Source organism: Sorex araneus, chromosome 1 (genome assembly GCF_027595985.1).
Source record: "Sorex araneus isolate mSorAra2 chromosome 1, mSorAra2.pri, whole genome shotgun sequence".
Taxonomy (NCBI): domain Eukaryota; kingdom Metazoa; phylum Chordata; class Mammalia; order Eulipotyphla; family Soricidae; genus Sorex; species Sorex araneus.
The window spans coordinates 100,873,030-101,449,745 of record NC_073302.1 but is presented as its reverse complement, the minus strand read 5'-3'; the positions used below and the strand labels follow the sequence as shown (position 1 = coordinate 101,449,745).

The following is a 576,716-nucleotide window of genomic DNA, read 5'->3' as shown; positions in this document are numbered from 1 at the left end:
TACAGAAGTGGTCCCCGGGGTCCTCACTGTCATTTGCTGCGTCCAGTTCTGGAGAGGGGGTGATGCTCAGCTCTGGTGCCTTCCGTTTCCTATCTCAGTGTTGCCTTCCCGCCCACCCCCACCCCATCCCCCACCCCACCTCCCTGCTCCCAATGGCTGTCCTGGTGGCAACGGCATGTCCACCCGTACCACGTGAGAGGGAGGCCAGAGCACCTGGAAAGAAGCCTCGAGATAGTTCCACAACTCTGAGCATTGATCATTGATCAGCCATTGATCAGAGCGAGGGAGTGCTAAGGGGGCTCCAAAGAAGGGAAAGCAGGATCTGTTGCCAACAGCGGATACATAACTTACAGGCAGGGTTTGAAAGTGAAGAACAAGAGGGAAGATATTGACCCGATGACTGTTCATTGTGATCAGGGCCTGAGTGGACAGTGACACATCCTGGTATTGAAGTGACCCTTCAGGTCTGTGAGAAGGTGTCAGAAGAGCCCACCCAGTGTAAAGAAACGGCAGTGTCCGTGTTGAGAGACCCCTGTGTCTGGTAGCAAAGAGCACGGAGTTCAGGACGGAGCTCTGCCCTGGAGAGTAAACCCTCTCCTAACGTCGAGGTGGTAACGGAAGGCGACGCTGGCAGCCGTGGGGATTGCAGAGGCATGGTGCTCTGGGTCTCTCGGTGGGGGGATCAAGCCGAGTCCTCATACAAGGCAGTGTGCGACTGCCCTGTCCCCACCCAGTGTCCACGCCGAGGAGGTGGAACAGAGACAGATGGCTTTCTGGCGCTTCCTAGTGGGATTCTCATCGACTCCTGGGACGGGCCCGTTGCTTTCTTACGTGCCACACTGTAAGAGAAACGTTTGCCAGGAAACACGTTATAGCTGTTTTGCATTCACCCTACCCCCACTTCAGTTTTTTCTACACTTACAGGTAATTTTATTCCCACTAAGATTCTGCTGTTTCAGGAAGCAGTGCTGGCTGTGAGGGGAGTGTGGGGATGCTGTCTGTGGCCCCCCAGCCTCAGTCAGTGACTAGGAAACACTTGGTCCCAAAAAAGATTCACATGTTGTTGATGACATATCTCTGTGAGATAAATGTGCAGAAGGTTCTCTGCACAGGAATCCTCCCCACTACCCCCCCCCCCCAACACCACGCTCCATTCCATGGAAAACTATTTAGACTGGCCTTGCCCACCCTTCGCCTTGTTTAACAGATTATGAAACAGTTTAGAATAATTCTAGCTATATTCTAAGTATCATAACCACTGACAGGTAGCTTGCTTTTGTGTGACTACGGTCACGTATGCATCCAGCACCTCCATAATCCCCCACCAGACGTTCTTCACAGAGCAGCTCTTCTCTAAGTCAGAAGTTTGAAATTCCTGCTGAAATCTTGCTGGTCCTACTCATGTTTCTGAGTACCTTTATTCATTCTCTGTCTTTTTTCTTTCCTTCCTTCCACTTTCTTTTGCTCCTCTTCGCCTCTCCTCATCTATCTCTTTTCTCCTTTATCTCTCTCTCTCTCTCTCTCTCTCTCTCTCTCTCTCGTCCTTAGTTCACATGGCACAATTATACTCTAGAGTTTTAAGCTGTGCCTCTTTGCCATCGAACGGCAATGATTATGCATTGATTTCTAGGGTTATTTCTGGAGGTAGGTGGAGGTGGATTTTTCCCTAGGAAATTTGCTTTAGTTTCACACTTGAACCCATGCTGTGGTCCCTGTGTAGTGCGTGGTCCTATTTCTAGTTGAGGGATGATGAGCATTAACCCAGGGGACACAGTTTACAGGGAGAAGAACGTGTCCCCTGAGCATGGCACGCAGCCCGCCTGATCACTCTCTGCTGTGATGAGGCAGGCTTTGGTGGACCTGGGAGCTGGTCACCCCTAAACAGTATCACACCACTCTGGGCGCCACAAGGTGCTCTGGAAAGACTGGGTCATAAGACCCATCATATGGGTCAGAGACCTGTAGCCAGGGTTCCACTGGCTCCTACATGACACCAACAGAGAAGGAAGCCACCGCGTGAGGTCAGATGGGTCAGAGATTACAAAGAAGGGAGCCCAGTCATCCCAGTCCAAGCATGACCAATGACCCAAGTTGGAATCTGGGATCTCTCTGCACAGTTCCCGGGATCTGTGATCCATATTCCATAGTTCCAGGATCCCTGATCTTTATTTACAGTCTGGAGATCTGTGATCTATATATACAGTTCCAGGATCCATGATCTATATGCACAGTTCCCAGGATTCATGATCTATATAGAGAGTTCTGGAGATCCGTGACCTATGGACACAGTTCTGGGGAGGTTTATCTTTGGATTTTTCTGGGATCTACTGGATCAGTGGGTTGACATTTCAGCAGAGGGTGTCCCATTTCCTTACTCTCCCCTGGGTATCAAAACCATGGTGTTTCTCTTGGATTGATTGGTAGAATCGATGTACCAGATCCTCTTTGAAGCTATAGACAGAGCCTTATCCCAGGGAATCCTTTGTGCCCAGGGACCCTACTCACACATCTTAATATCTTCTGTCGACGTCAAAGGAGAGGCACTTTGTCCTGGGGTCACCCAACTCAGAGTATGTCATTTCTTTCTCTATTCATGAGCCTCTTTCCCCCTCCCCGCTCCTGCCCCATCCCCTCCTATTTTTGAAATAAACTGATTTTAAAACTCCTTTTCTCAAGTTCTAGTTCCAACTGGATTCCTTCTTATGTGAACCCCCTCAGTGCACACTGGTTGTTGTTGGGGTTGTACATGTTGGTGCTTCCTTGTAGCTTTTCCCTCATTTTTCAGGAGCATTTCGTGTGAAACCACTTGCAGCATTGACTCTTCACCATGTCATTGGCTTGGATCAGTCTCAGTTGTCCTTCCCACACCAGTGTTTCCTCGTGTAGGGCGAGTTGGTTGGGACGGCTCCCATGAATTCATCATTTTCTCTCCAAAGGGGGACCTGGGACACCTCCCTATAGATATCAGACACCAGTCTGGGTGCCAGGGAAGGAGTGTGTCTCAGAGCAGTGGTCCTCGTGGGGGCTGTGCCCCAGGTCTACTAAGCGAGAGATGACCAAGACTCGAACAACTCGTGTTAACTGTCTTCTCTCTCCAGTGAAACTAACTGAATTTCTCAGACATCCTTTCTTTGCTCAGCACCCCTTCCAGTATCTCCACTGTTTCGTGGTGATTTAGATGGACTCCGTTGTTGCCAAGTGTGGTGGTGTGCAGCAGTGACCCATGTTTACCAATTATGGGGCTCTAGAGGGTCACTCAGCCTCCTGCTTCTGGTCACTGGCCGTGAAATGGGGATTCCTCAGGCATCATCCACTCTGACCTGAGAAAAGCACAGAAGGGAATGGCAAATATTGCATATTGTGGTGCCACATTTAAAAAATATGGAAACCAGAGACCATTGTGGATTTTATTTATGCTTTTCTTCCCTATTGAAATCATTAGTAGTAATTGATTTAAATACCTTTATGAAATTGTGACCCAATAGATGATGTATTTTGCTAACCTGATGATACTCAGGAAATGTATGTTTTGCTTTAATCCTGCTTCTTTTCTCTTTTGAAAACTGAAATGTAATGGAACAAGATGTAATGTTGGATTACTGGCCAGCAATTCTAAAATAATTACCACATACTCCTTTTCAAATGAACTTGTATTAAAAATATGTTATGCGTATTTGGGGGAACAGATGGATGAAAGATTTTTCAGTTATCCTATATTGTATTATAAAAATGGACATTCCATGACAGAAGTATCAAAAACGGAAGACCTGTTCTTTTTCAAAAATAGAGCTCAGTCTTTGGAGAGTCATTGAAACAAAAATTCAGAGCCTGGCACAGAGTTAGCAGATCTAGTGAAAGCTGTCACACAGAGGGATTCCCAGAGATTGCATTAGGCCTCCTGTAGAAAGCAGTAAAACTGATTACTTATGACCCAGTCAGTACCTATTTTCATCTGACAGATATTTTACTTCATTGACATGATGGGGGCAGCTATTCAAGGATGCCTGATGACCTCCAAGGGGGAGAGGAAAGAAAAAATGCTATCTTTGTCAGTCCTTAGAGTAGCACACAGGGCAGTCAATCCAATTTATTCCATGTTTTCATATTCAGTCTGGACGCCCATGTTTTAACATCTAACATTTAACATTTAAAACCAATAGTTTTAACATGACTGTTCATCCTTAGTATTTTTGATTATGATGACAGTGCTGCAAATATTAGAGGAATGGTAGTTCAAATTCGAGATGAATACTAACCGGGAGCAAAGTCTGGACTCTGGAAAGATCCCAGCTCCCCTTCTGTCGTGTCATGAGAGAGCATTGTTGGCCACCCTCTGTGTGTGCCGTTTCTTCTGTAGTCAAGTTGCCAGTGCCTTGTTTGAGATGATAAGTATCATTTCATCTGGCTCTTGGTGGGTTGTGATTCCAAGCAGGAGACTGATTGGCTGTCCGTTGAGGAACATCATTCTCACCTGCCTCTTTTGAACTCAGGAATGAACACAAAAGCAGCGCACATCATTGTGGAAGTGAGTTTGACCCCCAGTGGGGAGGATGGCTGTGATGAAGGACTCAGTCTAGGGAAGCCAGTTTCCAGCATCCAGCCACCAACATAGCTATCATCTCATGTGTCCCCACAGATTCCCCAGAATCTGGTCTGTAGCGAGAATGTCATCGCGATGTCTGTAAGTGCTTCAGGGTTTTGTTATTGTCCTTCGATGGGCAAGTCTTGAATATCCTTTCGGGAGATCATGACAGGCCTCGGACGACAGACACAGGTCTGGGAGGGGAGTGAGAACCACCCCCTACATCCCCTTTTCTTCCTTTGAGTCGGTGTCAAGCAGTGTCACATGTTCGCAGAGCCCTCACTCTTCATTAAGAATGAGAGCATTAACCGGAGTTTCTTCCTACACTCATTGCTTTCCCCATATACCATGACTGTTGACCCAAATGGGCCTTGGATTCTGCATTTCTGGAAGAAAGCACAGTATGAACTTCAGTTCAAGTTCCCACATCTGTCACCCAAACTGCATCATCTTTCCCCCAAATGCACAAACATGGTCCAATATGTGATTCTTGAAATGTGTGGAGCAAAATTTGCCTGCTCATGCCACCTAATGTAATTTTTACAGCTGTTCCAAAATGTCATATGCCCTCTGTGTTAATTTGCTGTTGCTGTTTTGTGATACAAAATAAACTGATTTGCGATTGTTTCTTTTTTAATTTTAATTGAACCTTCCCCCAAACCCCAACTTCTCCAAAGTCTCATGATAGAAAGTTACTGGCCTTAAAATTAATTTTTAAAAGACTATATTTGAATCATCGTGGAGCTTCTTTCGAAGGAGATAGCATTGCTCTTTGAAGGAGAACATAGAGCTTGGTTGCCTGGTTGCCTTGGGATTGCTGTGTTTCTTCCCGGGACAGTGGACTTACCACACATGTTTTCAGTTCTTATATTTGATTTTCAAGACTTCCCTCAGAGCCTTGTTGGAAAGGTACAACACAATTTCCAGTAGTCTTCACTCTCTAGTGTTTTCTGTCATCTGCTCCGTGATCTCAGATGCTCCTTGGGAGTTGTCCAACTCTGCATCTGAGAACACCCTTTAGAGATGTCGTGCACTGACGGTTTGCAGTCAGCCGAGGACACCAGGGACAGCTGTCAGGGCAGCCAGCTCACTGCCTGTTGCAGTGCTTCCATCACAGAAGTTTGGAGAAGGCACAGGCCCGTGGGTGTGCTGGGCGTGGGGGAGCCCACCAGTTAGCAGAAGCCCACTCGTCCCTTTTCCAAACTCCAACTCCAAGAAGAACGCTCCTTTAAATGATAGTACAAGCAGCTCGGCTGTGGCTGCATTGAGATCGTGGTGCTCCCGCACTGTTCTTGGAGGTGCTCCTCTCTAGGCCCCAGGGCGCTCTTCGGCCTCTTCTTCAAAAAAAATCAAGAAATTCACAAAGAGCGAGCCGACGAACAGTGCAGCATCCTGCTCTCATAGCCACTCCCTCTCCACCATCTCTCCCTCTCTCTGCCAACCTTTTTTGGGATAAAATAAGAGAATTCTGATGATGTACAGAGTATAAATTGTATTATATTTTTTGTACTTATGTTTTATGTAAATAGTTGTCTCATTCTATTGTATGTGAGCAGTGAAATAAACCCTGTCATTTAGGAGACAGTTTGCTGGTTGCTTTCTTTCTGTGGCCCCCACATCTCCTGCATCCCCAGCTGTGCTGTGTCCGCCGACTGGAGGAGGACGAGGGTGTTCATCTCCAGCTGAGCGGGCAGATGAGTGAGACCCCTCCCGGACGACCCCTCACACGTCCTGCTCCTTCTTTGGTCCTGAGACCGCGTGACTGCTGCCAAACCCAGCTGCATGAAGATGCGGAGAGGCAGGGGCAGATTTTGAGAGGCAGCAGAGGACCTTGGCAGCTGTTTCCGTGACAGAAGGAAATGATGCCATGTTTGTCATCGTCTTTGGTTTGGGAGGAGTGGGGCTCAGATGCTGTTGCAGATTACTCACTCAGTTACAGCACACGCAGCTCTCAGCTGCATGCCACGCACGGGCTGTTCCTTGTTGCATAAGGCTCCATTTTTCCTTGGAAGAACTGGTTACTGTCTACCAGCAGGGGTGCGGTTCAAGAGACCTGGGCGGGGAAGGCCAGCCTGATGAGCTGAGAGCCACATCTTAGCTTCATGTTCCTTCAATTTAACTGCATATTTTTAAGTCTGTGAGTTTATATATGTGTATGCTCATACGCACATATATGTGTGTATGTATATGCCCTTATATATGGATATGGATGTATGATTTTTTTTATCGGCTAAACAAGCCTTTTAATGTGGAGGCCAGAATTTTTGTATATCATCAGACATATATAGCGAATTAAGCATAATTTAATTATTTTTAAATCCATCTAACACAGTACTGAGTTTTTCATCTACACGCACACAGAATACCCAGGTGAATGTACAGTTAAAGTCTTGCCTCCTAATGGACTTTAGACGTCCTCCAGCTCTGAGACCCAGAATACTTGGCTACAAGAATATGAGATCTGTTCCCGCCATTGGGTTCCGTGACAATCCAGGAAAAGGTGTGCTCATATGCACATTAGTACTATTCTGGAGAGTTGATTTTTTTAAATATCACTCAGAGCCAGAGACTGTACAGGAGTTAAAATTTTTGCTTTACATAGGGCCAGAGAGATAGTACAGTGGATGGAGTATTTGCCTTGCATGTGGCAGACCCGGGTTCAATCCCTGGCACCACATATGGTCCCTCAAGCCCTGCCAGAAGCAATCCCTGAATGCAGAGCCAAGAGCAAGTCCTGAGCACTGTTGGACGTGCACCCCCTCCAGAATTAAAGAAATGCCAACCTTGCATGTGAGCTGGAGCAATAGCACAGTGGGTAGGGTGTTTTCCTTGCAAGGAGCCAACCGGGTTCTATTCCTCCACCCATCTTGGAGAGCCCAGCAAGCTACCGAGAGTATCCCGCCCGCATGGCAGAGCCTGGCAAGCTCCCCGTGGCATATTCGATATGCCAAAAACAGTAGCAACAAGTCTCATGATGAAGACGTTACTGGTGCCCGCTCGAGCAAATCAATGACCAACGGGATGACAGTGATGACAGTGATACCTTGCATGTGACTTAACCTGACTCGATCTTTAGCACCTCATGGTCCCCGGTATAGGCACAGCCAGGAGCATCCCCTGGCCACCACTTAGCACCATCCAAACCCACCCTCTCCTCAAAAAGGCTGAGCACGTGCTTAGGAAGACCAGATTTGATTCCCAGCATGCTCTGATCTCCTGAGCACAGCCTAGAGCTGAGAGCACCCAAATAATGATTTACATAAATAATATCTTGCAGACCTCCTTCTAAAATCAAATTAAGGGTTTTGAAAGACAGTACAGTGTTTGGGCACTTGCCTCGTATGCAGCTAATTCAAGTTCCTTCCCGGGCACTCCCCATGGTCCCCTGAGCTCTGCCAGGTGTGGCACAAAAACAACACACAAATCCCATTTGAATTTTGAGTCTCCGTATTTATGAAATGTCAACATTTTAAAACATTTCATGAAAACCTCCATTTTCACATTAGTTTAGAGAGTGGGATGGATGTTGTACATTAATTTTCTTCCTCTTTGTCATTCATAGTGATGTGTTCTAACATTTCAATGTTTTCCTACAATGCTCATTTATCCAACTCCTTTTTGAATCCACTTCATTTGCTCTTAAAAAATAGACTCAAAATATGATTTAAAGTACCTTTCTGGATCTCTTTGAAGTGTGTCGTGTAAATTTCCATTTAAAGTGTCTCCTGGAGCTCAGAGAGTGAAAGCAGCAGAAATGATGGAGTGTCCTGACACAATAACTTGTAGATGTTTAAAGGGAGAGGAAATTGTCCTTAAAATAATATCTGAAACAGCAATATTTTTCTGGAATTATATTTGGTGTACTCCTTTAAATCAGATGTGATTTTGTTTATGAAATAAAATAGAAGTGGCTTTCTCTCCCTAACCTGTTGAATATCCACATCCCTTGGCTATTTTTGAGCCCGTGAGCTCTTCCTGCCATCACATTGCAGAACTGAAAGAGCAGGTGCATGCCCGAGGGGCACCTGCTGGTGTGCAGTGACACAGAGACCTTAAGACTGGGTACAGACTCATCTGTGGAATACAAAGTAACAGAGTGGGAGACTAGCACCCAAGAGCAGTAGAGATAAGGACCAGGAGGTCTTCCCCACAGCTTGGAGACTGGCCTCACATGCTGGGGAAAAGGCAGCTCAGATAGAGAAGGGAACACCAAGTAGAGGATGTCGGGAGGACCCATTCGGGTTGGAAGATGCGAGCTGAAAGTAGACCATAGGCCGAACATGAAGGCCACCCAATACCTCTGTCGCAAACTACAACACCCAACAGGAGAGAGAACAAAAGGGAATGTCCTGCCGCAGAGGCAGAGTGGGGTGGTGGGGGATGGGGTGGGGGTGGTGGGAGGGATACTGGGATCATTGGTGGAGGAGAATGGGCACTGGCGGAGGGATGGGTAAACAATCACTGAATAAAATGCAAACACGAAAGTTCATAAGTTTTTAACTGTACATCACAGTGATTCTCTAATAAAACATTTAAAAAATTAAAAAAAGACTGCAGAAACATACAGAATAAAGGAATAAATAAAAAATGAATGCATGATTAAATTATTCCAGGACAGCCCATGAAAGCTCTAAAAGTTTCTCTCTAGTTTGAAAATAATATTTTTGATATCACAATATAGTTATACTTGGTGTTTAGTTTTGTCCATTTTCTTTTTGATTTTAGGGCCACAAGTGGCTATGCTGAGGACTTACTCTTGGTTCTGTGCTCAGGGATCATTTGGACAGTACTCAGGTCATATGTGGTACCAAGGATTAAATCTAGGTCAACCACATTGAGAAGCATCCTACCCATTATACTATCAGTCCGGGCCCCGGTTTCTTTCCTTAATACCATTTTTATATACCCCCCCTCCCTGGACTCCGCGCCAAGCTGTTTTCACTCGGGGCGCCCCAGAGTGGGGCATGTGAGAACCCTTCCCCCACCCCAAGGGACGCAGCCAGGTCAGCTGACCTCCACTACCCAACCACCACCATGCTCCAGGCCACTTTCCAGACACATTATTAGACACTTCCTACCCATTTACCATAATTACACTATATTTGATGGAGTTCAGACAGTAGGCAACAAATCATAGAGAGTTTTATATATATATATACATATATACACACATATATATATATATATGTATACACACACACACCTCTCGGAGAGCCCGGCAAGCTACTGAGAGTATCCTGCCTGCATAGGCAGAGCCTGACAAGCTACCCATGGCATATTTGATATGCCAAAAAACGGTAACGATAGGTCTCATTCCCCTGACCCTGAAAGAGCTTCCAATCGTTGGGAAAGACAAGGAGAGACTTCTAAAAATCTCAGGCCTGGCCTGGGAGGAATAGATATGTTACTGGTGCCCACTCGAGTAAATCGATGAACAATGGATGACAGTGATACAGTGAGTATGATGTATAAAATTTGAGATGACAAAATAATATGGTTAATATTTTATATATTGTCACAATATAAGAATAATCGATGACAACAGAAAGCTTTACTGATTTGTAACAGTACTTGTGACATTAGTCAGGTATTTGGATGGCCTTTGCCAGAGAGCCAGCTGTCTGTTACAGTGGTGGCTTCCTGGCTCACCCTTAGAAAGTCAGAGTGAAGCCATCACACCATTCTCTTATTCTGGTTTTTTGTTTTTGTTTTTTAATTGAATCACCATGAGATAGTTGCAAAGCTTTCATGATTGGGTTTCAGTCATACAATGTTCCAATACCCATCCCTCCACCAGTGCACATTTCCCACCCTCAGTGTCCCCAGTTTCCCTTCTGCCACCCTCCCCACCCCCATAGCCTGCCTCGATGGCAGACGCTTTTCTTCTCTCTCTCTCCATCACTCCCTCCCTTTCTCTTATTCTCTCCCTCTTTCTCTCTCCCTCTCTGTCCCTCCCTCCTTCCCCCACTTTCTCTTTCTCTCTCTATTTCCCTTTTTTAGAGGCATTATGGTTTGCACTGGAGATAATGGAAGATTATTAGTATATATGTCCCTGTATGTACTTCCAGCACTCAGTTCTTGTCCAGAGTGATCTTCTCCAACCCTCATTGTCATAGTGGTCCCTTCTCTATCCTAACTGCTGCCCCCACCCCCTCCAAGTGTGGCAAGCTTCAACTATGGAACAGTCCTCCTGACCCTTGTTCCTACTGTCCTTTGGTATTAGTCTCCTACTGTTTTAATTTTTTTAATATCCCACCAATGAGTGCAGTCATTCCAAGTCTGTCCCTCTCCCTCTGACTCGTGTCCCTCAGCATGGTACTTTCCATGCCCATCCATGCATGAGCAGATCTCATGACTTCACCTTTCTGGTGGCTGTGCAGAGTTCCCTTGTGTAGGTGCATCCGTTTCTTTATCCAGCTATTCTCCGGTGCGCGGGGTATTCCTGGCTACTGTGCATAGTGCCGCAATGAACGTAGAAGTGCAGATGGTGCTTCTGCTGTGCGGCGATTTCCTTCCCAGCTTTGGGAAGCTTCCTGCGTGTTGGGCTGTGAGACGTGTGCTGTGTGGAGCCTCTCTGACTGTTTGGTCCTGGCTCTCCCTGACTTTCGGATTCCCTCTTGCCTTGTTGCTGCCACTGCCGTCCATCTGTCCACAGAGTCTCACCTGAGCCCGATCCTTAGTGGCGTTTCCTAACGGAAGCTTTCCAGGCCGAATCATTTCCTCCTGTCTCTACTTGACATGCGCTGTCGGTCAGTCCATAGGAGGGACGGTCTCTTGAGGTCGAGGCGCTTCTTGACAAGGCTGAACTGGAAGTCGAACCTGGAGCTGAGGGAAGATTCCTGACTGAGGACTCACCTGAGCCATTCAGGATTTCCTAAAGTGTCTCAGCCCTGTCAAGCCTGGGGCACCAGCAAGCTTCTCCCTTGTGGCAGTCAGCCTCCATTCTCAGTAGCACACAAAACTGAGTTTCTTCCCTTGAAGCTTCAGTCCCGGGAAGTCTCTCCCAGAGAATCTACTGTGCGCACAGGTCCTTTCCGGTCCTCTGCAGCTCTTATCAGAGCAGACTCAGCCACACTAGCCCCGTTAGACAGGAACGATGTTCTATGATCTTTTCTGACATCTTAAAGTAAGCGCCACCTAGGTATCACTGCCTGCTGGATGCATCCACAGTATGCTTTCCAGAAGATAAACTGAGCTTAGATTGATGGATAGTTTCTAATTTAATAGACATCAGTACTTCGGTTTCCTTAATGAGCTATAAACTTCACATGTTGGGTAAGAAATTGAACGAGGCTTCTTAATTTCATCCCAGAAGGAATCCATCAATGAAGAAATGATTGGACTTAACAGAGATGAAAAAATATCAGAGGTGTGTGCTGGGTCCAGTTAGAGTATGGATGTCCTTTCATGAATAAACTCTGAAATATAATCATCCAGTAATTGCTCTTCACCTGACAAAGGGCATCTGAGGATGTTGTTACTTGATTAGAAATTGAAACTGTAGTGATAAACTGACCAGTAAATAAAGAGCTCATTCTCCTTTTTTTATGAATAAGAGTCTACTGGATTGGTTAATCTTGACTACCAGAAGAAAATCAACTAAATTTTCACCTAGTAGATCTCAATATAAATGGAAAAATTGAGAATGTTGATTTTTTTCTTATGAAGCATGGTAGGTTTTGTTTTGTTTTGTTTTGTTTTGAAGTAAGATCATTTTATTGAAATTTATTTAGAGAGATGTGAGGGGAGAGAAGAGAAGTGTGTGTTCATGAGAGAACACAGTCTCATTCAGAGTTGAAATAGGTGAACAAAGAAACAGAGGAAGGCAAGAGATATACGTGTTGAAGGGAGAATACAGGTGAAGAGTAAGCCGAAGCAAGATGTTTTTATTGAATGAAATTTGCGTAGAAAGTCATGAGAGGAGAGAAAGAGGGGGATTTGTGTTCAATAGGGGCTCCTCCAAAATGGGAAAAAGTGGAAAGCAAGAAATACATGTTAAGGGAGGGCTGAAAGAGCGAGTGAGAATGTTGATTTGTATAAAATGAAAGTGCCACTGAAATTTGGAAACTGACATGGGATAGGAAACGTTATTTAGGCGCACAGCACTTTCTAGATTTGAAAGGCTTTTTCTGACTCACTCTTGGAACTAGGAGATGCAAAGACAGATTGTCTCTGCATAAAGAACCATATGGACTCAAAAGGCCTACGAGAGGCAAGAGAGTTGGTTGCATGACCAGCTCCAGGAGTGCAAAGGTGGACACTGTGAGGCCTTTGGGTTTGGCCCTCCAAATGGTGCTCCCATTCTCTGTTGACCTGCCTGAGGCAATGGCTTCAGAGTGGTCAGACCTCCTGAGAGACCGGAAGTGTTCATTCCAGCACGGGTGAAGGAAAGGTTCAAGGTTTCCTGAAGTCCTGCAGTTCTGTAGAGAACCAACAGGAGGGCAACTATGCATTGAGAAGTTATCACTGAGCTGGGAGCCACTAGGCCACTCCCCATCCATTCAGCCTCCACAAAAATCCCTAGACCTCCATGAGGCTAGCATACGGGGCACCTGGGAATTGTCTCTGTATCAGACTTGGCAAGAGAGTGTAGGTTGGACAAAGGAGGGTGTAATGTAGAAAAAGCAGCCAATGCTCAAAAAAACACCCCTCCGCACCTCTCTGAGTGGCTAACTGGCCTTAATAAACCCGGAGACTAATGAAACCAACTTGTACCTGCAAGTGTCTGGAAAAGTGGAGATGGAGACACACAAAGCTCAGCCTGATGTGAAAACAATTATTTTTGGTCTGTTCCTGCCGCTTTAGCTGCCCTAAACCAAATGCTAACTCTAGCCGCAGCACGGCTGTAATAGTGCCATGTCTCAAGGAGACGCGGGACCTGTGATGACAGTGCACTCAGGGACAGATGACCACACGTCCAGCATGCAGCGTCTTTATTCCAAATCATCAGTGGTTATATGCTTTTCACGACCAACAAAAAATAAAAATTCCTACTAATAACAACGCAATTATTCTATTACTGTAACTCACATAGTCCATCTCCTCCTTCATCATCAATCACGTACAACCACTGGTTGTACTTGTTAACTTCCCATAATGTGTCAAAGTGCCAACCTGGAGAAGAATAATGTGTTAAAAGTGTCAACCTGGGGGTGCAAGACCTGGGCTGTTACGGATCTGGGTGGCTCAAGGCGTTCCTCCCTCATGCTCAATTCCCAGACCTGAGTTCAGCCCGCGGTCACCACTGCAAGGGGCCCAGGTCATCTGCAGACATAGTAGGAGATGGTACTTGAATGGAATCAATAGGGCCGTGACCATGAGGCCCTGGCCATGTGAGATGAGTCCCTTTTGCTCTGCACACATGTCAAGCAAGTCCACATCGAACGGGGGCAGACGGCAGCCACCCAGAAGCCCGAGAGAGAACCCTCGGCACATGCTGGCTATGCCGGCTCCCTGACCATGGGCTCTGGGTACTACAACCATGAAAAATGTATGTTGGGCAACATGATTCTCTTCCAAGGTTCTTTCCTTCCTGTGCCCCCTGTGCTATGGTCATTCCTGAGTCGCTTGCCGTGGCCTCATGTGTGGCCTCCTTGGGGTATCCTGGGGCTCTCGGGGTGGGACGGGGGCTTGTATGACCCCGGATTAGAAATGCTGGTTTAAACTACCAGTAAGAAGCATCTTGTTGGGGCAGCCTGAACATTGGCCATTCTGGGGGGAAATGCTAGCCAGGAGTCCGCCAAAGGGTATCAGAGTCACGCAGATTCATAAAGGACTGCTATCTCAGAATCATGGACAGAGCATGAAGAAGGAGGCACTTGACCCCTTCCGTCAAGTTGACAGTGCTAAAGAGGAACCTAAGAATGAAGTCTATCACTCAGTGTGACTTTCTTCTAGGGAAGCACCTTGCACAAGAGAAGGGATCACCCACATACTGATGATCCTTTCACAAACCACTTTATCTCTGAGAGGAGTTCAGGCCATTGGCAAAGATCACTTTGTGGTAATAAAAAATTACTAAGCAGTTTATTTATAAGTATTCCCCAAAATACTGTCATAAATTATTTGAGCAGCTAAAATGTATATACATGCCTGTGATAGCTTTAAATATGATATAACTAATAAACCTGATCTATATCAGCTATACATATTATATATAATATATATGTATCATATATATGTGATTTATATACAAAAGGGACATTTGCCCAGGGTTCAATACCAACTCTGAACCCTGGATGGAGTGCCAGGGATCAATACCAGCTCCTTACACATTGTGCTCTCTCTCTGGCCCCTTCTAATATATTTTTAGACCTTTTAAGCTGCATGTTTGTTTATTAATCCCTATCTTTATAGAGGTCCTTATAGAAACCAAGGATCTCATGACAGAAGATGGGATTGTCCCCTTTATGAATGATGATTCCATGGTAACATCCTGGAGGTCACACAGCAAAGGCTGGATGTAGCTGAATCAAAGGTTTCCGTGACTCTTGGAACCCCTGAACTCTAAATGATCCTGACGCTTAAATCATCTGAGGTATTTTAAATGTCAGTCTAAGAACAGAAATGAGGAAGAAAGGGGGAGCTCTGACGAGAAAGTTCGGGTAGAGCTGGAATGCTGCGGGGGAGATGGCTTTTCCCGCACTGTCTGGGCAGGAGGTTGCTCGGGTCCACCAGAAACTTATAATAAAGTGCTGCTATGTGATAAAGCACCAACCAGCACCCCTGGGCCATCCCTGGGATGGGACGTGTACAGCCCAACAACTACAGCACAGTTGGGTGAAAAGGTGTGCGAGCTACAAATGGCCAAAAGGCACGTGAAAAAATGCTCCACATCGCTAGTCATCAGGGAGATGCAAATCAAAACAACAATGAGATACCATCTCACACCACAGAGACTGGCACACATTCAAAAGAACAAAAGCAACCAGTGCTGGCATGGATGTGGGGGAAAAGGGACGTTCATTCACTGTTGCTGGGAATGCCGACTGGTTCAGCCTTTCTGGAAAACAATATGGACAGTCCTTCAAAAACTAGAAATTGAGCTTCCATATGACCCCACATGATGACCTCTCAGTATCTGCATTGCTAACCATAATGTCCAAAAGTAGAGAGTATGGGGAATATTGTCTTCCATGGAGGCAGGGGGAGGGTGGGAAAGGGGGGAGATACTGGGAACATTTGTGGTGGGGAATGTGCACTGGTGGAGGGATGGGTGTTTGATCATTGTGTGATTGTAACTCAAACATGAAAGCCTGTAACTATATCTCACAATGATTCAATAAAATTTTTAAAAATTAAAAAATAATTTTTTAAAAAAGAAAAGGTGTGTGAGCACAGGGGAGGAGGAGAGAGGACGTGTGGAAGATGAAGGCCCCTTGGGTGGGTGGTGAGCTTTGGCTAAGGACAGGCTCTGAGACTGCCCCCTGAGCTGCCCACTGATGCCCAGTCTTTAACACTGATTGTGGGTGTGGGGTGAGTGCGCAGCGCTGAGAACAGAGCCAACCGTCTTCTTACCTCAGACCCCACCACTGCCGACTTCACAACATTCTTGAGGGTTTTTCAGGAAACCGGTTTCAGCCATGAATGAAATTGGAAGGGGACCTGGATAACAATAATCCAGTTGTTGAACTGTTCACAGCTGTGCGTTTGGGCCAGTGAAGGTCATGCTTCCAGAGAGGTGGAGGCTTCTAGGACCCTGTGGGGGGGACCCCCCTTCCTCCCCGCCCACATCCCCTGCTGGTTCTCACAGGGTTAATGGAAAGGAAAGGATTAGCAGCATGGAAACTGCAGAGAGGAAGGGATTTAGCGGGAAATCCGGGTGGGCTGCAGTGTTTCATCCCGACTTTCAGAACTGGGCATTGTCACTGTGCTTGTGGTGTTTACAAAATTTTGACAGCTTAAAGCATAAAGCAAGTTAACACAGGAAATTCACAGATGGATTCATTAGAGAGATTATGGTCCATTTTGTCTCGCTGGGGAAGAGATGGAGCCTGTCTGAGCTGTCTCTCTCCCTGTGTCCCTGGAGAGGAGCTGATGAACATGCCATGCACACACGCTTGGAGTGTGTCTCAGGACATAGAACACAGGTCCAGAAACCTTTGTGACATCTGTCTGAGCCGACCGTGCAGAGAGCCCTCCACAGATCTGTGACTCATCTCTCGTCTCCTTACCATGGGAGAGGGTGCCACTTGGGGTGGAGGTGGCGGGTCACTGTGGAGAAGGGACCGCTCTGTCAGCCCCTTCACTTTGTGATGGACAATGGAAAAGTCTCTGCATGAGCAGTTGACTGACCACTGCAGGGTCCAGTGACGGGCTGGGATGCTGTAAGCTGCACAGGCAGCACCTGTGGGTGCAGATAACAGGATCAGCACCGTGGGGAACAGGAGGAGATGGTCCACGTGAGGCTGCCACAAAGTTGCTGTGGTCACCAGCTCTTAAGCAAGCTTGTTCGTCCTTGTTCAGGCTCAGCCTGTTCAGTGTGGACCCCGCTGGGCCCGCCTGTGTGATAAAAGCTTGTCCTCTCTCCATCTGCCGCAGCGCTGATGGTTTCGGAGAGTGAGGAAATGCCACAATAATGACAAAGTTGGACAGCTGTGCCCACAACTCAGGAACCCCCGCTTTCTGGACATTTGTGGATTAATCGCAGCATGTCCGACAGATGCGTGGTGGCGCGGGAGTGTTGCTGGGAAGGTTCCCGTGGCTGGTGAGCTTTCGCTCGGTGACACAGGGAGATTTACTTGACAGAGGTCATGAAGAACAAGTTTAGAAATTTAAGGGGAAAACGAAGTGCTGAAGTGGATGCTGTAGGCAGGGGGGGTCCCTGCGAATGAGCTTTTGGGAAATAATAAAACTTGAGAATTGGGGCTGGAGCAATAGCACAGCGGGTAGGGCTTTTGCCTTGCATGCGGCTGACCCGGGTTCAATTCCCAGCATCCCATATGGTCCCCTGAGCACGGCCAGGGGTGGTTCCTGAGTGCAGAGCCAGCAGTAAAGCCTGTGCATTGCCAGGTGTGACCCCAAAAAAAGAAGCAATAAATAATTAAAACTTGAGAATTGCTCAGCGCTGAAGTAGCCCCAACACATGACAATCACAACCTACTGAAGTGTAAACCCTGACCTCTTTGGAGCTGCAGAAACTGAGGCACCTCTCAGGGAAGTGAGGACCACTCAGGAAAGGAGCGGCAACAGGAGACTCTACAGGCGGTGGTCAGGACAAAGGACCATCACGAGTCCCTGGCTTTCCTTGGGGGGACACACAGGAGAACTTTTAAATGCACAGAGAACTCCAAGCCAAGATGATTTGGATAATTTGCGCATAGCTTTCTCCCAAAACCCATTCTCTCTTTTTTCCTTCCAGAGAAGCCCGTGTTCTCTCTAGAACTTGCATTCCTCTCTTTTCTCACAGATCTCTCTCAGTAACTTCTTTCAATAAAAATGATCTTGCTTCACTATTTCGCCTCCTCCTGAAATTCTTTTCTGCAAGGGAAGGCATCCGACTCGGAACGCCTGTGTGACGGTTAGGAGGGACTGTCCTTTCCTGCAAAGAGCGATTCCTCCAGCCAGAGAGCCGCAGCCCCCTGAGGTCCTGGGGGTGGGGATCCTCTCACCAGACAAGCGGACTCTCGGCACAGCTTGACAGCTGTCCCATGAGGCTGGTGGGACGTGGCATCTGTGGCGCATAGGTGCTCTCCGCAGACTTCCCCGACCTGCACCAGTCATTTCCCTGCGTGGCCGAGGAGGGCCAGACTGGGAGATGGGAGTACTCTCTGCTCAGGCCACTGCCTTCACTGTACCTCCCGAGACTTCCCGGGTCACTCTGCAACACGGAGAAGGAGAACGAGCCAGCAAGAGTGCAAGACAGACTCCTCAATAGGGCACTTCTGCACGGCCTGTACAGTTCTCGGGTCCTGTGCCAGGCGGGTCTCCGCAGTGATGGAGGCAGGGGCTGGGGGGCTGGGGGGGGTCTTTCAGTTTGGCATCTCTCTGTCCTTTTGTAAGGTAAATTGGGGAGAAAAATATTAGAATCCCAAAAGATTTTGGTTTCCTATCTGGCTAATGCAAGGAACCGCATCCAACCCAGGAAAACCTCCTGTACTGATTATCCATAAGTGACAAGGGGTCATAAAAAATAAAAGTAATAACACTAACATATGGAGAACAGGGCTTTATTATCTTCAGTTCAGAAATAACACATATTTTAGGAAATAAAATTTTTAGGAAATAAAGTTGCCAAGGTCATTCATTGGAGAAAGGATAGTGATTTCCCAAGGTGATTCAGGGAACAGTGGAATACAGCTGTGTAGAAAAATAAGTTACAATAATTACATTATACTTCATATAGCCATTAATTAATACAAAATATACCAGACCCAAAGGCAAGGGCTAAGGCTATAAAACCTTTAAACCAAAATCTCCTGTGATCTTTGGTTAGGCAAAGATTTATTGGGGCATTAAAAGTACAACCTATAAAGAAAAAATATGCAAAAATATACTTTTAAAAATGTGCTCAGGCCGGGATGATATTGGTGCACGTTCTGCCGAGATGCAACCCGGGTGGCCACATGTTTGTCTGTGTGGCCGCTCTGCTGCTGATGACCACAATCCGGAGGCCAGCTAGACTACTTTGGTACCAGCATCTGCTTCCACCAACGTCTCTAGACTGTGAACTAAGCCAGAGCCCCATGCCAGCCGAGGAGGAGAAAGATCTTTCTTGGTTTGCTTTCCCCTGCTGGGGGAAAGTGGCATGGTGTCCACCATATTATGAGGACTTTTAAGCAGGTATAAACTTGGTGGCTCGGGAAGCAAAAGAGAGAGAGAGAGAGAGAGAGAGAGAGAGAGAGAGAGAGAGAGAGAGAGAGAGAGAGAGAGAGAGAGAGAGAGAGAGAGAGAGGTTGGAACTTAAAACAGCGGGACACGTGTGGGCAGTCTCGGGCCGGGGTGGTATCGGTGTGCGCTCTGCCGAGATGCGACCCAGGTGGCCACATGTTTGTCTGTGTGACCACTCTGCCGCTGATGACCATGAATGATCCGGAGGCCAGCTAGACTACTTTGGTACCAGCAACTGCTTCCCCCAGTGTCTCTAGACTGTGAACTAAGCCAGAGCCCCATGCTGCCCCAGGAAGGGAAAGGATGCAATTTCTAACATAAATCTCACTGGACTTAACTACTAAAGTACTAAAATGCAGAAATCTTAAACCTTCATATCTCTTCTCAGCAATGGAAAACTAACTATCAAATGCTTCCTTGGCAACAGGGCTGTTTTTTTTTTTTTGAGGGGAAACTCCAACAACAATAGTGAATATTGTGTTGAAATATGGAATGTAATCAAGGTAAAGAGAAAATGAAGCAAAATTTACCAGCTACACAGGCGGGGGTAGGGGGTAGGGGGGTGGGAGGTATACTGGGGTTTTTGGTGGTGGAATATGGGCACTGGTGAAGGGACGGGTGTTCGAGCAGTGTATAACTGAGACATAAGCCTGGAAACTGTAACTTTCCACATGGTGATTTAATAAATAAATAAATTTTTAAAAATAGAAACAAATAAAAATGTATGACATTGCCAGGGTAAACAGGGGGTTAGGTGGACTGGTCAATGGTTGGAATCTATCACAGGTGTGTGGGGTGCAGTGGGTAGGTAAAATAGAGAAGGGACCAGTAAGACAATAATAGCTGAGAATGGTCATGCTGGACAGGATCTGAGGGTTAAAAGTAAGTAAAGGGTTTTTCTTGATAACCTTTCAGTGAGAGAGAGAGAGAGAGAGAGAGAGAGAGAGAGAGAGAGAGAGAAGAAAGTGCCTGCCATAGAGGCAGGCAGGGGGTGGGTGGTGGGGGTGACCGGAGGGAATCTGGGGACACTGGTGCTGGGAAATATATACTGGTGGAGTAATGGGTGTTGGAACACTATGACTGAAATCCAATCATGAACAGCTTTGCAAGGGTCTATCTCACAGTGATTCAATAAAAAAGTTTAAAAAAGTGTAAGGCATATACCATTCAAAAGACACTATTAAGAAAATGAAAAAGAAAGGCACATTCTGGGAGAAAACATTTGCAAAACAAATTAGACCCATGGTTTAAACATGTCCTTCCCCAAAGAAGAGACAGAGGTAAATACGTGCCTCAGAAAGCAGGTGGCAGCTCAGTCTTTAGAGGAAGACAGAGATAGTGCAACAGGTAAGGCCCTTTCCGTGCAAACAGACAACTTGAGTTCAATCCCCAGAACTGCATATGGCTCCCCAAGTCTCGCCAGGAGGGACTCCTGTCTGCAGAGGCAGGAGTGAGCCCCGCGCACAGCCCAGTGTGGGCCGAAACAGAAACAAAAAGAACTGAGTAGTCTCCCACTAAAGTAAACAGATCAGTTTCCCTATAAATTCTCTATCAACGAAAAATTTGACTTCATGTTGAGAATATTGTGAGCTGTTCAACTATGAACAGAGGGCAATTATGCTTTTGAGTCAGTGATCTTATGAAGCAACATGTGAGGGTTTGGGAATCAGGGAACTCTTACACAGTTGATAGAAATGTAAACTAGTGCACCCTTTAGATGGAGAGTAGTACAGACATTCTGAAAAAAAAAAAAACTAAACTAAAATTACCCAAGGGCAGCTTAAAGTGTTGTTTTGAAGCAAAATAACATCCTATTTATACAAAAAGCAACGAGGGCATATGTCTACACAATTATCTGCAAAATGCATAGTTGTTTTGTTCATAGCAACAATGGTTCCAAATTCCCAACAGCTAGAGAGTGATAGTCAGAGTACACTAATACAGTGGAATACCGTTCAGAGTGAACAAGAAAAGGTTACATATACAAACAACATGAATGAACCTCGGAAAACAAGCTAAAAACACAAACCATCTAACATGACCCATAGCTGTAGTATATAAAGGCATATAAAAGGCAAAAGCAAAGTTTCAGAAAATGTAATGTTGGGGCAGACAGGACTAGAGAGAGTGTTGTAGTGGGCGGCCATATAATCTCTACGAGAGATCTAGAGTGACATTTGAAGAGTGGTGGACATGGCTTGTCAACATGATGTGAACAACAACAAGATGTGAAACTCTTTCTCTAGGAGGTACCCCACTCTGAGAGGCAAATGTGGTTCCCCAAGACTGCCCGTTTTCTCTTACCCTATGAGGTGAGGAAAGGAAGTGCGAGAATGCCCCTCCTTGAGGGAGATTTAGATATTATCACCTGCTGATGAGCAATATATAAAATATTGGGGAACAATTTGAAACAATTAAGATATAGTAATTGAGATATAGTAATATATATCTTAAATTACCATTTAAGATATAGTGATAACAAAATTGGAAGCAATAGCAAATTTCCTCAAGAACTCAGTCAATAAGAGATACTTCCAAATGCATTTCAAGGGAGTCCAAATTGTAGTAGATGGCGTTGACTGGGAATCAGGGATTTGTCAGGAAGGGGGGACACGTAAGTCTAAGACTGTGGCTCCCGGAGACGTCTCAAAGGCTGGAGCACAGGCTTTGAAGGCAGGAGTCTTGAGTTCTATTTCCAGCACTTTGTGGGCCTCTGAATACCACCAGGCTCGGCCTCTGAGCATAGAGCGAGAGGTGGTCCCTGGAGCACCATGGATCTGGCCCCAGAGCCAAAAGGAGCTAACATCGTGGAAGCCAGACCCAACCATAACCCAAACCATATCTTGTTAGTGCAGCAGAAGTCTGGCAAAGCACGGATCAGCTGAGGGCTTATATGACTCCACTGAGAGCCCAAGAATTTTCCAAGGGCTGCATGGGTGAGAATTTTAGAAATAGGGTGAAGGGCCAGGGCAAGAGACCAGGGAGCTAAGTGGCAGTAGAAAGGGGGCCCAGGATGGAAACAAGGTTGGAAATAATCCTCAGAGGGATAGAAGGTTCAGAAAACGGGTCTTGCATTCCCTTGGTACTTAGAGATCTTCAAACGTCCCTGCAGAAACGTATTTACTTTCACTCTGATATTTGACTTGTCCGTATTTGAAGATCAATGAAGATGCTTGTATCCACTGGAGGATGACCAGGTTGTCTTGGAAACCCAAGGGTGAGTGGCACACAGTGACAGAGATGGTGGCGTGTCTTCCGTGTGAGGCTGGGACGCTGGCACCCCAGGGGCAGCAGCAGAGCCCACCTCTCTGGGCCCTAGTCGTTCTATGTGAAGGAATCAGCCTGGGCTGGAGCATCTGAACACGGCTGATTTCTCAAGCCACAGGGAAGGTTCTGGAGCCAAGTGTGTGGCCATGGGTGGCCAGGTTCCCAGCAAGATGGGTTTTCTTAAGCGGGCAGACAGCATGCATAAGGCTGTCTTCTGAGAGCCAAGCTTAGCCACTGAACATGTTATATCAAATGTTCGGAGATGAACTAAAATGCTTCATGTTTGCTTATGAAATTTACTAGAAAGGCTTTCCTCAAACTCAGTTTGATAGAGCAATGTGTCACCCATGAATCTGGGACCAGTGATGGACCAGAGATCTCCACATTTGCCTTTGGAGATCAGTCAGAGGAGTCTCATCGCCACACCAGAGCCAAAGGGCGCACAGACAAGGGACAGAATTTAGGGACAACAGGAAACTCATCATCTCCCAGGAATGGATCCATTTATTAGACGATTGTCCCTGACTGAGGGCATGGAACAGTAATGAATGCTTGGAAAAAATACTGTACTCTGAAAGCTCTGTGAGATTGGTCTTAGGGGAAAAATGTTATTAAATATTTGCCTAAAGCAAATCTTGGAGTAGTGGCATATCTGAAAGAACTAGGTTCTGCCATATTTGTTCTTCCCTGCTTGATGGAACATCGTTTTATGATAGCACTTAATATTAATTTTTTTATTTTGTCCATAGATCATACATTTATTCAATTAACAAACATTTCTTGTACTTTTTTTTTAAACCAAGTAGTCTTCCAGATGCTGGGAGACATTGATTGACAAGACCAATCCTGTTGGTGATGAAATCATGCTAGGTAGCTGTCCAGGTGGGAGATACCCCACATGGTCAGGGTGTAGGGATGGGGGGCAGCCACGCCAAGCAGGTGGTGTCCCCTCTGCCCTTTGAGGAATTCCCTGGAGCTGAAGAGCAGATGGTTTGTCTCTGGGTCCTTCTCTCTTCTCACCTGGGCTGTGCCTTCTCAGGTGACCTGCATTGCCAGTTTCAATGTCTCCGTGATCCCAGTTGAACTTGTTCAATGGGGTTCTAAGACCAGAACATAGTTTGGGAGCAGAATGAGGTTTAATTATTTTTCCCTGGAAGTGCCCATAGGACCGTGGGTTGATTGTCTGTGAATTCCACTGAAGGTGGCTGCTTCTTGTGGGTATCCTTGTCTATACATCTCTTTGTGTGCTTGGCAAGTGCTTCTGTTTGGTCCCAGGCTGTTAGCAGTTACTAAACTTAGTGTGTTAAAAGGCCTATTTTAGTTTTATTCTAACCTTGTGCCCATGGTTGCAAATATCCATCTGAATGTGGCATTGGAACTTTCATGAGCGCAAAAGCAGTAAGTTGAGCACATCTCTGAGATGGGTAATTGATACATTGCCATTGGTTGCTTTGTTCTCCCAGAAAAAATTAAGCCAAATAATTTTATGCACTTCACTTAACTTTTAAAAGATTAAATTAGACTACATATATAGTAAAGGAGTAAAGGTGGCCAACCCTGGTCCAGTCCCTGGGCCTCTCCTCATATCTGTCTCAAAAGCTCCTGTTTACTCATGTATTTAGAAATGACCTCGGTTTGGAGTCCCAAAGAATAGAAATGGGTGGAAGTTCAGAAAATATGCAGTTTCTTTTCATTTCAGTTCAAACTCTTCTACTGTTTAAAAGAATTTTAGGAATAGATTTCCTTTTAGTTGGGCACACAGTTACAAAGTTTGGAGGATAGACTGTGTCTGGGCATATTCTCTAAGGAGACATTCCATTTAAAAATATCTCATTAGCAGCATGAATGTTAACTGGCTATTTAAAAACATTTGAAATTATTAAGTACATTTACCATCTCTTAAATGATGCCCATGGAAAAGTCAACTGGATGGTACTTACATCACATAATCTGCAATTATGAATCATTTAAAGATCAAAGGAAAGTGGGCATTATTAAAGCTGAAATGAAATTTAAATAAGACTTAAGGAAATCTTTTATATCCATAACCCTTTTACTTTAACTTACAAGAAGCAGTACATTAATGAGTTTTAGTTGGTGTATCATATAACTGATTATCGTTTTTCCATCACCCTGGGGAAGATCAATTTTTGTGAACTTTTTAAGGTTCCGTAATCATTTTTGCTTTAGATGTTTTGGTATTTTACACAAGTAGGTATGAGTCTGCAAACACATGGTCTATAGTCCAGGAGTATGTAAGCTGAATAATTGGATGCTCTTCCTTTAATGTTTTTAAATTAAGTTAGGGGCTAGAAATGTATAGTTTAGGAGCAAAGCCAAACCTGCTTCAATCCCTGGCAGCATGTGGCTACATCAGCACTGCCAAGAGTAACTTCTGAGCACTATGCCAGGAGTATCCCCTGAGTACTGCTGGGTGTGGCCCCCAAGCAATACACAAGTAAAGTGAAATTTGGTTAAATGTCTTGGTGACTTTATGATATGCAAGACTTTAACAAGGTGTTATCTATAATTTTATGTGTTGGGATGACAGAGGGGAGCATTTGGGTACTGTGTGTTCTTATCAGAGTAGAAAAGAAGTGCTTATTCCGGAATATAATTCTGGAGGACATGGCAGGACAAAATATACAATCGCCATCTTGTGTGAAATGTTGACCAGTTACTTTGCTTTCACAGAAACTCAATCAGAGCTATAAAAGAAATCAGATAATTTCTGAGTTCACAAACCTTAGATAGAGGCAGAAGCGGGGAAGGACAAGGTACTGGGAACTTTGGCTCACAGTTCAGTTAGCTTGACCGTTTCCTGAAGGTGCTGTTTTCCTGAGAAACATCTGCTTTCTTAGTCTTAAGAGAAACCTGGAAGAATGCTTCTGAAGCATCTGTAATACAATTGTTACTTCTTGCTTTCATTGTTTTTCCTATTAAATAACCCAAAGTCTTCCCTCTGGGAAATTCCCTGGTAAGTTTACCCACCCACCATTTTGCAGTCATCTTCTCTGCCATGACATGGGTTAATTTTCTGCATAGTTGAAAGGAGGATGAAAACTTTGCCTTCACAAGAAAACACTCAGTTAAATCAATGAGATTATTTTGAATGAACTGTCAAAGATGCGGGTCACTTCTCAGTGAAACTGAACTTCTCTCTGGACCGGGGATTGATTTGACAGGAGATGCTGAGTGGTGTGTGGCTGACAGGTGAGGGGAATGTGAGGACAGGGAGTGTTCAGGCATCAGCTCTGTTACCTGGATAATCCGAGAACTTCCTAGCATGTGCAGGATGTGAACTCGTGGGCTTTCGTAAGCGCAGCTCTTGTGATGTCTTGTGTGACTCTGCAGCAGCTGGCTTTCCAAGTAATGCCGTGGCACTGGGCTGCCATTAATCCTCCAGATGTGATCAAATGGGAGCTATGCGGTTATTCATCATGGTTACAGACCAACCCATACTTTCCTAGAGTCAAGGATTTTTTATTCAGAATTTTCCCTTTCGATGACCCCTTAGCCAAAATTGAAAACGTAAGGGCTGGTTTTCCTCTATTGCGATTTTATTTCCAGAAGTCTGAATTATAGTTTGGGGGTCATTGTTTATTCTTTTTCTCTTTAACTCATCATGTGTTTTAACAATCATGTATTCTGTTTTAAATTGGCCTGAACACTTCGAATTTTGTGTCATTTTACTGATGTGGTTTTAAATGTTGAAGTTTCTTTGAGGATTTGATTTGTAGCATTATCATGAAAGGAAAATCACTACAGAGAAAGAAAGTAAGGACCAGAGCACATCATAGCTATTCTGGCTATTGTTTAAATATGAGAAAATTTATAACTACCTCATCCAGAATGTTGATCAGTCTACCATTTATAACTGTGAATAATTAATGTTTAGAATAGCCTTGAAAAAGATTCACTGCAATAAATGAAATGCAATTATGGGTATTATTTGAGCTTTCCAAGACTTGACAAGAAGCCTGACAATTGTTAAAGATGTGCTAGCAGTAATTTGCAAAATCTGAATCATAAAATTGGGGTAGTGGTTATTCATATTAAAACAGGCTAGGTAAGTGGTTATTACTAAGTCAGAAGTGTATAGTGTAAACTGTTAAAAATATGACCAAAAGAGGATGAGACTCTGATAACCGGTGGTGCCTGAAATGTAAGGGGACTTATTCAAGTGGTATGGGACAGAGGATATCAGTGTCAAACTTGGTTACTTCCTCTAAGGCCAATGTGTCATCTTTAACTTCCATTAACCCTCTGCTACCTGGAGTCCAGGTACAACCTGCTTTCAGTCAACTCAATTGATGTGATTTCCCCATCTTTGCTATTTGAAAATGGGTAGTACTGTTTTCATTCGACAGATATTTAAACAACGAGCTAGCCATGGTGAGTACTAGTCTGGGTGCCTCTCATACTTTCATGCCTTTGCTTAATTCCTCTCCCCACAAACATAAAACTACCTATGACCAAATTAATAAATATTTCATAGGCATGTGTTTTGAATTTATTATGAAATCCACAACAGAGAGCTGACTTCTTAAAATGCTAATGTGGAGTGGTCCTTCTGAATGTATTTTAGGGCATTCACTATTTTTCTCTACAGTTTGGGGCATGCTTTCTTTTTTAATGTGCCTATTGGCCATTTTTTATTTTTTATTTTTTTTATTTAAATTTATTTTTAATTAGAGAATCACCGTGAGGGTACAGTTACAGATTTATACACTTTTGTGCTTATACTTCCCTCATACAAAGTTCGGGAACCCATCCCTTCACCAGTGCCCATTCTCCACCACCCGTAAACCCAGCGTCCCTCCCACCCTCCCCAATCCCATCTCCCCCCCACCCCACCCTGCCACTGTGGCAGGGCATTCCCTTCCTTCTCTCTCTCTAATTAGCTGTTGTGGTTTGCAATAAAGGTGTTGAGTGGCCGCTGTGCTCAGTCTCTAGCCCTCATTCAGCCCGCAACTCCCTTCCCCCACATGGCCTTCGACTACAATGTAGTTGGTGATCGCTTCTCTGAGTTGACCTTTCCCCGGAACGTGAGGCCAGCCTTGAAGCCATGGAGTCAACCTCCTGGTACTTATTTCTACAGTTCTTGGGTGTTAGTCTCCCACTCTGTTATTCTATATACCATAGATGAGTGCAATCTTTCTATGTCTGTCTCTCTCTTTCTGACTCATTTCACTCAGCATGAAACTTTTCATGCCCATCCACTTAACTACAAAATTCTTGACCTCTTTTTTTCTAACAGCTGCATAGTATTCCATTGTATATATGTACCAAAGTTTCTTCAACCAGTCATCCGTTCTGGGGCATTCGGTTTTTTTCCAGATTCTGGCTATTGTAAACAGTGCTGCGATGAACATACATGTGCAGATGTTGTTTCAATTGTACTTTTTTGCCTCTCTGGGATATATTCCCAGCAGTGGTATTGCTGGGTCAAATGGGAATTCAATATCTAATTTTTTGAGAATCGTCCAAATTGTTTTCCAGAAGGGCTGAACCAGTCGGCATTCCCACCAGCAGTGAAGAAGGGTCCCTTTCTCCCCACATCCTCTCCAACAGCGGTTGCTTTTGTTCTTTTGGATTGGCCATTTTTTAAATGGGTGACATTTATTATTTGGGTGTCCCCCAGGAGGTTCTAAGGATACCTCACGGCATCTTCTGGAAACGCTCCACAAGTGGTTCAGTCCGAGGGCCTGTGGGCGCAGTGCAATGGCAGAGGTTTCCTGGGCTAACCCAGTCGTGCTGGCTATGAACTGGGTCAGCCAACCCACGACAGCCACCTTAACTCTTACACTAGCTCTCTGGCAGCAGTGATATAATTTTAATTAGAAAATCTGCACTTGCAACTTATTTCTATTTTTCTGTGGAGTACTAGATATGATCTTTGCTGGTGAGGTTGGAAAACAACTCTGACATCAATTTCTTCTGAAATAACCTAGCTTTAGGTCACATAGGACCAATGAAGAGGAATATTCTGTGTTGGTTGAGGACAGGACCGAGTTTGCTGTCTTGGATTATGGGTACATCAGCTCTGAAACGAAGAGTGGAAAATTAGTGAAAATATTTGTCATGGCCTGGGTCTGACAGTTCAGAGGGGGAAAAAAAGACAAAACCTGTATTCTTGTAGATTGTGAAGAAAGGGGTAGAAGTTTAGGCTATAAGATTGCAAACGTGTCTGAGAGTTTAAATAATATTACTTTCAATATTTTCTTTACACATTCCATTTGGCAGAAGCTTGGTGGTTAGAAGGACAAAATTTTCAGATTAAGGGGAAAAGGCTTGACTAAATCACCAACACAGTTTCTGGTAAAATACTTTCCTCTTTCACTGTGAGATCAGTTATAACTCCATGACTATAAAACACAAAATATTATCGAGAAATATTACAAATCTGAAGGCATTTTATATGGGATCACTTCAATCTATCCAATAAAATAAAAGGTTATTATGACTAATCTATAACCATATCCCACAAAGGGAGACAATTGTAGAAAATCTACTTAGAAATGTCCAAAGCATTCCTTAAGCTATGATTTTAGTCAGTATGTTCCCTTTACTGTTTTCCCAATAAGTTATCTTTCTGTTCCATAAAAGCACTTTAGTTAGAAGAGAGTGTTTGAAACGATCACTGTATGAGTTAAATGCAAACACAAAAGTTCATAAGTTTATAACTGTACATCACAGTGATTCTCTAATAAAACATTTTTTTAAAAAATAAAATAAAATTTAGTGATAATTTTTACCAAAAAAAAAAGAAAAAGAACAGAGTGCTTGAATGGAGTTCTGGTAATGAGTCCTGCTAAATTCTACTAATTTTTTTGGCTTATTATATAAGCGCCAGGTAATAGTTTTCATTTTGGCCATTTTCATAATGGGGAACATTCCTTATTCCCGCGTATTTCTTTGCTTAATTAAAAATTGTATTGAATCACTGTGAATTCTAGAATTACAGTTACTCAGGCATACAACGTTCCATGACCATCTCTTCGCCAGAGTCCGCTTCCCCCCACAAGTCCTTTCAGCCCCCTTCCACCCCCTGGCTTGACTCTGGAGCCACTATTTTCTTTTTTCCTTCTCCGCCCTCCTCCTGCACACCCCCCACCCCCAGCCCACTTTCTGGCACTGTGGTTTGCCATTCCGTTACTGACTGGGTATCAGGTGAGAGAGAGAAGCCAAGGCAGGGCCATGACAGGCTCATAAAGGAGCCAGGAGAAGCTAGACCTAGGTCTCTGTTCCAGAATTCCTGGACTTGAGTACAGATTCTGGGAATTGAGTCATGATTGATTTCCCCGAAGAGAGACAGCCTTGGTGAGGTCAACTAGAGTTACCAATCAGGTGCAGGTAGGGAAGCACCCCCCGCCCCCACCCATGTAACCCTTATGTAACTCCAACTTATAGCCAATCAGCTAAGTACAAGTAGTGAAAAGCCCCTCAAACTGATGTTAAAAAGGTGGTCCGGGAAAGTCCCTGTTATATAACGTTATGGTATAAAAGCCTCTCATTTTTGAGACTTGGGTCGCTCGTTCAGAGAAGGCTGCCACTGTGAGGGTGAGCTATATGGGGCCCTAGCTTGAGCTAGCCAATAATGACCTTTTGCTTATTGCACCACAACCTGTCTTCATGTGACTCCCTCAGTGGGGTCTCGGCCTGGCTTAACACATGTTTGTCACTTTACCTCCTCCCAGCACCTAATCCTGATCCAGAGTGTCCACTTCTCTCTGTCATTGTTGGCAAGACCCCCTTCACCCCTCCCCTTCACCCCACCCCCCAAGTGGAATCTTCTTACTAAGAACCAGTTCTGCTCCTGGATTCCATGACCTCCAGGCATTAGTTTTTTGTACTAGTTTTTCATGTAGCACTGTCCTCCCGTTGTTCATCGATTTGCTCAAGTGGGCACCAGTAATGTCTCCATTGTGAGACTTGTTACTGTTTTTGGCATACCGGATATACCATGGGTAGCTTGCCAGGCTCTGCTGTGTGGGCGGGATACTCTTGGTAGCTTGTTGGGCTCTCCGAGAGGGATGGAGGAATCGAACTCGGGTTGGCCACGTGCAAGGCAAGCGCCCTACCCACTGTGCTATCTTAGTTATTCTCCTACTATGCTGCTTTATTTCCCACACAGGAGATTTACACAGGTTTCTAAAGGTGCGCACTACTCCCCAAAAATATCTACTCTGAGTATATACATATACCATTTTGATTTTGCACAATTTAACATGCCCTAGAGAAGACATAAGTTCATGTTGATATAATTAGCATCATTAGACAAGATTTTTCTTACAAGGGAGTGTTATTGCTGATAAAAACCTGCTTTTTAACTAAAAAATAAGACCTATGAAGAAAGAATATCAGTTTATATTTTGTGCAGAAATATTCATATCTATTATGAGTTGGTACATCTCAGATTTCAAAAGCATAATCACAATGATGAAGTCTCCTTGTTGTTTGCTTAGTTGATACCTTCAGAACACAATGTAATGTTTTATGTGTTATAGAATGAGAATAATTATTATCTCGGAAATCAGTCTGGTGTTTGAAGGAACTTTTCTAATCACAGTTACCTAAGTGTATTATTGTACCCTCTGCATAGTGTTTCTTGGACTGCCACTTATTCTCGGTCTCTATTTAGAATCTTGTATAAGATTATTATAATTAAGTGTAGGTCTGCTGTAATCGGAACAAAGAGAATTTTCTGGCACTTCTAAAAAGAGTCCTTCTGCAAGACACTTTACTTGTTATTCTCTTTGCAAGCAGATCTTGACTCTTGAAAACTCTGGAGAGGTTGTGTTTTGGTGAACAACGGTGTCTTGAACTAATTCCCATGTATAGAGATGGTGTCACGAGGAAGGACTTGAACTGAGAAATGCCCATTTGTGAGTTATTTTCAGACACCTGTGATCTGATCAGATTGGTCATGTTTTTAAACTTGTATTCCATGGTAGTTGGCGTCTTGGGGTTCCCGTGAGCTAGGAGATGCCTCTCTATCCAGACTGGGTAATTTCTGGCCACTATAAACAACCTGTTGGAGAAGTTCCTATTTCACACGCAGAACAACCATTCCCAAGCCCTTATCCCCACAAAACAAGTCTTGATGTGGTGACTGCACAGCCTGTTCCGTGACATCCATAAAGACCCACGCCTCCCCACCCCCCTCTCTGCCTTCCAACACCGTGATTGGTGCTGCATGATGTGGCATGTCTTCATTTTCCAGGGAAGGCTTGAGCCACATGAGACCATTCTATCTATGGCACTGACCTCTTTCTACTGTCATGAAGACACTTCTAAATAAAGACAGAGGCACAAGTCATTGTTGCTCCATTGAGTCACAGATCTGGATAGATGGTGGACGAGGAGACACCCAAGCATACAGAACTGTGTTATCTTACACTCAGGCCTACATGCAATTCAACACGGGGTGGGGGGTTGGAAGGCAGACGTGAAATATCCCGTGGCATTTGTGGAAAGGTTCTGGGGGCACTAACAACAGGCAATCATAGACACGTGTGCTCTGGGCCTCCACCAATGTACTCGTCCTCCCCGTCCTCCCCACAGCTTCCTCATGTCTAAAGAACAGCATCTTCTTGTCTTGTTTTTATTTTGGAATCAAAACCAATTTTTTTTTAATGTCGGAGACTATATTTTAGCCTTGTTTTTTTCATTTAAATACTTTGTCACTTTTTCTTTTGTTAAATTGGGGTAAATGATGTGTACCTAATATAATATATACTGTCTTAATTGTCTTAGAATGTGCATCCCTTTAAGTATATTCATATAATGCAAACATCACCACGGTAGCACGGTAGCACTGTCATCCCTTTGTTCATTGATTTGCTCGAGCGAGCACCAGTAACGTCTCCATTGTTAGACTTGTTGCTACTGTTTTGGGCATATAGAATACGCCATGGTAGCTTGCTGGGCTCTGCCATGTGGGCGGGATACTCTCAGTAGCTTGCCGGGCTCTCTGAGAGGGACAGAGGAATCAAATCCGGGTCAGCCACGTGCAAGGCAAATGCCCTACCGGCTGTGCTATCGTTCCAGTCCATCACCATGGTACATCTCCAAAAGTTCTGTTTCATGCCAGAGGGAAACTCTAACCATGAAAGAGTAATGGCTCATCCCTCTTGCTCCTGGGCCCTGACAATGTTCTGCTCTTTGCCTCTAAGAAATGAACTGTGCTCGGTACTGCATGGAAGTGGAAGCAAATACAATTTCTCTTTCTGCGTCTTGTTATTTATTTCTGTTAGTTAAATGTTTTTAAAGTTTGTTAGTGTTACAGCATTCTTCTAACGTTATTGATTTTTTAAGGTGAATAATACTCCTGGAACATGTTCTGTTTCAGTTATCCATCCACCTGTCCATCTGCCAATGAGACTCGATTGTTTTCCTTTTTTAACTGCTCTGAATGATGCTGGTGAATATTGATGCATGATCATATGTTTGAGTCTCCGGTTTCAATTCTTTGGGGGTATATAACTGGAAGGAAAATGGCAAAATTTTATGGTAATCCTTAGTTTTATTTTTTGAAGGGTGCCAGTGGTCTTCCAAGTGGCCGCTCCATTTTCCCCCTGATATGCCAAGGTTGGAAGTTCTCTGTAACCTTATGGACACTTATTGCTTTATGTATTTTGGATAATAATTATTTTAATGGGTGTGAAGTGGTATCTCATCATGACTTTGATCATCATTTTCCTACCAATTAGTTATGTCTAGCATTTTTCATGTACAGATGTACCATTTTAATATCATCATTCGTTGAAGAAATAACTACTCAGATCCTTGGTTCATTTTTAAATTATTTTGTCCTTGAGTTTCAGGAGTTCTTACATAGTTTGGATGCTAATCTACTGTCAGATATGTACTGAAAAAAATACTTTCTAAATCTTTTTAGAATTCCTCATCTAGCCTTTTAAGTGCTCTGCAACAGCCACTCTAAATTCCATTTTTAATTTCTTTTTATTATTTGAACTAATTTTGAATAAAAACCTTTTACTTCAACTATTTTTGTAACTCAGAGTATTTTTGTAACTCAGAGTATTGTTTGAGATATTTATAATCTATTTTTAAGGATAGCCATCTTTATCCTTCTCTTGATTTGCCTTCATTTTATCATCTTGTATCTTTGCTCAATCTAAATTTAAGAGGAGAGTTGGGATATGGCTCTAGATAACCCAGCTGTCTCTTTTCAGTGCCCTCTGCAAGCCATTTTCTGATTTATGCACAGCTGGATTATTGAAACCCCCTCCCGCCTTTCCCGCTGTGCAGCTATTAACCACTTTCCCTTTCTGAGAGCCTGAAAATAAAAGGAACTAGTGGGCTGAGAAGCAGTACTCCAGGATATTAATTATCTAACAAAATCCTGACTTCTGCCACAATTCTTGGGCTCTTGAAACTGACTGAAAAACTTTCAAGAGCTAGGAAAATATCCGAAAGCCTTCAACTCAACGCTAACACAGGGCTTAGGGTCACTTTATCAGTCTCGCTGCCTCAGACGAGCTCGGTCTTGTGGCTGAATGAAAAGTCCTAGAGGTTCACACTGGAGCAATTTTTCTTATTTTTAATTTTTTATGTTTTCTCTTTAGGTTTTCCTTTGTTCTTTCTTGATAATGGAATACAACTGACATTTCACATTGTATAAAGTTAGAGCTGTACACTATGCTTATTTTACATATGTAAATTTTTCATTTAAAACGTTATCGCTGTAAAGTTGTTCACGGTATTTATTGCACTCAATATCCTAACACCAGTTTCTCAAACACAAGGAACAGCTCATTGGCTGTGGCGGTTGGGATGGGGACCAAGGAGTGTGACGACCGTGGGACTGACCCCTCCTTCCCGCATCCGTGCAGCGGCGACAGGACTCTCAGGAGACCTGGACCTGGAAGCTCTCCGGGCTGCCACGATGCACCCAGAGCTCCAGTGCTCATGCTCAGTGCGGGTTTCTCCAGGAGCACAAGGAAGACACCGGTGGGCTCTAGGCGAGGGGGAGCGGTGGGTGCGATTCAGAGGGCGCCAGCTTCCCGGCACCTGCGGAGGAGGTCAGGAGACTGGAGTGGGACGCGGCCAGGGGCCTTGAGCAGCGCTGGAGGGGGTCCCTGTCCCCAAGTGCTTTCCTACGACCAACCCCGCTGGGGGTAGAAAGTCTCGTCTGCACCTGGGCGCTCCCCCCAGTTCCAGAGGCGATCTCTGCCCTAGAGCGCCGCACGGGCTCCGCACCTGGGAAGGATGTTCTCAGTCGGAGTCTGCGTGGGGCTCTGCAGGAGAATACATCCAGGTAGACAGACACCGATCCTTAAAACCAGGGAATGTATTTTAAGAAGTTTAACAGATTTGAGGCTGGAGAGATAGCTCAGCAGGTAGGGCGGTTGCCTTGCACGCGGCCGACCGGGGTTCAATTCCCAGCATCCCATATGGTCCCCTGAGCACCGCCAGGGGTAATTCCTGAGTGAAGAGCCAGGAGGAGCCCCTGTGCGTCGCCGGGTGTGACCCCCCCCCCAAAAACAAAGAAGTTTAACAGATTTTAAAAGAGTGAGATTTTAATTTTTAGCTGGATTTTAAAACAGTGTCCTCAATTTAGCTTCCTTTGTCTTCAGTCATAATTTTCCTCTTCCCCGAGTGCCTGTAATGTTGCATCTCATGCCCAGGGGCAGAACACAGAGAAATGCCAGCACTAAGGAATGAAGGGGTGGTTGAGGCAGCTCTAGCATGTGGATAATTAGTCCGTGGCAACTGTTTTTTCTTTCAGACTCTTTTAAAAATTAAAAAAAAAAAACAACTCAGAACATCGTGATTTACTAAGTTGTTCATAATATATTTATTTTAGGCACTAACTTTTCTTTTTCTTTGCTTGTTGGGTCACACCCGGCGATGCTCAAGGGGTTCCTCCTGGCTCATGCACTCAGGAATTACTCCTGGCGGTGCTTTTGGGACCACATGGGATGCTGGGAATAGAACCCGGGTCAGTTGCATGCAAGGCAAACGCCCTCCCCACTGTGCTATCGCTCCAGCCCCTAGGCACTAATTTTTCCAACACCAATCCCACCACCAGTATGACCTTCCCTCCACCAATGCCCCCAGTTTCCCACCCACTACCCCATCCTGCCCCCTTACAGGCACAAATACGTTTACTTGATACTGTTTGTTACTGTGAGGTGGAGAAAGAACCTCATATGCACCATGACAGGCTGCACTTCAGCAAAACAAGCAGTAGGTCTGAGTTTCTGTTTTCCCCAAAGCATAGGTTTCAAGTTCCCCGAAACTGTCCTTGGCTGAAGCTGGAACTCCCCTAGATGCCACTAGCCAGTCCTGTGATAAGTAGGATATCTCTGGGCACAGCAGGTGGGCAGGACCAATTAGCTCACAGGCTGTGACTGCTTTGTTGCAATTAATGGAAAAGCTGCAAACTGTAACCAACAACTGTGCCAACTTTGCTCATGTAACCATCACTTGTAACACTTGTATCACTTGTAGTCCCTTCGATCTTCAATTTGCTCGAGCCGGCGCCAGTAACGTCTCCATTTGTCCCTGTCGAGAGCTAGTGCAGCCCAATGATACCTGCTCGCCCCAGGAACAGGAAGAGCCTCAAATCATTCATTCAGGGATTTGACGAAGAAATCTGACCATCTAGTTGGTGGGAGGCCACGAGGTCTTCTGACGTCCCGTGGAATCCAGTCGATAACAGCTCTAGTCCAGCGGTCGTCTCTGAATCGCATTACATGACCGGCCCATCAGATTTATGATGCTTTGGCAAATGATACAGCATCCCTGATTTTTGACCGTCAACGGAGGTCAGAACTCCGGATTCCTTCTCTCACTTGAGTGAGACATGATATTCCCAGCATAGCTCTTTCGATTCCTCTTTGGGATACCCTAATAGTGTTCTCATCCTGTTTGCGTAGGGCCCAGGTCTCTTATGATATATATTATTATACTCATCAATATGTAACCATACGCGATATAATCTCTGGAACTAGAGTCGGAAGCCTTGTCAAGACTCACTGCGTTGGATGAGGCTTGGACCCTAGCGCGAGCTAGCAATGAAGGTTCCTTGCTTTTGCATTCTCACTTGTGGACCTGGTCTCTGCGAACGGGAAACCCCAAACCCGGGTATAACAGTGACAGCACAAAGGCAAATAAAGTGACCAAAACTTAGATTGTCAGCACGTGATAATTGTTCTACCTCACAGTGACGCTGCTGGAGTTATCGCCCGAGGACCCCCCGGGCTGCTTGTGCTAGCTGAGCCTTCCGCGTTGCTGCTTAGGCCCACGGAACTTGTGGGCTTCTGAGCAATCTCGGATCAGACTCTTGGTGCTCCTCCTGGACTGACAGTGCTACGGAATGTCGAGGTCCAGGAGCGAGAGATCTGGAGCAGCTGGGTGGTGCTTGGGCAGTTGCTGAGGTTGGTTGTGGAGCTGTTTCTGGGCTGGAGGGTGTCAGCTAAGTGTAAGCGGCTGTGCCAATCCCAATCCCAGGAGGCCCCAGGGTTCTCAGCCCAGGCCTGGGTTAATTAGCTGAGATAATTCCACAATGGCATGTTGCTTTTTTTGGTGTGTGTGTGTGGGGAGGGGGGTCACACCAGCGATGCTCAGGGGTTACTCCTGGTTTTGCACTCAGGAATTACTCCTGGTGGTCCTCGGGGGACCCTATGGAATGCTGGGAATTGAACCCGGGTCGGCTGCATGCAAGGCAAATGCCCTCCCCACTGTGCTATTGCTCCGGCCTTGCTGTGGCTTGTTTCTTTGTCTGTTGGTTCTGAGATGTGACTCTGGGCTGTTTCTCTTGTCAGGCTCTAGTTTTAATACACAAAATGTTTTCTTTCATTTTAGAACTGCCACCGCTAGGGAGCAGAATGCAAGGCACAGTAAGTTTTCTTTGAACGACAAGAAAGCCAGTAGGCTGCTACTCGCCTTTCCCGTGCTCTGTAGGACCTGCAGCCCCCTGGGGCTCCACAGACCACACACACAGGCAGTGGCTTTCCCTCACGGCCCAGCCAGCTCCGGGAGAGGCACCGGCCTGGACGCTCAGGGACATGCTGTGTGCTGGGCCGGGCTCTGCCTCTTTGTCATAAGACAGACAAAGGTTACACTTGAAGGCTCCGTATGTTTATTTGATTGAAGGGGAAAAAAAGGGGAGTAGAATTCATGAAAATATAAAAATTTGGAGAAATGCTTGGCTCAGTTGTGGAAGAGTAGCCATGCCTCATGATGCAATGTGTAGCTCGTGGGAACTAAGCCTGTCTTTCCCCGTTCTGAAGTTAGCAACGTATTAATCATGACAGAAAATCAATGATGAGGCATCTGAGCAAAATTTTTGATCAGGTAAACTTGGGGCGTGTTCAGCCGTCATTCGTAACAGGAATGTCTTGGCTGCCACTTATTTTCATCCTCCTGATTAGATACCCAAGTGTTCAGCCAGATCTTATTTTGACATCATTGTTTCTAGTTAATTATGATGCAGTGAAATTAAATTGGCCTCAGCAGAATCCATCACAACCATAATTTTAGTGTAGCACTGAAAATCTACCCCCTAAAGTCTACCGCAAGAAGCCTGTCTCTCCTTTTAGCACCTAGGAAATATGTTCTTGACAAGTCGAGTGGGGAACTGTGTCGTGACACGTGGAGGTAGAGCAGTGGAGAGAGACCTGTGTCCCAAGGCAACAATAATAGGACATTGCCACGGAAAGCTGCTGGTAAGTGACCACCGTGACTGCAAATTGTGTTTAGATGATGGCATAAATAATCCTCGCTTCAATGATAATGAAGATATTGGGCAAATCTTAATATACTCATTTATTCACAGAAATATGGTTAGACAAGGAACAGCTTATAATGCCTTGACTTGTATACAGAATTCACAGCTACTGAAAGTAACACTTTAAACGCATTTTTTAAATTATGTGTTCTTGGGATGGAGCGATAGCACAGCAGGGAGGACATTTGCCTTGCACACGGCTGACCAGGGTTCAATCCCCAGCATCCCATATGGTCCCTTGAACACCACCAGGAGTGACCCCTGAGTGCAGAGTCAGGAGTAGTCCCTGAGCATTGCTGGGTGTGACCCACAAAGAAAAGAAAATAATTATGTGTTCTAAATGGATTCACTTTCCACAGACTTTCTAATTTCTGGTCAATATGGAAATAACATAGATTTAGTCTTAGAACTTGACTTATTTTGAAGACAAGGTTTGATGTGCAGTTGGAGGTGGCGGACAGCCGAGCACTTATTCAGAAAGTACAGTCTAATTAAACCGTGAACCTGAGAGAAATTATGAGAGCAGGTGTGATAAAATGCTCCCCACCTCATCTGCACCTTAAAGATATAATAAATCTTAATGAAAAAGCTACCGGGAGAAACCTAAGATACGGAAAATGCTTAGTTTATTCACACAACATTAAATAACAAGATCGTGTCCACAGAATAGACCAAAGAGAAAGGTCACAGAGCAGGAAGTTTCCTGCCCTCCTGCATGATTTTTAATGCAAAGAAAATGTCAGGAGCAAAGCCATACATTATGTCCTAATTCTGAGTGCTGAGGGCCAAAATAGTCACATCAGGTAAGTGAGGAAGGGATCAATCGTGAGTCACCACTTTATAAGCTAGTGTCCCCCGTGTCCTCTCTGAGCCTCTGTCTGCATTTAGGCAGGGGCTGCCAGAGACTGTGGGTGCTGCTGCAACACCCCAGGTGCCCCCAGTGGAGACCCCAAGCTCCAGTCAGCCGAGGAGTTAGTTCCCTCCGTGACGGGCTTTCTGAGGCTGACTTCCCGCTGGGCCTAGGCATCCCCGGGGACTTCCTTGTCCCTCCCGACTCATGCTAACTGGGACCTAGGGGCGTCTGCCCCTCCCACCGACTCAGACACAGGCCCCTCTTTCTAGAGGGAGTTCACTAATCATCTTGTGCCTACAAAGGAGCTGTGCTCAGTGGATGTGTTGATGAGGCAAATAAAGTCACAGGTCCACTCCTTGCGTCTAAATTTGGTGGTATTTTTGCCTAAATTTTAGATGCCACTGAGGAGGTATTTAGCCTTATTTTTGTAAGTCTGTGGGTGCTCATTCTTGTTATATTTTCCAGCAACAATGAAAATATTCTCCTTTGTCTAGCTTTAACAGAGATGATTTGGATCCAGTATGAGAGTCGGCCGTAGTGTGCCTACCTTCCCATTCCGAGTTACGAGTTTGATTCTTGGTCCTGGCAGGGATTGTTTCCCTGGTCGGGGCTGGTGGTACAGCCACAGGGACCCCTGTCATCACACCAGTAAGTTCTTCCTAGTGCAACCAAACCTAGTGTGTGACGTTGAAACAACAAGAGGGAAGGGGAGGGGAAGAGTCATAAACTTCTGATAAGCTAAAAGTGAAAAGAAACACATTTACATTAAAAGAAAAGATGATCTACTTTTCTAAAAAACATCTCCAAGGGTTGATGATTAAATCTGCAGGAAACGTATTGCTCCCGGGCTGGGGAGGTGGTTCAAAGGTCTGGCATTCATGCTCTGCACACAGGGGCTCCTTGTGTCACCCCAGCACCCCATGAGCCCCTGCTCCAGGCACTGCCGGGAGTCACCCCTGAGTACAAAACTGGGAGGAATCCTCTAGCATTGAAGGGTGTGGCCCCAAAACAAAATCAAGTTTCAACAAAGAGAATAGAAATGACCATGAGAAGGCAAAGACTGTTCTATCTATCCCCACGGCGTAGGGATCAGAGCTTCCGGAAGACAGCAACACAAGATGCTCGAATGACTCTGGTAGAGAGACTTTCCCATGCAGTGTAACACAAATCATTTAGAATTGACTGCACTGAGTCCGTTGTCACCTAAATGAACGACTGAGGGATGCCACCTAATAAAGAGGAGCAATGCTGAGAGCCAGGCCAGATGCAGTAAAAGGTGACCAAATACTCTTTTGCTTTTGAGGCTGTTTGCTTATATTTAACTTCTTTTAGATGAGTCAACAGATGAGGGTGCCATTGGAGGAAAACTGACCAATGGAATGCCTTTGTTGGAAGTGAACTTTGTAGTAATGTTTTGATCAGTTGATTAAAACTCCCAGTCAGGAGACTTCTGAGACAGGATGACACGTTCATATTGAAGGCAGGTCCCCCTTGTTACATTTGCTTATGCATCTTCATCCCCAGGGCAGTTCTTGTCACCTTGTAGACATGTGATAAAAGTTGATCAGCTATACTAATTGGTGATTGATTAGTGAAGGATGTTGAGGTTTAAAGCACACGGTGCTGGGGGTCAAGGCAAGTTATAGTCCCAGTCTTGACACCGTGTAAATATATTAGAGCTGAGGGTACGTGGGGTGAGGATTGGGGAGGGGGTTCTTAGGGCACTGGTGGGAGGATGCGGGCTCCCCAGTGATGGGGGTAATATTGAAATGACGTGTGCATGAAGAGGATGATCAGGAGATCATAAATCATTGTGTTGCAAACCACAATGCCCAAAAGAAAAGAGAGAGAGAGAGAGAGAGACAGAGACAGAGACAGAGAGAGAGACAGAGAGAGAGACAGAGAGAGAGACAGAGAGTAAGAGAGAGAGAGAGAGAGAGAGAGAGAGAGAGAGAGAGAGAGAGAGAGGAGAAAAGTGCCTGCCATAAAGGCAGACCACGTGGGGGCGATGGAGGGAAACTGAGGACACTGGTGCGGGAAACAGGCACTGGGTGTTGGGACACTATGACTGAAACTAATCGTGAACTGTGTTTGTAACTGTTTTGTAACTGTGTGTCTCACAGTGATTCAATTAGAAAAAAATGCTATTACAAAAAATTTTAGAAGATCATAAATCCAGGTACCTCAATAAATGGTTTTAAACAATTTACGTAAATGTATTGAGTCTTCAGGGACTGAATCTTAAAAGAAGGTAGTTTAGGCCATTTCCAGAGCTCTTTGTTTTGTGGGGGCTCCTCAGTGATGCCCACAGGCCTCTGGGGCCACTCGTGTTGAAACGGGTCCAAGCACCTGGGCCCCCGGGCTCATTGCTCAGGCCTGTTACTCCAGCCCTGCAGTACCATGCAGGACACACCCCCGGCCTCTCTCCCGGCCTCAGCTGCACTAAAGCTCTCAGCAGAGTGGGTTAGTGAAGCAACTGGAGCCCGCAGTCTGGAGGGGAGGGAGGAAAGCACAACCTTTGGCAGGCATCATTACACCAGGACATGCTGTCTTTCAGAAAAACAACAAACTCCAAGGAGTCGTGACCTCAGGGCTCTTGAACTGTGGGCCCATGAGAAGCCAAGGAGGGGATTCTGGGTCTTCTGCGGCACAGTGCTCTCTGTCAGCTGCCGTTGGCCAGACAGCCATGGTTTTAGCTGAATATATTGCTTTTTGTTTCCCTTCCTTTGCTGAAAGCTACAAGGAATGAAGTCTTCATTCATTACCATTTCTCTTTAATACAGAAGTGAGGTCAGTGGGCCCCATGGGTGGCTCTTGTGAAGTGGGGAGGAGAAAGACGGTCACTTTTTCCCGATCCGCCTCTGCCATCGGGGACCCAGAGTTACTGGGTTCTTGAAAAGAATTTGAGGAGTAGAGGAGCAGTGAAATTACAGAGTTTTTATTGGTGGTATTGAAGGGAGGGAGGGAGGGAAGGTGGGGGAGAGCAGAGAGTAACGTGCTCAAGAGAGAACCTGGGCTTCTCCAAGGGCGGGGAGCGAGCCCCTACACGCACCCCAGCACTGGACAGGCGAGCATAAAAGTACACATCTCAAGAGGGGAGATGCGGGTGACACATGTGCTCAGGCACTGCATGTGCTCGGCCACATGGGCACAAGCAGCACACAGGCTCGGGCAGCTGTGCACGCCCTTCCTTCATTCAAGGTGGCCTTTATAGAGTATCTGCTCTGGATGTCTTGGTTTGGAGTGCTCTGAAGTCTTCTCTGGGCTGAGTCACTAAAGTTAATCGGATTGAGGGAGAGCGGTCCGAGGGTATTTGAGGAATTTATATGGGGAGGGCTCCAATCTACTGGCACCAGGTGAGGGTCTTATCAAGCCTTAGTTCCTGTTTTCTGCAAGGTTGGCCTTTGCAACTTCAGAGAGATTACTTCCTGGGAAATTTTCTGCCATCACCTGGAGAGGAGTCTTTTCTACCTGCCTGCCTCCTGACATTAGGATCACATCGCTTCTTCTGTGTCTGGCAATTTTGGACAGTTTACTGGACATTATGACTTAAGATGACATTAAACTGTCATAAAAGCTTTGAATTATCGTATGTTCCTTTCAAAAGCATTGACTTGAAGTTTGTTAAAGCCAAAAATTAAGTTCTCTACCTGCCTTCTTAGACATAGCAGACAAAATCTTGGGTCTATTCTTTCAGTTGAATGTCCTTTAAACTAACAGCGGGTGGCTTAGAGTCAGCCAGAGGTATGAGTAGAATTTACACCCAGAATTTGGACTCTTCACTGTGAATCTCTCCATATCAGGATTTCCTCTTTTTTTTTTTTCCCAGATCACAGGTACCATTTGGCCACCAACCTCTTGCTTCTTGAGCTTGTAAGACCTTGTGTTTCAACCTGGATTTTAGATGCTTAGAGGCTGGAGAACTATGGAACATACCAGCTCTTGTCCCCTTATCTGAGTTTCTACTGAGTTTCCCCTTATCTGAGTTTCTAAAAGATTAAGATGACCCTCAATCTTTTCAATAAGCCATTGACAAGCAGATGGATTTGCCCGAGGGCTGGTGTAATCAGCATTCCCATCTTTTAGCTAAATGCTCAGGGTCAATACTTATTTTCTAGCTCAGAGATTTTTTTAAATGACCACTTATTACAAGGATACCATTACTTACCTTCCTCACACTTAGAATTAGGCAGTAGTTGAAACTGACTCCGTACAGTAAATTCAATGAACCTCTAGTACTTTTTCAACCAAATGGTGAAAAAAATCTATACTTTCAAGAGTGAAGGAATGTGACTAAACATTCTACGAAGATAACCAGTATATGAGACCATATTGTGCAATTGAGTTGATGAGGTTCATCTCTGGTTTTCACATAACTTCCCAGGGTTGCCATAGCCAAGTTCTACAAACCAGGTGGCTTAAAATAACAGAAATATGTTGTCTCACAGCTCTGGAACTCTGAGCTTAAGATGTAGGCAGACCCCTTCTCCTTCTGCAAACTGAATGGGTGGGTACTTCCCCCCACTTTCTATCTCTGAGTGATTTCATGGCAGTGTTTGGTATTCCTTATTTTGACAGCATCCACCTGTCTCTCTGCACGTAACACCTTACAATATGACCCAACTTCTTGTTATGTGTCCCTTTCAACTAATAATAGATACATGATGTGAATTTATGTAATCAATGTAATAACTTTTTTCAGGTAAATAGTATGGAGGATAAAAGTCAACTGGAGTCCAAAGTATAAACATTTCCCTTCCAACATAGTAATTTTTTGTGGGTGGGGGTGGAAGGAGGCATGCCCAGTGGTGCTTAAGGATTATTCCTGGTTCTGCTCAGGAGAGACCCTTGGTAATGCTTGGAAGACCAGATGTGGTACTGAGTGTTTGGACCTGGATAAGTGAGATGCAAGGCCAGCACCTTCACTCCTGTACTATATCTCAGGTCCTGGAGATGGTTCTCAAGGTTAGTTTCATATTGAGTTTAAGCTAGCCAGGTGGTATGGCAAATCCAGATCGCAGATCTGCCTTCAAATTGACCCTTCATGTTCCCCAACTTTGAAAAATCGAATTCCTACTCATCTTTCACTCATCACCAGAATATGTGACAATGGAAACAAAGAAGAATTATAGAAGTATGAAACCTTATTTTTCTCAGTCAATATTCAACAAAGTAGATTCAAATGCTCAAGTCATCTGCTCTCCACTTTGGCACTTTTTAATTTTTAAGAACTGAAGAATGTTCACACCAAGAACAAAGGACTTTAACCTCTGAAAGTTTAAAGTTTGATATAAATAATAGCACTTGAAACTCTTTTTTCTTAGAATATTCATACGACCCAATTTTGTTCTGGGACTTTTCAGCCTGACAATTCTATTTTTTTTCAAATTGTGTTCCAATCTGTGGTTATCCTTTTACATCTTAAAAAAAAGGCTATTCATACATGACCTACTTATTCAGAATGGTCACAAATGTAATTTAAAATAAGATTTTTTTTTCCAGTGCTGCATTTGAGTGCTTTTAACTGAGCATTTCTCTCACTTGGTTTTATACAGGCATAGCCAGGATCCCAAGGTCCTGAGCACTTGCTCAATCTGCATTTCAGAGGTTCCTCTCTGTCAGCATAGTATGTTATAGAAATGAATTTGAGTACCTGAAGCTGTGAGTGTGCACACTTTCTATGAGTGCATGTGTGTGTCTGGATGTAAACCTCTTCATTTTTGTATCTTAAAATCTGGGAACTCAGGCATCCAGGTAGCCCGCTTGGCCCTGATGATATTTGGCTTAAACCTCTGCTACAAAAATAAATGAAAACATCTTGAGAAAGAGACATTCTCAATCACAAATTTTCGACAACTTCAAGAGTCAAGTCTGCCGCAAAGGAACTCAGAAACCAACCTTGATTTAAAAATACTTCTTGATTTTAAATTCCTGGTGAGAGCAATAGGGATTTGGGAGGGGCAATGCACGGTGACTGGCTCTGGGTCAGACAGCCTGATGCTGACACTGCTTCCACGAGAGAGAGAGAGAGAGAGAGAGAGAGAGAGAGAGAGAGAGAGAGAGAGAGAGAGAGAGAGAGAGAGAGAGAGAGAGAGAGACAGACAGACAGACAGACAGACAGACAGGCAGACAGACAGACAGACAGACATGTAAACTTTACATGAACTAACGGAACCTCAGCTCCTTCCTCTGTCAGATCATAAATTGTCATGTCATTATTACTGGCAGTAAGGGAGATGATACATTTAAGGTGGCAGTGCATTGCTTTATTAGATCAGCAGAAAGGAAGTTGCAGTTGCCAGTGGCATAGCGGGGGTAGAGTGCTTACTTTGCACATGTGAAACCCTGGGGTCAGTCCCAGATACTGCAGCATATCAATCTATAAACTCACCAATCATTTAAATAAGTAATTAATCAATCAATTAGCAGTGGTAGTATTCATACAATATTATGTTCGAGCGGGCACCAGTAACGTCTCTCATTGAGAGACTTATTGTTACTGTTTTTGGCATATCCAATATGCACGGTAGATTGCCAGGCTCTGCTGTGCGGGCTCCATACTCTCGGTAGCTTGCCCGGCTCTCCGAGAGAGGCGGGGGAATCGAACACGGGTTGGGCTGGCACAATAGCACAACGGTTGGGCTTTTGCCTTTCACGCAGCCAACAATATTATGACACCAATTAAAAAAGCACAAAATTATTTAAACTGGAGTGATAGTACAGAAGATCAGGTTCTTGCCATGTATGTAGGTCTTCAGACACCAACAGAGGAACCCTTGGGTACAGAGCCCCGAGTAAGCCCTGAGCTCTGCTAGGTATGACCCTCAGACACTCCTCAAAATTGAAGAAATAATTATTTATTTATAGATAATATCTGGTGAAAAAGCTAGCAAAAATCGCAGAAGACAATGTCCCAGTAGAGTTCTGTTAACAGAGTGTGATTTATCTTTCTAGTTGGCCTGACTCTGTTACCATCACTATTGCTGTGATTATTTTGGTTTTAGGTCATACCCACCGTGCTTGGGGGCTACCCCTGGCTTGGCTCTTAGGGTTGCATTTGGAAGTCTTTGCTGGACTATGCAAACCCACACCTCCCTCATGCATAGAATGTATGGGGCTCTCTCTAGCCGCAGCATGCTCAGAACTGAGCACAGCTTCCTTACCTCCCACTTATTTGTTTTTTCTTTTTTGGGTCACACCCAGCAATGCACAGGGGTTACTCCTGGCTCTGCACTCAGGAATTACTCCTGGCGTGCTCTAGGGACTATATGGGATGCTGGGAATCGAACCCGGGTCCGCTGCGTGCAAGGCAAACATCCTACCCACTGTGCTATTGCTCCAGCCCTGCCTTACCTCACTTATGCTGTCCACTTTGACATTTAGTGAACTGTGAATGGGCATTTTGTCTGGCATACACTCCAGCTGATTGGCTGACAGGTTGGTTAGTTTATAGTGGGTGGGTTTGTGTTTCTCTTCAATGTGTTAAAGGTCCTAATTTTACCCTCTTCAGAAAATAAATCACCCTCTACAACCACCACCCAAGCGCCAGTGTTTCTGCCTCAGTCTACCAGTCCCGTCACCTACAGGACTGACAGTGGAGACTCATTCCTCCACCGTCCTCCGCCCTTGGCAGACTCACTTTTGAGCCGGAATTTTGTCAACGCCCTGCTTTGTTTCCCTGTAATCTTACATGTGAATGAGATATTTGATCAAAGGAGGAAAGACAAATATTTAAACATTTGTCTTTTCTCCCTTGGACATATTTTACTTTGCATGACCCCCTACAGTTGTAAAACGCTGAGAAATCACAGTTTTCCTTAGAGGTTGGACCAATTTACTATGCTGTTTACAGTGATGAAAGGTTGAAGGCTCCCTTTTCTCCATATCCTGTCAGTATGGGTCGTTTCTGAACTTTTTGATAGAGCTATTCTCATAGGTGTGAGGTGATACCTTTCTGTCAATTTGATTGACATTTCCCTAAAAATCAGTGACAATGGGCTTTTCCCTACATGCTACAAAGACCATCTTTGTGTCTTCTTTGGTGAAGAGTCTGTTCAGCTATTTTCCCCATTATTTTAATGGGGTGGTTGTCTGCTTATTGTTAAGTTTTGTGACTTCTTTAGGTTTCTTAGTTGTTAGCCTTTTTTCAGATGTTAAAGCTTCAAACGTGCTGAATGATCCACCGCAGAAAACAGCCTGACTTTTATAGACTCTGGATCCTTTGTTGCTTCACAGTGTTTTAGCCTGTTGCTGTGAGCTGGAGCTACTTGGTTTGGACTGTTTGAAATATCCCCCGCAAAACTGACTGCATTTCTGGGCCTGGTGTGATGGTGAGAGTGTGTACATGCAGAGTCTTTAACGATTCTTTCCAACATCTCAGAGTCTACTGGGGAAAGATTTGCCTTGAAGTTGTTTCAGTGGAAATATGCATTTCCCATACATGTATTTGTATATGTGTATGCATATATGCATATGCATATTGCAGTCTCATGGCTTCTAAATGCTTTTTCAAATACAATTGTGATGTAGGAAAGTGTTCCTCAGATTTTTCCATCCGCCAACTGCACCTCGCTCTTCTGCATACAAATCCACAGATCCGCAGTTAGACCAATGGTTTTTCAACTCTTCTACACCTAACAGACTAGTGGGTAAAGAACATTAATTTAGGGACTTCTCAGGGTGAGAGAAAATAGATGGGGTAAGATGAGAAAATGAAGAAATTGTCCTGAGAATGGAACGGATGGACTATTACAGTTAGGACCAATAGCCGAAACGGCCAAGTAAGAGCATCTTAGCATCCGACACATCTTGCCCATTACCCAGGCTTAGCAAAAAGGAAAACCATCACCCCTTCACCACTGGAAGGATATACAAAGGGCAAATAGCTTCTGGTCACTGCAATCTCCTCCACCAGGACTCTGCTGACTTAGAAACTTTCTCAAGATCTTTTTGAAGTTGGCCGTTTTGTTTCATGTCTCGCTTCTAATCTTCCCTTGCTGGAGACCTAATAATTAGATCTTAACTGCCACAGTTCTCAGAGGGCTCATAAATCAGTGTCTACTTGGAGTTCACTGGGATTCCTCAGGTGCAATATACAAAGAAAAATCCAGTGTGCACCCTCCAGAAAGTGGCCCTGGAGTGTGATCGTCCCCCTGGGCACGCCATCACCACAGCACCTACTGTCCTCCCAAATCAAAAGCATCGGTCTGAGGAGACTTCATCTACCAGCACTGTGGAAAGAAGACCGAAGATAAATTTGGTTACCTTTCCCCTAAAACACAGTCCTTTGTATATCTTGAAATACAAAGAAAAACCAGAGGATACAAATCGCTGCTTTGGGTTTTAATAATTGGATCTAATGATGCCTACTTAATGTCCATGGTTTTCAACAGTAGCACTGCAGCACTGTCTCCCGTTGCTCATTGATTTGCTCGAGTGGGCACCGGTAATGTCTCCATTATGAGACTTGTCACTGGTTTTGGCATATCGAACCGGTAGCTTGCCAGGCTCTGCCATGCGGGCGGGATACTCTCAGTAGAGTAGAGTAGAGCCTCTGGGCTCTCCAAGACGGATGGAGGAATTGAACCCAGGTTGGCCTTGTGCAAGGTAAATGCTCTACCCACTGTTTAACCACCTGGCACAAAAGTTGTTAGAAGTAGAGTTAATGTGGTAGGAGAATTGCTATTATTCTGGGTTTGAGGGCAGCAGGAGAATGTCTGGCCATTGGAGAAATGTGACCGTCACAAAGATGTGTGAGGGGAAAGGAAGGGTGGGGACAGTTAAGTGACATCCCAGCTTTTGCTCCTAAACATAGCAAAGGGAAGAAGAACAGGAAGCTCATTTGATTGAAATTCATAGTCTTGGTACAGGAGGGAAGGGATTTTTGAAAATTGGTTTAAGAATAAAGGAGCTAATTTATTCTAGAAGTATAAATTTACTCATTCTTAATCTGTGATCCAGAATTACTTTCTGAAAAAGAAGCCAAGATATTTGTGGATGGAAGAGGGATGATACACATTACCAGGTGGTATTCTTCTCCTTATTTTTTTTTTTGGTCAACGTGGAACATGGTTGATGAGCTCCAGAAATTAAAAGTGGTTTAAATGGAAATTTTTAATAAAGGCTGTGAAAAGGCAGCATGAAGAAGCTGAGCTCCTTCTCACGGTGGGATAGAAAAGAAGGACTGGATTTCGCAGAGCCACATGGAGGGACCGTGAGTCTCTGAGGATATCATCGCTCAAGTGGGCTGGAAGGGAATACAGATGTCACTTGATTGTATCACAACTTCCGGACCAGTGAAAAATGATAGTGTTATCACGGACAGAAACACAATTTATTATCCCTGATGCCAATAGTTTAATGTGATCTCAAGATACCAGCTCTCTTCCTCCAAAAATCCTGATTTATTTTACATTGATAAAGGATACCAACATGAAAAGATATAATGAAAAGAAAGTGAGAAAATTTCTTGTCCCTCTGAAAATAGCACACAGCTGTTTTTCTGTATCATGACTTCAAATTTGGTGGTGAAAACGATCACAGGGAGAATTTTCTGGTGTTTGGAAACTGTGTGTTTATATGCTTATGCATGGTTTGTATTTGTGACAGAAATCCTAGACTTGCTCGCATATTCACTCTAGTCATGCCTGTTTATGCAACAGGAGGACCCCTGCAAGAAATGCTGTAAAGCTGTTTCTAGAAGCAGCCCTTAGGGAAGAAGATATGCCTCTGGGTGTGGCTGGTCAGAGTTCTTCCTCAGATAGAAACTCAAATCAAATGAACCTCATATAAAATGAGAAAATGAAAGCTTTAGCTTTTAGTATGGCTGGATCAAGAGATTCAACTTTATCTCCCCATCTCCCATGGCCTGGGGCGGGTGAAAGAGTGAGACTACGCATGCAGATGACAGTAGACTGTGGGCGAGAAACTTTCAGCTGGTGCTAAGATACTTAAATCCCATGTTTAATAGTGGATTTATTGAGTTAATATTTTCTCTAAGAGTCTCAAACAGGAAATGATTACTTTTTCATGAAATGTTCACCAGGCATTGGATTAATTGTCATAATCTTCTCCTCTTAGTCTTTAGCTCCTAGAGTGACAGAATGAAAGATGTAGAATGACCAGAGATGACTGTGTGACTCAGGATGGGGTGGAAGTTGAGGGGTGGACTTGTTACTTATAGGTAGAGAGAGCTGAGTGAGGACCGCCCAGGAAAGCCTGCTGACTCCACCTGGTGATAACTATAAACAATATCATGCTGAATCTGGATTTCTGGCAATGATTGTTTTTAACCAGAGATTGTACCAAACCATTGTACAGAAATAGTGATTGATACTAAAGAAGGATTAGGTGATTGATTCTCATGGACTCACTGTTCGTTTCTGCTCTCCTCCACCTTCCAGCATCACCCCAGGAAGGAGGCACCCGTGGAGATCATCAAAGGGCAGAGTTGGGGAGTCAGAGATTGGAAGCACCTCACTGCTCACCCCAGAGGCAGATGACAGTCTCCTTGCCTTGAAGACCAACTGAAATCTCACTCTGAGCTTCACAGAGAAGTAACGTGGTGGTTGCTTTAGAATAAATTAGGCCAAGATGTTTTTTAACCCGAGTCAGACCATCACTTATCCGCTCCATTGCTCTCTAGTCGTTTCTGGAAAGCTTGAGTACAATGACATTTTAAGAGATAATTTTGTGATATTCAACCAAGCCCTGTGCTAATTTAATCTTATTATAGTCTGTATATAGTTATGTAGACTGAAAATGATGCCCAATTGGAGAATATTGTATTGGTAAATAAGCTTACTCAAAATGATCTATTTTGAGGATTGACCAACCAATATAATATTGATACAATAGTAAAGATACAAGAGGATGAAAGGAACGTGAAGGATATAAGAGAAGGCAAACTTCTGGACACAGAAGGGGACACAAAGAGATGAAGTGCTTGCTTTGCTTGTGGGAGCCCAGGTTTGATGTCCAGTACCGCATGGTCCCCTAAGCACTGCCAGGGGTCTTCCTTCTCAAACAACAAGCAAAAAGAAAAGATGGAAACGACAAGGTCTCAAATGGGCAAGAAGCTGATAGCTACGTGGGAAAAGGTCTAAGTCTTACATCAGGATTTTAAGGTGTCAGATACTGTTTCTCACTTAGCAGGTAGGTCAAGGCAGAAGAGACCACACACAGGCTTCCTGATGGGGTCAAATCCAGTTCCCCCCACACACGTCTGGTGACATTATTATTAGACACAGCATTTTCAGAGAGTACTGGCCAAATGAGTCACATGCTTTAAACATGGGTACAGCCTTTCAGCTCTCTCGAAACCTCAGCAGAATTTCACTTGGGAGTGAGTGTGAAACAGGAAGGAGATGCTCACTCCTCCTCCCAGGTCCCCCTTGCCATGCTCTGGGACCAACTACTGGGTAGCGCATAGACCCCCTGGGAAAGAAGAATCAGGACTGGGGGTGGGAACACTCGAAACTTCCATAGCTACATGGCTCCCCTGCACCCCAGGCACAATGGCTGAGACTCTGTGCTGGGAGGGATGAGAGGGAAGTAAGTCAGAGACAGGTGGAAAACAAGTCGAGAGAACAGATGTAGACAAGATCTCAGGGAATGCTTGGGTGAAAACTGAGAGACAACTGGCAACTGATGTGGGGAGGGTGGGGTGGGGGGAGTATATAGGGTCAAAGTGATTTTTAAAGAGAGGATGTTATTGAGCATTGTAAAGTGTTAAACAAAGAAGGCGAGGTTGACTATAGAGCAGGAAGCTGCTAGATCGTGGATGCTGAGCCTGGAGGAAGGAGTGATCTGGATGCCTCGCTGAGCTCCTGGAAAGGGTACTGCCTAGTACCAGGAGTACCTGGGAGGAAAAAGAAATGAGAAATGCAAAACCAAGTCTGCGATCAACAGGTGATAAAAATATCACATATATCAAGCCCATGGTGAAGTTCCTAGAGACGGCCAAAAGAAGAGATTTTGCAGAAATAGAAGAGGAAATTTAGGAAAAGGAAAAATATTTAAAATAATCCAGAGTTAAAAAGTGAGTTGACTATATTTTATAAATTCAAACAAATTGAAAGGGCATTTATGTTGTGCCTCTATATTTATTTTTACTTAGGTAAATCTTTGCCAGAATATTTGTCATTCTTTCTACAAAATGGCATTTATCTCAATTCAGAGTTTTAGTAATGATTTTGAATGAAGGCAGAAATTTCCTTTAATTACTCTAACTCCCGTGTGTTGGGTGGTGATAATTTCCCCATTTAAGAACATTTCTATAAGAATCAAGTAATGTTTGATTTCTATCCCGCCTCAGAAAGCTCAGGGATTTCATAAGACAAATACCTCGGAGATCCAAAACGAGTCAAGAGCAACTACATATTAGAGAATTTCAATTTCTCATTGGATTTGTGCTTTTCAGTTGCATTTATACTATATTTCATATTAAAAGCCTGGCACATAAAGGGATGTTTAAAAGAATAATGGAAAGCTAACTTTATTAAAGTATTACTCATAATATCTTAATGAAATGCGCTGGAACTTGATCTATACCCTATTTTATATTTTACTGGAAATATTCTGAGTGGTTCATTTCTGATCTTTTATACAGTTGCTAATAAGTTGTAAACTGATTTCAACTGAGCCTTAACACTTTGAATATGGTCCCAGGAGAAGCAGTCAACGAATAATATCCATATTGTTATAAACATGAGTAATTTTATTCTAGTAAATTTAATTTCGAGGCATTCATTCTACTCGGCGTGACCGGGTGTATTGGAACTTAGTTGCCTTGGGAGGCAGTTGGCCCAGCTCCGTTGTTCTCTCACACACACAGTGCCCGGCCGGCCCCATGGCTCTGCTCCCTCCATCCCTTCTCACCAGCGGCAAAGCTATAGGATAAGATGGCAGAGTGGGAAAGCACAAACCAACCTCACAGCTGGGTCTAGAAAGAGCAGATGACGGTTCATGACGTTCAGCAGGGCTTTTCCTATTTGTTTCTTTTTTGAATCACTGTGAGATACACAGTTACAAAACTGCTCTTGATTGGGTTTCAGTCATACAATGTTCCAACACCCGGGGGTCCACCAGTGTGTATTTCCCGCCATCAATGTCCCCAGTTTCCCTCCCTCCACCCCCACCCCCTAGCCTGTCTCTATGGCAGGCACCTCTCTCTCCTCGCTCTCTCTCTCCTCTTTTTCCTCTCTCTCCTCTCTCTCTGCTCTCTTTCCTCTCTCTCTCTCCCCTTTCTTTTTCTCCTCTCTTCCCCCTCTCTCTCCTCTCTCCTTGCCTCTCTCTTCTTTCTCCTCTCTCACCCCTCTCCTCTCTCTTTTCCTCTCTCTCTCATCTCTCTTCTCTCTCTCTCTCTCTCTCTCTCTCTCTCTCTCTCTCTCTCAGCATTCTGGTTTGCAACACAGGTACCGAGAGGCTGCCAAGGTTTTTAGCCTTGGAACACACACTGGTGTCTTTGGGGGAAAAACACAGACACAGCGTTAATAACCTGCTTCTCTTTTAAGACGTCTTTGTTTCTTTTTTGTTGTTGTCTTTCTTTGGAGCACTCAAGAGGATGCTCAGGACTCACTCCTGACTCTGTGCTCAGGATGCTTGAGGAAACAGATGTGGTTCTAACCACGGAGCTGGGGTCGGCTGCGGGCAAGGCAAGGCCCCGGCACGCCCTCTCCCGCCCCTCCTTCCTTTTCTGACAGAGAGCACACGTCCAGAAAAGCATGGACGTCACAGGCGCTCATTTCAATGAGTTGCCACAGGGTGCACATGCCCAGGTCCACACCACCAGTGTCAAGAAACGGAAACGTCCCAGCATACCTGGCGCTCATCATTCCCTACCATCCTTTTCATCCCCTGTTTGAAAGTCATTCGGGGAAATCGCCAAGTGTGTATTTCTGTGCTTTGCTGCTTGTATTTGTTGGCTCATTCATGTTGCACTGGACATGTGTCGTTGCTCTTTGTTTTCTACTGTATGAGTGAATAAACTGTACTTTTGTTTAGGCAATCGACTGTCTATGATGACTTTGTCAGCGCAGAGTTGTTTTTTTAATTTTTAAAATTTTATTGAATCACCGTGAGACAGTTACAAGCTTTCATGTTTGGGTTACAATCTCACAATGATCAAGCACCCATCCCTCCACCCGTGCACACTCAGGAGCCTAGCCACAACCCACTCCTAGTTCTACCCGTCTGGGAGCACCATGCCTGATGGGTAGGGCAGCAGTCCCAGGGCTTCCAACATCACACCTGAAGGTTTTTGTTTTTTTTTGGCGGGGGGGTGGGGGTGGGTGGGAGAGGCATGAAGTGCAAGGGATCAAATTCAGGGGTGCTCCTCCCCTTTGAACTATCACCGCACCCTCAGGTTTTCTTCTTTCTGTCATAAGTGATGTTAATTGATGTGACATTATCATTCCTTCTTGGTACACAATGTTCACATTTTTTTGTTTGTTTCTGTTAGGTTTACATCTGCGTCTAACCTTTCCCCATATGGAGTACATGCGGATCATCAGCTTTTCCTCTGATTAATCTTCAGTAGATGCTGCAGAGAGCAGATTTCTCAATCTCAACACTGTGACATGTGGGATTGGAAGGGTCCTGTATGGGGGAGGCTGGTGTTCGCAAGGAGGAGTCTGGCCCCTGGTTGGTGAGTGCTAGGAGTATCTTCCTGCTCCTAGTTGTGACATTGACAGATAACGATCCATATTTTATGTTTTATGCTTTTGCTATAGATTTTGTTTATTTTAAATTTAAAAATTTGTATTTGTTTGTTGTTTGCTTATGTTTGGGCTTACTCTTGGCGCTGCACTCAGGGATCACTCCTGGCAGGCTTAGTGGTGCCAAAGATTGACCGAGTAAGCTGTGTGCAAGTACTGATGGTATTATCTCTCTAGCCCCATGTTGTCATATGATAGACATTTACAACTTAGAAAACATTATATTAGAAATCAGTACTTTTAATAAAAATTATAAATTTTTCCACAAATTTATTCTGTATCATTTTTTCGCTTTAATTTTCAAGTGGTTAAAAATAATTTTTTTCTGGTTCATTCTTCTGAGATTATTTTATTTAGTGGGAAATTTAGAAATTCGACAAAATTTTTGTCTGAAAATTTATTTATTTGTTCTTTTAATATAAATATTGGGCTCTAGCGATAGCACAGTGGCAGGGTGTTTGCTTTGCACGTGGCTGACCCGGGTTCCATTCCTCCACCCCTCTCGGAGAGCCTGGCAAGCTACTGAGAGTATCTCGCCCGCACAGCAGAGCCTGGCAAGTTACTCGTGGCATATTTGATGTGCCAAAAACAGTAACAAGTCTCACAATGGAGACGTTACTGGTGCTCACGTGAGCAAATCTATGAGCAATGGGATGACAGTGGTGATGATGAATAATGAACATAAATGTTATTTTTTATAGGTAGAGAGTTACAGGTTTATAATTATTTTTTCCACAGCTGGCTATTTTATTTTAGATTTTCTGGCTAGCATTTTTTGGTGGAAAGTCTTCAGTGAAACTCTTTTCTTCATTAAGGAGTCTGTATTTTTTTTTTTTAATTTTATTTATTTTTAGTTAGAGAATCACCGTGAGGGTACAGTTACAGATTTATACACTTTTGTGCTTATACTTCCCTCATACAAAGTTCGGGAACCCATCCCTTCACCAGTGCCCATTCTCCACCACCCGTAAACCCAGTGTCCCTCCCACCCTCCCCAATCCCATCTCCCCCCCACCCCACCCTGCCACTGTGGCAAGGCATTCCCTTCTGTTCTCTCTCTCTAATTAGCTGTTGTGGTTTGCAATAAACGTGTTGAGTGGCCGCTGTGCTCAGTCTCTAGCCCTCATTCAGCCCGCAACTCCCTTCCCCCACATGGCCTTCGACTACAATGTAGTTGGTGATCGCTTCTCTGAGTTGACCTTTCCCCGGAACGTGAGGCCAGCCTCGAAGCCATGGAGTCAACCTCCTGGTACTTATTTCTACAGTTCTTGGGTGATAGTCTCCCACTCTGTTATTCTATATACCATAGATGAGTGCAATCTTTCTATGTCTGTCTCTCTCTTCCTGAAGGAGTCTGTATTTTTTATTCTGGAAGCTCTTATTGTTTTCTGTTGTCTTAAAAATTTTTCTTTTCAAAAAATTTTAGTGAGGTAGGGGTGCTTCCTGAAGGCGCTCAGGTTCTGTAAGTAGGCTGCTATATCCTTTTAATTTCTGAAAGGCAAGTGGCTTTTTTCTCCCCCTTTATTCTTAGCTACTTTATTTACAGTCTTTCCTTTTTTTTTTGCCCAGTCTAGATTTAAAAACAAAATCAATTTTGTTGATTTTTCCAAAGAACAGAGAAAGTCTTAGGCTCAGGCTGAAAGAATTCCTCTTTGCTGGAAGGGAGGGTCTTTCTAACCTCTGCATGGGGCTTCCAGGAACATCACCTTCCATCCTAAAAAGGAATTTCAGTAGAAGATGAAATAGCACTGTAGCACTGTTGTCCCATTTTCATCGATTTGCTTGAGGGGGCACCAGTAATGTCTCTACTATGATACTTGTTACTGTTTTTGGCATATCCAATGCACCACGGGTAGCTTGCCAGGCTCTGCCGTGCGGGCAGGATACTCTCCGTAGCTCCCGGAATCTCTGAGAGGGACGGAGGAATCAAACCCGGGTTGGCCGCGTGCAAGGCAAACGCCCTACCTGCCGTGCCATTGGTCCAGCCTGGAAGATGAAATAATGAAGTAAAATAGTTTTATTTAAAGAAATTTACTTAGAGACGTGTGAGGGAGATGCATGTTGAAGAGAGCAGCAGGGCTTCTCCAGAGGGGAGAGACGGAGCCTCTCCCTCGGGTGGAGATGGCCAGGGTGGAGTATAAGCACCAAGGATGTTTCTAGAGCAGCTCCCAGACGGCCCAGTGTGGACTTCTTCATATGCAGAAGTTAATCTGGGGCGTGTCGAGGGTGGGCTGTGCTGGCTACCTTGGACTCTGTGGTTTCTTTCCTTTCCTTTCCAGGACTTCTTTTGGATTGTCTGGAGGGTCTTCCTTTCCCCTTTCCCCGGGGGTCTACCCTTCTCCCAGAGGCCCCTCAGTTTCTGCCCCTGGTGGTGGCTCATTCTGTTCAAAGACCTTAGAATTTACATCTCAATGCGATGTGTTGCTCGGACCTTTGGTCTACTTCTATGCGATTTCTTCTTAGTTTCATTATTTCCAGAAAAGCTCATTACCAGAACCCCTGCTATTTACCTGCCTGCAACAAATTGTTTTCTTTACCCTGACTTCTAATATAATAATCCTTTTATTCAGGTGTCAAATCAATCCATGTACTCATAACTCTACCCAGAGTATTTTGAAGTTTAATTCTGTTCTGTTTTCAACTTTGGTTTATAATATTCATTTTTAACCAAATTTTGTGATCCTGAATATATGTCTGTGTGCATGTGTGGAGTTTGAGGTTTATGTTTGATAATTTTAATATCAATATCTAGGTGTCCATAGTTTCTGTGTTTTTGTACTCTATTTTCTATTATCATTTTTTAAAAATCACAGTCTCTTTTTATTAAATTCTGCACATATTTTTAAAAGCTATAGATATAATTGTTATCTGTATATTTTATTTCTGGAGTCAGAAGAGTAGTTATTGGGCATCAATTTCTTTTTGAGATATTTGTGATTGAACAGTCAGAGCCTAGTTATGTAGCAGTCAATCATAAATTTAACCTGATCAGAGCCAGAGAATGAGCGCAGCAGGCAAGAGGCCGCTGACCCAGGCCCAGTGCCCTGCAGGATAAATGGGGCCCGGGATCTAGGCAGGCAGGCAGACAGGGAAGACCCCCTCTCAAGGCAATAACTGTAAAACTCCTGGGAAATAATATTTGATAGCCCTGAAGTTGCAAAAGTCAACCGAGGCTTCACCTGGCTCCTCTGGCCAGTGACAGACCAGAGAAGGCCACACCCCTGCAGAGGTGGCCACGGCAGCAGAGACCAGAGCTACGATCAAAGACCGAAGGAGAGCATAACATGAGGCCCCCACCGCCATGTCGCCGGACTCTGTGCCAGACTGCTCCACTCGGGGTGCCCCGGAGGGAGCTGGGTGAGAGCCCTTCCCGCCCAAGGGACCCAGCCCTGGCAGCCGACCTCCGCAATCCAGCCACCACCATGCTCAAGGCTGCTCCCCACATGCTTGGGCGGAGAATCACGCATGAGTGAAGTCCCACGGAACCCAGGTAATGCGGAACTCTGTGACCTTGGTCTCTGGGCTCAAGGGGACCTGGGAATGGAGATCCCCTGCCTGTTTCCCCCAGTCTCGGGCGACCCAGGGGTCATACCCATAAGCCACCTCCTGCTGCACCAGATAATCTCGTCATTGGCACCATCCAGATCACATAGCTGCTACCCCTGGAGGGGAGTATGACATGAAGCCCCACAGCCATGCCAGGCAGTTTCACTTGGAGCTCCCCAGAGTGGGAGAGACCTTCCCCGCCCCAAGGGACCCAGCCCCATCAGACGACCTCCACAACCCAACCGCCACTTTGCTCAAGGCTACTCCCCACAAGCTCGGGCCGAGCTGCACATATTCTTGGGCCACGCAGCCACAAAAGCCATCAGAAGACACTCCCTACCCATTCTCCATAATTACCACACCATATCTGATGGGGATCAGGCAGTAGGCATCAAATCATAGAGGGAACTCACTGTCACTGTCATCCCATTGCTCATTGATTTGTTCGAGCGGGCACCAGTAACATCTCTCATTGAGAGACTCATTGTTACTGTTTTTGGCATATCCAATATGCACGGGGAGCTTGCCAGGTTCTGCTGTGCGGGCTCGATACTCTCGGGAGCTTGCTGGGCTCTCCGAGAGGTTTGGACGAATCAAACACGGGTTGGCCGCGTGAAAGGCGAAAGCCCAACTGCTGTGCTATCGCTCCAGCCCAGAGGGAAATATATATATATATATATGCATATATACATATTTTCAGATGTATATACCAAAGCTCACATCACCCAAACTTTAACAACATGTTAGTGATATTCTATAGAATGTCTTAATGGCTCCTGCCAAAATAGAACAGTCTTCACACTGTTTCCTATATGAACGCTTTTTTTGTAAGCATGTTCAGCAATTCTTCATAACAGACAATACAAAATATATTATTTTGCTTGTGTTTTGGGACAGGGCTTGGGGCTTAGGATTGAAACATCCTGAATTTGGTGGTGGGAAGGTGTAATGGTGGTGGAATTGATGTTTGAATATTAAATGTAATCAAATATCATGAACTATCACGATCACGAAATCCGTTGTTTGTCGATTTCTCGAGTGGGCTCAATAACTTCTCCATTTGTCCTATCCCTGAGATTTTAGAAGCTCTCTCCATTTGGCCCTCCCAAGGATGCTGCATTGGAGGCTCTTTCAGGGTCAGGGGAATGGGATCCAGCCTGTTACTGGCTTTAGCATATGAATACACCATGGGAAGCTTGCTAGGCTGTCCCATGTGGGCAGGAAAACCTCAGTAGCTTGCTACTTTCTCCCAGAGGGAGAAGTAGGTTCTAAGATATCGCACACCTGGGTTCCTCTGCCGGTACCTTCATGCACGAGGCCTGTCCAAACGTGTGGAAAGGGGCCTTGAGCATGGCTGTGGCTAGGTTCCGGTGGTCTTCGGCCGCTGGGAGCTCTGCTGGGGTGGGGAGGGAAGCTGGAGCCCATCCCCTCCGAGGGGCCCCGGGGAAGACAGCCAGGCGTATGGGCAAGAGACTCTCTGCATCACTGTCTTCTGAGAGCTTGTGAACCAACTTATAAAATTTAAAAACTAAAAAAATAAAGACTAGAAGGAGACTCACAGGACTGTTCATAGCTGTCCCTTTGTGATAATATCTGATCAATCCCCCACCTCCAGCAGAAAACTCCAGACCAAGGCAACCCCGAGAACATGCATATAAAAGCCAGGCTTTGCGGGAGCTTGCACTCTCCCTGGGGTGCGTTACTCTCTCTCTCTCTCTCTCCTCTCTCTCCTCTCTCTCTCCTCTCTGTCTCTCTTTCCATCTCTCTCTCCCCTCTCTCTCCTCTCTCTTTCCTCTCTCTCCTCTCTCTCCTCTCTCCTCTCTCTCCTCTCTCTCCTCTCTCTCTCCTCTCTCTTCCTCTCTGTCTCTCTTTCCCTCTCTCTCTCCCCTCTCTTTCCTCTCTCTTTCCTCTCTCTCCTCTCTTGCTCTCTCCCCTCTCTCTCCTCTCTCTCCCCTCTCTCTCTCCTCTCTCTCCTCTCTCTCCCTCCTCTCTCTCCTCTCTCTCCTCTCTCTCTCCTCTCTCTCCTCTCTCTCCTCTATCTCCTCTCTCCTCTCTCTCTTTTCCCTCTCTCTCCTCTCTCTTTTCTCTCTCCCCCTCTCTCTCTCCTCTCTCTCTCCTCTGTCTCTCTCTCCTCTGTCTCTCTCTCCTCTGTCTCTCTCCTCTGTCTCTCTCTCCTCTCTCTCCCCTCTCTCTCTCCTCTCTCTCTCCTCTCTCTCCTCTCTCTCCTCTCTCTCTCCTCTCTCTCTATCTCCTCTCTCTCCTTTCTCTCTTTTCCCTCTCTCTCCTCTCTCTCTTTTCTCTCTCTCCCCCTCTCTCTCCTCTCTCTCTCTCCTCTCTCTCTCCTCTCTCTCCTCTCTCTCCTCTCTCTCTCCTCTCTCTCTATCTCCTCTCTCTCCTTTCTCTCTTTTCCCTCTCTCTCCTCTCTCTCTTTTCTCTCTCTCCCCCTCTCTCTCCTCTCTCTCTCTCCTCTGTCTCTCTCTCCTCTGTCTCTCCTCTGTCTCTCCTCTCTGTCTCTCTCCTCTCTCTCTCCTCTCTGTCTCTCTCCTCTCTCTCTCCTCTCTCTGTCTCTCTCCCTTCTAAACCTCCAAATAAAATCTGTTTTACTCCACTGCTTGTCTCCTGAGATTTTTTTTCTGAGAAGTGAAAGAAGAATAGCGAAACCCTGGGTCCGGGCTGGGACTGGCCTCTCCTTTCCTGCAAAGAGCAACTCCTCACTCCAGCCCGAGTCCGTGGCTCCCCGAGAAATCGGGTGGTGGGGATTAACTCCCGAGCCTGGAAGACCAAGCGGACTTCTGGTGTGGCCTGACGGCCACCTGGTGGGGCTGGCAGTGGGGCTCGGGGCCTCAGGGCCGACTTTACCTGCCCTAGTCTTCCCAGCGGGTGCAGGTGGCAGAGGCAGTTGGGGAGAAGGTGAATGTCTTTCTCCTCCTTGCTCCACATAGGCCATCCGTGTCGCCCACCGACATCACCCGGAGCCCCTTCAGGGATGAGCCAGGCCACACCAGCCATCCCTGAGCACTGCCGGGTGTAGCCCCCAAGCAAGAGTAGCACTATCATCCCATTGTTCATTGGTTTGCTCAAGTGGGCACCAGTAACGTCTCCATTGTGAGACTTGTTGGTACTGTTTTTGGAATATCGAATCCCAAAAGTAAATTTAACCTGATCAGGATGAGACTGATGAGCTCCTGGACTTGATTATTTTTTTTATGTTGATCCATTTTTGTCTCTTCTTACTCTCAGGATATAAGAGACCCACCGGCATTCCTCTGGACGCCTGGTTCATTACCCAGCCCCCGACCCTGAGCTTTATTCTTGGTTTCTCTAATATGGAGATTTCGGGAAGCTGTTTCAGCACTGTGACCTTCTGTAGCCCACGTTGTTTCTGAGTCCATGTGAAATTTACTTTTAACTCATAGATGCCTCAAGAGGAAACAGGGCTTCCGGTCACCCCTGCCCCTCCCTGGTCTCAGGGCTTGGCTTCGTCATCTTGGTAATCCTGCAGCATCTCCGCCAGGGTCTCTTCCTTTCATTTCGTGAGAAGTTGTAGTTGCTCTTGATGGGATTGCTGCAAGTTTAGCTACAAGGATCAGAAAAACAAAATCCCACTGATACATCTCCGGAAATCTTTCCACGTCCCCACAAAACAATAGAACGGACAAAAATGCTAATTTTGTTCTAATGGACTCAGGTTTTTGTCCTTGGGAAGCCAAAATTGAAAACAAGGAACAGGAGACCAGAGACCAACTGGCTGGATTCAGAAAAGATTCTAAAAGAAGGGAAAAGAAGGGGAAAGAAGGCAGGGGAGCTTCCGGATTATGGGAAGGTTTTCAAGATAGGCAGAAACCTTTCTCCCCTTTACTATCTCTGAAATGACAAAATCAGTAACAGCAAGTCTCACAACGGAGACGCTACTGGTGCAAATCGATGAACAATGGGACGACAGTGGTACTATCTCTGAAACCAAAAGGTATGGATGAGCGCTTTCTATTACATTTAAGGTTAAAGGCAGAGGGCAGGGGAAGCAGAATTGTAAGGGGCTGTGCCTGGGACCTTCTGAAGAGACAGAAACTTGCCTCTTTGAGCAGGACCACCCTTCTCTGGGTGGTGCCTCAGTTTCTCTCTCTCCAAAAAGCTCAGTATTTGCATTTCAAAGGAATGTGGTCTTCCTGCATTTCAGCCCCTCGGTCTGGGGTTTGGGTGCCCAGGTACATCTTGGTTTCATTCCTAAGGAAAACTCTTTCCCTTGGGGCCTCATTTATCTGCCTATGACAATGCTGTCGAAATAAATCTGTGATGGATACAGACCTTAGTTCTTAATCCAGTCGATGACCAGAATCTTTCCCCTTGGTCACTTAGGGAAAAGGGCATTGAGGCGGGGGAGGGGGGGAAGAGAGGGGCGGGGGGGTGGCAGTCAGGAGCAGGAGAAACAGGAAACCTGAGTTGGCCACTTCCAGGCGATGCCTCTCCTTCCAAACAGTTCCCTTCTGTGAGCCAGAGACACGAAACTGCTCCACCTCCTCACATCTCCGCTATTTTGATGAAGCAAGCACGAGAGATTTACATAAGGCCTACAGCTACTTTCTAGAGGCAAAGTGTGCTTCTAATTTTAATACGCACCCAGCAGATTTATGTCTTTAGTAGAAGATAATACCATTTCTCATTATAATATATTGCTCCGCAGAAAGGACAAGACTTATGACAAGAAACTAAAGCAGATTTATTTCTTGGATACTACTTTTTTTAAATTATCTATAGAACCAGACATCTTGGCATGTTCTATCTTTATCCCAAACATCTGAAAGTATATGAATTTTAAGTGCTCACTTGGAAGGTAAACATTTTTGGCATCATTGATCCCACCCTCGAAGGTCCAGTTGACTGTGACCCATGTGAAAACATGTAAGAGAAGTCAAATGAATTCATTTCTCTGGTTCTTTCTTCCCCAAGAATTTTGTTCAGGGAGACGAACCCTCTGTAAACGTCCTGGGAAATTTGGAAACAATCTTCCTGGGAACATGGACCGCCTCACGAGATTCCCAAGAAGTAGGCAGTCTCCTTCATAGACTTCAAAATTATTAATTATTCACTGCCGTGGCAGCAACTCAAGCTCGTAAAACACATGAAGTTGATCTACAAGTTTATTAGCGTGGCTGCTAGTAGCAGAGTATTTCACAGGAGCTGCCGCTCTGCAGAGCAGGGCTCTGATTATTGATGCCCGAGAAAACAGTAAGTTAGTTTGATGCGTGCCTGGGTGAAAGAGAGGTACATGACAGCAAGAACTAATCACGGGTCAAGTTGAGGAGGAAGAGGTCTATAGAAACATTTGCTGAGAGAAAATAGCCCAGAATCTGAGGAATAACAGACACCATGAGAGAAATGCATCCTCCCACCCCACCTGCATCCTCCAAAGGGAGTTTCCTAGGGGATAAAGGATGTCGGGCGGGGCGGGGGGGAATGATTTCATTCTTGTTAATAATGTAGAGGAGATAATCAGCTTACTTATGGAGACGGAAACCTGAAAGCACTTATCGCAAATGCTGCCAGCTGGCCAGCTTACTGTAAAATTCCCTATGATTTATCTCTCTGTAGAGAAAATTTATCTTTCCTTACCCCCTTTGCTGGCAAACAAGTCATAATGATATTATTATGGATGTTACATGTGATATCCTATCTGCCTCTATTTTTTAAGTAATTATGAAAATATGTCATTTTTTATCATGTTTTTCTTACAAAGCAGAGGAAAAAGACAACAGGGAGAAAATACAATTAGTGATATATGTACTGTAATTATGGATATTTACTATTTTGAAAGAAGTAACGTAATTTTTACTATAAAAATTAATGTGGGAAAGCTTTAGCAGGGTAGAAATACCAGATAAAGATGGAGTAAGTTGCTGCTGAAATATAAGCGTAGACTATATATTGATGATACAGCTGATACAATTGTGATTATAGAAATTAAATGTCTGTAGGACTGGAGAGATAGTACGGAGGTTATGCATGCAATTGACCCCACTCTGATTCCAAGCACTAAATATGGCATCCAGGAGTGATTCCTGAGAACTTCCCCCCTCCAAGAAATTCAATGTTTTGTAAATAAAATAGTAACATTGAGTAAAATAATTGGTGATGCTTTCTTCTAAGATCCCCAAACACTTCACTTTTGAGATATTGCTAGAAATTTTTTACCTTTATTCTGTGAGAGATTATTCAAACATATCCAGTCACAATTAAAATAGTCATTGATTGATCTAGCAATGGGTTATTTTTCAAGATGAGCAGTGTGACTATTGTTAATAATATTGTGTTTTATGTATATGTATCTGCATATATATGTACATATATATATATATTTGAAAGTTGCTAGCAGAGTAGATCTTGTAAGGTCTCATCATAAAAAAAAAACTGGGGCCTGGAGTGATAGTACAGCAGGTAGGGCATTTGCCTTGCATGTGGCAAACCTAGGTTCAATTCCTGGCATCTCATATGGTTCCCCGAGCACCGCCAGGAGTAATTCCTGAGTGAAGAGCCAGGAGTAACCCCTATGCATCGCCGGGTGTGATCCAAAAAGAAAAAAAAGAAAAAAATGTAACAATGGGTGAGGATGAAAATTAACTAAATTTATTATAGCTATCCTTTTGCATTAAATCTCAGGGCTAGGATGAATGGAGACGTTACTGAGACTGATCGAGAAATTCGACAATCAACGGGATGATGATGATGATCTTTTTGCATTATATATATCTCAGTAATCACACTTTTTTGCATATTAAATGTGACTTTCATATATTTTTCTCCAGAGGCAATGATTGGTTTTGAGATGGAGTGAAATAAGCTGCAATAAAGTCATCCAGATAGTGTGTTGGTGGACTCGTTTTTATTTCTATAGGTGAAGTGTTGGACTTTTAAGGAACCTATATTATTCCTATATTTCCCATGTTGCTGGGAATTGGAATTAAACTAACGGCTTCATTAGGCTCCTAAGGTTCAGAAAATAACTTTCTGAAAGTTTCTATAAACATAAAATTATATCATACATTTAAGACTGGAAGATTTCATTTACTATTGGTCTCTTCTCTTCATCCCATTAATTCTGTATCAAAAGAGGAACGTGACACTCATTCAAATAGTTCCCTTGTTAATTAAAAAGCGAACGCAATGTCTTACAACAATTAATTATTCTTGGTAGGGAACCTCTAAATATCAGGGTCACTGGTACCAGGTAGATCAGTGTTATCTATATTCTCTGATCTTCCCTTTGGGGAACTTTTTCTCAGTTCAGTTCAGGAAAGATTCTAGAACTCCGATGTGGGCTGAGATGTGTGTTGGTCATGTTCATATAGAACAATGGTGCCTATTGTGACAAACAGTTCTCCAACGAAGCAACCCCAGAGGGTGGGGTTGGACCAAGTTGAGGACATGGGCTCTGGCTCTGGGAGAGACTGCTGGTGGCAGCACGGGGACCGTTTAACTCAGGACAGAGTATGGTCTGAGTTGGGGATGGTGGGTCAGGGGCTTTCCTGAGAACATGGCCTCTTCGTACCTGTCCTGAAGAGAGCTAAAGTGGCGGTTCCATGGTGTAATGGTTAGCACTCTGGACTCTGGAGAGAGCTAAGGTAGGAAGAGACCTGGAATCAGACTATCCAGAGGCCCTGGGTACCCAAAAAGCTTGGCTTGAGACCTACTACGGTCAGAAAGATGATTGCTGTGTGCTTCCACTCACTGTTGTGCTGCTGGCATAGTTTGTGACATTCTGCACAATTTTGGGCACTCTTTTGAGGTCATTGCGGGCTTGTTTGTGTCTTAGCCTGTGGGTTCGGGTCTGTCATTATCTTATTGGGGGTGAGGAAGCTGGCAGGAGGCTCAGTTGCGTCAGGCACAGGAGGTTCCTGGCCGAGCCAGGACTCCAACGTGGGCACCTCTTTCCTCATCATTAAAACTTGCCCCCACCATGATGTTGCTGCTGCTGTTGCTTGGGGGCTGCATCCAGTCTGGGTCTGTGCTCATCTTACTTCGAGGTGTAGGATGACATTACTTTGTCCTCTCCCCCCTTGCCACAAGTAGCTTGTCCTGGTTTTCCCCGGAGTTTAGGCTTACCCCAGTCTCACCCATCAAGGTGTTCGCAAATCTCTCCCATCTCTTTGTTTAGCTATAATCACTTCTCTATGCTCTCTTCCCCCAAAACAGTTAATCCTCGGCTTTCCCTTAATCTGACTCGCTAATTTGTAAGGTCAGACCTTCCTAGGATACGGAATTTATATTATATAAGTTAATATTGCCTTTCTCCTCTTCTTGTGCCTTTTGAATAATTTGCTTTAAAGCAATGTCCTTTTTGTATAGACACAAGAAGACAATATTATGTTTTTATAACTTGGGAATTAATTGGCCTCAAATATTATTCCCTCCCAGGCATCTGCTTTCTCCACTTAAGCCTCAGTTGCCCTCAGTTCCTAGCACCCCAAAAGCAGGGTCCCAACGAGGGACGGGAAGGATCCAGGGCAAGCGGTGAGTTATGTGCTACCCTGGCATCGAGATGGGCCTGGCCAAAGTGCCTAATTCTTAACTATAAATTAAGAGCTTGATCATAGACAAATGCTGTCATGATCCAAAAGTAATGATGAGACTAGGACCCTGCTAGGGATAGGAAAGACTGATCTGGCCTGAGCACTGTAGTCTGAGATTGAGATGGCCCCAGGAGAGCAATTCCATAAGCTTTAATGCATCTCTTATTGTGTCCATACAAAATGATTAATAGTATGAATTCTTATATGTTTGCTGGCTGAGGTGAAGAGATACACATTCATGGGACTCCGCCCTTGGGTGGATCCTCCTGCTGAAAGAGAATTAAGTCCTAGGAGAAGCATCCCCTAAGGAAAAGGAATCTTACCCTATTGATGGTTACCACACCTAGGTGTACACCCCAAACCCCTCATGCTGGAGAGATTTAACTAGGCTGTAAGAGTGGGTTGTGGGGCCAGATCCACGGGGCAAGATCCAGAGATCCAGAGAGAGACTGACAGCCGGGAGAGAAGCAGAGAGAGAGAATGAAATAAACTGATCGAGCAACCAGTTTGGCCTTCTTCCTTCCGTCGTCTGCCCCTGACCGACAGCACACACAGCGGTTCCGGGGCACCGAACGTGGGCGGTGAGACAGAGCTGCCCAGAGAGCCCGTGAGTGCGTGCGCCCCTCGGCGAGCTTTAGTTTTTTACATCGAGGCATCTGTATCTTAACGGTATCGCGGCATCTGAAGGGTCTTCTGTGCTCAGGAGTCCCTCCCGTGGAAATGGGGGGCCACGAGGTCCCTTGAGGACCTTGAGGACGGAGCCCAGGCCTCCTGCACGCAGCGCTTGTGCTCAGTCCTTGGAGCTATCTCTGACCTGCGCTATAGTTCTCATGTTGCACCTTAATGGTGCTCTGGCGGGACCCAGACAGAGCCGGCCGCCTCCTGGGGAGTCCATTTTCCTCGGAGCTGCATCCGCAGCATTGGTTCCATCTTACTCCTCACACTTCTATGAAGGAGAAAATGCTTAGCCGAACTGGATGTGAAAATTGTCCTGTTTGGTGACCGGGATTTACTTTCCACCCATCCTTGCCTGTTTCCCCGCAAAGACCCCCCTCTACCTATTTATTAATTTTGTTTAAGGAATCCTTTAGTACTCTTAAAAATAAGTCTTAAAAGTGCTATTATGCATGTTGTTTTTTTGTTATATCATAATATCAATATTACCTTTATAATGGGCTGGAACAATAGCACAGTGGGTAGGGTGTTTGCTTTGCATGCAGCCGACCCGGGGTTCGATTCCTCGGTTCCTCTCGGAGAGCCTGGCAAGCTACCTGTGGTGTATTCAATATGCCAAAAACAGTAACAACAAGTCTCACAATGAAGACTTACTGGTAACTGCTTGAGCAAATTGATGAACAACGGGAGGATAGTGCTACAGTGCTACTTCATAATATCATAATATTACCTCTATAATAATAAAGATAAGCCTTCCCGATCACTTTTTTTATGTGTCTATCTATGTCAGGCATCAGGAGTTATCAAACTTTGAGAGGCAGATACAAGTTTTCTAGCATTATAATTTTAGCTGGAAAGATCAAATATTATCATTGAAAACAAATATTGTCAGCTGTAAAAAACTAAAGCACGCTGAGGGGCACGTGCACTCTCGGGCTCTCTGGGTGGGTCTATCTCACCACCGGCGTTTGGTGCTCTGGAACCGCTGTGTATGGGCTGGATCGGGACGGCCGTTGGCCAAGGACAGGTGAAGGAAGAACGAGGACCAAGCTGGTTGCTGATTAGTTACCATTTATTCAATCTTCCATCTTTCTCCTCTCCTGCACTCCCAGCTCCGGCCTCTCTCTGGATCAACTGCCACCTCTCCATCTCTCTCCTCCCTTTTTCCTCTCTCACCCTTGCCCCTAGGTTACACACCGCCAGGTAGCAAAATCAACATAATAAAGCCCTTCCTGAGGGCTGTCAGGTTTAAAGGAACACAACCTAGGGGCGTTCCAAAGCCTTTCCTGACTGTCTATAGGCAAAATACCTCTTAAGGGTTTTTTTCTCCTCTCCCCATTCCAAACACTCATTAACATCTTAATACTAGTTATTTTTGCATGGACATAGCAAGAGATACATTGAGGTTTGCAAGGCAGCTCTCCTGACAACATCTTGCCACAGGCTCAGACCACAACACTCAGGCCAGATTAATCATTCCTAACCCTACCAGGGTCCAAATCTAGTTATCACTGTTTGGATCATGACAACATTTGCCCATGATCAAGTTCTTAACTTATAGTTAAGCATTAGGCACTTTGGCCAGGCCCATCTCGATGCCAGGGTAGCACACAACTCACCACTTGCCCTGGGTCCATCTCGTCCCTCATCGGGACCCTGCTTTTGGGGGTGCTAGGAAGTAAGGGCAGTTGAGGCTTCGGTTGAAAGAACAGATGCCTAGGAGGAAAATATCATGTAGAGTCAAATGACTCCCAGGTTAAAAAAGCATAACATTTGCTAAGTCTTCCTGTGTCCATACAAAAAGGACATTGCTCTGAATAAGCTATGCAAAGGACTCAAGGAGAAGAGAAAAACATTATTTACAAGTCAACAGAACACTAAGAAAGAAGCTACAAATAAACAAAGTGGAATGAGAGTATTGGAAGCTCAGATAACCACACGAGTGAATTTTCTTGAGATTATTACATTTCCCACTTGAACCCCCCAAATATTTTCGAAAGTGTCTGTGCTGGAGGACTGAGAGTTAATAACTAGCTTTTAGATCTCCATTGGAGGCAGTCTCAGGTGTAACTGTGTGTGTGTGTGTTGTGTGTGTGTGTGTGTGTGGTGGAAATAATCCCTCCTGAGCTACTGCTGTGACCTGTCTGTCCTGCAGTGTCAGCCTGTTACTTTCACACCATCTGCAAAAATTCCAGCACTGTTTGTCTTTCTCTGCGATAAGCCATGAAATTTTAGAAATTATTCAATACTTGGAATATTTTTAGTGGAAAGTAGGTTTTGCATTTGGAAGTCCATTCCTTTGAAGTCCATATATATGGTTGTTTGATATTTATGTTGAACCAGTAAACAAAAAAAAAAACCCAAGTCTTATCAATGTAGCTTCCTCTGTGTGTGTGTGTGTGTGTGTGTGTGTGTGTGTGTGTGTGTGTGCGAAAAGTGTTGGGAGGCAAAGTGCAATGTTTGCCAGTGACCTATTAACTCAGGAGAAATGTTTCCAAGCCCACAGGTAATGAATCCTGGGAAACTGCTCCTTCTTCTTCTTCTTCTTTTTTTTTTTTTTTTTTTTTTTTGCTTTTTTGGGTCACACCCTGCAATGCTCAGGGGTTTCTCCTGGCTTTGCATTCAGGAATCACTCCTGGCGGTGTTTGAGGGACCATATGGGATGCTGGGAATCGAACCCCGGTCGGCTGCATGCAGAGCAAATGCCCTCCCCACTGTGCTATCGCTCCAGCCCCTGCTTCTTCTGTTTAATTGTCCTCCCCAGACACTCAGCAGCTGGCTTCTCCCCTACTGGGTGTGGTCCTGTTTGATGCAGTAACACCCTCTGAAATGTTTACCAGACTTTTCCACTTCCCCTGTGAACAGTCTGTAGCCAACTACACTGGTCTCTTAAAGAGTGCGGCCACACTTCTGTTTGGTAGATACAGTTCCATTTCCTTTGCGCTTTCAGTGATTGCTCTGAAAACTATGTTGCAAGTAACCTGGCACCACAACATGATTCAAAATATTCTCTTGCATATGATTCACTATAAAATCAGAGGGGGAAATACATCAACCTGTATTTTGATTTTTTATGTACAATTTTGCTTGTTATCTTTGAAAGAGACGGTTTCCTTTTCTGAGTTAGTCAGAGAACTCTCTGTAGTGAGAACTGCATCTTCTTTTTAAATCGTCTTTACTTCTGGAAAGTACTGGTGTAGCTGGAACATAGATCTTAGAATCCCTTCTTTAGACAATGATCAATAATTAAATATAAAAAAGTAATAGAAATGAACTGCCTTGCAGCTTTAAATAAGATCTATTAAATTATACAACAAATGAGTGTAAATAAAAATGTTAAAACCTAGAAATGATTCTTATGAAACATAAAAATAAATTGCAAAGGAAGGCAACAAATTTTACTTCCTTTGTTGTGTTTCTACCTAGAATTAATAACAATTCCTAGATTTAAAAATGATTAGTGATTGAACAATGCCAAGGTTAAAGTAAATTTGGAAAATGTCATTACAGGGAATCCAAGATAGTAGCAGTATTGAGAACAAAACAAGTTAATCTCTAAAAGTGTGCATATTTATTGGTTCACAGGTTTAAAAACCCTGGAAAATATAAGCACAGACAATCACACATTCTATTAGTCAACAGTGCTAATGTCCTGGTGTGTGACTTCTTGAGAATTCATCACTATTTGACCCTGCATACAAGGATGAAAAAGATGTGTTAGAAATATTATATAGTTTGATTTGCATACTGCCTGAAAGGGATTCAGACCTTATTTTTAAAATTTTACTTATTTATTTTATTAGCGAATCACCGTGATGTACAGTTACAGACTTACAAACTTCCATGCTTGTGTTTCAGTCATTCAATGACCGAGTACCCATCCCTCCACCAGTGCCCATTTTCCACCACCAATGATCCCAGCATCCCTCCCACCAACCCCATCCTGTTCCACCTCCCCCCACTCTGCCTCTGTGGCAGGGCATTTCCTTTTGCTCTCTCTCTCCTTTTGGGTGTTCTGGTTTGCAGTAGAGGTATTAAGTGGCCATCATGTTTGATCTATATTCTGCTTTCAGGGTGTGTCTTCCATCCCGAGCAGATCCTCCTAGCACCATTTACTGTAGAATCTTCCATGCACTGTTATTCACAAGGCACCTCCGTGAGGTCTTCATGTGTTTAACTCCTTTCCATGATCCAAAGTGAAAACTCATCAATTGAGCAGAAAACTTAGATTTTATAGTATCTTTTGTGTAGGACTAAAACTCTTTGGCAAAGTATATCAACTCCAGAGTCTTAGAATCTTCTTTAATGAGATAAGGTGATTAAGTGCGTCAAATTTATATATTTAAAAAATGAGACTGACCCTTCAAAAAAAGTAAGTATCCTAAAGTAACAGCTAGGTGAGTGAGGAGATATGATCCATTTCTGGATTTTGTCATCTGTATCACTTATAGTATCCCAATGTTTGAATCTATATTTGTAATTCTTTATACAGGATAGAGTTGTCATATAGATACAGAAAGACCTAATGCAGTTAACAATCTGCCACACACTCAGGGATGTTTGGCAAACCTAGAGAATTTCAATTTCAACTGAAAATTGTAATTAATGAACAGAAGATGATATAAGAAAAACAACAGAACTTCAAGTATTTGCCCTAACTTTAGAATTTTGTGGGGATGCTTGGAATGACTTCATCACCTTTAGTTTACAATCTAGAACTGGTTCATTCCTTGTTCTATTGAGTAAATTTTCTCCATTTATGCATACCCTCCACCCTAGATTAATTTACAGGTTTCCCCAAACCAAGGAGTCTTTAAAATGCACATGGTATTTACAAGAAATTCTTGCTTTCAGAGTCTGCTTGCCAGTCATCACTTGGTGTTTTGTTATAGTTTTTTTTTTACATATCATAATAAAAGAGAAGATAACTGAAGAGCTTTCTTTTTTCAATTTCTCTTCAATTTATCTCTTACATGTATTTTATTTTTTTTCTTTTTTTTTAAACTTTTTATTAAATCACCATGTGGAAAGTTACAAAGTTCTCAGGTTTATATGTCAGTTATACAATATTCAAACACCCATCCCTTCACCAGTGCCCATATTCCACCACCAGAAACCCCAGTATACCCCCGCCCCCACCCCCTACCCCCTACTGTATAACTAATGAATCTCACTTCATTTTTTCTTTACCTTGATTACATTCCATAATTCAACACAAAACTCACTATAGTTGTTGGAGTTTCCAACCAAGAGAGACAGACCTACTACATTTGATAATTAGTTTTTCATTGCTGGAAATGAAGAGATATGTAGCCCCACTGCTACAAGTACATAACTCTCTCTCTCTCTCTTTTTTTTTCCTTTTTCTTTTTCCCTTTTATTTTTTCTTTTTCCCCCTCATCCTCCTTCCCGCGCCTCATAGTATGGTGTACGCCACGCCGCATCGGCCAGCGTGGGGGTTTTACTTAGTTCACAGTCCAGAGAGGTGGCTGCTACATTAAAAACCTTCAATATTTCAACAAAAACTTACTGTTATTATTTGGAGTTTCCCCCCCAAGTCAGACCTGTTCAAAAGGAACCGTTTCACATTGCTGACAATTATAAATGTTAAGTCGCGCGAACGCGGCAGCGCGGTTTTGGATTTCTGTATAAAGTTCAGGGAAAATTCTGCCAGAAATTACATAGCCCAGCTCACAGTTCCAGTGCATTGCTGTAAGAAGTCTCTGAATTCAAAGTCTTTAGGCGCAGAGGGTCCGATTCGCGCTCAGTGGCTCCGGATTTATTTGGGCCGAGGGCGTGCCGGTTACGCCCCCTTCCCATGAGTTCCTGGGAGCCCCAAAAGTAAAAACCGAATACCTGTGGGTTTGGAGTCACAGAAGATGTCGCCTGCCATGTGGGTGCTGCCAGGCCGCCGCTTTCCATGCAGGAAGGCAGGGTGGGGAGGAAAAAAATCCACCCCCGGCAGCACAGAGTTGTAGCCCAGTTCGCAGTCCCAGTGCATCGCTGTCGGATGCTGCGCTGGATGCCCGAATGTGTTACATCTCTGGAGTCAAAGTCTTTAGGCACAGAGCGTCCGATTCGCGCTCAGCGGCTCTCTATAGTTTTTTTTTATATTATCTCCTAGAGCTTTATTCACTCTCCTCCTTGCCCTTGTCGAATGTTTTTGTTTCCAGAAATATCTTTACAATTAAAGAAAGTCATGTAAAATCCCCAACACAGTGCCTGATGCATACAGAGTAAATATCCTTTAACACGCTATCAATGTCTCTTTTACGATAGTTAAAAAATTACTTTTCTCTCCATGGAAGAAATTGTTTCATGTTCCCGTGCCTTAGCTCCACTGCCCTGGGCAGAACTTAGGCAGCTGTTTCTGTTACCAGCGTCACAGGTCTGATGAATATTTTAGGACATAAACTCTAACGTCACTTGTCTGTTGTATCATGTTGAGAATTTATCAAGCCATAAACATCATCAACTCTACAAGATTGTTTTCCAAAACTCCATAGAAATATTTAGACCTTAATGTCCAAATTGCGTAGTATTTATTTCCCCTATTTGTGAGGTGGTCCTCGAGACACACAACTGAACTGCGTTTAAACAGAGAATTTGATTCTAAACATTTACCAATAACAATATAAGGATAAATGAGCCCAATTGCTTATCAGGCCTGATTTGTAGCCCCTGATGAAGCACGGAACTGCAATCCAGATTTGATTACATCTCACTGTGCCAGGACCTCTGGATTTTGGCTAACTTACAAATCGTTGTAGTCTTAGTTTGAAAGACTTTCCTTGCTGCCCCCAAATGCTTGCTGTATAACTGATAATTTGAAAATAAAATTTTCCATTCCAGTGTCTTCTTGCAATTTCCAGAATAAACTTAGTTGGTTCTATAATAAATGTTGAAGAGACGATTATTAAATTGGCCAATTTTCTGTAGCTTCAAATTCACTCAGTGAGGATTTCTTTTGTTCCTTTCCAACCATGGAAACAAATCTCTGTGGTAAAGACAGGCCTTTGTGCTGGCCAAGAAGTTGTTTGGCAAAGCGGAGGGTTGACATATGGTGAAGGAAGCAACGTTTTACCAGGTGAGTAGTTTGGCTGGGAAGCTTTTTCTCCAACCCTTCCCCTCCAATGGGCCACCTGTCATTTCACTCTGAGCTACAGGAGCAGGCGCCTGCCAGTTGGCTCTGAGTCATCTGTCGGCTCCAGGTTGCTAAAGGGAAGAATGATAAAGACCTTGACATGAGGAAAGGAGACCCCTCTTGCTTGACAAATCAAGACAGTCTCTCCTGAGTCAAACCATGTGTCTACGCAGTAATTCTCCCAGCCTCCCTCAGCCCCACACCCACGCGCTGGGAAATGGACTGGGTCTTTGTCAGGGACATACGGGTCATCCAGAAGACCTAGTCGGAACCCCACCAAACATGAGTAGTGCACGCACTGCCTGACGCCTGCTTCAGTCTTCTCAGAAGAAACAATAGAGCAGTGAGAGTTCATGGGATCCCTTCTCTCCCTTGACTCTCAGGCGCTAAGTGTTCTCACGCTCTAAGGATTCTGCACTATTTAGGAGAGCAGTGCCCTCCTGGAGTCATGCAATCAAATAATACAATGGTGATCAAATAGCCAAAACAGTGATGGATTCTTTGGAGTTGCATAACCCGCTCATCTAAACAGATGAACTTTCTAGGGCTTTGGGAAACAACTATAGCACTGAAGCATTGTCCTCCCGTTGTTCATCGATTTGCTCCAGCGGGCACCAGTAACGTCTCCATTGTGAGACTTGTTGTTACTGTTTTTGGCATATTGAATACACCACGGGTAGCTTGCCAGCTGCCGTGTGGGTGGGATACTCTCGATAGCTCCTGGGCTCCTGAGAGGGACAGAAAAATCGAACCCGGGTTTGGCTGAGTGAGTGCAAGGCAAATGCCCTACCCGCTGTGCTATAGCTATAGTCCCTGAAAAATAACAGCAAAAAACTCACTGGAGATGTGTCCTTTGAATGATCTGACTACCCGTCACGGGAAGGAAAATATTGCTCTATTTTTTTAGATTGTGGCTGTAGACCAAAACGGAACTTGACAGATTCTCTTGTACAGAGAAGGGCACCCCAGGTCCGATTAAACTGGTCCATGGGTAATGGACACTAGAAGCTTGATACACTAACCATACTCCATCTCTTAGTTACCATGTACCAAACCACACCCCGGTGACATTTCTCTGTCATTTTCTGTACACATGATGAATGTTTACGTCAAACTCTCTGTCCTGACTGCGTGCTCCTGAGTCTTACAAATATGCATTATTTTCTCTCAACTCCTAAGTACGTACAGACGGGTACTATTTCCCTAACAGTGAGGCAGAGAGAGCCAGACCCTACTTCCTCTCTACAAAACATGCACTACACCTGAAGTCAGACTTACCTTCCAGCTTACGGGTTGTGTCCTTGCCAGCGGAGTCCTTCCTGTCCATTCATCGGTCCCTGTGATATTAGCAGGACAGCAGCAAGCATTCTATGGCATACTCACCTTGTCGTGCCCGCTCCCTCGGGGGTCTTGCACAGTCCAGGTGCTCAGAGCAGGGGCTTTGTGTCCAGGTTGGTGAGGGGGGAGAGAACTCAGAATGCGATTCTCTGGCCGGTGTGAATTTTCACTCACCCCTTCCTACAGTGCTGCTCTCTACTTTGCCTTGGCACAGGGAAGGCAGCAGAGGTCTGAAGGGCTCCGTGGCGCTAGTCCCCCTCCCTTGACTTCTCTCCACTTCAGCAAAGGTAGCACCCTAGTGGCCCGAAGACACAAGCAGTGATGCTAACCTGTAGGGCTCACAGCATCCTGCCTCACAGCCCTGCTCAGAGCCGCAACATGGGAAATAAGAAAAGTCTATGCAACTGCTGAATGTCTGGGTTTGGGGTGAAGAGCGATCGAGCAGGACACAGAGAGGAGGGGACAGACTGAGTCAAGGACTGTGCTGCTTTATTTTATTTTAATTTATTTTAATTTATGTTGTTTGCCTTTTGGGTCACACCCAGCAATGCTCAGGAGTTACTCCTGGCGGTGCTTGGGAGATGCTTCGGGGGCCGTACGGGATGCTGGGGATCGGGCCTGGGTCGGCCGAGTGCAAGGCAAACGCCCTAGCTGCTGTGCTATCTCGCCAACTCTGTTCCTTTATTTTAACCTCCCATAGAGATTGGTGAGTCCCCGGGGTTTAGCAGAAGCCAAAGTATTTTATTCATTATTTTAAAAATCAACATTTATAACTATGCATTTATTCCAACACAAAAACGTACAAATTAAAATTTACTACTAATTAACCTAATGATATTTGAAAGGACTAAAACACATGTCCTGCTATCGTTTGGATAATAATACATCTAAATGAAGAGGAAATGTGAATTCTAAAAAAACAGCATCATAAGTGGATTGAAGTAACAATCCTTTGCTCTATATAAACTTTGAACAGTTGATAAATTAAAATCTATCACTGAAAAAAGTTCATTTACATGCAATGATGAAAATTCAGCTTTGTGCTAGATCTTTGTATTTCTAGCAGTTTGAAGTTCTCACATACCGTCGGTGTGAACCGTATAAATTCAAACTCACAATAAATATATTAGGTGTTGGAAATAGCTGTTTTATTTGTATTCTATTTAATAAATACAACAAAACATCCAGAGTTAAATAATTTATTTTAAGATAGCACAGCAGGTAGGGTGTTTGCCTTGCACATAGCCAACCCGGGTTGGATTCCTCCATCCCTCTTGGAGAGCCCGGCAAGCTACTGAGAGTATCCCTCCCGCATGGCAGAGCCTGGAAAGCTACCCATGGTGTATTAGATAGGCTAAAAACAGTAACAACTAGTCTCACAATGGAGACATTACAGGTGCCTGCTCGAGCAAATTGATAAACAACGGGAAGACAGTGCTACAGTGCTACAGTGGTCAATTATTTTTTTAAGCTAGATTTAAAACTCATGTTAGTATTTTTTTCCCTCTTTTTCCACTAAAACAAGATGCATAGGTTAGGAAATGCAATTAAATTAAGTGTATGCTATATTTTTAAAAAATTTATAGCATGTTTCATGGTGGTTTCCAAGAGAACTGTGTCACTAATTAAAATATAAGTGGAACAAAGTCACATTTTAACACATGAAATATAGAAAATGTACTGTGTTGTTTTCGCCTTCCTTGGTTAGGACATCTATTTGCTCTGACCACTAGATAGCTGTGTGATTTTGCTCATAGGGGATGTGCCCATTTCCAGGTGGTTTGAGAAATTGGGGTAGGTCACAGTTGCTTCAGCCCCACCCCAGGGCCGTGTCACTGCATAATGCTGTTGGTATTAGAGCTAATGTTGTATTGGTGTTAATGAGCAAGTGTCCAACAACTAGAGGTTTTGTTCTAAATGTTTAGTTGTGTTTTCTCATTTAATTATCACCTAGAACCAATCCACGGGAGAGGAGCTCTTATCCCTGCAGACGTAGAATGTAAGATTCAACAAGATTAATCAGTTTATTCAAGTCCTATGTTTATAGGTGGAAAGTGCTTAGTTGCAACCAGATGTTCTATATTCCCAGCCAATCCCACTGAAACCGCAGATCATGACCTGTCCATGAGATGGTGACTCACCTAGAAGACAGTGGAAATTACAAAAAATAACAGTTTCTCTTGGTCACCTTAAAAATGGTTTAAAATCAAACTGCATTCTGAAGCCAGTGATTAATTTTGAATTTAGAATTTTATTTTCCCTTATATAAACAGAGAGGTCCAAATAAACAAAGGTATGGCCATCTATAATCCTGTCCCATTTAATAAAGACAATATTTCCCAATGATTGAAGAAGGGAGAGAGACTGGAGGAAGATCAAGGAGTAAATATTTGAATAGACAGGTAGAGATCAGAGCTCTAAGTTAATGCTTCCTGCTTCCTTGTTCTGGGGACCCCTGGGGTCTAGTTGGTGAGAAAACAGACACGCCTGTGGGTATGTGCCACCGTGAGGAGCAAGTGAGCTGGGAGTACCCAGGAGACAGAGTGGGTCTGCAGAGAGAGCTTCTGGGCACTGCCAGGGCTGGTGGATGCCTTGATGCAGTGACAGGCTGAAAATTGGAGGAACCGCAGTCCGCTGGGAGCAGCTGAGAGCCCGAAAAGGTGGAGCAGTAGTGAGCCAGCAGCATGGCTGGAGTCCGAGTGTCTTCCGGTTAGAAAGGAGTGAGGCAAAGGCGGCTGGGAGAGAGCAGAAGTCTTCCCAGGAGAAAGCTGAGGGTAAGCTCATCGGAGGCCAAGTAGAAGAGAAGCTTAACTCTTAGACAAGAGCTCATCTATTCCTTGAAAGTTGAAAGCAGAGAAGGCGGCGAGCATGAAGAGCAATTGCTTCCTCCTAGGAGACAGTCCTGGGACTGGGAATCAAAATTAGACTCATTAGACTGCCGGAGAGCTTGAGCCCCCCCACCCCCCAGCCCCGTTCACAGAAAAGGAAACGGAAGATGACAATTAGCTTGCTCCTGGTCTTTGCCAATTAGTGAAACTCAGTACCTAACTTCTATCGTCGTTTAACTTCTTGCTTTGCCGAAAGTTTCTAGAAACTCCTTGCAACTTTGGGAAGATGTATTAAGCAAGCTCATGGAGAACGGGATGTGACAAGGATTGACAGTTCGGGAAACTGAATTTTAAACATTTTTTTTTTCAAGGAAATTTGCTGACAGGCAAATTGAAAGAGGCTGATGGAAATTCCAAGTTTCCACATTTCCTTTTACTTCTGTTGGGAAGTTTCTCTGGCTGGCTTCCAAGCGGGATGCGTTTTAAAATCACAGTCAGTGGCTGTTCATAGTGCTTCCAGAGAAGAAACGGGAGGCTCAGAATCCTACTCTAGATTTCATTCACAGTCGCCTGACAACTCACCTTTCTGCAATGAATCAGACCGAGTTAGAAGCGTGATAAATTTAACTATGATTGGCTGGGGGTGGGAGTTATTGTAATTTTATTTGCATATTCCCCAAGTCTAAGGGAATTGTTTATGTACTTGAGCACTAAGTAAGAAGAAGAGCCTCAATACTGAAGGGATAAGACTGGAATTGTCTATGATTGAGAGTCAAGTTGGTCTCAAGATGGGTCTCCTCTTTAGACTTCCCAGACACAGTCGACTGAGCCTTTGTCTCGACAGCTGTCCACTCAGAATTCCCTGGGTCTTTGATTTTTCACTTCGGAGATGTCCCTCGTATGTGTGGTCAGTTATTCTGCTTTCTCTGCTCTTGCGATGGCTCCTTTATTCTGTATTTTTATTGCACTAGACTATCAGCCTCTCGGCTTGAACTATAACGATGCAGTCCCCTGAGCTGCTGTCACTGCCTTGCCTCTGCCCGCGGTGAGATGGGACACACAGCCCTCGTTCTCGTCATGTTGCTGTTGTGTTTCTCTCAGACTGGCATGCAAAATGCCAGTCTAAGAGAACTGGCATTCTCTTAGCACAATCCAGCAAACCTGTTTCTACGGGATCTCTGGTAGTCTCCGCAGTCAAATTTCTGGTTCCCTCTGTAAACTTATTTATGCTATGCTCTTATATTTTTTGTTTTATTTAATTTAGTACTTACATTAAGATTTCCTGTTTTAAAGTGTACATATTACTGCTATATTTAGAACATAGTGACCTAGCGGATTGTGCCTCCTTTGTTAGGGACATATCTTTAAGGGTCATCTATATCGAACATGTCACTGCTATACTTAGTCTTACTTTAATGTTTTTAACCATTTTTATTGAACTCCTGGGTTTACAATACTTTGAGTTACACTTTCACGCATCCATCATTCCAATAGCAAATCCTCCCCAGAGCTTTCCTCACACTTACCTCCCTTCTAGTCCGCTCAGTTCTCTGTCACTGTCACTGTCACTGTTGCTGTCATCCCATTGCTCATCGATTTGCTTGAGTGGGTACCAGTAACATCTCCATTGTGAGACTTGTTGTTACTGTTTTTGGCATATTGAATACGCCACAGGTAGCTTGCCAGGCTCTGCGGTGCGGGCGAGATACTCTCTGTACCTTGCCGGGCTCTCCGAGAGGGGCGGAGGAATCGAACCCAAGTCGTCCACGTGCAAGACAAATGCCCTACCACTGTGCTATTGCTCCAGCCCGCTCAGTTCTCTAGATAAAATACTCAGTTCTAGAGACCATGACCGTTGGTTGTTCTCTAACTATATTTCTTTATATTTCACGTGTGAAAGAGAGCATTTATTTGCTTATAGACTACATACATATCAATGATTAAATTCCATAACATTCCTGAAATTCCATAAAATTGCAAACCAGTAAGTTGAAAGAAATTTTTTTTCAAAAACAGTATCTTTCTCTTTTCGTAGGTATATAAATTAAAAAATTAATAGCATGAATAAGTTTTTGCTAATATAGTTTAAAATTAGCATGAAATAGAGACATCCTACAAACACAATTTTGTAAGAATGCAGAGAGGAGAATTAAGACAACTTTTAGGGGAAAAAAATCTCAACATTGAAGAATTTTTATTTTTTGTGCAGACTACCTTTAAAATTTTGCATTTATTCTTCACTTGATGGTTATTTGGGTTGGTTCCATTTTTTTTTCTGTTGTGGATATTGCTATTCTGAACATTCCTGTGCAAGCATTGGTATGGACATATGTTTTCAATTCATTTGGGTAAATCCTTCGGAGGAGAATTGCTGGGTGATGTGGTAAAAGTATGTTTATGCTTTTGAGAAGCTGCCAAATCCTTTTCCACAGGGGCTGTGACTTTTTACATTCTCAATGGCAAAGGATGAGGGGGATTTAATTTCTCCACATTCTTGACAAACACAATGTTCCTTTCTCTCCTTTTTGCTTTTTAATTAAACTATGATAGCTGTCCTAGTGCATGGGAACTGGTTTTTGTTCTGGTTTTGATTTGCACTTCCCTAATGACTAATGATGTTGAATACATTATTTGTATGCTATTTTCTTTGGGAAAATGTTTATTCAAATACTTGACTCACATGCAAAAATGTTTGAATTGATGTTACATAAGACTTTACATGTTGGAATTGCTTTATATTTGCAAAGAAATTTACTAATACAGACTTTTCCTCTCATATCTGGATTACTCTCCTCTCCCCTACATACACTATTATAAATATCTTACATTAATAGGGTTTATTTTTTTTAATTAGTGAACAATAGTTAAAACATTTACTGACTAAATTCCATATATGATTCAGATTTACTTAGTTCTTAAAGGTTTTTTTTGTTCTGTTCCAAATTCTAGGGAAAAGGTACCCTAGTACATTTAGTTTTTGTGTCCCTCAAGCGTCTTTTGATTGTGACATTTCTCCGTTTTCCTTTGCTGTTGGTGCCCTTCACAGTTTTTAGAAGTATCAAGTCAAGTATTTATCAAGTATGTGCTGTGCCCCCTCATGGGGTTTTTCTGGTGTGTTTGTCCTGGTTAAATTGGGTTCGTGGCCTTTTGAAGGAAGATCGCAGAGTAGAGCCATTTCCATCTTATCACGTCATGGGTACATGCTACGAGCTTGATTTATGATGGGTGAGTCTGACCTTGATCAACGGACCGGAGGAGTATGTGGAACATTTGTACCCTGTGACGGAGTCCATTCTTTCCATCCTGCAGTCCTTACGAGGGTCCCTGTGTGACCCACAAGGGGACGGTTCTTCCCTTCAGTGTGGACCGTCTACACTGCTTACTAGAACTCTGCCGGGAGCCTTGGCTCTTCTCTACATCTGTCTACCCCTCCAGCTTCTGGCTTTGAATATTGAGCCATAGTTTTCTTGAGGTGCCTTTGGGTTTTATGACATTGGCTCAATAGAAAGAAGTGCGAAAAATCTATTTCTTGGTAGATTCTGGTACTAATTCTTCTTAAAACTTCAGTAGGATTTGCTAGTAAAATCATCTGGCCCTGAAATTGTAGTGTTTTTTTCTTTTTTGCTCCATACCCGGTGGCATTCAGGGGCTATGCCCGGCTCTGTGCCAGGTGTGGGGACAATAAGTCTCAAAGCTGGCTTATGGTGACAGCCTTATGCCATGGAAACACCTTAACCTCTGTCTACCCCTCCGGCTCCTGGTTCTGAACTTTCTTCCCAGGAAGTTTTTCTTTTTCTTAATTCAATTTATCCAATCTTTCAACTTGTTCTGCTTCTATTAGATCTGATCCCCGTGAATCTCTTGGCATTGTGTCTGTGTCTTTTTAGAAACCTGCCAATTTCATCCAGGCTGTTTAATTTGTTGGAACACAGTTATCATACTAAGTGGTCCATTAGAATGCTTTTCATTTCTGAAATGACAGTGGTAACATCTCCTCCTTTGTTCTTACTTATTGCAGTTGCACTCTTCTGTTTCTTGCCTAGTCCAGATCCAGGGATATCAGTTGTGTTCAAAGTGCAGGAAAATCTTTTGATTTTGTTTATTTTTCTTTGCTTTAAACTTTTTTATTATTAGTTTATTCTAATTTTTATTATTTATTTCTGTTGGTTTTTGATTTAGCTTTTTAAAAATTGCTATCTAGTGCCTAATGGAAGATAATTAGGTATTAATTGATAGACAGATATAGATATAGACACATACAAATATTTGGGTCTTTTTGTCCACACCTGGCAATGCTCAGGGCTTACTCCTGGCTCTGCACTCAGGGATCACACCTGGAAGAGCTTCTGGGAACATAGTGATCCAGGGGATTGAATCTGGGTTGACTACGTGTGAGAGGAGGATCTTAACCACTCACTGTGCTTTATCTCTTCAGTCCTGAAATACACTTGAAGCCCAATGTCTGAGCTGCCTCAAATATGTACCCTTTTGATGGCTATTTATTTCATGTATTAGAAATACTTGGTAATTTATTTCTATGTCAATTTTGCTCAAAATGGAACATTCTAAACAATAATGTTTGGCAACATTTTAGAAATAAGTTTCTCATTATTATTCAATATTGTTGCTGGTACTTATTATGGAATCTTTTTATCTTAGTGATTGAAAAATCTATTCCAGGGGCCAAAGAGACCGGCCTTCTTCCCTTGCACCCCCCAACTCCAGTTCAGTCCCCAGAACCACATGGTCCTCTGAGCATCACTACGAGTGACTCCTGAGCACAGAGCCAGAATAGCCCCTGAACACAATAGCCCCCCCAAAAAACAAAACTCTGACAACAACCTGAATTCGGCAAAAAGGAAAAAAAAACATTCCTTATATTTATTGTGTGTGAGTAGTAAGGTCTTTAAAGCTTAGTGTGAGATCATTATTATAAAGAGATTTCAATGCCTAGAACTGTGTGAATACTGTGTATTCATTTGTTTATTGTTGGTAGCACTGGGGGTCTCATGCATGCTGACAGGTAGGCGCTTGGCCACTGAGCCACATCCCTGGGCCCTGGAAGCACCTATTCTCAAGGAAATGGAGCCTGACAGATAGTGATTCTTATTTGAGGATCAAGCTCTGAAAGGATTCCAGTCCTCTCTGTTCCCCTGACGTAGGGAGATGGTCTAGCCTCGGCTGTCATGGGGTTGCAGAGCAGGGCTTGAGATATCCAGTAAGGTTACATAATGCCAGAAAAATCACTAGTCTTGACTGAGATGTCGCTGTTGTTCTGGAGAAGATGCTCAGGCTATGATTAATTATCAGAATCCTAAAAAATATTTCTTCTTCTTCTTACAGTCACCAATTTTTCCGTTGCTATTATGGGGAGCCAAACTTTTGGGAGTCCTCCCTCTGCCAGCCTTTTGGTGATGAATGCCTACACTGCTTTTATGCTTCTATTACATCTCAGGGGCTGTGCTCATGTATCCACCCAAAAGGAATGGAAAAATTTGATTAATGGATCAAATTAATCCATTTATTAATCAAATAAAGAGATAAATAAAACTTATGGGTGGACTGGAGCTATAGAACAGTGGGGAGGGCCTTTGCCTTGCATGTGGCTGACCCGGGTTCAATCCCCAGCATCCCGTATGGTCCCCCAAGTACTGCCAGGAGTAATTCCTGAGTACAGAGCCAGGAGTAACCCCTGAGCACCACTGGGTGTGACCCAAAAAGTTAAAAAAAAAGAACTTAAGGATATGCAAAAATAAGAGTTTAACAAACTGGCCCTGTTGTGTACCAGTGGTGGCTCACACTTGAATGTGGTTTAACAAAGATTGCAGCACTGGTGTCCAGGTTAAGAACATAAGCATTAAGTCTAGAGTTAGGAACAGTACCTAAGGAAAGCTCTAGTATGTAAGAGCCTGTTTCCACCCACAAAGCTCAGATTCAAACACTACTGAAAGTAGTGTGGCTACTGTCCTCCTTTCTCCAAAACGCACAACGGAAGGTTTGGAGAATTATTTCTACCAACTTGTCCATAGCATAAAAATGGGAATGAAAGGAAAAATGTTTTTAGTGTACAAATTATATAAAAATATGTGTGTGATATGAAAATATGGTCTCATTTTAAAATATATCTCAAGAGTATAGTTGATACCTCCTGCTATTTTCTTTCACGGATCATTTCACATTATTTTCCTCCTCAGTGGTTAAGTAACTAAGTTGGGGCCTCTCGTTTAGCGAAGTGAACCACATTTTCCTTCTTATATAATGTTGATATTCAAAAGTCTGAGCATTTTTGTTAGTATAGCTTTATGGTCTTTTTTTTTAGGTTTGGGTTTTGGGTCATACCTGGCAGTGTTTAGGGCTTAACCCTTGATATGGAGGCTCAACATCCCACTCATCTCTCTCTGTTGATGAGGATAAGCAGACAAAAATGTTCAGAAGAAACTCTTATTTTCTAATTCTCTGAATCATGATTGTTCCTTGGAGGTAACTACTACCTTTAAGAAATAGGATCTCAAGAACAGTAGAGCTCAATGTCTTGGGGCAGAAAGTAAAACTTTGGAAAATTGGTTATCAAGGATAATATTGGAGAGCATATAAAATAATTTTCAGAGGGGATAACTTCCTTATAGCTCAGACTCATGTTGTGTCTAGGATGGAGAAATCACTTTTGAGCTGTCTTTGATTTGATGATTAGAATGAATCTTGAAGTCAGAACACCATTCTCTTGGGTATCTGGCTCAAATTGGATGTCATAATTGAGATTCCAATAAACTCTTCCACCATTCAATGAGGTCATCTGTTTCCAGGTGATGAGATATGTGATAAGTCCATTTCATTGCATGGACAAAAGTCTTTTTCTGTTCTTACTGAGTTTCTAATCAGAAGCATTGCTGAGTAGAAGATCATTATGATACATAAGGATCTGTGAGTCTTAAACGGTATTTCTAGAAAGGCAAATTCATACCCAGAATGTGTTCATTCTGGAGATGCTTATTTTATTAGGCTGTTATGCATATTTCAATAAACGTGGAGGTAAATGCCCTTTATCTAACTTGCTTTTCTCTCAATGTCTCAAGCAGTAGCTATTAGGCATTATGATCACATTAAGCGACTTCATAGTTGCCAGAAACACAAAATCAATGTTTGTGGGAATTTAGGTAGTTTCCAAGGGTCATTATTATACATATGTCTGTGATGACTAAGTATATCTAATGACATTTCCTGTAAATTACTGGTAGCTACTGGCCCAAGCCTAGGCATCTGTTTGAGGATTTAGATTTAATTGATAGCTTGCTTTTTAGAAGGATTTAAACAATTTATATTTCCACCCTGTTTCTGAGTACTTTCATAAATTCTGGGGTAGGATCACTTCTTCTGTTTTAAAATCTTTGATACTTTCAGGAACGAAACCCTTCTGAAATTGCAGGAGAAGTGCAGACTAAGCCTGCTGAGTATGGAGAGGAGATTAACCCCATCTGTACGAGTGGTGTTAACTGTCTCCACCCAAAGATTGCTGGAACTGTGCTCCAGGAATTATAATTTGGGTCTCTGAAATAATGAGGTAGTCGGTAGTCACTGTATTAACGTGTTTGTGTTTTTGTGCTGGTGATGGAACATCATCTCTGCCCATGCTGGGTTTCATTAGTTACTGCTAGAGAAGTACCCCATGATTCCTCACAAAGCTTCAAGGGTGTTCTTGATCTTTCTCGATCAGATCTCTTTGGCTCCTGCACTCTGAATACAAACCCATGGAAGATCCTCCTCCTGCTCCAGCATCATGAGAACAAAAATCCACAGCACATCTCAATCCATGTACACATGTCCATAGATTAGTGCTCATCATAAATTGAGGGGTAGAAGGCGCCTGTTGAAGGACAATGGTGAAAGAAAGTTCTCCGAGCGGGACTATAGATCTTTAGCTGTGATTTCAAGTGTTAGCAAATATACTGTGCAAATCCATTTGTAATCCAGCTTGAATCTTTACTTTCTTAGTCAATTAACTGATCAGAACTCCCCAAGAAACCGTATGCGTGAACCAAGGAATGAAAACAACCTAAAATGTCAGTGATGGGCTCTGTGCTACTTACCAGTGGTATAAAACTACTGTGACAATTGTAGAAGGCCTTTGATGAAGCATGCTCTGCAGTCTGAAATAGAAAGGAACAAGGAAAATGTGTCAAGGTAAGTAAAAACTGTACTTAAATAGAATGAAAGTAACCTAAACACAGTATTTTTTTTTAAAAAAAATTGTAAAAATAAACTCAATTAAGATGAAAATATTAGACATATCAGTGAGAAAGAAATGCATGTGTCTTCTAATATCTGTTTTTTTTTTCTTGCTTTGTTTGCTGTCTCATTGGTCCTGACCATGCTTTGACCTGAGAGTGTTTGTAGGAATAACCTACTCTTTAGGAGGAGACAAAAAAACTTTTAAGGCACAAAGAACTGAAGAACAATTAGAAAGATAATGCTTACCTGAATTCACAGAGGTTCCAAACAGGACTTGTCCTTCCGTACCTGGTAACAGGAAGCAGGAAAAGCCCAACTGGATACCTGTCTAAATAAGACTCTAAAGAAAATAGTAACTGCTGTCACCACTGTCATCATTGCCCTGACCACACCATGTCCTGCCTTCCCCTGCAGCACCACCGCTATCACCACCCCAATCCCATCATCACCACCAACACCATCAAACCAGCACTGTCACTGCCCCCCTCCCCCCCCCCCCCCCCCGCCATGACAATAACCCTAAAGTAACCTATGCAGTTATCTTGTTGGACATCAGTGCCTGAGCACCAGGTCAGGAAGAAAATGTGACTCTAATTGAAACTGGAATGGGTGCACACAACAACGCACAGGAAGACAAAAGAACAAGTGGTGAAGGTCCGCCTGGAAAATCTACATCTTTTCATAGTTATATTTTCTTTGGAGGAACAAGATGTTCAAGCTTTCTCCTTTGTGTTTTAGGCTATCCAGCAGCTGAACGTGTTTGACATTTTTAGTTCAAGAGGTCCAATTTTATATGTACATGAAACAAAGTGTTGATGGTTTCCAATTAAGCAAGATTTGTGTCTCCTGGGAGTTCCTTTCCAAGGATTAGGTATTGTGATGTTGCCTGGTTTCCTTGCTCTTCTTGTGGTTGCTGTGGAAATTACACCAGAATCCTCCCATGGTTCAGATGTTCTGCTTTTGCTGCAGATAGGAGGCTTGCCTTGTACAAGGCTCCCCTGGGTTCAATTCCTAGGATCCCATATGGTCCTCAAGCCTGCAAAGAATGATCCCTGTGTGCAGATCCAGGAATAAGTCCTGAACACCATTGGTTGTGGCCCCAAAACCAAAAAAAAAATTTTCTTTTAGATAGTCCAGTATGCACTCAACTGTTAACTGCTCCTTACATGTACTAAATTATCTCTAGATTTTTCCTTCAGCTGGAAAGGATATCTAGCTGTTTTTCTCATGAATCTGACTTGATTGACCATCAGTATATTCTCTTTTCCTGCTATGAAGATTACCTGAATGCAATTGTATTTCATAGGCTTCCCGCATCTTAATGAAGACTGTACCTAAGGACTTAATTTAAAATTACTTTAACACAAATTTGTGTCTGACTGTTACCGGTATCATTGTCTTTCTAGGAATTAAGTTACTAGGACTTGGAAGCAATTAATGCATCTCAAATCCTCAAGATCAAGTACTGTATATTGTTGCTAGTGTGTCAATCATCCAGGACAGAAGGCACTTTCTGTACTAACATATCATTTAGAGTCTATTTGCTCAAAGTTCAGAGAAGTCAGCCTGCTGTGCTTAACGTTACTTTTATGACCTCTATAAGAAAGAAAGCTCTGAAAAAGGATGCAGATAAAGAACGTTTTTCCAAGTTAATAATATCATGCTGGTTTTACTGACTTTGCTTTAAGTAGTACCTCAGATTCCAAGATGAAAGGGTAATACAGAATAGAATGTCAGAATCTAATAGGAATAAGACCCAAGTATTTGTAAACACACTTCATCAGACTCAAATCTTTATGTTAAGTCTAAGAGTGGAATAGTGAAGAGTCTGGTATCCTTAATTTGCAGATATTATATTCTAATAGAAAACAGATACATTACTAACAAATCTATAATAAGATTGATAATAAATCACTACAACTATAAAAATGTTGTTCTGAAAGACATCTCAAGAGATAGCTGAGCTGTGTTTTTAATAAATGTTTTGAGATTCAGTAAGTGTGCCAGAGAACATTTTCATGGGATCCTTGGGCAGAAGAACATGTGAAAGTGTGCATTGTAAACTCAGATGAAGATAAATTATTGTGAGGGCTGCATCGAGGATAACAGGGAGACATTTAAGTACAGGGTGATATTACTTTTCATGATAGTTGGTTGGGTGCCCTAAAATGACTTTCAGATTCACCATATTACGCTCTATACCCCAAAATAAGTCAACAGATCTTTTATTTACTCTTTTTTCATTTCAGGGCCACACCTGGAAAATGCCTGGGGTTTACCCTGGCTCTGCACTCAGGAATTTTTTTTCCTGGCAGGGCTTGGGGGACCATATGGGATGCCAGTGATTGAATGTGGGTTGGTCATGTGCAAGACAAATATCAAACTGTTGTATTATCTTTCTGGCTCCATGATTGCTAGAAATTAAAGCAAGGAATCAGAGCACTCTGGAAGTGAGGTGGGGGAGGTGATGAGGCAGAAATGCCCATATAAAGTAGGAGGTGAATGGGATATTGGTGGTGGAAAATGTGCACTGGTGGAGGGATGGGTGTTTGATCATTGTGTGATTGTAACCCAAACATGAAAGCTTGTAACGATCTCATGGTAATTCAATAAAATAAAATAAAATAAAATAAAATAAAATAAAATAAAAAGAGATCCTTGGGAGGGAGCCTCCCTGGGAGCCATGGGAAGGATTACTCTGCAGGGTGTGTTGGCCTTGGGTTTGACTTCCAAGTGTGCTGGTAGATTGTGAACATGGAAAGGAAACAGGAAATTAGACTTGGGTTATGGAAAGAAAAGCAGGCTCACCACTGGATCTGGGATGCTCTAGGAGCCTGTCAGACTTACAGGTTTGCTATCATGCAGCAGACGGTAAGAGGACTCTAACCTTTACAGCAAACAAAAGCACATCAGTAGGTAAATAGCTCAGGCAGGAAGAAAAGGTTATTCACCACACATTGTAAAGCCCGCTGTAGCTACTCCCCTGAGCTGCGGTGCAGAAGTGAAACTACCTTCCCTCTTGGTCCTCTATCATCTTGACCCTGTTACTCCCAAGAGGCCTGTGTTCAGTGATGTAGGATCACTCAAGAGAGCTTCTATAGGTCATTCCTACCTATTTCAGATAGTACTTAGCTTCACATTTCATTGACGGAAGTTTACTCATGAGGCTGCACCAAACTACAAAGGCAGCCTCTAGAACTCCTATTTTTATTTTTCTGTCACAGATTTTTTTTTGTCATCATTTCACCTTTAATTGGCTTCAAATTATTACATCTTCAGAAAATAATTTATATACACAAATTTTTTAGTTCACTTTTGCATTCTTGCTGGAAATTCTGGCCCTACCTTCTTTTTCCAAACTTAATGGCTAAGTTGAACTTTCCCCTGCAAAACACTCGTGTTTGTGTTTCTTTTTTCTTTCTTTATTTTTTTAATTAGTGAATCACCATGAGAGTACAGTAACAGATTTACACATTTTCATACTTGTGTTTCCCTCATACAATGTTCGAGTACCCCTTCCTCCACCAGTGTCCATTCTCCACCACCAGTGAGTCAGAAAGAGAGAGACAGACATAGAACTCCTATTTTTTTTTAAAAAAATTTATTAGTGAATCACCGTGAGGTACAGTTACAGACTTACAAACTTTCAGGCTTACGTTTCAGTCATACAATGGTCGAGTGCCCATCCCTCCTCCAGTGCCCATTTTCCACCACCAATGGTCCCAGCATCCCTTGCACCACCCCCACCCCACCCCATCCTCCCCCTACCCCACCCCCACTCTGTGGCAGGGAATTCCCTTTTGCTCTCTCTCTCCTTTTCGGTGTTGTGGTTTGCAGTAGAGAACTCCTATTTTTATTTTATTGTTTTTTAACTTTATTTAAGCTCCATGGCTTATGAAGTTGTTCAAAATAAGAGCGGTTGTGAGCATTTGATGTTTCAACACCAACCCCACCTGCAGAGAGAGCCTCCCTCTGCCACATCCACGTTTGCCCACCCTCCCTCCACACCTGCTCCCTTAGCAGGCACAAAATAATTTATTTTATATTGCTCGTAACAACTAGATGGTTAATGAAATTATGAAAAAATACTTAAGGAAAAGAAAATTTGTGAAAATTGTTATATCTCATCATGGGGTCCTTAAGTCCTTGTCTGAGGATTTACTAAGTTGTTTGTTGTTAGTTGAGTCTTCTGTGTTAACTTTTTATTGTTCATTGAAATTAGTTGGCTTCTATGTAATGTGGAATTTGGAGTTTCAGAAACTCTAGGATCTGTAGAACTGAGCCCGGGAATTTACATGAAGGTAGGTCTGTGGGATGTAGGCGCAGCTGACAAGGCTTCTCGAAGTATGGAGGGTGAAGGGGAGGCTGCCCACCCTACTCTGGGAAGACTCCAGGTGGAACTTCTATTTTTAGGTATTCTTGCCTTATGGCTCTCCATGTAGCATTACTTGATAAAGGCAGGTATTCTTCTTAGCAGAGGGGCCTGGGGTGATGTGAAATTTGTGAGTGTAGACGGGAGTTGATGAGAAAATTAAAGTTTTAAAAAAGAAGGCTGTGTACTCTTATGAATTCAACTGCTAGAATCTCAGAAATATCAGTTTGAATTTTATTCAACAACAAAACCTGCATTCTTCTTGTAAATACCTGGGTGAGTCTCATAAACACAATGTTAAGGAAAGTAAGTTAAATGATAGGGGCTGGTCACCACTTAGATAATTCCCCAAATCAGATGAAATTGGCATGAAATATAAGAAACCAACATTCTGCTCTTGGCATTGTGATTGGTGTAGGAAAGAGGAGGGTTGGATACTGGATCTAAATCTGATGGTGGCTTCTTAGGTACATTCTTCTTGTAGAAATTCACTGTGTTGTGATAGGTGTCTGGAGATATTTCTGTATATTTCATTTTAATGAAACATCTACTTTAAAATAAACTGTGCTTGTTTTAAAATATCCACGAACACACCCTAATATGGAAATTAGTCACAACCCAAGGAAGAACTCTTCATAATTAAAAAATGTTGGCCTTTCCCCCTTGCTTATTTACATATATATTACATCCTACTAAATGTTGCTTATTTAATTCTTATTTGATGGTGTTCTCTAACAGTAGAAATTCATTGATACCAATTCAAGTCTTTCCAGCAGATCATTTTGAATAATCTAATTTAGTGGTATGGCTTGAAATCCAGAGAAAGTGTTTTCTGGCTCGGCCCCATGAGAGCACCTTCTTGTATTAACAGACTTGAAAATTATTTCAGAGAGTGCTTGGTGACAGTGGTGGAGAAGCTCTTTGGCACCAAAGACTCAGGCATCCCTTCCGAAATGGAGCTATTTTTTGCTCTCCTTTTGGTCTAAATGGGGCTGCTGGCTTCTAGCAGATTGGATGTGGGCAGCTGTGATTTAATGTTTCTTCCAGGGCTCACTTTTCAAAGCTTCCAGAGAGACTGGCAACTTTCTTCCTCCATCAGCTGCCGGTCAGCCAGTACGAGGTGACCCAGAAACGGGGCTGCACACGGCTGAGTTTCCAATGGTAGGAAGCGCCCTCCCCCACACCATAATGGCCCCAGGAAGCAGAACACTTTATTGTACTTTATAGGGGCAAAAATACTGTTCTGTATTATGCTCAAGCATCGATATTTCAAGTTCATCTCTTCTCTCCCTAAATATTTTGCTTGTTTTCTTGAAATTGTTTTAAATCACTCGCATAGAATAGTTTATTAAGTCTTGGTGCAGATTCTTCTGCATGTACTGTCCAGAATTGTTTATATTTGTACTGTACCAGCTCAATTGTCTCTCTTTCTCTGTTCTCTAAGTTAGAAATACTAAATCTACAACAGCACTCAGACTTGCCCACTCGGTTAAAAGACTTTCACTTCCTTGCCTCGGAAAGAGAATAAGCAAAGCCGTAGAGAGAAACTGGACAGGACTTAGATGTTGGTCTTCTTTCATTTGCTTCTACTTTAGATATTTCTTCTGAAAGCAACATCAGTAAAGATGAAAGACGACGGGTATTGAGTCTCAGCTCGAGATGAAAGTTGCCTGGTAATTAGGAATCTGTTAGCTTGTAGAGCCTGCAGGGGGTCCTGTCTCTTCTTCCTTCGGAGTTGGTGTGGCCTGGAGAAAGACCAATGGCAGGGATTTGTGATGGGATTCAGCACATGGAAGCACACTTGCTGATCTGGGTGTGGATATCCCATCAAGGGGAAATGGTTTTATTACCCGGCTCAGTACATTGATTCACATGATCTTGGAGCTGTGTGATACAACAAAGCCCATTGAATAGCCAATTTGCTCCACTTGTATTTAAAAGAATAAATATTTTAAGGGCAATAAAAATTTTCAAAGCTTAATTTTGTTTTATTTCAGGTAATATATCTCGCAAGGTATCACTCCTGGAGCCATGCAATCAAATAATAAAATGGAGGTCAAATAGCCAAAACAGTGATGGACTCCTTAGAGTTGCATAACCTGCTCATCTAAACGGGTGAACTTTCTAGGGCTTTGGGAAGCAACTGTAGCACTGTAGCACTGTCGTCCCGTTGTTCATTGATTTGCTCAAGAGGGCACCAGTAATGTCTCCATTGTTACTTGTTGTTACTGTTTTTGGCATACTGAAAATGCCACAGGGTGCTTGGCAGCCTCTGCCGTGCAGGTGGAATACTCTCGGTAGCTTGCTGGGCTCTCCGAGAACAGCGGAGGAATCGAACCCGGGTCAGCTGTGTGCAAGGCAAATGCCCTACCGCTGTGCTATGGCTCCAACCTTAGCAAGTAACTGTTACCAAATGTTCTCTGGTGCTCTTTTATTGAATGAAGCAGGATACTTTGGATATATCTCTTAGAAACTAGAAAAAGTACATTTAGAAATATGATAAACTTCCTTAGAAATATAATTTGTTTGGAATTACTTTGAATCTCTAAATATCTTCAAGGATGCCATAACACCTTGACAAAATTCATTTCAATCCAGACACAAATATTTTATTTTCACCTTATAGGTCTTCCTTTTAGTCTCAGCAATAATTTATAGCTTTTAACATATAGGTATAATATTTTAATAAATTAGTTGCTGTTACATATTTCATTATTTAACATAATTGTGAAAATCTGAACTTTTCACTTGTCCACTTACATATGTGCATCTAAACTTATTTTTGCATGCTTCTTCATAAATTGATTTTTTATTCTTTGCCTCAATTAGTGTTACTAAGTTTTAACATAATTCTTTAGAATATTCTGCCATAACTTAGGCTGGCCTGTCCTGAATATATCAGAGAACAAGGCTCATTCTAGATACAGTAATGAATATATCCTGCAAGCCACTGAATCCCGTTCTGACAGTAGCAATCAGCAGTCTGGGTTGCTTTCCCAGGGACCTCCTGGCTTACGGAGCTGAGGAGGGCTCCGAGCCCCTGCACAGTTTCAAGAAATGTAGGATAGCAGCCACCTCTGGTCAAGCAGGAATGAACATCAGAATGTGGTTTCCACTGAATGCTCTTTGCTTCCATCCCATAATAGATATGTGAAATAAAAAAACCCATGTGAGTGGAATGCCACAAACCAGTTGACTATATTTTGCTTCCTGCACAGTGAAAATTTTAATTTCATATATACAGATGTCTAAGCAACAGTTTAGCTTAATTGTATCAGCTGCCTGATGTTTATAATGAGCTACTGCTGACCTTACAAAAGATTTCTCCATTTGTTTAAAAAACATCAATGTTGGCATTTTTTCCCCATAACTATTTGTTGGGACTCACTAGTAAGGCTGTTGGAAACTTCTGGATCTTTGTGCAAAGGCTTGCTCTGTTTGTTTGGGGGCACATCCAGCTGTGCTCACGGGCCTCTCAACTCTGCTCAGGGATCCCTCCTGGCACCTGAGGGTCCCTTTTGTGTTACGTGTGACTGACCGGGGCCCAAGAGGATAAAGCAAGTGCTTTGACCCCTCTGTGATATCTCCAGCGCTGTCAAAGTTCTATTTAACCTGTTGAGAAGAAATTTCATATATTTTATGAAATCACTTCCTGCTAGTCTCAAATGTACTGGTCCTCTATTGCTAGATTCTGATATCCTTTATAGTACTCCTTAAACTATCTATAATAAGACATCAAAATTATTTTCAATCTACAACGGAATGATACTTTTTTAAAATTAAGATAAAGTTAATTTATAACAGATAAAAATTTCAGGTATACAGTTTTATATTTCAACCTTTTTATACTTTTTATTATTATCACCACTGTGCTATCAGTAGCACAGCAGGTAGGGTGTTTGCCTTGCACACGGCTGATGCGGGTTCAACTCCTCTGAACCTCTCAGAGAGCCTGGCAAGCTACCAAGAGTATCCCACCCACATGGCAAAGCCTGGCAAGCTACCCGTGGCATATTTGATATGCCAAAAACAGTAACAACAGGTCTTAAGTCTCCCAATGGAGATGTTACTGGTGCCTGCTCAAGCAAACTGATGAGTAAAGAGATGACAATGATACACTGATAGAGTGATTATTATCATCACCAAACATCCAGCAAATATCTACCAGCATGGGCTATAATTTTATGAAGCAAAATTCACGTGAGTTGCCAGAAGTTTATCAGGTACTGAAAATGGAAGTTGGCGTTTACCAATATTTTAAAAATTAAGGCTCTGTGACTTATGTAAGTGTTCATGATAGAGTTTCAGGGATACAATGTTCAGAGACCAACCCCACAGCCTGTGTCAACTTCCCTCCACCAGCTGTTCCAGGCTCCCTCCCCTGCCCCAGTCTGCTTCCTGACCGGCAAGGCTTTAAGTGTGATTATTCTGGGCTCCATGCTGCTTATGGTGTGTGGGCTCTGCCTTTAGGCATATCCGTATACCACATACCGCATGTCTACACCACCTAAGTGCCAGAGAGCCCTAACAAGTGGGCTGTTATGTGCCGTCCACCTCTCCTTACTTTCCCCCCTAAATTTCTTTCTGCCTTTCCCATTTCCATGATCTATGGTCACGTGCATCTAAGTATATCTCCCCTTTGATATCTTACATTCACTGTTATTCTATATTCCACAGATAAGGAAATTCATCTAGTGTTTGCCCTTCTTCTGACTTACTTCATTTCTGCAATATCCTCCAGTTTCATCCAAGTTGCAACCAATCCCTTTAATCCCCACTCTTTGGAGCTGCACATATTCTATCATGCATGCATCTCCATCATCACCTCTTCTCTTATTGGACACCTAGGCTAATTCCAGAGCCGAGTACTGTGCTAACTTTTGCAATGAGTAATTGTGTGCGTATGTCCTTTTAAATTAGTGGTTTTTATATCTTGGGGATGTTTAAGACTGAAACTGCTGGGTCGTTTGGCAGGTCGACTCTTTCTGAGAAAGATCTATATTGTTTTCCTCAGGAGATGAACCACAAAGCATTTCTACCAGCAGTGGATGAGAGTTTTATTTATCACACCTACCAACACATTGTTCCAAGGTAGGTTTTATTCTGTTTGGGTTTTTTTGTTTGTTTTTGACTTGCCTTGCGTGTGGCCGACCTGGGTTCAGTTCCTCCGTCCCTCTCGGAGAGCCTGACAAGCCACCGAGAGTATCCCCCCATCCGCATGGCAGACCCTGGCAAATTAATACCTGTCGTGTATTCAATATGCCAAAAACAGTAACAACAAGTCTCACAATGGAAACGTTACTGGTGCCCACTTGAGCAAATCCATGAACAACGGGATGACAGTGCTACAGTGCTACAGTTTGTTTTTGATATGTGCCATTCTCACTGGTGTGAGATAGTATCTCATTGTTGTCTTGGTTTGGGTTTCCTTGATGATAAGTGATGATGAGCACTTTCTCATCTGCCTATTGGCCATCTGCCTGTCTTCTTTAGAGAAGTGTCTCCATTTCCTTTCCCTGTTTTTTGTTAGGGTTTTTGGATTTTTTCCCCTTTGTGAATGTTTTGTAAATTTTGGATATCATCCCTGTATTTGATGTTTTGACTGCAAATATTTTTCCCCAGTCAGGTTGTCTTTTAGTTTAACCCCATGTTTCTTTTGCTATGAAGAACTGTTTTAATTTGATTTAGTCCCACTTTGTTTATTTTTGTTTCTGTTGTCTTTGCAAATGAAATAATATAATTGAAAATACCTTGTGATTCAAATTTTGGAGCATCCTGCCTGTACTTTCCTCAATGTATTTTTATGGATTCTGTTCTGATCTCAAGGTCTTTGATCTACTTTTGAATTGATTTTTGTGTAAGGTGTGATACATGGATCTACCTTATTTTTTTTAACATGTGGCTGTCCAATTTTCCCAACAATGTTTGTTACATGTGGTTGTCTACTTCATATTCCTAGCTTCTCTGTCAAAAATTAGTTGAGCATGGATAATGGGGATTTGTTTTGGATACTCAATTCTACCTGGCAAGCTACATGTGGCGTACTTGATATGCCAAAAAAAGTAACAAAACAGTCCTCATTCTCCTGACCCTGAAAGAGCTCCCAATATGCCATCGGGCTACACTAGCACTCAATAGGGATGAATGGAGACATTACTGGCACCCACTCGAGCAAATCGATGAACAACAGGATGACAGTGATACTCAATTCTAACCCATTGATCAGAGTCTAGCCTTAGCTAGTATCATGCTGTTTTGATCACTATAGCTTTAATGTTTATTCAAGTTAGGTAATACGATACCTCCAAATCTCTCATTTCTCAGTATGTCTTTGGCTATTTGAAATGTATTATTGGCCAGCTTAAGTTCTTGAAGGACATTACTGGAATTTGGATGGAAAGTTCAATGAATCTACATAATAATTAGGCAGCATGGTCATCTTGAGAGTATTGATTCTTCCCAACTGCAAACATGGAATGTTTGCCTATTTGCTGAGGTTTTCTGTTCCTTTCACCAGTGAATTATAGTTTTACATAGTAAATCTCTTGTTTATTTTGTTGTTTATTCTGAGACATTTGATTCAAACACTATTTTTAATGAAATAGACATATTTATTTCTCTTCTTGTTCATTATTTGACTATAGGAATGTCTTTTTTGTGTAGCTGGCTACTTTGATGTATCGGATTATTGTTTCTAAGAGATTTTAAATAGATTATTTAGGGTTCCTTATATATTATTATGTTGTCTGTAAATAGTGATAATTTGACTTCTTTTTTTCAAATTTGGATCCTCTGATTTCTTTTTCCTTGCCTGATGTCTATTAATATTTAATTGATATAAAATTACTGTCAAATTTCTATCAAAGTTAATAAAGTTTGTTCTCCATTTCTGTACTTTGACTCTAGCATACTGGTTCATACGTGTTGCAGACTTCGAGCCAACTGTCTTTTCCCTTTTGTCTCTCTACTGATTTTTCTATCTTCTTTGTAGTCAATGATTGATTTTGAATATTCTACTTCATATAACATTTTAGACTATTTATTAAATATGTCTCAGTCTTTTCTATTTTGGAACCACACCTGGCTGTGCTCAGGCCTATGCCTAGTTCTGCACTCGGGCATCGTTCCTGGAGCTGCTCTGGCCGCCACGAGGGGCTGTGGGCATCAAACAAGCTGGGCAAGTGCCAGGCAACTGCCTTTCCCACCAGACTCTCTCCAACCCCTCAGGTCTGTTATTATATTTTTGGTCACTGGTTTACTATTCTATCAAATGTCAGGACTTCAGCTTCACACCTCTCTCTGTATACTTATCCCCATACCCACTCCCAAAGTTCCAGTACCTTCCATCTCAAAACAGAAAAAAAAACCAATCCAAAACTGCCCCTTTCTATTATTCCCACCCTGACCTTTTCCCTCTGTAAATCCATCATGGTTTTTACCCCGTGGCTGCCTTTTCCCCCTGTTACTTTGCTTTAGTTATTTATATGAGCTATCTGAGTAAAGTAGCATGACTTTTTAACTCCCTTACTTACCCAATACTTAGCATAATCAACTCTAGTTCTATTAATTTTGTTCCCAAGGTTACTCTGCTATTATTTTTAATGCAGGGTGATATTCCACTTAGTGTATAGACCAGAGTTTCTGTGCCTCTGTCAGTGCACATTAGATTGATTCCACGTCCTGGCCCCTGTGACTAACGGTGATATGAATATAGTGTCAGCATCACTCTGAGACTCACAGTTCATGCATCTACACTGTCATGAGATAGTTCTGAATAGAAACTATATTAATTAAAAAAGAACAGAATGAATTCAAAGACAGATGTGATACTTTAACTATTTTTTTTATTAAGTTAGGCATTAAAGACATTTGTAAGAGTACTTTAAAATGCCCAGTTACCACCTTGATCACTGAGTTTTCTCTTTTGAAAATGTAATTATGTTCCTTTAAAAGGCGTGACTATTAATATGAGAATGATTAACACTTTAAACGCTTTTTTTTAAAAAAATTGGCTTTTTGGGTCACAGCCGGTGATACTCTGAGGTTACTCCTGGCTCTGCATTCAGGAATTATTCCTGGCGGTGCTTGGGGGACCATATGGACGCCGGGAATCAAACCCGGGTCTGCGTGCAAGGCAAATGCCCTCCCTGATGAACTTTCACTCTTCATTTTTTTTGGTGATTATTGGATTTATTTTTTTAATTAATAGTTTATTTTTAATTAGTGAGTCAACGTGAGGGTACAGTTACAGAGGTCATGTGGGGGAAAGATGATGCGGGCCGAATATAGACTAGAGACTGAACACAATGGCCACTCAACACCTTTATTGCAAACCACAACACCTAATCAGAGAGAGAGAACAAAAGGGAATACCCTGCCATGGTGGCAGTGTGGGGTGGGGGGAGACGGGACTGGGGGGGGGAGGGATGTTGGGTTTACTGGTGGGGAACTTTCACTCTTTAGAGACAAATACATTATGGCACAATGTTTATTAATGTATTCGTTTCTTATTTTTATCTGTGGTAGATGTAACCTGCAAAACAGTGATTTCAATAATTGTTAAGTGTATAATCTCTGGGGGGGCCAGGGGAAGCCCCGACAGCTCTCCCCCTTGCCTCCCGGGTTTGAGTGGTCTCGGGCCCCAGACGAAGGAGGAAACGAGGGCCAAGCCGGTTGGTTGATCAGTTGCTGTTTATTCCATTCTCCCCATGCGCCTGTTCCAGTCTCTCTGAGCCCCCATCCTAGCCTCACACAGCCCCTCATTCCCGCCTCCTCCGGTCTCTCCCGCTCATCTCTCCACACTCCCTCTCGCAGCCTGGGCTCTCTCCCAACCCCTCCAACTCATCTCTCCACCCTGAGCACTCTGGGCCGACCCTGCACTCGGTCCAGTAGCAAAGTCAACATAGGAAAGCCCTTCCTGACTGCCCGTCAGGCTCAAGGGCAGAAACACCACCTAAGGGTATTCCAAAGCCCTTCCTGACTGCCCATCAGGCTCTAGGGCAGAAACACATCCAGGGGTCTTCCTCTTCTCCTAACATCTTAATTAACATCTTAATATTAGTTATTTTTGTACGGATACAGTAAGAGATACATTGAGGCTTATAGGGCAGCTCTTCTGGGAACATCTTGCCACAGACTCAGACTACAGTGCTCAGGCCGGATTAATCATTCCTAACCCTTGCAGGGTCCGAATCTAGTTATTACTTTTTGGATCATGACAGCATTTGTACATGATCAAGCTCTTAACTTATAGTTAAGCATTATGGCACTTTGGCCAGGCCCAGTTCGATGCCAGGGTAGCACATAGCTCACCGCTTACCCTGAGTCAATCCAGTACTTCGTCGGGACCCTGCTTTTGGGGGTCTAGGAAGGTGGGACAACTGAGGCTTTGGTTGCGATATCAGATGCTCAGGAGGAAAATATCATTGAAAGTCCATTAACTCCCACTTTACAAAAGCATAGCATTAACTATCCATACAATATTTTGTGTCCATACAGAAAAGGACATTGCTCTGAATTAACTATGCAAAGAAGTTAAGGAGAAGAGAAAGACAATATTTACAAGTTAAAAGAGCACAAAGAAATAAGTTACAAATAAACACAGAGGAAGGGAGCACTGTGATGGGAGCAACCCAATAAACCTAAGCTCCCTGCAGCACAGCAGAAAAGATAAACCAATGTTATCCTACAGTTCCCTGTATCACTGTATCGAAGTCATCCCGTTGCTCATCTATTTCCTCGAGCGGGCACCAGTAACGTCTCCACTGTGAGACTTGTTACTGTTTTTGGCATATTGAATATGCCACGGGTAGCTTGACAGTCTCTGTTGTGTGGACAGGATACTCTCAGTAGCATGCCGGGCTCTCTGATAGGGGAGGAGGAATCGAACCCAGGTCGGCTGCGTGCAAGGCAAATGCCCTACCTGCTATGCTATCACTTCAGCCCGCAGTTAAGACTATAAAACAGAAGGCATGTGCTTTTTTTTTTTTTGTAAGCGGCAGGGGCACACCCAGCAGTCCAGCAGAGCTTAGAACTTACTCCTGGCTCTGTGCTCAGGTTTTATACCTGGTGAGTCTCATGTACCATATAAGGTGCCAGTTCAGCTGTATGCAAAGCAAGCGCATTTTCACTGCCTCCATGAGATTTTCTTTTTACTAGTAAAGTGTATCTTAGGTGCATTTAACAAGTCTCTTACTTGCTCACATGCATACCATTCCCAAGTTCTTTATTCCATGAGGTATTATTTTCCTCCGGGGAGCTTTCCAGGCTCTGCCATGTGAGTGGGATACTCTTGGTAGCTTGCTGGGCTGTCCGAGAGGGGCGGAGGAATCGAACCCGGGTTGACTGCATGCAAGGCGAACCCCCTACCCGCTGTGCTGTCGCTTCAGCCCCTACTGGAGCCATAGCACAGTGGGTAGTGTGTTTGCCTTGCACGCAGCCAACCCGGGTTCGATTCCTCCATTCCTCTCGGTGAGCCCGGCAAGCTACCAAGAGTATCCCGCTCGCACACCAGAGGCTGGCAAGTTACCCGTGGAGTATTTGATATGCCAAAAACAGTAGCAAGTCTCACAATGGAGACATTACTGGTGCCCACTTGAGCAAATCGATGAACAATGGGAAGACAGTGCTACCAAAAGTATCACACACACACGCACACACACACACACACACAAATAGAACTATGCCTTTTTGTTTGACTAAGGATGATTTATTTTGCTGTACACAAGGGAATGTAACGAGTTACAGATTTCCAGGCTGGTGTCTTCCATCATCTCATTTTATCCTCCTTCCTGGCCCTCTTTTAGTTGCTGAACACAGTTTTTTGAGAAGGTCAATGTGAGCTGCATGTTAAGAAAAGAAGGCAGTTGAAATGAAAGGACAGATAAAAAGTATTCACTCCACATTTAATTCAATGTGAAAATCTGCCCTTTTCACCAACTCATGTTCCAGCAGCAGAAGCTAGGGCCTTTCAAGTTGAGTTACATTATTAAGTTTAAAATTTTCATCTAACCTAAACTCTTTAAAGCCTGGTGGAACAGTCCAGAGGAATTTTAGTTGAATTAAAAATCCTATTATAGGTCAATGACATTTTGTGCTTTGGGGAAAAGCATATAAAGAAGCAGTTGGGTGACCTTTCTGTTTTTTCCCCCAGTATTTATTCTGCTGAAGCGATATCAGAAAATAATATGAGAAAATGACAATATTTTATAGAATGTCACATTATTATTAGATAGTTGGCATTTGGACACAGGTGGGTTTATTTTATTTTTTTAAATAAAATTTAAAAGGGACCAAGCCATTTTCTTTTGTTCCAGACAATATTGAGTCAATTCTAATAGTACGCAAAAATCCCAGAACTTTCAGAATTAAAAATATAAGTCCAGGGAGAGAAGCATGACGCCTATTCATTACCATTCAATGCCATGAAAGATGTGTGTCCCTTTAAAAATAATTAATGTTTAAAGCTGCTTTTACAAGTGTTATTAATTTGGAGTTCAGGATTCCACATGTTTGAGGAGGTAATGCCTTGAAGGAGAGGTGAAAAAATAATACTGACTAGAAAAATATTTTCTAATGGATCTCAGGTTTATTTTTACTTTGAGTTGGGTTCTTTGATGACTGTTGATAACTGTCATATTGCTGTGTGCATGGCAAGGAAGAGCAGGGTAAGTGCACGCTTGGCTCATTGTTATCTGGATGATAAAATCCAGTAAGAGGACATAAATTTAACTCCTGAGGATTATTCACAACCCAAATTCCCTGTTGCCTTCCAAAGCTTTTGTCTTCGTTCCATTTGCCTTCTTTCTGCCAGTCTTCAAATCCTGTTAGAACTTCAGAGACATATAATGATCACATCTTTCAAAAAACCATTTAGATAGCATAACTTATAAAATTTGTATGGAACACAAAAGATCCCATAAGTCAAAGAAATCTGAGAAAGAATAAAACTGAAGATATCATATATCCTGATGTTAAACTATATTACTTAGTTTAAAAATGTTTAAAACAGAATAGTTCCGGCATAAAAACAGACATAGATCAATGGGATGGTTTAGAGTACAGACACAAAACCATATCAATTCAGTTAAAATACAACTAAGGAGTTAATAATATACATTGGGCAATGACAAATAAAATGATGTTTAGAACATGGACAGTCACATAAAATCGAAAAAAATTGAATCCCAACTTTGTATATACATAAAAATAACTCAAAATGTATCAAAGATTTGAATGCAAATTCCGGTGCCATAAAATTCTGAAATGAAAACATCACTGTCACTGTCACTGTCATCCCGTTGCTCATCGATTTGTTTGAGCGGGCACCAGTAATGTTTCTCATTGAGAGACTTATTGTTTCTGTTTTTGGCATATCCAATACGCCACGGGTAGCTTGCCAGGCTCTGCCATGCGGGCGTGATACTCTCGGTAGCTTGCCAGGCTCTCCGAGAGGGGCGGGGGAATCGAACACGGGTTGGCCACGTGAAAGGCAAAAGCCCTACCGCTGTGCTGTCGCTCTATAGGTAGCAAAATATTTGACATTGTTCCTAGTAATGATTTTTCAGATTTAACACCTAACTAACTAGAATCACAAGTGGGCTATTCTTATTCATAATAAAGCCCAAAGCCCTTTATTACAGCAAAGTGATACCAACGCAATGAAAAGACTACGTATGAATGAGAGAAGATATTTTAGAAGCATATGTTTGATAAGAGGGTGGCATGCCAAAATATACAAAGACCTTATGCAGCTTAATAGTAAAACAAACAAAAAATAAAATAGACACTTAAGGAATCTTATTTCAAAGTGGGCAGAAGGGGTGGAGAGGTAAGGCTGGTGCAGGTTTGATCCCCAGCACTGCATCTGGTCCCCCAAATTCCACCGAGAGTGATTGCTGAGCACAGAGCTAGCAGTAAGTCTGAACATCGATGGATATGGCTCCCAAACCCAAATAAACAAAAGCTATAAAAAAAAAGCCTGAAAAAGGGTAGAAGATATCACTAAGTTCTCCAGAGAAGACATACGGATCATCAACTTATGCACATCAAAACAGTAGTGAAATCACTATGGCTTTTATTCAAAAGAGAGTTGTATACACGGACAAAATAATTATATTTTTTACCTGAAATTGACATGATCTTGTATGTCAGTTGTACCTCCATAGAAATAAAACAATTAGTGTCAAAGTAAAGAAGACAAGACATGACATATTTAAACCACAAATGACAGCCTTTTCTCTGCAGTGGGACAGAAAGTTGCTTTTACACAACCAGCCCTGGAATGATTCTTTAATGACTGTGGTCCTGTGAGCTAATAAGGGGGTGTGATTTCAGATGCCACCAACACAAGGTACAGGTAAGACGGGTTGGGGAATGTAGGCACTAAGAAGACCCCCAAAATCTAATGATTCAACTTCTTTTCTCTTTTTACCCCAAGATCAACCCACAAATATCTGTTTCTCTGCAGATTTCTGGGGAACAAGAAAGCACGGAACACCTTTGTGATGGCTAATATGTGTTCTCTAGTTTGAGAAGTGGTCTGGTTCAGAAAGGTCAGTCACGGGGATATCAGCCTACCGGTGAAATACTAACTCACCTATCTCAGCCATGCTTCCAAGTACAACACACTTCCATCCGTCTCTTCATCCCTCCCCCTCCCACCACCAATTACTTGGTAATCTAAGCTTGGTAATCTGGTGCTAGGAAATTATCATTTGATATTGCCTATTCGCTTGCTTTGTTTCTCTGTATACCACGGAGGAGTGAAATCAGCCAGTATTTGTCCTTCTCCCTTTGAGTTACCTCTCAACATACCTTCCCCATTTATCCAATTCTACATTATCTAAATTGTATTTAAACAAAAACATGTTATAAAATAAAAGAAAGGAGGACAGAACCCTTGGGCAACTCAGATTTGTTTTCCTGGTGATGCGGGGGGGGGGGGCGGGGGGGCGGGGAGACCTTGCTTCTTATTCATTTTATAGCTTCAGTTCTAGCGCACAGGCAGAAGGAACGCCCGAGGCAAACAGGGAAACATCACTTGTCACTTGTCGTCTCCTTGATCTTCAACTTGCTCGAGCAGGTGCCAGTAACATCTCCATTCATTCCTGTCGCATGCTAGAGTAGTGCAGTGGCATCTGCTCTCTGCTCGCTCCAGGAACACGAAGAGCCTCAAACCACTTGTTCAGGGTTTTTTTGTTTGTTTTTCTTTTCTTTTTTGGCTTTTTGGGTCATACCCAGCGATGCTCAGGGGTTACTCCTGGCTTTGCACTCAGGAATTACTCCTGGCGGTGCTTGGGGGACCATATGGGATGCCGGGGATCGAACCTGGATTGGCTGCATGCAAGGCAAATGCCCTACCCGCTGTGCTATCGCTCTGGCCCCAACTTGTTCAGGGTTTTGACGAAGAAGTCTGAACATCTCGTTGGTGGGCGGCCACACGGTTTTTTGATGTCCCATGGAATCCAGTCTGTAACAGCTCTAGTCCAGCAGTCATGTCTAAATCGCATTATGTGTCTGGCCCATCTGATTTTCAATGCCTTGGCAAACAAGACAACGTGCTTGATTCTTGATTGTCGACGGAGGTTGGAACTCCGGATTCCTTCTCTCACTTGAGTGAAGTGATACTCCAAGCAAAGCTCTTTCGATTCCTTTTTGGGATATCTGCATTCTCGTCCAATTTTCGTAGGGCCCAGGTCTCTGAGGCATATGTTAGTGCAGGAAGAACAGTGGAGTTGAAAAGATGTGCCCAGAGCTGGGGGTTCTTCATCCTCTTAACAACTTCTTCAATGCTCTTGAAGGCGTTCCATGCTGCTGTCTTCTTCCTGTGTAGTTCAGGTACCAAGTCCTTCCTCATGTTGAGTTCTCGACCCAGGTACACATAGCTGCTGCATTCGGAGATGTTCATTCCACTGAGAGCAAATAGAATGTCAGGGACCAGCTCGTTTTTCATGAACAGTGTTTTGGTGAGATTCAGCTGCAGTCTGAGCTATCCACACCTGCAGTCGAAGTCGGCCAGCATTTGTGCTGCGTGGCTAATGTTTGGTGTTATGAGAACGATGTTATCAGCGAAGCAGAGGTGGTGTAGTTGCTGATCGTCTATCTTTACTCCCATTCCTTCCCATTCCAGTCATCGCATGATGTTTCTTGAGGGTGGCACTGAAGAGTTTCGGTGAAATGGTATCACCCTGCCGCACCCCTCTCTTTACATCAATGATCACTTCTTTGTAGAATGGTGAGATCGTGGTGGTGAATCCGTAATACAGCTCACAAAGGATCTTGATGTACTGAGTTTGAACGCCCTGTTTGGCTAGGGCTTTGATGACTGCTTCAGTTTCAACAGTATCAAAGGCCTTCTTTAAATCAATGAACGTTAGACAGAGCGGCATCTTGAACTCTTGCGAAACTTCAATGAGCTTGGTCACTGTGTGGATGTGGTTGATCGTGCTGAAACCGGCTTGCTCACATGGTTGTCCTTCATCTAGTGTTCTGCCTATTTTATTCAGGATGACTCCAGTGAACAACTTGTAGACGACAGACAGCAGGCAGGTTGGGCGATAGTTGTCGATGTCGTGGATTTCTCCCTTCTTGTACAATAGAACAGGTCCTGCTGGTTTTCCATTGGGAAGGAACCTTGCATTCAGACAGGTAGAGTGTGAAGAGTCGGGCCAGCGTATTGATGAGTACTAGGGGCAGATTCTTCAGGTGTTAGGGTCTGACCTTGTCTGGACCAGGTGCTGTACTCGTCCAGGGAAACATGTGTATCCAAAATATCATCAACTCCACAGTCTGCTGCTATGCAAGGAGAACTTTCTGGTAAGTAGCCCACGAACTCTCGTTGAGGTCTATCCAAAGTCCTTGCCGTATGTGCTCAGGTGTTTGAATGATCACCCCAAGAGTGCATGACCTCAGGCCATAGGTAAAGTAGGGAGACTTGGCAACCAGCTTTCCTCAGGTTTGGGACCTCAGTTTGCAGGTCTGACCAGGAGCCCCTCCCTGGATCCTCTGGTTTCCTGCCCACTTCTGCCTCAAACATAACAACCTTCATTACTATCATTTTGCTGCTTTTCTGAGTTGTGTTTACTCCTGACGTTTCCTTGGGGTAGCCAGAAGAGCTGACTTTTTTTCCTTTAATGTGTTCTTGGATTTCTATAAAGCATCTGTGCCTTGTTGAGTATGGTGTAAGAAAAAGATGCACTTCCAAATATCAGACAAGTGATAGGATGTGCCTTTACTCTGGCAGGTGTTTTGTCCTCCTGTAGACAATTTTGCTGAGTGTTTGCTGCTGCCAGGGCTGCAATCCGAAAATGTGGAGATGGTTTGATACTTCACTGCCCTATTTTGATGCATGAGCCGAAAGCAAAGATACAAGGGTTTGCTTTTAAAATGACAGGAACACCGAAGGAAACACACTGACAAATTTCAAATTCAAATGAGTTTAGTGGGCTCTGAGCCTCAAGGAAAATCTCACTTCCTCTTTACAGCCGGATGAAATTCCATCAGTGACTGAGGTTCAGGAAGAGCCTCTCGGATGTTAATTGGGAGTAATTTCTCCTGTCCCTGTCTCACTTCCCACATTGCTTCCGTGTTTCTGCAGACTCAGGTAGAAATTCCTGTTGTGGAGTAAACTTCCCCATTAGCAATGTGTCTTCATTAGCAGGCAGCTGTGCTAAGTGAACCGTGGTGCTTTAATTTTTCATGTAATTTTTTGCATATGATCTCAGCTGCATGCCATCCACCTAGTTCATTGCCACAAGTATAAGCCAATAACGAATCTCAGGTATGGAATGCAGAACCCAGTGACTTCAAATCTGAGAGGGGAAAATTGGCTTCTGATAAAGATAACTTTTGGTACCTTTACTGTTGAAATAATTGACCACTAAATTACAAAAAGGACTCCTGCTGTTTCTTTGGTGGTTATTATTTAGAGTCAGAATTCTTAACAAACATACTTGCCATTCTCAGCTTCATAATCAGATCTCGGGATCACATTAACATCAGTAAGTAGCATTGGAGAAATCTCAGAAGTTGCCAAATGAAATCACCCACACACTTTCGAGTTGTCACACATGAGAAAGAATCACTTAGATGAGTCAAACAGGAGGTCTGTGATGGTCATACGATGGGCACTTATAACTGACTCTCTCTCGGCAGGGAACAAGGCATTTAAAACTCCCAGGTTTGGGGCTGGAGAAATTGAACAGTGGATAGGGCACTTGCTTTGCATGTGGCCAACCTGGGTCTGATCCTTTGTACTACAAATGAGCCCCCCAAGCATTGTCAGGAGTGATCCCTGAGCTCAGAGTCTGAGAAGAAACCCCAGCACAGGCTTGTGATCCCTAAACAAAACAAAAGCAGACCCCCAAACAAAAAAGAAAAAAAAATGAAAAACCGTTGCTAAAAATCCCAGGGAGGTTTGAGAATGAGAGACTTTGCATCTGTCAGAAAAACTATGTGGGCAAGTGAGTATGAAGTGAGCAAATAATCTCAGTGGGAAAAACGTTAAAGCTTGTTTATAGTTTATACAATGTTATTTAACAAGGATCCAACAAGCCAATGTCCAGCCTCACCTAAGTGTCATTGCATCGCCAATAACCATAATTTCCATGGCAGGTGAATGAGAATAGGCAAGCTCATATACTGGCTTGTATGAACAACCTTATTAATTGCAACACTGTTTACTGATAAAACCTAGACCTGGGAATACAGAAATAACCCAAAATGCTTATTTTAGGTGAGTGGGTAAGAAGCCTTTATCTTCTGTCTAACTCGATAGAGAGTTTTTGTGTAGTTTTTAGGCTACAGCCAACAGCGCTCAAGGCTTATCCCAGGTCTGTCAGGCTCAGGGATCACTACTTATGGGATCATATGTTGTGCCAGGGATGAAACCCTGGTGGGTCAAGTGCAAGGTAAGCATCCTACTCGCTGTGCTGTCTCTGAGAGAGAAATGTTTAATGGACTTTTACTCAGTCGTTGAAAAAATGAAATCTTGCATTTCATTACATCATGAATGGAAAAGGAGGGAGCACGCTGAGTGAAATAAGTAGATGAGGAAAGAAATGCTGAAGGGACTCACTTATGCAGGCTATGGAGAAACAGGACAAAGGAACAGAGAAAACAAAACAAAATCCAGCCCTTCTCTTTGATGGCAGAACTGAGGTCACCAGTTCTGTGTTCGGGTGGAGGTTGAGCTCTGCTGGCATACAAGTTGGAGAGGGATCAAGTCATACTCCTGATACAACTGCAGTGTCGTAAACCAATATTGCCTCAATAAGAAAATATATGTTCTACATAAAAGTAAGATAAACTCTTTATAGGTAGTCAGATGAGACCTTTGGAAGAGTGCGAGAAGGAAGGGGAAAGTGTGGGGAAATATCTGTAGGAGATAAATTAGACTATTTCAAGTGGCTGGTGTTGAACAGGAGACCTAGACACAGAGGAGCCTTACAGTTCGAACCCAAGTCGTCTCGGGGCCACCAACTCCCTGGTAGAGAGAGGACTCTGGACAGCTAGTTCCAGCCTGTTGGAGGAGTATGTTCCCAGAATCCTGAATTATTTAGTTTTTCTCCTTATTAGGCCCAAAATATATATGACCTTCCACACCTCAATCTGCAAAATTAGATATTTTTGGTAACTGTGATGCTTGAGCATGCAGGTTGTCCTTCTACACATGCACAAGTTGAGCCCATCCCAATCATTCTCTTCACGTCCTGTCCCTAATGCACTTTTCCTACCCTCTAGTCAGCTCAGTAATTTTTATAAAAACATCTTTTGAGCCATAGTTTGCAGTGCTCTGTGGCCACCTCTTGCTCTGGGTTTAAGGACCTCACCTAGATCTGAGGTCACTCCTGGTGGTACATGAGACCGTATATACCACTCAACATCAATCTGGGGTCAACCGCATGAAGACAAGTGCATGAACCTCTGTTCTATCTCTCCAGCGCTGGTTAGCTCACTCTTTAAAAGCCTCTTACCTCAACACCAGCACCTGCCCCTCCCTCCCTCTTGAGAACACTGGCTCCCATGTCTTAGGTGTGTATTGTATAATAAATCTCTTTACTGTTACCCAGTCTTGTCCTTGAGTTTGTTGTTGACAAAAGTACAGCAGGGTCAAAAGATTGCCGAGCCCCTGACTTGTCCCAGGTGGACCAGTCTTTGGGCTGAGAACTCTGGGCCTTCTTGGATGGGGAGAGGGGAGATTCTTCTCCCCACCAGAGGACCCCCAAGCCCCCAGCCACACCCAACATCTTCCAGTATCAGAACAGCACAGCTCTACAATTGAGCCCCATCAATCTGCCAAGCCACTAAATTGTCCCAAGTCCATAGCGTCTGTCCTGATAGCCCAGTAGGAGCACTGCGAGTTTGATGGGAAAGTTGCAGAGAATCCCGCCATGCTCAGTGAGTGCAAACCATAGCACAGAAGGACCAGCAAGGCCCAACCAGCTTGGTAAACCCTCAATGACTTGGCAGCACCATTGTGAGATAGAACAGTTATCCACATTCTCTTTTATTGATCTATTTTTGATAATTCCATTTGCCATGTTGCTGTAACAAGCAATATGAATTATTTTTTTTTTTTGTGGCTGATAAGAGAGCAGACTTGGGGAATGGGTGGGAAGTTGGGAGCATTGGGGAGGGAGATCACACTACTGGTGTCACTGCTGTCGGAACACTGAATGTCCGTAACAATTGTGTTAGTAATAGCTTTGTACATCGTGGTGTTAAAAAAAAAATTAGCAGGAACTTGGCCCGGTTTCCCTTCTTCCTTAGGACATTCTCAGAGACCCAGAAAATAAAAGTGACCTTGAATTTAACATTTCCATTTCAATGGCCTGATCAAGTCACAAGTTCACCCACGTTGAACAGGTGGAGAAATCATGAGGCTTGTAGGACTGAGTGGTGTTTGGCCTTTTACGCTCAGGTCCGGTGAGAATGGGAGATCTAATTTTCAGACTGGCAAAATGGTGTGTGTGTGTGTGTGTGTGTGTGTGTGTGTGTCCATTGCCACTTACACCTGCCACTGTGGACAGTGCTGTCCCTCTCCATTTCACTCCAGACAGAGCACGTGTTAGGTGACAATCGTTTGCCTACTGGCTAGAAAACTACTGGTGTGGGGTGACCTCAGGGCTTCATGTTAAATCATTCCTCCTTGGGGTTCTTCAGAGCTTCCGTTTCTCTTCACGGAGATGTAGCAAAGAAGATTTTTGAACAATTTGAAAAAATATTTGCCTTAAGACTAAATGTTGTCTTTTAGGTCCTGATAATTAGCAGGATAACAGGACAAGTACTTTTGATGTGTGTGTGTGTGTGTGTGTGTGTGTGGAGGGTGTGTGTATGTCTATCTCTGTGTGTGTGTGAGTAAAGGTGACTTTGCAGTAAATAGCAAACTATCCAACCAGTGGGGTGAGGGGTAAACATTCCTTAACCACACAGGGTCGCCCCAACCTGATGTGATGATGCCATGAAAGATTTCCTTTCCACAAATAATGACAAGCAGGATTGCTTTTTACAAACATTTTTTTAAGAGTTCCAGAAGTTTCCTTTCAGCTGATACACTAATGAGCTCCTGCAGGGAGGCCGGGGAGGGAGAAGCTTTGATTAGCAATGGCAGCTAGGAAGGGGTGTAGAGGTGTCAATTATCCCCCTGCCCCGAGTGCAAAAGCGTTATGTAACACACACTAGCTAGAGAGTCAAGGAAAAGTGGAGGGATCCTGGGTGGTTTGATGCCAACACTGGCCTGCAACAAATGGGCAGATGACCAGTCAGTGGGCCAGAGAAAGCTTCGCTCTACACACGCAGGTCCCTACTCTCACCTGGCCACTGGGAAAAGTGCAGAGAGGGATAGAAGAAAGGGCGAGGAACGCTGCTTTTTATAGTGTTTCAGCCAGACATATGTGATTTCCTGCAACCCCCTTGCCAACTCTGACATTTACACGAGAGATCCTGAAGACACTGGTGTCCCATGAGAGAACCTTCTTAGGAGAAGGAAGAGGGGCCAGTCTCAAAGGGACCGGGCTTTTCCTCTGCCTTCTGTCTTCAGGCTGATTTCATTTTTTTTAAAACATAAAATTCTGTTAAATTCCTTAACCACCTAGGAAGCTGGCTCTCCTGAAAGTATTATGAGGAAGAGAAAAGAAGACACGTCTTCTCTGGGCATCCTGCTTCATGCCCCCACCCCTGTGAAGCTGATCGAGGCCCACCAGAACACAACAGCTTGCTGATAACACCACGGTGATGTTTACTTGCCCAAGTCCACTTCTGCTTGCTAATGCAGAGGCAGATGAAAATGTGCTAATAAAAAAAAATATGTCTGGGCAGCAGCCCTGGGTTGGGTGCGAGGCTATCATCCACAGCAGGCATCCTTCTACACGCTTCCAAGCTGGGCGTGTGGAGAAGACCAGACCCAAGAGATCTAAACTTGCAGGAAATCCTGAACTCTCTTCCTAAGTGGCTGCACACCCCGGGAGAGAGCTGTCTCATCCAAGACACGGGCTGCTTCCCTGGAAATGCTTCTCTAACTGCTGTTTCCAGGTTTCCCGTTGAGGACAGCTCAGGGGGGTTAGTAACCTGATGGGTTGGCTGGTGGACTGGCTAGTAGTTTAGAAATGAGATTTACTGATCTCGGAGACTTAGGGCATCCACATCTTCCCAGAGAAGGGCTGTGGAGGAGGCTGCAAAGCGGCTGTTCTGCTCGGGTAAGTCAGGAAAAACCAACTTATAAATGGTTAGGGACTGGGATTTGGTAAGGAGGCTGACTCCCATTTCCTAAGGCCTGCTGCATGAAAGGAAATAAAACGTCCTTAAAATTTTATTATAACATTAAAAAAAATCACGACATCTAAATTTTTTATAAAGTTTTCTAACTCAAAGAATGATTTTATTTGGTGTCAGTGAAAGCAGGAATGATATCTTTCTGCTTAGATAAAATGATGAACGAGTGCAAAGAAACATTCAAATGCCATAATGCGTGCTGAGCTGGGCTGCTGAGGGGCTGAGGGCGGTGCTGTGATGTAGAGTGTGTGTGGGGAGGTGGGTATCTTCAAACACAAAGGAGGAAGGCAGGGCTAGAAGGGGACTGTTGGATTTAGGCCAGAGGAACAGGAAATGCTAGCTTCTCTTACTCAGAATCTTTCTCTCTCTCCATACACATATATATGTACACGTAAGTTATAAATGAATATAGCAATCAATATGACCTTTTATTATGGTATGTGTCAATATATCTGTTATTATTAAACATATACTTGTATATTATATGTTATAATATCTTTATAAAATTACAGTAGCACTGTAGCACTGTCTTCCCGTTGTTCATCGATTTGCTTGAGTGGGGGGTACCAGTAACGTCTCTATTGTGAGACCTGTTACTGTTTTTGGCATATCGAATATGTGATGCATATTTCACAAGTGTGTTTCAGAAATTGCTGGTAACACTAGAAGTTAAATAAAATTATAGCCTTCATGAGTGATATATATCAAATATACCAAAAATGCCAAAGACACCACAGAATAAAACCTTAGAGCTACAATGTTGCTGTTCACTCAATCTGGGCTGAGTCCTATGCTGAGGGCTTTACACTTTTGTTTCACTAATATTTTTATTTCTCTACTTCCCTTATTCTAGGTGCCATGATTCACAGCGCTGTCAGCGACAGTGTTCCCTGCGTTTAAGGCTGGGGCAGCACCCCTCCCCCACGCTGTCGGCTTCTCTGCACCCGGCACTCCTGCCCCTCCCATGTCTCCTTCGGTAAACTCAGCTCTGTAAACCAATTCTCAGATTCTGTTGCCTTGGGTCATTTTTTATTCCCTTCCTATGCGTTGTCTCACTTATTGATAAAAACATTTTGGGGGGAAGAAATTGTCACTATTTTACACACGGGTATGTTTTATTTATTTATTTATTTATTTTATTTCACAGGGTATGTTTTAAAAGGCAGAGTGTAATGTCAAAGACAGTAAAGCAAGGAAATGAAATAAAATAAGAAAGTTAAATTTGAATTAAAATAAGAGAAAATGATTAATATATGTAAACAACAAATCAGATAGTTGTAAGATTAAAATAATACAAAATATATATATTTCTTTTTTGTTTGTTTAATAAAGGATTTTTTATAAGCTGATATGTTAGGCCATAAATGTTTTAAGGCATTATAACTTTTAGATAAAAATGTAACCATATTTAGCTCAAGAAGTGGGAATCCTCAGAATATCCGTGAATATTAATATTGAAGACACATATATGCTTTTCTATCTATAATCTATATATCTATCTTTGTACATGCATCTATCTTTCCACCCTTATTGAAGAAAAAAGATGATTTGATATGCAATTTAAGTATTACACTGTTACTTGCATAAATATATTGCTTGTGGATAATGTATCCATGCATTCATCCTAAAATAATATTTTACAGTAATAAACAGTCTAAAGATAATTATTATCTTTAATTTAGCAGTCCTAATAATCTATACTTTCATGATGGGGAACTAATTAGAAGTCATGTCAAATATTTCTGCAAAGTATTTTCATTATACAACAATTAATATATTACAGATAAAAATAATTACTGACTTCATTAGATAAAGTTGACATAAGTTATGCTGTAACAGGCACTGAAATGCCCTGTTGGTCACACAAGAGAAGATTTATATAAATGGAAAGTCACATGTTTTTGAAAAGGATGATTTGATATCCTAAATATATCAATTATTAATAAGTATTCTTTAGTAATGATTAATTATAATTTTAATGATGGCTAATAAAATGTCACAAACATAATGGAATATACTTAAACCTTAAATTAGTCTAAAATAATAATAAATCAATATAAATAACATTAAATAGTAATATACACATTATCCAAGGCATTTGTCATGATGAATGAATCTTGCTAGAGTAATAGATGGTACATACAATTTTATTGACACATGTTTGCTTCTCACACAGTCAGAATCCATAGCTATACTGTACATCATTGTCATTTTCATGTCAAACAGCTTGATTATACTTTCTAGAACATTGATAAAAATTCAGAGTAGAAACATAAAAAGAAAATGATTAGGAACATTTTGCTGTTAGAGTAAATATGGAAATATGACGTCTCTTTAACTCATTAAATTTAATAAAGTAAGCTATATATTATGTGTGAGTTCAGGAAATTGGGAAAATACAATTCAGCTGGAAAAGGACGATACCTTTGATTTACCGAAAAACAGAGAAACTAAGTGTCCTGGATTTAAATACAAATATATATGTATATATTGACTAATATTATATATGTGTATATATAGTAACTAATATCTTTGAAAGCAAACAAAGACTTCCATGATTGTATGCATACATTTGTCACCAACTGTGTTCTATTATATTTATATGGGCTTTTTATAGTTAAACCACTAAATTAAGTGCAAATAGTGGGCATCTTGAAATTTGACAAATGGAGGATATAGCCAGGTATTTGGACTCTAGTGTTGTTGGAGCCACATTTTATTTATTTATTTATTTATTTTAAAAATTTTATTGAATCACCATGTGGAGGGTTACATAGTTCTCAGGATTATGTCAGTTATACAATACTCAAACACCCTTCCCTTCACCAGTGCCCCTATTCCATCACCAACCACCCCAGTATACCTCCCGCACCCCCCGTCCCCCCCCGCCCCCCGTCCCCGTCCTTGTAAGTGATAAGTTTCACTTCGTTTACGCTTTATCTTGATTATATTCTATGTTTCAACACATAACTCGCTATTGTTGCTGGGGTTTCCCCCCAGAAAGAAAAAGACAGTCCTACTGTCAAGGAAGCATTTGATAGTTCTCTGTTGCTGAGAATATAGAGATATTAAGTCCCGCTGTTTGTTACATAACTTTTCTATTTTTCCCCCCCTCGTCCCGAGCCACCGAGTTCACGCCTGTTTAGTAATCGCCACGCTGCCTGACAATGGGGAAAAAAAAAACGAAAAAGATGGTTATTTCCTGTCATCAGCCGGCGTGGGGCTCTGGCTTAGTTGATAGTCTGGTAGAAAGTCTGCAAGCAGTTTCTGGAACCAAAAGTAATATGCTGGTATCAGCCCCGGCTCGAGATTCCACCAGCGTCTCGCTGTTCCCTGTACATAATACTTTATTCCCTTGTATCCCATTCCCATGCCCCAAGGTCCGTGTCAACTTAATGGACATCATACTATGGTTAATGCCACGCCACGATTCTTCCTGAGAAAGAAGGATATTTCTTCTCAGCCGGCATGGGGATATGGCTTAGTTCAATCTAGAGAGATGGCTACCACTTTGATTGCCTTCAATATTTCAACAAAAAACTTACTATTCTTGTTAGGGTTTCCCACCAAAGTCTGACCCGTTGAAAAGGAATCATTTCATATTGCTGATGATTGGATGATATTAGGTCTCGCGGCCACGGCAGCGGCCGCTTGGTTTTGGGTTTCTGTATAAAGACCAGGGAAAATTCTGCCTGAAATTCTATCGCTGCAATCTTTTACCCTTTTATGGTGCTCATAAGATGGGAAAACCTAGAGAAATACGGGCCCCCACAAGGGCGGCCTGGCGGAAACGCTCAGTTCACATACTGCAAGTTGTTCAGTGGGCGGCTGGCGTCCAAAGTAGCTCCCTTGTCCTCCTCGGTCATACTGGAGTGGCGGCAGCGGCGAATGGGAAGCCCACGTGGCTGCACTGTCCTTAAGTGTCCGCGGTGGGCAGAGACCGGTACTTCCTTGCCCCTCGATCTCCCTCAAGCCACGCCGCAAGCCGCACCGCGCATTTGGGTCTGTGTCTCCATTTTGTGCTCAGAGAAGTGGGGTGGAGGTTGTGCTGTGCCCAGGAGAGGTTGAGAGAGAGAGAGAGAGAGAGAGAGATTAAAAAAAAGAGGAACGCCGGGCCCCCGCAGGGGCGGCCTGGTGGAAACACTCAGTTCACATACTGCAAGTTGTTCAGTGGGCGACGGCGGCAGCGGTGAATGGGCTGGAGCCATATTTTAGATATACCCAAAATTTTACAAAAATGCTTCTTTACCAGAATAAAAATTGCCTAAAATATATGTTTTTTAGGATAAATCAAATAACTTCAGGATATAAATCCTAAAAGCCACAATGGGAAACAGGTATTACACAAAAGCACACACACACACACACACACACACACACACACACACACACACACACACCTACGAATACTGATAGAATGTGGACTTCCTAAAATCTACCTTTATGAAACTCATAATGATCATTTATTAGAACTGCCTGCTAGAGCAAAACTTACTAACTAGAGAAAATCACACAGTTCAGAATCTCGAGTATATTCACAACACCCGATGCTCGATTACAAATAGTCACATGATGCTGGAGAGCTAGTACAGCTGGGAGGGCCCTTGCCTTGCAAACAACCCACTGGGGTTCCATCCCTGGTACCCCATGTGATCTCCTGAGCCCAGGCCATAACTAAGCCCTAAGCACTTTCAGGTGTGATCCCCAAACAAACCATAGCAAAAACAAATACACACCAGAAATACAGAGTAAAAGCAAAATAGAAAGTAGTTTCAAAACAATAGAGACAATGCAAAGCATCTCAGATGTTGGACCTAGGAGAAAATTTGAAATAGATACTGTAGTAATATTTTGCATGATTAAATAGAAAGCATTTTCAAAGAACTAAAAAACAAAAACGAAGTAATATTTTTCATGATTAATAGAAAACATTTTCAAAGAACTAAATAAAAAAAGTCTATTTGAAGTAATCAGGTGGAAATCATAAAATGTATTAAAATGATTTTTCTTAAGGAGCTAAATGAATATTCTCAAACTGAAAACTTCAATAACTGGAATAAAAACTTTATCTGACTGCCTAGCAGGCTGGATTCAGAGGATGAAAGTGTAAGCACCAGGCCAGGCTGGAGAGAGAGGACAGGAGATAAGGCACTTGCTTACTGTGGTGCCCAGTTCAAATTCTCAGCACCTGTTATGGTCCCCCAAGAACAGAGCCAAAAATATCCTCCAAACATCCATCTAACCCCATGCACCCAATACTCAAGTGGCAGTCATCTGAAAAGACAATGAACAGGAAGCGCCCAATCTGAAGAGTATCGAGGACTAGATTAAAAGGTGGTCAGTGCTCCTGGGAATTCTATAGTGTCCAATGATTCAGCGGACCATAATTCCTCTAAAAGAGAAGAGTGCAAAATTGAAAACACCACAGGCAAACCCTTTCAAAGTTTCAGGAAGGATTAAACCCTTCTGACCGGAGGAATTATATTGAATGTAATCAAAGTAAAGTGAAAGTAAAGTGAAATTTATCAGTTACACAGGCGGGGTGGTGGGCTGGGAAGGTGGGGGCGGTGGGGAGGAGGTATACTGTGATTCTTGGTGGTGGAATATGTGCACTGGTGAAGGGATGGGTGTTCAAGCATTGTATAACTGAGACTTAAACCTGAAAGCTTTGTAACTTTCCACATGGTGATTCAATAAAAGAATAAATTAAAAAAGAGAGAGAGAAATCTGGACCTGGAGTGCTAGCGCCTTGCATGCGGCTGACCTGGGTTAAAATCCCAGCACCCCAAACCCCCCATCCCAGCCCTGTCAGGAGCAGTCCTGAGCACAAAGCCAGGAGGAAGCCTGGAGCACTACCAGGTATGGCCCCAAAACCAAAAACCAATGAACGGAACCAAAGCCAACCGGGATGCATTATCAACTGTCAAAGAGAAGATGCTTTTACTTCTTAAATTAAATTTTTCAAAAATTGACCATTGAGTAGAATAAATTTTCCAGATGTATTTAGAATACTGACCTAAAATCACACAACAAAGAAGTGAAGTAGGGTGGGGGAAGAATTTGACCTACCACCTTGTGTTGTTTCTCCCCTCTGTTACTATGCTTGGTTATCGGTCATTTACAGCAATTGGGTGATTAAATCATCACACTGTGTTCATACAGCGAACACAGAACTGTCAAAATAATAAATGCCACCTGAGATATGATAATATTTTATTGGTTATTTTTACAGCATCATCCTTGAGAAGGAGTAATATTTTCCTTCTGTTTCATTAAACATCTCAAGTTTTTCTGTGCCCTTCAAAATTTACTAAAGTTTCACTATATCAGTTCCAGCTTGAATTTAATCTTTGGAAACCACTCAAGCAAAGAAAATTCTATGAGCCTTAGTAGACTTGGATGTGAAATATTTATCTACTTTTGTAAATCATCAGTAGTGACTTCTCACAAAAAGAAGTCATTTGGACCAGAGCAATAATAACGGAAAGATTTTGTCTCTCATAGAATCAACAATTTCATGGTACTTAGTGAGAAATTTGTATTAATGAAATAAATTGACCACCGAACATTGAATATCTGCATCTAAAGTTATTTTTGGTCTCTAGTTTCGCATACAAAATTATGCATAATAAGGTCAAATTTTGATAATTTTTATCTACTGGACATTTTTATCAATTAGTATTTTTAAATTTAATTTTTGAAATAGGTTTCTTTTAGATAGCACTTAGGAAGATAATTCTCAGATCTCAGCTATATCTCGTATCATTCTTCTATTATTAATGTCTTACATTTCGTGGGACATATTTGCTACATCTTATAAACTGATAGCAAACATTTTTGTAAGATCATATTTTATTCAGATTTCATTGGCTCTTACCTATTTTCTTTGTTCTGGGAAGTCATTGAGAATTTTCTTTTTAAAACATTTTTAAATTTAATTTTAATTTTTACCTCCTGGAGAGTCTAGCAAGCTACTGAGAGTATCCCTCCCGCATGGCAGATCCTGGCAAGCTACCCGTAGGGTATTCAGTATGCCAAAAACAGTAACAATAGGTCTCATTCCCCTTACCCTGAGAGAGCCTCCAATCGTTGGGAAAGATGAGTAAGGAGAGGCTGCTAAAATCTCAGGGCTGAGTGTAATAGAAACATCACTGATGCCTGCTCAAGTAAATCAACAAACAATGGGATGACAGTGATACAGAGAATTTTAATTTTATACATTTGTTCATAATAATTTGTTACATTTAAACATTCCAAAACCAATCCCACCACCACTAAACCTATCCAACATCATATTTTAATGTTTCCATCCCAACCCCCAGTCCTTGCCCCCAAAGCAGGAGCTAAATAATTTATTTTGTATTGCTTGTTATGAATAACCTACTAAAAATTATCTAAAATAATTTCCTTAGAGCAAAGTGTGTGAAGTGTTCTAATTCACCCTAGAGCCATTAAGCTCTTGTATAAGAAACTACTAACATGTTAAAAGTTGAGCCTTGTGAGCTTATACATACATTAAATATATATGTATATGTATATATATTTCTTTTTTCCTAGAGACGGGTTGCCCTCTACTTTACACCTCATCAAATGTGGTGTGCTACTTGGTACACCAGTGATGTAGAGTATAAAATGTCATTACAGGAATTCTAAAATTTTAAATACTGTTGTACATTTAGGGTTTAATTAATTAATTCTTTTTCTGTTTTTTGTTTTTTTACTGGATGGTGACTTTGGGGTCTGGAGTCATCTCTGCAGCATATTGTTTTGTTCTGTGTTGCTCTCCTGAGGATTTATTTGTGAGTCTCTGGATATGGCCGTTAATGAGCTTACATGGTGCAGAGGCAGTTCGTGGGCAAAACTGCCAGGATACAAGAAGCACAGGGAGATGGGAGGGGGCCCATTCCTGGCTCCTTTGGAGCCTAGAGATTCCAGTCACAAGTCCCTGGTACCTGGGTTTTTCAGAAGATTCTTTCATAGATGAGGCTTGTCTGAGCCTGTGAAGTCCATTGAGTTCTGGAGGTTTTCGGCTGCCAGGGATTCGTTGGGGCCGGGAGGGAACTCACCCCAGCCCCTCCCAGGTGCCCAGGATGAGACAGCCTGGTGCAGGGTCAGGAGGCATCTCTGTGGCGTATCATTCTCACTGAGAATTTTCACATTACACTTATTAGACATACAACCTTGACGTCTGCTTGGTTGTGGCATTTACCCAGACTTTCATTGCTTTTGATGGTCTTGAGAGTTTCATAACTTCACTGCCAGTTGCACTGTAAGAGTCTCCTCTAGCTGTGTCTAAAGTTTTTCTTGCTCTGTGAGAATGTGGGGAAGAGGGCTACAAAAGCAAAGTATTTTTTTTCTCTTTACATAACAGCCTCCAATCGTTGGGAAAGACGAATAAGGAGAGGCAAATTGCTGAGTAATAAAAATGAATTATTATATTGATACACGCAACAAACTGATAAGTCACAAAGCACACTGAGTGAAAGTACTATATTCTCGGTATGTGTAAGAATCTATCAAATTCTGAGTAGAATTTTCTTGGGCTGGAGCAATAGCACAGCGGTAAGGTGTTCGCCTTTCATGCGGCTGACCCGTGTTGGATTCCTCCGCTCCTCTCAGAGAGCCCAGCAAGCTACCGAGAGTATTCTGCCTGGCAAGCTACCCATGGCGTATTGGATATGCCAAAAACAGTAACAGTAAGTCTCACAATGAGAGACGTTACTGGTGCCCACTTGAACAAATCAATGAGCAACAGGATGACAGCGACAGTGACAGAATTTTCTTGCACCTGCTCCACCCAGGTTCAATTCCTGGAACCCTACATAAACTCCCATATGTCCCTAGGAGTAACCTTTGAGCCTAGAGCCAGGAATAAGTGCTAAGCTCAGTTGGGTATGCTACAAAACCAAAAATCCTAGAAATTTGGGATATACTTTCAATATCTGTCTGGGGATAGATGGAATGAAGCAAGGGAAGAATTACATGAGAGGGGGCATGGACATTTTAATACATTAGACAAGATATTTGCTACTTTAATAAAGTAAATAACCTTTTAGTTATTTTTTTCTAACTCTTCTGTATCAAACTTATGTAGGATTCCCAATGAATCCATAGCCGAAGATTAAATATTTCTTGAATTGCTTTAATGTTTTTCTTTCTCTCATATGTTTAGCCTTGAATTAGGCTTAATTTATGACGGGTAACTAATTGTTTGGAGTAGTGTCCTGCTGAGTAAAATGTGCTGTTTAATTTGGGAGACTGCAGATGTTATACTTTACAATGTCATTACTCTAGATGATGAACTATTGTTAGTTATTATTTATTAAAGAACATGGCTGCATCTAAAGTCTCCTACTATAATGGTTTACTTAGTGTGGTGACTAAAAGCTTAAATTCCACAATATTTTGAAAGAAAATGCAAACCCACTAGTGGTATCCTGCAAGAGAGCTTGCCCATTTTATAAAATCCTGTGTTTTGTGGTTAAGATTTCCTTTCTGTGCCTAAACATCATGGACACTAGAAAAATAATCATAAGCAATCTGATTTTGGATCAAAACTCTGACAATGACTGGTTTTTAATACTTTCTTTAGTATATTGATAATTTGTGGATTGTCTGTCTAACATAAGCTTTGCTTGCTTTTATTTCAGCAATAAGGTACCTTTTATACTTTTCATCTTTGTCAATATTTTTATTTGAATATCTTTAATAAAGGCAAGTCTGAACACGCACTTTTAGACATTTGCTTATTTGAATATCTTTGTATTTTAAATAACCATTTTATTTTACAGTAGTTTTAGATTTATAAAATTGTCTCAGAGATTTTGGGGAATTCTCATTTTATATGCTCTATTTTCTCTACTAGTAACATCTTCTTTTTCTTTTTGGATCACAGCCAGCTATGATCAGGGATTATTCCTGGTTCTGCAGTCAGGAATGACTCCTGGCGGTGCTTGGGGATCATATGGGATGCTGGGAATCGAACCCAGGTCGGCCATGTGCAAGGCAAACGTCCTACCCGCTGTGGTATCGCTCCAGCCCCCACTATAAACATCCTATACTCAGTGACTTATTTGTCACAACCAATGAACCATTGCTAAATCATAATTAGCTGAACTTTGTTATTTCTCTTAATATTTTTTTCTTTGTGTTCAGAATCTCATATAGGACAAAACATGAGATTTATTCATCATGACTTCTTGTTCATGTTGATCTAACTTCCTATAAGGTGGCTCAGAGAGCAGGATGCTTCCTGGACGGGTTGAGAGACGATGGATTGTTTCCCTGATTGGTGGCAGTACACGAATGGCTCAGAGCTCTACTTTTATACTCAGTCTTGCCCAACTTCTACAGCAAGTTCTTCCCATTATCAAAAGAGAGAACTCAGAAGGTCCTCTCTGAATTCTGAACATCCTTTTTTGGTTCAGCTACACTAGTTGGGATATTTGAGATAAATATATATGCTTTTATTATCTCAGTATATTAATTAAAGTCAAATCATAAAATCGTAAATGCACTTAAGGCTTTAGAGAGCTTGCCTCTAATGTCATCTAAACACACACATTTGAAGTATTTTAAATATATGACTACTTCGAGTAAGTGTAATTATTCCCCCTCTGTCTATGACCCATGAATGAGTCATGCAATATTTTACAGCAACACAAAACATCCCTCTTAGTATGTGATGGCTAAGAAATTCTTTAACCTCTACAGTGAATGGATCATCTTCCAGAACTGGTCTAATCTAAGAAGACTCGAGACTGTCCAGGCGTCCGACTCACTCTCCCTGACGACCGTAGCTGGTGATGATCTATGTGGCAGAACTATTCTGCAAGCATATTCAAGCACATTCTTATTTTATCTCTTGACCATTTAACCTGATAAAAATCCCCCTTCCCCCTGAGTGTCAAAGACCCCAGTGGGAAATTTCTACCAGCACTTTCCTTGGGTTTATTGGATACATTCAGGTAGAGGGTTAAGACACTGACAGCCAGTCTCATAACTGAAGAGGCTTTTGAAGCTCTGACAATTAATTTGGTTCTCAAAGCTTGAGTGTTTCCATTTATCACAATAATAAATGCAACATCCAGGAGATTAAATGCACATGAAAATACAGAACAGCCAAATCATATGAGGAAATAAACAAAGGCTGAACAAAGACTAACCAAATGAGAAAAGCACAGGTGGTTGATTCAGAACTTGGTCTCCCCAGAGACCACTGGGGTTTGGCAGTGACAGTCAAAGGCCAACATTGCAGAGAGCATCTCACAGGCAATGCAGGTAGAACTTGTGTTCCCAAGAAAAGGCGATTGCGGAAGGTTTTAAATGAGTTGCGAAGAAAAAGGACAAAGTATGCATTGGTTAGGGGTGCATTTGGAGATTTTCTAGTTGATACTAAATCAGTTATGAATCCCATCCTTAGCTGTTTTGGCCAATTGATATGGAGATAACTGCCTAGCTTGTTGTGTTATAATTTGAGAGTGTGGACCAGCTTCCTACAAGTCTGGAACAGGGAGCAGGCTGGCTTTCTGGAACAATCATTGAGATGATTGATTTTCTGGACTGTGACAGTATCTAATGAATCACAGTTCTACTCTATACTTGGTCTTGCATTGTCCACATATAAATTCCATCTCACGTGCAAGTGATTGTGAAACATATTATCTTTTCAAATGGCCCTTATTAAAATTTTCTTCTCAGAGCTGCGGACGGAGCATGGAGACTGGGATGGCTCTTTGGTATCATCCCAAATATTGAGGTTATCATAGGACAAGCCTCATAAGCTGTGATTTTGTTTCAGGTTTTGCTTTGTGCCATGGCATTTCATAAGAGATACGAGTTTCAGCTCAAGATTGCAGTTTTCTTTTAAATTAAACAAAGTATTCTGTGTGGTGGCACCAGATAAGTCTACGAAAAATCAAATTTAAATGCATTTCTCGCTGGGAAATAGTGACTGGGAAAAAGAAATGCATAATTTCGTCAATTTTAAAATGGGTATTGCTATATCTGTTCTGATACTTTTGGCAGAGAACACATTTATTTCCTGTTTGATAAATCAAGTTAATCAAAGAACATGGGCGCCAGTCCCTTTCCGACTGTGAGAACACAACATCTTCAGGATCAACATCAAGCAAGCCAAAAAACAGAAGATGCATAAAAATGAATTGTAGGATGAGTAAACACCCAGGAGAGAATAAATATTTATTTTAAAAATCACATTTCTGTGTTCTTCATGAGAAATGACGGTGCCATCTTTCCTTCCTCCTGGCACCGACATGATATGTAAGGACTGCAGGACATGAGTGAAGTTTCAGTAATTGTTTCTCCTCTTCTCCTGCAATTGAATCTGAACTCCTCAGAGGCAGAAACAAGTTTTGTTGATGTTTTTACTGTCATTTATCTTTGTCCAAATACCTTTAATTCCTCTTCCATAGAAACAAAGGAAGATTTGGGTTGTTTTTTTTTTCTTCTTTGTTATGAGCATATGGAAAGTGCTCATAAATGTTGGTTAAAACAAATGGGCACATACAGAACAGCACGAATAAATGAATGACTTTGGTGCCTTTCTCTGCTTTGTTCAAAGAGCTAATAAAACATTTTATGTGTCATAGCTATTTTACCCTTGACATCTTTAGAATAGATTCTATGCTTTATGCTTTAGCTATCCTTCTACTATTAAATTCAAGGAATTATGCAGGTTGAAATACAACATCCAAACTGAATGCTGGGGCATATTTCTCATTAGGGCTTATTGGAAGCCTTTGGCTATAAGTAATTTATTATTAAAGGTTTAAGAAAGAAAGAGAAAGACACTTTTGTGTGTTTAAAATAAAGAAAATATAAGCAACATTGCTTGTGCTGTGATGCACATGTTGAGAATCTGAGCTGGCAGGCCACCCAGAATTGGACCACCCAAGATATGGCTCTTTGCAGACGACAGGTTCAAAAAGCCAGAGGCCAGGATTAGACTCACCCAGTGGCAGGAGAAGGCACAGGATTCTGCACGGAGATGGAAGGGCCTTTGTTTCTGACTAAGCCTTCATCAGCAATAGAATGAAGAGAAGAAGTAGTCTCATTTCTCCTGTTCCTAGATGGTGGAGGCATTGGCGAATGTCTCCAATCTAAAGTGACTAAGGGCTATCAAGAGTTTATCTAACCTAAAGGACCAAATGTGACGGCCTCTCAGTATCTGTATTGCAAACCATAATGCCCAAAAGCAGAGAGAGAGACTATGGGGGAAATTGTCTTCCACAGAGGCAGGGGGAGGAGTGGGAAGGGGTAGGGATACTGGGGACAATGTGCACTGGTGGATGGATGGGTCGATCATTGTATGACTGAAATTCAAACACGAAAGCTTTTTAAGTGTTGCTCACGGTGATTCAATTTTTTAAAAAAGTCTATCAAGCCTTCAGAAATGAGATTTCAATAAATTACTAACTGTGGAATTCCATAAAATACCCATATAGCCTAAAATTTTCAGCAGGATCTACCGTTCGTCGCCTTTGCTATCAATATAGGACTTCTATCCATTTGTCTTGGTTCTGTTTTAGGGTGGCTAAAAAATTCTAGCTTTTCCCTAGTATTTCTAACCTGATGAACAATCCCATTTGTTTTATTCCATCTATCTAAGGAAAAATATTCATTAGGGGAGAAAAACACCTCGAAGTGTTTTGCCAATCAACAACAAATCCTGTCATAGGGTCTTCTATGTGGAATAGAGTCGTGATTTTTAACAGTTACTCATCATCATCATCATCATCATCATCATCATCATCATCATCATCATCCCATTGATCATTGATTTTCCTGAGCAGTCTCAGTAATGTTTCCATTCATCCTAGCCCTGAGATTTTATTTTTATTTTATTTTTAAATTTTTTTTAATTTTTTGTTCTTTTTTTGGCTGATCTTTTATTTTTATTTTTATTCATTTATTTTTTATTGAATCACCATGTGAAAAGTTACAAAGCTTTCAGGCTTAAGTCTCAGTTACACAATGCTCAAACACCCGTCCCTTCACCAGTGCACATATTCCACCACCAAGAACCACAGTAAACCTCCCCTAATCCCCCACTCCCCCACCCCTCCACCCCACTTGTGTAGCTGATAAATTTCACTTTACTTTCTCTTTACTTTGATTACATTCAATATTTCAACAAAAAAACCTCACTATTATTGTTTGAGTTTCACCCCCCCCAAAGTCGGACATGCTGGAAAGGAAGCATTTGATAATTTGTTTTCCATTGTTGGGAATTAAGAGATATGAGGTCATGTGGCCACAATAGTGGCCGCGAAGTTTTAGATTTCTGTATTTTTGTATTTTAGTAGTTAAATCCAGAGAAATTTCTGCCAGAAGTTGGATCATTGCTAGCTCGTACCTCTCTGCTACTTTATATTCCACATATGAATGTAATCTTTATATGTCTGTCTCTTTCTGACTCATTTCACTCAACATGATACTTTCCATGTTGATCCACCTATATGCAAATTTCATGACTTCATCTTTTCTAACAGCTGCATAGTATTCCATTGTGTAGATGTACCAAAGTTTCTTTAACCAGTCATCTGTTTTGGGGCATTCTGTTTTTTTCCAGATTGTGGCTATTGTAAACAGTGCTGCAATGAACATAGAAATGCAAATGTCATTTCTACTATACCTTTTTGCCTCTCTGGGATATATTCCCAAGAGTGGTATTGCTGGGTCAAATGGGAGCTCAATTTCAAATTTTTTGAGAATTCATATTGTTTTCCAAAAGGGCTGAACAAGTCGGCATTCCCACCAGCAGCGAAGGAGAATCCCTTTCTCCCCACATCCATGCAAACACTGGTTGCTTTTGTTTTTTGGGATGTGGGCCAGTCTCTGTGGTGTGAGATGGTATCTCATTGTTGTTTTGATCTGCATCTCCCTGATGATTAGTGATGTCGAGCATTTTCTCATGTGCCTCTAAGCCATTCGGATTTCTTCTCTGGGGAACTTTCTGTTCATTTCATCACCCCATTTTTTGATTGGGTTGGCAGTTTTCATCTTGTAGAGTTCAACCAGTGCCTTGCATATCCTTGATATCAACCCTTTGTTGGATGGGTATTGGGTAAATATCCTTTCCCACTCTGTAGGCTGTCTTTGTACTTTGGTCACTATCTTTTGAGGTGCAGAAGCTTCTTAGTTTAAGGTAGTCCCATTTATTTATCTCTGTTTTCACATGCTTGGCCAGTGGCGTGTCAGCTTTGAAGATACAATGTCGTGGAGGGTTTTGCCGACCTTGTCTTCAATGTACCTTAGGGATTCTGGTCTGATATTGAGGTCTTTAATCCATTTTGATTTGACTTTTGTACATGGTGATAGGTGGAGGTCTGTGCCCATTTTTTTTGCATGTAGCTGTCCAGTTTTGCCAGCACAGTTTGTTAAACATGATTTCCTTGTACCACTTCACATTTCTTGCTCCCTTATCAAAGATTAGATGATTGTATATTTGGGGGTGTATGTCAGAGTATTCAACCCTGTTCCATTGGTCTGCAGCCCTGCCTTTGTTCCAGTACCATGCTGTTTTAATGACTACCACTTTGTAGTAGAGTTTGAAGTTGGGGAGGTTGATTCCTCCCATTTTCTTTTTTCCCAAGAATTGATGTAGCTATTCGTGGGGGCTTATTGTTCCGTACGAATTTCAGAATGTCAAGAATGTCAAGGGTATCCTTATAGGGATCGCATTGAATTTGTACAATACTTTGGGGAGTATTGCCATTTTTATAATATTAATTCTTCCAATCCATGAGCAGGGGATATCTTTCCATTTCCTCGTGTCCTCTTTTATTTCCTGAGATAGCGTTTTGTAGTTTTTATTATACAAGTCCTTTACCTCCTTAGTTAAGTTGATTCCGAGATATTTGATCATTTGAGGCACAATTGTGAATGGGATTGCTTTAATCATGTCGCTTCCTTTTCTCTCATTATTTGCGTATAGGAAAGCCATGGACTTTTGGGTGTTGATTTTATAGCCTGCAACTTTACTATACAAGTCTATTGTTTCTAAGAGTTTCTTGGTAGAGGTTGTAGGATTCTAAGTATAATATCATATCGTCTGCAAATAGTGAGAGCTTGATTTCTTCCTTTCCTACCTGAATGTCCTTAATACCTCTTTCTTGTCTAACCGCTATTGCAAGTACTTCCAGTGCTATATTGAACAGGAGTGGAAAGAGTGGGCATCCTTGTCTCGTCCCTGATCTCAGAGGGAAGGGTCTTAGTTTTTCCCCGTTGATGATGATGCTTGCTGTAGGCTTGTAGCAGATGGCTTTGACTATATTGAGGAAAGTCCCTTCTATTTTGGCTAGAGTTTTTTATCATAAATGGGTGCTGGATCTTGTTAAATACTTTCTCTGCAACTATTGATATGATCATATGGTTCTTATCTTTTTTTGTTGATATGATGGATTATGTTGATTGATTTCCGAATGTTAAACCATACTTGCATCCCTGGGATGAATCCCACTTCGTCGTGGTGTATGATCTTTTTGATGAGTTGTTGAATTCTGTTTGCTAATATTTTGTTGAGAATCATTGCATCTGTGTTCATCAGGGATATTTGCCTGTAGTTTTCTTTTTTTGTGGTGTCTTTGTTTGCTTTTGGTATTAGGGAGATTGAGCCTCGTAGAAACTGTTTGGGAGGGTTTCTGTTTTTTCAATTTCCTGGAAAGCTTGAGAAGAACTGGCAACAGGTCCTCTTTAAATGTTTGGAAGAATTCGGTAGTGAATCCATCTGGACCTGTAGCCCTGAGATTTTAGAAGTTTCTCTTTACTTGTCCTTCCCAACAGTGCCTCATTGGAGGATCTTTCAGGGTCAGGGGAATAAGACAATTACCAAGCCATTATAAACAAAACTATGTTCTCCTCAAGGAATTATCAGAACTAAAGTGTATTTAGAAACAGATAATATAATTTGGTTTTATAAATTAAAATCACAATTACTTTAGAATATTTTCATATACTTCTGCATGCAGTTTGGAAATGTGGATAAAAACCTGAGAAAAAGGTCAAGGTGTTGAAAGATAATTGCAAATTATTAAGAGTAGCTGAAGATATGGAGATGGATTTTTCTTTATCATAGTAATCATGGAAATTAAGAAGAAATTAGGTCTCCTACCAGACTATTGGGTAACACTACACTAAGAGAGAGTAGAGGAGGAAGGATGAGTAAGAGAGTGAAAGATGAACAGTGGCAGTTGTACCTTCAAAGATGGGTATGTAGGGAGTAATTATGAGACTAAAGGCCAGGGACAGACTCCAAACATATTTCAACACCCAACTTAGGGGAAATCTCTTAGAACAAGACAATTCATAGAATGTGGTAAATTATAGATAATTTTTTACAATAAAAGTGTGTTTTAAAAAAAAAGAACAGAATAAAACTGATTTCAAGATAGTAACAGAGTTTCCAACTCGGTAAATGAGAGGTAAGGAAGTAGATTCATTACTCTCTATGTTTCTTTCTTTTGAAGAAGCTGGAAAGTAAAAGGAAAAACAGACAGTCAACTGCATGAGAGGGAGAAATAAGAAGACTGAGGAAAGACTTCTTTTCGAGATGACAATGACAGATTGAACCTACTTGGTGTAGAGAGAAGGAGGCAACACGAGATGAGAAGGAAGATACAAGAGATAGCATTTGTGCCTACTGGTGCAAGGTAAGATGAATGATATGCACTAAAAAAGAGATAATTTAGGGAGTGATGATATTCTCACTGTTTACATGTTAAGTATTGGTTAGAATCAAGACATTTAAAACATGCGCTAAGAGTTTGTCTCCCAAATTTATGCAAGAACCTGGAGAACAGCAGAGAAGATTCAAGCAAATACTTAATCTATTGTTTTCTTTTTGCATCCAATACCCAGAGTGGGAGTAATACCCATACCGGGGCTGGATGTGTAAGCTTGGTTCTGATCTGGACAGATTAGCCAAAGGATTTTGGAAAACAATCTCTCACCTGTAATCTTTTACTCTCTAGCACACCTCCCCATAGTTTTCTCACGTTAATGGGAATAAGAATGAGGCAAATTTTTATAATACTGTGATGATATTGGCTTTACCAATTCTCACACAATGAGTGAAGTCTTCAGTATTTTAAAATTATTATCTGGATTCTTTCCTACCCTGCATAGAGTTTTTGTTCTTGATTCCGTGAAGATGTAGCTCACATTAGCTGGTAACTGAAGATATAAAAGTGAAAAGAAGTTTGAAGTTGGGCAGGTAAAAAATGAAAGATATGGGTAGGATATTAGAAAAATGAAAGTCAAAAACATGTCGATGGAAATGACTGTTGGTTATGAGTGTAATATAATATAGATGTTGAAATATAATTTGTATTTCATAAACCTCACGTAATATATGCTAATGCTACAGTCACAACAGTGAAAAACAGAAATGATGAAGAACTAGAGAAGAAAATCCTACAAGATTCTCGAAAGTATTTACCAAGTGGATTTACATGGAATTCTGTGACTTGCACCATCATACCAAAATAATGATTTTAAAGGAGCTTCATCTTGATTGTTCCAGAAGCAAGTGTGTTCCATGAATGAGGTCAGGAAGGTGGGATTAAAAATTTTACAGTAGAAGAAATGTGATATCAGAGTGGAAGCTGTAGGTCACTGAAGTAATGTCTTCTAGTTTAATTCACTCATGAATTGTGTTCCTTCCATTGAAGACACATGTGTGCTTGTCTGTGAATGTAGGATGGAGAGAATTCCTGTGGTTATTGACACTATATCCAGAGGACTGTTAGATTGGTATAAAGTTCAACTGTCCCTCACACTGGAGAGGCACTCCTAAGACCACCATACACGGGTAGATCACTACTTGAATATGAGTATGGTCCAGCATTGGGAGGTAAAGGAACGCTTTCCTGAGAAGGTTGTGTCTAATTTTAGGCATGATAATATTCAGTTGGGTAAAAATTTAGTAAAATTTCATCAGAGCATGGGAGGAGGGAGAGCAGACGATGGGGCAAAGAAAGTTCAAAGAAGGGCACTCTGGAAGACCCAAGCCACTCGAGGATGGTTGAAGCCCAGGTTTCTAGGAGGCTAGTGTGTTGGATGAGTTGCAGAGTAAGGCAGAGCTGAGAGCATCTTGCTGCAGAGGGAAGATGTTACATTGACTCGCATGATGGGGCTAGAGAAACAGTCCAGTGGGTAAGGCACTTACTGGTCTTGTATGTAACCAACCTGGGTTCAATTCTAAGCATTGCCAGCAGTGAATCCTTAGGAGAGAGCTGGAATACATCCTGACCACGGTCAGGTCTGGCCCCCAAGCCCTAAATAAACAACAAACTAATTAACTTGCTGTAGAGATTGGAGAAGGCAAAGCAGTGACTATGAACCTACGTAGAGGGATACATTAGAATTCATATCTGGGAAAACAGAAAAACAAACAAAAGGAGGGATATTCGTTTATTCAGACTGTGGCTTATAAACAATCAGCATCTATTTTTCATCCTTGTGGAAGTTGGCAAGTTCACCATCTCGATGCTGACAGATTTAGTGCCTGATGAGATGAGTCTGTCTGCTTCTGGCTGCTCAGATTGCCACATGGTAAAAGGGGCAAGGGGGCGTGTGGAGTCTCTACCAGAGCAGTAGCTGGGTTCAAGTCACTTCCAAGCCAATCACCTCTGAAAGAAAGCACCTACCTCCTGTCCATGGGGGCTAGGATTTCAACCCACGGATTGTGGATGGAGGAGCACAAACATTAGTTTATAGCATCCAGCCATATCCTGGTTGCACATCCATGCAGTTGATTGAAGACCTCCATAATCCTTGTGCAGAAGTTTTGGATTCTTTCAGTCTTTGCAGACAGATGTGGCGAACGGAACTGCAGCAGGAATGCAGGAAGTCAGGTAAAGACAACCAGCAATGCCCCAAACCATGTTTGGCCCAGAGGGATGATTTTTAAAAAATTTTTATCTAATTGAATCACCGTGACAAAAGTTACAAGGCTTTCAGGTTTAAGTCTCAGTCATATAATGATCAAACCCCCATCCCTTCACCAGTGCACCTGTTTCCCCACCAAGAACCCCAATATACTCCCTTCCCACACCCCTCTCCGCACCTGAGTGGTCAATGATCTTCACTGTATTTTCTCTATACTTTGAATACATTCATTATTTCAACAGAGAACTGACTATTATTGTTTGGAATTTCCCTCCCAACAATCAAACCTGCTGAAAAGGCATCGTTTGGTAGTTTGTTTTCCATTGCTGAGAATGAAGATTTTAGGAGCTCGCGTGGCTGCAATAGCGGCCGCGCAGTTTTGGATTTCTGTTGTTTTAGCTCAGTTTACAGTCTAGGTGCATTTCTAGTAAGTCTCTGGGTGCCAAAATGGGTTAGTAGACTTTCCGGATCTTTAAGGAGCAGAGGGGCTGTGTCGTGCACGGCTGCTCCAGATCTCATCTAGGTGGAAAGCATGTGTGTAACACCCCCATCCCGTGGTCTCTTGCACGCCACGTCACGACAAGCAAGTACCTCTGGGTTGTGAGTTCTAGAAAATGGCAGATGTCACATGGGTGCTGCTGCTGCTGCCGCTGCTGTCTTCCCCGTAGAAAGAAAGCATTGGGAGATAAAATCCTTCCCCGCAGAGGGATGATTTTTATTAAGCATCTGTCAGGCATTTTATGTATTTGAGCTGTTTGACTTAACCCACAGCTTTAACGGTGACTGCATGTATGCACGAGGGAGGGAAATCTCAGAATTAAGACACTTGCTCCACATGCGATGTCTGGTCACTCTTGGATCAAAGGCAGGGTCAGGGGCATCTGGACTGAGCCAGGCCTGTGTCAGGGAACATATGGAAGTGTGCGTAATTCTTCTTTCTGGGGACTGATCGGTTAATTCTGGTTTCTCCCCGCCTGTCCTGGGCGTGGTGGCAGAGTAGGAGCAGGCCCTGTGCAGAGAATGGCAGAGCGACTCCCCACTCCCCACTCTTTGGGGGCCACTTGCCTGCCCTAAGGGAGAGTGTCTTCTTCTGGGGTGCCCTGTGCTTCTTTGCACTTCAGACACCAGTGTTCCCCAATCAGCCTATATTGGTAATGATAGAGCGACATTTACATCCCCAGGACGCAGTCTAGATGGGAAACGGGAGGATTGTCCTGGGGCCCCCGTGACACCTTATGCCACAATTCTCCCACCACTTATCTCCCTGGGAGAGTCAATAGTTCATGGCTGGACCACCAAGCACCGTGGATCTCATCCCGTAAGGGATACAGGAGCCTAAAACCCGCCCCATCCTGCCTGGTGACGTCACTCTGACGTCATTCGCATGGACGATAACCCTCAGCCTGGCAGACTCTGAATCCAGGCCAGGGTGACAGATCTGACATCAAAGCTCAGCCCGAATTAGGATTTTCTTCCCTACTGTGCCGGAGCCTATTGAATTCTTTTCCAAAGTATTAAAGGCAATTTGTAGATCATTTTTACAAATGACATTGGGAAGACTGTAAAATGAAGACTCCAACATAAAGTATTTGCTCGATTTTCTCAGAGTTAATATTTCCTCTTTGCCATTTTCTTTTCAGGGCTTCTTTTCATGTAGCCTTCAATGATGTAATTTTCTTTGTACAGAAATGTTTGCCTTCACAAAGCAATGAATTTGGAGAAACAGAATTGAAACATTTTTTCCCTTTGAATTTATCTTACAGTAGAAACTCAGTATGAGAAATAAACTAAAAGCATGTTTTGTTTTGGAGAGGAATTGCAAATTGATGTTTAAGAATGAATTTGTTTTATAAAAGAAATTTTAAAAATGCGACCAGTATTCATCTTATGGTGACCAAGAATTTCATTACTTTTACCACGAATGACATAAGAAAACTTTTCCTCTTCATTGTTAACTGTGACCAATTAGTAGAGCAATTCAAATAACCCCGGCCTTTAAAGATATTTGCATACCTTCTCTGTGCCTGAGAAAAGCTTCCTGTACCTGTACTTAATAGAAATCTGCATTTTTCAAGGTCATTTCTTACATTGTAGTCATAAAATTGGAATGAGGCTTCTGAAGCATCAGTTTGGCCTCTGACTCTGGTTTTGCACTGCCTATATTCTACTAATTTATCTTGGGGCATGTTTCGTAGAAATCAACCTTGCTTGCAGTTTGACTCTATCAGGTACAAAAGCAAAGGATTCAACCTCATCAATATTCTGTGACCCATTATAAAGATAAATAATTATGGCGCTTTGTTTTAAAACAAAGCTCTCGGGAAAGAGTGACGCAGAACCTCCTGACCCTGCACCAGGCTGTCTTCACCGGGGCCCCCTCAGAGGGGTTGAAATTTATTTTGTTTGCATTCCGTAGAATGGGAGCACCTGTAAGGATGATTAGAGGCCTAACTAAAAGCCTTCATCCCTCTCAGAGAGCCGGCAAGCTACTAAGGTTATCCTGCCCACATGGTAGAGCCTGCCAAGCTACCTGTGGCATATCCAATATGTCAAAAACAGTAACAATGATGGGCCTCCTTCCCCTGACCCTGAAAGGGCCCCTAATAGGCAGCATTGGGAAGGACAAGTAGGGAGAGGCTGCAATGACCTTCGTGTTCCTGGAGCGAGCAGACGTCATTGGACTACACTAGCACGAGACAGGGACAAATGGAGATGTTACTGGAGCCCGCTCAAGCAATAAATAGCAATGGGACAAGTGATACAAGTGAATTATGGTGCTTGCATTGAGTGATAAGGTCTTGCATATTGCAAAAGTTCTAAAGTCATTTAAAATAGTATAGTGATGTCCACTTCATTCAACATGTTGGCTATATCACACCATTTCTTTCTGGCTTATAGAGGATTTTATTTGATACCTCTGCTGTGAATCTTATGGGAATTCCCTTATCTGTAACATTTTGCTTTGCTTTTGAGAGGATAACAGTAGAAGAGTGTTGGTAGGATTTACTCATATGATTGAGAATTTATTCTAGTTACTGGTAATAATTGGTAACTATTAAAAGAAACTACAACAATAACAAAACAATAAATATCAAGGAGCAGGGGAAGAGAGGGAATGAAACATCAAGAATTGATGTGATCTATATAGATATAGACCTGTATAGATAGATTTGGATCAAGAAAAATGTATTGACCATTATTTCATGATCCAATAAGCCTATACTTCTAAGTGTGTATGAAACAAATATGCCCCCTATGTGTACATTTGGATTGATGAACATAACTAAATAGAACCACAAATTCTTCCCAAAGAAGGGCAATGAGTCTAAATTACCCAGTTGTGTCAATGTGATCATAGGAGCCCTACAAAGGATGAATATTTCTCTAAGTGAGGCAGAGAGACAGATTGAAGAATTTCAGAGAGATGGAAAGCAAGAGACACTTGACCTTGACTTTATAAAAACGGTCACAAGTCAGAGGATTCATGTGTTCTCTGGAAGCTAAAGGACCTCTGACCAAAAGCTCATAGGAAGTGGAGGCCTTCTAGTGGGATCCACAGTCCCCACCAAGGAACTGGCTTGGTGGACCCTCCTAAATTTGTCATCATTTTTCATATTGGTAATAATAAAACCATACAGTAACTATTCATTGCATCTTTCCTTTCTTCCAAAGCAAGTGGAGTATCTAAGAAGTTGAATTCACATTTCACTTGGCAATTTTTGCTTAAAAAATGCCACATCAAAAAGCTGTATTTAGGCTCCCGGCGCCATCTTACTGCACTCAGCAGTGAAGAATCCTGGCGGGCACACAATACCTGAGAATGCTCCAGACCCCATACCGAGTCGATAACACCGGGGTGTCCCAGATGGAACAAGTGCGGTCTCTCCGCCTCCTCCAGATGGAATCCAGGTGACCATGAGCTTCTACAAACATGGCTCCGGTATGTGGGGACCAGGACTATTTCTCCAAACCAAGCAGCTGAGTGACCTTTCCTGATATAAAAAAAAATGCTCAGGAACATCTCCTCCACCCTGAATGGCCACGATCCCAGAAGCACACAAACCAATCTTGGAACGCAGTGGCTGCTGGCAGAAATGCTCCTGCATTATGAACTTAGCTATGGCCTCATTCTGCCCTGAGAGGGGAAGGGTTTTTGTCCCTCAGCCTTTTCCCCTTTGTGGCAGCATGGTGACCACCACCTTTCAGAGCCAATTGGACAGAGAGGTAGGAGCTTGCAGTGATGGGGCACACAGGAAATCTCGAGATAGGTTGGGTAGTGGAACCGGCCCTGCTCCCTGCCCAGATGAGACCCTGAGCAGCTGCCCATGAACAGCTCCTCTGCTCCTGAACAGCCATGATCCCAGAGGTACACAAACCAATCTCGGAACACAGCGGCTGCTGGCAGAAATGCTCCTGGACTGTGAGCTAAGCTACGGCCCCGTGCTGTCCTGGGCGGGGAAGGGTTTTTGTCTCTCGGTCTTTTCCCTTTGTGGCAGCATGGTGACTGCCACCTTCCAGAGACAATTAGACAGAGAGGTAGGAGTTTGCAGTGATGGGGCACACGGGAAATCTCGAGATGGGGGGTGGGGTGGAACAAGTCCTGCTCTCCGCCCAAACGAGACCCTGAGTGGCCACCCATGAATGGCTCCTCTGCTCCTGAATGGCCATTATCCCAGAGGCACACAAACTAGTCTCAGAACACAGTGTCTGCTGGCAGAAATACCTCTGGACTTAATTACTAAATACCAGAATTCCACAACCACGTGGCTGCTATGGCCATGTGACATCATATGCTCTTCATTATCAGCAATAGAAAACAAATTATCTGATGATGCCTTATTGGCCAGTCTGATTGTTGGGGGAAAATTCCAAATAATAATAGTGGGTTTTCTGTCGAAAATTGAATGTAATCAAAGTAAAGAGAGAGCAAAGTGAAAATCATCTGCCAGACAGGCAGGGTGAGGGTGGGAGGGGGCTTTACTGGAGTTCTTGGTGGTGGAACACGTGCACTGGTGAAGGGATGGATGTTTGATCATTGTATGCCTGAGACTTAAATCTGAAAGCTTTGTAACTGTTCTCACGGTGATTCAATATAAAAATAAAATCTGTATTTCAAAAAAGCAAATTTGCCTCCAGCTTGTACTTTGCCAGAGTTAGGACCAGATGTAGTCCATTTCCACAAGCTCCATGTTCAACTCTTTTAGAAGAGGGAAACCATCATCACTTGTCCAAAATTATGTGGAGATGGTGAAGAACACCAAGATGGTGGAGGAAAGCTTAATCATCCAATTTTCTTAAATTTAATTCCATTTTTAATAATTATAGGGCTGTTTTGTTGGGGGGGTTCTATTTGTAATTCATTAACTGGCACTTTGATTGCTTTGTTTATCTTCTATGTTTCTCCTCGTATTGCTTAAATTGGTTCACTGAATGCAACTTCCTCTTTTTTTTAATTTCAGTGCCTGTAATGATGGGAAACCTTGCATTTTATCACTGCATCACTGTCATTGTCAACCCATTGCTCATCAATTTGCTCGAACAGGCACCAGTAACGTCTCCATTGTGAGACTTGTTGTTGCTGTTTTTGGTGTATCGACTATGCCACGGGTAGCTTGCCAGACTCTGCCATGCGGGCAAGATACTCTCAGTAGCTTGCTGGGCTCTCCAAGAGGGACGGAGAAATCGAACCTGGGTCAGCCATGTGCAAAGCAAACGCCCTACCCGCTGTGCTATCACTCCAATTTCAATCATGCCAGAATGCACAATTTGGTCCTAGCATTTACTGAAAGAATTCCACTTAAACTTTCACAACTCTGGAATATATAATTTTGGAAATATGATTTAAAAAATCTAAACATTACATTGATGGATTAGTTTCTGAGGACTGATATTCTTCAATAAATTGTATACTCTTCAATAAATCATCAATCAAAGCAGATTATAATGAAACACTTGTCCTCAACTTCTTTGATGAGGATGCAATGCTGTCAACCAATGAGGAACACTTTAGAAGTTGAGGTGGACTCTTGATTTTTATTTTCCTCTTGGCCTAATAATAAAGAATATTAGGCCTCTCTGAGGTAGGGAAAACCAGTGCTGTTCAAGAGTGTTTTACAGGAGGATTAGACACACTCTCCAGAGTGACCCAGTTAATCCCCCCAGAGGTGTCGGAGGAACTGTGCTGTCTCCCCACACTCTTCCGTCAAGGACCTTTACTACTCCTTCTGGGTCTCTATTTTCAAATCAGTAAGACAAGCTGCAGGCAAGAGTTTCTGCTGTGGTCGCCATTCTCAGACATGAAATATCTCGGCTCCTTGAAGTGTTAGCAAGGACAGTAAAACACCTTTCACAATATCACCAAGAATTTTCTCTTTGGCTCTGGGCTTAATCTAAAAACCAGGGCAGTCACAAACCACAAACCCACGAAGAACAAAGGCAGAAAGTCTACCCCTGTGGCTGCAGAGTTCCAAGAGGCGTGATTCTTCTGCCACCGCTAATCGATAAGGTGCAGGAGTTACGTGCATTTGCAGACCAGGAAGGCAGTCAGTCAGTGCCAAGCAAGTAAAGTGGGGCTCTCACTCGATAGAGGTGATGAGACCCGACAGCGCTGTCTTTTCCCTCTAAATGTCATCTGCCAACGTCATGGCAGAGTGAGCCGAAGACAGACCAAGGTCTCTATCCCTGTCCACATTTGCCCCACCTCATTGCTATAGAAACTCATCCAGATTGAGGCTGCGAAGGTGAGTGAATCTGTCACTCCTGAACATGTCTATGGCAAGAGATTGCTCTCATCGGAGGGGCTCTGATCTGAGGGAGGTGGTGCTCTTTGTGCAAAGAAACAGCTCTCTGTCAGGACTGTTCCCTCCCTGGACAGGACACAGCTGACTCCCCTGTCTCTTAGCCGGAGGAGGCAGACTTAAAGCCACAGCCTTCGCTTGCTTCTCCGGACACTTCCCTCCACCGTGGCTTATATCCATGGGTTGGTAAACTAAGTCTGAAAACTTGCTCCATTTTCCTGGGTTCTTCAATGTCTTTGGAAATATGCATCTTACTTATAAGCTACTTTCAACCTTTTCTCTCATTGGACTGTATGATACTCATTTGGTTATCAGACAGGTATCACCAGCCTTTGAGGAACCCAGAGGGGCAGAAGACAATTTATGTTGAGCCCCAACAAGGTGCTGTCACCCACAGCTGTTAGCTTTCCCTCAAACATCTGTAATAAACAAGTTTCTGAAGTGAGCTTTGATGTCCACAGAGTAAAATGTTTCCTCAAAATGATTATCAAATGTATTTATATATGAGGTGTCTATTTTCTCTAACTCAAGCACGTCAAGATAAAACCTCAGAAAAAGCCCAGAGCTATTCAAGTCCTCCCTGAGGACGGTAGGCCACTTCCTGCGGACGGAGGAAGAGGGGCGGGAGGAGCAGCACGGCACTCCTGGTACAGCACTCAGAAGAGACACCCTGGGGTGACTGGGGCTCCTTCAGGGCAAACTAGAAACAGCGGAAAGACTCCTCTGCTCCTGTCCCGTGCTTAAGCCGGGTGTGTGGAAGCAGTATCTAAAATGAGCAAAATGGTGTTGTCTGACCCACTTCTCTTTGGAAGGGGATGGCCGGAAGCAGCAGGCTCCAGAGCAGGAGACAGAGAAAGTCTGGCTGAAAGACTAGGACGAGATCAGCTCCGAGCTCCTGGCCAGCTTCCAGGAAGGACGTGGCTGGCCCTGCAGACAGCCGTCTGGTCAAGGCCAACATGGCGGCTGTCACTGTGAGAACTTTCGAGCAGGATACGTGTCAGCATTGGGTTGCTGGGGTTCCCACGTTCCTGGGAAAGTGCTGAGCTATAAACCCCCACCTGTAGGATATAGGATCCCCCACCTTCTCCACTCCTCACTCTCACCCTCTCATGGTCCACATACAGCTCTCACACTGACGCCCTGAGTCAGTCACAAGCGTTTGCTCCACACTTACATCCATGTACACACCCACACTTACATCCATGTACACACTCACAGATGGACCCACACTTTCACACTCTCATAATTCCCCCTTACACACACATTCCCCATAACTCACAAACACCCCCCCTCCCAAGCCTCACAACCACATAACTGTACACGCACTGCAAACACACAGGCATCCGGCAAACATTCTCTCACATCCGTGCAGATGCATGCATACATTGTCTCACACGTGCATACACAAAAACGCACCGGTGCTTACATTCACACACGTGCCTCACACACATGCACTGTCTCTTATACACACACATGCAGACACTACTTCACATGCACACTCACTGTCTCCCTCACACCCCATCTCTTACATGTACACACAAGCACGTTAGTCATGCACTCCCTGAGGATTCACAAATTGTGAGTCTGTGCTGCAAAAGCTGGGACCTTCCTATAGGGGACCATTGGATTAGAGGGGCCGAGACCAGGTGCAACGCGAGTGTCTGGGATGAGAGTCACAGAGTGTTTGCTCTTTCGCTCAAGCTCAGGTTTGGGGTATCATGGGGGACATCTCAGCTCTGAAATGCCTACAGGCAAGGTCCAGGGTTAATTGCATGCCCAGAGCAAGAGAGAAGCCTGTAGGCCTTGACTCCGGGCTGTACATCCGATGGGCTCTTTCCTTCTTCCCCAGGGACCTGTAGAAAGATTTGGGTCACAGTACTCCATCAAGACACAAGCTTTGTGAATGGCTCTTACAGCCCTACCAATGTTTCAGTGTCAAGGTCAGCTCAGAGGCCATCATTCCTCTAAGGATGGCTGAATTCTTCTACCTTAGAGAAAAGATGTTAATGGGTGTCCTGGCAGGTGACGACGCTTCTGTGTCTGCAGTCGGGGAGCTGCTGAGACCTGGGGTCTTCATACATCAGCTCCGTTATCATCACAGGTGCAAAGGCTGACCTGGGCCAAGGAACCACGAACAGGAGAAGTGAACCCACGGATCACAGCTGAGATTCCCTGTGCTCCGTCTCAGTGCCACAGCAGGCACTTCCAGGTGGAAGCCCCAGGTGGGGACAGCCCCAGGTGGGGCACACCCGTTAACCTCACAGGTGGTCTCATTGTCACACCTGGACCAGTAAGCCCTGAGGGCTGCGCTCTTATCTCCCACCTCATTTTCCTGTAAATCCCTGACCTTGGCAAACAGGCCTGCAGGAAGTTAGGGGGGGAAAGCGTTTATTTCTGTCTCCCCTGCTGCAAAAGCCCTGAAGACACATCCCTCCCGGCCTGGATGGGGCAGCTGCGTCTTCTCTGTGGGTCTGTGATGTGGTTCCGCTTCACGCCCATCCCTCACTTGCCTGGTACTTCAGGGGTCCGGCAAGAGGCAAAGTGGTCTCCCTTGCACAACCCTGGGAGCCGTGGAAAGGGCTTCCCCAGGCTGCGACCCCACAGAGAGACTCTAAGTCCCTCTTGGGCCTCGGGGACTTGTCCGTGTGGCCCAGGGCGTTCTTTCTGCGACTCCAGCCAGACAGGGTGTTTTCTTTTCCGGGCTTAGTTTCTCACAGGGCGTCGCCCGGCCCGAGTCAGCAGCTCCCGTTTTTCCTTGGAAGGTTTTTCGTTGGCTCCCACTGGAGACCACGTGAGCCGTTTGTCCTGCAGCCCAGGTAAACACGGAGGTGCTTTGAGACAGTGTTTTCCTCTTGACAATGAGCTCTTGGAGAGACTGTAGATACCCTGGGATTTAGCACAAGGGCCTGGGGCCTTTGATGTTTCCGGAGCAACTCTAGGGTCCTGTTATCCTCCAAGGACAAGGTCAGAGGTGAGGAGTAGCCCTCAAGGCCCTGGGTCAATGGCAGGCAGCTCCCTTGGCAGAATCCCAAGCAGATCCCTCCTCTATTGGGGAAAGAAGCACATGACATTTCTGGGTTTCCAACCAGTCAGCCAGGACTTTTTGACAGCTGGACTGTTCTAGAGCCTGGCCCAGTTTAAGTTCTGGTCTTGCTTCTCATTTCCCAGCATTAACCAGCAGCTCTGAAAATTCCCATCTGGTAACAGCTTTGACTGGCTCTAAGAAACACTTTGGTTATTCTCTCTGATTAAGCTTCAGATACTAACAATAATAATAGTCAATCAATCCTTTGTTTACATCTGTTTTCTGGGTGGTGTTAGCTTAATGCTAAAGCACTGGACTCTGTGAAGGAATTTCAGGGTTCGTATATTAATTTAAGCAAGTCATATATCCAATTTATACCATGGAATGGATCGAAAGCTCTCAGCTCCTCGTCACATCTTATGTGACATAATTCTCGATGTGGCTATAACTTTCTGGGACTAGTGTCCCCACGTGTCCCCAGTGAAGGCTGCCTCCTGATGGTCCTACCATTGGCTTCCCTGCTGCCACACTGAGTTGGGTTGGGTTGTTCTGCATAGTCAGGAGAACGTGGTAGCTATGATGCTCCGGCTGGAGGCCTGAGAGTAAGCTATAAGAAGCTTGCAAACCCTGTCGAACCTCAAACCTCTGCCAGGATTTCTCAGACAACTTCCCCAGGACACCCAGGAGCCGTGAAAGAAGCGACTCCACTGAGGTGTTACAAGGATCCCATGCGACTTTTCAGAATCAGAAGAGGTGCCGGTCTATCCTCAACTCTCCTAGCCACCCCAGGTCCAGAGTGAGGCCAAGGACGTGAAGAAAGGACCTTTAGATGTCTTCAACTTATGCCTTCATTGACTGAATGGCTAGGGACCCCAAGGAAAACACACCCAGATAAATCATCAACTCAGAGAACTGTGAGCCACAATGCTGATTTTAATACAATTTGTAGATGGTTTGTTAGACAACAATTGATAACCTAAACAGCAATGTTTTATAATTGATCAAAAGGATGGATCATGCAGCTGAGTTAATAAGATCACCTAGAAACTGGTTCAAAGTACTCATGTTTTTTCATTCATACAGTTTCTAATCTTTTAGTCAATGACTCCTTATTTAAGTGCTTAGGATTGACAAATACCATATATATGACATGTGTGTATATGTGCATTTACATATATGTGTCATGTCAGCCAAAATGTTTACAAAGTTACCTACAAAACAGTGTGATATTTTCAATTCTCACCAACATTCTTGGTGAGAAATTTCACCATTCCGATAAACATTAGCACGGTATAAGTACCTTTTAGTGGAAATCCATTCATGAGTTTGGATTTTTCTGATGACTCGCAAATTCAAAACTGTACTTAGCAATTTGGGAAACTTATCTCTCTTTAAAAGAGGTTCTCATGAAATATAACTCAGTCCATTTCATGTCATTAGTGTTTTAAGGAAAAGGGATGATTTTAGACTCTCAGAATCATAACATTAGGAAGGATAGGGACAACCAGAAAGATTTCTCTCCTATGTGAAATTAGAGAAGTTAGTAAGGTAGTAAAAAAGACCAAAGGCAAAAGAACTGAAAATTGGCCTTCAGTCCTGATTGAGCTTCCCATGGAGGAGGGTAATTAGGGCGTCTGGGAAGGGACCCTGCATCATTGCTAGAGGGAAGTTCACGGTCAGGTTGTGGGTAGAGTGAGAGAAAATTGCATGCATGAAACACTATCATTAATTCTATTATCGTATTGTAAAACATGAAGAGGCAATAGAAAATTGGGAACAAACAAAAACTAACCACAATATTTAATGACGAAGAGAAGGCTGAAATAGTCTGATCTAACAGCAGAAGCATTTTTGATCCTATGATCCATGTTCTAGAAAATAAATGGCACGTTAGTATTGAAAATAATTTAATCATGCATTCCCCTAATAAAGTATCAAGTGATTTTTCAGATCCGTGTAGCATACAAACACTTAAGTCTTTAAAAATATAGAAAATCTCTGGCCTCATAGTACATCTATTAGTCAATAAAGTATTAAATGAATTCCATATTCTAATGGAAAAAATACCTAAGATCATAATAAAATAATTATGCATAAATATAAAAATCCCCAAAGTATAAGATTATTTATATCCCTTTTAACCTCTTTCATATTTATTTTCCATGTTGGTAGTCATTATGTAGGCTTTTATCAATGGGCTTTATATTCCTAAGGTGTCTGGTAGCACTGTAGCACTGTCTTCCCATTGTTCATCGATTGCTCGAGCGGACACCAGTAACGTCTCCATTGTAAGACTTGTTGTTACTGTTTTTGGCATATCGAATACGCCACAGGTAGCTTGCCAGGCTCTGCTCTGCAGGAGGGATACTCTTGGTAGCTTTCTGGGCTCTCCAAGAGGGATGGAGGAATCAAACCCTGGTCGGCTGTGTGCAAGGCAAACGCCCTACCCGCTGGACTATGACTCCAGTCCAAAATTGTATTATAGTTAAGGTAATTTGTTTGCACCAGTGTTGACATTCCTGATCTTAGTATATACCACTATTTCACATCACCACAAACAAATCCTACTTTTTTACTTTTACTTTGGGGTGGTCTGGTACTTATGTTATTATATGTAGAATTTTGCTATCTTTATTCTAACTATGTTTAGCTGAATACCTAAGGGTTGCATCATTAATTTTCACTTAAAAGATGGAGACATGGGCATGGAAACCAGATGAGTCCTTATCAGTTGTTTATGACCCACTAGTTCACAACCATAGAACGCCAACCACCGCAACCACCGCTTTGTCATCGAATCCTTGTCCACGTGAGCTTGTAAGGACTCCGTTGCTGTCTCCAGTAGAAAGCTACCTTTCCGTGATTCACCTCACCGGCGCGTGGGCAGGAAGTAAACCCCAGGAAATTACTGAAACTTCTTGTGGACCTTCTTCTGATGTGTCTCATTAAGTCTTGGGCTGCAGATGCACCTTCTCATGGACCAGAATGCAGCGCTGAGAGAACTCAGGTAAAACTGAGCCCCAGTCATGAGCCCCATGGCTAACACTTTTTTTGCTTTTTGGGTCACACCCAGCGATGCTCAGCGGTTGCTCCTGACTCTGCACTCAGGAATTACTTCTGGCAGTGCTTTGGGGACCATATGGGATGCTGGGAATTGAACCCCGGTTGGCTGTGTACAAGGCAAACGCTCTCCCGACTGTACTCTCGGGCCCGCCCCATCAGGGCTAACACTTCTGATCATCCCTCTCCACCCTTGTCGGTGTTGGCTCTCCATGCAAAACTGTCTCAGGAAACTTGAGGCAGATGTCCCTACCACGTGGACACCATGCAGAGACCCCAACTTTTTCTCGCTGTGCTTGGATGGTGCTCCACGCAGAGAGGTCTCTGCACCTAAAAACAACACCAGAGATCAGACTGGAGTGCGGACCCCCGTGCTCTTCGCTAAGGGCCCCCTTAAGTCCTTCATCAACAACAAGGGGAGAGTGTGAAAGCACACTGCAATAGATTCACCTCACGGTGCTCTGGCTTCACAGGACCGAGTTACTACTGAGCGTGCCGTGGTACTGACTTCCATGGGAAATAAAAGATATTAAAACTGTCCTTTATAACACTCTTCATTTTGTTTGTAAAAAAGAGCATACTTTTTTTGCCAGGTTTCATTGCTTCTGAAACTTTACTCCCAGGAGATAATTTTGTACAAAATGGATTTCTCCATATATGTGTTCGTGAGTTACACTGAATGACACATAAACGTTTTCCCTTGAATAAACCATTTCCCTCGAATATTGTGTGCAAAGACATCATATTACTTTTCAACTTAGATTTTATTTTATGAAGCTTCCTTAATGTTCATTCCCCCATGTGATTTTATTCAAATTCTGTTGCAGTTTTCAGAATTAGGGCCATAATCATAGGGTTTATAATCAGAATAAACAGAAGGTTTAAAACTTTTTAGCAGGAAAGCAGCATATATTGGAATCTCAAATAAATCATATAGATTTAGTGGATGCAGTGAGTGATTCTTAAATTTATTATACCTTCTTAATATCTGATAGCATTCTTTGGAGGGCAGTCTGATTTTGTGGATGCTCTTACATGATCATAAAATAACATTAAACTGTGTTTTATGAAAGTTCAACTCAACAGTTAACTTGGATTTTTCTCAACCCTCACAACTATCTCTGTGTACAACATAAGTAATTTTGGGAAGCATCTGGTGTCAGTGATGTAAATGTAGCTACTGCAATTCACATAAGGCAGGATTATGTTTTCATCTTTATGTGACTTTGTACATACCTGTTCCGTAAAACATTCTTCTAGTAATACCTAGTCAACACCAGAGTTAGTAAGAGACCTATATACTGATTTCTGACACAGATGCTAAACAAAGCATTGATGCTAGTCAGATCAGCTCCATGTACCCCATTTTCCAATTATATTGTATCAGAGTAGTTTGCACGTTATTCTTAGAATGTCACACTCTTTTTTCCTTTGGATTGCAGTCTTCAAATACTTTCACAGGGAGATAAACATCAGTGAGCAATGTGGGATATACCTGACAAGTACCAAAAAAATGTGGGGGGGCTGAGGGGAGCGATAATAAGAATTTCTTTAGCTTTTTTTTTTTTTTTTACTTTTTGGGTCACACCCGGAGATGCTCAGAGCTTACTCCTGGCTCTGCACTCAGGAATTACTCTTGGAGGTGTCCTCGGAGGACCATATGGGATGCTGGGAATTGAACCCGGGTCGGCCGAGTGCAAGGAAAACACCTACCCGCTATGCTATTGCTCCAGCCCCTTCTTTAGCTTTCTTTAAGAGATAGAATGTAACTAATAAAACTTGTGTTTTGCATGAATGAGACAGTGGATTTGATTCCAGTATCACGGAAAATTAAAATTAATACAATAACAAAATCTTCTGGGGGCCAGAGAGAGAGCTCAGGGTTTAGGGCCACATGCCTCCCATCTGAAGTTTCCTTGCTCTTCAGAGCCTCGTAGCCCCCTGAGAACTGCGGGTGACCCTGATGGCTCTCAGCACCCGGGCTGCAGAGTGCAGCCCCATGAAACTCTTGACTCCAGTGTCCAAGTATTGCCAGGAGTGTCCCAGGATCCACCCCTTCCTCTCAAATATAGTATTATCCAGGAATCTGCTGATACCCCAGGAGGTGTGTTCTGGACCAGGGGATTAATGACTCAGCCCCCGGGCCTTTGGAGTTCACTGTTCAGAGGGACAGATGAACAATGGAGAGTAAATGACAGGACTTTGTAAACAAGACAATAAGGAGTAAAACAATCATGTCACTGTGGTGTGAGCCTGGGGCTAGGAGCACAGCTCAGTGATACATTCATGCCTTATTGTGAGGTCTTGGGTTTGATCCCCAACCAAACAACGAGAACAATAGCAAGAAAACGCACTGGAGTGAACAGTAACTACAGGCGAAGCCCAAAGCTCTCTCCCAGTGGAGGGTCAGGAAGATGTCTTGAAAGAAGTCACATTTGATAGCTCGATACTTGGAAATATTGAATAGGAATGAGGCACAGCAACAACGAAAGGACCCGAGCCACCTTGGGCTGTAGTAGGAACAGTTTTGTAGAATCCTGTGTGTAGAGCTGCCACATGACAGCTTAGGGACGGCTGGGACCCAAGAAGAAATGACCTGAAGGATGGAATTGAAAATCGTTGCAATTTGCTTTTCAGGGGACAGACACACAGCTCCACTCTGGGTCAAGCCTCTCCCAGCAAACATAACTCAGTCAGCACTGCCCTAGTCTCTCCCTCCTCCACAGACTTCTGCTCTGGGATTCCACCAAATAAAGTATTAGTTTGGGGGAGGTTCAAAAGGAAGGTTCCGACTTTGAAGCAGCCATCGTGACGCATCTCTCTGGCCCTGCCCGTTCCTCTAGAGCACTCCTGGCAGAGGGTCAGCAAGTTTTACAGTGTGTTTGTCTTGGTGTTTCTTGGTACTTGAGGGTATTTTTAAAGCTTTTCTTCTCTGAAGAGTTCAAGGGCCTGTGAAAACTCAGGCTGTGATCGCAGGACCTCTGTCTCCCCGCATTTGTGATCTTCCCAGGACTTGGCATGCTGCAGAGGGTAGTGGTGTTTGTTGATAGAGAACGTAAAGGGTTTCTTGATGCTGAGAGTTCAAAGGGGCTTATAGACATCTCAGGGTCTCCTTACCATCTGAATATTTGATGATTCAACTCTCTGATTTTTCCTGCCTTACACAGTAGGTAGAAAACTAGAAATTTAAAATATGAGTTCCAGTAGAGACATAGAAGCAAAAATATCCTACCTGAATGTACTCTCAAAACCGGCTCTGTTCTTCTGACTTTCCCTCATGATTTTTAAAACAATTTCTCCAGCTGAATGGTGGAAGGAGAGTCTAACAGACAGAGGTCACGATGTCACAGGAGTGCCACATTGATCCAGCCCTGGAGTCCGGCCAGGTTCTGCTGCTAACTCACCTAGGGCATTCAGTACAAAACAAATAATTTCCTTCCCTGTTTCAGAAAATCAGGAATTTGGATCACATAGTACCCAGGTTCCTTTCTGTTCCCAAATTGTGTGCATTAAAGTCAATACCTTTGAGTGACAGCTCCAAATCCTCCAAATTCTCCCCTTTCGGAGAAATGTCAGGAGCTATACAGCAAAATGGCAGCAGCAATTATTAGCTGGTCCTACCTATGTTGCCGCTGTAATCCCAACAAGTTAAGTGCATCCGCTCTGTTAACTCCAGCATCCTCTGGGAGGGTTTGCTCCTTGGACAGAGGGCCGAGCTGAGCAAGGGTGTCCTCAGGAAGGCACCCAGGGTGAGGAGCAGCGATTTCTACTCGGGCCTGTCTGGAGAGGCTTGGCAGCCTGGGCCGTGGGGTACGGGGAGCGAGGTGAGTCACCGGGAGGGGGGTCGCGGAATGGAACTAGAGCAGGCAGCAGAGTGAGAAGTCAGACCCGTCTGTAGCCAGAGGAGGACACTGAGTCACTTTCACTTTCACCCAGATCTCTTTTCTGGCTTCCTTCTGTGTTGGAGACCGCATAGAACCACCCTCCAAGGGACTCAAGAGCTCATGCCCCGCAACTTGGCACTAGAAATAGCTTTTACAAAACACCCCACACTTTCCCTTTTTTCTCTCTTCCCTCCCTCCCTCCCTCCCTCCCTCCCTCCCTCCCTCCCTCCCTCCCTCCCTCCCTCCCTCCCTCCCTCCCTCCCTCCTTCCCTCCCTCCCTCCCTCCCTTCCTTCCTTCCTTCCTTCCTTCCTTCCTTCCTTCCTTCCTTCCTTCCTTCCTTCCTTCCTTCCTTCTTTCCTCCCTTCCTCCCTCCCTCCCTCCCTCCCTCCCTCCCTTCCTCCCTCCCTCCCCATCTCTCTTTCTCTCATCTCTCTCTTTCTTTTTTCTTTCTCTCCTTTCTTTCTTTCTTTCTTTCTTTCTTTCTTTCTTTCTTTCTTTCTTTCTTTCTTTCTTTCTTTCTTTCTTTCTTTCTTTCTTTCTTTCTTTCTTTCTTTCTTTCTTTCTTTCTTTCTTTCTTCTTTCTTTCTTTCTTTCTTTCTTTCTTTCTTTCTTTCTTTCTTTCTTTCTTTCTTTCTTTCTTTCTTTCTTTCTTTCTTTCTTTCTTTCTTTCTTTCTTTCTTCTTTCTTTCCTTCTTTTCTTCCTTTCTTTTCTTTCTTTTTCCTTCCTTCTTCCCTATCTCCCATCTTTCTCTTCTTTCTTTCTTTCTTTCTTTCTTTCTTTCTTTCTTTCTTTCTTTCTTTCTTTCTTTCTTTCTTTTTTTCTTTCTTTCTTTCCTTCTTTTCTTCCTTTCTTTTCTTTCTTTTTCCTTCCTTCTTCCCTATCTCCCATCTTTCTCTTCCTTCCTTCCTCCCTCCCTCCCTCCCTCCCTCCCTCCCTCCCTTCCTTCCTTCCTTCCTTCCTTCCTTCCTTCCTTCCTTCCTTCCTTCCTTCCTTCCTTCCTTCCTTCCTTCCTCCCTCTCTCCCTCCCTCCCTCCCTTCCTTCCTTCCTTCCTTCCTTCCTTCCTTCCTTCCTTCCTTCCTTCCTTCCTTCCTTCCTTCCTTCCTTCCTTCCTTCCTTCCTTCCTTCCTTCCTTCCTTCCTTCCTTATTTTTGTGCTCAGGGCTTCTGCCTCTGTGTGAGGGATCTCACTCCTAATGGTCCTGGCAGGACCGTGTGTGGTAATGAGAATTCTGAGCTTGGGTGTAGGCAAGGCAAGAGCCTTAGTCCCGGCTCCCCCCGTCCAAGCCAAGGCGGCTGCTTTCCAACCTCAGACCACAGATGGATACGAGCCTGCAAGACTGTCCTGCTGCTCCCTCTAAAATGTGTTGTCTCCAGGCTCATAGTGCTGCAGGATCAGGTAGTGACACCAACACAAACATTGAGTGCAAACATTCTTTTTATTAAAAATGTGATTAAAAAATGTCTGCCTTATTGTTTTACAAAATACAATTCTAATTCTACAGGCAACAGAAGGAAAAGGTTGAAGACCACCTAGTAGACAGGCAGCCTCAGGGTCCTGGAGTGTGGTGACCTCCTGACGGGCTTGGTTCTGCAGGTCCAGCGCAGCTCCAGCTCACCCCGAGTGCTCGGTGAGTGAGTCACAGGGCGACCGAGTTTCACGGGGCCCTCTAGTTTCCTTCCTCCTATCATTCTTGTTAAAGGGAAGGGAAAACCACGGGTCTGTGAAGATGGACACTTTGGGAATGTGAGCAGCGGGAGTGAGGGCCAGGAGGGACAGTATTTTGGGGAAAGAGGATGGTATGGGCACAACCAACAGTGCACAGGCTTATTCCAGCTCTGCTCTGAGGGATAGCTCCTAGCTGGACTCGGGGGACGCTATGTGCCCTGAGCACTGATCAGCGATCCAGCCATGGTCAGGGAGGCACAAAGTGAACTCCTTACCCCTGCGCCATCTCTCCAACCCGAGACGGGCTGTTTTTATTCCTAGAATTTTTTTCCACTTGACTCACGATTGAGAAGTGGCATAAGAATGCACATTGATGAAAAGGAGGATTTATTATTAGTAGTAGGTATTTGGGCCACACCCAGTGGTGCTCAGGGTTTACTCCTGACTCCATGCTCAGAGATCATTCTTGGCAGTGCCTAGGGAACTTTCTGCAGTGTCAGCAACTGACCCAGGCTGGGCCGAATGCAAGGCAAGTGCTTTAATCCCTTCACTTTCTCTCCAACTTAGAGCATTTATTTTGAATTTTACAAAAAAAAAAAAAAAAAGAATTGAGTGGTGACATAAAAGTGTAATCTACCTTTTCTTCCAGCCCTATCTTCCAGGGTTGGAGCCTTGGCACAGCAGGTAGGGCGTTTGCCTTGCGCGTGGCTGACGTGGGTTAGATTCCTCTGCCCCTCTCGGAGAGCCTGACAAGCTACCAAGAGTATCTCGCCCGCACAGCAGAGCCTGGCAAGCTACCCGTGGCATATTCGATATGCCAGAAACAGTAACAACAAGTCTCACAATGGAGACATTACTGGTGCCCGCTTGAGCAAATCGATGAGCAACAGGACGCTCTTTTCTTGGCCTCCCTTTTCCTGAGAAGGTGGCTGCCGAGGTGCAGGCCAGAGGCATGGGACTTTCTTCCCCACTGCAGGGCTGCCATGTCTATCCTGGAGACAAGTCAGTGCCTCACAGAGGGTGATGGCTGCTCTGGACCCAGCACTCTCAGTGCCCACAGCCTACACGTCATGCCCGACTGTGATGAGGAGGAGGAAGACACCAGATGGACGTGACACAGGAAAGCGCTGAGCTTGGAGATGGCTCAAAGGCCAGGAGCACATGCTTTGCGAGTGGGACGTGCTGGTTCAATTCTCCCTCACCCTACCCTGTAACCCCCTCAGGCACCATGGGGACCAACCCCGGAGCATCAGGCTGGGAACAGCTTCTGAGCACCACCCGGGACATGTCCCTCACAGCAAAACTAATAAGCGAATCAATCAAAAGCCAAGTGCAAGGTCTACAAAACAGAAGAATGAATGATCGGGGTTTGTGTCTACGTGACGCCTAATTTGGACCTGTTTAGGTATCAGCCCCCAGCAGGGCCAGAATTTCCACAGGAGGCAGAATTTTGGGAGCTGTGTGGCTAGATAAGATTAGATTCTCAAGGTAGGAAAGATAGTGCAGGGTTAAAGAGTGGTGGGGATGGTAACCCTCGATAATGCTCTGGGGTTACCTCAGCTGTGCACTCAGGAATGACTGCTGGTGGTGGTCTAGGACCACATGGGATGCCAGGGATGGGACCCGGGTTGGCCGAGTGCGGCGCAAGTGTCATACAAACGTGTCCTGAAGAAGCCATTTGTGTATTTTAGTATTTTAGTAACTAAGTCCAGAGAAATATCTGCCAGAAATTGCATCACTTTTTATTGCACTTCTCAATTATATTATATTCCACATATGAGTGCAATCTTTCTATGTCTGTCTCTTTCTTTCTGACTCATTTCACTCAACATGATACTTTCCATGTTGATCCACCTATATGCAAATTTCATGACTTCATGTTTTCTGACAGCTACATAGTATTCCATTGTGTAGATGTACCAGAGTTTCTTTAACCAGTCATCTGTTTGGGGGCACTCTGTTTTTTTTTCCAGATTCTGGCTATTGTAAACAGTGCAAAAACCCAAAACCGTGAGGCTGCTAAGTGCGGTCACTCGACCTCATACCTCTTCATTCTCAGCAATGGAAAACAAATTATCAAATGCTTCTTTTTCAGCAGGTCCGACTTTAGCTGGGAGACACGCCAAACAATAATAGTGAGTTTTGTTGAAATATTGAATGTAATCAAAGTGAAAGTAAAGTGAAATTTATCAGTTACACAGGCGGGAGGGGGGCTAGGGGTGTGGGGGGGCTAGGGGTGGGGGGTCGGGGTGGAGCTATACCGTGATTCTTGGTGGTGGAATATGTGCACTGGTGAAGGGATGGGTGTTGGAGCATTGTATAACTGAGACTTAAACCTGAAAACTTTGTAACTTTCCACATGGTGACTCAATAAAAAAAAATTTTTAAAAAAGAAGTCATTTGTGACTGGAGTGCCCAGGGCAGGCAATCTTCAGAAATGAGAGACCCTGGCTTCAAGGAGCACAGCTCTTGGAAAAGAAATAAAACCTTTCCCTCCCAATTCTCTGGAGAGGCAGCAATGGGAAACAACTCGGGAACTAATGAGGTTGGAGAAGGGAAACCAATTTAGGTGATTGCAGGAAAAATGAGCTTTCACTGGAAATTCCTGCTCGAAGGGTAGAAAAGTATAGGTGTATGTGTTGGCCATGAAGCCTGAAGCCAGACTAGATTCACTCTTCACCCTCCGTGTCAGTGACCTCAGTTAAGCCACTGTTTATCTGGTGGCTCAATTCCCCACCTATCAATCGCTCTGCTTCACAGTTCTGTGGGAAAAGTTCATGAGATCGAACACATATTCTCTTGTATGTTTGTGTCTTCAGGCATTCAAGTTTCACTCTGTGATTCATACTAAATCTTTCATTCTAAAAGCTTTATTTTTTCTTTCTTCCTTTTTTTGAGCTTTTAATGTATGATACCAAACAACACTGAATATAAAAATTATGTATAATAAATTAGAATTAAATTTTTGATTTATGGTTGCTACATATGTATTAATAAAGGTTATCAGAAAAAACTTAATAATCAAGATATGAAAGCATTCATATTTGATGAACTTCGACTGTCTTAGTTTCACGGTACCACCAGTGGAAAAAAATTAGGGACCCCCATTTCAGAATACTTATTTAATTGGGACTCTGGGGGAACTATCAGGTTGAATATTGATTTACCAGAGAATCAAGATTTCGTAGAGCCTTGGCGATATCTCTGTGAATATTGACTGCATGCATTGTTATTATTTTTTGAGATGAAATGGAAGCATTTCTTATGTTCTTATACTTTTGAAAGTCAAAAGAATTTTCCATAGTTCTAAAAGAAATGGTATTTTTTCTGCTCTGTGAATCTGAGATACTTTCAAATATTGAACACAAGAAAATCTAGAACTTTCTATATCTAAGCCCAATTAACTAACTAAATTTTAAAAAAACTAACATCACGAGAGTTAAGAGTAATTATTTTTGTTATAACAAGATACACATACTAAGATAATGTACAGCTATATTTCTAATAATGGCCACAGGAGGATTAGGAATCGTGTGTGCAATTTTTGAATAATGCAAAGAATATCTTTTAATCTTATGCATGGAAGTAATAGTTATGGCTACAAATTTTATTATCATAAAGCACTTTAGAACTGGGTTAAGTGCAAAAATTAGGAGAATTTCATACTCTTAATCATGTGTTAAACAAATTTCCTATGGAGCTGCTTATGCAAAATGGGAAATCCAGTGGAGAGCTGAAATAAATAAAACTGTCTCCTTAATTCTCCTTTGCTTGATCTTTACTTTCCTCTTTCTTTCCTGGTCCAGTTCTCATAACATCTCCACACTATAGCTCCTCATTTCGTGTACTGTTGAGTGTGGACCCAGTTTTCATGAAACACATCAGAGATATTCACACTGTATCACACTGTCATCCTGTTGCTCATTGATTTGCTGGATCGGGCACCAGTAATGTCTCCATGATGAGACTTGTTACTGTTTTTGGCATATTGAATACACCACGAGGAGCTTGCCAGGCTCTGCTGTGCTTGCTGGGCTCTCCGAGAGGGACGGAGGAATCGAACATGGGTCGGCTGCGTGCAAGGTGAATGCCCTACCACTGTGCTATCACTCCTTAATAAGTAAATATTTGTGAATGTAAAATTAAATAAACAAGAAGTAAAATTTTCTGGCCGGAGAGATCGTACAGTGGGCTATCCCCCAGTACCACCTCTGGTCTCCCGAACACCACCAGGAGTGACCCCCAAGCACAGGGTCAGGAGGAAGCCCTGAGCATTGCTGGGTGCAGCCCACAAAGCAAAGTGAGTAAAAGTTTGCTTACAAAGTTACTTTGTTGGTTATTATTAGAAATTATCAGTTTTGTTTTCACATCTTTTTCCAAAACAGTTCATTAATACAGTTGGTGGCAGATTATTACTTCCTAAAAAATAAACAACCCCAAGAATTTCTGCTTTAGGTAGTAGCAGCTTAATTTAGATTTCTCTAATTATCTTCAGATAATGAACTCATTTAAGAAATAAAGGAAAATATCTTAAAAGAACCAACAGCAAGCTGGAGCAGGAAGAAGGGAAACTGAGTTGGAAGAAGCAGTTAAGTCCAGGTAAGTTCCCGTTTGTGCATTGCTAGGCCTCGAGTTTGAACACCAGCCTGCCCACATCCCTGAGTGCCACTCTGCAGGGTGGCGAGTGTGGCTGTCAGCACCACGGTAAGGGCAAGAACTCCGGCCTACCACAACCAAGGGTATGTGGTAGCCACGGCTGAAATGGGTGACTTCTGGCAAGCAGCATAACGTATGCAACAGATGCAACAGCAAGCAGTATGTGAATTCCAAATCGAGCAAAAGAAAGAGAAAGGGGGGAATGTAAAACTAGATCAGAATAAATTTTCCTGCTCACATGAAGAATAATGGAAATTGAATAACATAAAACACATACAAACTATACACAACAATAAAAACAACAACTATGATTTTGTTTTTGGATTTTATGATACAAATGCTTTCTATATGTATGTGTATATATATAGACATACACCAACTTCATATATATGTGTGTGTGTGTATATGTACATATATGCATAGCAATTTAGGCATGCCAAGTGGCACCGTTCTTGCTTGCTACATTTTGTAAGTAGCACACTATGAATTAGCTGTAAGTACACAATGGAGAATCAAAGATATTTTCTGAATCCCAAGAACAAACACCACAAGACATGGTGCAAAGACCCCCTGCTGTCCAGAGTTATTTATAACTTTCACCTTGTAAAGATAAACTCTGTGTGACTCAGCAATTTTAATGGTCAAACTGAAAACTATAAAATTGCAAACTTTTTATTCTTGAATCAAAAAGAAAATGTTGATGGACATGGGTCTATATGAAACACAATATAGAAGATCCATATAAGGGAAAATAATTTATTAAAAATGTTAGATGTATGCGCTATGAAAATGCCTGCTCATTTTATATAAATGAAGATCTTAAAGTGATACAGAATAATAAAAAAATCCATAAAAGCTTTCCGATGAACAATTGGTAACCAGATTATGAAAAAACTTCACAGATTTTAAAGACAAAATAAGGTATGACACAATTACCTCTTATATATGGGTTTAAAGGTATACAGCAAGGGAACTTACTAGGCTCCTTAACGGTCATGATCCCAGAGACACACAAATGAATCTCGAAACCCAGCAGCTTTTGGCAGAAATCTCTCCAGACTTAATTATTATAATTTCAGGAATCCAAGATCGTGCAGCCACTATCGCAGCTGAGCGACATCATACGCTCTTCATAATCAACAATAGAAAACAAATTGTCTAACGTTGCTTTTCGGCAGGTCTGAGTGTTGGGGGAAAATTCCAAATAATAATGGTGGGATTGGTGTCAAAATGAAATATTGAATGTAATCAAAGTAAAGAGAGAGAGAGTAATGTGGAAATTATTTGCCACACAGGCAGGGGTAGGAGTGGAATGGGGGGTATTCTGGGGGTTTTGGTGGTGGAAAATGTGCACTGGTGAAGGGATGGGTGCTTGATCATTGCATAATCAAGACTTAAACCCGAAAGCTGTGTAACTGTTCTCATGGTGATTCAATAAATAAATTTATAAAAAATAAATAAAGGTATACAGCCAGGGAGCAACAAAGGGTCAAAAGTGACAGAACTGCAGAGTTGGTGCACAGAAATGATACTCTGTGTGTGTGTGTGTTTGTGTGTGTGTGTGTTGGGGTGTAGTTGAAACGGAGAGGCCTTAGGTCTTTGGGGGGGGGGGCGGGGGTATGGGAAAGTGGCTACTCCAAAGGTGGCTGTGGTGTTGGAATGATAAATGCATGCATGAAACCATCACTAACATTATTGTAAACTATAGTACCTCAATGAAGATTTAATGAATTAAAAAGAAAAACAAAGAGTTATGCAGGAGAGCAAGAGATGTGCTTAAAATTATTGGCTAATAGGACACAGGTTGAGGGCGTGACTTCTGCCGTCAGAGGCAGGCTGGGATCCAGGATGGAACTTCCCGGCTCCAGCGCCACCGTGCGGTTCGGAGGAACAGTCCTGTAGCCACGTACGGGAGCTGTGCTTGTAGAAGCTCATGGTCACAGGGATTCCATCTGGGGAAGGCGGGGAGACTGCACCTGCTCCATCTGGGGGTCCCGGAGATATCGGCTGGGTATGGAGCCCGGAGAATTCTCTGGTGTTGTGGTGCCCACTGGTTTTCTTCACCACCCTGGCATCATCTTGCCGCACTTAGCAGTGAAGAAACCCGGTGGACACCACAACACTGGAGAACTCTCTGCACTCCATACCGAGCCCATATCTCCAGGACCCCCAGATGAAGCAGGTGCAGTTTCCCCGACTTCTCCAGATGGAATCCCGGCGACCATGAGCTTCTACAAGCATGGCTCTCGTATGTGGTCATCAGGACTATTCTTCCAAAGTGCGTGGCCACTTATGCAGCTGCGCGACCTTTCCTGATATACAAAGTGAGCAATGGAAAATGAATGATCTAGTGTTTACCCCTGCCCAAAACTAGAGAGAGAGTGGCGACACAGGATGAGGGGTGGAACTGGCCCTTCTCCCCATCCCGACGAGGCCCCAAGTTGCTGCCTATGAACGGCTCCTGACTCTTGAACAGCCATGATCCCAGAGGCACACAAAACAAAAGCCGCTCTAAACCCAGCGGCTTTTGGCAGAAATCCCTCCAGACTTATTACTAAAATATCAGAAATCCAAAATGCTCTTTATATCAGCAATAGAAAACAAATTATCTAATGATGTTTTTTCGGCAGGTCTGAATGTTGGGGAAAATTCCAAATAATAATGGTGTATCTTTTGTCAAAATATTGAATGTGGTCAAAGCAGAGAGAGTAAGGTGGAAATCATCTGCCACATAGGCGGGGGGAGAGGTGAGATGAGGGGTATACTGGGGTTCTTTGTGGTGGAGGGTGTGCACTGGTGAGGGGATGGGTGTTTGATCATTGTATGACTGAGGCTTATACTGAAAAGCTTTGCAACTGTTCTCACGGTCATTCAATAAAAAATAGGAAAATGAAAATTAAGATCATGATGAGATATTAAGCATTCTTGAAAAATTGACCTTGTTCCCTTTGGAACATAAAAGATAAAACTCAGTGCCAGCAATGTTGCAGAGACACTGATACTCTCAGACTCCTTGGTTCTCTGTACTTCTTCATACCCTCTGATTCCCATAGTAATAATCCTGAAAGAAAGATGCTAGAAGGGAACTTTACCACAACAGCCATGTCTTTACTATCAATATTTCCCCTGTGCCTACAGACAATAGTTTTCAAAGAATAACTTCATCACGTATAAGTTTAGAGTCATTGGACATTTATACAGATAAGGGTTTATGCTACATTCTTCTCAGTCTTGGAAGCTGTCTACTCATTATTTTTCATCTCTGTATATATAAATTTAAGATATAAATATATGTTTGAGATTTTGCTTGAGTTTTATATGGATTGAATATTTACAGAAACTCTTTGACTTTGAATATTTAGGTTGATTTCTATATCTCAATGAAGCAGTTTGCATCATTGAAATTCTTTGTACATATAACATTTTCTACTTATGTGAGAGTATTGAAGGATTGTTTATGTAAATAGTGAAGTGCATATATACCTATAATTTTTAAAAAATTGATTTTCAAATTACCTTGCATGATACTTGCACCCTTTGACATTCCTATCAGTAGCTTATGAGAGCTTGTTGATATTGAAGTTAAAGCTTTGATTTTCCATGACAAGGGTTCATCCCTTCCTCATGTCCAGTAGCAAAGCCAGACAGGTCTTATGAACCTGTAACTCCTGGGGGTACAGAGGAGAGACTGTTAGGGGACTTGGAGCATGCCCTGCCCTGAAAGCTCTAAACACCTTGCAGTAAGCCACTGTGAGCCTATGCACCCACACGGTACTGAGGAATTTTCCTGGACTCATCACCACTTTGGCTGTGAGAAGAAATTTGAATCTTTTTGGAGGAGGTCTTTTTCTAATACCCCTATGTGAGAGGAGGCGAAGAATGAGGTAAGAGATTTGGTCAGTTATCTCTATTGACAATGTCCGGATTAATTTTACTGGACATAACTTGGGGGTGGTATGTTACAAGCATCGACTGGTACAGGTCAAGACGCTACGAGCATCCTAAAGGACATAGGCTCAAAGAGTTAGCTCTTCCCAATGATCAATAGTGTGATATTCTGAGGAAGCCCTGAGGTTTGTTGGCATTCACACAGGGGGAAAGGGAAAGAAAGAAAAACGGGAGTGGGGAGGGAGGGCAGGGAAACGAAGCAACTACTTTGAGTGTTAAGAACTAGAGCCACCACTAGTGGGTAGAAATTAAAAGTCAGGAGGCAAATACTTCAGAGCTTCCGTGAGACTAGAGTTAAACTGTTCATAGCCCGAGAAATGACAAATATGTTACATAGTAGATGTGTCAGTGGACACTTGCAGCAATCGTACACGCATATTGCAATATATAAACATATTGGACCAGCAAGCTGTGCACCTTAAACTTACTGAGTGTTGTATGTCAATGTGTCTCAATTTTATCATTTTTATTTTTATTTCTTTTGCTTTTTGGGTCACACCTGGCGATGCACAGGGGTTACTCCTGGCTCTGCACTCAGGAATTACCCCTGGTGTGATCAGGGGACCATATGGGATATTGGGAATCAAACCCGGGTTGGCCGCGTGCAAGGCAAACGCCCTACCCGCTGTGCTATTGCTCCAGCCCCCAATGTGTCTCAATTTTAAAAAAGTAAAACACCATTACAGCATCAGGAGAGTGAACCTGCACTTTTTTCTTTTTTTACAGGTTTGTGATTGGCTTATTGTTATTATGGCTATTATTACTATTATTATTATTATTACTATTATTATTTTTGTTTGTTTGAGTCAAGCTGATTGTGATTAGGGTTTACTCCTGACTGTGCTCAGAGACCATTACTGGAGGGCCGTAGGACCAAACATATGAGGTGCTAGGGACTGACCTGACCTTGACCCAGTGCCAAATACCTTAACTCCTGAACTATCTCTCCAGCCCAACAGTGCATGTTTATGTTCAAAACACCAGTAAATGGTATATCATCACTTTGCCTTTGTAAATAAAAGCTGTCACTATAATCTAAAACCCACAAAACATTGCTGAGAGAAATGATTGTACATGGTAAGCATTTATCATGAAGTATTTACTAGCAGATGCCAAAACAATGTAATCTTTGATATTTACTTGAGGTAAGTTGCTCAACTCCCTGTGATTTCTTTGGCTGCTAGCTTAATAGATTTATTTTTCTATTTTTATTTTAACTTTTGAAGATATTTCTCAATTCTGGCAGGTAACTCTTACTTTTATTTTTTTTTCTCACTGGATGGTGAACAATTATGGTATAAAGATGAATACTTCAACATGGGAAAGGTGAGGACAGAGTTTACTTTACCCTGCCTGTTGTCCTGTCTATACCCGTTGCTGACACACTCTGGGAATACGGAGCAGCTGTCCAAGAGATGACCCCCCTCTTGCTCTACTAAACATCCTCCCACCGCAGCAACTATGAAGATTGTTAGCTCCTTTCCATATATTAGAAGATACTTTCCGTAGGAAGCTTCTCAAAGCGTGTCTGAGTAACTGGATTTCCCAAGTACTTTGCTACATTGGTTTCTTGATCTTAGTGGAACAATTACCTTGAATGGGTTCAACCTCTGAAACTTCAAACTGACCTAACAGCATTTGGCCCTCAGTCTGTGAATAGCTCTGCCTATGACCAGCTAAGCCTTTAATGTTGAAAGGGAATAATGAAGTTGGGGGACTGATATTATCTCCATGACTTTAAGTTGTTCTCAAAGGACCAGGATAGTCTGGTACTGGCCAAAGGATAGACAAGAATAGAACAGAATAAAGAGCATAGAACAAATCCATTAAATATAGTCAGCTGATCTTAGAAATACTTGCTCTTGGAATTCACCTTCTACAACACAGGGAACCCCAAGTGCATTGTCTTGAAAATTCTCTATGTAAAACCCAAATGTAGAGATCATATTGTTAATGTTGCAATAGAATTTGGGATATGCCTGTGACCTCTTTTCTCAGGGCTTGCTCAATGTATTCTATACAACTTCCTCTGTTTTGTCTCCAAATCCACCAATTACTTTTGCAGTCTTTGTGTAATCCACATTACATGCACCAATTAAGCTTTATTACTAGAGATTACATCTTTCTTTCCCATAGGTTTAATCATTTTTCAGATCGACCTTGAAATCTTCAGACAAAATATTGCTGTTTAATGTTTTATTCCTTATTTTAAATATATTTTTGCAACCTTCTGTAACCTGTGTTTATAATTTTAATAGTTGAGTATTTTCATTGAATTGTTTCTACTGGTTATTATGCCTTGATGGCTTGTTTCCTTGGTATAAATGCTCCCTCCCCCTTATTCTCTATACTTACTCACCAAAATGGTGAGCCCAGAATTTAAAAAGTATATTAAAAAGTCTCATATTGAGTACTTGACTTTTTGTGAGTACTGGCTTAATTTCCTAATTTTATACCAGAGCTGGCACTTTCCCAAAGAAAATCTAATTTTTACATGAGAAAATGTATTTCCCTATAATTTCTTTCTTTTTTATCTGTAGGTTTTGAATGCTTACTGTGCAGTTTGTTGTTCCGATCCTTCCCCTACATGATTGTGTTTGGGCTAGCTTACCATACGGCTGGAAGGAGAAGCCCAACTAAATCCTTAAATTAAAATGTACAGGTGCAATAGATACCCACGTCTATGTATATTTGTATATCTAGACAGACCATTTAATAGAAAACTAAGTGATGGTTTACATCTTTATACTAAAAAAATATAGAATAAGGATTTCTTCCACATGAATAAGGAAATTCAAAACCAGGCATGACAAACTGGAGTCCAGTTGTTAGTTAAAGTGAAAAATTTAAATCATTGGAAAGGGCAGAAGGCTAAAAAATTCAGAGTTCATAAATTAGTAATTTGCTATCAGCTTTACTCTTTAATGATTTTATATTCCTTTCTCATACATCTCTAATTGTACTTTTAGCAGAAGTTGGATAATAAAAAATGGATTATAAAAGTCACTTCAAACACTCCCCTAGTTCCTGTCTTAAAAAAATTCTTAGATCCAAGAAGTAATCAGTAATATCCTTCTCACACAGAGGAATAAGATAATTCTTTGAACTTATTTGCGATGCATAGGTTTGCTGTTAACGATGTGTCTTAGTATGTGAGTATTTAAAATATTCTTTAATTTAGCATTTTCAATGACACAGGAACTAGATGCTCTATCCTGTAGCTTTGGGTTTTTTTGTTATTATATAAAATACCATTTGTCTGTTGCATGTATTTATAAACAGTTTAGGCGATTTTCTGCCTAATATGGAATAAACCATGACAGCAATGGTTAGATTATTTTTGCCCATCTCAGCCTTTGAGAGATTACCAAGGACACTGAATTTATACTTTCATCCAACACAGTTCATTATACACAGTTTCTAGGACAGCTGAAAGATGAAATTTAAGCTTAAAAAATTAAATATTTTCCTTCCAGTGTTTTGTTTTATTTTGGGACCACAGGTGGCAGTGCTCAGGGCTTACTCCTGGCTGCACCCTCGAGGGTCACTTCTGGAGGTGCCAGGGAGACCATGTGTGGAGCTGGCATGGGACTGGGGTTGGCTGCTTGCAAGGCATTATCTCTCCATCCATAGAACTTAAAAATAACAAAAGCCCAACACAATCATGAGAGACTAAGGGGGCAGCAACAACAATTCAACTTGGGAAGGTGGAAAATAATATTGATAACTGACTCCATGACTTGTGGTTTTTAAGGAGGATGTGTGCATGCCCAGGTTACAGGGAGAGAAACTGCAGTCTCAGAAGCTCTTTTCTATATCAGATTCTTCCACTGACTGAGAAACTCGCCCCACCAGGCATATCAGAACATGGGACAAAGAACAAACTAAGGGAAGCTGAAGAAGAGGCATGATAAACAGAACCCTTAAAGGAAGACTCTTGTTAGGGTTGTTTTCAGATAATAAAGAAACACTGCAAAAGGCAAAGAAGGGATGAGGGAAGAGAGGGAGATAGGCAGGTGAGGGTGAAGGAGAGGGAGAGAGGGAGAATACACTGTAATAATATCAAATATTTTGTATCCGGTTACTGTCACTGTAACCAATTATAAAGAAATACATCTGCATAAGGAGCAACTTATACTGTGGTTTGGTTCCATGAAATAACTTGAGCAACCACATGGAAATTCATATTTATACAGAGGCCCCAGAGGCACCAGTGATTCAATTTCTGCTTCCTCAATTTTCCTCATTGGATATAGTACCAAGAGTGAAAACAATAAAATAAATTTCAGGTGGCAACTCTGCCAGCTGAAGGGCAATTCAGTGGAAACCTTTTCAGGTGACCTACCAGAAAAAGTTTAAATGTTATTTTTCTCTAGGTACATTAAGAACCACATGGGTTTAAATATTAATAATAGCGGAAAATAACAAAAAAATTTCCCCTATCGCTTTTCAAGTAAAATTTATTGTTGGATTAAAAATAGCTAGAGACATTTTGTGCCAATGGTTATTTTTCCCCCTGGAGGTTATGAGTGGCTAAGAGTTCATTGTGAGAGTCTTTTCTCAAATACAGCTTAATTGTAATCTACAGCTTCTTTCTTGTGCCTAGCGGTATCATACGGTCAGAAAATTACACTAGAAAACAGTCAAAGAAAGAAAGTCATTTTTGGTTATAAGATTGTTTTCTAATTTTATCCTAAGAGTTAAGATTTATTTAAACTCATTTTCAGCTCTGTGTTTCAGAAGTTATATACAAATTTTGTTCATGTATATTCAAATTTTAATGACCATGAGATAGTAACAATTCTTGGGTTTAAGCTCCCTCTCTCTCTTCCTGCTTTTAGATAATCTGACTTTTCTCATAGATATGTTGTATGCAAGCTGGATCAATAGTGCAGCGGGTAGGGCATTCGCCTTGCACACGGCCGACCCAGGTTTGATTCCTTTGCCCCTTTCAGAGAGCCGGCAAGCTACTGAGAGTATCCCGCCCATATGGTAGAGCCTGGCAAGCTCCCCGTGGCATATTAAATATGCCAAAAACAGTAACAAGTCTCACAATGGAGACGTTACCGGTGCCCGCTTGAGCAAATCAATGAGCAACGGGATGAGTGACAGTGACAGATATTGCATGCAGCAGGGACTGGGTCCCAAATTTTATTGTATAAGTATACAAAAGACTTTGAAGTCAGTCTCTACTGGAAGGACGTTTATATTGTTTACAATGCTTCCTTCAATGAAGCTGGCTACAATGATCTTTTGAGTCACTCATTTGACTAGTAAGTGAAGTGTAAGTGTAATGTGCATTTTCCTACTGATGTTTGCCCTGTGAATTTCCTTCCAGGCTGTTTCAGTCTTGCCCCACCCCTGCCACAACACAGCCTTGGTACTGGTCTTAGTGAGGGCGCAGCGAAAGCACCAAAGGGACCTGCAGTTAAGAAGCCCCTGAACCCCTTTTCTAATGAAAATGTCATCTATTGAGAGGGAAAGACAGAGAGACAGAGACAGAGACAGGGGGACTAATTTCAGGTGGCAATTCAGGGGAAACCTTCTCAGATGACCTACCAGAAAAAGTGCGTAAAACACAAAAATAAAAAGAAAGGTGCGGGCGAGGGAAGGGACGCCTCACCGAACCGTGCCAGGCACAGGGCCTAGGGCAGCAGCGCTGTGTCTCCCGCCACCGGAGTTCAGTAGTCTCTGGCCGCTTCCCCACCCCGGGGAGGTTGATGGAGATGATGTGGCAGGCGAAGGAAGGAAGAAGACCAAACTGGTTGCTCGATCGGTTTATTTCATTCTCTCTCCCTGCTTCTCTCCCGGCTCTCGGTCTCCCTCTCGATCTGTGGATCTGGCCCCCCAACCCACTCTTACAGCCTAGTTAAATCTCCACCGCATGAGGGGGTTGGGGCATACACATAGGTGTGGTCAGCAATAGGGTAAGGTTCTTTTCCCTCAGGGGATGCTTCTCCTAGGACTTAATTCTCTTTCAGCAGGAGGATCCACCCAAGGGCGGAGTCCCATGAATGTGTTTCTCTTCTCCTCAGCCAGCACACATATAAGAATTCATAATATTAATTATTTTGTATGGACACAATAAGAGATGCATTAAAGCTTATAGAATTGTTCTCCTGGGGCCATCTCAATCTCAGACTACAGTGCTCAGGCCAGATCAGTCTTTCCTATCCCTAGCAGGGTCCTAGTCTCATCATTACTTTTGGATCATGACAGCATTTGTCTATGATCAAGCTCTTAACTTATAGTTAAGAATTAGGCACTTTGGCTAGGCCCATCTTGATGCCAGGGTAGCACATAACTCACCGCTTGCCCTGGATCCTTCCTGTCCCTCCTCGGGACCCCGCTTTTGGGGTGCTAGGAACTGAGGGCAACTGAGGCTTAAGTGGAGAAAGCAGATGCCTGGGAGGGAATAATATTCGAGGCCAATTAAGTCCCAAGTTATAAAAACATAATATTGTCTTCTTGTGTCTATACAAAAAAGACATAGCTTTAAAGTAAATTATTCAAAAGGCATAAAGAGGAGAGAAAGGCAATGTTATAATATTCAGTGTCCTAGGAAGTTCTGACCTTACCAATTAACAGAGTTTGATTAGAGGAAGAGCAGATAAACTGGTAGAAGTGGTTACAGATAAACAAAGGAATGGGAGTGACTCGGGAGCACTTTGATGGGCATGACTGATAAACCTAACTAAGCTCCTTGTGGCAAGGGGAGCAGGACAAACCAATGATATCCAACAAAAAGTTTAAGTGTTATTTTTCTCTAGGTGCATTAAGACACACCTAAGTGTAAATATTAGTAATAGCTGACAGAGAGACAGAGAGAGGAAGAAGGAAAGTACCTGCCTTAGAGGAAGGCTGAGGGGAGGGGGGAGGGGGAACCTGGGGACATGGGTGGTGGGAAATGGACGCTCGTGAAGGGATGCGAGTTGGATCTTTGCATGACTGAAACCCAATCATGAAGAGCTTTGTAACTGTGTATCTCACAGCGATTCATTAAAAAGTAAATAAAATAAAATACAGGAATTGTAGCATGTATGCAACACTTATGTTTTAAAAAGCACATCTCTTTAAGTGCAGTACGTAAATGTTTTCGAAAATGTAGATAAGGTACCATAAAAAAAAAAAGTTTCAGTCCAGGCAGAGCCCAAAGGGTATGTGGGGCCGACGGCTGTGGAGGGGAGAGTCGGGGAGGACGCGGGTCCCTAGCGCTGCGTCCTGGAATCAGATGGGCGGGAGGGGAGATGCTGGAGGGAGGCTTCAGCACTAGGGGCCGGATCCTGTGTGTGCTGGAGAAGCATCACCATGGCAACACGTGGACTAGTCCTCGGGAGGGGGCTGTGCATGGCAGCAAGGGACAAGGTGTCTGTTGCCACGAGGATTGATGAGGATGTGAAGTCGGCTGGGGGACGCGGGCTGGAAAGCAGACTGACCTGAGACATTGCGAGAGGAAGGGCCAGCAGACCAGGGCACCCGCCTGGAGGAGAAGTCCACCCTCTGTGCCCTAGACACAAGGCGGAACACAAATCACGGCGGTTCAGAGTCTCCAGGCGTCCGTCTGTTTAACCTCACAGAATAATGTCTGGACTAGTGGCCGTGGCTTTGCGGTGTGATGGGCCAGGCTGCCTGTTGTAAAATGACAAATCAAAACAATGTATCAAGCCATAATGCCCAAGAGTAGAGAGAGAGAGTATGGGGGAAATTGTCTGCCATAGAGGCAGGTGAGGGATGGGATGAGGGGGGATACTGAGGACATTGGTGGTGGAGAATGTGCACTGGTGGAGCATCTGTATGGCAGAAACTCAAACATGAAAGCTTGTAACTGTATCTCACAGTGATTCAATTAAAAAAAAAAAAAAAGCTGTGACTTCCCAAAAGAGAGCCCTCAAATCTAGGCAAGTTATTGTTACTGTCCATACCACTTGTCCCAGTAATAGGATGACAAGATTTGGATGATTAATAATATTAGCATAAAATCAAGACTTTTTTGGGGGGGTTGTTTTTGAGCCACACATAGCAATGTTCAGGGACTATTCCTGGTTCTGCACACAGGAATTACTCTTGGTGGTACTTGGGCGACTATATGGAATGCCGGGGATCATCTTACCCACTGTTCTATTGCTCTGATCCCCCCAAATCACTACTTTTATAGTCTAGATTTTGACACTGATGTTTTCACTTTTTACACATGCAAATTTGTATATTTCTGTTCCATTAACAATCTAAAGGACTAAAAGCAAAGTGTAGTTGGATTTGAAATAAAAATTTAAATATATTTTCTTTAAATAGCTAATATAAATGTGACAAAAATCAAGTTGAAATTTTTGTTTTTTGCTTTTTTGGTCACACCCGGCGATGCACAGGGGTTACTCCTGGCTCTGCACTTAGGAATTACTCCTGGTGGTGCTCAGGGGACCACATGAGATGCTGGGATTCGAACCCGGGTCGGCCGCTTGCAAGGCAAACGCCCTACCTGCTGTGCTATCACTCCAGCCCCAAGTTGAAATTATTTGTCATATTAAAATATTTTCTCAAAATTACGTTAACATTAAAATCAAAAGAATGTATAAAAATTCTTGGTCAGAAAATGTTAAGTCAAATCATCTAAATAGTGCCAAAGATTTACTTGTCAAAAAATTTAATTGAATCTTATGGTACATTTTAAATGAAATGATTTACAATTCTAGCATTGCACATTTATTTGGTTGCTATCCTAAAAGTAATTAATGTGTTTGATGTCACTCCCCATGATGCAACAGGGAACCATGTTGTGCTGGGGACCAAACATGAACTTCCACATGTGAGGCATGTGCTCAGCTTCTGACCTCTAAGCTTGGAGTTTTAGAAACTAGATATGGGAATTCTTTGTGGACGGTGGTAAATGGTGAATTCTCAGCATTTTTTAGATGCTTTAACTGAAATTCTTGGCTTAAAAGTTGTTTTGTTTGTTTTTTTTTCAACACCCAAGAATACTTAAAGATTCAGGGGCTGGAGTGATAGCACAGCGGGTAGGGCGTTTGCCTTGCACACAGCCGACCCGGGTTAGATTTCCAGCATCCCATATGGTTCCGCGAGCCCCACCAGGAGTGATTCCTGAGTTCATGAGCCAGGAGTAACCCCTGTGCATTGCTGGGTGCAACCCAAAAAGCAAAAGTAAAAAGAGTACTTAAAGATTCAAACCTGGGTCTTCTGCATGCAAAACCCTTTGAACAATCTTCCTGGCCCCTTGGCTTCTGGGTTTTTGAGGGTTTTGTTTGCTTGCAGGGCATAACCAGCTGTGCTTACTTCCTGCCTGTGCCTGCACTCAGGTGGGGTGCCGGATCAAACTAAGCTGCGACAAGACAAGTGCTCTGCCCACTGTTGGTCCTTCTAGGGTTTTGTAGCATATGAATAGGAGGAAGTTTGGTTTCTCTCTTTCCTCCTCCTCCTCTCTTCCCTCCTCTCTCTCCCACCTCTCCCTCCCCCCTTTCCCTCCCCCCTTCCAACCCATTTCACTTCCTGCCTCTTCCCTCCTCTTCACACCCAGTGGTGCTCATGCTTAGTCCTGACTGCACTACAGGATCACTCCTGGTGGGCTCAGAGCACCATGTGGGGTCCTGGGGATCAAACCCGCATCTGCCACTTGCAAGGCAAACTCCTTACCTGCTGTACTACAGCTCCAGCCCCTAACTTTATTTTCTTTCTTATTTCTTTGGTTTTGGGCCATAGCTGGCAGTACTAAGGAACTACTCCCAGCTCAGTGCTCAGGGGTTGCTCCCAACAGTATTCAGGGGGCCATGCAGGCCTGAAGATTGAGCTCTTGCCTCCCGCAAACATGTGCTCCAGCCCTTTGGGCAATCTCAATTCCTAGGCTTACATTTAGATTCTCTGGAGATTTTTTCCCCTTCTTTTACCTAAGTATCTTCTATCAGACAAATTATTCATTTGTTTCTATGGCTGTCAAAACAGTTAAGGCACTATCCTAGCAGAGACTTAAGTTTTGTTTTGTTTTTGTTTTTACTTTGTGTGTGTGTGTGTGTGTTGGGGGAGGGGAGCATTGTGAGGGAGCAGGCAGCATGCAGCATACACAGGGGCACCTCAGGGCTTACTCTTGGCTCTCTGCCAGAGATCACTACCATATGGGGCACGGGGGATGGAACCTGGTAAGCTGAATGCAAGGTTAGTGCCCTCCCCACTCTGCTAACTCAAGTGAATCCTTTCCGTTTTGACTTAGATTTTTAAATTTCTTGTTTTGCACAATTTTACCCAGTTTAACAGTTGCTCTTAATATTCTTGCTATTTCATTGGACTGGAGTGATAGCACAGTGGGTAGGACATTTGCCTTGCACGTGGCCAACCCGGGTTCGATTCCTCCATCCCTTTGGAGAACTTGGCAAGCAACCGAGAGTGTCCTGCCCTCACGGCAGAGCCTGGAAAGTTACCCTTGGCATATTTGATATGCCGGAAACAGTAACAACAAATCTCACAATGGAGACGTAACTGGTGCCTGCTCGAGCAAATGAACAATGGGACTACAGTGCTATTACAGTGCCACAGTGCCTAAAAGTAGATTGCATTTAGACTTTCTACATGTAAGAGTATTTTAGATTATGTGAATTTAAGATCTGAGTACAGTGCAAAATGTCCATCACCCGTAACTTGCAGATTCCAATGACTAATTTATGAAAACTCTTAAGGTTGGGAGCTTATTCCTATACCAGATCCAAAAATTTCTCCTTGCCCTAAGAGTCACTATCTGATGTGGCCTTTGCTTACCTCTCCACCTCATCCCACATCAGCACCCTCTCTTTCCCTAACCTGTTGCTGTGTCTCTTGCTCCTGTGACTATACTGTCCACAATACTCTCATCAGTCAAGCCAGGCACAGTTATCCAAGATGAAAAGTAAGTCAAAGATTTCTTCTAGTCTTTAGTGAGCCCTAATGGCAGTTAGAACGCAGACACTGAGATCACCTTCAAGAACTGAGCTTGTGTTCTGGGGAAGAGAAAAAGGACTAATGTTCGAAGCTTTCGAGGCAGGAGATGGACACCTCTGTGGCTCCGTAACTCCAGGGAGTGCCCATAGGTTTTCCAAGAATCAGTTGAAATTTGTCTAAACAGGAAGACATAACCATGGCTGGGCAGTGGATGTATGAGATGTGCCTCAGGGTGGGGCCAGGAGGAAGGTAATGAGATTCATGGTTGAGTTTTTGAATTTTTATACTGAAATCTTAATAGTGGAACTTAAGGGCAGTGGGGAGACCCGAGAGTCTGATTCTACACCTACGAGTCCTTATGCCAAATGGGTCACCCTTCACATAAAGGTACACTCTGCTCCTTCTCCATATTCCTGGTTTTAAAACAAAATCATGCCCTTAAAACCTCTATGTTAAATTTCCTAACATTCTCTCCAATTTCTTTAGGGAAATAAGTGTTGTAGTCAACAGAACATGTTTTGGGGGCCTGAGGGGTAGTTCAGTGTCTAGGGCACTTGCCTTGTACTCACTTAGTTCTTGTACGAGCCCCATGAGTGATCCCTGAGCACAGAATCAGGAGTAAGTCTTAAGCACGGCTGGCTGTGATGCCCAAACCTCACTGTGCTCTTGGATTCCATGCTCTCAGTTGGGTAATGTTTCCAGAGTGCTTCTTCTCCTTTCCTTCATCCTCAAACTCTGCCAGAATGTTCAGGTGAGCTAATGGCATGCAATTGTGAGGCTGCCAGTGTATTTGAGGCTGAAGTGGAGGCATGACAGACTCCACTGTAAGACTGAAACTCAGCAGGCCCAAGTGTCAGTTTCCCTTATCAGAAAGTCCCGACTTCTCAGAAAGCAATGTCACACTGGGCAGATACACTGCCCCGTGGGAGCAGCCTATCGGAGCAGGGGGCCTGGGCAGTGGCGCCCAGCCAAGCCGAGAGGGCCCAGGGAATGGAGTCACAGAATGAGCATGGGACCAAGGATTGGAAACATAGTGTTGGTCCCTGGAGTCACAAGACTGAACAGAGACCAGAATTGGAAACATATTGCCAATTCCTAGAAAAAATGCTGTTATGTAACCAAACCCTATATAAACTGCTTAGAATTCAGAGTCGGGGTCCTTGTCAAGACTCCACTGTACTGCATGAGACTTGGACCCTAGCTCGAGCTAGCAATAAAGGGGCCTTGCATTTGCACCCTCGCGTCTGGTCTGGTCAATGTGAGAACAAAACTCCCTTCCTGGGACAACACACTCAATTGGGACAGGCGTGTAAGACCATCAATTCGACAAATGGCTGGTTTCGAAAGAGTTCTGTTTATTGCTCAGACTAAACTAGCTTTTTACTGTTTTCAGGTAAGGAAAAGGATATTATGAGCCTATTCTTCTGTTTAGTTTGAAATAAATGGATATTGCAACCCCTCCTGCAATATGCGGCTGCTTCTTCAACACAAACCCCTCTGTGAATATGGAGCATTCCCCAGGAGAGGGGTGCAGAGCCCCTCCGAGGCAGGCAGTCTCGTTGGCTTTGAGACGTCAGGCGCACTACCAGGCCTCCTGAGACAGGCAGGACAAACGGTCTCGACGCAGGGCGGCTGATACACTTAGTGACTGTTTTTAGCAACACATGAAAAACTGGGTTTGAAAACCCTGCGATAATGCTTCTCATTCCCAAAGAGAAGGAAAGAGTTAGGCAGATGAACATTTCTAGCAGAATAGGGTCTCAGAGGCATTTTTTTCCTATGTTGAGGAAAACTGCCTCCATTACCTCCACTACCCAGCCACCGCCATGCTCCAGGCCGCTTTCCAGACCCTCGGGCCGAGCCTCACGCATGAGTGAAGCCTCACAGAACCAGGGAAAGCAGAACTTTGCGACCTTGGACTCCAGGCTCAATGGGACCTGGAAACAGAGATCCTCTGCCTGCTTCCCCCAATCTCCGACACCCTGGGGATCACACCTAGACGACCCCACCCTACCGGTACCAGGTAAATACCTCATCGGCCGACCTCCACTACCTCCACTATTCAGGCACTGCTATGCTCCAGGCTGCTTTCTGGACACATCATAAGACACTTAGTACCCATTTTCCATGATTACTGCATCATATTTCATGAGGTTCTAATATGGAGTGAACTATGGGAACACCTGTAAGGGTGATTAGAGGTTGCCCTAAAAGGCTCCATCCCTCTCAGAGAGCCCGACAAACTACCGAGAGTTTCCCACCCACATGGCAGAGCCTGGCAAGCTACTCGTGGTGTATTCGATATGCCAAATATAGTAACAACAATGGACCTCATTCCCGTGACACTGAAAGAGCCCCCAATACGGCAGTGTTAAGAGTTTTATGCCTCAAAGACCTGGGCCCTATGAAAACAGGATGAGAACGCTATTTGGGTATCCCAAAGAGGAATCGAAAGAGCTACACTTGGAATATCACATTTCACTCAAGCGAGAGAAGGAATCTGGAGTTCTGACCTCCATAGACGATCAAGAATCAGGGACACTGTCTCGTTTGCCAAGGCATCGAAAATCAGATGGGCCGGACACGTAATGCGATTTAGAGAGGACCATTGGACTAGAGCTGTTACTGACTGGATTCCACAGGATGTCAAAAGACTTCGTGGTCGCTCACCTACGATATGGTCAGACATCTTCGTCAAAACCCTGAAAGAACGTTTTGAGGCTCTTCGTGATCCTGGAGCGAGCAGATACCGTTGGGCTACACTAGCACATGACAGGGATGAATGGAGATGTTACTGGCGCCCACTCGAGCAAATCAAAGATCAATGGGATGACAAGTGATGACAAGTGATGAGGAAAACCACTTATTTCAGTGACATAATGAGAGAAAACAAACACTTTAGTGATTCTTTTTATTTTTCCTTTTTGGAAAAAAGGAAAAAAGCAACACCCAGCAATGCTCAGGGGTTACTCCTGGCTCTGCACTCAGAAATCACTCCTGGCAGTGCCCAGGGGGACCATATGGGATGCTGGAAATCAAACCTGGGTCAGCCACGTGCAAGGCAAACGCCCTACCTGCTGTGCTATCGCTCCAGCCCCTGGAGTGATTCTTGAGTGTCAGTTTAGTTCTTTTTCCCAAATGTTGATTTATTTAAAGAAAAAACCCGTATGGAAAGCTTACAAACTTTCACTGAGCACCTGCCTTCAGGAAAGAACAATTAGTGTGGGGGCTGGAGCGATAGCACAACGGGTAGGGCATTTGCCTTGCACGCGGCCGACCCCAGTTCTAATCCCAGCATCCCATATGGTCCCCTGAGCACTGCCAGGAGTAATTCCTGAGTGAAGAGCCAGGAGTAACCCCTGTGCATCGCCGGGTGTGACCCAAAAACCAAAAAAAAAAAAAGAACAATTAGTGTGTAGCAAAGGAAACAACTGGGGAAATCATTTGTCCATTTAAATAACTTAAAATTGAAATTTAAATAATTTAAATTTGAAATAATTTAAATTTGTATTTCTGGGTGCCAGGCCCTGTCCGACTTGCTCAGGGTCCTTTTTCATGTGCTATAATTCTACTCGGGAGGGTCTTCCTGAAGACCACAAACAAATAATCAAGATTGACCCAGTAAGGTGCCTCAGACGGGAGCAGGCACCATCCCTACACCTGCCCCCTAAGGACCCTTGTAGCCGCCAACTTCCAGAACCAATGAGAACTGCAGGTACACTGATTTAGTGATGGCAAACTCCAGGCCACAAAGGATAGGGGATGGGTCCTCCTTTCTCATCCCCCCATTCCCATGGGAAGTCACGCCCACAAACTGCCTCCAGCTGCTACTTGAGCTCCTTAACGGCCATGACCCAGAGACACACAAAAGAATCTCAGAACTGAGCAGCTCGCTGCAAAGATTTCGCCAGACCCTAATTATCTAAAATTTTAGAATTCCAGGAGCGTGCAGCTGTGAGACATCTTATGCTACTCATAATAAACCATACAGGGGGGAGCATGGGGGGATTTTCTGCCATGGAGGCTGGGGGAGGGGCAGGATGGGACAGGGATACTGGGACATTGGTGGTGGAAGATGCCACTGGTGGACGGTTGGGTGTTGGACCATTGTATGACTGACAGTTACAAAGGAAAGCTTTGTAGCTGTATCTCACGGTGATTCAATTAAAAAACAAACAAACGAAAAGAAGAATCCAGTAAGGAGACATTGCCATTTGGAGGTTGAGTGATGGAGAGTGACCAGGTGCCACGTTAGAGTGAGTAAGCGGAGAAAAGTGAGCAGTGGCATTTCAACCGGGACAAGAGCTATGGAAAGACCATCCATGCAGAGATCATGCACAAATACCAGTTATGTCCAGGACCTGTGATGATTATTGGGGGGACACTGGGAAATGAAAGGAAGGTTCTCACACCAGCTGGCAAGGGTAGGAGGCAAAGAGGGTGAGTTTGAGTTCAACAGACAAGCCCTCAGGGAGCCAGGCGTTGGCATTTACTCTAAATCTGATCAGTATGTGCTGGTGAATTTTTTAAAAAAATTTTAAATTATATTGAATCACTGTGAGATAGTTCCAAGCTTTCATGTTTGGGTTACAATCTCACAATGATCAAACACCCATCCCTCCACCAGTGCACATTCCCCACCACCCATATTCCGGGTATATGTGCTGGTGAATTTTTAAGGAGCAAAGTGAAGCATATTTGAGTCTCAAGAAAGAAGTGAAAGAGGTGCGTGGAAAGTAACAGTCAGGGGAGGAAGCAAGCGTGGGTCTCAGGGAAACGGCAGCTACCTCTGTGGGAAACAGCTGGAGCTGTGGAAAGTGCCGGGATGTGTATTAGGAATAGTGTCAACTCCAGCCGTGGTTGAACGGGGAGAGGGAAGAGGAACCAAGTGGTCCACTCCTTTTGCTGCATGAAGAGCCCTTATTTTCAGCCTCCTGTCCCCCACCTGGACTCCCATAACCTGTTCCCACCAAAGCCGTTCCGTGTCAGCTGCCCGGACCAACCATCTTTGGCTCCCTTTCTCCTGCACCCCTAACGTGCGTTGGTTTCACGTTTGGTCAACTCCACATTCAAAACCTGTCCAGCATCCGTTTGCTCCTTATGTGTTAATCACCTGGCCGGGCATGTGTCCCCTGGGCCTGGGCTTCCTCCAAGAGCATGCATTCATTGCGAGTTCAGCAGGAACAAGCTACTCTGATGGTGACAAAGGCCACTCCTGGCCCTGCCTCTGTCTGCCTCCTGATGGCACGGCTGCCCTCCTCTTGCTCTGTACCTGCCAGCAGTGGCATTTCCTCTACTGAAGTCAGGCCAAGTTCCCTCCTTCCCAGTGCAACGCTTTCCCCTCAACATCCACAGGGTTCTTGCATCGCTGATGCTGCCGTCTCCATGGGTGTACCCCAAGAGCCCAATGCAGACACCCCTGCACCCTGCTACATGACTTTGCTGTTGCAGAGGGGGACTCCTTGCTCTATGCTCTCAAGAAACAACCACAGATCATTTCCTCTCTCCACTTTGCCATGGATAACTCTCCACAGTGGTGTAACACAAGGGAAGGGGTACTCGGTGATCCTGAGGGATAGAATCAGTATCACCTGGTGCCTCTCACACACAGCTTGTGTGTACTTGTTTTCATTTGTTTTTGTTTTGCTTTTTGGGTCACACCTGGCAATGCACAGGGGTTACTCCTGGCTCATGCACTCAGGAATTACTCTACTCCCGAAGGTACTCGGGGGACCCTATGGGATGCTGTGAATCGAACCCAGTCCAGCCCCAGTTATTGTGTTATTGTGTGTTCTTGAGCAATAACCTCATGAAAGACACAGGGAAGGCCCACGGTACAGAGCACTGAGCTAAGAGCCCTGGTGCCTAGCATGCAGAAGCTGGATCCCTGCTTTTCAGTCTATTTGGACAGATAAAGCACATACTTTCCTGGAGTTCTGTCTAACACACAACTCCCATGGTGTGTGCACACACGTACATGCATGCACGCATGTGTACACACACATATACACACACTTACACACACACATGCAACACCTTCTTCTACTGTCTGCTTTCTCAGTGACTGAGCCCTGGACATGGAACGGGCTGGATGCGTGAGGTTTTCAGGTGGGCGCATTTTGCTCTTGTTCAGGAGAAAGGACTGAAGGTGACACAGGTGTCACCCAGGACTTTGGAGGGAGGACCGAGTAGTTGGGGAGGTCCCACCAGATTCTGGCACAGCTGGCTTGGGCTCCTGTCCTCTGGGGCTCTCAGCTGAGCGACTAGACCCACTCTTGGTCTTCCAGAGACTGAGTGTTCTCTGGCGTCTGCGGGATAAGAGAGCTGCTTCTCAGCACTGCAGGGCTGGGAGTGTGCGGGGTCAGTGATGCGACTTCTGGGTCCTGAAAGGGCCTGATCCACAAGGGCCTCCTTCTCTCGCCAGGTGCTCCCACTCTGAATGAACCTCTCCGCTTCAGCCCTGCCGAGGCCTGCTCAGCTCTGCCTGCCTCGCCCTTCAGCCTGACGGCCTCCTGTGGGCGTTGGGGCTGTGCGAGGTCCGGGACCCTCTCCTGAAGGCCTGGCACTTCCTGCCCCAGGATGACAGCAGCCCTTCCTCCTGCTTGCCCAGATTCCAGGGCTCCTCCGTTAGCAACAGGCACCCTGGGGTTCCCCTTCTCTGCACCGAGGCCAGGAGTCTCCTACCCAGCCCCTGGCAGGGCGCAGCCCCCTCCTCCCTCCAAGGAAAGGGCTGTCTGGCTAGGCCCCCGTGCCTGCTTCCCCATCACAGGAGGAGAATCCCAGTTTGCCCTCACGGGAGAGGTCCCCCGATCTATGGGCTGAGGGTCCGGGAATTCTGGTTCCCACTGGCGTGTGGGCACAGCTCCTCCCTTTTCTGATGGGGGTGCCAGTCTGCGGGCCGACTGTTTGGATGTTTCTAATGGGGTTTTGTCATGTGTGATTTATTTTTCATGCTGGTGTGAAAGCGCCAGTTATTAAACTTCTGCAAATTAGCCTAGATAACGCATTAGCTCCATAAAAAGAAAAATCATGGGCGAGAGTCTCAGTCATAACAATGGCTAATTAACTCCCCTGTTAATGTTCTCACGCGAGCTGCGAAGCCATCATCCGTCTTTGGAGACTGGGATATGTTTTGTGGCGTTCTCTCTCCCTCTCTCTCTCTCTCTCTCTCTCTCTCTCTCTCTCTCTCTGTGTGTGTCTCTGTGTCTCTGTGTCTCTGTGTCTCTGTCTGTCTGTCTGTCTCTCTCTCTCTCTCTGGCTAGTGGTAACTCAGGCAGCACCAGCCCAGAAGGAAGAGGTTGGGGCTTCCTGGGTGGGTCTGGACCAGGTCTGGATGAGGGGGCTGTGGGACCGGGAGCACCTGAGCAGATGCTGAGTGTCAGGATGATGGAAGTGAAGATGGATGATAAATTAGAGCGAGCAACTCATGGTCCACGGCACTCTGATTCTGATGCTCTGTTCAGAACCGTAGCCGCCTGCAGCAGTTCCAAATTAAACTATAGAACCCCCCAACCCCCCAAACATATGCAAAATGGTTTCTGTTCTCCTGGAAGTATCTGAGCAAAATCCTTAGGTCTGCTAACAGAACCATATGGAAGAAGAGAAATTTGCTTGGTGGGGAATTCTCCCAAGTGGTGTGCAGGAAGCTGGGGTCAGTGGTCCAATGGCCTGCAGTACGGGGGTCTCACCTGGGCCCCCCGTGTGCTAAGAACCCGTGGTGCTGGGGAGCCGAGAGGACTCAGCCACATGCATGTCAACTTCTTTGCTCTTCCTCTAGTTCCAGAGGAAAATACCTTAAATCACTGTCAGCGATTTTCTTTCCTTTCCACCTAAGCTCCATCCCAACACAGTGAGATGACTTCATTCTATTTTTGTCTCAGAGAACATATTTCTTTTCTCTGCCCTTACAGACCAGGTTGTCATAACAGAAAATCATACGGTAGTCACGGGTTACAGCTCTGCTTGCATCTGATATTTGCCAAGCATTAGCCAATAAAGATGCTTTTAAAAGGGAACGTTAATAATACAATTGTGGGAAAAGAAATATATAGAGATTGCATTTCAAATCTCCCTGAAGTAATAGCGTGAAATTTAATGACAATACAGACGAAATTCCCAAGATCAACAAATCAATTTTCCACCATTGCTCAGAATCCCACCTGGAGCTTTCACAGGCCAAGTAAGAGCCCACCCCTCTCCCCGTCCAGCCCTCTGATTCAGTAGCTGAACTTCATGAAAAACCATGAAGAAAATCACCCACAAAAAATTGTCCCAGGAACTATTTAACTCAAGTGCTTAAGTGTGCCCACAACGGTTTTCTCTGCCAGCTACGGGAGAGTGACTCTCCTGATTCATTTCAGGTGCAGGAAGAAAGCGCCCCTTAACCCCCCCCCACACACTGCTCCCAAATCCCCCCAACCCCCGTTCCTCCAGCAAGCGAAGGAAAGGCAGCCCCTGCGTGGGTGGGGACCTCAAGGACACCAACCCTGGAAGTCCTCCACGTCCTCCTCCTCCAGCACTCCCCAGCGTGCGCAGCCTGTTCATAGCTACGGGACAGCCTCATACCCAGGAATCGCAGCCCTCACACCTCACACCTCACACCTCGCACCTCGCACCTCGCACTTCACACCTCACACCTCGCACCTCACACCTCACACCTCACACCTCACACCTCCCTCGCACCTCACACCTCACACCTCACACCTCCCTCGCACCGCACCTCACACCTCACACCTCGCACCTCACACCTCACACCTCACACCTCCCTCGCACCTCACACCTTACACCACAGGGACCTGGATGCACACTCAGTCTCTCAGCAGAGCTCTCATAGCCAACCTCGATTGTCTTTCCTTGTAGTAGGTAGGCAGTTATAACAGTGGATTTCATTTTTTATTTAAGTCCAAGGCAGTGGAGTACTTGGAGGATGCTCTTTAGAGGATACCATCAAGCAGAGGGCTGAGATCATCACAACTGAAGATAATGACGCTTATTCCGCCTTCAGGGAAGCCTCAGCATCATTTCAAACGGAGCTCAGAGACGCTGAGATCTTGTGACTGTGTGTTGTGGAGATGCTGAGTTCCCAGGTTCTAGCCTGAGTCCCAATTTCAATCTTATGCTTTAATTAGTTAAATCGTCATGCACAGAGTAACCGTTAAGAGTTGAAAATAAGCCACAATACTGCCACCTCTGTTGTGAGGATGAAATGTAACAATCCACACAAAAATTTCTGTACCTGGTGAGCACGAAGACTTGTGAATGGTTGTCGCTGGAGCAATAGCACAGTGCGTAGGGCATTTGCCGTGCACGCGGCTGACCCGGGTTTTATTTCAAGCATCCCATGTAGTCCCCCGAGCACCGCCAGGAGTAATTCCTGAGTGCATGAGCTAGGAGTAACTCCTGTGTGTCGCTGGGCGTGACCCAAAAAGAAAAAAAAAGAGACTTGTGAATGAATGACCACATCTTTATCATTTCTTTGCTGATTGAGCCCTGGAAGCAAAGACCAACTGCAGACCTAACTCTGAATCAGGTTATCACTTTGCAACCTACGAGGGAACATCCTTCAACATAATAAGTGACCCTGTTCCTTCAAAGGCCGATTTCATTACCACTGGCAATTTGAACCTCTTCAGTCCGAAATGAATAGAGTATAGATCTTTCTCAATATGTGTAAGATCACTTGTATAAGCACGAATCATTCCAAGGCAAGACCTCAGAGGTGCATTCTGTTAAAGGACAGGAGATATTTTCTGGCAGGTGAAAATTTTCCTTTACAGACAGAACTGAAAGACATTTTAGTCATCAGCTTTAAGAAACTGTTATGTTTCAGTTAAAATGCAACGGCATCAACTTCATTGTCAGTATATTTTAAAGTTTTGACAAATGCATAGACATATGTACACCTCACTAAAATTTGAACTGTACAAACTCTTAAAAGTGAATTCCAGGCAAATAGTATGTGACACATTTTACTGATAAATGATCTTTGTCTCAATATGATTGAATTTCCTATAATTTTCCCAGAAGGCAAAGAAACGCAGTTGATCTGTGATGACTTTCCACTGAAAGGAAAGTGGAAATAATAGCAGCATGCTTTTGAATGTGTTCATACAACACAATGGTAGAAAGTCCTTTTGTACTTTGATTGCAAGTGTATCTATGCAAATACACAGAGCACTTGGAATGACGGCTGAGTCTCTGCTTCCTAGGCCAGCTGACTGTCCAGACCCAGAACAAAGCAACAGAAATAGCCACGTGGAGCTGAGCACAGGTTTGATCTGTTCCTGTGACCCATGAGTGGGGACACACTTCCCTGAGAGACAGCAGCTCAAGAGCTTCCCAAACTATGACTTTCCTGAAAATCTATCTACCCTTCTCCAGGCTCATTCTTGGAATCAGAATATACTTTCATTAATCCCCATGGACTTTATTTCACAGTTGAAAAAAACCATTAAATATTTCCAGATTTTTGTTTATTTGTTCGTTTGCTTGCTTGTTTCTCTGGGCCATACCCCATGGTGCCTAGGAGTTGCTTCTGGCTCTGCACTTGGGGTCACTTCTGGTGGGGTCCGAGGACCATACAGGCTGCTGGAGACCAAACAGGCTGGCAGTGCACCAGGCAAGTGAGTTATTACTCTGCTCCCTATGTCCAGGTTTTAGAATGAGCTCAATTGTATTTGACTTTTACTTGAAACAGGAATAGATGAGGAAGAGTGCCAGCGGAAGTACATACATCAAACACTCCTGGGCTTAAGGACCCCAAATAATTTCTAATAGGCAATACAGAGCTCGTTCTCTTCCTGCAGGGGTTTATTTAACTGGAGCTTATTTAACTAGAGAGGAATCCGGTCTCCTGCTCTCATTGTCATGGCAATGCTCTTTACTATACAGCACATGGAGAAAGACGAGAAAGGAGGTCCAAAGTACTGTCAACTGTGGTCTCTTCTCAGGATATGCAGGACTCAGAAACACAGTAAGGACTGTTCTCAGCATTTGGCTCAATTTAAATACTGAAATGAATTTCCAGCTGATGGGAGGATGATGTCGCTTTCCCACTTAACCTCCGAAGAGTCTTGTTTCCCTTTGCTTACATTCTCCTGTCTCTACCGTTCCCTGTGACTACTGAGGGGAAAGTCAGAAACAGTTTTCTTTGAGCTGAATGCATAAGTATTAGTAGTTTACTAATAAGTCAGATATTTTGTTCCATGTAAGTATTGATGCTTTATTGACTTCTGTTAGTGTGGTTTTGGGGCCACACCCTGCTGTGCTTAGGGCTTACCTTCGGCTCTGAGCTCAGGGACCACACTGGCGTGCTCGGACACTGCACAGACTGCTGGGGAGAGAACCTGGGTAGCCCTATGCCAGGCAAACCCCCTAGCTGCTGTGCCATCCCTCAGGCTCCTGATACCTTCTTATTTAACTTAGTATTAATAATTACTAATTTTATGGGCCAGATTGATAGAGAATAAATTTTGATTAATACTGATTTTATGGGGCTGGAGCGATAGCACAGGGCGTTTGCCTTGCATGTGGCCACCCTGGTTCAATTCCTCTGTCCCTCTCGGAGAGCCCAGCAAGCTACCGGGAGTATCTCGCCTGCATGGTCAGAGCCTGGCAAGCTCCCCGTGGTGTATTCAATATGCCAAAAACAGTAACAACAAGTCTCACTTGGAGACATTACTGGTGCCCGCTCAAGCAAATCGCTGAGCAATGGGATGACAGTGATACAGTGACAGTGATACTGATCTTATAATACAATGACAATATTTGGAAGTTTAAAATGTCTGTACATTAAAATATAGTGCCAGAAAGATAGTTCGGAGGGTATGGAACTTGCCTTGCATGCTACTGACCTGGGTTCTATCTCCACCACCCTATAAGGCACCTTAAGTTTGCCAGGTGTGATCCTGAAATTCAGAGCCAGGAGAAAACCCTGAGTACTGACTTAAAAAACAAAAAATATATTGATTTTACTATCCAAGGACATGAACAAACCTAAGACAATTTCTGTGAATTCCCTGAAATGAGCAAGTTGCTGAATTACTCTTATTACCTATAATAAGTTCTAAGAACAAGGTGTAGCATAGGTGTGTGTTAGAACAAAAATCCCCCATCCTGAGTGAAAGAATGTCCTCCTCAGGTTAAAATTAAGGTAGGGGATGGTTAACAAGCGAACCAAAACTGTGGGAGCGGGCAGTAAACTCAAGTCCCACACTGATCCCCTGAAAGGGACAGGACAACCAAGCTCAATGACCATCTAATGGTCCCACGCTAATGACTTATTCAATTGTGCTTGGTCATGGGGTCTTCATAGAATCCTACCAAGATACTATTCAGAGAAGCTTTGTGTTTGTGGCACATGGAGATTTGGGAAGGCTGCCACAGCTCGAGAGAGAAGCCGGGAAGCTCTGTCTCATCTGTGCACTGTCCTACGACTTTTTCTCATCAGGTTAAGTATGGGTCAAGCACGGAGTCGGCGCCGTAATCATCCACTTACTCTTCCTGAGTTACAAACCTTTAAAATAAGTCAGTGTAGTCAAAGCAATAAAATGCTGCTCCTAATTCTGTGAACCCTTTTAGTGAATTCCTTGAAACCAAGAACATGGCTTGGGGACCTCTAATCTAGGAGGGACAGGTGAGAAGTCAGGTGACCAGCTAGATTTACAATTCACCCCAGATGCCAGCAGGACCAGGCCTGCTCATCTTAGTCACTGCTGTTGCTGAGTGAATCATGCAAGAGCTGAGTTGACTTGCAGGGACCTAGTTGGTATCAGAGGATTGCTTAGAGTTGGGAAAGCCCACCCAGTAGAACATTGGTTTAAGAAGGTCTGAAGAGAGGGGTGTGAACTCGTCCCCTTACCTCTCAATCCTCTCAATCAAAACCAAATCTTCAAAAGTTTATGTTGCTCTTAACAGAAAAACTGTAAGTTTAGTGTAGGGAACAGTGTGATGGAAGGAGATCGTAAACAGCTCAGAAGATCTGTTGGTCACTGGGTTTCGCATGGTCACTGATCCTTGACACATGTATGCGATTTTTGTGTCAAAATCTGAGGTTGAAAAATATTTTTAGGAAATGTCACTCTGGGACAGAGAGAAAGAAAGGAGGGAAGGAAGGAAGGAAGGAAGGAAGGAAGGAAGGAAGGAAGGAAGGAAGGAAGGAAAGAAGGAAGGAAGGAAGGAAGGAAGGAAGGAAGGAAGGAAGGAAGGAAGGAAGGAAGGAAGGAAGGAGGGAGGGAGGGAGGGAGGGAGGGGAAGAAGGAAGGAAGGAAGGAAAGAAGAAAGGAAGGGGGGCGGGAGGGAGGGAGGGGAAGAAGGAAGGAAGGAAGGAAAGAAGAAAGGAAGGAAGGAAGGAAGGAAGGAAGGAAGGAAGGAAGGAAGGAAGGAAGGAAGGAAGGAAGGAAGGAAGGAAGGAAGGAAGGAGGGAGGGTGGGAGGAAAGGGAGGGAGGGAGGGAAGGAGGGAGGGAAGAAGGAAGGAAGGAAGGAAAGAAGGAAGGAAGGAAGGAAGGAAGGAAGGAAGGAAGGAAGGAGGGAGGGAAGGAAGGAGGGGAGGAAGGGAGGAAGGAGGGATGGATGGAGGGAAGGGAGGGAGGAGGAAGGAAGGAAGGAAGGAAGGAAGGAAGGAAGGAAGGAAGGAAGGAAGGAAGGAAGGAAGGAAGGAAGGAAGGAAGGAAGGAAGGGAGGAAGGGATGGAGGGAGGGAGGGAGAGAAGGAAGGAAATGCCACCCCAAATAAGGATCAAAGGAAGAATTAAGCAGGACACAGCCTCCTGTCTCCTGCCACCCTGATCCTTCTGTGACTGAGATCATAAGGTATATGATTAAAGCTTTTAGAACTTCAAAAGCAGCCTACCTCAACAGCAAAGAGCTCACAGCAAATTTGCTCAAATTCTGGGCAAAATTTGAATGATCTGAAGTTGTTTATTTTAAAAACATCTCCTCTTCATTCCCTTAATGTTTCTTCCCAGAAACACTTGGCAAAAACTGGGATCAGCGCCATTCTAGAGAGTGAAAACGAGACATTGCTAGGTCCCATGCGGCCAGGGCAGGGGCGATGGTGCTGACAAACCAGCGTCAGCAGCGGGCCCACCCTCCACCTTGCCCCACCGTCCTCACGCCCCTGCCAGGGTCAAGTGGGGAGTCAGTGCCGCGATTATCCACTTACTTCATGGCCTCCCACTTCTGAGTTCACACAGGAAAACTGATGTCATCCACTTCCCCTCGGGGATAATGGTTCCTCCCACTCCTGGCCTGGTTGTCATGGTACCCAGCACTCACAGGAACATCCCCATATGCAATATTCTGCTCTCTTGTTCCTGACTGCTTCACTTTGGACCAAGTAATAGCTTATTTCCTGACTGACACCTTGAAACCTATTTATGATTTATTCTCCCGCAACTCATCTTCCCAAAGAGCTCAGCGGTATTGACAGGGTGGTATTTGCCTTACATTCTTCAAATAACTCACTCCAGCCCCATCATCCCGTGGGCCCCCCAGGGCCCAGGTTATTACATGCCATTTTTCTTTGAGGGCCTTTTAACCCACACTATATTGAAAATGTAAATAATCCTCCCAGGACACTGACAACTCCTTTAAGAGCCTCCTCGAAAGGCAGGCACTGGAGTGTGGAGGAATCTTCCGCCACAACAAAAATATTACCTGTGGAATTTGATTTCCATCCAGAGTCTCAGCCCATAGGTTCGGCCGATTACTTAGCCTTTATTGAGCTCAAGCACATGAATAAAACGAATGGAGAGGGGGACCTGCAATCACTTAGTGCATCATTAGGTGCTAGATAACCTGTTTGTGAGGTCCACTGGCATTCCACTCAAGCTAAATATACAAGTTAATATTCCTTTAGGATCCTTGCAGCAAATGCAAACTGTTTTTTTTTTAAATGAACCAAGCATGTTTAATGGAAACACTTTCATTACCATCTTAGTCTGTTGCAGAATATCTTTCAATTTTTATTTTATTTTATTTTTATTAGTGAATCACCATGAGGTACAGTTACAGGCTTACAAACTTTCGTGCTTGCGTTTCAGTCATACAGTGATCGAGTACCCTATCTTTAATTTTTTTAAAAATGGAATCACTGTGAATGATAAAGTTACAAAGATATTTATGATTGACTTTCAGGTGGGCTGGAGCAATAGCACAGCAGGTAGGGCATTCGCCTTTCACGCAGCCGACCTGTGTTCAATTCCTCCACCGTTCTCAGAGAGCCTGGCAAGCTCCCGAGAGTATCCCGCCCACATGGCAGAGCCTGGCAAGCTCCCTGTGGCATATTGGATATGCCAAAAACAGTAACAATAAGTCTCACAATGGAGACGTTACTGGTGCCCACTCAAGCAAATCGATGAGCAATGGGATGACAATGACAGTGACAGTGAGTTTCAGGTGTACATCGTTCCAACACCAACCTCATTATCTTACCTATAATTATTATCATTATAGGAACAATCCAGACCTATTTTAAACAAAAGAACTTATTTCACTTGATTTATTGAGTTCTATGTAAATAATAAAAATATTGAAATACAGATTTTGTTTTCATTTCTCCCAAATAACTAGCAGCACAAATCAAGACACTAAGTATCCAGCTGAGGACTGGATTATTCCCACCAAAGTGGCCGGCACCCAGCCCAGCCTCTAAGCCTTCCACTGCATTGCCCTTCGTTTATACTTTGGGCCTTATTTATTCCACAGCGAAGTAGTACAAGATACAAAAATTCCTCAGATACCAAGTAGGGGGATGTCTTTTGGGTGATACTATAGGAGTTTAGTTCATTACGTAGCTACGGCCGCTCTTAGCATCCTTCGGAACATTTTCTGAGGATTCGAAGCCAGGTTCTTGTTGGGATGAAGACCTGCTGGTCTGTGGAGTGAGCTTATCTCAGCAATCGTGGCACTGACTCTGTGGAGGAAGTTAAAGCCGTCTCTCATCCTCTCCTCTTTGGACAAGGAGCAATATCATTATAAAGATAATGGCCTGGCATTGTCGGTGAAGAATGATCCAGGGCCTGTCATGATTACAAAACATAGAGGGGGATTGAGTATATTTGATTCAGCAATTTTCAAGATCATCTAGGTTTAAGCAAGTAGGATGTTATAATTTTGAATTTTCAGGATGAATTCATTACATGATTCATACACTGAATCTTTCAGAGAAAGGTATTTTCCCTACAAGATACTGCTCCCTGGTGCAATTCCAAAATGTATCCCTTGTGATAATATCCAACCGTGACGGTACTCAGAGGACCATATGGGACGCCAGGGATCAAACTTAGGCTGGCCACGTGGAAGGCAAGCTCCTCACCTGCGGTGCTATCCGTTTGGCACTTCACTACCATTTTTACCCCTCAAATATCTTTATACAACATGTCAGGAGTGGGACTGAAACATGGTACATAACTAGTAACGTATCAGTTAGTAAATGGTGTAATTTCTATTGTGTCCACACATTATTTAAATGTTAACACATGATTACACTGACTCTGGCTCACATCTGACCCCAGAATACCCTCAGCTGAGGATGGAATGGAGGCCAGACTAAAGGGAGGCGGGAAGCAGATCATTGCGCATTATGAACTCTGTGTGTGTGTGTGTGTGTGTGTGTGTGTGTGTGTGTGTCTATCTGTCTCTGTCTCTGTCTCTGTCTTTCTCTCTCACACACATACACACACATACCACATGCACACACATACTTAGAAATCTGCACCGTCCTGTTTGGAAGCCCCCCAAGCTTGTGGGTCTGTGTTTCAGGGCGAGCAGCTTCTCAGTAGAGTCCCCAGGACCTATGCCCAAGGCAAGCACCTTCCCAGGGACCAGCCCTCAGCATTGCACTGCCTGACCACTTAGTCGGCCTGCTCGGGCACCAAGAAAAACTGTGAGCAATGATCTCAATTCTTTTTTCAAATTGTTCACGAGCGAACAACTTGCAAAGCTGTAGTCTGCACAGGGCTGTTCATGCAGCTGCTCCCGGAAAGAACTTCAATCCAGCACCCGCCGCTCCACGCCCACTTGCTGAGTATCTGAACCCAGTACATTCAACAAGTGAATGCAAACACATCTATTTTGTAACTACTTAGAAATGATTTTTTAAAAGAAAAAACTACTATAAAAGCAGTTCAGCATTTATGCTACTCTGAAAGCATATCTAAAACATAACATTCTTATCTTTATGAAACTCTATTTTATTTTTCTTATCCCGTCTCTCTCCCTGACTTGCTGTGTTTCGCTTTTCTGTTGTTTTTTGTTTGTCATTCAGAGATAATTGCTTTCCATATAAACAGTGACTTCAGAGACAATGAAAACAAACACCACCACCAAGTCCTGTTTTCTCTTGTTTTCATTGATCTTTTTAGGGTTTTGATTTTCATGTCATTGATTTTAACTCTGCTTTTTAATTCTGTCCCTCCTACTCGCTTCTTTGGGTTCCTTTTGTTGTTGTTTTCTAGTTTCCTGAGGAGTGGTGCAGGCCATTTCTTTGCACCTGTTCTTATTTCCTGATGGATGCCGACAGTGTGATGAACTTATCTCCCAGTGCAGCTTTTGCTCATGTTGTGTGTTCATTTCTTATTGTAGCAGGGATTTTTGTTTATATTTTTTCTCTACTTCATCCTGGACCTAATATTTTTCTATAGAGTGTGTTCAGCTTCCAGGTGTTTGAGGTTTTCATACTTTCTCTTTTTGTGTTGAAATACCTCTCTATGTTTTCTTTAAGAAATCACCTGATTATTATCATTTTAAAATCATCAGGCAGGAGAAATTACGTGTTCTTGGTGTCCTTTCACAGCCTCGTCCTCATGAGGCTGGCAGTGCTGTGGAACCACACCGAGGTGACTCTTGGAGCTGTCTTCTTTAAGCACTAGAGTATAAACTCCTTCCCGGGGAGACACGGAAGAGCCTATCAGAGCGTGGCGGGGAGGGGCCAGGTGCTCAGTTCACATCTCCTCTTAGTGCCTTGCTCCCTCCCAGGGTTGAAGTATGGCAGAGGAGGCCCTCCCATGGGTGTGAATTTCCTTTATTTTTGATTTATCATTAGTTTCTAATACCATAGAGTGTCAAGGGTACCACTTCATGACTCTTTATGTGTATTTGTCTCCCAACAGTCACCCCTTCCTACTGTCAATTTTCTCCCATTCTCCATCATCTTTCTTCCTGGTAACCAGCTTTCAGAGTCTCAACTCTATTGTTTAGGGATATACTAGAGCAAATGCATTATTTCTTTTGAGATATTCTTTAGTTTTTAAGCACTATAAATTACTCTTCTTTGGTAGACCAGACCTCAGTTACGTTCTTCTTACAACTTGAGTTTAGCCATGAGACTTCCAATACATAGTAGATACCATATATCTTTGACTATATCCCTCAGTGAATGGATGTGAATGTTAACAGATAGGGAAATGCAGTCACAGGTATGAGATTCTTTAGCATAGGACTAAAGTCTTGAGACTGCTCTTGCATCATGGAGCCCTTCTAGTTGTGGTTGCCTGACGTGACATTTCTGAGACTTCAAATTACAGATCAACATTACTAAAAACACACAAAGTACCTACATTCATTTGCAAACATAAAAGAAGGCTATTGCAGTTTTTCAAAAGAATAAAGTTAGTCATCTGTAAAATAAAATGCTTTGGCTTTTGAATAATAATGACATTCCTATGTTAAATAGTTTATTCACTCCCTGACTTACACAACGGTAAGAGGCCAGATATGAAATTTTTTGTATTTTTTTCTATAGACACTTTACTTTTATCACTTTCACCCTGAGAAACTAAAGGACAAAGCAACTAGAATTTGAGAATATTTGCTTCCAAAGGAAGGAATATAAAAATTAAAAAAAAAACATACCCTTTTAAGGCAGGGTCCATGTATGTGTGGATTTAAATCTGTTGCTGAGGGAGAGAAACTCCAAATCAATAATAGTGAGTTTTTTTGTTGAAATATTGAATGTAATCAAAGTAAAGTGAAATTTACCAGTTACACATGCAGGGTGGGGGATTAGGGAAGTTGGGGGGAGGGGGAGGTATACTGTGATTCTTGGTGGTGGAATATGTACACTGGTGAAGGGATGGGTGTTCAAGCATTGTATAACTGAGACTTAAATCTGAAAGCTTTGTAACTTTCCACATGGTGACTCAATAAAAGAATAAATTAATAAAAAAATATCTGCTGCTGAAAACTGATGGATCATGTAGCTGTCAAGTGTCAGAATTATTCACACACATTTCCCTTCAGGAATATTCTCCAAAGTTGCAAGCACAATCTCCTGCTGAGTTTAGTAGATGGGCATAACTGGCCACTTATTGGAACATATATAGTTATTAGACAAATAAGAGCTTTGACAATGCAAAATGATTACACATGCCATTTGTATGTAGAGACATCATCTGGTTGTCATTCACATTTGCAGTTGGGTACCGTGTACATCTGTAATCCCATCATGTTATCAGGCAGAAAATATCCAAGTTGTACAAGTTTTCCGCATGGCATGGACATTGATTGCTTTAGCTTTAGTGCTGTAGTTTTAAAACGTATTCCTCATGCTATGCTACTTTAATAGATGACAATTGGTGCAGAAACTATTGACTTTTATTTCTTTTTTATGCATTTCTTCATCCAAACTCTATTCATTCACTCTTACATCCCTTCGATTCATTCCTATCTGTATTTGTTTATCCATTTATTCACTTATATATAATCTTGAGGAATGGATGATACAAACACACAAATATCAACTAAGGATATAGCTGATAAAAGCTAAGATTGGAACAAGAAATGAGGAATCTTTACATCGATGAATAGTCCATTATCTAGAATGATTCACTTTCTTCTATTGTAAGATATGAATAGGTGAAATTTGTCTGTGATAGTTGACTTAAAAAATGAAAATAAAATTTTTCTAAAAGGCTAAAATTAAGCTTGTTTGAAACTAGAATACATTAAATCAAAGTAACAACACTGTGGCTGCCCACCTACGAGATGATCAGACTTCTTTGTCAAAACCCTGAAGAACAGTTTGAGGCTATTTGTATTCCTGGAGCGAGCAGATACCATTGGGTTACACTAGCATGTGACAGGGATGAATGGAGACGTTACTGGCTCAAGCAAATCGAAGATCAACGGGATGACAAGTGATACAAGTGATACAACAACACTGTCTGGAATTAGTCTGGTTTTGAGAAGGTCTTTAACATCTCTGTGCCTCAGAATGCTGTTTTCATAGAAATCTCAAGTTCTCCAAGCAAATGGACAACCGCCATGATGGTTTCCCCACATTGTTTCTTTAGTGAGTTAATTGTACAAATGCAAACATTCCAACATGTGACTGGAGGGAATCAAATTGTTGCTTCAATTTATGGAAGTGACCTTGTAATCTTGTTTAATGAAATTACAGTGAATTTTTAAGTGAAGAAACACGTGAAAGAATTTCACAGAACTATAGGGTTCACTGTGAAGCTAATTGAACCACCCACTTACAGCTTATGTTGGGAAAATAACCTAAATAGATTTTTGCCTGTGAAGTAATAAGAATATAACAGTTAGGAATAGTTCTCCAGAATGCTGAATTCAATTAACCAAAGTATCTTTTTAGATGTGCAAAATACTTAGTGATAATTGATTCAAAAGAACAAAGGTCACTTTTAAGCATTGAACGAGATGCTCTCTGTGGTGGCCAAATCCCTGCTCTTCTCCTGGTCCATGAAAATTACTTGCAGCAAGACTGTTCTCCCATTTCTTTCCATTTCTTAAAGTCTTCTTGAGGGGCTCATATCTGAATGATGGGTTGGACATCTTAAAAACCTGTGAGTGCACACAGTTAGGGTAGACATATAGTAAGTGACCCTAGAGAATTTTAAAAACAGTCTCACATAATTTTCTTATTTCTGGGGTCTTTTCAAAGGACCAGAACCCAAGGTGTGGATGAACTGAAATTTTCATCTTCAAAACATGCAGCTTATTTGATTTTGAGCAAGTGCCTTATGCCCTGTAAATCTATGTTTTTTTTACTGCAAAGTAGATATAAAGCATCTACTCTTTATGAATGAAGATTTAACTAAAAGAGACTTAACTAAAAGTTCCCAAAAGTCACAATCCTAAGGCAATTTAGGGAGGTAGCTGTAACAATTTAAATACACCCAGAGCTATATTTAATATGGTACTAATTGTTAGAAAACTAGGTGTACTCAGTTTATAGCATGTTCCAAAAATGCAAATATTTAATTAAGGACAATGTGTTAGAATATTAGGACTTGAAGGAAATAAGAACTCTCTTGTAGCCAGGAGCAGATGACTAAGAGAAAATATCTTTCCATCAGTGTTAACAAGTGTCTACAAGATTATGCTTATGTGTATAAGTTTAGTACACAATTTAAGAATGCACTTTATTTGTTTAGCTAGAAACAGATAAGTGACTATTCAGAGAACTTTGGGAGAAGATTACTGAAGCCAGGAGCTATCAGAGAGGAGAAACTTCCTTAATACAATGTTTCATCTTCCTAACATTTAGACGGGCTGGGCATCGCCTCCCTGTCCAGAGTCTGGAAGAGACTCTGCAATATGATGCAGTGACTCCCGCCTGTAATGCTGCTGTGCCAGCGAGCCTGTCACTCTTGATCTGGAGCTTATGTCTGGGCTTGGGAATGGGGAGAAGGGGTCAGAGTTTCACTGGAGCCTCCCCGTATCTCCCTGCCCATCCCGCCTTTTCTGGACAGTGGCTGTGTTCTTCCACCTTTGCCAGGACTCCCTTGGATGAGTGTCCCTTGTGGTTGCTCTTTCCTTGTCTTCTGGGCATGCCCACCCCCCTTCTCGCTTCATGTCTATGAATAAGAAGACTTCCCACAATTTCTCGGTCCTGGTTTCTTTTCCCCTTCTTTATGGCTTTTCAGATGCTGACTCACATCCTTGCAGAGAGTCTGCACAGTAAACAGACCTCCAGGGCATCATTGGAGGGTGTCTGTCCTCTTCTTCCTGCCAGGGCCCTCCAAGTTGCCATCATGCACAACAGGAATTCTCCCCACCACCATGACCACCTAAGTAACAAAACATTCATCGGTCATGAATGGAGCAGAGAAATGTTTGCTACACCTTGTCCAGTGCAGCTGGTGGGGAGGGAGGGAGGGAGGGGGCAGCAAGGCTGGCTCAGGTCATGCTCAGAAAGAGCAGATGCTAAGTGAGGATGTAGGGTACCAGGCTCTCGCCGTTCCTTGGGACCTTTGTACAGCAGACACTTCTGAATGGGGCCAATTTCACGAGGGGAAACTAAAGCTGTTCAGTCTGGATGACTTTTACCATCAGAAACCTAAGTGAGAAATGATCCAAATAAACTAATTTTAAGTTAGTTAAAAATAAATTAAAAAAAATTAGAAGTATTACTTTATTTTAGCAATGCTAAAGTGTATTGATGATACAAAATTAACCATATGAAATAACTGCCACAGCTAATTACAGTAAATAACTTAGGTCAATATCAAACAATATGTCAAAAATAATCAAAAATGTTTTGGGGAACTATTTTTAGCATTTAATAATCATTCCTGCAATTTTCACTAAAAGGTCTTTCAAATCTAAAATACTCATACCAATAAAGTGACATTTCTTTTGATAATTACATGTGAATAGTGTCAGAATTGAAACTTAATTTTTGTCTAAGTCTCTAACCCCCTAAAGTAAACCCCATTATGACTTATAAATAGCTTTGATATTTGGGTTACATGAGAAGACAAAACAATGATAAATAAATATACTAAAAAGTCAGATAACATAATTCACATATAAATTTGCATACCCATTTTTATGACAAGTAATGCATTTACATTAAAAGCATAACCCTTTGTGGTTTTTTGCTGTTCATTTTTTAAACCATTCTCCACCCACCCCCCTGCTCCCCAAACTGAAAGTAGTTGGGTGAAATAGAAAACTCAGCTATAATTCTTCACTTCCCTGTACCCATCATGTACTTTATAAAGACCTTTTATGTTTCTTTCTTCAAAGATCGTGTTCTCCACCTCTTAAAATGATGACTTAGTTTTTTGATATACTTTGACTGATGGAATGTGGTAGAAATGGTTGTGAGGGCCTCGGGAGCTAGTACAGAGGGTCAGGTACTTGCCTTGCATGCAGCTCACACAGGGTCTGATCTTTAATATTACTTATGGTCACCTGAGCCCCACGAGGAATTCCCTAAGTGCAGAGCACTACTGGGTATGAACCCCCAAACCAAGCACGTCTAAAAGAGGGTACTCCATCCCAAACATAGTCCTCTGGATGTCTTGTGTAATCTGCTCACTACCTGGAAAACTGCTACTTCCATGCTGATGCTCTCTGTCTCCTAGTGTCGACAAAACACATGTATCCCACATTCCTTATCCCCCCAAATAGCAATAGAGAGCCTCTAGTATACAGATAAAGTTATCTAGACCAGACAGTGCCCAGCCATGAATATGGGCAAATTCAGTGTGCCACATTACTTGGTCTAATTTTTCACACAAAGAATTTTATCTTTACCAATCATTTTATTTTCAGGTGCCTGTTGCAGAGGTAGTAAACTGTATCACCAGTTTACACAGAGACAGAGAAAGTAATGAGATGAAGTACTTCATAAGTTGTAGGATGACATTAATTTGTCCTCTCCCCCCTTGCCTTGAGTAGTTTGTCCTGGTTTTTCCCGGAGTTCAGGCTTACCCCATTCTCACCCATCAAGGTGTTTCCGAATCTCTCCCATCCCTTAGCTATAATCACTTCTCTATGCTCTCTTCCCCAAAACAGTTAATCCTGGGCTTTCCCTTAATCTGACTCTACTAATTTGTAAGGCCAGACCTTCCTAGGATACTAAACTTATAAGTTAATATTGCCTTTCTCCTCCCCTCTTTATGCCTTTTGAATAATTTGCTTTAAAGCAAAGTCTTTTTTGTATAGACACAAGAAGACAATATTATGTTTTTGTAACTTGGGAATTAATTGGCCTCAAATATTATTCCCTCCTGGGCATCTGCTTTCTCCACTTAAGCCTCAGTTGCCCTCAGTTCCTAGAATCCCAAAAGCAAGGTCCCGACGAGGGACGGGACGGATCCAGGGCAAGCGGTGAGTTATGTGCTACCCTGGCATCGAGATGGGCCTGGCCAGTGCCTAATTCTTAACTATAAGTTAAGAGCATGATCCAAAAGTAATGACGAGACTAGGACCCTGCTAGGGATAGGAAATACTGCTCTGGCCTGAGCACTGTAGTCTGAGATTGAGATGGCCCCAGGAGAGCAATTCCATAAGCTTTAATGCATCTCTTATTGTGTCCATACAAAATGATTAATATTATGAATTCTTATATGTTTGCTGGCTGAGGAGAAGAGAAACACTCATGGGACTCCGCCCTTGGGTGGATCCTCCTGCTGAAAGAGAATTAAGTCCTAGGAGAAGCATCCCCTAAGGGAAAGGAACCTTACCCTATTGATGGTGACCACACCTAGGTGTAGACCCCAACCCCCTCATGCTGGGGAGATTTAATTAGGCTGTAAGTAACAACAAGTCTCCATTGTGAGACTTGTTGTTACTGTTTTTGGCATACCAAATACACCACGGCTAGCTTGCCATGCTCTGCCATGTGGGCGGTATACTCTTGGTAGCTTGCCAGGCTCTCTGAGAGGGGTGGAGGAATCAAACCTGGGTCGGCAGCGTGCAAGGCAAATGCCCTACCCACTGTGCTATCGATCCAGCTGTTATTGATGCATGAAGTAAAAAATCATGCTAGAACAAAGTTTATTCATAGATGTATTTATTTTGCATTATTGAAATTAAAGAGAATAGAGTTATACAGATAACATTAACAAATTTAAGTCATGTTGACTGTTACCCTCTGTTTTTCAGGAAGTAAATCAACATTTTGGTAGCAATCTTTTATTCACTTCATCTTGATCATTTCTTTCATTTCTATTCACACTCTGCAGCTCAATTTCCTTGAATGGGTCTAAATAATATTTTGCTATGTATGTACTATACTATTTTTAAGCACATTCTGATAACATACTTTCCAGTTACAACAATATTTGTTCTTGATTCTGGTTCAGCAAAAGACTGCTTGATGAAAAATAAGATCATTAAGGCAGAAACAATCCTATCCTGATACTGCTGTTAGTTTGGCAAGGAAATTCTCCCTTCTTGCAGGCCTTCATTTTACCTTAATTCTGTACAGTGCCTTTCTCTTGGAATAATCTTTATCCCTCAGGATATTAAGTCGTTAAGAATTTTGGAGAGTTTTTAATCTAATAAAAAAGTGAAGTCATATCCTTTAAAAACATGACTGTCAGAAGAATATTAAATGCTATAATTTAAAAGTTTTAAGGAATGACATTTTGATTAATAGTTTCATCAATACTTTGGGCTGCAATGACCTGTAAAACATGCGCTTGGAGTTCTCTCATTTGTGTAGATGTGCCTGAAGTTTTGAAGACGTATTTAATCGAGCACAGTGAGCAGTGCCATGAGGCTTTTATTAAAGCACAAGAGGAATCTTGACGAAGAGGTGTGATGAAGTAATGATAAGTACCTTTCCAGGCCTTGATGCTGCACTATATGTGCAAAAAGAGTGCTTCTCTCTAGTCTGCCAGGGTCTCAGGGTCGTACCAGATTCCCAAGAAAAAAACAGATTTTAAATTTAATTTAAAAAGTAAAGCACTGTGATTTACAGTTATTCGTAGTTGGGTTTTAGGCATACAATGTTCTAACACCCATCCTGCCACCAACATGTCATTATGGTACTTTTTATAAAACAGAAGAATTTATTTCTACTCATCAAATTTTTTAAAAAAAAACAATGTCATGACATATTTTAAGTTAAATATTTCACCTAGGTCCACCCCATTCAATAATGTTGCATTAAACACAATTGTCTTAGGCACCCGTGGTGTGTTGGGAGTTATTTCATGTAAACAGAGACAGGTAGAGTCTCGAAACACTTAATGCCCATTAGACGTGCAAACACACATGACAGAAAAATATACACAAACTGGCCTAAGGCAAAGGTTTATTTCTTCTCACAGCCAAGTATTATAGATGAAAGAGTAAATTCTCTGTGCCATTAGTCTTGCTCTACTGTCTAGCATTAAATTTAGATTGATCCCTGTTTGATGCCTGGAGTGTACCAAGAAGTAGCCTTTAGTTTCTCTTCTTATACTACACTAAGAGAGGTTCTCTGCCTCTATATTTATTCTCTTACTGAAGAAATAATTTTGTCATAAATAAAAACACTTTTTCAATTTTGTTCATCTTCCATTATTGCCTATGTAGATGCAAATGACTATGGAAAATAATAACTTCATAAGAAAATAAGACAGACTATATGCCATATAGTTTGGCAAGAGAGTGAATTGATTAATTCGTTGTGAAAAAGCAATTGAACAAAATATGTCAAAAGTTTTATTAATGCTGTCCTTTTATTCAATTATTACCCTTCTTAAATTTTATGCTAAAGATAAATTGGAACAAAAATGGTTGGTAGTTCATGTTCAATTTAGAACCCAAATTCTGAAGGAAAGAAAAATGTTGACCATTGAGTTTGCTGCTTACTGTATGTATCCTCTAAGCAATAGATAAAAATAAATATTTATTTTCTATAAAATAAAAAAGCTATTATTAAAATATAATAAGAAAATCCAATAAGAATGTAAAAAATATTTAAACAAACACAGTTAAGGAAGGCACACAAATTTCCAATAAGAAATGAAATATACTATACATTATTAGCCTTTAAGGAAATATAAATGAAAACATTATCACTTGTATCACTTGTAGTCCTGTTGATCTTTGATTTGCTCGTGTGGGCGCCAGTAACGTCTCCGTTTGTCCCTGTCGCCTGCTAGTGCAGCCCAATGATATCTGCTTGCTCCAGGAACAGGAAGAGTCTCAAGTCGTTTATTCAGGGATTTAATGAAGAAATCTGACCATCTAGCTGGTGGGCGGCCACGAGGTCTTCTGACGTCCCATGGAATCCAGTCCGTAACAGCTCTAGTCCAGCGGTCATCTCTGAATCGCATTACATGACCGGCCCACCTGATTTTTGATGCCTTGGCAAACGAGAGACAGCATCCCTGATTTTTTGACCGTTGACAGAGGTCAGAACTCCGGATTCCTTCTCTCACTTGAGTGAGACATGATATTCCCAGCATAGCTCTTTTGATTCCTCATGAACGTTAGACAGAGCAGCATCTTGAACTCTCGCGAAACTTCAGTGAGTTTAGTCCCTGTGTGGATATGGTTTATTGTGCTGAATCCCCTTCAGAACCCGGCTTGCTCGAGTGGTTGTCCTTCCTCTAGTGTTCTGCCTATTCTATTCAGGATGATACGAGTGAACAACTTGTAGAGGACAGACAGCAGGCAGATTGGGCGATAGTTGCCAATGTTGTGGATGTCTCCCTTCATAAATGAAAACATTATGGTAAAAGTATAACTATAAATGTATGTAAAAAATAAATACTAAAATTAGTTTCATTAATTATACAGTTGAAGGAATTTCACAAAAGCACTAATATGCCAATAAAAATAGAAGGATGTGGATTATTAAGTGACACAGCTGGAAACTAAGATTAGATCAAAGATAGAGAAAAATTTGATAAATCCAATTAAGGTGAATATTTAGTGGGTGAAAATATGTATTTTAATGCAAGGAGGAATCGTGTAAGTGACCGCTGAGCTGCCTGGGATTGTTCGAGACTTGCGCTCTTTCTTAGCACTTCACGTATTTTCACTTGTTTAATCCGTAGATCCTTAAAACTACAAAGCGGGTACTACTATGATTCACATATTACATGTACGGATACAGAGAAAATCTAAGAGTGGCCCAGGCAGAACCACACCTTAGAAAATCTAGCTCGAACAGCTAAGGATTTTCCCCAGTAGAGACAAAAACAGTCCAGTTGTGTCAATAAATAAGGGGCAATAAAAAAATGAACATCTCAACTTTTTAAAACACTAAATGGTGACCAAAGAGATAATGCTTCACTAAATGTTTAATGGAATTTTGAATAGAGCAATAAACAAATAAAATTAATAATGAAATTAAAATACTAAGGGGAAGGAACTAAAATTTACTCGTCTTGTACTACAAAGAAAAAGGTCTTTCGCTATGCCTGTGAATGCTGCCGCTACTTTTCTATTATTGCTTTGACTGCCATTAACTACTACTGCGGCTGCTTCTGCTATTTTAATTACATTCATTATTACTAATACCACAACTGCTATTGCTATTTATGCTACCACCACTGTCACTAGTTTTACCTATACACTACCACTCTTCTTTTTTTTCAACAATTAAGTAATTTTTATTCAGATTAATTTGTTGATTTTATCCCCAATGTCAAATTTGGTTACATTCACTTCAGTTTATAAACATTCAATATACATATGAAGCAGTGTTCATCAATGAGAAAATTAAGCAAAAAGCTAATGTGAGTGGTAGTCATGATACAATATACTTTAATGAAATTTAAAAATTAAATACTATAGTTTGGATTATTTTGCTTTTCCTTTACTCTACATGTAAGCCTAGGCAAAATATAAATCTGATCTTATATAATTAATTTTTGATTCTGTGCCTCATGGTGACTCACTACTGTCACTGTCACTGTCATCCCATTGCTCATTGATTTGCTCGAGTGGGCACCAGTAACATCTCTCATTGTGAGACTTATTGTTACTGTTTTGGGCAATAGGTGACTCACTAATTAAAGAATAAAATAAATTAAAAAAGTTTAGAAATAGTGTTAGATTTACCACAAATTATTTTGAGATATACTTAAGAAACTTAGAATAGGCATATCTATGCTTTGTATGGTACTGCATATAAAACTGTTTTTAGCAAAATTTAAAGATACTATTTGGGTCTAAGAGAAATAGTATAGGGTATCAGCCTCTTGCCCTGCACATAGAGGTCTATGGTTAGACTTTGGCACCACATGTCAAGCACTGCCAGAAGTTATCTCTAGACATACCCTCCCAAACACAAAATATAGGGGCAGAAGAGATAGTACTGTAATTAAGACAGTTACTTTGCATGCATCTGTTCCTGATTTGGTCCCTGACATGCATGTATGCTGAGGTCTGCAGGAGCAATCCTCAAGCACAGAAATAGGAGTAACCCCAAGATCATTACTGGTTGTGACCCAAAGTTTCTAAAATATAAAATCACTGTATTACTGTCATCCCATTGATCATTGATTTGCTTGAGCGGGTTCCAGTAACGTCTTCATTCGTCCTAGCCCTGAGATTTTAACAGTCTCTCTTTACTCATTCTTCCCAGAGGTGCTGCACTAGAGGCTCTTTTAGGATAAGGGGAATGAGACCTATCATTGTTACTGTATTTGGCATATCAGTAATGTCTTCATTCGTCCTAGCCCTGATATTTTAACAGCCTCTCTTTACTCATTCTTCCCAGAGGTGCCACACTGGAGGCTCTTTTAGGATAAGGGGAATGAGACCTATCATTGTTACTGTATTTGGCATATCAAATACACCATGGAGAGCTTGCCAGGCTCTGCCATGCAGGCAGGATGCTCTCAGTAACGTGCCAGGTTCTCTGATAGGGAGAACTAAGTTATAAGAGGTCATGCTTATAGCCTATATAAAATAGGAACTACCACTCTTCTGAGTCACTGGTGAGATACAGTTACAAAGATGTACTTGGTTGGGTTTCAGTCACAATGTACCAACACTTCTCCACTACCCACTCTCGCTACTACTTGCAATAGCAATAGTTACACAATTACAGTTCTTATGACTGCCATACTACTTTTAATGTTGTTGTTACTAAGTGTACTCTATCACCACAACCACAACCATGATTTCTGCTACTATATGCCCGCACTGTGGCTGTTGGTGTTGTTTCTGCTATTCTAGTTCTGTGCTATACGGGTTGGTCAGCTAAAACAGAATTTTTTTTCAGCGAAGCTACTGAAACTGGAATTATACTCATTACATCAACAGAGTTTTCGTATTCAAACCAATATAAGCTAGACAAAATTCTGGGTTTACATAAGGAAAATCAAACACTGAAACAATCTATGAAAACAAATTTAAGACTCTTTAAAATGGAAACTAGTAGGTTAGTAAATGTTTTATGCCTATTTAGTGCATCATAAAACTCAAAACAATGACAGCCTTGGGCAAGAGATAGATGCCAAAGTTAGCCTTTGCAGGATGTCGAAAGCACTATTAAACCATAGTGCATTTTCCCTGAGAAAAAAATGTTAAAAATTGTGTGGACAGATTGTATAATTTCATTTCTTCTATTTTCTGTGAGAAGAGAGATGTCTTTCCTCATCTTTATACTGAGATGAGAATTGAACAATTTCCCGAAGGAATTATAACTTGGCTTGACAGCACCAGAGAGATGAACTGATATGGATTTTCTCATGGCAATTTTATTCTCTGAGCTGTTTGGCTTTTTCAACAAGAGTAGTCACAGATCACAAAAGTGCAATTAAGGTCAAATATCTTTATACAGCATGACAAATCCCAACACAAAAATTGGGTTTAAAAGTCAGGAAAAAGGACATGTTATTGTTCAACTCTTAAAATCTGGATTTCTCCATCCCCCCACCATCCTGTGCCTCACACAGAGTATTTAGCTCAGACCTGAAGACTGACGGCCTTTGGGAGTTGAAACATATGAAGCATAGACAAGATGAGCATAGGTTTCCATTTAATATTGCTACAGGAAGAGTTCAGGAACTGCTCGAGTGAAGCGATGCAATCGATTGTGTAAACCATTGCAATTAATGTTCAGAAGCTCACTAGGGTTTCAGTTCCCCGTCCCACAGTAAAGCCCTATATCGCGCTTTCCGAGACGGTTCTGTGTGCTCTGAACTCAGACTTCCATAAATTGAACTCTCTCTCCAATGGCAAATCTCAGCTAGAGCCAGGTGAACTCGCTAAGGGGTGAAGCAATGTGTCATGGAGTTTCTGGATTGACAGATCATAAGGAATGGAGGTGTTTGCGGGGAAAAGGCCAGTGGATCTTATACTGGTGAAGTCACTAGAAAGTAAAGCTTTAACCCACTCTGGAAGGGCAGCTCAACACAGTGTGTGACACTCAACCCGAGTGCACAACCAGACGCAAGGCCGCAGAGGACTGAGTGTGCGTTGCAGGCCTGCTCCACACACCAGCACACAGCTTAAGGTCTGAAAGGGATGCAACCCATTCCAAGACAAACAAACAAAACACACAAACAAAAAGCGTTGAAAGCGCATAGTTTGAAATAGCAGGTCTAGACAAGGGTGCTATTCCTCAGAGTTTAATGCTTCTATAGAAGAGGTATTTTCAAAGTCCCCAGATCTCAGACTAGGTGGGCAAAACAAATCTCAGGCTCCCTTTCATATGCTTAATGATTAAAATATCGGAATAGTTGTGGGTCTCCAATGGCTCGTGGCAGCCACAAGCACGGTAAAGATCCCCAGGGAATCAAAGACTCACCAAATAAACAAGATACATGCTACTATCAAACTGCTTTCAGTATTTTCCCGGAAAAATGTCTTCAAGGGCACAGAATTCGTGAATTTCAGGGTGTTGATTTAACTTTCCCAATGGGACAGTACAGTAGAAAGGGATAAATGATTTAAGTGGACAGAACTGCTTTGAATATTTTAGTCATTTTATTCTAATGGCAGATTTCATACATTAATAATGTGTTAGTGGCAGAAGCACGAGGGGGAGAGACACGCTAGAAAATCAGGAGTAATTTACAGTGTTGTTTGGAGAGCATTATTACCTCTGCCATAAGAATATCCACTCCAAGTGCTTCGTATTTCATTAAGATGTTGAAGTAGGCCATACACTGTTTATTGGGAAATCAACAGCCATTAAAGAAAATTAATTTCTACGAGTTGTTGACAATTTATGACTATTTAATGGCCCAATCACTATAAACTTTATGCCTAGCATATAGAGAGGTATGAATATTTTAATAGATCTTATGAATAAATATGCAACTTTAGGACTAAATCAATTTGCAAGAGCTGTTGACATGTTAAAGTATTAATGGTCCAATATAATGTAAATTACTGGTGTTGGTATACTTTCACATAGATATCAGATAAGTGTATATATGGCATGGGATATATAAAAGTTATATTCATTGATGCTGTAATCCAGACCAGCATTCACAATAAAAAAGCTGAACATTACTGAAAAGAAATGGCAGGAAAAGCAACTAACCTCACCAAGAGAACAAATTGTCAAACCACAAGGTGAAAGAACAAGGTTTACAAACTTAACTAGAGCAACTTTGACTAGAGTAACATGAAACTAATTTTCAAGAACTTCTAAACATTTTTAGGAACATTTTCTAATTATATCTTCAATTGTTTTTTCAAGAATGTTAGTGAATACAATTTGTTTTCAACTTTATGTTAATTTGAGCTGTTAAAACATATAGTTGGCTCATTAAGTTTAATAATATTTAAGTATAATTCTTCATAGAGGAATATACAAAAGAAGGGATTTTTTTGCCGGGAATTTTGATGGGATTGGCAGAGGGGTTATGCACGGTGGTTAAGGAGAAGATCCAAGTTGATCAGAGTCATAAGGACTTTGTGGAGGAGCTTCCTGAGTTCTGAACAGCCTTCTTCCATGAACCTTGTGGGAGAGAAAGAATGAATTCTATTGAATACATTAACTCTAAATTTCTTTTTTTTACCAGAAAATGAAAGTAAACCCTGTTGGAGAATAGCCATAACACTGTATATGGGGTGCTTTTATAAAAGTCGAGATGAGACCTACTTTCAATTGGATAAGAAAACACAAGGTGAAAGTTAAGTCATATCTCCATATTATGATCCCATTGTAACCAGAAACCATTGGTATCATCAACCTTGTAATATAATGCCAAAAAAATGACATGAAAACCTGAAATAACTATCTCCCAAATTTAGCTTCTTTGAATTTATAGGATATAATGGTTGGCATGCAAATAATGTCATTAGGTGGTTTCTAGATAGTATTTTGGAAAACTGAAATCAAGCATCATGCTTTCATTAGAGCTTAAAACGCTGCTCTAGGAGAAAACATGTGGGAAGAGACTTCTGCATCTGAAACTCCTTTGAATATATTGATGGAGATGATATGGTGGATGTTTATTTTATCACCCAAAGATATAGTCAGACTGTCACTCTAGAAGACTCACAGTTCTAAAGTTCACAAGGACAGTTGTTTTTTGAGATAATAAGGTAAATTTTATCTTATCCCACATATGCATGTATAAGCAAAGGATTTATTTTAAATTTTTAGAGAGCTAAATTATTTCTGCAGATTCTTTAGCTTCTTTGATAAGCTGTTTGATCTTTCAAGGAGTTAAAAGTTCTGTGATAAGATCAAAGTTCTCTGATAGCACACTGACACACTGACTTAGAAAGATCTGTATGGTTCCCATCACAGGAAAGAAATCATTTATTTGATGGAATGGCAATCACAGAGGAGTTTGCATATATTGTGAACATATATTGTATATACTATGAATAAATTTTACATCATCATCACTTGTATTACTTATCGTCCCATTGATCTTCAATTTGCTCAAGCGGGCACCAGTAACGTCACCATTCCTTCCTGTGGAGTGCTAGTGTAGCCCAATAACATCTGCTTGCTCCAGGAAAAGGAAGAGCCTCAAGTGGTTCATTCAGGGATTTGACAAAGAAATCTGAACATCTAGTTGGTGGGCGGCCACGAGGTCTTCTGACGTCCCATGGAATCCAGTCCACAGCAGCTCTAGTCCAGCGGTCATCTCTGAATCGCATTACATGACTGGCCCATCTGATTTTTGATGCCTTGGCAAACAAGGCAGCATCCCTGATTCTTGACCATCAATGGAGGTTGGAACTCCGGATTCCTTCTCTCACTTGAGTGAGATGTGATACTCCTAGCATAGCTCTTTTGATTCCTCTTTGGGATACCCTAATAGCATTCTCATCCTGTTTTCGTAGGGCCCAGGTCTCTGAGGTGTATGTTAGTGCAGGAAGAACGGTGGAATTGAAAAGATTTGCCCAGAGTTGGAGGTTCTTCGTCCTCTTAACCACTTCTTGAAGGCATTCCACGCTGTTCTCTTCCTCCTGCACAGTTCTGGCGCCAAGCCGTTCCTCATGTTGATTTCTCGACCCAGGTACACATAGCTGCTGCATTTGAAGATGTTCGTTCCATTGAGAGCAAAGGAGCTCCAGGGACCAGTTCGTTCAGTTCGTTTTTCATGAGCATCATCTTGTTGAGATTCAGGTGCAATCTGACCTTTCCACACTCTCGGTCAAAGTCGGCCAGCATTTGTGCCGCTTGGCTAATGTTTGGTGTTATGAGAATGATGTCATCAGCGAAGTGGAGGTGGTATAATTGCCGACCGTCTATCTTCACTCCCATTCCTTCCCATTCCAGCTGTCACATGATGTTCTCAAGGGTGGCACTGAAGAGTTTCGGTGAAATGGTATCACCCTGCCGCACCCCTCTCTTTACATCAATGATCACTTCCTTGTAGAATGGTGAGATCCTGGTGGTGAATCCACAATACAGCTCGAGGAGGATTTTGATATACTGAGTTTGAATTCTCTGTTTGGCTAGAGCTTCGATGCCCGCTTCAGTCTCAACAGAATCGAAGGCCTTCTTTAAGTCAATTAATGTTAGACAGAGTGTCATCTTAAACTCTCTCAAAACTTCAATGAGTTTGGTCACTGTGTGGATATGGTCTATCGTGCTGAATCCCCTTCGGAATCCGGCTTGCTCTCATGATTTTCCTTCGTCTAGTGTTCTGCCTATTCTATTCAGGATGACACAAGTGAACAATTTGTAGACGACAGACAGCAGGCAGATTGGGCGATAGTCATCATATTAAATTTATATGATAATATAGATCAAATAATTTTTTAAAAAGCAACTCCTATAACCACATGAATATATAATTTTTTTGACTAGGAATTCCTTTACAGAATAGCAAATATATCCCTATAATTTAAAGCAAAGTTATCTTCATGGAAAGTAGCTACTATTTCCATAAACTCCATGAACACTGATATTGCAATTGTTTTTAACACATCTTTAAAAGTAGTATTGCCATCACAGCTACTCCAGAAAATTAAACACATTCAGGGTAACAAATATGTAAATAAAGTGCATGTTTTAAGTGCTTTTCAAAATGCATTAGAATTTCACGAGAATTGATCACATAACAATTGGCAATTTTATTTGCATATGTAAAGTCAAATTATACACATAAAACCCACTGGAGCAATAAGTTGAAATATCCACAACTCATTTTTTTAAATTTTATTAGTGAATCACCATGAGACAAAGTTACAGACTTACAGGTTTTCATGCTTACATTTCAGTCATACAATGATCGAGTACCCATCCCTCCACCAGTGCCCATTTTCCACCACCAATGGTCCCAGCATCCCTCCCACCACCCCCACCCTGTCCCCTTCACCCTACCCTGCCTCTGTGGCAGGACATTCCCATTTGCTTGCTCTCTTTTTTTGGGTGTTGTGGTTTGCTACAGAGGTATTAAGTAGGCACATGTTTGGTTTATAGTCTATTTTCAGCCAGTATCTCCCATCCCTAGTGGGCTCACCTAGCAACCTTTGCTTGGTGATCCCTTCTCTATTAGAGCTGATTCTTCACCTAGCATGTGAGGTCAGCTTCCAAGCTGTGGAGTACTCCTCTTGACACTTATCTCTACTATTCTTGGGTGTTAATCTCCCATTCTGTTACTTTATATTCCACAAATGAGTGCAATCTTTCTATGTCTGTCCCTCTCTTTCTGACTCATTTCACTTAACATGATACTTTTCATGTTGATCCACCTATAAGCAAATTTCATGACTTCATCTTTTCTAACAGCTGCATAGTATTCCATTGTGTAGGTGTACCAAAGTTTCTTTAACCAGTCATCTGTTCTTGGGCACTTGGGTTTTTTCCAGATTCTGGCTAGTGTGATCAGTGCTGCAACATAAGTGCAGATGTCACTTTTACTATACTTTTTTGCATCTCCGGGATATATTCCCAGGAGTCGTATTGCTGGGTCAAATGGGAGCTCAATTTCTAATTTTTTGAGAATCATTCATACTGTTTTCCAAAAGGGCTGAACCAGTCAGCATTCCTACCAGCACTGAAAGAGAGTCCCTTTCTTCCCACATCCACGCCAACACGGGTCACTGTTGTTCTTTTGGATGTGGGCCAATCTCTGTGGTGTGAGATGGTATCTCATAGTTGTTTTGATCTGCATCTTCCTGATGACTTGGGATGTAGAGCACTTTCTCATGTGTCTTTTAGTCATTCATATTTCTTCCTTGAGAAAGTTTCTGTTCATTTCATCGCCCTATTTTCTGATTGTGTTGGATGTTTTCTTCTTGTGGAGTTTAACCAGTGCCTTGTAAATCCTTGCTATCAACCCTTTATCCGATGGGTATTGGGTGAATATCCTTTCCCATTCTGTAGACTGTCTTTGTATTCTGGTCACTGTATCTTTTGAAGTACAGAAGCTTCTCAGTTTAAGATAGTCCCATTTGTTTATCTCCATTTCCACTTGCCTGGTCAGTGGTGAGTCCTCCTTGAAGATACCTGTAGCTTCAATGTTGTGGAGGGTTTTGCCGACCTTGTCTTCAATGTACCTTATGGATTCTGGTCTAATGTTGAGGTCTTTAATCCATTTTGATCTGACTTTTGTGCATAGTGTTAGGTATAAGTCTGAGCCCATTTTTTTGCATGTAGCTGTCCAGTGTTGCAGCACCATTTGTTAAAGAGGCTTTCCTTGCTCCACTTTACATTTCTTGCTCCCTTATCAAAGATTAGGTGATAATATATCTGAGGTTGTGTGTAAGGGTATTCTACCCTGTTCCACTGGTCTACTGCTCTGCCTTTGTTCCAGTACCATGCCATTTTAATTATTACCGCTTTGTAGTAGAACTTGAGATTGGGGAAGGTGATGTCCCCCATCTTCTTTTCCCCCAAAATTGCTTTAGCTATTCGTGGATGCTTGTTGTTCCATATGAATTTTAGGAATGTTTGGTCCACTCCCTTGAAGAATGTCATGGGTATCCTTATAGGGATCACATTGAATCTGTGTAATGCTTTGGGAAGTATTGCCATTTTGACAATGTTAATTCTCCAAATCCATGAACAGGGGATGTGCTTCCATTTCCTCATGTCTTCTTCTATTTTGTGAAGTAACGTTTTGTAATTTTCTCTGTACAGTTCTTCACCTCCTTAGTTAAGTTGATTCCGAGGTACTTGATTTTCTGAGGCATGATTGTGAACGGTGTTGCTTTTTTCATATCACTTTCTTCTCTCTCATTATTTGCATGTAGAAAAGCCATGGACTTTTGGGTATTGATTTTATAGCCTGTGACTTTAATATACAATTCTATTGTTTCGAGGAGTTTCTTGGTAGAGGCTTTGAGGTTCTCTAAATATAATATCATGTCATCTGTGAATAGTGAGAGCTTGATTTTTTTCCTTTCCTATCTGGATGCCCTTAATGTCTTTTTCTTGCCTAATCGCTATTGCAAGTACTTCCAGTACTACATTGAAGAAAAGTGGTGAGAGTGGGCATCCTTGCCTTGTCCCTGATCTTAGAGGGAAAGCCCTAAGTTTTTCCCATTGAAGATAATGCTTGCTATAGGCTTGTGGTAGATGGCTTTGACTATATTGAGGAAGTTCCCTTCTATGCCCATTTTGGTGAGCATTTTCATCATGAATGGGTGCTGGATCTTGTCAAATGCTTTCTCTGCATCTACACAACTCATTTTATATCTTAAAATTTAAGTCATTTTTATGTATTTAGATTATAATCATTTAAATAATTAGAAGCAATTTACGGTAAACTAACAAATGTTAATATTAACAAGCACTTTTTTACTTTTTTGTTTATTTTATTAGTGAATCACTGTGAGGGTACAGTTACAGATTTATACATTTTTGTGCTGATGTTTCCCCCATACAAAGTTCGAGAACCCATTCCTTCACCAGTGCCCATTCTCCACCACCAGTAAACCCAGCATCCCTCCTACCCTCCCCAGTCCCGTCTCCCCCCACCCCACACTGCCACTATGGCAGGGTATTCCCTTTTGTTCTCTATCTCTGATTAGGTGTTGTGGTTTGCAATAAAGGTGTTGAGTGGCCATTGTGTTCAGTCTCTAGTCTACATTCGGCACTCGTCACCCCTCCCCTGCATGACCTCCGACCACATTTTACTTGGTGTTCCCTTCTCTGAGTTGCCCAGAATGAGAGACCAGCCTCCAAGCCATGGAGACAGCCTCCTAAAATTCATATGGAACAACAAACTTCCATGGATAGCTAAAACAATTCTTGGGAAAAGGACGATGGGAGGCATCACCCTCCCCAACCTCAAACTTTACTACACAGCAGTAACAATTAAAACAGCATGGTACTGGAACAAAGGCAGACCCGCAGACCAATGGAACAGGGTGGAATATCTCTACACACAACCCCAAATGTACGATCATCTAATCTTTGATAAGGGAGCAAGAGATGTGAAGTGGAGCAAGGAAAGCCTCTTTAACAAATGGTGCTGGCACAACTGGACAACCACATGCAAAAGAATGGGCTTAGACCTCGACCTGACACCATGCACAAAAGTCAGATTAAAATGGATCAAAGACCTCAACATCAGACCACAAACCATAAGGTACATTGAAGACAAGGTCGGCAAAACCCTCCAAGACATTGAAGATAAAGGTATCTTCAAAGATGGCACGGAACTAAGCAATCTAGTAGAAACAGATCAACAAATTGGACTACATTAAACTTTTTTTGAATTTAATTAATTGGTTTGGGGGTCACACCTAGTGGTGCTCCTGGGTTAAATTTAATTTATTGGTTTGTAGCCACATATAATGATGCTCCTGGCTAACTCCTGGCCCTTTGCTTGGAAACCAGTCCTGACAGTACTCACGGAGTTATATGTTGTGTTGGGAACAGAGTCAAGGCTGGCCAAATGTAAAGCAATCAACTTCTGTTCTGTACTCTCTCTCTGGTCCTACAAAGAACTTTAAAAATATATAATAATAAGTTTTTCTGAAAGGATATTTCTGCATCTGAAAAAAAGTTGGGACCTATTGGGGCAGTAAAAAAATATAACTACATTTTTATTCTTCATTAATAATTGCAAATTGGCCCCTTGTTGGATTCAATTTCAAAGAGGGATAAATAATAAAGTTAATTTATAAATAAAATACTGAAAATCAATCTTTTCAAAAGCACATGAAATGTATTGCATATTTTAATATGTTTTTAAAGAGGAAAAAGTGAAATAATGTTTGGATTTTAACTCAAACAATTTTATGATTGTTCAGAAAATATAGTTATTTCACAGTTATGATGGTAAGATCAATCTTTAAAAAGAGAACTAAATTTTAGATACTTTGGAATTCCTCTATATAAGAATTCTTTATAAGAAAAAAAAGAGAATTCTTATATAGAGAGGAATTCCAAATTATCTAAAATTTAGTTCTCTTTTTAAAGTGGAATCAAAAGAGCTATGCTAGGAGTATCACATCTCACTGAAGTGAGAGAAGGAATCCGGAGTTCCCACCTCCGTCGACTGTCAATAATCAGGGATGCTGTCTCGTTTGCCAAGACATCAAGATCAGATGGGCAGGACATGTAATGTGATTCAGAGATACCACTGGACTAGAGCTGTTACCGACTGGATTCCACTAGATGTCAAAAGACCACGTGGTCGCCCACCAACTAGATGGTCAGATTTCTTCGTCAAATCCCTGAATGAATGATTTGAGGCTCTTCCTTTTCCTGGAGCAAGCAGATATCATTGGGCTACACTAGCACGCGACAGGGACAAATGGAGACGTTACTGGCACCCGCTTGAGTAAATCGAAGATCAACGGGAAGGAAAGTGATACAAGTGAAGAATTCTTTGTGGGAAGTTGGTTCTTAAATGTGTCTTATGCACAAAACTATAAATTCACTTTACAAAAGTAATAATTCTAAAGAGCTAGAATAATAATCTAATTAAGTATTATTACCAAAAATACATTAACTTTAAAAATATTAAACCAGTCATGTAAAATACGTATTGGGAGAGAAAAATTCCATTGCAGATTTTCTGAAAAGATGATAGGATTGAGGAGGAGAATGACCCTCTCACATTAGTCACTTTAGTTCCATAAATCTCTCTACGGAATTTATTATTGCTAATAAATCACTTTTTAAAAGTAATTTTTCACTCTGTTAGGGATGCGCGTTTCTTGCTCTGTCACTGTCATCATCACTATCATCCTGTTGTTCATTGATTTACTTGAGTGGGCACCAGTAACATCTCGATTCATCACAGACCTGAGATTTTTACCAACCTCTGCTTACTTGTCCTTCCCAACGATTGGAGGCTCTTTCAGGGTCAGGGTCAGGGGAATGAGACCTGTTATTGTTACTGGTCTTGGCATATCGAATACATCATGGGGAGCTTGCCAGGCTCTGCCATGCAGGCGGGATACTCTCGGTAGCTTGCTGGGCTCTCGGAGGAGCATATATATGTATAGACATATAAATATATAAATGTATATATTTATTTCCCTCTATGATTTTATGGAGAATGGGTAGGAAGTGTCTTATGATGTCTTGGGTAGTGGAGGTCAGCTGCTGGGGCTGGGTCCCTTGGGGCGGGGAGGGCTCTCACCCGCCCCCTCTGGGGTGCCCTGAGTGAAAACAGCCTCTGGCATGGAGTCCAGTGCCATTGCCATGGGAACCTCATATTTTGCTCCCTTCCAGGAGGAGCAGCTGTGAGTTCTGGGCTCCATGGGACTTCACTCATGCCGGAGGATTCTTGCTCTATATTCACAAAAATTACGTTTTGACAAAGGATCACATCTGGTGCATTTTTAATATCTGGAAACCATTGGTCTCTCTTTTCCATCTTATTATACATTTAAATGTAAATCTCCAGAATTACACTTTTGTCTATGTCTATCTTCTTTCCTGGGTATCCTCCCTGGGCTACCTTGCATTAAAAGCTTTAGCCAGCATTTTTCTGATTAGTCTCAGATAGGTAAACAGAAGTCTTATCGCCACCTTCAGTTATAGGGGCAAACATTCAATTTTCTGCTGGGTCACTTATGCTTTATTCCATAAGCATTAAAAAACCCCATTATTTGAAAAACAATTATTATGAATAAAGCAGTGATTACATTTCAGTTCTATTCTCACTCTTCAAATTGTGTTTCATAAAGTCATATCTGATTCATTCACTGGCAAATAGAAACGCTGTAATCTCCAATCACTAGCTATCACTTTGTCCTCATTGACAATAGGTGACATTTATTTTATTCACTGGAAGAGCTTGTTAAAACAGACAGAGTTTATAACATTCCCCCAAATGTCTAATCAGAAGACAGGAGAGATGAAGAGACATTTGGAATCTGCATGTGTAATACAGGCTTCCATGGTCCAAGGGCCATTTTTGTAACAAGGTATGTTTTGGAGTAGATTTTGGTAGAGATAACTGAAATTTTAATATATAAATAACATGGACAAATAGTAGGCCCTCATGACTCAATTTAAATTTTATAATCTAAAAATTCAGGAACAAAATAATATAATAATCCCTTTCGCAAACATTTCCTAAGATTGCTTCACAGCTAGATCAGTCATATCCCCAAATGAAGTGAAACTTGTGTAGGCTCTGTTTAGGAGGATAGTAAATGTAGATATAGTATAAAGTAATTAAATATCCAATGTAGAAATTGTGGGCTGGAGCGATAGTGCAGCAGGTAGGGTGTTCACCTTGCACGCAGCCAAACCGGGTTCGATTCCTCTGTCCCTCTTGGAGAGCCCGGCAAACTACCGAGAGTATCTTGCCCGAATGGTAGAGCCTGGCATGCTGCCTGTGGCATATTCGATATGCCAAAAACAGTAACAACAAATTTCACAATGGAGATGTTACTGGTTCCCATTCAAGCAAATCTATGAGCAATGGGATGACAGTGACAGTGATGTAGAAATTGTACCCGTTGTGAGATGGGTGCTGAAAGTAGATAAAGGACCAAACATGATAACCTTTCAGTATCTGTATTGCAAACCATAATGCCCAAAAGTAGAGAGAGAGAGAGAGAGAGTATGGGGGAAATTGTCTGCCAGAGAGGCAGGGTGAGGGGTAAGATGGGGGAGGGGCGGTATACTGGGGACACTGGTGGTGGGGAATGTGCACGGGTGGAGGGATGGGTGTTTGATCATTGTATGATTGAAACTCAAACGTGAAATTTTGTAACTGTATCTCACAGTGATTCAATAAAAATAGAATAAAAAATACATCTCTTAAGACAAAAAAAGAAATTGTACCCATTGTATATAATGAAACAACTTAATAACATATGCGATATGAAGAATTATTGGAATACACCAATGTCAAAATGTAAATAACTTACATTAAATGCCAGGAAGGATGTTAATAATATAAAGCAGAAAATGAAGTTAACTATAGAATATAGTATTTTCTAAAGGAAAGTAAAATCTCTTACAACCTTCTGATGTATAGCATCTAAACCTTGGAATGGAGAAATTCCCCAACAATACCTCAAGTCTGTTCCCCAAGATATTAGAGAATTACAGTGATGTGTAGACTTGGTGGCTGAGGTGTTTCTAAATGGCAAAAGTAGATTATGATCATATTTCAGTGTTAAGGATACAGGTCTCATCACTTAACGATCAATATTATGAAAAATTACATTTCACGAAGAACAAACTAGAACAAAAGTAGCACTAAGTAAATGTACTTCTTATTTATAATAAAAGGGAGTCACAAATACAGCACAATTCCTCATTCTGATAGGACGGAAGTGATCATCGCTTCTCCTTTCTTAACAAAAGACCTTTAGCTGGAGATGGCAATTTCTTATGCCCCTTAGTTCTTTTCTATGTCAGGTGGACATAAAGTGCAACAGAAAGTGTGAGAAATAAAAAGAAAAGTTACATAATAAAAAGAGAAGTAAATATTTCAGCATTGCCTACTATGGTTGATAGACACTGCAGTGAGCACTTCAAACCAATAAAAGTTCCGTGTACATATTCAAGGAAAGAGACTAAAAGGCATGCAAGCTTTGTGAAATAACAGAGAATTGAGAATGTAGGAAAAGAGCCAAAGAAAAGTCCAGAGGTGAGAAAATTATTTGCATTTATGAACTCAGTAGAAGGGTTAGAAAGCAGATTTGACCAGTAGGAATTCAGACCACTGAACTGGAAGGCAGACAAATGGAAACAGACCAAATGAAGTCACAGAGATAAATTTTTTTAAAGTGGAAAATATATAAAAGAAGGATATCATGAAATGATGACCTGTATGTTCTATATTATAGTATATAATTATAGACAATTATCATTGCTGGTGTTGGTTTAGAAATGAAGAGCAAGGGGAGAGAGAGAGACAGAGAGAGACAGAGAGAGATCACTCAAAGCACAATTCAGAGCTATAAATAAGAATGTAACACATTCACAAACCTTAGAGAGACAAAAGAAGAATAATCACAATGCACACAATACCTAGGAACATCAGGGACACAGTTGAATGCCAAAGACAAGTATTATGAAAAAATTCTCCTAAAGAAATCAAGATAATGTAGGATAAATACCTGCAAAGGAAAAACACATAAAATCAGCAGCCAATTTGTCAGTAGAAGTCATGGAAGCCAGATATAATTATCTTTTTTTAAATAGTGTTGAAAGTCAGTGTTAAAGCTGGCTGTGCGCTACAGCTGTACCTGGGCCGATTTGGAGAGGGTCACTAGCGGGAAGCAGGGGGAGCAGAGGCTGAGACTCTCCCATGAGAGGGTGTGCGGCTGGTCAAGGTCGGCTCACCAGATATGATGATTGCTGTCCAAATCATGAAAAATCAAATTTCAATGCCTCTGCATCTTTTTTTTCCATGATCATTATAATTTCCTTCTCTCTTTGTGATAGTCTCTCTCTGTTTCTGCTGGTGGTGTTCGGTCGTGGCACACCTATTACAATGTTTCTCAAAGTTGATATCCTTCGGATGTACTTCTTTTGCATCACTGTATCACTGTCATCCCGTTGCTCATCGATTTGTTCGAGCAGGCACCAGTAATGTCTCTCATTGTGAGACTTATTGTTACTGTTTTTGGCATATCCAATACAAACAAGTAGCTTGCCGGGCTCTGTCGTGTGGGCTCCATACTCTTGGTAGCTTGCCGGGCTCTCCGAGAGGGGCAGAGGAATCGAACACAGGTCGGCCTCGTGAAAAGCAAACGCCCAACAGCTGTGCTATCACTCCAGCCCACTTCTTTGCATATGAAAAGTAAATGGTGCATCTCTATGTACATAATTCTTCACTAACTGAACATAAACTTAAACTTAATATATAAAATATATGACTATATATAATGTTATATGTAGTATATATGAACATAAACTTAAATAAAATGTAATTTTATATATTTTATTTTTTATTTTAAATTATTAAAAAATTGTAATTATTTGTTCATGAAAAATAAACTAGTCCCTGACGTTCCATTTGCTCTCAATGTAATGAACATCTCTGAATGCAGCAGCTATGTGTGCCTGGGTCGAGAACTCAACATGAGGAACAACTTGGCGCCAGAACTGCACAGGAGGAAGACAGCAGCATGGAATGCCTTCAAAAGTGTTGAAGAAGTGATTAAGAGGATGAAGAAACTCCAGCTCCAGGCACATCTTTTCAACTCCACCGTTCTTCCTGCACTAACATATGCCTCAGAATCCTGGGCCCTACCAAAATAGGACGAGAATACTATTCGGGTATCCCAAAGAGGAATATAAGAGCTATGCTAGAAGTATCACATCTCACTCAAGTGAGAGAAGGAATCTGGAGTTCCGACCTCCGTCGACTGTTAGATATTATTGGTTTGTTCTGCTCCCCTTGCCACTAGGAGCTTAGGTTTATCAGTCACACCCATCAAAGTGCTCCAGAGTCACTCCCATTCCTTTGTTTATCTGTAACCACTTCTACCAGTTTATCTGCTCTTCCTCTAATCAAACTCTGTTAATTTGTAAGGTCAGACCTTGCTAGGACAGTGTACTTGTATTGTAAGTTAATATTGTCTTTCTCCTATCTTATGTCTTTTGAATAGTTTACCTTAAAACAATATCCTTTTTGTGTGGACAAAGAAAGACATTTATTAATATGCTTTGGTAACATGGGATTTAATTGGCTTCAAATATTATTCATTCCCAGGCATCTGCTTTCTTGACTTAAGCCTCAGCTGGCCTTACTTCCTAGCACCCTCTAAAGCAGGGTCCCAACGAGGGATGGGATGGACCCAGGGCAAGCGGTGAGTTGTGTGCTACCCTGGCATCGAGATGGGCCTGGCCAAAGCGCCTAATGCTTAACTATATGTTAAGAGCTTGGTCACGGGCATGTCATGTCATGATCCAAAAGCAACAACGAGACTAGGGCCCTGCTAGGGCTAGGAAAGACTAATCTGGCCTGAGCGCTGTAGTCTGAGATTGAGGTGACCCCCGGAGAGCAATTCTATAAGCTTAATGCATCTCTTGCTATGTCCATACAAAATGATTTATAATATGAATACTTATATGTTAGTCGGACAAAGAGAGGAGAAACATACCCATGGGATTCTGCTCTTGGGTGGATGTCCCACTGAGAGAGATTCTGTCCTAGTGAAAGCATTCCCTAAGGAATAGAACTTTACCCCCTATGGATTGTAACCACACCTACGCATAAGCCCTGGCCTTCCGCATCCAGAGGGGATGTGGGGGATTTGAGGTAGCTGTATCTGTATGAGGGGGCTGGGGGCGAGTTCCAGTGGAAGCACAGAGAGAGAATGAAGTAGGATGGGGGAGGAAGAAGCAGGAGGAGAATCAGAGGAGAATGGAGATGAGAATGGAATAAACTGCGACTGAGACCAACCATCTTGCCTCCGTTCCTTCCTTCACCTGCCACATCATCACCATCAACCTCCCCGGGGCGGGGGAAGCGGCTGCCCTGTGCCCTGTGCCCGGCGCGGTGCGGTGAGGCACTCCTCGCGCCCCCGTTCTTTTTATTTTTGTGTTTTTACACAGTCGACGGTCAAGAATCAGGGATGCTGTCTCGTTGGCCAAGGCATCAAAAATCAGATGGGCCGGTCATATAATGTGATTCAGAGACGACCGTTGGACTAGAGCTGTTACTTACTGACTGGATTCCACGGGACGTCAGAAGTACTCGTGGCTGCCCACCAACTAGATGGTCAAATCCCTGAATGAACGATTTGAGGCTCTTCCTGTTTCTGGAGCAAGCAGATATCATTGGGCTACACTAGCATGCGACAGGGACAAATGGAGACGTTACTGGTGCCCGCTCGAGCAAATTGGAGATCAACAGAATGACAGGTGATACAAGTAAATTATTTGACCATAAAACAATACATTTTAAAAGTGAATCTCTTATTGTTATAAAAACATTTTTTGACTTGAAGATAAACTTAACGTTCTTGACAGAGCAGTGCTAAAATGTTTCACAGCATTTGAAAAGGCCATTGTTTCTGCAGCTGAAATATTATGTTCAAAGATGTGAATGTTGCTCAATATTTTTAACATAATGCCCTTAAGGAGATGCATATTAGATTGAATTCATGAAAGAAATGCTATTCTATACATGCACAAAGGAATTGACAAAGGTCTACGTCAGAAAATAAATGCACAGAAGGAGAGGTGGTAAATACAGGAGAGATAAGCCATAGTGGACGGCTTCTGGCAAGCCCCTTGACCATTAGGGCCCGTGGAAAAGTTTCAGGTCCCGACTTCTGTGGGAACCCAGCTGTTGGCGGAGAAACCTGACATTTTCAGAGAATAACGTTGCTCATTTGGAGTGGCTTATGCTAGTGATCAGTGGATTAACCGTACAACCCCCTCCTTCCCTCTACTTGAATGTAGGCACATCCTTTCAACCTCTACTTAACCACTGCCTCTCCTGATAAGCTTTGTCATAGGACTGTAAGACTATGGCCTGAGTGGGTGGTTTTGTCTCGACCAAAAGGTCACTGCATGCATGACCTTTGAGCATCCATTGCCCTAGGAGCCGAAGAGGATCTCCACCTGGGTTCCCCGGGTCTCCGTAGCTGCTGGATGGCAATACATATGTATACCTTTGTTAGCTTTTGCTTGCAGTGACTTCATTCAAATGAGAGATTACAGATGGATTCTTACGGAGTACTCACCAGCTAAACTGTATGTTCTACTCCCTGTTTCTATAGAATTTCAGTTCTTGAACTGATTGATTTTTGAAGTAAGCAAATTTACTGTTTTTTTATTACTGCAGGAATATAAAACTGCAATAAATGGGAAGCTCTTGCTTCATTAGTCTAAAATTCTTCAAAATAACAGAAAGCCAACATAACTATATTTTAGTTTAAGAACAGCAAATGAAAATGTCAATGATCTTTTTAAATATCAGTGTACATAAATGTAGAACAACACTCTGGGGGCTTAAATCATCAGTATTCAGAAAGCCAATATTATCGTTTTCTACAATCTATATTCTTTGGAGGACAAATATAAATTTTCTATGTTTAATTAAGACATACAGAATATTCTGCAAAACTCCTTAAAGTCATATCTAAATTGCCTTTATTAATATGTAACTTAATCTTCAAAATAGTCCCATGTGAGATTAAATAATTAAATTTAATCACCACTGTGAACCTCTTAGAATAGTATATTTTATATGAAATTTTTAATATTTTTTACCTACAGTTAATTAGGGTAAAGTATTATTAATTTCAGTTAGAGTAGAATATAGGGGTAGTTACTTATTCTATTATCCTAGTGGCCTAATGACAAATTAAATTAGGTGTCAGTGATGGAAGGTAGTATCCATTATTTTTGATTAAAATTAACATTAATGTGCTCAGTCATAGATTAACATTTATATATTATTTGCTACATTGTCACTGTCACTGTCTTCCCATTGTTCATCGATTTGCTCGAGGGGGCACCAGAAAAGTCTCCATCTTGAGACTTGTTACTACTTTTGGCATATCAATATGCCATGTGTAGCTTGCCAGGCTCTGCCATGTGGGCACGATACTCTCGGTAGCTTGCCGGGCTCTCTGAGAGGGGCGGAGGAATCGAACCGGGTTGGCCGCATGCAAGGCAAAATGCCCTACCTGCTGTGCTATCGCTCCAGCCCTTTGCTACATTATTTAAATTTTAACCCTACTCAGTTATACTTTATTGTCACTGTAACACTGTCGTCCTGTTGTTCATCGATTTGCTCGAGTGGGCATCAGTAACGTCACCATTGTGAGACCTGTTTGTTACTGTTTTTGGCATGTTGAATACACCATGAGTAGCTTGCCAGGCTCTGCCGTGCAGGTGAGATACTCTCGGTATCTTGCCGGGCTGTCCGAGAGGGATGGAAAAATCGAACCCGGGTCAGCTGCGTGCAAGGCAAACACCCTACTGCTGTGCTATCTACCTTATTATATATTATTTAAAATGTTTCTACTGAAGGAAGCTTGGTTTACAACATTTTATGTATCTTCAGAATATGGAGTGAGGATTCAGTCTCTCAGTGTGCTCCATCACCAGCAAGGTCTGACTTCACTCATCACAGTACTACTGATTCTTTTACTGCTGCACTTACCCCTACCCCTTCATCCCCCTGGTAATCACCAATGTTCTCTGTAGCTAAGGATTGTTTCCCATTTTTGTTTTCCTTTATACACTATATATATTCCCATGGTGTTTGTCTTTCTACATTTGACTTATTCCACTCAGCACATCCATTATATTCTTTTATGTTGTTAAGAACACCAAGCAAAGTTTTGAGTTTGTGTAATAGCTGTACAGTATTTTACTGTGCAAGTATGCCACATTTTTTTATGCAGTGTTTTGTCCGTGGTACTTACATCGTTTCCAGAATATTTTCTAGAGAGGCTGGGTCATTCATCTAACAGAGATCTCTCAATCACATTAGATGGAGCTCCCATTTGACCGGCTATCCCACTCCTAGTTACTCACACACAAAGAAACATTAGTTTTAAAATACATGTGCTCACATATGTTCCTTGTAGGTCTTAGTATGAATTAGTATGAATTCCAGAATATGGAAGCAACCCAACTATCCAACAGTAGGTAAAAGGATAGAAACATTGTGATATGCATATATATATATATATATATATATATATATATATACAGTGGAAAAGCACACAAGTAGAAAAATAAACTCATGATGTTTGTGGAAATTTAGGCTGAACTGGAGAGGACCATGCTGAGTGAAATAGAGACAGAAGGACAAATAAATTAAGGATAATTTCTTTCATCTTTGTTTTATTGAGAAATAAATCAAGGATATGGACAACATCAATTGATGCTAAACTTCTGATGCTAGAATATAGACTAGAGCGTGCCAGTTTGAAATTGAATGGTCAGAGGAACAGACAGGTTGCCAGGAAGTAATATGGGGACAGAAGTGAAAGGTCTCAAGTGCATGGGCGGTGTCAAAAAAGGTAAGAGTTTGTACTAAAACTGTAACTGTCAATCAAAAAAATGGGGTGATGCATTGGAGAGAAAGAAATGGTAGAAGTACATAGGGAAGGCGGAGGGAAAATATAAAATGATTTTTAAACATTTGCATGTATTGATAAATTGTCAAAATATTATAGTCTACTAATTTAGGTTTACTTAATTAAGAAAAATTAAGGTCCTATAATTAAAAATGAGAAAAATATAAATGTACTCTTCCGAAGTTTCAGATAATGCATCTGCAAAGTGAGATGCATTATTTGGAATAAGAAAATTGTTTGGAAATATGTGATCTGTAAAATGTCTTTTCAGAGCTATAATTATTGCTTAGCATAGTAAAGCATTTCTTTTAATGACTCTAAAATTTTAAACAGATTTAAGTTAATCACTGAAGAAGCTACAGTTAGGCAGGTATTAATGGTTGAATCTATTTAGGTAATTACTCAGATGACCTGGAGAAAATCCAGTGAAACTCTTCAACTGTAATAGCTTTAACCTAGTAAAGTCTCCTCTGGAACATAACAGTGTGTCTATTTTTGTTACCCTTTTCCTGTAGTAAAATACATGTGACATTGTTAAATATAGCGTAGATGACTGGATAATATTAACGGTGTGAATTTCATTAGAATTTCAATTGCATAAGGAGAAACTAGCATATGGGAAGTAAATTGGTGTGATGTGAATGCATAATTAAGATCCTTTTGCACAGAGAAACAGCAGTGTTTCCTGTTGAGAAACGGGCTGATCAGGGCCATCGAATAGTAATTTCCACTTGGCTTGTACAGAAAAATTAAAGTAGCAGATATTGTCAGGTGAAGCAATGAAAATATCTCATTTTTAAATTCTTTTATAGAGGCAGAGAAGTAAACATATTACATCAATAATTCATTGATCATTCCACTCATTCCACTCATTACAACTCAATATTTTAGATGAAATAATATTTTAGATGAAAAAAGGCATATCATGTTCCTAACTTAAATAATTCCTCACATTTCCTTTCAAATTGGACTTAATGGTCAGAACTTCCAAAAACTTCAATGCGTTAATTTTCCTGTTACTTACTAAAACTTTTCAATAGAAATTTAGGTAGTCTCTATCAAAATAAGGCAATAAATTGCATTTATGAATGTATATACAAATTACATCAAATAATAATACCATAAGTGATTGAACAAAACTCAGAATGGTCTTCCTGGGCTTCTTATAAAAACTGTTTCACCATAAAATTTCAAATATATCCTCACAAAATTTTAGTAGGAAAGTAGGTTCCATGAAAACTCCCATCAGGATAAGGATGGTGTGTCTCTCAGAAGAAAAATTAATATAATGTTCAATACTTTAAAACTATACATTAGTAGTCATTGTATTCCTCATTGATGTTGTCAAAGATGGCATCTTCCCCCGTTGCCACAATAGTGCCAAAGAGCTCCCAGTTGGTGGTCATTCTGGGAGTTCTCTTCTTAAACTTAAGCTTTGCAGTCCTTTCTCCCTGTTCTGTGAAGTAGAATTTTGCATGAAGGAGATGGTGGTTCGATCCCATTTGGAATTTTGGGACAACAGAAACTTTGAATATGATGTGGTCAATGTCTTTGTGGAAGTGTCCACCAGGAGACTCCCATGTCCAGCATTTAGATTCCGTCTTCTGGAACTGTCAGTTACCTTGGATGGTCTTGATAGACATAATGAACTCAGACAGTCTCTCACCCTGTTTGTTCCCTTCTAGCCATGGGTCCCAATGTGGAGTTCTTCGGGTGAACTTCTCAGTCCTATCTTGGCATTAAAATCACCGACAATGATCTTGTAGAAGGTATGGTCTTCTTTATAGAACTTCTCCAGCTCCATGTAGAACTTCTCAATTTCTTCTTCATCATAGTTGGATGTTGGTGTGTAGATGACGAAGATAGAAACTGCTGGCAGTGAGTCACATTCAAGCGTAATCATCCAATTTGGGTTGTTAGGCCTTTGAATGAATCCATGCTCATGGCCAAGTTTATGTTGACAAGGACACCAATGCCACCGACACCTCTGTTGTCACATGTTCCAAGGAACAGTTCTTTTCCAGTGTCAAAAATGGCGTGATGTGATCGATGTATCTCTTCTTGGTCAGACTAATGATGTTGTACTTGGTCTTCTGCTCTTGGTCCTCAATGGACGCTTCTGATGCCAGCGTATGTGTGTTGAAAGTACAGACAGTCATTTTAGTTCTTCTTCGTTATGGCAGTCTAGTTCATACCTGAGATTTTATAAGCCTTTCCTTGCTCATCCTTCTTAATGCTACTGTATTGGGGGCTCTTTAAGTGTCAGGGGAATGAGGCCCATTGTTGTTACTGTTGTTGGCATTTCGAATATGCCATGGGTAGCTTACCAGGCTCTGCCTTGTGGGTGGGATACTCTTGGTAGCCTGCTGGGCTCTCCGAGAGGGATGGAGCCTTTTAGGGTGGCCTCTAATTACCCTGACAGGTGTTCCCATGGTTCACATCATATTTAAACTCCATTAAGTATGGTGCGGTAATTATAGAAAATGGGTATTAAGTGTCTTATGATGTGTCGTGCAGCCTCGTGGTTGGGAAAGTGGCCTGGAGCTCAGTGGTAGCTGGGTAGTGGAGGTAGTGGAGGCCAGCCAATGAGGTATTTATCTGGCACCGGTAGGTGGGTCATCTGGGTTTGATCCCTGGGGTGCTGGAGATTGGAGGAGGCAGGCAGAGGATCTCTGTTTTAGGGTCCCATTGAGCCTGGAGTCCAAGGTCACAAAGATCTTCTTTACCTGGTTCTGTGGGACTTCACTCATGCGTGAGGTTCAGCGCGAGTGTCTGGAAAGTGGCCTGGAGCTTTTAATATATTAAAATAATGTAATCTACTTTAAAAAACAACAAAAAGAGAATTGTAGAAATATTTGGAAATTATGTAGAAATATGTAGGAATACATTTTAAATGCTGTTTTCAATCTACAAGAATAAAATAATCCTAATTGAAAGAAAAAAGTGACATATAATAATCCATCCAGTAATTTGTCCAACATTCTTCTAAGAATACAATTCTGATTGCATGCTAATCATAAAAGGAGTTAAATCAGGGTTCACTTGCTTAATTTGTTAAAAATTTTAACTACTTTTGTTGTTTAAGTATGAACTAATTTTCTACTAGAAAAAATTTCACTGTGTCTGCTAAGTGACAATTCCCTGGGAAACTAAGAGAGCTTGTGATGTTCCCTGGATTTGATTTTTAATAAACAAGAATAATCTGTGTTCTTGATGCAAAAAGGGAGAACCCCAAGCTCTTGGGTGTTCACCTTGCACCTGCTCTGTCAGGTAAAAACAGCATCATGTCCCTAGGCTTTGCATAGAGACAACATCCCTGAAGGAAGCCACCTTGAACCTGGTGTCATTCTATTTCTAGAAATTCTAGGAGATGAGGGACCAGGGGAACTGAGATTTTGGAGAAAGTTTGGGAGAAAAATATACAGAATGAATTTTATGCATGAAGATATTGAGAATGCTTTGAACAAGAAAAAAGTTCAGTAAGGATAATAGGCAGAATTTGGATACTCAATCGTGTGAAGTCTTGCATGCATGCAAAAATCTACCTAATCCTCTTGCAGCCTTCACAGATTAGAATGATCATCTCATCCAAGTGAGTGTTCTAACTACTTTGCCCAAGACCAGGCAGTCAGTGATCACTATCTCCTTGCAAATTTTACTAGAAAGTCGCTGTGCTTCTATCAATACTCTCACAAATTTCAAGGTTGAGAAGTGGTCGGGGGTGAGGATAATAATGAGGATGATGTATGTCATAGCAGGAAGAACTGGTGCATCTGAAATGCCACTTTGTATAACCCTGATAAAGCAGAAAGCTAACAGTTGGATGAAGCATGACCAGAACTGAAATGATAAATAGTAAGATTCTCTACAACTTAATGAGCTGCCCACTTTTAATGCCGTCTTAATTTATTACATATTGCATGTACACAAAAGGTGAGAACTCAGCAGCATGTCAGCTCCAGAAAATGTAGAGAAGATAAAGCAAGGGGATTGGGTGCGAAGAATACAGGACTGAGACGGGCAATTGAGTATTAGTGATGCGGTAAAATTGGGCTAATACGCCTGGTTAACTTCCTCCCTCTCACCTCGTTCAAGGGGATTAATATTAGCAAGATGGGCTGAGTGTCCCGTTAACGCTACATTTTACTGGAAAATTTCTGTCAGCCGTGAAAACAGTGAGAAGTGTTTCTGACCGTTATTGTGCTTACAACGTTTATTTATTTACCGCATCTGACTGTGTCTTTGGCTAGAGTTCTGAATTAATAGGGCTTTCTAAACAAAAATTTTCTAGCAAAATCAAAGTGGGAAAGTGATTTTCTGCATTTAGCTTCACTCCAAGTTTGCTTGGCAGATAGGGCCTCTCAGTTTCTTGTAGACAATTACTACCTAGATGGTGGAATTAAAGTAAATCACATATTTTTTATTTCATTCCAGGGTGTATGTGTTGACAAGACTATTGATTAGAATTTGGTCTTACAATATAAAAAGGAGGTATTAAATACTCTGCTTTCCTCCTGCTTGGTTTTACCTGCTACACTTATTTTGCTCCTAAAGAATATACCTAGTAGGAAAGTGACCCTCTTGGGTCCACAGAGATGGAATGTACTTTTGTCAGGTACTAGAAGTTTTCAGTGGTCAAGATGAAAATCATCATTTCCTCATGAAGCGACAACATTGGTCCTCTGAAGGCTGGTTTCCTCCTGAAAACCCTACTGCATTCCTGCCCCACGTTCCTCTTCATCAGAAAGGTTAGACAGTTCCTTCACTCAGGATTGAGTCAAGAAGCAAAGTGGTCGAGGAGAGAGCTCTGCCTGCTTGGTGTCTGCAGCCAGCCCTGGGGAATGGGTCATGCGCATTTCTAGTTCCTGGTCAACGTGGCATTTGCTGTAGAGCTGTGAAGTGGGAATTGATGTGTTCTTCCCAGTCTGCTCTCTGAAGGGTTACAAATCTCTCAATTTTCTCCAGTATTTTGTTTGTTTGTTTGATTTTATTTTTATGTTTTTTGGGGGAGGGCACACCTAGCAATGCTCAGGGATAACTCTTGGGTCTGCACTTAAAAATCATCCTTGATGGTGCTTGGGCGACCATATGGGATGTCAGGAATAAAATCTGTGTAGGCTATGTGCAAGATGAGTGCCCTTACCACTGTACTATCTCTTTAGCCCAATCTTCTCTAGTTTTCCATGGGGGCAGGGGGAAGACCATAGAATCCAGGGAAGTCTCTTGGATCACCAATATTTTGTGATTATTTGTCTCACATACATAGTATATTTAGTCACTACAGGAAATATACTACTACAAAGAGGGATTCAAATGACACAGGACATGGAACTCTTCTGAGAGAAAGGAACCTAAGGTCCTATGGTTTAATGACAAGATCCCAATAAGTCACCGTGGATGTCGATGGATGTCAGCACCTAAAGTTCATATTCAGTGTTGAGATGGGTGGTTCCTTTGTGGCATTGTTGGTTTTTTGTTTTGTTTTGTTTTTGGTGGGTCAGAATGTCAAGTGGTTTTTGCTGGAGACACAAATATTATCATCTTCATAGAATTTAAGGAAGGAACATGAACATGTAAAATCTCAAATAACGTTCTGAAGATTTTTTTAAGCAAAATGGAAGCTGAAAACTTTGTTTGAGACCAGATTTTAATTTAACTATTCACCTTTTTTTTAAGTCATAGAAAAACAGGGAAATTAAAATAATGATAACTTAGCAGAACATTTCTTTGTTGTCTCAGCCCTTTTCATGTCATGTTTGATGTTCATATATTTCTTATCCTTTCAGAGTGTGAGAGAAAAAGAAAGAAAAACGTTTAAATTCAGAATATGAACCCTGCTAAGGCTAAGCACTGAAGAATGAGGCTGTAATAAACCTGGCTTGTCTTAACCTTGCCAAGAGTTATCAGCCAGTGTCCCATTCGTAAGACCTAATTCAACAGCTCAACATTACTGATTGAATTAAATCTCAACCGTTTGTTATAGTGGCACTGATAGAGGAAAGTTATGAGAGGCAAGGGTATCTATATCATTTTTAATATCTCTAGGGAGCTTATCTTAAAGTCTTCAATATTTCTATGTAATTTGATATGTGAATAACTTAAATGCTAAAATAATTTCCCTTTCTTCGTCTATTAAAGCATAGAAGGCAATATAGCTGGTAAATTTGAGAGCACAGTCTATTTTCTTAGAAGTTGATCAATTTGGGAAGCTGGAAAGACAGTGCAGTGGATGAACTGATTTCCTGTTACACAGCCGACCCCAGGTTCAATCTCCAGTAACCCCTATTACGGTCCACCAAGCTCACCAGAACTGATTCCTGAACACACAGCCAGAGTAAGCCCTGGTACCACCAGGTGTGACTCAAAAACAAACAAAGTTAATTAATTTTGAGCATATTTTGTTAAATCCCAGAGTTTAGGTAGAAATTAAATGGGTTTACATAATATAAGCAAAAGATCTGGATTGTAATCAAGTTTTAAGCTTTTCTAGTCCCAGACGTAACTATTGATGGTGGATACCCAATCCAGCAAAAGATTCAGGTATGCTATTGCATCTCAAATTTCAGTCTGTGGGTGTATGTAATTAAAAAAATTGGCAATTAGGGGACTGATCTCCAGGCTCTACCCAGGGGAGGCACATGCTCTGCTACTCAGACGTATCCTTGGCTTCACATGACAGCTTTCTGCAGAAGTCTGAAGTTTATCACGGTATCATTCTATTGCATTTTATTAAGATAACTGTAAGACGTTCATGCCTGACTTTGATGGATAGAAATTGGAAGTTTAAATATCTCTACTTAATTGTTAGATTATTGCTGAAACCAAAATACAGACAAAACAAAGCAATGAAAGTTAATCAAAGGATACCCTTTTTGTTCTCATATGAAGGAAAGCAAGACAAAAATATCCACCTGCTCTTGAGAGGAAAACAAAGGTATGTATTTTATAAGACTTCTTGAGACTTAAAAAACAAGTGAAGAAAACAGGTAAGCAGTGATACTATTCATGATACATTTCAAAGTGTGCTAAACTTCTAGGTAAGGCAACATCTCTTCATTGAATAAATGTTAAGAAAAGAAGACCAGCAATATAGCCCAGTGCTCTGAAAGTCTGTAGGTCTGGGTTTGACCCCAGTACTGCAGAACCCTCTGAGCTCCAACAGGAGTGAAAACAAGCAGAAAGCTGGGATTAGGTCCTGAGCCATGCTGGGTATGACCCAACCCCTACAGCCAAAAAGTATTCACTGTATAATTGTATCACTGTTGTCCCTTTGCTCATCGATTTGCTCGAGTGGGTTCCAGTAACGTCTACATTCCTCACTGTCAGTGTTCAGGGTCAGGGTCAGAGGCCCATTATTGTTACTGTTTTTGGCATATCGAATGTGCCATGGGTAGCTTGCCTGGTCCTGCTGTGTGAGATTCTGCATCTCTCTCTTCCAGGAGCTTTGTTTTATAGACTGTTGATCTTGCCCGTTGATAAGATTACATGGTCTGTGTGTGTTGGGGGGGCGCTGTTTGTGAGTATGGCTGCCAAGCTAGTGGAAAACAGAAAACCTAGATGGAGGTGCTAATCTAGCAGGCTTAGAGATCTCAGCCATGGGTCCCCCATACCTGGGTTCCTCTGTCAGTTCCTTCATGGGTGAGGCTCGTCTGACCATGTGGAAAGTGGACTTGAGCAAGGCTGTGGCTGGGTTCTGGAGGTTTTTGGCTGCCAGGGCTCTGCTTGGGTCTGGGAGGGAGACTCAACCCACCCCTATCCAAGAGGTCCCAGTGAAGACAGCCTGGCACAGGGGCAGGAGATTCTACCAGAAACAACTGCATCGCTCTCTTCCGGGAGTTATATTTTATAGTCTCTGGATCCTGGCCATTAATGAGATTACATGGCACCAGGGGCAGTTTGTGGGTGTGACTGTCAAGCTACTGGAAAACTGGGGATCTGGGTGGAGGAGGCCCAGTCCTGATCCGAGCAGGCTTGGAGATCTCAGCCACGGGTCGTGCATACCTGGGTTCCTCTGCTGATCATGCATGAGGCTAGTCGGAGCATGTGGAGAGTGGCCTTGAGCATGACTGTGGCTGGGTTCTGGAACTTTTCAGCTGCCAGGGCTCTGCTTGGGGTGGGGAGGGAAACTCAATCTGCCTCCTTCCGAGGGGGCCCCAGTGAAGACAACCTGGCACGGGGGCAGGAGATTCTGTCCAAAGAATATTAAAGAAAAGAAAGCATGTATAAGTTCTAAGCTACTAGCATATCTATGTGTTCTGATATTGAAGTTCTAGCAAATGCTCATCAGTGAGACAGTCAAGTGTGTATGTCTGTAGGCAAACAGTATATGAGTGTTGCCTTATAATTGAGCTGTTATGTAAAACATCAATACTTATTTGACTTTATAAAAAAAATTTGAACCTTTGTAACCCATCAATCTTGGAGCCAAGTTTGTAGACTTTGCAGAAATTAACCACTAATGATTTGTGTTGGTCCAGCAGCAGGTGATTCTTTCAGGCCTCCTCTTCATGGACATGGTAGACAAATTAAACCTTAATCTGACTGATCATTCCAGAAAGTTTTTACTTCTCTGCACTTATTTTCTACCCAAGAGCACAGAAAGATGAATCTCTTGATTTTTACCCATTGCCTGCTATCTAAGTCATAATGGACCCAGAGATTTTTGGTAAACAAGTGAAGGTTCTTGGCTGGAATTGCTCTTCTTTCCCACAAAAACTTTCCCGAGGTGGTAATTTTGACACTCATTTGTTAAGAGGCTTTCAGGAACGATCCAGATACTTCAGGGCAGTGTGCCACATGCCGCATTTCTTCTCTTTGACCTCCCCTCACCTTTGGGAAACTTCAGAGGACAGTCTGGGTTCGGAAAAGAAAAGCCTGAAGAGATGGCTTGGAGCAGGTGACAGTTGCTATTTGGGAAAAGCCGCCTCCTTCGCCCCTTCCCTTCTCCCAATGGTGATTGGGTCCCGTCAGAGCCTGAGGAATATTTTTGTGTCAATAATGATCCCAGCCCAACCCAGGTGGCCTGCACGGTGCCTGCTAGTGAAGCCTGCGGGGAAGCCCCCTTCACCCCTCGCACTTTGTCTTCATGGACACACGGGAACACCTGCCTGAGGAGGCCTCGCTACCGTTTCCGCTACTCGTGATGACGCCACATGTTCCTCCCTGCACATGCTCCCGTCTCCCCTCTTGAGCACCCTTGAGTGACTCCATAAGTGAGAAGACGGGCAAACTGCTTTATCACACCAGCTCTGCTGGGCAGTAAACCAGGCTCCTACTTTTCTTGCTCTCCAACCTCACTCATTAGAGAGTTTTTCCCCTCATGTCTTCAAGCCAGTAAAAGCCCCTCTTTTCTAGTTAGTTCTTTTCATGCTTCTACCAAAGCAACAGGGATCTTTTCTGTGTTTGTATCATCACAATTCAACTGTGGGGTTTGGTGCAGTGTCCTCTCTGCATCACTCAGCCTTGGGCCATTTGGACACCCCCTCAGTCCCCCCACCCCCCATGGTCTATAACTGCTTGACTACAGTTGTGACAGAGTAGAGCTGCTGTGACAGTTTATGTAGCCCCCCGAAGTTTAAAATATTTACCTCCTAGCCTTACACAGAAAGTTTGTCCAGCAAGATTCTGTGGAAAGAATTTAGGAGTAGAGAAAGGAGGTTTGCAGAGGAAACGTGAGTCCGTCCTGGAAAGACACAGCCCTTCCCTTTCAGGCTGAAGGACCCAAGAGCCAGCCCTCGACATCCAGCCACTGTAGAGATAGGGTCACCCCGTGGCTGTGACACACACACAGTGTGCATCTGGCCAAAGGACCTGCTGATGAGTTTCTGATCTCTCAACTAGAATGACCATGCATCTAGAACGGTTCCTGAGTTACAGAGAAAAACTCAAACTACACATTTTGTTATTTGACAAGTTGTTAGAAATTTCCATATAGTCATCAAAAGCAATGTTTTGTGATTTTTAAAGATTACTAAAAAAAAAAAGATTATTTCAATGTCGAGCCCTGAGAGATTGTACAGTGATACGGTGTTTGCCTTGAGTGCCGCCAACCCCAGTTGGTTCCTGGCACCATATTACTCCTCCACACACCGTCAGGAGTGAACCCTGAGCACACAGGTAGGAGTAGTCTCTGTGCACTGTAAGGTCTGGCCCATAACATTCATTCATTTCCCACCAAATACAATAAAAACTGCTTGAATACACATTATCAACAAAGTTGTAGGTAAGGGTGGGAGGAATTCAATCAATATTAAAATGTTCAATGGAGTTCACAGCAAAAAGAGAAACCGCAGGATGTTACTTTGACAAAACTAAAAGGTAAATTCTGAGAAAAGAAGTTAGAGGAGAGAGACGCTGACTCTGTGGTGTGAGCCTGGAACACTGTCTGCTGAAACTCTGTTACCAACACCATTGTAAATCACACACCTAAATTAAAGTCAGGGGAAATATATAGGCTTAAAGCTGTGACTCAAACGGAAGCTCACAGTCCAGAATGTGCAAGGCCCTGACCCCCCAAGGGCCTTTCACTGTCACTGGGTGTGACTTTGTTTAAAAAATCCATAGAGACAGAGGGACATAGACAACTTGGATTGTGAGTTGGTAGGAACGATATGGGTGTTTTTGCTTTTTGGGTCACGTCCAGCGATGCTCAGAGGTTACTCCTGACTCCTCACTCAGGAATTACTCCTGGCAGTGCTCAGGGAACCCAATGAGATGCTGGGAATCGAACCCTGGTCGGCACATGCAAGGCAAATGCCCTACCCGCTGTGCTATCACCCCAGCGCCCAGGAATGATATGTTTAAGGAGAAAATCTTGCTTCCATAGACTCATTTGGCAATAGTAACAATAAGTCTCTCAATGAGAGACATTACTGGTGCCTGCTCGAACAAATCAATGAGCAATGGGATGACAGTGACAGTGACAGTGATTAAAATCTACTGACTTATCTCCTCTCCTCTCCAGGGCACTCTGCAATGCAGCCAGGAGCGTCTCGCCCACGGTGGTGGGTGTGTGGGGAGCGGGAGACCCTTCTCAGCGCGCGTGGAGTCTGCCCACCATCCTCCTCATGCCTCAGAGTCTCCTCGTGTTTTCTGCCTCTAATTGATTTTGGACAATCCATCATTTTATGAAGTGACCACAGCAATTAGCTTCACTCTGGTGACTGTACCTAGAGTGGCACTGCCGTGAGAAAAGTAATTCATTATGCATGTGCTAGAATACACACAGGACCGTGCAAGAATGATGTTGAGACTTGAAAACAACTGGGGCAGGTCTTATGTAGGCCTCGTCTCACACACTGGGGGAGGGAAGGAGATCAGCCTTTCTACAGTCTCAGATAAATCCCAGCTGGGGCTGGGATGTACCTTTTGCATCCATGTTCCATCAGGGACACCGCATGTGCCCTGGATGTGCTGGGAGCAACCCCAGGAAATAGAACTAGGAGCAGCCCCAGAACCTCCAGGTATTGGCCCAAACTGAAAACGAATATCCACGCTAGGTATGCCTGTATATAATTTCTTCTACAGCCCATAAATCTTCAAATTTACTTAATATAACTTAAAAATTTACAACAGACCATAAAACTTAAAAATTGCTTAAAATAATTGAATGAATACAGGCAATCAAAAGATGCTACTGTGTTTCTATTACCTGGGACGATTTCCCTTAGTTATTTATTTTCTATCCCTTATCAGATTTTACCAGATTTTAAATAAATATCATATAGCATCTTGTGATTGTGTTTGTGATAAGGCACCTGGTTGTGATAAGGCGCCATTTCCAATTAGTGAAGATACATGATGATAGACCTGGATTTTACCTCTTCATCCCATATTTGTACAAAGCTCTGTTGGGGGGTGCCTGCTCCTTTGCTGGTGGGAGAGGAGTCCCCTGAAGGCTTGTGTGGAGGGGAAAGGAGAGGGGGTGGGCTTGGGGAAGGAATCTCCCACTTTCCACTTTACCTCTGCAGGTCACCTGGGGACGTGCCTGTGGAATCTAGGAGAGATGAGTCTGGGCACCTGCAAGGGACAGACCTCGCCCTTCCCCAGCCCTGAGGTGGCCGTCAAACCACACTGGGTTCCACTTGTTCTGGCAGGCATGAGAAATGATCCCTGGCCCCTGGGTCGCTGTGGAACCCAGGCTGAGTGAGAAAGTGCTCCATGCAGGAAAGGAGGCTGGGTCTGAGGCAGGCTGTGCGGGTCTTCCTCTCACAGCCAGGCATTCCAGAAATAGACGAATGGTGAAGTAAAACAGATTTATTCAGGAAATAAAGGGAGGAGGACAGAGGTAGACAAAAGTATAAGCTCAAGAGATAACCTGGGACTTCTCTAGAGTAGACCAAAGCAAAGCCCACATCCCAAGCAGGCCTGTGTGGGCTGTTTCCCAAGAATGGACAAATGTTCCCTCAAGCAAGAGGGGCCACATCTCAGGTAGCTGGATGCTAGGAGGCCCCTTTCCTCTGCCAGGTGAGTCTATATACAATTTCCCAAACTTGTGCCTCTCGGACTCATCCCCCAAGGAGCTGCCAGCTCCCTCTCCTTTCAGGAAGTCGCCTGCACTCGGCCTGGGGTTCTGCAGTTGAGTAGCCTTCTGGATCCTGAGATGGGTCCTGCGTGCCTCAGGGCTTTGAAGACAGATACCTATGCATCCACCTTCTGGTTTTAATCTCATTTTCATCTGAATGTTAAGAATCCAAAGTTTTTCTTAAATAGTGTCAATGTATCACAATCACAATCATGAAATCCCATTAATCGTCGATGTTTCTAGTGGGCTCAGTAACCTCTCCATTCGTCCTTTCCCTTGATTTCCCTGAGATCTTAGAAGTCTCTTTCAACTCAGCCCTCCCAACAATGTTGCACTGGAGGCTCTTTCAGGGTCAGGGGAATGAGATCAGGCTTGTTACTGGATTTTGCATATGAATACACCATGGGAAGCTTGCAAGGCTGTCCCATGTGGGCAGGAAACTCTCAGAAGCTTGCCAGTTTCTCCCAGAGGGAGAAATAGGTTACAAAATATTGTGTGGCTGCTTAGAGCTTGCTTTTAAATCTCTGGATGTTGGCTGTTGATGGGATTACACACACCTGGGTTCCTCTGCCGGTACCTTCATGCATGAGGCCTGTCTGAACGTGTGGAGAGGGCCCTCGAGCATGGCTATAGCTAGGTTCGAGTGGTCTTTGGCTGCTGGGAGCTCTGCTCGGGGTAGGGAGGGAAGCTGGAGCCTATCCCCCTCTGAGGGGCCCTGGGGAAGACAGCCAGGTGTGTGGGCAAGAGACTCTCTGTAGAGAATGTCAAGTATCAATGTAACTTGATAAAAATCTTATTTGTGTCTCTCACATTTGAAGGCAATAGTGTTTTTTTTTTCTCCCATGGTCTTGAAGTGATGGAATATTGTGCATTGTTAAAATACATTAGGAAGAGGCTCCTTGTGAGAAGGGTAAAATTCGTGCTGAATTTCAGCAGGAAGAAAGACAGACCAAGTACATTATCTCTGCAAAAGGCACTATGCTGTCACCTCCAGACTACAGCTGTTATCCTTGCCTTGCCATTCTTTGGAACAATCCTTTTAGCTCAGACTCTAAAGATACAGACGCTCAGAGGGTAATTTGTTCCTGCCTCTGCCTCCCTGGGATAGAATAGTTATGTGGTGGTTACAGGTATTCCCTTATGTTGGATCCTTTTTGAAGTAGACAGGTAAATTTGGGAAACACACTTACACCCATCATGGCAATGAAATTCCTGGGAAATAATGAAGCCATCAGTCCAAAGTCTGACCCACCTTGTTGATACAGAAAACAAGACCTGATAAGACTTTCTCCAGGACCAGCCCCTAAGGAGACTAGACCTGTCAGAAAGGGCCTGAAGAACCTTCCATTCCTTCCTCTAATATGATTAACCCTTGAGGCTCAGCTAGCCCAGACCAGAAAAGGCTGGACCCACCCTCCTAGAGCAGTTCCTGCAGAAACAAAGGTCAAGAAAAGGAATTTCACAGAGGACCATGGACAACTTCCAACTCTACCCCCTGGCAACCACCCTAGGAATGGACTCTTACCTAGCTAGAGAGTCCCACTGGGGTTACTTGGGAACAATCTTATAAAAGCCACCCTGAACAAAGGAAGGGTGCATACATGCTGTCCAAATCCATGTGCTGCTTGTGCCCGCTATGGATGAGCACATGTGGTGCCCGAGCACATGTGTCGCCCGCATCTTCCCTCTTGAGCTGTCATGCTTCCATATCTAATGACGGGATGGATGTGTGTAGGGGCTCTCTCCACTTTTAGAGAAACCCTCATTCTTTCTGGGGGGATTACTCTCACCTTTTCTCTCCCTTCTTCCCCTTTCTCAAAACCTCCAAATAAAATCTGTTTTTATTTCACTGCTCAGCTACTCCTGAAATTCTTTTCTGTAGGACAAAGACCCAGACTTCCCTTTCTTGCAGAGAGCGATTCCTAGCTCTAGCCTGAGTTCATGGCTCCCCAAGAAACCTGGTGGTGGACATCAGCTCCTGTGCTGACCAAGAGAAGACCAAGAGGGTGTCAAGTATGGTTTGATGACCTCCTTGTGGGGCTGGTGCAAATGCACATCACCTGCAGACTTCATCAGCCCCGGCCTCCCCAGCTGGTCCTCGGTGGCAGAGGATCAGGAGAAAGTGACCGTCTTTCTCCTCTCCACCTCACTTAAGCCACCCGTGGGGGCCCACAAACTTCAGTGGGAAGTTCGAACACTGACAGGATGAAGGAAGGTGTCTACTGAAGGAACAAGAAGCAAAGACATTCCTTTAAGCTCGAGTACTAGGACCCCGAGAAGCACACTAGTGCTGTTTCATTTTGCCTCTGTATGTGGCTTCATTTCCTGCCTTTCCTATTCCCTCCCATTCTCCTCTCTGGACCAGCCAGAACTCTACATGCTCCCTAATTGTAACAGAGGAGAGACCCTGGAGGGTGCTATGATAGAATAGAACTTGTCCCTGGCTTGGTGCCTCACTGCCAGGCAGTCTACTAACCTTCTCCATGCAGTCCTGATCTCATATCATTTACTGTCTACCTCTCTGACACCATTTTTTATGGTCTTATCAAAAAAGTTATAAATAAATTCTGCATTTCTTTTAATAATATACTTAGTGGGAAGAAGCAAATCACTTGTGCCTGATTTTCATCCTATAATGCTCCATTACCAGAACATTTTTTCGGGGCTGGGCAGGGGGGAGGTTGTGGGTTGTCACAGCTGGATGGGCTGAGGGCTTGCTCTTAGCTCTGAGCTCAGGGAACACTCCTGGTGCAGTTTGGAGAACCATACAAGGTGTCAGGGATTGAATATAGGTCAGTTGCAAGCAAGGCAAATGACTTCCCCACTGTGCTATCTCTCTAGCCCCTAAGACATTCTTTTGATTAAGGCATTCCTGTTCTTAAAGACCAATACAGGTTGAAGTCTTTGACTGGTGGGGAGAAGAGTTTATGCCACAATCAGCAGTGTTCAGGGCCTAATTCTGGCTCTGTGCTCAAGGAGTGACTTCTGTGAGTATTCAGGGCACCATATGTTGTGCAGGTTTAAACTGGGTCCACCACATTCAAGGTAAGTGCTTTACTTTCTGTTCTGGCTCTTAGAAGTCCTAAGATTGTGAATGTTCTATTTCTCCCCAGAATGATAAAATGAGACCTGAATGTGCCTTATGGCTATAAAGTCATTTTCTAAATCCTTTAAATTTTGAATGTTTTTGGAAAGATCATTTACCACTCAATTACCCTTACTTATATATTAAGAAAGGCCATTAAATCTAGACATAGCCCCCATACAAAATATGTAAGAGAGTCAGTATGAAAAGATGCTCAATACACTTTGTTGGTACGTTTGCTCTTAACTGAACAGACAATGACAATGCATTAGTGGTTCTGAGCTTCCACCACACATTTCCTGGTATTTAGAGCTCAGGATAATCTTATCAAGAATGACCATTGCAATGTCTGCCTTTTTAAGATTGACTCAATGCCCAGGAAAGGAAGAAATAGTATATCTGGGTTCTAAAAATGAGCTCTTGATGCAGCATAATTTGGATTTGCATGTGTGATTGTGTGTGTGTGTGTGTGTGTGTGTAAAAGAGGAAGCCTCAGTTTCCCCTTGCCAGCTGCTGTGAAGCAGCCCCACCTTTGAGTGTCCCCATCCTAAATTTTTTGACTTTCTCTGAATTCCAGGGTCTTTCTGATAAATAGGAAGTTAACAATTGTCCAACTTCATAAAATTCTTCCCCCGCATTTAGGTTCACTGGGATGCTAAGGTAACTTGCAATTCCCAAGGCAAATGGACAGCCCGCTATGTCTGATCCTTGCATTCTTCACAACATTCTTGTAAATGGATAAGAAATAAAAAAAATCCCAACTTTCATTTCAAAGGGCCCCCACAAACACCCTTACCTTTGATCGCCTGCATGCTCTGTCACACTCAGACCAGTTATGCTCTGAAAGTTCCCTAAGTTCTCCCCTCGGAGGGATAGTTCTTTTCTTCTCTCTTCTACTTTCCAATAAACACCTCTACTTTCTGAGTCTAAGCATCTTTATGACTCAGTATTTTCATTCTTGAAAATATAGAAGAACCTGGGAATTGTAACAGACCCAGAGACCCTCAGCCACTGCTCCTGCCCCAGTCGGGGACACCGAGGGCCAGGGACAGAGCTGGAGCGGCTGCAGACACCCGACTCCTGCCCTGGGAACGTCTCCCTGGTGAGCAGCTCGACCAGAGCTTCAAATCCAGCCCTCAGTGTAAACTGGGCTTCCACCTGCTCTGCTTTCAAACTTCTTAAGTTTAAATGCAAGTTTTAATGCTAGACAAGAAAATTACCCCGTCAGGAGGTAGCCCCAATTCCACAGGTAGAATAGGGCAGAGATTTTGAATTTTAGTATTATTTCAAGATTTCTTGAGAATATCTGACGAGTAAATCTGTCTTCTCATTCCTGATCCCGAAGAGACTGTGTCTTGGGGGCCATTTGACAGACGGTGACCTCGTCACTCCCTCTGGCCCACCACTGTGACCCTCATGTTGCTGAAACCACTCAAAATCCTTGCAGGTCAGCCAGCGACACTTTCAGGAAAGTTCTGTTTCTCAGAAGGCTCTCGCTTGAGGCAGAAAGCTGATACTATCTTGTACTCAATAAGCTTTTGAAATTGTTTGTTTTCATTTTAATTATCTTCAAACAGTCTTGGCTATATGTTCTTTACTGAAGCAGATTTGGGTGCTAGCAAATGATGTTTAAAATTCCAAGTGGCAGATGGTTCAAGTCCGGTCCTATGGGAAAACTCAAACCAGGGACGTGAAGGCTGAGTCCTTCAGCTCTGCGCCCTCTGCAGGTGTGAGGCTCCCCGGAACCACGTGTGTGGGTGTCTGACATTGAATAAACTTGGGTGCTGTGGCTCTCAAAGCTAAAGCCAACGCTGCTGACCGGAGACAGGGAGGCAGGCAGGCAGGGAAAAGGGCCCTTCACGGCAACATGTTCTTGGGAAGTAACAAAACCACCTAGTTCTAAGGCAGCCAGGACCCGCCTGGGTGGACACGGGAACTAAGACCTGATAGTGTAGTACCCAAGTTTCAGATCCTCAGTTGTAGAAAGACCAAGTCCACACACGATAATGCAAAAGCAAAGGAACTTTAGTACTAGCTCGAGGTGGGGTCCAAGTCTCATCCAATGCAGTGGAGTCTTGACAAGGACCCCGACTCCAAGTCACAAGCAGTTTATATAGGTTCAGAATTAAGAAACAAAACATGATGACCTCTCAGTGTCTGTGTTACAAACCATAATGCCCAAAAGTAGAGAGAGAGTAATGGGAATATTGTCTGCCATAGAGGCAGGGGGAGGGTGGGAAAGGGGGGGTATACCCGGGATATTGGTGGTGGGGAATGTGCACTGGTGGAGGGATGGGTGTTTGATCATTGTGTGATTGTACCCAAACATTAAAGCTTGTAACTATCTCATGGTGATTCAATAAAGTTAAAAAAATAATAATAAAATAAAATTAAAAAAATAAAAAAAAGAAACAATTCATACACTGGTCTGTCTTTAGCATTGGCCCAATGACAACAATGCTCAGCAGTTAGACAACGGTTAGTAACTGCTAAGGAGGGTACAGTGACCCCCTCATGACCGGCCAGACCCAACTGCCCAATTCCTTATCTCAGCAAATTACTTGACTGTGAGTTTACAAGAAACTGCAAGTCCTGCTTTGGGGAAACAGAAACTGAGGCCTGGTTGAGGCTTAATGTTGGCTGCACCTTGTCCTGGCATCAGTTTCGCCCTCACAGTAAGACCTTTCCCAGAAGCCACTGCAGGTCCAGAGAGGGAAGGCTTCCCCTACCCCCACGCCAGTTCCAGAGAAGCTCCTTCTCTCCAGCAGAAACAAAGGCCAGGAAAGGAATATAGAAGAAGACCTTCAACTACTCCCAGCCCCACCCCTTGGCAGCCAGCTAGAAAGGGGCTCTTACCTGGGTCGAGAGCTCTGCCTGGGTAGGCTAGGCGGAGCCTTACAAACGCCACCTTGACAAAGGAAGCTCGATCGTGCTGTCTGTATCTTGGACACATTCATAAGTTACCACGTGGGGTACCTGCATTTATTGAGTGATCTACTGGTTTCATCTTGAGGTGGATCCTTCCGCAAAGATTGATTCTTCCCTCTGCCTTGTGGACCTTCAGGACTTTCCATTTCTTTTCCATTTTTCATCTTTTAAAACCCCCTTTGCTTATATAAATGCATCAAGTCTTAAACGGGAAACACACACACACATCTTTTAAAATATGCTCAAGGGCAATGGGATAATAGATTTTTGTTCACTTTTTATGATTTTCCTCAGATGTCTAATCAAGAAGATGACACATTAATTTAAAGGTTCATGCTCCCAATTACAGAGTTTTAGAAAAGAGAGAGAAGGAGACAAATCCACAGTTATAGGCAGAGAGTTCAACATCTACTGCCAAATAACTGTTAGAACATGTGGACAGAAAATCAGTATGAACAGAGGAGACCAAAACAAAACAACACTATCAACAGATTTGGACTAATTGACATTTCTGGAACTCTCCCCAAAATGTTATAATAAACCTTTTAAATAGTAAAGAACATTTATCAATATAGACCATGTCTGAAGCTATGTATCACACATCAAGGAGAAGTTCCAATAGCTATATAAGGTTTTCAAAACAAATTTTATCTGTGATCAAATGGAATTCAATTAAAAAAGATGTCTCAACAACATCCACAAAAATTTGGAACATATATTGCATATTTCTGAATAAACAGTGGGTAAAAGAAATCAAATGGGAAATTTAAAATTATTTTGTACACTAGGAAGAAAATGAAAACATTACATAAAGAAGTGTCACAGAGGTAAAAATATAACAAACTCTTTATTGAAAAATGCAAAGTTAAAATGATCTGTGGTCTGTGCTTTTTGCCTCAGGCAAGTATAAAAAGAATATTAAATCAAAGTAAGATAAATAGAAAAAATAATAAATTAAAGGGAAACAAAAGAAATGAGCTATGAACTAAAACACTGGTTCTCTAAGAAGATCAATAAATTTAATAAACTTCTAACTGGACATATTAGGGGAAAAGAGATCAAAATTGACAATAAAAAACCATTGTAATAAGAATAAAATGTAAAATGAAAACCGATAGCTAACATCATAGAGACAGTTCTCATAGTTTGTCCAATTATTGTTCCTATATATGGGAACAATGGCCTGGGAAAGCTGCGATGGAATCATACCAAGAGCAGCAGCAGGAAGCAGTGAAAGGCTAATAGCGTCGGAGAGACTTTAATACGCCAGAAGCTTCTAGAAATAAGGTTTTCTGAGCTGTAAATTAAAGTAAGCATTTTCTACACATAATACATCTGCAAATCAGTCAACAAATAAGTTCTAATTCTACAAATATCTATGTCTTCTTGTAGCGCGCCGCTTCGACCAGCTAAGAAACACGCAACTCGGAGATCCTTCTTGCCGAGATTTATTCAGGGACTTTCCATGAAAGGGGAAAAACCGGGAACGCAGAGGAGGAGAGAGGGGGACGAACGAGGGAGAACCTCTAGCTAGGTGACTTCCCCCCCCCCCCCTTATATACCTCTCCTGCTTGCTTACACCCAAGTGTCTGTAGCTGATAGGCTAGTTACACCTTGTGGGCGTGATAGGACATCCTGTTTCCTTATTAGGAGTTGTTTTCGAAGCACGGTGCAATTAATAAGAAACAGGTGTTGTTTACGAAGCACGGTCTTGTGGAGGCTCTCCACATCTTCTAACTCTGTATAAAGTTCAACTAATGCCTATTAGAAAAATATAAAATATATAGATATCAGAAAATCCTATATATATAGATATAGATAGAACTTTCTTTACACACACAAATATACATATGTATATATATTTGTACACTTAAAGGGGGCCGAGGAAGGTGAAGGGAGAGAACCAGAGAGTGAGGAGAATTCTGATATACTTGGTTCTTACTTGTGTTTACTGGGAAAAAAAAATCAAAACTGCAGATATCTAAAAAAATCAGTAGTATAAAATGAAGTCATGTAAGCACCTAGATATGTAATAAAGTGGAAAGTGATACTAATAGTTCTAATTGAAACCACAATAATGTTTAATGTGATTTTCACCTCTTTATAAATATTAGAAAAAGGAAGGTATTTGTCAGTGCTGGAGGGCTATTGATACTCTGGTGGTGGATGTGGCATGGTAACATTTATACTCTTGTAAAACAACACTTTAGAATATAGTAACATGAAATACAAGTTCATTGGTAGATTACACAGCACTGCATGGGCTACTATCATACTTCGCTCTCCCAGACCATTTTTTTTCAGGCAAAGTGTTTAAAAACATGGGAAGTGAGCAAAAACAAGCCCCCTCTCCCTGCCAAATCATGGGAGAAAGGACAGTCAAAGCTGCATTTCAAGAACATTAAGGCACTTTGGTTTATTATTCAAAGATTTGCTGAGACAGATGACAGTACTTAAATGATTTCATAAGTGGATTTTACAAGCTTCTTTTCCCAGTGATAGGAAATCCCACTGACTGGATTATCGAGTAATTATAATCATGAACAACCAAATCATACTTTGCTGGTGCAATTTGCCCCCATTTGGCCAGAGTATGTCAGACAGGCTTATTGCTTTGTGATGCTCATATGAAACTACCTCCTACTGTGTTTTTAACTACTGAAATACAATAATGTGTTTCTCTTTAATGCATTTATAGCTTCAAACTGGCAAGCTATAGAGCACGTAGATTTCAATTTTTCTCATTTGGAAAAATGATTCTGTGTTTTTTGACTTGGTAACTAACCTCCACTTCCATCCTGAAACTCCACAGACATATTGATGGTTTCTAAATAAGTTCAGGAGTGGAAAAATCTATAAGTGGCTTCTATGGGAGGAAAATGCAGGCTAAAATTTTCTGTACAGACTATAAGTGGAAAGGAACACATATTTAGCCAAGGAAAAAATTAGAACTGATCTTTTTTTATAATAATTTTGGACTCTGAGCGGCCCTAACTAAAATCATATATCCAGGGAAATGCTCTATTCTCTTCTCTGTTTGGCCAAGAAACACCCATGCCAGAGAAAATTCTTCTAACTCCTTGCTCTTCCCCAATCTCTGCTCTTACATTTTAATCCTGCCAACCATCTTGTATCACTGAAGTTTTGTTGAGATAGTTTGCAAGCGGTATAGACTTTTACTTCAGCAGCCTTATTAAAGGGAAATCAATATCCTATAAAATGCACCCCTTTTAGATGTTTACATTTAGAGTAGTGCAACCATCACTCCCAGTTTTTGAACTTGTCCTCACTCCAGGATGCAGTCAAAGCCAAGCTTTTATTTTGATGCCATCCTTTAAAATTTTATCTTCATATGTTTCATGATGCATACAGTATGTTTGATCATGTTTGTGAACAGTATATAAATAACATATAGATATTCGGTGAAATAAGGGAACACTCCAAATTAAAGATTAGGTAATCTAAAGGCCTAAACTGGGTTGTGGGTTGTGAGAACAGGAAGAGATAGAGAGCTAGCTTAACTAATTTACTTAATGTTATTTACATTAATCCCTAGTTTTTCGGTAATGCCAAAATTCTATAAGTGGACTTTCAAATGTCTGTATTTTCACTAATTCCATTTTTATCTATATTTGATATCTCCTTCCTTCCTTCCTTCCTTCCTTCCTTCCTTCCTTCCTTCCTTCCTTCCTTCCTTCCTTCCTTCCTTCCTCCTTCCCTCCTTCTTCCCTCCTTCCTCCTTCCCTCCCTCCTCCTCTCTCTCCTCCTTCCCTCCCTCCCTCCCTCCTTCCCTCCCTCCCTCCTTCCCTCCCTCCCTCCTCCTTCTTCTTCTCCTTCCTTCCTTCCTTCCTTCCTTCCTTCCTTCCTTCCTTCCTTCCTTCCTTCCTTCCTTCCTTCCTTCCTTCCTTCTTTCCTTCCTTCCTTCCTTTTCTCTCTCTCTCTAAACATAATTTTAAACATAAATTAAATGCAACTTAGGATACTGGATAAAGTGAACTCTTTTATTCTGCAATCCAAACACAGGCACCGGTGCAGCTTTAGCTCAGATAGATTAATTTAGAGGTGTTCTTATTGGATGGCATGTATTTCATCCTCGGTGGGTAATGAAACTAGATATTCTTTAGCATGGAGTTTCAAGGAAAAAGTAAGCTCACTGTTCTAGTTCAACACAAAGAAGACATTAAAAAAATGTTTACTGCAGAGAAAACAACTTGAATGTACTTTTTACTCTTCTCTATATATATATGCACACACAGATTATATGTATATCTGTGTGTGCACACTCATGATTCAATTTGGAAATGTAAAAGTTTATATCATTCATTGAAAAAAAATCGGGTGAGTACTACTAAAAGCATGAACAAAATATGTGAATTCTGCACAGTCAATGAATTCCAAGATTTCTTTGGCATCAGAGGGAAAAGCCCATCCTACGGCTATTCAGCCATCAAGCCCAATTCCTTCTTCTTTCTCCACATCTTTCTAATTTTACCCCAAACCATGTGTCAGCAGTTCCCCATCATCAGTTCATCCTTATTGGGATTTGTCAGGAACCATCAGGGTTCTTACACAGATGACTTAATTGGGGTAAGGCCAGAGCCTGGTCTTAATCTACCAAATATTGCCAGTTATTGATGGGCTCACAGAATGGCTTGGGTGAGATATCCCCATTTGACATGCCTGCATTCGATGCCCACTATAAAAAGTTCTCACCCATGGGGCTGGAGTGATAGCACAGCCGGTAGGGCATTTGCTTTGCATGAGGCTGACCCAGGTTCGATTCCCAGCATCCCATATGGTCCCCTGAGTACCGCCAGGGGAAATTCCTAAGTGCAGAGCCAGGAGTGACCCCTGTACATCACCAGGTGTGACCCAAAAAGCAAAAAAAAAAAGTTCTCACCCAAAACCACACCAAAGGAGCTCTGATTTGGTCTTTAAAGTGTTAAGGTCAGGTCATATTATCTATCTTTTCCTTTTTTTCATCTCAATATCAAACAAAAGCTTTAATATTTCCACATTGTGGAATATATCCTCTCTAATTAAAAACTAATTCCATGAGGCTATAATGAACTGTTATTGCAAAGGGAAAATTAAAACTCAAAATATGATCCCTTCAATTTTGTGTAGAAATTAATAACTTTGTAATGCAAATTTATCTAATACCTTGATTTTTTTTTAGAAATCTGAAACCAACAACACTGTCTTTTGAGCCTCAGTAAAAAGAGGAGACAGCTAGAGAGGAAAACATCTTTTTAAAAGCAACTTCTCTCACACACACTCATTGACTGAAAGGCTCACTGGGAAGCCAACACCACTAGTAAGGTGCAGTGAAGTAGGGAGGCGCTGAATCAATGCCTTCCATCTTCGGAGAGTTGTATTTCAGTGTTGGCCCAGGAAACTAAGTGAAACCCATCCTCACTTGAAACCGTGGCCACTAAATTATCCTCCAATGTAATTACATAAAGAAGGAAACCTCAAAACAATGAGCAAAATAGTATCATCTGCAAGTAGAGTTTATGCCAGAAATACAACAATTGGTCCATATTAGCAAGTGTATGATAGCATTTCATCAAGCAGACAAATCAGTTCCTTGCCTTATTGACAGGATAAAATCCACATGAATCAGAGATATAAATGTAAAATGAAATTATATGAGTGTTAGAAAAAATTTTAAAGCATAAACAAAGCTTTATACCTCAAAGCGGGAACTTTAACCCCATGACTTAAAATTGATTCAAATGTGCTAATAACAGGAATGACAAATTTGACTAAAGAAAGAAATAATCTTGGTCGGTATTATGAAGACATGATGTAGAAAATAAGAACTGACCAATAAATAATAAGAAAATAAGAAAATATCTGAGCAAATAGTTGCAACAAAAAGCAACAAATTTTCCATTAAATATACCAATTTTTTAATTTTAATTTTGTTTGCTTATTTTTGGGCCATACCCAGTGGTGCTTAAGGGTTACTCTACACTCAGAAATTACTCCTGGTAGTGCTCAGGGGACCATATGAAGTGCTGGTGGTAAAATCCAGTAGTTTCAGTTTTAACCTTTTATGGAGATTTGATGCTGATTTCCATAATTGCTATACCCTTTTATCTCCTCACTAAAATGTACCCAGGGTCCAATTTTGCCAAAGAATCAGTGCTGAAACGACAGTACAGTGGACAGAACTCTTGCCTTGCATGTGGCCAACCTGAGTTCAATCACTAGCATTTCACTATCTTCTACAGTCTTAGGTATTTATCCACAGCAGAAAGAAAACGTTTCTTTCAAGAGTCTGTCATCATCAAAACAAACTGGCAGAAAATTAAAACTATACACCTAAAGCTGCTTATTGTAACATTATTTGAAATAGCAAGAACTAGAAGTTCTGAAACTGACTGAGAACATCAGTGCTCCTTATTTTGAGATAGTCATCCCCCAAATTAAGTGCAGAAAACCAAGTGACCAGCACTTTATAAAGTATAGTACCGTAAATCTAAGAAATAGGAGAATGCGTGCAAAGATAGTTATGTCTGAAGTTTTGCTGAGCTCTCTGATGAATGGAAGGGAAGGACTAACAATTCTAAAAGTCTTCAAGCACCTATAATTTGGTGAAGCAATAGATTTTTAATTTTTTGACATTGGGGTCTCACACAGCAGTGCTCAGGTCTTACTCGTGGCTTTCTGAGAAGGGCTCCCTTCTGGTGGGGCCAGGGGAACATGTGTGATGATCCTGAGCATCAAACCCCGGTGGGTTTCCTGCAAGACAAGCCTCCTACTTGATATATTATCTCTTTGCCTCCTGGTGATGTAATTGTAACTGAATGTCCAGTTTAAATAAAAATATAACACTGATATGGCTTTTATTGAGTTATCTATTTGTATAATGTTAATTAAATTAATAGTCATTTTTAATCAGAAAGACATTTTATAAAACTTGTGGATGATAGCAGTTCTGGGAAACAGATTCAGAGGTGAATTAACATGCATTTTCATTAATTTAATCAATTAATACATTTGAGTGTTTTTTTCTTTCCTTTTTAATTTTTGTTAGGAAATTCTTATCCACAGAACCAAGTATTAGGCATGGCACATATTCAAAGAATAAATTCTCTAATAAATGAATACTCAAACACAGCAACAGAAATGAAATGCAATAATATAACCTGGTAGATATGATAAAGTAATAATGAAAAGAGAGGAACAAGTAACTTCTGACACATTTTATCTGAAGGTAGCGGGACTAGATCATAGCTTTAAATGATGCTTTATAAATTTGTTTTGATTATTTGTTTTATGCCTCATATTTTAATAATCCAGGCACTTTACTAGTGGTTTATACAATAATCTGAAGAAGAATTCATAGAATTTTACTTAGCTATTTTATCAAACAAATCCCAATGCTGACAAATTCATTACATGCTGATTTCACTTGGTCTACAGAAATTTATCAAAAGGGGGGGAATTTTTCATTTAGCATATGGAAAGTATATTGTGTAGCAAAACTCTGTTTTCTTCTATGTCATATATTTCTTTAAAAATTCTAGTATAAATTGGTGAGAATAAAGAAAAGCAGTCAGCCAGCTAAACGAAGCAAAGGGTACTCTGGTCACACCTCTACATCCATCAAGGAAATTCTTCAAGCTTATGGCCAAGGGAGTTAAGACAAAAACCATGTACTTCCCTGTGATAGGTTACTTTTCTGATATAACACCAATTCACAGTGAATACAGAAAATAAAGCTAGGAATCATTTTGTGTTTTCCTTCTACTCTCCACCACAGTCACTACTAGAAAACCTCTGAGTTAGATCTGAACAGTTCAACTATCTACCTCGTGTCTCAAACCCTGTCTCAAAGGTTCTTTCCAAAGTCAACTTCCTAACCCATGGGAAGCCGTGTCCAAATGCAGAGGCTGCGTCGGGCCATGAATCTGCTAGCATACAGCGCTGCCATCCGGCCTCAGGTGCTGGAGCACGAGGTCTGTTGAGACTCACCTCAGAGCAAGTGCCGAGTCTCCTGCCTCAGGTCAGAGGGATGTCACCCGGTACATAACCCCCACCCTTCTGAAAAGCAGAGTTACTGAGAATAAGAACTTTGCTAAGTTTGCTATACAAGAAAGGCAGTGCTGTAGCACTGTCGTAGCACTGTTGTCCCGTTATGCATTGATTTGCTCGAGCGGGCACCAGTAGCGTCTCCATTGTGAGACTTGTTGTTACTGTTTTTGGCATATCGAATACGCCACGGGTAGCTTGTCAGGCTCTGCCTTGCGGGCAGGATACTCTCGGTAGCTTGCCAGACTCTCTGAGAGGAAGGGAGGAATCGAACCCTGGTCTGCCGTGAGCGAGGCAAACACCCTACCCGCTGTGCTATCACTCCAGTTCATACAAGAAAGGTAATAATAGTAGTAGTAGTGGTAGTAGTAGTAGTAGTAATAATAATAATAATAATAATAACTCTGAAAGACTTAAATATTTTTTCTTTTTTGGGTCACACATGGCAATGCACAGGGGTTGCTTGTGGTTCTGTACTCAGGAATTACTCCTGGCGGTGCTCAGGGGACCATATGGAATGTTGGGAATTGAACCCCGGTTGGCCCCTTGCAAGGCAAACACACCACTCACTATGCTATTGCTCCAGCCCTGAAAGACTTAAATTTTGTGACTATGAATTATTGGAAAATTCATTTAAAAATATCGTATCATACAGTTGCAATGCAGCCATGTTTGTTTATTTACTTTGGGAAGGGTGTAGACCGAGGAGCTATATTCTGCAATTTTATTTTGATCAGGACATATCTTTTTTTCATTTTTAACGTGCAAGTTACTAATTGCAATGATGAAGGTGAAACTGTTGACCTTAACTTGTTAAGCACCGTGGACAGAGTATTGAGATCACATTATGCTTTAAATCACTTCAATTTCCATGATTGTGTGATTCTGAGATTTAGAGATAAAAATTATAAACACTGAGAATAGACAAGAGGTCAGAAAAAAATTTCCTCAAAGCAAAATTAAAAATGCAAACTATAGTAATAGAACAAAAACCTCTATGGAACTAATTTTTTGAAAGTTAAAGCTCATAACTAGAAAGTTCTGGAGTTTATATGTGATTTGTAAAGTCTAGCTAAAATTTTTCTTTAAAAGTTTTCTTCTAGGGGAAAAAAAACTTCATAATGATTTACATTTTTATATAATACATTGAATTGAATTGCAGATGCTTTTCCAATTTTAAACTTAACAAGATTAAAGATGAATTAAATTTATTTTCACTTTAGGTTTATATAATAGTTTCATTATATTCATTGTGTCTGTGTATAATGTGACAATTACATATTTAGCTGTCTCAAAATTTTTAAAAAATTGGACAAAATTTGGACAAGGAATAACTATACATATCTTAAAATTCTGTTGGCTTATCTACAATTATCTTGCCAAAAAATTCTCAATTTACTGCAAAATTATGCTTCCCAATGGAAACTTGTGTACACAGCCATTTGATCAACTGTGAAAAAAAAACTTGAGTAGAAATAATTGCTCTCATTTTATTCTAAAACTTGTTAACGTGGTGACAGCAACTGACAAACATAGCAGATATTCTCACTGAAGACTGTGGTTTGAAAAGAAGGATTCACAGTTTGAAAAATAAAAGTGGCATTTAACATAATTGAAAAGCATTATTCAGTAGTTGGAAAGGGGTGATAAATGAGTATATGCAGACTCAATGGAAGTTAGAATTTAAAAGTACGGAAGATTACTTCTAACCATAAAAACAACAATAGGAGAATTTGCCAAGTGCATCATTTCTGGCCAAGAACAGAAATACTGGATTACAAAGAAGCAATCTGGGAACAGCATAAAACACAGTGGATGGCACCACCTTAGACATTAGGTGTTGTAAATCTATCACAGACAAGCAGCCTTAGACACAGCCAGGAAGATACTTTTTATACCATTATAGAAATTATCTATGGAAGATACTATTTACATAGATATAGATATCATCTATGGGTATAGTTGCATTATCCACAGAGAACAGTTTTCATCTCAAGTCTCTCATTGGCAAAAACACTTCCCTTTCTATATGAAGTAATTTAGATTTTTCCTTACTTTTTTTATCATTCTATAGTAGTTTGTTGTTCCGATTCTTCTTTCATAAGCTGTGTTAAACAATGTTAGGTTCAGAGTTGAATGAGATCTCTGTCTTCAAACATTGCTGGGACCCACTCTTCAGAAGGCAGATACACAGACTTAGCAGTTTCAATCACTTTCTACAGCCTGTGGTTTAAGTGATAATCAGGTTGCCTAACAAGCCTGAAGAAAATATCAGCATCTCACTCAGTCACAATCAAGAAGCCCGGAACCAACAGGTCAGATGAAGGATATCCGAGTTCAGCCTCCAGCTCCAGCTAAGAGACGTGTGCATTTCTTAGCAGTATCACACACAGCCTACATTGCAGGCAATAATCAGAACAAAGAAGCATGGCGAATATTGAGAAAGGTAGGGCCAGGTAATAGTGGATTTTTTTTCCTAAGAGATATTGTAGCACTGGCATCCCGTCCCTTTGTTCATCTATTTGTTCGAGTGGACCCCAGTAACCTCTCCATTGTGAGACTTGTTGCTACTGTTTTTGGCATATCGAATACGCCACGGGGAGCTTGCCAGGCTCTGTCGTGCAGGCGGCATACTCTTGGTAGCTTGGCGGGCTCTCCGAGACGGACGGAGGAATTGAACCCAGGTCAGCGGCATGCAAGGCAAACGCCCTACCCTCTGTGCTATTGCTCCATCCTGAGATATTGTAATTATAAAATTTCTAGGATCTTAATAACAATTAGAATCAGACTATGGAACAGGGTGGAATATCCCTACACACAACCTCAATTGTATGAACATCTAATCTTTGATAAGGGAGCAAGAAATGTGAAGTGGAGAAAAGAAAGTCTCTTCAACAAATGGTGCTAGCATAACGGGACAACGACTTATAAAAAAATGGGTTTAGATCTAGACCTATAACCATGCACAAAATTCAGATCAAAATGGATTAAAGACCTCTACATCAGACCAGAATCCATAAGGTACATTGAAGACAAGGTTGGCAAATCTCTCCACGACATTGAAGCTATTGGTATATTCAAAGATGACATGCCACTGACCAACCAAGTGGAAACAGAGATAAACAAATGGGATTATATAAACTAAGAAGCTCCTGCACTGCAAAAGATACAGTGACCAAGGCACAAAGACAATCTATAGAATGGGAAAGAATATTCATCCAATACCCATCAGATAAGGGGCTGATATCAAGGATATACAAGGCACTGATTGGAATATACAAGAAGAAAACTCCCAACCCCGTCAGAAAAAGGGGCAATTAAATGAACAGAAACTTTCTCAAGGAAGAAATACGAATGGCAAAAAGGCATATGAAAAAATGCTCTTTATCACTAATCATCAGAGAGATGCAGATCAAAACAACTATGAGATACCACCTCACACCACAGAGATTGGCACACATCCAAAAGAACAAAAGCAACTGCTGTTGGCGTGGATGTGGGGGAAAGGGACCCTCCTACACTGCTGGTGGGAATGTCGACTGGTTCAGCCCTTTTGGAAAACAGTATGGTCGCTTCTCAAAAAATTAGAAATTGAGCTCCCATTTGACCCAGCAATACCACTCCTGGGAATATATTCGGAGAGGCAAAAAAAAGTACAGTCAAAATGACATCTGCACTCGAATGTTCATTGCAGCACTGTTTCCAATAGCCAGAATCTGGAAAAAACCCGAGTGCCCAAGAACAGATGACTGGTTAAAGAAACTTTGGTATGGGGCTGGAGTGATAGCATAGCGGGTAGGGTGTTTGCCTTGCATGCGGCTGACCCGGGTTCAAATCCCAGCATCCTATATGGTCCCCTGAGCACCGCCAGGAGTAATTCCTCAGTGCAGAGCCAGGAGTAAACCCTGTGCATCGCCAGGTGTGACCCAAAAACCAAAAAAATATAAAAATAAAAAAAAGAAACTTTGGTATATCTACACAATGGAATACTATGCAGCTGTTAGAAAAGATGAAGTCATGAAATTTGCATATAGGTGGATCAACATGGAAAGTATCATGCTAAGTGAAATGAGCCAGAAAGAGAGGGACAGACATAGAAAGATTGCACTCATCTGTGGAATCACTCACTGTCATCCTGTTACTCATCGATTTGTTCGAGCAGGCACTCCATGGTGAGACTTGTTGTTACTGTTTTTGGCATATCCAATATGCATGGGTAGCTTGTCAGGCTATGCCGTGCGGGCTCGATACTCTCAGTAACTTGCCGGGCTCTCCGAGAGGGGCGGAGGAATCGGACACGGGTTGGCCGTGTGAAAGGGGAAAGCCCAACAGCTGTGCTATTGCTCCAGCCCATATGTGGAATATAAAATAAAATAAAATAGGAGACTGACACCCAAGAATAGTAGAGACAAGTACCAGGAGGTTGGCTCCAAGGCTTGGAAGCTGGCCCCACATGCTGGAGGAAGGGGCAGCTCGCATAGAGAAGGGAACACCAGGTAAGTGTGGTTTGAGGACCTGCACGGGATGGGAGATGCACTCTGAAAATAGAATATAGACCAAACACGATGGCCATGTAGTGCCTCTGTTGCAAACCACAACACCCAAAAGGAGAGAGAGAGAACAAGGGGGAAGGCCCTGCCACAGGGGTGGGGTGGGGCAGGGGGGATGAGGTGAGAGGGTGGGAGGGATACTGGGAACATTGGTGGAGGGGACTGGACACTGGTGGAGGGATATAAACAAAATGAAAACATGAAAGTTCATAAATTTGTAACTGTAACTCATGGTGACTCACTAATAAAAAATTTTTTAAAAAACTAAAAAAATTTTTAATTTTAAAATTAAAAATTTTTAATTTTACAATACTATTAATACTAGGGTATCTAGTATAACCCCCTCTCTTACCATGTCCACTTCCCTCCACCATTGACCTGTTGTTCCTCTTCTACTTAAGTATCACCACCACCACCCCCTCCCCACCCCCAGAACCCTCCCACCCTATCCTACCCTCACCACCAGGGTGCACTTGCTATTGAAGACCAGTTCTCAATTTCTGTTGCCTTTGGACATTTGTTGTTTCCCTACTATAAAGAAATTATATCCCACACAGAACAGAGACCATTCTGTCTTTCCCCCACTTCCTGACTAACTTTACTCATTATGATACACTTCAGATCCACCAACACAGCAGCAAATTACATAATTCCATCTTTCATTAAGGTGAATAGTACTCTTTTGTGTATATGTTCCATAGTTTCTTGATCCACTCACTGGTGGTGGGACACTGGGATGTTTTCTGTTCAGCTATTTTGAACAGTGCTGCAATGAACATTGGACTGCAACTGTCTTTTCTGAATAGAGTTCTTGGGCCCTTGGGGTAGGTGTTAGATGTGGAATTGCTGGGTCATACAGAAGGTCAATTAGTTTTTTGAGTAGTGATCTCATCATCTTCCAAAAAGGCTGGGCCAGTCAATATTCTCACCTGTAGTGAATGAGGGAACATCCTCACCCCTCCCCACCCCCGCCCCATCCATACTAACACTGGTAGTTTTGTTTTCTGTGATGTGTTCCAGTCCCTGCATTCTTTGAGGAAGTTTCTGTTCATTTCTTTCCCCTATTTTTGTTTTTTTTTCTGGTAAAGTTCTACCAGTGTTTCATATATCTTGAATATTAACCCTTTATTAGAAGAATGGTAGGAAATTATTTTCTCCCAGTCTGGATTTTTTTTTATTCTGGTCAACATTTATTTTTCTGTTAAGAACCTTCTTGTTTTGATGTAGTTGCATTTGCTTACTACTACACTCAATGTCATGAAGTATTCTATGTTTTCCTAAAAATAATTTATGGATTCAGGTCTGATATACAGGTCTTTCTTTAATCACTTTTTATTTGACTTCTGCTCATGGTTTTAGAAATAGGTGTTGAATTCATTTATCCATTTATTTTGGATGTGTACAACCTATTTTCCCAGCACCATTTGTTGAAGAGACTTTTCTTGCTTCACTTCATAACTTTTCTTCTCTTATCAGAGATTAACTTTACATATAACTGATAATCTTTCCCTGGACTCAAATTCTATTTTGTTGGTCTGGGGGTCTGTCCTTGTCGCAGTACCATGCTGCTTTGATTACTAGGGTTTTATAGTATGGTTTGAAGTTGGGGGAAAGAGAAGCCCCCCATGTATTTTTACTATGACCGTTTTGGCTATTTGCAGCAGCATTTGATCTATGTTTTTAACAATGTCATGTATTTCATTGATACTGCATTGGACCACAACCATGTGTGCTCAGGGCTTCCCTGGTCAGATACGTGCAAGGCAAGTACCTTACTGACTCTGGTCCCTGTCATGGGGACTTTTAAAGGGACTGTGTTGAACCTATGGAATGCTCTGAGCAAGATTATTGTTTTGACAATATTCATCTTTCCAATCCATAAGCAGGGGATATGTTTCCATTTCCTTGAGTCCTCTTTAATTTCTATGAGCAGTGATCTATAGTTTCCTTTCTATAAGTGTTTCATCCCTTCTCTTCAGCCGACTTCCAGGCACTGAAGTTTCTGAGACAGATTGTGTGTGCGCCATTTAAAAAGTATTTTTTTCCTCTTCTATTAATAATTTGCAAATAGAAAAATGTATGGATTTCTGCATATTGATTTTTTTTTAGCCTGCAAGTTTACTTCACAAATTGATTGTTCTTAGGTGCCTTTTGTAGGGTACTTTGAAAGTAGTATTCTACCATATGCAAATGGGGAGTGTTTGGCTTCTTTTGTAACCTGCCTGCTTTTTTTAAAAAAAAATTATTTATTTTTTAATTAGTGAGTCACCATGAGGGTACAGTTACAGATTTACACATTTTTGTGGTTGTGTTTCCCTCATACAATGTTCGAGAGCCCATCCCTCCATCAGTGTCCATTCCTCCATCACCAATGGACCCAGTATCCCTTCCACCCCCCAAACCCACCCTCCCCAACCCACCCCGCCTCTGTGGCAGGTATTCCATTTTGTTCTCTCTCTCCTTTTGGGTGTTGTGGTCTGCAATAGGGGTATTGAGTGGCCATCATGTTCAGTCTCTAGTCTACTTTCAGCACACATCTCCCTTCCCGCACAGGATCTACAATCACATTTTACTAAGATCTCTTCTCTCTCGCCTAACGTCTATGGAAAGAACTTCTAGGACTGTACTGAATCTTAGGGATGAGAGTGGGGAACCTTGATTTTTGCCTGATTTTGGAAGAAATGCTTTCATTGTTTCCCCATAGAATAGTATGGTTGTTGTAGTTTGTAATAAATGGCTTTAACTATGCTGAGGAAAGTTCTTTCAATCCTCATTTTATGGAGAGTTTTTAACATGAAGAGGTGTTGAACGCTGGCAGGCTCTATTTCTATAATGTAAAACTGTCTTTCAGATGCTTAATTGTAATATCTAGCTTTTTAGATGTTTGTATTTATCTACAGTCAACTACACAGAACTCAGTGTGAGCAACTCATATGCTAGTTAGTAGCATGAATTAAGGTCAACACATACCTCATGGCACTTTCTCTTAAATTTGTCAGACTATTGAATAAAAGTTTTAGCCTTTTTCTCAAGTTTACTTAAATGTTGTGTGAATTTTGTTTACTCAAAAGTTTGATAATTCTTTTATAATTGCTCCCATTTTTAAATACCTATATACCTAAAATACCTCTGTCATTTCTGGTATATTTTTATTTATTTCTGAAAAATTGTATCTTCTCTTTCTTTATCAGAGCTATTTTATTTTAAAATTTATTAAAAAATTTAATACACTTATTTTAAGGTAGACAAAAGACACAACTGTTGATGCAATTCTAGAGTTGAAAATTGCTTAGATGACAAAGCTCCAAAATAAGTATAAATGATCAATTTTTATGTGGAAATTATTATATCTCATCAGAGAGTTGTTAAGTCTTTAATCCAAGCATTTACTAAGCTGTTTGTAGGTAGTTGAACCTTCTGTGTTATTGTTTTCATTTGTTGAGTTTAGTTGACTTTTATGTTACTTTCCCATCTAAACTGGCATGCTCCTACTGGAAATTCAGTACTGAGGAATTTGAAGATACTGCACAGTCACATAGGTGGCCATGCAGTCAAGACTTCAGGGTCTATGGTCTGGGCCAATGTGTTGACATGGAAGTGGATATGGTAAATGGGCTTTTGGAAATACGGGAGTGGGGTGGGGAGGGACTGTCCATAGGCCTTTAAGAATACACCAGCGTTGTCAGCCTGGGCACCATTCCCAGTGTGGAGGATACAGGTATGTAATTCATATGCACATACTTTCTCTCCCTCCCTCTATCCCTCCCCCCCCTCTCTCTCTGACACACAGAAAAACTTATCATAAAACAGAAGAATACAGTTGGAAAGTAAATATAGCACATAGAAAGGAGCTGGTCAGTTCTTCCTGCGTATAAATGGGAACTGGACAGGAAAGTCTTTATTGAGAGAAAGCTCTTGACGTGAATTTTGAAAATTCAGTTGTTTCTCTGTGGGAAAGGTATTCCTGGGAGAGGGAACATTTTTCTAAAAAGATCCAAAACAATTAAACTCTGATGTGTCCAGAAAACAAACTTTATGGGTGGGGCTAGGATGAGTTTGAAAGCAAGGATACATATGGAGAAACAGTTTCTGAATTTGTCAAACTCAGAGGAGGGCACTAAATCTGAGGGTGTAAATATCTACCCCGGGACACATGGTTTTCGTCCAAATGAGCATGGGATTTCAGAATGACCAGACGTGAGCCAGGGAACTGGAGGAATCGACAACAGATGGACAGAGGACAACATTCACCCACTTTACATCATTCCAAATATTATTTAAATACACTGATGATTGGTTTTGAGTTTTATCTTAATTACACATTTGGGGAAAATCTGGATGTAGAGATATTTTATTCCATACCCAGAAAGGACATTTGAGGTTTATGGCACACATATAAAGGATAAGAAGTAATAGAAACAGATACACATTATTGCTTAAGGAGATAAATCAAGCTCCTTCGTAACCACATAGTAAAAGACATCTGGTTTTGTATTCCATTTACTATAGCATTAGAATTACAGAAAACAAATAGGATAAATATATTATAGGCAGCATAAAAATTCAGTATCGCATGTCTCCTTAAGGACTTCAAGGCTTTTAGGGGCATGAACCCCAAGGGAGGGAGCCAGAGTGATAGTACAGGGGATAGACTCCTTGTCTTGCCTGTGGCTGACTCAGGTTCGATCCCTGGCACCAACCTTCTGATGATGAATAAATATGTATGTATACATGTGCTATAAAATAAGGACTGTTTAATTTTTCCATTCTGCAAATGATTGAAATTATTTTACACTTATGTTTAATACTGGTATTGTCTAACAGGAAAACAAATGGTAAAATTTCTGCTATGGTTCATTTTATTTTTCTTGCAATCATGCTAAACAACAGATAGAAAAACAGAGACATTGTTGTAAAAATAAAAGTACATTGCAATTTTAGTTCCTTACAAACTGTCTTGCTCTTTAAACAAGAAGCCTGCATTTTTATTTCGTACTCATCTCTAAAATATACGATGTAGCTAAATTTGGTCTGATATTGCTCTGTCTTTTGTGTCCTTTCACTGCTATGCCAGAATTCACAAAGTAAGCATCACATATAAAAGTTGTCTTAATGGGCCAGGAAGATTGGTCCATGGTTGGAGCCTGCCTCAGGTACTGAGGGAGATGGCAGTTGGGATGGAGAAGAAATCACTCTAGTAATGATAATTGGAAACAAGAACTGCATGCTGAAAGTAGGTAAAGGAACCCACATGAGAACCTCTCAGTATCTGCATTGCAAACCATAATGTCCAAAAGGAGAGAGAGAGAGGGAGGAGGGTGGGAGGGGGAGAGAGAAACAACAGAAGAAAGAAGAAAAGTGCCTGAGTGGTGGCAGGAGGGAAAATAGGGACATTTGTAGTTGGAAGTGTACACTCGTGAAGGGATGGGTGTTGGAACATTGTATGATGAAAACCCGATCATGAACATCTTTGTAACTGTCTCTCACAGTGATTCAATCAATCAATCAATTAATAAATCAATCAAAGATGTCTTGAATCAACATGTGACCTGCTTTTACTCTTGCAAACCCTTTATCCCCAAACAGGATCTCAAAAGCATTGAATATTTTTTTTAATTAATTTTGATACATCCTTAAATTTGTCGTAGTTTCAGTTGTAGTTCCTCTTTCCAAAAATGATTATTAAATTATGGTGGATCCTATAATAAGACATGAACACCAGGATAAAGAGCGCAATATTTCCTGCTAACTCCTCAATCAAAGAAGTTGAGTCAGTGATCAATGTGTGATTTCTCCATCTGGGTATCACATACAAGTATGTCAGTGAACATTCTAGCCAGCGTACTTCCCAATCTTCTTCCAACCATCCTCAGCACTGGGAAAATGAACACAGTCAGCAAGCAGACTCATCGTGCTCCAGGAAACGGGAGCCCTGGAGAACCCGTGTTGGAGGAAGAAAGAAATGTGTGCTTTGAGCAAGCTTCCAGTAGTGGGGGAGTTGGCACAGGAAGGCTCTTAGGAATACTTTCTGTCTCTGTAGCTCATGTGTGAAGGTCAAGTTTCCTCTTCATAAAGTTTCTTCTGGGTGAGCCAGTTAAAATACCAAAAAAAAGCTTACCACAAAGTAGTCATGTCTTTTGTCAAGAGGAATCTCTGAGCATGGCTTGTATCATAGATCAGATCCATTATTCCTAGGAAATGTACTCATCCCATGAAACATTTTGACTGCATGAGCATTCATGTGGTCACTCACATGCACTTGCTCTTTAGCAGGGCTGAGCCTGTTCACAGGGAAAAGTAAAATTCTTAGAAACCAGACTAAATATCAGAAAATAGCCTGGAAGAAATCTAATAACAGCAACCAATATGAAAGGTCACCAGAAACACCCCACTCCACTATCGACTGAGGGTTTTGAGCTCTGATCACTTACAGAGTGAGTAAATCAGCTTCTAAGAGATAAGCTGGAAACCTTAAAATTGTTCCAAGTAAACAAGATGTATTAAGGATAGTTTTGTCAAGGTATTTGGCAACTCTACCAAAGATATTTTGAACATAAGAGGAAAAATGAATGGCAATTAGAAGGAGCCTGTATGATTCAAATATTTATAAATAAATGTGTAATGGAGCACAGGGATAATATTTCTATGACCATACCTAATGTATATAAAAAAGCAAATGTCATACTAGACTGTGCGAAAGAGACTGCAGTAGACCCATTTGATCATGGGCACCCTTGACAAAATGGTAACCAAACAGATCCAAGTTTGAGATGGGATAATGGTCTATCTCTCATCAAGAAGCAAGTTTCTAAAAAGAATCCAAGCAGGCCCTAGAATGATACAATCACCACCCCACAAAGACTAAATGAAATGCTGTATCCAAGAGCAAATGCTATCATATAGATTGGAAATTAAAAAGTGTAGCAAAAATAGAAATGTAATATAAAACAGAAATATGAAGTACAGCAGAAAATTAGCGCGGTCGAAAGTGGAACAGAGAAAGGATGTTAAATTAATGGACTGGAGGAACTCCAGGCACAAGGAAGAAGCCTGTATTTCCACTTCTTTCTAACAGCAGTGGCTGAGGAGAGGACAAGCACGCAGCAACAGAGCTGGCCAACACAGGGACGCACACAGCTGAAGGGGCTGCACAAACCAGAGGGATCTCTTAGCCAGCTTCATCCCAAACGTGGCTTCCCAGGCAAAGCTCGGAGGACACTGCACCCTCTCCGGCAAGCGTGTGCCTGTCCGCAGGTCTGGGCTTCCCTCCCCTGCCTGCTCTCCCTCAGCTCACCTTAGGGTTCTGTATTCCCCACACATTGCCAAAACGACGGAAAGTTTCCAGCTTCGTTTCACCTGGCTCAGGACAGAAAAGCGGAGAGTGAGGACAGGTCTGACTGCCCACAGGTGACGCATGAGTAAGGCGCTAGACACGCAGGGCTGGGAGGGAGCACCCCAGACACAGCAGTGAGCGCCAGAGAGCTTTGTGCTGGCACAGACGCGCCTTCAGCTGCATTTGCAGCCTTCTTGCAGCTGGGTGGTCATGTGACTAATTCTGGTCCGTGGATGGAGCAGCAGAGAGTCTAAATAAATAAGATGGACAGAAATACAAGAGAGACTGAGTATGTAAGATATTATGTATATGTATTATATATGAATATACTATATTCATACCTTATATATAAGATACATATATGTATATATATGAATATAAGATTGTCCATCTCTCTCACTTTTGCTTTCATTCTCTCTCAGCCTCACAGTTAGTATTGAAGCGGCACCATGACAAGATGGATGATGCCCGAATCCCTGGGTCAACTGGTGCCTTGCGACATTATCTGAACAATGGTGAGCTTATATTGTATGCAGTCTTTTTTTGGGGGGTCACAACCAGCGATGCTCAGGGGTTACTCCTGGCTCTGCACTCAGGAATTACTCCTGGCAGTGCTTGGGGGACCATATGGGATGCTGGGGATCGAACCTGGGTGGGCATCGTGCAAGGCAAACACCCTACCCGCTGTGCTATCGCTCCTGCCCCCTGTATACAGTCTTGAGCTTTTGGGTCACTCATCACAGCAGTCATTGGACCTCACCTCTCTCCTCTCATGGTCTCTCTTCCATTGGCCCCATTCACTCTAGAACCCATTTTCACTCACTGGGATGAAAAATCTAAAAATCATAAATCTCAGTGATTGGCACTCTGAGTTCAGCGTGGGTGTGGACTGTGCCCCAGGACTTTGAGAGTCAGAGGAGGACGAAGCCGTGAGAAGCTCGGGGCTGACGGGGGGAGTGCAGGGCGTTTGGTCACATGACACAGGGAGGGTCTTGACTTCAGCGAGATTATGCAGTGCTAAGACCACACAGAACTATCTGCTCCAAAAAGGGGGGAGGCAGTACACTAAGTCAGTAAAATTCCACATGGATTTTGGGGGTTTGTTTTGGGGCCACACCAGGTGGTGGATAGAGCTTGACCTTGGCTCTGTGTTCAGATATCACTCTTGGTGGTGCTTGGGGGGACCACAGCGGGTACCAGGGGTCCATCCTGGGTTTACTGGTACAAGGCAAGTGCCCTGTCTGTGTATTATTGCTCAGACTCTTCCCACTAATTTTTTTTATTAAGAATTTTATTTTATTGAATCACCATGTGGAAAATTACAATGCTTTCAGGCTTAAGTCTCAGTTATACAATGCTGAAACAACCATCCCTTCACCAGTGCCCATATCCTACCACCAAAAAACAAACAAACAAATAAAACAAAACAAAACAAAAAAACAGCACACCTCCCATCCTGCCCTCCCTCAACTCCCCCACCATGTAACTGATAAATTTCACTTTACTTTCTATTTACTATAGTTACATTCAATATTTTAACACAAACCTCACTATTATTGTTAGGAGTACCCCACTAGTCAGACCTGTTGTGAAGAGATATGAGGTATGAGGTCACACGGCCGCGGTAGTGGCCGCGTGGTTTTGGATTTCTGTACTTTAGCAACTAAGTCCAGGGAGATTTCTTCCAGATATTGGATGCTTGCAAGCTTGTAAACCCCATCTGTGGTCGTCATAATATGGCAGTCACCACGCCCTTCACCCCCAGCAAAGAAGAGGCGAGAGAGAGAGAAACACCTTTCCCCTCCTGGGCGGGCATGGGGCCGAGGCTTAGTTATCAGTCTGGAGACATTCTGCGAGGAGCTGCCCATGCCGAAAGTAATTTAGCTGGCATCTGGAGTCATGCTCGTGCAGCTGCGGAGAGGCCACACACACGTGTGGCCCCTGAGATCACATCTTGGCGGTGGGCTACTTCACACTAATTTTGATAACATTGCAGTAATCTGAATTTTAGAGTTTTGACAATGCACTACTGTTATAGAAAAGATTATCACTGTAAGACACTGGTTGGAGGTTATATGGGCTCTCTTGGCATCCATGAGTTGAATTATTTCCAAATAAAAATGTATTAAAAATATTTTCTAGAGATCGTTTATGCCATTGGTACTTTACAACAGTCACTTATAGCATACTTATAACATGTGCTCATGACGGTTTTATAGTAGTACTTTTGTCTTGTGATAGTCAAGAAAAGAAGTGACTTAGACATAGGAATTTAAAAATTATGATTGTAAAATAAGATTTTTGGAGCAGGATAATAGCTCCCTGGTCAGGGGATTGAGATTTGTTTGCACCAGACCCCAGTTCTACCACTGGCTCCCCTTCCCTGGGGGTCCCCGCACCCCTGGTCCAAGCAGTTCTGAATCATCAGGTCAAACATGGATTTCCTCATTCTGGTTAGAGAAGCATCACTCAAGCGCATGTTCCTAACTCAGTGTCCTGAGATACCTCCAAAATAAAGAAAGAAATTCCTTTTAAAAATATTGCAAAGAAGGACCGTTATCAATAACGTATTTATCCTCTTACGAACTTATCCAGGAGCACTTGACTTTGGAATCACCTGCACCCCAAGTTTGGATGTGTAACTACAAAAAAGTCCTTTGTAGTCCCACCTTTCCCTCTCTCTGTTTCTCAGGTAAAGCTATGTAGCATGAAGATGAACTTACGCAGAGATAAGTTATACAGTTTGTTTACAAGGTATTTGAGAAGCTTTAGAGATTGTATCAAGAAACAATTATACTTTTGAAGATGATAACTTCATATAAGCTATGATTGCTTCTGTAGTAATAATTCACAAGGGATTTCCACATGATCATTGTATAAATCATATCTAATCACTCTCTGTCAAAGACCCTAGAGTACTAATTTTATGTAATGAAATGATTTCAGACTTGATATTTGTTTTTAAACCTATTTGATTCCATGAAGGTTTTCAGAGATTCCAATGGAGACTTTGGTTCCTTATAACAAAGCTGCTATCTATCGGGCTAGGGAGTTCGGGCTCTTCTATGAGGCTCATTTTCAGTATTTGCGTGTGGGTACATCCACCCAATGATCCATTAGCTGGGAGACTCCCACCTGTTGGCATTTGGCACCACGTCACCTGGAGCAACCTCTGTCATGCTAACATGCCTGCAGAGCTCCACATTGCAGTCAGCTTGCCAGGTGGGTTTCTTATCTCTTGGGGCTTTATTTCTTTTCTCAAGACCCAGAATTTCCTTAACTGATATTCAAGACCCCTATAAAGCATCTTGATACAGGATGATGGAACAAGAGCCCAAGCATTCCTGCTGAACCCTCAGGGACAAGAAAATTTTCAGTAAATTATTGTTTTGTAGTATCTGGACCACTCAGTTCTCTTTTCTCCTGAGTGTCTGTTTGGATAGCAACTTGGCAAAGCTGGAGAAAAGTGACAAGAATATTTAATGGTAGTATATGGGAAAGCTAGTTGTAAATAATTAATAGGTCAGGGGATGCTTTGGTTGATGCTAATTATCAAGAACATTGTTCATTTTGATTCCATTTGTATTCTAACTTTAAAAATGCAGTTTTTATATAAATATCAATGGTTCTATTTCTCAACTGCATGAGTGTCAGTATCATTGTTTTGCAATGCTGCATTTGAATTAGAGGCTCTTTTCTCTCATTCCTTATGACCGGGAAGAATTAATTTAGAGTTCTGCTCTCCATAATAACTTTTTTCCAATCTACAAGAAAAAGCAGGATTGTATTTCCCTCTCAAATTAGAAATAAAATAATTTTAACTTCCTGTGTGAGGAGTTTTGGGTCTTCTAACTAAAAATTTACTCATTCTGGTGTAGCATAAATGGAAAGATGTTTCCATATGAACATTATATTAAAAACATATATTAGAGATAATGAGATATAATTTCATGTCTAAATATAATACTATACAATATATAAAATGCAACAAAGGATCTTTCAAAGTATTAATTTGGACAATAGATGTGCAAAGAGAGAAAACATTATTTTAAGTGAAGTCAAGGCATTGCTGGGGCTATTAATTTTTTTGTCATTTCACATAAATATTGGAGTCATTTATTCTATTTCCTAATGAAATTATTTTGGCATTCAGAAAGTGTTATTAAAGAACTACAATTTACAAAGCTATCCACAATTGGGTTTCAGACACATAAGTTTCCAGCACTGGTCCTACCCTTAGAACCAGTGTTCCCAGGTTCCCTCCCATCCTCCCACCCGACCCCTCACAGATGCCTTCTTGACCGGCACCTTTCAGTGTTAAAGTTTGGGTCTCTTGATTTCGGTGTTGTTGACTCTGTGATTAGGCTCTATCAATCCTGAACACCCCCAATGGACCTGACCCCCTTGCCTGCCCCTCCTTTCTCCCTCCCCCATTGTTTCTCATATCCCCCCCTTCCACTTGATGTCTCTCCTTCTTCTCCCAATATTTTGGGAGCAAATAGTAGTCTGGACGGTCCCCCTATAATCCATTGTATTCCCTCATCCAGTTATTCTAGGTACTATAAATAAGTGGTATAAATACAGGATATCACATATGTGTCATTAGTGATTTTCTCCCCACTTTATTTAGACACTGGTTTACCAAGTTGTTCCTGATGATTTGTCACAGGCATTCTATATTCCAACCCCAATCCCACCCCCCACTGTCACCTTTCCTCCACCATTATCTCCATTTTCCCAACCACCCCTCAAGCCTGTCCCTGAAGCAATCCATATTAATATTGCTTGTTGCCATTAAATGGCTAGTGGAATAATAAAAAAGTACTTCAGTAAAAAGAAGCACTGTAGCACTGTAGCACTGTCGTCCCATTGTTCATCCATTGCTCGAGTGGGCACCAGTAACGTCTCCATTGTGAGACTTGTTGTTACTGTTTTTGGCATATAGAATATGCATGGGGAGCTTGCTAGGCTCTGCCATGCTGGAGGGATACTCTCGGTAGCTTGCCGGGCTCTCTGAGAGAGACAAAGGAATCAAACCTGGGTCGGCCACGTGCAAGGCAAACGTCCTACCTGCTGTGCTATCACTCCAGTCCTTGAAAGAAAATTTGTGAAAATTGTTGTATCTCACCATGTGGATATTAAGTTTTTATTGAGGCTTTGCTAAGAGGTTGTTGCTAGTTAAGCCTTCTGTGTCAGAGTTTTTGTTAGTCATGCTTCGTTGGCTTCTGTGCACTCTAATCTGGTGCGCTCCTACAAGGATGTCAGTATTCTAGAGTCTGGAGATACTCAGGGTCACACGATACAGAAAATCCTGACTATTTAACTGGGAGGTCGTGGGGTGAAGGTGTAGATGCTGGGGGCTTCAGGAAGTACCGGGAGGTGGTGGGTGGTTGCCCACCCGGACTCTGAGAATGCCTGGAGTTTTCAGCCGACAAACTGAAGTGTAATGTTAGCAGCTCAGGACCTCTGTGGAGCTCAGCCACGAGGCGGTGGGGTCCAGTCTTAGGCAGGGTGGCAGCTGTGGGGGTGTGAGTGCTGCTACTGGGTGTTGGATGGGCGGGAACTCAGCCCGCACCCTCCGGGGATCACCCTGGAGGTCTCAGCCTCGCCTGGGTGTATCCAAAAAAATTTTGAGGCTATTTGATCTTTTCAAGACTTAATCATGAGTCTCTGGCAGAGGGTTGGTAGCTGTGCCTCCGTGGTTGTGGCAGGTGTGGGGATTAATGATTTCTAAAAGGAGGAGGAGCTCAGGAAATGGGGACGCGTTGCATCCCAGGGAATGTTTAGGAGTATCTCGGGATGGTTGTGCTTGTTGCAGCTGGAGACAGGAGATAGTACTGTGACCTAGAGTCAGAAATGGCAAGGCACCTGCCCTGCAGAGGACAGTCCCCCCACACCAAACCCGGTATCAGATTGGCTCTGGATGCTAATAGTGACAGAATATAGAGTCTGACCCAGAGATGCAGTTCTTTAAAGTGACCCAGAAGTGGATTACCAACATACCTGTTCAGAAATGCCACAGACATGTGGATGAACATTTGCTACTTATTTACACAAATAACTTGGAACTTAGGGACCTCTGGAACTATACGCAGTGATGCTGGGGTACTGGGGAGTGAACGTGTCACAAAGCTTGCCCTATATTCTTGCATTTGCCAGCACGCCCCCCCAGCACCGTGACCACACGTGCAGCCAACAGAGAGGTTAATTTGTCTGTGGAAAATGTCCTGAATTTGAAAGATTCTGAAAGAAGCAAAATTTTCTATATAATTTAAGAGACTTTCACAAGCCTGACTTGTACCTTCTAGACTCTTAGAACTGCTTCCAGCACGGGCTGTTGGCTGCCAGCCTGATGCAGAGCTGAGATCTGTTTTCCAGAATCTACTATTGCTTTGAAATGTGGCTGCAAGATTGTTAGAACGAACCTGGGATAAGATTGATCTTCTTTTCCTGTAATATATGTATCACTCTTTGATTTTCCTGTACAACAAAACATTTAAATTTCATAAGCCACCGAACAGGTAAATTGAAAAGGGAGAGAATTTTTCCAGAAAGTGATAGAGTAGTAATTGCATTAGGGAACATAAGATTTTTCCAGATGTTTCCTGAAATCTTTCTGTATCTGTTTATATTATTTTGATTTGAGCTCGTTCAAGTAGAACAGCGACATACAAAAAATATATAGGATTGCCCACAAAACGCAGTCTGTATTTGCTTCAATAGGAAGCTAATTGCTTTAACGTTGCAATTTTTTTTTCTTATTGGGTTACACCCAGTGATACTCAGGGGTTACTCCTGGCTCTGCACTCAGGAATTACTCCTGGAGGTGCCTGGGGAACCATATGGGGTGCTGGGTATGGGTATTGAACCCAGGTAGGTCTGGTGCAAGGCAAACGCCTTACCTGCTGTACTATGGCTCCGACCCTAACTTTGCAATTTTTTATCTAACACAAATTGACTCTCCTGGGGCCAGAGTGATAGTACAGCAGGCAGGGAGTTTGCTTTGCATGTGGCAGATGGATTCCCAGCACTGCATACGGTCCCCTGAGCCCCCGCCAGGAGTGATCCCTGAGGGCAGAACCTGGAGTAAGCCCTGAGGGAAAAAGAAACAAGAACAAGAAACAAATGTACAAAAAATCTGTCACTCTTGTTTTGAGTTTCAAACCTTTGTCCTTCCAAATTCCCGATTGTACCTGAGTCAATAGCATGAGGCCGACATGTCCAGTTCTCTTCTCTTTCGGCACATTCTGCTCTGTCCTCTTCACAGGAGATTCTGTCCCTCCTCCACAGCCCTGTTCTCACTGTGGTCATTCCGGTGCCGTTATTCCCTGTGGTTCCCTGTGGCCACTTTTTCTTTTTCAAATCCTATTTGACCACTTCCTTCCTCTCTTGTGTGGACCTGGACTCTTAGTCGCCTTCCCGTTGTTCATTTCTCCTTTCCCGATTAACTGACATTGCCGAAGCACTCAATTCAAACTGTCCTTAAGTCAGTGCTTTTATCTGGAAAATGGGCTTCATTATGACCTGAGTGTCAAGCTTTTTCAAACAGCCATTGTTGTTTTATTATCCCAAGTCCCAGACACATGGCATACTTCATGTGTCTAACATACAAACACATACTAACGTGTTCGTCCATTTCTGCTCTAACCCTGACTGCAAGATGCTCACTTCACATTTCTCCTGTCACTGCTACCATCACCCTCGAACCCAGTATGCACCCAATCTCCCCCACTTTACAATCAATCACATTAACTCTTTGATTTTCCCAGGATAGAGATGGAGATATATAGTCTTCTCCCTGTGCTCTTGAGTGCTACCATGTTGCACAACTTCATCATAAGACTTTCCTGTAGCTGTTAATGTCCATGGCACCCGTGGGTTGTTTTGTGTACAACCTGCACAACTGTACTGGGTGTGCTGATATTCTTCTTCTCCCTTCTCAATTTGATGAGATCACTTCAGTCATCAAATTCATCGAACTTCCCTTCTGCATCTCTTGCACATGTCCATTTATTCCCACCCAATTTCTGGTGGATTCATCTTTTTTGTTTGGTTTTCTGAACTGGGCATTCAGCTCTTTGACTTGTGCCTTATGGTCCGTTCCTTTCACTGCCATCACGGAGACATTAAATAAACATAGTGTGGCCCTAACACTTAGAGGGTTGGAGTACAAACCAATGGCTCCCTCAAACCTTCTTGAGTTGGCCATCCTCCCTCCTTCTTCTTACGTCTTCAGAGTTTTGACTGGTTGAATTTCCATTTTCCCCAAAGGTGTCAGGCTCACTGACCTATGTTTTATTTTATCTTTCATCTCAGTGTCTTCCTTGTTCTTCAAGACCTTCAGTTACGGCTCAGACATGGCTTAACTGTCCCTTTGGTAAGAACCTTCCGACTGTTCCCTTCCCCTTCGGAGTGTGCCATCGCCACTCTGCCTTTTGGGCTTTTCCCAGGATGGCCTCTCTGAGCTTTAGGCATGTTTGGCTGTTTGTCTCCTAGGATCCTGGGTGTCTGCTCACTGCTACATCCCCAGCCCCCCGGGTCATGCCCAAGGCACTGTAGGTCCCAGATAAATTGCTGCTCCCAACACTTCCTATTATTTCCTTGGAATATCAAATATGTCTGAAAAACACAAATATAAGCTCTCAAGATTTGAATATGTTGTCATTTCCATGACATTACTTAGAAGTCTTCTAGAAATGAATGTTAGGAGAATAATTTTTTTAAAAAAAATTAAAAATAGTAGAACCACGTGGCAACTTCTCTGAGGAAGATAAAGTGGTATCCTTCCTAATATTTCAAAATGTTTCCCATTGAAATCTATGTGATTAAATATCCCCAAAGGAATAAAATCTAGATTAAGAAGAGCAAATACTCATGATTTACAAAAGTTATGAATTTAACATACTTTGACTCTAGACTGTGGACAATCAACATATGGAGCATTACCCAGGACTGTTTTCTTTCTTCTTTCTCTCTGTCCAGGAGGGAATTGTTCTTATTTTCTGACACCTTTCTCTCACGTTTCCCTCATAAACCATGCTTAGAATTTATATATGAACAAATATTAAATTGCCTCCTTGATGAATACCAGATTTAAAGGAGACGTAGTATGCCTGCCTTAAGTGTAATAAAACAGTTCTCAAATAAGAATGCTTGCTTTGTTCAAAACACTTGGATAATTTCTTTGAACTGCAGATTTGTGAACCAAGAACGGAGCCTATTCCACATTATTTAAAACAAGTATATTTATTTGGGTTCTGGCCTTCTTTTATCTCATAAATTTTGATGGAAGCCCGGCTAAATTCTCAGACCCAGGAGCTCTTAGTCTGTAAGCTTCCTGGCTGTAATTTTGCAAGGTAAAGAGTGGGTAGTGCTGATGCGGTGCCACAGGGACCCACAAGGACCAAGGATGCTGGACTTGCCTTCTGCTGCTCTCACGTCAGCTCCTCAGACACACGAGACATATCAGGGCCCACCAGATATGGTGGCAACTGAAAAACACACCTTCTACTGGAAACAAACAAAACCTCACCGTTTTGTGTAACAGCAAAACAGTGAGATGTTTTGCTTTGTTTTTTAACTTTTTGGGTCACACTCAGCGATGCTCAGGGGTTACTCCTGACTCTGCACTCAGGAATTACTCCTGATGGTTCTGGGGGGACCATATGGGATGCTGGGAATTGAACCCTGGTCGGCTGCATGCAAGGCAAATGCCCTACCAGCTATGCTATTGCTCCATCCCAGTGAGTTTTTTTTTCAATAAAATATTTAAATGTGCATTCAATAAAACTTGACCTGGTTCATTTTAAACGTATACAGGAGGGTGACAATAGTGAGGATGATTCTGGAAGAATACCCGTCTTTCATGCTTGTAGATGTGGGTGGCTTTGGAGAATGACAGGTAGATCTTCTTTGTGCCCTGTTCTAATACCGGCCCTCTTAGTTGGTTTTGAGCTAAGCTTATTGAGGACTAAAGGTTCAAAACAAGTTTAATATTTCAATAAAATCATGATTGGGCCGCTACTAAAGTAATAAGAAGGTCTGGCCTGCCTGGGGTGACCCTGATTCCTTGAACACTGCTTTGGACACCCTCCACCCCAAGTCAGAGAGGTAATTTAGGCAAATATGAGTGATAGACAGGAACTTGGTTTATCTTCTATTTATGAAATAATAGACTCTTATAGGACTGATTTACTATGATTGGAATGCTGACAATATCTGGTTAGAGAATAGAGGCATTTTTGAAAAATTCGGTCTCTTTACATTATTTTTATAAACCCTAAAGCTCTGAAACACTCTCGGCAAGCAGTACAAAAGGCCTCAGTTGAAACCATGTGACACCATAGGATGCAGGTTGACTCTTAAACAATCAAGAGGATTTTCCTGGCTTCAGGCAAAGTTATCAAAGCTGCCTTTTACCTTCATACTCTGTGTAGATTTGTATCATTAATGTCTGCACGGGACTAAAATGACTGTATTTGAGATCATTATTTTTTCCTGACGGTGGATGTTTCTGGGCTAATCCAGCATGGTTCAGTGGCTACTCCTGGCTCTGTGCTCAGAGGTCACTCCTGAAGAGGCTCAGGAACTGGCCACATGCTAGGCCAGTGCCTTCACACCTATACTATCTCTCTGGTCCCTCATTTATTCTCATAACAGTGATATTTGTGGTGTACATTATATAAAGCTACTCTATTGAAAATTCTACATTTTAATATTTTTTAAAAAATTAAAAGTCTAACTACTTAGCCCAAAGTAATTCTATACTTCAACTTTTAGAAAATAAGAATATATATGTGTATATGTGTGTGTAAAGATTTGCTTATATTCCTAATACCTAGAATTTTGAGGTGGGAATATTACCTTCTATTTTTCCTGCTTAACCAAAGAAATATTTGAAGTAATCTATCATTAGTGTAGAACATTCACATTTCACAGCTGTAGAGTAGTAAGCTTTATAAACATATAAAATTATTAAGCTATTTTTACTTCTCTGGCTTTAAAAATATCATTTCCATACATTTTCATGTCATTTATAAATGGATGTTTACTCATCTTTTTATGGTTTCTCAATCTCTACGACATTTGTTTTTATCCCTAATCGGAAAAATATCATTACTTCTAGCACCATGTTTTCTGAGCTACTTCAGTCTTATTTATGCAAAACATCCTGGAGTGCCACATTCTCAGTACTCATAAATGGTGCTACTAGACTGACATTCATATCTACATAATAAAGCCAGCCTAATTTTATGCCTGGATATGTAAAAATGTTTTCCTTTAAATTATAATCACTTACAAATGTGCCTTTGGAATTTCCATCAAGATGCCAGAGTGTGATGTGATCAATGGTGCTTTTCATTTGATAATTGTAGGAGAAAAGCTTAATGCATCTTAAAATATTTATCTATATCTGTTATCTGTATCATTTGATGAACCTATTAATATCAACGTCACATCTTCCATGGGTATTTACATGTACCTAATTTATTTTTATTTTACAAATATCTTTTATCATTTCATATCTTAATTGTAGTGATTTTATATTTAATGGTATTACTTTGTTCTTTAATTCAATATTTCACTATTGCCTTGGTAATTCTATTTTTAGTGCCCTTGTTGACAATATCCCTTTATGTTTCTTTTTTATCATTTTAACTCATTTGTAATAACTTTATATTAGGATTTGTTTGTTTTGGGTTCACAGCCAGCAATTATCAGGGTTTACTCCTGCCTCTGGACTCAGAAATTATTCCTGGCAGTGTTCTAGGGACCATGTAAGAGGCAGAGGATCGAATCCTAGATGTCCAGGTACAAGGCAAATGCCCTACCCACTTGACTATTGCTCTGGCTCCTATACTAGGTTTCTTGTCAGAAACAATTACGTTTTCTGGGATCAGCTTTCTTGCCTGTGATCCTCTTACCTTCCTTTGTCTGGGCAGTGGGGCTTTTTTTTCTGTGCCCTGCATTTGTAAATTGAGCAGTCTCTCTTTTTAGGTTGCTCAAATCTGGCAGCCATCCTAGTTGTTTTCTGGATAAGCATGAGGACCTCTTGACTGTCTCTTTGTACTACTGGATATAAATTTATTTTCTGTCCAGATTTCCAGGGCGTGGCTCTGTAGCTGTTTAGAATGATTTGGGTGTTGGAGAGAAGAGGCGACCCTGGGGAAGTCTCCTCCATCCACAGCTTCTGGGAAGGTGAAACATCCTACATCAGACTCGTTACTGTCTATTATCCTGTGCTTGTGATTGTGTGTTCCCGCTGAGAAATTTCTCAATTTGCCTTGAAGTTATAGAATATCAAATCAGAGAGTGGATAGCAGTTTTATTGCCCATTTTCCTTAATTTCATCCATTTTTTTCCATCACAAGAGGAAAAGGTTGTAAACCTTCTATTAGATTGTGCCCAAGTCTAATTTATTAGTGAGCATGGCTAAGTTTTAATAACTCACAGTAGACCTGTGACAGGAATGGGAGTGAGGTTAGGGGAAAAAGTCAACTTACATTATCTTTCCCTTACATGCCACCTTTTTTTCTTGCCATGACATATATATAACAATTATTATAGCTGTGGGGTTATGTCCCTTCCCTGGTTCAGTTTCTGTAGTGTTTTACTGTTTTTCATTAACCATATTTGGATTCAGAGATGGCACACGTAAAGCGTTCAACACGAGAAGGAACCAGAGTCTCTGACTTATACCTACTCTGAAATGACAAGGTTCATCAAAACCAATCTGTAGTGCTATATTTATATCACTGTATCACTTTCATCCCATTGTTCATTGATTTGCTCGAGTGGGTACCAATAACGTCTTTATTCGTCCCAGCCCTGAGATTTTAGCAGCCTCTCCTTACTTGTCCTTCCCAACGGTGCCATATTAGAGGCTCTTTTAGGCTCAGGGGAATAAGACCTCTTATTGTTATTATTTTTGACATAACAAATATGTCACAAGGAACTTGCTAGGCTCTGCCGTGCAGGTGGGATACTCTTGTTAGCTTGCTGAGCTCTCTGAGAGGGATGGAGAATGTATATAAGAGAATACAAGCAAATATATTAAAACCAAATACATATGTGCTGCTTTAGGTACATCAGAGGGCTAAACTATAAGAGGTTGTGTGGCCGCATTTGTGGATGCGTGCTTCCAGGAGCTTTGTTTTATAGTACCTGAGTCTTGGCTGTTGATGGGATTACAAGGCATTGGGGGAAGTTTGTGGGTGTGACTGCCAAGCTACTGGAAAATGGAGAATCTGGGTGGAGGAGGCCCTGTCCTGATCCAAGCAACTTGGAGATCTCAGCCCCAGGTCCCGCACAGCTGGGTTCTTCTGCAGGTTCCTTCATGCGTGAGGCTTGTCTGAGAGTGTGGAGAGCGGTCTTGAGCATGGCTGTGGCTGGGTTTGGAGGTTTTCAGCTGCTGGGGCTCTGCTTGGGACGGGGAGGGAAACTCAACCCGCCCCCCTCCAAGGGGCCTCAGTGGAGACAGCCTGGTGAGGGGGAGCAGGAGATTCTGCATCTTTGCTCACTTAGATCTAGACACTATAAAACAAAGCTCCCAGAAGAGAGCGATGACGCTATATTTATATCCATGATAATCCTTTTCTTTTATACCATCATAAGGTGTTTACTAGGAGTCCAGGTGAAGAATCAGAGAGTGGAGAAATAGTGGCTGGAACAATGGAAGACGAAAATTTGGGTTCTAATGACTGAAACATGCTGAGAAGTGGATGGATTAGGATCGATGAATCAAATTTGGGTCTATCAAACTCAGTAGACAACCGAATGTTGGGACAGGGACTGCCTTGAGAGTTATATATGAAGTGTGTTTAACATTTAATGCTTGTATGTCAGTCAAGGAGAGAGAAGAGCAGGATATTTGTAGCAGAGAACTTGGGCTCAAGAGAAAGGACTGTAGTTACAGGTTTGTGAAGGATTTAAACACTGCCACTGAGAAAGAACAGAACTTTCCCCACTAAGGATGGGGATTATATCCTCATAAATGTACTGTATGCTGGAAAATATCATAAATTAAAAGTGCATTTAGTAGGTTCACCAAGCTCAGGATCATAGCTGAGCCTAGCTAACCTTAAACATGCTCAGAACAGTTACATTAGCTTAGATTTGAACTAAAGCATTTAATGGAAAGACTCTTCTAAATGAGTTTCAATAAATGCAGTTCCTTGGTTACTATACTGAAAGTGAAAAATAGCCTGTAGAAAGTCAGTCATTTCTCCTCATAGCCACGTGGCCAACTGTGCTTCCTTAACGGTTCTCAGTTCCTGAAAGCTTCAAGAGAGAGCCTCTGACTATGTGCCCACATCAGCCTGGCAGAGATCAATACCAAAATTGAATTAAATGTTCTACTGAATGCATATGAGTTTGCACAATCATAAAGTTGAAATATTATAAATCAAAAGGAACATGGTAAATCAGAATGCATAACTACACAGCATACTTTCCCTCTATACTGTTATGAAAAGACAAATACATAAGTGGCATAAAGATGAACAGAAAAAGACAAAATGTCATTACCTGCAGGGGATTTTTAAATGCACATATAAATTTAGAATAATCAACTGAAAGTCTAACGATAAGATGTGGGTAGAAAGTGGCTGTAAGATCAAAACATAAATATAAGGCAACCCAGAAAATGTAATTAAAAACACACTAGGAAACTGTTCGAATAAACATTTGATTATCACACAGCCAGGATTTTCCCGAGGTGGTTTAGCTCCTTAGAGGATAAATTTTAAGTCAATTAGCAAAAGAAAAGAGTAATAAAAGGTGTAAGTACTTAGCATTTCTAGGATGTTCACATTTTTGCCAACTAAAGAAACAACAACAAAGAGAAGAACAAAAAGAATAATGTGATGATAATAAAACCCAAAAGATTTAGGAAATTGGACAATTTTGAAAATTTATGACATGTCTTTTTGAATTTATAAATCAAATCTGAAAAAAATAGAGAACACATTTGACTCTAGAAGATAATATTACAAAATCCAAATCTGTTATTCTCAAAGGCATAGAGTTACAGTAAAGATACAAGTCAAGACTGCAAACCCCAGGAATCATGAATCTAGATCACCAGATTGCGACCATTTGCCTCATACACCTAAAGAAAATGAAAATTGGTTCAATACTTCAGTCTAATGTTATCGGATAAAAACTCAGAATATATTGTTTGAACAGAAAAAGTGAAATAAGCTTATGGAAAATAAATCTGGGTACTATTTTGAAGAATCCTAAACTCATCTTAAACTCATCCACATGGTGTAAATGATGGCACCTAGAGAAATGAATTGGCCGATGATGAAAAGGCTATTTATCTTGTCACTTCACTGGGAAGAATGTGCTAGAGGCATCTTCCATTGCACCACAATGATTTAGAAATGGTAGCTTGCTTCTGTGGAATAATGTCAGTGAAGGCACCCACCCCCCCTGCTTTCTTGGCCTTGAGGCTGAGTGATCCACCACAAGTGTCCCTTAGATGCACCTGGGTTCTCTCAGGCTCATTTCACCTCTAAGGACTTCAGGACTACTCTGTATCTACTTCTCAACCCACCTTTGGCCTCCAGGGACATTTGGAAAATTTGGAGACAACTTTGCTTATCACCACACAGAGAGTGGTTTCCGTTGGTATCAAGTATATAGAGTGCCACAAAGACGTCTACCTCCCAGAGAGTTATGGGCCTGGGGGCTGTAGAGATAGTGCAGTGGGTTGTGTGTGTTTCTTGCACACCGCCAACCTGGGTTGGATCCCCAGCATCCTATGTGGTCCTCCAAGCCCACCATGAGTGATCCTTGAGCACAGAGCAGAAGTAACCCCTGAGGGTCGCTGGGTGGGTCCCAAAACTTAAAAAAGCAAGACAGAGAATTCCTGGATCCAAGCAACAGTATTGCTGACTGTGTTGTGGTCTTCAGATATTTGTCCCCAACAGAGAACAAAAAAGCCAAACACAGTTAGAAGCTCAGTATGCTTCGCTGAATAATTTACTAAGTTAATTGATTAAGTACTGCTGATAAAGAGTCATCTTGCCCTGATACTTTTATTTTCTGTGCATGACCTAATAATACAGAGCCTTATCCAAACAGCAGTCTCAGCTGGATTTCACTGATGGCCAAGTTCTATTAAGCCTGTAACTACTATCATTCTAACAAATGAAACAATGTTGCAATCCAATAAAATTAAAATTTAATATATCAGATAGGTGCAAAACACCCTACATAATAAACCAAGACATATTCCTAAGCAAGAGTTTAAACTATTCCGTAGGCATCTATTTCAAACAGATACATAACAAATTCACATAAATGTCTTTCAGAATTCATTTTTCCGCATCCCACCTACCTCCAGCATAGGATTTCTAGAAGTTTACTTTCAAAGCGTTTATGCTGCAGATAACTTACACATAAAGCAAAAATATGAAAAATTAAAATACAAATATGAGTGGAAGACCATTTTTACATCCAGACTGTTCACTAATTCTTTCAAATAAAAATAATTTCCTACAACATTGGCTCTTCCATGGAAGGAATCGTGACACCTGGTTGAATGGCCTGGAAACAGTATTCGTGACCCAGTTATACCGGAATGGTCTCACTGCCGAGAAGATAGTGCGCTCCTAGCAAGCCCCCCTACCCCCACCTGTGTCTCGTTCCCCTCCGGGTTCAGGTCCTCTGCGGCTGCAGCTCATGGGGAGACTAGCGCTCGCACTCTCAGTAGATCTGAGGATTCCCAGCACAGAACACGCCACTGTCCTGAGCCTGGATGAAGGTGACAGGTGCCACCTATTTTATTGACTGGGATGGAGATAAAAAATGACAAAATTCCTTAAAAATTTCCCTTAGATGTTTATTGCACTCTGTGTTCAGGCAGCATCCACTAAGCATGGTATTTTTTTAATCCAAAAATAGAATCAATTTATTGAGTTTAATTATGTGCTACTTCCTAAATATTTTGTAGCACTGTAGCACTGTTGTCCCATTGTTCATCAAGTTGCTTGAGCCAGCACCAGTAATGTCTCCATTGTGAGGCTTGTTGTTACTGTTTTTTGGCATATCGAATACGCCATGGGGAGCTTGCCAGGCTCTGCCATGTGGGTGGGATACTCTTGGTAGCTTTCCCCCTCTGAGAGGGACAGAGGAATTGAACCTGGGTTGGCCAAGTGCAAGGCAAATACCCTACCCACTGTGCTATCACTCCAGTCCAAATATTTTGTATAATTAATTATATTTAATCTTTATACAATTTTATGAGATAAGTATTATTCTTAATCAAGTTCAACAGCTAATTTTTTTAGACCTAGTATTTTATTTTTATTTTTATTTTTTATTTAATCTCTGTGAGATACAGTTACGAAGCTTTCATGTTTGAATTTCAGTCATACAATGATTGAACACCCATCCCTCCTCCAGTGAATATACTCCACCACCAATGTCCCCAGTATCCCCCCCAACTAAAGCCTTCCCCTGCTTCTATGACAGACAATTTTTTCTATATCTCTCTCTACTTTGGGGCATTTGAGCATGGTATTATGGATCTGCAAAGCAGCTCATCCTGACCATTGTACTGACCTGAGGTTGATGGACAAGATCATTGCAAATCTCACATTTTTATGGAATTTGCCTCAGCAAACCATGATAAGTATCTCTGCTGAGGCACGCAACTCAGACCGAGAAACAACCTAAACCTACGATTTTTTCCATAAATTCCGGTGGAAATTCTTTATGCCCATAAAGCAATATGCATGTGAATTTAGGTTTCATCGTAAAGAAATGATCAGGTATCATTTGTATCACTTGTCGTCCAGTTGCTCATTGGTTTGCTTGAGTGGGCACCAGTAATGTCTCCATTTCCTGTTGCGTGCTAGTGTAGCCCATTGGGTATACCCTATGGGTATACACTAGATCTGGTATACCAAAATACAACAACTTGCCCATAATCTGACTGGTAATTTTGGTTTTAAAAATCCTGTGTTCATGGAGACTAACCCTTTCCCCTTTGAGCCGTGTGACCTTCCCTGTCAGCTGGTACCAACACCCCCTCCCCTGGCAGCTGGCACCCGAGTCTAGCCCAACCGTCTGACCACACCAAGGGAAGGCTCAGCGGAGACCCCCTACTGGCCGTGTGGGGCTCATCCCACTGGAGAGATGGTAAACCAGGGGCGCCCACTGTCCCTTCGGGACTCGGACCCGGGCCAGCAGCAGCGTGTCCCGGTGGGACAGTCCCCAGAGTCCCGTCTCCAGAGAAGGAGCCCGGGGCATCAGGAAACCGCCCCGACGCCTCCTTTCTCTGTGCCCTGAGCCACACGCTCGTTTCTCAGCTGAACCGTCCTGTGGGCGTTGCCAAGATTAAGATGTGCCCGATCTGTTACTTCTGCTCTTTCTCGGGGCTCGAGTTAGAAGCACCTGCCCTGCGCCCCCGCGCACCCGCGGCTCTGCACGGCAGTTCCCCTGACTGTGCGCAGAGCAGGGCAGCCACACAGTCAGTTTCCAGCCTGACCTGCAGGGAAACGCAGCGCACGGCTCGACTCATCGCCGTGTTCCCCCCACCTGGCAAAGGTGCCTGAGAACGGGGAGGCGTCCTCGGCCCCTGCCCAGGGCTGGGTGCGGGCTGCGCGCGGCTGCGGGAGCCCCGGAGCAGACTGGGAGTCCCGGCACCCGCGTGTGAAGAAGGAAGGAGAGCGAGACCCTCACTTCCCAGCTCAGGGGTGCTGCCTTGGGGTGGGGGCAAGGACACAGCGGGGCTTTATCACAGGGGAGCAACACTCCCGGCAGGGCCAGGGGTGCAAGGAGCTGACCTGAACCGTCTCGTGGGCGTTGGCAGTGAGTGTCGCGTGGAACCAGCTGCCGTTCTGCAGGGGAGGGACGTGCGCCATGAGGGGTACCAGAGCCCAGGTAGGATGGAGGTGTGTTTGCGGGAGGCAGATGGTCACAGACTGGTCCAAATGGATGCTCGACACCAGCTTTGAAAGAGCTGGAATCATATCAAGAAATTAAGTGGTATAATAATATAGAAAGTAATCTCTATACTGCTTAGGAGCTGAAAGTAAAAGTTAGAAAAGAAGTCAAATTTATCAATCACAAATCAATTTCTCCCTCCACCCCTCCCTCTTTCTCCTCCAGTTCCCCTTCTCTCTCTGCCTCTGTCTCTTTTTCTTTTTCTCTTTCTCTCTCCACATATTCTTTTATAATGCTTTGAGAGATGTTCTTTTGGATCTTTACTACAGCTGACCTAGAATATTTGTTCTCATATTTTGCATCCTGAGTTAGACACTCTAATGAAGGGATTTTCTTCTACTCTTAAGGCTTATTGATTAATCTATTTTCCTGTCCCAGAAATCAAACCTCTGTTTCAACAGACTCCTCTTACATGCTCGCACTGCACTTAGAAGCGCCAGAAGAAATGAACAGAGGGGTGTGACCCTGACAGACCCTGCTAGCTACGAAGACATTATTCTTTGCTCATGTAACTGTCTTATGTATTGGTCTCACTGTGTTTGCAGGATTCTATTCAACACTCAACAAAGGAATCTCAACGGGGAAGTTGGCCTGTCCCTTCTATAATGGATGGCTGCCCGTGGGTTGGAGTCAGCTTTCTTTGAAATGAAACTCCTTTGATATAGTTGCTTCTGCATCAACTTTAAGTCAAGTGCTTCTATTACAAAAAATGACAAGTCAACTCTGGGAACCTACAATGGAATAACCAATATTTCCTGAACTTCTACCACATCAAGGTCTTCATTCTGCTAAACCCATGATCACCATACCTTGTGCCTACAAGAAATTTTCAGTCCACTGCACTTATGGACGTTCATTTTGATTATAGCTAATTTGCTCATGTATGACATTTTACATTTTGTTGAACAATAAACTTTACTAGTCCTCAGAGTATTCAGAAATTGAGAACTTCCATTCTGTTACTAGTTACCAATAAATATAATGATTGAAACTATATTATTGTTCTGAGACTCAAATATTTTACATATATGTAGTGGGTAAATGTAGTCATACTGAAAGATTAATATTTATATTTAAAATGTCTTACTTAAATGCTTGTTAAATATTTACAGCACCCAGGCCTTGGAAAAACTAAAAATCAAATATTCTACTTTAAAAATGGTTATGATAATGGCACGTGCTTCAAAGACAGGGAAAAAATATTGAATTAGCTAAATCTCTAAAGCATTTGAAACACTGTACTATAATCCAAGCATTTTACAAATAAAAATCTGACTTAACTTCTATTAATTGACATAAATAAAATAATGTTTAACTGCCAAATTAGCATTTATAATGTTATAATTAAGAGAAGTCAGTACATGCCATTTTTTTAATGATAATATATCATTTGCTTTTGGGTTTGGTGGCCACACTCAATGATGCTCAGAGATTGCATCTCTCTCAGTGCTTGGAGATGACCCCTAACAGTGTTCACGTGGTGTTAGAGATCAAACACAGCCTTACTGCATGCAAAAAGCATGTACTCCAACCCATGAGCTATCTCTCCTGATCCTCAACAGGACAGTGTTTGGGCTACACCTGTTGGCCCCAGGGCTTATTTCTGGCTTTTTGTTCAGTGGTCATCCTCACAGTGCTCAGGAGACACGTAGTGCTGGAGCCCGAGCCAGGGTCAGCTCTCCAGGGAAGCACCTTACCCCCTAAGCTGACTCTCTGACTCCTGTCATTTTTAGTGCTCTGGCTTACCTATGGAAAAAAAAACTTAATAATAAATTACTGCTGAAAACCAAATAAAAAGATAGCAATATCAAATAAAGCAAGTGGACATCATTTGTCATTCAGTGTAAGAAAAAAAGTGGTAGGAAATTTAATAGTGTTAATATTCTTACCCAAAATCTTTTTGAGTTTAAGAAGTACTATACATGATGGATAAAAATGTAATAGTTCCCCACTTCGCCGCGCCCGCCGCTCCAGTATGACTGAGGAGGACAAGGGAGCTGCTTTGGACACCAGCAGACCACTCAACAACCTGCAGTATGTGATTTGAGCGTTTCCGCCAGGCCCCCATGCGGGGAAGTACCGGTCTCCGCCCACCTCGGACACTTAAAGAGAGTGCAGCCACGTGGGCTTTCCCACTTCGCCGTGCCCGCAGCTCCAGTATGACTGAGGAGGACAAGGGAGCTTTCCCACTTCCGCCCGTGCGGGGGCCCGGTATTTCTCTAGGTTTTCCCATCTTATGAGCACCATAAAAGGGTAAAAGATTGCAGCGATAGAATTTCAGGCAGAATTTTCCCTGGACTTTATACAGAAACCCAAAACCGGTTGCAGCGGCCGCGCGACCTAATGTCATCTAATCATCAGCAATATGAAATGGTTCCCTTTTAACGGGTCAGATTTTGGTGGGAAATCCTAATAAGAATAGTAAGTTTTTGTTGAAATATTGAAGGCAACCAAAATGGTAACCATCTCTCTAGATTGAACTAAGCCATATCCCCACGCCAGCTGAGAAGAAATATCCTTCTTTCTCGGGAAGAAACGCGGCGTGGTGTTAACCATAGTACGATGTCCATTAAGTTGACACGGGCCTGGTGGCATGGGAATAGGATACAAGGAAATAAAGTATTATGTACATGGAACAGCGGGACGCTGGTGGAATCTCAAGTCGGGGCCGATACCAGCACACTACGTTTGGTTCCAGAAACTGCAGACTTTCTACCAGACTATCAACTAAGCCAGAGCCCCACGCCGGCTGATGACAGGAAATAACCATCTTTTCCGTTTTTTTTCCTTTGTCAGGCAGTGTGGTGACTACTAAACAGGCGTGAACTCGGTGGTGCGGGACGAGGGGGGAACAAAATAGAAAAGTTATGTAACAAACAATGGGACTTGTTTGAAACCCCAGCAACAATAGCGAGTTATGTGTTGAAACATAGAATGTAACCAAGATACAGCGTAATCGAAGTGAAACTTATCAATTACAAGGGCGGGGACGGGCGGGGGGGGAGCGCGAGGTATACTGGGGTGGTTGGTGATGGAATAGGGGCACTGGTGAAGGGAAAGGTGTTTGAGTATTGTATAATTGACATAATCCTGAGAACTATGTAACCCTCCACATGGTGATTCAATAAAATTAAAAAAAAAGTAATAGTTGATCAGACAAAGATTTCAATATTGTCACATGGGAGAAAAATCAAAAGTATAAGTTTAAAATACGGTAGCTGAACAACAAGGCAGGAATAGCTATTATAGATATTTTGGGGGTGAATTTTGACCACAGCTAACTAGACAATTAAAAAACAGCGCATGAGGCAAGATCTCTGCCCACCTCTTTCTTTAGCAGGTAAATGTTGAACAAATATAATGCAAGCATATTATGCAATACTTCTCAACCCCCAAAGTGGGTAAGGACTTACATGAATCTCTGTTTCAATCAGCATTCTGCAGTGACTGGGGTCTCCTGGTGCGTTTGGGGCCAATGACCATCCACCGGGCAATAGACAAAGGAACGTATCCACAGGCTGGTAACTAGTGGCACTTTATTTAAATATATCAACATTATTATAGAGAAATCATGAAGGGTTGGGGGCAGCAATAACACATTGGTGTGGCCAAACATTAACATAAACAATGAACAGAAGCAAATCCCCTCCTGCAGGGGAAATTCTTCTAGGAGATCTACTCAAGGAAGGAATTCCATCTAGGGGCATATTGTTTTCTCTTTTCTTTTACTGGGAATTCACTTAAACAATCATATTAAATTTACTTCTTAATAATATTTCTAGTCAATTTGTATGATGAAGTGAGATATATAGACTTTTATTTGTACCTTAGAATAAACTTAAAATGGTCTCTCTGGACTCATGGTAGAGAGTAGCTATTCCTGGGGACATCTTGCTGTATTTCTTAGACTACAGTCCTCAGCCTGGTTAGTTTTTCCAAACCCCATAGGGTCCTTATTAAGTTACCTCTCTTTGGGTCATGACAGAGTTTGTTCCATGACCGTTCTCTTAACTTATTATAGTTCTTATGGTGCGTAGGTTGTTCCACGTCCAAGCCAAGGCAGCTTACAGCTTGCCTTGGGTCCATCCAATTCCCTGGGTGGGACCCAACTTTTGGGATGTAAGGAACTAAGGACAATCTAAGGGCAACTGAGGCTTAAAAGTCAAGTAAATATGATGGATTCCTAGGAGTAAATATCATTTGGATTCAATTAACTCCCATGAAATAAAAGCATAGAATTTACTGTTTTCCTGTGTCTATACAAAAAAGAGAACATTGCTCTAAAATAAAGATATGCAAAGGTCATAAAGGGAAAAGCAATATTTCACTTACATATACATAATCCTGAGTCATCAGAAGGTTTGACTTTATAAGTTACTGTGTCTGATTAGGAGATATCTGTGACTAATAGGGGAAAAAGAGCACAAAGGAGAGGTTAAAGCCAAAGAGGACTGGGGGTGCCCCCATGGGATTCAGTGTACCTTGGGAGCACTGTGGTGGGTGTAATTCAATTAACTTCAGATCCCTGCAGAAGGAGAAAGGACAACCCAATGTTAAGACTAAATTGCTTCGAACTATAATACAGCAGATCTCTAGAGAATTATGCAGCGTAGAATTAAAATAAATAGCGAATCCCCTAGGTTACCTATTGTGTGATTCCATTTATACAACAACCACAGAAGAATATAATTAAAACTAAATGATAGATGATCACATTATTGGTGACAATAAGAGGAAAATGTTCACAGGTTCTCAATTGACCACACAGGAGATATTTGTGACGATTTTGCCTTCCCTTGACTTGTAAACATTTTGGTTATGATTCTGTACTTTAGTTTTCAAGATATTTATACTGGAGAAAGTGGTTAAGGTACGTACAGTGATTCATGACGTAATGTTTTCTTACAAGTGCAAGTAATTAAACTGACTGTGTCCTTCCTACAACCCATATGCCAAAACCTTGTCTCCATCATGATGGTGTTCAGAGGTGGAGTCTTTGGGAAATCATTAGGTCTAAATGGCTGGGGTCCTTCTGGTGGGATTAGTGCCCTGAAAGAAGAGGCATGAGTGGATTCTCTCTTTTTCTCTCTCCTCTCTTCTTCTCTCTGACTCTTTCAGCCTGGCTGACATTGTCATTCTCTCTCTTTTTCCTCTCCCATTTTCCCCTCTTGTCTCATTGAGGGCACAGAAAGGTGCTAATTAATTTTGAGTCAGGAAAAGATATGGCAACAGGCACTAAATCTGCTGAAATCTTAATATTGTGCCTCTCTGATTCTAGAAGGTGGAAAATAACACTTATGGTTGAAGCCTCCCTGTTTGTTGAAGATAACCCGGGGGAGCCTCATCATCTCAGTAGCTGAAGGGAAGCAGAGACGCCATGTTCCTGCAACAATTGCAGGTCCAGCACCAGCACATTCACGGCCACTTGATGTCACTCCGTGAACAGGTGAAGGGTCAGCTCTGTGGTGTCTCAGGGGAACGATTAACAGCAACACACTGGAGCACCAGTCACAGCACCCTTGGGGACTGTGTGATGCTGGTTAGCTACGATGAATGGTATCATAGGGTACTGAGTTCTTTCAAGTTCCTCCTTACTAAGAGTGCTTGATGTGAGACAAAACTCCCTCATCCAGGAACTTTCAGTGGAAGGGAAGGTTTAGTTTCTTTCCACAGGGACACCTGCCTGCCACACACTTCTATTGCATATGAATCACATGGATGCAAATGGTCACTTTGTGTGTATGTGGTGCTGCTTATTAATTTACATACTTGCCATAGGACTCTCCCCATGTTGGGATCCAGGGCTACTCCGGGTAATGATTGCCCTGGAGGTGTTGGCCAGGTGCTTCCCAATAATGAGGTTTATCTCCCACTCCTCAGTCCTGGGGACTCTAAGGGCTATGCCCAGCAGTGCTGGGGCAACATACAGTGCCAATGATGAACCTCAGTGATGCCAGGTATGTGCTAAACCCCCTGCACTATCTCCCAGACCCACAATATTCTAAATATTCTACGCAAGAAATGAAATTGTGTTCAGGTTGTCTACATTAGGCACTGAGATAATAGGGACCCTGAGAGATTCACTGAATTCCGACGGCCTTGGCCTTCGCAACATCTGATTAATTCCTTTATTGCATCATTTTGATGTTGTCTTGGGTTGTGAGCTTCTCAGAAGGTTGTTTCTTAGGAAAACCGACAGAGAGTTTGGTGAATCTTTATCGCAATGCCCATATAGTGTTCAGATTATGTCTTCTCTTCATTAAGATTAGTATAGCACTACTCATATTTTTTCCAACTGCTCAGGGACATTTGAAATTTATGCGGGAAGTAGGAAACTATGCTTCTGTGTATTTTATATTCTAGCAGTACCTAAAAATCACATATGTGTATTTTGCCATTTAAGGAAGCGATATTATCATTGTTGGAATCATATCTATTGAAAAGATTTCCCCTTCCATCTAACTTATACTTTATGTCTTTATTGTCCATATCCATTATTTGACAAGAAGAGTAAATGTACTGAAATATGTAATTGTTGTGGTCCTCTTTGGGTTTCAGTTTTATAAGGTATCTTCATTAAAATAATGAGATTAGTTCTTTATAGAGATAAAGCGAATTTTCCAATAAATGGCTTAACAATTATAAATACCCGAACGAAGCGTAAGTATGTAGAGTCCATTTTCCACTCTTTTCGGATTTAACTTTGGGTAAATTAATTAAGCCGGTGTCCTGCCGGGCAAAGTCCTTTCCTCATTACTCTGCTCTGCCCTCTCCTCTTCCTGTTGTCACTGGAAGACCTTGAGGCCTAAAATAGATACTAATTAGTTTCCACCTTTACCCCTCACTGTTCAAAGCAGTGCTTGATGTTTTGACTGTGAAGCCCATTAAAACAGAGCTCATTAAAGCCAGACAGAATGAATGAGGAAAGATTTTGTGTTCTGGGTTAAAGATGAATAAATAATATATTTGCAAAATAAGAATTGCAGGGCTAGAATCAGTATTGCTAATATCATTATTAAAATCTAACAAGGAAGCACAGTAGCTCGTGTCAAAAATAAACAAAATGAAACAAATGAAAGAATCAACTATAAACCAGTGTAAATCTTTGTCAGCTCACACAGAAACTCTTAAAATGACTTTTCAAATCATGTTGTACTCTGTTCACAATAGCCAAATTTTAGAAACACCCTAAATGTCCAAGAATGGATGACTGGATAAAGAAAATATGTTATCTACACAAGAAGGAACACTACTCAGCTATGAGGAAAGGTGAAATAATGTAATTTGCCACATGAAATTTGGATGGATCTGGAGAGTATCAAGTTCAGGACAGAGACAAATAGAGAAGATTGCCCGAATAAGTGCTATATAAATGAACATGGTAGAAGAATACATGTCCAAAGGCAAGAGATCTTGAAAATGTGGTCTGAGCATACCATGACAGTGGGGCAGGGCTTGAGACAGGGAGGAAGTGGACACTGGGTGGAGCACGTGTGTTGACATACTGCATGATGAGACACTATTCTTAAAGGTATTATAAACCACAGTGCCTCAAATAAAGTCTAAAACATAATAAACAAATAAAAATAAGCAAATCATGCTGCTGATTCCGGAACAGACAGGGCTGGAAAACAGAACTGCGAACCATGGAAGTGACTAAAAATCTTTTCATATTATTTTGTTTGGGGGCTGGGCTGGCGCTACTCAGGGCTGACTCCTGGCTCTGTGCTCAGGGATCAGTCCTGGCAGGCTTTGAGGATCAATAGGGAGTCCGGGGTTGAACTTGGGTGGTCTGCACGCAAAGCAGGCGCCCTGCCCTCTGCCCTGTCTCGCGGGTCCCAAAGTGACTAAAAGTCTGCAGTGAAATATTAAATGAACCCTGAAAGCTAAAATATGCAAAAAGTAAAATGTACATTAAATGTTGGTTTTATCTTAGGAGCCCATGTTCAGTTTAACAATTAAACAATAATTTATGTAACCACACACTTATACATGTATGCACCTAAGCATGTATACACACACACACACGCACATACATGCACACATGCATAAGTCATCTGCACCTTACAAATGGGTAGGTAATTTTAAAGAAGGTTTGTATTAATAAAGGGGAAATTGTGTAGGGTATTGTTAAAATAGCTCCATGACAAACTGATAATTAAAGATTACAGATTAAAAAACCAGTATGTTCAGTAAGATGCTTGTTTAGGAAACAGGGGCAAAGCAATATTAGTCATTGTTTATTTATATACTGCTTATATATATTTGTTTCCTAGCATATATTTATGCATGTATGTGAAATATATGTTTTTACATAAATCATTTCCAAATAAATCTCTGGTAATGCTATACTTACAGTGTAAGGAACACTAACACAGCCCTCGAGTGGTACAGCCTCCTTTGAAGAGGGGGCTGGAGAGTGGTTAGGCAGCTGGGAGAATGTTAGAACGTTAGAATTTCTGTAGGACTTACAATGCAGGCTCAGGTCTATAGAAGTGGGGCTGGGCTCAAGTTCAGGTGCTTACACTCGAGCAGCTATACTCAAGAGTTGATGGGAGAGAAAGATGTTTATTCAGGGCTCAGCAGCCCGAGATGATGCAGTTTCATGATCCTGAACCCACCTTGTCTGCATTCTTCCAAGAAGCAGTGCTTACAGGAAGAGAACAAGCGAGCACATTTTTAGGAAGGCTAGATTGCGAGCTGGTGGGGACCAGGGTGAACAATAAATCCCCTCATGGATTGAGTCCCCCGGGCATAGTTCCACTGAGGCTGCAAGTAAAGATTTCTGATTAAGGTTTCTCCCACTTATCCTTCGGGACGAGACGAGGGACAGCCTTACCAGCCCACCCAGGCAAGGGTTCTGGCTTCTGCTGGTGAATTTCGTTTCTGAACTTCTCTGGGCTGACTGCATAACTCTGTCTTTGGAAATCAAGGTGCAGATGGTTCCCGTAGTTTAATTGCAAGTGCAATGAGACAACCAGCACTTTGTGGCTCTGGTGTTTTACCTCTTTGCTTTTGGAGAATCAATGCTGAGAATCCAACACGTGTCCAGAAGGAAGCACAATGGCCCTGTGGATTTATACTGACAGCTGGATCAATCGTGTCCTTCCCTACAGACAAGCTGTTCTTCCACAACCAGACCAACCCACCCTGTCATGAACGGAAAGGAATTCTTCCCTCCACGGTTGACAAAATTAGGTGATACTCTGAAATTTTTTCTATTTGGCAAATCTGGAGGACAGAAGTTTTATCCTAACATGATTTTCAAGCATCCAAGTCTCAGTCAGAGAGTTTGGAGCCTGGTGTGTCTCTGGGACTCTCACACATCAGGGTCTCTCTATGTATGTTCCCTTCCTCTATTTTTTGGTTCCCTGTGTTACTGGTTATTTACATGTTGTGAATACTTATCATTTAAAATATCCTCCAACCATTAATGTTTTATTCCCATAGGTACCACAGTTAGTACTTAGATTTTAAGTTCATATTTTAATTTCACAGTGCCATTTGTATTCAAGTATATATTTATGATTTCAAGGTTCTCTTTGGTTTATTTAGGTTATTTCTATAAATGGAGTAGCTCGCTCTCCACCTCCTGCCCCCCACCCCCCTGCCCTGTAATTTGTTTTCAAGGTTATTTTCTTGCAATTTTAAAAGTAAATTTATTTCACTCTCTTGGAACACAGAAGAGTTTCATTTTTGTTTGACATTTACAACTTCTGTTTCTAGAATTAATTTTTGTGATTCCCTTATTCATCACTGATTTGAAATGCCTTTATGTTAAATTGACTCTATAACTATGATCTATCTATATTATCAATTTAGTTTCATGACTGATTTGCTTATTGCTATGTCAATATCATACTGCTTTTAAATATCCTGAATTTACAGTATGCCTAGCTAGTTTAAAAGGCAAGTTATTTTACTGTTTTACATGTCTTTGATTATTCTTGGGGAATTTTTCCAGGTGGATTTATAATTAACTTATCAAGATGAATAAAAAGTACTCTTCTGAAGTTATTTTTTTTAAATCAGAATTTCTGGCTTAGTATTATAATATTGACAGTTTGAGTTCTTTCCGTTATTTAATGGGCCCAGCTAGGAAGTTTGCATATTCATTCATGTATTCAAGGGTCAGGCAGATTTTTATATAGATTAATGTTTTTTAAACAGCTGCCTTTTCAACTTACTTGTTTCTTTGAATATTTTGTAGATATTTTTCAGGGTAACTAATGTTTGCACGATCATTTTAGCTTTGCATCACATCTAAGGACAATTCTTTACAAGACACTGTTCCCTCTTTCCTTTCTCAACTCTGCTAACCTCTGAGGTGGAAGCCTGGGGGAATGAGATCATCCAGGTCACTGATGAGGGTCACAAAGACCGAGTGCGTGGTGATGTACTGAGAATACAAAGGTCACCTGATATGGTTCTCCTAGGTGAGAGGAGGGACACTTGGCTTCACGCATACACAATCATCATCCCAGGGGAATGAGAAATGAATCAAGAAAATATAACTTGAATACCAAAGCATTCCATCTTTTCATTTTTCTTTTCAAGTTTTTGGATCACATTTAGTGGTGCAGAGGGCTTATTCCTTATTCCTCTACACTGCACTCAGAAACCACTCCTGGTGGTGCTCAGGACCCCTGTGGGGTGCTGGGGATAAGCCCAGGTGGACCGTGTGCAAGGCAAGGTCATACAGGCTGTCCTAGTGCTTGGGGCCCGAATTTTATCTGTGTGTAGATAAGTTTTCAGAAAAGGTCTTGTTGGATGCCCTGCGCCCCTATTATGAATATCATTTGGTGTTGGTATCATTTAGTTTGGAATATCACGTTTCACTCAAGTGAGAGAAGGAGTCCAGAGTTCTGACTTCCGCTGTCTCATTTGCAAAGGCGTCGAAAATCAGATGGGCCAGACACTTAATGCGGTTTGGAAATGACCACTGGACTAGAGCTGTTACTGACTGAACTCCATGGGACGTCAAAAGAACACATGGCCGCCCACCTATGAGATGGTCAGACTTCTTTGCCAAGACCCTGAACGAACGGTTTGAGGCTCTTTGTGTTCCTGGAGGGAGCAGATGCCATTGGGCTACACTAGCACTCGACAGGGATGAATGGAGATGTTATTGGCGCCCAATCAAGCAAATCAATGAGCAATAGGATGACAAATGATACAAGTGAAGTGATCATTTAGTTTTACTTCATAACAAGACACTGTGGAAGCCTTACCCTTGATTTTTTCTTCCACCAACATTATTACAAAATTATTTTATTTATGCCATTGCTTATAGCTGGAGGTAGTTTCTCCTTGGACTACTTAGTTATATTAAGATAGAATTTTACTAATATTGACATTTTAGTAATATTACTTTAAGATATTTAATGTTATTACACAGCACGATTCAATTATTCCACTGTCATATGATTATTTGCTATTAGGACTAGTCTCTTGAATATTTTTAACTCCTAGTGAGATTAGTGGCAGTTTTTATATAAATGAATTATTTAATCATATATATACAAATTATGGACTTTTCAAAAATTAGAAAAATATATTTTAAATGAATCTTTAACATAGCTTACATTAATGCAAAGTATTCCAACATTAGATAATTTTAAGCTACCTAATTTAACAAAATATCTATCAAAATTATTTTGCAAAAATTACGTGCTAGATATTCAATTTTTAAGGAGGTAGTGAATTTCAGTGTTTATCATGTTTTTAACCTTAAGAAAAAAACTATTGTTTTAATTTCATCACTATGTAGTCTCAAATTTAAATATGATAATAGGACTGAATTTTTCTTATTAAGTGTATCACCTTCTTTTTTCTTTTTTTTTTTTTTTTGCTTTTTGGGTCACACCCAGCGATGCTCAGGGGTTACTCCTGGCTTTGCACTCAGGAATTACTCCTGGCAGTGCTTGGGGGACCATATGGGATGCCGGGGATCGAACCCGGGTTGCCGCGTGCAAGGCAAACGCCCTACCCGCTGTGCTATCGCTCCGGCCCCAGTGTATCACCTTCTATGAATATTAGAGAATAAAATAAAATATTACTTTTAAAAGAAATGTATTGGTTTCTTTGAGAAATTCTCACCTCTGCTCACGCTTAGTATTAAAACAGTTAATGCAATTTTATATAAAATGTTAATTTTTGCAACATATTATCACATCATCACTAATATCTCTGAACTATTTTTTAAAGTCATGTTATAATGTCTATTTTTGATTTTTATGTACATGTCCATTTTTTTCTTTAAAGATACTATTTGAACACATCTTAATTTTAGAATTTTAATGAAAACTACCACTCATGTAGTGCTCACTGCTACTGTTTCGCAGCCATAGAACTATTCTTTTTTTGCCAAAGTACATAATAAAAGTTTGTTCTGTTATTATGTTTGTGTCAAGTGTTTTTATGAAATTAATTCATGCTGGTCACTTTGATTGCTTGAGACTATTACACCAAAACAAGCCACATGGACAGACATTTGAATTGTGAATTTTTGACACTATCTCATTCCTGAGTCTAATTTATTATGATTTTTGCATAAACAGTCTTGTATGCCATTCTGAAGGGTCATAGCAAATGACACCAGCCTGTTAACCTAATAGTTCCTCATGGCAATAGCAAAACTTCTAATAAGATTTTTTTGTTCTGGTGGCATATTTCTAAGACTTTAAAAATAATATACAAATAGTAGTTTATTAATTTATGCTATAAATAGAACTGAAAGAAAGTTTTGATATTTTTACTGTCTGCTTCTCATTTTTTTTCATTTCAGGACCCTTCATATTTTTGGATTAATTTCTCATTTCGTCTCACTTTGCATCTTTTACTCTTCTCTGCATGCTTCCATTGCGACCCCAATATCTCCACTGAGATTTAGGGCCACAGAGAAATTCCTGAAGTCCATGTGTCAGATCATTTTTACTTCCCTGTGAAGATGCTTATTGGGGTCATGGCCTAGGAGGTTAGCATCCCGTCCTCACAATTCAATCATAACAAGAATTCCAGGCAGACATTTTCATTTCTTCTTCACGTTAGACTTAGGATTGCTACTTACTCGCTGTGAGTTGTGCTTGGCAAAGCTCAGTCTCAAACTTAGGTCGTCCTGGCGTCTGAGTTTTGCTCCTTACAACGTCAATGCTCCAACTACCGTGCAGAGCATTTCTAATATAAAAAGGAAGGGTGTGTTGAGCTGTGTGCTGTCTCAGCAAGTCTTGCCAGCACTGGAGACCCTAGAGAAGGCCCCAGCGCCCACCTCTGCAGGGAGCTCAGGAGGGTTTGTAAGTGTTGGGTGACTAGCACATGAATAAAAGCCTCCATACAAGGGATGCAATTTACGCTTCTGCCACTTTCATCGCTTTCACTGAAATAGCACCCATTCTCCAGTATCTGGCTCAGGAAGGCAGGAGGAAATACCAGCTCAGAAGTGCCGAGGGCCTGGGTCGGGACGGTGGGTTGCTTGGACAGTGGCAGGGTCACCAAACCAGAATAAAAACCAGGAAGCTCATCTTGAAAGTTCTGCTGATACTCTAGACATTGGATTCCAGCCCATCTACGGAATAATCACATCTCCATTGCTGTGTGTAGTGCTTGGCTCAGGGTCCAGCAGGGGGGCAGAAAGTAGCAGACGGGAGATTCAGTAAAGTTTGGTGGGTAGTTTAATACATGAGGGTGTAAAATAGTAATGATGGCATCCAAAGAAAAATAGTATTCCTTTATCTGATATCCATATCGGCCAAGGAAAGAAGTTAATCACAAAATTTCCATTGGCTTCTAAAGTGTAATTATGTTTGATAAACTCTCCAAGTTCTGGGCTAGTGAGATCAAATAAAGAATTCCTTCCTTGGGTATTCACATCTTCATTCATCACCTTGACCAAAAACACCAGCATTCCTCAGGAAGTGTTATCCTTCAGGAAGTATTATTTATGGGATGCTCAATTCATGTGCTCAATTCAATTAGTGAGGGTTCTCTATAAAGGCATCATTCTCTGCCTGTAAATGTTACCTCCACGGGATCCATTGTGTTTTTCTCTTCAAAGACATTGGTAACGATATTCTTGTAGTCTTGTAGCTATTATTTTTGTGTATTTTTATTATTTTATTTATTTTCTTGCAGTTGATCAGAGTTGGATTCCTTACACAGCTTATGGTTTCTCAAGAACTGCCCAGGGTTACCCCTGAGGACAAAGTTAGGGATAGTCTCTGAGCACCACTGGGGGTGACCTTCAAATAAAAAAAAAACAAGTAAAGGAACCAAGGAGCTCTGCCTAGCTTCAGAATGTGGGAGACACAGGGAAATAGTATTCTACCACAGTGACTGGAATTAAAACCTACAGCCCCCATTAATCTGAAAGTTTCACTGATAGGATTGTGGCTATTTTTGTTTCATCAAGTAGTGAACTGACATATGCTCAGTTCTCATAAATTCTGTTCTGTGTGTGAGACAGGTGAGTTATTTCAAAGCCAGGGAAGACTCCTTTTCACCTTGTGTCTGTGAGATGATCACAGGGATTCAGGTAACACGTGGAGCTGAGCAGAGAAGTTATTTTCCACGTGTTCAGCAAGAAGTTATGGGTTGCAATGTACTCAGAAAAGAACACTGAACGAAGTGAGAAGGTGTCTCAAAGGGGGGGCGGCTCTTATGTTTGGGGGCAGCCTCTGTTCCCAGGAAGGGGTGCGCTCAGCAGCAGACAGGGTTTGGGGTTCCACTCTTGCTGTGGCAGCTAAGGCCTTTCTCTCAGGCACTGGGCTTCAGGGCGCATTACACGGACATCCATGCTCCTCTTCAGGCACAGGTTTGTGAATACGGGACCCCCTGAAGCCATGATGTCCTTGGTTGGTGGAGAAAGCAGAGACATTTCCCAGGGGTTCTCCACTCAGCAGCTGAAAATGAGGGCGTTGTCTTCCCAATTTAACCCCTCATTGAAAAGAGAACACTGTTTCAACTCTTTAATATGCCTGTGTCAGCCCAGAAGAAAATGTTTATTGAGCTTCAGAGGAGAACTGGAATATGATCATCAGTCTCAAAACATAGTCGTTCTCGGGATTGAATCAAAGATAAGAAGAGGGATTTGTTCCTTTGCCTTCTGGTTTGGGCTACCAGAACCCAGTTACGTTGACCTGTAAAGTTCAGCATCACAGAGAGGGTGTGTGACTCTTCCAAGTGTGCACAGCTGAACGGGCCGGGGCCGCACTGGGAAACCAGACAGACGTCCAGGGAGCTCATCTGTTCAGTCACTGCGCTGATGCAGTGTGTGAGCAGAGGCTGTGTTTGCTTGAATTCCTGTCTCCTTCCTTTTTTCTCTGTTTGTTTCTGGAAACTCACCGTTTCAAGGATGTGAGTGACAGCTCTGTTTTCGGAGGGGGCGGTGCCCAGGAGGTCCAGAGGTTTGATGGGAGCACTGAGGTTGGGATGCTGAGCAAGTCTTGAGAGACTGAGCCAAACGGCAGACTCAGATGCTCTGGGGATCAGGCAGTGTCACAGAGAAAAGTAGGTGAGCCTTCTGCCAAGCCTGGGTCTCAATTCCTGCACCGTCTCTCTGCCTTCTCCCTGCTTCTTTATTTTATTTTATTTTATTTTATTTTATTTTATTTTATTTTATTTTATTTTATTTTATTTTATTTGCTTTTTTTGGGTCACACCAGGCAATGCACAGTGGTTACTCCTGGCTCTGCATTCAGGAATCACCCCTGGCGGTGCTCAGGGGACCATATGGGATGCTGGGAATCGAACCCGGGTTGGCCGTGTGCAAGGCAAACGCCCTATCCACTGTGCTATTGCTCCAGCCCCCTCTCTGTTTATTTTCTTTTTTTTTTTTTTTTAATTTTTATTAAATCACCATGTGGAAAGTTACAAAGTTCTCAGGTTTATATGTCAGTTATACAATATTCAAACACCCATCCCATCACCAGTGCCCAAATTCCACCACCAGGAACCCCAGTTTACCCCCCGCCCCCACCCCCTACCCCCTACTGTATAACTAATGAATTTCACTTCATTTATTCTTTACCTTGATTACATTCCATAATTCAACACAAAACTCACTATAGTTGACATAACTCTCTCTCTCTCTTTTTTTTCTCTATTTCCTTTTCCATTTTTTTTTTTTAATTTTTCCCCCTCATCCCCCTTCCTGCGCCTCATAGTATGGTGTACTCCACGCCACGTTGGCCAGCATGGGGCTTTTGCTTAGCTCATAGTCCAGAGGTGGCTGTTACATTAAGAACCTTCAATATTTCAACAAAAACTTACTGTTATTATTTGGAGTTTCCCCCCCAAGTCTGACCTGTTCAAATGGAACCCTTTCACATTGATGACAATTATAAATGTTAAGTCACGCGGACGCCGCAGCGTCCGCGCGGTTTTGGATTTCTGTATAAAGTCCTGGGAAAATTCTGCCAGAAATTACATATTTCCTCCGTTGGCCGGCGTGGGGCAAAGGCTTAATTCACAGTCTCCATACATGGGTGCAGGCACTTGCTGGAACCCCAACTCCCAAAGCTGTCTCTGGTTCCCGCTCGCTCCACATCCACCGGCTCTGCAGGGGCATGGGCGCCCGGGCCGAAAACCCGGCCGGCCGGAGCCGAGCACGGGCCCGACTGGGGCTGGCTCTGTATCCTGCGGCTGTTTCAAGTTCAAAGCACACATTTTTTTTTTTTTTTTCCGTGCCACCAAGTTCGTACCTTCTCAACGGACCCACAAAATGTCGGACTCCACGCCTTCTCCCGGAGGGGAGAGAGACCAAGAAGGAAGGTTCTTTCCTCCGTTAGCCGGCGTGGGGCAAAGGCTTAATTCACAGTCTCCATACATGGGTGCAGGCACTTGCTGGAACCCCAATTCCTAAAGCTGTCTCTGGTTCCCGCTCGTTCCACATCCACCGGCTCTGCAGGGGCATGGGCGCCCGGGCCGAAAACCCGGCCGGCCGGAGCCGAGCACGGGCCCGACTGGGGCTGGCTCTGTATCCTGCGGCTGTTTCAAGTTCAAAGCACACATTTTTTTTTTTTTTTCCGCGCCACCAAGTTCGTACCTTCTCAACGGACCCACAAAATGTCGGACTCCACGCCTTCTCCCGGAGGGGAGAGAGACCAAGAAGGAAGGTTCTTTCCTCCGTTAGCCGGCGTGGGGCAAAGGCTTAATTCACAGTCTCCATACATGGGTGCAGGCACTTGCTGGAACCCCAATTCCTAAAGCTGTCTCTGGTTCCCGCTTGTTCCACATCCACTGGCTCTGCAGGGGCATGGGCGCCCGGGCCGAAAACCCGGCCGGCCGGAGCCGAGCACGGGCCCGACACCCCTCTCTGTTTATTTTCCCATGAAATTAAATTTCAAACACCCGGGGAAAAGGTTAGAAGGAACGAGTGGACAAATGGTGGCCAAACCCCAGCAGTTTCAGAGATGTGAGTGACAGCTCAGTGGCTCTGCGGAGGCGGGGACCTTCAGAGCAGGGACTGTCTGCAATTACAGAAACCTCCGCAGAAGGAGGAACGTCGTGGAAGAGTGACAGCAGCTGGCAGCGGGGATGCCGATAAGGCTGTGGGAAAGCTCCGGCTGCCTCCTTCTTGGGATTCACCGGGGATTCAATTAGGGGCCTTTCTCCCTTACACTCCCAGGAAACAGACGTTGGGTTTCTACAGCCAAGCCTTCTGCAGTTCTCTGGCAGTAACAAAAGCTCGGAGAGGATCTGTGCCTATCATCGAAATAGATCTAGAAAACATTTATCCTAACAAAATATTTATGATGAACGCTTAGGTATTTTTAAGCATCATCTATTTTAAATACAGGCAGGGTAACTTTGTTTGAAACCTCCGGGGAGAGCTGTGTGCGCTGGTAAGGGGGCCTGGAGTTAGATGAGACGTCTCAGTCTCTTAGGAACTAAACCTCCACCTGATCTCGGAGGATTACAAACAGTGGGAAGAGGCTCTTTTGGTTAATTACTGCGTCAGGGAATGCAATTATTGTTTTATCAGTTGGGAAAATTATAGAAACGTTTTCTCCGCTGTAATGAGCAAAACACTACTATGGAAGACGCTAGGGTAACAGCTTGAATCAACACTGTAGCTTTCTTTGACTTCCTAAAGCTGTTCCTTTATTGGTGAATCCCCATGAAGGGAGAGAGTGGGGAGGGAGGCAAGGAGAGAGACAGAGACACAGAGCCCTTTGCTTGGCCTGTAAGACTTCGAGAGTTTATTAGCAACCACGAGAGCCTCATGGGGTGCAGATGAAAAACTTTCCCAGGAACACGGACACCCCGTGTATTGGGAAAGACACCCCATGTATTGTACGAAGCTCTTGTCACTTGGGAACATGCTTCTGGATTTTGGGACATTCAGCCTTTGCAGTCTTTAGTCAGATCTTCTTGCTCCGGGTCCAGCCTGAACAGGAAGGAGCTCCTGGAAGTTAGCTTCCTCCAGAGGCACGGCACGGGTTTGGGGACCTGTGCCCCAACCCAACCCAACCAGGTTCTTTGTTTTTAGTTCTGTTCTGCTCTTTTCGGTAGCTTCTGAAATGCCACCCTGAAACTCTGTTTCGGTGTATTCTGGGCTGTTTTTTTTCAAAGATTCCTCTGAAGAGGTCATAGGAATGTGACAAGTTAAATGATTACACTTATCACTGTTGTTCCATATTCAACTCTTTTTTGGAAGAGTGACTTGAATTTTTAAACAAGCGTATTTAATTTCCAGAGTTTTGAATAGGTTTATTTTGGCAGTTTTGCTTTGGCAGTTTCATGAGGGACATTTTTTTATATATGTAGAGGAACATATTTTGAAGGGTCATTAATTACCATTAGTTAAGTGGTTCTTCCTCCTTGATTTTAAAATGTGGGGTGCATTGGGTTGTTTGAATACTACTTCTGTGTGACTCTCCAGTCCAAGATTAATCATGCACCAGATGAAAGCAGAGAAGAATCATTTTCTGTATGATTGTATATAATGTTCACCTTCTGAACAATGGCAGGTGGAGCATTTATGGGCTGTATCTCCTGAGAAGCTGTCACCCTTGAAAATCCTTGAAAATGTGAAAACATATACGACTCAATATTCTTCAGTTCAAACTGTCAGATTAGAAGTCTCTGCAATCACTTTTCTAATGCCTGTTTTCTTTTCTCCTTATCTGTGAAAAGAATGTTTTTTAGAAAAATACTCCAAAAGGTATGAATTCTGAAAAAAGGAAGTTGGCTTGCAATGTTTTTATAAAACCTACAGAAAGAGGATATAGTTATATATATATATTTTTATCAGGAGACACAGTTGCGTTCTCACAGAAAACATTTATAAGTAACCTGAGTCATTATTCTGAGTTTAGCAATGAGGAAGACACTGAGTAGATGCCATAATTTTCTGTACCACAAATTACATGCTTTGTTTGGAGAGAGTTAAAATTCTGTTTCTGATCAAAGTTGCAGTTATCTCTTTTCCTTCCATGTAATGTGTGTCAATTATTTGTAAGTATAACTCTTTCTAAAACAGTTATAGGGGCTGCCGAGATGTGATCCCGGGGGCCGCACGAGTGTGCAGCCCCTCCGCAGCTGCATGAGCGTGAATCCAGACCCAGCTAAACCACTTTCGACATGGGCAGCTACTTGCAGAATGTCTCCAGCCTGAGAACTAAGCCTCGACCCCATGCCCGCCCATGAGGGGAAAGGTATTTCTCTCTCTCGCCTGTCCCTTCCCGGGGATGAAGGGCGTGGGGACCGCCATATTATGATGACCACAGATGGGGTTTACAAGTTTGCAATGATCCAATGTCCTGAAGAAATCTCCCTGGACTTAGTTGTTAAAGTACAGAAACCCAAAACCGCGCGGCTGCTACTGCGGCTGTGCGACCTCATTCCTCTTCACAACAGGTCTGACTCTAGTGGGGTGCTCCTAACAATAATGGTGAGGTTTGTGTTGAAATATTGAATGTAACCAAAGTAAATAGAAAGTAAAGTGAAATTTATCAGTTACAAGGTGGGGTGGGGGGTGCGGGGATGGGCGGGATGGGAGGTGTACTGTGGTTTTTTTTTGGTGGTGGGATATGGGCACTGGTGAAGGGATGGTTTTTCAGCATTGTATGACTAAGACTTAAGCCTGAAACCATTGTAATTTTCCACATGGTGATTCAATAAAATAAAATTCTTATTAAAAAATAAATGAAACAGCTATAGGGATGTTAAATTGTTCAAAACTAAGGAGCCAACTTAGGAAAACTTGAGACAATTGCAGATTTAAATCTGAACTTGAAACTTTGTTTTCTTTTACCCTGTTCACTGCTTCGGTCCACGTTGTGCGTGCTTTCCACTCTCATTTAGGTACAGCGCATTACTTTAGTTATTCCACCAGAATTTACAGGAAAGGGAGCATCTTCGAAGGGAAAATATAGCTTATGCATCTTCAGAAGAACTTCTCCTTTATCCTTACCACGAAGCTCCAAATTGTCCCCGGAGGCCAGGAGACACACGAAGACGTCGCTCTATCACTGCTTGTTTCAACACAGTCTCCTCTGGGAGGAGGCTGAACTGTCCCGTGAGCAGACAGCTGCCCTCCTCTGCATGGCCAGACAGCCAGACCTTAGTCAGGCCACCCTGCCACCTGGGGACCGGAGCTCATTTGAGGCCATTTTCGCCATAATGGATGTGGACAGTTTTGCTGTTGCCTATTTGGTTGGTTCGTTTGTGCTTTTTAAGCTTTTGAGAGGAAATTTGTGCTGACGAGGGGAAATACTCAGAGAAGCGACTGATGATGTGGCACCAGGAGAAAACGAGCTTTGCTCATGGGGGGCCCTTCTGAGTCAGGCACTTTCACTGGCCCCACGCTGGCTTCAGCTGCCAGGCCGAGACACCTGTGCTTTTACTAAGTTGTCATCATAAGACTGCAAAGGGACAGACCTGCCCCCTTTCTCCCCTGAGCCAGCCGTCCTGAAAATAGCAGTTCCAGGAGCAGGAGGCCCTCCAAGGGGGGCTTGGGAGGTGGTGATGCCACTGCTTGTTCCTAATGCAGTTTCCTATTGGCATGACTTCTAACAGAGAAGCAGTTCTGGGGACATCTTCCATGCTAGGAAGTCACTCGTGATCACTGCTTGGCCAAATAAAATGTCCTGAAACCTGAATACCTTTGACCTTAACGTGAAATACAGTGCTTATGTTGGTTCTCTTTACTAGCAATGAAAGAATCCACGTCTAATCCACAAGCATCATGTTATGTTTGCTCTAGTCATCCTCAACCAGGATCTCTTAGAGACTAAGTAGTATGGAATTCATCACTCCTCCACAGCTCCCTCTGTTTGGTAAAGATTCCCAAAGAAAGGCAAAGAGGATCCCTTTGTTCTCAGAAAGTTCGGAGAATTTTTTCTAATTAATTAATTATTATTTTATTTTACAAAGCAGCTCGTGTTTGGGTCTCAGTCATACAATGTTCCAACACCCATCCCTCCACCACTGTAATTTCCTGTCACCAGTGTCCCCAGGTGCCCTCCATTCCCGTCTGCCTCTATGGCAGTCACCTCTCTTCTCTCTCTCTTTCTCTTTCTCTCTCATTATGGTTTGCAGTTCAGAGATTTTGAAGCAGGGGAGACTATTCCAGAGGGAATATTTTATTGGCAGAAGAGAGCAAGATTGTGAGCTCTGACAACATAGACATTAAAGAAGAGAAAGAAGACCCCCTCCCCCCATGCCATTCCACGAGCTTTTGTGCAAGCTAAGTTCTGCTTTCCTCCAGGGTCCCAGGCTAAATATGCTCTTCTGTACATCGGATAAAATTCCATAGAATAATTTTAATTATTCATAGAACTATGTGCATTTGATGGAGGCATCTCTCCTGCTCCTGAGTTGTGCCTTCATGTTCCTGGGTCCTCCATGGCTGGCGTCTTACTCCAAACCAGCTACTTTTGTACTCAGTCACAGCTCAAAAAGAAGATTAAGAAATGCTTGGAAAATATCACAGCCAGAGAGAGTAGAAGCTCTTTCTATTCTTTGGAAGAACAGTAATTCATGTCTACCAACATATACATACAGACACAGACACAGAAACATACAGACACACATACACACACATACATACATACAGGCGTGCACGCTTTAGGAAGACTAATTATCCACAAGGAGAACATTTGGCATTTATGACAGAAGAGTTTGAAGGATGATCTGGGTTTGATTAGATGAAAGAGCTTTCTAGAAGGAAAGAAGATCCAACCAGAGCTGATATGCTTTAGAAATGTCTTTGATTTCTGATTCCAGATAAGCACAAAGAGGCGGGTCTGGTCCTTCACCATCTCTCTATAAATATTCTGCTCTTCCAACCCAGGCTCCAAATAATCCCAGCATTGTTTGGCTCAGCTTCTGAAAGACACGTGTGTCTCCTCTGCTGCCTAATCACCTGAGGAAGACTTTCACCCCTGAGAATGCGTCTTGTGCAGACAGTCTCATGTCAAGGCAAAACATTACAGACATGGCATATTTGCATGTCCCCGGGCACAGGGTTCCCTCTAGGGGAACCATCCAGGCTCCTTCTAGGGACCAGGCTTCTATATAGGTTTCCAACTCTCAGGATATTCCCTGATTGCTGATGCAGCTGTTCACCAATGCCCAGAAAACCAAGGGTGGACATCACTTGTCTTAAGTGTTCAGGAGAAATTCCAACTCCAATACAATTCATCTTTCATTAACACTTATTCTTTACCAAGTAAAATGCTTTGCAATTTCTTTATCTTCACACAGAAAATTCTACCTTCAAGAAATTCTTTTTGGTTTCGTTGTTAGACTTGAAGGGGCTCAGGGCTTACTCTTGGCTCTGTGCTTAGGGATCACTCCTGGAAGTGATCTGTAGAGAACCATACATGGTGCATGGGATCAAGACAAACTGGTAGCAAGGAAGCACCTTGCCTGCTGGACTATCTCTCGAGTCCTTCAAGAACTTCGTAATATGCAGATAATAAATTCTCAAACATTTCCCCAACTCTGTCACTGTCACTGTCACTATCACTGTCATCTCATTGCTCATCGATTTGCTCGAGAGGGCACCAGTAACGTCTCCATTGTGAGACTTGTTGTTACTGTTTTTGGGATATCCAATACACCACAGGTAGTTTGCCAGGCTCTGCAGTGCGGGCGCGATACCATAATAAAAATCCTTCCTGAACTTCCAGCCAAGGGATGTCTCAAATGTGTCTTTGTTCCACAGTTACTTCCAGCCAAGATCTATACAGTGGAGACTTAATTTTTAAACTCTTCCCTTTATTACTAACAGCCGCATGAGTCATGACAGGAGCCTGGGTGACTGACTGCAATAATGTAGCATAAGCGCCTGCGATACTGTTTCGCTTATTTTCTTCTGCATCTGCTTTACAAAGAATCATGCAGGTGCCCCTTCCCTGACAGGCATATCCTGGCTACAGTAGAAACTTGGCCAGGACAATAGAAAAAGCCACAGTAGTGAGCAATTCTTTAAAAAGGACACATCCCAAAGTCATGGAGTGCTGCCGTTTCCCTGGAAGCCTGAGTGAGACTCCCCTGCTCAGAGATGTATTTATGCCATTGTTAAAACATGTGCGAGCTTTTAAACGTCACATTTAGGTCCAATTTATGACAACATAAGGAGACAGACTGCATGATGTATCTGGTACTTGAAATGCTTTCAACCTGGAATTCAATACAGGCCAGCTTCTTGGAACTCTGGACACAGAATATTGTAAAATAGTGGTAATCCAGAGGTTCTTTGGGTGAAATGAATGTGCAAAGTCTTACAATCAGATATTCTAGCTGGCATCTAGAAATGCCCGTTTTCCATTCTTATCTCTGAGTGGGATGAATGGAGACGTTACTGGCGCCTGCTCGAGTAAATTGATGAACAACGGGATGACAGTGATACGGTGATCTCCAAGTCAGTTCACGTGGAGGGGGCAGGCCCAGATCCCCAGCGTGTTTCTGGAGGTTCTTCCTGGCCTGTCACCTATCCTCTACCATGAGTCCTGGGAACTCCCCATCCACGTCTGTCACCTGGAAATGACAGAGCCCAGAGCTTGTGTGGAACAGATAGGGAAACCTGGGCCAGACCCTGTCACCCTCCCCGGTACCACGGCCCCGGATTTCTGACCCGTGTTGTCCTGTGTGGTTCCTCACCTCTCTCTGGGTCCATCTCAGGTCTAAACGTGGGGCTCTTCACATCTTTAAGGCACCGTCACCTCTTCTGTATCTCTTCCTCCACCAGAGTAAACGCAGCCCTTAAGAGACCAGAGGTGTCTTCAGACAGAGCTAGCATATACTTGGACCTCGTGCTAGATGAGTTTGAAATATCATGACTCTACTTGTACAGTTCAATTTTAAAGATTCCTTCAAATCCCCTAATGGATCCATCTCAGAGACTGCCAGTACCCACTGAGTGGAGCAGGATGTCTGTGTGAACCCGTGGTTTTGAGTATTGGATAACAGTCACAGGGACAGGAGCAAGCTGCAGATTTAAATAATGGGCCTGGGTGATCGTTGTAGTCTTGACTCCAATCCTTATTGACACCAGTGCACACCAGTTTTGGGGATTGAAACACATATTTCTATTATTAACTGCTGTGAGACTGGCACGCCGCATACCCTAGATGTCCAAGACTCTACTGTATTTTAATATTTTCAATGATTCTAATTTCATTTATTGCAAATCAATACTGTGGGTATCAAACAGGTACTGAAGATGGCAAAATGTGGCTCTCTGATTCTTTTTGTTGGCTTTAATATCGTGATGCCATCACGATATTAAAGTGATGACACCAAAGTGATGACATTGACCTCTGCTCCAGAGAAAGAATTGGTATATGGATTGTTGGATATCATTGGTTTGTCCTTTCCCCCTTGCCACTAGGAGCTTAGGTTTATCAGTCACACCCATCAAGGTGCTCCCGAGTCACTCCCATTCCTTTGTTTATCTGTAACCAATTCTACCAGTTTATCTGCTCTTCCCTTAATCAAACTCTGTTAATTGGTAAGGTCAGAACTTTCTAGGACACTGAATATTATAACATTGCCTTTCTCTCCTCTTTATGCCTTTTGAATAATTTACTTTAAAGCTATGTTCTTTTTGTATAGACACAAGAAGACGATATTATGTTTTTATAACTTAAGACTTAATTGGCCTCGAATATTATTCCCTTCTGGGCATCTGCTTTCTCCACTTAAGCCTCAGTTGCCCTCAGTTCCTAGCACCCCAAAGTAGGGTCCCCGACGTGGGACAGGAAGGATCCAGGGCAAGCGGTGAGTTATGTGCTACCCTGGCATCGAGATGGGCCTGGCCAAAGTGCCTAATTCTTAACTATAAGTTAAGAGCTTGATCATAGACAAATGCTGTCATGATCCAATAGTAATTATGAGACTGGGACCCTGCCAGGGATAGGAAAGACTGATCTGGCCTGAGCACTGTAGTATGAGATTGAGATGGCCCCAGGAGTGCAATTCTATAAGCTTTAATGCATCTCTTATTGTGTCCATACAAAATAATTAATATTATGGATTCTTATATGTTTGCTGGCTGAGGAGAAGAGAAACACATTCATGGGACTCTGCCCTTGGGTGGATCCTCCTGCTGAAAGAGAATTAAGTCCTAGGAGAAGCATCCCCTGAGGGAAAAGAACCTTACCCTATTGCTGACCACACCTATGTGTATGCCCCAACCCCCTCATGCTGTGGAGATTTAACTAGGCGGTAAGAGTGGGTTGGGGGCCAGATCCACGGCGCCAGATCCACCGGGGCCAGATCCATGGGAGCCAGATCCACGGGGGCCAGATCCACGGGGGCCAGATCCACAGATCGAGAGAGAGACCGAGAGCCGGGAGAGAGGCAGAGAGAGAGAGAGAGAATGAAGTAGGATGGGGGAGAAAGAAGCAGGAGGAGAATCAGAGGAGAATGGAGATGGACATGAAATAAACCGATCGAGCAACCAGTTTGGACTTCTTCCTTCCTTCGCCTGCCTCGCCGCCTGCGCGCCCTTTCCTTTTCTTTTTATTTTTATACATGGATCAACTAGCTTTTCCCATGTTTTTTCAAACTTCTACGTTAGAATCAAAAGCCTCCGTGCGATGACCAGTTCAATTTCTGCCTTTAGCTGACATTTTGTATGGAGTGAAAGTGGAAGTGGGCTGTGAGTGCCCCATGGTCATTTGTAGTTTGTGTCCACGTGCACCCAAGTGGTACTGCATGGACTCTGCTGTTCCCTTCTCTGTGAGGCACGGAAGCAGGGATGTCTGTCAATGTTGTCAGTGCCCGGCCCGGCCCTGCACACTGACCGTCCCCTAGCACAGAGAGCAGTGGGACAGGGCGGTCCCGAGAGCGCCAGAGGCACGAAGGCCTGGGGTCAGGAGGAGCTCATCCCTCCTGTCCGTGCTTCTCGTCACGGCTCCTCCTTCCTCTAACTCTCTGGGTTCCTGTCCCACTTACCTGCCTGCCTCCTTTTGGGTACCATGATTTCTCCCTCTGTCTGCACTGCCCCTCACCAGAGAAATGCTTGACAATCGTGGTTGAATGAAAGAATGAGGTTCTACCCTTCACTGATTCCATAATTGACAGCAAGCTAACACAGCTGTCACGAAGAGCCTCCACAGTTTGGCCTGCCCCCCATCATTCACGCCAGGCTGCTGGTCGTGGTACCTACCGACACTGTGATACAGAGCCACCGACCGGCTCTCACATCCGTGGTACCCACGTCATGCCTTGGTTTCTTTGCTTCTCTTTCATTTTCCTCTCATTTACATATATTTTCTTCCATAGCTGTGAGATATGGAAAAGATATCTGGACATATGGCTTTGGAGAAATTAAGTTTATGCTAGAGAATTTACAGAAGAATCAATCTAGACACACATTTAAAATGTAAAATGAAGCATATTAAATTAACCATAAGCAAAAAAAAAGAATATTTATGTTTGCTGTGAGCTTGCAGTAAGTGGTTTTGGTTAGGTTGAAGAAAGTTCCTTAAATTCTGGTATGTGGATTTTATTATTTGAGGAAAGTTCTTCAAATTCCCATTTCATTGAGAGTAGTTATCATGAATGGTGCTGGCTCTTGTTAAATATTTTTCTCTATCTATGGACGGTTATATACTTTTTTCTTTTATTTATATAGTATCTTCATCAAAACCCTGAATGAATTTGAAGCTCTTCGTGTTCCTGAAGCAAGCAGATGCCATTGGGCTACATTGGCACACTACAGGGACAAACAAAGACGTTACTGGCGCCCACTCGAGCAAATCGATGAACAGGATGACAAGTGATACAAGTGACTTGTAATCCCTATGTGTGTTTATGTGTGTGTGTGTGTGTGTGTGTGTGTGTGTGTGTGTGCTGTTTCTGTCTGATATCAGAGTAATGTCTACTTCATAGAAACGGGTTGAGTGTGTTTCTATCTTCATTAAGGCTTTGAAAAAACTCAGTAGTGAATCCATCTGGGCCGGTTTTTTTTGAGTTAGGGAAACTTTTGATTACCATTTTGATTTCCTCAAAACCAGTAGACATGTTCAGTTATTCCATATCAGCTATTGGAGGTTACAGGATTTCAAGAATTTATTATTTCTTCTAGATTCTCTTGTTTGGTGGCAAGCAGGTTTTCAAAGTAATCCCTTACGACTCTTTGAATTTCTGGGTATCTTTGTTGTATCTCCCTTTCATTTCTACTTAGGTTAATTAGTGTTCCTTTTCTTTGTGAGTCTTGCTAGGGCTTCAGAATCTTAATCATTTTTTTTTGGAAGAAACTGCTCGTGGTTTGTTCAATTTTCGCCTTACACTTTATATAAACACTGTGGTTTCCGAAGTTGTTCGTGGTGATTTGTTATGGGCATTCGATATTCGGAACAGCAATCCCACCACCATTAGACCTTCCCTTACCACTCTCCAACTTTCCCAATCATCCCTTAAGCTTGCTCTGTTCTAAATCTTAAAGGACAATCCTTCATGTATGATTTCTTTTGTTAATCTTGTTACTGTAAGTATTCTATCTCTATGAGTGTCATCATTCTGATTAGGATGTATCTTCCCATCTTATTTATGTCTCTTTTACCTGGTCGGCTTCAGGCCTCTTGAATACGGTTCCATGCACTCTTTAACTCTGGAAACTTCTCAGTAATCATTTTTTATTGTTCCTACATCATAATTTCCTTGCTATCCTTTTGGGGCCTTGATGAGTCTTATGTTGTTCCTCTTGATTTCATCCCAGAGTTTTGTCTGTTATTCATTGATTTTGTGGCTTTTGTCCATCACATGCTGTTTTCTGGATGTTTTGTGCCTCTCATATTGAAATTCACTGATTTTTTTCAACTACTCTTAGTTGCTGAGGCCTTCCAGTGACTTTTTCATTTCGCCTACCCAAGTTTTTCAGTCCTGTCATTTCTGCTTGTAGTTTTCTCATTTCTGCTCTCATATCCTCCTGTATTTTTCTGGCTGCCTATTCCATTGTTATTCGAGCTCCTTAAACATCCTCAACATTCCCTCTAAATTCTTTATCAGAGACATCATGGGCTGGTTATTCCTGGTTGAGTCTTCAGGGCTACTCTCCTTGATTACTAAACGTGATGGGATTCTTTGTTGCTTTCCCATTGTGACTTTCAGAGTCTAGGGGTGTTAATTTTGTTCTGCTGTGTGAGAGGTGACTAGAGTTAGGACATCAATGAGATACATACAGGTGAAGAAATACACAAACACACAGCTGCATTAGAAGCCATGCTCCCCAGGAGTCCTGACCTGGGGGTGAAATGGTAATTCTGAGTAACAAACAGGGCCTCAGGTTGGGGAGGGGCAGGGATGGACCTTTTTTTTTTTTTTAAGTTTGGTTGATGTGTTTTCTGCTTGCATTCACTCAGAATGTCTCAGAAGATTCTTTGGCTGAGAATATGATGTTGACCTGTGTCTTCTTCCCCTTTTCTGCCCTTCGCCACCAGCAATCAACCTGTAGAGCGGCTGAGTGTTGCGTTCTCCCGACTCCTTTGCAAACAGCCGCCCGCTCACTGCATCCCTTCGCCAATGTCAGTTGTAAATCTTTAGTTCATGGATCTTAGCTCAAGTCCTTCCATGCACAGTTACTTTATCCATAGATTCTGCACCTCACCCCTGTGCAAATGGATGATCCCCACAAAGACGGAGATGCTGACAGATCAAATATCTCAAGCTCATCGGATCAGTGGCAAAATTGTTAGACACCATTTATCCTATACTTGGTCACCAGTGTTGCTTCTCAAGTTGAAGACCAAAATTGCATTCTGTGCTCCAACACCAATTTCAATCAAAATATAGTCACAAGTGCTGTAACCACAGGCTTTCCCCAAAAGTCTTCTTGTGTCTGCTTTCATGTAGTCAGTCAAACTCAGAAATTGTCCTATGGCTATTTTTCCAGAAAGTACTATTTTGCAATAATCATAATAAAAAATAATATGGGCTATTGTTGGACCAGGATTGGATCTTAGAGAGTCACAAAACAAATGCTTTTCATATTTGTATGTGGTCCAGGATGGATTTCCAGCATAAATAAATTAAATAATCATAGAATATTCTCTCATTTTGGCCATGACTTCATGGCACAGTGTCTGCTTATGACAGGAAAGGACAGAATGAAGCCTTTCTGTGTAGCTAACTCTCACAAGCCAGCAGCAACACACTCTTTTGAATTTTTCACTCTGATTGATAAATAATAAAATTGTATTTATGAATTACATTCTTGGACCTTTCAATCAGTAGCTTTAATTCTGGATATTGAACAGTTGGAGGCTTGAGATTTTCTTAGAAAGATTCCCTCTGGAAATAAAACAAGCAATGTTAAACTGAGATACATGGGAGAAATTTACTTTACAATCCAATTTAATTTTGTTTTTTTAAAAACTTGGTAGATAATACATATTGTAAACTGCTTTAAGGATGTATGTCACCCATCTGTTGATGCCCTACTTCTGGCTCAATATCTGACTTCCCATGGCACATTCAGTGAAAAATATTTTAATTAGAAATGTTTTCCCTTGGGGCAGAGAGATAGTACAAGAAGGAAGGCACTTGCCCTGCATGTGATTACTTTGGTCATCACCTTGGTGCATGTTGCTACATATGGTCCCCTGAGCTCTACCGGGAGTCAATATTACCAGGAGCACAGAGCCAGGAATATCTCCTGAGCACAGGACTGAGTATGGCCCAACTCCGCCAAGTAAAAGAAATGTAAAACAAATTCATTACCCAAAGTTTTCCCAAAATGTTTTCCCTGATGATTGATGAGACTGGACAATTTAAATACCTGTGTTTCCCATCTGTATGTCTCCCATCAAGAAATGTCGGTTCAAGCTCTTAGCCCAACTTACAAGCAGGTTATTAGGTGTGGTTTGCTACTGAGATATGAGTTATATATAAATTGTGGAAACTGTCACCTTTACAGATTCATGACTTGAAAATCTCCTGTTCTACAACATTGTCATTCACTCTCGGTGATTTCCTTCTCTGCAGAGCTTTTTAATTCCACATCATTCTTCTTCTCTACTTTTGCTTTTTTTGTTTGTATTTCCGGTGTCACATGAATACAATCATGGTTCAGACCACAGGCATAAAGCCCTGTGTTTTCTTTCAGGAGTTGTATAGTATCTAGCCTTATACTCAAACTCACAATGCAGTATCTCCTCACACGTGCAGAATAGTTACTATAAAAGATTGGTTCAGACATGAGACAACATCATCTCACACAGTACATAGTAAAAATGGCATATAGTAGAAAGACAGGAGACAGCGAGTGCTGATAGGAACACGGTGAAAAGGAAACCTTCATTCATTCAGTGCCAGTGGGAATGTTCTCTGGTTCAGTCTTCATAAGAAACTAAGCTATACCCCATGACCACGTCCACCATCTCAGCAGGTCCTCCACCACATCCGTGACCCTCTGCTTTCTCAAGTAACCTTCAACACGAGCTTAACTTTCTGGATTACATTCCTGGGAACTTTTTGGAACTATACAACATTTTGCTTATAATAACCAATACTGGAGTGTTCAATCAAAATTCTGTTAGGAGAATAGATCTCATCTTTACCTCATACCAAAATAAAATTAGAAATTAATTTCACTGTATCACTGTCACTGTCATCCCATTGCTCATCGATTTGCTCCAGCGGGCACCAGTAGCGTCTCCATTGTGAGATTTGTTGTTACTGTTTTTGGCATATCAAATATGCCACAGGGAGCTTGCCAGGCACTGCCATGCGGGCAAGACACTTTCAGTAGCTTGCCAGGCTCTCCATGAGGGGCAGGTGGAGGAATCAAACCCGGGTTGGTCGAGTGCAAAGCAAACACCCTATCCGCTGTGCTAATTTAAATTAATTTAATTAAATAAAAAACCAAAAAGTGTTTTAGAAGTTAATCCTACATCTCAAAACATTTTAGGAATATATTCACCATATTATTTCATCTGTAATCTTTTACCAATAGCAATGACACATAATAATTAATAATGGATTAATAAATCTCAGGTCTTCTTTATAATGCTTAAGCATAAACAATGTAATTTTTAAATAATCAGTATGCTTGGCCATATGTCCTTTTCCCCTCTTGCACTCCGAGGGTTCATATCTGGAACCAAACCTTCCTATTATGAAGGAAGATATAGTTAGACATGGCAATAGGGAAGAAATCAAGAATTCCCACCCTCCACCCAGATTTTCCTATCCTGATTTTGTAACTTCTTGTTGTTAGTAAGATCTGTCTCTTGGATGCTCTTTTTTGTTTACTACTTTCTAGTTCTGAAAAGGACAAGAAATGGATCTGTAAAGGTCACTTTCATGTAAATACGGATGGTTTCCTGAGGAGGGCAGCAAGGAGAAGCAGACTATAATCAAGGCTTGGGCAGGGATCAAGGGCCTGGGTCCATGGGTGGCGTCGGGGCGTGGCATAGCTCGATATTCAAACCCACAAAAAGTGGGAGATTCAAGCCACATCAGCCACACTGCACGGGTTCCTGTCAAGAGAGCAGAAAGGGTGGGGGCTGGAACCCGGGATACTGGTGGAGGGAAGCGGACATTGGTGGGATTGGTGCTGGAACACAATATGCCTGAAAGTCAGCTGTGAGCAACTTTGCAAATCACAGTGTCTTGATAATGAATTTTAATCAAAAATAAGATACCAAAAATTTCCCACGTGGCTTTGCAGATTGAGAAACTATGTCATATTTGGGGCTGGAGTGATAGCACAGCGGGTAGGGCATTTGCCTTGCATGCGACAGACCTGGGTTCGATCCCCAGCATCCCATATGGTCCCCTGAGCACCGCCAGGAGTAATTCCTGAGTGCATGAACCAGGAGTAACCCCTGTGCATTGCCAGGTGTGACCCAAATAGCAAAAAAAAAGAAAAAAAAGAAAAGAAAAACTATGTCATATTCTTATTAATGTAGAATCCCTTTCTATAATCTACATATTAATCTATTGTCAACATTAGTGCTATAACATACTGTGAAATGATTATTAACAAGGCAAATTAGCTGAGACACATAAATCTGTTGCACAATCTAGAGTCTATTAAGTTTAGGCAGAGGATCAGATATTTTTTTAATTAAATTTGTTTTTATTGGGAATTGGTACATCTCAATAAAACATTAGAACTTAGAAGACAACCTAACACTATAAGAGTGCAAAACAAAATACTAAAGGAGTGAGTATACATTAAGGAACATCACAGTCAATATTCCAGAAGAAAACTTTTAAAGACAAATCTTAGATTAAAAAAGAAAATCTGAAGTCATATTTCAGAGTTAACACCTGGAATTTGTTGATCCTTGAGGGGAAAATCTATTTTATTCTTGATACCAGCTATAAGTTTGTACTTAAATTTGCAATAATTGACTCGATTTTCCAAAGCAATAAGTTTTGTAACCAGCATCCTTCATAATACCAACAGAAATGGCAGCATTGGGGCTGGAGCGATGCACAGCAGGTAGGGCATTTGCCTTGCACGCGGACGACCCGGGTTCGATTCCCAGCATCCCTTATGGTCCCCTGGGCACTTCCAGGAGTAATTCCTGAGTTCAGAGCCAGGAGTAACCCCTGTGCATTGCCGGGTGTGACCCAAAAAGCAAAAAAAAAAAAATGGCAGCATTAATTATTTGTCTAAAGAGTAGTCAGCTATTAGAAAAATAATCAACATGTGTCAACCTTCACATTGTACAACCAACAGAAAGGGAAAAAAACCACTCCTGCTCATAGAACTGATACAAAAGGGTCAAACAGCTTTTTTCTCTTAGCTACTATTAGCTACTTAGTTTTCTATTTAGATCATGTTTTAGCAGTTAATTGACTCTGAACGCTGAAGTTATCACAGACTGAATATTCAGTGCTTCAAAAAATTTTCTAAAGAGGTATTGATTATCCATTACTTTAAAGGTTAGAAAAAGATAATAAGTCAGAAACGATAGGTCCAAAATACATACTTGAAGGAAGCAATCAATAACACCAGTGCCACAAGCCTAGGTGTGATCAACAAATCACAAGCCTCCAGTCAGCGACCCACGTCTTCATCCTCAATGTTTGTAGAAACTGTTGTTCAACGTCAGCCTTGATTCTGTTTTTCAGCTAAAAACATCTGAGGTGAATTAAAACTGATTGCTATCAAGGCAATGCACAACTGCTTAGAGAATTTTTCCAAACGTGTAAATGTTTACATATATGACAAAAATGTTTTAGGAATTTGAAAAAGAAGAAAGAGATGCTATAATCCTACACTTCCTCCCTTCCCACCTGCAGTTATACCAAAACTTGCCTTTGTTTGAAATGCACATGTTGAGCTCTTTTCTTCATTCTCCGTTTGCATTTTCCAATTTATTTCTTTCCCCATTTGACCTCCCTTCCGAGGATGCTTCGCTTCCTGTAGCTAATTTTGTTTTTCTATACTTAGAATGGGTGAGAGAGATATAGTTGCAGAGAAAAATGAATGTTGCAACTTTAATTATCTATGTCAGTTTGAATGAAAATTCTGTAAACAAGTTTATAATGATTGCAACTAGAGAACTAGTCTAGAATCTAGTTTCTGTAGTTTATTTTTACTCTAGTATTTCTGAAATGCAAAGGTTGGACAAAAATATAAACTTCAAACCCATAAAACAAAGTAGAGATGAAAGAAGACATTAGGAAACTATAATCCAACTATTAGAGGAAAACAATAGAAGCTTATTTGATGTAACATGTATGCATATGTAAGATTTAGTTGACATTTGAAGAGCATGTTGCAAATTATTAAAATAAGTGAAAATTATAGAATAATTTTATTTGATGCAATGTGATATTCAGGCTGCAAAGGCACTGCTGATGTTGACAATCTTCTTCACAAACTATATTAAAGAAATGGAATCTGGTTCTGCTCTTGACTTCGTTCGCAGGAGCTGAGTTGCTGGGCTTTCCATGTCAAGCCAGTGTTAGTTGCTTGCTGGTGTGGATATCACAAACACCAGGAATGGGGGAGTTGGAACACTTAGAGACGGATTGTCTCACTCTCACAGAGGGTGGAGATCTGGGACTGAGTGCCCGAGGGATTGTTTCCAGTGGAGAGCCCTTTTCTGGGCTTGTGTGTGTCTCTTCTCCCTGCCTCCACCCAGTTTGCTCTGCGACACATCTCTTGTTGCATCTACAGCAACAACAGAGAAGAAAGAGCAAACGACGTCTGCACAGCAGCACCGTGCCTTGGAGGAACCGTGCACGGCCTCTCGCCGCTCACATGTGGCTCCTGGAAAGTGTTTCAGCATGTGGCTGACTCCTGAGAATTTTATGAAGCTGTTTGCACCAATTACGTTTGCCTTTTCCTCCGCACTTATTATAAGTACCGAATTGTAATCCCCAGTTCTATCTTATTTTAATAAAGGATACAGGGTTGTTAAAAGTCACATACTGCCCTTGAAGTTACTGAAAACACATCATAAATCACACACCTGTGTTTCTAGAACATGGGAAGTGTATGTAACACTTTCCGAATATTTATTCTAGGAGCTCAGGCTGTAGCTGGGGGAAGCCACATTCTGGAATTTACAAGGCCCTTGGTTCTATCCCCAGCACAAATGAAAGAGCAAAATGAAAAGCAATCATTTCTAGCAGGCTTGGCATATTCAACTAACAGCTTCAAATTAAAAGTGCAATTATTTTAGCCAAACATGAAAAAAAAAGTTCCTCTGAAAAATATGAATAGATAATTCTACAACAGCAAAAATAATCTACATAATCATGTATACACGTCAAGGCACCACTCAGTGAAGTTATACCCATTTATTCTTGAAGAAGCAGTTTATTTATCACTTACATTATATATTATTTCAGGTGATTACATTAATTTTTATCATTGCTCTGGGCCTTTAAAATTGTTGGAAATTAAAACATCATAGGAAATGAATCTTGAGTTATGCGTCTCTCAGAGAAAATATTACAGAAAGTTAAGAAGAAAAGACTTTTTGGTCTTAGTTGCCTAAGAAGTCAGCTGCAAACTCACAGTAGAAAACACGCGGGGTGCAGAGCTCTCTGGAGACGGAGGCGGGCCGAGTGCTCAGACAGATCCTGGAGAAAGCCTCACCACACCCAGATTTGAGGCTGGGGTATGCTGAGAACACAAGTAAATTCCAGAACAATGTCCAGGAACACACACTCCGTCATCACAGATCCTCAAAAAACACATCACAAGGCCCACTTATGCACATGTATTCTCTTACTCACGAGTCCCACATCCTCTTTACTCGGGCCTCACGTCCCCAGGAGATATTTGACCCCTGTCACAGCTAAATACACACACACACACACACAGACACACACACACTGCTATGATTTAGATAACATGGTTACAATAGCGTTAAGGCTTATGATGTTGATGTACAATTACTTTACCCTACCGCCACCAAAGGGACCATGTCCCTCCACCCCTGTCCAGGTGACCCCTCTACCACTTTTTCATTCTCTCCCAAACGCCTCCCCACTGCTTAGTAATTTGAGTTTTGTAATAGAAACTCAAATTACTAAGGACTTGGTGTTGTCAAATAGCTTTGTCTCTGTGCACCAGAGGTGAGTAAGATCACCTGGGGTTTTCCTTCTCCCTGAACGATGCTCTCCAATACCATCCACATTGCAATAAAATACAAATTTCCATCTTTTAACTTCATAGCATTCCATCATGTAGATTCCATCATAGCATTCCATCATGCCCCCTTTTAATTAGCCTGATACCTGGGCTTATTTCTTATGGATGTTAGGGCTATTTACCACAATATTGGAAGCTTAATATGGTCATTTCATTTGAGGGAGGCTGGAGGTCTGAAATGGCTTCAGTGGGCTCAGTTCCAGAGACTGACACATTTCCTGTGCTTCTAGGGTCCCAGGGATCCTCACCTCCCTCCTCACAGGGCACTTTCCTCTGTGGCAAAGGGGAAAAGTCTATCAGAATTAACTGACAAATAGCTACCTATGCAAGCTGTAATATGAACAGGAAAAATTTTCAGAAGCACAGTATGCCAAATAAAAATTCTTCCTAATTAGTTTGTCAAATCTCTTTCAGTAGAACTGGCACATTAGGGCTCAAAAAAAAAAACCCAAATCAAAGTTCATATATTATTTTAAATTATAAAATAAATCAATAAGCTGTAGTATGTCAGTATAAAAGAAAAAATGTTATTTTTCACTCTTAACACTTCAAACTTACCCTTGGAGCATCATGGTCCTTTTTCTCAGCTCTCAGGAGGTGGATCAAAAATCCTGAGTTCTCTCACATGTTTTGTAACATTCCTGTGAGATCTGCTTTTTCACCATAATATTGGGATATCAGATCAAGTCCACATATGTATAAAGCACATATGTTCTTAAAGTCAAATAAGAAAAGCTGAATAAGAAAAGACATAAATTCCTGCCTTAAGACTCTCCGGGTAGATATATTAATAAAACATGTATCACTGTATCACTGTCATTCTGTTGTTCATCGATTTACTCGATCAGGCACCAATAACGTCTTCATTCCTTCCAGCCCCGAGATTTTAGCAGCCTCTCCTTACTCTTCTTTCCCAACTATTGGAGGCTCTTTCAGGGTCAGGGGAATGAGACCTATCATTACTGTTTTGGGCATATCAAATATGCCATGGGTAGCTTGCCAGGCTCTGCCTGTGCAGGCGGGATACTCTTGATAGCTTGCCGGGCTCTCCGAGAGGTATATATATATATATATATATATATATATATATATATATATATATATATATATAAAACTCTCTATGATTTGTTGCCTACTGTCTAAACCCCATCAAATATGGTGTAGTAATTAGAAAAATGGGTAGGAAGTGTGTTATAATGTGTATAAAGCACCTTCCCTACTGTACTGTCACTCTGGGGCAAGAGTTTATATTTTATGATAGCACTGTAGCACTGTCGGAGAGGCTACACCATCTGGAAAGTGGCAGTTGGGTAGTGGAGGTCGGCTGCCAGGGCTGGGTCCCTTCTGGCGGGGAGGGTTCTCACCCCGAGTGAAAACAGCCTGGTGCAGAGTCTAGTGGCATGGATCAACAAAACATGTATAATGACATAAATAAACATCAGAGACTTTAATCTAGAAATTGGGTCACGTGGCTCTGGAAGCCAACATGCTTCACTCAGTGCCAGAGACTCTGAAAAGCGGTTGTTAACAGTTGCATCCCAGACAGAAGACCTTGAACGTATCTTGGGATTCAAAACACTTGAGCAAGACTTTTTAACATCGACTTAGAATTAGGGGCCTCGTGTTTAAGTCCTGGTCCAAACTCAAAGGCCGGAAGAACCTAAAGCTCTGGTGTTTGAAGGTTAAAGGCAGGAGAAGGAAGGTGAAGACTAGCTCAGACCATTCCTTGCCCTTCACTATCTCAACCCTGGATGGGTTGACATATGTCAGCCAATGGGTTGACCCACTGACTCACACACACTTAGAAGCATTGTAGATCTAGAGATTCTACATTTCGCCAGCTCTCCCGAGTCCTCTCCAACCAGTCAAATTGACCAGCATGGGTGCAAGCAAGGTGATACACACCAGTACCATTGTGATTTGAAAATTAGACATAACTTCTGTGTCTAAAATATGCGCCCAAGTTGTGGACACATCCAAGTGGTCTTTCACCTGATATCCTCCCCCTGTTGAGTGGTACACACACGAGGCATGTTTGTCAGTGTACTCTAACCTTAGAGGGGGAAGATTTTCTCTGACTAGAGTGAAATCTCCCAACATCCACTTCCATCCCTCCACCCAGCTGTGAGAAGCATTCTCAGTTTCTTAGAGCTCCGGAACTGTAAAACATAAACTTTACATAGCCTGGCCTGTAGAAGCAAGTTTGCAGGACAATAACAGTAAATTGATATTTATAAACAAGATTACCTGGGGCTAACTATGCATTGTAACATCATGAAACATTTTTTCTAAACATTGTTATTTTATAGGTAATTAGCATAAAAATGTAAAAATACCAACACACCCCAGATAATACCAAAATGAAAGAACACACATACATATTGCTATGATTTCCAGTGCTAAGTACTAATTTAAGGAAAAATGAGAACGCCGTTGTAATTATAATTCTAGAAATGTCTTCCCCCTCAAATTTTCTAAACATCCAATGTGCTTTCTTTTTCCTGCTGCCTAAAAGCTTTAAAAGATAATCTCATGTTTTTCAGAAGATGGATCACTCGGGCCATGGATTTGGATTACTATAATGAGAACTTTTCTTCTATCCATATTTCATTTCTAATTGAATTGCCACTCATACCTGTCCCTTTCAATAGTCACTAAAAGTTATTTATTTACTCACACCCCCAAAGCACAAATTTGAATTGATCATCTTGTGGTTTGTAAATCTCTCTGATGATGTCCAGTGTGCCTTGAATTTCCAACGTGCCCGTAGGTATGAGATTTCCTCTTAGATCCTCTTCCCAAGTCCTCCCCTCTAAAAGACACCTTCAAACATGAATCCAAAACTGTGTTCAGTCCATCACCAAAATCTGCCAACAACTGCAGACACGTAGTGCTTCCTAGTAAATGGCATGAAAATGAGAATGAGAAAATAGGTCATAAAAACAGATCTAAGAGAAAAATACCCCTCAATGGGTCTAATAATCTAGATGTCATTGACTTTTCTTCTTTCAAGTCCTCAAGAGCATATTCTATCTTATCTCTGTTGTGTTCTCATCAGAGCTTTACAGCTAAATGTCTGATTCCTTTTCTGAAGCCTATCTCTGGAGTTAACCGGTGGGAAAGGGCAGGCATGGGGGCTGGGGAGGGACCCCTGAGGCTAGAGGGGGCAGGGCCTGAGATTGGGGCCCCTTGGATGCCACTTGATCTTGAGAGAGGGCGGTCCACATTGTCATGGAGTCATCAGAACATGAAGGAATATGCACCTCACAAGAAGGTGGAATTCTGAGTCCATCTTCACAACACAAAGATGATCTCGCCAGTGGATTTTATTACCTACATCCGTGCTCCACATCTAGACCAGTGTAAGGCATATTTTGGAGCAACCAGAATGCAAGAGAAATTTTGCCATAATAGAAAATGGTGCCTTATTTGTTTGTTTTTATAAGTTGTCCCAAATCCTAAGGAATGCACAATTTGAAACAAAATGAGGGAAGGAACACTATGATTTCCACGCCTGCTCCTAACTGTTCCCCTGGGGCCAAGGAAGCAGTGCTGATTAATGAGTCAATGTGAGCCCCTGCTGGTCCCCTTATCCCTCAATTTAGAGGCGGAAAACAGGAGCTCAGCTTCCTCATCAAAAGGAGAACACAGTCCTTCAAAGAGCAGTTGCTTGAACAAAGCACTAGTGTGAAGGATCTTATGAAATTAAGACAGAGCAGTAAGGAGTTTTGTGGAATTCCTTTGTTTTAAAGCTCTATTTAACAAATGTATGTTTCTTTTTCAATTTGTATTCTCTAGAATCAGCTCTTTGTAGTCTGAATTTCAGATACAAATTGAAATAATGGATCAACATGTATAATATATGCATAAGCATGGCATAGTGAAGCCATATAAATCTATTGATTCTGTCTCTGGAAAAATATACACACCTATGTACATGTTTACATATGGCATGTATGTATACATATGTCTACATATATGTAGACATATTTTGTATGTATTTATATATGCACAGGTATGTAAATAGACATAGACTTCGACATAGAGATGGACAGAGACAGAGGAAAAGAGACACAGGGACAAAGTCATTACTCTAGAGAGATTCAGTATGAACCGCAACCAAGTAGACTGAGATCAGGTGAGTCTGCCAAGCTGGCAAGTCTAGGAGGGAGGTCCTGTTTGCTTCTAATTTAAAAACTCTGAGATGATGCAAATGATCCCACACCATGATGGTACATCTCTGTGTTGATCATATTCTCTTCAAACTCTTTCCTTGCACCCTCATCTCATTGTCTTCTCAACCTCTGACTGTACAAAGTGCCCAGATATGTGGAATCAGCTTTTATCAGGAAGGGGGAGATAAGTCTCTTCCTCAAGTAACTGGATTTGCACATTACCATTCCACATCACCTCACTGCACCAGCTCTCCACGTCACTACTCCATAACTTCTCTCCTTGTCAGCTTGAAAATCCTGCTCACCTGCTGAAGTTGGCTTAATAGGTTACTATTCTGGTTCAGGAAGTCTTAGGAAAGAGACTGACCATTGGGGTATAAAAATCACAGAAAACATTCTGCTTCAGTAAAAAGTGACTCTGAGTGACTGCCCAAAGGAAGACATCAGTAAATCTCCTTCAGGCACTTCACCAAACACCAACATTATTTTCTGGGACCTCAGAAACCACAAGCTGTGCATTTCAACATGGGCCATTATAGTTACAAACCCTGTGTCCTAGGAAATAAAGCAGCACAGAGTCAAAATCCTCAGGATTGTGGCAATTATTCATGAACTTGTTTCTGGGGTTTGATTGGAATCTGGAATGTGCACTGCTAAGGCTGTCTTTTTGATCAGATTTCTAAGGAAAGGGTCTCAGTGCAGGCGGTGAGTGTCAGGTCACTCTCAGATCTCCGCACAGGTTTTGCCCCTCAGTGCCTCCTAGGAGGAACTGCTCCGAGGAACACACACTCACATAAGCGATAACGAGCACCAGCAAGATCTGGGGTCAAATACTGTGTCAAATGCCAAACTTGAGTGCTTCCTTGTGCCCACAAGGTTGACAAAAACCATCGTTATGAGCTCTAGCAAATGATCAATGCCTGTCCTTTCTGTGTATGTGTGTGGAGGGAGATGGAGAGAGGCACGGGAGATTCACGGAACTGCATCTACAACAGGGGTGAGAAAGAGCTGTAAGTGATGTGGGAAATATACGTCACTTTGTACCCCACTTTGCAACACCCAAACCAACTTTATTTCTTCCGTTGTTAGGAACTATGGTTGTCATTGACTTTATCGATATGGTAGGAGATTTTATGGTCTTGAATATGAAATTATTAGTGAACTTCATTGAAATCTGAAAAAGAGGAGGTCCCTTTTGATCCACAGATGTGATAGTTATTTTTCCTCTGCCATCAGCAGAGAAGAGATAAAGAGTGATGTTTTCCCAATAAATGCTATTTTGGGACAAAGTTTCAAACTAGAGTAAGAAAAGATGATTTTGACGAACCCCGAATGGTTGGAGCAACTTTGGGAAACAGGATGAGAAGGATGAAACTTACTCTTTGGGGGTACCTCTATGAGATTTCACTTCTGAGGCTTTCAGCAACTTCAGTCTTCATAAATATGCATTGCCTAGACCATATATAAAGCTAGAACCTAGAGTCTGCAGAAAGCATTCCATAAAGCCAATTGTTTTCTTTGCAGCCAGCCAACCCTCTTGTCTGAAAACAGACACCATCTCCAGTGACAATCTAGGGAGCTGATTAATCACCCTTGAATAGTTGGCCCCAAACAGCAAGAGCTTGATTAATGACTGACTGTTCCTCCAATTTATTTCCCCATTTCCAATGTTGAATAAATAGGAGAAAGACAAATAAGTTCCTTAGCCAGTCCTACACGAGTCTTGGTTGAAGTGAACCAACTCCCAGCTCCTCTGCGCCCTCACTTTGTCAGGGTGCTTCGTGCTGGCCCTAGTAGCTGCCATCAATCATCTCCTGAAAACAGGTGAGAGCTGCAGCCATCTTGAATAGTAGGCTCTGCCAGCTCTCATCTGAGGCCTCCTTTCCATGGTGCTGTCTGTCCACTCAGAATTCCCTTTTTCATTTTGGGAAAAATCATCAAAGTCCACTGACCCCCAGTTCATGCCCACATATCTGGCCTTTTGTCCATCTTCTAAGAATTGAGTTGATGATTCACACTAAATAAAAACAATCAACTCCCTCGGTACACTGGAGCCACCAACTAAAGGCTGAAGACTAAAGCCACCAACTAAAGACTCTGGCATGGCCCTCCAGCTGATGGAGAAGATGAGAGGGAAGAGGACCTCAGGTCAGCCCAACACTCACCTGGCCAGGTTCTGCACATTTGACCTAGATTCTAGACCTGAAAATGTATATTTCACATATCGCCACTGATGTCAGATCATCAACTCAATTTTAGATCATGAGCTCAATTTTACATTTTTTGGAGTATTTATTTACATTCTAATTTAGGAACATAGCTACTTCTAGCTGTGCTAACGTTTTTGGTATTGGTGCCAATTTTACTCTCTCCACTGCAGAAGCACCATGCTCCAAAGATTTAATTCATCTAATAAGATCATGAGGAAGCATATGAAAAAATATTCAACTTCCGGAAATTAAAGGCATAAGAAATCATTTTGCCTATAAAATATGAAAATAAAGGTATCGTGAGTAAAGCACAAATAAATATATATGAATCTATATAAATGTTTATATACTTATATTGTAATAACTAGGGTAGGGCGTTTTCCTTACATGAGGCTGACCTGGGTTCAATTCCTCTGTCCCTCTCAGAGAGCCCGGCAAGCTACTGAGAGTATCCCACCCTCATGGCAGAGCCTGGCAATCTACCCATGGTGTATTCTATATGCTAAAAACAGTAACAACACGTCTCACAATGGAGACATTACTGGTGCCCGCTCGAGCAAATTAATGAACAAAGGGATGACAGTGCTGTGGTGCTATTGTAATAATCATTATTTGGAAGCCTCTAAAACAGTGTTCAGACGGCCCCGGAACTGGTTCTGGTGATACCCAGCCAAGGGTTGGGCAGTTAAAGACTAGAGCTTAAGGATGTGGAGCTTATCTCGCCCTACAGGCTCCGGGGGCCACCAGGACACCAGTCCTGCCTGAGGGGCATCTCGGCCATACCTGGTGAGGGGCTCCTGCAGTGCCGGAATCCTAAATCCATTCCAGCACGTGTGCCACTGATCCCTGAATGATCTCCCCAGCCCCCACATAATGCTTTTTTAATACAAATGAATGTTGGCAATGGTTATCAATAGTGTGAACATGCTTGTGGTACAATGTGAAGTGAAAATTATTTTGTAAAGCTATTTCCATCATGTCCCTCACACACAGCCTTTTGATCAGAAGCAAGAATATGAAACTGCTAGCACAGCGGGTAGGGCATTTGCTTTGCACATGGCTGACCCAGGTGCGATTCCTTCATCCCTCTCGGAGAGCCTGGCAAGCTGCCAAGAGTATCCCACCCTCATGGCAGAGCCTGGCAAGCTCCCCATGGCATATTTGATATGACAAAAACAGTAACAACAAGTCTCACAATGGAGACGTTACTGGTGCCCGCTCGAGCAAATCGATGAACAACGAGACAACAGTGCTACACTGCTATACTATATAAATTCTTTATTCTTCACCATACCCAACTGGAGAGGTGTTACCTCCAATTTACATACTCACCTGAGAGTATGTGTTAACATATGTTTGTTAATGCTCCCTGATATTAGCCTATTCTAAGTTCATTTAAAATGAGACGGATGCTAATAAACTATAATCCCCTTGGAAGAATTTCTCTCAGGACTAGAGCAAAGGTGCAGAGGGTGGGGTGTTGCTTGCCTCGCATGCAGCTGACCCTGGTTCCACTCTCGGCACCCATGTGATCCCCACCAGGAGTGGTCCCTAAGTGCATAGCCAAAAGGCATATCTCCAGGGGTGGCCCCAAAACTAAATCAAACAAACAAAAAGGATTACCTTAGGTTACCGATGTAAAGAAATGTGATGAACCCACTACATTATTTCACTACATTACATTATTTCATGGTCTTACATGGTCTTAAATTAAATATTATTAAATATTGAAATTTGCACTATTTTTCTTCCTTGAACTGGGGAGCCACTATAATTATTGATTCTTATATTATTTTAGTAACTTAGCAACTGCAATATTTGGTCATTGCTCTTGTATTTCCAATGATCAGATACACATGTAGTTAATCCTTTGGTTTTGGCTAAAATTCAAAATTCAAATTCTTCTTGGTTTTGTCTGATGTGTATCTTATGCACTTTAGTTGTTGATAGAATGACTAAGTCAAAGTAAAATAGAACACTTAAAAATGTTACCCTTTAGATGCTTCTATGCTTTATCCTTTAGATGCTTCTATCCTTTAGATGCTTCTATTCATAGTAAGAAGTAGAATTTATCTCAATAATTCAAAGAATTTGAATTATTTCATATTTAAATAAAATTGTTTTACTAAGGGAAGATACTAGTTATAAAAACAAAACCAAACAAAACCTTGTAGGATCTTCCAGAGAAGAAAGGTCAAAAGCAAAGGAACCAGTGCCCTGAAGAGGCACAGAGGCATAATTCTCAGACTATTAAGTGACGGAAGGAGGGGTGGAACCCAGAGCCCCAGAGTAGGATGTGCCCGGAAATAAAGGAAGGAGAAGACATCAAAGAAGAATGTAGGTGACACCCATTTAGGGTTCGCCATCCAGACAAGAAGTTCCACACCCATACCTACATTCTTCTTTGATGTCTTCTCCTTCCTTTATTTCCGGGCACATCCTACTCTGGGGCTCTGGGTTCCACCCCTCCTTCCGTCACTTAATAGTCTGGGTGTCCCTAGAACGGAGTGTGGTGTGTGAGGTTCTGCGCCTACAAAGTATCATGTGATGAGAGTCCCCCAAAGTGTCCAACAGCAGCCTTGACCCCAATGCGAACACTGTTCTAGGCTTTAAAAGCATCTTCAGTGTTGCTGGAGAGATGACACAGCAGGAAAGGCAACGCCTGCAGGTGGCTGAGCACCCCAGGAAGTGACACAGAGCCAGGAGTGAGCCCTGAGAAGCACCGGCTGTGACCTAAACACCAAAATCAATAAACAAGAGTCAAATGGCAAGTGAGAAGGCAGCTAGAATGAAGAGGGAACCACCACGACAAAGAGAGTTGGGAATGATCCTTCTGGGTAAGAACCGCATGTTGAAAACTGGTAAAGGAACAAACGTGACAAACCGCTCAGCACCTGTATTGCAATCACTAATGCCCCAAAGGGGAGAGAGAGACAGATAGACACACACACATGCACACACACAGACACACAGACACACATACAGAGAGAGAGAGAGACAGATACGCACACACAGAGAGAGACAGAGAGACAGAGAAGTACCTGCCATAGAGTCAGGCTGGGAGAGAGTGGCAGGAGGGACTCTGGGGACACTGGTGGTGGGGAAATCACACCGTTGGAGGGATGGGTGTTGGAACACTGACTGAAGCCCAACCATGACCAGCTTTGTAACTCTGTTCCTCACAGTGGCCCAAAAGAAAAAAGAATACCTTCAGTATTGGGAACTGTCACCTGCACAGCTTTGATGGCTTGTGTGTCACATTTTTCTAGTTCCTAATCGTGCATAGGGAAAAGGAAGAATCCAAAAGACACTTCCACTTATTTTTTAATTGAGTCATAGTGAGATACACAGTTATGAAGCTGTTCATGGTTGGTTTTCGGTTATACTACGTTCCAGCACCTGTGTCTCCACCAGTGCACACTTCCCACCATGAATGTCCCCAGTTCCCTCCCATCACCTCCCACCCCCACCCACCTCCACTCACCCTCCCCACCAGCCTGCCTCTATGGCAGACACTTTTCTTCTCTCTCTCTCCCTCCCTCCCTCCCTCCCTCCCTCTCTCTCTCTCTCTCTCTCTCTCTCTCTCTCTCTCTCTCTCTCTCTCTCTCTCTCTCTCTCTGTGTCTTTCTCCTTTTGGGCATTATGGTCTGCAGTACAGGTACTGAGAGGTTCTCACATTTGTTCCTTTCCCTACATTCAGCACACAGCTCTTACCCAGATTTATCATTACCAACTACCTTTGTCATAGGGATAAATTCTCTATCCCAGCTGTCTTCTTACCCAGCAATTGAGGCAGGCTTCCAACTGTGGACCCAGCTTCCTGGCCCTTGTCTTTACTTCCCTTGGGTATTAATCTCATACTATTTTTTTTCATATCCCACAAATTAAAATATACCTTCAGCATCAATGCCTAAGCAGTCCACAGTGATGCAAAGCCCCTCAGGGTCGGCCCACACCTAACCACAGCAATGCTTGCACAAGGGCATGTGCTTTTCGTAACAGTCTTCTACATTCCAGATTCAAAACTCTGCATCTCAATCTGTGGCAGAGACCACCTGAAAGCGTCAGTGACCACACAGCTGTACACACAATGCTTACCTAGCCAAAGAACCTTGGGATAAGTTGTGATCTCTTCTCTTCCATTTCCCTGCACCTAGAATGGTACCTACTGTTAGAGCTAGGATCTCAGATTTAAACAATGTATTGTCTTGTGTAGCCAAGATTTTAGAAATTGCCATGTGCCCATCAAAGACAGGGGCTTTGTCACCTTAATGATTTCTTCCAGGTAAATTTTCTGTTGCGAGTGTCTCTACCACTAAGGTTTATAAAGATATTTGCACCTGGAGTGGGAAGCAGCTAGTCAAAACTCTTTCTTGGTTTCTTTCTCTGGGAAGCTCTAAATTTCATACTCTGAAAAATAAAGTTTTCTTCCTTCCATCCACTTACAGTGATATTTTATTTTAGCTAACAGGGATATAATGTTACCATATCATTTGAGAACTATGTTTCGACAGTTTCCTACTCCACTGCAGGAAATCCGCATTGGATGGTGCTCATAAACTCTCCAGGATGTTTTGTAAAAGTTGACTTGAAATTGTGAAGATTAATGGTGCCATCTCTGATGGTCAACAGGAGACAGGACTTGTTTTGTTATTTCTTAATTGTAGCTTTATTATAACAAAATTATTTATTGAATTTAAATGCATTTTTCATGAAATCAATATTTTTATTTTTTAAAATTTATTTATTTATTTTTAATTAGTGAATCACCGTGAGGGCACATTTACAGATTTATACGCTTTTGTGCTTATGCTTCCCTCATACAAATTTCGGGAACCCATCCCTTCACCAGTGCCCATTCTCCACCACCAGTAAACCCAGCATCCCTCCCACCCTCCCCAATCCCATCTCCCCCCACCCCACCCTGCCACTGTGGCAGGGCATTCCCTTCTGTTCTCTCTCTCTAATTAGCTGTTGTGGTTTGCAACAAAGGTGTTGAGTGGCCACTGTGCTCAGTCTCTAGCCCTCATTCAGCCCGCAACTCCCTTCCCCCACATGGCCTTCGACTACATTATAGTTGGTGATCCCTTCTCTGAGTTGCCCTTTCCCCAGAATGTGAGGCCAGCCTCCAAGCCATGGAGTCAACCTCCTGGTAGTTGTTTCTACAGTTCTTGGGTGTTAGTCTCCCACTCTGTTATTCTATATGCCATAGATGAGTGCAATCTTTCTATGTCTGTCTCTCTCTAACTCAATATTTTTAAAACTTTTGGTATCTAGAAAACAAAACATCAATTTTTAAATTTCAGAAGACTTTTTCTAATGGCTTTATTCCACCAAAATATGAAACATATTAAAAGTAATCTTCAGTTCAAACACATATAATCATAAAAAGTCACTATAATTACTAGCGTGTTTATTATTTTAGTTCTGTGTATTCAAAAAATAAATTACGGAAAGCCACGTCACTTCCCCCACCCAGGGGAGGCCCATGGTGATGCGCAGGCGGAGGAAAGGACGAGGGCCAGCCTGGTCGGTGTTAATTGCAGTTTATTCGAATCTCCTCTCCATTCTCCTCTGATTCCCCTTCTGCTTCTGTGTCTCTGGATCCCCGACATTCTTCCTCTGGATCCCCCATCATTCTCCTTCTCAGTGCCCCAGGCTACTTCATTCTCTTTCTGGATCCCTCTTCATTCTCCTTCCGGCTCCCTCAGCACCTCTTTCAGCCTAGTTAAATCCTAAAGCATGAGGTGTTGGGGCTTACACATAGGTGTGGTCACAGTCAGTAGAGGTAAAGTCCTTCCCTCAGGGGAAGCTTCTTCTAGGGCAGATTCTTGCTGGGCTCTCCGAGAGGGACGAAGAATATATATAAGAGAAGACAAGCAAGTATGTCAAAGCTAAACATATGTGTGCTGCTTTAGGTATATCAGTGGGCTAGACTGTAAGAGATTGCATGGCTACAAATGTGGCTGTGTGCTTCCGGGAGCTTTGTTTTGTAGTCTCTGGATCTTGGCCATCGATGGGATTACACGGCGCCGGGGGAAGTTTGTGGGTTTGACTGTGAAGCTACTGGAAAGTGGGGGATCTGGGTGGAGGAGGCCCAGTCCTGATTCGAACAGGCTTGGAGATCTCAGCCCCAGGTCCTGCATGCCTGGGTTCCTCTGCCAGTTCCTTCATGTGTGAGGACATATAAACATTCATAATATTAGTCATTTTGTATGGGAACAATAAAAGATACATTAGACTTATAGGATTGCTCTTCTGGGGCCATCTCGCTACAGATCTCAGACTACAGTGCTCAGGCCAGATCAGTCTTTCCTAACCCTACAGGGTCCTAATTTTGTCATCACTTTTTCAATCATGACAGCATTTGTCTATGACCATGCTCTTAATTTATAGGTAAGTATTGTGGCACTTTGGCCTGGCCCACTTCGATGTCAGGGTAGCTCACAGCCTGCCCTGGATCCATTCAGTCCCGCATCAGGACCCTGCTTTTTGGGTGCTAGGAACTAAGGGCATCTGAGGCTTAACTCGAGAAAGCAGATGCCTGGGAGTGATTATTATTTGGAGTCAATTAACTCCCAAGTTGCAAAAGCATAATATTAACTGTCTCCCTGTGTCTATACAAAAAGTATATTGCTTTAAAGTAAACTAGTCAAAAGACGTAAGGAGAGGAGAAAGGCAATATTTCACTCATGAATACAAGTCAAGTGTCCTTAGAAGAATCTGACCTTACAGAGTTAACAGAGCCTGATTAGGGGGAAAAGGTAAAGACCGGTTGGGGAAAAGAGCACAGAGAAGTTACGGAAAAGTACAAAGGAATGAGAGTGACTCAGGAGCACTGCTATGGGTGCAACTACAAGTACTTAGTATTTTTCTTTTCTAATGGAACTAAAAAACTTCTAAGTCTTTGTCTGAGTATTTTAGATATGGTATTGTAAGACAGTAAGTAATTATATAGCATAGTTGCATAATATCTTATTACATTTCAATTTGTTCAGTGACATAGATACTAGTTGATTCCAGCACTGTATCACTGTATCACTGTCCTCCTGTTGTTCATCAATTTGCTTGAGCAGGCGCCAGTAACATCTCCATTCATCCCTCGTATTCTAGTGTAGCCCAATGGCATATTGGGGGCTCTTTCAGGATCAGGGGAATGAGGACTGTTGTTACTGTTTCTGGCATGTAGAATACGCCATGAGTCACTTGCCAGGCTCTGCCGTGCAGGCGGGATGCTCTTGGTAACTTGCCGGGCTCTCTGAGAGAGAGAGTTGATTCCATATCCTACTTTTAAAAAATTTAGAACAATTTAATTATGCCTTGAAACAAGATGTGAAATGTTAGCTAAATTCTCTTTTTCTAGTAAAATTTCTTAAGGAAAATTCATTTAGTTTATTAGAGCCCAACACAAAATTTAATATGAGTAATGAGACCATATAGTAAAAAGATTGATTGTCATCTCCTTATCACCGCAATGTTGGGAGGTTACAAAAAGAGTAAATTACATGCAATAATTTTAAAGCACTACTCCAAATAGCTCCAGAATCCTTTAAGCCTCAGACTGTTGGGCTTATTTTCAAATCCTCTTTCCAATTAAGTGTGCTGATAGTGGGAATTAAATAAAAGCTTTAAAGAACTGAACGTAATTTTTCCTTTAACATAATTTTAAATGAAACCGTCCCAGATTTTCAGTTGCTACTAATCCCTCCCCAATGTCAAACACATCAGAGATTATCAGAAAGGGATGTTATTCTCCAAAGTGGTGGTCCAAAATCCAGGGACAATCACCCATAAGAAATACAGACTGGACACCAGACAGCAGTCAAGTTCACAAAAGGTTTCTTTCTGTGGAAAGCTACAGATTCCAAAGCATCATGTAAAGAAGCAATGGTTTAGGATTCCTAGCAGATCCTGGCAAGCTACCCGTGGCATATTCGATATGCCAAATACAGTAACAACACGTCTCACAATGGAGACGTTACTGGTTCCCCCCTCGAGCCAATTGATGGACATTGGGATGACAGTACTACAGTGACAGTGCTACTCTTACCCTGAAGTGGTCCCTTAACAAATACAGAAACTGAGAGTGGTGGTTTGCATATTTATGTTCTGTACTGTTTTATCGGGCTGGAGTGATAACACAGTGGTTGGGCTTTCGCCTTTCACAAGGCCGCCCTGAGTTAGATTCCTCCGCCCCTCTCGGAGAGCCCGGCAAGCTACTGAGAGTATGGAGCCCGCACGGCAGAGCTTGGCAAGCTACCCGTGCGTATTGGATATGCCAAAAACAGTAACAATAAGTCTCTCAATGAGAGATGTTACTGGTGCCCGCTCAAACAAATCGATGAGCAACGGGATGACGGTGACAATGTTTTATCACTGCACATTTCTGTCTTTGGGAATATCTTGCAGTCCAGGAGAGTATTTTATAATCCAAGCTTTATTTTCCAGTATATCACTACTGCAGAAATTCAAAGCATGCTTCCAGGGGTTCTTTCTGCTCTGACTTGAACCACAGTAAAGCCTCCAATTAGGAAAGCCCGACCACCCTGAAGCCTCAGCAGTGTTCAGTCCAGGTGAGTGAGCATCACGTCTCTGTGCAAGGCTTCTAAAGCAAAGGCACAGTCATTTCCTAGGTCCCAGCTAACAGAATACCATAAACCGGTTGCCCCAAAGCAACAGAAGTTCATCGCTTTACAATTCTTGAAATTAGCAGGCCAGACTTAGAACTTCAGCAAGCTTGTAGCGGGGAAGGCTTCCTTAGTCTTGCCCCAACTTTTGGTTCCTTTGGGTCCCCCTTGGGGTTCTGAGGATCGCAGCAACTCTGCCTTAATCAGGTAGAAAGAGGGCTGGAAGCCTCACAAAACCTGCTTTGCAGATGCAGCTGCACTCACTCCGTCTTGCAATCACCCATATCCCCATCTGCAATGTATGGTTCTTTTCTTTTTCTCTTTAAGGGAGAGCTCTCCTTCCACAGCTCTCCCGCTTCTTTCATATTTCCTAAATTCACTATTTAACCTCACTGTTCCTCTCCTCCTGAAATATTTTGCCACGTGGGTAGAAAATGAAGCCTGAAACCTGGGAGGAAGGTAGGAGTCAGGCAGCAGCTCCCGGCACACCTTCACCCCTCCGACACTCTCCACCCGGACACTTTGTCAAAGATGTTCATGATGCCACCATCATCTCATCCATAGCAGATACTGGGACAGTTGTAGGACAAATCAACTTTGTGTCATTTTCCCTACAAGTTGCCTGTGTTCTTTGAATGATAAATACAGGTTAATTTTGTGGACCCCTAACATGAAAGGCTAATGTAAAATAGGACATCCATATTTATAAAAATTGGGATGTGCTCGTCTTTAGAACTCTTGAATATAAAGATTATCGTAAAATATAAAGATGAAATGAAGAGGTAGCAGAACTGGGAAAATTTACTCACACACAGAAAAACCTTCACGTTAAAATGACTGTCTGTTTTATCCTAAAAGAAACAGTAGTAGAGCTTTTGATTTCCAGAGTAGAAACGCAACTGTAAAACAATATTCAGACACACTATTTGACAGAAATCAACACGCAATTTTGACAACTTGGCATTTCTGAGTGTCCCCAGTGCGGCCACTTTGGTCTCCACATTTAGAAAGAAAGTTTTTCTAATAAAAGGAGACAGAGATGTAAGGTGGGATTCTGATGAGATGTGAAACTGATGTCTCATTAAACATCAGTCACCTGTGAATTTTACATTTAATTATGCAGCTTCCTTGTGGAACCCGCCGTGTCCACAGACTGCTCCAGTGAGAGTGAGAATGATGAAGTGCCTTCACGGGACAGGCGGTGGGTTCCGTGACCCATGCAGATGGGTCTCCTCTGGCGCCCGGGGGAGCCTCACTGCAGGGAGGTTGGCAGGAGCTGGAGGTGAGCCTGTGGCCATGGAGCTCAGCTGAGTGACAATGATGCCCCTGAATCCTGTGACCGTGTAGGTGGTGTCTGGTCTCGGTGCTTCTGCCACACCAAGGGAGCTCTCTGTGCTTGGAAGAAAGTCGATGCTCAGCGTGTGGAACCTGACTTCGTAAACAACCTGAGAGGTAAACATGCTGCTCTCTAAAGCTCGGGCTCAAAAAGGACATTGGTGATGGAGCCAGAGCAAACAAATGCATGACACATTTCAGAAGAGAGGCTCTGGCCGGGCAGTTACCTGTCTGAGCACATACAGCCTCTCTCCTCTGGTGGAAGGAGCCTAGGAAGCAGCACGCAGATGGAAAGCGAAAGACCCAGAATACAGCTCTTGTCTTTACCCAAATTGGCCTCTTCTGTGCACGTAGAGGATAGAGCATGACAGATGGTGGCTGGGATCAGAAATAGTGCCCGAGCACCACGGGACTCAGGAGGGCTGGGCTGGCTGGCTGGCTCTGGACTCCCTTTGTCTCAGAACAGCACCTACAGTTTTTCTGTCATGACTATTCATAGGATTTTCTTTACTTGTTTATTTCTTTTCTTTTCTTTTCTTTTCTTTTCTTTTCTTTTCTTTTCTTTTCTTTTCTTTTCTTTTTTTGCTTTTTGGGTCACACCTGGCGATGCACAGGGGTTACTCCTGGCTCTGCACTCAGGAATTACTCCTGGCGGTGCTCAGGGGACCATATGGGATGCTGGGATTCGATCCCGGGTCAGCCGCGTGCAAGGCAAATGCCCTACCCACTGTGCTATCACTCCAGCCCCTACTTGTTTATTTCTTTCTGTTTTGCTCTCCCAACCTTCATCCTGCCTTCTATAACTATGCTTCCACTTCTTTTGCATTAAAGAAAAAAAAAACAAGTCCTACTAAGGGAAGTTGGTCTCCATGTTTTGTGGGATTTCAGAGGGTACCAAAGACATTTAGATTTATAGTATTTGAAAAAATATTATTTTCTTTTTGGGAGCCACACCTGGCATGTTCAGAGTTTACTCCTGTCTGCACTCAGGGATCACTGCTGGGGGACTTTGGGGTCCTGGGGTCAAACTCAGGTCAGCTGCATGCCAGACACGTGCCATACCTCCTGTACGACTGCTTTGGCCTCCAAGAAACAGTCGGATCATCTACCAAATTACCAGGCAAATTATAGACAAATGTGGAAGAATTGCTTTTGTTACTGTGTAAACATAAAAAGGGGCAGAGGGGCTCTATCTCTCCCACCGCCCGCATTTGGTAGTCTCACGCTGTCTCCCGCACCCTGGGAAGGTCAATGGTGATGGGCAGGCGAAGGAAGGAACGAGAGTTAGGTTGGTTGCTTTCAATCGCAGTTTATTCCATTCCCATCTCCATTCTCCTCTGATTCTCCTCCTGCTTCTCCCTCCCCCATGCTACTTCATTCTCCTTCTCCATCTCTCATCAGTCTCCTTCTCCTTCTGGCTCTCGAGCTGGATCTTGATCCCCCAGCCCACTCTTACAGCCTAGTTAAATCCCAGAGCATGAGGGGTTGGGGTTTACACATAGGTGTGGTCACAATCAGTAGGGGTAAAGTTCTTTCCCTCAGGGAATGCTGCTTCTAGGACAGATTCTCCTACAGCAAGAAGACCCGCCTAAGGGCAAAATACCATCTTGGGGTGTGTTTCTCCTTTCCTTAGTCCAACAAGCATGTAAACATTCATAACATTAATCATTTTGTGTAGACACAGTAAGAGATACACTAAGCTTATAGAATTGCTCTCCTGGGGTCATCTTGATCTCAGACTACAGTGCTCAGGCCAAATTAGTCTTTCCTATCCCTAGGAGGGTCCTACTTTCATCATTACTTTTGGATTAGGACAGCATTTGTCCATGATCAAACTCTTATAGTCAAGAATCGTGGCACTTTGGCCTGGCCCACTTCGATGCCAGGGTAGCACATAACTCACCACTTGCCCTGGGTCCTTTCAGTCCCTTGTCAGGACCCTGCTTTTGGGGTGCTAGGAACTAAGGGAAACTGAGGCTTCAGTCGAGAAAACAGATGCCCGGGAATGAATAATATTCAAAGCCAATTAAATCCCAAGTTACAAAAACATAATATTAACTGTCTTCCTGTATCTATACAAAATGGACATTGCTTTAAACTATTCAAAAGACATAAGGAGAGGAGAAAGGCAGCATTTTACTCATACATATAAAATCATAGATTTCTGAGGAATCTGATATTACAAGTTAGCAGAAACTGATTATGGGGAAAAGGTGATAGACCGGTTGTGGAAGAGAGCATAGAGAGGAGTTTACAGACAAATACAGTGGAATGGAAGTGCCTCAGGAGCACTGTGATAAACCTGAGCTCCCTGTGGCAAGAAAAACAGGACATACCAATGTTGTCCTAAAATGTTTAGAGCTACATTCCAGTAAACACAGAGGAATGGAGGTGCTTCAGGAGCACTGTGATGGGTACTACCAGATAAACCTAAACTCTTTGTGGCAAGGGAGAAAGGACAAACAAATGATATCCTACAGTTACTTGTTTTTAGTATGTGACTATTATATTGACCTGAATTTTGTATTTTTATTATATTTAATGGGCTGGAGTGATAGCATAGTGGGTAGGGCATTTGCCTTGCACACAGCTGACATGGGTTTGATTCCTCCGCCCCTCTTGGAGAGCCCAGCAAGCTACTGAGAGTATACCACCCACATGGCAGAGCCTGGCAAGTTACCCGTGGCATATTCGATATGCCAAAAACAGTAACAACAAGTCTCACAATGGAGACGTTCTGGTGCCCGCTCGAGCAAATCTATGAGCAACGGTATGACAGTAACAGTGATTATATTTAATATCTTACTATAGCAAGTGCCAAGTTTACATGTCACTATTATTCCAAGAATTCCTCAAATCAGAAAAGAGAAAACCCAAGTTCTTTGTGTTCTCTTGTCTTACCGTCTTCAGGCTGACCAGAGATGGTGTATTGATAAACTTTTTGCAATAGACACTGGGGACCACAGGGGACAAGAGGACTGGTTGATGGCTGGAAGTTTGCCACAAGAGCATATGGGGGACGAAGGTCAGTTAGGATAGAGTAAGGACTGGTATGGCACTAATAGTTGGAAATGATCGTTTTGTACAGAAACTGGGTGTTGAAAGTAGGTAAAGGGATATATCTGATAACCTTTAAATATCTGTATTGCGAATCATAAGGCCCAAAGGGGAGGGGAGAGAGAGAAGGAGAGAGGGAGAGAGAGAGAGACAGAGAGAGAGACAGAGAGAGAGACAGAGAGAGAGAGAGAGAGAGAGAGAGAGAGAGAGAGAGAGAGAGAGGAAGAAAAGTGCCTGCCACGGTAGGCGGGGGGGGGGGGGGGGAACTGGGGAAAAGAAAAACAAAATTGAAAAAGGAATTGATAATTTCTCCTTCAGTATATTTTAGCTTCTAGATAGATTTTTGGTGTAGTCTTAGAAATAAGACTGAGGCAGAAATCAATTAGGGAACAATATAAATCGATTATAAAAGAATATAGAAGAATTCAAGATAACCCTCTGCTAATTGTGTGTGCGATAGCAAAGCCCAAAGGTTTTAAAATAATAGCTGTTGCGAATGAGAAGATTTTCAAGGCCACACAAATCAGGCAAAATCATGAGTTGCATTAGAATCAAGAGACTAAAAGATTTTCAAATTCACCTCAAATATAGATGACCGACACAGCCTGGATTGTATGAAAATGAGAAGTATTCAGCATTCATTCATTTCCAGTGTAAAAAAGACCCAGCTGGCGTGGTTTAGGTTTTACTTAGGCCACGTCTTGTTCCTATGCAAACACTGTTCTATGTGTGTGTGGGTAGAATGGGCGAAATCTCTATCTACGGGCTGGGTCCTGGGGTCACTGGATCTGCCTGTCTGAGAAGGTGCCATCTTGCCATCTTTACACCTCCATTTTCAATCAATTCTGTCACGGTATTAGCAGCTGTGGAATGTACTTTCAGGCCCATGTAAGACACTGTGTGCATCAAATTTCCCATGGAAGTTCAGGACTGCTTTTTGTTCACCTAGTCTGGGGAAGGGGCTATGATCGCTCCCGGTAAAACACCCAGCTTGGAGAAGCAGCACCTGAATTGAATTACAGCTGTGCAATGGGAGAGTCAAGAATTTCTTTTCTAAGTCCCCCTGGTGCTCATCTAAGAAGCGGGGATTGTGGAGTCAGAGGTTAGTACGGGGGTGAGGGTACGTGTCTTGTGTGCACCTGACCCACACTTGATCCCTGGCCTGGCATGACATCCAGATCATGGCTAGGTGTTGTCTTTGAAGACGTCAAGCATTTCTGGGGCCGGCTCTGTTGGGTGACCTCAGCATCTGAGGGCCTGAGCAGTACCACATTTCCGGGCCAGAGAACCCACCTGCAGGTGCCAGAGAACACACGTCACTAGCAGTGGCACCACAGTCGTCTGAGCACTGCTTGGGAGCCCCCTTCAGAATAAATATATTGGGATTCAGATCGCATGTCCTTCTCTCCTAGAAGGGATCATAATAATGATGCTCGCCATAACCGTGCCACAGGACCTCGCCAGGCTGTTTCAGTTGGGGTGGCCTGGCGGAGGGCAGGTGATAGCCCTCTGCACCCCAAGGGATCCAGCCCCAGCAGCAGAAAACCTCAGAACCCAACCACTGCCCTGCTTACATCCACTCTCCACATGCTCGGTCCGAGCCTCACCCATGAGTGAATCTGTTCCTGGAATGCACCACACACCCGACCCAAAGTCCAAGAGTACGGCACCACACGTGATGGGGTTCAAAGTAGGAGGCAACCAATCTTAGAGGGAAATATACATTTTTGCAGAATATAAATATATATGTATATATGTGTATATATACATACATATGTGTATATATATATGTGTGTGTGTATATACATATATATATATATATATAGCACACAAGACTCAACCTTTAATAACATGTGATTTCTTATAGAAGGGCTTAATAGCCCCTGGGTGAAATACAAGGATCTCCACAGTCTTTACTCTAAGAATACTTTTTTAGTAGCATTTTCAGTGGTTTTTCATAACAAACAATGCAAAATATATTATTTCGGTTCTGCCGTGTCAGGGATTGGGGTTCCAGATGGAGATGTTCAAAATATGGTGATGGGAAGGTGTGATGGTGGTGGGATTGGTGCTTGAATATTAAATGTAATGAAAGGTTGTGAACTATTTTATAAAATAAAAAATTATAAAAAAAAGAATCCAAATAGAAAAATAAATACATAAATAAATAAATAAATAAATCACTGTCACTCTATCATTGTCATTCCCGTTGATCATCGATTTGCTTGAGCGGGCGCCCGTAACGTCTCCATTCGTCCTAGCCCTGAGATTTTAGCAGCTTCTCTTTACTCGTCGTTCCCAGTGGTGCCACATTGGAGGCTCTTTCAGGGTCAGGGGAATGAGACCCATCATTGTTACTGGTTTTGGTATATCGAGTATGCCACAGGGAGCTTGCCAGGCTCTGCTGGTGTGGGAAGGCAATAGGTAAAAAATAAAAATATAAACAAACCGGGGTGGTGGGTGATGCAGGGAAATAGTGAAGTGTTTGCCTTGTACACTACTGCGCTCAGTAGCGTATCCATCTCGCGCCACACACAGCCCCCAAAGCACCAGGGCGCAGTACTACTTACTCCTTCCCGTTCCAAAGCCCCCTCCCAAAATGTATTTCCCAGGATTCTATTTCTTTTCTTTTTTGGTTTTTATTTCTTCAGGATCCCATCAGGGGCGCTCAGGGCTTCCTCCTGGTGGTGCTCGGGGGACCCCATGGGATGCCAGAGATTGTCCTGGGTTGCCCTGTGGACGCCAGCACCTTCCCTGCGGGACTATCGCCCCAGCCGACACTAACACACACTCAACCTATGCCCCAAGCCGACTCCATCTCAGGAGCACCTTAGGGGGAGAGGTTACAGAAAACTGGGGGTGGGCCCGCAGGTTCCCAGGTCTCGCCCCCGCCCCGCCACCCCCACCCCTACCTCGGGGAGAGGCGCTTCCTGTCTGTGGAGACCACGGACACGCTCTGCCCACACGGAATGGGACTCCTTCTCTTCCACAACTACAACGGCTGTGCTCTATTTAGGTTTCCAAAGAAGAGCATTTGGGCTTCTACACCGAGTCTAGATGGTGCTCTCGGTTTTTGCATTTCGTAACGTCTACATTTTAAAGAATTATTTTCTTCCATCTGCTGTATGAATAAAACCAACTCAAGTTTTTCCTATTTGGATTTATCTCATATTTTTCTTTCTATACTAAGCATTAAAATATATACATTTCCCTCAACACACTCCCTGCATTCCTTTTCCTTACCATCATCAACACAACCCATCAGCAAATCTAGCTGATTTTTTTCTAAAACACCCCACATCCACATACTCTTATCTTATGATGACTAATCACTGTGTGTTTCCCCAGGAACCTACAACCCTAAGACCTCTGGTCCTAGTGCCCACTGAACATGTGCACGTTTACCAAGATTCTTCCTTCTGTATTCCCTATCTCAACTTTGTAAAATATCCTTCTCCCCCGCCAACCCGAGTGCAGAGCCAAGAGTGACTCCTGGCATCACTGGATGTGACCCAAAAAGCAAAAAAAAAAAAAAAAAAAAAAAAGAAAAAAAGAAAAAAAATGGAGTCTTCAGGGCTGGAGAGATAGTCTAGTGGTAGGGCACTTGCCGTGCATGTGGCCAACTCTGGTTGGATCCCTGGCATCCCGTATGGTCCCCTGAGCACCTCCAGGAGTAACCCCTGAGCATCTTGGGTCCAGCCCCCAAATTAAATAAATTAAATTAATATAAATAAATAAATAAACTGGGAATTGTAATCCCTATTGAATCAAACAGTGTGTTATGCAAATAGAGGAATTGAAGCTCAGGAATTAAAGAATTTGCAGGAGACCATGGTTGAAGACGAAGCCCGTGTTCCAGGTCTATGAGCCAGTCAGGGCTACTCCCCCCGCCCCCATCAAAAGATCAATAACGGCAGGGAGTGAAGAGGGGTGCAGGGGAAGGGCTGGCAATGGACTCATCAATATGGGCATTTCCGTCAGCTGGAACTGCAGAGTGTAAAGGAGATTAAGTTAACAGAGTTATGGGGCTTAGAACTTTGCAGATCTGCGCTGAGAGGTGCTCTGTGCTCCATGAAGGAACAAAATGCAACAGTGTTTGCAGTTAAGAGCAGGTTTGAGCCCCCTTCAAACTGCTTTAGTTTGCTCATTTCCCCCTTTCAGGTTTGAGCTATATTCAAGAGCCTTACTTATTTCCAAACGACTGTAGAAAATTTATTGAATTGCTAAAGTGAAACAGGAAAATGAGCATTTACGTCTAGAAAAAGAAAGTAACATCCTATATAACATCAGAAAGCTATTGTCAGAATCCTGTAGATAAAAATCCTGCAAACTCAGCTGAATGGAAAGCATTCCCTTTGACCTGTCCCCTTGGACGGCCGACAGGGAGCAGGTCTGCCCTCTTGGCCGTTTTGTTCTCGAACTGGGTGGTACGGGGCTCTTGGGGTTTCTGGGATCGAAAGTGACCTAACATAAAATCAGATCCTGGTCATTTTGGGGGTAGTGTTTCTGCAGAAGCGTGAGAGCAAAAGGAGGGCCTCTCCCTGTGGTCTACATTCAAACAACCGCTGTGCTCAGTCCTGGGAGGCACTGCACGAAATTATCTCTTAGCACTAGAACTTGGCAGAGACTAAGATAAAACAGATGCTGCTTGGGTGATGGTCACACCCAGTCGGCTGAGATATTGTGCTGCATAGTCTGTGCGCATTGTCTTAGTCTGACTTAAATATCAACAGTCCTTCTTATATTCACATACCAGTAACCCTGTTGGGCTTGGATGGTAGTCAGTCAGGCTTTTTGGTTATTAGAGCCTTGTATACAATTAGGTACACCATGTTTCATGTGCCACGTGCAGGACCTTCCTTTGACCGAGGGCAGAGAGGTGGGGATGAGAGATATTTTTCACAAAAGTGAAGCTATTTTACAGATTTACTTCACTGTCACTGTCACTGTCATCCTGTTGCCCATCGATTTGTTCAAGCGGGCACCAGTAACGTCTCTCATTGTGAGATTTATTTGTTACTGTCTTTGGCATATCCAGTACTCCATGGGTAGCTTTCCAGGCTCTGCCATGCAGGCTAGATACTCTCGGTAGCTTGCCGGGCTCTCTGAGAGGGGCAAAGGAGTCGAACACAGGTCGGCCGCGTGAAAGGCAAACACCCTACCGCTGTGCTATTGCTCCAGCCCACAGATGTACTTAAAGACCTTAAAGACCTTAATACACACACAAGCACACCCATATGTGTGTTTATTAATATATTAAATATGTCATCTGTATTATATTATATGTAATATAATACATGCATCATATTATAAATATATAATATATTTTCATATATGTGACATATATGACATAATATAATGGCATCTATTAAGGCCTCTAAGGTCTTTAAATATAAACACCTACCCTACCCACTGTACTATGGTTCCAGCCCAAGAATTTAATCATTTGATCAAAATGGAGACTACCCAGGTAAATCTGGTGTGATCAGTTTGTCCCTTTAAATGAAGGTCTGGGGATAAGAGCTAAGAATCAAAATAGACTCAAGTGGTTGGCCTTATAGATGGTAAGCTTCATGTTGTAGGGAGGGAAGCAATCCAATTTTATTATCTTACAATTCTGGGGACTAGACATGCAAAGTTGAGGTGTCGAATGAGTTTGTTCCTTTGGAGCGCTGTATCCAGGTGTATCCCAGGCTCCTCTTTGTAGCTTGTAGATACTCATCTTTGTCTCCAAGTAAAAAGCCACATTTGGAAGGTGCCATGGTTTAAGATTTTAGAATATAAATCTTGGAGCACACAATTCAAATTAATATTAATTCTCTTGATTATGATTGTCAGTACACTAAAGAAGTCATTTTGTATACTCAGGAAGGGTATCTCCATTTTAATTGTGCTGTAAATTGAAAGGAAAAGTGAAATGAAGATGTGATATTTTACATCCAGGGAACAGAACAGAAAAATATGAAGCAAGTAACCCAGGAACTGTCTGGTGGTACAGATGGAATCTCCTTCACTCATGGCTTATGACATATGATTGGCTGAAAACTTAAACTCTTGATGAGAAAATGAGTCAACTCATGATGGATATAGAGTTACCGGACATATTATCCCATAGAAATCACAATTAATGTTAATATTATTTTCATGATTATCAATTAATCAGTCTCTTCTCCATGAAAAACTCATTCCTTTAATATCACTTAAAGTCTAACTTTTCATATCCTATGGTCATTTCATGGCAAACCATGAGGTCCTAGTTACATAACCTAAACTTTTCTGAGTTTGAAAATTTTAACCAGCTTTATTTACAACTTGCTTATGTTTTATTTAATACTTTAAAAATACTGCTCCTAAGTAAGAATGCCCTATATACTATTTTCTTAGTTTTTTTCTTTTTCTTACTGTATTTGGATTTCACATTATGTAAGACAATGGAATCTTCTCCATTTTTATCATTTACATTTAAGTGTAGAGATCTTAAATATTTTGCCAAAATCTTTTTATAACTGTACTGAGGTATAGTTAATAATGCTTAGACCCACACATCTTTGATGGAAACAACTTGAAGTCCTATGCATACATCCATGATGCGTTGCTTTCTATGGATGTGGTGTTCAATTCCATCCGATTGTGTTCGATTCCATCCAATTGTCTAGTCTCCAGTTCTTTGATGACTTGTCTAGGTAGCATAGCCTCCTCCCTCTGATCCTTCCTAGAAACCTCTTTTAACAGCTCAGCCTGTTCTGTGTTTTGACCACCTTCCATCTTCATTCTGCTCATTTACCTGTTCAATGGCTTCAAATTCTCAGGGCACTTGCTGTGCTCAGCCGTGGCTACTCCTGTCATTTTGCCTGGAAAAGGCATTTTTAAAATGTCTATTTTGATTTATTATGAGGCCCTTTGTGGTCACCCCTTGTGGCGGTCCTTCCCTGGCAGTGGTTGTTTCCTTCTCTCCAAGATTCCCTGGGTCATCGGTCAGCATGTGAACTGGAGACGAGCCCAGACAGATGTTCTCGGGGGCGACGCAAAGGCTAGTGCCGTCTCTGAAGCTGGTAATGAAAGATCAAAGGACCTTCACCAAAGGAAAAATCAGTAAGACACGTGGGAAAGTATCGACAAAATGACTCGTGAGAATGCGAGCTGAAGGTCTCCAGGATTGCCGCAGCTATCTATAAAAATATTCTCGATATTTGGCACCAAAGCTAATGGTCTGCTGACTAGAACATTCATGGTAAAAGGACAATCCTTCAAAAGCATAACATCAGAAACACTATCATTTATTCATAGGGGGAAGTCAAGAGGAACAACATAATTCGCTGAAACTAGAGTTGGGAATAATTTTGAAAAATGTCATTTCTTCCTCCCTCTTTTCTTTCCCTCCCTCTCTCCTTTACTTCCTTTATTCCTTTCTTCCTTAGAAGTGCACCATATACGTAATGTTTATGACCTCAGTGGAACTTTCATTTTATCTGGGAAGATAGATAATAAATAACTAAAACAAAATCTCTGCATGGCAAGCTCATACTTGGTTTTGCTTTCCTCTCAATTAAGACATGTACCTGGTTTGTATAGAACCTCTGAAAGAGCTTTTATTAATTTATTCAACAAATATTTATCAAGGTTCACCATGAGTTAGATATCACTCCAGGAGCTATAGTGTAAACTTCTTATAATACCTAAATTCTCTGAGAGGGTATCATGAAGGAGAGTGTCAAGTAGAAAAATAAGAAAATACCTGACCAGAGCTCTAAATGACAGTTACCATTACAAATTTACCTTAATTTATTTTTATTTTTGAGTGAACTATTTTTTGTCTATCTACCAACTATTTTTGATCCATTTTACTATGTATTAATTAAAAACCACTTTTATGTGCCTTTTATTGTTTTGTTCTGTTTTTAATTGACTCACAGTGATATACACAGTTACAAAGTCCTTCATGAATTGAGCTCCCATTTGAGCCAGCAATACCACTTCTGGGAATATACCCCGAAGAAGCAAAAAAGTATAGTCGAAATGACATCTGCACTTATATGTTTATCGTGGCACTGTTTACAATAGCCAGAATCTGGAAAAAACCCGAGTGCCCGAGAACAGATGACTGGTTAAAGAAACTCTGGAATACTATGCAGCTGTTAGAAAAAATGAAGTCATGAACTTTGCATATAAGTGGATCAACATGAAAAGTATCATGCTAAGTGAAATGAGTCAGAAAGAGAGAGACAGACATAGAAAGATTGCACTCATCTGTGGAATATAAAATAACAGAATAGGAGACTAATGTCCAAGAATAGTAGAAGTAAGTACCAGGAGGTTGGCTCCTTGGCTTGGAAGCTGGTCTCCCATGCAGGGGAAAAGGCTGCTCAGATAGAGAAGGGAACACCAAGTAAAATGTGGTTGGAGATCCCACCCGGGAAGGAAGATGTGCACTGAAAGTAGTCTAGAGACTGAACACAATGGCCACTCAATACCCCTATTGCAAACCACAACACCCAATTGGAGAGAGAGAGATCAAAAGGGAGTACCCTGCCACAGAGGCAGGGTGGGGTGGGGGGGGAGATGGGATTGGGGGGAGGGATACTGGGTTTATTGGTGATGAAGAACGGGCACTGGTGGAGGGATGTGTTTGTGAACATTGTATGAGGGAAAAACAAGTTCTAACATGTGTGAATCTCTATCTGTACCCTCATGGTGATTCACTAATTAAAGAATAAAATAAAAAATAAATTAAAAAAAATTTTTAAAAACAAAAACAAAAAAACCCAAAGTCCTCCATGATTGACTTTCAGTCATATAATGTTCTAACACCCGTCCCTCCCTTCACCAGGGCACATTTCCCACCACCAATGTCCTCAGTTTCAGCATTCTCGCCACCTGTCTCTATGGCAGACATTTTTCTTCTTCCTCTCTCTCCCTCCCCCCTTCTTTCAATTGGGCATCACGGTTTGCAGTACAGATACTCAAAGGGTATCGTGAATATTCCTTTATTTCTTTACCTACTTTCAACGTGGTTCTTGTCCAGAGTGAGCATTTCTGTTATTGTCATACTGGTTCCTTCTCTATCCTAACTCCTTTTGCTCCCCACACACTTGTGGAAAGCTTCCAGCCATTGACCATTGAAAATTAACTTTTGAAAGATAAAAATACCACTAATAAATGAATCAATTAACAGGCTGGCTGAATTCATTTTAGCTAGAGAGGGTGAATAATTATTTTTAATTAATGGAAGTTTAGTGGTTAAATAAGCAGTATATAAATTTAGAAGAACTACATAATTATCTGTAACAAAGGTTTTGAAAAAGTTGCTTAATAATATTGATGTTAAAAGTTGACAGTTCAATTCTTTAGAATTTTTTAAGGAAATACTAAAAATAATCATCTAGTATCATGAGAAATTTTCTTCTTTGAAGGGTTAAAGGAAAATTAAATATAAAGATAAGTACTATGTGTATAGTTGAGATTGAATGTTTTTCATGATGAGAACTAATGTGTGCATCTCTATTCTTAACTGTCTATAATAATTAACAGAGATTCAATATTTTGTATTGATATGTAAATTTCTTTTCTTTTTTCCATTCCTAGTGTCGTTATGAATTGTCTCATGAATAAAAGTAATGAATACAAGTCCTATACACAACTAACATGATAACACAACAAATGTCCATGTATTATCCACTGAACTATTAATCATTTAAATCATCAAAAAAATTTCTGACACCTGAGAAGTTCCATTGTTCTTTCCAAATCTCATTCCCACCCAAAGAAGAACCTTTATCTTTAGTTTGATGTTTCTCATGTCTTAATCACTGTATCACTGTCATCCTGTTGATCATCGATTTACTCGAGCAGGCACCAGTAACATCTCCATTCGTCCTAGCCCTGAGATTTTAGCAGCCTCTCTTTACTCGTTCTTCCCAGCAGTGCCACATTGGAAGCTCTTTCAGGGTCAGGGGAACGAGACCCATCATTGTTACTGTATTTGGCATATTGAATACCCCATGGAGACTTGCCAGGCTCTGCCATGCAGGCAGGATGCTCTCAGTACCCTGCCAGGTTCTCCGAGAGGGAGAAGTAGGCTATAAGAGGTTGCACAGCTGTGAATGCAGCCTAGCACTTCTGGGAGCTTTGTTTTATAGTCTTTGGATCTTGGCCATTGATAAGATTACATGGCAGTTTGTGGGTGTGACCACCTAGCTACTGGAAAATGTGGGATCTGGGTGGAGGAGGCCCAGTCCTGATCCAAGCAGGCTTGGAGATCTCAGCCCCGATCCTGCACACCTGGGTTTCTCTGCTGGTTCCTTCATGCTTGAGGCTGTCACTGTGGCCCTGAAACTTTGGTGGCAGAGGTGGTGAGGCGTATTCGTATAGAGAGGTGTGCAGCTGTACCCCTGAAACTCCATTACAGGATTAGCTAGGAAAATAAATTTTTAAAGATAAAAATTCAAGAAGTCAGTATTTATGCCAGACAACATAGTTCACTGTATTTCTTGAAGCTGGATTTTGATAGCTATTCCTCTTAGCATGCCTCTCTATGTATATCTCTCTCTTTCTCTAAAAATATATGTACACCTCTATCTTTCTATCCATCTATCCATCCATCTACCTATCTATCGATCAATCGATCTATCTTTACATGCATCTAGTTTCCACTTGAACTTTACCCAACGCTGGATAAAAGATCCTGGACTCTGTGCTTTGTTTCTGGGATGAGGAGGAGTTGGGGACTGTGGTCTAACCTATCAGGCAGCTTCTAAAAATGAAGACATGGGAGGGGGTGGCCCACTCCCTTGACGGAACTCATGAAGTGTGAGTTCCAAATGAAAAAGAGCTGAGCCGTCCTGGGGGTGTCTGGGGATGCACCAAAGAATCCCAACGCCTGGAGCAGTTGAGGCGGCCGCAAACGTGGGGGCTTGAGTTGTCAGGGGAGGGCTCGCTGCTGTATTGCAATGAGCCGGGCAGAAGGAGCTCCGGCTGGAGCTCAAGAGCCCCCTCAGAGCCTGGACCCCGGTGTTGGGGACTCTCTTGCCCACCTTCCTTTCCCTCCCTGAAAGCCTGGCCCCCACCCCCGCCCCACAATCAGGGTAACTCTGTTGCTAGTGAGCGGGTGCCCTGCTCAGCCCTCCTGACCGTGGGCAGGGCTGCGTCCAGCCACTGCCCTCTGTTTCTGCCCTCAGAACGCGGGACAGTGCTGCCCACAGTGGTCACTCCCCAGGCCCTCCCCGTCCCCCTCATTTGCTGGGCGGGAAGAGCTTGGCAGGGGCCCCCAGGAAGCCCGCACTTCCCAGGATAGGTTAGTTCAGAGGGTTCCAACCGGTGGGATGCTCTCCTGAGCTTCCCTCTGCACTATCAGGACACCCAGCTGGCCCTTGGTGTGGGTGCGAGGGTCTGGGGGAGGACAGCAGAGCATGGGCCCAGTCTGGGGATCCTGGAGAAGGGAGGCCCCAAGCCCAGATGCTTCGAGAACCAGGCAAGGACCCCTGGGGTACTGACCTGAGCTCCCAGGGGCTGCCCACTCCTCCCTCCTGGGCAGGCTGTCTGGCAGAGACAAAGGGGAAGCCCCAGGGGTCCTTCACCCTCCGCAGGCACCCTGAGGGGAGAAAGGCTTGAAGGAATTCGCAGCTGCTGAAATAAGTGCACACGGAAGATTCAAAACTGCTGAAACACACACAGAAGATTCAAACATGCTGAAATGCGCAGAAAGAGTCAAAGCTGCGCTGTCTCTAGATATCAGCGAGCTGGTTACCAGCACTTGCTTTGGGTGAGGGAGGGGTTGTGGTCTGGGGCCACACCCTGTGGTTCTCTGGGCTGACTCCTGGCTCTGTGTTCAGGGATCGCTCCTGGCAGGCTGGGGGACTGTATGGGGTGCTAGGGATCAAACCCAGGTCAGCCGTGTCCAAGGCAGGCGCCATTCCTCCGTACTACCGCTCCGGACCCTGTTCACCAGTTCTCAACTTTAATGTTGGCACCTGGAAAACAGAGAGTCTCTTGCCCGAACGCCTGGCTGTCTTCCCCGGGTCCCCTCAGAGGGGATGGGCTCCAGCTTCCCTCCCCACCCGGAGCAGAGCTCCCGGCAGCCAAGAACCACCAGAACCTAGCTACAGCCATGCATGCTCGAGGCCCCTCTCCACATGTTTGGACAGGCCTCACACATGAAGGTACCGGCAGAGGAACCCAGGTGTGTGTAATCCCATCAACGGCCAACATCCAGAGACTTAAAAGCAAGCTCCTAGAAGCGATATCTTGTAGCCTACTTCTCCCTCTGGGAGAAACTGGCAATCATCTGAGAGTTTCCTTGCCCCCATGGGACAGCCTTGCAAGCTTCCCATGGTGTATTCATATGCCAAATCCAGTAAGAAGCTGGATCTCATTTCCGGACCCTGAAGAACCCCCAGTGCAACATCCTTAGGAGGGCTGAGTCGAGATAGACTTCTAAGATCTCAGGGAAAGGACAAAATGAGATGAGATGTTACTGAGCCTGCCCGAGAAATTGGTGATTAACAGGATTTCATGATTCGTGATTCGTGACCCAGAAAACATGGAAACGGTCACCGTTGGTAGGTCGTTTTCTACTCGAGCACCTTATAATTAAAGGAAAGTTTCCTGCATGGAAATCTATAGATCACAAGCCAATGTGCCTGCTCTTAGTAACTACTATTATGATTACTGTTGTTGTTGTTGCTTTTGGTTTGGGGCTACACCCAAAGATGCTCAGGAGTTACTCCTGGCTCTGTGTTTGAAGAATTATTTCAGGCTATGATCAGGGGCCCTGTAGGATGCTGGAGATTGAACCCCGGTTGACTATGTGGAAGGTAAGCACCCTCCCCACCATATCATCCTGCTGGCCCCACTCTTAGTTGCTGTCAAAGAAGAAGAATTCCAAACTGTCTCTGGGGTGTTGGTGCTCGTTCAGGCTAGGAGTGGGCAGCGGAGTGGTAGTTCATCCCAGGTGTTAGTAAGAGGGGGCCTGGGGGACCTGTTTTATTGGTTTTTACACCAAAAATCTATGAACAAATGAGGGTCAGACTAGATCTGACAAATAGAAGTGGTTGAAATTGACAAAACAGCACTTTTTTCTTTTCTTATTTTATACATAAAAATGGTTATTTGGTAGACATTTGACACATTTTGAAAGAAGGAAGAATATTTTCTGTATATTTAACGTGACCGTATATTCTCAGATAATGAATTTGGATTGCATATTACACTTTGCTGAGAAAAGAAATCTATTTACCCCCTCAGTAATATACATGGCTGGGATTTGCCAGACAGCTTTGGGTGGACAAATGACAATTGATTCCGACAGAAAAAATCACGTTAGATAATTCCACCACTTAATTGCAAAAATTTATAGTAAATTAAATCAAGGGGCACATTAGCAGAAACATTAAATTATAATGCAGGCTCCATTTTACTCACGATTCAATTTTTTGTACACTTGTGGAGATCTGAAAATAATATGAGCTTGACTGGTTTTGAGATAAATAGAAATAATGAATGTGTCCGTTCTTATTCTTTTCACTTAAGTGTATGTTAGATTCCATTTCCATTTGGCCTAATCTATCAATAAATGTGTAAATCTGGAGATAGCACCACGAAAGGCCATTATGCTGCATTCCTTCCTACTGTGAAATGTGGGGTGGGAGTGAAAGGCGCGAGGAAGGAGAGAGAACCCAGCTGCTCCTGGAACAGCACCACGGCAGGGGCCACATCAGCCACGGCCGTGGGCAGGAGGGGAGAGAGGGATAGAGAATTCTTGTGGGATGCAATTCGGGGGGAGAGGGGGGTCACACTCAGAAGGGTTCATGGATACTCCCAGTACAGTGCTCAGGGGTCACTCCCAGAGCACTGTACTAAGAGAACCTTATTGAGCTTCATCTCAAACTCGATGTTCACACACGCAAAGCATGTGCTCCTGACCTTTGAACTATCTCCCATTTCCCCACGATTTAAATAAGCATATTGGCATTGCAGTCATGTTTGTGATTTCACTGGCTTGATTATTTTATTTTATTTTATTTTATATTTTGCTTTTGGGGTCACACCCGGCGATGCTCAGGGGTTACTCCTGGCTCTGCACTCAGAAGTTACTGCTGGCAGTGCTCGGGGTCCATATGGGATGCTGGGAATTGAACCTGGGTCGGCTTTGTGTAAGGCAAGCGCCCTACCCACCGTGCTATCACTCTGGCCCCCAACTGTCTCATTGTTGATATCCTCTTTCGTCATCTCATAATCCCCTTAGCCCGCCTTCCTTCACAATGTAAGTGTGTGGTGTCCATGCGTGTGGGTGTGGAGGTCCACAGCTCGTGACTCTGAGTGTGGCAGGTCCTGGAGTGAGGGGCTGAAGGCATGGAGTCACGTACACAAAACTTCATTGTGTGACCATGTGTGGGGCGCATTTCTTGTGCAGATTTAGAGCTGCCGTCATAAAACCTAAGCAGGAGTGTAAATTCTTATCTTTAATTATATCAGCCCCCATTTCCTTGGGCTGCATCAGCACATTCAACGAACCGCAGATGGAAAATCCATACTCCGTAGTTAGGCTTGGGGTGACTGAGTAAGCACAAGCTCTTCTTGTTATTGTCCTGAACAGTACAGCATCACCACTACTTACAGGCAGCTATGTGGCACTGGATATTAGATGCAATCTAGAGATAATTAAAGGTTTTCAGTGGGATGAGCACACTAATAAAACCAGTGCTGTTCTGTGTAGGAACCTAGACATTAGTTCCTGCTGGAGTTCTGCTCAGATTCTGAGAGGTGGCTGCACTTCAAAAGGCCTTGGGCTTGCAGAAAATATATAATGTCAAAAGCCTATGGGGCTTGGGCACTGAGCACGGAGACTGGCCCAGGTCAAACGCCATCACCGTTGTGAGCGTGCAGTCTCTGGAGGGCAAACGGGTTCCGATCACAGCCAGCACAACCATCTGATCTATTATTCAGTATTAGCTTATTTTGAAATATTTGATTCAGTGTTAAAGACACAGTTATGGGGGAGCTGGTGTAATGATACCGAGGGGAGGATGTTTGCTCCGCGTGCATCCCCCCTGGCGTCTGTCTCCTGACCCCTGCCAGGAGTGATCCCTGAGCACAGAGCCAGGAATAAGCCCTGAGCACCACAGAGTGTGACCCCCAAACAAGAAACAAACACACAAACAAATGCATAGCTGTCGGTGCATAAGAAGAGGTGCTGTGGGAATTCTCTGTAAACTGGAAACATTGATAGAGCTGAGTTTTAAAATTTTCTCAAATCAAAATATTCTCATGAAATATTTTTACAGTTATTGCTCATCCTATGTCAGAAATATGGTGACAAATGCAATTTCTTTAAGATACTAGTAGTAAGCGATGCAGGCCTACAGGTCTCGCTCCATTTATTAGGGAAAAGCAGTCAACCTTCTTACCATCCGGCTAGCTTCTGAGATGGATCCAACTCTCGGTGTCAGAGCTGAGGGGACGGGGCGGAGAGCTACTGGTGCAGGACAAATGCGTCTGGGAGCAGAGGAAAAGGCAAGAGTCTGCCTTCCGTCTCCATATGGGGTAGTCAGGGGAGTTGAGATGAGTTTTTGTCTCAGTTTTCACATCCATGAAATGGCAGCAATATGCTAGTTGCCCATATGCTAGTTTCTCTCTAGAGCTTGTCTTGATGTCAGACCAATATCAGCCAGCCCTCAGTATGTGTGCAAACATGTGTGTATGTAGTTTGGAGGGTGTGTAGGTAGATGTGTGAGGTGTGTATGGGTGGTAGGTGAGGTGTACACATGTGACCAAAGGGATAGATGCTAACTGGAGTCACAAGGCCTCAGTGCCAGGAGGAAAGGTGGTCCGGCCAGGCAGCAGGTGACACACAGGGAGAGACTCTGGTAGGGGCTGGAGAGAGAGGACAGGGTTGAGCCCCTTGCCTTGCCTGTGGACAACCAGTAAAGAATCCAATGCCACATTTGGTCTCCTGAGACCTTCCAGGCGTGATTGCTGAGCTCAGCATCAGGGGTTAGTCTGAGCAACACGGGGAGTGGCCAAACACCATCCCCCGGCCCGAAAAGAATCTCTCTCTCTCTCTCTCTCTCTCTCTCTCTCTCTTGCTCTCTCATATATATGTGCACATGTGACATGCACACAATACGCACATGAGTGCGTGCGCGCGCGCGCACACACACACACACACACACACACACACACCCCACATACACACACAGAACTCCAGACCGCTCACCCCTTTTGTGCAGTGAACCAGCAAGAGGCATGGCCTTGCCTAGCAGTGCCGGGTGCGCACTCTAGATCAACACAGAAACAAAATAGATGTGTGGGGCTTTGCCCTCTCCTGAGGGCAGACACTTCCACACGACTGAGTAGAAGCTCCAAAGGCTTCACAACGTGCTAGCAAAATTCTCCAGCCTGCAGTGACCTCTGCCCTTCGGAGTTCCCCTCCGGCCAGTGGTGAGTTTTGTGTGGGCTCCCAGGATGTCTTAGGGACTGTGGTGGGCAGAGAAGACACAGCTGCCGATTTGGACCCACCACGAAATTCTGGGCCCAATTTTGACCAAAGGGATAGATATGCTAATTGGAGTCAAAAGGCCGAAGAGCCTGGAGTAAAACTAGCCAGGGGGTGGTGTGGAGTAGAGGGGCGAGTGAAAATGAGCAACAAGGAGGCCCTGCTGGATACGCCTGGGTCCTCTCCAAGGCAGGAGGACACAGCGGAGTGGCCGTGAGAAATAGCCGGGAAGGTTCCAGACAAACATGATGAGGTCAGTTTCAGAGAATCCACACCAGGATGCCAGATTATCGGTTTACTTAATTAATCCCTAAGAACATAATTACTGCGAATCTTGTTTCTTGGAATAAGGTACCTGAACTAGATTTGCATCTGCAAAGAAACCAATATGGAGAAAGACATGTGCGGTAATTAAAGTCTAGGGTTTCAAGGAAAAGATTTAGTGATGATCTTCTGGCTGGTCCCTAAATCCTCATGTTCGTGGAGCAGAAAAGGACATTAGTCATTGGGGGTGGGGGGGGGCTGAACGGGCTTTGGCTCGAAGTCACGCTTCCCTCAGAGAAACAGAGTCAGAGCCAGCAGAGCTTGTGGCTGAGATCCAACTGGAGAAATAGGGTCGGAAGCCGTTGGTGAAGAGTGCAGGGGCCACTCACAGGGGAGGGGCCCCCAGGCCCTGCCAAGCACCCTGAAGAGGGAGCTGGCACTAAGCCCCAGGGCAGGGGTGATAAAGTGCAGCAAATACATACTGGGCTGCTTTAAATTGGACCCGATTTACTAGTTGCATGTGCCCTGAAATTGGGGGCGTTACCTGGACATAGCAACAGAATCAGTTAGATTCCAGGCAGATGAAGACAGGACGTGGCAGAGGACTGAGCTGTGTGTAGGGATAGGAAGAGGGTCCGAGCAGGAGGGGAAGGGGGTGGTGGCATGTTCCCTGCAGCCCAGGTGTGACGGGGAGGAAAGCGAGCAAGCGGGGTGGGGGTGGGGGCAGGGAGTCCGGAGAGGTGGGGAAATGACAGAGAGAAGAAGTATCAGTATGGATGTGCCTGAGTCAGGACGCTCCAAGGAAACAAAACCAACAGAAGCAGACGGACTGACAGGCAGGGAGACACATTATGGGTAGAGAGACCAGAGTCTACCCCTGCATGGAGAGGCAGAGACTAATTTTCAGGAGTTGACCTTGTGAGGGCCCAAAATAGGATGGGGCAACCCTCAGGGTAAGAAATATGAGCAAGATGCAGGTTAGGGATGGAACTCAAGGGGCAGAAGCCATAACTGGCACCTATGAAGGCTGGGCAGGATCCCCAACACTGCACGCCCTGTCTCCTAGCAACTTCAGGGGAGCAGTCCTTGCCCCCGACCTTGAAAAAAAGAAAAGAAGGAATGGCAGTGGAAGCCAAGGCCTGCCAGGGGCTGAGTGCTTTCTTTCTGAGGCCGGAAGCCACTCACAAGACACTGGGTAAATGCTTCATGCAAAATCGAACCCAGTCGAATATGAATCTGGTCGGAGGAGCTGCTTTCACTGAAAAATTCAGAATGATTTTGGCTCAAAGATGAGGATACAAGACCCAAACAAGTTGGTGATCACAACGTGGAAGACACAGAGGACTTGGGGACTTTGAAAGCAGGTGGTGAATGCCCAGGTGGATAAGGCAAGGGCGGGAGCACATGTGTGAGGCCCTGAATTTGTGCCTGGTGCCGATTACCCCCTCTGCCAGACCACCCACCATGGTGGTCCTGGTGACCCCTAGCCCTGCTGGGATAGAGGAGTACCACAATACGGGCCAGAGCTTTGAACCACCAGTCCACACAGCTGGGCAGTACGCCCCACCTGGAGTGACCCCCGCCCCCTGAGCACTGCTTTTGAGACCCACCCCTCCAAAATCAGATGGTGAGGGAAATTTTATACCTGGGAATGTGAGACACAAGTGAAAGAATTCATTTCCCAGAATAGTGATGGATGATTCATATCTATATCTCCTTAACGAGAAAGAGAGTAACATAAGGTAATTAATGTGAAAAATACTGACTTCCAGCAAACCAGAGACAAGGCCATTGAATGGATGGAAAAGCCAGTGGCACACACACACAGTGGAATCCTACTTAGTATTGAAATGAAATGAAAATGAAAAAGTGTTGTGCACACGCAATGGAATGCTACTTAGCTGGAGGAAAAGATGAAATCATGGAATTCGGTGCAACGTGGACCAAAGAAAGCACAGAGTCTCCTGCTGAGCAGAGTGAGTCGGGAGAGGTACGGCACAGATGCTCTCTCAATATGTGGGACTTACAGAAACACAGTGAGGAAATCACCAGTGGGAACAGAACCAGAGACTGTCTCCATGTGTGATGACTCAGGGGTGATGGAGAGTGAACCTGGTGTTGGGAAAATGACACTCTTGGGGGGTGTGGTGTGGGACATTGTATGCCGAAACTCTATCACTAGTACTATTATAAATAACATTGCCTAAATAAAAATGGAAAGAAAATGGAAGGATCTTTTGGTGTGATTCATCCATACAATGGAATAATATTCAAAACACACACACACAAATGAAAGCCGTGAAAAAATGGAGAAATCTTACATGCATATTGCTGAGTGAAAGAAGCTGATCTGAAAATGCTCCATGCCATGGGATTCCAAGTATTTACTATCTTACCAAAAACAAAACTATGGCAAGACTAAAAATGATCAGTGGAAGGGAAGGATGAAATGCAGGTGTTGGAACATTATATGAATGAAACCCAATCAAAAATGACTTTGTAGCTGTGAATCTCACTGTGATTTATTTTTTAAAAATTTTAAAAGATGAAAGATGCCCTGGGACATTGTGTATGATGCCGAAATGATAGTGGCTATATGTGTTCATACATTGGCCAAGCCTAAAGCCTATACAACACCAGGAGTGGTGTTCTCTCCTGTAAGCGATGGGGATACAATTTGTCCGTGTATGTCCTTATCAAATATCAATGTGTAATATTAATGAAAGTATCACTCAAGTAGAGCATTTGACCTCGAGGAAGTGCATGAAGGGGTGAAGTACCTGAGAAAGCTTTCTTTCTTCAATTTAATTCTTCTGTGAAACAAAACATCATAAAATTGTATCTATTAAAATTCAAGTGATTTTTCAGAGCTAGAGTAAGTTCTTCTGAGAGAATAAAGCATGTATTTAGAAATTAAAAATACAGGGATCTGAGAAATAGGACAGGGGGTGAAATTCTTGCCTTATTTGCAACCAAACCTGGTTTGATCCCAGGCACCCCACTTGGTCATGGCCAGGAGTGATCTCTGAAGCCAGAGACAAGAGGAAGCCCCGTGCTCTGCTGGATGGGACCCCAAAACAAAACCCAAGATTAAAATGTTATGCTCAATATAAGCAAAAATACCTAGACCACAATAATTTGGAAACAGTGAGTGAATTCACTTGTCAAATATTCCTCGTGTCTGCTTCAATTCCATCTAAGCCAACATAAGCAGTCGGAGCGTCCTGGATTGGCCAGTGAAGGAAGGCGGCAGAAGGCACCCAACGGTCCTGAGCCGTTCTGTGCAACCACATTTTGTCAGGGCTGAATTTGCCCTAGAATAATTAAGGAAGTGGACATTTTTCTCCTCTTCCACAACATCCTGCCTGGTCAGGTCAGTACAAAAGCCTTTAGTACCTGAGTGCTTCCTGCAAGCTCCGGGCACTGCCCCAGGAATCAGGTGGCAGGAAGGGGACAGCTGCTTTGAGAAGGCTCGTATTTAATCCTTGGTCTTTGTGCCAGGGTTGCCCAGCAAATGAGTGAAGAAGGATAATTCAACCTTAGAGAATGTATCCCCAAATGTTGGCAAGAAAATTTACCTTGCAGAGTTTTAAATGATGAAAAACAGAAAGGTGTTTTGTTTCTGCCAGATTCCTTTTGACTCTGGTTTCTGGCTCCAGTATGCCAGTGGGATGACTGCAGAACAGGATGGAGTCAAAGGCCACTTCTTTTTTAAAATTTTTTAAATTTTATTGAATCACCTTGAGATAGTTACAAGCTTTCATGTTTGGGTTACAATCTCACAATGGTCAAACACCCATCCCTCCACCAGTGCACATTCCCTACCACCAATATCCCGGGTATACCACCCCTTTCCCACCCTCCCCCTGCCTCTATGGCAGACAATTGCCCTCTTACTCTCTGTCTCTAATTCTATGGGTGTTATGATTTTCATTACAGATTACAGATACTGAAAGGTCATCATGTTTGATCCTTAGTCTACTTTCAGCACATGTCTCCCATCCCGAGCGTTGCTTCCAACCATCATTGCATTAGTGATCCCTTCTCTAGCCCAGCTGCCTTCTCTCCCAGCTCATGAGGAAGGCTTCTAACCATGGAGCAATCTTCCTGGCCCTATCTTTACTGTCCTTAGGTATTATTCTCATATTATGTTATTTTATACTCCACAAATGAGTGCAGTCCTTCTATATCTGTCCCTCTCTTTCTGATTCATTTCACTTAGCATGATACTCTCCATGCCCCTCCACTTATAAGCAAATTTTATGACTTAATTTTTCCTAACAGCTGCATAGTATTCCACTGTGTAAATGTTTTGAAGTTTCTTTAACCAGTTGTTGGTTCTTGGGCACTCGGGTTGTTTCCAGATTCTAGCTATTGTGAACAGTGCTGCAATGAACGTACAGGTGCAGATGTCATTACTACTGATTTTTAAGCCTCGACCTTTCATACTACTGAAGAGCACCTAGGGAAGGTTGGGGATTGTTGGTTACACAATGGGAAGGGCTCTGACTAGGCCAGCAACTGTCTCTCCTTTCCCGCACGGAAGACTCCAGCCAATGCCAGTCAGTATTTGCCCACCTTGTAGTCATTGGTGACTAATCACCAACCTGCCAACATCGTGGCATCAAAACCATGGGAGGCTGCAGTGCCTTATGTTTCACGGGGCAATGGTCCTTTCACATACATAGAAAGCTCTTCAGAAAGAAGCAGAGGGCTAGTTCTGTGTCGCAGAACCGGTGCTGGGCACACACAGAGGTAGAGAGCAGACGCTGTCGCAGCCACAATAAAGCATTCTGTGAAGTGCCACTTTTAGCAATGCCAGATTCTGACGGTGCTCCAGATGGCTGAATCCAAGGCCAAGTGACTGCTGGGGCCCTGTTCTGGCTCTGCAGACCTCACTTGTTTGGGAGAGGGCGAGCCCGTCTTCTTTACAAAGACACAAATCCCATCATGGAAGTCGCACCCTCAGGCCCAACCTCCACCCTAGCTCCCCTGCCACACACCACTCCACTGAGGGTTACGGCTTCAGCACAGGAATTTAGCCCTCTGAAGGGTGTCTGAGAGGCAGGATGCTGGCCGCAACCTGAGCTCACATCTCCAAACTCTGAATCGATGAGAGCAGTGGGTGAGACAGTGTTTTAGAGCACTTCACACCTCATCCCGCCAAATGTATCATTGATAGCCAATTGTCCAACTTTCTCCTCTTCTCCACCTTCTGGGAAGGATCTTCTCTTTCCTCCTCATCACCTGTGCTCCTCCATCCGCCCTGCCACGCTCCTGGCTCTCAACACACTGTGCTGGAGACAAAACATCAAACCAGGTATCAGACGAGACCAAAGTAGGCTGCAATGACAAAGGAGGCTCTTTGGCCTCTCCGGAGGCCATCCAGTTGCCAGGGGGAGTGATAAAATAGCAGCAAAGACAGCTCCTCACGCAGGATGACTTAGGGTGCTGTCAAGTCCACGGAGCTGCAGGAAAGAGTCCCTAACCCCTGCTCCCGAGCACGAAATTGATGCTCTGTCTCCTGGATGTGCCGACGCTCCCCACTGTCCCTGCTAATGGGGTAAAATCGACCGAGAAAGGAACATGCTCGAAGAAACTTCAGTCTCTTTCTCTGTCCATAACTCATCTTCCGGTCCTGCTGAGCTTTATCCCAGGTCATTCTTCTGTACCCGCCAGCTTTAATCTTCATCTCATAACCCATTAAGGGATTCTTCCAGAAAGGCCTGAGGTCTGAGGCCTGCCCCTGCCTGTTGTTCTGTCACAGGAAAAAAAAAAAGGAAATTTTGTTCATGCCTTAGGGAGGAATGGGTTTCCTAGGTGGGTCCTTCCAGGGTGGAAGAAGTCTGCTTCTACCCTTCTACCCCTCTCCATCCCCACTTCTCTTATCCCCCTTGCTTCATTCCTGAGATGGGGAGAGGGGGGCACCCTGACTCCCCTATGCTAAGTGGGAGAAGAGGTTTATCTTTAGAAGAAATCTACACTCTGCGTCACCCGTGTTTATTCCTGAACACTCCTAAGCAAGGGCTGCACAGGGTGATGAAACATCCCTCCTAAACCAGCCTCACCTGGCTCTAATGCTGCTGCCTACACATGACAGATTTTTGAAGCAAATTCTATTATTTTTCCTTTCTTAGATTTTTGACAATATTTTTCCATGAAGTTTCTTTGTTCTAGGAAAATAAATGCTCAGAATGGCAACAGAGGAAAGCATCCTTCTTTGGCGTCACCCTGATGTCCTAATGTCTTTATTTCTATGAGAAAAACATATCATCATCACCAACTCCACCATCCCCCACCCCCCACTGCTTCTGAGTCCAGGAGCACTGCTGGCTGGTCTTGGGCTAAGTCAAGGGCCTTGGGCCAGACATTGTCGTATATACGGGGCCAGGTGCCGGCTAATGCTGGACCCAACCATCATGTTCAGGTTGTTGGTAATGTCTGGTCTAATCTCAGAGGAAGAATCCGGGTGCAAATACTCTCAAGAGAAAAACTAATATGAGAATCTAGGTTCTAGGTCTTGATGCATCAGACTCAAACCTATTATCATTCACCCCCGAATTTTCCCTCCTCATCAAATTGCCTTTGCCTATCATTATGCATGGAGACATGACTATATGGCATGTGTCCTGGGAAGAAAGTATCCGTGTTACATCCTTTCTGGTTCCCATACCCAGCAGAGTGGCTAACCCACAGCAGGTGTCTAATAAGTAGGATTTGGACCAATGAAGAAGAGTAAATCAACAATGGTGAAGATAAAAGAGGACCACATTGCCCAGTCCTAGCGAGGCCAGGCTGAGACCATGAGTGATGCCAAAAAGCCCAAGGAGAGCCCTGCAGAAACCATGGAAACCCAATGTCACACAGGAAAAGCCAAGGGCGGTACAAGCGGCAGTGTTAAGTGGAGAAGAGGAGTTATGAGGAGGGCCAGGGAAAAATAGAGTTCTGTGAGATAGACAGTCTTAGAGCGATGCAGCTCAGAGAACAGGATAGGAGGAGGAAGACACCAGAGACTGTAGAGGGGATGAACGCAAACTTGGCACGGTTAAAGGCACTCATGGACTTGGAGCAGTTACTCAGAGGGAGAAGTTGGAAAGATGGAAACAATTTAATGAATTGTTCTAGATCACGTAATATTGGGGACCCCAAAATCATGTGGTGCCCAAGGGTTTACTATGGACAGTGTGGCAGAAATGCCCTTATTTTTAAGCCTGGTCTTTCAGTAAATAAGGTTTCAAGGGGTGGCAGAGATTAATGCTTTCAGGGTTCCCCAATATATTGCCATGTTGAGAACAGCTAGAGCACTTTTACTTTATAAGACACCATTTGCACATGATATGGGTTATCTGTGCTGGAAGTAGCATATTCTGCTCATGTTTTCTTCAACTCAGAAGACTTGGGATCAGCATAGATTGTACATGGAATACACACACTACACACACACACACACACACACACACACACACACGCACACACACACACACACACCACCCCTGCCCAGCAATCTCATGGAGTATAGCTATCTTTGATCTCCTCTATTACCTGGGATTTTCTACATCCATTCAAGACATTTCTAATAGCCTGGAAGCAAATTCAACTAGGAGAGCATTTTTTAAATTTCTATTAAAAAAATCAAAAGTGCAATGGAATCTGAGTTGGAATATATTTTAAAAATCTGAGCCAAATGTATCTGATGAAGTCTTTACCTATTGATTCAGCTAAAATATTTTTGTCAAAATGGTATTGGGTACTGTGGTACTGTTGGCAGTAAAGTGGATGGGATATAGCTCTTTGACAGCAAGAAAGAGACAAAGGCCAGAAGACCCAAATTCTGCTGGTTACCTAGACCTCATCTCCCCAGATCTTATCCTGGAAGCCCACCCTGCAGGGAACCTGCCCAGAGGTGAACACCGACAGCCTGAGGGCACAAAGGGCCAAGGGGACAGGACCAGGATTGTACAAGACTCAAGGGAAGCTTGACCTTTCCCACATGCCTGTCTCCAGGGAGCATCATCCTGTCACTGGACAACAGGTCCCCCACTGGCCATGTCTCCATCCTTCGTGTTCCAAGATGCTTTTGTCAGAATCTTCTGCATTCACAGCTCTGCCATGGGGCGAGGGCCAGCACCAAGGGTGTGTCTGGTCCAGGTGAGAAAACCAATGAGTTGGGATCTCAACTTTGACTCTGCAAGTATGTGCATGTTGGAAACCTGCTATTTATAGGGATTTAACGATCTATGTGTTTGCTTTTTTATTTACTCATCAAGGCCCTAAAGTTAGGTGGCATATATTTGTGCCTACACGTGCAAGTTTGCCTAATTGAGGTTCTGCAGGTTTCAGTGAATTTTTAATGTTCCAGGTTCCTAAGAGGAGACACAGTTTTTTGGTGTCAGACAGCAATTCCACAAAAGGACATATGAAAATTTTTATTATCTGTTTGCTCCTTTTAATGGCTATTTGCTTCCTTTGCCCTATAAGGAAAAAAAGAGAACAATGCCTTAAAAATAGTTTTTGAGGCATTGTGATTTACCGTACTGTTGATGATAAGGTTTCATACATACATACATGTTCCTTAAACATATATTCAGGTTCTGCTAGGCTCTTCCTTCCTTCTTTCTTTCTTTCTTTCTTTCTTTCTTTCTTTCTTTCTTTCTTTCTTTCTTTCTTTCTTTCTTTCTTTCTTTCTTTCTTTCTTTCTTTCTTTCTTTCTTTCTTTCTTTCTTTCTTTCTTTCTTTCTTTCTTCCTTCCTTCCTTCCTTCCTTCCTTCCTTCCTTCTTTCTTTCTTTCTTTCTTTCTTTCTTTCTTTCTTTCTTTCTTTCTTTCTTTCTTTCTTTCTTTCTTTCCTTCCTTCCTTCCTTCCTTCCTTCCTTCCTTCCTTCTTTCTTTCTTTCTTTCTTTCTTTCTTTCTTTCTTTCTTTCTTTCTTTCTTTCTTTCTTTCTTTCCTTCCTTCTTTCCTTCCTTCTTCTTTCTTTCTTTCTTTCTTTCTTTCTTTCTTTCTTTCTTTCTTTCTTTCTTTCTTTCTTTCTTTCTTTCTTTCTTTCTTCCTCTTCCTTCCTTCCTTCCTTCCTTCTTTCTTTCTTTCTTTCTTTCTTTCTTTCTTTCTTTCTTTCTTTCTTTCTTTCTTTCTTTCTTTCTTTCTTTCTTTCTTTCTTTCTTTCTTTCTTTCTTTCCTTCCTTCTTTCCTTCCTTCTTCTTCTTTCTTTCTTTCTTTCTTTCTTTCTTTCTTTCTTTCTTTCTTTCTTTCTTTCTTTCTTTCTTTCTTTCTTTCTTTCTTTCTTTCTTTCTTTCTTTCTTTCTTTCCTTCTTTCCTTCCTTCTTCTTTCTTTCTTTCTTTCTTTCTTTCTTTCTTTCTTTCTTTCTTTCTTTCTTTCTTTCTTTCTTTCTTTCTTTTTTTCTTTCTTTCCTTCCTTCTTTCCTTCCTTCTTTCCTTCCTTCTTTCCTTCCTTCCTTCTTTCTTTCTTTCTTTCTTTCTTTCTTTCTTTCTTTCTTTCTTTCTTTCTTTCTTTCTTTCTTTCTTCCTTTATTTCTTTATTTTTTTCCTTCCTTCCTTTCCTTTTTGTTTATAAATCTTTATTGGTTGAAGTACTGTGGTTCACAGCACTGTTAAGGACAGTTTTCTGTGTACATAATTCCAGCACCACACCCATCGGAAGTAAAAAATGTCCCTCCCTTCCAGCTTCTCCCCTTGTCTTTGTCCATTTGAAAACAACCCTTTTTGTTAAGTGACTAATAGTGACAGAAATCGAATTGTGATTTCCAGTTCAGCAAATGAAAGGAGACATCCCAATGTTAGGAAATAGCCATATCTGGGCTGACTGTCGTGCATGAGTCCTGGTCATTGATTTGCTCATTCATGAAACAAACAGAAAATCATTATGTTGACTTGAAGAACAAAGATTGGCATATTGGACTATTAATTGCATCATGGGGGCAAACTGGGAGAGGGAAACTTCAACTTGCTTAGTTTTGTTGCATTAAAAAGGATGGTAGAGAGATGAGTCTAAGCACTTTCTCAAACATGGCAACGCATGAATGTTTGGTTTGGCATCTGCTTACAAGCCTCTTATAGATCTCAAGGTGAAATTAAAAAAATGGTCTAGAGAAGGAATAAAGATGATGAAAGGCAACAACAAAAGAGGAAAACAAAGACCAATAAGCATTTTAAAACTTCAGTTTATTTATTTCTGATCACCATGCCTGGCAGTGCTTGGGGATGACTTCCGTCTCTCTGCTCAGGGATCACTCTTGGCGGTTCTCAGGAGGATTACACAGAATGCCAGGGATCGAATCTGTGTTGGCCACATGCAAAGCAAATACCCTGCCTGTTATATTATTGCTATATTATAATACTGCTCCCAATAAGTGTTTTTTTTAAAAAACTGTTAAGAATCTAGTGATGTATTTCAAATTCCAAGCAACAGAGCTCCACTTTCTTATATAGCCAACATTTCATTGCCACTGCAGAATTATTGGATATGCAGAAGAGTGAGCCATTCACTACCAAATATCTGAATTCTTATGTAGTTGTATTTTGGGTCTCAAGATACAATAGTGAATGATTTACTATAACAAAGTTATAAAGAATACTTTAAAATACGCCCATATATATTCCTAGCAGATGGAACAGTGTCAGACTCAGGGTCAGACTTAGGTGCAGCAGGTATGACATTGGCTTTGCACACGGCCAACCTTAGTTGGATCTTAGCTCTACGTATGCATCCTAGAGACCTACCAGGAGTGATTCCTGGGCACAGAGCTAAGAGTAAGTCCAGAGTACTGTCACGTATTAGGGCGTTTTCTTTGCACACAGCTGACCCTGGTTCGATTTCTCTGTCCCTCTCGGAGAGCCTGGCAAGCCACCGAGAGTATCCTACCTGTATGGCAGAGCCTGGCAAGCTACTCGCGGCATATTCGATAAGCCAAAAACAGTAACAACAAGTCTCACAATAGAGACGTTACTGGTGCCTGCTTGAGCAAGTTGATGAACAATGGGATGACAGTGCTACAGTGCTACTGTTAAGTACCGCTACAAAATAGAGAACGAAAAAGAAATTATAGGATTTAGAGTGCCAAACGAGGAACTGAGTTTATTTATTTTATTTTGTTTTGTTGCTTTTTGGGTCAGACCCGGCAGTGCACAGGGGTCACTCCTGGCTTTGCACTCAGGAATTGCTTCTGGCGGTGCTCAGGGGACCACATAGGGTGTCAGGGATCGAACCTGAGTCAGCTGCATGCAAGGCAAAAGCCCTTCACACTGTGCTATCACTCCAGCCCCGAGGAGGAACTGAGTTTAGATGGAAGGGAATGAGACAGAAGATGAACTGACACTTCCACAAGGACAGCATGTAGATGAAAAGAGAGTTCATCACCTCTGCTTATCAGGTAAATCCAAATCAAACAACACGGTGCCAACTCACCCAGTGAGAGACAGACACAGAGAGCACAGGAAGCAGCCAGACTAGAGGATCATGGTTAAAAGTGAACCATTAATCACTGCTGGTGGCACTGATGTTTGGATCAGTCTCTACATAAAACAGTGTGGCTATTTCCCAACAAAAAATACAACTCCCATATGATGCCGTGATTCTACTGTGGCACATCAATCCCCAAACACAAAAGCACTAGTTCAAAAAGATGTGTGCTTGTGTGTTTACTGCTGTGTTTAGCGTAATAGGGAGGCTATGGGAACAGCCTGAATGTCTGCCAGCAGGAGAATAGATAAAGAAGTTGTGGTATATAAACACCATAGGAATACTATGAAAACGAAGAGTGGAAAAAAAAAGAATTTATTAAATTCTCTGTAATCTGGATGGAACTGGAGGGTATCATATATATTAAAGTAAATCAGAAAGAGAGAAAGACAAATATCAGATTCTCACTTATCTGTGATCTAGAGATTCTGTGACGAGAGAATGAAAGATATAAAATGATGGAAAAACCTTGGCCTTGGGTTCTAGAAGGGAGAAAGCGGGAGAGTTGAAGTGAGGAGGTGGACTGCTGATAACGAGTGTATTGGTGAAGGATCTGGGACATTTGGGTGGCATAGAAGTGAGGTCACTGTACATCAAAATCATAAGATTCATCACTATCATAAACATGTAAGGCAATACACAAAAAGGAACTTTAAAAACATTTTTTTAAAATTTTATTGAATTATCATGAGATAGTTACAAGCTTTCATGTTTGGGTTACAATCTCACAATGATCAAACACCCATCGCCCCACCAGTGCATATTCCCCACCACCAAGATCCCTGGTATACCCCCCTTTCCCACCCTTCCCCCCGCCTCTAAGGCAGACAATATTCCCCATATTCTCTCTCTACTTTTGGGCATTGTAGCTTGTAGCACAGACACTGAGAGGTCATAATGTTTGGTCCATTATCTACTTTCAGCATGTATCTCCCATCCCAACTGGTTCCTCCAGCCATCATTTTCTTAGTGATCCCTTCTCTATTCCACCTGCCTTCTCCCCTCCGCTCATGAAGCAGGCTTCCAGCTATGGGGCAATCCCCCTGGCCCAACAAGGAACTTTTTAAAATTGAGATTTCTAAGGAGTGGGGGTGAGGAAAGAAGAGATGTTGGTGGAGTTTCACTGGCAGTGGTGGTGAGATTGGTGTAAAGCTGGAACATTGGCTGCCAGAAACTTGGCCATTAAAATCTTTCTACATGCCCAATATATCATTTAAAAAAAGGAATATCACAAAACAAAAGAGAAAACTGCTGGCACCCATGTACCAGGAGGCAGTGGGCAGGGACATTGGAAATGGGGTCACAGGAGACCCATGAGCCCGGATGGATCTGGGTGCCGGGCGGGTCGACCAGATGCCCTGCTGGACCTGGCTGCTCAGTGCCCACATTGCTGGATGGAATTCAACTCAGAAGGTCTCTTTTCTTTCTGAGGGCAATAGGATGAGGATTGGGAGGAGGCTGCACACTCATTTCTACCCACATTCACCAGGAGAGGGAGGAACTGCAGTGCCCGGAATGTTGCTGTGAGGGCTTCCCATGGCTAACTAAGAGGGAGTCACCCCCAGGCCAACTCATGGTGTCTCCTGGTGGAAAGTCTTGATAGAGAAACAGCCTGAAGGAGAATCACACATTTTAGGTGTGCACGAGTCCTCTGTGGAACTGACAGTGTGGGCAGGACTTCTGTAACTGGACAACCCAAGAAGGACCATTTAGATAATGCTTGGCCCATCTAATGAAGCCCTGTGTCCCCTGCACAATTCCAAGGATGCTTAAAGGAAATGAAGGAAAGTTTGCACAGGCTGGAGGATTCACCCTGATTTACTTTGCTAAGAAGATGGGGGAATAGTACATTAATAAACTTGTGCAACTAGATAGTGAATAAAATGAGATGGAGAAAACATTGCTAGTATATTTCTAAGCAACTCTAGTTATCTGGGATTCCGCACCAGGCTGTTTTCACTAGGGGTGCCCCAGAGGGGGGCGGGTGAGAACCCTCCCCGCCCCAAGGGACCCAGCCCGGACAGCCGACCTCCACTACCCAACCACCGCCATGCTCCAGACTGCTTTCCAGACCCCATGACACATTATAAGACACTTCCTATCCATTTTCCATAATTACCACACCATATTTGATGGATTTCAGACAGTAGGCAACAAACCATAGAGAGTAATATATATATATATATGTATATAGAGTACAAATATATATATATATATATATATATATATATATATATATATATACATACTCTCAGAGAGCCTGGAAAGCTACCAAGAGTAACCCACCTGCATGAGCAGAGCCTGGAAAGCTACCAAGAGTAACCCACCTGCATGAGCAGAGCCTGGAAAGCTACCTGTGGCATATTCGATATGCCAAAAACAGTAATAATAGAATGATAGGTCTCATTCCCCTGACCCTAAAGGAGCCTCCAATCATTGGGAAAGATGAGTAAGGAGAGGCTGCTAAAATCTCAGGGCTGGGAGGAATAGAGACGTTACTGGTGCCCACTCGAGTAAATGGACAGACAATGGGATGACAGTGATTGAGTGACAGTGAACTTTAGCTCATTGCATATTAAGTTTGGTGAAACTTGATCCTTTGAAACCTGAATTCCATATGGATCATTTAATTTCTTGGGCTACTTATAACCTGTAAGACTAAAGGATTTCATCTAGGTCAAGCAGACACTTCCAGATTACGAGAGCCCTCTGGGAGGAAGTGAATTCAGATCTTGACAGACGCCCCACCCAGAAAGGTAAATGGAGGATCAGGGGCATGAAGAGGCCAGTGGCCAGTCTGCCACCTGAATAACCAGATCTGAATAACTTTGCCGGAAAGAAACCCAGAGAAATCCCAAGGAGACACAATCTTTTCCTGTCCCCAGAGACACTCAGAGCCAGAGAGGAAAAAAGTCAAGCGCCATGCTTATATAGCTCAAGACTAGACATTAGGAAAAGTCCAAGGAAGATCTCAAGGGAAGAAAAAGCTGATATTATTGAGATTTGGACTGGAACAATAGCACAGTAGGAAGGGCATTTGCCTTGCATGCAGCCAACCCAGGTTCAACTCCTCCAACCCTCTTAGAGAGCCCGCTAAGCTACCACTCACACGACAGAGCCTGGCAAGCTACCCGTGGTGTATTCGATATGCCAAAAACAGTAACAAGTCTCACAATGGAGACGTTACTGGTGTCCGCTCGAGCAAATCAATGAACAACGGGACAACAGTGCTACCCTTCATTATTGAGAATTATTAGCAGGTTTCTACTTTGGGTTCTCATTGAGGTAGGGATGACAGATCTTCTTTCTTCTTTCCAATGGGGCTGTTTCTGGGAAGGACTACCTAGAGTTGTGCAGCTTGCTGGACTTGCTTTGTACTTTGCGTCTCTGAGAAGTTTATTAATCCAGACAAGACTCCGATTTCCGGGTTCTATTAGTGCCAGGCTCTGACCCACAGAGATGAGCCTGACATGATTCTACCGGCTCAGAAATATGTTTGGGATTTCCTTCTCGTTCTCATTTTATTACATTTTCTATCAATCTCTGTAGAACTCAGGTGACCTGAAGTGTCAGCTTATTAATTTGCTGTTTCTCATAACATTGCTATGTGAGCACAAATGAGCAGAATTTCTTCAGCCTTGTTTACAATGTGCAGTCAGCCCTTTGCACATCAGAAAGACCTAAAATGAAGGGGACACTGGACTAAATCCCAGAAATATGTTCCCATCACCTCCAAACTCTGGGATCGAAGTCTTATCCCTAATGTGACTGTATTTGTAAATAGGATCATCGTGAGTTAATTGGGCTGAACAAAGTGAGTAGGACTGCTCTTCTTTAGGAAAAGGAGCAGACCCCAGGAGTACGTTCACAGAACAAAGGTCTTATACGAGGAGACAGCAGGAGGAGAAGGTGGCAATCTGCAGGCTCGGGAGAAATCCTCTTGGCTCGTACCTTAATCTTGGCTACCCACAATTCAGAACTTAGAAGTAATACATTTCTGTTGTTTATATCACGAATAATACTGGAGTGATATCACAGCAGGTAAGGCATTTGCCTTGCGTGCAGCCAACCTGGGTTCGACTCCTCCATCCCTCTTGAAGAGCCTGGAAAGCCTCCGAGAGTATCCCGCCTGCACGGCAGACCCTGGCAAGCCACTCGTGGCATATTAAATATGCCAAAAACAGTAACTACAAGTATCACAATGGAGACATTACTGGTGCCCGCTAGAGCAAATTGATGAACAATGGGACAACAGTGCTACACTACTGTGTCACCAATGTATTGTATGTTAGTCAGCACTGGTAAACTACGGTGAGAACACATCATTTACTGGGACATACTGTAAAAATGTTCTTCATTTGGTTAATTTGATGAAATTCATGAAAATCCTTTGAAGCTTTTTTATGCTTTTGGAGCATCCAAACTATTAAAGCAGTGTCGCTTAGGTTTTCTTTCTTGGAAGAGAATCTCCACCTTGAAGGACACCATTCCAGGCCTGGCTGACCCACCAAAGTTTCAATCAGATGCAGCTTGTCACATGCTATCAAAGGCTCAGAGCTCTTTGTTCTTTGTAGATGGATCACAGGTGAATTTTTATAATATCATAGTAAAAGGTTGTGTGAAAACCCCTTCCAACAATGCAGTGAAATGAAACTCTTTATTACCAGTTTCCATTGCAATTATTCCTGATCCATGATTCAGGCCATTCATGGAACCTGTTATGTAAGGGTACAAGCAAGTCCACATAAACACAGCTAAAGTATTATTTTCACTTGCATTATTACTCCTTTTAGTTTCTCATGTCAGATGCTATTTGCAGTGGTTGAAATAATTCTGCTTGGAAACAACTTAATCCAAAACAATTGGCATTTTCTGTCCCAACACGTCCTTTCTTACCTAAAGACATTAGTTTAATTCCCTCCTCCATGAAACCATAACATTCCTCGGCATAATTCACTCAGCATCTCCAGGACTTGCATTAGCTTGCAATTCCCAGGTCTCCCAGGGGCGAGGACTATCATCTTAGATGAACTGACGTCACAACATACAGATGCATTTCCCTGCGTTAAGAGTATGTGAATTAAGCAGGTAGTCTAGGGGGTCTTTGGGGTCGCACCCCAATTTTACAGACTTCCCCATTAAAGGGGTACTGTGCCCTTTTTTCTCCATGGACTAAGATCTCTGCAGTAGATTGCTTCTGGCCAGGGTAGGGTGGGGGACAACTAGAGGGTGCATTTTAGCTGCAGTATGATTATCCTGACTTTGAACTTCAGAGTGAGAATTTACCAGGCAGTCATCGGCAGAGCTTAGCTTTCTGGCTCTGCTCCTTGGAGAAGAAGAAACTGCCCCCGGAAGTATGTCACTGTAAGAAGAGACATTTCTTAGCAAAGTTCAGTACATAAGAAGCATGAGTTGAATGTGCCTGCCATAGATCTGGGGGAGGGGGAAGGATGGAGGTGGGGGAAGGGAGACTGAGAACATTGGTGACGGTGAATGGGCACAAGTAGAGGGATGAGTACTTGATCATTATTTGACTGAAATGCGATCATGAAAGTTGTAAGTCTGTAACTGTATCTCATGGTGATTCATTAAAATAAATTAATTAAAAATTAAAAAAATTAAAAAGAAGCAGGAGTTTTGCCTCAGTTTGTAAATCCAACATCGCAACCATAAACCTTTGCACCATTCTGGTGCTTTGGAGCTGTTGATGTGGAATGTGACTTGCCTTTCTCCAGCTTCTCTGGAACTAAACTCTCTATTTCCCCGAAAAAGAGACCCAAGAAATCTAGCACCACCAAGAACATTATGGAAGGCCAGAGATATCGTACAATGGGTAGATATTGTTTTTGCATATGGGTTCAACCCCTGGCACCCCATTTGGTCCCCTGACATGACCAGAAGGGATCCCTGACCACAGAGCACGGAGTAAGCCCTGACACAGACACCAAACATCCCACAACAGCTTCCACTCCCTCCCCCGAGGAACCCCAAGATCATTAGAAATGCAAGGACAGCATGTTCCAACCCAAACCTGCTGAACCAGGGTCCGAGATTGGGGCTCTGAAAATCGGGGCTCTTATTTTTGTGTAGATGGAGAAAATTGTTCATTATTGAACATGGTCATAGAAATTCATAATTTTGGAGATTTTATGCTCAATAAGAAGCTACTGAAAGCTGTAGCTTGGCACATAGGAAAAACACAAACACACACACTAACACATGCACGTGTGCACATGCACATATGCACACTTCATTTAAGAGTCTGAAGTCATCCTTGGATCCCGGAGTGTGTGATCTCTGGTGTGTCCTGAGGGATGGGAACAGCTGGCAACTGCTGCCCGAGCTCGTCTCTGACAGGCCATGGCACCGCTGCCCACAGGCGTCTAAAGAAATGCAGAACCCCCCCACATTGTGTTATGGAGAATCTCTCTCTCTCTCTCTCTCTCTCTCTCTCTCTCTCTCTCACACACACACACACACACACACACACACACACACTCACAGAATGCAAACATTTTTGTTTGCCTTTTACCTCAAATAATGAGTGTGAGATCTGTTAAGTGTTTTAGGAGGGAACACACAGAAAACATCTCTATTCTGGAAGACAGGTGATCCCACAACCTCACAATCCCAAGCTGAGTTATCCCCAAATCCAACTGAGTTATCCCCAAATCCAACTGAGTTATCCCCAAATCCAACTGAGTTATCCCCAAATCCTCCTACTGATTGTCAAGAAACTGACGAGATAAAAGTTTCAAACCCTTCTTCCTACCTGCATAAACATGCCCCAGAACAAAGGAGAGGGAAGATGGACTTGAGCGGCCTTTACTGCCCTCCGATGGCGCTGGTCTCGCCCTTGTACCGAGGCTGGTGTGACCGTGTTGGCCTTCTGCCGCGCCCCCTGCAGCCTCACACCTGGCTTCCAGGCCCCTGATCCTCAGGCTGCCTGTGAAGTTCTCTGGGGCTGTGAGACCTTTCTGCGTTTTGTTTTTGTTCTGCTTCTCTGAACAGCCTGGCAGGTTCCCCCGCCAAAGGGGGACTCAGCCTGAAGCAACCCTGATGGTACTTGCCCAAGGCTAGTTTAGCTTCCACAAACTTTCGGTCTGATACCTTTCCAAAAAACCTTCATAGCTACATGAAGCAAAATTTATAAGCGATCTATTGCTTTGGGTTTTAGTTGTGGGGCCCATACTTGTCTGTGCATGGAGGAGCTACTCCCAGCTCAGTGCTCGAGAGTCACTCCCGACACAGCTTGGGAATGGACACAAATCCCCACCACACCCAACACCAGCTTCTGGTGGTAGGCATGGTGTAACACTACAGCTAGTATAAAACAATACTGGTATGTTATAGAATAACAGAGTAGGAGACTAACACCCAAGGACAGTAGAAATAAGTACCAGGAGGTTGACTCCATGGTTTGGAGGCTGGTCTCACATTCTGGGGAAAGGGCAACTCAGAGAAGGGATCACCAAGTATAATGCGGTCGGAGGCCATGCGGGGGAAGGGTGATGCGGGCTGAATGTGGACTAGAGACTGAACACAGTGGCCACTCAACACCTTTATTGCAAACCACAACAGCTAATTAGAGAGAGAGAACAGAACGGAATGCCCTGCCACAGTGGCAGGGTGGTGGTGGTGGGGGAGATGGGATTGGGGAGGGTAGGAGGGATGCTGGGTTTACTGGTGGTGGAGAATGGGCACTGGTGAAGGGATGGGTTCTCGAACTTTGTATGAAGGAAACATGAGCACAAAAATGTATAAATCTGTAACTGTACCCTCACGGTGATTCACTAATTAAAAAATAAATAAATTAAAAAATAATAATACTGGTATGATTATAAAACATTGGTACTATAATATATTAGTTAATGACTAAATAATAGCTATGACAGTAATTTTTTTTTTGCTCTGTTTTGGAGCCATACCTAGCAGTGCTCAATAATCACCCCTAACAGTGCTCATGGAACTATATGTGGTTCCAGGGATTCGAATGGGTTGGTTGTGTGCAAGTGAAGTCAGTACTGGTCCCCCTCCCCCGAAATTCCCCACCTTGTGACAAGTGTGAAATGGAGAAAGATGGACACCCTCTCCCATCCACCTCTGTCACCCCGGGATCTGCTGTGACGACTAAGACTGACAGAGCCTGTGACAAGCCCCTTCCCAGCACGGAACAGTGGTCCTGCCAGCCCCGCTAGGTAACCCTCAAGCCACGCCTGAGGTCCCCTTGATCTTCTCTGCATGGGAGTTAATCCCCACCACACGATTTCTCAGAGAGCCGAGACTCCTGCCAGCGCGAGAAATTGCTCTTTGCAGGAAAAGAATGCCAGCCCTACCCCTTACCCTTTAGGGCGCTCGTCCTCAAAAACAAAATTCGGGAGTCGATGAGCAGTGAAATAAACTCAGATTTTGCTTGGAGGTTTTTGAGAAAGAGAAGGCGGGAAGGTGGGCGAGAAAGCGAGAGAATAACTCGCTCCAGAGAGGATGCGTGCGTCTTGAATGGCAGAGAGATGCAGAGGACACACGTGTTCGGACACCACATGTGCTGAGCCACAAACCGCACATGGGCTCGGGCACCCCATGCTTGCGCTTCCTTTGTTCAAGCTGGTTTGGGAGGATTTTTTCTCGAGCTTCCTCATGTGGGGCTTTCTAGCTAGGTAGGAGTCCATTGCTAGGGCAGCTGCCAAGGGGGTGAGTTGGGGGTGGTTGATGGTCCTCTTTGAAACTCCTTTCCTTGGCCTTTGTTCCTGCCAGAGCTTCTCTCACAGCGGGCGGCCAGCCTTCTCGGGGCCTGCTGGGGCCGGGTCAAGTCCTGTCAGGCCCTAGTTCCTGTGTCCTCGAGGCCGGCTTTCTGTAGCCTTAGGTTGTATTACTTATTGGGAATTCCATTGCCCCGGGCCCTTCCCTGTCTATCTGCCTAATCACAAGGAGAGCACTTTGCTTTTTGTACTATCTCTCCAGCCCTACCAGTAACTAATTTTCTTTTCTTTTGGGGTCACACCCAGCGACGCACAGATGCACAGGGGTCACTCCTGGCTCATGCACTCAGAAATTACTCCTGGTGGTACTCTGGGGACCATATGGGATGCTGGGGATCAAACCCAGGTTGGGCGCGAGCAAGGCAAATGCCCTCCCTGCTGTGCTATTGCTCCAGCCCCCCAGTAATTAATTTTAACACTTTTTTAATTAAAAAAAAGACATTCTTTGTGTTCCTTTAAGGCTCCTGGGCTCACGAGTCTCACACGTGAGTTCCCACGGCAGAGGCCTGAGCCTGTTCCTGGGTGTCCCACGCTCTAGAGAATCTTTCACACTCAGCCTCTCCACTGTCGCCCAGACCAGTGTCTCTAGCCGACAGCCTCATCCATTCTCCCTCCCTGAGATCTGGGCCTGGAACGCGGCTGTTGCCAAAAGCAAATCTGTTTTTGATTCTTTAGAAAAAGTACTGTGAAGTGACAGATATTGAAAAGTGTCTGACAGTGAGAGATTTTTACCATTTGGCCTGTGTTTAGTGGCTCCTAAGAGGAGAGTCTAAAATATCTATATTTTTCCTTTTCCAGACAGACTAATCTTCAAGCACTCATATACAGCGGGTTCTAAGATAATGTTTTTCTCGCTCATTATGATGCTGATGAGAAAAAAACTTACTGATTCCTCCCCTGGGTCACTGGCTCTGTAACTCACACATTTGACTGTTCTCCCTACATGCATGTCTGCATGTTGATCTGTTTTTTTTCCAGGGATCCTGGCTTTTTCACCCACCCCAAAGACGTGCACAGGACAGTCTGTTCCCAGTGGGAGCGAGTGTGTCTGTGTGCCGTGCGGTCTGTGATGACACGCTGTGACACCCAGCCTGGGATATAAGGAGAGGCTTAGCCCTCTGGGACTAAGAAATAGAAAAAGTGATCAGGAGGGCGATCGAACGACTGAGTCCAGATTATCAGTTAACATTAGAAATATTGGAGACACTGATTTGAAAAGGTGCTCACACCCCTCTGTTCGTAGCCAGACCTGGGAGCAATCTCAATGCCCATCACTAAAATACAGGAGACAGAAAGTTTTGTCTAGACACTGTAGAATTCTTCTCTGTCACACAGGACACAAAATGCTGCCGTTGAGAACCGCAGGGGTGAGTGTGAAGGTGACTGCAGTCAGTGAAACACGTTGGGAACTGGCAGACAATCACCAGATGGTTTCACTCATGGGTGGAATACAAAAATCAAAGCAAACAAACTCACAAAACAACAAAAATACCCAATTTCCATGGACCCAGTTGTGGTTATTGGGGAAAGGCGAGAGGGTGGTGCTGGGTGCAGCAAACCTTGTAGATGTGTGAAGCTGATTGCCTGGAATTCGAGACTATTAGTAGCTGATGACCAAGGAAATCCCAGGGTGACAGAGCCAGTAATGCTTCCTCTTGAAATGGAGCTACGGAATTTCCACTTAGGAAAGTTGAAGAAGCAAAAACAACTTTCTGATGACTGAGGATGCAGAATTCCAGAGCTGGAAGAAGAACCTAGTGGCTTAATGGTCCCACAGATCTAAATGTGTTTCCAATACCTTCTGTCACCTGGGATCAGGTTTTTGCAACCTCATTAAGTCTCTCCTTGTTTCCCTTAGGATTTGGAACTTTTCACAAATCATAATTCCAACTTTCTCTCAGTTTCTTGTGAGTACTTGATATTACTGTCTGTTCTGACCAGAGGATCCAAAAATGTACATATATAATGCTAAATATTGGCTCTAGCAGCATCCAAAGGCAATATATTAAAACAAGAAGGACACTTTCGCAGTTGTTTCCAAATCAAGACAAAGCAATATGCATTTCATGAAATGATTCATGGTCCTAGGGGCAGCTGCCAGCCCCTCGCAGCAGAGACAGGAGACCCGCCTGAGAGCATGGAAAGCCAGGGGTCAGCCCTTGAAAGCCAGACGCATGCCCATCCTGCCAGTGGGAGGACCCTGTCCTGAACTCACGCTTCTTTCCTCTTTGGTGCCGTGAGGTGTTCAACTCCCTCCTTCACCTGATTGGAAGGTTGCCTGCTGGACTTGCTCGAGCTGGTTCCACTTGGTTTTCTGACCCACTGAAATTCCATAAGGTGTTGACAGCTGCATTTTCAAGAGCTTTCCACTCAGCAGGTCCATCATCTCTTCCTCCCGGGCCTCACCGCGTGCTCTCTGATGAAGCTACAGTCTAGAGTCTGGCTCTGAGGTGCTTTGTTCCAAACGTGCTCGTGGAGGGATGCGGGTGCCCACTAGGGGTGATTGACAAAACAGTGCTGGTTCCTTCTCGACTTTGAAAACTGCCATTTGTACTTTGTGCGATTGCGGAGCTGAAGCCGTAGAGAATTTAGGGATTGAGAAATAGAAGCTCTGAGAGGGGGGAAGAGAGCTGGGCTGGCGTGGGAATCCTGAGATCGCAGTTCCCCGCAGGAGCCCTGACACATGAACAGCTGCACAGGCCCCAGAGAAAACCCCTCTTCCTGCAGCACCCCCAACCTCCAGCTCTGCACGGGGCAGTGGGACGAAGGATCTGGACTCCAGGGAGTCTCGGGATGGATTCCAGGTGTGACCTGCCGTTCCTTCACCCCTAGATGGGTGTGTGCTCACAGAGGTGTTGCTCTAGGCAGCCACTTACTGATAATAGCAACTCTGAATTTCTACAAAATGCATTGCTGTTCATTTTAAGGGAAGAGCACTCTTTTCCTAAAATGCTCAAGAAAAGAAGAAGGGACAAAACCCGAGTGCACAGGGCTTGGGAAATTTAATTGGGAATGTATGTCTCTAAGACCAGGTTTGCAACATCTTCCTTTTCATCAGGCTGGAAGTGGCTAATTATGTATCAGCCCACCTTCACGGTCTCAGCAGAATAATGCTATTTGCTTCCCCGTGTCAGATTCCCAACCTGAGGGAGAATGGAGTCAGTCCTATATGACTCATCATTATTTGCTGTGTAGACTCAGGAACACGGGGGGATATTTGAAATGCTCTAAATTTCATGCCTAGCATGCTCTCTCATCCTCCCTTCCTCTCTCTTGTTTTCCCTCTCTCTATATATCCCGATTCAGTGAGAAATCATATTTATTCTAGAGATAGAGAAAATCAGACAAATCTGTAAGTGTGAAATAAATCACTGGTGATGGTTAAAGCTATAATGACAGGAAACGTGGGCTGGAGAGAAAGCACAGGGTTGAAGGAGCTTGTCTTGTACATGGTCAGTGCTGATTCCTTCCCTGGCACAGTCGGTCATTCCCCCAGCAACACTGAATGTGACCCAGGAGCACAGGGTCAGGATTCAGCTCCGAGCATTGCCTGGTATGGGCCGCAAACACGCCAACAAAGAGAGAGAAGAGTAAACTTGACCGTGCCAAATGTGCTTATCTGCAGAGCTGGAGACAAGGGAAAATCCAGAGGGTTAGATTTATACTTTAAATCTGAACTGATACATAGTTTGTAATATATGTGTGTATATATGAAATTCTCACACACATATAAATACATGTCAGTGTGAAATGTGTGTGTTTGTGTGTGTGTGTGTGAATTTTAAGTGGTTCCTGGGAAGGGTTTAGTTTGTTGTTGACATACACTTGCAGCTATAATTTTCGAAAATAAATGCCATGTCAGAGTCCTAAGTGAGTACAGTTTTTCTCATCGAATTGCTTGCCAATTTATGATAGCTAAAATCAGGAGATTCCCTAGGTTTTGACAACATTAGCTCTTGGCCCATCTATCTGCATGCACTGATGATCTGAGAAACGATCCCGCCAGCACTGTATTTCTGTCATTTCATAGCATTAGAATTTACAAGATTTATTGTACTTCTTGGAAAACTAGCTAATATTCCTTTTGAAAATTGTATGCAAAAGCAGAATACTTTATCATCTACAAAATTCAGTGGACTCTAAACATGAGACTTCTGCTGGAAAATTTTCAGAGCTTTGTAGTTGCCATTGATGTAAAAACAGACTGTGAGGCTGCGTCAAAGCCACTTTTCCCTTCCTTCCTCCCTCCTCCCTCCTCCCTCCTCCCTCCTCCCTCCCTCCCTCCCTCCCTCCCTCCCTCCCTTCCTTCCTTCCTTCCTTCCTCCCTCCCTCCCTCCCTCCCTCCCTCCCTCCCTCCCTCCCTCCCTTCCTTCCTTCCTTCCTTCCTTCCTTCCTTCCTTCCTTCCTTCCTTCCTTCCTTCCTTCCTTCCTTCCTTCCTCCCTTCCTTCCTCCCTCTCTCCCTCCCTCCTTCCCTTCCTTCCTTCCTTCCTTCCTTCCTTCCTTCCTTCCTTCCTTCCTTCCTTCCTTCCTTCCTTCCTTCCTTCCTTCCTTCCTTCCTCCCTCTCTCCCTCCCTCCTTCCCTTCCTTCCTTCCTTCCTTCCTTCCTTCCTTCCTTCCTTCCTTCCTTCCTTCCTTCCTTCCTTCCTTCCTTCCTTCCTTCCTCCCTCCCTCCCTCCCTCCCTTCCTTCCTCCCTCCCTCCCTCCCTCCCTTCCTTCCTTCCTTCCTTCCTTCCTTCCTTCCTTCCTTCCTTCCTTCCTTCCTTCCTTCCTTCCTTCCTTCCTTCCATCCTTCCTTCCTTCCTCCCTCCCTCCCTCCCTCCCTTCCTTCCTTCCTTCCTTCCTTCCTTCCTTCCTTCCTTCCTTCCTTCCTTCCTTCCTTCCTTCCTTCCTTCCTTCCTTCCTTCCTCCCTTCCTTCCTTCCATTTTTCCAGCACACCCAGTGCTTACTCCTTACTCCTGCCTCAGGGATCATCCCCGTGCTGAGAGACACTATGGGGATCCAGGATCCAACTCAGGTCAGCCCCGTGTAAGGCAGATGTCTCACCCAACATGTCATCATTGTGTTCTCTTCCTTCACTTCTTTTAACTAAGTATTTAGTGTTAGTTCCATCCTTAGTGATGGTTCAATAATAGGAGTAAAGAGAATTGTCCCCGTTTGTACCTGGTGATCTGTCATGTCAGACAATTGCCCTATATTATCTTCTCTGTTTGAACCCAGGCATGCAGGAGAATAAAGAATTTACCAGAAGATGGGGTTGGAGCAACAGTATAACAAGTAAGGCACTTCCCTTGCACGTGGCTAACTTGGGCTCAATTCCTGGCACCCCATGTGGTCCTCATGGAGTGTTACCTGAGCACAGAGTCAGAAATAAACCCTGAGCACCACCTGGTGTGACCCCAAATGAACCAAAACAATAAGAATTAAGGAAAAGAAAAAATAATTTACCAGGGGGGAAAAAAGCGAGTGCTTCTCTGCCTTCTCTGCCTGAAAACAGCAATGTTTAGAATAGCAAATGGCTGAATCTGAAAGATGGGACCAGCTGACTGGACATTTACGCTCATTGGGAGAAGAATTTGATGCAGCCCAGGTTCAGGGACAGAGTTTATAACAGCAATGACCTTGCCTAAGCCTGAGCTCGTAGGTTAGCCATGCAAACTTGCTAGAAGTGCCGTTCTTGGTCCTCTCCTCTGAGTCCCTGGGCCCTGACAGTCTCTTGGGAAACGGCATCGCAGCTTCCCCAACAGAAAAATGCACCAGAGTCCAATCAGAGCCAAAGATCGTATCACACCTGGGGGCACGGGGGGAAGACACCTGTCCCCCAGGTGATTCTCCAGGGAAGCCCTTTCCTTGCTCCTCAGCCAGGCGTCACCTGGAGTGCTCCACAAGGAGGAGAGCCCAGGGTCCCCGGAGCACAGGTGAACCTTCTGGCACAGCGAGCGGAAAGGCCTCTCGGACATGGAAGAGCTCTGGCTTGTGTAGGGATTCTGATGAAACAGCACAAGCAACTTGTTCTCATGGTTTTCCAGATTTGCTTGATTTTTTCCAGGGTCGTGCTTTTTTTTTTGCTTTTTTGGGTCACACCCGGTGATGCACAGGGGTTACTCCTGGCTCTGCACTCAGGAATTACTCCTGGCGGTGCTCAGGGGACCATATGGGATGCTGGGATTTGAACCCGGGTCGGCCACATGCAAGACAAAAGCCCTACCCACTGTGCTATCACTCCAGCCCCCAGGGTCATGCTTTTCCTGTGACCCGGCGAAGTAAGAATTTGTTGAACTGAGCTAGGGAAATTCACTGGAAAGAGGAGCCCCTGATTAAATGGATTCATAAAAGAGTCTTGAAACCTGTCCTTGGCACACCCCTCCGTCACGAAAAGGAAGTGTCCACCCTTGCTGGGAGGCTTCATTTTCCAGAGATGTCCAGGTCATTTCAAAGAACCTCCAGGGTATCTGAAGCCATAAATACAAGTGGGATAGTTATCTTCCGATTACATCAGGGAGCATAACCTTGAACTCACTGTCACAGGAACAAAGCTCGGAGCCCGTCATGGTTAGCCGGACCCTCCCTGGCCAGAACTGCTACAGATGGAAACAAAACAAAGAAAATATGCATGCCACAAATTTGGTAGACACCACGGAAAGCCATTACACTCTTCTCAGCAGAGGACTGAACTGTGAATTCCAGATCCACGGAGTTCCTTGCATAAGTGTATTCACGGAGAGGATATAACTGATATTTGAACAGGGATCTAAAGGTGAGGTTTGTTGACATAAGACCAGCAAGGTGCTGTGAGTCTCTAATGCCTGCCCTGGGCAGCGGCAGGGCTGCCCAGGATACACAAGGCCGTCAGGGGGACTGCGTCCCATGCACATAATGAAGACCTCAATCAGTAATTTCTTTCCTCCCGAGAGCCCTGGGAGAGAAGAGCATCAGGATTAAGTACCATAAACAGCTGTGTTACTAGGAGATAAATTACCATAAATAAATTATAAGTACCATGCATCCCAAAATGGATCTTATTTTCCTTTTAGTTAAAGCTGCTAAAAATTTGGAATACAGTTCCCAGTCTACATTTAACAAATTGTGCTCTCGTATTAAGTTTACACCATAGCTTTATTTGGCTTTTATGATGCATTTCAAATTATTTTTAAAACTCAAAATAAAATTTCTTTAGCAGTTAATTTCTAAGGTTTTGTTAATAGATTGAGAGGGAGAAATGGATATTATGAGGATTTTTTCATAACTCATGAATCGTTTCACCTGCAGCAAATTTCTTTTGCTTTATTCTCTTTCTTCTATACCAAAACTCAGATTATAAATACAACCTTAATTTCCTTTAAGTATATTTATACTTCTCCTCACAGTAGAAATGACATTTTCTTGTGCCACACTGGTGGGGACATCAAGATATTCAAATATTTCAAAATTGTCCATTGGGGGTGTATCTGAGCACAAGGAAAGAACAGGATAAATTTAATATGGAAGATCAAACTTTTTTTTCAAACGAAAATACTCATTCTTATATTGCTGAGAAAGCAGAGCATTTGTGCCAGTTTAAGAAGGAAACTTAAGAATACTAATATCATAATTATACGTACATACGTCTTTTAATATAATTATGTAATAAGTGAATAAATTCGTGTACATGTGAAAGAACATCAAAATTTCTCATAGAACATTCTTTGTGATATTAAGTATGGGGTAAGCTCACATGTTCTCAAGAGGGATAGTCTAGAAAAAGAGCATCTGTGCATTGTGGCTGGAAAATGGGAAATTCATTATATACCATATATTTATTTTGAATTTCAGATCATGCAAATGATTCACTCATACCAAAAAGAAATATAAAGTAGGCAGAGAGTTTCCCCCAGTGTAAAAAAAAAAGTATAGCTACTATGCAGAAGGCTCTGTTACTATTTGCCTCACTTTACATATAAAATCTGCTTTACTTAAAGAAGAGGGTGACAGGAGGTAAGGTAGGGACAATGGTTAAGGGCCTTGGACATGTCGCTAATAGTGTTGAGCTGCCAATATACACCCAAACCATCAAAGCCATCAGGCTCAACACCCCTATAAGCATGGGACCAAGCTATAAAAATTAAACATACCGTGGCCTGTGGGAGGGGCCTGGGCGTGTTGGCAGAGAAATCCTGACCCTGGTGGTAGGAATAGAGCTGGGACCCTGCATGTCTGAAACTCAACTAGAAACACGCTAGAGAATTACAATTCCTAAGCTTAAAAACAGCTAACAATATTTGATTTTTTTTTGGTTTTTTTTGGTTTTTTTTTTTTTTGCTTTTTGGGTCACACCTGGCAATGCACAGGGGTTACTCCTGGCTCTGCACTCAGGAATCACCCCTGGCGGTGCTCAGGGGACCATATGGGATGCTGGGAATTGAACCCGGGTCGGCCGCATGCAAGGCAAACGCCCTACCCGCTGTGCCATTGCTCCAGCCCCACCTAACAATATTTGAGATGGAGCCAAAGACATATCCGGAGCATTTCTAGCTAGAGTCTCAACAACGGGGATGACAGTACACTCACTGGTCAGCCTTGCACCTCCAGCTCTCCTTTCCCATTCGTTTTTCTTCCTGTGTCTAGGAAGAACATTTTTCTTTTTTGTTTGTTGGGTTGTTTTTTCTCTTCGTTTTGGTTGTGGGGTCACACCTGACTGTGCTCCGGGTAACTCCCAGCTCTGTGCTCAGGGATCACTCCCAGGGGCAGGGGAACAAGACCAGGAAGTCACAGGCAGAGCAAGCACCGAAACCCGGAGCCGGGCTCTGAAGGACACCTTGGCACTTTTCTCTTCCCCTCAGATCAGTGAAAATATCATATTTCCCAGCTACTGAATTGGATTGACTTTAAGTCAAAGGGGAGTTTTTACAACTATAATTAGTCAGAAGCTTCAAGTATTATTTTAAAAATAATTTCAGCATCAGACTTTCCTGGAAATTTTAAAACTCGGCCATAGCTTTAATGATGATATATTTAAGTTTCCAGTGCCATTGAAAAATAGGAAAAAACACCTAACATTTCTACAAAGAATTCATGAGAAAGAAATGACAGAAAATTGACTTTTATTTAATATGTATCCTTAGAAAATAGCATTAAAATGTTTTTCTGAGTAATTGAAAGTTTATAAAGAGTTTGTGAACATTTGCCACTAACATTCATACATGAGATTTTTTTTTAATTTTTAAAAAATTTTTTATTATATCACCATGTGGAAAGATACACAGTTTTCAGGTTTATGTCTCAGCTATACAATATTCAAACACCATCCTTTCACCAGTGCCCATATTCCACCACCAGAATCCCCAGTATACCCCCCACCCCCCACCCCCACTGTATAACTGATGAATTTCACTTCATTTTCTCTTTACCTTGATTACGTTCCATATTGCAAAACAAAGCTCACTATTGTTGTTGGAGTTTCCCCCCAAGAAAGACAGCCCTACTAAGGAAGCATTTGATAATTGGTTTTCCATTAAAAGATTGTATGTTTTCAGTTTTTAGAAAAGGTCGTGTGGCCGCGCTAGCGGCCGCGTGGTTCGGATGTGTTCCAGTCCCGCAACCCGGAGCCGTGTTAGTTGCTGCTTAGTGTTGCCAGGGCTCCATTTGGAGAAGGCGTCCCAGCTGTACCTCCTCCCTCTGGATCCCTGGTGTTGTTGGCCCGGATTCCGGTCCGGAGCATTTCTCCGGCCGCGTTGCTCACCAGACTGCCTGGCCTCTTCCGAGATTTTTTTTAAATGAGGTTTTTAAAGGTTTTTGAATATTCATGTTCTCAGATAAATTTGGTGTGATGAAACCTAAACCTCACTCAGTTCACTGGCCTGCAGACGGGATTGGAGGGGCTATTTTATTAGCCATAAGAGAGAATCGGAGCAAGAAACAAAGGCAGACCCCCAGTATCAGTGTAGAAAATGGGAAGCTTACAAAGGAAATTGAGAAAGCAAATGCAGAGATGCAAACACAAGATTTGGAGATGACAGAGACCTTGGACAAACATGTGGGAAGGAAACTTGAGGCATCCAGGCCCGATTTGCAGTAGACTTAGAAAAAGTGGCTGGTGGCATCTGGGGACCTGTGACAAAGAGATGGCGCTGGTGTTCCTAGCGAGATAAGCATCTTGAGGGTCTAGATATAATCTCTGCTGCAAGATGGAGGAGGCAGTGACTGTTAGGGGAAGCCACGCTAATGCATGCAGGTCCCAGCATCTGGAAACTGAAGATAAGCCTCTGGGAGTGTGGTGAAAGGCGGTGAGGGATCGCAAGGCAGCTTCTCCAAGGCAAGAAACGCCCACGAGCCTGTCTGGAGAGGCGGCAGGAGAATTGAAGGGGACAGAAGCAATAGGGGCGAGATAGGCAACTGCGTGAGCCACCAGGGTGTGAAAGGAGGCGCATCACAGAGCAACGTAGAGGATCATCCACGGTCACAGGCAGAGCCGCCACCTCTGGGTTCAGGCAAGGAGTGAGGGGAGCAGGTATATCAAATTGCGGACTTCATCGGTGAAGGCACAGCCACAGCAGCTCCCTGGGAAGTGTTTCACACATCTGCTGATTTCTTAGAGAAGTTGGTGAGTTTGTTTTCTGAATAGAGCTGTGGGTAGGTAATCACGATCACGATCACAAAATCCCGTTGATGGTCGATTTCTCGAGTGGGCTCAGTAACGTCTCCATTCACCCTATCCCTGAGATTTTAGAAGCTCTCTCCACTTGGCCTTTCTAACGGTGCCTCATTGAAGGCTCTTTCAGGGTCAGGGGAATGAGATCCAGCTTGTTACTGGCTTTGGCATATGAATGCACCAGGGGAAGCTTGCAAGGCTGTCCCATGTGGGCAGGAAACTCTCAGTAGCTTGCCAGTTTCTCCCAGAGGGAGAAGTAGGTTATAAGATATTTTGCTTCTGAGAGCTCGCTTTTAAGTCTCTGATGTTGGTCGTTGATGGGATTACACACACCTGCGTTCCTCTGCCAGTTCCTTCATGCATGAGGCCTGTCCAAACTTGTGGAGAGGGGCCTTGAGCATGGCTGTGGCTAGGTTCCGGTGGTCTTCGGCTGCCAGGAGCTCTGCTCGGGGCGAGGAGGGAAGCTGGAGCCCATCCCCTCCGAGGGACCCCCGGGGAAGACAGCCAGGCGTGCGGGCAAGAGACTCTCTACTCTCTGGGTAGGTATTATACAGTGTAAAACAGTGATAAAGGATGTGGGCACTTTCAAATAGGGGCTGGCATAGGGTCCTGACTGGGACCGGGAGGACGCCAACAGCACAAGAGGAAACCTGGGCCTGAGAGCCCGGATCCAGCAGCTGAGATTGCAGCTGTGTGTACTTCCCACCACACCCCGCACGGACGGGCTGGAGGGAGATTGGGAGACAACGCATCCAGAGCTGGAGTGTTAGCTTGAGGGGCAGCTGAAACATAAGGCTGGAGGGTTGCTAGTGTAACACCTGACTCACTGCAGAAATATTCACCCAGGGCCAGTGAAAAACCAAGCAGCATGTTCTGAAAAGTGAGAGAACCCAGTTCCTTTACACTGGCAGGCCCAGCAGAGACTGAAGACTAGGTCCACGCAAAGGCGAGAGCTCCATTTTATAGACTATCTGACGGGGTGGGACATTTGCAGGCAATTGGCAGGAGAAAACAGAAACAGAGATGTTCGAGCACGTCATCTGCAAAGCAGGGGCAAGACCATCTCCAGGACGTGAGCACACTCGGAGGATAGTTGCACGTTACCAAGGTTACAGAGACAAGGACCATCTCAAGGCTGTCCTGGACATGTTCCAAGGTTATGGCATATCGCCCAGACTCCAGTGCCCCTTAGCTGCTCCTGCTCTTTTGTGTTACCCAGTTTGGAATATGGGCAGGGATATATTGTTCTCATCAGACTGAGCATTAGTGCCAAGAAGTCCTTGGTCCAGGATGATCAAGAATGATGCAGAGGCTGCTGGGGGAGAAGGCAGCTGAGACAGAAAAGGGAGCTCCAAGTGGAGGATGTCGGGAGGACCCATTCGGTTGAAAGATGCGTGCCGAGAGTAGACTAGAGACCGAGCATGGTGGCCACTCAATACCTCTATTGCAAACTATAACACCCAAAAGGAGAGAGAACAAGGGGGAATGCCCTGCCATAGAGGCAAGGTGGGGTGCTGGGGGATGGGGTGGGGTAGTGGGAGGGGTACTGGGAACATCGGTGGAGGAGAATGGGCACTGGTGGAGGGATGGGTAAATGATCACTTATGACTGAAATGCAAACATGAAAGTTCATAAGCTTGTAACTGTACCTCACAGTGATTCACTGTCACTGTCACTGTCATCCCGTTGCTCATCGATTTGTTCGAGCAGGCACCAGTAACATCTCTCATTGTGAGACTTATTGTTACTGTTTTTGGCATATCCAATACTTGCCAGGCTCTGCCGCTCGGGCTCCATACTCTCGGTAGCTTGCCGGGCTCTCTGAGAGGAGCAGAGGAATCGAACTCCCTCTAGGCTGGGTTCTGCACACCCCTCTGCAGGCCACTCGATGTGGAACAAGGCATGAAGACCATCCACCAATCTCATGACAGAATGGCTGAGACATCGTGGCTTCCCTCAGGGCCCTGTGTCAGTTGCTCTGGACTGATCTGGATTATCAAGTCTCCGTGGTCTAGAGCAGCTCTAAACGCTGTTCTGAGGGAGAGGAGAAGAAAGGACGTTCTCATCAACTGTGAGCAGCCGGTTGGCAGTGTTACCGTGGAGACATCCTCCAGACCAGGCAACTGTGGGATCACCCTGCCCCGTCCAGCCCCTGGCTGGGCTCAGCCAAGAGCTTCACATCAGAGCCACAGCCAAGCTCTCCTCAAGCTCTGACCAGCAGAGATCCAACAAATGGACGACACAGATTAATAGTTGCTTTTAGATAACAACCTTGGGTAGCTTGCTCTGATGAGAAACCTCATACAGACCTTGCTGCACACAAATGGGAAGATGATGGTGAAATTTTTTAATGTGGATTGGTCAGAGCACTGCTTCTGCCCGTATCCATCTGTCCTTTGGGGAGCCTGCTAATGAGACTGGAAGCACGGGCACGGACTGCGAGTGGGGACGCCAGCCTCCGCAAAGCTCTTAGAACATGCTGGATGTCTTTGGAGGGAAAAATGAGGAAAGAAATCCCATTTATAGAGCTATTATGTGGTAAAACATTGAGCAGTACTGGATTTTATGTAAAATGGATAAAGGGGTGTGTTCCATAATTTAATGCTCCTCTTACGGGGATATTTCTAGAAAATGTGTTAAAGATGCACCTGGATTCCTCTAATGATTGAGAGTGGTGTGTCAAAGAAGAGAGACGAGAATGATAAATAAAATGAAACCCGATGGCTGTAATGAAACAGGAGAGTGTTGGGTTCAGATGTAAAAGCAATTCCTATTTCGAGGCTCCAGATAGCAGAAAGTCTGAGAAACAAAGGCTTTGGGCAAAGTTCAAACCCAGGACACTGAGTCTGGGTCTGTGAAACACAACTCACTGGTGGAGTCAGGTCTTTTGTCTTCTTCCCAGAATTATACACGGCAGAATCTAGAGAGTCAAGGGCCTGCATCCACTCACTCCTGACCAGAGAAAGCACCAAGGTTCTACAGGGCACTGTCCGACAGCTCTACCACAAGAATTAAAAGGTGCAGCTTACCTCGATGAGACTTGTGCCCGATTTACAATAAAATGACCTTAAAAAATGCACAGAAGACCCACCGGTACTGTGGGGTGTCGCCCAAGCAGCAAGCAGCATTCTTGGCCAACCCAGCTGACAGGTCCAGGCAAGGACGTGGAGATCTCTGCAGTGTCAGGGATTGGCCAAGTCCCCCGGCAGTGCTGGGGGTCACCCCTGATGATGCCCAGAGACACAGATGGCAGACTGAAGGGGACTGTATGATGACGGGGACTGACGTAGGGTCAGTCTCAAGTAAGCATGGGCCTTAGTCCCTGCACTATTTCTTCAGCCGCAAGACAAAATATTTTCTTAAATATTTGTTTTTAAAATTACCTATTTTTTTTCTAAAATTCAGTCACCGTGATTTGCAAAGTTGTTCATAATAGAGCTCCAGGCACGCAATGTCACAGAATCTCGTCAGTGATTCCAGATTCCCCTGGATTCCACGTCTCTTCTAGGCATGTTTTTACATTTTATTGCTGTTGTTTGCGTCTCTTGCTTTCCTATTTGTTGGTTCTGTGGTTCGGGCTTATACCACCAGTATGCCTGAGACCCCTGCCTCCTGCCCTATTACCTTCTCTCTGCCTCTTCTTACTTTCCCCTTTGGTTTCTTTCCCTCATACTTCAGGGACCGGGGTAATTTGATCACAGAATTTTAATAGAATTGTACAAGATCACACATTATGAGCTTGCACTGAAAAAGGACCGTCAGAAAAAAATTGTAAAGAAGCTACGGTCCCCCTCAAATTTCATAAGCAGAAAGCTAGCTGAGATTACTCCGGGGCACACACCAGCCACCTCTTCTCCAAAGGAAGGATGCCTCCGTGGTTAGAGCTGACCGTGTGGGGCCATGCACGCTGAGAGCAGTGCAAAGGCCCCACTTAGGAAGTGGCCTGACGTCATCCTCTTTTTGGGGGAAGATGGTGCTACCCAAGCTGCTTTGCCTCTGCCCAACACCACTTACTGAGTGAACGGGAAGACACGTTGCGGTCCTGGTCTGCGATCTTTCTTTTGGGTGGAACTTTGTCGGAGGAACTGTCCTCACACACCTGTAGCAGGAGCCACAACTGCACCTGGGTCTGGTGTGCAGGAGAAGAGCCTGGTCTGAGGGCTGATGCTACACTGGACTGAACTGGGGTGAGGATACTCCCACTCCCCTCCTTAGCAGTCAGTTACCGGGCGCTGAGATTTAATAAGAAGGTGGTGGAGCATGATGCTTGCTTGGTAACAAGTTCTACAGAGGCTTTTTCTGGGTCCGAGGAGTAGGGAGCACGGCCATAAGCATAACTGTCAACTCCCCCAGTCCCAGAGCAGCAGGGGGACAGGGCCGTGAGGGTTTCTATCTGGACCCCCGCACACAGCCTGGTTACAGGAGGAGAACACGGTGCAGAAAACAGAGTTTCGAAATAGAAATCTCCCCTGTCCTCTGCTCCAAGTTTCCAGAAGATGAGGCAAGTGTGGAGAAGTTTCTCCCAGCAGAGCTCAGGTCATCTCCGCCCGTGAGGTGGATGGGAGACACCGGTGCTGAGAGGAATGCAGTGCTAATGTCCAGTATCTTCCCCTGAGCTGACTCCTGATATTCGTGTCACTGTGTAGTTCCCACCTGCCACCGACTTTTTTTCTCTTTCTTTCACATCCTTTTTTTATTATTGTTAAATGGGAGTAAAGCACATGTGTGGCCATGGTGCTTGTACTTTTTTGAGTGGGTGGAGTCACATACTTTTAAAAAAAAATTTTTTTATTAGAGAATCACTATGATGTACAGTTACAAACTTGTGAACTTTCATGTTTGCATTTCACTCATACAGTGATTGTTTACATCCCTCCACCGGTGCCCATTCTCCTCCACCGATGTTCCCAGTATCCCTCCCACCACCCCCACCCTAATCCCCACCACCCCACCCTGCCTCTGCGGCAGGGCATTCCCTTTTGTTCTCCTTCCTTTTGGGTGTTGTAGTTTGCAATAGAGGTATTGAGTGGCCTTCATGTTCGGTCTATAGTCTACTTTCGGCACGCATCTTTCAACCCAAATGGGTCCTCCCAACATCCTCTACTTGGTGTTCCCTTCTCTACCTCAGCTGCCTTTTCCCCCAGCATGTGAGGCCAGTTTCCAAGCTCCCCACGGAACTTTTATTCAAGTGGTAATGTGTGGCTTTTCAGGTTCTGCTATTGAATACATGGTGAATTTTGCCTCAGCCTTTTGGGTTTTCTCACAATGAAGACGATACTGGTGCCCACTTGAGCAAATTGATGAGCAGCGGGATGGCAGTGCTACCATGCTACATTGCTTTTGGGTTGTGCTTTTGAGAGGGGAGCACGTCCTACCTAGCATGAAAGGCATAAATACTTCTGCAAAGAGTATTGAGCAAAACTGGGTCTCCCTGCCAAAAGTCAGCACCAATATGTTGCCTATGAAGATTTGAACTGGACTCTCTGCTTTACTGAATACTTCGGATAACTGGACCTCCTGGAACCATCTGACTACAAACCCATGAGTATAATTCTGAAAACTCCAGTGGATAGTTGATAACTGACAGTGTCCGTGGACAGTTCTCTCTGTGATCAGGGCTTCATGATGCCACGAGCCAGCACAAGTCACACTTGGATCATCCGGTCATTTGAAAGACTTCCTTGTTATTGAACTAGTCTATTCTTGGACTAGTTACAACTCTCTCAAAATAAAAGCTGTTTACAATAATAAATCAGCTTTGTCTTTAAACTAAGTCAATTTCTTAAACACGAGAGATCATCTCATTAATGTCTTACTTTTTACCAAGAATTCAGTTCTATTTATAAGAAAAACCATCATAGTGCCTTAAAGCCTTATGGCATGATTTTATGGTACTGGATCTTATGTTAACAAGCAGAGATAAACAAGACAACAAAAATAAACTCAGGCAATGTAGTTTATCCAGTTTCAATCTAGCTGCATAAAGCTTGCTCCCTAAGTAATAATATGCTCTTGAATCAGCAAAGATCGTGTGCCTGTAGAAACTTGGAAGGGAAAGGTAGATCTTTAGCCAAGTTTTTGTCTGTTGCTGGTGTCTTTGGAAAATGTCACTCTAATCATATGAATGTTTTACTGCAGATGTCAGATCCTGGGAGAAATCAAGTCAGGCACTTGGATCTCTGGTTTACTTCCTTCTAGACACAAGCCCAACATGTTCTGCCTGGCTACACCACCCCCCTACAGATCCCTTAAAACTGAGTACTCAAGCTGCTGGGCAGTAAACAGGCCTAACAATGAACGAAACTTCACCGGGCGGGTGAAAACAGTAGGCTTAACTGAATTAGAATGGAGCAAACAATTCCCATCAAGAGTTAATATACTGTTGGTTCAATAAGGTAGCTGGGATATGAACAATAGGACATCATCAGAAAGTAATTACTTCAAATTTTTAATATCATTTTTAAAAGTCTGAAATGAATTACGATATTTTATTTCTCTAAGGAGCCAACTCAGCATTTTGCCAAAGGGATTAAGTTGTACTTGGAAATGTTCAGCACTTTGCCCTAAACCACAGAGAAAATTGATAGGGAAACTGGGAATAAATTCTTTATTTTCTGGAACACGGTGAGGGGTGCAATCAACAGTTACACTTTTCCAGTTTTGTTAAACTGACTCTTTCAGTGCTGCGCAGGTCCTGGAAACGCCCATAAAGGGCTTCGTAGAAAGATTTAAGATCTTTAGGAAAGAAAAGGCCACCCACGGTTTTGATTGATCTATGAGTCTTCCTTCACATAAAATCCCTGATTTTTGGGAGTCTTTCCCAGAGACTTTCTTGGGAATGATATCAAGTATTTAAGTGATCTGGTCTCCCCCAGGCCCTAAATTCACAAAACTTGTGGTTTAATAGTAAATCCTAGTAAACACAGTTACACAATGTGTTTAACTGCAATAATAAAGGGTGTTTCAAAGTGAAGATAGCAGACTTGATGGGAATCAATAATGACCTTGTGGGTTCATTTGGGGTCTGGTGAAGGAAATTGGCTTGTGGGATGAATAGACTCTAACGAAGGCTGGAAGCGAGAGGGGTTGAGGTGAGACATAAGGATGATGGTATTGATGGAGACAATGCCGGGCTTTGAGGAAATAGAAGATACAGGTGTATCTGAGGCATAAGGCCGAGAGTTGGTACTGGAGACAAGCAGTCGATGAAGGTCTTGAACAATTATCAATTAAATCATGAAGGTACAGAAATAGTGCAGGTTTCATTTGAGTGTTATAGTTAACCCAGCCCCTTTGAAAGCTCATTTTCATTGTCATTCACACACTTCTGCCCTCCATTCAATCTGGGGATTACTCCCAAAGTTATTTGGGAATCTTTAATTGAATGTAGTTGTAAAATCTCACCTCTACTTGTGTACGTGTCTCTAGTGCTTCAGAGTCCTTAGTGAGCGTTTATCACTGTCTTCTGCCCATTTATAGTGAGCTCTGGAGAAAGGGCTGATATAACCAGCATCTTCTCACCTTTCTGGGGAGTAAGGATGGATGGGGTGAGGATGAAAGAGCACATTTATACGGCTGCCTCTGTATCTTTGCAGGAACAGGAGGTGGGGCTGGACCCTCCTTCACTAAATCCAGGCAGTTTCTCCTTGCAGGGCTAGTGATGTAGGAAAGGTTTTGCTTTTGCTCTTTTGCTCAATCAGTTTGCTCCTCAGCAGGGCTGCCTGATGTGGCCCTCTCAGCTCTGGTGCATGATTCTCTCTCAGTTCTCATTCTCTCTTTCCTGACTCAAAAGATTTGTGCACAGAGGAGGAGAGAGAGACCACCAAAGTTGTGACAAACTCAGCCTCCCAGACTAGCTGGTTTACATCTCGAGCACAGTCACAATTTATAGTCAAAGAATGGCTTTGGTCTGCCCTAGAGAGTAGTTATAATAAGACTCATTTTATCAACCTGGTCATAGCACTTATGATTTTGCAAATTGCACTTTATGGTTCATCACTATGAATTTGTAGACAAATTGATTGACACTATCTGTAGATAATAATTTTTCAACAGAAATATTTCCCTAAGTTCCATAATGTATGATAATCAGGGAGCAAAATCTCTCAATTCAGGATATTATCTATACTAAATGAGTTTAAAATGAAATGTATAAATACGTCCATGTAGTAACTAAGAGACTCTTCCATCTTCCAGAGTACAATTCCCGGTCTTCATAATTTTTTAGAAAGTTTTGTAAAGTCTCAATGCTAAAGTTTCACATATATTTCAACATTTTACTGAAAGTTTAGAGCAATATTTTGATATATTGGAGCACTGTGTGTTAATATTTAAATCAAACCTCAGAACTCTTTCTGAAATTTAATAATGTTATGAACTAATGGTGAGCCAAAAAATGTTATTTAAAAAATGTGAGCACTTCATTGAAAGATTCTTTTCCTAGGTGGGGTGGTTCAACATGCAGTTATATGCTGAAACATTAGCCATGTATATATGAATTCCCATTGCAGGTCTCTTTTGTATGTAAGGATAAATGCTTTCTCTTTGTAAGATGTTATAGAGAGATAGGAGGCCCTGGCAATATGTATTTGGAAATGCACCAGAACTTAAACAAACCTAAAAGCAGAAAGGCATTTAAAATATAAGCCCCACCATAAGAACTTAAAAAACCTTTAAGATTGACGATTTCCAGGCACGATATGTTAGTTGGAGTTCCTAGGAGGAGAGACTCCAATACAATTCTGGGACTCAAAATTTTGAAGATCATCAATAGTTCTAGTTCTTCACCTTGACAACAACCCTAGCAACAGACTTTGGAGACAGTTATAGAAAACTCTACAAAAACCCACTTGGCAGAGGAAAAAGCACATGTTTTCCCTTTCTGAGGATTTGTCTGCAACTCTGCTTGGGATGTGTACTCTGCACTCTCTCTGTTGGAGAAGTGTGCACGCTCTCCTAAGTTCAAACTTCTCTTTCTCTCTCATATTTCCCAAACAAACTTCAGTTTACTAAGTTTATTAATATTTACTTTGCTATTTATCATTTTCCTGAAATTCCTTTCTGCATAGATTGGCAATGGAATATGCAGATATTAGGATTGAATTCTTTTCCCACCAAAGCTCAATTCCTTGCTCCAATATGAGGCCACAAGTCCCAAGAAATTTCTTGGGTGGTGGGGATTAGTTCCTGTGCCATGAAGATCAAGTGGAATTCATGTATTTGAGAAGCCACATGAAACTGGTGATACAGAAAATCTGTGCCGTGTAAGTGCTCAGAGCAGGCTTGATCAGACCTCAACCTCCCAGAAACCTCTTAGCTCACCAAGAAACATAAAGAGGAAAGCAGTGGACTGCCCACTTGAGGTCATCAGATTTCCTCTCTCCATATGAATCACTTACAACAAAGCTTAGTTTTCAATAACTGGCATTTGAAGCGCTAAAGGTTGACGTTCCTTGATCCTCCATTCATTTAATAATTTAAATATTTGAGTATGTAAAATAACACAAAACCTAGATGACTTGTTTATGAAAATGTCTAGCGTTTCGAAACACAGACAACACTCTAGGATTAGAGGTTTATTCTCCCGGTCAGATGATCAGTGATGGAGAAGCTGAGTGCACAATGGGTAAGTAGATCTCAAATAATCCTGGATTTGTATAATTTAATAATATTTCTGTAAAAATGAAAACAAATTTTGTTGAGTGTTAAGCTGAACTACTTGGGGAGTAGGCATCTTGAGACGAATAGGTGAATCAGAATGAATGGCCACCTCTTTTTGATATAGGGTAATATGCCCGAGTACTCACTACTACCCTTCAGGTAAGAAGTCAGATACTTCACTTGCTGGCAAGAAAGAAATCCTTCCTTCCTTTTTCTTGTGCTAAACACCAGAGTATGAATTAGATAAACCTCAGTAAGTCTTCCATGAAATGAGTATGTTCTTAAAGCATGTAAGATTTTCGTCAAGTTGTTTTTCTCCTTTCAGTCATTAAATCATTTCAGCAAATAGTGAGGACTTACAGAACTCATCCATTGTGAGATAATCCACTATAGCTAAAAGCAAATCTAATGTATCCCATCAAATATTTCTAGTAAAGTACCTCAGATACTTTTGCCTTTGGTATAAACAAATAGCACTGATTTTGCGTATAGCTTCCTTCCCCAAAGAGAAGCAGAAGAAACACTCAACTTTTAGCATAACACCAATTTATTCTGACTAAAAGAGTCGATAAAGACATTTATAAGAAAGAAAATGCTCAGAACTAAATAATTCATAGATATAGATCTTTAAAATCTAGCAAATTTTATCCATTATATTAAATATGTTAATATTTTGAATAAGACTTTTCCAAGATATATGCAAGACCACTTTAATGTGGAAAAAAAGTAAATGTAATCATGTATAAAATGTGACAATCATATGACTTTGTCAATTGATGTAGAAAAGTGACATAACAAAATTCATTATTTGTTTTTGATAAAACTTTTAGCATACCTAAAAAAAACCTTTCAGCATTAAGAAAATAATTTCCTCAACTGGATAAGGAAAAGCTTTAAAAATGGTACCCCCACACTTAATGTTAAGGAGGAATTGAACATTATCCAAGAGTCACTAGTTTCACAATACAAGATAAAACATATATACATAGAGAGAGAGAGACAGAGATTGGAGAGGAAAATAACTGCCCTTAAGAGCAGATGATAATGCTAAGTGAAATGAGCCAGAAAGAGAGGGACAGACATAGAAAGATTGCACTCATCTGTGGAATATAGAACAACAGAGTAGGAGACCAATACCCAAGAATAGTAGTATATAACACCAGGAGGTTGGCTCCATAGCTTGGAAGCTGGCCTCACACACTGGGGGAAAGTCATCCCAGATAGAGAAGGGAACACCAAGTAATATGTGATTGGAGATCCTGCAAGGGAAGGGAGATGCGTGCTGAAAGTAGACTAGCGACTGAACAGGATGACCACTCAATACCCTTATTTAGAACCACAACACCCAAAAGGAAAGAGAGATATCAAATTGGAATGCCCCACTACAGAGGCAGGGTGGGGTGGGGGGATGGGACTGGGGAGGTGAGAGGGATACTGGGTGGTGGAGAATGGACACTGGTGGAGGGATGGGCTCTTAAACATTGCATGAGGGAAAAAGAATCACGAAAATGTGTGAATCTGTAACTGTACCCTCACTGTGACTCACTAATTAAATAATAAATAAATTTTAAAAAAGAGCAGATGATAAGACCATGTAGAAAAAATAAATAAATACAAAAAGAAACCCCAGAATTCTAACAAGTGAATAGAGAGAGATCATGTAAAACAAATCTAATGTAAAAAAAAAAGATTTCTATGGGATCAAAAATTCTAAAAAGAAAGAAAAAGTCATTTATAATTCTGCAGAAAAAGAATAACTTAAGTATGATTGCATCACATTATTTGTAGATGTATATTAAGACTCGAAAACGTCGGAACTGGAGAGATGTATAGCAGGTAAGGCAATGACTTGGTACCTAGCTGAGTTGGGTTAGGTCTCTGGCACTCCATATAGTCCCCTGGGCCTTTGAGAAATGATCCCTGAGCACAGAGCCAGGAAAAATTTCTGAGCACCACTAGGTGTGGCTCCCAAGCCAGAAAGAAACAACTTGAAAATGTCACTGAAAGAAATGTTTTTGAAACTCTAAATAGCTGGAAACATGTTTGTCCTCATAAGTGAGACTATGGAACGTATACATTATTTCCAGCTTAAAGTACAGATTCAGTGTTATCCCAACAAGATTCCATTGATCTATTTGATACATGTAGCAAAACTGACCCTAAAACATCTTATGGAAAGACCAAAGACCTAAAATAGCCAACAGGATGCAAAAGAACAATACTAGAGCACTCATTTCAAGATATACTTTAAACTTATAGTAGTAAAGAACAGCACTGTAGCACTGTCACTGTCATCCCATTGTTCATCCATTTGCTCAAGCCGGCACCAGTAACATCTGCATTGTGGGACTTGTTGTTACTATTTTTGGCATATCGAATATACCATGGGTAGCTTTCCAGGCTCTGCCATGCAAACAGGATATTCTCAGTAGCTTGCCGGGCTCTCCGAGAGGGTCGGAAGAATAGAATCCGGTCGGCTGCATGCAAGGCAAATGCCCTACCCATTGTGCTATCACTCCAGCCCAGTAAAGAATAAGATAGAGAACTATAATCCTACCAATTAAACTAATGAACCAGAGGACCCTAAAATAGATTCATGCAAATATTGAAAAAAGGAGTAACAGCAAACGCAATGAAGAAAATAATCTTTTAAACAAATAAAAAAGTAAAAGATATAGAAGAGATCTTACTCCTTGGACAAAAATTAACTCGCAAGGTATCAAAGTCCCAAAAGTATAATAAAATTATAAAACTTTCAGAGGAAAAACAGAAACACAGTTACCACAGATTTATTCAAAATTGCTCCAAATTTTAAGTAAAAAAGATGTCCCTTATCAGATGAACAAAATAAAATCCCAAAAATGAATTATATTCAATAATTCACAGAATTAATTGGCAGTCCAGTTGTTCAGATGTGGATATATTTCAGATTAAAAAACAGTGAATCTTAAGATTATATTCTATGTACTTCCATTACCTGACATTTTGGAAAAGGCCTAAGTACAGTGATAATAAAATAATCAATATTTGCTAGGGGTTTGAGTCTGTGGAAAGGTTGATTAAATAAAGTCAAATGATATTTTTAGTTCATTGGAACTTGTTGTACTATATTTTATGATGGATACATGATATTTTGCAGTAGCAAATCACAAGAAATTACATAATTTAGAGTATATTTTGACACGTGATTTAAAAAAAAAATCTCTCATACCAGGGCATTCCAGTATGGAGTGTAGAGTGCAATAGAAGAACCCAATGAAGTAAAAATGATATGATACAAGATAACTGATGAGGGTAAGAATATATACCTTAGTAATATGGGGAATTACTAGACTCTCTAAGACTGACTGAAGGTAAGAAATTTGCCCATATCAACTGTTGTTTAATTATTAAAGTTGCTCCCATCAGATTTCACTTTGTGAGACCGTCATACCCGTGTACTGAGCTGAATAGTTGGCACTGCACTGCTATTGGAAGGATAGAAGATGCTGGAGAGCCTCATAGGCAAAGAACAGAATTATACGTCAGATTGCTGCTCATGTCTTTCCAACAGAAAACTATGGAAGTGGGAGAGAAGTAACTTCCCAGTAGAGAGTCTTCAAGACTAACCAACAAGAACTCAGACTGATAATCAAGAAGTGATTATGCCGAGGTGGTAGAATGTCCTCTCTCTGAGACAGGATGGAAATGATAGAGACTCGGCCACAGTCAAGAGAACTCCAACTTCCTGTAGTGTGATGTACTGGACCAGATAAAGAGCATCCAACAATAGCTGATGAATTTGAAACAACATATGGACTTTAGTTAGTATGAAATCTATCATTAATGTTAATTAATTGTGACAACTGTGAAATACTACTATAACATGCTAATAATGGGAGAAATAGAGTATAAAAGTTATGGAGTTCTCTGTAGAAAGAGTATCTTTAAAGTAATGTGAAGTCAAATTTGTTTTAAAATGCAAGTGTTGCACTTTTTGGCTTCTATCTACAAAACACCAAAACAATAATATTTATCGAATGCTTACTACAATAGCCAAGATATGGAAACAATGTAAATGCTCAACTATGGATAAATGAATCAAGAAGGGTGTACAAACACATAATGGAACACTAGGCAACTCTAAGAAAGAACAGAAGCATGCAATCTGTTGCAACAGGAATGGAGCTAGGAAGGAGATAGATACAGAATGATCTCTTACATTCATGGCCCTTAAAGATATACAGCAGTGTAGTAACAAAGAGGCAGAGGCAGTAGAAATGAAAAACTGATCACCACAACTGAGTTGGTCAGGAAAGGGGCTTAAAAGGGCAGAGCCTCGGGGGAGGGAAGTAGACACATGTGATGGGGTGGTGTTGCAATTATGTGCATGATAGTTCTGTAAATCACAAAAACCACACTGGCAGTTTTTTGTAAGTCACAAAAAATCACAAAAGCTAAATGTACAAAGACTATCTTCTAGAGGCGGTCAGTGGGAGGTGTGCTTGAGACACTGGTAAAGGGAAATGGACACTGGTAGAGGAGGGGTCGGGACATTGTATCATCCACAATACTGTAAATCATGGTGCCTTGATACACTGTATCACTGTATCACTGTCATCCCGATGCTTATCCATCGAGTTGGCACCAATAATGTCTCCATTGTGAGACCTGTTGTTACTGTTTTTGGCATATCAAATACGCCATGGGTAGCTTGCCAGGCTCTGCCTTGAGGGCGAGATACTCTCGGTAGCTTGCCAGGCTCTCCGAGAGGGACAGAGGAATCCAACCCGGGTTGGCTGCGTGCAAGGCAAACGCCCTACCCGCTGTGCTATCGCTCCAGTCATCCATCAGCCTTGATACAAACGGAAGAAAACAAAATGGCAAGTTTGGGGTTTGGGAATAGATCCGTGGCAAAGGGCCTGATTTGCCACCTGGAGGCCTGTGTTCAGTCCTGGCTCCACCTACGGGCTGAGAGTCCCGGTGTCACTGGCAGTTGGCATCTTTGGTACTAGGAACTTGAGGTGCCATATGCAGTGCATGTCAACCAATTATGTGTGATCTCTGGTCATCATGATGACAACAAAATGGAAGGAGAAAATAATGAACTAAAACATGATGGGTTTATTTTAAATTTAGATTTAGGGGTCAAAGCGATGACACTAAAGGCCTGGTACCTGCCTTACATGCAGGATCAGCCCCAGAGCACACGTGCTCTGACCAACAGAGGGAGGGACCTACCCTCTTAGTACCAAGCCAGGAGTAGCCTCAAACACCACTAGGCATGACCTGACTCTTTTTCTCTCCTCAAAAAATAAATGCTGAACTTAACTGAGATTATTTCCAGAGATAATTAAAAAAGGATTTTTTTTGTTGTTGTTGAATCAAACCTGCAGAAGAATACTGCAGAACTTCTAGGTGGAAATAGTTGTTCTTTCACTTTAATGACTGTTGGCTCTTAAATAATCCTCTCCATTTTATTTTATTTTTTTTTAATTAATTTATTTTTAATTAGAGAATCACCGTGAGGGTACAGTTACAGATTTATACACTTTTGTGCTTATACTTCCCTCATACAAAGTTTGGGAACCCATCCCTTCACCAGTGCCCATTCTCCACCACCCGTAAACCCAGTGTCCCTCCCACCCTCCCCAATCCCATCTCCCCCCCACCCCACCCTGCCACTGTGGCAAGGCATTCCCTTCTGTTTTCTCTCTCTAATTAGCTGTTGTGGTTTGCAATAAAGGTGTTGAGTGGCCGCTGTGCTCAGTCTCTAGCCCTCATTCAGCCCGCAACTCCCTTCCCCCACATGGCCTTCAACTACAATGTAGTTGGTGATCGCTTCTCTGAGTTGACCTTTCCCCGGAACGTGAGGCCAGCCTCGAAGCCATGGAGTCAACCTCCTGGTACTTATTTCTACAGTTCTTGGGTGTTAGTCTCCCACTCTGTTATTCTATATACCATAGATGAGTGCAATCTTTCTATGTCTGTCTCTCTCTTTCTGACTCATTTCACTCAGCATGAAACTTTTCATGCCCATCCACTTAACTACAAAATTCTTGACCTCCTTTTTTCTAACAGCTGCATAGTATTCCATTGTATAGATGTACCAAAGTTTCCTCAACCAGTCATCCGTTCTGGGGCATTCGGGTTTTTTCCAGATTCTGGCTATTGTAAACAGTGCTGCGATGAACATACATGTGCAGATGTTGTTTCGATTGTACTTTTTTGCCTCTCTGGAATATATTCCCAGCAGTGGTATTGCTGGGTCAAATGGGAATTCAATATCTAATTTTTTGAGAGTCGTCCAAATTGTTTTCCAGAAGGGCTGAACCAGTTGGCATTCCCACCAGCAGTGAAGAAGGGTCCCTTTCTCCCCACATCCTCTCCAACAGCGGTTGCTTTTGTTCTTTTGGATGTGTGCTAGTCTCTGTGGTGTGAGGTGGTATCTCATGGTTGTTTTGATCTGCATCTCTCTGATGATTAGTGATGCAGAGCACTTTTTCATGTGCCTTTTGGCCATTCGTATTTCTTCCTTGGTAAAGTTTCTGTTCATTTCTTTGCCCCATTTTTTGATGGGGTTGGATGTTTTCTTCTTGTAGAGCTCAACCAGTGCTTTATATACCATTGATATCAACCCCTTATCTGATGGGTATTGTGTAAATATCCTTTCCCATTCTGTGGATAGTCTTTGTATTCTGGTCACTGTATCTCTTGCGGTGCAGAAGCTTTTTAGTTTAATGTAGTCCCATTTGTTGATCTCTGTTTTTACTAGATTGCTTAGTTCCGTGTCACCTTTGAAGATACCTTTATCTTCAATATCGTGGAGGGTTTCGCCGACCTTGTCTTCAATGTACCTTATGGTTTGTGGTCTAATGTTGAGGTCTTTAATCCATTTTGATCTGACTTTTGTGCATGGTGTCAGGTCAAGGTCTAAACCCATTTTTTTGCATGTGGTTGTCCAGTTGTGCCAGCACCATTTGTTAAAGAGGCTTTCCTTGCTCCACTTCACATCTCTTGCTCCCTTATCAAAGATTAGATGGTCATACATTTGGGGTTGTGTGTAGGGATATTCCACCCTGTTCCATTGGTCTACGGCTCTGCCTTTGTTCCAGTACCATGCTGTTTTAATTGTTACTGCTTTGTAGTAAAGTTTGAGGTTGGGGATGGTGATGCCTCCCATCATCTTTTTCCCAAGAATTGTTTTAGCTATCCTTGGACGTTTGTTATTCCATATGAATTTTAGGATTGCTTGATCCATTTCTTTGAAGAATGTCATGGGTATACTTAAAGGGATCGCATTGAATCTGTATAATGCTTTAGGGAGTATTGCCATTTTGACAACATTGATTCTCCCTATCCACGAGCAGGGTATATGTTTCCATTTCCTCATGTCCTCTTTGATTTCATGGAGTAGCGTTATGTAGTTTTCTTTGTAAAGGTCTTTTACTTCCTTGGTTAAGCTGATTGCGAGGTACCTGATTTTCTGGGGCACGATTGTGAATGGGATTGCTTTTTTCATGTCCCTTTCCTCTGCCTCATTGTTTGCATATATGAAGGCCATGGATTTTTGGGTATTGATTTTGTAGCCTGCAACTTTACTGTATAAGTCTATTGTTTCTAAGAGTTTCTTAGTAGAGGTTTTAGGCTTCTCTAGATATAGTATCATGTCGTCTGCAAATAGTGAGAGTTTGATTTCTTCCCTTCCTATCTGGATGCCCTTAATCTCTTTTTCTTGTCTAATAGCTATCGCAAGTACTTCCAGTACTATATTGAAGAGGAGTGGTGAGTGTGGGCATCCTTGTCTTGTGCCTGATCTCAGAGGAAAGGCCCTTATCAGCTAATTCTTAAAGCAGGCAATGACCAGGATTTGGATGGACAGAGAGTTGATGAAATGTAATGACTTCGCTTTACTTGGTAGTTCTGGTTGGATTTATCAAAGGTGGTCACACCCAGAAACTTCCCCCGCCCCCCGGCCCCGTGTAATCCATCAACGGCCAACATCCAGAGACTATAAAACCAAGTTCCCAGACGACTTATAGTGTAGTTCTCCCTCTTGGAGAACCTGGTAAGCTACCGAGAGTTTCCTGCCCGCATGGGAGAGCCTGGCAAGCTCCCCGTGGCGTATTCATATGCCAAAACCAGTAACAATGATGGGTCTCATTACCCTGACCCTGAAAGAGCCTCCAATGTGGCACCATTGGGAAGGACGAGTAAAGAGAAGTTCTAAAATCTCAGGGCTAGGACGAATGGAGCGAATGGAGATATTACTGAGACCACTTGAGAAAATCGATGATCAATGGGATGATGATGATGTTGACATATATATATATATATATATATATATATATATATATGTGTGTGTGTGTGTGTGTGTGTGTGTGAGAGAGAGAGAGAGAGAATGTTTGTATACAATTTCATATCTGGCTATTTTTCCTGGTTATTTGAAATTAATAGTTTCACATTGAACACAAGCAGAGGCATAATTTATTCTAATGATGTAAAAATGAGTTGAAGCATTAGTGTACCCTAAAAGAAATAGTTGGGAAAATGACTAAGATTTTGAACAATAATTTGCAACAGAGCCTACTCTACATGTTGGGCAGGGGTCCGTTCATGACAGCCTTTTGTAATGAATGCTCAATAAGCTGGTGTTGAGTTGAAGACTTCTTGGTGGTCACAAACTTTTTCCATGTTGATGTTGCAAAACTACAAGTCATTTTTTAGTATAAACTCCTTTTAAAACATAGAAGAGGCTAGATAGCTTACAAGTTATTCAAACCAGGGCACAAGATGAACTGGTTTACAGTGAACAGGGCTCTCTGCCTTTGTCTAAGAGTCATAGAGAACCTAGATTCTCCGTGAAATACATTTCTTCCGAGTTCCTTGTCTCAGGGCCTCCGACTGCACGAACGTTCACGCAACAAAGATGGACTTTGTTCCTCGCAAATCTGAAAATCCAGATACTGCCTGAATTTAACTGAAATTATTTGAGCAGGACCTTGTGTCCAGCTGAATGACAAAGAGATTTGATTGGGAATTTTCTATGTCTGAGGAGGTCCCCAAAGATTTTAGTTCTATTTTTATCAAGATCTGAGACATTTAGATCACAACATCTTCCAATGAGAAATAAAAATTACATCAGTATATTAAAATCTCATTCTGTCATTTCTCTGAAGGAGATTGTAATTTTTTGTAATCTGAAAATTGTAGGATAACATAGCCTCTGCTACTTTAGGTTTATTGGGTTACTCCCATTACAGTGCTCCCATTCCTCCATTTATTTGTAGCTTCTTTCTTAGTGTTCTGTTGACTTGTAAATATTGTTTTTTCTCTTCTCCTTGAGTCCTTTGCATAGTTTATTCAGAGCCATGTCCTTTTTGTATAGACACAAGAAGACAATATTATGCTTTTGTAACTTGGGACCTAATTGGCTTCAAATATTATTCACTCCTGGGCATCTGCTTTCTCCACTTAAGCCGAAGTTGCCCTCAGTTCCTAGCACCCCAAAGGTAGGGTCCCGACAAGGGACGGGACCAATCCAGGGCAAGCGGTGAGTTATGTGCTACCCTGGCATCGAGATGGGCCTGGCCAAAGTGCCTAATGCTTAACTATAAGTTAAGAGCTTGATCATGGACAAATACTGTCATGATCCAACAGTAACGATGAGACTAGGACCCTGCTAGGGATAGGAAAGACTAATCTGGCCTGAGCACTGTAGTCTGAGATCGAGATGGCCCCAGTAGAGCAATTCTATAAGCTTTAATGCATCTCTTATTGTGTCCATACAGAATGATTAATATTATGAATGCTTATATGTTTGCTGGATGAGGAGAAGAGAAACACACTCATGGGACTTTGCCCTTGGGTGGATCCTCCTGCTGAAAGAGAATCAGTCCTAGGAGAATCATCCCCTGAGGGAAAGGAACCTTACCCTATTGATTGTGACCACACCTGTGTGTTCGCCCCAACCCCCTCATGCTGGGGGGATTTAACTAGGCTGCGGAGCTGGGAGTTCGGGAGATGCGAAAGACGGAAGATTGAATAAACGGTAACTAATCAGCAACCAGCTTGGTCCTCGTTCTTCCTTTGCCTGTCCTTGGCCAACGGCCGTCCTGATCCAGCCCATACACAGTGGTTCCAGAGCACCAAACACAGGCAGTGAGACAGAGCCGCCCGGAGAGCCCTCGAGTGCACACGCCTTTTGGCGTGCTTTAGTTTTTTACAGAAAATATCTCCTCTGAAGGAGTCAAAATTTAGAACAAGAGCACCAGAGTGAGTAGGAGAGAGAGAGAGAAAGAGAGAGAGAGAAATATCTCCTAAAGGTGAATAAGTTTTATTATAAACAACATCACCAAAATGCGAACTCCTAGAGATCTTTGTACATTCAGGAATTTGGGCAAAATAAACTGACAACAGCAAAAGAATGATTTAGGAGAATTAATACAACTATTTAGAGTAGTTCTTCTTAGGAAGATTAAGAAACCATTTAAGCACTTTTATTTTGAAGACTGAATATGATATGATGGCAACTATTCAAAAACCAATATTCCATTCCAAAGGTAACATTTATTAACTGTCTTTTGAAGCACTTCAATGGCAATGAATACTCTATGTCTGCTCTTCCCTTCATCTTTGCAACACGTAAATTAGATATTTTCCCTTTCTAAGGTAACAACCTCCGGCAGCCGACCTCCACTGCCCAACCAACGCCATGCTCCGGGCCGCTTTCCGGATACATTATAAGACACTTCCTATTCATTTTCTGTAGTTACCACACCATATTTGATGAAGTTCAGACAACAAACCATAGAGAGTAATATACATATATACCTCTCGGAGAGCCCAGCAAGCTACTGAGAGTAACAACTAAGATGCAAAAGAAGAGAACACTTTTATGATGTTACTGGCATACCTGGACTGGAGCGATAGCACAGCAGGTAGGGTGTTTGCCTTGCATGTAGCCGACCCGGATTCGACTCCTCGGTCTCTCTCAGAGAGCCCGGCAAGCTACCAAGAGTATTCCGCCAGCAAGGCAGAGCCTGGCAAGCTACCCATGGCATATTCCATATGCCAAAAACAGTAATAACAAGTCTCACAATGGAGACGTTACTGGTGCCCGCTCAAGCAAATCAATAAACAACAGGACAACAGTGCTACAGTGCTACTGAAATACCATGTCAGTAAAAACTAAATTCACAAACATTTTACATTGTTAAAGCCAGCTGTTGTCCCCCCTAAGTCACAGGACATGCTTCTCATCCCATCACTTTAGGAAAAAAATGCCTTTGGGAGAAGCTTCTACCTATGTCTCAGGTCTTCAAAAGGTTTAACATGCCACAGATCTTAACTTCCGGGGTATATTTTTGTGCCATGAACAACCCCCCTGCTCCTCCTGCCATGCCCACAAGCTTATAGGAACACCTTCAGAGTACTGTTTTGGTGCAAAATTTAGGGTCTGTTTTACTGAGAATGCTTTTAAGAGTTTGCTTTAAGAGAATGCTTTATTTTCAGGAACAATAGTACAACAGTGGTTAACAGACAACAGTGGTTAAGAATGCTGAACCATTCACCAAAAGTTTATTCGTGACCTCACGTTGCTTTCTTGCTTTCTCCATCCTCCGTTGCCACTCAGCTACCCCGTTCTAGCCTCCAGATTGCATTAAGATTGGGCGTGGATTGATTCTGAAACTGGGAGGTGACAGGTCCCCACACACACTCCACTCTGCAGTGGCCGGTCCATCGCAGCCCCTTCATCACACCTTTCCCCACCAAACCCTGGAAGCAACGACCCAGAGGCTGCACTGCTGAGCCCCACATGTTTTTCATTGTTTACGTTCAAGAAACAATTTGTACCTTCTCCAAATCCATCATCCAGCTGAAGAAGCAGAGCTAAGGAGACATCCATATGTTTTTGGGGGGACACATGCACATTTTATTTCCCTTGTAAATAATCCCGACAAAAGTGAAACAAGTTCAAATCAAATTAACTTTGACCCAATAGAGACAATTATTGTGTTGAATAGCAGATGAGTGGTAGGATTTAAAGACAATATTAATTTTTAAAAATTCGCACATTGAGATAACCCCTGCTCCCCTATGAAAAATGTATATCTAAAAATCAAAATTCTGGCTAAATTATAACCTACATTATTGATAAAGGTTAAACTGGAGGATGTAGTTTATGTGGAAGCTCTTTGAATTCTATAATTGGGTGGATGGTCCCACCTCAATGAGCATTGAATTGACAACAGTCCTCCTGAGCTATTTCCAGGGCATAGATGGGATCAATGGAGCATGCTCAGTTACTCTCCAAAACTGGCCAATAAGAGCGATCACTCCCCTTGAAGGGGCAGAAGGCTGAAGGAGGGTTTCAGGTCCATAGGAAATACCCCCAGAGGGCAAAAAAAAATTGGTTCTGTGACTATCTGCATCTCTTTATATGATTGATGTCTAAAAAAAATCTTTCTATTAAAATAAAAAAAACAAGCCTGAAACACACCACCAAACAGAAAAAACTCATATCTGTTTAAAATCTGAGTAAAAGATAGTGTCCTACCTCGTGTGTCATAAATCAAAGTTAAGCGAGATAATAAGAAATGATCTGAGAGATTTGTTACAAATAAATAATGCATGGTGTGTAGTCAGACGAAAGCATTGGCACTTCTTAGCTAAAAATCTACAGTTAATCATCCACTGCAGAGAAAGAGTGGCAGTTATGTCTTCAGAGATGTAGAAAACTGTGAGCAGACTGCCAAACCAGGTCTGGGGGAAGAACCAGCTTCACGTGGAGCGAACATTGCGTGGGCCAGTGGAAACTCCCCTCTGCTGCACAGCCAGGAAGCACCGAGTCATGGTACCCTGAGCCAGATCCTCTTTCACGTCACAGAAGACCGGACAGACTCCCTTCCCCTACCCCATCTCCCCCCAGCCCCCTTGACAAGAGTGTTTCAGCAGAGGATACCCCAGGATTCCTGTCCAGTGGGACATAGGGAGCAAGTCTGGACGGAACATCTGAAAGTCTCTGCTTTCCGGGGCTGGAGCAATAGCACAGCGGGTAGGGCGTTTGCCTTGCACGCGGCCGACCCAGGTTCGATTCCCAGCATCCCATATGGTCCCCTGAGCACCGCCAGGAGTAATTCCTGAGTGCAGAGCCAGGAGTAACCCCTGTGCATCGCCGGGTGTGATCCAAAAAGAAAAAAAAAAAAGATGAAAGTCTCTGCTTTCCGTTTTTCTTATCTCGAAGATTTCTTCGTCAAGTCTTGGGTTGGGAGTTAGTAGGAAGCGATAGGGGAAATCAAGTCTCCCTAAACCATCCTCAGAACTTTCTTCCTCGTCCAACAACATCGCTTCGATTTGCGTATAGCCTGTTCATTCGGAAAGTGCTCCGCAGGGCCTCTGGTCCCCTCTCCTAAATGCTGACGTGATGAAGCAGAGTCTGTGTGAAGTCCCACCCGGCAGGCTAGTGTGAATTCCCTTCCATGGCTCCCTAGGATGCTGCCCTGCCGGAAGCAAATCCTGTCACTCTGATGTCGGTGGACCCCATGGGTGGCTCATATGAGTCGGAAGGAGAGAAAGACACTCACTTTGTCCGGACCCGCCTCTGCCACCCGGGACCCGGGCTTACCAGGTTCTGGTCTCGCCTCGCAGGAAAACATTTCAGGAGCAGACAAGCAGTGAAGTAAAACAGATTTTTTGGGGAGGTTTTGAAGGTAAGGAGGAAGAAAAAGTGGGAGAGTGGAGAGTATCGTGCGCAAGAGAGAACCGGGCTTCTCCGAGGGCGGAAAGAGCCCAGCATTGGGCATGAAAGCATGAAAGTACTTACCTCAAGATGGGAGATGTGGGCCACACATGTGCTCCAGCAACACATGTGCTCAGGGGACACGTGCTCGGCCAGGTGGGCACAAGCTGCACTTCCTTCCTGTGTCCAAGGTGGCCTTTATAGGGTTTCTCCAACCTGTGGCTTCTACCTAGGTCAAAGTCCGTTGCTAAGGAGGTTGCCTGGGGCGTTGGGTGTGGTGATGGTCTTCTTTAAAATTCCTTTCCTGGCCTTTGGTTTCTGCAGGAGCTTCTCCGGGTCTACTGCTGGCAGCAGGTGAGGGTCTTATCAGGCCTTCCTTCCTGTTTTCTGCAAGGTTGGCCTTGCAACTTCAGAGCTATTACTTCCCAGCAAGTTTACTGCTGTTGCCTGGACAAAGGCCTTTCCTACCGGCCTGTCTGCCTACATCGACTTCAGGGGGAAATGGAGCCACGTTCCAAGAGCCAGGCCAGTGGGGGTGTTGCTCACGGTCACGACAGTGGCGTCTATAGGATGCAGGGCAGGAGTCAGAGCCATGGATCAAAGAGCTTTTAGGAAGTCTGCAGTTTCTTGGCCAAAGGCTCCGGAAGCAGACTGATTTTTCTCTCTAACTTTCCCTGCAGATGGGTGAATGCGGGATCAGATGTACGTTCTGCAAGCTCAGCATTTAAACGGGGAATCAGCAGCCCTGGGCCTTGGGCTGAAGGTCCCTCCATTGGCAGGGAGGCGGATTCACAGACAAGAACAAAGGCGTCGATTGAGGAGCATTTCCATTAGACAGGAAGGCACACAAGCTGGGAGAAAGGTTTCGAGCCATTAAATTTGTTTACTCTGAAAGCTAGTGCAATTTGTTTGGAGTAATTAATCAGAAAGAGAATATTAGCCAGACTGTATTGTAAATGTGGAGGAAGCTGAGCTCGAACGCTTTGAAAGGAAAGGAAGATTGATTCGAGATGCACAGATAAATGTATCCTGTGACTTGGACACACACATTTGAGAACGAGGTTTATGAGTTGTGGACGAGGGCCAGAGTGACAGCACAGTGGGTACCGTGCTCGCCCTGATGGGACCGATGCAGACTTGATTCCCAGCACAGGTGTGGGCTACTGAGCTCCCTGTGGTCATGGTCCCTCAGCGCAGAGACCTTAAAACCAAAAATCTGTGGAGACAGCGGGTAGGGCGTTTGCCTTGCACGCGGCCGACCCGGGTTCGAGTCCCAGCATCCCATATGGTCCCCTGAGCACGGCCAGGGGTAATTCCTGAGTGCAGAGCCAGGAGTAACCACTGTGCATGGCCAGGTGTGACCCAAAAAGCAAAAAAAAAAAAAAAAAAAAAAAAAAAATCTGTGGAGAAAGAGCAAAATTCAAAAGTTTGAAACTTTTGTTCAATAAACAATAGGAAGCTTGCAGTTAAAGCTACTAAAATGTAAGTTTTTATTTAGAAATGATTTGTTACCAAGAAAATCTGTTGAGAGTAATTTACATATGAGCAGCAGCATACACGTAAGCTGCCCAAAAGAGAGCTTAACGAATAATTTTATAAAAGTTAATTTAAAAAGAGAAAAATAGTTTGTTACAATGAGAGCTTAATTGAGCATAATGTTTGTACTTATGTTTTCTTTTAATGTTATAAAATTCACTTATTTAATAACTTCAGGTTTATAATATTTCACCTTCACTCACTGTACCAAGTCCCTTAGTCTGACAACTGTCAGTCTTGTCTTGTATCCATCAACTTTGTCATTGGCTGGTTAATTTTTTTCACACATGATGGAATGAATTTCCTTCATCATAAATTGAGATTATACTTTGATTTTACACAATGCTCAAATTTTACACAATTGTACACTGTAGCACTGTCGTCCTGTTGTTCATCGATTTGCTCGAGCAGGCACCAGTAACGTCTCCATTGTGAGATTTGTTGTTACTGTTTTTGGCATATTGAATACGCCATGGGGGGGTAGCTTGCCATGTGGGCAGAATACTCTCACTAGCTTGCCCGGATTTCCAAGAGGGATGGAGGAACCGAACCCGGGTCGGCCGTGTACAAGGCAAATGCACTACCTGCTGTGCTATCACTCCTGTCCCTGTGCTCTCACTCCAGTCCTTTGCAATTTTATACAATGCTCAAATTTTACACAATTTTACACAATGTATCTTACACAAGGCTCAAAGACTTAATTTTCTAAAACTTTCATTTGCTATAAAAATATAAACTTTTATCAGCTTAGTTTTTCATTGATACACTTTTATCAATGCATAATTATCTATATTAATATATACTTTATAGCATAAAAAGTATATACCGGCAGAGGAACCCAGGTGTGCGGGACCCAGGACTGAGATCTCCAAGCCTGCTTGGATGGGGACTGGGCCTCCTCCAACCAGATCCCCCTTTTTCCATTAGTTTGACAGCCACACTCACAAACTGTCCCTGGTGCCATGTAATCCCATCAAAGGCCAAGATCCAGAGACTAAAACAAAGCTCCCAGGAGAGAGGTATATAGAGTCTCCTACTCCAGTAGGAGACCTGGCTATCTTCACCAGGGCCCCTCAGAGGGGAACCTCCAGAACCCAGCCACATCCATGCTCAAGGCCCCTCTCCACATGCTCAAACGAGCCTCACGCATGAAGGAACCGGTGGAGGAACCCAGGTGTGCGGGATCCAGGGCTGAGATCTGCAAGCCTGCCCAGATCCCACTGGGCCTCCTTAACCCAGATCCCCCTTTTTCCAGTAGCTTGGCAGTCACACCCACAAACTGTCCCTGGTGCCCTGTAATCCCATCAAAGGCTAAGACCCAGAGACTATAAAACAAAGCTCCCAGAAGCCTGCGACCTCTTATTGTCTAGTTATCCCCCTTGGAGTACCCTGCAAACTACTGAGAGTATCTTGCCTGCACAGCAGAGCCTGGCAAGCTCCCCGTGGCATATTCAATATGCCAAAAACAGTAACAATGATGGGTCTCATTCCCATGACCCTGAAAGAGCCTCCAATGCGGCACCTTTTGAAAGGATGAGTAAAGAAAGGCTGCTAAAATCTAAGGGCTAGGATGAATGGAGACATTACTGGCGCCCACTAAGGCAAATCAATGAAGAACGGGATGACAGTGATAATGATACAGTGATACTTTATATGTAAAATATATAATTGTATCAATTTGTACTTGTTATTGGCCCAATGCCAGATTACAAATGATGTTTGATAGTTTTTAATTTTGACTAGAATTGTTTTACTGGTGTCATTTTTGTTGACTTTCTATTGAGGCACAGTGATTTACAAAGTTAGCCATAGTGAGTTTCAGTAGTACAATGTCCCAGCACTAGTCCCTCCACCAGTGTCCCTGGGTATCCCCCTGCCCCCACAAAATCGGAAATAAAATTAAATATGCAACTGACACAAACCTCCAGCTATTTCTCTGTGTGCCTGGGGAGGGGTGTGTACTTCTGCTCACAGGTCCGTCTGTTCTCGTAACCGAGTTAAGGAGGAAGAGAAAAAGGCTTCTATTGCAAAGTGAGCTTCCATTTCTTTCACTTTACAGTTTATTGAAGTGATAAATTATCCCTGGCTTAAAATGTTCATTATGTCAAGGGAAAAGACCTCTCTCTGTTAGGAGCTGAACTGTGTCCCTGAAAAATTCCTGTGCCGTGGATCTCAGAAGGTGTCTGAATTGGAGGTAGGATGTTGAAATAGGTGGTGGAGCTCAAATAAGGGCCCTGGGAGAGCTGCTCACCCACTGTAACTCAGGGAGAGGAAAATTGAAGACAGACTCACCCAGAAGCAAAACCAGCAGATTCTATCCACAGACTCGAGAGACATCAGGAGAAAGGAAACTTCCAGCTTCTTTCTGGCTCTGCCAGGGGGAACTGTCTGCAACAGCTGGGTGGCATCGCTCTCACAGAGGATCTCAGGCTCTTTGGGTTTGGACCAAGCTTCCTCCCTGCAGTCCCCACTCTTTCCTGTGGGAAGGCAGCTCTTGTGTCGAGGGGCGTGTTTGAGCAGCAATCACCCTTCCTCCAGGCAGGCCGTGTTCCGGTGAAAGCTCACTTTCTGACCAAGTGTGGAAGTCTACACGAAGTCTGCTAGAGTGGCACGGGATTGACGGTGTTCTCAGTGTGGGGTCAGGATAGAAGATTCCAGAGACACGGCCGGAAGATTGCCCTTAGAGAGGTGTGAGCGATGGGCCAAGCCTTTCCTCTGATCTCCCTAACCCCAGGATGTCCACACCTTGTCACCCTACGGTCTCCTGGATTATCCTTTTCACTTTTATTTTTGTGCCATGCCCGGCTGTGATCAGGGAATCTTAAAGGGAGGGAAGCCCTGGCTCTCTGCCCAGGGCTCACTCGGGAGGGCTGAGGACCGTGCAGGATGCCTGGAGCTGTTCCGTCTCTCGGGACCCTGGACGGTCCTCTTTAGACAGAATTTGCTACCCTAGCTCAGCTTCAAAGAGGATTCAGAACAATTTTCCAACTGTGCAAAGCCTTTCTTCTCTGATTTCAAGGGCACAGGTGCTTTCTGCTGACAGAGAAGATAATAAGTGGAGAAAATAGGGCAACCGCGGTGTGTGAGAAATGTTTATATCACTGGCTACTCTGTTACCTTTTTTGCTATATTAAGGAATTTTTTTTTTTAAATGTAGCTAAGATTCTAGAGTGAAGGGGCAAGCTGGGAGCAGACCTTGTGAACTTTTGGTTTGCTAATTTGCAGTCATTGGAATCTGTCACCTGGAGGGGATTATTGAAGCTTGCATGCCCCTCCCCCATAGGCACACTGCAATGGTCAGCCAATAAGAGAAACTTTCTAAGTAATTTTGCTAGTCTGAAGTATTGGAGCAATAGCACAGTGGGTAGGGCATTTGCCTTGCACGAGGCTGACCCAGGGTTGATTCCTTCATTCCTTTCAGAGAGCCCAGCAAGCTACTGAGAATATCCCACCCACATGGCAAGCTACGGGTGGCGTATTCGATGTACCAAAAACAGTAACAACAAGTTTCACAATGGAGACGTTACTGGTGCCCCCTCAAGCGAATCGATGAACAATGGGATGAACAATAGTGCTACACTCTGAAGTATGCTGGAGTATCAGAGCATTTAAGGTTTATAAAATAACTCCAGTGTTGACTTACAGCAGGAAAGATGGAAAAAGTTAAGAAGCTAAAATACAGAAATATAAAATGACAATGACTAAGCGACCTTATGAAGATGGATTTGGGTTGACTTAAAGCAATTTTTCAACAGTCTATTTTCTGGCGGGGGGGGGCGGTTGTTTTATTTTATTTGGAAAATAACATTCATGCAAAGAACTGGGTGACTAATTTTCTAAGCATTTTATTCCAAAAAAAAAAAAAGAATTCAAAAACATGGAAAATTAGGCTGGGGAGATCTCTTCAAGGAAGGGAGCCCGTGCTGAGCATACAGGGGCCTCTGGCGTCCCCAGGTCCCTGAGAACCATGACATGGGAAAGGCCATTTGCCTCTGTCTCCCAAGCGCCCCCTACAGGGGACTTCCTGTATTGGTAAGAGTTTCTCGCTATGCATTGTCCAGGGAAGAGCTTGGCACTCTGACTGACCACCTGTATGTCCTGACAATATCAGAACACTTTTTCCCTGCTGGAGCTTCTCTCGGGGGAGAGGGGCGGCACTGGGGGCAGGGGGGCATGAGTGTCCAGGCTTAGGTTCCTGTGTCCACAAAGTGAGTTTGGCCATAATGCATTTTGGCTCCTGCTGAGATAGTGACCAAGTAACTTCTTTAAATCCCATCTGGGTTATATTTCCTGCCCCAAACTGATCGTTGGGAACATCCCTATCCAACTGTCAGCCTCAGGATGGCTCACCATGGGAAAGAAACGTCTTGGGCTTTAAAAGGAACTGCTGGATGCTGAGTGAAATACATTAGAAGACAAATACCAGGTGATCTCACTTACTGCAACATGTTTTGGTTACCAAGGAAAGGGAATGCGTGCTGTCAAAACAGGAGGGGACCTCAACTGCCTGGCCCCCTAGATTCTAGAGCTGAGAAGCATGGGGCCGGGGGGGGGGCGGTGAGGAGAGGACTGGGAGCAACAGGGCCTTGGACATTGGCAGTCTAGAGGTGTGGTAAATGTAGGCATCTGGATCAGAGAACAAGCGATGCTGTAAACAGAAGATGCAAACTACAACTTATAAATGCGCCTGCCAAGGAGACTGGTTGAGAGGTAGGAAAAGACTGGAGACATTTGTGGCACGAAATTGCACTGCTGATGGGATTGGAGTTGGAACATTGTATGGCTAAAACCCAACTAAAATAACTTTGCAAATCATGTTGCTTTAATTTATAACTTTTTAAAAATGACATATTTATTGAATGACCATGAGATAGAGCATTACAAAACTGTTCATTATTGAGTTTCGCTCATACAGTGTTCCAACATCCATCCCTGCACCAGTGTCATTTTCTAGCACCAGTGTCCCCAGGTTCCCTCTCACCACCCATGCCCTGCCTGCCAACTCTTCTCTCTCTCTCTCTGTTTCTCTCTCTGTTTCTCTCTCTCTCTCTGCGTGTCTGTGTCTCTCTCTGTCTCTGTCTTTGTCTCTCTATCCTCTCTCTCTGTATCTCATTTGGGCATTATGGTTTGCAATACCATTGTGCAACGGTGATACCATTTCACCGAAACTCTTCAGTGCCACCCTTGAGAACACCATGCGACGACTGGAATGGGAAGGAATGGGAGTGAAGATAGATGGTCCGCAACTACACCACCTCCGCTTCGCTGATGACATTGTTCTAACAACACCAAACATTAGCCATGTGGCACAAATGCTGGCCGACTTCAACTGCAAATATCAAAAGGTCGGACTGCGGCTGAATCTCAGCAAGAGAATGTTTCTTAAAAATGAACTAGTCCCTGATGTTCCATTTTCTCTCAATGGAAAGAACATCTCTGAATGCAGCAGCTATGTGTACCTGGGTCGAGAAATCAACATGAGGAACGACTTGGCGCCAGAACCGGGCAGAAGGAAGAGAGCAGCATGGTACGCCTTCAAGAGCGTCGAAGTTGTTAGGAGGATAAATAACCTCCGGCTCCGGGCACATCTTTTTTTGACTCCACCCTTCTTCCTTCACTAACATACGCCTCCGAGACCTGAGCGCTATGAAAACAAGACGAGAACCAAAGAGGAATCGAAAGAGCTATGCTTGGAATATCACATTTCACCCAAGTGACAGAAGGAATCCAGAGTTCTGACCTCCATTGACGATCAAGAATCAGGGACGCTGTCTTGTTTGCCAAGGCGTTGAAAATCAGATGGGCCTGACACGTAATGCGATTTAGAGACGACCGCTGGATAGAGCTGTTACCGACTGGATTCCACAGGACGTCAAAAGACCATGTAGCTGCCCACCTATGAGATGGCCAAACTTCTTCGTTAAAACCCTATATGATTGCAAACCACAACAGCTAATTAGAGAGAGGGAACAGAAGGGAATGCCCTGCCACAGTGGCAGGGCGGGGTGGGGGGAGATGGGATCGGGGAGGGTGGGAGGGATGCTGGGTTTACTGGTGGTGGAGAATGGGCACTGGTGAAGGGATGGGTTCCCGAACTTTGTATGAGGGAAGCATAAGCACAAAAGTGTATAAATCTGTAAATGTGCCCTCATGGTGATTCACGAATTAAAAATAAATTAATTAATTTAAAAAAATAAAAAATAATAATAAAAAAAATAAAAAAACCCTATATGAACGGTCTGAGGCTCTCATGTTTCTGGAGCAAGCAGATGCCATTGGGCTACACTAGCACACTATAGGGACGAATGAAGACCTTACTGGAGCCAGCTTGAGCAAATCAAAGATCAACAGGCCGACAAGTAACAAGTGATTTCCAACACTCAGTTCTTGTAAATTATCACAAGTGTTTTAGGGGCAGGAGGCAGATAAGATATAAGCTAGAGGAGGGTCCAGTATGACAATAGTTGGTAATTTATAATTTTAACAAATAATTTTTCAAAAGGAGGTATAGCATGGGCTTTTATTTAAAAACTAAACTTTTAGATTTTGTTCCCCAACACCTCTAAATGTTCTATTTCAGAATACATTGTTTGAGTGTTCTAGATGTTCCATCCCTCATGAAGTTTGGTGTTGTGAGTCTTTAAACATTGGTTAGTTTTGTGGTCATTTATGTGTGTGAGATGCTGACTCACAGATTTAACTTAGGTTTTTCTGATAACACAGATGGTTGACAAACTTTTGACAGAGCCTGGCAAGCTACCTGGGGCATACTCCATATGCCAAAAACAGTAACAATGACTGTCCTCATTCCCCTGATCCTGAAAGAACCCCAATACGCCATTGGGCTACACTAGCACGTGACAGGGACGAATGGAGACGTTCCTGGTACTGGCTCGAGCAAATTGATGAACAACGGGATGACAGTGATACAGTGAATATAATAATAGAATTTCGATACACGCAAATATAATCTGTTGCATTGATATTGGACTACTCAAAGTGCCTAGTCTATTCTGGATGAATTTTGGTAGTTTGTGTTATTCAGTAAAATAGAACGACTTATACAAGCTGTATATGCAGAGAGCTATTGCAATATTCTTGCTTTGCATTTGTTTTTGTTTGTTTGCTTTTTGGTCTGCACCCAGTGGTGCAGGGGTGCTACTCCCAGATCCCTCCTGGTCGCTCCTGGGGACCCTGTGGTGCTGGGGATAAAACCAGAATCTCCCTCATACAAAGCAGCCCTTTGAGCTACCTCCAAGATGCTCCTATTGCCTTCAGCATGACACAGCCTTTGCTTCACAACTTTGGCTGCTGGAGAATACTCTTTTATTCTTTCACACTCTAGTTAGAGATTTATCAGTTTTATTTATTTTCAAATGATCATTTTTAGTTTATCGATTTTCTCTACTTGCCTGTTTTTGGTTTCTGTTCTTGTGCATGATATTATTTGCATTTATCACATGTAATATCTAAGTCAATATTTCAAGTTTTTTTCCAGTTTTATAATTTTTCCAATTTTTATTTCCTGTTTCTCCTTTAATCCATGAGTTAGTAGATATATGCTCTTCAGTTTATTCCTTGAGCACGCGGGAAAAATATGTACTTTAGAGCTAGTAATTGGAGTGTTCTAGAAAAATGAATCAGATCTGTTTTGTCTGTAGATTTTAGATGATCTGTCTCCTTGATATCCAGTCTGATGAGTCCATTATAGAGAGGGGAATTATTAGTTTTCCCAAGTATTATTATGATTTTATTTATTTCTCTTTTCATTCCTTTGTCTTTATTTTCATGTTATCTGAATGTTTTTTGGCGTATATGATCTGGTGGATTGATTATTATTGCTTTGAGACTTATTATCTTCATGGTGAACAACTACCTCTTCAATTGTCAGTTAATATTTTTGCTTCTTCCTGGATTGTATTTTCTGAAATCCAGTATGACAGAATTGTTCAAGTAGTTTTTGTATGGCATGTTTTGTTTGTAAAATTTTTCTTCATTTTGTACATGTGTTTTTAAAATTTCTTGTAGACAGCACAGACTTAAGTTATTAATTTATTTAATTTACTCTGACAATTTCCATGTGTCTAGGCAATTTGCATTTAATGTAATAGCAGAGCAGTGTTTAGGTCTATCATTTTATTATTGTTTGGACCATTGACTTTTAATTAGATTTTGCTCATATAACTCGCACCTATAATAATAGAATTAGAGACTTTGGAAATGTTCAATTAATATTATCTTCTTTTATAGATTTTGAAATGGAAACAAACTCTGATGGTAATGAGTTTGAATAAAATATTGAAAGAATATCAGAGGATGTTGCTGAATAAAGGTTGATTTGGGGGTCATGAAAATATTCTAGACTTAGATTTTAGTTCCCTTATACCATATTGAAAATTTATTTAAAAGTATTAGGTTGTATACGCCTTTGGCAAAGAAAGCAGGAGCAAAAGTAAACAAATGGAGCTAGACCAAATTAACAAGCTTCTATATGGGAATGCCTGCTCAAGCAAATCGATGGACAATGGGACGATGACAATGCTGCAGACAGTGCTACTATATGGGAATGAAAATGGTGACTAGATAGGAGAGAGTAGGGACACAGGGACCACTATGACAGTGATAGTTAGAAATGATCATGCTGGACAAGAACTGGGTTCTTTCTGAAAGGAGGTAAGGGGATATACATGATAACTTTTCACTTCCTGTACTGCAAACCATAATGATAAAAGGGAAAGAGAGAGAGGAGAGAGAGAAAGAGAAAGAGAGAGAGAGGGAGAGAGAATGAGAGAGAGGGGGAGAGTGAGGGGGAGGGAGAGAGAGAAGTACCTGGCATAGAGGCAGGCAGGGCATGGTTGGTGGGAGAGAAACTGGGGACATTGGTGGTGGATAATGTACACTGGTAACAGGACGGTATTGGAACACTGTATGAATGAAACCCAATAATGATCAACTTTGTAACCGTGTGACTCATGATGATTCAATAGTTAAAAATGATGACTATAATAAAAATACCCCCTACGCACTGATCTGTCTCTTCTTCCCCTCCCTACACTCTTTCTTTCCTTTCCCTTCCTCTCCTGTGGGCCCAGGTAGATCTGGGCACCCCCCTTTAAAACACTGCATCCCATCATCCAGTTATTCTAAATACCATATATAAGTGATGCCATCCCGTGTTTATCGTTCTTCTTCTGGCTTATTTCATTTAAAATGATGTTTTCCATTTCCATCCACGTTACTGCAAATTGCCTGATTTCATCATTCCTTACAGCTGTGTAGTATTCCACTGTGGCTATATACCACATCTTCATGAAGCATTTATCTGTTGTTGGACAGCCAGGTTGATTCCAAATCTTAGTTATTATATAGAGTGCTGCAATGGGATAGTGGTGTGCATATGTCCTTTGGAATGAATGTTTTTCTGCCTTGGAGATAGATGGTCCAGAGTGGAACTGCTGGGTCACATGAGAGCTTAATTCCTAAATGACTGAGTGCTTTCCATATTGTTTTTCATAGGGGTCGGACCAGACAATATTACCACTAGCAGTGGATGAGGGTTCCTTTTCCACCACATCCCCACAAACACATTTTGTCACCAGTATTTTTAATATATGCCATTCTCATTGGTATAAAATGGTATCTCCTCGTCATCATGATTTGGAGTTCCCTAATAATAAGTGATGATGAGCCTTTTTTATATGCCTATTGGCCACCATTGATCTTCCTCAGAGAAACGCCTGTTCATTTCCTCTACCTGTTTTTTGATGGGATTTATTGTTGATCTTCGTAAATACTTTATAGATCCTGGATCTTTATCTGATGTGCTGAGTGTCAATACTTTCTCCCACCCATCTAGCTCTAATTTAGTTTTAGCCCTTGATTCTTTTGCCATATAGAAAATTTTAAGTTTGATGTAGGGACATTTGTTTAACTTTGATTCTGTAGCTTTTGCCAATGGCATTGTATCATTGAAGACTACTTTGAGATCTAGCTCTTGGAGCATTCTGCTTGTATTTTTCCTAATTATACTTTATAGATTTAAGCCTGATCTCAAGGCCTGTGATACATTTTGAGCTGACTTTTGTGTAAGGTGGGAGTTCTGAATTCAGGTGTAATTTCTTGCACGTGGTTATCCAATTCTCCCAACACCTTTGTTGAAAAGTCTGTCTTTATTCCATTTTATGTTCTCAACTCCTTTGTCAAACATTAGATAAGCATGTATATGGGGGTTTGTCCTTGGATATACCATTGTGACCACTGGTTAGGGAATGTTTTTTATTTTGTTTTGATTACTTTGGTTTAATAGCATAGATTTGACTTAGCTAGTGATATGCCTCCCAGTTTTTTGTTTTTCAGTATGGTTTTGGCTCTGTAGGGTCTTTTATGGTTCCACACAAACTTAATTGGCTATTTTAAGTCCTTAAGGAATGTTGTCTGAATTTGAATAGGGATTTCATTGAATCTTTATAGTAGCTTAGGTAACAAGGTAATTTTGACAATATTGATTTTTCCAATCCATGAGCATGAAATGATTTTTCCATTTTCTAAGATCTTCAGTTCCTTTCTTAAGTGTTTTAAAGTTTTCATGGTATAGACCCCTCACATCTTTTGTTGATTTGAATCTGCTCAGCCGTCTCCCTCCAGAAATCAGGAAGTTCTCAGCTACTGTCTTTTCCCTCACTCTTTCTGCCCCTCTTCCTTCTTCTTTACTTTTGGTATTCCTACAATTCGAAGATTATTTTTCCTGTCTTTGTTCATTAAGTACCTTACATTTTTTCCATTCTTTTGTTTCTCTTTTCCTTTTCAACTCTTTATTAATTTGGCCTATAATTTGTCTCTAATTTTCTCTATATGGTTTTCCCCCTTGATATTCTACTCCTATGGCTTGCTAGTGTGTTCTTTAGCTCCTTTACTTTCATTTACATGAAATCTCTCATCTTCTGAAAACCATTTCTTCTTTGAGTTGATTGAATTTCTCACCTAGTGATTGCTTAATTTCACTGGCAAGTGCTTGCTTAATCTCTGTTACCACTGCTGTGACTGATTCTTTTCTTTTATTTATTTTATTTTTAGTTAATCATGGTTGGTCTTTATTGATTTCCTCTTTTTTTAAGAACAGATATACTGGGAATATTGTATGACTAAAATCCAATCATAAACAGCTTTGTAATGGTCTATCTCACAGTGATCCAATAAAAAAGTTAAAAAATGGGTGTACTAACCTATTTATTCTTTTGTTTAATAATTTGGAATTATGTCCAAGATATTTGTAATTATGATCTATCAATGAATTATATTTTATTCCTATAAAATGTTGCTTTTGTTTATTTATTTTCTGATTTTCACTTGATTGAAATCAGAAATCATATGCAAATTCTGTCTTTTGGAAAACAATCAGAATTTCTGCTTTTTAAAAATTTTTTTTTGTTGAATCACCATGTGAAAAGTTAAAAAACTTTCAGGCTTAAGTCTCAGTCATATAATGATCAAACACCCATCCCTTCACCAGTGCACAAATTCCACCACCAAGAACACCAGTATACCTCTCATCCCACCCCCACCCCCACCCCCGCCTGTATGGCTGATGATTTTCACTTTACTTTGATTACATTCAATATTTCAACAGAAAACTCACTGTTATTATTTGGAATTTTCCCCCAACAATCAGACCTGCCGAAAAGGCATCATTTGATAATTGCTGAGAATGAAGAGCCTATGAGGTTTTGGATTTTTGGTATTTTAGTAATTAAGTCTGGAGAAATTTATGCCAGAAATCGCATCATTGCAAGCTCGTTCCTCTGTTTAGTGGGCCTTATAAGATGGCAGGGAAAGGAAAGGTCGAGAGAGAAAAACCTTTCCCCTCCCTGTGCAGCATGGGCCGTAGCTTAGTTCACAGTCCAGAGGCCTTTCTGAATGAAGCCACTGGGTGCCAAAAGTAGTTAGTGGACCTCCGGGATCATGGGCGTTCAGGAACAGAGGAACTGTTCGTGTGTGGCTGCTCGGGGTCACATCTGGGTAAAGAGCGGCACCAGCAATGCCCCCCATCCCAAGATCTCCTGCTCAAACCGTCACTGCAAGCTCTTACCTCTCTTTACTGGGCCTTATAAAATGGTGGTCACCACGCCGCCACTGTGGAAAGGAAACGCCTAGATGTGAGTGATTATTTTAGGTTCCCATCAATATATATTTTTAAAACATCCTTTGTGTGGAATAGCAACTATATTTCAAGTATTTGGTTAAAGTTCATATATGAAAACATACAATGAGTTGGAAATCAATTTTAGTGCTCAATGTTCACTAGATTGACTAATGAAAATAAACCAAAAAATAAAAACTTGGCTCAGTGTTTCAAGGCAAATACAATAAAAACTTTAATTAAATCACAGTTTCCCTTACAATTATTTCAAATTAATTTTACAATAATAGCTCCAGGCAGCACTCGGTCTTAGTATGGTTTCAGAAGTAGGCCTTTAGTTTGAGGAGATTGTAATAATATCCCCCTTTGAGTTTCTCATCTGTTAAAATAAAAATGCAAAGTCAAAGACATTTTTTAAGTGGAAAGAGATAAGCACATAAGAAATATGCCAATTACAAGTTCAAAAATACCAAATCTTGTCTGAAATGTTTCACAGCCGGGTTAGATGAAATAGGTCTAAATTGCCATAGCCCAAAGCAATAGCAGCTCGAGGGGCACCTTTCCCGCATCTCTGTAAGGGCACCCGCTTGTTCAAACCGAAGACGAGACTCCTCGCCTCGGCTTCTTTTTATCCAATAGGAAATATTTTGAATTCTCTCTTGGAATATCTCTCTCCTGCCCAGGGTCCTGACTGCTGGCCCCTTCACTAGTCTTGAGAGTTTGTAAAACTGTGAGGCCTGTGTGTGCCACTAAAGCCCCTTTCCCTGGCTGCTGCTGCATTTCAAGCTATGCCAGGGAACGACTTTGACCTCCACAAACAGCATTTAAAATTATTTTTAAAATTTTCTTGGGTTGCAGCGATAGCACAGCGGATAAGGCATTTGCCTTGCATGCGGCTGACCCGGGTTCAATTCCCAGCATACCATATTGTCCTCCAAGCATACCACCAGAAGTAATTCCTGAGTGCAGAGCCAGGAGTAACCCCTGAGCATTGCCGGGTGTGACCCAAAGAAAGCAAACAAACAAACAAACAAAAAAATACACCATCTGAGCTAGATGGGTCCAGTTAGCTCTTTACCATCATGAACAGGTAAAGAAAAACATGTACACAATGATGTAGGGAGCCAGAGCGCATTGCGCATGCGTGGCAGCCAGAGCGCATTGCGCATGCGTGGCGGCCAGAGCGCATTGCGCATGCGTGGCGGCCATGATAGAATCACCTCATATGGGGTGATTGGCGAGAGCCAATAGATGAGCGCCACCTCATATGGGGTGATTGGCGAGAGCCAATAGATGAGCGCCACCTCATATGAGCGCCACCTCATATGGGGTGATTGGCGAGAGCCAATAGATGAGCGCCACCTCATATGGGGTGATTGGCGAGAGCCAATAGATGAGCGCCACCTCATATGGGGTGATTGGCGAGAGCCAATAGATGAGCGCCACCTCATATGGGGTGATTGGCGGGAGCCAATAGATGAGATGAGCACCACGTCAGAGGCGGGGCAACCAGGCTATATAAGGACTGCCATTACCCGGGTTGTGGTTCTTCTTTCTCTTCGTGAGTTAACTGAATAAAACGGCTGCAGAAGGATCCTCAACCCGTGTCGTCTCACTCTTTGCTGGCGAAGGGAAATCGCGACGCGGGCTACGAACAACTGGTGCCGAAACCCAGGAAATCCATCTTGCACCGCGAGGAAGAACCCCTCCTTTTGGAGGGAGGATTCAGAACTGCAGGGACGACTGCTCGGAGAGGCGTGCTGCGGACCACTGCCCAGTGTTGGTAAGAAAAGAATGCCCGTTTCCTGGTGGTGGGGAGCACTCTTTGTCCTCCTTATTTGGATTTGCCTTCTCTTTTGCTCTTGTGTCTTTACTATGGGCACTGAGGCGACTTGGAAGATGGTTCAAAATTGTTTGGAGGATGAGGCATGCTCCATAGTGGTCAGGGAAGGCCGGCAGGTGTTGGAAAAGGTCCAAAACAGCTTGTCAGAAACCGAGCGATCAGAAGGGCTGGGCGCGCGTATGAAAATACCCAGCAATAAGGAAAAAGGACTGCCCGGTGGGGGCAAGAAGTTAGAAATAAATAAGGAAAAAGGACTGCCCGGTGGGGGCAAGAAGCTAGAAGGGAAAGGGGAAATAAATGATGGCGGAGATCCGGCAGTTGGCTAAGCAAATCCGAGAGAAGAGGAAGCTGAAGATTCTGGAATCCAAGGAGAAGAACACACAGGGGCCTCGGATGCCGTGGACAGCCAAGAAGGTTCAGCGCAATGTCATGGAGAGTGAGATGCGTAGCCTTGGAGTTGACATGGATGATAAAGACAGCGCCCATTACGCAGTCCAGGCCAGGCGGTCTCGCAGCACCACCAGGAAAAGGAAGCGAGAAGACTCTGTCCCGCCCTCCTCCGTGGCCCGTAGCCGCAGTTGCTCGCGAACTCCACGTGATGTGTCTGGTCTTCGGGACGTCAAGATGGTGAAGAAGGCCAAGACTATGATGAAGAACGCACAGAGGAAGATGAATCGCCTGGGCAAGAAGGGGGAGGCTGACAGACACGTATTCGACATGAAGCCCAGCACTGGCGTCCCCGGGAGCTCCGTGCGCAAACGGCCGCTGGAACAGAGCAACTCGGCCCTGAGCGAGAGCTCCGCCGCCACCGAGCCCTCCTCGCCCCAGCTCAGGTCTCCCAGCTCCGACAGCTGCACGGGCCTGAGCAACGGCGAGGAGGCGGCCCTGGACAAGCCCAGCCTGGAGCTGCGGAAGTCTCTGGGCAAGGACGGGCCGGCGCCGGGCCCTGAAGTTCCTGGACCCAATGACCGGGAGGATGAGGAGGAAGACGAGGAAGAGGATGAGCAGACAGACCCCAAAAAGCCGACCACAGATGAGGGCACCGCCAGCAGAGAGGTCAATGCCACAGAGGAGATGTCGACGCTGGTCAACTACGTCGAGCCCGTCAAGTTCAAGTCCTTCGAGGCTGCTCGGAAGAGGAACAAGTGCTTCGAGATGGATGATGCCTAACGTAGTCCCCTTAATTTTATATCTCATTTGGGGCATTAGTTTTTGAGCTCGAGGTTTACATTTGTGTTAGGGCTTACTTCTGGCTCTGTGCTTTGGGGTACCCAGTGGGGTCTGGGTAACCATATGTGATGTTTGGAAAAGAACTGGGGATGACCACACTCAAGGCAAACATCTCACCCCCTGCTCTATCTCTCCAGCCTCACCTCTCCAATTAAATTCTGAGACAATGCTCACTGTACCTTCCACCTCTCACCCTTCCCATTGTAATCCAATTGTTGGCACCAGAAATCAATGCCAACATTGATTTATATGTTTCGTGATCTGCTTGTCTTTCTTAGACATGATATCCTTAAGTTGGAGGAAATTTTATTAAACATAGTGAATATTTGTGACTGATATATGGTGCCTGACCCAGAGTTATTTATTAAGATGCATCTACTGTACATGAATATGTGGTTTGTATAATAAAAGTCAACAAATTATTGAGTGACATTGTAGGAACTCTAAATTGGAATAAAGACACCTCGATTATTCGCTGGCTTATCTGTTAGAGTTTTTGACAAGCTGCTCTTCCCTGAAGTTGTCTGCTCTAAGTTAAGTACAAATATTGAGAGTTTAGCTATTTGTCTTTAACCTGGCACTGCCACTAAACATCTCCCCAACCATAGAAAGTGACTTCATAGAGCAGATACCATCCCATTTTACTGTTTTCCACTTATTTATCTTTGGGCTTCACCCCAGGACACAATCCTTAGCCTTAAGCACGTATCAGAAGACAGAATACTAGCTCTGGTCAAGGGTTGTGTGTGAAAGTCTACCTCTGCTGATGCAAAATAATTAGGAGTTGATATGTAACACTCATCTTTCTCGTCTTTGTCACAGCAATAAAAAATAACACAGTGGAACAAACAGAAACGTTTTCATATGTCACATATTTGTAATTCCGCATTTTGACAAAGTAAACAATAACTGTATACCAGAAATTCATATCAAGAAATAGAATTTTACCAGAATCTGAGAAAAAAAACACCTGTTTAAATTCTTGTATGCCTTTACTCTACCTAAATTAATAATCATCTCACAAAAAAACCCACCCACCAATGGTTGAGTGGCTATATTAATGTTCATGTATAAGCATAAGTATATGGAGCCTATATCATAGGTCGAAAACTATGTGGCACTGCTGAATGCAGCAGTATGGGTGCAGGGAGCAAACAATGCAGCACAGAGCGAATAAAAGCTGGGTCTAAGGTGAACATCAGGACTGTGCAGGCGGGTAGGGAGAGGAATCCAGCATGTCACTGCTGTAGGAGGCCCAGCCCACACGCAAGGAGAATGGTTTACACCGTGCCTGGGTGCAAGGCTGTGGAGAGTCTTAGTAAATGCATCACCAACACTACCAAGATGCCAAAGAACGTAGGAAGTCAGCAACTAGATGTACTAGTGTTTTATTCCCCACTGAGAAGGCAGAGCACCAGCAACTGTATTTTTGGAGAAAGTTTCTTATAGGATCACCTTATTTGGAATATGAAGACATATATTGCATATAATTACATGTATAATATATAATACATGTAATTATATATGCATGTTATCACTGTCACTGTCACTGTCATCCCGTTGCTCATCGATTTGTTCAAGCGGGCACCAGTAACATCTCTCACTGTGACACTTATTAGTTACTGTTTTTGGCTTATCGAATATGCCAAGGGTAGCTTGCCAGGCTCTGCCATACGGGCGGGATACTCTCGGTAGCTTGCCAGGCTCTCCGAGAGGGTTGGAGGAATCGAACACAGGTTGGCCGAGTGAAAGGCGAACACTCTACTGCTGTGAGATATATTTTTTTTTTCCACAGGGATCTTCTGTAGTGCTGGGGGGAGGCTCAGGACGTGCTATGCCAGAGAGTGATCTCGGAGTCCTGCACTTGCTATGCAGATGCATCACCACTTGCCCTGTCTCCCCGATCACAATCTATGCATCTGAGACTCAGTAAGACACGACACTGCTTTAGTTCAGTGAAAAACTCGATAGCTTGTTGTGACACTAAGACTTACTTCATTTACACTATTCATGGTGGCACTTTCCACCTGTTAGTTGGACTTGCCAGCATGGAATCCTTAAAATAGAGTTGTTTAAAGAATTTCATATTAAAGCCCCACCCTTTGCAACTGGACAGCTGTATCACTGTTAACACTTTTAAAATTTCACTGCAGGGAGCTAGGGAGGTAGTACAGTGGGTCGAATTCTTGCTTGGATCTGGCTGACCTGTATTTAATTTCCAGTACCAAGACCCTTCGGGAGAGATCCCTGAGCACTGAGCCCAGAGTAAGCCCGGAGCAGAACCAGATATGACCACAAAATTGAACAGAAAACACTGCGTAGAAAATGCAAACTAAATTAACAGTTTTGGGAGTGATTACAGAATTGGTCAAATAATAAAGCATCCCTAGGCTTTAAGTTTCCTTTGACAAAATTTGAACCTATGTATTAATATATCATCCCTTGACTAAACATGAGAAGTATGTGTGCACATATGTGTAGGAGTATTCATATGTGTGTATGCACATATCATCTTTGAAAAATGAGGCATTCCATATTATAATAACTTGACGATAGAAAAGAATATTTTAAAATATTTCAGCAGTTAGAGGAAAATCATATTACAGCCAGTCATATTCCAGAGAAATTTTACATTACTGTTATTTTTTCAGTAAGAAATAAAGATGGTTTTTGTCTACATTTCTACTTTGGAAAGTTGACCTAAGTATGAGAAATGTATAGAGAAAAGTGAAGAAATGTATAAACTACCTCATATCTATATAATAGAATTTCCTGAGCTATTTAAAATACTCTTACAAAATAATGTTTGACAATGTAGAAATATTCACTGCATTGTATTGTGTGGAAAATAGCAAAATAGTCTGTATATAATATTCATATTTAAATAGAAATTTGAGATTTATATATAAACAAGGAGAGAAATAAAAATAGCTATAAAATATTAATGCTGCTCTTGCTTGTGTGGGAGATTATGATTAAATTTCCTTCTCTCTCTATTTTAAATATAGAAAAGTAATATATTTTTTAGTTATAACTAAAATTAATTCACTTGCAAAACTCATTAGCAATGTTCATAATGATGAAGACATAGCCAATAAGAATAATATGTAAAAATTAAATCCATATTTGGAACTAGCTTTTAATTTAAACAAATCATCTGTTTCAAATAATGAAGTGATACAGAAGCTATTATGACTAAATTTTACTTAAAGGAATCACTTAAATCCAGTGATTAATTGCAGAATACTATTACACACCAACCACATTTTCTGTTCAGTTTAGAATTTTTTTTTATATTTTAAGCTATGATCTTTATCACATCCAGAACTTCAATTTTGTTCAGAATCCATGTACAAATGAATAGGTAGGAGGAAATCTAATGTTTAGTTAATATGTGCAATGATCTCTAATAGTCATCTAAGACAAATTGAGAACTATTTCACAGCCATCTTCACTGTGGCAACGTTTTAAAGGTCTGAAAATAGCAAAGCATATATGAAGATTAGAGAAATGTGTGTAGCAATGATGGAGAAATACTACCACTGACAGAGAAGCCATGCTATCTACTCAATCTTCATGCTCATCCATCTTATGCCCTGCAAAAAGTCTTCACGGTACAGAAATACAAAAAGACATTCACTGCAGAAAGGTTCATAAAGCCTCAAGAAATAAACCGTCAAAGTGCTCCTTAACTCAGTTTCAAATTATTGTATATTTATAGTTTAATGTTACACAGGAGTTAAAATAATGAGTTCACCCAAACTTCAAATAAAGGGTTAATGTTCATGATACATAAATCACTCACAAAGCTTAAAAACAGAAAATCAGTAATGCCATTAAAATGGGGAGTGAAGTAAACATATACATCCCCAGAGAAGTCGTGCAGATGGCCAGTAGGCATATGAAAAATTGTTCACCATCAATTATTATCAAGAAAATGCAATCAAAATGACAATAAGATATCAAATCACATCAATGAGAATGGTACGCATACACAAACACACGCCCTCGCTCACACACACACACACACACACACACACACACACACACATTGAAAACAACCAGTGTTGTCAGGATATAATGAAAAAAGGAGTCCTCATTCATTGTTGCTGGAGATTCCATCTGCTTTAACCTCTGTGGAAAACGGCATAAAGAATTCTCAAACATGTGAAAACTAGACTTCCGGGCACACTCCATCAACCTCAAGGAGATCAACCTGAGGCTGCAGATGTCCCAGGTGCTGCCCAGAGATGCAGGCAGGTGTGTTTGTCAGTGTGCAGATCATTACAACATGCCAGTCGACCAAAAGCTTACATTCGGTAGACTGGGAGCACCTGCAAAGGTGATTAGAGGCCGTCCCAAAAGCCTTCATCCCTCTCGGAGAGCCCGGCAAGCTACTGAGAGTATCCCGCCTGCACAGCGGAGCCTGGCAAGCTACCTGGGGCGTACTCAACATGTCAAAAGCAGTAACAAAGACAGTCCTCAATCCCCTGATCCTGAAAGAGCCCCAGTGCACCATTAGGCTACACTAGCACATGATAGGGACGAATGGAGACATGACTGGAGCCTGCTCGAGAGAAAATCGATGAACAAGGGGATGGCAGTAATACAGTGATACCATATGATCCAAGTATTCTACTTTTTGGTACCTAACCCAAGAATACTGAGTTATTGCTTAATAAAAGATATATGCACACCTCTGTTCATTGTTGAACTCAGATATGGAAATAACTCAAATGGCCAACATCAGATTCATAGATAAAGAAATTCTGCGATATTTACCCAATGTAATACCACTCAGCAATAAAAAGAAAATGAAACTTTGACTTTTGTTCCTGTGTGAATGGAACTAGAAGGGACCATGTTTAGTGAAGTCTATGGAAGAAGAACAAAGACCTTACTCATAAGTGGTATATATGAAAGCAGGAATATAATAAGCAGCATTGAATGAAAACAAAAGCTTGGACTTCTCTATAGCCCTGAGGGTCAAGTTATGGGGGGTGGGTCCAAGGGCTTGGATGGGGCCAAGGGCTGTGCTAGAAGTGACATAGCAGAGCAGTGGAGTGGGAGGGACCTTCTGTGACGATGAGACACAGTCATTTTGTACCTCTTGCTCAAGCCTGGTGTTTGCACATGCATTTTTTCATAAAAGACTCACTAGTCCTAAATGATTCTGTCGAGGACACAGTCAGCAGTCCTGAGGCCTATTCAGGTGATCGCTTTTAGCCATCACAGCCTGAACAACCCCACCTTGCCTGTTGTAGCCACTGTCCACTACTGCCATTACTAGTCAAAGCAGGCCGAGGACAGATTTTCTGGGAAATGCCAGCCTGCATGGAACAGTGCTAAGGACTCTCAGAGGCAGAGCTAAAGCTCTTGACGAGCAATCTGGAGTGTTCAATGCTGTTTTCTTCCTCTTTAGCGCTCTTTCCTTTCTTTAAAATACTGTCATTTAATTAAAGAACCATGATTCACAACGTTGTTGATAGTTGAGTTACTCCAAAACCAATCCTAGCACCAGTGTCAATTTCTCTCCACCACAGTTCACCCATTCCTGGCTCTAAACTGAGGAATTACTCCTGGCGGTGCTGAGGGGACAATGTGGGATGCCGGAATTGGACCGGAGTGGGTCACTGAAAGACGAACGCCCTACCCACTGTACTACCTCTCTGGCACCGTGGCTGTGGTCTTGTGGTCGGGATTTCATGGTTTCGGTGATGTTGAGACTGCGCTTTGGGTATACAGCTATACTACGACTCTCTTCCACCACCCGTGGGCCCAAGCCTCTTACCCTGTTCCACCATTAGGTGCCTTTCTTCTGCTCTTTTATTTCCTTAAAGCACAGTCAACATAGATATGCCCACGTCTGCTCTGCTGAAATCTAAACAAGAAAAACATGCTCTAGGAGCATAAATTGCCTTGTAATTCTTATAAACATCTTAATTTCCACAACGGATTAAGTAAAATTAGAACAGTAGTAATGGCAAGGCAACTGTTTGTTTATCCATCTGTAAATCTAGAGATAAATCTGTCGGTTATTTGGGAGGGGGTTTAAACTCCTCGCTCAGTAATTACTTCTGGTGGTAGTCAAAGGACCCTACGGAATGCAACTCAGACTGGTCACTGAGCAAGGCGATGTGCAGTCTGAGTGCAATACGCAGTCTGGCCCACTGTCTAGTTTTAGACTGGAGATCAATCTATTGCTTTGTTCTGTTGGTTTGGGGCCAAATCTAGCAGTTCTCACAACTTCTTCTTGGCTTTTTGGTTCCAGATGGCTCCTGATGGTAAACAGGAAACCATATGTGGCTCCAGGAATGGATCCTGGGTGAGTTGTATGCAAGACCAGCGACCTTCCCACTGTACTATTGCCCTGACTTTTAAGTCTATTGGTTTTATACACGTACAAATCTGTTTTTATTATATCGGCACTTACATAAAAAAACATATCATCTAAGCCCAAAGATTTTCATCCATAGATACACACATCATAATCTCTTCCTGCAAATAGAAAAACTCTGAAATGTAGAAATACCCAGAGTGTTTCCATTGTTTATTCGGGGACTATACTGGACAAAACTAAATATCAAAAAAAAAAATTGGATCCTGCCTTGTTCTGGATAGGGATAAAAATCACCATAAACAGGAGTCAAGTTTCCTAAATTGTAAAAATGGCTTTACTTTCCTTACCTGGATCTTTGGAGGTTAAGTAATTCTCAAATGCATTCCACGCTCAACTTCTTTTTTTTTTTTTAATTTATTTATTTTTAATTAGAGAATCACCGTGAGGGTACAGTTACAGATTTATACACTTTTGTGCTTATACTTCCCTCATACAAAGTTCGGGAACCCATCCCTTCACCAGTGCCCATTCTCCACCACCCGTAAACCCAGCGTCCCTCCCACCCTCCCCAATCCCATCTCCCCCCCACCCCACCCTGCCACTGTGGCAAGGCATTCCCTTCTGTTCTCTCTCTCTAATTAGCTGTTGTGGTTTGCAATAAAGGTGTTGAGTGGCCGCTGTGCTCAGTCTCTAGCCCTCATTCAGCCCGCAACTCCCTTCCCCCACATGGCCTTCGACTACAATGTAGTTGGTGATCGCTTCTCTGAGTTGACCTTTCCCTGGAACGTGAGGCCAGCCTCGAAGCCATGGAGTCAACCTCCTGGTACTTATTTCTACAGTTCTTGGGTGATAGTCTCCCACTCTGTTATTCTATATACCATAGATGAGTGCAATCTTTCTATGTCTGTCTCTCTCTTTCTGACTCATTTCACTCAGCATGAAACTTTTCATGCCCATCCACTTAACTACAAAATTCTTGACCTCCTTTTTTCTAACAGCTGCATAGTATTCCATTGTATAGATGTACCAAAGTTTCCTCAACCAGTCATCCGTTCTGGGGCATTCGGGTTTTTTCCAGATTCTGGCTATTGTAAACAGTGCTGCGATGAACATACATGTGCAGATGTTGTTTCGATTGTACTTTTTTGCCTCTCTGGGATATATTCCCAGCAGTGGTATTGCTGGGTCAAATGGGAATTCAATATCTAATTTTTTGAGAGTCGTCCAAATTGTTTTCCAGAAGGGCTGAACCAGTCGGCATTCCCACCAGCAGTGAAGAAGGGTCCCTTTCTCCCCACATCCTCTCCAACAGCGGTTGCTTTTGTTCTTTTGGATGTGTGCTAGTCTCTGTGGTGTGAGGTGGTATCTCATGGTTGTTTTGATCTGCATCTCTCTGATGATTAGTGATGCAGAGCACTTTTTCATGTGCCTTTTGGCCATTCGTATTTCTTCCTTGGTAAAGTTTCTGTTCATTTCTTCGCCCCATTTTTTGATGGGGTTGGATGTTTTCTTCTTGTAGAGTTCAACCAGTGCTTTATATACCATTGATATCAACCCCTTATCTGATGGGTATTGTGTAAATATCCTTTCCCATTCTGTGGATAGTCTTTGTATTCTGGTCACTGTATCTCTTGCGGTGCAGAAGCTTTTTAGTTTAATGTAGTCCCATTTGTTAATCTCTGTTTTTATTAGATTGCTTAGTTCCGTGCCACCTTTGAAGATACCTTTATCTTCAATATCATGGAGGGTTTCGCCGACCTTGTCTTCAATGTACCTTATGGTTTGTGGTCTAATGTTGAGGTCTTTAATCCATTTTGATCTGACTTTTGTGCATGGTGTCAGGTCAAGGTCTAAACCCATTTTTTTGCATGTGGTTGTCCAGTTGTGCCAGCACCATTTGTTAAAGAGGCTTTCCTTGCTCCACTTCACATCGCTTGCTCCCTTATCAAAGATTAGATGGTCATACATTTGGGGTTGTGTGTAGGGATATTCCACCCTGTTCCATTGGTCTACGGCTCTGCCTTTGTTCCAGTACCATGCTGTTTTAATTGTTACTGCTTTGTAGTAAAGTTTGAGGTTGGGGATGGTGATGCCTCCCATCATCTTTTTCCCAAGAATTGTTTTAGCTATCCTTGGACGTTTGTTATTCCATATGAATTTTAGGATTGCTTGATCCATTTCTTTATAATGCTTTAGGGAGTATTGCCATTTTGACAACATTGATTCTCCCTATCCACGAGCAGGGTATATGTTTCCATTTCCTCATGTCCTCTTTGATTTCATGGAGTAGCGTTATGTAGTTTTCTTTGTAAAGGTCTTTTACTTCCTTGGTTAAGCTGATTCCGAGGTACTTGATTTTCTGGGGCACGATTGTGAATGGGATTGCTTTTTTCATGTCCCTTTCCTCTGCCTCATTGTTTGCATATATGAAGGCCATGGATTTTTGGGTATTGATTTTGTAGCCTGCAACTTTACTGTATGAGTCTATTGTTTCTAAGAGTTTCTTAGTAGAGGTTTTAGGCTTCTCTAGATATAGTATCATGTCGTCTGCAAATAGTGAGAGTTTGATTTCTTCCCTTCCTATCTGGATGCCCTTAATCTCTTTTTCTTGTCTAATAGCTATCGCAAGTACTTCCAGTACTATATTGAAGAGGAGTGGTGAGAGTGGGCATCCTTGTCTTGTGCCTGATCTCAGAGGAAAGGCCCTTAGTTTTTCCCCGTTGAGGATAATGCTTGCCGTAGGCTTGTGATAGATGGCTTCGACTATCTTGAGGAAAGTTCCTCCAAACCCCATTTTGGCCACGCTCAACTTCTAATGAGAACTAGACATCCAGAATATTTGTATATAATATTTTTATTTCTTCTATTGATAGTATGCTCTCTTATTTGATCCACATGAAAGTTACCTATAAATTTCAATCAATGAAGTTCGTTACTGGTCGTAAAACCACAAGAATGTTTAAACTAGAAGTAGAATAAAAGGAGACACCTTTGTAGATTTTGTAATGAACGAAAGAGACAATTAAAAAGACAATGAAGTCAGCAAATATTTAAGAAAATACATCCAATCTACAATTAGTGGTAAGAGCTTTATCATTTGTCAGTCAGAGAAATTCAATCCAAGTAAAGATAAAAATGATGTGCTGCTGAATAATTCTTAAACTATTTTTGTTGTTTCTTACTAAAGAAATACATGAATCATGAGAAGTAAAATACATTTTAAAATTTTATAAGGTCTCAAATCAAAATTACATTCAATAAAATCAATTAATGTTTTAGATTTTCAAATGGCTTTTTTGTTGTATATTATTATAAGTTGCATTAATTAAGCAGAAAGTCAAGATAACTTGGTTTTCATCTTTAGATACTCCAGCTCAATGCAGGGTTTGGAGTTACCCAGCCCGTGCTACGGGGAGTCCTGTATGGATGTCCGTCTCTCTGGTTGAACTGACTATGGTAGGTTGGGATCTTTCTTGGTTCAATCATAAATATGTGTCTCAAAATCATGCAGACTCTTACGCAGGCTTGAATGGAATCCTGAGGTTAATTTATAAGCAGCTGAACTTGGCTCAAAGATTTTGTTCTTTCCTCAAATAGAATGGATTTTTAAACTTAAGACATAAATCAAGTTGAAAGTCCCTGACAAAATAAATCTAAAATGTCACAAAACAGTACGAAATATTCACCTGCATCACCTGTCGTCCCGTTGCTCATCGATTTGCTCCAGCGGGTGCCAGTAACATCTCCATTCGTCCCTGTCGCATGCCAGTATAGCCAAATGGCGTCTAATTTACAATTTGGGGAGCACGTTGCAAGTCTGAGAGAAGCCCTATCCAAAGCTGCCTCCTTCAAATACACACACCCTACATCACTCTGCTGCCAGAAAGACACCAATTTAAGTACTTTTCAAGATAAAAATTCCATCTATTAATGAGTACTGCATGAGTTGTGAATCAATCTACACCGTGAACCTGTATACATGAAACAATTATTACGGCCAAACTAGTTACTATTTCTTGTCACAGATTTCCCTTCTGTTGGATGTTTCCTGCAGCTCGCTCTGAGGTCTGCTCTGAGCCGGGCACTGAGGTCAGTGTCCTTTGACTGGGTCCAGCATATCATGTCTCACCTAACTAACCATGCACAGTTGAATCTTGTTTGTATTTGACACTGTCTTCCATCCTTCTAAAAGGCTAGCTTTTTCCAATAATACTGTCGAGTTAGTGCATTAATTAATGAAGTTCTCTGCAGACATCCTAGAGGTCTAAGATAATTTTGCATATATTTTTGAGGGATTTCATATACTTACACTGTGACTCTCCAACTACTCCTTCATGTTTATATTCACCTCCTGCCTCGTAGGATTGCATATCCAGACAGACAGAAGGTTAATCGCGTCTTAATGGGCCCTGGGGCTCTCACAAATTCAGACTGAATAAGAATCTGTGTTCAGACTTCAAAGTATTGGTCTAGTAATTGCAGCTTCAGATAGGCCCACACCAAAACAAACACAACAAAAGCCCCCAAACAACAGCAAAAGAAAATCAAGAATCAATGTTGCATAAGACAGATTAAAGCTTCATTACTGTTAACACATGCCAGAGTCCTTTTCTCAGAAGACAGGATAGCACAGATCTGAGCCTGAATATGACATTTCAGAGAGATGATTCAGATTCCATGATTTTATGAGAGACTTTGACAACTGCAAAGACAATGTACATAAAATTACAGTTAATGTCATCTTCTGCCATGAAGCTAAAGGCTAAAAAATGATCCACTGCCACTGACTTCTAGTAGTTATCTTAACCCCACAAAAATCATCATATATATTTATGAAGAAAACATATAATAATGACACCTCTACGCTTTCTATTTAAATTTATTGTAGCCTGGGATTCAAAATTTAAATTTGAAAAGTAGGACTTCATCATCTGAAATATGATGACTTGAGAATTATGCTAATAAGAACATATCTAGTTTTGAATTTACATTTACGTCCTAGGGTCCTTTGGTGAGTTCAAATATTATTTGAAAATTTAAAGCTATGGGAAAATATTTTTCTTGAGTCAATCTTCTTCCTTCTAAGTTTAAACTGAGCTTTTATATTAAATATTGGTTCTTTGGATTCGGGAAAAAATGTGAGTCTATCGTTGTCTTTTGTCACAGAAGATCAATATTTAATTCGTCACTGATTTACAGTGGAGAAGAATTCAATCAACAGGAAAGCACGGGGGAATTAAAAGAACCTTCATGTGTACTCACTATCCTGGAAGTCTTGCTTACTTCCCCACCAGCTGGCCGAAGGGTGCGCCATGCCGCTAACTTCCCACCAACCCGCCCAGGAAATACAGAAGGGTGCGATCCCATCACATTTCACAGACGGATGAATTAATAACCTGACAGACAAACAATGGTTGTGTTGCTATGGTTGAACTCTGAGATTCTCCTCTAGTTTGAGGTGGAGAGGATTGGGTCTAAGGGGATGGCTGAGATTGGGGTCCCTGAGCCCTGCAAGTTTGCAGACACCATTGCTCAGTGAGCACATTAGGGAAGCGTGGGCATGCTCTGGTGTGCCCAGACAGCTCTGACCCAACGAGGGCAGGCATTCCTGTGGAGAGGCAGAGAGGTCTGGTGCTGAGGGTCTCGCCTCTTCCTCAGAGCCAACGTCTTCTGCAGTCTTGAAACTTGTTGTAGGGAACAAACACTGACAATAATCATCCTCTTTCACACCTCAGAGGCCAAACAGATCCGCTGGCCTGTGTTTTTTTTTTTTAAGTAAACAGATTTTATTTAGAGGTTTCTGAGGGAAGGAGGAAGGGATAAGTGGGAGAGAGAATAGTAAGAGTAACACGCTCAAGAGAGAATTCGGGCTTCTCCAAGGGTGGAGAGAGCTCTACACACATCCTAGCACTGGACACGAAACCATGAAAGTACACATCTCAAGGGGGGAGATGCGGGCGACACATGTGCTCGGGCACCACATGTACTCGGCAACGTGGGCACAAGCAACACATGAGCTCTGGCAGAATATGTGTGCCTGGCTTGTGTTTTTATGTCTCCATATTCGTTTATTTGAATTTCCTTCTCTTTGTGTTTCAGCAAGAGGGTTCCCCTGGTTTTTGATTTGAATAATATTTGATAGACTGGCCTCCTAGCAAAACACTCAGTTTGACAACGCATATAAGAGTCTTCCCACTGGTTTGTCTTATCTTGATTTAGAGAAAACATCTCAGAGATATTAAGTCAGACCAAAGCTGCCAAAGATTTAGAGATGAGACTTTCGGGATTACAGATCTGACCTTGGACGCCTCCAGGTCTTTATTTCAGCAGGATGCGGTGGGAAGGGGCAGAAGACGAGGGAGGCAGCTAGTCTCTGTTCTCCATGCTGCAGGCCCAATGCAGACCTTCCGGTATGATTAATAACTAGATAAAAGCCAAGCATCTGGATGAAGGAGAAAGATTTGGGGTCTCTCCATTTGTTCCCCTCTTTTCTGTGACGTTTATAAATCTTTGAAGATCTCTATCAAAAGAGGAGTAAATAGCATGACAGATTGTGCAACTGTACTGAAAATTTTAGGCTCAAAAAGCACGGAGACAGAATATAACAACACCATCTACTTTGGTGTTGTTATGCTTTCCCGAATTACTCATTTTTTCCCTAGAAGTCTATGTCCAAGGTGCTGTAAGAACAGACTCTTCTCTTTTATGCCTCCTCGGGATTCTCTAAAAAAGTACATGTAGGGAAAATCTCATTAACACTCTCGTCAAAATGTTTGTTAATTAGCGTATTCACCAAAAGTCATAAACAAAAGGATCTGGAGACATAGCTCAGAAGGCTAAGCCAATGTTCTTTTCCACCTGCTGATGTGAGGTCAGAAGAGCCTGGCAAATTCCCCACAGCGTATTCAATATGCCAAATACAGTAACAGTAACAGGTCTCATTCCCCTAACCCTGAAAAGAGCCTCTAATCATTGGGAAAAACGAGTAAGGAGAGGCTGCTAAAATCTCAGGGCTGGGACGAATAGAGACATTACTGGCACCTGCTCGAGTAAATCAATGAACAACAGGATGACTGATACAGTGCTGTGCCGGCCCCTGCCTGCATACTTGTCCTTGGACCAGCAGTTATAGCCCCTGGGACAGACCACCTGGTTTTCAGTCTTTCTACACCAGGAAACGTGCACCAGTTCCTGGAATGGCGATTGAAAACTGAGATGAGAACATGTTTTGCACGCTGGAGGCCCAGGTTCTATTCCCCAGCACCATCTGATCCTCTGAGTACCACAAGCAGAGAGCTGGGGGTAGCCCTGAGCACTAATGATCCCTGAGCCCTGAGCATGCCTCAGTGTGGCCAAAACACTAGGAAGAAACTAGCCGGTCTTCATTGCCACCTCACCCTGGAAAAATTTTCCTTCACACACCAGTAACCTTCTCTGAGTTCCTGCCATACATCTGTGCTAGCTGAGTCGATCTCATGCCCCACTTCTCAACGGGGGTGAGATCCCCAAGAAAGACCCCTTGATCCTTAGCAGTGAGACCACCGATGATGTAACTTCCGCTTTCACACCCGTGTGCTTTGTGCTTTGAGAGATCCTAGGATGTCACTGTGTGAAGCCCAGCGTCCCTTCGGTGAGGAAGAGCCTGGGAGAATGCTAAGGACAGGATCTGAAAGGTCTGAATCCTGGGGAAATAATGTCATCCAGTGCATTTAGGGAATGCTGTCCAACGTACAATAGAAGCTTGCCAATGCCTTCAGCATGGATGTGACTTAGGACCACGGTCCTCCGCAGGCAGTGCTCTGAGGTCTCAACCCTGGGATGGACTCACACCTTCCAGGAGCATCTGCAGTATGCCCGGGGGAAGGAGAGGCAGACTTTGTATCGGGATCAAGTTTTGAGGCACTGGTGATGCTGGTTTGAGGACTGCTCACTTACTGATTACTACTTTTTTGTTTGGGGACCACATCTGGTGGTGCTCAGGGCTTACTCCTGGCTCTGTGCTGAGTGATCACTTTAGACAGTGCTCTGGAGACTGCATGGGGTGCCAGGGATCAAACCTGGGTGACCCCTGGCTATTGCTTTGGCCCCCTAGGGGGCTGGGGGGAGGGTGGCTAGTTATTGAACTGAATAATGGTGTAAAGACTTGTCCATTGCTTTCAAGAGACGTGGAGGAAGACAGCGTTCTGGTCAGTAAGTGAAGGGCAGTGTCATGCTTCTCTTCATAATTGTTTTTCAGTCATTAGTCTCAGGTCCAGAGAGATTGTGACACTAGCATAAACCGTCGTTGTTGTTTGCATGCTAACTTGGTTTCCTCTGTATCCTTGATCCCAGCTAAGAAGAAGACAGCATCGAGGGATTTGCTTCACATTTCTGTTTGAAACAGTTTTATCATTTGCTTCCAATAAATGTGCTAATTTCAATCCAGAGGCTGCAATATTCTACTCTATTACAAATACAGAAGAGAAAAAAAAAAATCTTCTCTTTTCCCCCCCTTCTACCGGCTCATATAGAATAAATATTGCTATTTTCTTAAGAGAATGGTTCAGCTCCTCCGAAACATTTCCCTTCACGTCCATCAGGGCATAATTCAGTTTTATTCTGAAGCGGCCAACTTGCTGCTGTGTGCTCTCTAACGGAATCGCCTCCCCCAGACCCCCCGCCCCTCCCCCAGTTCTCCCTGATTCTATTTGCCAGAGATTGCTCTGCGTTGCTCACCAGGCCTTTTTAGCAGACAAAAGGAGTCTTTCTTCAGTCTCGGGGCACAGTGTGGACCATGTTCAGAATCCGCTACAGACAGGAATGCCTCTCGATGGATCTGGGCATTCAAGGAGGCGGTGCCCGGCGCTCGGGGCCAGCACCGCATCTCCTAAACGGATGGATACAGCGCACACTTGTGCAAAAAACGCAGGTCACTGCCCCAGATAGACCCGATCCCGTGACACCAGGCCAATAACGGTGCATTCATGAAAAATCCTCCGAAGCTTAAACAGACCCTTGTGACCCTTTAGGGGGAAGGAGGCCTCGTGGACCTGAGCCAGGTGAAGTGGGTGGGAAGGAGGCTGGCGCTGCCCCCTGCTGGCCGTGTCTCTCACAGCAAGCAGAGCGGAGATGCCCGGGAGAGCCCGTGGTACCCAGAGAGCCCAGGGGGTCAGCACATGCTTTGCATCACCAGGATGCTCAGGTTTGAACCCCAGCGGTGCACGCGGGCCCCGGAGTGCCGCCCAAAGTCACCCTAGTCCCAGGCTGACAGTCAGTGACATTTGTGCTACTTTCCCAGTAGAGTGGATGGATAAGCAGCAGCACCGGCTCTTATCCTCTCCCAAACGTCATCCCTGCAGAATCCGGCTCCGTGTGACCTTCCGCACTGCTTCCTTCTCTTTCTGGTCCCCACCTAGGCCCCTCGGCATCTGTCCTGGTGAAGCTGCTTATTTCCCTCTAGTGCTGAACAATCTTCCGTTGGGTGCCGGTGCTGGCTGGCTTTCGCATGCACATACGGAAGGACGTTTCAGCTGCTTCCCAAGCTTGACAGTTATGAATGAAATTACAGTAAATATTCATGTGCAAGTTTTGTATGGCGAATACTACAATTTTACATATGACATCGATACTGTCAGTACCATGGGTACCAAGCTAAGTTCTTAGATGGAATAATGAAAACCTGACCTGACTACGTGGCTTTTAAAACCCACAGGTGTTCCTATGGTTTTAAAGTAGTTTCAGCTTTATCTTGACAAAAAATCATCTGAAAAATTGATGAAAAACTGCCAGGATCTTAAATCCTGAGAATTTGAATCTAAAAGTCTGTGCCCTATTTATGGTCTTGATGTATAGGACATAATAAAACCTAGAATATAATAGGAATAAAATTAATAAAAGTACTTACTCTCTTTAGACATGCTTTATGCATTTTGCACATATTAAAAGTTACATTTTTCTCATTCCATATGAGAGATATAATTATTATTTCCAATACAAAGATGAGGGTGTCCAGAGGTAGCAGGTGGCAGAACATTGGTTTTAATTTACAGGCTCTATTCTTCATTCTAAAAGACAACTGTTTCCTCATTATGTGAATTAAATGAGCATCCTGCAAAGTGTTGACTGATACTTATTCCATGAAAGGCAGATGTCTAGTAAATAGATACAAATGGCCCCCTTAATTTTATAAACAAAAAATTTTCTTATCATTCTGTTTGTAATACATTTTAAGTGAGCAAAAACTTAACTTCAAGATTCACTTGCAAATATGTCAGATTTTCATTCTATCACTGATATGGGTGCCAAATTCTAGGTTATCTGGAAGGATGCAATCTGTGTCCCACACATGTGGCAATGTTTCTTTCTAAACAGACACACTCTCTTCTCTGAGATCCGTACCATCATTGAGGTCGTCCAGTCATGATTCCTTTATATCACCTAGATCATGCTTTAAGAATTGCAAGCTCTTACACCAACCAAAACTCTATCCAGACCGGGAAATCTCTCTGACTGCTTGACAGTACTGCACAGTTGGCATTACTCCGGGCTTCCTTGCAGGTCTGTGCTCAGGGCTTACTGCTAGTTGTGAGCTCAGAGATCTCTATTTTGGTGCTTGGAGGACCACCAGTGGTGCCAGGGATTAAACTGGGGTTGGCCCCATGCAAGGCAAATGTCTTGACCCCTGTCCTATCTCTCCAGCCCCCAACAGTTCCACTATTCTAATCATGGAGGCAAATAGTTTAGTACTCACTGAACACTTAGACCATTTTCTCAACCTTATTTCTAAGTACTCTCCAATCTCGCCAGAGTTGTTTCCCAAATGCACCAAAAAAAACCTGCCCTTCCACAGCCTCTTCTCTCTCACTGCCCGGCTCAGACTATCAGCACAGCATCCTCTACTGGGATTTTGCAACAGATTTCTGAAACAAACAGGGAAGGTGGGTCCAGGACTTGTCGTCCTACTGTCTGTTCCCAGCAAAACAAGCTAGTCAATGGTTTCTGTTTCAATCCCAGTGAAAGGAAGTCATTACTAAGGTCTCCAGGGTCTTTCCCCCTTTCAGTCCTAAGTGCTCTCTCTCTCTCTCTCTCTCTCTCTCTCTCTCTCTCTCTCTCTCTCTCTCTCTCTCTCTCTCTCTCTCTCTCTCTCTCTCTGGAAACTTATTTCCAAGCACTAGCCCCAGCCCTGATTCTCAGCTCCCGCCCTATCTGTCCATCTGCCTTGATCCTGCGACTTCACATATCCCTACCCCCCTGCTCTTCTACAAGTCTTTCCTCAAGTGCAGCTTTCTCCAGAACACTTTTCTCACTGCCCCCGGGTGAGTCTACTCCCACCTACCCAATCTTACACAATCCTGATTTGCTCCCAGTTTCATTTTCCTGATCACCATGACCACCTCCTAAACTGTCAATGTTTCTTCTATTGTTTCTTTCATTTTAACAACTGCTCACAATAGGTAGTGATGTAAATTGGTAGCAATTTTTATGTTTGATTACTGCTATGTCCCTAGGACCGGAAACAATACTCAGGGCATCACTGGGTGTTCAAGCACTAATGCTGAATGAATGTATATTGTATATAATCTGACGACTCTATTTTGCAAATAGTAAACACAAAGGTTTCTGTTAAAAATAGAAATAAATGGGAGTCCGGAAAATTAAAAACAGCAGAACTCTAATCTTTCCAAATTTCCTTCAGCCTATGCAGTGGTCTCTGGCTTGTCATTGTTCGTTTAGAAAGCTGCAAAGAGCCTCTGGGCACAGGGGTCAGGAAGAATATAGTAGACCCATACAGACCCTGTGCTGCTGACTGTACTTCCTCCACACCCTTCACCTTCCACTGCCACGACCTGAACTGATGTTTTCTCCCTGGAAGGAAAATCGCACATTCATTAGTATTGATTCCTCTGTCTGGAAATGGCAGCCACTAATTTTAATCACAGTTGGATACTTAGCTTTTTGCCACTCAGAGATGTTTTTCTTTGGCATCGTTCTGAGAAGTTCGCTGCCATTATGCATCAAAACACGCAGACACATATTGTTCAAGTTGCTCCTTAATTTGACTTCCACAATGGCAACTTTGTCTGGTTGCAAGCAGTTCCACCTGGCTACAAATCAGTCAATCTGCCAGGCTTGCTTCATTCCTGAGACTGGAGATCAAAAGTGGAAAGAATTTGATTTGTCCCAAGGAAACTACTCTTGGAACAATGGAGAGAACCGAGGAATCTCAGCTTCTCTGGATGCAGGGGTGACAGATTTGTCCAAGCACCTGATTCTTTGTCAGCTAGCATCCAAACTCGAGACACCCGGTTACTGACTAGGTCATGAGTGATGTTCTGAGCATGGGAAGTCTGAAGATACACTGGGCAGGGTGGTACACCTGAAGACAAGGTCACAAGGAAGACACCCACCTCACACACCAGAACGACATCAATCTGCAGTGTCTTTCTTTCATTCATCCTTGGCAGAAAGATTGAAATTATTGGAAATACTGGTGTGCCTGGGATCAAGAGTGTAAATTTCCCAGAAGTCTGAAAGCAAATTCTACCAGTTTCGATCAGAAAATTTTGGCAAAGCACATAAACATGATTTTAAAAGAAAAAAAAAACTAGTTTTAAATTTTTACTTCTAAGAGGTTCATGAAAATTCTTGGATATCTTCCTGGCAGTTCCAGGCCAACCGGGTCGGTGGGTCCAGGGTCTGGTGGTGCTCGGGGTCTGCAGATCCAGGGGCTATCCTGAGGGCCTACAGCATCACATACTCCAGTGGTGTTGTGGGGACCACACGGAACTGGGGATCAAATTGGTTTGGCCACATGCAAGGCAAACATCTTAATGCCTGCCCATGCCACATTTTTAAACCAAATTAACAGCCAGGTTTTCCTTCCTTCTTCCTGGCCTGAATATGTACTTGGAATTTAGAGGTCAGCTACAATCATGGGCTGTGAAAATGGCATCTTCATGCTAAAGATACATAAAGGCGAAAGTATGAAGTTACTTGGCCCTAGTGGTTCTGGAGTTATCTAACAAGCTCTGGATCACGGTTCTTTCCATAAGAGAAACTCATTCACTGTCATTTCTTGTCCATGTGACTAGCAGTCAAACAGATTTACTCAGTGAAGTGGAATTCCAAACATAATACACACACACACACACACACACACACACACACACACACAAGATTCCATGAATGCTCATTCACCATCTTTATAAACCTTCTTTAACATTTCCATTTTACACACAGACTGACTTCTGATATTGCTCTCTGTTTGTCTTTAGATTAAGCAAGGCTATCAGACAGAAAGTATATTCATCTAGGGAGACAAGGTCCCTGAGAGAGAGAAATAAGTAAACAAATGTGAGAAAGAGGGGAAGAAGGTTTCTCTACAGATACACTGTCTGTAGGTATGAATGTCTTAACTTGCAATCATAGAAGGAAGTCAAAGAAATAAAGCAATTTATTGGAATGTGAAGATACACTAGAGCAGCTTTAAATTTAGTTTTTTTTATTTGGACAGTGTTAGGGGACTACTCTGGCTCAGGGATGACTTCTGATAGGAGCTGGAGGATCATATAATACATACGTGGTGTCAGGGATTTTTACACTGGACCTCAAGCTATAAATGAAAGGAAAGAGATGTATGCCAATAGACAAGCCCTGTGACGACTCTCTGAGTTTTTGGCTACAGGGAAAGGACAGAAGAAGATTGTCACGCAGAGAGATAGTGAGAGGAGGAGAAGAGGGTCTGGGAAACCTGAACAGAGACAGACACAGAGACAAGGAGTCTGGGGCTTCAGGGCACTGGAGCACGGATGAGAGGACAAGATAGATCAGAATGCCTTGAAACTGTCCCTGGCAATGAAATGTCAATATCTATTCACATCATATCCTTCTGTCAATAAGATGAATTATTCACAAGTAAATATAAATGAATGCAATCACAGAAACTAAACTGCCTGACTCTGGAGAAGAAACAAAACAACAATTACAGCCACTAAGTTGAAGGGAGAAAGAAAATAAAATCCTGAAACATCTCAGTGTAGCGGCTGTGGCGTGCGACAGCCTTGCAAGTTGCCGCTCAAGCCCTGACCACAAGGAAAGGCTGAGAGTGTCTGTGATTGTCCTTAGAGCGCTTAGAGAGCCAGCTCACAGCAAAGTGCCCAGTTTCATCTGCACAGACAGGAGAACGGAGGGTCTCCTGGGTCTCCTTGAGATCTGCCTGCCTGCAACCCCTCCTCCACCTCCCCCCGACACACACACACACACACACACACAAACACACACACGCACACACATGCGTGAACACACACACCGCACACATGGGCACACACACGCACACACACGCACACACACGCGCACACACGCACACACACATGCACACACACACGCACACACATGCGCACGCACACACACGCACACACACGCACACACGCACACACACGCACACACGCGCGCACACGCGCACACACACGCGCACACACACATGCACACGCACACACACGCACACACGCGCACACACGCGCACGCACGCGCACACACGCGCACACCCACGCGCACACACACATGCACACGCACACACACGCACACACACGCGCACACACACATGCACACACACACACCGCACACATGCGCACACACACGTACACACACACAACGCACACACGCGCACACACACACAGAGCAGGGGTCACTGGCCTGGCCTGCAAAGAATGTTGGAAGCTGTTCTTTGGTGGAAATAAAATTATGTGTATGTCAATTTCCTGAGAGAAAAATAGGAGAAACTCTTTCTGAATTCTGGTAAAAGCTACCCCACACTTCCTCAGCTATCTTGAACATAGGCGATAAGTGTGTACTTACAGAGAAATTGAAAAATAATAATTACAAAATCAGAAGCTTAAAAGGGAGTTTGGGAAGCATTCCAAAGTTATGGAAATAAAGCCGTTGTCTGTAGGAAATTACTTGATGGCTTCAGTGACTCTAAATGTGTAACTATCAAGCCTGTTATTATGCCCGTGCAGGTTCTTAAGAAACTCAGTCCTCAAGGGATAAAAGATCTTTCGGGCTTTTTCCTCTTCAGTCCCTCCCGATTATTATTTCTGGTCACATCTTTCACTTTCCACTCTCTGACATGACCAGATGCCACTCACAAATAACTGCAATGAGGCACGTAACGAACCTTGCTAACCCCCATTAATGTCATGAATGTTCCACTCCAGGCTCCATAACCTGCAGCAACATGCGTTCACCAATCAGGTTGCAATCAAGTACCACGATCAATGGTTCTTTGCATATATATATATATATATATATATATATATATATATATATATATATATTTGCCAAGTTGTGGAATACCTAGACTGCAGATTACATTGGTTCACAGCATTCCAGGAAAGGAAAATCTCTTTGGGAACTTCAGATGAGAGCAGAGCCAAACATAACACACGCCATGGTAAGAACAGGAGAGGGAGACACTTTAACCACGATAGCCAGGACAGATGTCCCCAAAGATGTCAATGGACTGGGAACTGAGCACAGGGCCTAGCCGGGAGACTTGGGAGGACGGTGGTCAAGGCATATGGGTCAGCCAGAGAAAGCCCCAGAAGAAGTGATGGACAAAGATGCGGTTTATCGCAGTGATGAGACACATTTCACGAGAACGCAATGGGGACTCCCTGGTAGATTTTAGGAAGAGAGTAAGATGATCCTTTCACACTGCACTCACTTCTCAGTGCGCTCCAGCTCTCCACAATACGGGCCACTTTACCAGAGAGACAGTTTACACAACATTGTGAGGTTCTATTTGATCGCTCGTATATTCTTAGGTTAACCACCACAACCACTAACCCTCGCCGTATTTCTGGATTTGCTCCTTGTCTTAAGTCAAAAACACAAAACTCTTTGCAACCCTAAGAACCTCAGATATGGAAGGCTTAGAGGTGACGTATCAGGAATAAGGCTGGGTTAGAATTACATCACTTTTACTTTCACTATCAAACATCATCATCAAAAACAGTTTGGTAGTCACCATGAGCCTGAATATCCCACCTTGACCCTCACCACTAATTTTATGTTACCAACTTAAAACATATTTTTTTTTCTGGTAAAAATCATTATCTGATCCAATTCTGCACTTTTATGCTTTTCCCTTTGCTCTTTCCTCTGATAATTTTCTCTGCAGGTTAAACCACTTAGTTTTTATGAAGTTTATGTTAAGTTGAAGTTATTCCACTCTGTCTGTAGTACTCCCCTTGGACTGAGCTGGATAAGCGATGAACAGCAGGTTTGCCTTGATGCTGCCGACCCGGGTTCAATTCCTCCGCCCCTCTCAGAGAGCCCGGCAAGCTACTGAGAGTATCTCACCTGCATGGCAGAGCCTGGCAAGCTACTGTGGCGTATTCGATAGGCAAAAACAGTAACAACAAGTCTCACGATGGAGACGTTACTGGTGCCCACTAGAGCAAATTGATGAGCGCAATGGGATGACAGTACTCCAACTATTTCAATCTTATGGGAAAAAATGTGTAGTGTTGTTACTGTAGTGTTGTTGTGCAAAATCTCTCTTCTTTTTAGCAAGCCTCATTCATGCTAAGGATTAGGAGCATTCTTTGGCTGGGGTGATAGCACAGTGGGTAGGGCGCTTGTTTTGCACATGGCTGACACGGGTTTGATCCCAGGCACCTCATATGGTCCCCTCAGATCTGTCAAGAGTGCAGAGCCAACAGCAGATGTGGTCCCAAAACAAACCAAAAAAGTAAAAGCTTCTTGATCCTTGAAGTGGGTGCCTGGCAAGGAGGGGTATGAAAGCTGGATGGGAAGTTCCTCGGGGAAATCCAAGGTAATTAAGGTCACAAAACCTTTTGTCCAGTTGGAGCTCACAAATTTTTTTTTGTCCAGTTTGAGCTCCATATTGAGCAACTGAGGGTATTTTACAAGCTCTGATTCTGAACCCTTGAGCAACTTTACCCAACCAAGATCAATGTCAGAGATGCGCTAAGAGAGTATTAGAAGCCAAGGGAAACTGAGGCTGGTGGCTGAATGTTCACAGGGCCTGGGAGAGCTCAGGAACTTGATGGGAACCAGAAAAAGATTTAAAAAATTGATTTTTTTTTTTTTGGTTTTTGGGTCATACCCAGCGATGCACAGAGGTTACTCCTGGCTCATGCACTCAGGAATTACTCCTGGCAGTGCTCGGAGGACCATATGGGATGCTGGGATTCGAACCCGGGTCTGCCTCGTGCAAGGCAAACGCCCTACCCGCTGTGCTATGGCTCCAGCTCCAAGAATTGATTTTTTTAAAAAAGCTATATATACACAATGAGATATTACTTGACCAGGAGAAAAGAAAAAGTTATAAAATTAGTTGCTACGTGGAGGAACCTGGAGAGTATCATACTGACTGAAATTAGTCAGAGGGAGAGAGAACAACACAGAATGATCTTTATCATATGTGGGACATAAAAAAAGTGGAATGGTAGAATAATGGATACCCAAGGGCAATGGAAAGAAAGAATGTGAGAACTGGTCTTCCATAGGAAATTTGTCACCCGAGGTGGTGGGAAACAGGATGGGGGAGGCGATGTCTATGGTGGAGGGTCATTTACCAGGGAGGAGGAGGGGGTACAGAAAAGTGGTAGTGTTGTATGTGAAACCCTGTCAGCAAAAGCACTGCAAACCACAGTGCACTAACTTGAAACTATTTTCAGTTTTCAAATGAGATTTTGGAGATAGAAAAATAAGCAAGAGTCTCCATCTTTAATTGTTTCTCGATTTCTTCAGCACTCTAGAAGAAAATAAATGGATAAATAAAATCTATAAATAAATGAGTGTCTAGTCTACATTTGAGTACTGTAATAGATGTACAGAATGAGAGGCAAAAAGAATAAAGTTGCCTTGTGCTATTTTATAATCATGATCAGACATTATATATAATATATATGTTTTAAGTTTATCCTTTTAAATAATTTATGTGTTGACTAGGTTTAACATACTAAAGTTAATGATATAGCCTTTAGACTGAAGAATCATATTCTGAAAGTGGGAAAGTCAAACTTACACATCAAGTCTGAGTCCAGTTTTCAGTAAAAGACATTGATAGTGACGACCTTGGTGGCAATCTAGCCTTTGGAAATTCTCATTCATCCTCAAATGCCTAAGTTGGGCTATAACTACAAAGTATATTATTCATTATCTGAATCCAGTTAAGTTTTTCCATCTATGTTTTGTTTACTGGTTGTAAGTAAAAGAAAATGTGAAAACATTAATTTAGGTTGCCCATTTCAATTTTAGATTTAAAAGAACAAGGTAAATCCATCTCTGAATTATCATTTCAAGTCTGGTAAAGATTAAAAAAAATCTATTATGAGACCTTCAAAGTAATGAAAGTTGTTGACCTCAAACAAAAGCAGTTATTTGAACAACAAAATGGGTTTGTTGAGTAGGTTTGTTTGTGAATAAGAAACAAGAGACAGAAAAGTGTCAAGAGCAGGGAGTGTTTATGACTGGAGAAATTCACTTCTCTTTCCTGGACCCGGGATTCCCCGACCTCTATTGCAGTTCCATTGTCCTCAGCACCGAAGTTCAGACACAAGAGTCAGGTCCACAGAGTGACCCAGCCTAAGGCATTCTCTCCAGCCCCTGGACATGGTTTCAACAGGGTTTCTAAGTCATTTATTTCCACAAGGGTCTTCTGCATATCTTTTAAAAGAATTCTTTAAAAAAAATTTTTAAAGATGTTCTTTAAATATTATAGACATTTTCTATAAACATTTTCTAGACAGAAATATAATCCATAAACACCTTATCTATTTTGTCTTAAGTGGAATGAAAGGAGTAAAAGTCTCTCTCTTTGACCCTCCTGTCCCTTTTCTTTGTTCAAGTTCTTTGAGTCTCATTCCCTCTCGATATCTGGGTGTGCCTTTTATGGCTGTCCCACTTTGGGCAATGCTATCTTGCCACCATTTTCTCTCTTCGTTTTCTCATTATCTCCCCTTACTGGAAAAGAAAAATTTTTTCTTTTCTTTATTTTTAAATATTATTATTATTATTATTATTATTATTTCGCTTTTTAGGTCACACCCGGTGATGCACAAGGGTGACTCCTGGCTCATGCACTCAGGAATTACTCCTGGCGGTGCTCAGGGGACTATATGGGATACTGGGAATTGAACCTGGGTCAGCCATGTGCAAAGCAAATGCCCTACCTGCTGTGCTATTGCTCCAGCCCCAAAATGGACACTTTAAAAACCACAATGTTTTTTTGTTTATTATAGTTTGGATTATGTGTTTACAATAGTGTTGGCCTTGGTGTCCACAGAGACCTACCACCAAAGTGCCCATGACCCTCGTCACCTTCATCCACCAGTTACCCCCCCCCAGCCCAGTGCTCTCATCCTGTGTCCCTTGATCACCTGATAGCCACATGCTTCTAGTTTTCTTCTATCCCACAGTTGCATGAGATCACCCAGTACCTGTTTTCCTCTAGCTCATTTCGTTCAGCATGAAACACTCCATTTCCACCCAAGAGCTCCGTGGTAAATCATGGTGTTTTGAACAAGTAAAGTTTCCTCTTCTTATTTATAGTAGCTTTAGTATTTACATTCTCTGATGACTGAACCTGACTTGCTTGGGTTTCTACACACCGACGCTGCTCCCTGGAGCTCATTGTGTAAAGCAGTGTCGTGGCTGTGGAGGTGAGAGCTCAGGTAGAAGGAGACGATGTTCACCCCTAGTGAGAACACTCATGAGCCATGAGCTCAGTGTGTCACCAGGATTGGTATGTAAACTGCCTTCTACAAGTCTAGAACTACTTGAAGTATAGTAATATGTACTATATGCACACACACAATTATGTATATCAAATTCTCTCCATATATTTAAATGATATGTATGCTAGAATTGAAAATAAAACAGAATGTGCATACTGGGAAAGATAAATCATCTCTTGTCATGCTTAATTTCACATTGAAAACTAACATAGAATCATTTTCTCTGATCATATTAGATATGCATGATGGGGTTATATTAGAATTCAGAACCAATGAGCCAATCAATAACTAGCTTTAATTAGGTTCAATCATTTGAAAAAAAACCACGACTGAGCCTGTAATGTCAAACATTTGATGGGTTTTAATGTGTTTACCTCTGTTTGCTCTGGAATTAGAAGGAAATTCTAGGATTAAGGCAAATATCTTAAATACAGCTGGGTTCTGATTACACTCACCTTGATGCTGAAAGTTAAAAAAAAACTTAGAAGGTTACAGGAAACACGAAGTTAATGTACTGGAACTTGTATACTCTTGGCATTTATTGCTTGTGTATTGATGGCTTCTTCACAATATACCATAAATGTTCATCTGATGCTACCGCTATTTGATTTTCAGAAATTTCTGTAGATAGTTAGCTTTGGCTCTGCACAACACATCCTTTGAAGTCACCAGAGGAGTTTGTTTAAGTCACCCTCTCTTCTGTAAGGGCTGTCTTTACTATCAAGTATATGATGAATTAAAATCTCACACTATTTGTGGGTTAGAGAATTTTTAATATAATATTCAGAGCAATACATATAAGTAGACAAAAAATCATTCTATTCACAGGAAAATGATGAAAAACCTACACAATATTTTATGCTTTCTTTTATTTGCAATGTTTTATAGCCTTATATATGACACATTACATTTTCTATTGGATATATTTTGTTGACAACGTTAGTTTATAGGGTTTCAACACTCTAATTTGACATCTGCATACACAGTATATCATAATTCTACCAAAACTAGCAAATAATAACCTAAACTACAAGAAATTTAAAAAAAAAACCCTAGTTTTTATCCATCACAAAATGATTAACTCTTTCTCACCATCTCATTTTGCTCAGTCCCTTCCTTTCTGGCAATAATCACTCTCTTACCTTTATCTAAGATTTTGCTCTTGCTGGACATGGACTGGAGCCATAGCACAGCAGGTAGGGCGTTTTTCTTGTACTCGATAACCCAAGTTCAATTCCTCCGTCCCTCTTGGAGAACCCGGCAAGCTATTGAGAGTATCACGCCCGCATGGCAAAGCCTGGCACGTTGCCCGTCATGTATTCAATACTCCAAAAACAGTAACAACAAATCTCACAATAAGATGTTATTGGTACTCGCTCAAGCAAATCGATGAACAACAGGAGGACAATGCTACAGTGCAGTGCTACTTGACACATAAATAATCCACTTATTTTACTTAATATAGCACCTCCAAGATTCAGTTGTGTTGTCATGAAAAGCAAGATCTTATAGTTCAATTAATTTTTTATTTGTACAATCTTCATTACTAAAAATCTTTAGCATTTCTATTTCAAATAAAACCATAATAATCAGTATTTTAAGTCTCACAGAAATATTAAGAGAATATTCTGGGTCAACTATTTTAACCGTGACTTATTAAAGGCCAGAATAATAGTTTAAAAAACTGGAACTAGAGGTAATATGTCTAAGCCAAAAAACAATATAGCATTATGTAGCTTTATAAATATCCAAATGAAAACTTTTCTCTAAGCCTCCACAGGAGTTTTCATGCTTTTACTATACTATATTTAGTTTTGGGAAACTAAGATTGGCAAAACTCTTCAAAAGTTTATTGATGAGTTAAATTACATATCATAAAATTCACTTCCTTAAGTTTGAATTTCAACAAACTTTTGCAAGCTTGAAAAATCCATGATCATGATAACCCATCTTCAGGCTCTGGACCTCCCAGTAAATTCTTCTGCCCACATCTTCTGCACCACCGTCTCTGTTCTTGGTCCCCAATCTCCCTCCTGACTCTACATGTCTGTCTTTCCTAGGCGTCCCACACAGAGGGAATCGTGCACCGTGCTGTCTTTTGTGTTTTGCTTCTTTCCTTCACTTTAGCTCTTTAAGGATCATTCAGATTAAATTACATGTTCAATCTTTGTTCTTTTTAAAAAAAAAATGTCTGAGCAGTATTTCGTTAGATGGATGCACCTCATTTGTTTGTGAGTCTGTATGGTGTCTGGGTTGTTTCTGATTTGGGGCTCTCATAAGTATGAACATTATTCACAAATGGGTCACATGCCACCGTTATGCGAGAGAGGCCTGAGCGTCATCACTTTATCCTACAGAGGATCTCATGATTGCAGGTCAAAGAAGGGTGATCCCTTGGGTGCCCGGCACCCCGCTTGTCTGGTACAATCCTAACTTGTGCCACTTTTGCCACATGCATTTAATGATGGAACCCATTCATTGGTCAAAGTTGCAGTGTTTTAAGGGGACTCTTAGAAACTCAAGATACTGTTGTTGACCTGGAAATGTATGCCTACTAAGCATCAAATTTGATGAAAAGTTAATCCTGAGGCCTAGAGAGTTTCAGCTGAAAGCATACCTCAGGAGGGTCAGAAGTGCCTCCCTTAGTTGTTTAAATTAAAATTTAAATGAGCACATTTTAATAAGACCTGAAGGAAACTAGTGACCTATGAAATATGAAGGGCAGTTTAAAACCTGTTCTTGGTAACAGATGGCCTTTATGCTATCTTGTAATGGTCTCAAATCATATGGCTTGCCCCCAGTGCCTCATGGGTCACTTTCTGGGTGTGGCTTGGAATGTTGAACAGGTGGCCATTGCCTCTTTCAAATCCTTTGCCCCCATTTATTTTCAAACACAGTGGGCTGTAGATGCATCAACACTCACTTTCTCCACAGCCCTTGCATATTATTATCAGACTTAGTCAATCAACAGGTCAGCTGCCCTAATAAATTGGAATGTCATATAAAACAGCAACAAAAAAGTTAATAGAAACAAACTCAGTCACAAGAAATAAACACATAAAAATTAAAAAACAATTTCTCTAAATATAATTCTACTTATTTAATGTCATAGAAGTATAAGTCAACAAGCCATAAATAAAAAAATATATAAATATGGGAAATAAAAGGACAAAAGTTATTGTTTTTTAAAAAACAGCAACAAGTTTTACAACATAACAAAGTGTACTAAATGTATCCATTTCTTTCCTGACATTATTGTTTAATTGGGCATCCTATATTTTATCTGGTAATTATATTTTGGGCATAATCTATCAGTAGCACAAGGGAAGCTTATTAGGAACCTTTAAAAAAATTTCTTGTGTCTTCATAAGAGAGATAGCCAGTCATCCCAATTCTTGCTTTCATTCTTTTATAGCAATACTTTAGCTGAATTCATGGTCCCAAAACCTTTCTCTAATTTCCTGTACTCCCATGAAGAAAGGGTAATATCTCTGGATATTGGGTAATGGTAAGTAGAAGGTCAACAACAGCCCTAGGAGACCTTCCTCAGTAGTCAGTATGAACTGATTATTTTTTCCTCTAATTTTTTTCACCTTCTCCTGCTTCTGTGAATGTAGGTCTAACCACTGCACACTCCTGAAGGCAGATGTAAGACCATGAATAGCAGACCTCTTATCATGGACATATTTTGGATGATGTCATGAAAGTGTAAGAATGTGTCTATTTTTATCAACCTAATGTTCCCATATTTTGGGTGTTTAGGCTACAGTGAACTTCAGTAATAGACTGCATACAGGTGAGCATAACCCTTATTCATGGACTGATTAAGGAAATCAGGGAGTAAAATCTTCTTTTCCTGGTTCAAACGTAGCGGCATAGGGCAGGGTGCTAAGAAATGTGGCAGCCTTCTTGCAGTCACGAGGACTCATTCCTAAGATGGAAATGTCCCCATTGACCTGGAAAAACAGGCATAGCTTAGGAAATGCTCCATAGCAGCAAGCAGTCACTGTGATGTCAACCTAGCTCTGAAGGAACATTTCTAAGCATCTGCAGCGTGAGCCTGTGTCTCAGAAACAGGACCTGTGAGTCTAACAATGTTTCTGAAGCTGAGGATGGTTTAAAGAACATTAATTACCTTCACACCCTACCTGCTCTTGGTTATTCTCTAGGAACCAATCCAGGACAATGTTGTTTGAGCAAAGGTATTCAACCTCTTCAGTTCCTGCTGACGTACTGAGAATCCCCCCTTGCCCTTATCATGGGGACGAGAGGGAAGTGACAGAGTCTCCATCACCTACTGCCAGCCCACAGGAAATGTGCCCTGCGCCTTCATATACTCTGTAATATCACATCCCTAAGTGCTGGAACTATTTTAACATCATCCATACCTGGATGAATTTCTAAGGTGGCTCATAATGATATCCATGTTCGCCAGGCGAATGATTACAAGTTTAAGTAATTCCGAAACTATAATGAGTGAAAGTTCCGTGTTCAGTCTGTTCAGAAAACAAATTCCCAGTATTGCCTTCCAGGAAAATATTGTGTTTCAATTTATTTTTATTAAAAATTATTAAAAATACAAGTGAGACTACACTACACACTTCTGCATTTCTCTTTGAAAACAGTCATGCGTCTGGACTTCACAGCTGTAGGTCACTCGACAAAGTGCACCAAGTAGGCTAGGTGTAGCTAACTAGAGGCGGGGGAATTATAATGCACACGGGAAAGGCTCCATGGCAGCACCATGACTGGGCCTAAGGCACAGGCTTCTGTGGGATGAGGGACACCCTGCACTCGGGGCTGGAGAAGTGGCCTGGTATCTGCCAGTGAACGTGGCCCTGTAACAAATCTCCCTCCAGGCTTTAGAATCAATTATTTGAAATTATTTTTCTGAGCTGTTGGCAAGTATTTAAACAGTTTTCACATTAATCTTTCACATGAATAATTAATCAGCATAAATGAAAGACTCGTTACCGCAGCTGAGGCAGACCAGCTTACCCAAAGAAGAGACAATTTGAGCAACGGGGACGGGACCTTAAACGGGCACAGAAGGATGCAAAGTTTCTCTGGGTGTCTCCTGGAGGTGTCCGGGTCCCACGTGCATGCTAACAGATGCGCTTGCAGAACTGCACCTACTTCAGTCCAGGTTCCGCTGGGGAACAAACACCTTGACGGACAAGGGAACTGCTTCCTCCCAGCTGATGCAAACAGCCCCTCACCAGAAACCAGGCTCAGCTCTTCCCAAGGCCTGTGCGGAAAGCAGGAACTCCTTCACCAGAAGGTGCCAGAAATGCAGCCGTGAGGCTGCTTAGAAGAGGCCCCCTGGAAATCACGGTCCCTCCCAGGTGGGGGCTCTGAGGAAAGGTGATCTGACAGTCAGACATCCACTGCGACACCAACTAGATGAATGTAGAGATGGGACTCTGCTCGTTCCCTGGAAATATTTTTTAGGACAATTTTGAGTGCAAGCAGTGATTTCAGAGGCGCGAGTTCTTGGAGAGAAGCTGAGGAAGGGAGAAGAGGGTGACAACAGGTGTGGAGCAAGTGGACAGCAGCAAGAACAGAGAGGGGAGCTGAGGTGAAGTACCCCAGAGATTTAGAGAGAGAGAGAGACATAGAGAGAGGGATAGAGAGAGGGAAAAAACGCCTGCCATAAAGACAGGCTGGGGGAGGGTGGTGGGAGGCAAACTGGGGACATGTGTGGTGGAAAATGTACACTTGTGGAGGGACGGATGTTAGAACACTGTATGAGTGAAACCTAACCATGAACAGCTTTGTAACTGTGTATCTCGTGGTGACAGGAAGAAAGAAAGAGAGAAAGAGAGAAAGAGAGAAAGAGAGAAAGAGAGAAAGAAAGAGAAAGAAAGAAAGAAAGAAAGAAAGAAAGAAAGAAAGAAAGAAAGAAAGAAAGAAAGAAAGAAAGAAAGAAAGAAAGAAAGAAAGAAAGAAAGAAAGAAAGAAAGAAAGAAAGAAAGAAAGAAAGAAAGAAAGAAAGAAAGAAAGAAAGAAAGAAAGAAAGAAAACCAAACATGCCTGCTGGGTGAGTGCAGCAGAGGCAAGGAATGGAATGAGTGAGCTGGTCTCAAGGATGGTCTCAAGGATGTTCTCAAGATACTCGGCACTTAGCCTCGGGGCCCAGAATCCCCCCCAGGCCAACAGCATCATGCACTAATGTGGTCACCTAAATTCAGGGTCTGTCTCCCTGGGCCCTCCCCTTCCCAGGCAGATTCCTGTAAAGTGGATGAATGACCCTTTCTCCAGACAGGCCCCTGCTAGGCTGACGGTCTCACTGCCACCCCCCACCCGGGGGCACTGCCACAAGAAATGCGGAGCCCCGAGGAAGCAGGACGCAGTTCCGTGGGTGGGGCGCTGGCGAATGGAGTGGCTGATGCCGAGCAGGGTGAAGGCAGCCATGAGGACTAACTGCCTGCTCCGGGGACGGCCTGGTGTCTGCCCCAGGGAAGCCTGCTACAGAACTTACGGAGCTGTGGAGCACAGGACAAAATGCAAACATCCAGACTTTAATCTACATCTCCCACAACACCAACGCCTGCTCAAGCTGCTGGCAGATGTGCAATCCTACCAGCTGACAGAAAGGCTCTTTCCAACAGTTTCAGCCTCCAAAGGTCAAGTACCTCATTAGCCTGGTCACGGGGGATGCTAACCACAGAGCATTTAAGAAAAGGAGCAGGGAAATTAAGAAATTAGATAATGATACTTAATAGCATCTGGACCTTAATGAGCCAGAAGGGATGCAAGAGCCCGTTCATAGGCTACACATACAGTAGGTGATCAAGAAAAAGCACTGGGTTCAGAATTGTTTCTTTGTAACATTGCTTAGAAAGTCATTGATTTCTGTCCTGGGCCTCTGATTGCAGCTTGTGTTGGATTCTTCAAAGTCCCTGCCCCCCGCCCCCCCACACCCACACCCACACCCACACATCCTGGAGATGTTTACAGGAGGTGCCTGGCAACCAATGAGTCCTTCTGGAGTATCAAGGGAACTTGATGTCTACTTTTTGTGGTTGTTGCTATTGTTCGGGGGCCACACCTGGCTGTGTTCGGGGATTACTCCTGTCTTTGTGTTTAGGGATCAGTTCTGGCTCTAGCAGAGTTCAAGGGAGTATAGGGGATGCCGGTAACCAAACTCTGGTCAGCCCTGTGCAAAGCAACTGTCTACTGTCCTACAACTGTAGTACTCTTTTCAGTCCCTCAATGTCTGTCAATAAAAGATCAGCATTAATGTAATGGAAGGTCATGGAAAGCATCATGCTAAGTGAAATGAGTCGGAAAGAGAGGGACTGACATAGGATGACTGAACTCATCTGTGGAATATAAAATAACATAATATGAGACGGATACCCAAAGACAGTAGACACAAAGGCCAGAAGATTGCCCCATAGTTTGAAGGCTGCCTCATGAGCTGGGGGAGAAGGCAGCTAGGATGGAGAAGGGATCACTAAGTCAATGATGGTTGGAGGGGTCACTCAGGATGGGAGATGTGTGCTGAAAGTAGATAAAGTACCATACCTGATGGCCTCTTGGTATCTGTATTGCAAACCATAATGCCCCCAAAGTAGAGAGAGAGTATGGGGGAAATTTTCTTCCATGGAGGCAGGGGGAGGGTTGGTATTTGGGAGGGGATACTGGGGAAATTGGTGGTGAAAAATGTGCACTGGTGGAGGGATGGGTGTTCAATCATTGTATGACTGAAATCATGAAAGCTTTGTAACTGTATTTCAGTGATTCAAAAAAAAAGGGAACGGAGTAGGGACTAGGAGCTTCTTGGGTTTTAAAAAATTGGGGTTTTTTTGGGTCTTAGTCAAATTATAAATCATAATTACAGGACTTTATATGCCAGTCTTACTGAAATATACTTGATTCTATGCATCCCAAATGACAAATAGTACAGTTTGAGATTAAATTTGTTAAGTGACTCCTTAATGTTGCCTATTTCTATTCTCGGAACATCTTTACCAAAAACCAAACACTTTTTGCATATTGTCGCTTTTTCTGCGGCTGCCTCCTGCCCCTACCAGGCTGATGACATACGGAAAAGGGCTGGACATCACCGCAGGGTCCCGCAGGTCTGACCCACAGGCCCGCTCTGTGACATTTCACTGAGCCAGGAATAAATTGAGCGAACAGCAGTCAGTGTGTGAAACCGCCCCAGGTAAGGGGCAAAGGTCAACTGAGTGACGTCACCCGATGGTGCGTCTGCCTTAGTCAATGGTATTTCAAAAAGCCTAAGAAGAAACAAGCCTGGCTTTCTCGTGAGTATAAGAAAGTAATCTTCAGACATCTGGTTAAACACAAACTCATGAAATATTCCTGTGCATGTGGAGAGAGCACGTGTGTAAATTGAATCAGGCTTGGAGGATTAAGACACAGAAATGCACACGTAAAGTACATCATGATCGTAGAATTCTTAGAAGTCTTACATTAGTGCCTCCTTATAGACTGGGGTTCACGCATTTACTTATAAAAGACCTGCTCAAGGACTCTTCAACATCCAGGGAGAGGGATTCAGAGTGCTGCGGGACGCTCTTCTGCTTGGGTTTTGCCTCCTTCTCCCCTGTAATTACCTAATACCTTCATCACCCCCACAGTTCTTGGGCCCACCATGCGACCCCCCTGTTCTCTGACAAATGAGCTCAGTTCCGACTCAGTAGGATCACGTGGTCCCTCGCTCTACATTTCTGCTCCCTTGGCTTAACAACCCGCCCCCATCCTTTTTTATGACACAGTTCACACCCCACCCCTGCCCACCTTCCCATGGGCTTATCTCTGGGCCTCCATGGCACTGTCATCTGTCTATACTAGGTCACCAAGTGTAAAAAACTAAAGAGCGCCGAGGGGGCGCGTGCACTCGCGGGCTCTCCGGGCGGCTCTGTCTCACCGCCCGCGTCCGGTGCCCCAGAACCGCTGTGTGTGCTGTCAGTCGAGGGCAGGCGACGGAAGGAAGAAGGAAGAAGGCCAAACTGGTTGCTCGATCCGTTTATTTCATTCTCTCCCTCCGCTTCTCTCCCGCTCTCCTGGATCTCTCCCCGTGGATCTGCCCCGTGGATCTGGCTCGTGGATCTGGCCCCCCAACCCACTCTCACAGCCTAGTTAAATCTCCACAGCATCAGGGGGTTGGGGCATACACGTAGGTGTGGTCACCATCAATAGGGTAAGGTTCCTTTCCCTTAGGGGATGCTTCTCCTAGGACTTAATTCTCTTTCAGCAGGAGGATCCACCCAAGGGTGGAGTCCCATGAACGTGTTTCTCTTCTCCTCAGCCAGCAAACATATAAGAATTCATAATATTAATTATTTTGTATGGACACAATAAGAGATGCATTAAAGCTTATAGAATTGCTCTCCTGGAGCCATCTCAATCTCAGACTACAGTGCTCAGGCCAGATCAGTCTTTCCTATCCCTGGCAGGGTCCCAGTCTCATAATTACTATTGGATCATGACAGCATTTGTCTATGATCAAGCTCTTAACTTATAGTTAAGAATTAGGCACTTTGGCCAGGCCCATCTCGATGCCAGGGTAGCACATAACTCACCGCTTGCCCTGGATCCTTCCTGTCCCACGTCGGGGACCCTACTTTGGGGTGCTAGGAACTGAGGGCAACTGAGGCTTAAGTGGAGAAAGCAGAGGCCCGGGAGGGAATATTCGAGGCCAATTAATTCCCAAGTTATAAAAACATAATATTGTCTTCTTGTGTCTATACAAAACAGTCATAGCTTTAAAGTAAATTATTCAAAAGGCACAAGAAGAAGAGAAAGGCAATATTAACTTATATAATATAAATTCAGTATCCTAGGAAGGTCTGACCTTGCAAATTAGCAGTCAGATTAAGGGAAAGCCGCGGATTAACTGTTTTGGGGAAGAGAGCATGGAGAAGTGATTATAGCTAAACAAAGGGATGGGAGAGATTCGGGAACACCTTGATGGGTGAGACTGGGGTAAGCCTAAACTCTGGGTAAAACCGGGACAAGCTACTTGTGGCAAGGAGGGAAAGGACAAAGTAATGTCATCCTACAACCAAGCTCAAGTGTACCTAAGCCTTCTCTGCGTCCTCCCCCTCTTGGCTCCGACTGAACATGTGACTCAAGTTCCCAGTTAATGCAAAGTGGACTGAAACATCTCCAGCTGGTGCCAAGGAGTCCTGATTGTCTTCCAAGGAGTTTTCAAAGAAATTTTTAACAGGGGCAGCAGAACCTTTACATTTATCTTTTCACTAGAGGAACACACAGGTGAGGCTTGAGAGGAAAAACTAATTCTGAACTTGTCATTAGTTTAGATTAAATCTCACCATCTTATCACAAATAATCTGATAATTTTATTTGGAAGTGAAACTACAACATTCAATCAGGGCTTAAGTGAAGGAGAGATTTGGATGAAACATTACTGAGAAGTTATTTTTGAGCTGGAATGGGTATGTAACCATTTTCTATTATTTTTGAAGAGCCCAGAGCCCTTGATAACATCTCTCAAAAGTTTGGGTAAGCATTATTTTATATTTGATATAATGTTCCTGTGTATTTCTCCATGAAAAATTTAGAGGAAAAATCAGAAACAAATAGTTATGTGAAGGCAAAGAAGTCTCAAGCACCCCTAGCCTTCTAGGAGTATGAATCTAGAATTTATTATGACCAAGGTATGAAAAAGGCCAAACTAAAGCTAACTTAGTAGAACATTTTATTATAAATGTTCCTACTTGGTCATACATTTTAGGGGAAAAAAACCCGTATTACTTGTGAATTGATGACATGTGAACCAGACCTAGAAAAATCTGGAATTTTCCCTTGGTATTTTTTAACATCAGTGCACACTGGCATCTCGGGCCAAAACTCATCCCTATAATTTCCACGGAGGATCTCAGCATGGGCTAAGTTGGGTTTTTTTTTCCATAATTTCCATCAAACAATCTCATAGAGGGGTCAGCACCTGCCTTAATAATTAAGCTTGGATTGAACATGTCTAAAAACAGAAAGAAGTTCTTTGAAATTGAATTTTTTTTTAAAAAAAAAACACTATTGAGTGACTTCTATCAAAGGAACAACTATCACAGAAAGCAACTCTGGTGTGTGCATTTGAAGACAGGAACACTCTCTGGCTGTGCGGAATGACTGTGCTGGCCCGTCCACAGTGAAGACCCACTGGCAGATTCTCCTCTGGGGCCTGCTCAGCCCGCGGCCCCAGGTGAGCACTTCCCAGTGAGTCCAGGCCTCTGTCAATTTCAAGCACAGGGATCATGGTTATCCTAAAGGTGCGCACAGAAAACTTTTGTAGCTATTTCACAGGAAATAGACATTGAAAGGGGACACATTAGCGAAAACAATTGTCACTGTCACTGTCACTGTCATCCCGGTGTTCATCGATTTGTTCGAGCGGGCACCAGTAACGTCTTTCATTGAGAGACTTATTGTTACTGTTTTTGGCATATCCAATACGCATGGGTAGCTTGCCAGGCTCTGCTGCTCGGGCTGGATACTCTTGGTAGCTTGCCAGGCTCTCCGAGAGGGGCGGAGGAATCGAACTCAGGTCAGCCGTGTGAAAGGCCAATGCCCAACCGCTGTGCTATCGCTCCAGCCAAAAAAACTATTGAGAAGAAAATGCATTTAGGTTTTTCTGTTTTGTCTTTGGTTTTGGGGGGAATGGAGTGGGCAGGCACAGGTGACCTTAAGCAAACATGGGGATGCAACATAGGTAGGATTATCCTTTGTACTGCGGGCTCCAGTGTGTGTCAGGAGGGAGAGAAGAAGCAAATATTCCCACCAATGCTCAGTCATTCTCGGGACAAAGCCTTGGCCCGTTCTGCCCTCTGAAGAGTCAGCTACAATCCGAGACTCACTGCGCAAACCCAGCTCACTGAGAGCTGTCAGCAGCGTTGGCAGTACCTAGTGTTGATTTCATTCAGCTGAAGAAAACGCACGTGTGGGTCACAGCTGAGGGACAGCAGTGGCATAAAGAACATGAGAGCCGCACAGTCGCCTGAGGGCTACCTGCTTTCCCCGTGAGCTCCAGACAGTGCAGATTCTGGAAGTCAGTTTCCTGTGACTGCCTGTGATGGCCCCTTGCCTGTTCTAGGTGTGGGATGCACATGTGTACCACATCACCATGTTCCTCCCTATCCTGCGAAGAGGTGAGACAAGTCACACTGCAGGGGTTAGGGACCCCATATGTGAGTTCCTGCCTTTCCATTCCCCAGGATTGTGGTAGGTTATTTTTGTTTGTTTGTTTGTTTGTTTGGGGGCCACAATTAGTTGCACCCAAGGCTTGCTTCTGGCTCAGCTTTCAAGAATTACTCCTGGTAGTGATTCGGGGACCATACGGGATGCCAGGGATGAACCTGGGTTGGCCGAATGCAAGGCAAGCATACTATCTCTCTAGTGTCTGTCCCACTGTACTATCTACCCTGTGGTAGGCTATTTATGTAAGAAGTGTGTAAATTGTAAATTTTATGTAGGATAATTGGGGAGAGGAGGAAACCATTGGCATGGGGGAATGTTATTGTTGATGCTTGAGAAATATGATTGAAAATAAAAACCCCCAACCCAGAAAGATAAACAGTTAGTTCAGAAAAAAAAATTTGGGCCAGAGAAATACGACAGCAGATAAAACGCTTGTCTTATACAAAGCTAGCCCAGTTCAATTCCTGGCGCCCTATTAGGTCCCCAGAAGCACACTAGAATTGATCCCTGAGTATCACTGCAAAAAAAAAAAAAGAAAGAAGGAGGGAAGGAAGGAAGGAAGGAAGGAAGGAAGGAAGGAAGGAAGGAAGGAAGGAAGGAAGGAAGGAAGGAAGGAAGGAAGGAAGGAAGGAAGGAAGGAAGGAAGGAAGGAAGGAAAACCTCTTTTATGCAGCCAAGCAGTTACTACCCATTATGTATCTGCTCTGAGGGGTGAAACAACAGATAAACTCAGGGGAATTTAATGATAGGAAGGGTCACTGTCACCATGCATGTCATAAAGTCACCTGGGTATGGTGGTGAACTTCTGGGTTAGCCAATGGTTTTATCTTGAGGAAAAGCAAACTCTGTATATTGTATCTAAGACCCGAAACAGTTTTGCTTCTTGGAGACTGACATCCTTGACAGGAGGCGGGTGAGGCCATGAGGATGACTGAGGCAGAAGCACCTAGAGGAGGATCCAAGTACCAGAAGCAACGTTTATTGCCACCCTGCGATCCTGGTCATAAGGGAATACAGAAGCATTAGTTCTAATCCAGTTACAAGCGACCCCTAACCCTGATTTTAGTTTTTGTTAAATCACCCTATAAAATAGTTTCCCCAAAACTGAGGAGGGATGATTCTCTCTCAGAAATATCCTTGCCGTATCCTCTGGCTTCCTACAACCCTGTTTCTCTTCCTTGAATCCTTTCTCTGATGAAGAAAACCACTGACTGGGTTGAGGCCTCCCACCTTCCTCTCCTGTCACCTGAAAGAGTAAAATCTCATCTGACTCGACTTCCCCCACGCACCAGGCTCTAGGGGGCATGGCTGATGGTAGGGGGGGCAAGACAGCTGCTGGCACTGAGCAGGAACTCGCCAGGGTCTCTTTAATCTTTTCTTTTGTGAATCAATGTGAATTACAGAGTTTCAAAGATTGAGTATGTATGATTGAGTTGCAGGTGTACAGTGTTCCAGCACCAATCCCTTCACCAGTGTCGACAAGAATTTTTTTTTATTTCTAAGCATATAATTAACTTCTGCAAAATAGCAACCAGCCAGCCCTAAGACAATTCTGGGCAAATCACTGTCATAGAAACACCCAAATGCCAAACTCTGAGATGGCATCTGCAGATATTGTGGGAATGCCAGTTTGACGTGAGCACGGTGAAAGCCTTGGGACTAGGGGCCATCTTCTGTGGTATTACCTATAAAAATTCAGACTGTGAAGGAAGCCTGGGTGAAGGCCAGGGAGACATTCAAAAGGTGTGTGTTTTACAAGGGCCAGGAGAATTGCCCCATAGCTGGAAACCTGCTTCATGAGCAGAGGGGAGAAGGCAGATGGAATAGAGAAGGGATCACTAAGAATATGATGGCTGGAGGAACCAGTCAGGGTGGGGGTGGGAAATGTGTGCCAAGAGTAGAGAATAGACCAAACATGATGACCTCTCAGTGTCAGTGCCGCAAGCCATAATGTCCAAAAGTAGAGAGAAAGTATGGGGAATATTGTCTGCCATGGAGGCAGGGGAGGGTGGGAAAGGGGGGTATACCAGGGATATTGGTGGTGGGGAATGTGCACTGGTGGAGGGATGGGTGTTTGAGCATTGTGAGATTGTACCCAAACATGAAAGCTTGTAACTATCTCACGGTGATTCAATAACTTTTTTTTAAAAGGTGCATGTTTCCGGGGCTGGAGCGATAGCACAGCGGGTAGGGCGTTTGCCTTGCACGCAGTTGACCCAGGTTCGAATCCCAGCATCCCATATGGTCCCCTGAGCACCACCAGGAGTAATTCCTGAGTGCAGAGACAGGAGTAACCCCTGTGCATAGCCAGGTGTGACCCAAAAAGCAAAAAAAAAAAAAAAAAGGAAAGGTGCATGTTTCCAAACAGGACAAGGGCAAACCCCTAGCAAAGTGCCTGAGTGTTACTGGGTGTGGCCAAACCCAGAAATCAAATAAGTCACAGATGAAAATACCCCCAAAGGTAGCACTGTATCCTTGACATGCACATTTTTAAGTTTGAGTGTTGATACTGAGGCAGACAGATAGATAAGAGAGGATCCATGGCAATGGCATTTCTGGGAAGTACAAATCCAATAACCCTGCAGCTGCAAGAAGCAAGGCCAAGGCCTGATACGATCTTCCTGGCACCATGATGACCCTGAGGAGGCTGGGCCCACCGAGACACAGACCCCAGCAGAGACAGAGACTCCAGTTCAGGACCGGAAGGATCTTTGTGACACCTGAACGACACGCTCTCCCAGAGAAGCTCCGGCAGGAACAAATGTCAAGGAAAGAAGCTTCAAAGAGGACCACCTACCACTTCCAACTCTACCCCCCTTGGCAGCCACCCTAGCGACGGACTCTTACCAAGCTAGGAAGCCCTACATGGGGCACCTTGGGAAAAATCCCACAAATGCCACCTTGAATAAAGGCAGTGCATGAAGATGCTGCAGGAGCAGCCCAGCACATATGGCTCCTGAGCACGTGAGTTGCCCGCATCTCCCCTCTTAGGACGTGTACTGGAGCTCTCTCTGCCTGTGGAGATGCCCGCATCCTCCCTTGAGTGCATTACTCTCTCTCCCTTTGCTCTCCCTCTTTCCCCTTCCTCTAAAACCTTCCAATAAAATCTGGTTTTATTTCACTGCTTGTATACTCCTAAAGTTCTTTCCTGTGAGGACAAGCACTGTTGCACTGTCCTCCCGTTGCTCATCAATTTGCTCGAGCGGGCACCAGTAACGTCTCCATTATGATACTTGTTGTTACTGTTTTTGGCATATTGAATATGCCATGGGGAGCTTGCCAGGATCTGCTATGTGGGCGGGATGCTCTCGGTAGCTTGCAGGGCTCTCCGAGAGGGGTGGAGGAATTGAACCCGAGTCGGCCACATGCAAGGCAAACGGCTACCTGCTGTGCTTTTGCTGCAGCCCAAAACAGGACAAAATACCTGAAAACCCTCGATAAGGCCTAGGACCGACTTCCCAGATTTTATCTGTCCTCACCTTCCTAGCCAGTACCAGGGTGGCAGAGAGGGGTTGGGAGAAAGTGACCATCTCTCCCCTCCTCCTCACCTAAGCCACCCGAGGGGGCCCACCAACATCTATACCTTCCCTCTACACCACAATGTGCCAGGACGCCTGGCCCCGACCACTGTTCCCTCCTGTCCACTCTTCTTGCCTCTCCCCATCGTTTTCTTCTCATCTGTGTCCTCATTTCTGTAATCTAGGGCCACGGGGTGTCTAGGTGTCCCCCTTCCTCTCTCTCCTGCACCCACTTGTCCTGTACATGAGATGAGCCAGTCTCTGCCCTTCTACTTCTAATTTACTTCACTTAAGATGAACCCTCCAGTTCCATCCAAGTTTCAGAAAATTGCTTGATTTTGAGACACTTTATATGTCCTTGAAAAAGACGTTGAAGGGGGCTCGGAGGCGTATTTGATTTATAAAAAGGCAAAGACACACATCAAGAGAAAGGACCAGCAGCTACATGGTTTCTACAGTAAAGGCATGAAGACAGTTAAGACTCTGACTTTTCATCTGTATTTGCCTTTGCGCTGAGGGAGGGCTAGGGGCAACACCTCAACACAGGTACCTTAAAAGGATTCAAAAGTTAAGCTGTGGGGGTTGGAGAGATAATGCAGCGGGTAGGGTCTGAGTAGGAGAGTAGGGAAACTATGGACCGTGACTTTCTCTGTACGAAAGCACAAGTGTCTGTCTCCCTGTTGGAACACTGAGAAATGGATCTTCCTTTCCACATCAGAACCAAACCTGTTATAGTTGACCTCTATTTAAGTAGGGTTGTTCACTCTTGGGGAAGTTCCAAACTAAATAGTATACAGTTTATTTATTCCCGAGTCTGAAAATATTTTAATGAAAAGTACAAGCGTAGAGAATAATTGGAAGAGGCTCATTCCATTTTGTTCCATTTTGGTTGACTCGACAAATGTTAATACGTGACCAACAAAATGCTGTATTGTTAAAAGCAAATGAAAGAATCTTTAAACCATACCTCTGTCAAGTGTATACTAAAGATTATAATTAATGCAGTCACAAAGTCATGCAAATGCATTCTGTTATAGGTTAGGTAAATATCCAAGTTTAGGTAAAGTGATCTGTGAAATGTTTCTGAACAGCTAAGACAACTCAGTAAATCAGATTCCATCTCTTTAGTTTTGATTGTTGGTACTTACTCCCTCCTGGCCTTTTAAAATGCACCACCAGAAAGTTGTGGTTAATTATTCAGAAGGCCAGGGGTGCCCTTTGCCAGCTACCTTATGAAATGCAAATTATATTTGCATAATTTGAGAAAATAGACTGAGAAAAATAAGATGGAGAATGAAAATAAAGCATCTAACCCTGATTACTCTTCATGGAAATACTTTCAAAGTAAGGCCATCCAGAAGACTGAGGAGGTAGAGGATTCTTAAAAGGAATTCTCCTCCAAGCTAAGCCCCGTGAGGATGCTTCCCCTTTATTTGAAGGAATAATTTCTTAATCAATAGTACTTGCATGAATGCATCTTTGAGCTTGCAGAAGAAGTCAGAGCTGTTCCCAAGCAGGTCCTGATAGCAGCTCAGGCGTACAATATCACTTCATTAAAATGAGTGTCCCCTGGGGCTGGAGCGATAGCACAGCGGGTAGGGTGTTTGCCTTGCACGCGGCTGACCCGGGTTTGATTCCCAGCATCACATATGGTTCCCTGAGCGCTTCCAGCGGTAATTCCTGAATGCAGAGCCAGGAGTGATCCCTGTGCATTGCTGGGTGTGACCCAAAAAGAAAAAAAATGAGTGTCCCGAGCTAGGTGGGAGGCAGTAGGCAAGGCTGAAAGGAAGAGACCGCACTCATTAAGCAGTGTTTCCTAACAGCTCATTTCTAAATCCTTTGCCTTACAATCTTATTGACAGTTCAAACCCATGATCATCAACTCTTCAGGAGCTAGAAGGTCTGACTTCACTTTGTTTTGTCTGGGTCCGAACTAGATAACAGTATTTTTCACCTCTCCCAAGAGAGGGTTTTGTTTTTCAAGCCAATGGGCAGCCTTGGGGTGTGGAAGAGTCCGGTTGGAAACTAGATTGAGATGTGTAGACTTTTACTCTGATTTCAAACTTCAGTGTAGGCAGTTTGGAAACAGGAACTGAGGACCCAGGAGATGGTGCAGTGGTTAGAGCTCATTCCCTCTCTGGCACCCCCTGTGTGCCTCCTGGGGCTCTGAAGACCCCTGCCTCTGGTGATGCAAGGTACCAAGCACCACTCAGGGAGGCCTGGCCACCCACACACCACAGGGGCTCAGCACACCGCATCCTCAGGCCCCTGCATTGAAACTCAGATGAGCCTGGCTGGTGAGGAACGGCTGATAGGGGACCGGGGAGACAGGACAAAGGACAGGGTGCTGCCAGGAATGCAGCCAACCTGGGTTCAACCTCCAGCACTCCATTTGGTTCCCTAAACCCTGTCAGGAGTAATTCCTGAGCACAGATCCAGGACTAAGCCCTGAGCACTAACAGAGGCAGCCTCAAAACCAAAAGAGTAAAATAAAAAAGAATCACTGTAGAAACCCCAGGCTTCCCAAGCACTGTTTGAGAAAGGACCCTCCTCCAAATTTAAGAAATAAGCAAATGAAAACAAAAATCAAAAGAAATAATCGTGACAGATAAGTAGATCATGAAGGTACGAAGGTGTGATACACACAGTGGAATACTACACAACTGTAAACAATGATAAAATAATGCAATTTGCTGCAAATGGATGGAATTGGAAGATGTCATGTTAAATGAAGTAAGGAAGAAGAAGAAGAAGGAGGAGGAGGAGGAGGAGAAAGAGAAGGAGGAGGAGAAGAAGAATAAGAAGAAAAAGAAGAAGAAGAAAAAGAAAGAAGAAGAAGAAGAAGAAGAAGAAGAAGAAGAAGAAGAAGAAGAAGAAGAAGAAGAAGAAGAAGAAGAAGAAGAAGAAGAAGAAGAAGAAGAAGAAGAAGAAGAAGAAGAAGAAGAAGAAGAAGAAGAAGAAGAATGAGAACGAGGAGGAGGAGAAGAAGAAGAAAGAAGAAGAAGGAGGAGGAGGAGGAGGAGAAGGAGAAAGAGAAGGAGAAGAAGAAGGAGAAGGAGGAGGAGTAAACAAGGGATGATATCACTTATATGTGTTATTTTAAATAACTGAATGAGGGAATGCAATATTTTAAACGGGGGATGCCCTGACCAACCTTGACCTCAGTGTGTAGGGAGGAGAAGGAAAGAAAGAGTGGAGGGGAGGGGGAAAGGGACAGATAGAATCAACAACAGGGAGATGGGGTCCAGGTCAGGGGAGTCAGCACGTGGTGGTGCTAAGGAATGACAGGGCCAAGTACCCGAGCCACAGTGGCAACTGGACTGAACTCAAGAGACCCAAACTCTTAACAACCAGACTTGACAGGTGCCTGTGGAGACAGCGGGTGGGGGAGGGGAGCCGGGTTTGGAGGGCACCTGGGAGCACTGTTGTAGGGAAGCTGATGCTGGTAGTGGATCAGTGCTGAGATATTGCACAACTAAAACTAAACTATGAATAACTTTGTAAATCACGTGCTTTTGTAAAAAATTAAAATAAGAAACAAAAAGCCTTTCAAAATGAGAAAGAGAGTCATGGAGACTACATAATTTATTCATTGGCACTTTGGTACTATTTTTATTTACGTAAACATATGTTCAGCAGCCTACAAAAATTGTTTTTCCAGAATTGAAACACAATTTAAAAACTAATTCTTATCAATTCGCTTCTCTGAGGATGAGCAGGAGAGATTAATTAGCGTCAGTGAAACAAACGTTCCTCTACCTGTGTGCCAGGATAAGTAACGGCACGGGCAGACTCCTCTCTGCACAACGATCTGTTAGTTCCATCGAGCAGGTGTTCAGGCTCCACTTTGCTCCTAAACATGTTGGAAAAAGTCATGATCTTGTGTCAGAAACATACAAAATGCTTTTTAAAATGTACCTCTTGCTGAGAACAACCGAATGTGTTAGTGCGGGGCTGGGCTCTCTCAGCACTGTAGCGGAGACGTCTCATTTCTGCCTCCCAGCTTTCTGGAAAAGGCGCCGGAGAGAGCGGAGCAGTTTCTGGTATAGAGTAACTTTGAGTCAAGGTCATGGGACTCTGGGTGCTCTGTGCTAGGTCTCCCAGGAGTTCAGGGGTGGCAGGCGGGGAGAGAGAAAGCAGTAGATTTTCCCTAAGGCTACTGCCCCTCACAGAAGCCCCCTGAAGAACCTCCACCAGCATCAATTTACAAAGGAGACAGGGGAAGCCTGGAGAATCCAAAGCCTCTGCCCAGTGCTGCAGGTGGTACGAGGAAGATGCCTTGGGATTCAAACCCTCAGCCTCGGTTTCCGTGTGATGACTTACCAATTAGGGAAACTTTTCTTTCCCAAAAAACCTCAATTTCTTGAAATCTTCATCACTATCTACAACTGCCATTTACTTAAGTTATCAAGACAGAAGAGGTAAAGGTTGTGAATTTGTGTTTATTTGAACTTCCTTGTACCAATTTCCTTCATAGAAGATTCAATGTCTTCATGCTGCATGAACCTCTTGTTCTGTGTATCTATGAAGTCAGCAAGGAGACGAAGAAGGCATGGGATCGAATCCTATGGATCATGTTGTCCCCTAAGGCAGATTTTCTTCTAAGTCTCATGCCTCATGCTTTTCCTTTTCCTTTTTTATTTTTTTGCTTTTTGGGTCACACCCAGCAATACATAGGGGTTATTTCTGGCTCTGCATTCAGGAATTACTCCTGGTGGTATTCAGAGAACCATATGGGATGCTGGGGATCAAACCCGGGTTGACCGCATGCAAGGCAAAGGCCGTCGCTCCAGCCTCAAAGCCTCATGCTTTTTTGGCAGACCTGGAAAACTTGTTCCTGGCCGTCTTCCTGCCGCTGCCGTCTTCTCTCTAAGTTTGGCAACCTCCACCCACAGGTTGTGCTTGGCACGCGTTTTCTATATATCCTGACGCTGATGGAGAGAGTAATGCTAGTTTTACCTAAATGCTCCTTTCCCAAACAGCGTCTCCCTGGGGGGGGGGAATTGAAACCATCAGATGAGACCCCCCAGGCCTCTCTTGGAATCCTGGCATTGATGGGGAAGCTTCCAGAACCAGAGCTCTGTGAAGTGTGGCCTGAAGAGCCCCAGAATGTCCAAAGCTGGGATACAAACACACAGCACTGCTGAGGGTGTGGGAACGACTTGCCCCTGGGTCTTCCACCGTGAAGACATCTGACCGCTGACCACCTAGAGTCCGGGCTTGCCCTCCCAGGTGCAGAGTGCAAAGAACAATTTGGGGAATGAGAGTCACTGGGAAAAGGGCCAATGGTCAGAGGGCGCCTCCAAGGGGGTTTGGTGGACCTGCTCTTCCTGTGTGGCCCTCAGGCCTCCTATTTTTCCTCTCCTTTATTTTTCCTAAAACCCTGCATGGTTCTGTCTGGGTGGGGATCTTTCCTGCGTGAATTCTTCCCTTAAGAGTCAAGGACCTAGACAGCCTCCTGTAACACTTGCCTCCCACGTGTGTTCACCGTCCCTAAAATCCATGGTGCAGACACGAACAGAGGAAGAGAAATCGCCAAACAGTGACCACTGGACAGCCAGAGATGGCTGGACTTTCACAGGGCGTGGATCAGAGTGGGAGAATGCGCAATAAGTGAGAGGCTAGAGAATTCTTTATTTAAGAGGGTAGGTTGAAAAATTTTAAGTGTATGTGAACACTCTCCCTTCACTAGCATTAGTTCCATACTCTGGATAGACATTGGCGATAGGGACGAGAGAGAGAGAGAAAGAGAGAGAGAGAGAGAGAGAGAGAGAGAGAGAGAGAGAGAGAGAGAGAGAGGGAAGAGAGAGAGAGGGAGAGAGAGAGAAGGAGAGAGAGAAGGAGAGAGAGAAGGAGAGAGATAGAGACAGAGACAGGGAGACAGAGAGAGACAGATAGAGAACAGTAGTTAGGGCATTTACCTTACACACGGCCCACCTGGACTCAATCACTGTCCTCCTGTAATAAATCTCAAGCTCCACCAGGAGTGATCCCCGAGCACAGGAGTAAGCCCGAAGAGCTACCAGGGGTGGCTCCAAACTGAGAAGGTGATGTGGGGAGGTAGAGGCAGAGAGCTTAGAGTGACAGCCTGGGCCAGAGAGATGCCCAGAGCCATCTTTGCTGGATGATCAAGGGCAGGAGTTCAATCCTCAGGACCACAGGAGCCCCCAAGCCCTGCCCTGGCGCTACTGGGCTCGAAAAGCAGCAGAGTGCCAAGGGCAGTACTGAGCACCTAGCCGGGGGGCCTGGCACTTCAGCGAATGCCCCCTGCCCCATGGGCAGTGCTTGGGAGCTTCTACCCAGGGAAGAGAGTGTCTGAGGCTTCAAAAATGAGGAAGAGATTTTAAACTTCGTAATCATTATGAAAGGTCTAAACTTCCTGGTTTTATAAAAACAAACGGTCCATAAGAGCGGGTGACGTTGGCTCAGCCGCGCGGCCAGGCCTCTCTGAGATGTTTAGAACGCGCACAGGATCAAAGTAGCTGCCCAGCCAGTACAATAATAAGTTGCTGCTGTTCTTTCCATCCTGTTTCTCATAAATGTTTCATGGACTCTTCCAGAAGGCCCAAGGTACGTGATCTCAGAAGAGATAGGACATGGAAATCGGTATAATCATCCATTTATCTTCTTTTGAGCCCAACATTAAAGTTAAACGCGAAATAAAAGCCCTGGCCTCCTCCCCCCAGTGCCCCTGACTCAGGGACACGGTCATTTTGCATAAGCACCATGAGCATTAATGTGCAGGGAATGGATTTTTGTTGATTTTAAATAATTGAATAACTAATTAAGTCTTCTGAGTTTCAGCTTCTAATAAGGCAAATGTTTGCTTTGTGTTTTCTTTTGTGTCCATGCTGGCTCACATCCTGTGGTGGTGAGGGGCTTTTGCTGGCTCGGTACTCGGTACTCAGGAGAGAGTCTCTAAGTGATGGGATTGGATCCGGGGTTGGTCGCATGCCAAGTGCCTTACCTGCTGTCTTGTCTGTCAGGCCTGGCAAAAATCTGAAGATACGACCATGGGAAAACATCTAGATACATGAAAACATCTAGATTTAATACAAAATCAAAGTTCAGCTAAATAATTTCACAGGAAATATAACACTATGTAAGGACCTGAATAAGTTGAAAGCAAAATTTATCGTAGGTAAGTATTAAGGTGACATAGGGCTAACCACTTTTATTAACTAAGACAAACTAGACTTTTAGAAAGGATCATTCTAGGATTAAAAGGCTATTAAGCAAATAATTCCACTAATACAAATTATATAAAACTTTTGTTAGTGCCTATTAAAATAAAATTTAAAATATATGCAGGAAAATATCAAACCATAGAGAAAAAGAATACACGTACCAAGTATTTTTATTATTTGATAGATTACTAAGCACAAATTTCAAAAATATAATTAATATTTAATGGATATAGAGAGAGAATTGTCCACCTCACAAATAGTGAATAAAGCTTTTTTTCTTTTTGCTTTTTGGGTCACACCTGTTGATACACAGGAGTTACTCCTGGCTCTGCTCTCAGGGATTATTCCTGGTGGTGCTCAGGGGACCATATGGGATGCTGGGAATAGAACCCAGGTCAGCTGCATGCAAGGAAAATGCCCTACCCTCTGTTCTATTTCTCTAGCCCCGAATAAAACTTTTTATAACCAAGCTTGAAAAGAAAAAATATCTACTAGAAACTAGCAGTCCTAAATATAGTCACAACTAATTTCAGAAAACCATTATTATGTGTATACAGTATTCTCTGGATAATTTTTAAAAATCAGCTTACTAACAAAATATGCAAAAAAGTTCCATATCTTAGAAGCTATAGATGTTTTAATGGGTCCAGAAAAAAATAATAATGGAAACTTCATTATTATTATAGTTGAGTTGTAGTTATAGAAAACTCGACTGTAACGAAAATATCTCAAGTCAAAATTAATGAAATGCTTGAAAAAGTGCATATGGATAAATCTATAGTTTAAAATATTTGTGTTAGAAAATAAAAAGTGGTCATTAATGACTTTAGCATACATATAAAGTTTTATATATGTATATATATTTTAAAAAGAAGAAGAAGACCAAAAACAATGAAGATGATAAAGATATGAAACATTAGCAATGAAACAGAAATCTACAAGAATGTTTGTTTAAAAAGGACTAAAGAAAAATCTCTTATAGTTTGATCAGGAAAGGAAGTTTAACAAATAATATGGAACATACAATACAAAAGCACCCATATTTACTTAATATCAGTTAAATGTTGAAAGCATCACAGGGCAGACGGCTCAACAGACTCACTCCTGCTCTGCATGCAGAATCCTTGGCATCACATAGTCCCTGAGCATTACTGGGACACCCCCTGAATGCGGCACTGGTCCCCTCAACAAAATAAGTAAAAAAAATAAATGAGATCAACCCAGGGTCCTGTGAGCACACCGATAGCAGTGAGCTAGAAGCCGTGCACTGAAGGGGAAGATGTCTAGGAAACTATTCCTGGCTGGAGTCCCTCGGTGTGGGGCTTATTTAAGACTCACCGAATTCAGTGGTCACCTCTGTCGCCTGCTCCTAGATTTCATTGGTTGCAGCAAACAGATATGAGAAACAAAATCAGCAGGAGGAAAAGTACATGGGTACAGTGGGGACGGGACCAGCCCTTCCTCAGTGGAGACAGGGCACCTTCTTCCAGGGAAGACTTGCAACAAAGGCTGAAGTGTTTTCCACAGGAGAATGCCAACAGCGAGATATCCTGTGTGCGTTTAGCCGGTCTTGTGTGCTTGTTTGCTTGTTTGTTTGTTTGGGTGTTGGGATGCTGTTGGTGTAGGCGCTCTGCCCAGCACAGACTGAAATTCCAGACTCCCGGGAGAAAAGCAGGTGTCTGGCGTAGACTCTCCTGTCTGCAGCTCACTGGTAGCAAGCTACTCAGGAGGCTGGCAGTTGGATGTATTTATACCTTGGAATGCATGGAACAGTAAAAAGATGAATTAAATAGTTACCCCATGCAACAGCATGAGGGACTCTTTCCGAGATGGGCAGAGTTGCAGGGAAGCCCAAGGAGGGGAGTCTGCTTTTCAAGTGCCTCTCAGCCCAGCTGGGATGAGCTGATTGGTCCTGAGAAGCTGGGCGTGGTGCGTGGAGCGATGCCCATGTTGGAAAGGGGCCAACCCAGTGAGAAGCGTCAAGGATCGGAGTCTGGAGAGGATCAGCAAGACCCACCCAGTGGCATGGGGGTGAGGGCTGGGTCCAGAGGGAAATGGAAATAAATGGGTTTGGGCATCAAAGTCTGAGCAACATACGGAGAGCTTTTCTACATCCTAAACTCTGTGCAGTGACACCCAGTGACACCCAGTGGCTGTGAGCTCTTAGAGGTCACATTCTGGCTTAGGGTATAATTCTCCACTAAAAAGGAACTCAATGCCCCTTTAGCAAGCCACAACACCCAAAAGGAGAGAGAGAACAAAAGGGAATGCCCTGCCACAGAGGCGGGGTGGAGTGGGGATGTGGGATTGAGGGGTGGGAGGGATACTGGGTTCATTGGTGGTGGAGAATGGGCACCGGTGGAAGGATGGGTTCTCAAACATTGTATGAGGGAAACACAAGCATGAAAATGTGTAAATCTGTAACTGTACCCTCACAGTGATTCACTAATTAAAAAATAAATTAAGTATCAAAAAATTTTTAAAAAGGAAGCTTATCTTCAGGAGAAACTACAGGGAAGGGTAGAAAACCAATATGAGCTGGGAAAACTCATGCCAGAAAAGCAAAGAGAGACTAAAAGAGGGATTGTGATGAAATGACACAAAGATAAAAACCAGCATGCATAGTATGCATGGTTTAAAAACCTCCCAACTGGTTGAATCTTGGTAAACTTGCATATCAAAGTAAAAAATGATAATAATAGTGTAGAATCCAATGACCCAAATACGCCTACATAAAGTCCATACTGGTATAAGAAGGAATGTAATATATGCATTTCCAGGGACCTCCACAAAATAATTATTCATTACAAAGGAAAACAGAGTAACTTTGCTTTGTAGAAATATGGTTACTGATTACCTTCTTAATCGAGTGACCAGTACTGGAACAAACTAAAATCACTTGCTACCTGATGGAAAACATGGAGAATGCAGTAATCATTTTGTCACATCCCAGTCAAGGACATATAACCTGAATTTAATCTTGAGGAAATATTAGACAAATTGCACTGAAGAGAGCTTCTACAAAATAACACGCCTTGAATCCTCAGCGTGTCATCATGAATGTCAAGGAAAGGTGTTAGAGCTATTCAGACAAAAAGAGGTGAGACAGACATGGAGAACACTGTGATTGGAACTGCCTGTTTCTGGGCCGCTTCCTGTCACTAGACACTGAGAGGACTGAAAGGAGACTAAGGGTTATATAAGGTCGCAGATGCATCAAAATTAATGTAAGGACTTTGATAGCTGCACAACAGATTCCCATAAAAACTGTTCTTGTCTATAAAAATATGCCCCAAATTTTAGGTAGGCAATGGGGAATCAGACTGGTAATTTATCTCCAAATGGTTTATCTTCTATGTGAGACTTCTCTCTAAGTTTAAAATGCCTTCAAAATTAAACATGAAAAGAAGAAAAGAGGGAAGATAATGAATGCCAAACACAGTACCCAGGCACAAGTTCCCTGAAGGATGAGCAGAGGGTGGGCTAAAGAGTCTAGACAGTCCCAAGTACAGTTCACCTCCCCCACTTCCCTTACAGGGAGTGATGATGTCATGGGTTCATTTTATTATGCCAGAGCTTTCATCACTGCATCACTGTATCACTGTCATCCCATTGTTCATCAATTTCCTTGAGCGGGTGCCAGTAATGTCTCCATCTGTCCCGGTCACGTGCTGGTGTAGCCCAAGGGCATCTGCTCACTCCAGGAACATGAAGAGTACGTTTGTTGTTACTGTTCTTGGCATATTAAATACATTATGGGTAGCTTGCCAAGCTCTGCCATGCAGTAAAAAATTTTTTAAAAATAAAAATAAAGAGGTCACGCGACCACAAATGTGGCCACGTGCTCCAGGAAAATTGCATCATTCTCTTCCCGAAGCTTTGTTTTATAGCAGAGATTTCATGGGCGCTATATTTAATGATTTCCTTGTGTAACGTGTGAAAGTTTTTTCATGTTCTTTATGTTTTAAAGATCATACACTCAGGAGTAGGGCCAGAACTGCTCTGAAGCCTGAGTCTACTGTGTGTCTGCACCAACTTGGAGGTGCACCACCAGCTTTGCAGGTGGAACATTTCTTGTGGGGTCCCATCCTGTCCCGCAGGGAGGACCCTTCGTGGGGCTAAGGAGGGGACGTAACCGAATGAACAGACGCAGAGCCAGAAGGAGGAGGGGGAGAGAGAGAGAGAGTTTATTCACAGCAGTTACAATACTTATACCTCTTGGTGGGAGGGGGCGGTATGCATGCTTGGACCCCCATAGGAACAATAGTAAAATGCAGATCAGGCATGGGCGTTGGGCAGATCAGGCATGGGCATTAGTTAGTGAAAGAGGAATGGCGAACTGATAAGATCAGTAAGGTCAGCAGTGGTGACCTTGTTACAGGAATCCCAAGTAAGCCTCCACTTGACTAGAGGATAAGAGCCGGGCTTGTAAAATGGCTCCCTACAATTTCTCATTTGGAGAAAGAATGACAACTAATCAGAAAGGCACTGCACTGTGATGCAACACACTACACACGTGATGCTTGCATGGAGCTACTGCAGGGGTTAGCTTTGGTTGGAAGACTGGGAGATGCAGTTGGCTCTATTGGGTGGTGTCACAGATCTTGGGCGTCCCTTTAATTGGGTTTCTCAATAAATCTTATCTGTAGGGAGAACGGAGCAAAGCCAGGAGCCAGCGTAAAGCTACATAACTGGCAGTCATTCAATGAGTGGAATGAGGAGTATTTGGTGCTCGGTCTTGCAGTGACATTATTTGGGTCTTTTTTATCATGGTCTCAGATGGACTTGACCAGTAATCTCTGAGCTTGTTCAGACAAGGGCAGAATATGTGGTCTAACTTTGTGCACCTATCCCCAAAACACAAAAGCATTAATTGCAAAAGGATATATGCATCATTCATTGCCACATTCCAAAGGATATATGCACAGTTCATTGACACATTTAGTAAAATAGCCAAGATACGGAAAAAACACAACTCCCCATCTTGATCCAGATGAATGGATCAAGAAGTGTCACACATTTTACACACACACACAATGCAGTTCTGAAAAAGATAAAGCATTGCAATATGAATGGAATTAGAAGATATGATGCTGAGTAAAGTCAGTCAGAAGGAATGGGATAGATACAAAATGATCTCTCTGATATGTGGTACTTAAAGATTCACATCAAGGTAACAATAGCGGTCCAAAGGCAGCAAAATGTGAGAATTGATGCACACAATTGAGTTTGGGGGATTCAGAGGAAGGGGTGTTGGGGTCCTTGTGAGAGGGATGTGGGTACACTGGTGATGGGCTGGTGTGGGAATAATGTACATGAGAAACCATTATTAATAGGACTGTGAGCCACAGAAACTCAAATTTAAAAATTTCTAAAATAATTTTTAAAGTTATCTCAAGATAACTTTCAAATAACTCATTGTATAAGCATTTTGAAACATTGATATCCCTATCTTTATAGGTAAGTTAATACCTGTTAGTATGATATATATAAGTGATATTTCTATAAAGAAGCATAAATTGAGACTATTTTGAATGTGGACTGACTTCAAACCCTTTAGTAATCCCTACAACTTAATGCTAACAGTGTAGTGTCTTCTGCCAGGAAGCAAGCCCGTCAGAGGAGCACTAAGCCCTAAATTTGTGTTCTGTTTCCCCCATCACCAGCACTGCATGCTCAAACAAAATTCCAGTTTGCTATGATTATTTCCCTTAAAATACAAGCACTAGGCCCAAGCCACCAATTTAAAGATTATTTGAAGTAATCCATGGGAGAAAACTATTCTCAGCATATTTTATACATCACAGCTCATTTCGTACCTAGCCTGAGATCATGTACAAAAAGTAGGTAGAAATTTGACAATGTCAGTCTCATCAATTACCATAAATAGCACTGTAGCACTGTCATCCCATTGTTCATCAATTTGCTCAAGTGGGCACCAGTAACGTCTCCATTGTGAGATTTGTTGTTGTTTTCGGCATGCTGAATACGCCACGGAGAACTTGCCAGGCTCTGCCATGTGGTAGCTTGCTGAGCTCTCCGAGAGGGACGGAGGAATCGAACTCGGGTCAACCACATGCAAGCAGCTGCCTACCCGCTGTGCTCCAGTCCAATTGCCATAAATAGAAATAAATATTTAAAACTACCAAAGTAAAATTCCAAAATGGATCTTACATCTCCAACCTGATAAATATAGTATGATATAATATAGTTATAATATAGTATGATGTACTGTGAATTTAAATACAATATCTCCAAATTAAATATGATGGAGACACTTCATAGAAATTCCAAATAGTTATCACATTTTTTTAAAGTTACCCATTGTGTTTCTGTGGTCCTTTTGAGGACCCCAGGGTAGCCGGTGAGTCGGTAAGGAAGCCGCCAAGGATGCAGGACAGAGAGCAGGGCCCCGCGTGCGGGCCAGCAGGCCCACAGCATCTCTGAGCGCCAACACAGTTTGGAGTTGAGAGCCCTGAGGAGGAGGTGTTAGGAAGGGAATTATAATATCATAATGTTTCATCAGAAGAGTCTCATTTGTTCTGCTTACCCACTCCCTTCCATACAAATACATCCTCCAGGAAGTGTAAAAGGAAACTCCCCACAACACCACCCCCGTCCCCAGCTTCAGAAAAGTGATCAGATTTTGACCAAAACCTTCTCTTCTTTTGCTTCCGTTTCCAGTTTTTCGGCCTAAGATACTGAATATCCTGCTTCCCCTGCATGACAGAGGCAGTATTTCCAGGGTGTCTGGCTCTAGTCCAGCCTCATTCCAATCCCTGACTTCTCTAGAAAAAGAAGGCCTTCATCTTTGAGAGTGCCTGAGTCTCTGTGATAGATCTCTGGGCACATCCTCCTTAATTCACCAACTGTCTTTCTTGGATGCTAAGATCACCCCTAAATAGGATGAGAACGCTATTCGGGTATCCCAAAGAGGACTCGAAAGAGCTATGCTAGGAGTATCACGTCTCACTCAAGTGAGAGAAGGAATCTGGAGTTCTGACCTCCATCGATGATCAAGGATCAGGGATGCTGTCTCGTTTGCCAAGGCATCAAAAATCAGATGGGCCGGACATGTAATACGATTCAGAGATTACTGCTGGACTAGAGCTGTTACTGACTGGATTCCACGGGACGTCAAAAGACCGAGTGGCCGCCCACCAACTAGATAGTCAGATTTCTTTGTCAAAACCCTGAATGAATGGTTTGAGGCTCTTCCTGTTCCAGGAGCGAGCAGATATCATTGGGCTACACTAGCAAGCGACAGGGACAGATGGAGACGTTACTGGCACCCGCTCGAGCAAATCAAAGATCAGTGGGACTACAAGTGATACAAGTGAAGATCATCCCATCAGCTCTTCCCAAGTATTTCCTAACTGAACTATCCCCTAAAGGGGCTCTTCCCACACCCTCCTAACTTAGCCTTAGACCTCTACATCCAGCAAAAGTTCTAAAAATGTGAGCCAAACTTGTCCTTTTAGAGTTCAAAATCTCTCCTAAGCTTCCTACTGACTGGACCTAGTAAAATCTAAGGGCATCATTTACCCAAGTCCTGTTAACCTGCCCATCACTCTGGTCCAGAGTGATGTTCAAAACTCACGTTGGGACTAAAAGCACCAACTCAAATTTTATTTTGTATTTATTAATATCTTGGTTTGGAGGTCACAACCAGCTCTGCTCAGAGATGTGTGCTCTGACTGTGCTCAGGGATGACTCCTGGCAGTGCTCCGGGGACCCTATGGGCTGCCAGAATCAAATCCTGGCTGGACCCTGCAAAGCAAGCGTGCTCCCAGCAGTACTATCTCTCCACCCCCACCAAACGTAAACATCTCTAAGCTCCTTCACATCCCCTCCTGTGCTGGGTACACTAGTTCTTTACGTTTCACTGGCCTGGGGTTTTTTCTTTTGATACATCTCTCATGACATGCCACTAATTCTCCCCCTCCCCTCTCTCTCCCTATCCCTCTCCTTTCCTTCTACCCCTCTCTCTGCCTCTCTCTCTTTCCCTCCCTTTATCTGTAAATGATACTACTTTAAGTAACAACTGATGCAGGAATAAAAGGACTTAAATACTTAACTACTTAACAGATAACAGTTAAATGCTACATAAGCCGTTACTATTCTTATTAATAAACCTGCCTCGCTAAGTGCCTGACCTTTCTGTGAGCAGTTGCACATCTTAACTCCTTTACCCTATAAAACAAAGGAAGTGTTCCTCCTATTCCTCCCGCAGAACGCTAGCTGAGCTTTGCTTGATTCTTCCTTAGGTAGTAAGCAACCTTACAGGCAAGCAAGACACAAAACATGTTTGTCCTGACAACCTTACAACTCTGACACCCCCAAAGGGCTGGCATTTTATACACAATGGTAAATGGATTTGACTTTTCTTTTTTTTTTTTTTGGTACTGAGCAATATTTTATTTTATTTTACTTTATTTTATTTATTTTTTTTTCAAATTCTTTTATTGATTCCCCATGTGGAAAGTTACAAAGCTTTCAGGTTAAAGTCTCAGTTATACAATGCTGGATTTGACTTTTCAAATGGTACATTTTAGGAAAATAATTAGGAAAAACTTTTTTGTAAGATTTAATCTCCTCCTTCTTCTTCTCTTCCTCATCTTCCTTCTTCCTTTCGATCTCCTCTTCCGCCTCTACCACCTTCCCCTTCTCTCCAATTTTCTCCTTCTTCTTGCCACACTGTGAGCTGCTCAGAACTATTCTTGGTTCTGTGCTCAGGGCAAGGCAAGGCCTTTACCCCCCAACTCTCTGTCTCTGCACCACCCCCCTCTCTCACCCCCCCCCCCCCCGCCTCGCCGTTCACCTTCTCTTAACTCTTCTGACTCTTCTGATTGATTTGTGTTCTTTAGTTTGGTTCATTTTTTTGTTTTGGATCACAATAAAAGTTGCCTGGTGGCTCCTCCCAGCCCAGTGCTTAGAGCCCCATTCTGGCTGGGCTTCCCGAACGTGCGGTGCCGCACCAATGAGACAGGTCCTTGGCCCCTCCCATTGATAGACTCTGACTAAGGTCAGGTTCCTGTGGAAGGTGTGTAAGACTCGCACGAGCCCGCCAGCTGTCTTCAGAGTCACTTACTGCTGTCGTGGCTCGTGTGTGACTCTCCCATGTAACCTGCAGCAGCGGCAGTAACAGAGCCCTTCGAAAACCCGACACACTTCTCTCGACACAGTGACTTCTCCATTGGCAATACACGAAAACGTGAAATATCTCCTCAGATTCTTTATGCAAACAAGGAGCCTGTTAGAGGTCTTGGTTGTCTGTCCCCATATCCCTCCTCATTTCCACCGTCACACTTCTGATTTACTCTGTCCCTGGGCTACTGGAACATTCTACCCAAGGTCACCTGTACAAAGCCAATGGCTTAGACGCACTCAATAGCACTCACGACTTCCCTCTCCGAGAATCTTGACGTCCCATTACAGGAGTATTGGTGAATCAATTTTGAAGTTTCACAGTTGATCATTTAGTAACTCAGCTCATCTTGTGGCCAAAAAGCATCTCTCAACTGTTGTCATCTGACTTGTCAGAAACAGGGAGATGTAGAAGTGGCAAGAGGAATGGCCGGCTGTGGAACATGACATTGCTGGAGATTCTTTGTAATTTTCAATAAGACTTTTCTTTTGAATGGAGTCACTGTGAGATACACAGTTACAAAGCTGTTCATGATCAGGTTTCAGTAATATTATGTTCCAATACCATCCCTCCACCAGTGCATATTTCCCACCACCAATGTCCCCAGTTTCCCTCCTGCCACACCGCACATCAGCCTGCCCCTATGACAGGTATTTTCCTTCTGTGTGTGTGTGTGTGTGTGTGTGTGTATGCGTGTGTCTCTCTCTTTCTCTCTCTTCTCTCTCTCCATTTGGGCATTATGGTTTGCAATACCGATACTGAGAGCTTGTCATGTTTGTTTCTTTACCTACTTACAGCACGCAGTTCTTATACAGAGTGATCATTCCCAACTACCTTTGTCACAGTCCCAACTGCCTTCTCCCCCCCGTGCTTGAAGCAGGCTTCCAACTGTAAACCAGCCCTCCTGGCCTTTGTTTCTACTATCCTTGGTATTAGTCTCATGTTATGTTTTGTTTTGTTTTTACATCCCACAAATGAGTACAATCATTCTGTGCCTGTCACTCTCCTTCTGACTCATTTACTCATTTCACTCCATAAGTGAAATTCATGATTTCCTTTTTTTCCTAATAGCTACTTGGTATTCTGTTGTATAGATATACCATAGTTTCCATAGTTTCTTTAACTAGTCATCTTTTCTTGGGCACTAAGGTTGTTTCTAGATTCTACTTATTGTGAAGAGTGCTACAATAAACATAGATGTGAGAGTGACATTTCTACTGTGTGTTTTGGGTATATTCCCAGAAGTGGTATTGCTGGGTGAAATGGGAGCTCAAGTTTGGAGGAATGCCATATTTTTTTTCCAAAAAGGCTGAAAGTTGACATTCCCACCAACAATGAATGAGAGTCCCCCTTTCTCCCCACATCCATGCCAGCCCTGGTTGTTCTTGTTCTTTTGGATGTGTGTCAGTCTCTGTCATGTGAGATGATATCTCATTGTTGTTTTGATTTGAATCTCCCTGATGATTAGTGACACAGAGCATTTTTTCTTGTGTCTATACTTTTTTGTGTGTCTAAACTCAAGAAAGCTTGAGTTTAGACACAAGAAAACTCTCCCCATTTTTTTATGGGGTTGGATGATTTTTCTGGTAAAGTTCTACCAGTGCCTAATATATCATGAACATTAACCTCTTATCAAATGGGTATTGGGTAAATAATTTTTCTCAATCTCTGGGCTGTCTTTGTATCTTGGTCACTGTTTCTATTGAGGTGCAGAAGATTCTTAGATTAATGTAGGCCCGTTTGTTTTTCTTTGCTTCCACTTTCTGGTCAGTGGTGCTTCATCTTTTAGATGGGACTTTTTGCTGAGGTTTCACTGGGTGAGAGTGTGGTGATGGGGTGGAAGGAAACAGGACCCTACAGAGTGCATGCACATCCATTTCCAACCCAAATCACTATCATGCTTTCCTTCATATTTACAACAAATTTGTAAATTCCCAAACAAACTTAATTACCATCCCATGGTCTCTGGTGGGTCGATAGGTCTATTTTGTATGACTGTGGTTACTATGTGGAACCAAAGTCCTGATTGTGACCGGAAGCCCTCTAAGGGAGACTGCAGGATTTGAGGACTAGGGTGAGAGCTTGCGTGCATCGACAAGGCCCAGGCCAGACTCACAGTGATAGCCGCCAGGCTCCCGTCAGTCAGCCAGCTGGGTCTGCACAGCTCAGGAGTCAGTTCCGGTCATCTGGAGCACAGGTCTCAGAGCAGCCACAGAACTCAAGTCGAGATGACACTTTCCTCTTTCATTGTAATGCACTAGTAAATGCATTCATTAGTAAATACAAGTAGCCTCACTGCAGACACCAGGTTATTATAAAATCAGGTGAGGACTGGGGAAAGAATTCAAGAGAAGGACACAGTGTATATAGGAACAGGAGGATACGGAGGTGGGCTGCAGAGAGAGTACAGTGGCCTCGGAGGGTGTTTGTCTTGCCTGCAACCCAAGAGGGTTGGATTCTCTGAGCACCACCAGGAGGCATCGTGAAGCACACAGCCAGGAATAAGTCTGGAGCACCGCCGGGTGTGGCTCAAAAGTCAAAAAAGGGACAAAAGAAACGGATATAGTGAAGCAAAAGTCACAGGAGTAGGTGCAGCCATTTCAAGGGAGAACCACACCTCCTGGGGTTGATTAGGATTTTAATCAGGTAATGTGTGTGACCTTAACGTGTGAGACATTCACTGAAGAATTGGCCTTCTGCAGTCCTAAATGATGAGGGTCTCGCTGGGGTTAGGGTTGTGCGTGCACGTTAGAATTATGATCATGCCTGTAAGTCCCATATTTCATTGGCAATGAATAAACAGGGTGCATGTGAGTTCACACATATTTCGCACTTACAAAAGGAAAGGTGAAACCAAGGCCAAGGATCTCTTCACCATGCATAGACCAACACCCTATGGAACAAGCTCTTTTGCATTCCCTCCTTTACTTTTTTTAAATATAAAGTCAGTAATAGAAAGAATGGTGGTTCTAAACATTTCAATCTCTGTTATTTTCTTTCTTTCTTTCTTTCTTTCTTTCTTTCTTTCTTTCTTTCTTTCTTTCTTTCTTTCTTTCTTTCTTTCTTTCTTTCTCTCTCTCCTTCCTTCCTTCCTTCCTTCCTTCCTTCCTTCCTTCCTTCCTTCCTTCCTTCCTTCCTTCCTTCCTTCCTTCCTTCCTTCCTTCCTTCCTTCCTTTCTTTCTTTCTTTCTTTCTTTCTTTCTTTCTTTCTTTCTTTCTCCTTCCTTCCTTCCTTCCTTCCTTCCTTCCTTCCTTCCTTCCTTCCTTCCTTCCTTCCTTCCTTCCTTCCTTCCTTCCTTTCTTTCTTTCTTTCTTTCTTTCTTTCTTTCTTTCTCTCAATTTTTTTTTGCTCTTGGCCCAAATGTCTTTCCCATTGTATTATCTCTCCAGCCCATGTCTCAGTGATTTTCTATGCTGCCTCTCCTACCTCAGTGTGATTCTTCCAGAAAAATCATAGTGAAATTCTCTGCACCAAATTATATCAATTGTTTTCAATTCTAAATCCTGAGGGAAAAAAAAAACAACAACTGGGTCTTCAACAGTTATTGAATCAGGGGCCAGATATACTATGGGGTTTAGGGACCTTCCAAACCTGATTCAGTCCCCAGAACCCCCATGGTCCCTGAGCTTCACCTACTAGACTCAGGAGCACCTTCCAGCATTGCTAGGGGCGGCCCCATCCCACAAAATTAAGCAAGTTACTGATTCAAACTTACTGAGCAGGAATATAGACTCTGGGAAGGTAACCAGGGAGGCTGTAAGGAGCTACTCTGGTTAGAACCAGGCATCTGATGAAGGCGTTTGTACTTCACCCGTCAAAGGCAGATGCCGAACTAAGTGTTCCGAAAGAGTGTTCCAAAAACTGAACAAGCAGTTCTGCTCCAGCACAGGATGTAAATGCGAGGCACAAATGCACATTTTTTAGGAGAGGTTAAAAATTGACAGCATGTCTCTATAGCAATGACTTTAATACCTATAAGCACAGAGCATTCATAAATAATTCAAAATATGTGAAACAAGAAACTCACAAGATATCCAGAAATTTATATCTTTAAGGCTCAATCTTCACAAAAATAAAAATAAAAAGTTATGCAACTAAAAAGATACTAGATTTATGTCTTTTCTGAGATGCCTTTTACATCCTATTTTAAAGAATATACAAAGTTCCCAGATGTAAACTAAGAAGTTGGCTGTTTACAAAAGAAGACATGATAAACATAACGAAGATTCCAGTAAAGGATATATTTACAATAACTTTTAAAGAAAATATGCTACATTTGTCTTCAAATAATATTATTTCAAAATGCACTTTTAGAAGAAATACTATTCACCATCAAACTAGGTCAATCGAAAAATTAAATCTGAATTCAGAAACAGAATGTATTGAGTATCAGAATCTAGAGTAAAAATATAAGGATTTAAATTTCAGTATGGATCCTTTATTGGATGTGAACTGTGGAAGTCTAATTAACTGACCCCACAGCTCATGTTTAAAGGGGGTACTGTAACGCATATGTCTGACAAACACAATTAATGACTAAAGCAGAGTAGTGAGTCCAAGGTGAGAAATTTCATTTAATTGAGTCACTGTGAAGTACAGAGTTACAAAATTATTCATAATTCAGTTTCATACAATGTTCCAACATCTGTCCCTGCACCAATGTAAAGTTTCCCACTCTCAATGTCCCCAGTTTCCCTCCCACCATCCCCCATTTCCACCTGCCTCTTTCCACCTGCAGGCACTTTCCCTCTCTCTCCCTCTCTCCTTCACTCTCTCTCTCCACCCCTCTCTCTTTCCATCACTCTCTCTCCCCCTCCTTTCCCCTTTCTCTCTGTCTGTCTGTCTGTCTGTCTCTCTCAAACACACACACACACACACACACATTTTGGGGGCATTCTGGTTTGCAATACAGATACTGAAAGGTTATAATGTACATTCTTTTACATGTCCAGACAGGAAATAGATCAGTGTCTTGTTCTAATTTAGGTAGGCACTTTGCTCTCAGCTTATTTTCACAAACACTTACATTTCTGGTGAATCAGGCATGCGATCACAAAAGAATCTACCATGATTTCGCCAAACGGTGTCCCTTTTTAATTGAAGAACTGCTCAAAGGCAAGCATGAGTGATACGTTTTTGACAACACAGCAGAGGAATCTCTTTCCTTCTGCTTTTGTCACCTGTGCAGTTCTAGCTGCTTTGAAAAACCAACTTATAAATCATGCACAAAGGGCACATGTGTTCCTTGTCAATGTTCTTTTCTCCACAGTCTCTTTCAGACTCCAGTTTCTCACAACACACCTCCCTTCAGACAATGGAGGTGAAGTTGTTTAGTCAGCATGCCATTTCTATAACTGCACAATTGGGGAAGTATGAATACAACACTGGATACCGGATGCATAGATGCCTCCAGGAGGTGAAGTAAATTTCATTCCTTCAGAGGAACCACCTGATACTCTGCAGAAGGAGTTTCTGATGTTTTGAAGTTGAAGAAAAGAGATGGTGGTGGAAGGGTGTCAAAACTGTAGGAAGGAACATAGATATAACTCAGGTGGGCACTGACTTGGCATGGAGGGGGTCTGGGTTCCAACTCTGGCCTCCATGGTCTTCGGAGCATTGCCTAGAGTGACTCTGGAGCTCAGAGCTGGGAATAGCTCCCAGGCACAGCCCAGAGAGGCCCCAAATCAAACAGAGAGATGAGAGAAAATAACATCTGTCATGGTGTTTCTTAATCTCATTTTGCAGCCTATAACCCTCGGTGATGGATTCAGCCACTGTTTAGTAAACATTAACTCTTGCTACTCCTCCGAGTAACTTAGCTGTAAGCCTGATTGCAAAACCATGACATTGCTTAAAAAGAAGTTGTGCATATTCAAAGTCTTTGCAGTGGAGTCATGGGAGAGCCTGGCAAGCTCCCCACGGCGTATTCATATGCCAAAACCAGTAACAATGATGGTCTCATTCCCCTGACCCTGAAAGAGCCTCTAATGTTACACCATTGGGAAGGACAAGTACAGAAAGGCTTCTAACATCTCAGGGCTAGGATAAATGGAGACGTTACTGAGACCACTGGAGAAAATCAACGATCAAAGGGATGGTGATTGTATTGGAGTATGTAAGACAAAACTTCCACTGTCCAGCTAATGTGGCACTACAAAAACAAGTCTGAAACAGAAAGAATTTGTCACGCAAGATAGCGTTTTATTTACAAAACATTTCATTGTATCACTGTATCAATGTCATCCCGTTGTTCCTCGATTTACTCGAGTGGGTTCCAGTAATGTCTTCATTTGTCCCAGCCCTGAGATTTTAGCAGTCTCTCCTTACTCATTTTTCCCAACTATTGGAGGTTCTTTTCAGGGCCAAAAACAGTAGCAACAAGTCTCACCACAATGGAGTCATTACTGGTGCCTGCTCGAGCAAATCAATGAACAATGGGACAACAGTGCAATATACATACCCCTTTACGATGAACTGGAAAATACACCAACAGTCAACTTTTCAAAGGATAAAATGTAATTTAGTTGGTTGTTTCAGACCCCATCTCTGATTGAAAAGCGTGTGAGTGTGAGCCGGAGCGACAGCACCGGGGCCTTGCTTGCCCTGCTTGTGGGGATAGCACAGCTTGCTCTGCACATGGCCAAGCCTTGTTCCATCGTTGAGCACCACTAGGAGTGACCCCTGAGCACAGAGTCAGGAGTAAGCCCAGATGGGCATAGCCCCACCCCACATGCTAGGAAGCTTATACTGCACTTGGGGAGGAGGGTTGGGGCCACACCTGGTGGTACTCAGGGCTTCTGGCTCTGTCCTTGAGGGACCATAGATGGTGCCAGGGGTCAACCTGGGGTCAGCTGCATGCAAGGCCAAGTGCTTTAAGCCCTGTAGGATGTCTCCTGCTCAATGAACCTCATTAAATAAGAATAAATAGAGAAAATCTCAGAGGCTTTCGGATGAACTGGGCCCAGTAATTATTTCCGTACAAAGCCCTAGAGTACCATGCTGGGTACTTTGCAAACAAGCACAGTTTTCTGGCACTCCAGTGGAAAACTGATTCCTTTAAAACCCATCTTGAATGCGGGAGCAGAAAGACGTCCTTCTCCATGGCCCACACAAGCTCACCCAGTTATTTATTTATTTATTTATTCAAATCATGTAGAAAAGTTAATTACTTGCTACTTAAGCCTGGACAGCCTGTACTTTATTTAGAGAACTAGAAAGGATACTGTTCTCTCTTTTCAATTAGTTTTCACCCTAATATATTGAAATTTCTTAATTTGTGTTCATGACTCAAGTGTCATCTATTAGATATTATGCTAATCACACATGACCCTTATTTTCTTCATTAGTTTAAAAGTTATCTGATTATAAGTGGGGAAATATTGGCATGCACTGGTTGGGTTTTTTTTTTTTAGTAATGTCATTTTTTTTTCCTGTAAAGACCTAAAAAAAGCCAAAAGTGATGGCATGCTTGAATTTTTAAAATATATTGGCTGGAACAAGCACATAGCAGGTAAGATGCTTGACTTACCAATGGCCAACTAGGGTTCAACCCCGGGCCCTCTATGGGCCTCCTGAGCACTGCCAGGAGTGCTCCCTGAGTACAGAGCCAGGAGTAAGCTCTGAGTACCACCATGTGTGGCCCAACAAACTAAAAAAATAAAAGAAAAAGAAAGAAAACAAACAGGGAGGAAATTAAAGCAGTGTGTGGAAGGAGAAGCCAGCCGTTTCTGGAAGGGCTGACTCTATTATCTAACTGAGCAGTCGCTGTTTTCTTTTAGTAATGGACTTATTGGAAATAACCACAGGAACAGGTGTCAGAGTCTCCTAGGAAAGAATAAAAAGGTCACTTTTTATTGAAAGGCTTAGGCTTAATTTTTATATCTATCCACAGCTGCCTGAAAATATGGTAGGTGTTTAGGTCTTAGGTAAAGAAACATGTGGAGTTGGAGAAAAAATAGCCCAGTGGATTGTAATGCTTCACAGAATTACATTGATATAACTGAATATCAATCATTGATATATGAAAGTAAGCACATGGACACATACAATTATTGACATATGCAGAAACTTATTTTTACTCGAATATAAAGAGCTTTTATATTAACGTGAAAGTTTGGGAAAAAGTCAAAACACCAAAAGGGAAGAAGAAAATAATTTTCAGAAAAGTTTTCTTATAAGAGTAAACTCAAAGAAGGCTTCTGATTTTAACAAATAGGAAGTGAGTTGAATTTGCCCCAATATTGTTAAGGGCTGGAGTGATAGCCCAGCGTGTAGGATGTTCGCCTTGCACACGGCCGACCCAGGTTGGATTCCTCCGCCCCTCTGGGAGAGCCTGGCAAGCTACTGAGAGTATCTCACCTGCACGGCAGAGCCTGTGGTGTATTCGATATGCCAAAAACAGTAACAAGTCTCACAATGGAGACTTTACTGGTGCCCACTTGAGCAAATCGATGAGCAACAGAATGACAGTGACAGTGACAGTGACATTGTTGTCAAACTGTGATTGAGGAGTCAGGGGAAAAAGGGAACACAAAAGTAAAATCTGGGAGTGGGAAAAACTCTTAGTTCAGAAAATTTACGACTAGCTCTTGCATTATGAAGTTCTATTGAGAAAGAACAAGAAAAAAAAGGAAAAGAAAACGCTACTAAAGATGTAACCAATTAATTAACTGCATCAGACTCTTATCACAATCTCTCATCAAATGTTAACTCTGTGACTTGGATAAATTAATTTACTTCTCATGTCTAATTTTCAGTGGCAATAGAAATGAGATTGTACAAAAATGGAAAAATTTATTAAATGTGAAACACTGAGAACAGTGTCTCGTACAAAGAACATAAGCACAGTCGGGAACGTTAGTGGTCATTATTTTTTAAATGTCTGATTTTCTGTCACACCAGACTTGTACTTCTCTTTACCTTTTGGGTTTGTTTCTTCATCTATAAAACCCAAGGCAAGGGAAGTTAACAAGGTTGGTCTCTGAGGCCACATACAAAATTTTATGGTGCAGTGGTTTAAGAGAATGAACAAGACAAAGGGCATGAGGCAGAGGTACTGAGAGGAGAAGGGCATGAGGAGGCTGTGATATGCTCAGGACCAGCCAATCATGAGTCTGGCTCGTGCATTACGCGTCCAGAGGTTTGAATTTCCCTTTGCAACCTTAAAATTAGTTGACTCGCAACAGTTCACAGATCTCTATGATTTAAGTGAGATTTCCTTGGGCCAAAGAGTTTTAAAGAGACAGAAAATATAGATTACGATCCTCTGCCAAGTGCACTTTATGCAGTATGTCTCTTCATGGAGCAAAGGTCTAGGGCAGTGCTCTCCAACATGGGCAATAATACACCACACGGGGTGGGAAACCGACCTTGGAGAGTAGTGGTAGTGCATTTACTTGGGTCCTTTCTGTTTGTTCACTTAAATAATATGGGTTTCCGGGGGGGGGGGTTCTGAACGATATTTTTTTATGAAAAAAATTCTATACCAAGATTTTTAAAGCTTCCATGACTATGCAACCCTACTTTGCAGTCCCCAAATCACTAATTTTAGGCATTCTGCAAACTTTATTCTATCCTCTTACAGTTAGTTCATTCGTAGCATTATCAATGGGACAAGTATTGTCATAGGATGGCGTTTCCAATCACCATGATTTCCCACTGGCTTCTTCCCTGCAGCCATTGCCACCTGTTTTCCAGTTAAGTTCCTGTGAAGTTCCCGTTCTGCCTACCAATCATTTAGCCACTGTGGAAGAAAATTCGAGATAAGTTTTTGTGAGATCTGCCTCCAGTGAACATGAACAGCCAGATCATCTTTGAAAGTTCTGCCCACTGGGAAAAGATTTCCTTTTGTTACTGCCCTTCACGGTTCCTGAAGGGTGCGTCTGCTGAAGGTGAGGGATGCAGGGATGTACTGGACCCATGACCAGAGAGACTATCTGTCACACTGTCGCACTGTCATCCCATTGTTCATCAATTTGCTCGAGCGGGCACCAGTAATGTCTCCATTATGAGACTTGTTTTTACTATTTTTGGTATATTGAATATGCCATGGGTAGTTTGCCATTGGGCAGAATACTCTGTGTAGCTTGCTGGGCTCTCTGTGAGAGCAGAGGAATCAAACCCGGGTCGACCGTGTGCAAGGTAAACCCCCTACCCGCTATGCTATCACTCCAATTTGACGTTAACTTATAGTATATGCATGGTTGCTGGCAATTGAGATATCTCCTAGTTCTTGAAGGGCATCACAGGTTAGATGGTTATTATTTGATTCATTGTCCAATGCCCTTTTTCTTTTCAGGTGCAGTGGCAAGACAGAAGTCAAACAAACATTGGCAAAGTGCAATGGTCAGTTGTTCTAAAGCATCCATAATTACCACTCAGGGTTGGAGGATTGATTTGGGCTTTCTGGCCCTGTCAGATAAAATTCAACACACTTAATATATTTTACTTAAATATATAGCCATAAAAGCATTCACCAGCTGACTTAAGAGGAGCTGTATTAACCTCCATGAAGAAACCACAACTGGAATAGTGGTTGGAGTTACTGTATGATAAGGTTATGACATTTTAATAATTTTTCAAGATCTAGCTCTTCTGTATAACCACTACGCTCCTTAAAGGCGATATTTAGTTATTCTTACAAAGTGTAGTATCCCTTCCCAAGACAATCACCTCTGACAGAGAGACTTTGGTCAGTCTCCTTGGAAATAAGAGGAAGATTTATAGTACTGTTTTCTTTCAGTCTAGCTTGGTCAAGGATATTCCAATGGAAAAATCAATTGTTATTTATTCAGAAGACCCTGAATTAGGAACTGATTCAGCCTCCCCATTAGTAGAGAGGCAATACACCTTGTAGTGATTCAAGTGAGACATCTGTTCACCAGACATAAAACCTTTCCTGTGGATTATTCTAAAATTTAGTAGGCTTTCATGTTCAAAAACTTTAAGTTTTCCCTTGGAGCTTTACTCCTGAGCCACTCAATAAATTGGGTCCTGGAAAATGTAGCTCCAAAACTTAGCTTTGTCGAGCCAGCACAATCAAAAAACAGAAAGGTCATTTTATTGCTGATTATACTTTAGCATGCTCCATACACAGGGCTCATGCAAAACCCGAAGGTACTACAAAACAAGAATTTGGGAGTCGAGGAATTAAAAAATGAATGGTTTATGGATTGGATATAAAGGTGGCAGGTGAAGGAAGAAACAATAAGTTTCGGGCTTTGGGTCATTTATGACTCATTGGCAAAGTCTGAGCAGCTACTGGGGCCAAAACCTGGGGCACACTTCCTGCAAGGTGGTGGCAGGAAAGTAGCTCAGTCTGACTTTCTGGTCTGTTGTTAAGCAATTTATCTCCCAAATTGAGATATATTTTACAAATTTTATTTATACTGATATATTCAGCTGAAAAAATCAGAAGGCATACCCTGAGAATTTAATTTAATTTAAATATTCTTTTTATATTTTCCATTCACTTAGCAACATAAAATTTCATGGATAATTTACTAGAGACTCTGTGACAGTTCAATTGAGAGTTATTTTTCCTCCTGAAATATACTGTCATGTATTTTGAGGGCTTTCGTGGATTCCCAAGTGGTACTTTGGAGGCCCCAGCTCTTTCCAGCAATTTGTGTGTGTGTGTGTGTGTGTGTGTGTGTGTGTCACACCCAGCGATGCACATGAGTTACTCCTGGCTCTGCACTCAGGAATTACTCCTGGTGGTGCTCAGGGGAGCATATGGGATGCTGGAAATCGAGCCTGGGTCAGCCGCGTGCAAGGCAAACACCCTCCCCACTGTGCTATTGCTCCAGCCCCTCTTTCCAGCAATTCTTGACCAGCCCAATCTTCAAAACAGGGACTAAGGATGAGTCATTGCTTCAGACCAGAGGCTGTTACTGCTTAGGATTGGTGGGTCACCCAGCCCAAGCAGGGGTTCTTGGGGGCTTTCAGGGTCTCCCACAGTGATGGTTGGAGAACCATGTGGTGTCAGGATTGAGGCAGTGTGAGCTGTAATGCAAGGCATGTGCCCTAACACAACTGCTCTTTCTATGACCCCAATGAGATTATTTAGTGGTCAAGTGCTATTGTATTAATTCTTTTCCCTTCTGATTAAACAATACCATCTTTCTAATTTGGGGGAAGAAGGTCAAAATAAGTTAGACATGTTTTTGTGGAATATGAATAATTGTTAACCTGGGACACATGTACTTCTACTCCTGTCTATGTGAACTGCGCTCAATTACTTCATTTTGAACTTTAACAGAATTTAATAATAAAGGATTGCAATGCTCAATTTAGTGTTCACATGTCCAGCCCATGTTAATATCTATATTACTAGAATTAAAACAAAACACTATTATCCCTGATGTAGTAGATCTTTCCCAATTAGTGAAAGATTTTCAGAGGAAAAGACAGATGCCTCGGTGAAGAAGGGATTCTGATTTTGGATTCAAGAGCATCAGTTTTTCCCAGAACCCTATAATATTATTTGTGTTAGAAATTTCATATTGCCAACTCCCACAACAGAGTGAGTAAATTCTTCAAAAATAAATCTCTCTCCATTTTTATCTATATGCATCCCATTGGTTCTGTTTTTATGGAGAACACTGAGTAATGCAAGAATAAATCAATTATTGTTTCAAAACAATATGTGCAAAGAAGTTGCTACCTAGTTTAAAAATGACTTGCTGGCTTAAATAAACATTTGAAAATTCAAGATCAAAACCATCATAAATAATGTTGGTCATAATATTGTCACAAATTTTTCAATATGATTTTAATTTTATTAACAATTTTCAAACAGTTTGCTTAAGAATCAATTGACACACATAGCTTAATTCTCTTCTATTTTACCTATTGTCAAGGTACTAATACGTATTAAATTAGCAAACAATCAAAGTACACAATAACAGAGTATCTCCACATGGAATGAACAGTTTCTGAATAACAAATAAGTTGAACATGGCATACATTTATTGAAAAAAGAAGGCCATGTGGGCATCATAGCAAATAATAGAATGTGGCAAATTTGTCATTTTTAAGAATAAAACTGTGTCCTGTGAAATTCACATGTCATAGTTCTAATTTAGAGCAGCTCTGGTTGTAAATTACTTTGACTTACTTCCTTCAAAATGCCAGGGGAGGGTCACTTTGAGACAGATGCACACAGAAGACCATGAAGAGATGAAGGCTGCTCGATCAGGAGAAATGGCCCAAGCTGGAGATGTCACAGATTATCCAACAGTATAGCAGCTTTTGTGCAGGGCATTGGGACAGAGTCTTGTCCCAGTCCCAAAGAGGGCAGCCTGATGACCCCACCTCTTAGAGCCCCAGCGATGAGAACTAGGAGACCGTGCTTTTGTGCAGTATAGCGTCCCTGGAAAAGTAACTTTCAAAGCACAAATTCATTTTTAAAAATAAGCATAATAAAGAAATATTAAGTTCTTGATTACTTAACTAATCTATGAACTCCTATTTATGAGTTACCATTTTCTGTTCATTATTTTCAAATTAATCTCCAGTAATTGGGAATAAACTAATGATAATATCTAACTCTTATGAAATATTTATTATTTGCAAGAACTGTTTTAGACGATAAGCCTACTTATTTAGAGATAATTAGTATTAACTGCAGTTTACCAAGCAAAGCCAGAAAAATGGGGTTGCTTTAGTGCAAATATACAATAAGTTATAATTTCAAGGCAGAACTTGTGAAGTCCTGGTCTGTAAACAGTGCTATAACACCTGTTGTTGACATAACTCTAATAAAGTTTTCCTACCAGCCTTCAACACCCCCCAACTGAATTTCTGAATTTCAAGTTTAATGATGATCACATTTGAGATGCTGGATTAGCATATATACAGCTACATATATGATACTGGGTGTCTGCCTAAAAAATATTGGGTCACATAGCACAAAATATGTACATGATTTTTCACATAATACCCATGGTTTTTGTCTTTCTACTCAGTTTGAAACTTACTCTAGCAGAGAAAATTTACTGTTTTCAATATTTGTCAATGCATAAAAGAATTTTTTTATTAAAAGAAACTTCCTTGCTCATTTATGCATTAGTAATAAGTAAGAGTGACATGAAACCCTATCTCAGTGACAGGAAGTGAATGCTCTGCACTTGAGCAGTGTGAAGCTAGTAACTGAGATACACTCTCACAGAGCCGCTCTCTGACCCTATGACACTGAGCATCGGTTTCCGTCCAAGTAACAGTATGTAATGTCAATCACAGATTTTGCAATCTCTGGAGAGTTTGTAGTAATGGTTCGTTAGAATACTGGTAGCAGAGGGGTTGGAGCGATAGCACTGCAGGTAGGGCATTTGCCTTGGACGCGGCCGACCCAGGTTCAATTCCCAGCATCCCATATGTTCCCCTGAGCACCGCCATGAGTGATTCCTGTGTGCAGAGCCAGGAGTAACTCCTGTACATCGCTGGGTGTGACCCAAAAAGAAAAAAAAAACTGGCAGCTGAACGGAGTTCCAACCTCCATCTACAATCAAAAATCAGGGATGCTATCTCATTTGCTAAGGTGTTGAAATCAGATGGGCCAGTCACGTAATGTGATTTAGAGACAACTGCTGGACTAGAGCTGTTATCGACTGGATTCCACAGGACGTCAAAAGACCACGTGGTTGCCCACCTACGAGATGGTCAGACTTCTTCGTCAAAACACTGAACTAATGGTTTGAGGCTCTTTGTGTTCCTGGAATGAGCAGATACCATTGAGCAACACTAGCATGCGACAGAGACGAATGGAAACGTTATTGGTGCCCGCTCGAGCAAATTGAAGATTAATAGGATGACAAGTGATACTGGTAGCTGAAAGCTATTATGCCCTCAAAGAGATCCCATTGAGGAATATATTTCTCACCTTTCAGTTGAAGACCCTGACAGAGATTCTAATTGAGTTTCCATGGTCCTTTCCAAGCTGCGCAGACCTGGACACCCCCCCCCCACCCTGCCCCCAGATCTTCTGCCACATGCTCCCACTCTGCACTGGAGTCTGTGCACTTCCCCTTCGCTGCATTCTGCAGCCCAGCTGCCCATGGCTCGGTGATCAGGCAGAGTCGATGATCCACTCTGATTTTCTAGGATGTACGTTGTTTATTGCTTTGAGGAAAGTTTCCGATTTTTAAAGAAGAAAATCTAAATACATGATAATGTTACATAACTCGGATGAAATGGTTCCACATGACTCTTGTACAAGGACAGACTTCATCTCCAACATCAGACAATTGACAAGGCTGGGCATCATACATAATGCATTCAAGCTTAATGTTATTTATGTTTTGTAGATCTGAGTTACTTTATAATATTGGCTTCACCTTGTAAAATCTATATAAACATGCGTATATAAATAAACTATATCTGTTGTTTGGAAACATGAATTCCAATGCTGTGCCAAGGGTATCTATCATTTGTTTATCTATCTCTTTCTTCTTTATTGCATCTCAGGGAAGGAAAAAAGCAACGTTTCTCCCTGAGATCTGAAATGTGCAGAATGGTTAATATGCTTCTGACTGTAGGTAACTCAAATAGCTTAAATAGCAACAATAAAGTGTTGTTTCGTTCATCTAAATATTCACAAAGTCATTTGCTTACTGGATCAAGAGGGTCTGGTTCAAATCCCTTCCACTTTCTGCTTTGCCATTCTCAGCTTGTCCCTGGGCTAGTTCTAAGGATAGGAGCAAAGTGGCTTTGGGGATGCTTTTGCTTGTTTGGGGGCCACACCGGGCAATTTTCAGGGGTTACTCCTGGTCTGCATTCAGGGATCACTCGTGGTGGTGCTCAGAGGATCGTAAGGGATATCGAGGATCTTAGCCAGGTCAGCCACGTGCAAAACAAGCCCCCAACCCACTGCATTCTCTCTTCGGTGATGCAGTGTAGCTAGTTGGGTTCATATTTTATAACCTCCAGATAAGGAGGAGCTCTTTTCTCCTTCTCTCTTTTATTCTCTGTTTCTGGGCCATGCCCAGCTATGCCAAGGGATCATTCCTGGTGGTGCTTGGGAGACCGTCTGTGGAGCAGGGGAGAAGCTGGGTTGGCCATGTGCAAGGCAGGTGCTTTGCCAGCTGGAACATCTCTCCACACACCCCCTTTCTCTTTTTCTTGTAGAAACCTTCCCCAGGACTTCCAGTAGACCATCCTGCCAGAATCCTGGCCAGAAGGTTCCGAACTGCCACTCCTTCCTCCTGTAAATAAATCAGTCAGAAAGCACGGGATCCTCAAGATTCTCTTACACCTCAATCTACCCTAGAACCACACGTTGAGAGGAAGAAGCCTGGACAGCCCAGCAGCTCTGCTCAGGATGGAAGAGCGGATCACCACGTCCAGCTCATCAGTGAATGATCGTCATTCCCCAGCTCTAGCTGTCTGCTCGGGGCAGAAGAGAGAATTTGGAAAACTGCAGGGATGAAGAGTACATCCCCCTCCTGCTCTTCCAGTCCTTGGCTTTTCGGCTGCTTTGTTTTGCACTTCTTAGAAAAAGCTGAGGTCTGCCAGGTTCCCACCAGAAAAAGGAAACTCTGTGTCGGTGTGTGTGCTGGTGTGTTTTCACTCCCAGGTCCGGGAAGCGTTGCCGCGGCCCTGGGGGATGCTTTCCTGCACGCTCTCTCCCACAGGGACCTGCCCACTCTCATCTCTCCTTGCTGCCGCTGAATTTCTTCCTCTCCAATTTAATTTTAAAACACAGGCCCCTTGATCTGTAAAGCAATGCAATGGAGACACAGCGACTGAAAATGAATCACCTGTTTCTTGATTTTGTGAAGCCGGTAAATAAAACCTGTTTTCTCCTTGTAAGAAACCAGTTTTTTTTTTAACCAACTCAGAACCAAGACACAAGCGTGGGACAGATGGAGCTCAATTCTGTCTTGTTTCCTGAGGCACGGCGCGGAGAGAGGAGCGTCTGCTGTGGAGAGAGAGGCAGCATTCTCGACTTCGAGTTTTCCTTGTATTCCTCCTCTGTAACCAAAGCCTTAGGTGGGGCTAAGGAGTTATTACAGAGCTTATGATGCCTGTCTGTGAAGGCTGCCCCCATGCATACCCCACTGTGAATGGTCCTCTGCTCACCACCAGGAGTGACCCTGAGCACAGAACAGAGAGTAAGCCTTGGGCACTGTTGGGTGCAGCTCAAAACCAAAACCAAAGCCTCAGAAGACGGAGAAGAGTTTCTTCTCACCAGTCTTCGGCCACAGCTAACTTTCTGCAGCAAGATTAATCTCCATTTACTCTTTCTCACAAGCTACTTAGCACCGCATTTGTCTCTTATAACCCTTGCTTGGCTTCTGACATCCATCATATATGGAAATTGCTTTTCCCCAAACAACGATGCTTGCTAGTAAGTGTCAGGGAGTGATTGCTCAGCCTGGATCTGAGTGGGCTTCTCGGACATCAGTGCTCCTTTTGTCTTGATGCTCCTCGATCAGAAAATGTCTCTGCACGAGTCATAACCGACTCAGAGCTTACCTTTCAGCGTATGCTCACACTTGGCCGTCTTTTACCAATCTTGTCAGCATACTTCTGCCCAACATGCTTGTTCTACCTCCCTGCTCTTTTCTGGTTCTCCCCATGGGAGTTCCCTTCTGTTCCTTGTATAAGCCACAGCTCCATTCTCCATTCCTACCCACCTCTTACAGGTGTGGCTCCAGACACAACAACACATACAAATCACTCTTCTATCAGTCCCCCAGTTTCAAACATGCCTACACAGAAAACAATTAGAGACCTCAGTTATGTTCATCAAACAGCATGTGTCCATGGTGTACATTTTGAGTTAGTTCCAGGTTAGCTAAATAAGGATGGCCTTGGATCCAGTAACCGGGTCAACGCTGCTCTATTCCTAGTTTGGAATAAGTAGCTAGTTTGGGTATGTTCTTTGGTGAACTCAGAAGCACAGGGAATAAGTATTTTTCTAGGTTTTTCTACTGCATATGCTGATATCCTGTCATCCATATTCCTTAGCGACACACAGAATGAAAAAGCAACATGACAAAGGGCCTGCATATAAGAAAAATCAGATCCAGGGTGTGGTACTATCAAACTAGCACCCAACCCATTGAGAACAGTGCTTATATCCATGTGTGTTTCTCCTTCTGACCCACAGTCACAAAAACATGATGACCCTCTTTTTGCACGAAGTCACTGTCACTGTCATCCCGTTGCTCATCGATTTGTTTGAGCAGCACCAGTAACGTCTTTCATTGTGAGACTTATTGTTACTGTTTTTGGCATATCCAGTATGCCACGGGTAGCTTGCCAGGCTCTACCGTGCGGGCTCGATACTCTCAGTAGCTTGCCTGGCTCTCCGAGAGGGGCGGAGGAATCGAACACAGGTCAGCCGCGTGAAAGGCGAATGCCCTACCGCTATGCTATTGCTCCAGCCTGCACGAAGTCAGTCTCTTGAATTCCTTCTTAAGGTCCCTGTATGCAGTGTGTGGAGACAGCATGTGGAATTACTCCTCAGCCCTGATACTGACAGAGTGGCAAATAGAGACTTCCGTGGTGCAGACATCAAGAAGAGACAGCCGTGCTGAGAGTCACAGAGACTCTATCTTCCAAGGACGTTAACTAATCACTTTAGTCTGAGGGACACCCAGATCTCAGAGCCCTTGGCTTTTGTCCTGCTTATAAAATTGTGCACTTGGCTGGAGTGGCATTCAGCCTGGAAAGAAGGAGGCTCTGCAAAGTTCGTTCTGCTTTTTTTTTTTTTTTTTTGCTTTTTGGGTCACACCCAGCGATGCTCAGGGGTTACTCCTGGGTTTGCACTCAGGAATTACTCCTGGCAGTGCTTGGGGGACCATATGGGATGCTGGGGATCGAACCCGGGTTGGCCGTGTGCAAGGCAAACGCCCTACCCGCTGTGCTACCCCTTGCAAAGTTCGTTCTGAATGAGAGTTGACATAGCTTCTTATAATCCCAGTGGCGTCCTACTGAAACTCCAGTACAAGAATCTTTATCAGAGATATCCTTTGAAACTCTGGATTTTGTGTTGAATACAGAGTTCTGACTTCTATCAATGGTCAAGAATCAAGGAGAATCACTGTCTCCTTTGCCAAGCCATTGAAAATCAGATGAGCCAGACACGTAATGTGATTCAGAGATGACCGCTTGACTAGAGCTGCTACTGACTGGATTCCATGGGACGTCAAAAGACCGCATTGTCACCCACCAACGACATGGTCAGACTTCTTCTTCAGAACCCTGAATGAATGATTTGAGCCTCTTCCTGTTCCTGGAGCGAGCAGATATCATTGGGCTACACTAGCACTCGACAGGGACAAATGGAGAGGTTACTGCTGCCCGCTCAAGCATATTGAGGATCGATGGGATGACAAATGATACAAGTGATCCTTTGGAAGTAAAGGGATCCAAGAGCTGAGTTTCTGGTACAATGTCTTACTAGCCTGAGTGCCACCTTAATGCCATGGCTGGGCATTATGCATGAGGAACAGAGTGTGTGATGTGTGTGCTTTGTGATAGCTGAGGATGCTTTGAAAACTACTTTAGGGAAACTTTGGTACATCTACACAATGGAATACTATGCAGCTGTTAGGAGAGATGAAGTCATGAAATTTGCTTATTAGTGGATAGGCCTGGAGAGTATCATGCTAAGTGAAATGAGTCAGAAAGAGAGGGACAGATATAAAAGGACTGCACTCATTTGTGGAGTATAAAACAACATCACATGAGACTGACACCCAAGGATAATAGATACAAGGGCCAGGGAGATTGCTCCATAGTTGAAGTCTGTCTCGTGAGCTCAGGGAGAGGGCAGATGGAATAGAGAAGGGGTCGCTAAGAAAATAATGGTTGAAGGAATTGGTCGGGACAGGAGGTATGTGCTGAAAGTAGATAAAGGATAAAACACAATAGCCTCTCAGTATCTGCATTGCAAACCATAATTCCCAAAAGTAGAGAGAGAGTATGGGGGAATATTGTCTGCCATGGAGGCAGGGGGAAGGTGGGAAAGGGGAGGGTATGGGGATATTGGTGGTGGAGAATGTGCACTGGTGGGGGATGGGCATATCAATCATTGTGTGATTGTAACTCAAACATGAAAGCTTGTAATTGTATCTCACGGTGATTCACTGTCATCCATTGGTTGTTCATTGATTTGCTCGAGCAGGCACCAGTAACATCATTGTGAGACTTGTTGTTACTGTTTTTGGCATATCGAATACACCATGGGTAGTTTGCCAGGCTCTGCCGTGTGGGCTGGATACTCTTGGTAGCTTGCCAGCCTCTCCAAGAGGGATGGAGGAATCGAACCCAGGTCGGCTGTATGCAAGGCAAACGCCCTACCCGCTGTGTTCTCACTCCAGCACAACGGGTAGTACAAGCCACGCTGATTCAATAAAATAAAAAAAAATATTTTTAAAAAAGAAAACTGCTTGAGGATGCTCAAGGATAGGAAGATGGGAGTATGCCAAGGCCAGCCACTGTCCACCCTAGCTTCTTCAGCTCCACTTTCTTCACTCTGTTTACTGATCTTTCATCGTCCAGGATCAGCCAGTTGATGGTGCAGTGGGGCACTTTGTGGATCTCCGTACACCCCTGCCTGCCCCCAAAATGCATGCTTCCTCTCCAGGGAGAACCGACTAGGATATCGCAACAAGGACTAGGAACAACCAAGCTGCAGTGACACCTTGGGTGACCCCTAACAGGATGGGGGCACCGACAATCCCTTTGGTCTCAGCATCTCAAAGGCATGAGTTGTCTACCGTCTTTCCCTGGGCAAATGACCTCTGGGAAAGCCAATGACCACAAAAGGAAGAGAATGCCAGAGAACAAGCAAACCCAAGACAAGTGGGGATTGGAAAGGAAGTGGGAAGGAAATCCCCAGAATTAAACAGAGAGGAGAAAGGACATTGAAATCAAAGCAATGAACCCGAGAAGGCTTGGTTGCGTTTCGTCAGGAAAGATAACCCACAAATGTCTGTTGGGTAAACAGTGAGCAGTCTTCAGGATCAGCGAAGCTTGGCTGAAAGCCGGATTCTGAACTCCTCACGCTGTTTTATCACTCACAAATTAGTCTTGTGTGGACTCAGGGGCTGCTTTGAACCACTTTCCTATAGTCCAGGTCTGATTTGGCTTCAACGGTGGCATAGTGGGCATTGCACACGTTTTCCGTTGGCAGGGAAGACAAACTTCAAATATCTTGTTGCAAGAAAATCTGGAATCACGGTGTGTGAAGGTCTTTTGAAAGACTTCACCTTTCTGCGTACTGGGTAGAGGAAGACTCGACTTCCAAGTCCTCCAACCCTCACACAATTCCAAGTGCAAAGGAAAGTCCTCATTACACTGATGAGCAAATGGATGGACTCAGGGAGAGAAAATGTCTGGTTCCAGTCCCATGGAGTACAAGGATTTGAAAGAAAACACCTGTGTTTCTTATATTCTCTTCCCTTTCTCCTGGTCTCCATTAGTTTAGTTGAAACAACCATGGTCCTAATCAATCTCTCTCCTTGTGTCCACCTTTCAAACAATATGCCAAGTGCCTGTTATAAAACTGGTCCACAATTAAATTGGTTGTTGAGAAGAACATGAGGAAATTGAAAAAAATTCAGTCTTTCTTGGATTATTAAAGACTCGTGCAGCGGATGAGTGAGCCAGAATTATTAAACCCAGAACGGGACACTCTGGGACAATTGAATAAGGTTCTTTACATGTAATGAAAGATACAGTGGGATCAATAATAACTTTATTGCTCTAAAAACAGTGCAGAGTTCTCACTCTTTTATTCATTCATCAAGCCCTAAGCGCATGGAAATTGAAAAACCATGAAATCCCTTCTAGTCTTGGATAAAAACTCGAAACTTGTATTTAAAACTTTTGAATTTAGAATTTCCCATTCCAGTAAGAATGGATTGATGGGCCCTCCTGCCCCAAAGCTGTCTCCATTTCCTAATGTCAGGGAGGCCAAGGGGACTCACTGCACGTCAGCCAGAGGAAAATCTCTAGCAGCAAGTATGAAACCAACAGACAGACGCCAAAGAAAGCAAAGTTCTCAGCCCCTAAAACCCAACAGCGCGGCAAAGCATTGTCATTGATTTACTGACTCCAGAGGAACAGTTAAATGCTGATTGTCTAAAGATTAGGGAAAATCAGTTTTGTTTATAATTTTAATTAGCCCCGCATAATTATAGCATCCTATTTCCTCAAAAATATTACAGTTTAAAAAAAATATTACAGTTTGGGCACTAATTAATTATATTGTTATACTGTTCACCAAAACCTGTGATCTGGGAATTTCAGTCAATGTACTCCAAATTGTTTCAAAATTTTTCCCAGTAAATGCTATGAAACAATTTATCATTAAAACTGCATTTTCGGAAATGATCTCCATGAGCTTTTACCTTCTTTTTTTGACTCTGGCTGAGATCAACCCTTTTGTTTTCCAAAACCAGTTTCTTCCTCAAGCAAGAACTCAAGGCCTCACAAATAAAGTGGGCTACTCTTTCATCAAAAGCTGAAAAGGGCATTGTATCAAACCATAGTATTTGATGAGAAAATAAGTGCCCAATATGTTATTTTTGTTATCTCTTCATTTCTTAAAAGAATTTAGATCTTTGAACTGTACTGATATATAAACTGTACACACACACACACACACATACACACACACACGTAATACTCTTTCAGAATCTTTGAACTCAAGGCAGTGTTCTCAAAGTCTTTTACTTTTAAATTCCATGTATATTCACACCCATAAGCCACCTCCTGCCGGCGCCAGGTAATCTCCTCATCGTCCACCCTCCAGAACTCACGGCTCCTCTCCTGGACTGAAGCATGAAATAGGCCCCCATAACCATGCCACCAGACTCCGTACCAGGGGTGCCCCAGAGGGGTGTGGGTGAGAGTCCTCCCTGCCCCAAGGGACCCAGCCCCGGCAGCTGACCTCCACTACCCCACCGCTGCCACGCTCCAGGCTGCTTTCCACATGTTCGGGCCAAGCCTCACGCATGAGTGAACATATTCCTCACATCATCATAAAAGGAAATAGATACATATATTTCCCGGCAAGCTATCAAGAGTATCCTGCCCGCACAGGCAGAGCCTGGCCAGCTCCCCGTGGTGTATTCGATATGCCAAATACAGTAACAATAACAGGTCTCATTTCCCTGACCCTAAAAAGAGCCTCCAATTGTTGGGAAAGACGAGTAAGGAGAGGCTGCTAAAATCTCAGGGCTGGGACAAATGGAGATGTTGCTGGCGCCCACTCGTGTAAAGCAATGAACAATGGGATAACGGTGATACAGTGATACAGTGATGTACATTCCTAAGTGCCAGTACATGTGATTGGCAGGATAACATAAAACACAATGCATTAACTAATAAGTAAAAAATAAAACTGAGAAACCCAGTCACACACACAAAAATAGAACATTTATTGATGCATGTTGTAAAGAAACTTGTGTATGAAACCAATCAGCAAAGAACCCTCCATTGTCCTCTATTTTCTCTGTGATGACTCATTTTCTTAGTAAAATATTTCTGCATATTTTGAACATTTTTTTAAAATTGAATCATAGTGAGATACACAGTTACAAAGTTATGGAACATTTTCTGAATAATCTTAAAACTTACTGTTTTGGAAGCAAAGCTGTAAAACCACATTCGTAAATTATATGAATTTATTTTTGAACATAAATTTTACATTCACACATGCAACACAATTGCATGGAGTGTTCCCATGCATGAGATAAACGGCACACATGCAGGGACTGGAGCAATAGCACAGCGGGTGAGGTGCTTGCCTTGCATGCGGCTGACCCGGGTTCAATCCCCAGCAAGCCCTATGACTCCCCAAGCACCACCAGAGGTAAATCCTGAATACAAAGCCAGGACTCATTCCTGAGCACCGCCAGATATGGCCCCAAAACAAGAGAACAAAACAAAAACAAAATGTTCCCATGCTGGCAGGGGATTACAGAAACAGACATTTCCAACTATTGGAAATATTTTGCAAAGTGGAGTCTGGGCCACCTCAAGGACATTCTGAGCTCGTTCTTCAGTGTGGGATGGAGAAGCCTCTCCAAGTTGTCCAGAGCACTTCTTGTAGATCAGGTGTCAGTCTGTCTGGCCGCTCTCCTTTCCCTGGAGGCTCGGCCATTCATGAGGGGTTGGGGAGCACTGGGATCTATTTTCTTTTCTTTTTTTCTTTTGTGGTATTTTTAAAAAATAACTTCTTTTTTTAATTTATTATTTTTTATTAGTGAATTACCGTGAGGGTACAGTTACAGATTTACATATTTTCGTGCTTGCGTTTCAGTCATTCAATGCTCGAGTACCCATCCCTCCACCCATGCAGCACTGTTTACAATAGCCAGAATCTGGAAAAAACCCAAGTGCCCAAGAACAGATGACTGGTTAAAGAAACTTTGGTACATCTATACAATGGAATACTATGCAGCTGTTAGAAAAGATGAAGTCATGACCTTTGCATATAAGTGGATCAACATGGAAAGAGTCATACTAAGTGAAATGAATCTATTTTCTTTAACAGTTGAACAAGTTCCTCATGGGCGTGAAGCCCTGGATCCAAGGCCCAGCCCCGGAAACAAAGTATATCCTTCGTTCCATAGGCCGAGATTGCATGTATATGCTAAGCACTCTTTTCTTGCCTATTTGGTGAAGTTAAATTCGCTAGAGCACTTCTTTTGTAAACAGAGTTGACATTGTCCTAAAAGAACTTCAGAGACAAGACAGATCAGTGGGTCAGAACCCTTAGAGGTTTGTCTGAGGGAGAAGAGGGCCGGGGGCCAAGGATCCAGAGGAATGAGTAGGAGATGGTTTCAGGCACCAGACAAGCTCAAGTGAGTGTCATGAGGTGACTGTCCAAACTCAGCCCTGTCCAGACATTTCTGAAGATGTTCACTCCTCCCCACTCCCAGAGTTTTCTCTCAGGGGCCCTTTTTGTTTCCTACCACACACACATACACACACATATTTTTAGTGATAGGTTTATTTTTTTAAATGTCAGTCTTTAATTTCTGCAATCAGAATATATATATTTAAAAAAATTTTAGTAATGGATAACTGAGGGGTACAGTTACAGATTTACATTTCAGTAATTGCATTCAGTAATTCAGTGCTTGCATTTTAGTCATACAATGGTCGAGTACCCATCCCTCTACCAGTGCCCATTCTCCACCACCAATGATCCCAGTATCCCTCCCCCCTCTGCCCCTTCCCCTGCCCCCCCCCCCGCCTCTGTGGCAGGGCATTCCCTTTTGTTATCTCTTTCCTTTTGGGTGTTGTAGTTTGCACTAGACGCATTGAGTGGCCATTGTATTCCATCTATAGCCTACATTCAGTTCACATCTCCCAACACAAGCTGGTCCTCCAAAAACCCTTTACTTGGTGCTCCCTTCTCTATCTGAACTGCCTTTTCCCCCAGCATTTGAGGCCGGCTTCCAAGCTGTTAGAAAAGATGAAATCATGAAATTTGCATATAAATGGATCAACATGGAAAGTATCATGTTAGGTGAAATGAGTCAGAAAGAGAGGGACAGACATAGAAAGATTGCACCCATCTGTGGAACGTAAAGTAACAGAATGGGAGACTAACACCCAAGAATTGTCGAGACAAGGATCCCTTTACACAGTGAGTCTCAGCTGCATCTGGACATTGGCACCCACCCCGTAATCCGTTCTACAGCTTTCCACCAACTAATATACCAAGGGCACAGAACATGGGCAGCATAGCAGGCATTAGGAGAGGCAGAGTCAACCCCCAGGAAGGGAAATACTGCAGAGTTACAGGGAGGTATAAAAATGAAAACTTGCGACCACATCCAGAGTTTCAAAGAATACAAAGACGCCGGGCCCAGCAGAGGCCACTGGTGGGAATCTACAGTTCAGTCTGGTAGATGCATGCAAAGGCCAGCAGGTCAGGGCGGGGACAGGGGACAGTGATGAGGGCACATGCCTAGCACTCTCCCGCTCTGGTTTGTTCCCCAAGCGTCACTGGGTATATCCCAGGAGAGCCCAAGCACCACTGAGAGCGACCCAGAATCCCTCAGCACTGCCAGTGTGACCCCAGTTTCCCAGCACCCCAATATCTGACATCCTCTGGCCCTTGCATTAAACCTCTGGCCCCGTGAGCTGAGAATCACCAGTGCTCACCACCACACACCGCTTCCGGGTCTCTGAATCTCACTTGGGAGGCATTGAAGCAACTCAGCAGGTAGTGTCAGGTCACACAGGCTGCCTGGCATGCTCGGGCATCCAGGGGCATCCCCAGATAAAAGGCAGCCAGTGCCCGTGTCTTCTACAGTCACGTCTGCAGAGAAGTGATGCGAGCGGAAATACCCCATCCCGAATGACGTGACGCTGCCTGGTTTCTTTTATCTGTCCTCTCGAGAGGGTGGCTGGGAGGTGAGGGAGTGGGGCCTGGCAGGAAAGGAGGTTGGCAGTAGTGCAGCCGCTCTGCCTGGCACCGAGTTAATGTCTATCACTGCGAACAAGAGTTTCGCCAGATGTTAGCACTGGGAAGAAGCTAGGTGGAGTCTCTTTGGGTGTCAACTTTTAGAAATGCATATTCTACAATCATCTGGCAAAAAAATGTTTAATTAAAAACTCATCGCCCCATTATCACTCCAGTTATTCATGAGCTACAGATCAGTTATGATGCCTTTTGTATAAGCCATTGGTGGGGAAGCCCACGTATGGTTTACCACTGCATGTTTGTTATTCTGGCTTATGTACACTCATATCCAGGAACTTGTCTTGACTGATTTTCATTGAAAGATTGATCCACCAGGAATACATGAAGTATTTAAGCATTAATCATTGATACTATTTGTCTCTTCCTCATTTTTGAATTTTTGAATTTTTATTTTGAAATTGATTTAAAAAATTGAGAAAAGGAAGTTTTTAAGAGAGATACTTTTTAATTCTATTAGATCACAGATCTCAGACTCCTGTGAATGAGCCTTTCTCTGTGTCAGCTACAAATCAGGAGTTAGACAAGCATCTTACAGCCACAGGTAGGCATTGGGCTTAGACAAGTGGGCCTGGATTCGACCTGCGCTATCATACACAGTTTGATATTTGCGCTATCATACACAGTATCATTACCCAAGCACACCGGTAATGATAGCACTGAGCCTTCCAGAAGTAACCCCTGAGCAAAATCAGGTGTGGCCCTTATCCCTCTCAAAAGCAAAATCATCTTAGAATTATTTTTAATATGAGGCTACAAACCTCAGTGAGTGTGCGGGGGGGAGGGGTCACACCCAGAGATATAAAGGGACTAAATCTGACTCTGTGCTCAGCATTCATTTCTGGTGGTCCTCAGGGAACCATGCGTTGTGCCAGGGGACAAAGTGGGGTTGGCTGCATGCAAAGAAAACTCCTTACCCCTGTCCTATCTCTCTCACCCCCAGAACGGTATGCTTTAATACTGCAAGAGTCATAATAGAAAATCAACCTTCAGAAATAAAATATCAGGGGCCAGTGAGGTGGTGCAGTGGGTAGGGCTCTTGCACACCGACTTGGGTTCAATCTCTGAGCCCCACCAGGAGTGGCCCGAGAGTAGAGCCGAGAGTAAGTTCTGAGTACAACCAGATGTGTTCCCCCCAAACTGCCCAAAATAAAATAAACATACAGAAATAAAAATAAAAGAAATAAAAATTGTAACGGCTAAAATTTTTAAATTAAGATAAGAACCTGACCCCAGTCACCGGACCTCGGCGCAGGAGTTAAAATGTCACATAAAACAAATGATTTATAAAATGGCACAGATGGCAAATGCAGAGTGATTGTTTGAGGAATGGCTGCAGAGATTTGGCCATGGTCTGTGTCTAAGATAGGCCAGGAAGAAGCAAGAAAACAAACTATAATGTGATTAAAACCTGTTAATCCTGAAGTTTGTGGATGGTGATTATGGATTTATACAGTGAACCTGGATTTTACCAACTCTAGCAAAGCTGGTATCAGGACTCTGCTTGTAAGTGCACCTAATAAGGGAATTTAAAGAGAAGACCAACCTTATTCGATGCATTGAGGAGATCAACAATCTGATTGTTTTAAAGTCTGTCACGTTTCAATCATATCTGAATTTTAAAAAACATGAAAGCCGTTGTGTTTTGTTTCTGCCTCTTTTCCCTTTTTATGTTTGTATTCCCCACCCCCTCCCCCCTGCCAGGGGCATAATCCCCACAAGGTCACTGACCTAGAAAACATCTGGAGGTTCTTGGCCATCCAGACGTGCTGCCCCCTGATCCAGGACACCTCTTCATCTTGACCTGGGGTAGAGGGGTCGTGGGAAGGTTCTGACATCAAGTTTTGGACTTGGCTCAGAAAACCCACCTGACTCCCAGTTTCTGAAATGCCTCATTTTGCTACCTCATTACATAGCAAGCAGGACCTGCATCCAATGCTCAGCATACACTGTCTTTTCCATAGAATTATTTTCTATCTTTATCATACCATCTCCTATTAGAAGGACATACTGTAAGTGGTTGTTTTGCATTGTTACAGATGAGGAAACTAAGCTCTCAAACTTAGTTATGTGGAATTCAGTGTATCAGTGATTTGTACCAGGATTTGAAGCTTATAAAAATATAATTTAAAGGTTTGTGGTTTCTTGTTTCCGTTTTTGGTCCCAGAAAGCCTTAACCTTTCCTAGACCATTTTCACCCCTATTCTTTGCCCAAGTTTTTCAGAAACAACACACTCCCAGTTTTCCTGAACACATCTGTGAATCAATTCTCTGCCATTTCCAGAACTTTCTTTTTTTCCTTATAGAAGTCAACTTACTAGCTCGCCTTTTCAATCCCTTGAAAAATCTCTTCCTTTGTCTTTTCTCCTTGATTTTCCTCTTCTCTTTACCTCTCCTTTTGTTCTTTCTTCTTGGTTTGAGAAATTTGGCATGATATTGCTCAGATTTTAGTAAGTTTATTATTTATTACTCCAGGGGTTGCAAAATGAGGCAATGAGGTGAGTAGAGAGTTTTATAACCCATGTGAATCATGTTACAACAATATTACATACTCCCCGGGTGAAATGAGCACAATTTTCTCTTCTTGGACCTATGCTCCAATAGAAAAGCAGTAATATATAGATGCTCTTGAATGCTGCATTTTCACTTTGGGGCCTGATTTATCAGACATATGTGGTAATATGCATTTATACAGAGAGCTCCCGAGTCACTTAAATATCCTGTGGAGGAGTGTTTCTGGGAATGACGTTTACTGTTACTGGGTACAGACAGCAGTAACTTCCACCCTCTATTTTGTTTTTGTTTGTGGCCCTCACCTTGAAGTGCTCTGGGCTCCGCCCTGGTTCTGTGCTCATGGATCACTCCTGGCAGGGCTCTGGGGACCGTCCATGGTGTCAGGGACTGAACCTGGCTGGACCACATGTAAGATAAGCACCTTCTTTGCTGTACTATCTCCCCAGATCCTCTCCCATTTTTTTTTAATTTGGGGGAGGAGACAGTTTACCAAGCAGTGCTCAGGAGTCTGGGAGGAAAGATGTGAGTCTAGGGATTAACAGGGCCACCCAATGGGGTTCTTGAGGGCCTTCAGGACTGCACCTGGTGACACTTGATGCCAGGGATCAAACAGGGTGGGCCACCTCCATGGCAAGACCCAACTGTGTTGCGTCTCCTGTCCCCTAGCTCTGCACACTTGATCCCTTCTGTGAACAGGACTTCCCCGGTCGGGTCAGTCTACCGTGAGCTGGACCGGGATGGGGACCAGGACAGAGAAGGGAAGGAAGCACATCCGTCCACATGGCTTACGCTCCTCCAGCTCATTCGCTTTCCTCAGCACCCAGGGGGGTGGCCAGGGTCAGCCCTGCCCGGGTCCCCCAATAACGGTCTGTCCTCCTGCAGCACGGCACCCTGCCCAGGGTCCCCACGAGACCTGACCTGCCGAGGGGCAGAAGTTCATTCTGAGGCACAAAAAGATGCAGCCTGTGAGCCCCACCCCGCCTTCCTGGAGGACCAAGGCCTCTTCTCCCACGCGTCATCAGACATGGCGTGGGGCAGGGACAGACATGCCCAGATCCTTTATTTGGCCACAGGTAGGCATTCATCCTACTGGGGGTTTCTCCCATCTCTTGATTGTATGTTTTCAGTTGTAACTTCCGGGCCTCACTCTTAGTTTTGCATAAGTAACCCACCCCCACGATGCTTTTATATATTTGTCACCTCTGTGTTCCTTATGGAAAGCAATGCTATTTATTCTCTTAACCTTTTAGCACAGCGGGTAGGGCATTTGCCTGCACATAGTCGACCCGGGTTCGATTCCTCCCTCCCTGTCCGAGAGCCCGGCAAGCTACCAAGGGTATCCCGCCAACATGGCAGAGCCTGGCAGGCTATCCTGGCTACTCGATATGCCAAAAACAGTAACAAATCTCACAATGAGACATTACTGGTGCCTGTTTGAGCAAATTGATGAGCAAAACGGGATGACAGTGATATAGTGATTTATTCACTTCAGTCAGACAGCATTTGGCACCTGCACTGTTGCTTAATGTTTTGTTATACAAGCATTTTCTGACAAGATTGTTTAATTTTAGGAATTTCAGACAAAGGACATTTTGTTCTATGATACTTTCAAAGGGAAATGCAATCCAAGATAATGCATACAATATCTCTTTGTGTGGTAGGATGGCACATAGACGTAATCTTGGAACTCTTCCCTTGGGGACAGATCTTAGAGAACTTGATGAAACAAAGAGAAAGTACTCACTAAGTGCCGTAAGTAGATCAAAGCCACTGGATGCAGTGGTGAACTAAGTGATACAGAAGTGTTTTATCTCTTTGTAATCATACATGGGCAGTTCAAGTCCAGGAGGCCAGGCCTTGAGGCCGTCCTCACTGCGTGGCCCGGTTGCTCACCTGTCCCTGCTTGCCTTGACCCTCTCGTGCCAAATGCCCTCAGCCTGAAACTGAACCCACCCCCACACCATTTGAAGGGCTGGTGTCGCTGATTCATAGACGTGTTTTTATAGAAACCTGGTGGTTTCTAATGAAACCATGGTTTCATTTTGTCAGGTTGATTTGCTTACTCTCTATCCCAAACAATCTGAAGAGTAGGGATATACACACATATGTCACGAGCATATTTATTCATAGATATATTTAATGTGCGTATAAACATGTATGTGATTTTATTCCACATAATGCATTTCATTTGAATCTAAATTCAGGCCAAATTCAACAATGATCTGCCAAAATGGCAGACTCCTAAATGATCACCAGCACTCGGGGCTTTGAAAACTGTCCGAGCGCGAGCGAGCGTGCAGAGTCTGTTTTGCACGATCTTGTGGTGAGTGCAGTCTGTCTCTGGCCCCCACAGAGAGGTGGTGTGTGCCAGCCTCACAGGGGCCAGAACCCCGGGCTGTCTGACTCTGTCAGGGTCACGGCATGCTCTTCGTGCTTTAGTCTTTGCATGTTTGCATCTCACAGGGATTTGCAAAGGGGAGTCGTGTTATTGTTATCAGAGGCTAGAAGACACCCGTCCACACGCTGAACTCTTCCTCAGTTCCCATGTTTTACTACAGGTTATTGAGCTTAAGGCAAAGACGCATTTACAGTGAGGATATACACACTGTCCCAACGGTAGAAACACAGCAACAGGAGACACTGATGGTTAAGCCTCAGTCCTAACTCTCTGTGGCCCCTCAGTAAGGCACAAAAGCTGGGCCCCCCGACAGCTTCTCCTATGCTTAGACTAGCTCTACACTTGTAACTTCATCACCGCCGTCCATAACCAGATCTACTGCGGAAGTGATTTGTAGGTCTTTGCACTTAGAATATCGGCGATTTATTTATTTATTTTTTTAGGAGAACGATGCCATTTTTGGCAGGAATCAGTGGGAAATCTTGGGTCTGGACTTCAGTCAAGGAGTCTAGGTTGGAAGGTAAGTTGATTTTCTCATTCTCTGATTTGACTTGAATAAAACAGGTGGGAGAAAAATCTGTCGATGGCCTTTAGAACTTCGTTTATTTTGTTTGCCAGTGTGACCTAACATGTGAAGTGAAACCCACAGGACCCGTGTGCAGTCCACGGTCCGTCAGGGGAGTGTGTGACTGAGCCTGGTGCCCAACACCTGGCTCTCCCGCACACACCCTGCGCTGTTTTACCGCCAGGTCCACCTCCACGGCTGCCGCCTGCCCCTCGTCTCGGGAGACGAGCTGCATGCTCTGCCCCCTTCTCTGCAGCCTTATTTCCAATTAATTTCTCAACTCTTCTGAAGCTTTATTTCCAAATAATTTCTTGACTCTTCTGCAAGCATAAAATTAAATTTGGGTGACTTCCTCATGTAGTATGGGAATTGTTTTCTTGCTCAACTTGCAGGATGTCACTTCTGATTCTTCTGTGACTTTCTGATGTGTTCTCATCTGCCTGCCCCTGGCATATGGCTACTTCGTTATATTCAGAACTGTGGTTTGGTAGGTTTGTGTGAATCCCAGGGAGGGTGTCAAGTCAATTAAGAGTATCATGCCTGAAAACATGGGTTTCTTTTGGTTGACCAGAGAACAATGGCTAATAAAGATTCCAGGTTGCCTTTTCCATCAGTTATGATTTATTGCTATCTTGTTTCATATATTATATACTATATAATATATTACATATATATTATATAGCATATAATATAATATAATATAATATATAATATATAGTACCACTGTCATTCCATTGATCATCGATATTCTAGAGCGGGCACCAGTATCGTCTCCATTCATCCTTACTCTGAGATTTTAGCAGCCTCTCTTTACTCATTCTTCCCAGTGGTGCTGCCTTGGAGGCTTTTTCAGGGTAAGGGAAATGAGACCCATCATTGTTACTGTATTTAGTATATTGAATATGCCACAGAGAGCTTGCCAGGCTCTGCCGTGTGGGCAGGATGCTCTTGGTACCTTGTCAGGTTCTCTGAGAGGGAGAACTAGGCTATAAGAGATCGTGCAGTCACGTGTTTCCAGGAGTGTTGTCTTATAGTCTCTGGATCTTGGCCGTTGATGGGATTACACAGCAGCCAGGGGAGTTTGGGGGTGTGGCTGCCAAGCTACTGGAAAATGGGGAGTCTGGGTGGAGGAGGCCCAGTCCCAATCTGAGGAGGCTTGGAGATCTCAGCCCTGGGTCCCGCTCACCTGGGTTCCTCTACCAGTTCCTTCATGTGTGAGGCTCGTCCAAACGTGTGGAGAGGGGCCTTGAGCATGGCTGTGGCTGGGTTCCAGAGGTCTTCAGCTGTCAGAGGGCTGCTCGGGGCAGGGAGGGAAACTCAACCCTCCCTCTCCTAGGGGCCCCTGTGAAGATAGCCAAACAAGAGACTGTGTCGCTCTCTTCCAGGAGCATTGTTTGATAGTCCCTGGATCTTGGTGGTTGATGGGAATACACAGCTTAGGGGGCAGTTTGTGGGTGTGTATATATATATATATATATATATATATATGGATATGAGTTGAATAATATCCTTGAAGTGGGATAGATTGAATTCAGGAACAGATATCTAGTTTTTAAAATTCATTATACCAAGTCAAAAGCATATACATAAATCTTGTGAATTCTTTGTGAAAGATAGATGCCATGATTTACACTGTTGTTCATATCAGCTTTAGGGATATGATGTGGCTGGGCCACCCCCACCCCCAGCTCCAACGTCCCTCCACCACCCTCTCGGGGTCCTCTTTTATCCCCCTTGGCTCCCAATTAGAAAACTCAGTTCTAAAGGCCGACTTTCAGAGTCTGTTATTGTTAGCTATTTTTTTTAATTCTCTTCCTATGTCTATTTTGCTTCCCATGTTTGGTTTTAAACTCCCCTCCTATGTTCATTTCGCTCTAGGTAAGAGAGGGATCATTCTGCACCTGCCCTTATTGCTCTCACTCTGTTCACCATGACAACATCCAGGACCGTCCGAGCTGCAGTGAGTGACAAGATTTCACCACCAGTATTTTAAATTTAGATGAGTAGTATTTCATCATATATTTCATCACACACACATACATATACATATATGTATGTGTGTATATATATATATGTGTGTGTAGTGTATAAACACAGTTTCTCTTCCCACTCACCAGTCTTGAACACTTGGGTTGTTTCCTGGTGTTGGCTATTATAAATGAAAAAAATACAATATCTTTCCAAATTGATATTTTGTGCCCTTGAGGTAGATGCCAAGATATGAAATTTCTGGGTTAGATGGAAGCTCAATTTTAATTTCTGGACAGGTTTCCATGCTGCTTTGCATGCTCACTTAATCTGACCGTGTTTTCGGCAGTGGTGGACGAGGTGTTCTTTCCCTGCGGGCTCTCTCCGTGCCGGTTATTCCCAGTTTCTTTGGCTATCTGCCATTCTGGTGTGAGGCAGTGTCTTATTGCTTTGATTTGCATGTCCCTGGTCATAAGTGAAAAGAACACATTTTCACGTACCTCTTGGCCATCCGTGTGTCCCGTGTCATCTCTGAGGATGTTTCCGATCAGACAGATGCATGGAGAGTGACACTTTTCTCCAGCTCAGTAGAGTATCATCCTGTGAACTTTGCCTTATGTGTGCAGTTGTAGGGAATAAAAATTCCAATTTGTCCCCGACATTCTAGGTATCCCAACTTAGTAGAATGACGTTCTTCCACCCCACCATTTCCTCCTATGGCTGGTGGAAAGACTTCACTCTCAAGCACCCTGCAGTAGGGCTTAGCCTAAGATGTGGGCCTTCTGCTCATGTCATGAAAGGTCCTGGCTATGCGCTGGCCCTGGATACAGAGCTCTCTGTGGTCGCAACTGTATTTTGTACATTCAATAAATGGAGTAGCACTGTCGTACCATTGTTCATCCATTTGCTCGAGCGGGCACCAGTAACGTTTCCATTGCAAGACTTGTTACTGGTTTTGGCATATCCAATACACCACAGGTAGCTTGCCAGGCTCTACCATGCGGGCGGGATACTCTCAGTAGCTTGCCGGGTTCTCCGAGAGGGATGGAGTAATCGAACATGGGTCTGCCGCATGCAAGGCAAACACCCTACCCGCTGTGCTAAGGCTCCAGTCTGAGCATTCAATAAATAGTTAAAATTAAAGAGCGCAACTCATTTTATGTTAATTTTAAATGTACAATTCAAAAAATAACACCATTTGCCAAACAGAACAAGGCAAATCAAAATAATACCCACATCTTATGCTACTTTAGTACTTAAAAATAAAAAATACAAGGCCCTGAGATGGGGGAGATATTGGCACTCGAGTCTCGTACACAATGCCTCGGAGGATTCCATGGTGAGTGGCAAGCAGAGCGTCAGTCCTGCGGGTTCCTGGGGAGGAGAACACGGTCTACTCACTGTCCCCCCTCACACTCTTTCATCCAGAATTTTGTGGCACTGACATTCAAAGGATCTGGACACTCCTCAGAAGCTGAAAAATTTGGGAAATCTATGGAAAGAACTTAGGGAAATGTGTTAAATGAAAACAGCTTTAGTCATTTATTTTGATTATAGTTTATCTCATCATTTTCTCCACTTATCAACCTTTCCGCTCTGATTTTGGCTAGTTTATTACTAAACAGAAAATGTTGAAAGTGTCAAACAAAGCTGGATATATTGGCAACACTATATCTATATTATTTTTTACAGGTTTGAAATTATAGATGGCACTTCTATTTTGTAAATACATGCAAATTGTTGACACAACTCGGAATAGAAAGTGATTTATATGCCATATAACTTAAAAGCTACATACAGCAACAGTGACAGGAATTATATCATATTAGTTGCAAAAGTAATAATTTTTGACAGCCGAGATAATAAAACGTTGATATACGCACACTGACCTTCCTAGCTTTCACATCATGAATTCATCAGACTTCATCAATGTCTTTTCCGTTCTGCTGGATTTGCATCCTGGTTTTCATAGAACCAGCAAAGACTTGGAAGTACACAAATAAGGAGGCGCAAGAGGTAAGTCTACCATGGTGGAACTGAGTCCGATTCTCTGCTGACCCTCCCTCCTGATGCTTTCGGTCACTCCAGCCTTGGGATCCAGTAGTCCAAAGCACTCATTATATAAACGAATTCCTTGTTTTGTTGACCTCTTTGCTTCTCATACTTGTTTTCTCTTTCTTTGAAGTGCCAGATGGCAGGGTGATGGTTTTGCTAACACAGCGCAATCTGGGCGCAGACTATTGCCTGTTTCCTTGGCTTCACAGCCTGCCTGGGGGCTCCTGAGTGGCGGCCGGTGAGACGGCTCTCCTGGAGGAGAGTCTGAGTAGCCTCAGCACTGGAGGCTCCTGGATGACAAGGGGCAGAAGCTCAGGGAAGCCTTCAGCATCGTGTGCTTGGGATTCTTGTGTCTCTACCAGCGATGCTGGGCATGCAGGCCTGGCCCTGGGGCCTCTGTGTGCCCTACTGGTGGTGCTACTGGGTTCTGCCAGTCACTGAGTGCTGATGTGTCTGCTGGCAGGTGAGAGATGAGCTTCTTGGTCCTCTTGGGACAAGCTTGGTCTTCACTAGTGCTCTGAGATGGATCTTGATACTGAGTGAGAGATGTACAGTACTAAAAGGGACCGCTGTGGTGCTGGAGAGATAGTACAGTGGACAGTCGCTTGCCCTGCACGCAGCTAACCTGGGTTCAATCCCTGGCACCTCATATGGTTGCCAGGGTACTGCCAGGAGTGATTTCTGAGCACAGAGGCAGGAGTAAGCCCTCAGCACAGGTGGGGGTGGCCCCAAAAGCCAAACAAACAAAAAGGTACAATTGATACCCAAATGGAGTTAAATTTGTTTCTTAAAAGCGTTTGAATTTATTTTCCAGGATTAATCTTTCCTCAATTTTCTGATGTTAACCATTCAAAGAACTGAAAGTAAGATTCTATTTGAATAATATAAAATAGTTTTCTTTCATTGTAAAAGTGACATGCCTATTTAAAAATTAATACATAAATTGTATGCAGATTAAAAAATCAATGTAGTGAAAAGCATAAATGCTAAAAAGTATTTTGCAGGCAGAGTCAGCCTGGAGGCCTGAATGGTCGTCCCCATATAGACGTGTGGCCATGTTGGCATTAACTGGAAACTGGAACCTTGCTGGCAAACAAGAGAAAACCTTTCCCTCGATGAGGAGACGGGGCGCTGCCTAGCCTGCTTGTCCAGAGACAGTGGTCCCTGCTGGAGACCCGCTCTCCCGGGAGAATGAAACTACAGTGCAAGGGAGGATGCCGAGACAACTCCTGAACATGCAGGCTCAGTTTAATGGGCTCCCTGGCAGAGGGCTCCACACTGATGGTCACAACTTCTTGCTGGAGGAATTCGCCTCCTTCCGTGTGACTCCACTAGGTGCAAACTCTCAGGATTTTCTATCTGTTTTCCTCCAGATCGCATTCCCCAATGTCCCTTTCCTTTGTGTCCTTTGCTGTAATGAGTTCCAGTTTCGAGGCAGTTGGAGGCTGAGTCCCGTGAGCTGCTCAGCAAAGCATGTCAACTGCCAGCACTGGGGGCCGCAGGCACAGACTCGGGAAAGGAAAATGCTGGGCTCTTCCCTTAAGACACAAACTACTCACTTACACATACAGGATCAATAATGTGGCAAATTAGCAGGTGCTAATTTTAGACTCCTCGCCAGGCTGTTTTCATTGGGGCGTCCCAGAGGGGGGCAGGTGAGCGCCCTCCCCACCCCAAGGGACCAAGCCCCGGTAGCCGACCTCCACTACCCAACCCCCACCATGCTCCAGGCTGCTTTCCACATGCTCAGGCTGACCCTCACACATGAGTGAACATACTTCTGGACTGAGCAGCCGCTTTGCTTTGAGGCCACACGACACATTATAATAAAGGGAAATAGATATATGCCTCTCGGAGAGCCCGACAAGCTACCAAGAGTATCCTGCCCGCACAGCAGAGCCTGGCAAGCTCCCCATGGCATATTCGATATGCCCCAAACAGTAACAATAACAGGTCTCATTCTCCTGATTCTGAAAGAAGCCTCCAATCATTGGGAAAGATGAGTAAGGAGAGACTGCGAAAATCTCAGGGCTGGGATGAATGGAGACGTTACTGACGCCTGCTCATGTAAATCGATGAACAATGGGATGATAGTGATACAGTAATACTGTGATTTTTAAAAAATATTTCTTAATGCTATTGTAATATTGTTTAGAAGCACAAGGACAGATTCCCATATGGACAACAGCAGCAAGTGCCCCAGTTTGGACTAAGAAGGAAACATGAGTCTGCTGAGGTCTCAGCTGCTCCAGAAGATTTTCAGCAACGCGGACGAAAGGTAGAAGTTTTGTTTTGTATATATCCATTTTTATTGTGTGTTGTTTGCTAAATCTGCTCAAGGTTTATAAGATTTAGTAGATACATGGAGCACAAAGAATTGTTAGAAGGTAGCTGTCTGTTTGAGTGATGTTGACGTTAGCTGGACTAGGAGCTATCCATGTACGGTCTCATGTCACCTCAGCAACATTCTGAGCAATGCAGGGGATGGTTTCGGATCCGTAAGTGAGAGGAGACTGAGAGGCACTGAGTGATCTGTGAACAGCCATCAGCGATTCACTGGCAGAGCCGAGACTCAGTGGCAGGCGGCTGGGGTACCCAGTTCCAGGCCATACATGTCGGGATTCACTGTCTCTCTCACACACCGGTGATGGTGGTAGGGATGGGTGCCCGCCAGAGCAGGCTGGCGTGGCCGGTACCTGTCAACAGCACAGGTCGGAGAGACCCTCTTCTTGCTCATGGCCAAGCCGTAACTACCTGAAGAACTCATGGTGCGTAGATGTCGTGGGGGGAAGTAAGTGAAAGGGGTCATACGAGCTTGAGCATGGAGAGTAAGTGAGGCCAGGGAGTGAGGTTTGGTGTGGGGGAGGGAGGCAAGGCAGAAAGTTTCAAGACTCCTGAGACCTTGAGTTTTACCAACTCCCCTCAGGATGTGAGATGCGAAATTGTGATCATCTCTTTTGTTTTGCAGGAAGTGGTAAGATGAGGGTAATTTGGAGGATAGGGGATTAAGGAGGAAGACTAATTCAACTCCACACCAGCCCCTGGATCATGCAAAATCATTTTCTGCTACTGTGCATCCGGGATTTCTAAGAAAAGACATTAATTTCTCTCTTCTCAATCTTTTCTAAAATCTTATTTTATACAAATATGATGCCCTACTTGATTTTAGAAAACGGTACCTCAGCATTATTTTTAAGACTTAGAGAATGTCATCAAGTTATTCCTACTGTTTTTTCTTTTCCACTTATCCCTTCCTCCTTCCCTCAGAAACCTCTAAATAAAATCTGTTACTTCAAAAAAAGAAAGAAGATGCTTCTGGGGTTATAGAAGTCAATCACGAAATTCTTTAGCTGATCAATATTTAGACATATTCAATACATAATAGTTACTTCCCAGTGTGACTTTTCTTGCTTTTCTTTTTTCTGCTCTGCCTTTCTTTGTTCTACATTATTTATTTCTTACTCATATAATCAGTGTGATTGAAAAGTCACCATGATTAGTAAAACATTGTCTGTGGACAGAAAAATAATAATGGAGAAAACTGTTTCTAGTTACCTTATCTTCCCATTTAAATTCTCCCTGCTGCATTTTCTAAAAAAAAAGTCTTAAATTTAATATCAGTTACAGTAGTTTAAATACTGTTATGTTTTGTTTTCAAACTTACCACCAACATTTTTCCTATACAAAGGCCTAGTATGTTATTGGTTCTCTTTGAGAGTTGATGTCATATCCCAAAGACATTTTTTTTTTGTCTTTTTGTCCCATGTCTTATTACGTCAATAAAAGTCTTCACAGTTACAGAGGAACACTTAGTGTAATTTTCCAGATGGAATGTTTGTAAGTACTTTTAATGGGTGTCCAACATTACTTAAGTGGATAACTTGGGGACAGACTTAAGTTTCCCTGTCAGTTGTCTTATTATGAATAATTCTTTTAGGAGGAAGGCCACTTATTTTCTAATTATAGTATGAATCTGTGTTAGTACAAGCTACAAAGGAATATTTTTAGTCCATTCTTCAGTAGCAAAGACTTCTAGTCAAATTGTTCCCTAGCTCCTTCCCTTTTATTTTCGGTGCCTAAAGACACTGTGCAATTATTACCAATAATAATAATTATTGTCAACTCTTTCTCTACTTATGGAATCTGGGTTTGCAGGAAAGTTTCATTTATTTCATCTTATAATGGAGGGAGTTGGGTAAAATGATCCTTGTGAACAGACTGATAAAACCGAAAATGTTTCCAGGATCCACCCTAAAGTAGGATTAAAATTTTTAAAGCAAAATTCAGAACACAAAATACTACCAGTGATTAGATTTAGGTAATGTAACTAGTGTTTCTCTGATTTATTTTTAAAATAAGGACATACATTGATGCTTAATATGAAAAATACATTTAAAGAGAGGCGTTTTAGACCTGCCACTAGGAGATATTCAATGACATTGCCATTTCTTGTAAACTCACAGTTAATGAATTCTCTTGCATACATATGAATACTGAATCCAGAATTATGAACATAAAGATGCATATGTGAAGATGAACCCGTCTCGTGGCAGATGGGATGTCTCCAGTCTCCCTGTGAAACTACAGTGTTCGTGCTGGCACTAAAAGCAAAAGTTTTAATAATCCACAGTATTGAGAGAAGAGGAGGAGGCCCCGACTGCATCTCTTGCGACCCAGTGCCTTCACGGTGGCCTGTTTCTCCCAGGGAGACTAGGTCTTCCTTGTGGTTGCAGAACAAGAGGTGAACTATGATCAAACCCTCAGACATCATTGACAGTAAAGTCAGGTAATTATTTCAGAGGACAGTGTTAAAAGTACCCATCATTACACATCCTTTAGAAAGGACTCTCTCCATGGCCCAAGCAAGGGGTTCAAGCCAGCTGAGAACAAGGAGGGATCGGGCACGGGGCCATTGGTCCCCTTCCCCACAGTCTCCGCTCACAGCGGCAGGTGAGAATGTTTGAAAGGACGGGAGGAGTCTGACACTTCTAACCATGTGGCTTCATTCATTGTCTCCTTACCCCCTCACTCTCAGCCTAAAATAACTAGCCTCGAGAGCAAATTTATCATCTCTTTATGCCATTTCCCAATTTCACACTTTTCCCATTGACTGTTTTTATGGTAAATCAAGTTGGATGTTTTATTCTAATGATTCCAGTTCAAGCCATCCTTCCTGGTAGATAATTCAGTTCGTGGTTATTGGGAAGAGTGAAGGGACTCAGCATCCATCCAATAGTGAAGCAGGATCTTTGCTTTGTTCACTACACATCTTTATTTGCTTTAGATTATAGCCACTGGTCATGAGGAAGTTTCGTGGCATCAAGAGTAAGTCAAAGAGATCGTTCCCTGACATAAAGGTCAGTGAGAGAGGGTAATGCGGGAGGCCTTGGCTGATACTTAGCTGATGCCCCGTGTCTGTCTCTTTTCCTGGAACAGAACCTGGATCATCTGGGTAGTGCTGGGATCCTCCCAGGCCGGGCCACCGTAAAGGCTGTGGGCAGCTTTATCCCTCCGGTGAGGGTCCAGCATTCACTGTGGGCACAGGAGCAGAGCCACTTCAAAGTCCCAAAGGCGCTTCTCCAACAGCAGCAAGAAAGATCCCCACTTCTGTGGGCAGGGGCTGGGTATGCAGGAAGGTGTGAAACAGGGGCCAGGAGGGAGGGTGTCCACTGGTTATCCCCCTCCCTCCACTGACCTGCATGTCCCCTCAACAAATCCTAAAATAACTTCGATGTTTGGAGTTCAGTTGAAAATCCAGTCCACCCTGCTGGAGAATGGTGGAGCTTTGGGGATGGAGCAATAGCACAGTGGGTAGGGCGTTTGCCTTGCACTCGGCCAACCAGGGTTCGATTCCCAGCATCCCATATGGTCCCCTGAGCACCGCCGGGGGTGATTCCTAAGTGCAGAGCCAGGAGTAACCCCTGTGCATCGCCGAGTGTGATCCAAAAAGCAAAAAAAGAGAGAGAGAGAGAGAGAATGGTGGGGCTTTCTGCATTCGAGGGGGTCAGTCTCCGGTTTCTGACTCAGGGTGAGTCAGGATGCTCGCTGGGTCTCCACTCCTCAGGGTGCTCATGGCATGCACTGCCGCAATGCAGAAGTAGAGGGTGGAAAGGACATGCCTTCCATTTATGGACATTCGCAGAGAATCCCCCTAGTAACCGGTCACATGAACAAACACAGCACCCCCCTGCGAACAGCTTGGATGTGGCAGGACCCCCGCAGCGGGGCTGTCAGCACTACCGGGGGCTGTCATGTCCTCCACTTTAGGTTCTGAGACAGAGGCTGGGCTCGGGGGTGGCAAGTTCCTCTGGGAACACAGGGAACAGAGTTTTAGCGCTTGCTCCGTCCACCTCCGTCACTGGGGGGCATTGCGGTGACACTGGTCAGCCGCCCCCCCCCACCCCACCACCACTCTCTAAGCTGTTACAACAGAAACCAGGTTCCTCATAATGTTTTGAAATCTGGCGCAGTTCCGTCCTGTTTGTTCTCAAACTACATCCTCCTCTCTGCTCCCAGCCATTTCAAAGGAACGCTGTCTTGTGAAACACCTTTCTATAGTGATTTAGCGTGGCAGTGTATATACATGACAGGGTGATCAGGGGTTTCAAAGGACTGGGGTGATTTGGCTCCTTGTGCTTTAGTATAAAGTGGAACAATGTTTACCCCCTTGCTACATTTATGTAGCCTCCAAATTGCTTGTATGATTTTCTATTTTGGGGAAGGGGGAAATAGAGTTTCCCCCTTTCTTAGTTTTAAATACATGCTTTTCTCTATCTTATTTTTTTTAATCTATTTCTTTTCTCTCTTACACTAACGACCATTCTTAAGCAAATTATGCAAATGAGGCCTTGATTTCTAAGTGACTAAGGGCTAAGCAATCATCCCTGGAAACCTTTAGGCTCCAGGAAACGTCTGCTGCTGTCACCAGTAAATGATGCAGTAACAGTGACACCAATATGACTGTATAGCAGTGTGTCTTAGGTGGGTCATATGCCCCCTGAAGGCACTGGAAAGATGGGGGAGGGATTAGTGGCATTGGGTACAAGTGGGGGACAAGGCTTGCTTTCTGTTTGAGCACTCTAAGGTAGATTTCCAGGGAGGCACTATGTAAGATGACAGTGCTGTGTCCTTTCCACCTTGCCACAAGGAGCTTAGGTTTATCCCAGTTACACCCATCAAGGTGCTCCCAAGTCACTCCCATTCCTTTGTCTATCTGTAACTACTTCTCTATGCTCTCTTCCCCAAACAGTTAATCAGCTTTTCCCCCCAATCAGACTCTGTTAATTTATAAGGTCAGACCTTCCTAGGACATTGAACTTATAAGTTAATATTGCCTTTCTCCTCTCCTTGTGTCTTTTGAATAGTTTACTTTAAAGCAATGTCCCTTTTGTATAGACACAAGAAGACAATATTATGCTTTTGTAACTTGGGATTTAATTGGCTTCGAATATTATTCATTCCCGGGCATCTGCTTTCTCCACTTAAGCCTCAGTTGCCCTTAGTTCCTAGAACCCCCCAAAGCAGTGTCCCGACAAGGGACGGGATGGATCCAGGGCAAGCAGTGAGTTATATACTACCCTGGCATCGAGATGGGCCTGGCCAAAGTGCCTAATTCTTAACTATAAGTTAAGAGCTTGATCATGGACAAGTGCTGTCATGATCCAAAAGTAAGGACGAGACTAGAACCCTGCTAGGGATAGGAAAGACTAATCTGGTCGAGCACTGTAGTCTGAGATCGAGATGACCCTAGGAATAAATAATATTCAAAGCCAATTAAATCCCAAGTTATAAAAGCATAATAGTGTCTTCTTGTGTCTATACAAAAGGGACATTGCTTTAAAGTAAACTACTCAAAAGACACAAGGAGAGGAGAAAGGCAATATTAACTTATAAGTTCAATGTCCTAGGAAGGTCTGACCTTATAAATTAACAGAGTCTGATTAGGGGGAAAAGCTGATTAACTGTTTGGGGAAGAGAGCATAGAGAAGTAGTTACAGATAGACAAAGGAATGGGAGTGACTCGAGAGCACATTGATGGGTGTAACTGGGATAAACCTAAGCTCCTTGTGGCAAGGGGTAAAGGACACAGCAATGTCATCCTACATCACTAAATAATTTTCATTTCTGAAAAGGGAAGAGTGGGTCAAATAAATTTGGAAAATTCAGTAGAAAATGGTGCACATCAGCCATGAGTGAAGGTAAGAGATGGGGAGATGGTACAGGGGTTAGGATGGTTGCCTTGCAAGGTGTGGCACCTAGCTCAACCCGGAGCCACAAGTGGTACTCCCAGGACCAGCAGAGTGATCCCTGAGCACAGAGCAGGCAGAAGCCCTGAGCACCGCAGTTGTGGCTCCAAAACAGAGAAGTAAGAATAGAATGGAAGGCAAAAACAAACCACACCAAAACCTATCACTTAAAAACATTAGCTTTATTAAGTTATAATTTGCATACACAGAAAATTCACCTACATGAAGAATACAACTCATTTTTTAGTACATTCTCAAAGTTGTGTAACCAGCATCAATTTTAGAACTTTTAATGAGTCCAGAAGAAACCCCACAGCCTTTGGTAATTACCCGCTTTTCCTCTCACCTGCTTCCCCGGGCAGCCACTAACCTATTTCCTGTCTCTAGAGGTCTGCCCGTTCTGGACATTTCTCATTTTGATAAAATCAAATAAGTCCCTCATCATATGGTTGATGTACAAATGCTTTCTCCCCTTTCTCCCCTCCACCATTCCTGATGGTGCCTTTGAGTATACAGACACTTTATTGTTCCGGATGCCCAGTACAAGTCTTCCCTTCATTCCCAGGTGTGTTATTTAGAAACTCAACCGAGTTGCACCATCTAATGTTTTTAATCTCAGTAACTGTCTTCTAGGAGTTTTATACTTCCATCACTTTTATCTTTACTAAGATCCACTTGGAGTTCATTTTTTAGTATGGTGCAAAGAGAGCTGCTTCACCATGTTCCTGTCTATGAATATAGCTAATCTCAGCACTATAGCTGAGGAGATTTTTCCTTCCCTGTTAAATTGTCTTAGAACTTTAATTGAAAGCAGCTGATGGTGTACTGGAAGGATTATTTCTAAACTCCCCATTCTATTGATTGATTCATGTATCCGTTCTTATGACAATGCCATAATCTCTTGAACTTTAAAACTTCAGAGGAAGTTTTTAACTTAGAGAATGTGAACCTACCAATTTTCTTCTTTTTCAAGACTATGAGCTTTGTAGGGAGCCAGAGCACATTGCGCATGTGCGCATGCGCATGACTGGCTGTCCCAATGTGGTAAACAACCATATTGCGCATGCGCAACAACCACATTGCGCATGCGCAACGACCGCATTGCGCATGCGTGGCGGCCATGACAGAGTGACCTCATATGGGGTGATTGGCGAGAGCCAATAGAGCGCCACCTCATATGGGGTGATTGGCGAGAGCCAATAGAATGAGCACCACCCTATATGGGGTGATTGGCGAGAGCCAATAGAGATGAGCACCACGTCAGAGGCGGGGCAACCAGGCTATATAAGGACTGCCATTACCTGGGTTCTTGTTCTTTCTTTCGTTCTTTCTCTTCGGGAGTTAACTGAATAAAACGGCTGCAGAAGGATCCTCAACCTGTGTCGTCTCACTCTTTGCTGGCGAAGGGAAATCGCGACACGGGCTACGAACAGAGCTTCTCCAGTTCTGAACTCTCAAGTGAAAAGAAATAGCTTCGCAACTCCCTGAAAATTTTCATTGAAATTTTTGTAAGCATTGCACTGAATGGGTGGATGTGAAAAATGTTGACATCTTAATGTCATTGTCTCCTTATCTACGAATGTGGATGTTAGCTGGGTCTGCTTTGTTTTAAGTGGATCTACTGTTTTTCAGAGAATTTGTTTTCCAGTGCTTTTTAAAAAATTTTTTTCTAAGGCTTTTATTGTTTAATATTATAAATTGTTTTAAATAAAATTTAAGTTAATTTTTCTAAATTTTATTTCCAGATTGTTCATTGTAAGTATGTAAAAGTGCAACTTTTCTATACTCAACTTGTAACACACAATCATGCCAAATAATTTTATTGATTCAAATAGTTTTCAATAGATTTCTTTGGATTTTTTTCTATATAAGATCATGTTATCTGCAAATAGAAATAGTCTTATTTTTTCCAGTTTGGATTACTTTTATTCACCGAAATAGTCTTATTTTTTCCAGGTTGGATTAATTTTACTTACCTTTTACTGCTAATTAACTAGTTAGATTTCTGAAAAAAGGGGCTGGAGAGATAGCACAGCGGGTGGGGCGTTTGCCTTGCACGCGGCCGACCCAGGTTCGAATCCCAGCATCCCATATGGTCCCCTGAGCACAGCCAGGGGTAATTCCTGAGTGCAGAGCCAGGAGTAACCCCTGTGCATCGCCAGGTGTGACCCAAAAAGCCAAAAAAAAATAAATAAATAAATAAAAAATAGATTTCTGAAAAAAAAAAGTGAGGGAGGGGAGGGGGAAAAAAAGTGAATAGGAATTAATAAATGAATCTATCTCTCTCTTGTTCCTGATTTTATGGAAAAATCAGCTTGTTCCCATTAAGTTTGTCATTAATATTTTAAATATATAAAAATAATTTAAATGGTCATTAATTTTACAAGATTGAAGAAATGTCTTTCTGGTTTCTTGGTGTTTTTATTATAAAGGACTACTGGATAAGAAGAAGGAGGAAAAAGAGGAGAAGGAGGAAGAGAAGAAGGAGAAGGAAGGAATAGAAGAAGAAGAGGAAGGAGGAGGGTGAGGAGGAGGGTGAAGAGGAGGGAGAGGAAGAGGAGGAGAAGGAAGAGGAACATTTCTATATTAATCAGTATATTCATATTTGTTTTGTACTTATTTCTTTTATTGTAGAATATTGAAATAATTAATTAATATTTATAAGAAGTCATTTTCATTTGTAATGTTCAATAGCCTCATTTGGTCAGATGTATAATTTTTTTTATGCCTTTGTATTTGGTTAGCTAGTTTTTTCTTGAGAATTTTGTGTTAATTTTGTAATATGTATTTATCTCTCTGTATTTTCTTTTCTTCACATGCCTTTGCCTATTTTTTTGTATCAGCTACAAATTATTTTAAAATAAATCTTCACTGACTAGATGGGAATTGAAGATTCCCTTAAATAATAAAAGAAAGATACTTGGCAGGCCTGGGAATAAAAATGTGATGTATAACTGTTAATATTGTAGTCTTCATTTGGAATCCATTAGAGTAAATGGACTTTCCAAATCATCATGGATTACTTAATACTTTTGCAGACTCCCTCCTACCAGAATGCCTAGAGTAAGCTATAGTTTGCAAAAACAGCTTTATAGTGGTAACAGTGACCAAGTCGAAACATAAACTTTTCCTGGGCATATAAAAATGATTCTCACTTAAATATGTTATAATATAAACATATTCTTATACAGTATTACATCCATTACATGGGCTGGAGTGATAGCACAGCGGGTAGGGCATTTGCCTTGCATGCGGCCGATCCGGGTTCGATTCTTCCATCCCTCTTGGAGAGCCTGGCAAGCTATTGAGAGTATTCTGCCCACACGGCAGAGCCTCCCGTGGCGTATTTGATATGCCAAAAACAGTAACAAGTCTAACAATGGTGCCCACTAGAGCAAATCCATGAACAATGGGCCAACAGTGCTACAGTATTACATATTTATATATGCTATATATGTATATATTATATATAAATATACTTATATGCACTGTATAGTATATTTAAGATATTTATGTAACATATCATGGTAGAGCCTGGCAAGCTACTTGTGGCTTATTGGATGTGCCAAAAAACAGTAACAAGTCTCACAATGGAGATGTTATTTTTGCCCGCTCGAGCAAATCAATTAACAACAGGGTGACAGTGCTACAGTGCTATGTAGCATATAAATATATTTAAATAAGACATATACACATATATCACATAAGGCATAGCATCTTCTATCTTTTTTCTATATTTATTTTATCTTCCACTTTGTTTCTTTTCTCTCTCCCTTATTCCATCCCCCTGTATTCTCTTTGTCCTCCTTCTCTCCCTTTCTTTTCCCTTCCTTCTTTTCAGAGTAGTTTATAAAAACCAGCAGCAGAATAATCATGTAACTGAATAATAAACTATTTTAGGTTGGTTTATGATATTTTCCCATTTTAGAAGCATGCATTTACTTACCAAAATATATTTTGCACAATTCGTAACTATGCCTTTTTAATTTTTTTTTTGGTTTCTGGGTCACACCTGGCGATGCACAGGGGTTACTCCTGGCTCTGCACTCAGGAATTACTCCTTGCGGTGCTCAGGGGACCATATGGGATGCTGGGATTTGAACCCGGGTTGGCCGCGTGCAAGACAAACGCCCTACCCACTGTGCTATCACTCCAGTCCCGACTATGCCTTTTTAAATGAAGTTTTCCTTGCTACAGGGCATTGCAGAGTCCTCACTGGAGGGCACCCTAAGTGCCATGATGTTAATACTGGGTTAGTGTGGTGCTTGGGATGGCAGAGATAACGTTTGGGGGAGGAGCTGAACAGTGAACACCACTATTCTTATAGGATCTGCTCAGATTTATCCTTTAGATTAAGTAAGTACCTTCACCAAGAAGCTAAGGGCATAAATTTTGCTAATAAGATGCTGACTTGGAATCAATGCAGACTTTATTAACCAATACCTAAAAGCAAAAATACCTGAAGCTATAATTATGAATAAACTGATCCTTTGAGACCAAATAAAAGTCAATGTGAAGGAAAAATTAGATGTCAGGGCCGCGGCTCGGGGCTTCTCCTGAAGCCCATGCCTGGCACCTTTCCGCCGCCGCTGTCGGATCCTGACCAATCTCCATCCTGCAGGTAAACAGGCAATCCCTTGGAGAGCCTGCCTCAGCGCGGAGAAGCCCCCTCCCCGCCCCCTGCCCGCCGCTGCTCGGGGCTTCTCCTGAAGCCCCTGCCTGGCACCTTTCCGCCGCCGCCGTTGGATCCTGACCAATCCCCACCCTGCTGCTTAGGGGCGTGTCCTCATCTCAGGGGGCGTGGCCTCTTTCCGGAGCGGCCAACGCTAACGCGGCCGCAGTTATTTTTTTTTACCATTCCATGCCTTCTCCTTTGGCCACAATTGATAGAATTCATTCCTTCAAAGAACTCCCTGAGGCCCTCCCTTTCCCCCACTTCCCGCTGCCGTCTGCGTCTCCCGAGTTTCTGAAGTCACTCCCTGCTCGCCCGGCGCACCCCGTCTCCCGAACCGGCTTGTAACTGCGCACGTCCCCCCCATCAACAGGAAGACACTGGGGGCGTGGCCTGTGTCTTAGTGGGCGTGGTCTAAAGTGGGCGTGGCCTCCTCTCAGAGCGGCCAACGCTAACGCGGCCACAGTTATTCTTTGCTACCTCAGCTCAATCCGTACTGTGTATTCCTTTGAAAACTCACTTTTGCGATCTCAAACATTTACGCAAAATAGCCATTAGCTTAGGCTGACACTATAAAAGCTATCAGTGAATAAGGGAAGTTTAGCACAATCGGAGCCCCTTCTTCCCACAAAAAGGAAGAGGAATAAATAACTACAAGGTTCCAACTCTGCACTTCCGTGACAATATGAAGAAACAGCGAAAATCCCCTCCACGAAGAGAGGGAGAAGAAAAGATACTAGAAACCTCAAGAGTCTCCCAACATCTACGACCTCTCAGATAAACAATTCAGAGAGGAAATATGGAGGAGAGTCGACCTACTCCAAGCAACTATGGAACAGACATCCAATAAATTAAGGGAGGAGATGAATCAAGCGCTGGAACGGTCTACCAAGAAAATACACGAAGAAATGAGAGCAGAAATGAGAGCAGAAATTTCAAACCTTCGAACCGAAGTCTCACAAATAAAGCAATCGGTAGATGAAATAAAAATCTCACTAGATGCCCTCAACAGCAGAATGACTACAGCCGAAGACAGAATCAGCGAGCTTGAGGATGAGCTGCAGAAAGCTTACAGACAGCAACAAATAATGGCCAAAGACCTCAAAATGGCTATAGAGCGAATCAGAGCCCTGGGGGATGACTTCAAGAGGAACAACATAAGAATCATTGGAGTACCAGAACCACAGGGAAGTAACCCCAATGAAAAAAACATAGTCAAAGACATCATCACTAAGAAATTCCCAGAGCTGGACAAGGCAGGCGTCCAGATACAAGAAGTCCGAAGAGTGCCAGCAAAAAGAGACCCAAATAAAAAGACTCCAAGGCATATCATAGTCAGAATGGCGGATGCTGTAGATAGAGACACAATTCTACAAGTAGCAAGGTCAAAGAGGGAAATCACATACAAAGGAGCACCCCTCAGATTTACGGCCGATCTGTCAGAAGAAACCCTCCGAGCCCGAAGACAATGGTGGGACATAGTGAAAAAACTCAACGAAATGAATGCCTCACCAAGAATACTTTATCCGGCTAAACTCTCACTCAAACTCGAAGGAACCATACACTATTTCTCGGATAAACAACAGCTCAGGAACTTCATAGACTCAAAACCAATCTTGAAAGAAGGTCTAAAGGGGCTACTGTAAGACAAGGAGGAGCCCCATAAGAACAACAAATCCCACAGAAAGATGACACAAAACCACATCACAATAATCTCTCTCAATGTCAATGGCCTAAATGCACCTATCAAGAGACACAGAGTGGCTAAATGGATCCGGAAATTAAACCCAACATTCTGTTGCCTGCAAGAAACACACCTGAACAAACAGAGTAAACATAGACTCAAAGTCAAAGGATGGAAAACAATCCTCCAAGCAAACAACCCCCTTAAAAAAGCTGGAGTGGCCATCCTGGTATCTGACAACATAGATTTCAGGATGAAAAAGATCAAAAGGGACAGCGAAGGTCATTTTCTGTTTATCAAGGGATATGTACAACAGGAAGAAATCACACTCTTAAACGTATATGCTCCTAACGAACGACCGGCTAAATATTTAAAACGACTCCTAACAGACTTCAAAGAGGACATCACTAACAGCACAATTGTAGTCGGAGACTTCAATACGGCCTTATCACCTCTAGATAGATCCACAAGAACAAAACTCAACAAGGAAACACTGACCCTGAATGAAGAAATTGAAGAGAGAGGCCTAATAGACCTATACAGGGCCTTACACCCCAAAAAGAAAGAATACACATTCTTTTCCAGTGCACATGGAACATTTTCAAAAATAGACCATGTACTGGGCCCCAGAACATACCTCAATCGAATCGGAAAAATAGAAATTGTATCAACCATCTTTTCAGACCACGATGCGCTGAAGATAGAAGCTAACCACCCACAAATACGGAAAATCAAATCAAACACCTGGAAATTAAACAATTCCATGTTGAACAATGAGTGGGTCAAGAAGGAAATCAAGGAAGAAATCAAAAGATACTTAGAAACAAATGAGAATGAAGACACGAGCTACCAAAACCTATGGGACGTAGCTAAAGCCGTGTTAAGGGGAAAATTTATAGCTCTCCAAGCATTCCTCAGGAAGGAAGAAAGGACCCACATAGATAGCTTGACTTCACGACTCAAGACCCTAGAAAAGGACCAGAGAAAGGACCCCAAACCAGACCGAAGGAAAGAAATAATAAAAATTAGAGCAGAAATTAATGACATCGAAACCAAAAAAACAATCCGAAAGATCAATGAAACAAAGAGTTGGTTCTTTGAGAAAATAAATAAGATTGATAAACCGCTAGCAAGTCTCACAAAGAAAGAAAGAGAGAAAACTCTAATAAATCGAATCAGAAATGAAAAGGGGGACATCATAACAGAAACCAGTGAGATTCAAAAGATCATTAGAGACTACTTTGAAAGTCTTTAGGCCACAAAAAAGGAGAACCTAAAAGAAATGGATGGATTCCTTGATTCCTACAATCTCCCAAGACTGAAGAAAGAAGACCTGGAATACCTGAATAGACCCATCAATGTTAAGGAAATTGAAACGGTAATCAAAAACCTCCCCAAAAACAAAAGCCCAGGCCCAGATGGTTTCACTGGCGAATTCTTCCAAACATTTAAAGAAGACCTATTGCCTGTTTTCCTCAAACTTTTCCAGGAAATTGAAAAAACAGGAACTCTCCCAAACAGTTTCTATGAAGCACATATCTCCCTAATACCAAAAGCAAACAAAGACACCACTAAGAAAGAAAATTACAGACCAATTTCCCTGATGAACACCGATGCGAAGATCCTCAACAAAATACTAGCAAATAGGATCCAACAACTCATCAAAAAGATCATACATCACGACCAAGTGGGATTCATCCCAGGGATGCAAGGATGGTTTAACATTCGGAAATCAATCAACATAATCCAGCATATCAACAAAAGGAAAGATAAAAACCATATGATCATATCAATAGATGCAGAGAAAGCATTTGACAAGATCCAACATCCTTTCATGATGAAAACCCTCGCCAAAATGGGGTTTGGAGGAACTTTCCTCAAGATAGTCGAAGCCATCTATCACAAGCCTACGGCAAGCATTATCCTCAACGGGGAAAAACTAAGGGCCTTTCCTCTGAGATCAGGCACAAGACAAGGATGCCCACTCTCACCACTCCTCTTCAATATAGTACTGGAAGTACTTGCGATAGCTATTAGACAAGAAAAAGAGATTAAGGGCATCCAGATAGGAAGGGAAGAAATCAAACTCTCACTATTTGCAGACGACATGATACTATATCTAGAGAAGCCTAAAACCTCTACTAAGAAACTCTTAGAAACAATAGACTTATACAGTAAAGTTGCAGGCTACAAAATCAATACCCAAAAATCCATGGCCTTCATGTATGCAAACAATGAGGCAGAGGAAAGGGACATGAAAAAAGCAATCCCATTCACAATCGTGCCCCAGAAAATCAGGTACCTCGGAATCAGCTTAACCAAGGAAGTAAAAGACCTTTACAAAGAAAACTACATAACGCTACTCCATGAAATCAAAGAGGACATGAGGAAATGGAAACATATACCCTGCTCGTGGATAGGGAGAATCAATGTTGTCAAAATGGCAATACTCCCTAAAGCATTATACAGATTCAATGCGATCCCTATAAATATACTCATGACATTCTTCAAAGAAATGGATCAAGCAATCCTAAAATTCATATGGAACAACAAACGTCCAAGGATAGCTAAAACAATTCTTGGGAAAAAGATGATGGGAGGCATCACCATCCCCAACCTCAAACTTTACTACAAAGCAGTAACAATTAAAACAGCATGGTACTGGAACAAAGGCAGAGCCGTAGACCAATGGAACAGGGTGGAATATCCCTACACACAACCCCAAATGTATGACCATCTAATCTTTGATAAGGGAGCAAGAGATGTGAAGTGGAGCAAGGAAAGCCTCTTTAACAAATGGTGCTGGCACAACTGGACAACCACATGCAAAAAAATGGGTTTAGACCTTGACCTGACACCATGCACAAAAGTCAGATCAAAATGGATTAAAGACCTCAACATTAGACCACAAACCATAAGGTACATTGAAGACAAGGTCGGCGAAACCCTCCACGATATTGAAGATAAAGGTATCTTCAAAGGTGACACGGAACTAAGCAATCTAGTAAAAACAGAGATCAACAAATGGGACTACATTAAACTAAAAAGCTTCTGCACCGCAAGAGATACAGTGACCAGAATACAAAGACTATCCACAGAATGGGAAAGGATATTTACACAATACCCATCAGATAAGGGGTTGATATCAATGGTATATAAAGCACTGGTTGAGCTCTACAAGAAGAGAACATCCAACCCCATCAAAAAATGGGGCAAAGAAATGAATAGAAACTTTACCAAGGAAGAAATACGAATGGCCAAAAGGCACATGAAAAAGTGCTCTACATCACTAATCATCAGAGAGATGCAGATCAAAACAACCATGAGATACCACCTCACACCACAGAGACTAGCACACATCCAAAAGAACAAAAGCAACCGCTGTTGGAGAGGATGTGGGGAGAAAGGGACCCTTCTTCACTGCTGGTGGGAATGCCGACTGGTTCAGCCCTTCTGGAAAACAATTTGGACGACTCTCAAAAAATTAGATATTGAATTCCCATTTGACCCAGCAATACCACTGCTGGGAATATATCCCAGAGAGGCAAAAAAGTACAATCGAAACAACATCTGCACATGTATGTTCATCGCAGCACTGTTTACAATAGCCAGAATCTGGAAAAAACCCGAATGCCCCAAAACGGATGACTGGTTGAGGAAACTTTGGTACATCTATACAATGGAATACTATGCAGCTGTTAGAAAAAAGGAGGTCAAGAATTTTGTAGTTAAGTGGATGGGCATGAAAAGTTTCATGCTGAGTGAAATGAGTCAGAAAGAGAGAGACAGACATAGAAAGATTGCACTCATCTATGGTATATAGAATAACAGAGTGGGAGACTAACACCCAAGAACTGTAGAAATAAGTACCAGGAGGTTGACTCCATGGCTTCGAGGCTGGCCTCACGTTCCGGGGAAAGGTCAACTCAGAGAAGCGATCACCAACTACATTGTAGTCGAAGGCCATGTGGGGGAAGGGGGTTGCGGGCTGAATGAGGGCTAGAGACTGAGCACAGCGGCCACTCAACACCTTTATTGCTAACCACAACAGCTAATTAGAGAGAGAAAACAGAAGGGAATGCCTTGCCACAGTGGTAGGGTGGGGTGGGGGGGAGTTGGGATTGGGGAGGGTGGGAAGGACACTGGGTTTCCGGGTGGTGGAGAATGGGCACTGGTGAAGGGATGGGTTCCCAAACTTTGTATGAGGGAAGTATAAGCACAAAAGTGTATAAATCTGTAACTGTACCCTCACGGTGATTCTCTAATTAAAAATAAATAAATTAAAAAATATATATAGTTAGATCTACCAAGAAAAAAAAATTAGATGTCAGTCATTTTCCTATATTGGCAAATCCTAATAAGTGCTAAATAATTATTGAATGTTGGAAGGACAGAATGTTGGAAGGACAGAAGACTGTTGGAAGGAGCTAGCTGTGTATCTCTAACAACCATCATCCTTCTTACTGGCATTATTTGAGCTAAACCAGAGTAGAAAAAACATTGATATTTGAGTTCATTCAGTGAACAATTTTTATTCTGAAGCCTACCACATTTAAACTATATTTAACATTTGGGGATAATTTTGAGACTGAAAAAAATCTTTATAATAGAGTGATAATTTCCTGCTTTTAGGCCAAGTCTTGAGTCCAAGAAGACTATCATAAAGAAATTAATGCATAACCCCTTCAAAATTAAAACAAGTTGAAAAAGTTGAGAAGATACTATGAATTAGGAAAAATATATTTATTTAACTAGAAAATATGCAGAAAAACATTGCTAAATTGTGAGAATATAATACTGAGAATTATCTGTAACTAAAATAGTAATATTGGCTTGAGTCAACTAAAATTTGGTTTAAATTGTCAAAAATTAGTCAAAAGGCTCTTATACATAACATTTTTGTATATTTGCCAATGACAAAATATCCAGTAATTAATCATTTTAATGTCTAAAAATTTTTTTTGAGTATTGGAGAATCTCTGACCCCTAAGTGTTCTCCAAGCTTCATTAGTGAAATTTAGACCTTTATTTAGAGACTCATACTACATGAGCATATAACTTTTAAAAGCCTGACCTTGACCAAAGTAAAAGTACTTGGTTCAAATTGGAATCTGCCATCTGCATATCACAGGGACCCTGACCTGCCCTTGTGAATCGGGTTTTTAAATATGATCTTCACAAAGAATAGCTGCACTTAAAGTTTAAATAGAACTTTGCTCTCAAATCAAAATTTGATTGATGACACAGTGTTTGCATTTTAAAAATATTTGTGGGCAAAAATCATTTTTTTCCTGCACACATTTGATAAGATCCAGTTGTCTGGGACTTCACTGAATTGTGACTCGTGATTATTCTCTTGGCTGCTCTGACTTGCAGAGGACCCGCCAGCTCTATGCTTCTAGACTCCTTATTTCCTGATCTTTCTTGAGCAAACCAGGAGCAAGAGGGTCCAGGCTTAATGATGAAGTGGGCTCTGACATCTCTCCCCATGGTTTGACTGGGTCTTTCACAACTTCACACGTTCATCACATCTTTGCCATGGTTTTGAATTTTATCTTGCATCTTATGATATCTGCATCCTCTGAAACCACAAGTGTTTTCCATCCTACGAAATGGAAACCATTTGTGTGAACTAAGCTTGATCCCAAACAATCTCCAGACACTGACAATCTCTCCCCTGGGCTTCGTTTCCGGCTATCTAACTAGGACCCTCACCATGACATTTTCGGCTGGAGGCTGTATATCTACTGTTGGAACCAGGAGAACCCTCAAACATTTGTACCTACTTAGTTCAAAAGAGTGAATTTTATTGAGTCCTAATTTGCCTTCTGTTGTGTAAGCGCTGGGATAGACTGTGTAGATCACACGGCAATGAGCATTAATGAAAGATTCAGGAATTTGGAGCTGGAGAGATAGCATAGCAGATAAGCAGATAGTAAGCAGATGTTTGCCTTGCACTCAGCCAACCTGGGTTTGATTCCCGGCTCTACATATCGTCCCTCAAACCCCTACAGGAGTGATTCCTGAGTGCAGAATCAGGAGTAAGCCTGATTGGGGTCGGATCTCCCCCACACATATAAAGAGAGAGACAGAGAGAGAAAAAGAGAGAGAGAGAGAGCGAGAGAGAGAGAGAGAAGATTTAGTGATATAAACTGGAAAGCAAATATCACAGTGTGCAAGAACATATTAGCGATATCTCAGTAATATATCACACTTTGACCTTTGGAAGCCCATAGTTCCCCGACAATGCTTGCTATTTAATCTCATCAACTCCTATGTTCCTGTGGAATGTATTTCTCTCACTCTCAAACAAACCCACCCTAAGCTCTTCACTCACGTCTTCTACGTATAGAAGAAATTTACTGCAGATGCCGTATGAGTTTGGAAGCTGACGTTGGAGCTCCAGGGTCCCAGGGAAGCAGGATGCTTATGAGACTTTACTTAGTTCAGACCAAATGCAGAATGGCTTCTCTCCTCTGGCCTCCTTTATCCAACCAACAGTCACAGCCTGCTGGAAGGGGTCTTGTATCCAATACAGACGTGCATGGTGTGGTTGTGTCATGAGCTGTGCTCTTAGCACCTGGGCTGCTGCTCTGCCTTCAGTTACCAACTCTCACGCCGATTGTGGTCTATCGACATGTCACGGCAGCTTCCTTTCTGTGACTTTGAAACTATTGCTGTCCTTTCCCACCAGCGGAAATGGGTGGATGAAATGTGAGCCCGATTTCAAATTACGAAGATTGCTATTTTAGTCGCAAGAGCAGCTAAGCAGGAACGTGTTCCCTGGGAAGGGCTCAGATTACTACCTGGGTAAATGGACTAATGGGTTCTGAGTCTGGGGGAGGAGGTTAGGAGGGAAGGACGGCAGGCCCAGCTGCAGACCTGTGTGTTTCTCCTTGTCGTGACGCAGGAATGGCATTGTGTCTGAGGAAATTAGAAGGACCCCACTCCCCATAAAGATGACCAGACCCCTCAGCTGTTGAACGGTGCAGAATGGCCTCCTGCTGATAAGGGGAAGGGGAGGCTTTAGGCCTCACCAGGACAACAGGAAAAGGTAAAAGAAAGTGAGGAGTTCAAAGTAAGGCCGACCCCTCTGGCATGAAGTTCTTCTCACACGAATATGGCACAGTTCTGCTCGGCAGAGACCCAGTGAGCAAATACTAAGATCCAAGATGCCTCCCAGAGCTGCCCCACGTGTTTACTTGGGTTCCGTCTCTCCTGCATAGACAACCTCATTGTATGGGCATTTCACATGGTTAATAAGGAACCCCCACAGGGACGCGTCACTCACCAGGGAAAGTGCCGACCGTCCAGGAATCCTAAGAGCTGGTTCCTAACTAGTGTGTTTGCAAGTGGTTTGTCAGGAGAAGATTAGCCCTGACCACAGAAAGAAAGGAAGAAAGGGCACAAATTTATGTTTAACATAGTTTTTTAGGTAATGGGTCATTCATGAGGAGTTCAAACAAAAGACTGTGAACAATGTTGTATGCTAGAGAAAATATTTTCAGTTCCAGAAAGAGCTGAGATTATATCCTCGCCCCATCTTAAGGAAGCTATGTGGTATGAATTTATATCTAGCCCTTCATAGTATAGTTTTACATTCTAGTGCCTCTCAAACAAGAGTGAGAATATCTTTTCTGCAGCATTTTAATTGAAATTAAAAAGAGGTAGCACATATTTACTCCCTGCTAAATAAGGTCACAGAATATCTGAAAGGTGGAAAATTTAAGTGAACTGGGCTTATGGGAGTGGAGATGGAAGTTGAAGCTCCAAAACAGGGTGGATCAGATGGGAAGCGAAACAGTGGAAAATGAATCCAGGATTCCAGTACCAGACGGATTAGGGCTAATCGAGAGAACTTGAAGCTAAACTCAGGGCTGGAGAGATAGTGCGTTGGGCAGGATGCTGCCTTAGAAGCCCCCGACACTTCTAGACCCCTCACCACATGCAATCCTTTGAGCTCTTCCGGAAGTGATCCCTGAGTCCTCCGTATAATCTAGGAGTGCAAGCCCTGCAAAATAAAGCCCCAAACTGTTCAGTTTTGAATATGTTGAGTTCCAGGTTCATATGTTGTCCAACGGTTGGCTGGAAATTCTTCCTTGAAGCTAAAGGGAATAAGTAGGATTAGAAATGAAGATTTCAGATGAATTTTTTGAAGCCACTGGAATGTATAAAATTACATCTGATAAAAGACTGAAAACTCTAGCTACCAAATAGCTGGCAACATCAGTCACCAATTCATTAGAATAATCTAGCAGTTCAGGAAGATGACAGATTCATTTTCTTATTCCATTGAGCAGAGGGGTCCCTTTCATTCTTTTAAATTAATGAAGTGTACAAGTGCTTAGCATAGATTTTTCTCACCCATTCCAACGCAGGGTAAGGAGAACAGACATAGGATGAATGGGGCCCCCAGGGGTGAGCGGCTAATTTAGACTCTCCATTCCTGCCCAGTGGCTGTCAGAGAGGGACTGCCAACTTTGCCAACCGGATGGCTGTTTTGTAATTTAGACACAATAAATCCAAGGCAAGTAATTTCCCTTCAGAACCTTGAAATGCCTCCTAAGCAAAATGATTTTCAGTCTGATTGGAGTCATGTTTAAGTGATGGACTGGGGGAGAGCTCCGAAGACGCCCAGAGGACTCTATTGATTGCACTCTTGTTTTAAATACAATTTGCTTCCCTTTCGCAGGAAACACCACGGCAAACTCCTTGGAAGCCATCCGCTTTTGATTTAGAGCACTTCCAGGAGCACTGCTTCGCTCTACAGCAAGACAGTGGCGGTTGCTATAATAGAGCCATCATCTCCTTCCCGCCCTGGGTGCGATGAGACAGGCCACAGGCAGGGGACCTGCTGGTCTGAGACAAGACTTGAATAGGAAACGCAGAAGCGAGGAGCTGCAGGTAGCGAGACAGAGCTGCATTCTCACCGAGTACGCTGTGGGCAGGGAGGGACCCAGCCCTCCTGAGCAGCTCATGGTGTAGCCTCACCCTGGAGCTGAGCCCAAGCTGAAGGGGAGACAGGGTGGGTGACGAAGCTGAGAGACTGACCCATGAGGCTCTCTGAGCACTGCGGGCCCGACACCGCATGGGTCCATCATGGTTCCATGGCCTCGGGACCTGAGTCCCTGCAACATACATGAAGTTGAAGATGCAGCAATGGGGCTTCAAGTAAAAAGACAAAAAAATAGCCCCACCTAATTTATGACTAACATTCATTTTGCAGGAAAAAAAAATATGTGATTCCTTGATTCTGATCTGCCGAGTTAATTAAAAATCTCCTTTTCAGGCAGACACCGGCCCGAAACACCTGTTTTCATCCTTGAATTCCCTTTCACTAGATAAATGTAATGCTGAGATCCTAGTGCCAAGACTTATGTAATTCATTTGCTCAATTACAAGTTAAGAGAAAGAACTTTCATAACATATTCTCTGTCTGCTTCTTTGGGATAAGGACCGGATGAATTTGTAAACTCTCTGAGATGATTTGTTGCTATGGAGATGCACGGGCTGTGGAAGCAGGCGTTTCATCATTACCTTGCTGATAACTCTGGGAAAGGTGAGAGATGCTCTCTCAGAAGCTTTCCCTGGACTCTGCAGCAATTCCCCGAGACAAACACTAAAAATGCCTCCCGGATGCAGCCGAGGGCAAGCAAATGAAGACATATATAACGCCTATCCCAGCCCTAATGCTGGAAATAAACTAATTTCGCTTTCTGTGCAACATTCTCTACGTCTGCTGTGGCTCGATGTCTGCCAAGAATAACGGTTGCCGGTGGGGATCTTTGTTGCACAGGAAGGCATAATCTTCGCACAGAAAGCATAAATACTCTCTTAAAATATGACAAAAGTAAGAGAAGAGAAAAAATTAAGTGGATTTTTATCCACACTAAACATTTTCAAATGCCCACTCTCTGCATTTTTCCCATGAAACTTTAGGGTAAGATGCATTAGTTCTATAGTTCGGAAATGCTTTTTACTTTTGTTACAAAGAAAAAATTGATCCCATTTTTTTCCCTCAAGGTTTTGGGGCTATATCTGGATGTAATCCAGAAAATACTTAGGGATATTGGTTTTAACTTTTACATTTCAGCATTATTTATTCATGGATTGATGTAGAAAGAAGAGTAGTAGATTGCTCAATTATATAGTTGACAAATCACAAATCATCATTTAAAATAATAGTGAAGGTATCTTAGACCTGCCCTAGGCAGGAAGATAGGGGAGGTGGTAAATGAATGGGATGAGTTTGAAACCTGAACGGCCCTAAGTCACAGAGACCCTTGACACAAAGGACCCACGTAGGGAGCCCAGAAAGACACCGAGACACTAAATGCAGAATAGCTGACCCAGCACAGGGGTGTTCCTGAGGGCGAGGGGGCCAGACCCCTGGAATTACTTCCATTCAGCACTGCAGCAGAGGCCATCGGTTCCCAACTCCCCTGGGTCAGCACCCTGGGCAGGGGGCACTTCGAGAATGCACATATATCGTGGTCCATCCAGTGCTGATGTGGCTGGTGCCCGTGGTGCCCACATCGCCCCTCTAGTGGTGTGGACTTTGCCACTTTACCGCCGGGCTGTGGGCTGGGCACCCTCACTGTGGAGAAGCCCGTGTTCTCGCTTGAGCGTGTCTTACCTCTCTCCTTACCGCCTGTTGTTTCTTAATAAACTTGGTATACTTCACTGTTTGTCCCCTCTGCAAATTCCTTCCTGGGACAGTGATGGGGTGAAGTGAAAAGTCTAGGACTAACTGTCCTTTCCTGCAAAGAGCAATTCCTGCTCCAGCCAAGGTCTGCTGCTCCCCAAGAAACCAGGTGATGGGATCAACTCCCACACCATGCAGGAGGAACGGCTGTCAGGTGCAGCTTGGCGGCTTCCCAGCGGGACTGGTGGGCCGAGGACACTGCTGAGCAGGGGCTCACTGGAGACTTGATCCATCCCGAATCTCCCAGACTTCTCCGGGGCGACAGCGATGGGGAGAGGGGAGCAGTAGGTTGCTTTCTGCCTCTCTTCTCTCCACTTCATGTAAGTCAACCAGGAATCTCCACCAGCAACAGAACTAATTTTACGTCTGGGTTTTTAAACTTTATTTTTCAGCTCTGATAACAGTTATTTTCATATACTCCTCAAGCTGCACAGTGGCTGCATGTTCTAGAAATTGTAAAATTCGTGGTCACTCGGTGCACATTTGTGGAGTATAAAATAACATCACATGAGGCTGACACCCCAGGACAGTAGAGACAAGGGCCAGGAGGATTGCCCCATAGCAGGAAGCCTGCTTCATGAGCGGAGGGGAGAAGGTTGATGGAATAGAGAAGGGATCACTAAGAAAATGATGGCTGGAGGAATCAGTTGGGATGGGAGATGCGTGCCAAAAATAGACAATGGACCAAACATGATGACCTCTCATTGTCTGTGTTGCAAGCCATGATGCCCAAAAGTAGAGAGAGAGTATGGGGGAAATTGTCTGCCATGGAGGCAGGGGGAGGGTGGGAAAGGGGGTATACCAAGGATATTGGTGGTAAGGCATATGCATTGGTGGAGGGATGGGTGTTTGATCATTGTGTGATTGTAATCCAAACATGAAAGCTTGCAACTATCTCACAGTGATTCAATAAATTTTTTTTAAAACTTTGTAGTCACTATGATTTGAGACTTTCTGTTGAGTACTGGAAACTTTATTGTCATGTGACTACTTTTCCTTAGACCAGTCTGCAGAGCAGAGAGGCATGAATGCAGGACTGTCAGCAGTAGCTATTTCAGTCCAACTTAATTCATAATGCTTTCCAAAATGTAGCAATTTTGCAAAATGCCGCATGCCTTATGTGATTATGCTTACCGTTTTTAGAGCCAGAAAAGATATGTGGATAAATTGGTGTAAGTCTTTAATAATAATAGGCTTTTAATAATAGTAGTCTATTATAGTAGCATAATGTTGTGATCATAAAAAGATAAAAGGTTACTGACTCCAAAAGCATATTTAAAAAACTATTTTCATTGAATTTGCCTTGATACCTTTGGAGAAAATTAGAATGTGAATTGTTTCCTAATATTTCCATGACCTTGGTCTGAAAAGATAATCTGCATAAAAATACATTTTTATATTTCTCCTCTTGATTTAAGGCAATGTCACATTTACAGGACTGTTGTGAAAATTACATTTATTTCAGTTGACTATCATTAGAAAGATGGCAAAGGAAGATGTTCTTTCAATTATTAAATTCCTCTTAGAAAGCTAAAGATTAAAACTTAGAATTATGTCTCCTATTTTTCTCAAACATTAAAGGGATGTCAGTTCCAGCCCTAGTGATGGATTATTTTTGCTATTACATTTGCCTAAGGCAAATGGTGATGTCAACTTTTTTTCATTTTAAATAGCATTTTTAAACAAACTGTATGTCAGCAGGAAAGGGGTCTTTATGCTACTTTATTAAATCACAATAATGCAATCACAATAATGGAATTATCTCCACTTAGGCTCTTGTTTATTTCAACTGAGCTGAACCCACAAATCTACCTCAATCCTGATCCCAGCTCTATTTATGCTATCTTATATTGATTAAAAGTGTATGAATTCTATGACAAGATAATTGCAAATCTTCAAATTATAGTTTAAAATTTACTTTTTACTATGTTGGCTTATTGATTTAATGAGTTCTTAGAGGCTCATAAAGCAAGTTATTACCAATGGTCTTTTAGGAGATTGAGTATTACCTTTAGCGACTTTCAAATTAAAAACACTTGGAAATTCAGAAAACACCTCTTGATTGTGAATGAAGAAAGCCTAAATTTTACCAAGCTATGGCATTCTAGAATCTGGAGTTCCGACCTCCATCCACGATTGAGGATCAGGGACGCTGTCTAGTTTGCCAAGGCGTCGAAAATCAGGTGGGCTGGACATGTAATGCGATTTAGAAATGACCTTTGGACTAGAGCTGTTACCAACTGGATTCCACGGGAAGTCAAAAGAACGCCTGATCGCCCACCTATAAGATGGTTAAACTTCTTAGTCAAGAGCCTGAACGAACAGTTTGAGGTTCTTCCTGTTCCTGGAGTGAGCAGATACCATTGGGTTACACTAGTACATGACAGGGACAAATGGAGACATTACTGGCTCCCACTCGAGCAAATCGATAGGGATGATAGGTGATAGATAGGTGATGGCATTATAGAAACATCCTTTCAGCACCCTCACCTTCATGCTCCTTCTCTACGAGGGCAATTTTATTTATTTATTTATTTATTTATTTATTTGAGTAACCATGAGACACATAGTTACAAAGCTGTTAGGTTTCGCTCACACACTGTTCTGTCACCTGTCCCTTCACCTGTGTACATTTCCCATCACCAGCCTCCCCCATTTCCCTCCCGCCTCCGTCCCCGCAGCCTACCTCTACAGCTGGCACCTTTTTCTTTCTTTCTCTTTTCTTTTTCTTTCTCTTTCCTTTTCTCTTCCTCTCTTTTTCACCCTCACTCTTTTTCTTTCCCTTTTGGCATTATGGTTTGTAATACAGGAACTGAAAGGCTATGTCTGTCGCTTTACCTCCTTTCAGCCTGTGAGGGCCGTTGTTTAAGTCCTGACATCCTTCAAACCCCTTCCTGCTCAGGCCCTGTGACCTGCTGAAATCCTGCTCTAGAAAGCCTGGTGGCTGGGGAGAGTTTCCCTACAACAGTTTTATTGAAAGCCTGTCATTATCAGTTCTTGAAGATCACTAAACTCGGTCACTCACGTGGAGGTTCCAACACCTCTGATGCTTCTTCCTCTGGGTGACACGTGAGTGGTATAACGTTGTCCCAAATGTCTTCATTGTCTTCCATTGACAGAGATGCTTTGTCTCACGTCAGCTTACCTCACGTCAGCCCCACTGACACCACCCTTCACCGTTTGAACACCACTCACTCTATGATGCTACTGGGCACCTTTACCGCGGTTTCCCCTCTGGCCTTGACAGACCTTCTTAATGCTCTGACATGTACCACTGATGTTTCAAGAAGGAAGACAAAAGCTCTTTCTGTGGCCCTCAGTATCTCCATGAACCCAGCTTCCACTTCCTCAGACGAGGTATCCTGGGAAAGCAAATATCTCTAGTGTCTGGGGTTCCCCTGCTGGTGACGTACTGCGCTGGTAATTGGCACCCATAAGCAATAACTAAAATAAATTACTCATACTCCCCCTACTTAGATTTTTTTTTACCTTAGGAAGTAAAACAGACAGGAGTTTGTACTATGCCATTACGTTTGTCTTTCCTAAACCAATTTTTGTTTCATTTGGGAGTAAATGTCAGTTTTCTTATCATTTACTTTGGCATTTAGATGATTTAGGCTATAGATTTCTGAAAAACAAATGGGAAAATAGAAGAGAAATACCACTTTAATTGCTTTATTGAACTTATTGTTGTCTTTACACCAAAACAAGACCCAAACCACACAAAAGACAATTACAGAATCTCCCTTATTAAGATAAATGCAAAATTCTTGACAAAACAATATTTTATTAAAAGGGAATTTAACTGTAGAAAAAATTGAATAATACATTGTGACCAAGTGAGATTTACTGAAAACTCCTAAAATATATCAATGTTGTTAACTTTAAGGGTGATAAATCACATTCATGATTAAATCAATATATGCATAAATATAATTTGACATAATCCAATAGTTGTTTTAATGAAAATATCCCACGACACTTTAAATTAAGAACTTTCTCAACTTGTAAAAACAAGTAATAAAAAAACACGATAGCAATATTAAGTCACTGAGGAAAGAGTGGATGCTCTCTTCTAAGACTGAGAATTAAATAAGAAGGTGTCTCCTTTCCACTGGTACTTAGCAGGATGTTGGAATCATCAGCCAGATAACTGAAGACAGAGAATAAAACAAAAGCATAGAGATTGGAAAGGAAGAAATTAAAAGTTTTTTCTCATTTGAAGTTGGCATGATTTTTATGAGGAACACGATGAATCTACAAAACACTCTCAGTACAAGTTCTGATGATTATATGACACAAGAGTAATAAAAACAATTAACTGTATTATTACATACTCTGAATGAACATGTGAAATACAGTGAAAAATGATGCAATTTACAATTAAATAAGACACATATGGGATTTATATCACTGTCACTGTCATCCCTTTGCTCATCAATTTGCTCAAGTGGGCACCAGTAACATCTCTCTCCACTGTGAGACTTGTTACTGTTTTAGGCATATCAAATGCACCATGGGTAGCTTGCCAGGCTCTGCCGTTCGGGTGGGATACTCTCGGTAGCTTGCCAGGCTCTCAAGAGGGGTGGAGGAATCAAACCTGGGTTGGGATTTATATATAATTAAGAAAATCTAAATAAACATATAGTGTTTGTAAGATGGGTATGACTAAATGCAGTTCCTATAAAAGTTCTAGTAATATTTTTCATAACATAGGAAATATTTTTCTAAAATTTATATGGAGAGGTAAATAAACTCTAATAGTGGGGGCTGGAGCAATAGCACAGTGGGTAGGGCATTTGCCTTGCATGCTGCCGACCCGGGTTCGATTCCCAGCATGCCATATGGTCCCCTGAGCACCGCCAAGAGTAATTCCTGAGTGCATGAGCCAGGAGTAACCCCTGTGCATCGCCGGGTGTGACCCAAAAAGCAAAAAAAAAAAAAAAAAAGAAACTATAATAGTGAAGACAATTTTGAAAAATAGGGACAAAGAGTTACTCTACCCAATTTCAATACTTAGTCATCCCCCATTTCACAGTAAAGGAAACTCTTAATGCCTTCTATCAAATATATTTTTGGTTTGTTTTTGTTTTGTCCCACCTGCATGACAGAGCCTGGCAAACTACCCGTGGTGTATTCGATATGCCAAAAACAGTAACAAGAAGTCTCACAATGGAGACATTACTGGTGCCCACTCAAACAAATAGATGAACAATGGGGAGGACAGTGCTACAGTGCTACAGTCCATTAAATAATCATACTCTGGTGGTACTAAGTAGGCACATATGTCACAGGGTCAGAATAAAGAACCTAGAAAGCCCCACACATTTGTGACCTAATATTTAAAAAGGTGAAATATCAATCAATGGTGCAGAACCTACGGAATATCCATTGGCCAATAAAGGGTACCTTTATCTTTTATAAACTTAAGTCATAATAGATTCATTTCATTCATTTATTAATTTGGGGTCTTCCAAGCAGTGTTTCCAATTGTGCAGCTGAGCTTGTGGCTCCACGTGAAGGTCAGGAGATGCAGATCTGCTCAGTCCCTGATGCTAAGGATGAACTGGGCCCCCACAGTACCCAGGGCCTCCAGGGGCAACTCAGCAGTGCTCGGGGATCACAGAGGAGCAGTAATGAGACCAGGATTAGCCACATGTGAAAGACAGCCATAACACCTGTACATCTTGCAGGATCGCAAACCATATATTGAAGGTAAGTCCAAACTTGCAAACTATCAGAAGATAACAAGTGAAATTCTTTGAGATCTAGATTTTGGTTAAGAATTCCGTATCCTCCACTGCTGGGAATATATCCCAGAGAATCAAAAAAGTACAATCGAAACAACATCTGCACATGTATGTTCATCGCAGCACTGTTTACAATAGCCAGAATCTGGAAAAAACCCGAATGCCCCAGAACGGATGACTGGTTGAGGAAACTTTGGTACATCTATACAATGGAATACTATGCAGCTGTTAGAAAAAAGGAGGTCAAGAATTTTGTAGTTAAGTGGATGGGCATGAAAAGTTTCATGCTGAGTGAAATGAGTCAGAAAGAGAGAGACAGACATAGAAAGATTGCACTCATCTATGGTATATAGAATAACAGAGTGGGAGACTAACACCCAAGAACTGTAGAAATAAGTACCAGGAGGTTGACTCCATGGCTTCGAGGCTGGCCTCACGTTCCGGGGAAAGGTCAACTCAGAGAAGCGATCACCAACTACATTGCAGTCGAAGGCCATGTGGGGGAAGGGAGTTGCGGGCTGAATGAGGGCTAGAGACTGAGCACAGCGGCCACTCAACACCTTTGTTGCAAACCACAACAGCTAATTAGAGAGAGAAAGCAGAAGGGAATGCCTTGCCACAGTGGCAGGGTGGGGTGGGGGGGAGATGGGATTGGGGAGGGTGGGAGGGACACTGGGTTTACGGGTGGTGGAGAATGGGCACTGGTGAAGGGATGGGTTCCCAAACTTTGTATGAGGGAAGTGTGAGCACAGAAGTGTATAAATCTGTAACTGTACCCTCACGGTGATTCTCTAATTAAAAATAAATAAATTAAAAAAAAATAAATAAATAAGAATTCCGTATCCTGATGCAGTTACCATGGTTAAGTCTAATCACAAGTGGTAACAATTATATAGATGAATACATAATTGTATATACATCTATGCAATTGTACCAATGTCAAATCCAGTTTTTTTTTCACTGCACTATCATCATATAGAACCACTGGGAGGAGATTTTAGGTAAATCCTAAAGTCCAAACCCTCTTGGCAACTTTCTGGAAACCCACCAATATTTTATTACCAAAAAAAAAAAAAAGAAACAAAAGACAAACAAGTTTTACACTCTACCTGGAAAGTTGATCAAAATCTTTCATTGTTTTGTCTTTAAGAAAAAGTGACATAGAGGCTGCCCTCTAAATGAGAACAGGGACTTGTTTGACCTCTGGTTAAAAGGAAAACTCTGCAAAGCAAACACACCAAACACAGGAAGAACCTTCTGCAATGGTTCTGATTGTTTAGCGTGACCCAGAAGATTCTGCAATGACCTCACAATAATTGCCTTCCCGTTCAGAGGGCACCTATCCTTGCTCAGGGCCAATTTGCTGATGTCTGTGCGAGGTGAGCAGGTGACAAGTTGGCCGTCAGGTTCCAGTCACTGAGGGCCACTCACAGGATGGGTAAATGTCAACACTTGGTTAACCTCTGGTACTCACGTCACCTCACCTGCAGGAGCGCAGTTGGTGCAGGGAATCTCAAACACTTGTGGAAATGGATTTCTTTCCTCCAAGGGAAGCATGGCCAGTTTCGACATGTCAGTGAAATGTCCAGCTTAATCTTGCCTTGGAGATTTGAAAGCCCTTTCCTTAAGAGGTACTGTTTCTCCAGGGAAGCCTTGAAATATCCCTGTATCTTCCTGGAATCTCCATCATTACTGTCCTTGCCTTTGGCCGCTCACAGAACGGCCTGGAATCTTGAAATGTGAGTTGCTTGAATGCATAGAGCTACTCAACAAAATACAAAGTGCATCCTGTCATTAGCGAAAGGGGCTGGAGAGATAGCACAGCAGGTTGGGTGCTTGCCTTGGGTGCTGATGATCCAGTTTTTAATTCCTGAAGCCAGGAGTAAGCCCTGACCACTGTCAGGTGTGACCTCAAACAAACAAAAATAATAAGTGACTGCTAATTCTTTTATTAACCACTTTTTATACTCAAATGCTAGTTTTTCATACGCTGCATGGAATTTTAAACTATTTTTGCCTACATCTCTTTTACTTATTTCCAAATGTCATACCTGGAATTAAAAATTCCATAGGTAAATTCTGATGAATTATGCTGGTCTCAAGAACCTTTGGATTCAGTCCACACCTCTGAGCATGAAAGGGGTGTGGTTCTCGTCTCTCTTGACTTTGCCAGGCATTATCCCCTGGCCACCTGGACCCCAGAAGACGGGTTATTTATTTGTCCTGGCAGTTTTTCCACTACTGTGCTTAATTCTTTTTATTGTTATTAAAACCGCAATAATTTTTAAAATTTCCTCCTGAAAATTTGCATTTTTCTACTTACCTTTTCCACCGGGTCTTTTATTAACTACTTTGCTCTATTTCCTGTAGGATGGAGAGGTAAATTTCGGGGCTTCAGGAGTAGTTTCCTTTGTCTGGAATTCTTTTGATTCTGGTTCTGCCCATTCAAACCTAGGTGGAGAAGGGCTTGACCTTAGAGAAGATACAACAGACCAAGCAGTAATCCTGCTCCTTTTCCCCTAGACAGCCCGGGATTTGGGGAGGCTCCGTCATCACCTCTGCTCTGTAGGGGAGAGCAAACCGCACCAAACGCGGGAGCCTTTCCCCCGGGAGGAAACCAGAGACTGCCCCATCCCTCTGGGTCCTGAACACAACACTTCCTCCCTCATGGCTCCTGGCTGTTTCTTCTCCGTGGGAGCCGGGAGGGGCAAGGCTGGAGCCTGTAATCCCAGTTTGCTACTGTTGCTCCCTGGGGCAGACATGGCCTCTGCAGTAAGACTTTGTGTGTGTCCTTGAGAAAAGTCCCCAGGAGACAGGGGGGCTGAGGACCGAGATGCGCGTGGCCCCGGGCTGTTTCGGGCTTCTGGGCAAGATCTGGCTCTACACAGTTGTCAGGAACCAAAGCTGGTGGGCAGCTAGGGTCAGTGACCAGAGCCCAGAGAGCATTTTCCGACGGCTCATTTCAATTCCCTCTCAACTCCTTTAGCCGCATCGGTTGCTAGCATCACCGATCATGTTTCTCGAAAGATATTCTGTTAACTTGACGCTGTCTACTTGTAAAGTTATTGACAATGATTCGAATTATCTTCGCTAGTGGGTTCTTATTTATATCTGTGTCACTTTCTTACCAGTGGGTTTTCCTAGGGTTTACAATATGAGTTTAGGTATTACAGAGTCTATCTTCACATAATATTATGAATCATGGGCAGTGTGTGACTCTTCCAATGATAAGGCCGAGCTTTATTCTATTCGACTGTTTTATTACATTTTGCATTTTAATATTCTATGAACTTTAAACATGATTTCTGTAAGCTTTTGTTTAAGCATAAAGTTTATTCTAAAGTTATCCAGAAACTATTTTACGTCCGCAGTTAGTTTTCAATTTTTAAAAAATTTATCTTTACTTGTCTTCATGCCATATCCATATGCTGAGGTGTTAAAATCAGCCACTCTGGGGTCACTCCGGGCAGGGCTCAGGGATGAGGTGAGAACCGGGTCACACTCAGGCCTGTTGAGAATTCTCTCTCTCTCCATACATACTTTATTGTTAAATTAACGTTGGGGTTTGGGGTCACACCCACTATGCTCAGGGCTTACTCCTAGCTCTGTGCTCAGGAATAACTCCTGGCAGATTATATTTATGTTTTTCATCATTTCCAGATACCTTATTTTCATATGTTGAGCCACATTACTTTGAAGTTTATATTCCCCTTGTCAGAAGGATTTTATTGAATATTTATCATAGAAAAAGTGTCGTAATAAATGTTTAACTCATTGTCATTTTTTAGTTATTTCACTTAGTCTGAAAAAAAAAGTCTACTCTTTCTTCATCTTCAATGATTCTGGGTTTACACAGTAATTTTGTTTTTCTCTCAACATGTATCAATACCATCCTTGTGCTATGACTTTCATGACTTATGCTAAGAGTCAGCTGTGCATTTTATCTATGTTTCTCCCTCTGTACTGCCACTACTCTCTCCTTCTGACAGACTGAAGTTTGAGCCTGATATGCGTAGGTGTGTGTTGTGGTTGCTTTGTCAGCCCTGGCACTAGGAATCTAGCCTGGGGCCCCATACATGCAGAGTAAGTTCTTGGACCTCCATCCATCCAGGGTACAGAGGTGTGTGTTTTTACACTTGCTTTGTTTGTTTCCATGAAGCTTCCTGGACTTGTGTTTAGATTACATTATCTTTGGGAAAACTTAAGACACCCTGCACCAGGCTTTCTTCACCAGGGCCCCCTCGGAGGGGGGCGGGTTGAGTCTCCCTTTCGCCCCAAGAAGAGCCCCCGGCAGCTGAAAAATCTCCAGAACCCAGCCACAGTTATGCTCAAGGCCACTCTTCACATGCTTGGACGAGCCTCACACATGAAGGAACCAACAGAGGAACCCAGGTGTGCGGGACCCGGGGCTGAGATCTCCAAGCCTGTTCGGATCGGGACTGGGCCTCCTCCACCCCGATCCCCCGTTTTCCAGTAGCTTGGCAGTCACACCCACAAACCAGCTCCATAACCATATAATCTCATCAATGGCCAAGATCCAGAGACTATAAAACAAAGCTCCCGGAAGAGAGAGATGCAGAATCTCACATGGCAGAACCTGGCAAGCTACCCATGGCATATTCGGTATGCCAAAAACAGTAACAATAATGGGCCTCATTCCCCTGACCCTGAACTCGACAGGGATGAATGAGACGTTACTGGTGCCTGCTCAAGCAAATCGATGAGCAATGGGACAACAGCGATACAATGATACAGTAATTATTTATTTAGAGACTATATAATCTTTTCCCATATTTTTCTTGCTTGAATTCTCTTTCTTTCCTATTGTAGAAGTTCAATCTTTGTTTAATAATCAATTGTGGGTCCTTCAATGAATGTCTATGTAAGTATACATAGACAAGACTTGAATTAATTCTAGCCTTAGTTTCATTTTAGAGTTGTGTTTAGTAAATAATTGTATAAGTGTAATTTGCATAGCTGTATATACTTTATTTATATGATCATGCAAGTAAGCCAAATAATTAAATAACATAAATAAGTCAAATAAATATTTGAAGCAAAATGTTATATAATCATTGCACGCAGTTAACAGAATTCCAAATGATATAACAAAAATCACATGATGCATGCTGTTAAAAATGTATTTTAATACATTTAATGCAGGTGAAAATCTGATCTTTTTCAAATTCTTTTGGAAACAAAAATTTCAAGTGAGGACACTTTTCCATAGTAGGTCAAGTTCAGTAATTCAGTTTCTAAAGCACATTACCAAGATTAAATAACTCTATTGTCAATCTGTTAAGCTTTACTTACACTTTATCTTGTTTAACACAAATGGGATTTTTTTAACCAGCTGGAAAATTTTAAATATGTAAATTCCATGGCTTCCTATATAATGTATTTTATATATGTTACTTTTATTGCCATGTGCTTAAAATTGTATATTGATTTTCTCAGAACTTTTGAATTGAAGGCTTATTTACTCACTAATTTAAAATTTTTCATCATAAAATTAGAGAATGGAAGTCAGACCTCATTGTCCTGTCAAGTAAAACAGATTTGCTCTTTAGTAGACAAAAAAAATCTATATATTTTCAAATTAAAACAAAGTTAATAAACATCCTCTTGAAAATCATCTCACTTCTAAATTCTTATCCCCAGTACATAAGTACATAGAAAGTAAGTTAGTAGATAATTTAAGAACAGAAGATAAAACAAAGTTCCAGAAACTATATTAGTTTGCAGCTAGATGAAACTGGCTGAACCGACGGAAGCAACTCAATTCCACACATTCGGTGGGGTTCTTTTCTCCCTGCCTTTGCCCTGGTGAAGCAGGCCTGGCTGTATGTTAGAAACATGCTTCACGTCTTCCTTTTGGTACCGACAGTTCGTTACTACAGCACTGTTTGGAAACATAAAACAGGCCGGCTTCCGCTTAGTCTCCAGGTTTTCTCTGCACTGGTCTGTACACACCAGTTTTCTACCTTAGCCTCGGCTGCAGACCAGGCTCCAAGCTGCACCTTCCGTCACCACTTCGACACATCCAAAGAGAGAAAGCAAAGGCCGGAGCGATAGCACAGCGGGTAGGGCATTTGCCTTGCACGCGGCTGACCTGGGTTCAATCCCCGGCATCCCATATGGTCCCCCAAGCACTGCCAGGAGTAATTCCTGAGTGCAGAGCCAGGAGTAACCCCTGAGCATCGCTGGGTGTGACCCAAAAAGAAAAAAAATACAAAGAGAGAAAGCACAAAAGACAGTCACATTCTCCCTGGTTTCATCCTCCCAGTTTTTTAGTTCCCTTGGCTTGAATACATAAATCTTTTGGTTAACCCTGCTCTATGTGAAATTCTTTTCACGTAAAAAAAAAAGCAAGATCTACCAGCCAGAGAAAATTTTCTGCTGACAATTTGGTGTTATCACCTACTTTACAGTCAAATGAGATCAATACCTACTTTCTAACATCTAATTTTGGTGTATTAGATGTTTTCTAAAGATATCTGCTAGAAGCTTTACCTGCGTCTCAATATTACCACTTGAAGATAACAGCAAATAAAGAGCTCATCTTTGTGAATAATTTGATGGAGGACAGTATGGCTGGTGTATAGATCTGAGATTTGTGCATTACTATGTTCTGTCTCTTATTTTAGTTCAAAGTTCTTTCTATAAAAAGATGCATGAGCTCTGGTTCAGGTTGCTGTTGTTAGAACCCCAAAACCATTTTGGCAAGATGGTGATTGTGATTTTGTTGTTGATGTTGTTTTGGGGTCACACCCAGCGATGCTCAGGGTTTCGTCGTGGCTCTGCACTCAGGAGTGACTCCTGGCGATGCAGGGGAGCAAACTTGGGTTGGCTGTATGCAAGGCAAGTGCCCTAACCACTGTGATATCTCTCAAGCCTCTTACTGTGATTCTTAAAATACATCAGTCCAATGGAATACAATTTTTATTATTATTATTTTTATTTTATTTATCTATTTTTTGAATGAAATGTAACATTTTTTTATTGCCACTCAGGTATCTTCTCCATGGTAGCATTTAAAAACATTTAAGAAATCACTCTTCTTTAAATCCATTATTTTGGTTGAATAAATAATGTCTCCCCAAAAGAGCAGCCTGCAAAAATACATTATCATGTACCTATCAACATAGACTGGTTTCAGATATGTTCTATTCAGGCTCTCAAGGTCCATTTATTATTATTATTATTTTTAATTCATCACCATGAGGTACAGTTACAGACTTACAAACTTCCATGCTTATGTTTCATGCTTATGTTTCAGTCATATGATGATCGAGCACCCATCCCTCCACCAGTGCCCATTCACCACACCAATATTCCCAGTATATCTCCCACTACCCCCACCCTATCCCCCCCACCCTGCTTCTGTGGCAAGTGCATTCCCTTTTACCCTCTCTCTCTCCATTAGTGTATTGTGGTTGGCAACACAAGTATTAAGTGGCCATCATGTTCGGTCTATAGTCTACTTTCAGCACACAACTCCCATCCCGAGCAGGCCCTCCAGGTGTCCTTCACTTGGTCATCCCTTCTCTATCTCAGCTGCATCTGAGCTGCCTTTTCCCCCGGAATGTGAGGTCAGCTTCCAAGCTGTAGGTCAATCCTCCTGGTCCTTATCTCTACTATCCTTGGTTGTTAGTCTCCCATTCTGTTACTTTATATTCCACGAGTGAGTGCAGTCTTTCTTTGTCTGTCCCTCTCTTTCTAACTCATTTCACTTAGCATGATACTATCCATGTTGCTCCACCTATATGCAAATTCCATGACTTCATCTTTTCTAACAGCTGTGTAGTATTCCATTGTGTAGATGCACCAAATCTTCTTTAACTAGTCACATGTTCTCTGTTTTCAGGCAGTCAGGATTTTTTTTCAGATTCTGGCTATTGTAAACAGTGCTACAATCAACATACAAGTGCAGATGTCATTTCGACTATAATTTTTTGCATCTCTGGGATATATTCCCAGAAGTGGTATTGCTGGGTCAAATGGGAGCTCAATTTCTAATTTTTTGAGAAACATCCATACTGTTTTCCAAAGAGCTGAAATAGTTGGCATTGCCACCAGCAGTGAAGAATCTCTTTCTCCCCACATCCTTGCCAACACCGGTTGCTTTAGTTCTTTTGGATGTGGGCCAGTCTCTGTGGTGTGAGGTGATATCTCATAGTTGTTTTGATCTGCATCTCCCTGATGATTAGTGATGAAAAGCATTTTTTCATGTGCCTTTTGGCCTTGGTTTTCTTCTTTGAGAGAGTTTCTGTTCATTTCATTGCCCCATTTTCTGATGGTGTTGGATGTTTTCTTCTTGTAGAGTTCAACCAGTGCCTTGTATATCCTTGATATCAACCCCTTATCAGAAGGGTATTGGGTGAATATCTTTTCCCATTCTATAGACTGTCTTTGTATTCTGGCCACTGTTCTTTTGATGTACAGAAGCTTCTTAGTTTAAGATAGTCCCATTTGTTTATCTCTGTTTCCACTTGCTTGGTCAGTGGCGTGTCATCTTTGAAGATATCTTTAGCTTCAGTATTGTGGAGGGTTTTGCTGACCTTGTCTTCAATGTACCTTATGGATTCTAATCTGATGTTGAGGTCTTTAATCCATTTTGATCTGACTTTTGTGCATGTTAGAGGTCTGAACCCATTTTTTTTTTTGCATGTAGCTATTCAGTTTTGCCAGTACCATTTGTTAAAGAGGCTTTCTTTGTTTCACTTCACATTTCTTGCCACCTTATCAAAGATTAGATGATCATATATTTAAGGGTGTGTGTAAGGACATTCAACGCTGTTCCATTGGTCTGCAGCTCTGCCTTTGTTCAGTATGTAGTTTTAATTATTACCGCTTTGTAGTAGAGTTTGAGGTTGGAGAAGGTGATACCCCTATCTTCTTTTCCCCAAGAATTTCTTTAGCTATTCGTAGGGGTTTGTTATTCCATATGAATTTCAGGAGTGTTTGATCCATTTGTTTGAAGAATGTCATGGGTATCCTTATAGGGATTGCATTGAATCTGTATAATGCTTTGGGGAGTATTGCCATTTTGACAATGTTAATTCTCCAAATCCTTGAGCAGAGGATATCTTTCCATTTCCTCCTGTCCTCTTTCATTTCATGGAGTAGTATTTTGTAGTTTTCTTTGTACAGATCCTTTACCTCCTTAGTTAAGCTGATTCTGAGGCATGATTGTGGATGGGATTGCTTTTTTCATATCACTTTCTTCTCAATATTTGCATATAGGAAATCCATGGACTTTTGGGTATTAATTTAATAGCCTGAAACTTTACTATACAAATTTATTGTTTCTAGAAGTTTCTTGATAGAAGCTTTAGGATTCTCTAAATATAATATCATATCATCTGCAAATAGTGAGAGCTTGGTTCTTCCTTTCCTATCTGGATGCACTTAATATCTTTTGCTTGCCTAACTGCTATTGCAAAGACTTCCAGTAATATATTGAGCAGAAGTGGTGAGAGTGGGCATCCTTATCTCGTCCTTGATCTTAGAGGGAAGGCTCTTCATTTTTCCCCACTGAGGATAATGTTTGCCATAGGCTTGTGGTAGATGGCTTTGACTATACTGAGGAAAGTTCCTTCAATGCCCATCTTGGTGAGAGTTTTCATCATAAACTGATGCTGGATCTTGTCAAATGCCTTCTCTGCATCGATTGATATGATCATATGGTTTTTATCTTTTCTTTTGTTGATATGATGGATTATGTTGATTGATTTCCGAATGTTAAACCATCCCTGCATCCCTGGGATGAATCCCACTTGGTCATCATGTATGATCTTTTTGATGAGTTGTTAGATTCTATTAGCTAATATTTTGTTGAGGATCTTTGCATCAACCTCTCCTTACTCATCTTTCTTAATGCTGACATACTGGGGGCTCTTTCAGTGTCAGGCAAATGAGGCCCATTGTTGTTACTGTTTTTGGCATGTCAAAAACACCACAGGTAGCTTGCCAGGCACTGCTGTAAAGACGCATACAGCACCTGGTCTAGACAAGGTGAACATTGACCCGAACACCTGAAGAATCTGCCACCATGGTGTTTAAATAAAGTGAGAACATGGAAGACTTACTAGCAGAGTGGAAGCTGAAAGTTCAATCAATGACCTTGAAGACAAGGTATGTAACTCCAGCAATAAAGAAGAGGCAATAGAAAAGATACTGATCAAACAAAACATGAAGAGAATTTAGGAGATACTCTTAATAATATCAGGGCAACCACTCAGGATCACAGGAATTCAAAAAGAGGAAGAAATAGGAAAGGGGGAGAACAGCTAGTAGAGGAAATAATAGCTGAGAACTTCTCCAATCTGAAGATGGAAACTGAGGTGCTGGCCAAAAGAGTGACCAGCCAAATAAGCCCAAATAGAGCAACACCACGACACACTGTAATCAAAACGACAAGAACAAAAGGCAAAGACATATCTAACTATGGGGACATTAAATCCTTGTCTGAGGTTTTATTAGGCGGTTGGTGCAAGTTAAGCCTTCTGTGGTAATGTTTTTGTTAGTGGACATTGGCTGCCCTCTGTGTTACATCCCATTTAATCTGATGTGTTACCACTGGGACGTCAGTGATGTAGAGTTTGGACATCTTGCATGGCTGCGAATATGCACTCCAGAATGCCCAGAATATTCGACTAGGTACTTAAACACTTAGCTGGGCATGGTTGCCGGCTCTTCTGGAAGTACAGGGAGGTGCAGGGAGGTTACCCACCTTAACTCTGAGAAGACCTGGAGTGTTCAGCCACAAAGACCCATGTACCTGGAATTTTTGGCACATTGATTCTCAGTGGTGCTCAGGCCTGAGGCAGTGTGGTCCAGCCAGAGGCGTGATGGCAGCTTTGGGGCGTGGAGTGACTGCTGGGGCTTTGTTAGCGGGGAGGCTGCCCTGCTCCACTCCGAGATCACCTGGAGTTGGTGACAATTCTTGTATATTTTTTAACTTTTTCCTTTTTACTAGAATAAATTCTTTTAAATTTTCTATCAGACCACCTTCAAACATACTGATTTTCAATTATAATGATTTTTCCCAGATCATTTAATGTAGGACTGTTGCTCTAAAGTCTTCTTTGTGAAGCCTTCTCTTTGCAGAAATATCTGCTGGAGCTGAGGGCCTTCCTGGGCATTTGTATTCGCCCACTGGCCTGACTGAATTCCCTTGCATTTCTATTGTTCCTGGTACACTGCGGGAGCTAAAGGTGGAGGTTGTTGCTGCCCTCTGCAGAGTATTCAGTACTTTCCTGTACTGGTGGGGTGCAGTGCAGGTACTAACATCACATGTGTGTCTGATTTCCTTCTTGGTTTCCCCCCAGCAGTGAAATGGTCAGGTCCTGAGCTGTCAACATGCAAACATGCAGTCTCAGGCTGAGGGTGCAGTTTTGCTGGTGACCCAAGATCTGGGGATACCTACATGGTACTCAGCTAATTCCTGGGGGTTAAGAGCTTGGGATGAGGTGCCACAATGTTAACCTGGAACAAGGACACAGGTGCCTTTAGATCCCTGTGTCCAGTGTTGCCACTATGGTCTTGTCTTCTGGGGGTCCCGTTGTATTTGTAAGGGTCTCTCCAGCAGTGCTCCGCAGTCCAGAGGACCCTCCCACCAATTTGTGACTGACCCATCCTGAATTTCAAATTGAGGACCTGAAGATGGCAGCTGCTTGGGTCTTCCTGGTGATTCTTGGAGGGCTTCAGGAATATACCAACGAAGCTCAGAGCACTTCTGGTGCTGGGATTGCAAGATATTTGTGTTCATCTCTGTACTGTCTATTTAGCCTGAATTAATATTTCTTTTTAAAAAAGATGGAAGAGATTTCAGTAAAATTTTGCAACTAGGAGTGAAATTGAGTTTTAAAATTCTCTAATTTAAATATTTTTAAAAATAATTCAGCATTAGAGAAATATCTATGACTAGAACTGATGGTTTATTTTATCATATCAATATCTTGGATCAGAGATAAAGCGTAGAGTAAAATACTATGTTGCATTCACATGGCTGACCTGGGTTTGGTACCCAGTATCATATGTGGTACCTGAGCACAGTGAAGAGTGGTTCCTAAGTACAGGGCCAGGCGTAAGCACTGAGCACAGCTGGATGTGGCACTACCCTCTCAAAATATATCACTATCTTTTAGGATAACATGTTGTCGATTTATACATACACACACATGCACATAATTTGAGCTCCTTTATTCTCTTTTTGAATTATTGTCGGTTTGAAAGAGAATAATTAGAAACTGAGATCAAGTAATCCACCCTTTAAAGTATCTGGTATTGAGTCTTTTAGAGTGATTTACTAATTCTATTAAAAATTTTTGATTTATATGAACATTAAAAAGATTATTTAAGACAATAATTACATGTATATTTCTGTAACATTTTGTTCAAATGTGATTTTTGTCACATATTATATAAAAATACAGTGCCATTGAGGCAGAATAATACAATTTCTGGTATTTGGGGAAATGATTGCTGTGTCAATTAAAACATTGTAATTTGTATTCTTTGACATTTAGCCTAATTAAATTCTCTTGACAGTTTCTGGTGTGACCTTTCATGAATTATTTATAACACATTTTAAAGCACCATTCTTAGTTTTCCATCTTGATTTGAAAACCAGCTCTAGCAAATAGCCATTTAGCATCTGAGAGAGCAGACCTATTCGCTCAATGGCCCTTAAACATGGTTTTTAATATGCCACAGACAAGTAAGAGCACATAAATTTGGAGGTGAGGCAGAGGGTGTGACTCTGAAGCAAACTGACCAAGTGTCCCGTTGCTCCCCTGTGAATGGAGGCTGAACCCCAGGCACCCCTTTGCAATCCTGTGCCTTTGCAAGGCCTGGGAGTAGGTGGTAAAGGTGCCCAGGGAAGGTATGTGCTCACTCTGCTTCTGATCGTGACACACATCCACTTTCCAGAGGGGTCCACTTTGCCTGTTTGAGCTTGAGGTCTAGCTGAGCTCCTCTGGGGAATCCCTTTCTGCTGAGCTGAGCCCTCCTCCCGTATAGACCCTTTCCTCTGATGTCAGGTGGAGACCATCCCTGAGCTTCTAGAAGTAACTTTTGTATTCTCAGGTTGAGCTCCTCCTCTTCCACCACCTCTGTCCTCTGCCTTTCCCTCCGGGTGTCCTGAGTATCTTTAAAGGAGACTGCAGTGACTGAAGCACCTTCCTTGTAAGTGTGAAGGCCTGGGTTCCATCCACAGTGTTCCCAGCACGGGCCAACATGTCCAGACCTGACATTCTCTCTTGCAATTTCCAGCCCCATCAGCTATTTCCAGTCATGCTGCAGCCAGTTCTGTACAAGCACCAACCCTGAGCAAGGGAGTCTGACACCAGGCAAGCAGAGAAACTGAGCAAATAGCTTCAAGAGCGTTAGAATCAGAGGCGGGGCTCCCTATCTCATTGACAAACACACACTTGAGCACCACCGCTGTAAAGTGTGAGTCCCAAGGAACACCACCGCACTCGCAAGCTCTACAACTGACTGACCTTGGGCATTACAACTCTACAGAGGGAAAGGGAAGAAGCTAAATTATCAATTAAATAACATACTGTATAAGTTTTTTAAGAGAGTGAGCTTTCTGGGGCTGAAATGTAGTACAGCAGATAGGGTGCTTACCTTGCATGCAGTCAACCTGGGTTCAATCCTCAATATCACATGTATGACCTACGTCCTCCCAGGAGTGATGTCTGAGCATAGACCCAGGTGTAAGCCCTGAGTACCACTGGATGTTGCCCCAAGGCAAACCAAAGACGTGATATATTTTAAAAATGGATTGCACCCTTAGAATTTAGCTAGACAGGTCCCAAACTCAGCCAGACAGCACTGAGCTAAGGAAGGCCTTTGTTTAAGAAGTCAGAAAGTCAAGGTTTTGACCTAGCATGAATAAACAGCTGTACCCCATCTGGGAACATTTTCAAGGGGTCCCAGTTATATTTTATAATTATCCACCATTTGTGCTGCAAATACCCTCATGGAGCTGCAGAGTAAACAAAATTGGATGACTGTTTTCCATATGCTTCTCAATTCATCATAATGACATTTAGCTCAGTGTTTGGTTTAACTGTTGCTTGCTTTGTATGGAATCAGAACATTTTGTTTCAACCTCATAAAATTGAGTTTTTGATCTTTAATTCATTTTTGCACATATAAGGTGTTTCTGGTTTATGGTTATTGGATGTAAAACAAAGTAGGCAAATTTTGTGTCATTTTTCATGTGTCAGTCTGCTATCCTGGCATATACAGCACTTAAACTTGATCAATGGAAAACAAAATGGCTTATAATGATATTTAAACTAATTTCTATTAAGGCTATATCAGGTTCCATCACTTCAAAAAGTACCTATGGAGGGGGAATCTTATAAAAATACTCAACCAGATGTTTGATATTTGATTAATAGTGCAAAACACAAGAAAAACAGATGAACTCATAATTTTCCTTGGTCTGTGTTACAACTGAGATGTAAACAGAAGAGAATGAATGCTTTCTTTTTTCACCATGCTCCTGATGCAATGACAATGTCATTCTTTTCTCAGTACAGTATAAAGCTGGGGATAATGTTATCAAAGTGGGGTTCGTTCTCTGTGGAGCAATCCCCATACCTTTGACAGTTCTGTGCCGATTTTGTTAATGTCTAGCACCAATTGAGAAGAGGAAAGAAGAAACTACAGTATTGGAATACCAGAATTTATAAAATGTTTAGAGATTTTCACATTGAAACAATAAGTTCATACACTAGCAGAGTTAGAATCACCAAGATAACTCACTTTTTGTCTTCACTGGTGTTTTTGATCAAACTCTTTCCAGTGCCATGCACAGAAATCAAATCAAAATGGAATAAAAACTTTTATATCAGACCAAATCCATAAGGTACATAGAGGAAACCAGAGGCAGAACTCTCCATGATATTGAAGCTAATGTCTTCTTCAAGGATAAAACACCACTGATGAAGCAAGTGGAAGCAAAGAAAAATAAGTGGGTTCACGTTAAATTAAGTAGCATCTGTCATTCAAAGGAAATAATCACCAGGATACAAAAACAGTCTACAGAATCAGAGAAATTATTTACCCAACGCTCATCTGATAAGAGGTTATTATCAGGAATATGAAAGGAACTTTAGGGAGAAAAATATTCAACCCCATCAAAAATGGGGAGAAGAGAGGAAGAGAAATTTCTTCAAAGAAGAAATACAAGTGGCCAAAAAGCACATAAAAAATGCTCTGTATCACTAATCATCAGGAAGATGCAAATCAAAACAACCATGAGAAATTACCTCATGTGACAGAGACTGGCACACACCCAGAAAAACAGGAACAGCCAGTGCTGGCATGGATGTGAGGAGAAAGTGCCTCTCATTAACTGCTGGTGGGAATCCTGACTGGTCCAGCCTTTCTGGAAAACAATATGGACATTCATTTTTAAAAACCCAGGAATTGAGCTTCCATTTAATCCAGCAACCACAGTTCTGGAATATACCCCAACTTGGCAGAAACAAAATAGAGAAAAGACATTTGCTCCTTTGCGTTCCTTGCTGCACTATTCACAATAGCCAATATCTGGAACAACCCAAGTGCTCAAGAATAGGGGCTGGAGTGATAGCACAGCGGGTAGGACATTTGCTTTGCACACGGCCGACCTGGGTTCGATTCCCAGCATCCCATATGGTCCCCTGAACACGGCCAGGGGTGATTCCTGAGTGCAGAGCCAGGAGTAACCCCTGTGCATCGCCAGGTGTGACCCAAAAAGCAAAAAGCAAAAAAAAAAAAAAAAAAAAAAAAACCAAGTGCTCAAGAATAGACATCTGAACAAAGAAATTATGATGCATATACACAATGGAATATTACTGAGTCATAAGAAAATATAAAGTCATTAAATTTGTTGCTACATGGAGGAACCTAGACATTATCATGCTGAGTGAAGTTAGAGAGAGCCAGAGAAACCAACAAAGAATGAGCTAAGCAGTGAATCCCAGAAGACAGCAGCTTGCTGGAGACCTCTCAGAACCCTGTACAGAGCCAGTTCCACGGGGGCACCCTGGAGGGAGCTGGTGTTGCCTCTCCATCCACCCCACATGAAACCCCAAAGGTGACGAATTTCCAGAAGCAAAACCCAGGTACGTGGTTTCAGGGACTAAGACTCCAGGCCACATAGTGGCAGCAGAGATGGACCGGCCCTTCCCGTCTCCCCGCCTGCTGGGGGGGGGTCTTGGCTGTCGTGCCCATGCTCTGCCTCCCCACACCATCTCGGCACATCAACGGCCTTGATTCAGAGACTCCCAGTGAATCTCAAAATGGACCAGTTCCCTAGAGAGATGTCTCTGGGCCCCAACCATTTACAATTTTAGAATTCCAAAAGCACGCAGCTGGAAAGCATCTGCATGACCTCTCATGATAGCCATAATAAGCAATAGAAAATAAATTATCTAGCATCTGCCCCTGGCAGGCAGGCAGGCAGGCTTGAATGGTGGTGGGAAGGTGTAATGGTGGTGGGATTGGTGTTGAAATGTTGGCTGTAATCAATTCATATAAACAACCTTATGAAAATAAATTTTTTTGAATAGACAAAAAAAAACCCACAAAGAATTATCTCTCTCATATGCGGGATATAAAGAAACATAATGGTGGAATAATGAACACTGAAAGAATGGGAACAAAGAACATGAGAACTTGTACTCAGTCGGAAGCAAGCCACTGGAGGGGACTGAGGGTTAGGGCAGAAGGGGGCAATGTTTATGGTGGAGGGAATTGTTTAATAGGAAGGAGGAGGTGAGCTGAAAGTATTGTTGTGTATGAAACCCTATAGGCAGCAGTATTATAAATCATATTGCAAGCACTGTAGCACATATTGTCCCCTTGCTCATCGATTTGCTCAAGCAGGCACCAGTAACGTTTCCATCGTGAGACTAGTTACTGTTTTTGGCACATCGAATACACCACGGGTAGCTTCCCAGGCTCTGCTGTGCAGGTGGGATACTCTTGGTAGCTTGCCGGGCTCTCCGAGAAGGATGGAGACATCGAACCCAGATGGGCTCCATGCAAGGCAAACACCTCACCCGCTGTGCTATCGTTCCAGTCCATTGCTCCGATCATGTTCACGATCACGAAATCCCTTTAATCGTCGATTTCTCGAGCGGGCTCAGTAATCTCTCCATTTGTCCTTTCTCTGAGATCTTAGAAGTCTCTCTCAACTCGGCCCTCCCAAAGATGTCCCACTGGAGGCTTTTTCAGGGTCAGGGGAATGAGATCCAGCTTGTTACTGGCTTTAGCATATGAATACACCATGGGAAGCTTGCAAGGCTGTCCCATGTGGGCAGGAAACTCTCAGAAGCTTGCCAGTTTCTCCCAGAGGGAGAAGTAGGCTACAAGATATCACTTCTGGGAGCTTGCTTTTAAGTCTCTGGATGTTGGCCGTTGATGGGATTACACACACCTGGGTTCCTCTGCCGGTACCTTCATGCGTGAGGCCTGTCCAAACGTGTGGAGAGGGGCCTTGAGCATGGCTGTTAGGTTCTGGTGGTCTTCGGCTGCCGGGAGCTCTGCTTGAGGTGGGGAGGGAAGCTGGAGCCCATCCCCTCAGAGGGGCCCCGGGGAAGACAGCCAGGCGTGCTCTGTCATTGCTCCATAAATTAAAAAAAAAAAAATCATATTGCAAAAATAAAAAAAATTTCCTCTAGTAAAAGCAGGATGGGAAGTAGACATGGGGGTGGGGAAGGGAATACACTGGTGGAGAGAAGTGGACACTGGTGTTGAAATTGGTGTTGAAATACTGTATGTCCAAATCCCAACCATGAATAATTTTGTAATTTCATAGTGACAAAATTAATTAAAAATTTAAATAAAAGTGAATAACAGGGGGCCATTCTCTCAGGGAATTGTGTCAGCCGGTCCATAAAAGACCGGGGAGCTTTCTTCCACTTGCAGGGAATTCTGAGTGAAGGTTTGTCACCACCCTGTGCCTCAGCTTCCTTTGGCAGGCTAACCCTCGAGTGAAAACCCAGACACAAAGGGACAGAGCTAACCTAGCAATGTGTTTCCCTGCTGGCCTCCTTCTCCGAGTTGCTGTAATTGCCGAAGGGTGGCCTTGTTAACAGATCCTTCTGTGCCGGGCTTACTGTGACAGAGGGCTTGAGGTCAAAGGAGCTGCAAAGAGCGAGATGGAAGGGAAGGTACTTGGGATCATTGCCCCAAAATGCAGCATCACAGGGAAGAAAAGGGAAACTTCCTGCTCCATCCACTGTTCCTAGTTAGTCTGCCTCTTTGTGGTCGCTTTCACTCTGTTTTCTGATACTCAGGTATGTCCTGTGTATTCTCAGGCACGCTTGTGTGGGCGGTAAACAGGCCCTCACTGCTCACACTCGATGACTTATTTTTCTGTAGGGAAAATAGTCATTCAATTGACCTGCTTTTATTAAAAGTAAAGGCTTTATTGACTTTTTTTAAAGACCTTTTCTTTTTACTTATTCTTTCCCTTTCCCTTTTTACTTATTCTTTCTTTGAAGTTAAAATTAATGTCCAGGAGTCTAGCTATCTTATTTTTACCTTAGGAATATCTAACGAGTTGGTGTTTTATTAATTCCTTCCCCATTTACAGCATAAGGAATTATAGTAATATTTAGAGCTTGATACTAAGAGTGTAACTACTAAATGGTTTTCTAACATTTTCCAAAACTGTTCTCAAAGTAAATCCCAATATTATTCTAGATTCTACATACATAGAGTATGCTATGTAATTACTGAGTATCTGCCGAGTAATTACTGAGTAATTACTGAGTTTTTTTCACTGCAATTCTGAAGATGTGTCTTTATGTATGTTTAGAGGTGAAATATTCTCACTTAACTCTACCCTTGATTCTACTTTGCTCTCCTAGATCCTGCTTCTGAACTTGCATCCAGAAACTCCATGAATGAGAAATCAACTTCCACTTCCCCAGTTCAAAAGGATAAGGTGGGAGAATAAGAACGGAAGAATAAGGTGGAAGAACAAGAATGCACAAAGAATGCATAAAGTCAATAAGAATGCATTGACTTTGAGACTTGGGAAACAATGGGATATGTTATTCTTAGATGGAAGTTTGAAAAGAAGTTTATCTTTTACATAAAAATAAAGATGAAGAGGGGGAAAAAGCCCAGTAAGTAGTTTATACAGATCATTTGTTTTCTTAAGTTTTTGAAGAAATACACTCTCATTGATTTTACTCTGTTTGGGCTTTTGCGGAGTGGGAGTGGGGGTGGGGATGGAATTCAGCTGCCTCAGAGCTTTTGCACACAAATCAATTCTGGCCGTACTCAGGGGACTATATGCAGTGCCAGGGATGGAGTCCACATCTTCCACAGGAAAGAAGCTTTGTACCATTGTACAACCTCTCTAGCCCCCAAGTGCACTCCTATTGTATGATGACTGTTTACCTGATTGATTTCTGGACAAACTTGATATACCAACAGTCCTTTTAGGAAATTAAGAATACCTCCATTCTTCAATGAGACACTTTGATTTTTATGGTATTTTTTGTTGTTGATTGGCTTTATTCAGCATCCTAAGTATGTGATGTAGCTTGTTTATGCTTTACTCCGTTCCATACACATGCCCTCCCCCCCATTACACACCATCACAGTCACCCACCTACTTCTCATCTTTCCCTTTAAATGTGAAACTCTTATTTTCTTGTTCATACATGCCTCCTAAAATGTACTCCACTGGTGAAGTTTTTCAATCTAAATATTGAGCAGAAAAGCCTATTTTTTTTTGTTCCTCCTTTATTGTTTCATCCTGGTCCTAGCGTCAAATTTTCTTCGTTTTGGTTATGATAACAGAAAGTTAAATTACGACCTTATTGCCTCATGGCTTGTATTTATATGCAGACTCCTCATTTGGTATGAGAGTTTCACCTCAAAGGTTTGCTTGTGTTTGCTCCATAAATCAGTCCTGATTTGAGGTGTCTGACTCCACATTAAAGCCTCCAGAGAATGATATTGCAAACTCTGAAGATGAGACTTTTAATCAGACGGTGTCACTGGGTTCCTGAAAATTGGTAGGACTCTACCTTCCTAAATTTGAAGTTCTATCCCACTTTCACTATACCATAATATCAGACTATTCTCAGGCCGAACATACAATACAGCAGGTAAAGCCCTTGCATGCAGGCGGCTGATGCAGGTTTGATCCCCAGAACTGCATATCCATCACTACACAGAGCTCCCTGAGCCCCAACAGGAGGATTCCCTAGCCCAGCAACAAGAAGAAACTCGGAGCACCTCTGGCACAGCCCAGCACACCCCTAGTCAGAGTCTTCTCATTTCTTTGCACTTCCTTTGTTTCTCTCTTGTCCAAAATTAAATTTTCTACTCCACTTTTACCATTTTGACTTTCCATACTTCCTCACAAGCATTTATACTTTTCTTTTTTTATTATTTCTTTTTAAAAAAATTTTATTGAGGGGCTGGAGCAATAGCACAGTGGGTAGGGCGTTTGCCTTGCATGCAGCCAACCCGGGTTCGATTCCCTGTATAAAAATTAAAAGAAAAGGCGAGGGCGAGGGAAGGGACGCCTCACCGCACCGAGCCAGGCACAGGGCCTAGGGCAGCCGCTGTCTCTCCCGCCACCCGAGTTCGGTAGCCTCCGGCTGCTTCCCCCACCCCGGAGAGGTTGATGGCGATGATGTGGCAGGCAAAGGAAGGAACGGAGCCAAGATGGTTGGTCTCACTTGCAGTTTATTCCAGTCTTCCCTCTATACACTCTCCATCCTCTATACACTTTCCGGGCCCCTCACCTTCTCTCCGAACCCCTTTTATTGATCATGGCCCTTCCAAAGGGCGCAATACATTGACGTCACCAAAAGCACCAAAAGATCTTACAGGAAGAACATTGAGGCAACATAATTCTCTTGTATCTGCAGGCCATTAATCTAGGCCCCCTGGAAAGAAGATACAAAACCAAAACCAAAGCCTTCATTGGGCTGAAAGCATTCGGATTTACATCCCAAAGACCGGGCTGGGCTGCAGCAAGAAATCTACATGTCAATTACAACTAGAGAGCACCTGAAATTTACATCCCAAAGACTAGGCTGGGCCAGAGCCTGGAATCTACAATGTCAGGTCAAGCCTGGCTAGCACCTAAGATCTGCGGGTCAAAGATCAGCTAGGTTTCTGTGACAAAAGGTTTCTGTGACAAAACTCCAGAAGGCAGCTCGAAAAGGGCAAATATTCCAACAATTCCCAGCATCCCATATGGTCCCCTGAGCTTTGCCAGGAGTAATTCCTGAGTGCAGAGCCAGGAGTAACCCCTGTGCATTGCCAGGTGTGACCCAAAAAGCAAAAAAAAAAAAAAAAAAAAGCAAAAAAAATTTTATAGAATCACCGTGAGATAATTACAAGCTTTCATGTTTGGGTTACAATCTCACAATGATCAAACACCCATCCCTCCACCAGTGCACATTCCCCACCGCCAATATCCCGGGAATACCCCCCTTTTCCACCCTCCCCTGCCTCCATGGCAGACAATATTTCCCATACTCTCTCTCTACTTTTGGGCATTATGGCTTGCAACACAGACACTGAGAGTTCATCATGTTTGGTCCATTTCCTACTTTCAGCACACATCTCCCATCCCAACTGATTCCTCCAGCCATCATTTTCTTAGTGATCCCTTCTCTATTCCATCTGCCTTCATCCTCCACTCATGTAGCAGTCTTCCATTTGTGGAGTATAGAATAATATCACATTTATACTTTTCTTAACCAGTGTTGTATCAATTGAAAAAACTGAAGGTTAAAAACACCACACACATACATGCAGATATATGAATATATATATGAATATATACCAAATAATGGATAGGATAGGACTTATTTTAATGCACAGTTTATATCTCTTTTAAATTATAAAAACACATAAAATATTAAATATATTCATACTTAGATCTGTAGACACATGTATATATAAAATATTATATATTTATATAATATTTTGAATAAGATAATGAGTATATTATTGTATGAAATATAATTATATCATAATACAATACAATGATATGTCATAACGATATAAATATAATTGTAATATAAAAATGATTTATAATAATATGAAATAATATAAAACATATTATATATGAGGAGGCTGAAGGGGACTTTCTTTGTTGGCTAAGTCTTTTTTTTTTTTTGCTTTTTTGGTCACACCCAGCATTGCACAGAGGTTACTCCTGGCTCATGAACCTCAGGAATTACTCCTGGCAGTGCTCAGGGGACCATACGGGATGCTGGGAATCGAACCCGGGTTGGCCGTGTGTAAGGCAAACGACCTACCCACTGTGCTATAGCTCCAGCCCCCTAATTGGCTAAGTCTTTTAAATCTTTAAAAAGTAAACAAATGCTTCAGATGTACTTGACTTTTTAATGTACAGTGTGTAAAAAATGCATGCTCTGTGTGGCTTCTTTCCTCCGCGTTTGGGTGTCCATCTGAAGGATGCGCTCCGTTATCTTTCAGTTGGCTGTAGAGGAAGATCCGTCCTGTGTTGTGAGTTTATTGTTTCCTCCATTGTCTCCCGTGCATCCCATTGTCTGTGCACACACAACGTGGCCAGTGCCTCATCTTACTCCTCTTTTGGTCCGTCACTCGAGCAAGAAGCCCCTCCGTGTGGTGCGGGGACAGAGAGTGCGTGGGTCTGTGGCTGAACAGGACACGGGCAGATTCCCTCTTGGCTTTACCGTCCCCAAAACGCAAAGAGCATTTGCAGTGTCCTCCACACACGGTCTGGACAGGCGGGGGTCCCTGGGAGACAGCGTCCAAGCTGACCATAGAACCCGCGAGAATGCGCGTGACTTGGCAGGCTGCAGGGTGGTGAGTGGGGGCTGCCCACTCCTCCCCGACCCAGTCTCGACCTGGGAGTCCAGACAGTTCACAGTATCCGGGGGCTTTCCCACCCCACTGCTCAGAGCTTACCAAAGGCACTCTGGGTACTTTTGCAAACACTACCTGCTCTGCACATACTACATACTATGGTGCACTCACTTTTCTCTAAATACTGTGGTGCACTCAAATTTCTCTGGTCATCAAGAATGTCCAGAAGAAATTGTGAAAGGTTCAGGGGCCAGAGCTAAAGAGCAGATAGGGTACTTGCCTTGCACATGGCTAACTCGGGTTCAGTCCAGACCCCCGATGTGGTCCCCTGAGCACCGCCAGGAATGATCACTGAGAACAGAGTCAGGAGTAAGCCCTGAGCACAGATGGGTATGCCCTGCACCCCTTCACCACACACACACACACACACACACACACACACATACACACACACACACACACACACACACACAAAGAAAGAATGAAATGTTAAAGGAAAACTGTAGTATTCTAATCAAGGATTAATTAGCATATGAATGGCATATCCCAAAAATTACTTGGTTCTTATTTCTCAGAACTAGTAGAATTCAATCTTCTTCATTTTGCTCATGACATTTGGTTTGGGGACTACGGATGGAGCACACCTCACTGAGCCCCAGTAAAGTCTGACATAGATGATGAACTTGACGTACTGTGAGGATAAGCAAACTGTGCAGGTCGAGAAGGCCGGTGCCAAATGGAGGGAATCAGCCATGCAGAGCCGCCTCAAAGCTGGTGCCGTGCTTATTCACTCAAGAGTGTCTTCTGGATGCTTCTTTCCAGAGCCTTCTACCTGAGCCTTCCAGCAGCTTGCCTTCTTGCTTCATGCGGGTGAGTCATTTTTCTGTGCTGCTGTAAAGGTTGTTCTTGTGCAATGCAAAATTCACACAGTCCAGATAGCCTTGGGAAATTCAGAGAGATGAAGAAAATTATGAAGTGTCTTGTCAGATATTACACCTGACCCAAAGAGGTGCCGCCGTTATTGGGATTTTCAATTAGGTTTATTCCCTTCGGATTGGCAGCAAGATTGCTGTGGCTTTAATCAAATGTGTTACTGATGATGAATATATGACATTCCAGATCCACCCAAACAAATTCTGGGTGAAAAAATTATTTTATTACTATTTAATTACCAATAATTAAAAATAATTGAAAACAAACTACTTAAGACTAATATTTTATATTGCACTACCTATACTATTACAAATGATTTAGTAATGCGTTACAGTTGTAAATCTGGAATTGCATTTTTTACTATTGTTGAAGATAACGGTATGTGAAAGGAAGATTCTTGGGTGAATAAATTGCTCTCAGTGTGCTCCAAGTCAATGTCTCAGAGGTGTAACAGAGCAATTACAAAACAGACATAGCACATCATATATGCTAAGGGAATTCTAAACACTGAAACAATATTTGCATTTCAAAAAAGATACCTTAACTGAAATTCCACACTAGAGGAAAAGTGTGAAGTCAGAGCTATGATTACAGATGTCAATATGGGAAAATGAATCCATGCTAAAGTCTGGGAAATAGCACCATTAAGAGCTCAGGATTTGCATGTATATTCCTCTGTACCTGTACATCAGAGTATAAACACAGAAGCATCTTCCTGGTTCAGGGGGAATAACTGAAGGAGAATCTAAAGACTAAAAAGAAAACCTACAAAATAAGCAACTCGAAATTGGTGCAATGCACTGTACATTCCTTATGTGAGCCATGCCAATAAGAAAATTTAAAGTTCAATGTAGTAGTAGAGAGATAGTCCAGAGATGAGGGTGCTTGCTTGCATGCAGCTGACCATGGCTTGATCTCAAGCATCACTTTGTCCCTGAGCATCACAGCGCATAGTTCTGGGGGCCTTGAGCACTGCCAAAGGTGACTCTCAAGTCCCAAGCACTGCAGGGGCCACTTGGCCACCTGTGAATGGCTGGGAGACCTCTCTTCCACAAAATAAAAAAGAAAAAAATTAAATATTTGGTGTAATGGTTAAGTTCACGTAGTTTATTATATCAGTAATACCAGTGTCACAGGGCAACTGTTTTGCTTAGGATTTAGAGTTTAGTACGTGTCATTATAATTGTCTTCTATAATCCTAATTTCCTAGAAAAAAATCATCAGAACCCAGAGAATCCTGATCACATTTCTGAAACTGCAGATTCTTCAAGCAAGGCCTGTGTCCCAGAGATCATGCCAGCGGCCCCCAACCCTGCATGTGAGGGCCGATTAAATCAAGAGCGCATGCCGTGTAAATTAGCCAGGGCAAACTTCACACCAAAACAGGTCCAAAGAGGTAAGTGGCTGTTTGTTTTATTTCTAATCTTTTTTTCTGAGAAGTGTCTGCTGAATTGCCTCAACCCTAAATCACACGAATCCTATAAAATTTTTAAAACACACTAGGAAAATAAAACTTTTTGGAAAATTATAAGGTTTGAACATTGTTTTGAATTTTGGTTCTTATAACAAGATACATATCACTTCACCTTGTTCTTTTTTAAAAAATTTAGATTCTTAGCTGCAGTCTTCACAAAAAATCATGTTTTTTTCTCTACAATCTTGGAAAAATTGAGGCAATGTTTTTTTTTTTTTCCTTAACTGAAGAATTTTTTTAACATTGCAGAAATTTCTATTTCAAACATTGAAACTCAGCTTTTGGCATTGACATGATTTTAATTATTAAACTAGCATAGGAAGAAATGTCTCACCTTTTTAACATTTTTTGAAGATTATTTGAGAAGAGTTTAAAAAATACTTTCCCCAACTGTTGCATGAATATTCGTTCAATCGGAGGTGCTGAAACAAGGAACGTGAAAGAAATTTATGTCATGAAGGGCCCAGGTTCTCTCAGACCTGTGACAAAGGTAGAGAGCCCCCAAATCTCCTCTTACTGATCAGGGTACCTCTAAAGGGCACACTACAGTGACATCATCAAATGCATCAAAAGAAGTTCCAGCAAGAACACTGAGGCAGCAAAACATGTATTGTTTCCTTGCATCTACAGGCCAGTAGATTTTGGCCTTCTGGCAAAAAACAAAACCTTTCTTGGGCTACCAGTATTTGAAACTTGCATCCCATAGACGAGGCTGGGCTGGAGCCCCGGAATCTGCCTGTCAAAGATCAGGCCTGGCTGACACCACCTGAGATCTGCATGTCAGAGACCAGCCAGGCTTCTGTGAGGAAAGGAAAACTGCCTCTCTCAATATACTGAAGTTATTTACTGAAGGCAGTTTGAAGGGGAAGAGTGTTCAGTTTCATCCAAACCAGTCAGGACACACGAGAAATCTCGCCCATGTTCCCGGGTCCCTGTGTTCCTGTCCGTTGTACGGTACAGTCTCCATGGGCTCACCCTGATGGCTCACTCCAGCCCCAACCCAATGGTCTTGTATCTGCGGCATTGAAACAGAGTGCCCGGGATGCTTGCTAGAGGCAGCGATGCGAAAGTGCTTGTCCGTCACTGCTGCAGGAACAGAGGAAGACCTGTCTCATCCTCACGGGTCTCTGATGCGGTCAGGGAGGAGAAGGGACTTCAGGGGGTGAACAGGCACTTTGCAAACTCATGTTGAATGCTTCAAGGGATCTTTGGACTTTTTGCAAGCTGTTTGATAATACATTTTAATTGTCTAATCATACAAAACAGCATAGCATCATTATACACATAAGATCTCAAATATACTTCAGTTTTGCCAACCAATAATAAATGGAATACTAAATTAAGTATCCCACTACAAAGAGACATAATCTAACTTGTTGGCAACACACTACATACCTCATGTTTCCATATCTCTACACTTTTATTTTTTAAGCTATCCATCCATTTTTATTCATATTTTACATACCTATGTTAATACATTATTATTAACTCAAAATACCTATGGAATTTCCATGTTCCTAGCTGGATATTGGCCCAGCATACCTGAAGGGTTGTTCAGGTGTGTGTGACCTTGGACAAGTTGCTCTGATATCTATGTGATTTTAATTTCTCATCTGGAGGCTTGAAAGAGTACTATACTTTTGGGGCTGGAGCGATAGTACAGCAGGTAGGGCTTTTGCCTTGCACACGGCGAACTAGGGTTCAATTCCCAGCATATCATATGGTCCCCTGAGCACCACCAGGGTAATTCCTGAGTGCAGAGCCAGGAGTAGCCCCAGTGCATCACCTGGTACAACCCAAAAAGAAAAAAAAAACAGAGTACTATACTTCAGTGAGTTTTTTTTACTAATGGTTTTTGTTAGTGTTATATGTATTTGTCTATAGAAAAATAGTGCTATGTTTTCTAAAGCATAAACAATGCTAAACATTGACTATTTTACTTCTTTTACTCAATAAACCACACTCTATTTCAAATGCTATATTTATTTGCATAAGAGAAGATATAAAAAAATTAAATCATTAAATGCACTAGAATAATCAGATTGCTAAATGGCTTCTTTTATTCTCTGTATTATTGAAAGAGCTCATAGTGGACACAGTGATTAATGTTCATTCAGAAGTTTTACACAGAATCACAAGTGTACTCATAAACACATGTATTCTTGCAAGTATATAAGAAAGAAATCTTTACATGCTATAACTGACCTAATTATATTAGAGATTCAGTGACTCAGGGGTCTCATCACAATGCCCTATGGCCCCATCAAATATTTGAAAACCAATCAAGGGAAATTTTCCTAACATTAACAGAAACCCAAATTGCTTATAAAAATCTATTTTTCTCCTGTTGAGCAGGATCTGCAGCAAATTTTATCAAATATATTGTTAAAGCTATAATAGGAAAAAGTCAGTCACTTGCTGAAAATGACGACTGACTATTGTATGCCGATAGCCACTTGTAACCGGGGCAAGGCTGATGAGAGTCGGAGGAAAGAGCAGGCAGTGTGGTTACGGCTGCTAATACCACCCCTAGGGTATTATACAGATCAACTCATCACCCCCATGCCAGAGCAACTGCTTCCCTTCTCCTTTGTCTCAGTGTTCCAAGCATGGCAAAGATTGTCTTGATCTCCCCTTGAAGCAAATGTGAGACAAGTGCTTAATTTGAGGTGTAGCTGCACAGTTGAGGCGGGAGGGAGAGGTGAGGACGGAAGGTGCCATGGAGAGGCCCCAGTCACTCGGAAATGTGATTTCATCTGGAGGGCAGAGAGGAGTAGAGAAGCTACCGAGGTATGTCCTACTTTCAGGGAATCCTGGTGCCTGGGAGAGTTTTCTAAGGCAGAGAAAGTTACTGGTGTTTCTGGACAAAGACCCCCTGCCCAGCAGGCAGAAACATCAGAATAATGGCGCAGGCTTTCAAGAACAGCAAAGGATTTGTTGCAGGTCAACTGCAAGGAGGACAGGTTCCAAAGTGTCTACTCAGTCTTGGGACTGAGGTGGAGGAGTGATTATGGGTTAATTAAGATGGAATTGGAAGAATCAAGATATTCAAAAATCCTATCTTGTCCAAAGCCTTACACAGATTCAATGAAGTCCCAGTAAAAATATTCTTGATAATTTTTAAAGACATAGATTAAGCTGTTTAAATTATATGTAAACCAAAAGTACCCCCAGAAGAGCCAAAGCAATCCTAGGGGGAAAGGAAGATGGGAGGCTTCTCCTTCCTCAGTTTTAAATTATACTGAAAACTGTAGTAATCGAAGTATCATGATAATGGAATAAGAACAGACTCGCCAAACAATGTGATAGAACTGAAAGCCCAAATATGTGACTGTAGTTTTGGAGACAATTAATCTTCAACAAAGCAACAAGAAGTATGATGTAGTGGAGCAAAGAAAGTGTCTTTAGCAAATGATGCTGTGAAAATAGGCTGGTCACATGGGGGCGGGGGAATGAACTTCATACCTTTCTACCACAACGCACAAAAGCCGAATCAAAGTGCATTAGGCCAGAATCTATAAGAAAAATATAGGCATGACTCTTCATGATATTGAATCTAGAGACAACTTCAATGACACAATTCTCTAGGAAAAACAGACAGAAGCAAAGAAAAAGAAATATGACATCAAATTAAGACCCTTCTGCAATGCAAAAACAAAAGATGACCAGAATAAAAGACACTAGTAAGAAAACATTTCCCCTCCACTCATCTGACGTATACAATATATATGTTACTGGTAGAAGTTCACAAGGAAAAGAAACTCAAACAACCCACCACCACCACCACCACCACCACCACCACCACCACACACACACACACACACACACACACACACACACAACAATGGGGGAGATGCACTGATACTTCTTCAAACAAACATGAAGATGGTCAAAAGGCATATGAGCTAATGCTCAGTATCACCTGTTATTACGGAGATGCATATCAAAACAAGAGTGAAATTGGCACATGTCACAGAGATTTAAAAAAACCAGTGTTGGTGGGTATGTAGGGACAATGGACCTTCCTCCACTGCCTGTAGGACTGTCAACTGATCTAGACATTTCGGAGAGAATATGGACACTTCTCAAAAAATGAAAAATTGGGGCCAGAGTAGGGCATTTGCCTTGTACATGGCAGACCTGGGTTCGATGCCCGGCATCCCATATGATTTCCCCAAGCACCACGAGAAGTAATTCCTGAGCCAGGAGTAACCCCTGTGCATCGCCGGGTGTGACACAACAAGCAAAAAAAAAAAGGAAAGAAAGAAAGAAAGAAAGAAAGAAAGAAAGAAAGAAAGAAAGAAAGAAAGAAAGAAAGAAAGAAAGAAAGAAAGAAAGAAAGAAAGAAAGAAAGAAAGAAAGAAAGAAAGAAAAAGAAAAGAAGAAGATTTTCCTCGTCAGGTCCTTGTCTCAGCCTAGACTGCTGGTCGATGTTGAGCTTCTTGGTTCCACCACTGGCTCTTGTGAATCTTGAAGTGACTTGAAAGAAAAGGTTTTAGTAACCAGACAGGTGTACTGGAAAATAACTTCCAGGAAATAATCTTTAGTTCTGCTGTGAAGTTTTGGTGGGCAGAAAGGCAGTAGAAGTGTGACATATACAGGAGATAAATGTTAGAGTTGAAATGCCACATGCCTTTGGGGACGTGGCATGCCTCGCGCTAAATGTCATTTGCATAGGTCTAACCCAGCCTGGAGTCAGTGAGTCCGCTGGTGAGACAATCCAAGAAAAGTGCCCTAGCTCTCAGCAGACACGAGAAGGGAGGGTGTCTCAATCCTCGTTTCTCTAGATGACA

General features: G+C 42.7%; 1 protein-coding gene across 1 annotated transcript in view; it reads left to right on the top strand.

Annotated features, from left to right (window-relative positions):
- Positions 1 to 6,162, top strand: part of SEMA5A (semaphorin 5A) — a 446,471-nt gene extending 440,309 nt beyond the window's left edge. The window contains exon 23 of the mRNA XM_055132169.1: positions 1 to 6,162. This exon is cut by the window's left edge and continues 1,212 nt beyond it. The gene's annotated coding sequence lies outside the window, so the exon portion shown is untranslated.
- Positions 6,163 to 576,716: the final 570,554 nt, after the last annotated feature.